At 44.8% G+C, this 405,321-nt stretch overlaps 174 protein-coding genes and 7 non-coding genes across 181 annotated transcripts; 84 read left to right on the plus strand and 97 right to left on the minus strand. All coding sequences in view use genetic code 12, as the record gives it.

The window, feature by feature from the left end:
• Positions 1–18: 18 nt before the first annotated feature.
• CXQ85_003173 (DNA-directed DNA polymerase alpha subunit) lies at positions 19–1,701 on the minus strand (the record flags this gene model as incomplete). The annotated part of the gene is made up of 1 exon (XM_025486826.1): positions 19–1,701. A coding segment is annotated over one exon (1,683 nt), but the record flags the coding sequence as incomplete, so codon positions are not given.
• Positions 1,702–1,983: 282 nt separating this feature from the next.
• LHP1 (Lhp1p) lies at positions 1,984–2,859 on the minus strand (the record flags this gene model as incomplete). Its single annotated transcript, XM_025486827.1, has 1 exon — positions 1,984–2,859. One exon carries the CDS (start codon positions 2,857–2,859, stop codon positions 1,984–1,986), a length of 876 nt encoding a protein of 291 aa, XP_025340275.1.
• Positions 2,860–3,731: 872 nt separating this feature from the next.
• Positions 3,732–4,517, plus strand: CXQ85_003175 (uncharacterized protein; the record flags this gene model as incomplete). The annotated part of the gene is made up of 1 exon (XM_025486828.1): positions 3,732–4,517. One exon carries the CDS (start codon positions 3,732–3,734, stop codon positions 4,515–4,517), a length of 786 nt encoding a protein of 261 aa, XP_025340276.1.
• A 90-nt stretch (positions 4,518–4,607) lies between these two features.
• On the minus strand, positions 4,608–7,688 carry IST2 (Ist2p; the record flags this gene model as incomplete). Its single annotated transcript, XM_025486829.1, has 1 exon — positions 4,608–7,688. One exon carries the CDS (start codon positions 7,686–7,688, stop codon positions 4,608–4,610), a length of 3,081 nt encoding a protein of 1,026 aa, XP_025340277.1.
• A 600-nt stretch (positions 7,689–8,288) lies between these two features.
• Positions 8,289–11,222, minus strand: BBC1 (Bbc1p; the record flags this gene model as incomplete). Its single annotated transcript, XM_025486830.1, has 1 exon — positions 8,289–11,222. One exon carries the CDS (start codon positions 11,220–11,222, stop codon positions 8,289–8,291), a length of 2,934 nt encoding a protein of 977 aa, XP_025340278.1.
• Positions 11,223–12,244: 1,022 nt separating this feature from the next.
• SWD2 (WD-repeat containing protein) lies at positions 12,245–13,309 on the plus strand (the record flags this gene model as incomplete). Its single annotated transcript, XM_025486831.1, has 1 exon — positions 12,245–13,309. The coding sequence occupies one exon, from the start codon at positions 12,245–12,247 to the stop codon at positions 13,307–13,309; it is 1,065 nt and encodes a 354-aa protein (XP_025340279.1).
• A 58-nt stretch (positions 13,310–13,367) lies between these two features.
• Positions 13,368–14,240, plus strand: CXQ85_003179 (uncharacterized protein; the record flags this gene model as incomplete). Its single annotated transcript, XM_025486832.1, has 1 exon — positions 13,368–14,240. One exon carries the CDS (start codon positions 13,368–13,370, stop codon positions 14,238–14,240), a length of 873 nt encoding a protein of 290 aa, XP_025340280.1.
• A 96-nt stretch (positions 14,241–14,336) lies between these two features.
• On the minus strand, positions 14,337–15,335 carry PRY1 (Pry1p; the record flags this gene model as incomplete). Its single annotated transcript, XM_025486833.1, has 1 exon — positions 14,337–15,335. The coding sequence occupies one exon, from the start codon at positions 15,333–15,335 to the stop codon at positions 14,337–14,339; it is 999 nt and encodes a 332-aa protein (XP_025340281.1).
• Positions 15,336–15,774: 439 nt separating this feature from the next.
• On the minus strand, positions 15,775–18,765 carry CXQ85_003181 (uncharacterized protein; the record flags this gene model as incomplete). The annotated part of the gene is made up of 1 exon (XM_025486834.1): positions 15,775–18,765. The coding sequence occupies one exon, from the start codon at positions 18,763–18,765 to the stop codon at positions 15,775–15,777; it is 2,991 nt and encodes a 996-aa protein (XP_025340282.1).
• Positions 18,766–19,775: 1,010 nt separating this feature from the next.
• Positions 19,776–20,300, plus strand: ATP7 (F1F0 ATP synthase subunit d; the record flags this gene model as incomplete). Its single annotated transcript, XM_025486835.1, has 1 exon — positions 19,776–20,300. One exon carries the CDS (start codon positions 19,776–19,778, stop codon positions 20,298–20,300), a length of 525 nt encoding a protein of 174 aa, XP_025340283.1.
• A 76-nt stretch (positions 20,301–20,376) lies between these two features.
• On the minus strand, positions 20,377–22,998 carry CXQ85_003183 (uncharacterized protein; the record flags this gene model as incomplete). The annotated part of the gene is made up of 2 exons (XM_025486836.1): positions 20,377–20,911; positions 21,101–22,998. The coding sequence occupies 2 exons, from the start codon at positions 22,996–22,998 to the stop codon at positions 20,377–20,379; spliced, it is 2,433 nt and encodes an 810-aa protein (XP_025340284.1).
• An 875-nt stretch (positions 22,999–23,873) lies between these two features.
• COX7 (cytochrome c oxidase subunit VII) lies at positions 23,874–24,361 on the minus strand (the record flags this gene model as incomplete). The annotated part of the gene is made up of 2 exons (XM_025486837.1): positions 23,874–24,096; positions 24,186–24,361. The coding sequence occupies 2 exons, from the start codon at positions 24,359–24,361 to the stop codon at positions 23,874–23,876; spliced, it is 399 nt and encodes a 132-aa protein (XP_025340285.1).
• A 260-nt stretch (positions 24,362–24,621) lies between these two features.
• On the minus strand, positions 24,622–25,599 carry CXQ85_003185 (ubiquitin-protein ligase; the record flags this gene model as incomplete). The annotated part of the gene is made up of 1 exon (XM_025486838.1): positions 24,622–25,599. The coding sequence occupies one exon, from the start codon at positions 25,597–25,599 to the stop codon at positions 24,622–24,624; it is 978 nt and encodes a 325-aa protein (XP_025340286.1).
• An 842-nt stretch (positions 25,600–26,441) lies between these two features.
• CXQ85_003186 (uncharacterized protein) lies at positions 26,442–27,467 on the plus strand (the record flags this gene model as incomplete). Its single annotated transcript, XM_025486839.1, has 1 exon — positions 26,442–27,467. The coding sequence occupies one exon, from the start codon at positions 26,442–26,444 to the stop codon at positions 27,465–27,467; it is 1,026 nt and encodes a 341-aa protein (XP_025340287.1).
• Positions 27,468–27,529: 62 nt separating this feature from the next.
• Positions 27,530–28,318, minus strand: CXQ85_003187 (uncharacterized protein; the record flags this gene model as incomplete). Its single annotated transcript, XM_025486840.1, has 2 exons — positions 27,530–28,220; positions 28,269–28,318. The coding sequence occupies 2 exons, from the start codon at positions 28,316–28,318 to the stop codon at positions 27,530–27,532; spliced, it is 741 nt and encodes a 246-aa protein (XP_025340288.1).
• A 130-nt stretch (positions 28,319–28,448) lies between these two features.
• On the plus strand, positions 28,449–29,204 carry VPS51 (Vps51p; the record flags this gene model as incomplete). The annotated part of the gene is made up of 1 exon (XM_025486841.1): positions 28,449–29,204. The coding sequence occupies one exon, from the start codon at positions 28,449–28,451 to the stop codon at positions 29,202–29,204; it is 756 nt and encodes a 251-aa protein (XP_025340289.1).
• A 202-nt stretch (positions 29,205–29,406) lies between these two features.
• CXQ85_003189 (uncharacterized protein) lies at positions 29,407–30,684 on the plus strand (the record flags this gene model as incomplete). The annotated part of the gene is made up of 1 exon (XM_025486842.1): positions 29,407–30,684. The coding sequence occupies one exon, from the start codon at positions 29,407–29,409 to the stop codon at positions 30,682–30,684; it is 1,278 nt and encodes a 425-aa protein (XP_025340290.1).
• Positions 30,685–30,752: 68 nt separating this feature from the next.
• ATP4 (F1F0 ATP synthase subunit 4) lies at positions 30,753–31,433 on the minus strand (the record flags this gene model as incomplete). Its single annotated transcript, XM_025486843.1, has 1 exon — positions 30,753–31,433. The coding sequence occupies one exon, from the start codon at positions 31,431–31,433 to the stop codon at positions 30,753–30,755; it is 681 nt and encodes a 226-aa protein (XP_025340291.1).
• Positions 31,434–32,346: 913 nt separating this feature from the next.
• Positions 32,347–32,723, minus strand: CXQ85_003191 (uncharacterized protein; the record flags this gene model as incomplete). Its single annotated transcript, XM_025486844.1, has 2 exons — positions 32,347–32,556; positions 32,604–32,723. 2 exons carry the CDS (start codon positions 32,721–32,723, stop codon positions 32,347–32,349), a joined length of 330 nt encoding a protein of 109 aa, XP_025340292.1.
• Positions 32,724–32,804: 81 nt separating this feature from the next.
• Positions 32,805–33,587, minus strand: CXQ85_003192 (uncharacterized protein; the record flags this gene model as incomplete). The annotated part of the gene is made up of 1 exon (XM_025486845.1): positions 32,805–33,587. One exon carries the CDS (start codon positions 33,585–33,587, stop codon positions 32,805–32,807), a length of 783 nt encoding a protein of 260 aa, XP_025340293.1.
• A 411-nt stretch (positions 33,588–33,998) lies between these two features.
• On the plus strand, positions 33,999–34,832 carry CXQ85_003193 (uncharacterized protein; the record flags this gene model as incomplete). Its single annotated transcript, XM_025486846.1, has 1 exon — positions 33,999–34,832. One exon carries the CDS (start codon positions 33,999–34,001, stop codon positions 34,830–34,832), a length of 834 nt encoding a protein of 277 aa, XP_025340294.1.
• Positions 34,833–35,307: 475 nt separating this feature from the next.
• On the plus strand, positions 35,308–38,307 carry TPO5 (Tpo5p; the record flags this gene model as incomplete). Its single annotated transcript, XM_025486847.1, has 2 exons — positions 35,308–37,191; positions 37,822–38,307. 2 exons carry the CDS (start codon positions 35,308–35,310, stop codon positions 38,305–38,307), a joined length of 2,370 nt encoding a protein of 789 aa, XP_025340295.1.
• A 1,155-nt stretch (positions 38,308–39,462) lies between these two features.
• Positions 39,463–41,589, plus strand: YAK1 (serine/threonine protein kinase; the record flags this gene model as incomplete). Its single annotated transcript, XM_025486848.1, has 1 exon — positions 39,463–41,589. One exon carries the CDS (start codon positions 39,463–39,465, stop codon positions 41,587–41,589), a length of 2,127 nt encoding a protein of 708 aa, XP_025340296.1.
• Positions 41,590–41,805: 216 nt separating this feature from the next.
• Positions 41,806–42,378, plus strand: RPB4 (DNA-directed RNA polymerase II subunit; the record flags this gene model as incomplete). The annotated part of the gene is made up of 1 exon (XM_025486849.1): positions 41,806–42,378. The coding sequence occupies one exon, from the start codon at positions 41,806–41,808 to the stop codon at positions 42,376–42,378; it is 573 nt and encodes a 190-aa protein (XP_025340297.1).
• Positions 42,379–42,586: 208 nt separating this feature from the next.
• SNU114 (U5 snRNP GTPase) lies at positions 42,587–45,505 on the plus strand (the record flags this gene model as incomplete). Its single annotated transcript, XM_025486850.1, has 1 exon — positions 42,587–45,505. The coding sequence occupies one exon, from the start codon at positions 42,587–42,589 to the stop codon at positions 45,503–45,505; it is 2,919 nt and encodes a 972-aa protein (XP_025340298.1).
• Positions 45,506–45,668: 163 nt separating this feature from the next.
• Positions 45,669–46,787, minus strand: CXQ85_003198 (uncharacterized protein; the record flags this gene model as incomplete). The annotated part of the gene is made up of 1 exon (XM_025486851.1): positions 45,669–46,787. One exon carries the CDS (start codon positions 46,785–46,787, stop codon positions 45,669–45,671), a length of 1,119 nt encoding a protein of 372 aa, XP_025340299.1.
• A 247-nt stretch (positions 46,788–47,034) lies between these two features.
• Positions 47,035–49,491, minus strand: CXQ85_003199 (uncharacterized protein; the record flags this gene model as incomplete). The annotated part of the gene is made up of 1 exon (XM_025486852.1): positions 47,035–49,491. One exon carries the CDS (start codon positions 49,489–49,491, stop codon positions 47,035–47,037), a length of 2,457 nt encoding a protein of 818 aa, XP_025340300.1.
• A 1,567-nt stretch (positions 49,492–51,058) lies between these two features.
• Positions 51,059–51,613, plus strand: RPL17B (60S ribosomal protein uL22; the record flags this gene model as incomplete). The annotated part of the gene is made up of 1 exon (XM_025486853.1): positions 51,059–51,613. The coding sequence occupies one exon, from the start codon at positions 51,059–51,061 to the stop codon at positions 51,611–51,613; it is 555 nt and encodes a 184-aa protein (XP_025340301.1).
• Positions 51,614–53,790: 2,177 nt separating this feature from the next.
• Positions 53,791–54,145, plus strand: QCR8 (ubiquinol--cytochrome-c reductase subunit 8; the record flags this gene model as incomplete). The annotated part of the gene is made up of 2 exons (XM_025486854.1): positions 53,791–54,069; positions 54,125–54,145. 2 exons carry the CDS (start codon positions 53,791–53,793, stop codon positions 54,143–54,145), a joined length of 300 nt encoding a protein of 99 aa, XP_025340302.1.
• A 66-nt stretch (positions 54,146–54,211) lies between these two features.
• Positions 54,212–55,264, minus strand: ERG20 (bifunctional (2E,6E)-farnesyl diphosphate synthase/dimethylallyltranstransferase; the record flags this gene model as incomplete). The annotated part of the gene is made up of 1 exon (XM_025486855.1): positions 54,212–55,264. One exon carries the CDS (start codon positions 55,262–55,264, stop codon positions 54,212–54,214), a length of 1,053 nt encoding a protein of 350 aa, XP_025340303.1.
• Positions 55,265–55,544: 280 nt separating this feature from the next.
• On the minus strand, positions 55,545–56,756 carry CXQ85_003203 (uncharacterized protein; the record flags this gene model as incomplete). The annotated part of the gene is made up of 1 exon (XM_025486856.1): positions 55,545–56,756. One exon carries the CDS (start codon positions 56,754–56,756, stop codon positions 55,545–55,547), a length of 1,212 nt encoding a protein of 403 aa, XP_025340304.1.
• Positions 56,757–56,840: 84 nt separating this feature from the next.
• Positions 56,841–58,154, minus strand: KTR2 (mannosyltransferase; the record flags this gene model as incomplete). The annotated part of the gene is made up of 1 exon (XM_025486857.1): positions 56,841–58,154. The coding sequence occupies one exon, from the start codon at positions 58,152–58,154 to the stop codon at positions 56,841–56,843; it is 1,314 nt and encodes a 437-aa protein (XP_025340305.1).
• Positions 58,155–59,106: 952 nt separating this feature from the next.
• On the plus strand, positions 59,107–60,567 carry NDH51 (Ndh51p; the record flags this gene model as incomplete). The annotated part of the gene is made up of 1 exon (XM_025486858.1): positions 59,107–60,567. The coding sequence occupies one exon, from the start codon at positions 59,107–59,109 to the stop codon at positions 60,565–60,567; it is 1,461 nt and encodes a 486-aa protein (XP_025340306.1).
• Positions 60,568–60,820: 253 nt separating this feature from the next.
• On the plus strand, positions 60,821–61,810 carry CXQ85_003206 (uncharacterized protein; the record flags this gene model as incomplete). Its single annotated transcript, XM_025486859.1, has 1 exon — positions 60,821–61,810. The coding sequence occupies one exon, from the start codon at positions 60,821–60,823 to the stop codon at positions 61,808–61,810; it is 990 nt and encodes a 329-aa protein (XP_025340307.1).
• Positions 61,811–61,965: 155 nt separating this feature from the next.
• Positions 61,966–63,591, minus strand: SCW11 (putative glucan endo-1,3-beta-D-glucosidase; the record flags this gene model as incomplete). Its single annotated transcript, XM_025486860.1, has 1 exon — positions 61,966–63,591. One exon carries the CDS (start codon positions 63,589–63,591, stop codon positions 61,966–61,968), a length of 1,626 nt encoding a protein of 541 aa, XP_025340308.1.
• A 908-nt stretch (positions 63,592–64,499) lies between these two features.
• On the minus strand, positions 64,500–65,774 carry CDS1 (phosphatidate cytidylyltransferase; the record flags this gene model as incomplete). The annotated part of the gene is made up of 1 exon (XM_025486861.1): positions 64,500–65,774. The coding sequence occupies one exon, from the start codon at positions 65,772–65,774 to the stop codon at positions 64,500–64,502; it is 1,275 nt and encodes a 424-aa protein (XP_025340309.1).
• Positions 65,775–66,987: 1,213 nt separating this feature from the next.
• On the plus strand, positions 66,988–67,371 carry SUI1 (translation initiation factor eIF1; the record flags this gene model as incomplete). Its single annotated transcript, XM_025486862.1, has 2 exons — positions 66,988–67,018; positions 67,073–67,371. The coding sequence occupies 2 exons, from the start codon at positions 66,988–66,990 to the stop codon at positions 67,369–67,371; spliced, it is 330 nt and encodes a 109-aa protein (XP_025340310.1).
• Positions 67,372–67,618: 247 nt separating this feature from the next.
• Positions 67,619–68,305, plus strand: CXQ85_003210 (U2-type spliceosomal complex subunit; the record flags this gene model as incomplete). The annotated part of the gene is made up of 1 exon (XM_025486863.1): positions 67,619–68,305. One exon carries the CDS (start codon positions 67,619–67,621, stop codon positions 68,303–68,305), a length of 687 nt encoding a protein of 228 aa, XP_025340311.1.
• A 453-nt stretch (positions 68,306–68,758) lies between these two features.
• Positions 68,759–69,746, minus strand: CXQ85_003211 (uncharacterized protein; the record flags this gene model as incomplete). Its single annotated transcript, XM_025486864.1, has 2 exons — positions 68,759–68,778; positions 68,816–69,746. The coding sequence occupies 2 exons, from the start codon at positions 69,744–69,746 to the stop codon at positions 68,759–68,761; spliced, it is 951 nt and encodes a 316-aa protein (XP_025340312.1).
• A 432-nt stretch (positions 69,747–70,178) lies between these two features.
• Positions 70,179–70,487, plus strand: CKS1 (cyclin-dependent protein kinase regulatory subunit; the record flags this gene model as incomplete). Its single annotated transcript, XM_025486865.1, has 1 exon — positions 70,179–70,487. The coding sequence occupies one exon, from the start codon at positions 70,179–70,181 to the stop codon at positions 70,485–70,487; it is 309 nt and encodes a 102-aa protein (XP_025340313.1).
• A 138-nt stretch (positions 70,488–70,625) lies between these two features.
• Positions 70,626–77,704, plus strand: MEC1 (protein kinase; the record flags this gene model as incomplete). The annotated part of the gene is made up of 2 exons (XM_025486866.1): positions 70,626–73,292; positions 73,340–77,704. The coding sequence occupies 2 exons, from the start codon at positions 70,626–70,628 to the stop codon at positions 77,702–77,704; spliced, it is 7,032 nt and encodes a 2,343-aa protein (XP_025340314.1).
• Positions 77,705–77,725: 21 nt separating this feature from the next.
• CXQ85_003214 (uncharacterized protein) lies at positions 77,726–80,143 on the minus strand (the record flags this gene model as incomplete). The annotated part of the gene is made up of 1 exon (XM_025486867.1): positions 77,726–80,143. One exon carries the CDS (start codon positions 80,141–80,143, stop codon positions 77,726–77,728), a length of 2,418 nt encoding a protein of 805 aa, XP_025340315.1.
• Positions 80,144–80,549: 406 nt separating this feature from the next.
• Positions 80,550–81,461, minus strand: CXQ85_003215 (uncharacterized protein; the record flags this gene model as incomplete). The annotated part of the gene is made up of 1 exon (XM_025486868.1): positions 80,550–81,461. The coding sequence occupies one exon, from the start codon at positions 81,459–81,461 to the stop codon at positions 80,550–80,552; it is 912 nt and encodes a 303-aa protein (XP_025340316.1).
• A 2,860-nt stretch (positions 81,462–84,321) lies between these two features.
• CXQ85_003216 (uncharacterized protein) lies at positions 84,322–85,374 on the plus strand (the record flags this gene model as incomplete). The annotated part of the gene is made up of 1 exon (XM_025486869.1): positions 84,322–85,374. One exon carries the CDS (start codon positions 84,322–84,324, stop codon positions 85,372–85,374), a length of 1,053 nt encoding a protein of 350 aa, XP_025340317.1.
• Positions 85,375–85,885: 511 nt separating this feature from the next.
• On the minus strand, positions 85,886–87,955 carry CXQ85_003217 (uncharacterized protein; the record flags this gene model as incomplete). The annotated part of the gene is made up of 2 exons (XM_025486870.1): positions 85,886–86,130; positions 86,641–87,955. 2 exons carry the CDS (start codon positions 87,953–87,955, stop codon positions 85,886–85,888), a joined length of 1,560 nt encoding a protein of 519 aa, XP_025340318.1.
• Positions 87,956–89,251: 1,296 nt separating this feature from the next.
• Positions 89,252–89,323, minus strand: CXQ85_003218. The gene has a single exon. It is a non-coding gene; the product is annotated as a tRNA-Glu (tRNA).
• An 897-nt stretch (positions 89,324–90,220) lies between these two features.
• On the plus strand, positions 90,221–90,889 carry RPS10 (40S ribosomal protein eS10; the record flags this gene model as incomplete). The annotated part of the gene is made up of 2 exons (XM_025486871.1): positions 90,221–90,272; positions 90,573–90,889. The coding sequence occupies 2 exons, from the start codon at positions 90,221–90,223 to the stop codon at positions 90,887–90,889; spliced, it is 369 nt and encodes a 122-aa protein (XP_025340319.1).
• Positions 90,890–91,964: 1,075 nt separating this feature from the next.
• ILV1 (threonine ammonia-lyase) lies at positions 91,965–95,140 on the plus strand (the record flags this gene model as incomplete). Its single annotated transcript, XM_025486872.1, has 3 exons — positions 91,965–92,544; positions 92,613–93,230; positions 93,549–95,140. The coding sequence occupies 3 exons, from the start codon at positions 91,965–91,967 to the stop codon at positions 95,138–95,140; spliced, it is 2,790 nt and encodes a 929-aa protein (XP_025340320.1).
• A 113-nt stretch (positions 95,141–95,253) lies between these two features.
• CXQ85_003221 (GTPase) lies at positions 95,254–97,239 on the minus strand (the record flags this gene model as incomplete). Its single annotated transcript, XM_025486873.1, has 1 exon — positions 95,254–97,239. One exon carries the CDS (start codon positions 97,237–97,239, stop codon positions 95,254–95,256), a length of 1,986 nt encoding a protein of 661 aa, XP_025340321.1.
• Positions 97,240–97,387: 148 nt separating this feature from the next.
• Positions 97,388–98,566, minus strand: SER1 (O-phospho-L-serine:2-oxoglutarate transaminase; the record flags this gene model as incomplete). Its single annotated transcript, XM_025486874.1, has 1 exon — positions 97,388–98,566. The coding sequence occupies one exon, from the start codon at positions 98,564–98,566 to the stop codon at positions 97,388–97,390; it is 1,179 nt and encodes a 392-aa protein (XP_025340322.1).
• Positions 98,567–98,694: 128 nt separating this feature from the next.
• On the minus strand, positions 98,695–99,657 carry MEC3 (Mec3p; the record flags this gene model as incomplete). The annotated part of the gene is made up of 1 exon (XM_025486875.1): positions 98,695–99,657. One exon carries the CDS (start codon positions 99,655–99,657, stop codon positions 98,695–98,697), a length of 963 nt encoding a protein of 320 aa, XP_025340323.1.
• A 373-nt stretch (positions 99,658–100,030) lies between these two features.
• Positions 100,031–100,405, minus strand: SMD2 (mRNA splicing protein; the record flags this gene model as incomplete). Its single annotated transcript, XM_025486876.1, has 1 exon — positions 100,031–100,405. The coding sequence occupies one exon, from the start codon at positions 100,403–100,405 to the stop codon at positions 100,031–100,033; it is 375 nt and encodes a 124-aa protein (XP_025340324.1).
• A 201-nt stretch (positions 100,406–100,606) lies between these two features.
• Positions 100,607–102,994, minus strand: CXQ85_003225 (cleavage polyadenylation factor subunit; the record flags this gene model as incomplete). Its single annotated transcript, XM_025486877.1, has 1 exon — positions 100,607–102,994. One exon carries the CDS (start codon positions 102,992–102,994, stop codon positions 100,607–100,609), a length of 2,388 nt encoding a protein of 795 aa, XP_025340325.1.
• A 362-nt stretch (positions 102,995–103,356) lies between these two features.
• Positions 103,357–104,349, minus strand: THI4 (thiamine thiazole synthase; the record flags this gene model as incomplete). Its single annotated transcript, XM_025486878.1, has 1 exon — positions 103,357–104,349. One exon carries the CDS (start codon positions 104,347–104,349, stop codon positions 103,357–103,359), a length of 993 nt encoding a protein of 330 aa, XP_025340326.1.
• Positions 104,350–104,874: 525 nt separating this feature from the next.
• Positions 104,875–106,239, minus strand: CXQ85_003227 (tRNA (guanine-N2-)-methyltransferase; the record flags this gene model as incomplete). The annotated part of the gene is made up of 1 exon (XM_025486879.1): positions 104,875–106,239. The coding sequence occupies one exon, from the start codon at positions 106,237–106,239 to the stop codon at positions 104,875–104,877; it is 1,365 nt and encodes a 454-aa protein (XP_025340327.1).
• Positions 106,240–107,131: 892 nt separating this feature from the next.
• Positions 107,132–107,205, plus strand: CXQ85_003228. Its single transcript has one exon. It is a non-coding gene; the product is annotated as a tRNA-Ile (tRNA).
• A 10-nt stretch (positions 107,206–107,215) lies between these two features.
• On the plus strand, positions 107,216–107,288 carry CXQ85_003229. Its single transcript has one exon. It is a non-coding gene; the product is annotated as a tRNA-Ala (tRNA).
• Positions 107,289–107,554: 266 nt separating this feature from the next.
• CXQ85_003230 (uncharacterized protein) lies at positions 107,555–109,178 on the plus strand (the record flags this gene model as incomplete). Its single annotated transcript, XM_025486880.1, has 3 exons — positions 107,555–107,598; positions 107,647–109,055; positions 109,081–109,178. The coding sequence occupies 3 exons, from the start codon at positions 107,555–107,557 to the stop codon at positions 109,176–109,178; spliced, it is 1,551 nt and encodes a 516-aa protein (XP_025340328.1).
• Positions 109,179–109,401: 223 nt separating this feature from the next.
• On the minus strand, positions 109,402–112,221 carry CXQ85_003231 (putative ATP-dependent RNA helicase; the record flags this gene model as incomplete). Its single annotated transcript, XM_025486881.1, has 1 exon — positions 109,402–112,221. One exon carries the CDS (start codon positions 112,219–112,221, stop codon positions 109,402–109,404), a length of 2,820 nt encoding a protein of 939 aa, XP_025340329.1.
• A 370-nt stretch (positions 112,222–112,591) lies between these two features.
• CXQ85_003232 (uncharacterized protein) lies at positions 112,592–113,053 on the minus strand (the record flags this gene model as incomplete). The annotated part of the gene is made up of 1 exon (XM_025486882.1): positions 112,592–113,053. The coding sequence occupies one exon, from the start codon at positions 113,051–113,053 to the stop codon at positions 112,592–112,594; it is 462 nt and encodes a 153-aa protein (XP_025340330.1).
• Positions 113,054–113,237: 184 nt separating this feature from the next.
• On the minus strand, positions 113,238–115,066 carry MNN21 (alpha-1,2-mannosyltransferase MNN2; the record flags this gene model as incomplete). The annotated part of the gene is made up of 2 exons (XM_025486883.1): positions 113,238–114,029; positions 114,086–115,066. 2 exons carry the CDS (start codon positions 115,064–115,066, stop codon positions 113,238–113,240), a joined length of 1,773 nt encoding a protein of 590 aa, XP_025340331.1.
• Positions 115,067–115,621: 555 nt separating this feature from the next.
• On the minus strand, positions 115,622–116,791 carry MNT3 (Mnt3p; the record flags this gene model as incomplete). Its single annotated transcript, XM_025486884.1, has 1 exon — positions 115,622–116,791. One exon carries the CDS (start codon positions 116,789–116,791, stop codon positions 115,622–115,624), a length of 1,170 nt encoding a protein of 389 aa, XP_025340332.1.
• Positions 116,792–117,656: 865 nt separating this feature from the next.
• KCS1 (inositol polyphosphate kinase) lies at positions 117,657–119,939 on the plus strand (the record flags this gene model as incomplete). The annotated part of the gene is made up of 1 exon (XM_025486885.1): positions 117,657–119,939. One exon carries the CDS (start codon positions 117,657–117,659, stop codon positions 119,937–119,939), a length of 2,283 nt encoding a protein of 760 aa, XP_025340333.1.
• A 191-nt stretch (positions 119,940–120,130) lies between these two features.
• Positions 120,131–120,877, minus strand: RPS24 (40S ribosomal protein eS24; the record flags this gene model as incomplete). Its single annotated transcript, XM_025486886.1, has 2 exons — positions 120,131–120,535; positions 120,863–120,877. The coding sequence occupies 2 exons, from the start codon at positions 120,875–120,877 to the stop codon at positions 120,131–120,133; spliced, it is 420 nt and encodes a 139-aa protein (XP_025340334.1).
• A 625-nt stretch (positions 120,878–121,502) lies between these two features.
• On the minus strand, positions 121,503–123,062 carry ALD5 (aldehyde dehydrogenase (NAD(P)(+)); the record flags this gene model as incomplete). The annotated part of the gene is made up of 1 exon (XM_025486887.1): positions 121,503–123,062. The coding sequence occupies one exon, from the start codon at positions 123,060–123,062 to the stop codon at positions 121,503–121,505; it is 1,560 nt and encodes a 519-aa protein (XP_025340335.1).
• Positions 123,063–124,354: 1,292 nt separating this feature from the next.
• CXQ85_003238 (uncharacterized protein) lies at positions 124,355–125,824 on the plus strand (the record flags this gene model as incomplete). The annotated part of the gene is made up of 1 exon (XM_025486888.1): positions 124,355–125,824. The coding sequence occupies one exon, from the start codon at positions 124,355–124,357 to the stop codon at positions 125,822–125,824; it is 1,470 nt and encodes a 489-aa protein (XP_025340336.1).
• A 133-nt stretch (positions 125,825–125,957) lies between these two features.
• On the plus strand, positions 125,958–126,940 carry CXQ85_003239 (uncharacterized protein; the record flags this gene model as incomplete). Its single annotated transcript, XM_025486889.1, has 2 exons — positions 125,958–126,862; positions 126,901–126,940. The coding sequence occupies 2 exons, from the start codon at positions 125,958–125,960 to the stop codon at positions 126,938–126,940; spliced, it is 945 nt and encodes a 314-aa protein (XP_025340337.1).
• Positions 126,941–127,003: 63 nt separating this feature from the next.
• Positions 127,004–127,342, minus strand: CXQ85_003240 (uncharacterized protein; the record flags this gene model as incomplete). The annotated part of the gene is made up of 1 exon (XM_025486890.1): positions 127,004–127,342. The coding sequence occupies one exon, from the start codon at positions 127,340–127,342 to the stop codon at positions 127,004–127,006; it is 339 nt and encodes a 112-aa protein (XP_025340338.1).
• Positions 127,343–127,700: 358 nt separating this feature from the next.
• On the plus strand, positions 127,701–128,786 carry PDR17 (Pdr17p; the record flags this gene model as incomplete). Its single annotated transcript, XM_025486891.1, has 1 exon — positions 127,701–128,786. One exon carries the CDS (start codon positions 127,701–127,703, stop codon positions 128,784–128,786), a length of 1,086 nt encoding a protein of 361 aa, XP_025340339.1.
• A 234-nt stretch (positions 128,787–129,020) lies between these two features.
• Positions 129,021–129,944, plus strand: SER2 (phosphoserine phosphatase; the record flags this gene model as incomplete). The annotated part of the gene is made up of 1 exon (XM_025486892.1): positions 129,021–129,944. One exon carries the CDS (start codon positions 129,021–129,023, stop codon positions 129,942–129,944), a length of 924 nt encoding a protein of 307 aa, XP_025340340.1.
• A 123-nt stretch (positions 129,945–130,067) lies between these two features.
• Positions 130,068–130,803, minus strand: CXQ85_003243 (aminodeoxychorismate lyase; the record flags this gene model as incomplete). Its single annotated transcript, XM_025486893.1, has 2 exons — positions 130,068–130,100; positions 130,123–130,803. The coding sequence occupies 2 exons, from the start codon at positions 130,801–130,803 to the stop codon at positions 130,068–130,070; spliced, it is 714 nt and encodes a 237-aa protein (XP_025340341.1).
• Positions 130,804–130,908: 105 nt separating this feature from the next.
• On the minus strand, positions 130,909–131,769 carry CXQ85_003244 (uncharacterized protein; the record flags this gene model as incomplete). The annotated part of the gene is made up of 1 exon (XM_025486894.1): positions 130,909–131,769. One exon carries the CDS (start codon positions 131,767–131,769, stop codon positions 130,909–130,911), a length of 861 nt encoding a protein of 286 aa, XP_025340342.1.
• Positions 131,770–132,412: 643 nt separating this feature from the next.
• BUB2 (Bub2p) lies at positions 132,413–133,393 on the plus strand (the record flags this gene model as incomplete). Its single annotated transcript, XM_025486895.1, has 1 exon — positions 132,413–133,393. One exon carries the CDS (start codon positions 132,413–132,415, stop codon positions 133,391–133,393), a length of 981 nt encoding a protein of 326 aa, XP_025340343.1.
• Positions 133,394–133,426: 33 nt separating this feature from the next.
• CXQ85_003246 (uncharacterized protein) lies at positions 133,427–135,063 on the minus strand (the record flags this gene model as incomplete). The annotated part of the gene is made up of 2 exons (XM_025486896.1): positions 133,427–133,445; positions 133,493–135,063. The coding sequence occupies 2 exons, from the start codon at positions 135,061–135,063 to the stop codon at positions 133,427–133,429; spliced, it is 1,590 nt and encodes a 529-aa protein (XP_025340344.1).
• A 177-nt stretch (positions 135,064–135,240) lies between these two features.
• On the minus strand, positions 135,241–137,943 carry LHS1 (Hsp70 family chaperone; the record flags this gene model as incomplete). Its single annotated transcript, XM_025486897.1, has 1 exon — positions 135,241–137,943. The coding sequence occupies one exon, from the start codon at positions 137,941–137,943 to the stop codon at positions 135,241–135,243; it is 2,703 nt and encodes a 900-aa protein (XP_025340345.1).
• Positions 137,944–138,964: 1,021 nt separating this feature from the next.
• Positions 138,965–139,621, plus strand: HPT1 (hypoxanthine phosphoribosyltransferase; the record flags this gene model as incomplete). Its single annotated transcript, XM_025486898.1, has 1 exon — positions 138,965–139,621. The coding sequence occupies one exon, from the start codon at positions 138,965–138,967 to the stop codon at positions 139,619–139,621; it is 657 nt and encodes a 218-aa protein (XP_025340346.1).
• A 66-nt stretch (positions 139,622–139,687) lies between these two features.
• CXQ85_003249 (polyubiquitin-binding protein) lies at positions 139,688–140,749 on the minus strand (the record flags this gene model as incomplete). The annotated part of the gene is made up of 1 exon (XM_025486899.1): positions 139,688–140,749. The coding sequence occupies one exon, from the start codon at positions 140,747–140,749 to the stop codon at positions 139,688–139,690; it is 1,062 nt and encodes a 353-aa protein (XP_025340347.1).
• A 246-nt stretch (positions 140,750–140,995) lies between these two features.
• CXQ85_003250 (uncharacterized protein) lies at positions 140,996–143,998 on the minus strand (the record flags this gene model as incomplete). The annotated part of the gene is made up of 1 exon (XM_025486900.1): positions 140,996–143,998. One exon carries the CDS (start codon positions 143,996–143,998, stop codon positions 140,996–140,998), a length of 3,003 nt encoding a protein of 1,000 aa, XP_025340348.1.
• Positions 143,999–145,223: 1,225 nt separating this feature from the next.
• NCB2 (negative cofactor 2 transcription regulator complex subunit) lies at positions 145,224–148,275 on the minus strand (the record flags this gene model as incomplete). The annotated part of the gene is made up of 4 exons (XM_025486901.1): positions 145,224–145,651; positions 146,276–146,550; positions 146,595–147,218; positions 147,422–148,275. The coding sequence occupies 4 exons, from the start codon at positions 148,273–148,275 to the stop codon at positions 145,224–145,226; spliced, it is 2,181 nt and encodes a 726-aa protein (XP_025340349.1).
• Positions 148,276–148,855: 580 nt separating this feature from the next.
• CXQ85_003252 lies at positions 148,856–148,926 on the minus strand. Its single transcript has one exon. It is a non-coding gene; the product is annotated as a tRNA-Gly (tRNA).
• Positions 148,927–148,939: 13 nt separating this feature from the next.
• On the minus strand, positions 148,940–149,011 carry CXQ85_003253. Its single transcript has one exon. It is a non-coding gene; the product is annotated as a tRNA-Asp (tRNA).
• A 232-nt stretch (positions 149,012–149,243) lies between these two features.
• CXQ85_003254 (uncharacterized protein) lies at positions 149,244–150,377 on the plus strand (the record flags this gene model as incomplete). Its single annotated transcript, XM_025486902.1, has 1 exon — positions 149,244–150,377. The coding sequence occupies one exon, from the start codon at positions 149,244–149,246 to the stop codon at positions 150,375–150,377; it is 1,134 nt and encodes a 377-aa protein (XP_025340350.1).
• Positions 150,378–150,416: 39 nt separating this feature from the next.
• Positions 150,417–154,967, minus strand: CXQ85_003255 (uncharacterized protein; the record flags this gene model as incomplete). The annotated part of the gene is made up of 2 exons (XM_025486903.1): positions 150,417–150,675; positions 150,760–154,967. The coding sequence occupies 2 exons, from the start codon at positions 154,965–154,967 to the stop codon at positions 150,417–150,419; spliced, it is 4,467 nt and encodes a 1,488-aa protein (XP_025340351.1).
• A 717-nt stretch (positions 154,968–155,684) lies between these two features.
• On the minus strand, positions 155,685–157,304 carry CXQ85_003256 (uncharacterized protein; the record flags this gene model as incomplete). Its single annotated transcript, XM_025486904.1, has 1 exon — positions 155,685–157,304. One exon carries the CDS (start codon positions 157,302–157,304, stop codon positions 155,685–155,687), a length of 1,620 nt encoding a protein of 539 aa, XP_025340352.1.
• Positions 157,305–158,992: 1,688 nt separating this feature from the next.
• CXQ85_003257 (uncharacterized protein) lies at positions 158,993–159,907 on the plus strand (the record flags this gene model as incomplete). Its single annotated transcript, XM_025486905.1, has 1 exon — positions 158,993–159,907. The coding sequence occupies one exon, from the start codon at positions 158,993–158,995 to the stop codon at positions 159,905–159,907; it is 915 nt and encodes a 304-aa protein (XP_025340353.1).
• Positions 159,908–160,236: 329 nt separating this feature from the next.
• GDB1 (bifunctional 4-alpha-glucanotransferase/amylo-alpha-1,6-glucosidase) lies at positions 160,237–164,772 on the plus strand (the record flags this gene model as incomplete). The annotated part of the gene is made up of 1 exon (XM_025486906.1): positions 160,237–164,772. One exon carries the CDS (start codon positions 160,237–160,239, stop codon positions 164,770–164,772), a length of 4,536 nt encoding a protein of 1,511 aa, XP_025340354.1.
• Positions 164,773–165,383: 611 nt separating this feature from the next.
• Positions 165,384–167,027, plus strand: ALD6 (Ald6p; the record flags this gene model as incomplete). Its single annotated transcript, XM_025486907.1, has 1 exon — positions 165,384–167,027. One exon carries the CDS (start codon positions 165,384–165,386, stop codon positions 167,025–167,027), a length of 1,644 nt encoding a protein of 547 aa, XP_025340355.1.
• A 1,838-nt stretch (positions 167,028–168,865) lies between these two features.
• On the plus strand, positions 168,866–169,951 carry HAP41 (Hap41p; the record flags this gene model as incomplete). The annotated part of the gene is made up of 1 exon (XM_025486908.1): positions 168,866–169,951. One exon carries the CDS (start codon positions 168,866–168,868, stop codon positions 169,949–169,951), a length of 1,086 nt encoding a protein of 361 aa, XP_025340356.1.
• Positions 169,952–171,219: 1,268 nt separating this feature from the next.
• On the plus strand, positions 171,220–173,302 carry CXQ85_003261 (uncharacterized protein; the record flags this gene model as incomplete). The annotated part of the gene is made up of 2 exons (XM_025486909.1): positions 171,220–171,458; positions 171,487–173,302. 2 exons carry the CDS (start codon positions 171,220–171,222, stop codon positions 173,300–173,302), a joined length of 2,055 nt encoding a protein of 684 aa, XP_025340357.1.
• A 63-nt stretch (positions 173,303–173,365) lies between these two features.
• On the plus strand, positions 173,366–174,784 carry CXQ85_003262 (uncharacterized protein; the record flags this gene model as incomplete). Its single annotated transcript, XM_025486910.1, has 1 exon — positions 173,366–174,784. One exon carries the CDS (start codon positions 173,366–173,368, stop codon positions 174,782–174,784), a length of 1,419 nt encoding a protein of 472 aa, XP_025340358.1.
• A 428-nt stretch (positions 174,785–175,212) lies between these two features.
• On the plus strand, positions 175,213–176,322 carry LYS1 (saccharopine dehydrogenase (NAD+, L-lysine-forming); the record flags this gene model as incomplete). Its single annotated transcript, XM_025486911.1, has 1 exon — positions 175,213–176,322. The coding sequence occupies one exon, from the start codon at positions 175,213–175,215 to the stop codon at positions 176,320–176,322; it is 1,110 nt and encodes a 369-aa protein (XP_025340359.1).
• Positions 176,323–176,375: 53 nt separating this feature from the next.
• On the minus strand, positions 176,376–177,533 carry CXQ85_003264 (uncharacterized protein; the record flags this gene model as incomplete). Its single annotated transcript, XM_025486912.1, has 1 exon — positions 176,376–177,533. One exon carries the CDS (start codon positions 177,531–177,533, stop codon positions 176,376–176,378), a length of 1,158 nt encoding a protein of 385 aa, XP_025340360.1.
• Positions 177,534–178,265: 732 nt separating this feature from the next.
• Positions 178,266–180,311, plus strand: CXQ85_003265 (anaphase promoting complex subunit; the record flags this gene model as incomplete). The annotated part of the gene is made up of 1 exon (XM_025486913.1): positions 178,266–180,311. One exon carries the CDS (start codon positions 178,266–178,268, stop codon positions 180,309–180,311), a length of 2,046 nt encoding a protein of 681 aa, XP_025340361.1.
• Positions 180,312–180,685: 374 nt separating this feature from the next.
• On the plus strand, positions 180,686–181,957 carry CXQ85_003266 (uncharacterized protein; the record flags this gene model as incomplete). Its single annotated transcript, XM_025486914.1, has 1 exon — positions 180,686–181,957. One exon carries the CDS (start codon positions 180,686–180,688, stop codon positions 181,955–181,957), a length of 1,272 nt encoding a protein of 423 aa, XP_025340362.1.
• Positions 181,958–181,995: 38 nt separating this feature from the next.
• CXQ85_003267 (uncharacterized protein) lies at positions 181,996–183,024 on the minus strand (the record flags this gene model as incomplete). Its single annotated transcript, XM_025486915.1, has 1 exon — positions 181,996–183,024. The coding sequence occupies one exon, from the start codon at positions 183,022–183,024 to the stop codon at positions 181,996–181,998; it is 1,029 nt and encodes a 342-aa protein (XP_025340363.1).
• Positions 183,025–183,586: 562 nt separating this feature from the next.
• Positions 183,587–186,073, plus strand: PUF3 (mRNA-binding protein; the record flags this gene model as incomplete). Its single annotated transcript, XM_025486916.1, has 1 exon — positions 183,587–186,073. The coding sequence occupies one exon, from the start codon at positions 183,587–183,589 to the stop codon at positions 186,071–186,073; it is 2,487 nt and encodes an 828-aa protein (XP_025340364.1).
• A 267-nt stretch (positions 186,074–186,340) lies between these two features.
• CXQ85_003269 (uncharacterized protein) lies at positions 186,341–187,459 on the minus strand (the record flags this gene model as incomplete). Its single annotated transcript, XM_025486917.1, has 1 exon — positions 186,341–187,459. One exon carries the CDS (start codon positions 187,457–187,459, stop codon positions 186,341–186,343), a length of 1,119 nt encoding a protein of 372 aa, XP_025340365.1.
• A 1,067-nt stretch (positions 187,460–188,526) lies between these two features.
• On the minus strand, positions 188,527–195,034 carry CXQ85_003270 (uncharacterized protein; the record flags this gene model as incomplete). Its single annotated transcript, XM_025486918.1, has 2 exons — positions 188,527–193,046; positions 193,339–195,034. 2 exons carry the CDS (start codon positions 195,032–195,034, stop codon positions 188,527–188,529), a joined length of 6,216 nt encoding a protein of 2,071 aa, XP_025340366.1.
• Positions 195,035–195,374: 340 nt separating this feature from the next.
• CXQ85_003271 (uncharacterized protein) lies at positions 195,375–196,682 on the minus strand (the record flags this gene model as incomplete). The annotated part of the gene is made up of 1 exon (XM_025486919.1): positions 195,375–196,682. The coding sequence occupies one exon, from the start codon at positions 196,680–196,682 to the stop codon at positions 195,375–195,377; it is 1,308 nt and encodes a 435-aa protein (XP_025340367.1).
• Positions 196,683–197,581: 899 nt separating this feature from the next.
• CBR1 (Cbr1p) lies at positions 197,582–198,436 on the minus strand (the record flags this gene model as incomplete). Its single annotated transcript, XM_025486920.1, has 1 exon — positions 197,582–198,436. The coding sequence occupies one exon, from the start codon at positions 198,434–198,436 to the stop codon at positions 197,582–197,584; it is 855 nt and encodes a 284-aa protein (XP_025340368.1).
• Positions 198,437–198,969: 533 nt separating this feature from the next.
• OFD1 (oxidative DNA demethylase) lies at positions 198,970–200,817 on the minus strand (the record flags this gene model as incomplete). The annotated part of the gene is made up of 1 exon (XM_025486921.1): positions 198,970–200,817. The coding sequence occupies one exon, from the start codon at positions 200,815–200,817 to the stop codon at positions 198,970–198,972; it is 1,848 nt and encodes a 615-aa protein (XP_025340369.1).
• A 967-nt stretch (positions 200,818–201,784) lies between these two features.
• HOM3 (aspartate kinase) lies at positions 201,785–203,392 on the plus strand (the record flags this gene model as incomplete). The annotated part of the gene is made up of 1 exon (XM_025486922.1): positions 201,785–203,392. One exon carries the CDS (start codon positions 201,785–201,787, stop codon positions 203,390–203,392), a length of 1,608 nt encoding a protein of 535 aa, XP_025340370.1.
• An 86-nt stretch (positions 203,393–203,478) lies between these two features.
• GVP36 (Gvp36p) lies at positions 203,479–204,456 on the minus strand (the record flags this gene model as incomplete). The annotated part of the gene is made up of 1 exon (XM_025486923.1): positions 203,479–204,456. One exon carries the CDS (start codon positions 204,454–204,456, stop codon positions 203,479–203,481), a length of 978 nt encoding a protein of 325 aa, XP_025340371.1.
• Positions 204,457–204,637: 181 nt separating this feature from the next.
• ARO9 (aromatic-amino-acid:2-oxoglutarate transaminase) lies at positions 204,638–206,182 on the minus strand (the record flags this gene model as incomplete). Its single annotated transcript, XM_025486924.1, has 1 exon — positions 204,638–206,182. One exon carries the CDS (start codon positions 206,180–206,182, stop codon positions 204,638–204,640), a length of 1,545 nt encoding a protein of 514 aa, XP_025340372.1.
• Positions 206,183–206,414: 232 nt separating this feature from the next.
• On the minus strand, positions 206,415–207,785 carry TUB4 (gamma-tubulin; the record flags this gene model as incomplete). Its single annotated transcript, XM_025486925.1, has 1 exon — positions 206,415–207,785. One exon carries the CDS (start codon positions 207,783–207,785, stop codon positions 206,415–206,417), a length of 1,371 nt encoding a protein of 456 aa, XP_025340373.1.
• A 337-nt stretch (positions 207,786–208,122) lies between these two features.
• CXQ85_003278 lies at positions 208,123–208,195 on the minus strand. The gene has a single exon. It is a non-coding gene; the product is annotated as a tRNA-Ala (tRNA).
• A 1,134-nt stretch (positions 208,196–209,329) lies between these two features.
• Positions 209,330–209,400, plus strand: CXQ85_003279. Its single transcript has one exon. It is a non-coding gene; the product is annotated as a tRNA-Gln (tRNA).
• A 903-nt stretch (positions 209,401–210,303) lies between these two features.
• CXQ85_003280 (uncharacterized protein) lies at positions 210,304–211,332 on the minus strand (the record flags this gene model as incomplete). The annotated part of the gene is made up of 1 exon (XM_025486926.1): positions 210,304–211,332. The coding sequence occupies one exon, from the start codon at positions 211,330–211,332 to the stop codon at positions 210,304–210,306; it is 1,029 nt and encodes a 342-aa protein (XP_025340374.1).
• A 2,585-nt stretch (positions 211,333–213,917) lies between these two features.
• Positions 213,918–216,992, plus strand: HMG1 (hydroxymethylglutaryl-CoA reductase (NADPH); the record flags this gene model as incomplete). Its single annotated transcript, XM_025486927.1, has 1 exon — positions 213,918–216,992. The coding sequence occupies one exon, from the start codon at positions 213,918–213,920 to the stop codon at positions 216,990–216,992; it is 3,075 nt and encodes a 1,024-aa protein (XP_025340375.1).
• Positions 216,993–217,320: 328 nt separating this feature from the next.
• On the plus strand, positions 217,321–219,093 carry STR2 (cystathionine gamma-synthase; the record flags this gene model as incomplete). The annotated part of the gene is made up of 1 exon (XM_025486928.1): positions 217,321–219,093. The coding sequence occupies one exon, from the start codon at positions 217,321–217,323 to the stop codon at positions 219,091–219,093; it is 1,773 nt and encodes a 590-aa protein (XP_025340376.1).
• Positions 219,094–219,126: 33 nt separating this feature from the next.
• CXQ85_003283 (uncharacterized protein) lies at positions 219,127–219,675 on the minus strand (the record flags this gene model as incomplete). Its single annotated transcript, XM_025486929.1, has 1 exon — positions 219,127–219,675. One exon carries the CDS (start codon positions 219,673–219,675, stop codon positions 219,127–219,129), a length of 549 nt encoding a protein of 182 aa, XP_025340377.1.
• Positions 219,676–219,871: 196 nt separating this feature from the next.
• On the minus strand, positions 219,872–222,397 carry WAR1 (War1p; the record flags this gene model as incomplete). The annotated part of the gene is made up of 1 exon (XM_025486930.1): positions 219,872–222,397. One exon carries the CDS (start codon positions 222,395–222,397, stop codon positions 219,872–219,874), a length of 2,526 nt encoding a protein of 841 aa, XP_025340378.1.
• Positions 222,398–224,552: 2,155 nt separating this feature from the next.
• On the plus strand, positions 224,553–228,823 carry MNS1 (mannosyl-oligosaccharide 1,2-alpha-mannosidase; the record flags this gene model as incomplete). Its single annotated transcript, XM_025486931.1, has 2 exons — positions 224,553–226,307; positions 226,889–228,823. The coding sequence occupies 2 exons, from the start codon at positions 224,553–224,555 to the stop codon at positions 228,821–228,823; spliced, it is 3,690 nt and encodes a 1,229-aa protein (XP_025340379.1).
• A 499-nt stretch (positions 228,824–229,322) lies between these two features.
• Positions 229,323–233,080, plus strand: MSB1 (Msb1p; the record flags this gene model as incomplete). Its single annotated transcript, XM_025486932.1, has 2 exons — positions 229,323–232,541; positions 232,589–233,080. 2 exons carry the CDS (start codon positions 229,323–229,325, stop codon positions 233,078–233,080), a joined length of 3,711 nt encoding a protein of 1,236 aa, XP_025340380.1.
• A 98-nt stretch (positions 233,081–233,178) lies between these two features.
• On the minus strand, positions 233,179–235,437 carry CTN1 (carnitine O-acetyltransferase; the record flags this gene model as incomplete). Its single annotated transcript, XM_025486933.1, has 1 exon — positions 233,179–235,437. One exon carries the CDS (start codon positions 235,435–235,437, stop codon positions 233,179–233,181), a length of 2,259 nt encoding a protein of 752 aa, XP_025340381.1.
• A 716-nt stretch (positions 235,438–236,153) lies between these two features.
• Positions 236,154–237,781, minus strand: CIS2 (gamma-glutamyltransferase; the record flags this gene model as incomplete). The annotated part of the gene is made up of 2 exons (XM_025486934.1): positions 236,154–236,745; positions 236,787–237,781. 2 exons carry the CDS (start codon positions 237,779–237,781, stop codon positions 236,154–236,156), a joined length of 1,587 nt encoding a protein of 528 aa, XP_025340382.1.
• A 1,141-nt stretch (positions 237,782–238,922) lies between these two features.
• Positions 238,923–242,516, plus strand: CNS1 (HSP70/90 family co-chaperone; the record flags this gene model as incomplete). Its single annotated transcript, XM_025486935.1, has 2 exons — positions 238,923–241,157; positions 241,344–242,516. The coding sequence occupies 2 exons, from the start codon at positions 238,923–238,925 to the stop codon at positions 242,514–242,516; spliced, it is 3,408 nt and encodes a 1,135-aa protein (XP_025340383.1).
• A 28-nt stretch (positions 242,517–242,544) lies between these two features.
• CXQ85_003290 (uncharacterized protein) lies at positions 242,545–245,181 on the minus strand (the record flags this gene model as incomplete). Its single annotated transcript, XM_025486936.1, has 2 exons — positions 242,545–243,567; positions 243,823–245,181. The coding sequence occupies 2 exons, from the start codon at positions 245,179–245,181 to the stop codon at positions 242,545–242,547; spliced, it is 2,382 nt and encodes a 793-aa protein (XP_025340384.1).
• A 2,095-nt stretch (positions 245,182–247,276) lies between these two features.
• On the plus strand, positions 247,277–249,517 carry CXQ85_003291 (uncharacterized protein; the record flags this gene model as incomplete). The annotated part of the gene is made up of 1 exon (XM_025486937.1): positions 247,277–249,517. The coding sequence occupies one exon, from the start codon at positions 247,277–247,279 to the stop codon at positions 249,515–249,517; it is 2,241 nt and encodes a 746-aa protein (XP_025340385.1).
• Positions 249,518–249,937: 420 nt separating this feature from the next.
• Positions 249,938–250,795, plus strand: CXQ85_003292 (uncharacterized protein; the record flags this gene model as incomplete). Its single annotated transcript, XM_025486938.1, has 1 exon — positions 249,938–250,795. The coding sequence occupies one exon, from the start codon at positions 249,938–249,940 to the stop codon at positions 250,793–250,795; it is 858 nt and encodes a 285-aa protein (XP_025340386.1).
• A 614-nt stretch (positions 250,796–251,409) lies between these two features.
• Positions 251,410–252,699, plus strand: TUF1 (translation elongation factor Tu; the record flags this gene model as incomplete). The annotated part of the gene is made up of 1 exon (XM_025486939.1): positions 251,410–252,699. One exon carries the CDS (start codon positions 251,410–251,412, stop codon positions 252,697–252,699), a length of 1,290 nt encoding a protein of 429 aa, XP_025340387.1.
• A 192-nt stretch (positions 252,700–252,891) lies between these two features.
• On the plus strand, positions 252,892–257,574 carry APC1 (anaphase promoting complex subunit 1; the record flags this gene model as incomplete). The annotated part of the gene is made up of 2 exons (XM_025486940.1): positions 252,892–256,570; positions 256,598–257,574. 2 exons carry the CDS (start codon positions 252,892–252,894, stop codon positions 257,572–257,574), a joined length of 4,656 nt encoding a protein of 1,551 aa, XP_025340388.1.
• Positions 257,575–258,149: 575 nt separating this feature from the next.
• On the plus strand, positions 258,150–259,970 carry PSD1 (phosphatidylserine decarboxylase 1; the record flags this gene model as incomplete). Its single annotated transcript, XM_025486941.1, has 1 exon — positions 258,150–259,970. One exon carries the CDS (start codon positions 258,150–258,152, stop codon positions 259,968–259,970), a length of 1,821 nt encoding a protein of 606 aa, XP_025340389.1.
• A 909-nt stretch (positions 259,971–260,879) lies between these two features.
• On the plus strand, positions 260,880–261,725 carry MOB2 (Mob2p; the record flags this gene model as incomplete). The annotated part of the gene is made up of 1 exon (XM_025486942.1): positions 260,880–261,725. The coding sequence occupies one exon, from the start codon at positions 260,880–260,882 to the stop codon at positions 261,723–261,725; it is 846 nt and encodes a 281-aa protein (XP_025340390.1).
• Positions 261,726–261,822: 97 nt separating this feature from the next.
• RPO41 (DNA-directed RNA polymerase) lies at positions 261,823–265,734 on the minus strand (the record flags this gene model as incomplete). The annotated part of the gene is made up of 1 exon (XM_025486943.1): positions 261,823–265,734. The coding sequence occupies one exon, from the start codon at positions 265,732–265,734 to the stop codon at positions 261,823–261,825; it is 3,912 nt and encodes a 1,303-aa protein (XP_025340391.1).
• A 572-nt stretch (positions 265,735–266,306) lies between these two features.
• SNF7 (ESCRT-III subunit protein) lies at positions 266,307–266,981 on the minus strand (the record flags this gene model as incomplete). Its single annotated transcript, XM_025486944.1, has 1 exon — positions 266,307–266,981. One exon carries the CDS (start codon positions 266,979–266,981, stop codon positions 266,307–266,309), a length of 675 nt encoding a protein of 224 aa, XP_025340392.1.
• A 433-nt stretch (positions 266,982–267,414) lies between these two features.
• CXQ85_003299 (t-SNARE syntaxin) lies at positions 267,415–268,395 on the minus strand (the record flags this gene model as incomplete). Its single annotated transcript, XM_025486945.1, has 1 exon — positions 267,415–268,395. One exon carries the CDS (start codon positions 268,393–268,395, stop codon positions 267,415–267,417), a length of 981 nt encoding a protein of 326 aa, XP_025340393.1.
• Positions 268,396–270,494: 2,099 nt separating this feature from the next.
• TUB2 (beta-1 tubulin) lies at positions 270,495–271,904 on the plus strand (the record flags this gene model as incomplete). The annotated part of the gene is made up of 2 exons (XM_025486946.1): positions 270,495–270,506; positions 270,564–271,904. The coding sequence occupies 2 exons, from the start codon at positions 270,495–270,497 to the stop codon at positions 271,902–271,904; spliced, it is 1,353 nt and encodes a 450-aa protein (XP_025340394.1).
• Positions 271,905–272,294: 390 nt separating this feature from the next.
• CXQ85_003301 (uncharacterized protein) lies at positions 272,295–272,660 on the minus strand (the record flags this gene model as incomplete). Its single annotated transcript, XM_025486947.1, has 1 exon — positions 272,295–272,660. One exon carries the CDS (start codon positions 272,658–272,660, stop codon positions 272,295–272,297), a length of 366 nt encoding a protein of 121 aa, XP_025340395.1.
• Positions 272,661–272,767: 107 nt separating this feature from the next.
• On the minus strand, positions 272,768–275,785 carry RIC1 (Ric1p; the record flags this gene model as incomplete). Its single annotated transcript, XM_025486948.1, has 1 exon — positions 272,768–275,785. One exon carries the CDS (start codon positions 275,783–275,785, stop codon positions 272,768–272,770), a length of 3,018 nt encoding a protein of 1,005 aa, XP_025340396.1.
• Positions 275,786–276,475: 690 nt separating this feature from the next.
• RPS16A (40S ribosomal uS9 domain-containing protein) lies at positions 276,476–277,146 on the minus strand (the record flags this gene model as incomplete). The annotated part of the gene is made up of 2 exons (XM_025486949.1): positions 276,476–276,883; positions 277,075–277,146. 2 exons carry the CDS (start codon positions 277,144–277,146, stop codon positions 276,476–276,478), a joined length of 480 nt encoding a protein of 159 aa, XP_025340397.1.
• Positions 277,147–277,533: 387 nt separating this feature from the next.
• Positions 277,534–278,130, plus strand: RPL13 (60S ribosomal protein eL13; the record flags this gene model as incomplete). Its single annotated transcript, XM_025486950.1, has 1 exon — positions 277,534–278,130. The coding sequence occupies one exon, from the start codon at positions 277,534–277,536 to the stop codon at positions 278,128–278,130; it is 597 nt and encodes a 198-aa protein (XP_025340398.1).
• Positions 278,131–279,346: 1,216 nt separating this feature from the next.
• Positions 279,347–279,670, minus strand: RPP1A (ribosomal protein P1; the record flags this gene model as incomplete). The annotated part of the gene is made up of 1 exon (XM_025486951.1): positions 279,347–279,670. One exon carries the CDS (start codon positions 279,668–279,670, stop codon positions 279,347–279,349), a length of 324 nt encoding a protein of 107 aa, XP_025340399.1.
• A 3,521-nt stretch (positions 279,671–283,191) lies between these two features.
• XOG1 (glucan 1,3-beta-glucosidase) lies at positions 283,192–284,415 on the plus strand (the record flags this gene model as incomplete). The annotated part of the gene is made up of 1 exon (XM_025486952.1): positions 283,192–284,415. The coding sequence occupies one exon, from the start codon at positions 283,192–283,194 to the stop codon at positions 284,413–284,415; it is 1,224 nt and encodes a 407-aa protein (XP_025340400.1).
• A 981-nt stretch (positions 284,416–285,396) lies between these two features.
• Positions 285,397–286,656, minus strand: CXQ85_003307 (uncharacterized protein; the record flags this gene model as incomplete). The annotated part of the gene is made up of 1 exon (XM_025486953.1): positions 285,397–286,656. The coding sequence occupies one exon, from the start codon at positions 286,654–286,656 to the stop codon at positions 285,397–285,399; it is 1,260 nt and encodes a 419-aa protein (XP_025340401.1).
• A 1,412-nt stretch (positions 286,657–288,068) lies between these two features.
• CXQ85_003308 (uncharacterized protein) lies at positions 288,069–289,393 on the plus strand (the record flags this gene model as incomplete). The annotated part of the gene is made up of 2 exons (XM_025486954.1): positions 288,069–289,369; positions 289,390–289,393. 2 exons carry the CDS (start codon positions 288,069–288,071, stop codon positions 289,391–289,393), a joined length of 1,305 nt encoding a protein of 434 aa, XP_025340402.1.
• An 86-nt stretch (positions 289,394–289,479) lies between these two features.
• CXQ85_003309 (uncharacterized protein) lies at positions 289,480–289,842 on the minus strand (the record flags this gene model as incomplete). Its single annotated transcript, XM_025486955.1, has 1 exon — positions 289,480–289,842. One exon carries the CDS (start codon positions 289,840–289,842, stop codon positions 289,480–289,482), a length of 363 nt encoding a protein of 120 aa, XP_025340403.1.
• A 726-nt stretch (positions 289,843–290,568) lies between these two features.
• On the plus strand, positions 290,569–291,084 carry CXQ85_003310 (uncharacterized protein; the record flags this gene model as incomplete). The annotated part of the gene is made up of 1 exon (XM_025486956.1): positions 290,569–291,084. One exon carries the CDS (start codon positions 290,569–290,571, stop codon positions 291,082–291,084), a length of 516 nt encoding a protein of 171 aa, XP_025340404.1.
• A 235-nt stretch (positions 291,085–291,319) lies between these two features.
• On the plus strand, positions 291,320–292,720 carry MST1 (threonine--tRNA ligase; the record flags this gene model as incomplete). Its single annotated transcript, XM_025486957.1, has 1 exon — positions 291,320–292,720. The coding sequence occupies one exon, from the start codon at positions 291,320–291,322 to the stop codon at positions 292,718–292,720; it is 1,401 nt and encodes a 466-aa protein (XP_025340405.1).
• A 49-nt stretch (positions 292,721–292,769) lies between these two features.
• On the minus strand, positions 292,770–293,861 carry CDC73 (Cdc73p; the record flags this gene model as incomplete). The annotated part of the gene is made up of 1 exon (XM_025486958.1): positions 292,770–293,861. One exon carries the CDS (start codon positions 293,859–293,861, stop codon positions 292,770–292,772), a length of 1,092 nt encoding a protein of 363 aa, XP_025340406.1.
• A 300-nt stretch (positions 293,862–294,161) lies between these two features.
• Positions 294,162–295,625, plus strand: CXQ85_003313 (protein kinase regulatory subunit; the record flags this gene model as incomplete). The annotated part of the gene is made up of 1 exon (XM_025486959.1): positions 294,162–295,625. One exon carries the CDS (start codon positions 294,162–294,164, stop codon positions 295,623–295,625), a length of 1,464 nt encoding a protein of 487 aa, XP_025340407.1.
• A 226-nt stretch (positions 295,626–295,851) lies between these two features.
• On the plus strand, positions 295,852–298,317 carry CXQ85_003314 (uncharacterized protein; the record flags this gene model as incomplete). The annotated part of the gene is made up of 2 exons (XM_025486960.1): positions 295,852–297,932; positions 298,113–298,317. The coding sequence occupies 2 exons, from the start codon at positions 295,852–295,854 to the stop codon at positions 298,315–298,317; spliced, it is 2,286 nt and encodes a 761-aa protein (XP_025340408.1).
• A 597-nt stretch (positions 298,318–298,914) lies between these two features.
• On the plus strand, positions 298,915–299,772 carry MIA40 (Mia40p; the record flags this gene model as incomplete). The annotated part of the gene is made up of 1 exon (XM_025486961.1): positions 298,915–299,772. The coding sequence occupies one exon, from the start codon at positions 298,915–298,917 to the stop codon at positions 299,770–299,772; it is 858 nt and encodes a 285-aa protein (XP_025340409.1).
• A 142-nt stretch (positions 299,773–299,914) lies between these two features.
• On the minus strand, positions 299,915–300,622 carry YPT7 (Ypt7p; the record flags this gene model as incomplete). Its single annotated transcript, XM_025486962.1, has 1 exon — positions 299,915–300,622. The coding sequence occupies one exon, from the start codon at positions 300,620–300,622 to the stop codon at positions 299,915–299,917; it is 708 nt and encodes a 235-aa protein (XP_025340410.1).
• Positions 300,623–301,553: 931 nt separating this feature from the next.
• Positions 301,554–302,153, plus strand: YKT6 (palmitoyltransferase; the record flags this gene model as incomplete). Its single annotated transcript, XM_025486963.1, has 1 exon — positions 301,554–302,153. One exon carries the CDS (start codon positions 301,554–301,556, stop codon positions 302,151–302,153), a length of 600 nt encoding a protein of 199 aa, XP_025340411.1.
• A 142-nt stretch (positions 302,154–302,295) lies between these two features.
• Positions 302,296–304,098, minus strand: CXQ85_003318 (uncharacterized protein; the record flags this gene model as incomplete). The annotated part of the gene is made up of 1 exon (XM_025486964.1): positions 302,296–304,098. The coding sequence occupies one exon, from the start codon at positions 304,096–304,098 to the stop codon at positions 302,296–302,298; it is 1,803 nt and encodes a 600-aa protein (XP_025340412.1).
• A 1,161-nt stretch (positions 304,099–305,259) lies between these two features.
• PDE2 (3',5'-cyclic-nucleotide phosphodiesterase) lies at positions 305,260–306,999 on the minus strand (the record flags this gene model as incomplete). Its single annotated transcript, XM_025486965.1, has 1 exon — positions 305,260–306,999. One exon carries the CDS (start codon positions 306,997–306,999, stop codon positions 305,260–305,262), a length of 1,740 nt encoding a protein of 579 aa, XP_025340413.1.
• A 1,633-nt stretch (positions 307,000–308,632) lies between these two features.
• Positions 308,633–310,180, minus strand: CXQ85_003320 (uncharacterized protein; the record flags this gene model as incomplete). The annotated part of the gene is made up of 1 exon (XM_025486966.1): positions 308,633–310,180. The coding sequence occupies one exon, from the start codon at positions 310,178–310,180 to the stop codon at positions 308,633–308,635; it is 1,548 nt and encodes a 515-aa protein (XP_025340414.1).
• Positions 310,181–310,833: 653 nt separating this feature from the next.
• CXQ85_003321 (uncharacterized protein) lies at positions 310,834–311,640 on the minus strand (the record flags this gene model as incomplete). The annotated part of the gene is made up of 1 exon (XM_025486967.1): positions 310,834–311,640. One exon carries the CDS (start codon positions 311,638–311,640, stop codon positions 310,834–310,836), a length of 807 nt encoding a protein of 268 aa, XP_025340415.1.
• Positions 311,641–312,135: 495 nt separating this feature from the next.
• Positions 312,136–313,245, minus strand: CXQ85_003322 (NAD(P)-dependent alcohol dehydrogenase; the record flags this gene model as incomplete). Its single annotated transcript, XM_025486968.1, has 1 exon — positions 312,136–313,245. One exon carries the CDS (start codon positions 313,243–313,245, stop codon positions 312,136–312,138), a length of 1,110 nt encoding a protein of 369 aa, XP_025340416.1.
• Positions 313,246–313,908: 663 nt separating this feature from the next.
• On the plus strand, positions 313,909–314,721 carry CXQ85_003323 (uncharacterized protein; the record flags this gene model as incomplete). Its single annotated transcript, XM_025486969.1, has 1 exon — positions 313,909–314,721. The coding sequence occupies one exon, from the start codon at positions 313,909–313,911 to the stop codon at positions 314,719–314,721; it is 813 nt and encodes a 270-aa protein (XP_025340417.1).
• Positions 314,722–314,969: 248 nt separating this feature from the next.
• CXQ85_003324 (Zn(II)2Cys6 transcription factor) lies at positions 314,970–316,857 on the minus strand (the record flags this gene model as incomplete). The annotated part of the gene is made up of 2 exons (XM_025486970.1): positions 314,970–314,974; positions 315,000–316,857. 2 exons carry the CDS (start codon positions 316,855–316,857, stop codon positions 314,970–314,972), a joined length of 1,863 nt encoding a protein of 620 aa, XP_025340418.1.
• Positions 316,858–317,928: 1,071 nt separating this feature from the next.
• Positions 317,929–318,675, minus strand: CXQ85_003325 (uncharacterized protein; the record flags this gene model as incomplete). The annotated part of the gene is made up of 1 exon (XM_025486971.1): positions 317,929–318,675. One exon carries the CDS (start codon positions 318,673–318,675, stop codon positions 317,929–317,931), a length of 747 nt encoding a protein of 248 aa, XP_025340419.1.
• A 476-nt stretch (positions 318,676–319,151) lies between these two features.
• LYS2 (L-aminoadipate-semialdehyde dehydrogenase) lies at positions 319,152–326,321 on the minus strand (the record flags this gene model as incomplete). The annotated part of the gene is made up of 2 exons (XM_025486972.1): positions 319,152–323,360; positions 323,856–326,321. 2 exons carry the CDS (start codon positions 326,319–326,321, stop codon positions 319,152–319,154), a joined length of 6,675 nt encoding a protein of 2,224 aa, XP_025340420.1.
• A 1,553-nt stretch (positions 326,322–327,874) lies between these two features.
• On the minus strand, positions 327,875–328,312 carry RPS18 (40S ribosomal protein uS13; the record flags this gene model as incomplete). The annotated part of the gene is made up of 1 exon (XM_025486973.1): positions 327,875–328,312. The coding sequence occupies one exon, from the start codon at positions 328,310–328,312 to the stop codon at positions 327,875–327,877; it is 438 nt and encodes a 145-aa protein (XP_025340421.1).
• Positions 328,313–329,030: 718 nt separating this feature from the next.
• Positions 329,031–329,651, minus strand: YML6 (mitochondrial 54S ribosomal protein uL4m; the record flags this gene model as incomplete). Its single annotated transcript, XM_025486974.1, has 1 exon — positions 329,031–329,651. The coding sequence occupies one exon, from the start codon at positions 329,649–329,651 to the stop codon at positions 329,031–329,033; it is 621 nt and encodes a 206-aa protein (XP_025340422.1).
• Positions 329,652–329,978: 327 nt separating this feature from the next.
• CXQ85_003329 (serine-type carboxypeptidase) lies at positions 329,979–331,952 on the minus strand (the record flags this gene model as incomplete). The annotated part of the gene is made up of 1 exon (XM_025486975.1): positions 329,979–331,952. The coding sequence occupies one exon, from the start codon at positions 331,950–331,952 to the stop codon at positions 329,979–329,981; it is 1,974 nt and encodes a 657-aa protein (XP_025340423.1).
• Positions 331,953–333,553: 1,601 nt separating this feature from the next.
• GPH1 (glycogen phosphorylase) lies at positions 333,554–336,247 on the minus strand (the record flags this gene model as incomplete). The annotated part of the gene is made up of 1 exon (XM_025486976.1): positions 333,554–336,247. The coding sequence occupies one exon, from the start codon at positions 336,245–336,247 to the stop codon at positions 333,554–333,556; it is 2,694 nt and encodes an 897-aa protein (XP_025340424.1).
• Positions 336,248–338,320: 2,073 nt separating this feature from the next.
• Positions 338,321–341,212, plus strand: CXQ85_003331 (uncharacterized protein; the record flags this gene model as incomplete). The annotated part of the gene is made up of 2 exons (XM_025486977.1): positions 338,321–339,034; positions 339,791–341,212. 2 exons carry the CDS (start codon positions 338,321–338,323, stop codon positions 341,210–341,212), a joined length of 2,136 nt encoding a protein of 711 aa, XP_025340425.1.
• A 1,266-nt stretch (positions 341,213–342,478) lies between these two features.
• Positions 342,479–343,216, plus strand: MCM1 (transcription factor; the record flags this gene model as incomplete). Its single annotated transcript, XM_025486978.1, has 1 exon — positions 342,479–343,216. The coding sequence occupies one exon, from the start codon at positions 342,479–342,481 to the stop codon at positions 343,214–343,216; it is 738 nt and encodes a 245-aa protein (XP_025340426.1).
• A 2,222-nt stretch (positions 343,217–345,438) lies between these two features.
• Positions 345,439–347,547, plus strand: CXQ85_003333 (uncharacterized protein; the record flags this gene model as incomplete). The annotated part of the gene is made up of 1 exon (XM_025486979.1): positions 345,439–347,547. The coding sequence occupies one exon, from the start codon at positions 345,439–345,441 to the stop codon at positions 347,545–347,547; it is 2,109 nt and encodes a 702-aa protein (XP_025340427.1).
• Positions 347,548–350,387: 2,840 nt separating this feature from the next.
• On the plus strand, positions 350,388–350,987 carry MET28 (Met28p; the record flags this gene model as incomplete). Its single annotated transcript, XM_025486980.1, has 1 exon — positions 350,388–350,987. One exon carries the CDS (start codon positions 350,388–350,390, stop codon positions 350,985–350,987), a length of 600 nt encoding a protein of 199 aa, XP_025340428.1.
• Positions 350,988–352,619: 1,632 nt separating this feature from the next.
• On the plus strand, positions 352,620–357,653 carry RIM15 (protein kinase; the record flags this gene model as incomplete). Its single annotated transcript, XM_025486981.1, has 1 exon — positions 352,620–357,653. The coding sequence occupies one exon, from the start codon at positions 352,620–352,622 to the stop codon at positions 357,651–357,653; it is 5,034 nt and encodes a 1,677-aa protein (XP_025340429.1).
• A 114-nt stretch (positions 357,654–357,767) lies between these two features.
• On the minus strand, positions 357,768–358,667 carry REX2 (Rex2p; the record flags this gene model as incomplete). Its single annotated transcript, XM_025486982.1, has 1 exon — positions 357,768–358,667. The coding sequence occupies one exon, from the start codon at positions 358,665–358,667 to the stop codon at positions 357,768–357,770; it is 900 nt and encodes a 299-aa protein (XP_025340430.1).
• A 1,734-nt stretch (positions 358,668–360,401) lies between these two features.
• Positions 360,402–361,826, plus strand: CXQ85_003337 (uncharacterized protein; the record flags this gene model as incomplete). Its single annotated transcript, XM_025486983.1, has 1 exon — positions 360,402–361,826. The coding sequence occupies one exon, from the start codon at positions 360,402–360,404 to the stop codon at positions 361,824–361,826; it is 1,425 nt and encodes a 474-aa protein (XP_025340431.1).
• Positions 361,827–362,243: 417 nt separating this feature from the next.
• Positions 362,244–362,726, plus strand: CXQ85_003338 (uncharacterized protein; the record flags this gene model as incomplete). The annotated part of the gene is made up of 1 exon (XM_025486984.1): positions 362,244–362,726. The coding sequence occupies one exon, from the start codon at positions 362,244–362,246 to the stop codon at positions 362,724–362,726; it is 483 nt and encodes a 160-aa protein (XP_025340432.1).
• Positions 362,727–365,296: 2,570 nt separating this feature from the next.
• Positions 365,297–365,665, plus strand: CXQ85_003339 (uncharacterized protein; the record flags this gene model as incomplete). The annotated part of the gene is made up of 1 exon (XM_025486985.1): positions 365,297–365,665. One exon carries the CDS (start codon positions 365,297–365,299, stop codon positions 365,663–365,665), a length of 369 nt encoding a protein of 122 aa, XP_025340433.1.
• Positions 365,666–368,095: 2,430 nt separating this feature from the next.
• Positions 368,096–368,692, plus strand: CXQ85_003340 (uncharacterized protein; the record flags this gene model as incomplete). Its single annotated transcript, XM_025486986.1, has 1 exon — positions 368,096–368,692. One exon carries the CDS (start codon positions 368,096–368,098, stop codon positions 368,690–368,692), a length of 597 nt encoding a protein of 198 aa, XP_025340434.1.
• A 104-nt stretch (positions 368,693–368,796) lies between these two features.
• RTF1 (Rtf1p) lies at positions 368,797–370,458 on the minus strand (the record flags this gene model as incomplete). Its single annotated transcript, XM_025486987.1, has 1 exon — positions 368,797–370,458. The coding sequence occupies one exon, from the start codon at positions 370,456–370,458 to the stop codon at positions 368,797–368,799; it is 1,662 nt and encodes a 553-aa protein (XP_025340435.1).
• A 2,230-nt stretch (positions 370,459–372,688) lies between these two features.
• Positions 372,689–374,060, plus strand: CXQ85_003342 (uncharacterized protein; the record flags this gene model as incomplete). The annotated part of the gene is made up of 3 exons (XM_025486988.1): positions 372,689–372,816; positions 372,873–372,995; positions 373,025–374,060. 3 exons carry the CDS (start codon positions 372,689–372,691, stop codon positions 374,058–374,060), a joined length of 1,287 nt encoding a protein of 428 aa, XP_025340436.1.
• A 2,003-nt stretch (positions 374,061–376,063) lies between these two features.
• GLN4 (glutamine--tRNA ligase) lies at positions 376,064–378,454 on the plus strand (the record flags this gene model as incomplete). The annotated part of the gene is made up of 1 exon (XM_025486989.1): positions 376,064–378,454. The coding sequence occupies one exon, from the start codon at positions 376,064–376,066 to the stop codon at positions 378,452–378,454; it is 2,391 nt and encodes a 796-aa protein (XP_025340437.1).
• Positions 378,455–381,740: 3,286 nt separating this feature from the next.
• Positions 381,741–383,579, plus strand: GAC1 (protein phosphatase regulator; the record flags this gene model as incomplete). Its single annotated transcript, XM_025486990.1, has 1 exon — positions 381,741–383,579. One exon carries the CDS (start codon positions 381,741–381,743, stop codon positions 383,577–383,579), a length of 1,839 nt encoding a protein of 612 aa, XP_025340438.1.
• A 604-nt stretch (positions 383,580–384,183) lies between these two features.
• On the plus strand, positions 384,184–384,990 carry CXQ85_003345 (oxidoreductase; the record flags this gene model as incomplete). The annotated part of the gene is made up of 1 exon (XM_025486991.1): positions 384,184–384,990. The coding sequence occupies one exon, from the start codon at positions 384,184–384,186 to the stop codon at positions 384,988–384,990; it is 807 nt and encodes a 268-aa protein (XP_025340439.1).
• A 57-nt stretch (positions 384,991–385,047) lies between these two features.
• On the minus strand, positions 385,048–386,169 carry CXQ85_003346 (uncharacterized protein; the record flags this gene model as incomplete). Its single annotated transcript, XM_025486992.1, has 1 exon — positions 385,048–386,169. The coding sequence occupies one exon, from the start codon at positions 386,167–386,169 to the stop codon at positions 385,048–385,050; it is 1,122 nt and encodes a 373-aa protein (XP_025340440.1).
• A 1,838-nt stretch (positions 386,170–388,007) lies between these two features.
• NIP1 (translation initiation factor eIF3 subunit c) lies at positions 388,008–390,530 on the minus strand (the record flags this gene model as incomplete). Its single annotated transcript, XM_025486993.1, has 1 exon — positions 388,008–390,530. The coding sequence occupies one exon, from the start codon at positions 390,528–390,530 to the stop codon at positions 388,008–388,010; it is 2,523 nt and encodes an 840-aa protein (XP_025340441.1).
• Positions 390,531–391,163: 633 nt separating this feature from the next.
• On the minus strand, positions 391,164–392,342 carry CXQ85_003348 (SCF ubiquitin ligase complex subunit; the record flags this gene model as incomplete). Its single annotated transcript, XM_025486994.1, has 1 exon — positions 391,164–392,342. The coding sequence occupies one exon, from the start codon at positions 392,340–392,342 to the stop codon at positions 391,164–391,166; it is 1,179 nt and encodes a 392-aa protein (XP_025340442.1).
• Positions 392,343–392,697: 355 nt separating this feature from the next.
• Positions 392,698–394,020, minus strand: NMT1 (glycylpeptide N-tetradecanoyltransferase; the record flags this gene model as incomplete). The annotated part of the gene is made up of 1 exon (XM_025486995.1): positions 392,698–394,020. The coding sequence occupies one exon, from the start codon at positions 394,018–394,020 to the stop codon at positions 392,698–392,700; it is 1,323 nt and encodes a 440-aa protein (XP_025340443.1).
• Positions 394,021–395,483: 1,463 nt separating this feature from the next.
• CXQ85_003350 (uncharacterized protein) lies at positions 395,484–396,593 on the plus strand (the record flags this gene model as incomplete). Its single annotated transcript, XM_025486996.1, has 1 exon — positions 395,484–396,593. The coding sequence occupies one exon, from the start codon at positions 395,484–395,486 to the stop codon at positions 396,591–396,593; it is 1,110 nt and encodes a 369-aa protein (XP_025340444.1).
• A 360-nt stretch (positions 396,594–396,953) lies between these two features.
• On the plus strand, positions 396,954–398,618 carry PWP1 (rRNA-processing protein; the record flags this gene model as incomplete). Its single annotated transcript, XM_025486997.1, has 1 exon — positions 396,954–398,618. One exon carries the CDS (start codon positions 396,954–396,956, stop codon positions 398,616–398,618), a length of 1,665 nt encoding a protein of 554 aa, XP_025340445.1.
• Positions 398,619–398,876: 258 nt separating this feature from the next.
• Positions 398,877–400,052, plus strand: END3 (End3p; the record flags this gene model as incomplete). Its single annotated transcript, XM_025486998.1, has 1 exon — positions 398,877–400,052. The coding sequence occupies one exon, from the start codon at positions 398,877–398,879 to the stop codon at positions 400,050–400,052; it is 1,176 nt and encodes a 391-aa protein (XP_025340446.1).
• A 99-nt stretch (positions 400,053–400,151) lies between these two features.
• ALI1 (Ali1p) lies at positions 400,152–401,021 on the minus strand (the record flags this gene model as incomplete). Its single annotated transcript, XM_025486999.1, has 1 exon — positions 400,152–401,021. The coding sequence occupies one exon, from the start codon at positions 401,019–401,021 to the stop codon at positions 400,152–400,154; it is 870 nt and encodes a 289-aa protein (XP_025340447.1).
• Positions 401,022–405,321: the final 4,300 nt, after the last annotated feature.

The following is a 405,321-nucleotide window of genomic DNA, read 5'->3' on the forward strand; positions in this document are numbered from 1 at the left end:
GCCTACTTGCGTCTCAACAAGATCCTCTGCAGCGTTACCGTCAAGCAAACCCACGGCCTTTTCAGACTCTTCCTTTGTCAATGGCTGTCTTCTCACTGAGCCAGGAAAAATCGGGTAGAAGCGTCTTTGTTGGAAGACATGATTTGCAATTCTCTCAAACCTATTAGAGAACAACAGACTCTTTTCTGGCGAAACGTTGCTCTTGTAAATATCCTTAAGGTCTTTGAAAATATCAGCGTTAGAAGCACCAATCACAACTTCATTGATCGAGAAAGTGGATGGGTTAGGGAAACACTTGAAATTCTTCGGAAGCCCAAGTTTCTTTCTATCAAATGCAGACTGTGGATATGAGGCATGTTTAGAGGCAGCGTCGCGTAACGAAGGCACTAAAATGACTTGGATGTTTGAATCGATTTTCTTGAGAATTGGAGTAACGACGGTTCGAAGTAATTCATCAAGATCCCTTGGCTGTTGGTTGGCTGGCACGCCAGGTACCTCGACCTCGCCATCAGCTACTGCAGCATTAGTGACATCTAGAAGTGGCCCAAAGATGACTGCAACATGTGGCTTAACGACATCATTTAATTGCTGTACGAATTTATCGAGCTTGCTGAAGTTGAGGTTATGATGGTTAGAGAATGGACCGGCAGCCATGACGACCTTTAAGCTCTCTCCGCTACTCGCTTCCTTAATGTCTTGTAGCTCAGCAACGTGGGTGACAGGGGTACCAAGTTCTGGCAAAGACAAGACCTCGTGAACCACAAATGCACGACCAGTTGGGTTTCTGCCTTTCAACCCAACGATTTGTCCTGGAAAGAATGAGTACTCTTGCAAATTAGATAAGTCCAACAGGATTCTTTGTCCGATACCACCGAGTCTGGAGGTTTCCAAGAACAAAGACTTGTCATTAAGGGTTTGCGTTATCATACTGTCGTAGAAAGGAGAGTCTGGCACAATTCTACCACAGCATGCAATGTCAAACTGGGAGTTCATGCAAGGATTTCCAAGCTCAATGCCCTTATCTTTGAGCTCTTCGGAGAACTTCAGACTGAACAAATCGATCTGGTCGTCCAAGACATCAGCACTTTCCAAAAGCTTCATGGCCATTGTTCTGAACTTGAATTTCTCTGGATCAAAGTTAGCGGAGAGTCGTGGTGGATTTTCATTCAGCTGTGCTGCTTCCACTGCTGGGTTCAAACATTCCAAAACAGTGTTTGGCTCGTATTGTGGATCAGCCTCTGGTTTCTTGGAACTCAGTGATATCATGGTATTATCAGCAGTGGTGAAATGCGAAGGACTTGAAGCCAAGGTTTTGTCACTTTGAGGTTCCATCTTTTGTTTCTTGAAGCGTGGAGTCGAAGGCATTCCAAAGCCAGCGCCTGGACTTGATGATAACTCAACAGCAGTACGCATAGCAGGTTTCCTTCTTGCGTCAGCACTCTTCTTGATCGTCGGGTTCTTCTTTGTTGAGTCATTGTTGAGAGACTTCTGAGCCCACTCTTGAAATCTTTCCACGTTATCTGCTGTCACATCCAATTCACCATCTTCCTGGGTCACCACAAAGGCTTCCCATTGAATGTACAAGTCGTCTTTCGTGTAATTGAAAATATCCTTTACCGAAAGAAGCCTCTTGACGGTTTCATCATCAACATCACCAAACTTGGAATTTATCCATTTGGTCGTCACTTCGTCTGCAGCCATGGCTTGTCAAGTATAGAGATGGGTTCTATGCGCGATAATTATCAGAGCTGGTGTTGATACTCTTGATTTCGCGGACGCGTTTTCTCGCGTCAAACACTCCAAACAAGCTACATGGACAAACAACCTATCAAAGCTATTTCTCTTTTTCTATTTTTCGGATTCAATTGTTTCTTGATTATCTATGTTACGTCTGTTTTACACTGAATCCACAGTGTGGGTGTCTTTGTATCTCCCTATCATACAACGAATGGTGGGGATACATATAGTTACGTTGAAAAACCTTTAAGCCTTAGGTTCTTCCTTAGATTCCTCAGTCTCTGGCTTAGTTTCTTCTTTAGCCTCCTCGGTCACTGGCTTGGACTCCTCCTTAGACTCTTCGTCACCTTCTTCAATGGCAGTGGTGTTGGCTTCGTCACCATTGGCCTCCTTCTCCTCGGTGTCGGCAGTCTTTTCATCATCCTTCTTGTCATCCTTACGAGCTTTCTTGTTGTTGTTGTTATCCTTGAAAGAGCTTCTTCTCTTGGTGACCTCATTAACGCCAAATCTCTTGCCAGATTCCTTCATTTCTCTGAATCTCAAGAGGGACATCTTCTTCAAGAGATCCTTCTCCTCAACACCTTCAACGACACCTTGTGGGTAGCTGACATCCAACTTCAAGAAGTGTTCCAGGTCCTCCTGGGTCTTGAACTCAACGTCGACGACACCAAAGAACTCCTTAGATCTGTTTCTGATTCTACGGATAGAGCAAATAGCCTGCTCCTTTGGTAACTGCGAAACGATCTTCTCGTTGAACCATTCTTCCAACTTTTCTTGGGAAACATCGCTTGGGAATCCCTCAATGTGCACGGAGTTTCTTCTTCTGATGTTCTTCAACTCGTTGTGGTCCTTCAATGGAGCCTTTCTTCTGATCATATCTTCGTTAGCAGACAAAACAAGCTTGTCGGACTCTTTCAAGGCTGCAATGACTCTCTCCTCTGGTCTGTACTGTCTCATTCTGCCGAAAGTCAAGATGGTCTTCAATTCAACCCATCCATCGTTAGCCTCATAGATTCTCCAAAGAAATCTGTCGGTTTGAAGGTTGGAGTCGGAGAAGTAAAACTCAACCTGTTTTCTCACTTTGGAATCAAAGTCCTCACCGGTGTATACGGAATCAGACATAGTTTTGGGGTAACTGTGTTATGCTAAAGTTATCTGAATGCTATCACCACCGATCCAGGGTCAACTGCATCTTACACCATGGCCATTGACAATTTTTCGGCATCGGACCCACACCCGTACACTCGGACTTTTTAGGGCTTCTACAACAAGCCCACCCTGGCAATTAGTAGCCAAATTGGGGCAAAATTATTCATTTCTCGTTGATTCACTGTCAAGTATGGTGTTTTAAACTTAGGATTTTTGGTGTGTAAACTTCTTGGTGGTATGGGCTTACCCAAGCTTGGACTGATATTTCGCAGCCGGTCTGAGATGAGACAGATAGAGGCTGGGACGTGATTTTGAGAAGTGTTCTACTATACTATTGTGAATACGACTTCATAGACTAAAGAGGGTCTGAAAATGAAGGTTGTCATTGAAAACACAAACTGGTCTGTTCTAGCAGCCAGGTGTCTTGAATTGACGGAACATGAATATCAAGCACACTACCTAAGAACCTTGATTCACGCTCAAACTATTTTTTTTTTTCTTCTTTTTGTAACCCAAGTTATCCAGGATAATAAAAGCCAGATTCTTCACCGACATTCTCCTTGTCATTCTACCTCCATCATTTTTCAAGCAGCTGTTCTTAAGGTTGCGAGATGGCTGCGAAAAGCGTGCTTTGTGACACTTTAACTTGATGATTCATGAAACAACTGGTTTACAAGAACAACCATCAAACGATATGTCAAAGACCGAAATTCACCGTTTGAACAGAATGGAACCTACAATTTATCTACAACATTATATTGGGTGGAAATTGCCCAAGTAGTCCGATCTGCGGTGTACGGATGTGCTGTAACAAGGCATCATTCTTCAGAACGGAAATTTGCAACATGCTTTCTTCCCATTGCAGAACTCCAGCTTTGAAAAGACTCTTCTCGGTGACAATGAATAAGGCTCTGTCAGAAAGAACTAGTGAACTCGCAGCCAATTACGACAGGATTTTGCTGCAAGTGCAAAGCAAGGCCCAAGGAAAGCCTGTTAGGCTAGTAGCAGTGTCTAAACTCAAGCCTGCTTCAGACATCTTAGCTTTATACGAGCACGGTGTGCGTCATTTTGGCGAAAATTATGTTCAAGAGATGATTGGAAAGGCTAATGAGCTTCCCAAGGATATCAACTGGCATTTCATTGGAGGTTTGCAGACCGGCAAGTGTAAAGACTTGGGCAAAGGCATCGAGAACTTGTACGCTGTCGAGACACTTGATTCTTTGAAGAAGGTTAAGAAGCTAGACACTGTCCGTACAAACGCTAAACTTCCCGTCATTAATGTTTATTTGCAGATAAACACTTCCTCTGAGGAACAGAAATCTGGTTACAGTCTAGATAATCTCGATGAGATCTATGAAACGGTAGAGTTTCTTCAAAAAAGCCAATCTTTGAAATTGGAAGGCATCATGACTATCGGTTCTTTTGCGGAGTCAACCTCTGACAGTGGGGCAAACAAGGATTTTACTCAGTTGGCTGACTTGAAAAAGAAACTTGATGAAAAGTATTCCCTTGACTTACAGTTGAGTATGGGTATGAGTAATGACTTTGAAGCTGCAATCGAACAAGGCTCTACAAGCGTTCGTGTTGGAACTTCAATTTTCGGAGCTAGACCTCCTAGAAACGGGCATTAAATGGGAGATGTGGATAATAATAAAAGTATATTGCATTGGGTCAAGAATGGTAAAGAGTATAATAACACATATGTAAAGTGGTAAAATCAATCATTTTCTCTTCAACAAGTTTTTCAAACTCTTTTTTCTAGAGGACTTTTTTCCATTTTCGTCAAAGCTGGAGTTGTCTGTTGATTTGGTGTCGCCTGACTTGTTGTCCGGAGTCTTGTTTTCAGTCGACTTCTGGTTGCTGGTAGCGGCAGCGCCGCTCTCTTGCTCGGTCCCGTTAGCTTGTACTTGTTCAGATGGCTCTTCGTTACCAGCTGCGGGCTGCTCGGTTTGTTCGCCACCTTCAGCACCTTCAGCACCTTCAACACCTTCTTCTTCGTCTTTTCCGGTAGCAACAGGGAGCTTGGTCTCCTCGGCACGCTCTGCAACAGGTGCAACGGTTCCTTCCTTACCGAGGACTCCAAGACGTTCCGCACTCTTGTTCAGAAGATGCTCCTTGTTGAGGGCGGCCTTAGGGTCATTGCTTGGAGAAGCTTGAGCAATCAGGGCAGAGCCGCCTTCACTTGGGTTAGCACTACGAGACTTCTCCTGTGGTTCTTTACCCTGTGGTCCTTTGCCTTGTGGTTCTTTGCCCTTGGAAGATGAAGAGGAAGCGGCAGCTCCGGCTCCGGCAGCTCCAGCGGCAGCACCACCGGCTCCGGCAAGAGCAGCTGGGGCAGCCAGTGATCTCTTCTTTTCCTTTGACAGAGCTTCACCGGCATCCAGAGATTTCTGTGCTTCCTTAGACCTCGAAGCAGCAGCTTCACGGTCAATATCCTTCTCGTAATCAGTACCGGATGTTGGTACATGACTGTTATCGTCGATTATAGCTTGAGATGGCTCACCTTGGGAACCAACGGTGTTGACAATAGAGTCCCCTTTCTCAGCACGGGCTTCCAATTCTCTGCGTTTCTCTTCCTGAAGTTGTTCGAGCTCTCTTCTCTTCTTTTCCAAAAGCTCTTTCTTGTTTGTCACCGAAGAAGATCCTTCTGAGGCAGCAGTGGTGCTAATACCAGTCAGTGCTCCGATAGCTTTGATAGAGTCCGTAATACTACTGCCCCCTTCTTCTTGAGGCTTGTTCTCGTAAACATTGAGAGACTTGGCCTGCTGAAGGGCATTGCTAGGGGAGTAAGAACTCCATTCGCTGTCGTCAGGGGCGCTAATCTGTGGAATCTTCTTGGATGAAAACTCTTGTCTTCTCAAGATCAAGGTATTTTGGAAGTTGTCATTCTCGGTTTCTTGTTCAGACTTGAAGAGATCGCTCAATTTACTGCCAATGAAGTACAAAGCAAAGAACAAATGCTCAGAAAGTAACAAAACAGTGACGAGACCAATAGTAGATCCGACATTCACACTGGCCTTATCGAATCCGAACAGACCAAAGTTCTTTGGAGGTTTAGCACCATGGCGGTAGAACGAGGCCACCAAAGGAGAAACAATTGATCCAAGCCAAGCCAAGAAGAAGAATGCAACATTCCATGGGTAAATTGTGTCAATCTTTCTGGCAACAATAGGCTTAAAGTAAAGTCCACTAGCCAATCTCCATTCCTCTAACTTGAAAGTAAGTATGTTAAAGAAAATACAGACAACAGGCGCCAATGTCCAGATTGAGCCAAAAACGGTGACGTATCCGAACTGCAAAGCAATGTCTCTGAAGCTATCATCAACAGAATATTCAGGAAGTTCTGCAGCACGACGGACACGGTCCAACCAACTCTTCTCCTGTGGGTCTTCTTCAACGTCAACTTGTGGTTCTTTTCCATAAATGAGCTTCTTGGCAAAGTTGATAAGAGGGGTCAAAATCAAAGGCAAACCAAACTTCAAAATGCTACCAATAACCTGGTTAGTGACAATGAAGTAGAAATATTGCGAGTCTAATCTGCTCTGGTTGATTTCAAAAGATTCCAGGGTCTTGATATTGGTCAAGTACAGGTAGGCATATCTATCAGATCTGATTCTTCCGGCAATAGCTCTCTTGATGTAAATCAAGTTGGGCTGAAGAAGATGAGCAAAGGGCAAGTAGATAAACGCACTGATAAGAAGGGGAACATAGCCAGTCATGATGTTCAACAAGAAGGACTTGATGGCGAAAGACTGGCTGCGAGTAAGGTTACTGTGGTGACGTTCCCAATCGATAAACTTTTTTGTTGCTGTGGTGTACACGATTGTGAAAACAGGCACAAAAGAACTCAAGAGAATCGTTGGTGTCAATGTCAAAACAGCCTTTCCAGGACCATCATAGATTTCCAGAATGAAGATTTCCCAAACGAAGCAAAGACCTTGAGCGGTGAGCAAGATGAAACCAAAACCAATAGCAACTGGAACAAAGAGAAGCTGCTTAAGGAATCTAATCTTGTCAGATTCGGCCTTCTGCTTACTGTCTTGTACCTCACCAGCGGCGCCCACAAGCTCGGAGCGGAACCTCTCCAAGGTAAGAGCATTCTGGACACCCCAAGTGTTGGACAAGAATCTGGTTCTTCTTCTCCACAAGACAAGCAAAACAGTACCCCAAATCAAGTTAATAAATGAGAAGGCAATTGAGTAGTTCTTCGACTTCAAAAAGCCAATAATGCCAAACAAGGCCAAAGTAAATAATCCCAAGGTGTAAAAGCGCACAAAGTCAAAGTACAAGGCAACATTTGGACCATAAAGGTTCTTGAACTTGGCTGTGGAGAAAGTGGGGTCCACAAGATCCTTCTTGGCTTGCTCGGTGACAGTGCTGTCAGCCAAGTAGCCATCCAATGAAGTGATGGACTCCACAAACTTCCATTGACCCACGCCAGGGGTGATTCCAACACCACCCAAAGTGTCCAGAGTAGTCAAGTACTCGTAGATAAGTCTTTGCTTGTTGTAGGAAGCACTGTTATCGTCGGTGAGGCCAAACTCGTAGTTTCTGAGCAAGTCTTTTTTGACAAGTTCTTCATATGCTTTGGCAGTGATCTTCAAAAAAACAAGGAGTTGGGTTCCCTTGTCAGCTCCAGCACGAACCTGAGCCTTGAAACCAAATTTCTCCAAAGTGTCAAAGAGCAATTGCAAGTTCGAATCATCGTCGGCGACAGTTTGACTGGCCTTAGAATCCTTAGGCGACACATTGTGACGCTTCACGCCTATAGCGAAGTCAGGTTCAAGATTCTGAATAGGCATGCTTAAACACTAGACTAAAGCAAAGAAGTAGGGACAGATATATAAGTCTTATTCCACACCTCCTTTTCAGTGATCTGTATCTTGGATTGCTACAGATTGCCGGCTAAACATTTCTACGGCGCGGTGTACGGATGTAGGGCCAAATGGATGTGGCTCTTGTCGTACACTTGGAGCAATAATGGTGGCTACGGTGAGTGATAAGGTTTTGTGTACTTCAAAATATCTTTATTGGCAAAAAGTTTGACGGCTACTCTTGTGATCGTGGGAACTGCTTCACTATTGTCTTCGTGGCAACCATTCTCCACACAATTAACCCTTGTCGCGTTTATGTACTTTGCATGAATGACACTAGAACTGAGAAGTCTAATCACGTTAAGCAGTGGAGCATTCGACACCAGAATGCGTTTGGCTCGCTTTCACGTGGCGCAATTCTTTCATTCCTGGCTCGCTTTTAACAGCCACAGCCTCGACTGGATTGGATGACTCGCCTATGTTCCTGGAAGCGATATGACTCGCTGCTGGTTCGCACCATTCTGCAGGCTTGCTGTATCCTTGCGTTCTTCGGTGCGTAATGAGCCTGCAGTGAGGGCACCTACACTATCACCATCCAACAAACTGTCTGTCGACAAAACGGAAAACACGTAATCTTCCAGATTTCAAGTCATTAATTTTGAAAGACTCCTTCTTGACAGCTCCTGAATCATCTGAATCAAGTACCCTGAGTTTATCTTTTTTATGGTCAATTTCAACAATGACTCCACTGTAGAAGTGGTTGCCCTCTCCGTAGACAGCAGTTTTAGTACTCAATCCACCAAGGCCATGAGTAGTGAATTTGGCATTCTTCATGCACAAAATATCACCAGCCTTGATATCATCGTATTTCACAGAAGTACCATTCTGGTTTTTGTACACAGTAACACCAAAAGCTTTGTTTCCGATAGGGCTCAATAAAACGTCCTTATAAGCATGGTTAACATGCTTGAATACCGTGTTCACAAATCCATTGCTAACACGTGAGTTTGCAAGGCTTTGAGCAGCATCAACCACAGCAGGCCCAAACAGGGCATGGTACTTGTCAAGAACGTCCCTCCTGTTCATTATTGGTGACTTCACGTAAGCATTGCAGACACTAAGCGTTGTTCTAGGATCATCGCTATCGTACTGGAGCTCCACAACAATTTGGGACAAGTCATGGAACAAAATATAGTAGTCTTTGTAAACAACTTCTCTTCCACCTCTTTTGTTCGACTTGTGGCGATCCACTTCGAAAATGAAATCAGTACCAACACTGCCCTCCAAGCAATCTGGAACTGCATCTTTAATCCACCAGCCAGAACTTTCAGCCAGGTTGTTGATCTCGTCTTGTAAGACCGGTAAATTAATGTCAGCTTGGAGCTGTTCGCTCTTACCTACTGACCTCGAGCGAGACAAGTCTGAAGACTTTCTCTTGTGCGACTCGAACGACCTTCTGCTGGATTCAGTAGTGTTTGCCCTCGTGATTGGCGCCTGAGGAATGGGTGGTGGGTGTGAAAATGTCAGAACTCTTTCCGGTGCTTTAGCAGGCTGAGGAGGAAGATCTCTGAACTCGTTTTCGTCTTCTGATGAGTCTTCCTCCACCTCTGGAGCTTGAACAGGTGGAGGACCTGATGGAATTGGAGGTGGTGGTGGAAGCTTAGTCGTAGGTGGAGCAGGAGCGTCTCTCGGAGTTGGTGGAGGACGAGAAGGCACTGGCGGATCTGAGCTTGGCACTTCAGGACGTTCAACTGGAGGAAGAGGGGCCTCCAGAGGTACAGGCGGTGGAATCAGTGGAGCACTACTTGCAGGTGGTTCCGATGGAGGTGCTGCACTGGGAATTGGAGGAGGGGCCTTAGAGCGATTTGGACTTTTGGGAACGGGTGGTTGGCCGGATGGAATTTCAGGAGCCGCAGGAGCTTCACCAGGTGGTGGTCCACCTGGAATTGGAGGTGGCACGGCCTGTTTGGCAGGCAGCTTAGGATGGTCGGTCTCTGGCAACTCGGTTTTTGAAATAGCTCCACGATCTGAAACGTCTTCATCGGCCTCATAGCCAGTAACTTCACCTTCCCATGTGGAACGAGGTCCGAGGTCCATATCATCGTCTCGCTCATTCTGCTCTGGTTCACTTTCAGACAGCTCTAAGGTTGGCGATTTGGGTTTATTCTCCTCAACTTGTTCGAAGCCCTTGTTCTCATTGGTAACAGGTACATTTTGTTCGTCGGTATAGTCTGATTCGGCGATCGAAGAGTCCTCCTGTGTGGGCTTTTTAAGTGAAGCTGTAGCATTGTTTACGGGCTTTTCTTGGGGCTGCTTGACAGGTGAGGAGCCGGGCTGGGCCATACCAGGAATTGGAACAGCACCTGGCACTTGAGGAATACTCTCTCCAGTTTGTGTCTTTTCGACTCGTTGAGGCACCGCAGGAACTTCAGCTTCATCTTCCTGTGGCTTCGCCTTGGACTTTTTTGGCTTTGAAGAAGAAGAAGCAGCGGGAGCGCCAAACGGCGTTGGCATACCCATCATACCAAACATATTACGACCACCGGAGATCTTGGCCATTCTCTCAACCAAACGGCGTCTTTTGAGCTCTTCCTCGTCCTCCTCATCTTCCTCATTATCGTCCTCATCTTCTTCCTCGCGTTCCTCTTCAACTGGCGTTTCCTGCTCCTCGTACTCTTCTGGAATACTTGGCGCAGCTTCAGGAGGGATATGGCCTGGAACAGGAGGGACGCTTTCAGCCAAAGACTCAGTGTCGTCACCATCGTGCTCAGAGGCTTGGCCTAGGGAAGCACCAGTACTAGTAGCAGAAAGCAGGGCAGCCTGCGATTCCTTTTGATGCTTCAAGCGTTCTTTCTCTTCTTCTAACTTCTTCTTGCGCTCCTCCTTACGCTTCAAAGCAGCTGCTTCTCTTTCAGCCTCTTCTTGCTGCCTCTTCTGTAGCATGGCGATACGGTCTTTCAAGCTTACTTTAGGCTCGTCAGCTTCCTCTTCATCCAGTTGCTTATCATGTTCTCTGACAACTTCAGCACCTTTGGCAACATCATGATGAGCGTGACCAACGATATTGGCTTGGTCTCTAGGCTTGACCTGGGGAACATAGGATGATTTACCAGCGCCAGCGAACAGTTTCTTCACAGCGTAAGGGTCGTCTCTTTGCAGACCAGGACCTGGGAAAACGGTTGGTTTAGGTACTTTAGAGCTCTCTTCCTTTGCCACTGGCGGGGAAGACGCAATTGGCTCCTTTGGTTCACTGGTGGGCGGTGCTGAAGTTTCCTGGGGAACAACAGGAACAGGAGCAGGTTCCGACTGTTTGGCAATGGTCGGAGCAGGAGGATCCTCCTTCACGGGCTCCACGAAGTTCTTGGGAAACATACCGCTTTCAGCACCATGAAAGCCGGAATACCATTCGTCGTCTTCCACCTCGGTCACCGTGATAATGGTACCTGGGGCGAAGTTCAAATCATCCTCGTGCTCAGATTTATACTCGTAGAGCGCCTTTACTTTGAAAGGCACCTTCTCCATATTATGACAAGAAATTGAAAGGATTGGTCTTATGGGATGGTTGAAATTCGTAGACTAGTCAAGGATAAGGGGTAGCTATTTCGGAAGGCTCAGCAAGTCCAATCTGGAGCCGCTTATGTATAGGAGAGCCATGATAAACCGTCACGTGGATGCTTCCCAAGATAGGAGCCCTCCGTGCCCACTTCCAGGTGAAATTTGCCAAAAGAAATTGGACGAGTATATAAGTACAGGTTGAATTTCCATCTTCTGACTCTCTTTCCTCTTTTTAGTCACCGCAATCTAAAGATACCAGTAGCTCTGTCTCGCTTTTCGCACCCAATTTGGGAAGCGAGAATAAGAAAAAGTGCGGTGGGGAAGCTTCAGATCTTGGAAAGTTCAGCGCTTGAGCGAATGACAAGGCTGGCTGTCTTCTAGAAAAAAAGGAAAGGATAATTGATGTTCCAGTTGGGTATTTCGGTTTTAGTGGGGTGAGATCTTGCTACTTTATAAGTTTTAAAAACGCAGGGCAATTCGGTGCTCCTAAAGGAAACTTCCTTCTTTATCTACTGGGATCTTCACTTGCTTTTGGCTTCCAACCGCTTATACTGTAGATCTGACAGATTAGACACTGGACCAGTAATTGTATGTTTGCGCTAGTTTTAACTTATCGTTAACCTGTGAAGACTACAATTCACTTTACATATGTTCTCTGTTCCTCTACGCTTCATTTTTTTTTTATTTTATTTTTGTTTTGATTTCCAATATTCGGTCTTTTTGCATGTCAAGTGCACCATTTTACAAATCTCGCTACATTCAGCATTTTGCACCCAATGGTTCACACCACTCTATAAATTCAAATATCATCCAAAACAGCTCAAGTTTCAACAACAACACTCACTTAGTCCTTTCCCTTGCCCAACATCAACCACTCATCAGCTGCTGTTGTACACTCTAACTGTCCATCAATTTCCACCTACATCATCTACGCGCATTACTAGTACGCATCTTTTCACATACAAACATACCTTCCAGCAACCACGCCCATGTCCAAGAAGTCCCTGTCGACGGTAGCTATCACCGATAAGGTGTTGGCGACGCTTAAGCCGACAAAGAATCTTAGTCATCACGAAGGTGCTTCAATTACCAGTCTTGACTTTGATGATACTGGTCAGTTCCTTATATCAGCTGGTGTTGATCGACTGATACAACTCTACGATTGTCACAAAGGTACTAGGGTGAAGAAGATCCAATCTCAGAAGTACGGAGCTCACCTTGCTAGATTCACCCATCACGATCACTGCTGCTTGTACGCGTCCACTCCTTCTTCAGAAACAGAGGCAGACCATTCGTTAAGGTACTTATCGCTCAACACGAAATCATATCTACGCTATTTCAGAGGCCATAAGGATCAGGTCACAGCGCTTGAAGTGAATCCAGTCACGGAAACGTTTCTTACTGCCAGCGCTGACCATACGGTTAAGCACTGGGACTTGAGACTTACTACTCCACTGGGTAACATTGTTGCTGGTCAAACTTCTCTAGTGGCCTACGACCCTCAAGGTATTATCTTTGTTATTGCTAAAAGCCCAGATGTGGATGCTCATTCAGACACTGGCTCGATATCGTTCTACGATGTCTCCTCATACGAAAAGGGTCCTTTCGCCAAAGCAAACGTACACTGCACGCCAGGTCACAAATGGAACAAGGTGGAGTTTTCTAATAATGGTAAGCTTCTTCTCATCGGCACCGATTCTTCACAACACTACATCCTTGACGCCATGCTGGGCAAACTACTAACATGCCTTAGTGCCGTGGAAGAGCCACAGAATGGATGGCTTCGATTTAACTACGCTACTTCCGGTCTGACCACTTTCACGTCCTGTGGCAAATTTGTGCTTTCTGGCTCTCCTGATGGTACTTTATTCATCTTCGATGTCTCCAAGGTGAAGGCATCTGAGAAGAACGAGCCCGTCATCAGACCCTACAAAGGCCTTCCTGGCTATGGTGTTTCCAAAGTGGTGTCCTTCAATCCAAAGTTATTAAACGTGGCATCTGCAGATGATCTGGTGGTTCTTTGGTCCCCAGATGTCGATAGCGAGTTGAACTAGTGATAATGCGCACTTTTGTTTGCATAACAAAATCTCTCGGTACGCATTCTCATCCCATATGTCTCTGCTTCAGAAGCTACTATCCAACGCTCTAAAAACGAAGAGTTCCCAAGTTATATGCAAAGCCCCAGAGCCAATAATACCCAATGATATAGAAATAAGGCCACTACCGAAACCTGCGGGCTTCCAGTACGTTGAGGATGGATATCTACGGTACCGTCCTGCCAACTACGCAAAGTTCTCTCATATAACAAACAAGAAGCTTCCGAAAGAGCCAACTGATATCAAGGGTGTCGACCATGCGGCGTACTCTCACATTGAAAGGAAACAGATGTATAAAAAGACACCAACAGTCGTACACAATGCGTTCTTCAGGTTGAAGTATTATCCATACTACCATCATTTGTCCCTAGTGAGAAAGTCAAACATTGCATATACCTTCTCCAACATAGGTGGTTTCCCTTTGAATGACCGGCAATTGTATGAGGGTTTCAAGTCTTACAAGGGCCCTTACTCGCGAAACCAGTACTTCAAGACTACACCTCATCCGAAAGATACAGCGGTTGCCCGAGCTAAATTCCGGAAAGCAGTGAAGAAAGCACTTTTTAATGCTCTACATGAGATTGTTCCTGAAACTCCTAAAGACATTGAGCTAGTAAGTGGCATCTGGTTCTTCAAGTTTGATGCGTCCCCTCGCACAGAGGAGGACTACAACCTAATAACAAAAGACCTTGCAATTGCGGTCAAGAAAGTATACAAGGACCAACAGTTTCGAGAGCAGATTAATCAACTTCTGCACCTTCATAATCGAAATGGCACTGATAGACGCTTAATAAGGGATGCACATCTCGAGGTAAGACCTGGCTCGTCATATGTGCCGGGGTATTACCCAAAACTACCTTTCATAAAGACTACATCTTTACTTGCTTGAAGAATGTTATCAATATTTAAAATACAGGTATACCTAAGAATCAACTGTCAACGAACGAACTGAAAAGTTATTTTTTTGTTTCCTTAATGTCACCAATTACGAGACTGGACGCAAAACGTTAGCCTGTTCCTGACCAATGACGTTACCGACTGGGTCATATTCACAGACAATGTATAAGCCCCAGTTGTTCTTACGACAGTCCTTGTAGGCACAACCGACCTTCTTCGAGCCCTTCCAAACAACTTGAGTAAAGTGGTTGTACTCGTTGTATGTATTGTAGTTGAAAGTCTCACCCTCCTCGTACCAAGCCTTCACAGCAGATGAGCCGGTACTGAAACCAGCAGCCAAGTTTTCACCGAATTGACCGTGAGTGTGAGTAAGAACACCGGAACAGTCATAGTCATCGGCATTCTTTTTAGCGTAGTTGTAAGTGTCCTGGTCCCAAGACAAGTCGTCAACACCGTGCTGAGCTCTGTACTTGTTGTGGGCATCCAAGATGTCCTTAGCAAAGTCAACATCAATGTCCTGCTTCGAGTTGTAGATCTCATCGTAGATACCACCGGTGCTTCCAGAGCCAGAGGACGTCTTGCTGCTGGAAGTGCTGGAAGTTGAGGTAGAGCTCTGACCACCGAACCAGCCACCGTCAGTAGAAGCTGAAGAAGTAGCAATTGGGGTGGATGAAACTTGAGACGAGGAACCGGAGCCTGAGGAAGAGTCGTCAGGCTCACCGAAAAGACCTTTGAGCCACGAGGAGAAACTGAAGCCCAGGCCAGAACTAGAATTCGAACTGGAGTTAGAGTTCGAATTCGAGTTAGAGCTCGACGACTTGCTGGAGTAACTGCTCAACCAGTTCAGGAAAGAGCTCCAGATAGAAGAGCCAATGCTTGAACCAGACGACGAAGGAGCAGGGCTAGCTTCAGCGGTAGGGGCGGCAGTTGCAGCCACGGCCAGCGTAGCGTCAGCATCTGGGTTGTAGGTATACTGCGAGCCATCTGCGTTGGTCACAGCAGTTGTGGTCTGCCAGACGGTCACTGGAGCAGCCAACGAGACATGAAGCAAGGAGAGAAAAAACACAAGCACTTGTGCTGCAATCATGGCGGGTATGAAGGAAAGTAGGTCGCTTTGAACAAAAAATCCGTAGATGAAGAGAAAATGGGTCTTGATACATTTTATAACAAAACATAGCGCCCACAAACTTCCCTCGATAGGCAAGATCGATTTCTGGACTGGTTGCAAAAAACCTCAATGTATGTGCAGGTCGTGCATGTTGATTTGCCTTAATGGGAAAATCGCCTAAGTCTCATTTACCTCGATTAGGAAAAAGCATTGAGAACTCGACCATATAGCGATCGTTCGACTGCACCCGAGAGTACAATATCCATAAAGGGAAAGCGAGTAGAAGCTCAAGGTATCTTGTCAACATGCTATCGTCGTTCAATACGGGCAGTGTTGTACTTCATTGCCCCGCTTTGAAGGGTCTAGAAGTTGAGGCGGATCCCAAATGTGTAAAAACGTAAGCTGTACTGGCGATCGCCTACGTCTTGATATCGAAGACTTCCTCCAAACTTCGGTATATGACATCAGATACACCACCGCCAGTACATCTGACTGTAAGATCAAAAAGACGACCATCTCCCTCTAAACTTCTCATAGACACAAGTACACCAAAGTTTGAATTCGATGTGTGCAAAATTCCAGCTGCCATGACAAGAATATCCAGAGTAGACGAATCCGGCGTGCAGTGGACCACGGCAAACCCTAATCTTTGAAGAGTACGCAGCACGTTTGACAGAACATACTTGTGATTTGTCTTCACTGCCCCTCTCGCCTCGCCTGCATTACTACCCAAAGCTTCCCCAATTTGAAACCATCTTCGCTTGAACTCTTCAGGTGCTAAGTCCGTTGCAGATAGCGTCTTCAAAAGCACCACTGGTACCTTAAGATGTAAAGTGTTGAACGATCCTCCGCACCTGTAACTCAACGAAAGGATGGGGCTCTCATTGTTCTCAACAACAGTTCTTACGGTAGCTGCAACTTCCATTGTAGTTTTCGTGGCAATGGTCGAATCTGGAACCTTCACCAATTTGGCAATATAGCTCGGGTCCTCCCGCTTGCATTGAGATTGTAATTCGAGCACCGAAAAGGCTGTAATATCAGTATTCGCCGTTTTTGCGGCGTTATTGATAATGGTGAATTGAAAGCTAACATTTGCGGCTGCCTTGATCACTCTATATGTTATCTTGATGAGTTGATCTTCGTAAAAAATACCAGCATCATAGTGAAGCATTCTATGATATCCATTGTACCAGTTTGGAGATAGCTTCATGACCGACGTAGTTGGAGAATCGCCAAATGGATCATTACCATTCTCACTGTCTCCATCTTCAACATCACTCAAGTCACTATCAATGTCCATTGGGACCCTTGAACTTCGCGTATCGCCCTTAGGTTTAGGGATCTTCAGCACATTGACCGTTGACCTGGACTTTGCACTCTTAAGAACCTGTAAGCTTCCCAAATGATTCATCAAGCTATTCTGCTTTACGTCAAACGGAGGCAATGGCTTCACAATGCTTTTGGCGAAGACCCTGTCGTTATGATCACCGCTGACAGTGAGGCTGCCCACTTTCAAGTATTCATGCGCTCTAGTCTGAATTTCCAAGTCGAGCGAAAGAGTCTCGGCCTCAAATAAGTCAAGAATATCGGGGACGAAATCCTCGTCAGGAAATCTGACCAATACCTTGATAAAAAATGAAAGCAATAAGGGTCTGGTCGGTATTTGAGCTCTAAAATAAGCTTCATATAGCATGCCAAATTGCGAGAAGTTGCTGAAATGACTTGACCGTTCTTCTCCCTCTGCAGCTAAATAGCCGTAATCGCCAAGTATCAATGTTGCAACTCTGACGAGACTATCAGCATTCATGCTATCTCCTTTTCTCAAAAGATTAATGATTAGCTTGCATGCCTTTTTCTGGAGATCCTCGTTATTGACAATGATTTGGACAATTCTCTCCCAAACTTCTCCTGAAGACCCTAAGCCATCATTATGACCAGTTTTAGCGCTCTTGCCGCCGATGGCAAGAAGTCTGAGCATTGTGGAAATATACCAAATTGAATCCGTGGCGTACCTCTCAGCTAAGACAGCAATTTTCACGGAAATGTCGGACTTCAAGGAAGACTCAGCTAGAGGAAAATAATCGAGCAATCTAGAAATAATCTGTGAGTAAGTCGCTTCATCGCAAACGGTGTAAAGTAGATCGATGCTCTTCTTTCTCACTGAAATATCCTTATCATATAACGAGCGATAGATCTTTTCAAGGTGGTCCTTGAATGGAGCAGTGGAGCTTGCTCTTGCTGATAGCTTGACTAAAGCGTCAAGGACGAGATATCTATTGTTCGTTTCAGGAGAAGCTAATAGTTGGACTAATGCGTGGATGGCCCCTTCAATAGCGTCTAATGACGCATCGAGAAAAACAGCCAAGGAGACTGCTTGAAATAAAATGGAAGATTGTGAATTTCGACTTGGTTGTCCTTTCACTGGTTTGGATGCATTTTGAATCAGTCGGGCGACAGATTGTCTGAGTTTAGAAAGTGTCAGATCGTCTATGTTTCCAGTGATGACCACCGGGTTTTTGGAATCTTCTCCGATGACAAAGAAATGTTCAACAAGTTGAAATAATTTAACAATTAGCCATGGGGCTGGGATTTCGTAATAATAATAGTCCGCTGGACAGTTCTCCTCGACCAAAAGCGAATAGAGGCGCGTGGCAATGGATGGAAGGAGCGATTTTGAATAGATGGGTTTGATGTCCACTAGAAGCTTCACCAATGGAATCACAGACAAGACAACACTCACATCCTTGTCGTCTACTAAAGCGAGTAGACGAGGTATCCAGTTGTCGTTATCAAGTATCAACAGTGGATAAAGCTTCAGTAGAACATAGAGTGCAATCACAGCCTTCTTTCTGGTGAAAGCTGATGTGGATGGCGACACACATTGTTGATAAACCATTCTCATGAGCTCTTGCCATTGAGAAGCGGGATCATCGGCATTTGTCAAGATCAGATCGTGTGACAAGACGTCATTAGGAGAAACATTGAAATTGGACGCAATGAATTGCAATGCTAAGCAATTCACATCTTCTGAGTTTGACCTCAAGTCGCTCATAAGGCTAGGCCATACTAGCTCGATCAAGTCTTCAAAATGCGTCTTGAGCGACGATGCCGATCGGCTGTACAAGATCGAGACCAGCAAGTACCCAAGCTGCTTTTCACCATAGTCAGACGACGATATCAAGGTAAATGCCTGTTTTAAGCCAAAATGCACTTCTTCTGTGTAACCCAAAAGGTAAATGTACATAAGCTTGCAAATATACTTCTTCTTCTGGTACGAATTGAGGGACAGGGAAAACTTGGAGCGGACATTGTTGATCTCTAGATTGATACGTTTATTTTCCTCCTCAGTGTCTTTGGAATTACGCAAATCCACAATGAACGTGGTCAAGCCCTTCATGTTTGGAGGCATGGTGGACGAAGTGCTGATCCAGTGATGTTGCGTCTAAGCGAATGAATTTAGGATTTCTGATCGGCTTCGATGGCGTGCTTCTGGAATACAAGGTACGCGACAGCAGGATTATAATATGGCTATGGAAGACCAAACGATTCAGTGAAAGATGTAATTGGTATTGGCTTGAAGATGATCTGCCATTGATCAACTGTCAGTTACGCACAAGTTATTTAGAGAAGCAGTCGCGCTTGCCATAGCTATTCTGGGCTAGATATCGATCTGAGCTAGGTAAAGGGGGAGGGAAGCAGAAGGAAGAAAAATGGATTTATAGAGTATTTTGGGCCTTCTGCATGAACCAATTGGTTTATTATACATGTTTTAAGGTATATCGAGTGTTTTGTTGTGTATGTTCCCGGCTACAGTGTTTGTTGAGAACCCTAAATGTATGCACAGCCTAAGGATCTACCTAATATCAACACAAGATGAGGTAAAGTATATATGAGATTGAATGTTTTGGGGAATTGATGGGGATTAAGTATTTCGAGTGGAAGAGTCTTTACTGGTGGTTTCACTGTAGATTTGCAGCCACCAGGGTGAGCCGCAGACTAGGTAGTATAAAGGCACCAAGCGAGCCAAAGGAGACGAAGTTGAAGGATTGATCAAATTGAATGCTCCACGGATCAAATACACGCCTTTCTAAGGTCAGTAGCTGGTATTATTGTGGTGGGTATTCGATTCAATTTGTGATCACGTGATCGTGGCGCCAATTTCACCATTACGTTCATCAAACCAATCCAATTAATCAATTGTCGCTTGAAAGTCCGTTCTCAATCAACTCTCCGCCCACTGACCAAATATCTTCCCATTTTCCAGCCCCTTTGCTCTTTAGTCGGTGTCCTCCAGCAACACCGTTGATTGGCCAATTGGAAGCCCGAGCATCCGCACTAGCACGGTCGGCGCACACTAACAGCGACCAAAAAACTCAAGGCCTCAATACCTTTAAACAACCAGAATCACCTCGATAAACAATGTCCGTTGCTAAGAGTGCTGCCACCAAGTTGAACTGGGCCCAGGTCATCTCCTCTTTGGGTTTGACCGGCAAGACTTCTGCCAGCTTGACTGCTTTCAAGAAGAGAAACGATGAGGCTAAGAAGGAGCACCTTGCCTTGACCACCGAGTCCGCTGAGGTTGACTTTGCTCACTACAAGAAGGTTTTGAAGAACCAGAGCGTCATTGACGAGGTTGAGAAGGCCGTTAACGGTTTCAAGCCAGTCACTTACGACGTGTCTAAGACCTTGAAGACCATTGACATTTTCGAGCAAAAGGCTGTTGAGAACGCCAAGTTGACCGAAAAGTCTGTCTTGGAGGAGATTGAGCAATTGCAGGCCACTTTGAAGGACATCGAGGGCTCTAGACCATTCGACCAATTGACCGTCGAAGACGTTGTCAAGGCCAGACCTGACATTGACGACAAGGTCAACTACATGATCAAGAACGGTAAGTGGGAGGTTCCATCTTACAAGGAGAAGTTCGGTGACTTGACTGTCATGTAAGCTTTCCTTCTACCGTTTCACGACTTATACAACGAATCTTTATTACAGAGGTTTCTACTTCAATATCATACATTTTTCATGTGCATCGTTGCCATTTTTCCTCGTACTTGTAGTTCTGCCTTCCAATGGCGTAAATGTGGTCAAACTTGGTATAAAAGTCTGGCGGGATGAACGTTAGATCCAGCAATTTCTTTGGATCGTCGTTACTGTGTTTTAGATTGTACCCTTTCTCAAAGTCACTATCCCAGCTAGTGACAATGATATTACACTGGTACCGTTCTTTGAGCTGAGCTGTCAAGTCCCGTAATCTAAGATATGACGATACTCGCTGAGGCAGACTTCGTAGAGTCCAGTAAAAATCAGAAAGGTTCTCAATAATCAAGGTGTTCATTTCTCTATCACTGATCTCCTTATCCTGATCAGTCATGATACCTTTCAATTGGCTGATCAAGTCATTGAAGTCTGAAACTCGTACAGAGTAGCTATCTTCAAGACGAATTGTATCCATGAAACCTGCTCCACAATCAAAAACAATGATACTCCCCTTCGTTTGACCTAACTTCTGGTAGAAGGCTCTTTTGTATGAGAGCCTCTGGAATAAGAGCACCACACTTTCATTCTCAATAATCTTTTCTTCCCATGGTAGAGCAAGTCGTAGAACTCTCTTCTCGGGTTTTATTAACTTCGTGTTAGCTTTATATTTTTTTCGTTTATCTATGTCTTTCGTACATACCTCGGAGAGCGGAATGGGGTTTATCATTAGTATCTTTTTTATGTTCGCACCATGTGTTTCACCATACTAAATCTCGTAGTTGATTTCTTCATCAAAATCGTCAAGCTCATCGTAGACGTTCTTGAAAAAAATGGTACCGTTAATTTCATGATCGAAGTTGAAGTTGATGCCATTGATAAGCATTTTGTTGATCCTCAAGTTCGTGAAACCGTCGTTCTCGTCTCCTTCTTGTCCTATAAGAACATCCTCAGCGTCTCCACGATTCAAGTTAATCATCTTTCTGATCAAGTCATTAAGAAAATGGGACACCACAACAGAGTAGTCTGGAACAAAGGATTCCTTTCTGAGAAATTGACAATCGTTCTCGTGCTCCTCTGCGTCAAAGAAGCGCTCATGAGACTCCTTCAATTCTGCCTTCTCGTCCTCGAAGTCTGCAATCTCGTACGTCTTGACAGGCAAGCACCTGAACGGAATGGAAAATTTACTATCGTGGAAGTTCCAGTTCAAATTCCTCAATGGCCTTCTGAGTTGGAATAAATCTCCATAGTTGAGATCATAAACCACACGGTCCGCTAACACTTCACTCATGGTTCTCATCAATTGCACTGTTAACACATCCTTAAACACTTGCTTTTCAAAGCTATAGTATCTATGATGAAGCAAGTAATCGTCAAGCTTTGTCAAATACTTGTCGCAGTGGGGGCATTTGCAACCGTTCCACATAAAAGTGTTCATGGGCTGTTCGTAACATGAAAGACATGCCACCAAGTTTGGAAGCATGAGATTCACCACATGTTTTTGAAGTGTTGCGAGAAGATTTGGAAGAAGATTTGTATAGAGCTTAACCTTTCTCAAATAGTTACCCTCAAATCCATCGTCAATCACACCATCGGCAGGGACATTGTGTCTAATAGAAAGATAAATCAATGTATCTGAATTTTCAACAACCTGCTTGACAAAGTTGAAGACTGCCAAATCCCAGATTTCACTGTAGCGATGGTTATTGTGGATTGGGTCACTGTTCTGTATCACCGCTAAACGTTTGAGTTGAGTGAAATGGAATTGGGTAAGACAGTTCTCCAAGCAGTCCAGGTCACATTCACCAACATCATTGCATCCAAGCGAAATCTGGAAGTTTTCAAGCCCCAGAAAATCGATATATGGGTACTTATGCTGGTTTTCGTATGAATGGTACGCAGTAAATGTCTTGAGTTTGCTCAACATGAACGGCTGTTGCTTATAAAGCAGCCAAAGGGACTTAAAGAACGTATCTGATACCTCTGCAGTGGAACGAACCAAAAGATGTTCTATGTTTGTGAGTACTTGGATATGATTTGCATCCATTGTCAGGTCACCCAAAACATCAGCAATAACGATTTCGTTGAGGTTAGGAAACGTCTCGAGCGCAGGAAATTCCTCAAGGCTATCCACACAGATAGTCGTTAAAGAAGGAAACTTCTTTGATAAGTTAACAAAATCTAGTCTCTTTCTAAGAGCCTGATCAGATATATAGATCTTTTTTATATCAACAGGAACGGTGCTTAAAATCAAAAGAAGCTCATGAATAGCATTTTCCACATCTCTATTAAACGTTCCCTCCACCTCTATCAGCTCAATGTACTGGGCCAACTGAGGGTTCACTTGGATCGAGCTCGAAAGCGTCCGTACCCTAGCCTCCACCATCTTCCAGTGGGCCAGCTTAGGCCTCTCGATATTGCTGAATCCAGCAACCACCAGGGCAGAAGATTCCAAAAAGTCGTCTCTCCTATAATCCGAAGGAGCAAGGCTATTTGACCTCAAAGCTGGATCTGTTTGGATCACCAATCTCTGGTAGAGCCTCTTGAGGCATGGCTCGTAGAAGTGGAAGTTTGTCAAGGCCAAGTTCAAAAGCAGATCTTGCGGTAGAAAGTATAAGAGGTTGCTTAATGCATCTTCTGGAAAGTCAAGCAACAGGGAAACACTCATCTTATAATGAAGTTAGGGTTATGCTGGTGGAAGTACGAATGGGTGGAGAGAGATTCTTCTGATAAGACTGCACAATGAAAGAAGTTGGGTGGGCTGGGCCTCTTTGGGCCATTGTCACAACGTGGTAGCTGTAAAGAGTATAGAAGAAGGTGGTTTGTAGATATGGTGATTTTGTTCTGATTAGGTTTAGAATAACGGTGAATTGTGTCACTTTGACGTTTGTGTGGAGACGGGACGCATGACAGCCCAACGTTTCGTATCCAACATGGGTAATTTCAGAAGCGCATGAATTTTGCACCCATTTCACATCGCCATACATAAGAACAGAGTTTGGCCATGTACGCCAGAGTGAAGGGAATGGGAGGTGATCTGACCACCTTTTTTTTCAGTGGTTTTCATGAAGGCAGGTAGAAGTTGTTTGGCGTGAAATTGCAAGTTTTGCTTGGGTATTAGACTTCCTGTTGCTCCAGAAGAAGTGTAGACAGCATCTCTCTTGAGTGCTTCTAATAAAAATGGCTACTAAGACAAGGGAAATTGGCCCCATCCGTGTGATTGAGAAATGGTGCTCAAGAACAGGTTATAGAGTAAATAGTTGAGCTGGAGTTGAAGGAAAGAGGTTACCTTAGGGACATTGGCAATGAAGCAAAGACGAGGACGGTGACAATTCTTATCATACACTGATGACGACAATCGTAACTTTCAATTGCTCAGCGAAGATATTCACAAGTTCAGCCAAATGTTCTTCCCGTTCCATAGGAATCAAGAAATCTTTAGCGTTCTGGTCATTTCGAAAAATTCGGTACTGCCGCAGAAGTCAGGCCTTTCTGGTAATAAACAAGCTTTGTGTCTGACAATTCTCAGACGCTCGTCTCGTCCTAGGCTAAGGCCAAGCTGTGACAGGAACTAATGACAATTTTCAGTGGGCACCTTTCATCGTGTCTAAAGCACCACGCCGCCGATAACAAGTATTCTCGAAGCTTTCTGAATACCAGTATCCTAAAGTTCACGGTCATGATAATAAGACTGGCGCTTTTGGCGATGTCTAGCGCTTCTTGAAACATTCGTGTAAGCCAGATCGTGTATCCGTTGACATTCATCCTTTAATCTTCCCCAAACTCTTCCACCCAAGCTCTACAAGGGAGTCACGTCGATGCATTCATTCTCTATTTAAACCCGAAAGTCTTTACTCGGCCTTGATACCAAAGAGGGCTCTGCCGGTGTAGTACAATGGAACAGCCGTGGAAACGGTGAACAAGGCGTAGAATGGGTAAACCATAGCCTTAGAACGTGGGCCTCTCAACCACAACTTCTGGTTGGAGTTTTGGTACAACTTTTGCAATCTGATAATTCTCTGTGGGTCCATGGTTGAATAGATGTCTTGTAGCAGTTGGAGCTTTTAATCTGTCTGAAAACATCAGCGCACTTTTTGAACCAATGGAAGTATAGGTAATGTTTGGTCACCGCGCACGACCCTCCATACAGTTAACGCTTGCAATCTCACACCATATGTGAAGCATGGTAGCAGGTCGCGCATAAAGATTTCGCAGCCATTGCTAAGACCTTGTGCTATGTGGATTATGCTGTGCTTTTCGTTTCTTTTCTTTTCCTCTCCGCCGCTTTGTCTTATTCCAGGTCCAGATCGACAATCACAGTACGGTTTCTTCTGCCACGCTGTGACGCTGGCTCAGGTTCACTGTCGAGTTCACTGCCAGAGGAGATTTCCTGAATCGACCACAGGGAATTTTCGTTTTGACCATAGTCGTCTAAATCTTGGTCATGTAGACGTCTTACAGCCAGTTCCATATCTTCCGCGTCGCTGTCTAATTCATCCGCGTCAAGGTCGTAGTGGTCCTCGCCAAATCCTCCCCACAGGTTACCAGCATCACTATCAAAGTGGACATCATCTCCCGAAGATAGAAGTTCGTCACCAGGCTCGGTATACCTCTCTCTATTGATGTCATTCATCCCTCTGGAATCAACAAAACTGTCTTCAGAGTCGTATGCGTCGCGGTCTTCGCCATAGAGCTCTATCTCTTCTCTATCTTCATTATAGGCGTCACCATCTTCCGAATCGAAATACAGATCTTGTCTAGGGACCCTGAAGCGAGCTCCACAATGTAGACACGTAGAACCGTGAGCTTCCCAATGGCAGTTGCCGCATCTGGGAACACCATCGGAATTATCCACAAGCGTCAACGCGCTATCGAAAGCGTCGTCAAACAATGACTTCTTGTTCTTTGCTTCTTCATAATCATCTAGTATAGATTGGCGTGCTGATTCTAGTTGTTCCTTATGATGTGTGTCCTCCATGGTCTCGATGATGATATCAGTGATGTTCTTGCTGATATCCTTGAGCCGTATATTAAGAACCGGTGGTTGCTCTAGCTCTGTCCTACAAGTCGGACAGTTCACTTTATTGGCAAACCATGCATTAAGACAGTTGTAGCAGAACGAATGTCCGCAAGATGCAAGGAAAGGGACGTGCATCACCTCGGAACAGATCAGACATTCCAAAGATGAGATCACCTTGAGTATTAGTTGGTCTTTTAGAGCCACATCTATGTTGGCCCATACCCTTTCATCGTCATAGTAGACCAGCATGAAGGAAATATGAAGGGTACTTTTATGAAAGATAAGTAATGGCAACTCACAGAGCGAAGGGAGGAAGAGGCCTGTTTTGGTGATGTGGGTGGTTACATGCAGTAGATACCAATACCAGAGGGCCAAATGTTGCAATAATCCCCATTTTTCACGGGAAAATTCTTCAAGAGAAAGTCGTAAACGGACACATCAACTCCTCTATTCACCTTGAGATCAAAATTCCCCTTCAACCTTCGTTGTTGGGCTCACTGCTTCAATCAGAATGCAAATCGAGAGCCCCAGAAAACGCCATGTCACCTCTCAATCAGACCTTCTTAAGCACAGCTTCAAGCTTAATAAGCTCCTCGTCGGTAGCTTTCTTGTTATCTCTGGCGACCTCAATATCCTTACGAACGTCCTCGACTGTCTGTTTCACTGCAGCTAGCACTGCTCTTAGTTTCCGAAGATCCTCGATTTCCTAAAAGTTAGTATGTGCTCATACTGTAAACACCAGTCTTATTTTATGGTCCGCTTTTACATACTTTCAGAGTTGACATAGTTGTCTATCGCTAGCTGTTGGAGTAGAAGTGGTTTGTTAGTATAAACGCGCTTAGGAACAGGACAAAACGGGTTCTACTTGGAATCAACAGAGTCTACCAACTACAAGGCCTAACAGTAGGAATTTTTTAATTTTTTTATTAAGAGCTTTATTTAGGTGGTTCTTCGGTGATTGACTATCTTTTTTTCATCAGAAGCCTCTCTGAGTGGCTGTAGAAGCCCTACTGGATTATCCGTGGAGTGCACTTTGGTGCGCCATACCTCAATTGATGAGAGCCTCAAATTGAAACAAAGAACAGTGTACTATGACCGAAGAAACGCTCAAGAGGAAATTGGACACTGAGCCAGAAGCTGAAGTCAAGAAAACTAAAACAGATGTTGATGCCGAAACCCCAGTAAATGAGGAGAAAAGCAATGCCAATGCTTCTGCTGAAACCAAGGCCGATAGCAACGAGTCGATAAAGTCCACGGACCAGAAGGAAGAAGCTGAGAAGGAAAAACCTGAAGAAGACAAGGAAAATGATGAGGAGAAGAACGAAGATAATGGGAATGACAAGGAGGATGCCGATAAGGACGAAAAGAAGACGGATTCTCCAGCACCTAAGGAATCTGAAAAAGTGACCCTGACAGAGGGTGAGGCTACGCCAAAGGACTCTACGCCGGTTTTCGGTTCAAAGAGTTCTTTTGGTAACGCATTCAAGAAATCCGCCGAGAAGCCCGATATATTTGCCTCCAGTTCGAATGATTCAACGGCAACTCCCTTTGGTTCCACTGGCCTGCTGTTTGGATCGAAATCCAAGTTCGGCAACGCTTTCCAGCAGACATTGCTGAAGCCATCTTTCCTCGATAGCCCTGAACCAAAGGAAGCCAGTGAGGATAGCGTGGACGATTCCAAGCCAAAGCTGTCTCAACAATACAAGCAAGTTGATCTTGAGGAAAAGAAGGTCACTACGGGTGAAGAAAATGAAGAGTCTGTGTTCTCTGCTACGGTTAAGGTGTTTGAATTGGACCTTTCTAATATCAAAGAAGGCTGGAAAGAGCGTGGTGTGGGTCCTCTACATTTGAATAGATCTCTACTGGACCCTAAGGAGGTTCGTATCGTGATGAGATCGCAGGGGCTTTTGCGTGTCGTTTTGAACTACAAGATTACTCCAGAGACTGAGCTACTCAAAGGCCTAGAAGCAAGCTTGTCGCCAGGTAAATTCCTCAGACTCAATTCTGTGACTGACGGTAGGGTTGTGCAATACCTCATAAAGTTTGGAAACGAGACCATTAGAGAGGGATTGGTGAGCAAGGTGACTGAGCTTCAAAAACACATTGCGAAGGATTAACAGACTTAGACAGCAGTTTATGCCGAGGATATGACTTTCTTGTATAATACATGCTATTTTCTCTATACCTTTTCAAATGCTATCGTACAAATGGTAGATCCCTTCTGACCACCAAATTGGAAGGAAGGGTATTCAACCTTCTGGAACACCTTCAACTTATTATTTTCATCCTGAGTAATCAATTTTGTCAACTCTTCTTCTGTGAAGTTGCATGATGTAATGATAAGAAGAGAGCCTGGGCTCATCAATTTGCTGACTTGAATAGGATATACGCCCACGCCGATCTTCCCATCGAACCCATCAATAGGATCATTGTTAAGTGCAATGGCATCTAGTGTACCTTTATCAAACACCACATTGAACTTACCTTGGTTTTCCTCCAAGTACTTGCACTCTTTACTGATGAAGTCAACCTCCTCAAATGTATATGACTGGTCAGGAAACTTCTTCTGTGCAATTTTCTTAGCAAAATCAACTGACTCTGGTGAATAGTCTATGCCGTTATTAAATAAATTTATAGCAACGTCCTGTTCCTCAATCTCCTGGTTGAGCTCAAATAAGAAATGGCCATTACCGGTACCCAAGTCCAAAACGCTCAACAGATCAGAAGAACCAAACTGACCTTCTTCCACTAACCCAATAAAGAAATCAATGACTCTTCTTTCAGCATCCGAATCATCAAACCAGTTCTCTCCAGTATCTTGATCGTTCTCATCGAAATTTTCAATCTCCTTCTGGTAGAACTCATTCCAGCTAATGTTAGCAACGCCCGTACAAATAAAATCAAACCAAGTAACATACTATTGTTTCGTTCCAAGTTTGGAATCATTAAGCCTTATTTCCTCTGCCATGGCCCTCTGATTCAATGATTTGGAATAGGAGGAAGTAGTCGAAATTCCCTCACGTGCGAAATCAACAAATAGGCCACTCCCACTCTTGAGAAGTCCCAGTCTCCATCTACATCTTGCTCTTCCCAATTCAATGTCCCTGGGTGCATCTACGCCTGTGCTTTCTTATAAAAAGCGCTCTCAGAAGCAAGACGGAAAACAGTCCAATCAGGATGCCAATGTAGGCTCCAGACTGCCTCGTATAAGTACCCAGTCGTTATCCAGCCCGGTTCCTGGGTCTTCACCATCTGCCCCAAGTACTCCCACGCTTGGAGCTTCTAGAAAGGTGTCTTCAAGGAGAAAGGCTTTACAAGATTTCTATAAGCTCCATCTGGAAACACCAAAGGGCAACGAGAGTGAGCAAGAACTAAGTCTGGCTGAACCAAAGGAGGAAAAGGAAAACGAAGAAGCCAAGGAACAAGCTGTATCGGAAGATCATGCCTCGCTGGTCGAGGAGCTCAATGATCCGAAAAAGATTGAAGAGTTCATCAAGACGGCGTCGGCTTCAGAGCTTCTTAAGATACGCAATCTGGCCAGTGGAAAACTCAATTTCCACGACTCGGAAAAGAAGTCCATCATTTACGATAACTACTATGAGCTTATTAAGCTTAACCAGGTGCTTAGTGACTTGAGCGGGAAAGAAAAGAAAAGAACGGTACTCGAGGAAGATCAGAAAGAGATCATCACTGATGAGCACCTACAGAACGTGATGGGCGAACTCACCAACTTCTTAGACACCACTGCATCCAGATTCAATCAGAATTTCACTCTGGTTGTTAACGACTTTAGCACAGAAGCGAAACGCTCCGATTCACTTGCCAGCATCCAGGCCATCAAGGATACCAACTGATCCTTGGGGCTTCCAATTAATAAAATATTGTAATATAGACTCAAAATAGCAGCCAATTAATGATACGAAATCTGCTTCCTCTTTTTATGTTATTATTCCTGTTTCACTTCCTCAGACATCTACTCCAGTTCCAATATGTATATACCGCGTAACGCGACTCAAACTTCTACAACATTTCCATCTGAAAGACACTACAGCCAGAATGCACGCAGAAGACGAAAACGGACCTGATGTCGAAGAACAAGATGCTATCGATAAGGCTACTCAACAACGCTATAGAGTTTGGAAGAAAAACTGTCCGTTCATGTACGACTACGTCTCGACCCACTCGTTACTATGGCCTTCATTGACTGTCCAATTCTTCCCAGATTTGGAGAGTTCCCAAGTCGAGAACGTCAAAGACCCTCAATCACAGCTTGTCTCTCAGAGACTTCTTCTAGGAACGTTTACGTTGGGCCAAGGTACAGATAGTGTGTCGATCTGGCAACTACCGTACTACAGAGATTTGAACCAATGCATTACCGTGGATCTGCTCAATTATAATGCAGACAAACAGGAGTTTGAGCTTCCAGCGGTTTCGAAAAACAAGCTTAGAAATATCCAATCGATCAATCACTGGGGTGATGTCAATAAGCTTCGATACATGTCTCAAAACCCAGACGTGATTGCGAGTTCCAACAATATGGGTGATTTGATCGTCTACAACAGAACAAAACACTCAAATATAAAGATACTTGGTAATGAGAATGAAATTAACGAACCTCAACTACGTTTAGTCAACAAGGCCAAGCCTTTTGGTGGGGACATATTTGCGTTTGACTGGAACAAGCAGACTGAAGGTGTGATTACTTCTGGTTGCATGGATGGAACAATTAATCTACACGACATCAAGTCGGGCTTCACGAATAAAGACGTCACTGCTATTGATGTTACGCGGTATTATGAAACTGGAGATGCTATTAATGACATTGAATGGCTTCCTAATCATAATTCCCTCTTCCTTGCAGCAGGCGACTCTGGAAAACTAGGACTCTTTGATACAAGAAGCGAAAGCTCGAATGCTGTTGCTACGTATAATTCCGGTGCCGCCTGCAACTCTATATCTGTCAGCACAAACGGTATCACTCTAGCATCTGGACACAGCGATGGTTCAGTTAATATCTACGACATTCGTGCCTTAAACACAGATGTGGGAAGCTTACTTAAATTGAACCCTCATTCCGATGCTGTAACGCAGGTGAGGTGGCATCCTAAATTTGCCAGCGTTTTGGGAAGCTCTTCCACTGACAGACTGGTCAAACTTCATGATCTTGGGCGCTCCGAGAACAATAATGGCCTTTTGTTTAGTCACGAAGGACACATGCTTGGAGTCAACGACTTCGACTGGTCCCTCCATGAAGATTGGATGGTGGCCAGTGTTGCAGATGATAACTCTCTTCACGTCTGGAAACCTGCTGAGAAAGTGCTACATAGTCTTTAGAATCTACAAATGAATCGAATATACCTTTAGTCGTTTTAAGTCGTTCTACGTAAACTTAGTTCAATAGCTTAGGCCTTAGCAAAGACCTTCTCAACCTCGGAAACAGCCTCGGCCAAAACCTTGTCCTGGAACTTAGGGTTCTCAACTTCCTTGTTGACCTTGTCCAAAACAGACTTGAGCAACTGCTCCTGCTCCAATTGTCTCTGCTGCTGCTCGAATCTGACCCAAGAGTCCAAGGTAGCCTTGGCCTCGTTGGCAACGGCGAGCTTCTGCTTCAACTCGAAGCTCTCGGCTTCCAACTTGGCAGTCTCTCTAGAAATGTTGAACAATTGCTTGGTGGTGTTGACAACGTCCTTCAACTGAGACACAGACTCAATTCTGTCCTTAACAGCAGTGACGTGCTTGTTCTTGGACTCGTTCAAGAGGGTGTTGACCTTGTTGATCTCACCGTCGGCCCACTCAGTGTACAATGGAGCAACGAACTTGGCGCAAAGAGCGACAAAAGAAGAGAAGGTGACAACCAAGATGGTCTCGTCATGCAAAATAATCAACTCGTTGGAAATACCGTAGATGGCAGCGGCAGCGGAAGTAGCTAAGATACCAGTCTTAGAAATGAGGTTGTTACCTGGCAAGGCGTCAATAATGGAGTTGGCCTTCTCCTTTGGCTCCACTGGGGTGGACAAACAACGCACACCAATTCTGTTTGTTAGTATAAGAAGGAAGAAATTACTCGATGGTTCATGGTACATGTGGATTCATATGGTCGGATTCGGGTTCGGGTTCACATTCACGTTCTCGGGACTTTGCGGGAGTAGGGGAGCAAGCTGGTCTGTCTTAACGGCAATTACATGCCAATTGACCTTATTCTAGTATTGGAAACCATTTTTTGCTGGGAGAATCATGGGGGAATTCTTCATAACTTGTTCTCATTCCGTGTTGCTTTGTTCGTTGGAAAACTGGACACATAAATCCATCGGGTCAAGGAAATTCACGTCTTCATGGGAAAAACATACGGGTTGCGGGCAGCCATGAAGGCTGGGCGAGCAGCTCTGGTGACAATTCTGTTGATCATAGCCATTATCGGGAAAGATGGTACCTTGTAGTTCTCTTTTTATTAGTTTTTTTTCGACCAAAGTCGGTTCCAACTTCGCACTACACTCGGTATGCGAATTCTGCAATTTCATTGGAGGCCCTCGACTGCCTGAAAGGGAAGGCTGCGCGCACAACCGTTCCCTTAGTCTTAGCGGGTTGTAGGGGAGAGGAAGCGTAGAAGGAAGAGAAATTCAAGTAATTGATGCTTTTTATGTATATTTAGCAGTTGATGTGGTTGGTGATGACATTTTTGTGATTGTAACTCCAATGTTCATAAAATTTGACGTTACTAGCAATGACATTTTGCAACCATTAATGGTATACATAGCCTAGAAATCCTTGGAATACCAGTACCCAATGACAGTATTATATCTGCCTTTCTACCTCTTGAGATAAAGTTACGGTACAACTGGAATTCTGACATTATGAAAAACGCAGTTGGTCAAACGTACCCTGTCTGACTCAGAACCCTGGAGCGCTTCTCCTCGGCCTCGATATAGAGCCCTGTACCAAAGGAAGCCTCCGTTTAAGAAAGGCCGATAACATGAAGCATAGTTATTCACATAATCATTACGACTTGGTGCGTTGTGCCTCTTGATACTTCCTTAACGCGAGTCTGTTAATAGCCGTCTCGGTATTCCTCTCTGCTTTGGCCAAGTAAGAAGCAATATCCTGCTTCAAGTCACTATTGTACTGACTCGGTTCATCCATTATGACATCTTCGGAAGCTCCCTGGTTCTCCTTTACCTCTGGAGAACGTTGTACTTCATGTTCTTCACTCTTGGTGCTTTCTTTTCGTAGACTAGTATGCGTTAGATCTGTCACACGGGGGATGGTTCGGCTGATTCAGCTTTTTCTTGGTTCAGTTGATCATGTTCTACCTCGATCTTTACTTCACCATCTCTTTGCCTTCTTAATTCGGCTAATCTAGCCACTCGATCAGACATGATTGCAAAAATCTATACTAACTGAGCTCATTTGTTACAAATATACACCCGTACACCATATAGTTAAGATAGAGACCAGCTCTATAACCCATTCATGAAGTACTTGCTAATGATATCGACTAGAAAAGAATCCAGGAATCTCATATGGTTCTCCTCTACTGTAAGAAAATCGATCCTGTTCTGCTTGTGGAGCTCCTTCAACCCTATCAAGTCCTCTTTGTAGATCCTGGTCTGGCGCATATCGACAATATAGCCACCCAAAGGATCCACTTCTTGGAAGAAAGCACTCTCTTTTGGTACCAAGGTAGTATCCTCCGTAAACTTTATCAAGACTAGCTTCTTAAGTTTCGAGAACCTCTCTTTGGCTTCAATATCAAAAGATTGGCTGCGTTCGTTATTGATATCGGCAAGGAAATTCAGGTGCTTCAAATACCGATCATAATCTGAAGTAGCTCTAAAATATTGGGCGGGAATGATCGAATGTTGAATGGTACCGTACCAAACCTGTTTCTTAAGGATTTCATTCCTCTTCTTGCAAAGCCAGTCATTCTTATCTGCGCACATAGGGAGTTCCAGAACGCCCATATGTGGAGATCCAAATGTTACAAGGGTCAGTACCGATACGTTCGGGCATCTTTCAATCAATGCCCTTAAGAAAAGACCACCTTGGGAGAAGCCAATGGCTCCGAACCCACGTTGCAATTCTGGAACGTTACTCAATTCCTGGCACACCAAATCAACCTCAACGTTAGCATCTCCCATCATAGACCGTCTCTCATCGATAGAGGGATCAAGATCAATAGCGACAGAATGAACGTAGGTTTCAGGCATGAGTTGTTGGATGATCTCCTTGACGCGAAGCATGCCCAGAGAATTGTAATTATCACCTAATCCGTGCCAAAGGACAATTGCTTCAGGTTTGGTGAAGTCAGAAGGGGGCCCCCATGCTGCTTCTACTGGAGAAGGTTGGTCATGGCTGATAAGTGAGGGGCTTATGACATTCTGGACATGGGTATGGATTCTGTCAAGGCCTGAACCAAGATATGAAACGAGTAATGCTGGGACGTTGACATGCATTGTCTAAGGAAAAAAAGCAACCAATTTAGACGACTTCTAAGGTTTATCGGGAAAAGTAATAGTAGTATGTTGTAACCGTTTCGAGAATGTGTGGAGGCTGATAAAGGCTATCTACAGGTCTACAGCCGTGATGAGTTTAGGTGCAAAAAATCTCCGAACCAACCACCCCAGATTTCACCATTCAACACCAACAAGGCGATGTTTCTTCTAGGTGAAAAAGCCAGAGAAGAAGCAAAGAAGTCTATTAAGGGTTTGGCTGCCCACGCCAAGTCTTCTGAAGAGAACCATCATGAGGCTCTTTACCTTGTGCTCAATACCAAGATCCATCTCGTCAAGGAAAACGACCATACTCCAAGAATCATTCCTTTGACTCATAAATTGCATAAAATAGACGAAAGAAGCATTGTTCTTATAACCAACGATCCGGTTAATTTTTATAAAGATGAACTACAGAAGAAGGATCTGCCCACGGAAGACCTCTTCCGCCAGGTGATTTCCTTCACCAAGGCTAAACTGTTTGGTCATAGCAAAAAAGCACTTGTTAGGCTTTACAAAGAAAACGACATTGTTTTGGCAGATGCTCGTATTCATAAAAAATTGCCTGACGTGCTAGGGCCTCAGTTCTACGCCAGAAACAAGAAGGTACCATACATTGTACAGATGGCCAAGCCTGAGCCAGGGATCAGAACACACGGAAAGAGAGAGCTTCGTGTTGACCCCAAGTACGTTAGAAGCCAAGTTAAGGCCATTACAGGGAACACTTCCTATATTCCTCCAGCTGGAGGATATTGCATTCACATTGTGGTTGGGTATACGGACTGGAAAACACTGGAGATCCTAACCAACATCAATGACGTCATACTGTACCTAGTGGACGAGAAGTATAAGCCGGTAGGCGGTCTTCTAGGCAGAGTTAGCAATTTGCATAGCGTTCTTATACGTACCAGTGATAGTATAGCGATGCCAGTTCTCAAGAAGAAGGAAGAGGCCGATGAAGAGGACGATTCAGGCAGCGACTTTGACTTTGAATAAACGACAGCATACTTGGAAATTTTTTGTCTTTTTTTTTTTTTTTTATCTGAAAAATCTGCCTTCAGCTCATCAAGTTGCATAGTATATGGTCCAATGGGCCCTGCGTAAATAGCCATATCCCGAACTCGCCTGCGAAAAATAACCGTTTCGCCTATGTCTTCAAACGCAGCCATACTGATAGGCTGAGTTACAAGCAGGATATCGTTTGGGAGAAGCGACCATGTAACACAGTAAGCTTTAACATTTCCACAAACTCCCATTGACCAGTAATAAAGGCCAGGTCATTTCGAAGTGCATATTTTAACCGCCGTACACTAAGACACTTTTGTGGGACTACTGCGCTTAACCGATTAATCGCATTTCTGCTCAAGCAAGCTCTTCTCTCGGTAACTTGGCAGTCAAATTTCACACAAGTAGTTAGAAGCTTTTTCCTCACTACTTCTTCCTTAGTTGGTCTCGTACCTTCCCTTTTGCCATGTCGACCGACGTGAACCTTCCCCAGCCACCGTCATACTATGAAAGTGGGTTTAATCTCATCCGTGACTCGGCCCCAGCCAATTTTGTCAGCCACTTACTCCACGATGACTATAATGAGGAAGAGCATGTGGAGCACTTCACATATAAGCAGCAGCTTGAAAGAAAGCTTACGGTGCTTTCCATCATAGGCCTTGGGTTTACTTTGGTTGGTGTGCCTTTTGGCTTATCATCCACGTTGTGGATCCTGTTGGTGGATGGTGGTAACGTCACCATGCTCTATGGGTGGCTCGTTGTGGGTTTCTTCAGTATATGTGTTGTCTTGAGTCTTAGTGAGATCATTTCCAAGTATCCTACTTCGGGTGGTGTTTACCATTTCAGTGCCATTTTGAGTAATGAGAAGTACTCTTCTGTCAGCTCATGGTTCACTGGTTGGTTTCTTCTTATTGGCAACTGGACATATGCTGTCAGCATCATGTTTTCAGGTTCCCAGTTTATCCTTTCCATTTTTGGTCTTAAGGATGTGTACTATAAAGAGGATACTCTCTACGTCCTCAGCGTTTACTTCATCATTCTTACATTTGTTGGTTTTGTCAACTTCAAGTTTTCTGGCTACTTGGACCACATTAATAAGATGTGCATCATCTGGTCCATCGGTACTGTCGTCCTCATTGACGTCTTTCTTCTTATTTTCTCCAAAAGAACAAACTCGGCTTCCCATACACTTACAAATTTCGATAACTCCCGGTCTGGATGGCCAGACCCCATTGCATTCATGGTTGGACTTCAAAGTTCTTCGTTTACGCTTACTGGTTACGGTATGTTGTTCTCCATGACTGATGAGGTGAAGAACCCTGAGCGTAATATGCCCCGTGGTGCTGTTAGTGCCATCTGCATGGCTGTATTGCAAGGTTTGATGTTCATTGTTCCTATTCTTGTCATCTTGCCTGCGCTCACCGTTTTACTTGACGATACGCCTGAAATCATGCCTATCGATTTGATCTTCAAGACTGCTACACAGTCCTATGTTGTTTCGTTTTTGTTGATTCTTCTTCTTGTGGGAACAGTGTTGTTTCAGGCTATTGGTTCCATCACAACCGCTTCTAGATCCACATATGCATTTGCCAGAGATGGAGGTTTACCGTTTAAGGCCATATGGACAGAAGTTGGTTCAGTGGAAGATACGATCGTGCCTAAGAATGCTCTTTTCTTGTCGATGGGTGTATGCGGCGTCTTTTCGCTTTTGGCACTTGTGTCCCCATCTGCGTTTAATGCGTTCATGGGTGCTTCAGTTGTTTCATTGGCATTAGCCAATGGAATCCCTATCCTTTGCTTAATGTTGAACAAAAGAAGAAAGATTAAGGGTGCAGCGTTCAGGCTACGAGCATTCGGATGGATTGTCAACGGAATCTCTGTATTCTGGGTATTCCTACTGTTCTTCATTCTTTGCATGCCACCAGTTGTTAAAGACATATCGTGGTATAATATGAACTACGCCTTTGCTGTTCTCGTATGTTTGGCTTCGTTGGCAGCTATTGGCTACAAGACATGGGGAAGCAAGGTTTTCACTGGCCCTGTGATTGACACAGAATATTTCGAGCTTGAATCGATGAGAAAACCAGGAAGCTCGCAGAATTTCGTTATTGAGGATATCGAGGAAGAAGATATAGGCAAAAATGAGCTGGCCTCATATGAATCACATTCAGCAGACTCAGGGATGATGAAACAATCCGACCTGAAGAGCTCAGAAACAGCGAACAAAGATTTCGTTATAGACGGTGTTGAGGAGGATCAAAAGAATTACTTTTCGATATTTCTCGGACCGAACACTAATAGATACATAGATTTTAACATTACGTTGCGTACGCATCTTAGCGATATATCTGTATTTTGGCTGCGAATTTCGAAAATACACAAATACTGTAGATTTTGAACACAATTATAAAAACAGCAATTTCACTAAACTTTTGTAAATCAACGAAAGAAGCTTTCTACGACACTACTTCGTCTATGAACAAGGATAAATGTAGTCAAAGCTTAGTGGTCTTCAGTTTAGGCGTTGGTGCTGTTCAAGAAGCATATTCAAGGCTCCACAGACAGCACAATAAGGTATATTCAACCGCTGAAGTAATGAAATAAGCAAGGTAATGATACGATTTGATTATCACCTACTTCGCTTTCGTATTCCGGTAGTTTTGCTCCCTCTGGTTAAGTCAAGCTCCGTGATGCTTCTTCAATACTGCATCTTCTAAGATGACAGAAGCTTCTATCCATGTCACCTTCAAACTCCCCAATAGAAACTTGATGAGGCTGCTTAATAGTCAGAAGGTGAAAAATTCCATAATTGGCGATATTACTATTTGTCTTATTTGATATATGTATTTTTCTAAAAGTTCCATCTTGTTCTAGCAACCATTTGCATCGGTTTGATGGTATGGAGTCACAGTGTCACCTGCATGAAGTGAAAAGTTGAGACCGAAAAAAACGTCCTGAAAATTCACTAACCCGAAACCAGAAGACTAGTTATAGACTTACAAAAACCATGTCTGCTGATCACACGAGAGATCCATGCCCGATCGTTATCGTAAGCGATTTCGGAGGTGCCTTCGCCATGGGTGCATTCGGTGGCTTGATCTGGCACGGAATCAAGGGTTTCCGTAACTCGCCATACGGCGAAAGAGCATACGGTGCATTCACTGCCAGTAGGACCAGAGCTCCTGTTGTTGGTGGTAACTTCGGTGTTTGGGGTGGTCTTTTCTCGACTTTTGACTGTGCTGTCAAGGGTGCCAGAAAGAAGGAAGATGCATGGAACGCCATCATCGCTGGTTTCTTTACCGGTGGTGCTTTGGCCATCAGAGGTGGCTGGAAGGCCACCAGAAACTCTGCCATCACCTGTGCCTGTTTCTTGGGTATTATCGAGGGTGCTGGTATGATGTTGCAGAGAGCTATGGCTCAGCCAAATATGGCGCCTGTTTACGGCGAGGAGCCCATGGCTGCTTGAGGAAGAGTAATGACAAGTTTAATGAATGGGCCAGGCAAGCTGGAATCTTGTATATATACAAATAAAAGTATAAAGAGAGCTACTATGGGTAGGACATGCTTGTTAGAGTGGTGGCAAGGGAGAGATACTGGAGGGGTTACGGGGCTTGCTTGACTTAGGTTCCGGGAGGAGAGGAAAACAGAAAGGCAAACTCGACCTATTGCTCTTGATCCATACCAATTTGCCGGTTCCTTTGAAGTTGAACATGAACCCAACTGTACGGTGCTCAGAAGTAGCTAATCAGCGGCATTAGAGGAGGGTAAAATGGTCCGACCAAATGGTACTGGTTATGTCACCGCTTATCGCTGTCTCCTATAACTCAGACAGCCATAATTAGAAGTCTTGATAATACCCTTATCCATCTTTATTACCTTAGAACACAAAAGGAGACGAAAGCCACCTCCACCCTATACTGACGTCACCTCGAGAAGGTAGATCTTACAATTTTTTAGCAGCTTAAACTCCCGAGAGATCTGAATGAGGAGAACATCAGGAGTATGAAAAACTCCAACAAATATCCTTAACCCGCTCCATAAACACCGAAAAGCATATCTTGTGTTTTATCTAGTATATCTCTGACAAGCGCCATTTTTCCGTTGCAGAGTGGGTTAGCCCGAACTGCCCACCGCGTCCGGCCACATTCCCCCCAAAAAAAAAAACATGACAAAGTCAAACAAAACAGAAACTCAAACACCCCTTGAATTTCTTGTAGTACATCAGAATCCTCTTTCGCCACCGAAAGCCACCACAGTGCCTTTTGCACCCAAATACGCCTCTCCATTCGCACCCAGATAAAGGCGTGGGTTAAGTATTACCACCGTCCCCTTCCTGCACAGGTCGCCCACTCGGGAAACACCAGACCATACTATCAACCTCTGGCTTATGCACTACGCTCCATATTACCTCCTAGTTCGTTCTAGTCATTCCAGCACACTCCCTGTTGCACGACCTGGGATCCTTAGCATATATAAGGGAATAGCACCCAACCACCGGTCTCACTCGTCCATCCTGATCTTCCACATCCAAATTTCACCCATTGCTTTCCCCTCACCTCCCTTTCCCCAGACCCTGAATCACCTGGTAGTTGCGTGCCAGGCCTAGTTTCACCTCCTTTAAATGTCCTTCAACTACCCCCACTCCAGACAATCTGCTTCGGAGTCCTGGCTGAACAACTCTGCTGAAACGTTGAAGTCTGCAAGCATGAACGCATCCACATCCACCACTCCAAACTCTCATAATGCATCCATGGCGCCGGTTCCACCTGACTCCGACCAGCCGCCGGGGTTCAGAAACCCTTGGTACTCGCCAGGTCAGCAGATGGCTCCGCTGCTTGGACAGCAACAGATGGGTACTGGCATGAACCATCTGCCTCAACATCTGCCGCAGCTTTCGTTGCTTCAACAGAAGAAACAGCCGTTTGCTAACCAGCTCCAAACAACGTACGAGAATGCTGCTCTGCAACAAAACTCACAACAGCCTGTGTTTTATCCTCCTCTGCGGGCAGACAATCCCTTTAACCATTATTACACCAATCAGGAGGTTCTGCTTCACCACATGCCCGATAGAAGAATGTCCGCCGCCGTGGACGGGCCGTTGTTCAATCCTTACGGTAACGCGTTGAATCTTCAAGCAAATGCTTCTGCAGCTAATAGTCATCTTTATCCACCGAACACCGCTCAGAATCCACTCCAGTTCGCTCCGTCAATTCCATACAACTCGGCTCGCCGCTCTTCCGTAGCGGCAGGAGCAAATTCTTATCAACGAACTCCATTACAATCTCGGTACTTTAGTGGTGTCAATGTGCCACCTACTGCACCATTTATGGGTGTTCCTGCTCCTCCTCCTGTCAAGTCTACTCCGAAGATAATGAAGGTGCGGTCTAAGAGCGACCTCAAGCCTAAGGTCCATCACCAGCCAAAATATAGAAGAAGATCGATCAATTCGATTCATATATCTCCAGTGAATGCGCTTTCAGTCTACTTGACCGAATCATATTCTATGTGCCAGCCACAGAAGTTTCGTTACTCAAAAACCTCCAACCCTAAGCGTGTTCTCACAAAGCCTCTGGAGCCGAAATTCAATAACGGTTACGATAATGTGGATTCCGATTATATCCTTTACGTCAATGATATGTTAGGTACGGAAGAAGGCAGGAAGTACGTTGTTCTTGATCTTCTTGGATCCGGCACATTTGGACAAGTGGTGAAGTGTCAGAATCTTTCTAACCAATCGGTAGTAGCGGTGAAGGTGATCAAATCGAAACCGGCCTATCTCAACCAATCGCTATCCGAAGTCAAGCTCTTGGAGTTTCTCAACCAGAATAGTTCAAGCACTACATTCATTTCCCTTCTCGATACGTTTATGCACAAAGAGCATCTTTGTTTGGTATTCGAAATTTTAGCATCCAATTTATATGAGCTTATAAAACAGAACCAGTTTAATGGACTTAATATGAAGCTCGTCAAGTCATTTACACGGCAGTTGCTCGAGGCATGTGCTCAGTTGAAGAATCTTCAAATAATACATTGCGATATGAAGCCTGAGAATATTCTCTTGTGCCAACCTGATAAGCCAGATATTAAGGTGATTGATTTTGGAAGTGCATGTTTTACAAGGCAAACGATCTACTCGTACATTCAGCTGAGATTCTATAGGTCGCCGGAGGTAATCTTGGGCCTACCTTACACTGAATCGATTGACATGTGGTCACTTGGCTGCATAGTCGGTGAACTATTCCTTGGCTTACCTATGTTCCCTGGTTCCTCTGAATACAACCAGATATGGAAAATAGTTGATATGTTGGGAAACCCTCCAAGACATATGATTGAGGTCGGACGCAATGCCATGAATTATTTTGAAAAGCTACCATCCTCAGAGGCCAACGGAAAGCCTAGCTATCGTCTCAAATCTCACGAAGACTATCTTGAATTTTTGAGGACGACAAAGGGCAAAGATGAAGTTCGCAAATCTGAACAGCCGAACAAGGAGTACTTCAATGACCGCTTATTAAAAGACATAATCGTCAACTACAAAATGCCATCGAGAAAAATGACTCAATCAATGGTGGACAAAGAAATGCATGATAGGCACTTGCTTGTCGATTTTTTGGGCAAGGTGCTTAATTTCAACCCGCTTGAGCGGTTGACCCCACAAGAGGCGTTGAAGCATCCTTTTGTGAGTGACACGTCGGCACCCCCAAAGAACATTCCTCTTGACTCACCTAATCCTTCAGCTATGGTATAGACAATTTAGCCAATGCAGAAACCAACGTCATTTAAAATGCGCATATTGAAATGGTTGCAAAATGTAGATAGATAGGTAGACTAATGTCGTGCGCGCACGAAAAACTCAATATAGACGTGAAAAGTCTCACGAAACACATTAACCAGCGACCTCCACAAATCGTTGGAAAGAACTTGCCGAGGGTGGATCAGTCAATACTAACTTTTTATTCACAACATGAATGTCAGTACAAGTGCCCTTGGAGTCCGTAGGAGAAAGCCACGGACCCAGAACATCGATGATGAAGAAAATGCCTCTTTGTTGAAGCTAGGGCCAGAGTTCCAGCTCACACAGATTACCAATACAGGAGACCAAGAACAGCTTATAGCTCTAAATTTATCTGAAGCTAGACTTCTAATCAGAGCTGCATTAAAGGAGAGAAAAAGCAAACAAGAGGCTAGACAGTATGAGGAAGAAGACGAGGAAAACGAAAGAGAGGATGAGATTGCAAACATAGAGCTCGCAGGACCAAACTCGAACGAAGTCACCCATAAGACATTGAACTATCTTTCCACTTTTACCAGATTCAAGAACTCTTTCTCCACCGAGACGGTTGAGAAGCTCTTGAACGATTTCAATAGCCAAGCATCGGAGCCTCTACACCCATTTGAATTGGCACAGTTGGGTAACTTAGAATGTGAGGACGCCGAGGAAGCCAAGTCTTTGATCCCTAGTTTGGCCAACAAAGTTTCTGATGTTCAACTCAAGACCCTCTTGACTGAGTTGAGAAAGTACCAGACCTTGTCATAAGTCGCATTCGTAAATGCGAAGAAAGCTGAGCATTTTTGAGAAAAACAAGATAAAAAAAGAAGATAATAGCTCTATTGTAACATTAGCAAATATTAAATCAATTAAGTAAACATATTGTAATACTAGTGGAAAGTGCATATGCGGCCCTTCAGTCCATCGCACTTGATGTAGGAATATCATCACAACCAACCTCATATCAATCTCCAACATGGATGACGACGACTTATACGATGAGTTTGGTAATTTCATAGGTGATCCAAATGACTCTGACGCAGACTCTGTTTCTGGTTCTGAAGTTGGAGAACCTGATGAGCTCGAAGAGGTCCCTGTGAATGAAGATGGAGATGGAGATGAAGATGAGGATGTTGAGGGCATCCATGAAGATACATCACAACAAGCTTTGATACATACTGGTGTACCCCTGAGATTTGCAGGCGCTGAAACAATTGTGGTAGACCTGGCTCAAGTTCCCGAGGACCAGCCTGTCATCAGAGCTGCAGCTGAGACCAAGTTACATGTGGAGTTCAAGGCTGAAGCAGAAGAAGACCTACCGCCAACGACTTATTCACGCGAGTACATGCTTCAGCTTGCGGAACGGCTTCCTGAAAGAATCCGTAATGTTGCTGTGGTGGGCAATTTGCATACGGGTAAGACAAGTTTGGTGGATACTCTTGTCTTAGAGACCCATCCAAGTTTAACCACTTCGAAGAGGGACTCGCAAGACTTCAAACCATTACGCTTCCTTGATACACATGTCCTTGAACGTGGAAGGGGAATGTCAATCTTCTCACATCAAATGACCCTTCTATTGCAGGACAGTCGAGACAAATCACACGTCCTCAATATACTAGATTGCCCTGGTCATCCAGATTTCGATGACGAGACTCAAGCAATGCTTGACGCTGCTGATGGAGCTCTTTTGGTTCTTGATGTAACTGAAGGCCTTACAAGGCGCGATAAGCGTTATATCACTTCAATTGTCAAGAGAAACTTGCCTATAGTCGTCGTTCTTAATAAGGTCGATCGCTTGATCATAGAACAACGCTTACCCACCTCAGACTTCTATTTGAAGATTCGCTTCATTCTTGACGACATAAACGCTTGCATTCATCACAACGAGTTTGCCCTGTTGTATACCCACAAGAAGCTCATAAGCCCTTTGGAGGATAATGTCGTGTTCTCGTCCAATAATTTCCTGTTTTCATTCACGCTCAAGTCATTCATTAACCTATATGCTACTGAACTTCTGGCTTATGGAAGCATAGTCCACGATAAGTTTGAAGCTTTATTTTGGGGCGATATTTATTACAACCAGGATACTCGAAAGTTCACAAAGGACAAGAAACTTGGGAAGAGATCCTTCGAGCTGTTTATTTTGGAGCCACTTTACAAGCTCATAACTCATGCTATCACTACTGATAGTAAAAGCAAGCAAGTTCCAAAACTATTATGGGAAAACTTTGGTATAAAGCTTCAGAAGTCACACCTAGAGAAGGACCCACAAGAACTCGTGCGCTTCGTACTTGGGAGTATTTTCGGATCTTCCAAGGGTCTTGTGAGCCTGATTGCAAACACCGTCCTGGTTCCCTCAGGCGCACATCCCAAATACCCAATGATTTCGGAAGTTCCCTCCACAGAGACCGTCGCTGAGGCCATCAAGCTTTCATTTTCGTCAGACTATAAGACTAAATCTTTACTCGTCAAAGTGCTTAAGGGCTCTATCAAGGCTGGCGATACCCTCAAGGTGCTCAATAGCGATCTTGCTGAAGATGTACAAAAGCTCACTGTGAAGAAGGTTCTGATACCAGCTGGAAGGTATAGAATAAGCACAGATGGCGTAGGAGCTGGAATGTTTGCATACATCACCACGAGTGATTCATCAATTGCCAAATCTGCATCATTGTTCAGCTCAGGTCTTCTGCCAGAATTAGTGAAAGCTTTCCACAGAACGAGCTTTGGCGAGCACTCAGTGTTTAAAGTCGCAGTGGAACCAGAGAACCCATCAGATTTGCCACGACTCGTCGAAGGTTTAAGAAGCATGAGCCAATGCTACTCCTCAGCAATAGTTAAACTCGAGGATAGCGGTGAGCATGTAATATTAGCTCCAGGTGAGCTTTACTTAGACTGCTTCCTTCATGATCTCAGGAACTCTTCAGGAGAGTATCTTTCAATCAAAGTCAGTGACCCAATGGTAAAATTTGGCGAGTCATGCTCGGAAAGATCCGCTACAAAGCTTTCCACCTATGGACCATCTAAGAAGACCTTCATTTCTATCACCGCTGAACCTGTCGCTGACAAACGTCTTAGTAGGTCACTTGAGAATGGAGTGATAGACTTATCCCAGCCACAGCGAAACCTAGCCAAAGTGCTTCGAAATGACTATGGGTGGGACTCGTTAGCTGCGAGATCTTTGTGGGTGTTAGGGCCGCAAGATATGCAACTGCCATCAATGCTTCTCGATGACACTATCGAAGGCGAGACAGATAAGGCTCTTTTAGCATCGTACAAAGATTTCATCACAACAGGCTTTCGTTTGGGTATAGAGGAAGGTCCATTATGTGACGAACCCATTAGAAACACAAAGTTCAAGATCCTTGACGCCGTCCTCGGAAGTTCGGATATCCGTAACCATGGGGCTCAGACAGTTACAATGACAAGGAACGCTGTCCATACGGGATTGCTCACATCTGCACCTCGTTTGCTTGAGCCAGTATACCGTGTGAATATCATGTGTAACGCTAGAAGTATCCAGGCTGCTCACCTTATCCTTGACAAAAGGAGAGGCTGGATCGTATCTGAAACATCCATTCCTGCCACACAACTATATGAACTTGAGGGATTCGTTCCAGTTGTCGATTCCGTTGGCCTTGATACTGACATGAGGCTACAGACACAGGGTCAGGCCATGTGCTTGGTAGAATTCAACCGATGGAAAGCAGTACCGGGCGACCCTCTTGATAAGACAGTTCCTTTGCCTTCATTGAAACCAGTTCCACACGAATCAATGGCACGGGACTTCGTTATGAAGACCAGAAGAAGAAAGGGGTTAAGTGGGGAGCCCAACTTGCAAAAGTACATCGATCCAAGTCTTTACTCTCGCTTGAGAGAAAGCGGCATTATCGATTAATGTTTGAAAAATACAGAATTCGGTTGGGTATGACTAGCCGGTATATCTAGATGATAAATTTTGCATGAATAAATGATTATAGAATTTAATAATAAAAAAAAAAAAAAAAAAAAAAAGCCAACACGAGTAATCCACTGTGCCTTTTGAGAGACAATTGAAGAGATTATGAAGAGTATCTTCTCTTCTTAGCAATCTGATCACTTTCTGGTTCCACAAGCGGTGAATCTGACTGGCCATCAAGAGTCTGTAGGAGGCGTTCATATACAGCGACTGGACTTTCATCATAGCTTAGCCTTATAACAACAGGTGAATCCTCGTCATTGTGTCTGTTTTTGAAGTGCTGGACATTGCTAACCACTTCTGTGAGTGACAAATGATCCGCTCGATGGTCGCTTGAAGAGACTGTAAAGATATCATTGAACGTTAACTTCAAGAAATCGTCATTTAGCTCAGGATTCAATTCCCAATAAGCCTCCGTTTCCAGAAGTTTTGACATGAATTCCCCAAGTAGAATTGTCAGCGAAAGCTCCTCGCCTGCAAATAGGCTCGGAAGGTTAGACAGACTCTTGTCGAAGCTAGGATGAGGCACTAATAGGTACTCCTTCTTCCCAGTTGTTACTATAGTGGGTAGACTGAAAGACTGTATGCCATTAGTAGTGTCAGTCACAGCGGTAGAATCGTCCACCCTCGACTCCGTTCCAAACGTCTCGCTTTCTTCAAGATTTTCAATTTCGTCCTCGCTATCAATCTCAACTACTGATACCTGCCTAGACCCAAGAAGCTCAATATCGTCTCCAGAACTTTCCGCATCCCGCTCGTCGTCATATTGCTCACCAGAGACGTGCTGTAGATCCTGAGAGTCCTCTTCAAAGTCACTCTGTGGTTCATCCAGCGCAAAGCCCTCTTCTTCATTCTCTGGAACAATGGGTTCATTATCATTTAGGTCAGGGTCTGCATCAGAAACATCATCAAGAGAGCCGGCTATATCACCAATTGAGTCTTCAGGCTTATCGTTGTCATTCCATTCATTCTCAGCACCTTGTTCATCTTGCAAGTCTTGAATAGCTTGTTCAGCCAGCACCACCGCTTGTCGAGTAAGTTCTTCGGATGTAGCAGGAACTTCTTCGTCATCAATATCCAAGTTAGCATCTGTGATCTTCTCTTCGAGAAACTCATGTTTCGTGTCCAAGTGGGGGAGGTTTGTGGATAGGTCTTGCTGTTCCGAGTCTTCCAAGTCACTCAAAAGGCCAGTTGTTTCCTCGTGTTCATTCTTCGTCGCCATTGGATACCTTGAGGGTTAATAAATTATACAAAAGTACTTACCACTTTGATGGATAGGGAAAAGAGGATGATGTTTGGGTTATGTAGCAAAGTTACTGCATGGTTATGTGGGTGCGAAATGAAGTATGCTCATTGTATATATAAAGCTAATAGTACACTAAGTTGAAGCGAGCAATGGAATTGATGTTCTAAAGCTCGGATCTTCCTTTAATTATTCTTTTGAAATCGAAATTGAGGTGATGGTTACTTTATGGTACCCATACCTTGAAAGATTGAGGAGTCTCTATGGACAAGGGCTTGACTGTGGATTCGGAGTTCTGTGTCTTGGCATCGGTATCTTCAGATCTGGATTGTGACTCTTGTTTAGAGTCTTTGTCGTCGAATGCCAGCACAGTAGGCTTGTAAAGCAATGACTGAGCTTCCTTGATAATGCTTTCGATATTCTGCACCTTATCACCAGGAGTGGCCTCTCCTTCTTTCGAGGATTTGAGAAGTTCAAGAGCGTCATTGAGTTTCTTTGAAATGCTTACCGTTGATCTGGTCAATGCAAGCCTATCGCAGAAAATCTCATTTTGGAGACGAGACAAGTTGGATCTCTCTCTCTGGAAAATCTTTTCGAGTTCATTGACCTTATTCATCTTCACATCAAGTTTGGTAAGTTCGTTATTAAGAATACTTGAAGTCAACCTTTGCATTTCTCTCTCCTCGTAATTGGCAAACAAATGACTGCGGCCACCGACAGTGCCCAAGACACCAGCTGCAGCATCCTTGATGTTTTCACTTGATTCAGAAGTGTTGAATACTTGTTTTAAGTCGTCCTCGAGCGCAGGATCGATCGATTCGGGGTTGGCCGAGCCATTGGACTCAGTGCTTTCTTTCTTTTCGTCAGATCCTTCTTTTCCAGAGACCGATTGCGTTTTCTCAATTCTTTCAAAGAATTTTTCGTCCAATTTATCCGAAGCACGCTTAGTAGCTGCTCTCACCACATCGGAATCAACAAGATTCGTCATGAAGACAAGGTTTCCAATAACTGGATTATCAGTGGATGAAACTGGGAAGTTTGCTGCGTATTTTATAATGCTGTCATCCTTGGAGTCAAGGGCATTGAACCTGTCCTCCAACGGCATACCAAGGAACTTGAGAATACATTCCTGAGGAGTTTTGTCATTTCCGACTTTTTTGGCGATCTTGTACCAGTCATTTCTGTGCTCTTTGATACCAAGAACGAGCAGTGAAAGTTCTTCAGTAGACCAATTGTCGTCAACAGCAGTTTCAATCTTGCGCTTCTTCTGAGATGGTTCGATATCGAGGCCCAAATCATCGTTTTGCGATTCTGCATGATCTGAAGAGCCATTAATACCTTTTTCTGACCCAAGAAGAGCTTTAAGTTTCTCCGCGTTCACATTTTCAGTGTTCACCTTGAAAGTATCAAAGGGGAATAAACCTCTAGGGGTGTCGTATTGTACATGAAAGTCGCCGGTGTATGGTAATCCGACCAGGGATCCGTTCGGTAACTTTTCTAAAGCATAGGCAGGTTTGAGTTGAGGGTTCACCTGATAGTTTATAAGTCCCCATTTTGTGAGGAAACGATGGACTCTCATTATTGTGCCAACATCACCGACCAAATTGCGGCGACAGGAGGTCAATGTCAAGTATTCGTTGGGGTTTAACCGGTAAACGTTAATCATGAAGTTTCTGTAATTGGCGTAGATTTTGGGAGATTTCGATGGATGTGACGTGTTGAAAAATTCAGGCAATGAATCACGCTCAATTTGATGAATCTTCTTCATGTTGAACCATGACGCATATGATGGAATTATTATGGCATGGGTCTGACGAATACGAGACTTGTCATCCGTGTCTAAACCACTAGAGTCGCCCAACTTTTGATCAAAGACATCCTCCTCAACCTCAGAGTCACTTTCATGTTTCTCCACGGTAGCAGACTGCTCTTTCTTGATCTCTGGCTCGTCATCTTCTATACGTGGAGCGCTCTTTCGGCTTTCGGTAACCTTCTCGTCACCTTCGGTGTTCGAGTCAGTTGCAGTGGCAGGCTTCGAAACAGAGTCAGTTTCGGTAGATGGAATAGGTGTAGTTTCGGAAGGTGACACAGACGACTTCTCCGGAACATCTTCTTTAGGCTTTTCCTTCTCGTCATCCTTCTCGTCATCCTTTTCTTCGACCTTTTCGTCGCTCTTCTCTTCATCCTTTGCGTCATCTTTCTCGGTGTCATCCTGCTCAGCCGTGGCAGACTCCAGGTCTTTAACCAGGCTATCAACATCCATGTTGGCATCCTCGTTGGCTTTGTCTAGATTCTCAACATCTTCTGACTTTTCGTCCTCGGGGTTTTCAAGATCGGCAGTATCGAACACAGCATCGTCCGCGTTTTCAGACGTGTTTTCGGGTAGCTCTTGTAGCTGTTTATCACCATCAGGCAGGTCGTCTTTGCTGTCGATATCCATATCGAAGAACTCATTTGGCTCTGAAGTCATGTTCTGCAAACCGTCGTCCAAGTTGTCATCCAAAGTAGGGTCCAACATGGGATCTAAAGAAGGGTCCAAATTATCATCCTGGTTTGAGTCTCCGAGGGCATTGTCAATGTTGTCAATGTTGTCTGAGTTGTCAGTCAAGGACAATTCTTCGTTGGCAGCCTTGTCCTGATTGTTGTTTGAAGGCAGTAGCGGTGTTTGTTCTGCGTCAGACATGAGGGTGTTTTGATAACAATAAAAAAAAAGGGGGAAACTGCTAATTCAAAAAAGTAATCCACGGCAGCTAGTGAAAATTCGAAAGACGCTGGTGGGTTTATTCAAGGAACGTGTATGGCCAAACAAACAAGTACGCCAGTGGTTATCTGTTGGCGAGAACGGTACTGGGAGCCGTAAGAAAACAAGGATCAGGTTTTGGAAGAAATCAATCCAACTTGATTTTTTTGTTGCAATGGCACCCACAAAAACAGCAAACGTGACTTGTCGAGATGGATCGTGTATTTCAACCGGTACAGCGATTGGTCGTGTTGCAAAAAATTGTTTGCGCTCTGTAAGGTGTAGCTCGTGGGAGTTGAGTCTTGGGAAACGGGAGGTCGTGCGAGGGCGGAGAGTGGGTCAGGGCCTTTTGAGAGCCAGCTACAAAGTGGCAGTAGAGAAAGCCCACCGAAAAGTGGGAAGGACCATCAAGTTGAAACAAAAATCGGTTACACTGCTACAGCGTTTATTTTTAAAAACCAGCCTTATCTGATAAGTTAAGCAGAGGATGCATGAAGAAGCGACATATGGCAAGAAGAAGGAAGAGAATGGGGTAAAGAAAGAAAGCCGGCTGCGAATATGTAAATAAGGCAAAGAAACGACAATTACGAGACTCGGTGCGTGGGCAAGAAAAACCACAAAAAGGCAAAACGCCCCACGGGCCGCCATGCTGGGAGGGACAAAAAGGGAGGGAGAAGAAGAAAAAGATAACAGGGATGATTGTAAACATGGGGAGGAAGAAAGGTATGGGGATTTTGAAAAGAAAAGTTTAGTGTTTGCAGGGAGATAACACAATGCTTAAAGGATATTTTAGCCACTGAGAGTAGACTGGTAGGCTCCACAACAAAGTGCGGCTTTTTTTCTTTGCAGCCATTAGGCCATGAAAAGTGGATAGAGGTGATAGGGAGTTTGGCCTGGAAGGGGTTTTTTTTATTCTACATTGTTGTTTCTGGGGACGCCGGCTTGTTGGGCAGGTTACTGGAAATGGACGTCCATGGTCTTTTTTCCGTCTGCACGGATCCTCCTTTGGCTTATCGAGTCTCAAGCAATGGTCTGCGTGCATTACGCAACAATGCTAAATCGTGCCTTACTGTGGGTTCTTACAGGAGCTAGCTAAGCGTAGGAAGTGTTTTCTGTCTCTTTTGTTGCTTACGACTTGTTTCCTTGGCCTGTGCTTTTGGTCTTCCCATTTGGCTTCGTAGGTCTTCTAGTAGTGTAGTTTCCTATGTATCTGACGATTTCCGGTTTGCGAGCGAAATGTGGAAAAACCTCATTAACTGAACTAGATTGTATGTTCTGAACAACGCCTTAACAGAAAATGCCCCGACTAGAGTTAAATAATTGGGCTTTGGGGTATATTGGTGGGCCAGTCGTCGCATCACGTGCGCGCATCTAGGGCTCAGACCTAGCAGCTTAACTGTGCGAGCGCGGCCATACCTGCACTCCTACGCAGTCCTGGGCCCTCACTCTAACGAAGAAAAAAATTTCACCAACCAAAAACTCTTTCCCACCACAAACTCCATCAGTTACCATGGTTCGTTACGCTGCTTCACCAGTCAACCCAGCCAAGTCGGCCACTGCTCGTGGTGCTTACTTGAGAGTCTCTTTCAAGAACACCAGAGAGACCGCCCAGGCCATCAACGGATGGAACTTGGAGAAGGCTCAGAAATACTTGGATGATGTCTTGGACCACACAAGAGCCATTCCTTTCAGAAGATTCAACCACTCCATTGGTAGAACCGCTCAGGGTAAGGAGTGGGGTGTCCAGAAGGCCAGATGGCCTGCCAAGTCCGTCAACTACGTTAAGGACTTGTTGAGAAACGCTCAGTCCAACGCCGAGGCTAAGGGTTTGGATGTTGCTAAGTTGAAGATCACTCACATCCAGGTCAACCAGGCTCCAAAGAACAGAAGAAGAACTTACAGAGCTCACGGTAGATCTAACGCCTACTTGTCCCACCCATCTCACATTGAACTCATTGTCTCTGAGGAAGAGGAGCAGATTGCTAAGGCCACCGACAAGGTCCAGCCAAGATTGAACTCCAGACAGAGAGGTAGATTGGCTCACTTGAAGCGTATCGGTGCTTAAGCCCCATGTACATCTAATAAATATCACGAGGACTTTTACCATGTAGAAATGACTCTAGCCTGTATTGGGTATATAAATAAGTGTGGTTTAAATTAAGATATTAGGGAGGGAATACTAAGGCGAATCAGTTAATACTGTTGGAGCGTATCACTTTCATCAATAGACTTAAGTCCGAGGCAGCTTGTTCGGAGAACTCAATGGCGCCTTCAAGTAGTAGCACTATTACTAGGGCCACATTGAAAAATTGCTGGGAGGTGATGCGAACTGCGCTGAAGCACATATCGAACGCCTTCTTTGTAGTATCTATTAGAAACATAATATGGGGTATAGCGAATGTAGTAAATGTCAAAAACTGATGTCAAATAAAGGTACAAACCAAGCAGGATCAAGCGGCACCCCTCAGCTTCTTATACATCCGGATAAATCGCTGGATGCAAAAAAGTTGGGATGCAGCACATCCTCCCACATATACAGAGAACCAGATAGAGAGTCTGGACTTTGTGCGCAAGCGCAGCCGAATGGCAGGGGATCTCTGGAGGAAATTACTTCGGGAAATATCAGGCAGGCATAAAGTGGGAAAAACGGCTGCAAGGTGGACCACGGATTTTTTTTTTCACAATTTTTCGTGTCCCAGCGCCCCCAAACTCATGTCATACACAAAAAAAGCTCCACAAAAAGAGTTTTCCCTTCTACCTAGCACCACTAAATCCGGACTAAAATCTTTTACGTCGTATACTTCCTGTGTTCCTTTAAATCCCAATTTTTTTCCACAATCAATGCCCAAATCCTGGGCACCCATTGACTACTCTCCGTCTTGTCTTTGTTGTTTTTTTCCGCAACCGTTTTCTGTCTCATGAAGCCACTCTCTCGTCTAAGCTCTGCCAATACAAGCATGTGCAAACGATTATCCACTGGCCGTAGCACCTGCCAACTGCTTTTTGTGGTCTTTTTGTGGTCTTTTTCCGTCTTGTCCATTGCCATTCCTGCCTTCTTGCCATCCCCTGCCTTCTTGCAGGTCCAGCCCTTTTTGCCAGTACCAGGGCTTGTTTGCTTGCCTGGTCCTGCTTATTTCGACCTGGTGGGCCACGGCCTGTGCGGATGCGGCTGTGGGCCATGCTAATTTTTCTTTTTCTGACTATTCTTCCGCCCCTCCTTTGGGCTTGTTTTTCGCAGCCATCCCACAAAACGGTTCCAGGTGGAAGATCCAGGCTGGGGCCAGCCGAGGGTATTGGGAAAACCGTTGGGGGTAAGCCTCGCTGTGGTACTTTTGGTTGTTCCGTTGTTGTTTTGGGAATGGTGCTGGTCATGGATACTTCTAGCCTACTGTGCCTCTAGCACGAGCCATTCCCAGTCTCATTCTCGTATGCACTTATCTCATGGCAGACCTTCACTACCCGTCTCTCTATGTATCTGTTTAGAGGTAATTCACAACACATGTCTTTTTCCCGATTCGCTCGACATTCTCTAATTACTAGCCCGAACTCGAGTCGATCCCGGCTCTATCTCCGAGGATAATGCTCCTACGGTTCACTTGATTACCCTGTGTAGAGTAGTGTCTGTGTCTGGTGCACTGCCATCTAGCCGGGTCTTGGCGAGACTTCGTGTTTCAGTCAATAGTGGCTGATGGGTTGGAAGTGGGTGGGAGTGTGGATATGAAGACGTGTTGCGTGGTTTGCTTGTCAGTGGCGGTTCAGTGTGTGCCTTGGGCTGATTTTTCGCAACCAACAGACTCTTATCAGGAAGTCTTAGATAAACCGAAATGGCGCCACAAATTGATGGTTGATCTAGATTGAGCTCAAGTCTGGCCAGGAAATACGAGATTAGATTGTTTTCTTAAATTACTTTCTCATATGATAATCGGGTATGCTGCTTGCTATGGGATCTGTCTATGTTGAATGCGTGCTATTGCTCGCATTATGGCGCATACCACAGTGTCCATTCAGCACTCATTTGCTTTCAAGGGGCATTACCTCGGTTTCACCAAAACCAGCTTTCATCTGTAATTCAATTCATATCTTATCAGTTGGTACTCTTCATTGGGTATTCTACGGCTGCGCGTAACTCTTGCTGGCCCAGCGTAACGCACAGCACGCAGCGCAGCCAATAACACCAACCGCTTTTCTCACTACTTTTCACCTCTCAGCTTTCAACTCCTACACCAAGTTCTATTATCAATAATGGCTGGACCTCATGCTAAGGCATACATGGGCTGGTGGGGCCACATCGGCTCCCCAAAGCAGAAGTACGTTAACATGTACACTGTTTCTCCTTACGCTACCAGACCTTTGAAGGGTGCTTTGCACAACTCCGTCTTCAACGTCTTTAGAAGATTCAAGAACCAGGTTCTCTTCGTCGTCATCCCAGGTGCCATTGTTTGGACCATCAACGCTAAGGCCACCGAGTACAACGAGTTCTTGTACACCAAGGCTGGCAGAGAGGAGTTGGAGAGAGTCAACGTCTAATTTGTTACATCATCATTCATAAATCTTCCGCATGTCAATATACAATCAGAAAGCTTGCATTTTACAGTAGATTCCAAGGGTTGAATTTTATTAATCTTCAGGCTGCTTTGCCTGCGGTTTGTATTACAATGTCTATTTATTTGGATCTCTTGTACACCTTACCCAAGAAAGCGGTCAAGACATCCTTCTTCAAGCCTCTGCTCTCATCGAGATTGTCAATCTGCTTTCTCAAGCGACCGACAACGTCTTCCTCGTACTCGTGGTAAAGCTTAGAAATTTCAAGCTCGTTGAACAACTTCTTGACTCTAGCCTCACTCTCGTCATCCTTCTTACCGTAGTTCTCATCCAAAAGCTTACGCTGGTCAGCGTTAGCCTTCAACAAGGCCTGGTTCACGACCCAAGAACACTTGTTGTCCTTGATATCAGTACCGATCTTACCAATCTGCTCTGGGGTACCAAAACAGTCCAAGTAGTCATCCTGGATCTGGAAGTACTCGCCCAAGGGAATCAAGATATCCTTTGCCTGCTGCAAGTCCTTCTCAGAGGTGACTCCACACATGAACAAAGCCAAGGCCACTGGCAAGTAGAAGGAGTAGTATGCGGTCTTGAAGATCACAATGAAAGAGTGCTTCTCCAACGAGAACTTGCTCAAGTCAACGTGCTCCTCATCAGCGGTAACCAAGTCCAACAACTGGCCCAACTCAGTCTGGAAAGTAACCTCGTGGAACAAGTCCAAGAGATCAACGTAGTAAGCCTCCTGGCGGAAATGCTTCTTCAACAACATGTAAATGGCACCCTCCAACATGAAAGAGTCATTGATAGCAATGTTACCAACACCAGGGTTCAAGTACCAACATGGCTGGCCTCTTCTGGTCTTAGACTGGTCCATCATGTCGTCGGCAACCAAGAAGTAAGCCTGCAACAACTCAATAGCCCAACCCAAGATGGCGACCTTCTTGTACTCCTCAGCAGACAAGTCGTCAATCTTGACATTCTTCAAGATACAGTAAGTGTCAATGACAGAAAGACCTCTGTTCAACTTACCACCTGGAGTGTTGTAGTACAAGTTCTTGGTGAACCACTCAACAGCCTCCTGGGGCATGTTGTAGTTGACCAAGATCTCTTTAAGTTCCTCAACCAACGAGTCGAACTCGCCGATGAATTTTTGTTTAGCGGCGTCTTTGTCCATTATGATGTAATGAATGAATAGATATGAGGGTCTATATTTTACTAGGTCTAAATTTCACTAATTTTCGCTGCTCGTATAAATCGCGTTTCAAGGGCATATCTTGTAATGGTCCAGCCACGAACTAGGCCCAGGTGAGACACCACCAAGAAAAGGCATATTATTTAAGCTTAATGCTTAAAGTATTACTTTTTACTTTCTTACTTGTCTTACACGCGTGCCAGTATACTTTTTCATGAGATATTTTGTCTATGTTGTACCTATTTTGCACCTATTTTGCAGCCTAGTGCCCTCTGTTACGCTTGCTCTTACCAGGCCTCGAGGCCTTGCCTTTGCCCTTCTTACCGACATTATATATGTCCGCAGAAGAGTCAGCGTCGTTCTTTCTCATTCCTCTCTTCTTACCGCCGAAACCGTATTTGGAGTCCTTGGCCATACGCTTACCGTTAGGCTTGTTTCTCTTGGCTGGTCTGTCGTCGGCTGTGGCTTCTTCTAATGCAATCTGGAACTCGTTATCGTTTTCGAGCTCGTTTGCGCTTCTCTTTTTCTTCAAAGACTTGATCTTATCCAAAGTCTCTCTCTTCTGCTTGGCTCTCTGTTGCAAAGTCTCATGTTGCACTTGCTTACCAAACTTCTTCAACTTTCTCTGCTTCTTAGCATCCTCAGAAGCCTTCTTGTCGGCCGCCTCCTTCAACAACTTGTTCTTCAACTTGTCCATGTGTTCGTCAGACTTCACCATCTCGGCAAAGTAATCAAGAGGACGGGAGAAAGGAACCTTCAACTTCAATAACGTAGATCTGCCTTGCTTAACAGCATCCAAACCTTGTTTATAAAATGCAAGCTCTCTTTCCGTGTCGTCGTAAATGTCCTTGATGCCAGCATCAGTGTTCTCTGCACTGATAACAGATTGATGCTCAATGAAGGAGTGCTTCTCCCAAGGTAACTGTATTCTGACAAGAGACTCTTTCAATGCAGCAATGTTGTTGATGGTAAGCTTGGAGTGTGGAACCACATCGGTGTCAGAATCGAGGTCGACATCGGACAATGGAACATCTTCGGCCTCTTCTTCATCCTCTTCTGGATCTTTTTCATCGTCTTCTCCCTCTTCCTCTTCATCATCTTCATCGTCATCATCGTCGTTCTCGCTTTCAAGCTCGCTTTCACTCTCAGAGGCAGCTAGCTTCTCGAGGTCCAACTCTTCCTCATCTTCATCCTCTTCCTCCTCCTCATCTTCAGAAGCGGCAGTAGCCTTAGAGCTTTCAGCTCTCTTTTTCATCAACTTCTTCAACATTCTCTTTTCTTTATGGGACAAAGGGGCGCCTTCATTAGGGAGGTCTTCCGCGATGCCTTCCTCCACCTCTTCTTCGCTTTCTGAGTCTTCTTCAACTGGAGCTTCGACAACCTTCTTAGGCTTTTGCTCCTTGGTCTGAGCCTTCAATGCAGCTGCTTGCTCTTTTTGATGCTTCAAAGCCGCCTTCAATTTACCTTTTCCCATGGCTTGATGTGTATCGACTATAACCTGAATAATTTTGGATGCGATGAGCATTGATAGTGCGGTAGTGCGCAGTACATAATGCGGTTAGCGAAAGGTGTATTCTGCCTCATTCAAGAAGCTCTTACCACTGCCGTATCTCCACCATCTAGGAATACAACTAGGTGCTCTGATTTCCATTGGTCTCAATAGCGAACCATCGAAAGCTTTCTCCCTGCAAATGCATCGTTTAGCCATGAGTACATCCTCGGACGTAGGGCAGCCCATGTATGGTGCGTGGTAGTAGCCAATATCTTCAAAATGGTGAATCTGGTCTCTGTCTAAAAGAAGGGATACACCAACTGTGTGGACAGGTGCATCACCCCATCTTTCGTAATAAAATCCACCGCTTTTGTCTAAATGGTCAAAGAATGCTCCATACGCCTCTCCTCTGAAGAATTCGAGATTTGCGATCTCAAAGTTCGACCAAAAGTGGCACATATTATATAGATTCTTGGTGGGGTTGGTAACTCCGAAGAAAACGTCCGTTTCGTTAGTTGTCAAGAAATCGTAGGCGTTGTTAGGGTGGAGGTACTGTGGGTATTTCTCAATAAATTCTTCGACAGTAGGCCATAGCGTAGGAATGGTATTTTCATAATCTGGAAGGGCTAAGACAAACCCATAGACCTTCTTATTCTCACGCAAGACAGTGAACGGATCGAATTGAAAGTCACACATGTATTCAACGTCAGGCTCCACTCGGAAGTACCATTCATAATTGAGCATCCGCTTCTGTCTGTAAAAGAAGCCTGAGTTGAAATGACACATGTTTCTGTATGAGCGAGATGGACCATAGATCACGTCCCAAGAATTTCTTAAGTTTTCTTCAAACTTCTCTTTATCAATGTGAGGAGGCATGCTCCAGTCCTCATGAGGAATGAGTTCGTAGAAGGTCTTTCCGCTGGCCATCATGGTAGTTTTATCTATGAACTCCTGATCGAATGGCACATCATTAAGAAAGACCCAAGGATATTTGTAATCTTTATTGAAACGATCTTCAAGCGATCTCATCAGGTCTAGTGCTCCTTTAAGCTCCAGGTTCCTGACAAGCATCACGATCGTGGCATTTTCCTTGCCAATCTGTTCTCGATCCTTGCCGAACTGTACTTCGTTAAAGAAAGAATTGGAGCTTAGTTTCTGTTCTCCAAATCTGGCAGGGTTATATCTGAAGACTGAATTCAGTCTCTTTGGTGCTTCTGTGGGCACCCAAGACGTGAGTTTCTCCCATACTGACAGGTCCTGTGATGGATATAGTAGATCATTGAGATTATTGTCGTGGAATTCAAAGAAGCGTGGAGCTTCTCTGGGTATAAGCAAGATTACTGCTAGAATAGCAATGGGTATGAAGGTGAGGTACGCCATTGCACTGGGCTGGTTTCGTGTAAGAAGCTGTATAGTACTTAAGGCGTAGCGGGTCTACAAAAGTACACCAGTACATCCTGTAAATTACCACCAAACAACGTTGATGTGACCAAGAAGGTGGGACTAGTATTTTATCATCAAGGGACCAATAGCAAGATACCTTGCCTTTTTCTGGTTGTTTAAGGGTAAAACGGCTTCTTATGGGTAGCTCGCACTGACTATAGTGAGACCCACAGAAGATACAATACGTCTCTAGGTATCTTTTTTATGTCCAGTAAAAGTGATTGACCTCGTGATAAGCAAATTCAGATCAGCGATCGAGAATATCTTGACCATAGATTTTATGTAATCTGTGTGGTGTCCAATCAACGAGGATAGTGGAACTAGCCATACTCTGGTACCAAGTACTTTTCGCAGCCAAGACGCACCAGAGTTGGAAGTCGAACAATGCTTCACTTTCGAGGCACCCAATGAAGGACAATTCTAAAGTATTAAAATGATATCTCGTTATCTTTTAAGTCCAAAGTATTTCTTTTCCAATTTTCGAATTTTTGTATTTTTGTCGAATCCACCTCTACATTCGGCAACCTATAGAATTGCACCAGTACTAGCTGACCCCGATGGGAACGTCATCGACTGGGGTCACGTGGTCGGAATTCGGTTCCAGCAAACATTTCCACCTCCCCAATCCAATTTTACAATTCTGTAAGTATACTCTCGAAGCTCCAATCCGTTATTAAATTTATATAGTCTTCATTTCCAGGACATGTGGCACTCTGCGGTATACTCTTCGTAGAGGTGAGAAAAAAGGTTCTCAGCCAATAGTAGCGCAAGAAATCCAATTACACAGTCCCGCACGCTAGAACAAAGTGAGTGGATAAAAAAGTCAAAAAAAACTAAGCGTACTTGCAACAAGCTAACCCTTCGGTTCTACACCATTTCTGCTCATATCATGCTTCGTAACTTCAGAGGTAGTGCAAAGCGTCTTAATGTCAGACTGTTGGCCACTGCTGCCGATGCTGCTGCCAACCCTAACCGTGTCCATGGTGGCTTGAAGGACCAGGACCGTATTTTCCAGAACGTCTATGGTAACTACGGCCACGATTTGAAGTCTTCCATGAAGATGGGTGACTGGTACAAAACGAAAGAGATTATCTTGAAAGGTGACAAGTGGATCTTGGACGAGATTAAGAAGTCCGGTCTTAGAGGAAGAGGAGGCGCTGGTTTCCCCTCTGGTCTCAAATGGTCTTTCATGAACCCTCCAGGATGGGAGAAGAACGTTGGTCCTAGATACTTGGTTGTCAACGCCGATGAAGGTGAGCCAGGTACCTGTAAGGATCGTGAAATCATCAGAAAAGACCCACACAAATTGGTTGAGGGATGTCTCTTAGCCGGTAGAGGTATGAACGCTACCGCTGCCTACATTTATATTAGAGGTGAATTCTACAACGAAACTGTCATCTTGCAAAATGCCATCAACGAGGCCTACAAGAACGGTTTGATTGGTAAGAACGCCTGTGGATCTGGTTACGACTTTGACATCTACATCCACAGAGGTATGGGTGCCTACATTTGTGGTGAAGAAACCGCCTTGATTGAATCCATCGAAGGTAAGGCTGGTAAGCCAAGATTGAAGCCACCATTCCCAGCTGGTATTGGTTTGTTCGGTAGACCATCTACTGTCACCAACGTCGAGACCGTGGCCGTCGCTCCAAGTATCTTGAGAAGAGGTGGTGACTGGTTTGCTTCTTTCGGTCGTGAGAGAAACTCCGGTACCAAGTTGTTCTGTATCTCTGGTCATGTCAACGAGCCATGTACCGTTGAGGAGGAAATGTCTATCTCTTTGAAGGAATTGTTGGAGAAGCATTGTGGAGGTGTCAAGGGTGGTTGGGACAACTTGTTGGGTGTTATCCCTGGTGGATGTTCCGTTCCAATCATGCCTAAGGAAACCTGTGACAATGTCTTGATGGACTACGATGCTTTGAGAGATGTCGGTTCTGGTTTGGGTACTGCCGCCGTTATTGTCATGAACAAGCAGACCGATATCATCAGAGCTATTCAAAGATTCGCAGCATTCTACAAGCACGAGTCTTGTGGTCAGTGTACTCCTTGTAGAGAGGGTACCACTTGGTTGCAAAAGATGATGGACAGATTTGTCTCTGGCCAGGCTACTGTCAAAGAGATTGATGAAATCTTTGAGCTCACTAAGGAAATCGAAGGTCACACCATTTGTGCCTTGGGTGATGCCGCTGCATGGCCTATCCAGGGTTTGATCAAGAGTTTCAGACCAGTCATGGAGGAAAGAATTGCTCAGTACCACGAGAAGCACAATGTTGAACTCGGTGGATGGGTGCCATCCGGTAAAGTCATTGACGGTAAAGTCATTGAGAACCCTCTTCCTGCTCACCACTAAGTTTATCAATCTGCTCGCACTTAAAAAGCTCCACACATACTGGGCACGCCCAGTGACTCACAGAGGTTTAACACAAACCCCTGACTTGCATTCATTAGAACGTTCTTCTGTGTATATCTAATCACCATTCTTACGTTATTATTATTTCAGTAGTTATTGAGCCACATTCCATGTACTCTCACGTGCGCGCCTTGTCATCGGAAGACTATAAGCTCCTAGTCCTTTCTCCTTCTGAACCACCTAAATGCCTCTGATGTCCGTGAAAAAGCCCGAGATTCCAATAAAACTAGACGAGTTCCCAAGGACGAAAGCCCGCAGCGGGAAAATCTTGGAAGATCTCGATGATGATGTCCTCAGGGTCAATAAGATAAAGAAAGAACTCAAGAAGAATAACTCCATTAAGGAACCTACAGAAGAGGATGACCAGTCATGGCAAGAACAATCAGAATACTTCAAGAATATTGATACGAAATCGTTCAGACAATACGACCTCGCTTGCTCTCGAGTCAAGGAGTTTTACGAAGAGCAACATGAGAAACAAACAGTGGCATACAATATCCAAGCAAGGATTAATTTCAAGACGAAAGTCAGGGCTAAAATGACCGTCTGGGAAGGTTTAGAAAGGCTAAATAAGCTTCTCGATGAAAGTGATCCTGATACTGAACTTACACAGATTGATCATGCGCTTCAGACAGCAGAAGCTATCAGGAAAGATAAGAAGCCTCGATGGATGCAGCTAGTGGGGCTCATACATGACTTGGGAAAGCTACTATATTTCTTTGACTCGAAGGGTCAGTGGGATGTTGTGGGTGATACTTTCCCTGTGGGATGTAAGTTCCTGAAGAAGATCATTTTCCCTGATAGCTTTGCAAAGAATCCTGATTTCTTCAATCCACTCTATAACACAAAGTACGGAATTTATTCGAAGAATTGCGGTTTAGATGCCGTCATGCTTTCCTGGGGACATGACGAGTACATGTACCATATTGCCAAAGCCAATTCTACGCTTCCGCAAGAAGCGCTCGCCATGATACGGTACCATTCGTTCTATCCTTGGCATCAGGAAAGTGCTTACAGTTATTTGATGGATGACCACGATAGGAAGATGCTCGAAGCTGTGAGGGCGTTCAACAAGTATGACTTGTATTCCAAAACGGACGAGCAATATGATGTTGAAGAATTGAAAAAATATTATATGGAGCTCATTGATGAATATTTTCCAGAGAAGATAATCGAATTCTGATCTTTTCTCTCTGGTTAACGACTTTACGAAACATTTGACATGACTGAAAAATTCTTGGTTATTTTAATTTAAGTACATATGTATGTAAGATGCTAAGGGTTTTTTAATGCAGAATAATCGCTGATTGCAGCGGAAACGAAACGAGTGTAGAATGTTTAGAAAAATCCGATGACTCCGAAAGCCTGTTCGATGCCATATGGGCCAGGGTTCTTCCAGAAGTCGTCAAAGGAACTCAAAATGGTGCAGTCACCATTGGTGGCGTCCATGATGGACTTGATAGCGGCATATTGGTTAGCGAGCGATGGAATGTTGTTACCGTTCTTGATTCCTTTAGAAGGGTAGCCGGTTTCTGTAATGACAGCCTTCTTAGAACAGATTTTGGCAATCTCCTTTTGCTGGGAAGCAACATATTCACCAGCTTCATCGGCGTGCAAATTGGTGTTGAAATAAGAGTGAGAGTTGATTCCAACAAAATCGATTTCGGCCTCAGTACACAATTCTGGGTGTCTCTTGTACATCACTGGAGGCTCGGAAGTGGTGACCTTACCGTTGTATCCGTTTGCTTGCAACTTCTTCTTGACGCTGTTAATCTTGGAGATCAATTGAGATGGGGTAGCGTAACCTTCAATGATAGCTTCGTTACCGATGGTGAGGTAGTCAAAGACATCCCAAGAGTTCTTCTTAGCGTAGTCAATCAAGTTAGAAACAGAGTCATCAATCGAGTCGACACCTTGGTTGGAGATCCAGAAACCTTGGTTGACCTTGAAGCCCAAAGAGCTAGCAAGTGGAAGGACAGCGCTGATGATGTTACAGTCAACACCATAGGTTCTGATCTTGTTGAATCCGGTCTGCTTGAGGAACTTCAAGTCAGTTTCGACTTCGTCGTGAGTCTTACAAGAACCGTCATTTCCATAAGGAGAGTAGACAATTACGTCTGGCCTGGTAAGCTTGTTCAGGGCCAGGGAAAACTTGTAGCCGCCCTGGCTGGAAATCTTCAACGAGTTCTCACCAGTTGGGGTGGAGGAGGAGGAGGAGGAAAACTGGGAGGACAGAGTTGTCGAATCAGCAGTGCTGCTTGGAGCGAAAGACGAAGTAGATGGGGCAGCCGTAGAAACGGAGGACTGAGCGTTGTTGTTGTTGCTGCTGCTGTTGCTGTTGTCGCTTCCGTTATTGTTGCTAGCGCTGCTGGTGTTGCTAGTGTTGTTGCTGTCGCTGGAGCCGTTGTTGTTGTTTCCAGTGTTTTCAGTGGAGCCAGAATTGTTGTTACCAGCATTGTCGTCAGAATTGTCACCAGAATCGTTACCAGAATTGTTGTCAGACGAGTCGGTTGGTTGAGGAGAAGTAGTAGCAGAAGTCGAAGTAACAGGAGCATCTGGAGAAGCAGTGTTGGCAGCAGTTTCAGCGGCAGTAGTGGCAGCTGGAGTCTCGGCAGCTGGAGTCTCAGCTGGAGTGTTGGCCTCAGTAGTAGCAGCAGGAGGGCTCTGTTGAGCGTTGTCAGTGTGAGTAGGTTCAGGCTGGTCATCACCATCTTGCTGGCCAGCAGCATAGGAGGTGGTGGTAACAGGAGTGGTAGCCCATTGGCCAGTAGTAATAGTGAAGGTAGTTGTGCAATCGCCAGAGATAAGCACTTGGACTGGAGGCAACCACACAGTAGTAGTACCGGTGGTGTAAGTCAGGGTCGAAGTCACAGCGTCAGCAGTGTGCCAACGAGTAATAACTCTTGGAACTGGGACACCCACAATACTTTGTATGAGGAAAAGGAGCGAAAGAATAAAGATCATTGCAAAAACGAATGTGAGTAGTAGGAGATCTTTGGTAAGTTTGAGAAAAAAGAATAAGTAAAAGAAGAAGGAGGGGACAAATCCAATGGATTTATATATTCCCAGATCAGCATGATTGCTCTGACTAAAATCTAAGATTGGCCGTTAGAGCCAGCAAAAAAAAAAGAATAATGCTGATTCTTCGATGTTGTCATAATCGATGTAGCCGAACACTTTGGCTTTTGGCTGCGAAAAAGCTGCAGACGCACCTTCCTAATTAGGCACGATTACCCAGCTAAAAGTGGTTGTGTGCAGTCTGCCACCAGCATTAACCTTTACCAAGATCTCATTTTTTACCTGTCAAAATTGCTGGTGGCCCTTTTGGGAAGGTCTTCAGCTTCTTTCGAGTTGAGCCACTGTAACAGATCTCGAATCATATCCGAATTGGTCTTGAACCAGCAGCTTTTCGTTCCTGATTTGCTCCCAGCATGTACCAAAACGGTATGATATTCTGATTCAAGGGTTCACAAGAATTGTGGAGGTCTTAGCTTTCGCTTGGACATTATGCTTTGGGGAAAACTTGAACTTGGACTTTTTGCTTCTCGCTTGGAGAGGTTGACCTTAAAGCATAAGTCTAGAGAGTATCCTGTTGTCAATTGGAATACCCGTTTTCTCTACGAGTTATTCGGGATCATAACCAACTCGAGAGGTGGGACCATTAGGCGCCCTTGAATGATCCGCAGTAGCGTAAGTAATCACGCATCTGGAAAGGACAAAAAGGGTGCATGCTATGTCTACATCGGGTTTATTCTTTTTGATTCTTTATTTTATTTGATTACACAAAAGATGTGTTGAGACAAGTAGAGTAATCGTGACAATGTAATGAAATGACCTTCCAAGAATTAAATGTTTAATGTGCAGCTTGAGAATCAGTTCAAAATTTCGAGAATGGTCTGCAACTTGTCGTCACTGAGCAGACCCAGGGTGTGTAAGTATTTCAATAACGCTTTGGTCAACTGGAAAATCTGAGCTGTAGTCAAGTTGAAGACGGCCATCTGCAATATCTTGCCCAAACCGATATTGCTTGATGAGATGAAAGTTTGAAAGTACAAGTAGGAGAAAGAGCCCATCAAGAACTGACAGTCAAATCTATCGGTAATGCCGCCGTGTCCTGGAATAGTGTCACCAAAGTCCTTAATACCAAATGCTCTCTTCAAACCAGAGGCGAAAAATCCACCAAATGGAGCAATGAGCGAAGCGAAAGTGGCAATAACAGCACTATGGAAATAAAGAGGCTTGAAAGTGATAGTCGATTGGCCGACCCACTCAGCAATGTTATCAGGCAACTGGTAAATCTGAGGAATGAAAACTGGGTTTGGTTCGCAGTGTGGATAGTCGTAGACAGTTGTAGACAAGTTGGTAGCTGGGCAGATCAAGTAGTCAGACATGGACAACAACCAGGCAACCAAAACGGCAGCGGCGCCTGTGCAAATCCAAGCACCAAGGAAGCCTTCGACGGTCTTCTTTGGAGAGATCTCGATCAACTGAGTTCTTCCGAACGTGATACCGCAGAGGTAAGCAAAGATATCATTAACAATCACAAGGGAAGCAGGAATCAAAAGCCAAATGATACCGTTAAGAATGTTCTCGATGATCAAGTGGGATTGGAAGACAACTAGGAGCAAAGTCATGTGGGTGGCACACAACTGGGCAAACTGGAACTTGTAAAAACCCTTCTTCAACGTAAACACGAAGAAGATGAAGCCTGCGATGTAAAGGGAATAGGCAATGAACTTATGGTTCTTGTAGAAGAAGAACAATGCGTTCGATGAGAGAATCTCATCTTGGAGAAAGTCAAAGACAGACTCTCCGTCGTAGTAGTATACGGTACAAAGCAAAAAGTACCAGTTCAATGACTTATTCCAAGGGATGTTTTTGTCTCTAGCAGGTTCAGAAGTCAAGGCAATGATCTCCTTGAAAGTGAGAACCTGACACATGATAACAAAACAGATGAGTGGCAAATGCCCGCTAGCTAGGACCACGAGGAAACCCACAAGCATAACAAGAGCCCAGATGGTTCTCGTTATCAAGGCCTGTTTCTTCTTGTCGTGATCATTGTACACTGTAGGAGGTGGAGTAGCGGTCTCTTCTTGTTTTTCCAGAGGCTTGCTCCCCTTGGAGGAGTGCTTTTTATCCTTTGCCATTGTCTGTTTGAAGTTAATCAGTAAGTTGGAAGGATCTAAGCAATTGTAGCGCTAGCAATGAAACCTAAAGACGTATGAAATTAGATATGGGGAATTGATGATTTGCCGGTTTTGTTGAACTCACTTTTGTCGAGTTTCCTGCAGATGAGCAAATGAGAATGCCAGTGCACCCGTTGTGAGAATGGGTAGGGTGAAAAAAAAAAAGGTTGGTAGCGATAATCTGCAACTGGTTGCGGAAGCAGTTCCTGAAAAGGGAATTTTGACAGTGAAAAGTTGCAGAAGAAGCGAACTCACGCGAGGGGTTCCTTACAGCACTTTCCTTCTTTTTTACGTCCTTGGCAAGTGCAAAAGCTTTACCTGGCAAATTAATCGGGTCGGCTCAGCGTGTGACAGTAATTGGGCACTTTGCACATGGGTCTACTTGGAGTTTCCCGCACAAGCGAAGTACGTTATCATGCCAAACACGCTCGCAGTGGAGAGGCGAAAAAAAAAAAAAAAAAAAAAAAAAAGGAGGCAGAGATTAAATAGAGTTTTTAAATGCTTCTTTTTGCTGGAATGTGGATGCACCGAACAAGGTGGTGAAGTTTTTTTGTCTTATGTTGTTTTCGAAGAAGATGCTCTGCTTTGACGTTACGTCAGGTTTTCTTTTTCAGCATCGGTCTTTTCTTTGTGTTATCATTTCGCAACCATTTTACTCTGTAGGTGGTACATTGGCCTTGCCTTTGGGGAAGGTATGGTCGAAGGATCAGCAAAGTAGGGGTAACCATTCTGTGTTCCTTGTATTTGTTCTTTCTTTGTCTTTTTCTCGTCTTTTCTTTTTTTATTTTTTTTTTTTTCTTTTATAATATTGATGACATCCTTCGCTTCTCAAGAAGTTCGTCTTGCATATCCATATTTTATAAGTATTCACTGATTATGCGCATTCCATGAATATCTCTATGGCATATTAAAAAACCAGTTACCAATTTTTGCCACTTGTTAAAATGGCCCAATTAACTCATGACCGAAAGGATCGTCATGGAATACACAACTCATCTAGAATTAACGGTGGCAACGACATAATGATGGCTTTCATGGATATTCTATGACGTTTGCGACATTTTTGGTACACAGCGACGACATGTCGCATTTTCATCAGGTCAGCTAAAAAATCCTATCACTACTCTTTCCAACAACCAGATAAAGCTCAACAAGAGAACCTAACCACCCTTTTATGTCTACTATCCAAAACTTAAACTCTTTCGGTATGCCTTACACCTTTCCATGAATTTTTTCCACGTTCTATACTAACTCTTCAGACCCTTTCGCCGACACTGGTGATTCCGAAGCTCAAGCCACAAACTACATCCATATCCGTATTCAGCAGCGTAACGGTCGTAAGACCTTGACCACCGTCCAGGGTGTACCAAATGAATATGACTTGAAGAAGATCTTGAAGGTCTTGAAGAAGGACTTTGCCTGTAACGGTAACATCGTTAAGGATTCCGAGTTGGGTGAAGTCATCCAGATGCAAGGTGACCAGAGAGTTAAAGTCTCTGAGTTCTTGATTACCAAGTTGCAGTTGCCAAAGAAGAACATCAAGATCCACGGTTTCTAAGTGGGTTTTTCTATTATTGGCAGCCTTTGCCTATATAATCTAATACATCTTCGGATGCCATGAATCTGGTACTCATTTTGTAGATGAACAGTAGGTGCTTCAAAATACTCCTATGCTAAAGATGACTAACGTCGGCTTTTTATCTATAATGCCTCGGTGATTATCATTGTAGAGACGCTTCTGGTGGACCCTTGTCTTATCTCATCTCATTATCGCGCACATACCACTACCACATTCTTGTGCCACCATGCCTGGGGATTTGAACTTGAAGAAGTCGTGGAACCCCGCGTTAGTCAAAAATCAAAAGAAAGTATGGGAGAAAGAACAAGAAGCCTTGAAAGAACTCAAGGCCATCAAAGAGCGGTCCAAGGAGATTGAGAGGGAGAGGGAGAAGGAAGAGATGATAAGACTACAATACGGCAATGACCCCGACGCCTTACCTCAGGACAAGAAGATCGAGCTAAATAAGCTTGCTTGGATGTACCAGGACGGCCCAAAGAAGGATAGCGACAAAGTAAACGAGTCCGGCTTCCGTGAGGTTGAAGAAGACTTTCTACTGAAGCAAGAGAGCGTCGAACAATTGATGAAGGGTAGTGTTCCTGTGAAGAATAAGAAACCAAAGTCGACAAGTGCATTTGATCGCATAACAAATGTTGGTAAAACCGGTTCTTCACTGGCTCTCTCTGACGATCCGCTATTAGCTATCAAACGGGAGCAAAGAAAACAGACGTTCGAGGATCGTGCCGCTAGCAGGGACAGATCACATAAGCTGTCCAAGCATCGCCATAAGAGCTCAAGGTCAGATAGAGAGCGTTCTCCGAGCCGAAGAAGTCGGGAAGAACACCTGGACAGACATAGACATAGAGGGAAGCATGAAAGCCGTTCTGACGAGAGAAAAGAGACACTGAGACCCAAAGCACTGATAAATTATTAGTCTATTTAAGTGGGACAAAATAGTCTTCTCCGCCTCTGTTGTATACTGTCTCATTGACTGTCCACTCGTACCAAAGGCGCTCTGAAGTGCTCTTCCTTTCCATTACCAAACTGAGGCTGGCATTAACAAGAGGTATTGAAAAGACCATGGGATACCACGAGGAACAAACATACGCGCTAGAGTCTAAGCGGGTGCTTGTGATGCTTATATGACCATATAGATCAGCTTTGAAGTGGCCCTCCAACGCGTTCGCATCATCAGGATGGTTGAATCGAAAGTGATGGGCAACCCTCTGGTTTAAATCATTGGTGCCTGGAAAAGTAAAACGAAAAGCCTGCTTTAAGTCGTCAACCCAGTACCTTTCATCGGATTTGAGGAGATATGGTCGTTTACCCAACAGACTACCCAGCTCGCAAAAAATGGGTCTGATGTAACTTGTCAAACTTTGTGGTATCATGATTGTGTCAGCATTACTGAAGGAATTTAGAATTTCAGGGCAAGCTTCATTACATCCGAATGATCCAATGAGCTCTGATATCGCTAGGTCGACTGGACCCAAAGTCAGTATAATGTCACGAATATCACCTTCGATGATGGTAATATTATTTTTCCACATAGTTTTGTTATGTTCATGAAGGACAGGGATGCACTTAGGATTCTTTTCCACGGCGATAATATCTGCAGAATCCATATATTTGGCTGCAAATGCAAGTAATGGTCCTTTTCCAGGACCGACAACAAGAATGGTGAGCCGGTCCTTTTTCTTTTGGTTCAATATATCGGCAACAGCCAAGTCAATGGCTTCTTCATAAGCCTCGTACTTTGCTTCGTCTTGCTCGAATGTTTCATATACTTCTAGAGGCATCTCTTGAGTGAGTGGCTGCAAGGGATCTATAAAGAAATTAATGTACTGTTCTTGCATCGATTTCTGAGTTAGAGCAGTAGCGTGTTCACGTCCCTTGGCGACGCCTTCCACGTCAAGATCGGTAGGCAATAGAAGCAAATCAGGCTGGGTTTTCTTTAAAGCTAAAGTTTCAAAGGATGGGCTGATTATTGTGACAGCAGTAAACTTTAAGCTTTTAAACCTTTCCATCCATTCCGAAGAGAGTTGCGACCTAGCATCTAAGACGTAATCAACACGGTCTTGGAATTGCTGTAGGACGTTCCAATAATGCCAATTCTCGATTACTGGCACGACCACTACAAAAGAGGCATCCATGGAGGATAATTGACTTAAGAATTCACTTGGCTCCATGCCATCTGGAAGCCTGATAAGGTACGAGATGCCAGGGTCCGGAACATACTGATTCAAGTCCTCTAGGAAAATGTGAGATACCTTCTTGGGATCAGCACATGCAAGTGAGAAGCAGGGAATAAAAAAATCAATACCTCTCAATTGAAGATGACTGTCTTTGGACACCACAGCTCCCAATCTTGTCATGAACAGTTAGATTAAGCTGGGAGCACTTGTATCTGATGGAATGTCGTTTATAGGCAACGGCGCGATGAACGGTTACAGAGGTGCGTCTGCAGGAGACAGTAAGGGCCTTCAGACATTATGGTTAGCCTTTGCGCTTAGCAATGTTCTTCATGTGTTGGTCATTCAGAAACGGAATGTAAGGATCCGAATTAAGAATATTTTCACCCTTTAATATAGATACGACTTGACGAACGGAGGCAAGTTAGCGGGATAAAGGAAGATCCGTAGGTGAATCGCGGTCACGTGACATATTCGCCAATCTGGAGCTCTTTTTTTTCCGGAGAGGAAGCGTCAAGTCTGACTTCGAAGTCACTGTCGCCTATTCCTTGATACCCACTACACACAACACACACAGAGACCTCCAATCGTTTTAAAACACTACTCTTTGACCCAATGAGCAGGCCTAGATACTTGACCGACGCGGAGAGAGCCAAAGTGCTCGAGTTCCTGGACATGATCCATTATAGTCCCAGATACAGCGACGATTCCAACGAATATCGACATGTAATGTTGCCAAAAGACATGTTGAAAGTGATTCCACAGGACTATTTTAACCCAGAAACAGGAACATTGAGAATCTTATTGGAAGAGGAATGGCGAGGTTTGGGTATCACTCAATCCTTAGGGTGGATGCACTATGAAACACACGCGCCAGAACCTCATATACTACTTTTCAAGAGACCCATCAACTACGATAGTTAAATGTATATAGAAATGATGAGCAATGACTGTTTTTAAATGTAGAAATGCTCGATGTAGTGTAGTTTACTACGTGATATATGGGTGCGCTCCCGCATCTAAACAATCATCAGGGCCTGCCGCGTTTGACTGATACTACCCATGTCAAACCCTTATCTACGAACAACGCCCGAGGAGCTAACGTTGTTTCTAGATGACGTGAAAAAGAATGTCACGTCAGATGAGGATACCGACTTTAAGAAGCTACTACTATACCTTTATGGCTTCACCAATGCCAAGTTTGAGGCTCTTCGATCTGAGAACGCCTCCACTGGATCATCCCAAGTGTTGAATCTTCTGCTACGACTAGTCGATACGATTGCTTTAGTGCTTTCCAAAAAGAAGCATCTCCTCAATGCCGAAATCACGCCCGCTGAAATATCCCTGGTTCTTATGGGAGCCACCACAGTGTCAGTTCCCTTCGGTAACCAGAACGTCTACGAATGGGGTGTTCATTTCTCCATGAGTTGGCTACTGCAATTTCCTGGCAACATGGCTGCCACTAATGCTGTGAAGCTGCTTCTAATTGGACTCATTAATAGCGTTACTGTCCATGTGAATGGGTTCAAGTACGCCAGACAAGTTCAGCTTGCGTTGATGCGGCTACTTTCTGAAAGTGTAAATACACTTTTCACACAAGTCAGACTAATAAGGAACCATACTGATACTTTGACCGCTACAGTCCATTTGTTGAGTGTGGTGAATGACTATGATGTCCAGCGCAAGCTCCTTCTAACTGCCAATGCTACAAGACTCCAGCTTGAAAGTTTCACCAAGCGTATATGCTTCGTTCTCGACGCTATTGAATTTGCAACTCCAGAGGACGAGCTTCTACCGTTGGTAGACTATCTCAAAAGTGTTCTTTTGCATGGAATGACAAGTAATCTTTTGCTTGACGAAAGCTTGAAGTGGTCGCAAGTGACCTATCTCATGACATGGGTACATTCTCATTTTGATAGCTTCAAACTACACGGCAAGACTATGTTTCAATTCAAGACATTCAATAAGGCTACCTGTCTAAGTCTCATGAAGATTTTTGTCTTTTGCCGCCAGAAGGGTCTCGTCCATAATTTCTTCAGCAGTTTTGATACCGGTGTTTTTGAAGAAGAGCATGAGTTCACCAGTGTCGAAAAGCTACTCTCCGTGTCTCGGTTCCCACCCTCAATAAAAAAACTATCGCATATCCTCATTCATCAACAAGCTGCTAATAATAATTTGACGCTTACATCCAATGCTGTTATTTTAGCCTCCATTCCGTTCGTGGATGCGGAGCTTGACCAGCTCAGGACTTCAATCTTGGAGGATGAGACGGATGATCCATCAAAAGCTCTTCAGTTCATCACAGATTCTCAGGTATCTTTTAAAAGGTATCTTCACTCAAATAACCTGGACTCGCTTCCAAATGTTAAGAGTTGGCTCGGCTACGTAGCCTCCCTCATTAAACTTGATGGTTCATCTTCGGCTAAACTGCCGTTTAATAATAAGGCAACATTGCTCACTTTTATCAATACACTCAGCATTGTCCCTGCAATCTTGACCGAGGATTTTAACTATAGATCAGGGGAGTCCATTAGCATGTCGACGCTATCGACCAAAAACATCTTCAGCTCCATTTCTTTAGACAGACCCTCAATACTCGAGGTACTGGATGCTGAGGTCATATACCGTGAGGTCATTTGTGACTTTCTATTACACGGTAAAAGAGACTACTTGTTAAGTGACTCGTCATTAATTGTTGCTTTCTTGTTAGCATTGTTCAACATTTTTGCAGCTTATAGGCCTCCAACGAAAGATATCGAACAAGAGCCTTGTCATATGTTTGTCCTCCAATGCCTTTCTTCAAGCAGATGTAGAGAGGCCCGAGTCATTGCAGCGAGAGTGTTACCATTGTATCTAATCCATCACCAAGACGACTTTCTGGAAAACGTCTTCAAATCATCGTTCCTGGCTGTTTCTAAGATCAAGTTTAGTGACCCGAAATTGATCCACATGGCGGAATCCACCTTAATGGCTCTTAGTGAATTGGCCATAGTTTGCGAAGGAGAGTGGTTATGCGTGATATTCATCAAGATGATCGATTGTTTTGGAGAGGCGAACGAACAGCATGTCAACCTTGCCTATAATTTTCTCCTTTACGTTGCAACGGCCAAATCATTGACTCCTTACAAGCTCCTATCGCCATACTTACCAAGTATCGCTGAGAGGATCGTTAAAAAAGCTAGGATGTTTTCGAGGATAACAAGCCTTTTAGGAGTTTCCAAGCGTTTCTTTCTCAGTCAAACTCGAGACTACACTACGCCTCGCCTTCTTGAGTATTATAAGCATGATTTTATCCAAGAAATTGCAGAAGCTTCTAATATGGACAAGACTAAATTGGTGGCAAAGACGCTCCCAAGGATAATGGCCACGTACCTTTGCAAAGACGACACCATCGAAGCAGATTACATCGTTAACGTCTTGAGCAACACAAGCCCTCGTTATCAAAAGCTTTCCATAACAGATTTAATACCCAATATTGGGGAAGTACTTTGGTACATCTTACTTCAGATACAGCTTGATGAGAATGGCCAAATTGTTAATGAGACGAGAATCTTCAATGCCATCAAATATGTTGCAAAAATTAACTATGCCAAGCGCTCGAGCCAAAGGCCTGATTCACAGAAGTTTGATTACGTCAAATATATTTTGGGGGAACATGTTTTAGAGCTAGTTCAAAGGTTCTCTGAGAATGTGCATCACATCAAGGGTATCAAACCATTTCTCGAAAAGGTTAGTTCGCTTAACGCTATTCACTTTTGATAAGCCGCAACATAGAGGCGGCGGCATCAGCCTTGGGACAAATTTCTACATGCTTGCAAGCATCTTTGGAAAATCCTTCTCTTGAGTTACCAGCAATCCAGTGTTGGAGTGTTCTCGTTCAAAAACTTGACTCGGAGAGACTTGTCTCCTTGTTTGATATTACCATCTCCTTGATTTTCCAAAAGTTTGACAGTTTACAGCACAGATCTAAACAAATTGCGGTAAAGATTCTCGAGAAACTCTTCCTCGAGTTACGAGAGAAGTACAAGAAGTATGCCCTTTATTACTTCTCAGTCCCCTTTATCAAGGATTTGGATAAGTATTTCGTGTTGGATGCGACCTTCATAAGTATGATGAAACCAAAGTCCAAGCTAAGCTACTTCCCCGAGTTTACCAGACGGTTACAAACAAATAACCAATACGTCGTACACCAGGCTCTTGATGATTTACTTAACTTTACAACGAAGTATCAATTGAGTTGCCAAAGAGATGATTTCAAGGATGCAGCATGTGAGGATTCGCTATCTTTATTGGTGAGGACGCTTTTAGATGTGTCGGTTCAGTTCAAGAACAAGAATTCCTTGATTGCTCGGAAATGTGCCATGGTATTAGGTAGCATTGGGGCCTTAGATGCCAACAGGTTCAATTTCAAGACGATTGATTCCAGAATAGTCATCTTGTATGACTTTCAAGATTACAGAGAAAATGCTGAATTCCTCAGCGAGTTTATAAAGTCTCGTGTTATCAAGAATTTTTGGGCATCCAATGATCCGATAAGACAGTTGTTCTCGGCATACTCTATGCAAAGGTTTCTAAACGTGATGGGCTTAGACAATTCGATTTTAAATTCATCCAACCAGGGAGTTAGAGCCGAGGTGTGGAACAAGTTCTCGGAGATCGACAAGTCTACGCTTACTCCTTTACTTTCGTCAAAATACTTTGCTCCAGAACCACGATACGAACCCCTTTCCTTTCCATATTTCAAACTTGGAATGAAGCACGACAAATGGCTTGTTGATATAACGACGAATTTACTTCGGAGACCCCTTCACAATAATCTTAAACAGCATGGTAAAATGATGTTGGCGAAAAGTGTCATATTCCAGACTTGTTCGCTTTTAATCAGAGATGAAGAGATATCCATCGCTCAGTATTTGCTAAAATACGTGGTTCTAAGCCATATTGTTAACGGAGAGCAAGAAGTGAGAAAGAACATTCTTGATGAGATCCTTACAATCCTTAAGCTTGGCGTAGGCCAAAATTCTACAGCCGAAAGGGTAGAAGAATTGAAAGCATGCTATCAAGCGGTATTTGAAGTGCTCGACTATTTGAACGAATGGGTGTCCGCTGCCACTCACAAATTGAGTGACTCTTCACTTCCAAAGGCTGATTCATCCATGATAAAGAAGAGTCGAGAGTGTGTGGAAGGCCTACTTCACGAGATCCCTATGGAACTTATAGCTCTTACGTCGTCCGAGTGTGATTCATATGAGCGGACAATTCTTTATCTCGAAAAATGCTATCGTGATGGTAAGGTCAAGAACAACAATCGGCTCGATAATCTCAGTATTACGTCAACATTACAGTCTGTCTATTCTAACATCGATGATTACGATGCTCTCGATGGTGTTTTAAAGAAGTTTTCCACTAATAACTTGGCTGAGAAGTTAGACACCTTTCAATACAACCAAAATTGGGCGATTGCTCAAGAGTCGTTTGAAGTTCTCAGTGAGATAGGCACTCACGAAGATCGAGTTGAATGCAATACAAAGCTTCTTAAGTCGTTAGCCAACCATGGGCTTTACCATGATGTGATCCAGCGATTGAATTCCAAGACTGAAAAGATAAACGATTTGCCCTTACCTTGGGCCATGGTTGGTCTCGAGGCAGCTACTGCAATTGCTGATATCGAAGAAATGAAAAAATGGCTGACTATTGCCAAGGTTATCGGTAATAGTACTGACGTTGAAGACCTTTTCCACTCGAGATTTGCAGACTCATTGCTCGCATTAGGCGACGGCAACTTGGACCATTTTAATTCTTCAATTAGCGAGATATATGCGCTATTGGGTCAGTCTTTGTCTCTGTCAAGATCATCCTCGTTCTCCAGAAATTCAACTCTAATGTTGCAGTTGCATATACTCTATGATACTGCTTCAATTGTCACTACCAGGGGAAACCCATCGGGAATGGTAGGTACGGAACAGATTTTGAAGGAAAGGATGAGCAATACTGATCTTTCTTTTGATAGCCACTGGAAGATGCTTTCGATGCATAAGACAGTTACCGTGGTGACCGGAAACCTAGACAAGGTGTCTGACATTTTGCTTGACTGTTCCCGAATCGCTCGGCGTAATGAGCGTTTAGACATTGCAACGAAGTGTATTATGAACGCTATGACCCTTAATGATAGTGAGGCCAACATCGAATATGCAAATCTTCTTTGGGACCAAGGAAAGCAGACTGAAGCAATCAAGACCATGTCAGACAATTTAGCGACTTCGAGGTCATCAAGTCTCGAGAAACAAGCACGGAACCAGTTACAATATGCTTCTTGGCTTGATGAGTCTAGTCATTCGTCATCATCCAAAATTATTGCCGAATACTCGAAAGCGTACAAACTTGACCCGTCCTGGGAGAAGCCCTACTATGACTTGGGAAGGTACCACAGCAAATTGATGGAGTCTCAGAACGACACGTCTGGATATTTCGAGCAGCAGATTATCAGGTTCTTTCTCAAAGCGCTTGCTCTCGGCCCGTCATACATTTTTGAAGCGCTTCCCAAGTTCATCACTGTTTGGCTTGATTTCGCTCAAAGACCTAATAAAACTCGAGATGCGGAGAGGAAGCTCAACCAGATAGTGCACGACATCAAGACCTACAAGAATACCATTCCGATCTATGTCTGGTACACTTCTATCACGCAAATTCTTTCAAGGATAACACACCAGCATCAGCCAAGTGTGGAGTTAATGCAAGGTATCATTGAGTCATTAATATCGGCTTATCCTAAGCACAGTTTGTGGTATGTCTTATCCCATGTTAAGTCCAAGGATACCATAAGAAGGCAGCGAGTGGTGAAAGTACTCAACACTTCGAAGGCGACTAAGTCGTTGGGAGAAATCATAGTGAGCGCAAAAAGCTTGTTTGAAATTTTAGAAGGTATTGCTTTAAAGAAGGTCAAGAAGGCTCAAAAGAAGAGATGGCTATTGACAGATGATTTTGGCGTCACGAATTTACACACCAGTTACGATTCATTAGTGATTCCCGTGAAGAGCAACCTAGAGATCAAGTTACCAGCTACACGGCATACTAGCAAGCCGGGTTCAGCGTTTCCTAAATCATCTTCGATAACATTTGATGGGTTTGATGAAGAGGTAAACATCTTCCACTCATTGCAAATGCCGAAACAAATCACTATCAGAGGAACTGATAGCAAAGCTTACAGACTTATGCTCAAGCGAGATGATACCCGAAAAGATGCCAAGGTTTTTGAGTTCTCGAATATGATCAACAGATTATTGTCCTTGAATAATGTTGCACGCAAAAGAAACCTCATCATTGAGAATTACTCTGTTATTCCTCTTGCTGAGGACATGGGAGTCATCGAATTCGTTCAAGATGTACAAACGATGAAATCTGTCATTCATGAACAGCAGAAGAAACACGGAAAGGTTCCCCACGATCGGAAGATTTTCATGAAGTTAGATGAAGCGCAAAAGGTTGTCAAAGCCAAGTATGCTTCCGATGAAAATGCCATGACTGCTTTGATTTCGCTTTTTGATAATATTTGCGATGAATTTCCGCCTGTTCTTCACCAGTGGTTTATCGATCAGTTCTCTGATCCAGCATTCTGGTACTTGGCTCGCAAGGCATACACGCGAACTGCCGCTGTCATGTCAATTGTTGGCTACATCATTGGCTTGGGTGATCGTCATTGCGAGAATCTCTTATTCTTCAAACGAAACGGAGCTGCTTTGCACATTGATTTTGATTGTTTATTTGAAAAAGGTCTAACGTTGCCCACCCCTGAGATCGTGCCTTTCAGATTGACCCAGAATATGGTAGATGCAATGGGTATCATAGGTATCGAAGGCACGTTCAGAATTACCTGTGAGGTAACAGGACAAATCTTGAGAGAGAATGAGGCATCTCTCATGAATATTCTTGAGACCTTGATTTATGATCCATTGTTGGATTGGAAAACCCAAGAGAATCCACAGGATCATCTTCGGAAAGTGAGAAGAAAGATTAGAGGACTTCTTGATGAGAAAGAGGGATTGCCCATGAATATCCATGGCCAAGTGGATGTCTTGATTCAAGAAGCTACATCGAAAGAGAATCTTGCACAAATGTACGGAGGATGGGCTCCCTACGTTTAAAGGAAAAAGTAACGGTTTATTTTATAGAGATTTTTCTGATTCAGGAATCGATGCCTCTAAAAGTGGATCTTCCGGTGGCGGCTTGCGGTGAAGCGTTGACTTTGACCTCGTCACTGTAGATGTAGATGGTTTTTCTGAAATCGTAGGAAAAGCGATGCCCTGGTCACTTGGTTCAGGATTGCTGTTCGAATGCTCCCTCATCTCTCCCTTGACATCAGCATTGGGGACAGAAGTTGCACCCACCGAGGGTCTTCTTAAAGATGCAGCTGGCTTGTGACCCAATATAGGTTCAGGCACCTCAGATCCAAAATCATAAGAAAAACCTGCGCTTGGAGGCGAAACCAGTACTTCTGGGGGAGCTTTATCTGTTTCGGAGCCCTGACTTGCAGAGGATTGTTTCCTATTAGGGCGACGGTTGGTGATCATCTCTGGGGGATGATATGTCTGCCCCTTATTCTCAGGGTGCTTTTCGTCCTTATAATACCACTTGCCAAGTTTTCGGAGCGTATTATTCTTCTCGTTTGACGCCTGTGATTCAGATTCCTCCATCACCAACCCGTTCACACTTGGTGTCTCTGATGCGGATGGCTCCATCAAGGAGCCATCAGAAAGGCAATTAGTTTCATCCACACCAAGGGTATGAGTCGACTTGGCTTTTCTCAACCGTTTCGAAAGATCATTGATGGTTGATGATAAGCGCGTTTTTGTCAGATTAAGCTGGACGGGAGTTTCATTAGTGAGATCAGTTCTGAAGCTAAGATTATCGTCAACTTCCTGACTGGTAGATGACAACCCCAGTGTCGAGATGACCAGCTCTGCGTCAGCACGAGAGGGGCTCATGGATTCTGCCTTTGATTGGCCAGGCTCGGCTTTCTGCTCACTACCAGACAGCTCAGTATGCTGCCTACGGTATTCCTTGTCCCATACACCGCCCCTGACCAGCTCGGTCTCTGTATTGTAGAACACAAAGTCGTCCCAGTGTGGCAATACCAATGATGTCTTCACTGCTTCTTTAAGTTTCTTCTCAATAGAATTTGTAATGATGTTGTAGGACATCTGCCTGGAGCTTATAACCGGCTCAATCTTGATGTTCATTGCTGGTTCGCTTTCAAATGTGTACCACATTCTCGCAGATGGAGGAGGCTTGATCTTGATCAACATAGGACCTTGTAGCTTTTCGAGTGTCATGGAAAGAAGCACATCCATCTCTCTTGGCTTAAAACGAGATCCCAAGTTGATGTTGACCTTGGTAGCCAACTGGGCAGACATCTCACCAAAGTAATGAACATACAATGACACAAGCAAGTCACCTTCAGGGTTGATCTCCTTCAACACAGGGAAAGTTATGAAGGGAGCACCATGGCCTGCCCTTACTTTGGTAATCTGGAACTTGTCAAGGAAGCCTGGCGTCTTCATTTTATTGAGCTTCTTTTCAAGTCTAGCGACGAGGTAATTTTGCATCACATCAGTGTGCTGGAGGGACAAGAAAAGACGGTTGATGACGGCATTGAACCATTTCGTATGTAGCTGGCCTTCAGCACTATAAAGTGTCTGTATCAAACTTACCATATGGCGAGTCTCGAAATGCAAAGTTTTCGCCTGGATACTTGGATCGAGTGCCGGAGGAGTATCGGAATCCGTTTTAGATGCCTTGATGAATGTAAAGTACCAGTCTTCTTTCTCAATGTTGTAGTCAGTATAGATGAAGAACGAACCTGGGGGAGCAGGAAGCTTGGACTTCTTGTTCAACACATCCTGTAAAGTGATCGAATCGGATTCTTCCCAATCAGACTCTCCCATGGATGTGACGTTATCTGAAAGCCTTCTCTTTCTCTTCCAGTCCTTCCGCAATAAGGCGATAGCCGAGTACTTGGTGAACAATTGCCCCTCCGTAAGATTCCTAGGCCACAACGACACAACATAGTTGGATAAAACAATGACATGCTTGACGTCTTTAAGTTTTTCATCCTTGTATAAGAAAAGGTTCCCATGCTTCAACACAGCATAATAGCGATGCTTCTTATTGCCGCCCTTCGGAGGAGCACCGGCAGCAGGAGCCAGAGTAATTGAAGCAGCATCGGAATCATTGACCGAGGAAACTTCGCCGTTCGAATCCTTCGTCTTGGCTCCGGAATTCTTCACAAGCTTATACAATGATGAATATGCCAGTTTGCCTTCTTGAGAGTCAGCTACCAGCTGAGTAGATGAGTTTATCAGATCAGTAGACTCTAGAAACTCATTGGTAACAATGATCCACCCTTGCTTATAAGCGTCAAGCCCCGACAGGTTCTGCTCTTCAAGTTCACTGGCTTTAAGGCCTGGTTCCTCTTCATCGGACTCGGGTGCCTTTGGCTGTAGATAGACGAAAGCCACTAGAAGCAACGGTATAAAAGTGACGCCACCAAGAAGGTAAGCGTATATGAGATCTAAAATGTACATCTAGGCCTGCTTAGTTTACCTGAGTTCACTGGGTGACGAAGGAATATATGTATGGAATGGGAGTATGGTTGAGATGGTTAAAGTTGAGGTTTGATACGTAATAGTATAGTATGGGGAACTAGTAGTGCGACTTCCGAGGGTAGACACAGGGTAGATTGCTGAGAGATGGCGGCTCATGAGGCTCAGTGAGAATGTATGGGGCCACGTGATATCCGAGGGTAAACACACAAAGCGGTAGCTGCAAGAAAACGCTGCTCTAGATGATGAGCTACACCAGACGTATCAAAAGGATGCTTGGGAATTATATATATATTTACACATGTAATACCTTATTACCTAGAAAGAAATGAAAGCAAGAAGTGAAGCTTTAATGCTGTGACACTCAGTCATATCCATGAGTGTATAATTACAAGAAAAAGTCGTTAATCAATAGTCTGGAAGTGCCAACCATTTCGCTGGACTTACCGGTCATGACCGAGTTCAGGTTCAAAATTTTGGAAATATCCTGAGGCTCAGCCCATGGGTTTTGGTCACTCAACGACAAGTTCAACTTGTCATCGCGCCTGTAATGGAACGAGACGTTTGGAAGCTGTGGCATGAAGGTGGTGCTCAGAGGCATCTCCTCCTGCTCCAGGTCTGTCGGAGAGTTTGCGGATTCGTCATCGTCGTAGAACAAGTAGTCCTCAATGGAATTGCCGAATTTCGGCTTGTTGAAGTTGACATTCTTAAAGAATGGCACTTCTCTGCCCTTTGTGGTTTGAGATGGCAAGGAAGCGTCAGCGCCACTTGCATGCTGGTTGGACTTCTTATTAAGAATGGAGAAGCTTGAGTTGTCATTGTGAATCTCAATTGGGCTCTTGTATGCGGATAAGTAGTATGAGCGCAAATTGTCTTTGATCACCTTTGAGAAGTCCAACTCCATGTTGGGGTATGGAGAATGCAAGGGGGAGTCTTCAAACTCAGAGGATGCAGAGGCATCTGTAGAAACAGATGATGACGATGCTGTGAGAGACCTTGGAGAGTTAGGTTCAGAACCGGACTCATCCGTTTCCAAATCGAACAAGATGTCATTATTGAGATTGGTCAAGCATAAGAGCTTCTCAACAGGGTCAATCTTATCATCCTCAACGGCAAGATTGGTCATAGACTTTGACTTCTTTGCCGGAGTCTGTTGGTTCTGGAACAGCAGCTCGTGGAGCGGTTCCGACTTTCGTTTCCGGGAAACGGCATCAGTATGAGCTGCTTTGTTAGTGCTATCCATGGTGACTTCCTTAGCCTTTGGGGTAGGAGTACGAATGCGACAAGACTTACGGGTCATCAAAGCAGTTGAATTGAAGTTGTTGTTGAACTGGGTAGTCCTTATTTTTTGTTGTTGTTTGTAAAGTAGAATTGAAGGTCCCAGGGGGGTAAAAATGAAGTGAAAAAAAAAAAAAAAATGGGAAAAAAAAGCCTGTACCTGATAGACACTTATAAGTGGGACTGGTCTGTTGGGAATGTTTGAAGGAAAACGGCTTGCAATTAACCAAAACTGGTTGGAGGATGAAGGGAAAAAGATGTAGCTTAAAACTAAAAAAGGGATAGTGGAGGGGAATTCAAGCCGAATATAAATATATGCTTGCCTCTAGGCAAAAAGGCATGAAAAAAAAAAAAATTTAATCGCGCCGCAGACGCCGCACAATTGCTTTATCGTATACAGGAATCTTGCAGGCCAGTGATGAAAGAGTGAAAAGAAAGAAAAAAAAAGTTGGACAAACAGCAAAAGCAAGGATAACTTGAAACTACATGGTGGGGACATGGCCAGACATGACGTCGATACCAGGTAGCCCTAGATAAGCCATTCCCGTTGATTTTCTTGTCAGGGACAAACCGGAATCCCACTTTTTTCGGAACGTCGCCCCAACGGTTTTTGCATCCGACGCACGTTCGGTGCCACTGCGGCGTATTGGAAAGAGAGAGCGTCCCGCGCATACGGTGAATGGAATGAAGAAAAAAAAAAAAAAAAAAGGAGGCATAGAGGGTGTAGGTGAAAAAAACTGGATAGTAGACTAAAACTATGGGGTGAAATTTCACCGCAAACATAGTCCAACACGGGTAAAAGAAGGCCACGAGGGGGGGGGTGAGGAAGACGTAGCTTTTCCCCCCACTTGAAAAAATACCAGTATTGAAAAAAAAGGAGAGAACGGTAAATCGGTATTGTCTATTGTCTTGTCTTGGAAGGTTACTTTTGAGCCTTTATTTTTTTTTTTTTTTTTTTTTCAGTCTATTATGGTGAGGCGATTTTTTAATGCTGGGACCGCTCTTTTGACGAATCATATACGGGTCAAATGTAAAGGTTCATAGAGAGAGGAAGAAAAAAAAGCGTACAAAAGCGAGAAAAAAAAGTGCGAAAAAAAAAAAATTCCAGCCAGGGAGAGGCGAAAAAAACAACCGGCGGCATGTACAGGAACGCCGCATGACTTCATTATGAGAAATACCTTGTTCGCTGCGGCGATGTTGCACGAGTCCGGCACGCAAGCCTTATAGTGGAACGGCATATGCACTATCGCATATCCTTTTTTTCCCATTTCACCTTTCCTGGTTGGTCTCACTTTCACGGAACCGGCCCCTCCTGTGGGAATACGTGGTAAGTACATGTTTCACTTTAATGTACCACCAAAACATTGGCATTTTTCTATTTTGTTTTTCATGTTTCCCATTGCTTGGGCTTATTTGAAGCCCTTTCGTTCTTCGTCTATCGGTCATTGCTTGCTTGCAAAAGGAAAGAGACCTTTCACTGTTGCATGATCTCAACGAAGCTTCTCACCAATTTTGCCGCCGAACCACAAAAATGGACCTGGCACCAATAAAAAAAATTCTGGCCCAGTGACCTCCCAGTGAACTAAACCTTCAAAAAAGAAGCTTCGATAGATATGTACGAAATTTCAGGGTCATGGGTTGCTCTTACATAGAAATGGGGCTTTTCTTGCATTTAGCGTCCAGCCAGTTAGATGGAACTTACTACCACTGGTGTATTTTTTCGCTCTAGGTCCGAACCCGTCAATTCATGTATAAATTTGAGCCCCAGCCAGGTGACCTCTCACGTGTAGTTAAGGATAAGGAGGGGACACTTGGTTGGGGTTGGTGAAGAGGAGTAGGCTAAAGAGGGGGGAGGGGGGAGTTTTTTGGTAGAGATAGGCCAATTGGAAAGTGACATATTATCTGTGAATGCTTAATCTTGCGTACTATCTATTGGCTGCGAAAAAAAAAAAAAGTGGGAAGACGGGCCATGCTTTTTTCTTGCTTTACAGAAGTGATGTAAGGGAGTGGAGGGGAATCAGGTTCGCCAAGGCTGGACATGCTGTTTGGTAAAGGTGGCTCTCATTTCTTGTGAATTTCAGGAGTACAGTAGTAGCTGTAGTTCCCCGTTCTGTGTGAGGAGAAGGAGTACCAAAGGGTGGGCGTAGCGTATTTTTGGGGAAGCAATCTGGGGCTTTGGGGGATGTTCTCTATAAACGAAAGAGCCCCACAGGATTGTTCTCTGGGATTGCCGGAACACTAGGATTATAGGAACACTCCGTTCTGAGGCACTGACATGCAGTGGAAATGGCTTCTCCCCATCAAACGGATTGTTCTTCCAGCATAAGATCTAGAGGAGCATACAATGCAAAGGGGTAGCCCATATAGAAGGAGGGCATGCTATAGAAGAGGAGTTTCAGATCATTGTTTCGGTGCGTTTAGTCTGGATGCTTCTCTGCTTATTGGTGGAGCTCTGATAGCTGTCCATTACCTTACAACCACAGCACAGCCAATGCAAGGCTAGAAGTGGTCTTTCGGTTTAGAACTACCCCAGAAATGGCTTAGACTCCGCCTATCTGGCAGCAAACATCCTATTTACGGCCGAATGCCAGTTTCACCCTTTTGCATAGTCTTCTTTCGCAGCCATTCCACTCAAAAGCCTTCCCACGGCCCGGCCAGCACCACAACGACTCTGATTCACCGCAACCCAAGCCAAACTGACCACGTTCTTTCCCCTAAAACTACACTTTCCTACCCTCCCTCCCTTGCTTTTCCAATCATCGTTTTTTAGCTTGGCCCCTAGTCCCTGCTTTGCCAGGCTGTCAAGCCCCAGCCGTTGAGGCGGCTAATATGCGCGCGTCCAACTACCACTAATCTTTCAAACAACCACTGATGCTGGTACCATGCTCCTTACCTTCCTAATACCATGTGTTCTAGCCTCTGTTGGTGATAGACTCCCGCAATACAAGGAATGCCTGACCCAGTGCTTTGAAACGCAGTGTATCACCCAAGGTACATATCTTCCTCAGCATGATATCAACTTCTTGGCTAGGCACCTATTCCTATGGTCTTGCCCTCTGGATTGTGACTACAAGTGCAGAAGCCATGTTGCAGGGATCAGAGAAGCCCAGGGACTACCCGTGGTGCAGTTCCATGGCAAATGGCCCTTTGATAGGGTCATGGGCGTCACCGAGCTCTTTTCCACCGTGTTCTCGCTTGGCAACCTTTACGTCAACCTTATCAATTTGGTCACATACAGCAATGTCATGAGAAACGTCAACCAGGGGAGCAAGAACGGTGCAGCGAAACACGTCATGTTGCTTCAGTACTGGATACTATTGGCGGTTTCTGTGGTTGGTTGGCTTTTTAGTACCATTTTCCATACCAGAGACGTTCCCGTGACAGAGACTCTAGACTATTTGGGAGCGGGCGCAATCATCATGGCTAATTTTAATGCCATTAGTGTACGCTATTTTGAGTTGTTCCGGGTCGAGAACAAAAAGAAACGGCAGGTATACCAGTCTGGGTTGCTTCTCATACTTCTTTTGCACTATCTCAAGCTTGCGCGGAAATGGGACTACCAGTATAACATGAAATATAATTGCGTTATCGGACTTAGCGCCCTGGCGCTCTGGATCCTTCATTCGTTGCGTATCTACAAACGTTACGATCACCAGCAGTTTGATGCTATCCAATTGCTTCCCTACGAAACCAAAATCCAACGGAAAATAGGGGTCATTTGCAAATTACGGTCAAAACTAATCCCCCTTATCCCGGTAGCACTCAATGTGTTCCTAACGCTATCGTTATCTTTGGAGCTTTTCGATTTTGCACCCTTTGGTCGCCTTATAGACTCACATGCGCTCTGGCACTTGTGTACGATTTTCCCACCGCTTATCTGGTACGACTGGAATTTGTGGGACTTAGAACTTTCATTGATAACGAAAATGGCATGAAAATGTCACCTACTTAGAGAAATTGTACATGCCAACGGGCCGCAAACCGGTGCTTTGTGTAACTCAGTAGCAGCAAATGTGCAAGCCAGGTGGGCTTCTTGTACAGTACGGAAGCCAGCCATCGCTCAGTTAGTACTTCGCAAAAACAAAACCGGTAACCTACATAACATGGGGCTTAAAGAAAAGCCTAAAAAATTAATATTAATGATACACAAGTGTAGTGATGATGCAAGGTGTGGAATGATGAAAAAGTTAAAATGCTGGATGAAAAAATCTTCAAGGTTCAAACCCGAAGGGTAATATAACGAAGGGAAAAATTTATGCCATTGTGAAGGGTGGGTAGTGCATGTTGAGGCCTATTCTCAGGAACGGCATCAAAAACGGGAAGAATGTCCAAATTAATTAGGAAATGAGCGAGGACAAAAAAAAAAAAGCCCTCCCCAAGTAAATCAGAGACACAGTCTCTTCACAAAAACGATTTGCAACAGTAAAAGAAAAACAAACCCAAAGTCTAGACAAGCTGGTCGGCCATTGACTTAGGCGTGGGCTTCTTCGCCGCCCGGCTCCTCCTAAGCAAGGTGTACCCAAGCTTACCAAGGCATATGCTAAGGATCAAGGCGCCCAAGATAACTGGGCCTTGGTATTGGGGCGAGACGATGCTGCTGGCAGTATCTGAACGGTCGTAGTAAGCATGCTCAGACATCAACACATGGTCGTTTTGGGCGTTTGGAAGCATGGCTGGAGGAAGGAAGAAGACTAGTAGTGGTTAAATTTGGCCGAAGGAAATTCGGGCATATATAAGTAACAGGGAGTGGGTATTAGTGTCTGGCTTAAAATAGATGCAGTGCGTGCTGAAGAGTTTCCGAAAAGAACAAAAAAAAAAGAGTGCGTGCGGTTGCAACCCAAATCAGGGTTCGAATCAGGAAGGGACATTCAGGGGTAGCAATGGAAAGGCTGGGATTTCGACAAGAGGGTTCTTTGGGTGAGTGTTCCCGAGAATAGGGAGTTTTTTCGACTTTTCCGGGGCCTCCCACTCCTTATGCTATTGTCCAAGGAATATGGCTCGACATTCATCCATGCGAGTAATATAACTAGCCTTGCGAAAAGGTAAACAGAGCTTCAGGTTGAGACCACAGTGTCTGCAGTACACACACTAGAAACAGCAACTGCTACAAAGCCAAGTTGCAATAACAATAATAAACCTTGGTTATATTAAGTCATCTTACTTACGGAACCGAGCGAAAAACCCATGCCTCCTCCTACTACTCTTAACCTTCTTATCTGATTTGGCTGTCTCTTTAGCCGCCACAGTGTTTGTTGCTGGTGCCTTCGGCGCTTCCGGTAAGGGCTTTTCCTCGGTGGTAGTAGCAGTGGTGGTGAGCTCTGCCCGCAGAACTGGTACATTTGCTATCACAAGCTTTTCAAGGGCCAAAAGGAGGAAGTCGTGCCACACCAGCAAAATTGTATCGACTCCTTGGCCTCCAAAGTAGTTGATTTGGAAGTTGCTGCAGATGGTCTCTACAAGAACATTCATCACTTCCTTGGTTTTCTCGGCAACTTTATCTTCTTCCAGGATAAACGTACGGATCAGTTGCATGAACGTTTCGTTGAATACTTTGGCAAGAACATCGAAAAACGCATAATCCGAGTCGTTAAAGTAGAAGAAGAATTGCCCAGCGAGTGTACTGATCTCGGCATCGCTCATGTTTTCTAAATCCTCTTCTGTCACTTTACACTCCAACACATGTAAGTTGTATAAGGCGTAATCTGTGAGGGTGATGAAGAAACGCTGCACAATGTCCACTGGAGGAAGCCATTCGTCAAAATCTTCATTGGTGGTGGATGAACGGGCATCGTAGTAGACGTCTCTCCAGAAGGATTGCGTGTGCCACAAGTCCCTAATACAAGTCTCCTTGTCTGGCTCCTCTTCAAAGTCTTCGACTTTAGTACCTTCTTTAAAGGCTTTCTCGGTATTCCTCCGAGTCTTAGCGTTCTTCTTGACTAATGCTTGGTCAACCACAATGAGGTTCTTTTTACATGATGCACCAAACAAATGGCAGTGGTTGTACGCATCATAGTCCCAGACCTTCGACCAGTACTCTGGTTTGGGCAGTTGACTAAGGGAAGTAGCGATTTTGCCATACGATTCCTCGAACCTCTCAAAGTAAGTATAACGAAGAGTGTTGATGGTTTCAGGGCTAATAAAACGCTCGTCGTTCTTGTGGATAGCGTTGAAGGCTTCGTTTTGAGGGTGGTTCCACACCTTAGCTGCAATCACGTCAAACTTGTAATCATATTCCATGGATTTCTTCTCGTAAGGAGTATCGAGTTGTTCATCAAACGCCTTGAGTTTCTTCGCATCGAACTGGCCTGGCTTATGAGAACGACTACCACGAAGGCTGCTGCTCAGGGTGAAAATCGAGTGCTTCGAATGAGTAGATCTGGCTGATCTTGTTCTGGTCAAGGCATTCAGGTCGGATCTTTTGATTGGCGACGAGGATCTTCTCTGGCTCTCGACTTTCTGGATTAACCTTTCGGTCCCTGAAGCAGGGACCATTAGCAAAGCTGACATGTTTGACATTATGAAAAATTTGGCCGAAGACCTTCTGTTTTATACAACGGTGAAGAGATAAGCCACACGTCCTGTGATATTAAGCTGCAAACGAGACGGGAAAAGATAAGATTTGGAAATAGACGGCTACGGAAGAAAAAGAAGGCTTTTATTTGACACGAAAGCGAAAAAAAAAAATGTGGCAGCGGGATTCCCTGACACTTCGACAGATCCCGGCTTTGTACGCCCAGAGGGTATTAAGAAGCGCTTAGCGTATTGTTCTTATTAAGGCAAATTAATTTCGGCCTTGAGCCGTATAATGCGGCGGCTAATCCGAGAAGAACAAAAAGGACTTTGAACTAGGAGACGCGTCTGGTCCCACCCTTAGCGAAGCTATTCATCCTATTCCTCGTCTAACCTTTAAAAGCATCTTGGGTGTTTGGAGCCTTAACGCGAGCACCCTAAGCGAGGGTCCAGGCACAGACTAGCAGATCGCTTTTTCTCAATGCGGACGAGCATAAATTCGTTTAATTTAAGCCCTATAAACAGGCAGGTCCAAGAGACACAAACTGCCCTATAAGCGTGGGATCCGCCATATGGACCAGACTGGTTCCTTTGTCTAAGCATGTCGTTTCCGCTCGTCAACGGCTTATCTCGGGGGGGCACATTCATATTTTTTGGACGTCTGCGTTTTTGGACAATAGCAGATGTGGATGTGAAAAATTAAGGTGGAGAGAAACCACAAGAAGAGGAGGAGGAAAAAGAGGAGGAAGAATAAAGATTTGGATTTTTGGATCTCGGGTTAAAGAAGACGCCGAGCCCCGAGGGATTTTTCTTTGTAGGAGTACTCGTTATGTCGTTATGTGTCGTTGAACTTGGCGTGCGGTGCAGCTGGGTAGTCTTTGTTCAGGCAGAATTGGGAAAGAAGTACGAGTTGTTCGTGGACCAACAACAAGAAATTGGAGATTGACAATGGTTTTATAGGAGTCTTTCGGTTTGACGGAGTATGCTCGGTTGTTGGAGTAGGGATCTGTTCAGTCTCCGCTTCTGTAAAGAGCTTACCTTGTTCAGTGTGAATCTAAGATGAGAGAGATGGGGTTCTGAGGGGTACTTACTGTAGGAAAGTGTGGTCTTGTGCTTTTAAGTAGTATTTGTTGGGGTATTGTTGGTTTTACGGTGATGTATGGTGGTGCAATTCAACAAACGCTGAAGGGAAGCTTACAAGAAGATGGAGGCCAGTTACCAGGACCAAAAAATGAAGGAATATAGAGACGCTGCTTAGGAATCTTATACGGGTGTCGCCGTGTCGAAAAATTAAAAAGAAAGCTCCGATACGGGGAATCGAACCCCGATCTGCTCGGTGAGAGCGAACTGTGCTAGCCATTACACCATATCGGATTTGTTGAAGTGGGAGGTTCAATGAGGCGACATTCACTACCATTTGGCAAAACGTCCAAAATAAGCAAAACGAGTGTTCCTGATGTGTTTTTGTTGTCTTACTTAAACGTTTCCCAGTCCGGATTTTGCCAAAGTCCGCCGTTTTAAGCTATTTTGCAGAATAACTCCTCCAATTCGCCTTTTCAGCTCTTTTAAATCAGCAGTTTATGTTACTCTCCAATTAATTTATCGAATAAGATTGTTCATTTCCTTCCAGATGTTCGTGGTCCTGCTAGAAATGCATTAACAGCTCGCTCTATGAGAACAACTTCAATAAAGGAGCCCTCACGTACATCAATATCTTGAGCTCTGGCCATCATGAATGTTTTCAAATCTTTAATATCCTAATATAATGTATCTTTTTCTGGCCAATGCCTTCCTGGCGTTGTTGGTGCCACCTCTTAAGATCCAGTCGTAAGCGCCATGGACATACAATCCCACCATAGTCTATTCAATTAAGAACCAATCGACTATTTATAATTACCTTGGCACCATTTTGTCCCAATCATAACATTTAATACTGAAAACTGCCTCCGTTCAACCACCTGGTGGTCACCTCCTGTTGCCTTTTGCAGCCATAACCCATCTAGGGCTTCAGCCCTGGTCCACGTGCCTAGCATTTTTCGCACTCGTACACCACCACCTCAGCTAGTAGAATCAATGTTATATACCGTCAGCACTATAGCTGAAGTATAGTGAGGCCCCGAAAAAATTGATATGGTGACCTGCACCTAGCCCCTCTCACTGTCCTCCCACCAGTGCGACAGACTCCAGTGTAGGAAAAGTGGAAAAAAAAAAAGAAAAATTTGTATTCCTACTTTCAACAACCTTCAATAGTCTCAAGTACTCCACGCCAATATGTTGATGCCAAAGGACGACAGAAAGAAGATCCACCAGTACCTCTTCCAAGGTATGTTTTAAATTAATTCTGCTGACCCAGTTCCCCGTATCCCCATCAGTCCCCGTTTGAACTGCTTCCATTCCATCACCACCAGCACCCAATCATGGGAAGATCCAACGAAAGAATGAAACTAGAAAGATGCCATGAATAAAGTGTATGGCTTGTGAGCCGTGCTACTTTGGTCTGGAGCTTTTTGTTTCGTTTAGTCCAACCTTTACTTGTCCCAACTTCCATGCTGATTCATTGCAACCACCACTAAGCGAACTGGGTTACGTACTTCCAATCTACAATCATATACTAACAAAACAGAGGGTGTTGTTGTTGCTGAGAAGGACTTCAACAAGCCAAAGCACGAGGAGATTGACACCAAGAACTTGTACGTCATCAAGGCTTTGCAGTCTTTGACCTCCAAGGGTTACGTCAAGACTCAGTTCTCTTGGCAATGGTACTACTACACCTTGACTGACGAAGGTGTTGAGTTCCTCAGAAACGAGTTGAACATCCCAGAAGGTATCTTGCCTTTGACCAGATTGAAGGGTGCCCCAGCTCAGAGACCAAGACCTGCTTCCAGAGGTCCTCAAAGAAGATTTGGTGGTGACTCCTACAGAAGAAGAGCCAGAGATTAAGCATGCATCAATAAACTCGGACCATCCCTGTTTTCCCTGGCTTGATGTTATTTTGTATACTTTCCATTTCTAATAAAGAATCCTAAGAATACATTGTAGGATGGAAGTTGACTTTCTTCTAACTTCGAAAATGAAAATTAATAACCATTTGAAAATAAAGCTTTTCTTCGGTTACTTTGGAGGCCACTACTGAAAGTGATTCCCTTCGAAGAGATAAAGCAATAAAAAAGAAAGATGAAGTAATAGTAATCGAAGAGATAAAGTTACAGTAACTAGTCAGCTGAGGTCCTTGGTGTCAGTGAAATACACTAAATTAGCCTTAACAGATACCTAAACATTAAAAGGCCAGACCAATGGATCTCTAATACTGCCCTTCCCAGACTCATAGATCTAGTCATACTTTCTAAGCTATACTGATCCCTTAGAAGCAACAGTAGAGCCGTTCTCGACAATCGGCGGACTATTCTCCATCTTTTCACTCACAATCCACTTGATCGTTCAATTAACCCTACCTTTTGTGTCTTCGGGACCCTGCCTACTGTCATCCTCGTATTGCCAGTATATAGCGCCTCATGAATGTGCTACAGAAGACGCGTTTCGTGTAAACCGCCACAAAAGACGTTTATCCACGGGTGGTGACCAACAAAACAACCAGTATCTTTGTTTACAATATAAAATACCAGCAAAACTAAGTTTTTGATATTTTCTATTTATATAACGCTAAGCCTACAAATGAGTGTCTCCTAGACCTCAACTGTGTGTCCTGAGAAATGGGTGCAAGACCTGTCCTAATTTCCTAATATAGGCATCCAGCGAGACAAAGAGACCATAAGATCTGGACACACGATCAGTACCACGAAAACTGAAAGAAACAGGTGTTTTCTAATACAATCAGACTTCTCTATTCTTCCCGATATTTCCATTTTACTCCACTTATCTCGTCGTTTACTGCTGTCTTTGGCGTCACCGTCCTGTACACTGGTCACGTCTACCTACCACGCTCTCACGCACCATTTCAATTCACGTAGAAGTACTTCTTTTTCTCCCTACTATAACTCACTAATTGCTTAGGGCCATGAATTCGGACGATTTACCAGTCTATCCGACTCCTCAGCAGGCCACTTATGTGGTCGGTGGAAGCCAGCCATCCCATTCCCAGCCGCACCATCAACAACATGGCCATCAGTCTCGTCGCGCCCATGGTGGTTCCCAGAACCCTCAGAGACACCAAAACTCGGGCCAAAGTTACAAATCGCAGCTGTCTCACTCGCTACCGGCTCCAGGCCCTTACTCGACGCAGCCTGGCCAAGCTTATCTGTCTTATCCAACACCTTCGCGTCCTGCTTATCAGCAAGCTGCTCCACCTCCTCAACAGCCTCCGCAACAGCAATACTACCAGCAATATGCCAATGCTCCACCTCCACAACAGTATTCTAATCTGCTTCAGTATTACCAGCAGCAGCAACAACCTCAGCAAGCTCCGCAGCCTCTGAACTATAGACCACAGTACACACTGTCGCAGCCACAGCCCCAACCTCAACCGCAGGTTCAGGCTGCTCCAAGCCAGCCCCAGTATGATCAATACATGTCTCCTCCACAGAGCCATGCGCCTCCGCCTCAGCATCCTCAGCAACAGCAGCGCCAGGTCTCGCTGAGTCTGCAACCCCAACCTCCAGCCCAACCGTACGGCTCGTCTTCCCAAGGGTCCCCCATGTTTCTCAAGCTTCCACACTGAAGAAGGCTCCTCCTGGCCTGTGGACGGGTCAGAATCGCTCTAAAGAGAATGTCTCGGAGGGCTCGAAAATGTCCAGTAAACAGAAGCTTGAAGCTGAATTGCGTGCCACCTTCGATAGGGTCGATGTCAATCATCTGGGTAGAATTTCCGCTAGAGAGTTGTCAATGGCACTTCTAAACTTTGATAATACCCGTTTCCAAGAGTCTACAGTTAGGCTTATGCTCAAGCTCTTCAGTTCGGGCTCTTCAACCTCGAAAGGCCTCAACTTCGACCAGTTCGTGTCTCTTTGGAAGTATTTGACTGCTTACAAGAAGCTTTTCGTTGCCGCTGATCTGAACAAGTCTGGTGACATCTCTTTCGGGGAATTCCAGAGAATCCTCGAGCAAATCGGCTACAAGCTCAATGTGGACCTTGTTCTTCATCTCTTCCAGAAGTTCAGCAATAAGGAATCTACAACAGACGGTACCTCCGTTGGTAAACTTAAATTCGATGCATTTATCGAATTGTTAGTCTATCTTCGGAAACTCACTGACATCTTTAAGCAGTATGATAAGGATCTTTCTGGTGTCGCGACCATCAGCTATCTGGACTTCCTTCTCGAGATCAGTAATCTCAGCTAATTGTACCCACCTAATCCCAATTACAATCTTCTAGGCAATTGGTGCCATTTGGGTGCAATTTACGAATGCTCTTCGGGAGGCAGCCTGTACGCCCCGGCGAGGAACATACGGCGCGCATACTTCGCCTGAGTCATGGTGAAGAGTCTCTAATTTTTCAAACAGTCAACCACCTCTCTAAACAGTATGCTTCAGCACACCCGTTTTGGGGTTCCCCTATTAAGAAGTGGAGTTTCAACCCTTCGCTCATGTACATTTAAGAATACATTTACATCCTCTGCTCGAGTTGCACAAGAAAAATATCCAGAACTTAAAGCTGTTGAGTTTGATGCGGAGGGTAACCCAGACTACACCAAATTGATCTTAACGTCCAGAGTGTACGATGTTGTTGACAAAGGTGGCTCTCCATTGACACATGCTGTTAATTTGTCACATCGTTGCAACGCTAATGTGCATTTAAAACGTGAAGACCTCTTGCCAGTCTTTTCCTTCAAGTTGCGTGGAGCCTACAACATGATTGCAAAATTACATTCTAATCCAAAGATCCCACTTAACGGTGTCATTGCATGTTCAGCTGGAAACCACGCTCAAGGTGTGGCTTACTCCGCTGCAAAACTCAATATTCCATCTACCATAGTCATGCCCACTGCTACTCCATCCATCAAGTACTCAAATGTCTCCAGACTTGGCTCCCAGGTCGTTTTATACGGTGAAGATTTTGATTCTGCAAAACAAGAATGTGCAAGGTTGAGTGAACTTGATAACTTGACCAACATCCCTCCTTTTAACCACCCTTACGTTATCGCAGGTCAGGGTACAGTTGGTTTGGAATTGACTACTCAGCTCATCTTGGATGAGTTGGATGCCGTCTTCATCCCAGTTGGTGGTGGTGGTTTGATCGCTGGTGTTGCTGCTTACTTGAAGACAGTGGCTCCTCACGTCAAGATTATCGGTGTTGAAACCTTTGACGCTGACGCTTTGTATCAGTCTTTGAAGAACAAGAAACTGGTGGAGCTCGACAGGGTTGGTGTGTTCGCCGACGGTACTGCTGTGAAGATTCTTGGTGATGAAACATGGAGACTTTGTCAACAATATGTCGACGAAGTTGTCAGAGTTGATACTGATGAGCTTTGCGCAGCTATCAAGGATGTCTTTGAGGACACCAGACTGATTGTTGAGCCATCCGGTGCACTTGGTGTTGCTGGTATGAAGAGATATATTGCAGATACCGCTGATAAGATTGACCACAAGAAGAAGACGTACGTTCCAATTCTTTCTGGTGCTAACATGAACTTTGACAGATTGCGTTTCGTCAGTGAGAGAGCTGTTCTTGGTGAAGGAAGAGAGGTTTCCTTTGTTGTTTCCATTCCAGACAGACCAGGTGAATTCGTCAAGCTCCAGAAGCTCATCCACCCAAGATCCATCACTGAGTTTTCTTACAGACTTGTGAATGCTGATCACCCAGCTAACATTTTCGTCAGTTTCAACGTTCTTAACAAGTCCAAGGAGGTTCCAGCTATCATTGAAGCTATGAAGGAACTTGACTTCACTGTTCTCGACATTTCCAACAACGAATTGGCCAAGACCCATGGCCGTTACCTTGTGGGTGGTAAGCCCACTGACCATACTCTCAAGCCTGGTCAAGAGAAATTGTATCAATTTGAGTTCCCCGAGAGACCAGGAGCTTTGACCAGATTCTTGGAAGCTATGAAGGATAACTGGAACATCACTTTGTTCCATTACAGAAACCATGGCAATGATATTGGCAAAGTTCTTTGTGGCTTTGTTCTCCCAGAGTCCGCCACCGAGGAGGAGTTCCACGCCTTCTTGGACCAAATTGGCTACAAGTACATTGATGAGACGGAAAATATCATCTACAGAAAGTTCTTGTGCAATTAATAAGATGATAATATAGGTTAGCTTACACGGGAAACGGTTTAAAAAAGAATAAAAAAGTACATATACCTTTCGATCTTTTTGTATTATTGTAGACTCGGCAAGTCTGTTATTTATTAACGACGCAAGAATGCCTGATATGCTTCGTTATTGATATGTACACGGCCTGTTGATTTCATTTGTTTCTTTCCCTCCTTCTGTCTCTCCAACAACTTCTTTCTTCTCGAGATATCTGCAGCATGCAATCTCTGAGTAACATCCTTTCTTTTAGCTTTAATAGTCTCCCTTGCCACAACCTTGTTCAGGACCTTAGCTTGAATTGCAACTTCGAAAAGTTGTGATTTCAAAAACTCCTTGAAACGAGCGACATAGTCCTTACCTCTTGACTGCGCCTGCGACTTATGAACAATTTGAGTTAACGCATCTTGTGGTTCACCGTTCACACATAACTCCAATTTGGCCACATCAGATGTTTCATAGCCAGCGTCCTCGTAGTCCAACGACGCATATCCTTTTGTAAGACCCTTGAGTTTCCCAAAGAAGTCTTCCACTAGCTGAGCCAAAGGAATATCATATTTGAGAAGCACCTGTCCAGTCTGCAAATATTCAAGCTCCTTCTGGATACCTCTGGAATTTTCACATAAGGACATGACGGTTCCAACATATTCATCAGGAATAGTCATGATAGCAGTAACAAAAGGTTCTTGGATCTTCTCAACATTTTGATGCTTCTTCTCGACTCCTGGGAAGTCAGATGGATTGGATATAATCTTTTCTGTTCCATCTCTGTAGACAATTTTGTACGGCACTGTAGGAGCTGTCAAAATAATTTTAGCCCCATACTCCTTTTCTAGTCTCTCCTGGAAAACGGACGCATGAAGGGATCCCAAGAATCCTAGTCTCCAGCCAAGACCTAATGCATTGGAAGTCTCCTTTTGCAAAGTGACAGATCTGTCATTGAGGACGAGATGCTCGATATGGTCGTTCATCAGCTTGAACTCACCACCATCAGCAGGAAAAGCACCCACGAAAACCATGGGCTGAGGTTCTTCAAAGCCTGGAAGTGGCTCAAGTCCCTCGTGGTTACCGCTTTGGAAGAATGTGTCTCCAATCATGGCCTCTCGTGGATTACGCATACCTGGGATAATGTATGCAACTTGTCCAGCACCCACCTGGCTCATTGGAAGCTTGTCTGGGTACATGACACCAACCTCCTTGACATCGTACTTTTTGTTTGTGTGTGCTGAGAGTAATTTCATGCCTTTTTTGATGCAGCCATCCTTGACGTACATAAGCATTACCACTCCAACGTATGGATCATGCCATGAGTCAACAAGAAGACCTCTAAGCTTTCCTTCTGGATTTCCATCTGGTGGAGGGATATCTTTAACAATCGATTCTAGAATATTGCCGACATTGAGTCCTGTTTTTGCACTGACTGGAATGCAATCGTTTCTGTCCAATTCGAATGTGGTTTCGACCTGGTCCATCGCACGAGGAATATCAGCGGCATCTAAGTCGATTTTGTTGATTACAGGGATCAACTTCAATCCCATGCTGTATGCCAAATAGAAATTAGCAACTGTTTGGGCCTGGACACCCTGAGATGCATCAACGATCAAGAGAGCACCACCACAAGATGCATAAGACCTAGATACTTCTGCACGAAAATCCACATGCCCAGGAGTATCAACCAAATGCAATAAATAGTCTTCTTTCGTCTTTGGGTCCTGGTAAAACATCATACATGTTTGTGCTTTCACGGTGATGCCTCGTTCTCTCTCAACATCTAGCTTATCGAGAACCTGCTTGTTGGAGCCTGCTTCAATAACCCCAGTAAGCTCTAGTAGTCTGTCTGAAAGCGTCGATTTACCATGATCGACATGAGCAACAATACTGAAGTTTCTATAATTTTCTAGCGGGATTTTATCGATTCTATCGTATACCCATTTGATATGCTTTTCTTTGTCTAGATTGATCTTTTTGTCCTGGGTAGCTGCTGTCTTGGGGGTCGACAAGATCCGTTGTGTCGATTGTAGACCTCGATGTGAAGCCCTCTGAAGACCAAAACCTAGTGGCCTTCGTAGCGCTGTGTGAATCATGAGGACCAGGTTTTATCTTGGAGTAGGATCTAGGCAGCATCCCTCCTACATTTTTCAGTGCGCATCAACAGGGTAGTACAATTTGCACCCACTACAGAAGAGACAATGATTTATAAATAATAATCCTTCAATTCATTTCTAAACAGGTTCAAGCATTGTGGGAAGCAGCAAATTCGTTGATGTAGTCAACCAAAAGTTCAACACTGTGAGTAGAGACGGCGTTGTAGATCGATGCTCTAATACCACCAACAGATCTGTGACCCTTCAAGCCAGTCAACTTCTTCTCTTCAGCACCCTTGAGGAACTCACTCGTCAATTCATCGCTTGGCAAAGTGAAGACAACGTTCATACGAGAACGCACATCCTTGTTGGTAACAGGCAAGTTGAACAAACTAGTGTGCTTGTCCAAAGCACCATACAAGATGTCTGCCTTGTGAGCATTGGTTTTCTCAATAATCTCAATACCGCCTTCTTTTATGAGTTTATCGGTCACCAACTTCAAGATTTGACAAGTGAAAATTGGAATGGTGTTGTAGGCAGAGTTGTTTGCAACCACGGTTGGGTAGTGGAAAGCAATAGGGCACAATGGGATACCAGCAGCGTTCAATTCTTCGTCAGAAGCTTGTTCAAGCAACGACTTCTTGACAATGTAGATAGTTAAGCCAGCCAAACCAAGATTCTTCTGAGCGCCGGCCATAATGACACCATATTTGCTCACATCAATGTTCTTAGACAAGATGTTGGATGACATGTCAGCAACCAATTCGACACCCTCAGGCAAGTACGATGAATCTGGGATCGATTGAAACTCATTACCGTGAACGGTTTCATTGTCACAGAGGTACAAGTAGGCTGTGGAGTCTTTGTCGATGGCTTTCCATTCAGAGTAAGGAGCAATGTCACCAAACTTCTTCTCCTTGCCATTGAAGACAACGTCGACGTCAAAGCCCAAACGCAGGGCCTCTTCAGCAGCCTTCTTAGACCAACCACCAGTTACCGCATAAGCAGCTCTACCTTTCTTCGAGTTGTGCTTCTTCGCATAGTTAGCCATCATGTTGTAGACGATGGACGAGAAACCAGTGGTACCACCACCTTGCATGAAAAAGATCTCATGAGTATCTGGAACATCAATTAACTTCTTGATATTAGCTTTAGTGTCATCAATGACCTTGATAGCCGGCTTCGAACGATGAGAGATCTCACCGATGCCCAAGTTCTGGCCATCGTAAGAAATCAAGTCCAAAGCAGCTTGCTTAAGGACATCGGATGGTAGCAAAGCTGGACCAGCACCAAAGTAATGAGGCTCTTCACGTTCTAAAATGGACATGTTTTAGCTTTTGGAAATTGAATTGCTCCTGGGAAGTAGTTCAATGGCTGCTGCATTTATTAGTCGCGCGAACGAGTCATTGAGTCACTTGGATGATTGACAGATACCGGTTAATTGGATCACCCAATTTAATCTTCCATATCACGAATTTTCACTGCACTAAGATAATAGAGCACTTCGACATCATCCGTATCATCGAGCAAGCAATGTAACACACATGCTTCTTGGTGGCACATGAGGAAGATGATTGTTTTACACGTGCTCACGATCTTCGATGCCATTTTCCAGTCCTTGAGCTTAACCACGATTTCCGTATCTTCCAGCTCATCATGCTCATCTACTTCTTCTTCGGGCTCTTGTAATGCCTGAGCTCGTAGACTGTCAGTATCCAAGTTGGAAAACTTGGGCTTTTGGACGTCTAGCTTATCATTCCACCGTATCGTCACTTTGAACTTACCATCTTCCTGTAGAACAAAGCCCAAGTAACCGCCTCGCCTTCTGCTCGCTTTGATCGTAACTAGATCACTTGCCAAGTTCTTCTTGAACTTATCTAGACGTTTGTAGGTAGAAGAGAACTCGTTAGGTAGACGCATCATTAGATCAACCCTAGGCAATTCCGGCTCTTGTAGTAGATCAGTGGACCCTTTAAGAATCTTGACAGGAATTCTGAACGTATGGTTGACTGTATTAGCTGAGGTGGTGAGATCAGAATAGTAAAGAGCCAATGACGCTGTTCTGCCACCTCCACTGGTGGCACCATCTGATGAGGCTTCTTTCCTTTGCAAACGAATACTGAGATCGTGGCTGTCAGCCTTCTCAAAGTTCTTAAGCGTTTGGAGGAAGAGCTCAATGTTTATCTCTAGTAGCACCACGTCATTCCTAAGACTTTGGATCTCGATCTCGTTGAAGATGGCCAGCATTCGAAACTTGCACCATACCTGAGGTTCCTGGTTCAAGGACGTGTCTTTCATCAGAATAGCAAGGAGCTGCTCGGGGCTAAACCTAAGCACTACAAACTTTCTGAGACTGCTTATCTGTGAGAAGCATATTTTAAGCGTTTCTGTGCTCTGCGTTCGAAGTTTGAGCTTCATGGTATTGTGGAGTTGATGAGTGCGCCTTCACTGATATACGCGTAGGTCAAACATGTAAGAACCTTTAATACAGTTTAGGAATATTTCAACAAATAGCTACATTTGATAGTTTTTCGTTTGTGTATTATTATGCGAATTAACTTTTTAGAGGGTAAGACATCCTTGCCCTGCGGTAAAGCCTTCGAATTGGTGAATATAACCAATCCTGAGCAGTACTTCTCATGAGTAAGCAAGGGAACCAAAGACAGAAGCAGAAATCGTCTTCAATTTACCGCTCTGTTTGTTCTAATACTTTCGTCTACTCGAGCGTCTGCTTCGTCATCTCTGTCTGAACCCTTCCTCTTCGTATCCTCCATGCTTCCCAGTAAACATCTTAGACTCTCAATATTATAATAACAGAGTCTCCTCTGAGAAAGAGCTTGACAACATATCTCTCTTTTGAGGTTGTTTTGATGACTTTGCCTTTACTATTCCTCGTTGTCTCTGTCCAAAGTTCTTTCACATCTTCTAGAACCATATTGCAGTGTCTATCAAATGCCTTCACCTTGGCAAGAAGTTTATGGTTATTCCTGCAATGAATCATCACTGGATTTCCTGTCTTGACAGAGTTTTGAATGAGTGATAGTGGGCCATGGTTAAACTCAAACTCTTCTAGTTCTTGAAGTTCACTCTCTGTGAGCTCTGAACGAGGACGATCTATAAGTTCACTGATGTTAGTACGCAAATTATCCTTAAACAAAAAATTCATTCTTAAAAAAATTCTGTAACATACGACATATATAGTTATAAGTTTGGGTAAAGTTAACTAAGGTTAAACTAAAGTTGAGACGATGTCGCACAGCTTGATATGTATCTCGATATTTCCCTCTATGCACGAAAGTCATACAGATTTCCTTCTAGGGTCTATCATTATTCATTAAATACATGTCTCTTCGAAAGCCTTCCTTTCTTATACTGAGACCATTTTTTCAGGATAGCTCAATGGAGCAGCAAGTGTGGCACCTCTTTTTACAATGTTCTCCACTCTATCCTTGAGTACTCTTGAACCGCACTCAACCTCAAGCTTGTTAAGGTCAACCTTGGCTTCGTTCTTACCTATCACGATGACAATTTCCTTTCCATCGTTTTTCTTGATTGAGTCACCAAATTGCGACTTCAAGAGAGAACTTATTCTCTTGATTCGGCTGGCTATATCGCTGTTGGCATGAGCTCTCTTTGGTGCCTCTTGTTTCACCATATCTTCATCATCTTCTTGTTTGACATGACTATGAGAGCAATGCTGAGAAGTCATCTTCACCGAAACTGGCGAAGAGTCTATCGAAAGGAGAATAGCAACGATACTGTCTGCTAGCGAATCTCCCATCAAATCATCATTAATCCATTCCACAGTCACATTCAAGGCTCCTGCTGACTCTACCTTGTTAACAGTAATGTATACCATATCCATAATGGCACATTCCCAAGTCTCATTATCGTCTTTCGCGACGCTGATGTGGCCAAACATCTGCTCTAAATGCCATTCTATCAATGAGACATTAGCGTGCACCTTGAGTTTGGCATTAGACTTAACGACTGAAGTATTGAGTTGAGAATACTCCGGTAAATCTTCAAGGCTCATGATGTTCATATCAAAATCCTTGGATATGAGGACTCCAGATATTCTGATGCCTGTGTCTATTATCTTAGTGCCTTTTTCTGTGTCATCCTCGTCTTCTTTCTTGGTAGCATCGTCACTCTTTTCGACAGCCATGTCGTCCTCTTTTTTGACACCATTGTCATCAACTTCTTCAATTTTAGCTTTTGTCTCTTGTTCGTGGAGCGCTTTCTTTATCAACTCCATTTGAGCTTCAGCGAGACTTCCCACGACCTTAGCCATCTTTGCTCCCTTGAATCCTATAGTGACCTCCTCACAGTTCCTAGGATTAAATACCTTGACTTCATCGTCTGTACCCTTCCTGGACAGGTACTTACTGAGTAATGCAGACTTGAGTCTACCCATAGGGTTACTGTCACCATGTACCAAAATGATTTTCTTGGGGCTTACCTCATCTATAAAACCCGAGTTTTCGATGAAATCTACATGCGCCGCAAAAGATATTTCATCGACCGTGAGACGTCGAGGGATGGTCATTTCTGGATTATTGCTGGAGGGAATCGAAGGTGGTTCACGAAGAAGATCCTTCGCCATTGTTCCTTCAACCGAATAACCTGTCATGATAACTGCATTCTTGGGTTCAGGTGCCCATCTCTCTAAAAGCTGACGGGAGACACCACTTTGCAACATACCTGGGGATGCCACTACCACACATGGCCCAATATCATGAACTCGATCAACACTCTTGATGGACTTGATAAATTTGAAATCAAAAGGGTTGGATTTTGCGGAACCTGCTGCATTCACCTTGATGCTGTCGTTCATGATGCTGGTGTATGTTTGATACACTACCATACATTTTCGTGCAAGGTTAGAGGCGTAGTATATATTGACGTTTTGAATGTCCTTGTTTTGTGACCAGTACTCCTCCAAAATAAGAAGTAATTCTTGTGCTCTTCCCAATGCGAAAACAGGCATAAGAATACGGCCACCTTTTAGGATAGTCGAATGAATCAATTTCATCAACCGTGCTTCTTTTTCTAGTCTTGGCTCATGAGTAGCTGTGCCAAATGTAGACTCTGTGATCAAAACATCAGGACGTGTGGGTGGGACTTCGGCAACCTTCAAGTGGCGATCTTCCTCTCTAGAGTAGTCACCTGTAAAAAGAACCTTGAGGCCACCAACCTCAACAAAGTACATACAAGCACCAAGAACATGGCCAGCGTGGTAGGCAGTGAAACGGATACCATCGACCTCAATAGTAGAATGGTAGTCGATAGTTTCAATTCTATCAAACGAAACCATCAAGTCTTCGTCTGTATATAGATTGGCAGAGCCTGAAGCGTTCGTCAAGTTGTTTTCGCTTCTTCCTTCATCGCCACCACCGTTCATAGATGTAACTCTGACGAAATCTGATAGTAACCAACGGTAGATGGCCTTGGTTGCATGGGTCATGAAAACACGGCCTTTGAAGTTTGTTTGTTGCATCACGTATGGCAATGAAGCGGCATGATCCAAATGAAAATGACTAATCAACAAGATATCGACTTTGGATAAATCGTATTCATCGAAAAATGGCAATGAATTCATCCCGCTGAGACCTGGATGGACACCAGAGTCCAACATAATAACTTTGTTTTTATACTCCAATATATGGGACGAACGCCCCACCTCATTACATCCTCCCAAGCCGAAGAATTTGAAGTTATCCGCCGGATCTTCACTCGGGTTGTCAATAGCCATCTTGGGGTTAGGCTGGATGAATGATGGTGATGGATAGAATCTTCAAAATCTCGTACACTGGTCTGCTGAACTTTTGTACGCAGTGTGCAGTACATTAATGTTTTTCAAAGCATATAGACAGAATTAAGCCGTAAAAGCATCAAACATGTTTGTGTGGTAAAAAAATCGGAAGTTTCGAAGTGGCTTTCTACGTCCATTTTTTGATATAAGTGCATGGCTTTAACGGTCAAGAGAAATCATGTCAGGAATGTTCTACGTTGTGTCATCTGGAATGGCTGCAAAATATCGCGCCTACGTACTTACACTTCTTTATAATTAGATCAGAAATTCATTGTCAACATGATATCAGTACTAGAAAATACTTAGTTCAAGCCACCGTAGGTAGCCTCGTTCTGCTTCTTGCGGACGTCAAAAACGTTCAACACAGACTCAGCAGCCTTGACACCAGAAAGAGCCATGGCACCGAAGGTTGGACCCATTCTGTTGGAACCGTCAACCTCAGCCAACTCCATACCGGCAATAACCAAACCTGGAGCGACCTCTCTGGTACCCTTGACAATGGCGTCCTCGGCCTTGTTCATGTCAAGACCTCTCATGCCACCCAACTCGAATGGCTCGTTGGCGCTCTTTGGTCTCAAGGTCTCCAATCTCTTAGCGCAGAAAGCACCGAATGGACCGTCATGACCAGTAGTAGAAAGAACAACGTTAGCGTTAAGGGTGTTAGGGTCCATACAAGACTGGGTGTCGTGGTTCAAGGTGACCAAAGTCCAGTTGGTCACAACACCGGCGATTCTCAACTCACCGGAAGATTCGTCACGACGAGTGATCAAGTCCTCAACAGCGGTAGCGTTGAACAACTTGACGTTAGGGAACTGCAAGACCTTGGACATCAAGGTAGACATGAACAAAGCGGCGTGCTTGACGACAACGTAGTCACCCTCGTCCTCGTAGGCAATCTCAAGCTCATCCAAGAACAAGTGGGCTGGCTTTCTCATGACCATAGCAGAGAACAATTGACCACCCAACCAGCAGCCACCACCTGGAGAAACAGAGGCCTCAATGATGGCAATCTTCAAGTTTGGTCTGTTCTTGGCCAAGACGTAGGCAGCAGACAAACCGGCGGAACCAGCACCGACAATGATAACATCAGACTCAGTGTACTTGTCCAAGTCGTTGAAGTATCTCTTGGTCATAGCTCTGGAGACGGTAGACTCTCTGATTGGGGCGAAGTTGAACTTCTCCCAGTCAGCGAAGCTAACCTGAGCATCGTTAGCACCGGAGTCGAGGCGAACCACTGGGGATTTGAGGTTGCCGACAGAGCCGACAGGCTTTTGGACCATAGTTGGAGGAGACATAATAAAAGTTAATTACTTAGAGGTATAGAGAGAAAAGAAGAACGAAAAGGGAGGGAAAATTGGGGGGATTTTATATTCTTAGCAGACTTGAAAAATGACCCAAAAAGCATTGTGAAAGGAGTGGACGCCATCCCCAATTGAGAATCGGGCTGGCCAAGGGCCAATCAAAAGGGCTATGGACCGACGAAGTCACATTGGTGTAGGGGAGCCCCTTGGATTTGTAAACGCATACTCTGTTTAGCTTAAGACATTTGGGTATGGACCGCTCTCGAGGAGGAGACCCTGTAAATGCATTTGACGCACGTTCATGGGTGCAAAACGGTTTTGTACAGTACGTTGACGCGAAGGCAGCTATTAGAGACACTGGTAATTGTCTCAACCCTTGGCTCCCTAAGCGCATAGCTGCAACTCCCAAGTGTTAGCTAGCAGCTTATCTCAGGGTCGACTCTGTCCCATGGCTTAAGTTGCTCACAATTCACCCTTATTCATGGCTGTGTACCGGTGTGCTATCCCTGAGAAGTAATTTTATGGCCCAGACCCGGAAATCCTCAAGTCTCCTAACTGGCTAGATACGGTCTGTTTGCTTCTTTCATTGAAGCTCTTGAAGTATCTATCACGGAAGTGCGTTACCTGTTCGCTGCGCATGCCATTGTACGTCTTACCCTTGTAGCTCTCATCCCTCTTCACGTATACCACAAGGCGACGAGACCATTTGTTGAACTCTTGTTCTAGCACATACAAAAGCTCAAGTCTTTCGTGTTGTGGGATATGATGCTCCACAAACTCGTCATTGGCAGTCGGCATCCAAAAAGCTAGGCGCCCGCCAACTGGCATTCTAGCCGCAGAAAATTCAAGTAAATCATCTAGGAGATTGGCAAGGTGGTAGGGCTTCTTGGGAGCAATGAAATCACGGCGCTTGAAGCCGAGCTCTCCATCTACCACATTATGCTCTCTCCCCGCAGCTTTAGCTGGGTCTTTGGCTCCACAAACCTTTAGGCCTTCACGCACGCCGTAAGGCGGGTCGCATACAATTGTGTCAATTACAAAGTCCTCTCTAAGCGCATTATTTGTGAAGTCCATCGTCCAAATGTCAATAAACTGCAGTGCGGTACCGTACTGGCGGAAGCTCGAAAGGAGATTGTTGTTGGGGCCCTTGCCTCTAACTGAACGGGCGTCAATGTCCGTGCCCATAGGATATCCTCCAAAGTATGCACCTGCAACCAAGAAAGATCCAGTGCCTGTAAATGGGTCATATACCACCTTGCCAGGCTTGACTTGTGCAATGTTGCAGCTCACGAGTGCTAGCTCGGCATCGAAAGACGTTGTGCCAATGTATTTCCGCTTTTTCAAGTCGTATTGCTCAACCACGCCCTCGGAACGGGCACTCGTCTCCACTTGACGTCCGAACCAAAGGTAGTCGGGCTTTTCCGCTCTCTCTTGGCCAGACACAAAGTATTCTTCTAGCACGGCAAAAATCACCTCAGGATTCTTGAGTCTGATCTTGCCTTCAAAACCGAGATACTTAAAACTGTCGATGGTTTGGATCTTCTCCTCGGTAGTTTTGGCACCCATGAAGCTGACAAAGTCGAACCTAAATGTATTACGCTTGTAAGTGTCGAACTTATCCAGAGAGTTCTTTTGTATGCTTTCATGGAGCTCGGTCAAATCTTTGCCCTCTCCCCAGAGCTCGTAGATCCCCTTTGCCAAAATGGATCTCTTAATGAGTTTTTTCGCCTGCTCATCGTCTTCAAGCTGGACCTTAAGGAACGGTTTCTTTTCGTTGTGGTTTTGGAAATCAACTTCGATGCCGTTGAGCTCGGCCAAGGACTCTAGCTCAGCAATTCGAAAGTTGGGAAAAGCTTGTGCAAAGCTGATAATGTAATCTTTCATCGATGAGTGGAGAGCTGTCTGAGATGCGATTGATACGCATTGAGGATTATGTAGGTGCGCAGCGAAGACCTCTGAGCCAAAGTCGTAGATCAGCAGCCACAGAGTGGTTGGGCTAGTAAAAAACGAAGGAAAAGGTAAATTGTTATGTTCTGGATAGGCTAATCGTGAGAAAATGAATTTTGGTCTATTCTGGTATTTTACAAGGTTGTAAAACGTTTCTCAACATTTGACAATTTGCACCCAAAACTTAGAAACTGGTGTACAGTGGTGGCTCCTGGAAATATCGTGAACTTATGATACAAACTAACTCTTTAAAATTAAATTATTATGATATGAGGCAAAACTGTACCAATTAGATATCCAAATGTTTGTTTACTTTAAAACGTTATCATGACACGCTTGGTTGCAACTATCGCAGCACAGTACCATCAAGAGTGATGGTTTTATGACAACCGTCCTATTCCCCCACAAATACTTCTAAATGATACTTCGAAACTTGGAAGTTGATACCTTTGGGCTCACAAAATGCTGGTATTGTGATGAGCTAGACCAGCTGCTTTCACTTCAGGCCTTACACCCATTCCAGGGCCATCGCCTATGCTGTATTTGCCCCCACCATGAACGTCGATGAAGAATTAAGCTTTCTTTACCATAAGACTTAACCTAACGTATTTGAAGAATATCTAGCTAAATTGAAATACCTTTTATATATCGAGAAAACAGCTTTTCTTTCCAAATTCCTGTTTTTCCGGCAGATTTTTCAATTTTAAGGATTAGAATAATATTGCTATCAACATTAAAAAAATTAATTGTTTATCAAAATATCTGAATTTGAACGTTTTGCCAAACTGTACTATTTAAACAGCTCAAAATTTCTAATCTTCAGAAAGTCGGTCCCTTGGCCCAGTTGGTTAAGGCGTGGTGCTAATAACGCCAAGATCAGCAGTTCGATCCTGCTAGGGACCACTTCTTTCCAGGGCGTGTGGCGTAGTTGGTAGCGCGTTCGCTTAGCATGCGAAAGGTCTCCGGTTCGAATCCGGACTCGTCCATTTTTTAAGTTTTTCATTACAATATTTTTAATTCTTTTTGCTGGCCTTTAGTATTGCCATGTAAAGTCTGCTTTGCCTACTCTTCTCCAGTTATAGGTCACGTGAAAATGTGGTTATGTGCACACCAACCGCACTCACGTATCAACGAAAATTACTATGGCAAGCCTCGCTAGCCCGTACTTCCATCAGTGAATAGATAGTTTGATTAGTTTTATACTTCTCAATACATTGATTTACTCATAATTGACTGTATTGCATCACCAAATATGTCCACATTCGACGAAGACGAGGCTCTTTTCGAAGACATCTAGTATGTATTATACCTTTCTGTCGCATCTCACACACAATATACTAACAGCGCTAGTGATGAAGATACAAAAACGGAGACGAAGCCATCTGACGTTGCTCCAAAAGCAGAAGAGGCTAAAAGTCCAGCACCTCCAGCACCTGCTGCTCCTTCAGAGACACCAGCAGCCTCAGAACCTCAAGCACTGAACCCGGCTGACAATGTACCCCAGGCCACCGAGCCCGCCGCTCCTCAGCAGAACGCAGCTCCGTTGGGCGATCAATCATCAGCTTACCAACAGCAGCCATATGGTGGATCCCTGGCTCCTCAGTTCAACCAGGACCAACAGGCGTCTCAACCCCAGTTCCAGCAGCCTCCTCCACCACCACCTCCACAACAAGAGCCAAGCAGGATGCCTCCTTCCAACTTGGGTAGAGACAGTGGCAAGATGTTCATTGGTGGTCTCAATTGGGACACTACGGAAGATGGGTTGGTGAGCTACTTCTCGAAGTATGGCGAGATTTCGGACTATACCATCATGAAGGACCCAAATACTGGAAGATCGCGTGGTTTTGGATTTTTAACATTCAAAGATCCAAGGGCGGTAGATGAAGTTATTAGGAAGGATCATATTTTGGACGGAAAGTTGATTGATCCTAAAAGAGCCATTGCTAGAGAGGAACAAGACAAGGTTGGTAAGATTTTTGTTGGAGGTATAGATCCACTTGTGAATGAGAAAGACTTTAATGACTTTTTCTCTGAATTTGGTCGCATTATCGATGCCCAGCTCATGATTGACAAGGATACGGGTAGATCCCGTGGTTTCGGTTTCATCACATTCGACTCACCTGAAGCAGTAGATAGGGTTTGTGTTAACAAGTATTTAACTTTAAAAGGCAAGGCAATGGAGGTGAAGCGTGCCGAACCAAGAGGTCTGCATCAACTGAATCAGAACCAAGGTTACCATCAACAACAACAGCAGCAACAACAACAGCAGCAACAACAGCAGCAACAGTTCAATCCTTACAATACATATGGTCAATTTCCTATGCAATTACCAGGTGGAAATAACATGCCTAATTTCCAGGGTGCTACCCCAGAAATGATGCAAGAGTATTGGCAGAGAATGCAATGGTATATGTTCCAACAGCAGCAGGCCGCAGCTCAAGGCAATGGCTACCAGCAAGATCAGCCCGAGCAACAACCCTTGAACCCTCAACAGCAAGGTGCCGAGAACGATGATTCTAACAACGACCTGGGTGACACAGGTAACGCCAATGAAAGCAGTGGTTGGGAGAGCAATCGTGACAGCGGACGTGACAGCGGACGTGACAGTGGACGTGACAGCGGACGTGATAACGGTGGACGTGATAACGGTGGACGTGACAGAGGACGTAGATATCACGAACGTACACCACCTAGTGGCCCAAGTGGTGACAATGGTGAAGGTCGCAGAATGAACCTACCAAAGGGTCCTAAACGTGCACCACCTTCAGGTCCATCTAGTGGCAGAGGAAGAGGCGGCTACAGAAGCCGTGGTGGTTATCACCCATACGGAAAAAGAGGAAGAAGATAAGCGGTGCTTATTTTCAGACATTTTGTAATAATAAGGAATCAAAAGACACAATAAAATAAAAATCCTTGGAGCAAATATCAAAATACTCAACAAGCAATTGTTAAAGAAAAGAATTGAAATAAGAAGAAAAAAAGAAAAAAAAAAATGGAAAGAGAGTGAAAGATCCAAAGTTTCGTTTACTCAGCCTGATCCTCTCTATACCAATACATGTGTGTTCAATAAACCGTTTGTCTATAAATGATGCTGTAGTTTTATTTACCTCTGCGCTTAGTAGGACGGGCATTTTTAGCCTTCCTCTTCTCCTTCACGTTTCTCATCTTTCTGATCTGTTCTGTCAGTCTCAATTCATCCTTTTGTCCAGGCTTGTGGAAGCCCTTCACGTTCACGCCAGAATCAACGGCCTTACCAACCTTCTTCTTCTGCTTATGGTAGTCATCCCTAAACTTATCAGGCAATTTAGGAGCAGAAACCTTGTTATGCTTGAACCTCTTGTTCTGATTGTTGTCAGAAGCATTCTCAGCCATGCCAGCCTGTGCAGACGAAATGTTTCTCTTCTTTCTCCAATCATCGAACTTACCAGAACGTAAAGTGGCGGGTATCCTCTGACCAGACTCACTGATAATATACTTGGTATCGTCAGCGGACCTGGAGTTGATATATTTGCCCTTCTTTTTGTCCCATCTCATCACCTGTGACTGTTTCTGAACCTTTTCATCATTGTCCAAATCAAATGTAGCGTGTGCTGCATCGTTTGCAAACGAGCTTAAACCGTAATGCTTATCTTCAATAGCTTCTGCTGCTGGAGCATGATGGCTCATGTAGAAATTGGGGTCCCTAAAACTCTTCTTCTCCTTCTTCTTCTTGGCATAGAGTTCATCGGCATCTTCGAATGCATCTTGCAATTCGTCTTCACCTGCCTCCACGGACTTCACAGCATAACCAACCTCACCAGCATCCGACTTCAAGATCTCATCCTGGATGCTGTGGGTCAAGCCAGCAGCACGCTCCTGCTCGAGTAGATCCCTTCTTTCTTTTGCCTTACGCTGAAGTGGTGCAATTTGCCTGCGTCTTCTTTGCATGAAAACGACCATACCGTCTTCCTCCTTCTCACGGCCCTTCTTGGAAAACTCAAAGACAGTTTCCTTCGTGTTTCTATTAGTGAGTCTGGCGAGGAACTTCTCCTTCTCCTTCTCTAAGTTAGGTCCGAAGATTAGATGTTGATCATCCCATGCGTCTGTTTCCAAAACTTCTTTAGTTCTCTTCACAGATTCAACAGAGGCAGCTTGCCTTGTACGATGATAAAGCTTCTCACCCTTTGCAGCCACGTCTTTCAATGTCTTGAGGTCGTAGTTATTCTTCAACAAATTTTCGAACATCTCCTCGAAGGTCTCCAAAGGTCCACGGGGAAGAGATCCTAACACAAGTCTATCAGTGTATGAGACTCTCGGTTCGACATAATCATCTCCTTTACTTTCCTTAAGGAGCTCACATTTCGTTTCATGCATTGAAGTAAGCAAAATCTTCTTACCCAACACGAGCTCCAAATCAAGAAGATAAGGAAGTTCCTTTTCGTTAACGATGGAGTATGCCCAACCCTTATTACCTGCTCTAGCGGTTCTACCCACTCTGTGAATGAAGATCTTGGGAGATGCGGGTAAGGTAAAATTGATAACATTAGCGAGGACTGGAATATCGATACCACGAGCGGCCACATCTGTGACGACAAGCAAACTTGTGAAACCAATTCTGAAACGATAAAGCTGCTCTTTTCTAGCCCGTTGATCAAGGGAACCATATATGTAGGAGACCAAGTAACCGGCGTCTCTAAGGAGGCCTGAAATATACTCGACATGATGTTTCGTAGGAACGAAAACGATGGTCGAGTGTTTCGATGGTAGAACATTCGCTGGAGGAAGTCTTTGCTTCTTGAACTTCTTCCTATTTTTCGACTTATCCTTGTCTCTATTGTTATCTTCATCATCAGATTGTTCATCTGCCTTCTTGGACTCGGCCTTTATTCTAGCGAGCTCTTCTTCGGTAGCCACTGGTAGCTTTACGACTTCCTGAATGATATGCAACAACGCAGCTTCACGTTCGGTTTTTTTGGTAGAGAAAAAGGCCATTTGCAAATTCTCCGAAACCTTAGTCTCTGCATCAAGACGCACTAAAACAGGGTTTGTTAAACCTGCCTTGGCAAAATCAACCAAAGATCTTGGAAGAGTAGCGGAAAAGAGAAGCGACTGACGGGACTCGGGTAAGGATGCGATTAACTCGTTCAACTGTTCTGCAAATCCCATCTCGAACAAACGATCAGCCTCATCGAAGACAATGTACTCCACGGTACTCAAATCTAGTTGCATCTCGACTTTCAAATGCAAGAATCTACCTGGAGTTGCGACAATGATATCAGGATTTGACATCATAGAAGAAAACTGTTCTTCCAAAGAATCACCACCGATAAGTACCAAAGAGCGCAAATCAGTACCACGGCTAAATTCTTTAACTTGCTTATAGGTTTGTAGAGCCAATTCTCTTGAAGGTGACAAGATGACTGCTCTTGCACCGACCTTGGCACTGTGTGACTTTAATTTTTCAATAACTGGCAACACGAATGCAGCAGTCTTACCCGAACCGGTTCTGGCCATACCAACCACATCACGGTTCTCCATGATAAGAGGTATAGTCTTTCTTTGAATAGGGGTAGGCTGTTTGAAACCCTTCTTGGCGATATTTATCAAGACGAACTTGGAAAGACCAAAAGATGCAAATGAACCTGCCTTAGCTTTCTTAGCAGTAGGGTTGTTCTGGACAAAATAAGAGGACAAATCCTCATCAGCTTTCTCATCAGCTTCATCGTCTGAGAGTTCAAGACTCGGCATTGCCGGTTTGACCACTTTCTTAGCTGGTTTCTTTGAATCTTTCTTTACCTCATCAGCCTCATCGTCTGAAGAAATCACGTCCCTGATCTCTTCATTGTCGCTGAAGTCGGAACCAGAGGACGAGTCGGAATCGTACTCCTTGCCTTGGAGTGCAAGAGACCCGGTAATATCAAAACCCTCGTCGTCAGACATTAATGCTTTGAAATAGGGTTAGACCTTCAGATGCTAGACACTTTTCTGGGAAGACCATCGCACTAGAAATATGCGGTGCACGGATGTACTGGGTACCCTATGCTACTACAGGTTACCAGTAGACCTGACAGTAGAGGAAAAAGTACAGCATGATAGAATAAATGCTTTTCATGAAATTACATTCAGCGTTCGTAGATTTCCCTCTCTTTTTCTATTTGGAGTTATTTTTTTTTTGGAGATCTTTACCTAAGTCTCGGTCACTACTCACCAAACCAGCCTGGTGGATACCTCGAAGACTCGTGGGTTATGGTTTCCCGAGGGATTCTTCTATGAGTCCGTGATGCTCATAAGTTTGTCTGCTTGTTCCCGTCTAGACCAAGATGTTCTCAAACTCGTCCATATGCTCTAATTCGTCTTGTTGCGTTACCTTCTTCACGACTTCTTTCTTTGATGTCTCTGCTATGTGGCCATCCAAAATTAGCTCGTCAAGTATATGATAGGCCTTGGCAAATCCAAAAATGATATCTAGTTCGCATACATTGCCGTAGAGTTTGTCCATTTGCTCAACGTATCTATGAATAACCTCCAACGCTATTAAACCGTTGTCCAGGGAATCGATTCCCATAATGAAAAATAATGATGCATAACGACGGTAGATGATCTTCATATCTTTGTATTCAAGAATGTTGCACATTTTTGCTCGTCTCGACAATATGAGTGTTGTCAATTCTCTCGTAATGATAGCCTTCTCCTTTTGAGAGTTCGTGTGATACCATTTGGATAATCTTACTTTTCCTTGCCTGGAAAGCAATAGCGTGAAATGTATGGCCATTGTTGTGTGTTGATGATGTTAAGATAGTAGTTGGTAGGTCTATGATGTACACGAACTGTTGATACTTGGTCGCTACTGGTTATATGCATGCCTGGCAGATTCTGGCGGCCTTTAATATAGTACAATTTTTCTTCATGACTAAATAATAAATACAAGATCCGTTACACCTAAAAATATTCTAAGATTATTCAAGAGTGTGCTCAGTAGATTTGAGCCATTCTTTATGCTCCTTGATTTCAGCGCAAAGCTCCTTGCGGTCGATGTCCTTGAATGCGTCAATAGCGAGATTGAGAACGCACAAAAGAGTATCCATATGACCCCATACAACTCCTTCGAAATCGACACCTGTTCTCTCTCTCATGCCTAAACCGTAGAGACGGTAACGGTTACCATTTTCATCCACTGTATCGAATTTGTTCTTCATTGTCCATGGATTTAATTTTGGCACGTTAGCATGCACAAAGATCATCTTTGGCTTCGGAAGTTTACCAATAGCTTCATAGTATTCATCACCCGATAACGTCTTTCGAAGTTCCTCCTTCTTCTTTTGCCAATTGTAATCCTCCACAGGATCAAACTGGCCCATGCCATTACCATTGAAATTATTGTCACGAATATTTCCCAATGCGTCCACGAACTTACCGACCTGATAATAGCTCTTGCTAGTCACGATAGTGGCGGCAAGGAATGTTTCCTTGTCTCCTTCTCCCTGTGCTCCCTGCGAGAAAAGTGGGTAGTAATGGGAAGGACCATAGTAATTGTAGTAGAGTGCCAATAGAAGTTCTTTCATGTGGGAATTCTTGGAAATCATAAGCTGTCCCGATTCAGACGATGGTTCGGGAATGGCACCTAGTCTTTCATGCAAAGGAATCTTATCAAGGTCAAGTGGCTCTTGATGAGATTGAGGGTGGTATTCGCCGTAAGTCTCGTCGTATTTTGGAAGCAATTCAGTTTGACTTAGCTTGACATTAGCAACCTTGAAATAATCAGGGGAGGTGGATCTCTTCCAGAAATCGGGCCAAACAATGAGACCAGTCGAGATGAAAGGTTCTTTTTGAATAAATGATCTGGAGCATAAGCAGCAACATTATCGCTATCCAATAATAAGACATTTTCAAAACTGGAAAGTAAAATCGCCAAGCATTTGTACTGATAACCACTAAATTCAAGCTTAGTTGCAGACAGTTGCTCACCTTTGAATTGCATTGGAAGGTAGATACAGCGAGCATTCATAGCAGGGAATACTCTAGAGCAAAGTTGAAGCTCATATTCATCGATCGTTGGAATCAAAATCTCGATTGGTAATGCACAGCCTTCAGCTCGCAAGGCACGAATTGAGAGCAAAGTCAACCAGTTGAACTTGCCACCCCCGACAAAGACGATACCATCGCCTGAATATAAACCAGCAGGAGCCTTCTCGGGAAACTTGTCGATGACATAATCGTGAGAGGTTTTGAGATCATTGAACTCTTTGTCTGAAAGCTCCAAGAATCCAGACAAATATGACTTTGAGTAAGTACGTAGACTTTCATCACGCATAACATATCTCTCGGCTATCATTTGACCGTTAGGATAAGATTGCTGCAAGACTGATTCAGGCTTGGCCAGTCTGACGATATTCAAGATACCATCGTAGAACTTCTGACCCTTCTCTAACCTCTGTTTATTTTCCTTCAGTTTTGTATAATAAGAACGAATGTACTCGAGTTTCCTCTTATCAGACTCGGGCAAATTAGTTGGTTGACCCGTCTTGGGTGATCCGGACGGATTCGATGCTTTGGGCTCGTACGGCTCCGAGGAAGACGAGGAAGGTTGCTGGCTACCCCAATTACAAAGAAACGAAGGAAGCCAACCACACGAGTCGTCTGGGTTCTTGACGGAGATCAAGGATGACAGAGCCTCCGAGTTCCAATCGAAGCTAAGCGTAAGGAGGAAAAGCACAACAAGCAGTAAGGCAAGACACAAAGTGGTGACAACGCGATGCCTTCTCGCAAGCCATCGGGCTCGAACCATTATAATGGAGATGAGATCCATTAAACAATATTACGCTGATGTAAGCGAATAGGGGTGTCTGATGGAGATGCAGATATGGGGCGGTATAAATAAGTGGGAGGCTTTAGGGTGGCATACGACTCGAACGCTTTTTTACCCTACCACTGGAGCAATGCGCGAAATCAGCAGGCGCGGAGCCTTTTTGTTAGTCGGGCGAAAAATAAAACCAAAAAAAAAAAAAAAAAAAAAAGGATACAATGGTACAGGTGCCTGGATTGTGAGGGCCTTTCAAAAGGCTAAAAATGTCAGGAAGAACAATGGCCAGGTCCGTATGGAAACCACTCATACCGCGCACGAAAATGGAAAAGCCTGCCGTTTGGCGTGGATCTGTAACTAACTTTAGCTGTGCGCCGCAGAGGCTATACTCTCTTTATATTTGCCTCGACAATGCGTAGTCAGTTACGGAAAAAAAAAAAAAAATGGAGTTCTAGGATGCTGGAAGCCTCTGTATGCCTCGTGGGGCAGATATTGTGGAAGGCGGGGATTGTCTATGCTTCGAGATTGTGGCATAATCTCTTATGTGTTCTGGACTTCACGGAAGAATGGCACACAGCTGAGGTCGCTATTCGTAAAGTCTGCATCAGGATTACAAGCACAGTTCTGATCCAAATAAGCTTTGCCTTGTGGACATTGTAGAAACGGTGAATGCAAGTATCCAATGTCTTGGAACCACCAAATTTCATCTTTTTTAAGAAGATGCGTGGCAGCAAGGGTATGGATCGGGGCATCGCCCCAACGTTCGTAGAAGAAACCACCCAATTGATCTAGATGGTCAAAGTAGCTCTGATATTGTGAAGATCGGAAGAAGTCTAAATCAGCGATTTCAAAGTTCAGCCAGAAATGGCACAAGTTGTAAGTTCCATCCGCGTTTTCAACAAAGCCTACCATATTGTTGTCTGGAAGGGTAACCTTGGAAAAGTATTGTTTGCTGATCTTCCAAAGCGACGTGATTGTATCACTGTATTCAAAGAGGGAGATGGTGAAACCATACTTCTTATCTCCTTCTCGCATGAACTTGAATACATCGTACTTGATATCACAATAGTACCTGACACCAGGCTCCAACCGCCAGTAGTACTTGTACGGACTCAAAAGCGGATGCTTATAAAAAAAGCCCAGAAAGTACCGGCACATGTTCTTGTAGCTTGTATTATCAGCCTTGTAGACGTTTTTGGCAAGCAAGGCTTGTTCGTTTTTTGCAACCACATCATGGTCTATCCATGGAGGAGAGCCCCACTGGTCGCTTGGAACCTGGCCAAAACTGATATTACCACCAGAGAGAGCCAGAGCTACCCCAATCATGAAAAACTCATCAAAAGGTTCATCATTGAGAAACACCCAATCGTGGCAGAACTGATAGTTGTACCTATCATTGATACTCTGCACCGTCTCTAGCAAAGCGTATAATTCGTCATTTCGACAAAGAACCAAGAAAGTAGCATTTTCCAGGGATCTTTGCTGGCAGCGGGCCGTTTTGTCGATGTGGACCTCCAAAGGAGTTAAGCTGTCCTGAGCAATTGAGACATGCTTCTCGAGATAATTTTCAAGATTCCTAACCGTATCCTCCAAAGGCTGGTTTTCTGGCCATACAAACGGAACAATGGGCACCAGCTGGTCATCTGTGAATCCACAAAACGTTCCTAGCACCCATGACACTAGGGCCAGCACGTATGCTAGGAAGAGCATGGAGACGGAAGTGAAGTGGGCAACTCTGATCCCATATATACAGAGCGCTCGAAGATTGCCAAGATCCTAGGGTTATGTACTGAAGGGCTGGGGGTTATGAGACACAAAAAGCAGGAGAAGCCTGGGGAGAAAAAAGTCCCTTTTAGTCGTTTACTACTTCCTTTTCTTGCCTTCCAAAACCATACTTCTATATCTTTGGATCTTAGATAGAAGGTTGCGCATGTTCGAACACAGCATGGAAGGGGGAGACCGAAAAAAAGAACAGATGGAAAAGAAGCGCCCCAGCGCCTAAATGTGTCTGCACTGGGGCCAACTCTTCCTGAGACACAGGGTCCATCAATTTTATACAAGCAACGGTGGAATTGATTTATGAAGGGTAGATTGTTCCTTAGAAAAGCTCCTTTTGGCGCCACTTTTTTCTTTCCGCCAAAATAAAAGACAATTTCGTTCTCGTTCTGTGTTTCCTTTAACTACCAATGCTCGTTTTACCTCTCGAGACCGGTCTTGTAATTTTTTTTTTTTTTTTTCTTCCTCTCGCTGAGGTCCACTCGTGGGCCCTGCCACCAGTCCCGCGCTGATATCAACCCATCTCATAATATATACTCTAAGTTTTAGTACTGCCCCAGGCTTCTTTTTTTTTTTCCCTCCCCTCCCCCTTAACAAACAACACACTTTCTTTCAAAGCCTGGCACGCATAGTACCATATCTCCCAATAAATCATCAATCTTCCATTTAAGTGCTGCCCAGCTGCTTCCCTCGAAAAGCCCCTGCCTGTCCTGATACTTACGTTGTTTAACCCAGCTTATAGCTCTTTCTCGCCTTACATGATTCTCCCTTCTGCTCTGCTACTGGCTTGCCTTGTACAATGGACCACATGAAGAGCCCCTTTCCCCTGTCTGAGCATGACTCAGATGGAAGACACCATGCTGCTGCTTCTGTTGTGGCAGATCCAGATTCCGATCAGGAAAGAGAAGTTACCCTGGTCACTGGAAGAAAGGCTGCCCGCTCCTTGATGTTGTTTCGAGGCGATGGCCATAATCTAGATGCCTTGATCAGTGACCATGAAAAGAGTGCCAATAGTGCTTCTGGACTGACAACTCCTAAGAGATCAGCCTCTCGTCGCAAGTCATCGTTGGTAAACAAGCCAGATAGCACTCAACCTGCGCTGGATTCACCTTCGTTGGAACCTGTTTCCTCGGCAACGTATATTCCTCATCATCCAGTGAAGCTCAAAGAAGGTCGCTTTGATGACATTGGCCTGCCCAGCCCAGATAGAAGTCTCCAGCATCTCATGGCCGACGTCGAATTCGATCGCGGCTCCGATGGTGATATCACCAGAATAAAGAAACGTACGCCTGAACGTCGTCCAAGCAAAAGGAATGCCAAAGTCAACTTTATAGGGCTTTCTAATGACACAGATGCTACGAATCCCAATAACCTACACAATGAGTTTTTGTCCTTGAGCCTCAATGCATCTGCTACCACCGACTCGGCATCCCTTCCTTCAGATCATAATCTCGACGGTGACACCAATACTATCGCGTCCATAAAATCCAATGAGGCATACCCATTGACTGTGGAGCTACGGCCTTTCAGAAATAAAGTGGGTGGTCATACTGCCATTTTCCGCTTTAGCAAACGTGCCGTCTGTAAAGCACTCATGAACCGTGAGAATGTTTGGTACGAGGCTGTGGAGAAGAGGCACCCAGAATTACTCAAATTTCTCCCAAAATACATTGGCGTGCTTAACGTACGTTATTCTAGCATTGTATCTGAAAACGCCAATTCCCCACAACTTCGGGTGGCTGATGATGATCCCAGTACGCAAGATGAAACTGTGATTCCTGGCTTGGAAGGTTCTGCTGACCAGCGCCAATGCAAATCGCTTGAGAAACGTCCAACGCTCAATGGAGACAAGCTGGGTCGCAGATCTCGACTCAGTGAGGATGGTCCTCCTCCTGAAGTATCGCTCGACGACAACTTACATATCATTCCTGACTTGTTACGTAAACACTACTCCAGCAGTGCTCCAAGTGTAAGCGCACTGGAGGAGATATCGTGTTCAATAGAAGGTCATCAGGACCACTTTTCATCTACCCCTCCAGAGAAGAGCGGCTATGATGCTAGCATCGGTTCAACGTCCGTCAACCAAGATTTGCAGGCTCAAATCATTCAGGAAGTTTTTGTACCACCTGGATCCAAGTCGGATGATATTTTCGAAATGGATCACGACGACATTGGCCATAATGATACATCTTCCGGTCACCTACTGGGTGATCACAGTTCGGATGCTGAACATCATCATGAACATAGCGACCACGAGCATGTTTTACGCAAACATACACGGTTCGAGAGATTCATTTTGCTTGAAGATTTAACTGCTGAGATGCAGCGGCCGTGTGCTCTTGATTTGAAAATGGGCACGCGTCAGTATGGTTTAGAAGCTACTGATGCTAAGCAAGCATCCCAACGCAAGAAATGTGCTACGACAACTTCCAGGGAGCTAGGAGTCCGCGTTTGCGGCCTTCAAGTCTGGGATAGATGCAAAGAAAAGTACTTCATGAGAGATAAATACTTTGGGCGTAAGCTTCACTCAGGCCTTCCATTTGCTAAAACATTAGCCAAGTTTCTTTATGACGGTATGTCTGCTTTCTCCATTGTCTGCAAGATTCCACACATAATCGAGCAGTTGGAAGCGTTGATCGATATTTTCGGCAATCTCTTGGGCTACAGGATGTACGGGCTGTCCGTGCTTTTGATGTATGATGGAGCAGGTTCTGAACACACGCAAGTCAAGGCTAATATCATTGACTTTGCACAAAGTGTGCTTGGAGATGAAACATCAATTCAGAGCTATCGTAAGCCTCCTGGCCATCCAAACAAGCCTGATATGGGCTACCTTCGTGGACTCAAGTCTATCAGAAGATATCTTAAAGTGATTTTCGAAATCATCACTGGTGATGAATATGACGCGATCACCAAGAGTAATAATATTGACGAGTACCTCCAGAAGAACCACGAGAGATTGAATGAGCCATACGAATGGGTGGAAGAGTTTGCCGAATCACAGGAAACAGCCGATGCCAACGACACGTTTGACATCCATTACGACGACCACGCTGACGATGACGATAATGTCTCGGAATAAAAGAATATAGAAATAGTAAATAATTCCCTGCTACGAAAAAAAAACTTACACAAAAAAGTACGTTACTTCTTTTTATTGTTCGACAAGTAAACGGTATGAAACAGTATACTCATCAAGATACTATTATATTAACAATCTTCACCACCACTTCAGAACAGGCAAGACCGATGCTAGGAGAAAAGTCAACATGCTTAGTCGGCGTTTCTCTTGGCCACCTTCTTGGCGTGAGAAGCCTGAGTACCGAAGACCTTCTTCTCTCTGTTCTTCTTCTGCTTTCTCTGCTGTCTAGAGCTCTTCTCGACCTTCTCAGCCAAGCCGTATCTAACCAATCTGTAGGTTGGCTCGAATCTCTTAGCGTCAGCGACAGACTGGTAGATCAAACCGAAACCGGTAGACTTTCCACCACCGAAGTGGGTTCTGAAACCGAAAACAGAGACAGCGTCCTTGTCAGCCTTGTACAAGTCAGACAACTTCTCTCTCAACTCGTCCTTGGAGACGTTAGCTCTGTTTGGGTGCAAGACGTCAATGACGAACTGTCTTCTGGCCAACAATGGGTTGGTGATAACCTTTCTAGTTCTGATAGTAACAGCGTCACTCTGTTATGTTAGTAAAGATGCTTTCATTAAAAAGGGGGAGTCTTCTCATTGGCCTTGGAGCAGGGTTGTTGGAATGGGACATGGAATGTCAAATCAGACATGGACATTTTTTTATCAGATAACATGGACGTTGTAATATTCTGGATTCTCTGCTCCTATGGCTTTGGGGACTTTTATTATATGGCTTCACATACCATCTTGTTGATACTGGTTAAAGTTGTGGAGACGAAAGGATGAAAAAATTTCTCACTAGCACTTTTTTTCGTTTTCCCTAGGTAGGAGGTACTGCGCTCAATCGCCAGTGCGGGAGAAGATGGCACTGTGTACAGGAGTCACTGACATTTGTGACAGTCACACCACGCACGTGAGCGTTCCCATCCAGTGTCCCCATACATAGACGAGTCTGGTGTTGATAGAAAATGGTATAAAAGTAAGAAATAGGTTTTTGGGGTGGTAGTATGATAAATGCTACGTTTAATATAGCGGGATGTTGGTTGTGGATGTCTTTGATGATTGGGTATTCAAGCGGTGGTGGTAAGCTTTGGCTGCGAAAGACTATGAAGCTGTGGCAGTGATAGAATAGGAGGGTAGTGAGTAAATGTGTGATTCTATGAATGGAATGGAGCCTCTCAGGCTCTTAGACTTCGTTGTATGCGATAACTGTTAGACATTTGTGTTTCTCGGAAGGAGTGTCTGTCCACTATGAGAAGGGGATCTCCTGTAGCATTGTCTTACGAGAAGGACAGAGCCAGTGAATGAAAGAAATCATAGGCACATACCTGGTAAAACCTTGGAAAAGTCACTTAGTAGTATAACTATAGTCATAGCCATGGTTCCTCCGAACTTAAGTTGGAGTGGCTTTTGATAACCATGTTTCTCAATTTCGCAGCCATTTCCATTGGTATCCTACATCGCTACTCTCTTCTTAAATGGATCATGAATATATTCTGGTCATTGCTTATATAGATCAGGCGAGAACTCTCATTCTGACGGCCTTGGTCTGGGTGTAGTTGTCCAAGACTTCCTTACCCATCTCTCTGCCCATACCAGAGCTGCCGAAACCACCGAATGGAACCATTGGGTGGAAATCGTTGTAGGTGTTGACCCAAACGGTACCGGCCTTGAGTCTTCTGGCAACATCGTGACAGACGTGCACGTTCTCAGACTGAATACCAGCAGCCAAGCCGTACTCGGTGTCGTTAGCCAAACGAACAGCTTCGTCAACAGTCTTGAACTTGTGGACAGTGATAACTGGACCAAAGATCTCCTCAGTGACAATCTTCATCTTCTCAGTGACATCGCCGAAGATAGTTGGCTTAATGAAGAAACCCTTACCGTCAGATCTCTCACCACCAGACAACAACTTAGCACCCTCAGCCTTACCAGACTCAATGTACTTCAAGATCTTGTCCAATTGGTTCCAAGAGTTCTGGGCACCTTGCAAAGTGTCCTCAGCAAATGGGTCACCAACCTTAACGGCCTCAGCAGCAGCAACAAACTTAGAAACAAACTCATCGTAGATACCCTCCTGGATGTACAAACGGGAACCAGCACAGCAGACTTCACCGGAGTTGTAGAAGATACCAGTGATGACGTTCTTGATAGCGTTCTCGACGTTGGCGTCGTTGAACACAATGTGAGGAGACTTACCGCCCAATTCCAAAGTAACCTTCTTCAAGGTACCGGCACACTTGGACATGATAGCCTTACCAGTGGCAGTGGAACCAGTGAAGGCAACCTTCTTGATAGCAGGGTGGTCAGTGATAGCGTTACCGGTGATCTTACCGAAACCATTGACAACGTTCAACACACCTGGTGGAAGAACGTTGTTCTCCTTAAGCAAGCTACAGAAATATAAGGCAGACAATGGGGTGGTTTCGGAAGTCTTCAACACAACAGTGTTGTTGGTAACAAGGGCAGGGGCAACCTTCCAGGTGAACATCAACAATGGGAAGTTCCATGGAATGATTTGACCGCAAACACCGAGAGGCTCTCTTCTGGTGTAGTTGAAGTGGCTGTCACCGGATTCAATGACAGAACCCAAGAGCTTGTCGGCCCAGCCGGCGGTGGATCTGAAGATACCAGCACAAAGGGCAATGTCACCTCTGGCGTTCATAAGGGACTTACCGTTATCCAAGGCCTCAATGTGAGCCAAGGTTTCGGCATTCTCATCAATCAAGTCAGCCATCTTGTTCAAAGCAGTGGCTCTGACAGAAGGATCAGAGCCAGACCAGCCACCTTCGAAAGCAGCCTGAGCGGCCTTGACAGCATTGTCAATGTCCTCCTCTCTGGCCTCGTAAACGTGGGTGACTTCCTCCTCGGTGGCAGGAGAGATAACCTCAAAGGTCTTCTTCTGCACTGGGTGAACAAACTCGTTGTTGATGAACAAACCAGTAGGTTGCTCATAAGAGGTGCCGTTTGGCAACTTAACAGGCACCGTCAATGGCAAATTGGAGTAGTTTCTGGCCCCGGAAGCAAAAGCTCCAGCGCCGTTTCTGTATGTGTGTTTGAGAGAGTGTCTAAGCATTGAGACGACTATGACAACAGACTTTAAAAAAAAGAGGAATTCCAAGCTTTGGAGGGAACTAGCTTCTACTTATATAATCGCATCCCTACCTGTGGGGTACCATTACTTTGTTAGGAGCGTTTTCTCCTCTGTTGCTTCAGGCTTCGGGTCATACAGGAGACTTTCCTGTAGGACGCAACTCTGTGCCTAAGACCGAGAGGAGTTTGGGTACTCCGAGAAATGCCATAAGAAAAAAGAGGTGCTACCCAAAAAGGGGTACCCAGCATTCTCCACTGGCACCACCAAATAAGCTATATTTTTTTGATTACCATAATCTACCAAAGCCGATCTACCCTGGCCTTTGATTTCTACATTCCACGAAGCTTACTATCCCGATGATAACGGATACTTGCTGAATGGCTGCAAACTCTGCAGGAAGTGAATAGCGGTTACAGACTAGCAAGCTCAGACAACCTTTCGAGAATAAGACGTGGTACTGGAAGGCTTCTGTTCTGGATCGAGCAAGAGAAAAATAAACCCGCCGTTTTTTCACCTTCAAATCGGCTATTTCTAAAACCGAAAGGAAATGTACCCTGTGTCCGAGGTGTAAACCTTCCCTTGCGAAGGAATCTAAGACCGGGCGCCAGCCATAAAATGCCTTACTGGCTCCGCAAGGCAAACGCCGAGTGGAACTCCAGTTGGGCCCCCCAAGTGGCTGTAAAGTTAATGCGAGACCGAAACGCAACGCGGTTTGTGACCAAAAGACCTCATCCAAAATACATGAAACGCCGGTGCTTGGTAAAGGCTCGTGGGGGCCGCGCCGGACTTTGGCACCATGACGGTGCCCCACAGAGGGTACAGAGGGCACAGAAGGTTTTTTTGGTGGGAGGTGAATTGTAGGTGTGCATTTTGTAGTGGATGGGTTCAGTGAGGATGGGAGAGGGTGCGCTGGGTTGTTCCTTTTGGTGGTTGGTGTGAGGGTATAGTGGTTATGCTTATTAAGCGTTCTGCAGACGTCACTTGGTGGACATGTATGGTGGAAAAGGAATGGGTGGTGGGTTGGACGGTGGTCATAGGGTGAAGTGAAGGGTAGGCAAGGGACGGTTAGAAGTGTTTGGTGGTGGGTTCCTATGGGTATCTACAGTGGATGGATATACGCTTTGGCTGCGAAAGTACTGGGATGGGTGAATCTTGAGTTCGGCGAAAGCCGATACTCCAGGAAGCAAACCAAACAAGGTATAACGAAAAGACAGAAGTCTTCAAAATTGATTCTATTTATGAATTTTGTCACTTCCTTGCACCCTTGCTTATCTATGATAGCTGGCTCCTTCAGACCTCCTCCTCATCTCCAGTCTCATAGTCCTGCATCAGTCTTACACATCTTTGGTATCGTCTCCATGTCCCAAACCTGGATCAGAGGGCCTATATGTGGCATCGACAACTGTCGATCAAGGCTATATAAGTCTTATGCCGGTAGAAAAATATGCCAGTATGGTCATGTGGTGGAGGGAAACGTCGAGTTCGCCGAAGACGACGGTGATGCTTATACTCAGACAAGAAGAATCAATCTTCTGATCAACGACACTGGTTTCGGTTCCAGTGTATCTACATCTGCTGTACCTACTCAGGCTTCCACTCCTACATTACTGTCTCGTTTGTACGGTAAGGACGCCAGGGCTTTGCACTACAAGGCAGCACAGCATGTTCTCCAGAAGATTGTACCTCTAGTGGTGAAGGAATTCTATCCAGCAGACCCCCTGTTTCTACAGAACGTATCGTTACTTACAAAAGTGTTTTGGGTTAGGTTCTGTAAGAGGTTCCATGAAGTCACGTCTCCAACGACGCTAGACTTGTACGTTCTCATATACCTCGCCATGCGACAAGTGAACCAGCATCCTATCTACGTTGACGATTTCCTTTCGTTACTTCGACACAACAAAACGCCTTACCTAAATGCTGCTTCACTCATACCACAGCATTACTTACGGCAAACGAATTTGGCTGTGAGGTTGTTCTCTGCCTCGTCAATCCCGATCAACAACCACTTCTACTTGAAAATTGCCCTGCTAGCCCTCGTGGTGGCGCCAATAGAGCTCTGGAAGACTCCGCTAGAACACTTCTATCCTGGAGCATTCAGGGTATTTACCGATCTTTCATTCAAGGACGCCCCGCGTCTTCTTACCATGTTCCATAGAATCGGCTTTCGTATCACCGAAGGAACTTTTCTGTCGACTTGGAAACAGCATAGCACACTTCCCGAGACCCAATACGTTGCACTATTGGCTTTAATTATTAAAATCTACTTTACTGCCGCTCCTGAAGTGCCCCAATTGGAACAGTGGAAACAACGTTTGAAAGAACAATCGTCTTGCATTCCGTGCTTTGATACACAGCACCATTCCATGAACATTTCTACTGCATTAGATATGTCCTCAGATGACACATCGAAATACTTTGACTGGATTCAAAGTAACCTTATTCCGGATAGTCGAAAGCAGGCTGATAATGACGAAGTACTGCTTACAACCAAAAAGCTCTACAAAATCTTCCCTCTTGACGAGATAGATGATACTGCCGAGCTTTTCTCTGCCCCTAGTGAATCTCTTATTGACTTAACCAAGAACACTTTAACTGTGCAAGATATTTTGTCAATGGAGGAGAGCCTCATAGATTACTTTAACACGCGGTTTGGCTTCACCAACAAAACACTCACTGAAGCAGTCGAACGCATGGAGAAGAGATTTTATAAAACACTCAAAGCAGATGGAGCGATTATAAAATAATCATCATAGCATTAGCATTCGTCGAATCGACTATTTGCACCCATTCAGCATATCTACATAGCTACATATAACCATCGCGCATAATAAACAGTTCATCATAATACAATAACAAACAGTCTAAATCGTATAGGCCATGCTGACATCCAATAATGGAGAGGCCAAAGCAGGCGACGACGATGAATTACTAAACGCCACAGATCATTCCCAGCATGACGCTGTTCTGGCCGATGAAGGGAACGAATCCAGTTACTCCCGACTGACCACACCAGGGTACGGCAGCGACTCAGATGGTGGAACATACTCTGGACAAAGACCACAGCTCAATCCCGGTCAAGCAGTTAAAAGAACTAGAGCAGACCGAGAAGAAAGTGAAGAATATGATCCTAGTAACCCCATGGGAATTGAACGAGAGAGATATAAGAAACGAGTTCCTGCGAAAGTCATAGATCGTTTATGGACCAAACTAGAGCCCGAGCAGTTCAGATCTCTAGACAATCTTTTCAATGTGGCTCTTAATAAGTCGCTAGAAAGATATAAGGGGAGTGCCAACGAACACTATAAGGTTGCAGAAGCACAACGAGTGTTATCACATCATTGGGCCAGTGAGAAACTACCGAAATCCTTCTTGGCTAGGCTTAAGATGACTAAGCTACCGCCTGTCAAGTCATTGCAAGTGAGAATGAGAGGCGCCAAAGCGGAGGAGTACGATCTTCTTGATATTGATCAGGCTCAGCGTAAGAAAGCCATGTACGAGGCATACCTACTGGCAGAGAACCAGCAGCTTCAGGAGCTACAAGCATATCATAAGTCAATTAAAAAGGCATTTGATGAAGATTCAAAGTATTTGGAGGAGTTCAAGAAGACTACTGCGTCCATTCAAGCACAGACCACACGGGAGACCGAGGAAAAGAAGAAGCTATTCCATCTTGACGTTCCTCATGCAGCTGACGACATCAATCTCAGTAATATACCAACACCCATTCCGGATAATCTTGCGAGTGCTTCTTTCAATCCAAACAAAGACTCTGATGTGAAACAGTTACTAGGAGGCATAATGGCCAAGATCGACGAGAAAGCGCCACAACAGAAATTATCCGAGCTTCTTGGGATATGTGATGAGCTCGACGAATTTCAAAGTAAATTCGACGATGGAAGGTTCTTTCGCATGCTGTGATCTAATCAATCGACACTGATCCAGAAGACTGTGATCAAGTACTTGCCCGAGTCTTCACCCTTCACCTCAAAGCTATAATAACCATCTTTCTTAGGCTCCCAAATGGCACCTACGGAAGTCTTGACTTTCAAGTCTGCTTCCACAGACTCCCCAGCAGCAACGCTAGTTACCAGAATAAGGAACTTGTGCTTTGAGCTCTTCGTGCTGAAAGCTTCAGCAAGCTTGCCCGTGAAGACATTGACATCCTCAATGCTACTCAAATGCTCTTTAAGAGTTTCTTGAACAAACTCAGCAGCAAGAGGACTCTCGGTGTGGTCAGATGAAGCTGTAACTTTTATGGACATGGTGGTAGCTTTAAAGTTAGACATATAGTTCGGGTGCGGACTAAATGTATTTGCCGGTCTCCACACATTGCCGGTTCCGCGAAACGGACTCAGCTAGGCCATTATATTCGGGTAAAAGCGAATCCCAATATCATTGGGCTTTAAAGCGAAGATGAAGTGACGTTTGTCAGAACTATCCGATTAACCATATTATTTTATTCTTTTGTCATATTGCATTCTGGTGTTCCTTCCATAAACAGCGGTCCCTGCAGAAGATACAGAAGCGACGCGCTCAATTCTTGGTGCGGAACAATGTTGAAAAAGAGAAATCCACCTACTTATCTGCAACGATAATAATAGAGACTGCTGTTCAGCTGCAATGCCATTCTGGAGAAAAAGTGCACAGAATGACGAGAGCAATAGCTCTCAGGAACCAGACAACACCTCCTTATCCTCGAGGGCAACATCAGTCTCTTCTAGCGCTCAAAAGAAGGGCCTCATCAAGCGCCATGTGCCTTTTGAGGCTCCAGTGAACCCTATTAAGCCGCCAGTGTTTGATCTTACGAAGGAGCAGGAGGCCAAGTATGAAGAGGTGTTGAAATTTTTCAAAGAATATGTCAAGAAGGAGATTCCCGTGTCTGACTCCGCCAACGCCGAAACCCATCCAATACTTGATGAAGAAAAAGCCTGGCTCACCAAAGAATGTTTCTTGCGGTACTTGAGAGCTACCAAATGGAAAGTGGAACCTACCATCAAACGTATTAAGGATACTATGGTCTGGAGAAGAACCTTTGGTGTTGTTGTTGTTCCTGGTCATAGCGACCCAAGGAAAATTATAACCCCAGAGCTTGTGGAAGCTGAAAACGTCACTGGTAAGAACCTTATTGTGGGTTACGATAACGATAACAGACCTTGCTTATACCTTAGAAACGGTTACCAAAACACTTCAGCATCGTTGAGACAAGTGCAACACTTGGTGTTTATGTTAGAAAGAGTTATACAGTTCATGCCACCTGGCCAGGACGGACTAGCATTATTGATTGACTTCAAAGCAGCTCCAGCTCACTTGAATCTTTCTTCCAAATTCCCTTCCCTCAGCATTTCCAAACAAGTTTTACATATCTTACAGAATCACTATCCCGAAAGATTGGGACGTGGTCTTTTTACCAATATTCCATGGATTGGGTACACATTCTTTAAGGTCGTGGGCCCCTTTATTGACCCATACACCCGCCTGAAGACGATTTATGACCAACCTTTCGAGAACTTTGTTCCTAAGGAACAGCTTGATAAAGAGTTTAACGGTATGCTCGACTTCGAATATATTCACGATACCTACTGGAAGGAGATGAACCGCATGGCTGAAGAAAAATATGAACATTACAAGGCCAACTTTGCCAAACTTGGTGGAGAGATTGGCTTGAGCGAATACGATTTGAGACGGCAACACGAAGAGTCAGCATAGACTCGATTCACGATATTTATTGAAATGCATATTCATTCTTTAGAGAACACTTGATTTAACCTAGCCTCACAAAAGACTTCATCCTATTCATTTTTTTTGCAGCCATTATGGTTAGCTCATATGCGTCCCACGACTTCTCCTGCATCACAAACTCATTAATTGATTCAAGCTCACCTGCATTTGAAGACACAAATATTTATACCCTCTATCGTTTCAAAGTGCCCTGCTCCAGCCATGGCTGATACATATTCCTTAACATTCATTGCACATGGTCCTGCTTTGACCAATGAAGATCAACAACAAATAGAGAAGTTTGCAACTGTCACAGCGAACTTGCAGATCCTTGGGAAACATGAGCTCTCGAAAAACAGAGTCATAGATTTTGAGGTATCTACTACAACGCCAGATTTGGTCCAGAGGTTGATCAGCAATGAAAATGATAGGCTCAAACCTGCTTATGATACTTTCTTTCAGAAAACTTCCGATAGACAAGACAAGAAATTATTTATCTTTGACATGGACTCGACTTTGATCTATCAAGAGGTGATCGAGTTGATCGCAGCATACGCCAACATCGAAGACAAGGTCGCCGAAATCACCGAAAGAGCTATGAATGGCGAGTTAGACTTTAACGATTCTTTGCGTGAACGTGTGCTTCTCTTAAAAGGAATCGACGCATCTACGCTATGGGACGAGTTGAAGCTTAAGCTTCAGATCACCAATGGTGCCAGGGAACTTTGCAAAGCTTTGAAAAAATTGGGGGTAGTCATGGGAGTTTGTTCTGGTGGCTTTACTCCATTGGCCTCTTTCATTAAAGAACAGCTTGGATTGGACTATGCCTATGCCAACAACTTAGGTGTGGATGATTCCAATAAGTTGGATGGTACCACCTTTGGACCAGTTGTTAATGGTGACATGAAGGCACAATTATTGCAAGACATTGCTGCAAAGCATGACATTGACACGAACTCTGCCGTTGCCGTGGGTGATGGTGCCAATGACTTGAAAATGATGAGTGTGGCTGGTTGGGGTGTTGCTTGGAACGCCAAACCTAAGGTCCAGAAGGAGGCACCTTGCTGCCTCAATACTAAGTCATTGCAGGACATTTTGTACATCATGGGCTTCGATGATGAGTCCATTAAAAAGCTTATAGAGTAATCTAGACGAAATCCACGATCGTGCCTCTTACGGCACCCATTATACCGTTAAAAAGTAGCACATCCTGGCCAACAGTAAGCGAACTTTTAGTTATGCTTCCCTCGTAGATGTAGCTCTTGCGGATTAGCATCTTTCTAGCAACTCCACATAAACAACCTGTTGTCAATTGAGGAGTTACCCACTGGCCATTCTCATTTTTCACCGCTATGTTCGTGATGGATCCCTCCATAACCTCATTGGCAGTATTGAACAAGATAACCTCTTCTTTTCCAGGCCTAAGACCGGGAAGTGACCTGTTTCTAGCATTAGTGTAAACGTCTCTTTGGGTAGTCTTGAAGGATGTGAATGGGGACGCCAAGGCAGGCTCTGAGTTCACATACAAGTCATATCTGTCTGAGATAGGGAAATCCTCCCCAAGACCATCTAGCAAATTAGGTCTTATAGGAGTTTCATGTAGCTCAACTATAACTTCACCGTTCAATTTGAGTAAAAGTCTAACTTTCATGGGCAAGTCGAGCCTTACCTGGGACTCGAACAATGAATTCCTGAGTTGATCAAATATAAACTTCTCGGTGATTTCATATGGAAATAGGTCCTCCACAAGCTTTTCGTGCTTCAATGATGAGGTAAAGAAGTCTGCCGTGAACTGGAGACGTTCAATGTGGTCGGCGAACAAGAAGAAGTTGGCTTTCTTAACGTCACCTACAGTTTCTGGAACCTTACGCGTTAAGCTGGGATCATAACGAATGGTGGATAAGATCTGGAGCCCTTCTTGGTCAAGCTTATATGGATCGAACGGAAGCAGGTCAATGAAGCTTCGGTAAGCGGTTGGTTCTGTGCTTATAGCGGTATCAGTCATGACGTAGATGTAATATGAAACTCGCTGGGTGCGAAATAGTACGTAGGCTACATGAGGTTGGAGAGGATCGCAATCATTAGTGAGTTTCTATTAGCTATTATACATTTAATATGGTCTAAATCTCTTCTTCTCCTTCATGGTCTTGATTCTCTCCTGGTCTTGCTTGAACTTCTGGAGCAAATCGTTCATCTCGTTCTTCTTCTTTTCTCTCAATTGGAATCTGTAGAAGTCCTCCTTCTCCTTCTTCTTAAGCTTCTTGTTTGCCTTTTCTAGCCCAACAGTACCTGCAAGTTTCTGCTTGCCCAAGATACCGGCCTTTGTCTTTCTATGGGATCCAACAACCAAAGTGAATCCATCCTCATCTACAACCTCTGTGCTTCTCTTCAAGTCCTCCATCAGCTCCTGTTCAGCTCTGTTAAAGTCTGCCAATGCTGTAGCAACTGATACTGACAATTGTGCTGGGTCTAAGATCTGGTTTTGGTATTTCTCTTGGAAGAACGCAGAGCCAAGCGATGGAACAGGCCAGTTGGTGACCTTAGCGTCATTAGACAACTTTTTCAATGCGTTGAATGCTAGTTGGAAGGATGATTTGTCGATAAATGTGATGATGGCACAGTTTTTCGGAAGCTTTTCGGCGATCTCTTTGGTAACATTATCGTTCTCAAATTGAAGGTCTGACGTTAGTTTGGTAAGATCGACGTAAAAATCCTCTTGAAGGTCTGTAAGAATGCTAGGAATAAATGACTCGACAGTAGCACCAATAGCCACTTGCTGGAAGTACTTTTTGATTACCAGATGGTTCGTCTGGATGGGTAAGTTAAAGGCGAACAATGAACGGCCAGAGAGCTGCTGTGCTGCCTGGTTCCCTTTAATCTCGTGCTTTCTAAAATAAAGATACAGCGTGCCTGTACTATCCGGTAGTCTAAGCGGGAGCACCTGGAATCCCTTAATTTCTTTAACTGGCATGCTTGGAGTCTATGAGGAAGAAGTGATGGAGGGCTTAAAAGAAGAGCCTTTTCAGAGCGATGTGGTGACTCAATGCAGGTCGAGCTATCTGGAGGGTAGCCAGACGTTTTGACTATGAGCTACTAAAGAGTAAGAGGCTCTAATTTGAGGACTTAGCTAGTTTTTTGCTGATTAGTGAAGAAAAATCTTTTTTAGTTTTTCATCGTTTTCTGTGTGTCGCTTTTTAAGACCTTGGAAGCCGTACGATGATTCGCAGTACTTACTGGGTATACCCATGGCAAGCAATATGGATAATACCAGCCCACTAAATACCTTGAATCACTTTCTTATATTGCTCTGAGAGTCTTTTGAAAAGTTATGGAACTTACAATTGAGCTTTAGCCCGTCATGTTCGTCCTGTAAGACCCAACTTCTTCCGAAGAGCGACCAAACTAGCGGTAATACGGCAACTACTTGGTCTTCAAACCTACAAACCAACAATTTTTAACTTAAATTATCCTAGTTTTTGTCCATTTTTGTCCCTCCTGTCTTTTTTAGACCTGGTGAACTCCATCTGGAAGTAGCTTGATCTGGCTCTTCATACAGGCGCGATGTTTACTTTCTGATATCAGGAAAACAGGATAAAGAGAACTACTTGAACAAGATGGAGATTAGCAAAGGAAGAAAGAAAGACTCGATAGAGCAGTTTATTGAGCTGCCGCAAATCATTCTAGATACTAGCCTTTCACAGCTCCGCTACATGATCCTCATCGAGGGGCTTGCGGTTCCTGATGGCTATGATCAATGTCCATACAGAGCCCACGTCTGGTCCATCTTATGCAGAGTCCCTGTTTATCCTGTTAATAAATATGCAAAGTTGATATCAGAAGTCCCGGCAAAGTTATCTCCAGAACTATATCGCAAGATAAAAAATGATACATTCAGAACATTGATGAACGACAAGGCCTTCCATGGCAAAGTCAGTGAGGAGTCACTAACCAGAATCCTTCTGGCGGTCGCCATCTCTAGGCCTGATAATAAAGTCGGTTATGTTCAAGGAATGAATGTTTTGTTAGCGCCTATTGCATTTTCCTGTCATCGAAGCGAGCCCCAGGCTTTCGCTTTGCTCCACCACTTGGTCAACGAACAGCTTCCATTATATGTCACAGCAAACCTCGATGGCGTCCATACTGGCCTAAGTCTCGTGGATGTGGTTCTTCGAATCATTGATCCAGTGTTGAGCGAATATTTAGACTCCAAGTTTCTCAAAGCTGAGATTTATGCCTTTCCATCCGTCTTGACATTATGCGCATGTACACCAACACTTAATTCCCTTATAAAGCTATGGGATTTCTTATTTGCATATGGTACTCACATGAACATTCTATTCGTGGTAGCACAGCTTATCATGAGCAGATCAGCTCTTCTTGAATCCCCACAACCTATGAAGTTATTGCGTAACTTTCCTCCTTTGAAAGAAAACGATATAATCAAACTAAGCCTTAGTTTCATCCCAGTGCTTCCGAAGGAATTATACAGCTTAATCGCAAGACACGGTTTCGACCCGGCTGTTCCCCATCAACTTAAACACTTTATGGCTAACATGAAAAATGCGTCGCCTCCTCAAAGTAATCCACGCAAATAATCTTCATGGCTGTAAAATGCACAAATAACTGTCCTATCGTTGTATGAGCGACCTGAAAGCCCCATTATAGCATTCAAAGCAGCTTTGTCATCTTCAAACTCGATATAGACCTTACCAAGGCCTGGTTGGTTGACATGCAGCTGCATTCCAGGAGTATAATCGTGAGGTGGTCTTGGTATACGGAGAGATACGACCTTTCCGAAAGTTTCAGCTTCTTCTTTGATATCGTGGTGAATAAATCTGAAATTCACGTCATCGGCGAGGTCATTTGGAGTGACAGCATTTATGAGTTGGACCACCCTCAGCTTCGCATGGTACTGGACGTATTCGTTACGCACCAAGGCCCGCAAAGTCTTGAGGTCAATAGGACAGTCCTGGATGCTTGTTTTGATCTCGCCTGCTTCAGAGACTTCAATGCATGAAAACTCGACGCTTTTTATCATCGAAAGCTCACGAGCACTTTTAGCATGTTGGGATACCACTTTAATAGCGTCGCTCGTTTTTGAATGCTTCTTTGGATCGACATAAAATTCGGCAAATGCAAGTCCAACGGAATCTTTCGTGCCCACTTCACGTAATAGTTTGAACGCTCGAAGGGGGGAAATAGAAGTCAATGCATCTTGTAGTTGTGATTCTGTAGTGGCTTTGTCAATCTGCAAAGTCAACTTTCTCGGGCTATCTATCACTTCGTCCTTCAACTCATCGTCTCCAGATTTGTATGGCGGAAGACATTGGACGACATATTCGCCAGGACGAGAAAGCACGAGCTTCAAATTGCCAGACACCGAGTGAGCTCCATCTTGAGCAACGGAAGCAAGTGGAATTTCTTTCCCATTAAGTGCAAGTGCTAGCGTTGCAGCGACACTAGTTTTGAATTCGATGATCATCGTCGACTCGTCCTTGGTTTTCCTGGCCTTTTCGTAGTTCATATTAAGTGAGGTACCTTCCAAATCCACTGATCTTAAAAACTTATCAAAGATGTCCGCAACCTTTAAGTAGGCGACCTTTGAGAAATCCAAGTCCCTCACAAGTATAATACAAGAGTTCCGGGAATCGAGTGGGTCAATCTTGGAAGTGGCCATCAATACACCAGACTCGGAAGACCCATCTTTTATGAGATCTCCTATTTTTGCATCCTCAGCTGTCCTGGGGGCTCCCGGAAGAGGAAATAACCCAGAAAGCTTTGCACGTTGAGCCGTTACATTCTCAAGGCCCTTAGGCTTCACTCCCCATCCAGACCCTATAAGAGGGAACTTCTCTATCGTTGGGTATTCCGTTAGTGATGCCAACTTCTTCTCATATTTTTGCATCTTTGCTTCCTTGCTGAGACCAGCATCTGGGTCGTAGTCCTTCTCTGCTTCACGGTAGCGACCACCTTGGTTTCTATAACCATTTCCGTCATTGCGACCACGAGGCCTATTGTCGTACCTATTATCATAAGAGCGGAAGTTATTTCGTCTGTCACGAGGATCCAGTCCATTATCACGGTCAAAGCGGCCTCTATTGCCTCTGTCATTATATCCATCTCTGGGGCCATCACGCTCTCTGGGGTCTCTATCTCTCGGATCTCTCTCACGTTCACGGAATCCTCTCCCTCGGTTATCTCGTTCCCTTCCAGAGACGTAGCTGGAGTAATCACCAGTTCTGTAGCTGTCTCTGTACTTCAGCATTGGATGTGTGTGGTTGTCTTGATGTTATCTAATGAGATGGTACATCGCACTCACTTTTCGATGCAGATGTACTACATGCGCACAGTCTTCGATAAGTTCTTTTATGTATATATATGTGGTTTTATTAATTGGGAAGCAGGCTTTTCAACTTTTATCCCTTTAAGAGAGCTGCTGGTTTTACAACTCGTCGTGGACAGGTTTCTCTTCGGCCTCATCAGCTTCCACGGGCTCAACTGGTTCAACAGGTTCAACGGGTTCGACAGGGTCAGCCTGTTCCACTGGGTCGGCCTCAACTGCTTCCGTTTCAGAGCTTTCGTCAGGTGTAGCAGATTTTTCTGCTTCCTTAGCCTTCTTCTTGGCTTCCTTTTGCTCACGCTGCTTCTTGACGTTATCAAGCTTGGTCAACAAGTACTCCAATCTCTTCTCGTGATTCAGCTGAAGTGGCAAGACATCCTCAATCATTTGCATAATAAGGCTCTTCACATGCTCTGACTCCTCAAAGATCTCCTTCTTGTTTCTCTTGTTGAAAGCGCTCGTTGACAAGCCCAATGTGTTGGAAAGAACCTTCAAGGCTTCCTTGAACTCCTTGTAGTGAGCATCCAATTTAGTTCCCTCACTGGTACCGGTACCATAAAGCTTCTTCATGATCTTGTCGTTCACAGGGTCGAATTCCACACCTGCGGCCTCAAATCTGCTTCTGACTTCTCTGATCTGGCTTCCATACTCTAACAAATACTTCTGCACCATGGAAGAGATTTCAATACCTTCTTCATGCAATTTCTTGAGAGCACCCAAAGACAAGTCGGCAGTGCTCATAGTAATAACGCTTTCAGCTTCCTTCTTGTAGCCAGCCACGATCTCATGTTTTTCCTTGAGTTGCTCCAATGTTGCCAGGTCACTCTCGTAGTCCAACCATTCAAGAATTTCGGAAATTGTAGCCTCAATGGACTCCAATTTATCAACGCCAAACTCACTACGAAGATCATCGTTATGATCTTCCACGTAAGAGCGCAACTCGTAACAGACACTCTCAGCCAAGTTCTTGGTCTCAGCTAACTGAATCTTTTCGTAATCCTTTTGCTTCAAGTGTGCCAATCTGGTAGCGCTGGTTTTATGACCAGCCTTCGAAAGCGGATTCAAGCTAGTAAACTTGGCCTCAGGAACAACCAAGTTTACCTTGGCAGGAGTTTTAGCTTTTTTGGTGGTAGTTTCGTTGGCGGCAGAAGAGGTTTCTTCAGTAGATTCTGGCTCTGCCTCAGGACATTCGACAGTGAGGCCAGCCAAAGAGATAATCTTGTTTTGGTCGATCTCAAACTTACCAAAGACTTCTGGTGCCTTACAATTGAGGTTCTTGGCTTTGCTTTGGGTATTCTCAATGGAGTAAGTCTTGTAAAGAGCACCGTTCTCGAGCAAACCAATGCTCTTGGCCTTCTTGCTGACCGGTCCCAAAGACTTGGTAACGGCGCTGGATGCTGGTGAACCTCTTGGGAAAAGGGATTCTTGGGCAGCTCCATCAACAGATACATCAAAGTCACTGAAAATTCTGTCTGTGAATTCGACATTGTAAGGGTTAGACGTGATCATTTTCAATTCGTAACCTCTAATGGTGGTACCCAAAGCGCATGCCTCGTCAGCGTTCACAGTCTTGGCGAGCTTTTCTTCAGAACCTAACAAGCTTACCAACTCTTTCTGGACAAATGGCACTCTGGTGGAGCCACCGTTCAAAATGACAGACTTGATATCCTCAACTGTCTTTGGTCCAGATGGGCTGTTCTTCAATGCTTCGTTGATTGGGTCAGCAATCTTCTTTCTGATTTCAGCAGTAGCCTCTTCGAACTCGTCCCTTGTGATCACAGTCTTGAAGTCCTTGTCATCGGGGAAGTTTTCCAAACTAACCTTGTACTCAGTGTTTGCAGACAAAATAATCTTGGCCTTTTCAGCAGCCTCAACAAGTCTGGAAGCCAATCTTGGGGGCAAGGTGTGCTTCTTTGGCAACTTGAACTCTTCCAAGTAACGCTGGAACAAAAGGTCGTAGACAGACTGGGTCAACAATTCACCGCCAAAGGAATCATCGTGGCCAACGCTTTGAATGTCCAAGACGACGGTATGGTTTTCGAATGGAGTGTAGGAGAACAAAGTAGCTGTGGTAGAACCAGCACCAGAGTCGTAGATTATATGGTAAACGGTCTCGCCGTAAACATCCTCGTCATGCAACTTTCTGCTTGCAACGTAGCCTCTAGCCACGGCAGTGCCTTCGTCGACAAGACCCAAGACAGTGGAGTAGTTAGCCAAGTGGACAGCGTCCAAGTAAGCGTTTCTGACAGCTTGAGAGGCGTATGGAGCAATTGAAATTGCTACGTCCTCTGCAATGCTCTTTGCCTGTGGGTGGTTTTTCAACTCTCCAAGCACTCTGTCCTTCAATTCATTCAAAGTCATGGCCATGAGCTCCTCCACTGGAAACTCAAACTGGTTGTTAGAGTTACCCAACTTCAAGCTGACACTGTTGTTTCTCAGTTTATCGGAAGCCAAGCTAACACCATGGTGGCGTTCAATGTACTCCTTTACAGTATGGTCGTCGATTTGTTTACCCAAGAGGGCCTTGATGTTGGCGGCACAGGATTCAGGGAATCTCGAACAGAGGGAACCAATCTTGGAACCAAACACTCTGTCTGCGTCAAGCAAGTCACCCTTCTCGACATGAGGCCTCAAAGAAATGGCATTCAAGTCTTTTCTCTTACCTTCGTCAGTAACGACAATCTCAAAGGACAAACCTGGCGCCACCATAATGGCTTTCGTAAACTGGTGGCCGAGATCGATGCCCACAATTGCAGCAAGCGAAAACGAACTCCATAGCAAACAAACGAGAGCAATCAACTTCATTGTAAGTTAGGGGTATCAGTCAATGAAGAAGAAGTAGTTGAAGGCCTTGATGTTTTCCAGCTTGATCTCGATACGTAGTGGCCGATGCCGTGTGCACAACTGTGAGGTGGACGAACAAAGGTGGGGAAGGCGAAAGAGTGGCAAGTACAGACCAAAATACAAGAAAATTAAAATAGAAGTAGATATGTTGGGTAAACAAAAGGTGCTTGTTCTTGTGATGTTATTTTTATCCGGTTACGGAAAGTCTTTAAGTAAGAAAACTGGACTGTTCTTTAGGCTGGCCATGATGGAGTTTTTCGCATTCGCCTGAAGAGGTAATCGTGGGGAGAGGTGGCCTGCACAACGAAGAGACCAAATGCCTAAGTAGGCAGGCTCGAGAAGGACGCAGAAGCATTAGGAACCAGGGTCCGTCTTTCTAGGCAAACATGGTTCTTGCCACAAAAACAGATTGTTTGAGCAGGCAAAGATAGACTTTCTGATAAGCCATGCATACATTGCTTGGGTAATTTAGATCGGTTTATAGACAATTCTGCCATTAAGCCCAGGATGAAAGGCCAAGAAGGTGCCAGACTTGCCATACTAAAGTCGTATAGTATAATGCACACTGTAATGTTCTGAGTTCAATGAAGCTCCCAGAACTCACTTGACTAGTGGTGTCCAAAATGACTAGTTGAAGGATGCCCTCAATGGCTGCGAAAAACTGGTAGTAGAGTGTCCCGCGGAGTCGCCTCGGACGACATTTCATAGTAGAATGTATCATTGACATATTCAAGAAGGCAAAAACATGTCAGCAAAGCAAGTCACAGAAATTCGCTGGGGAGGTCGATTTTCGTCTTCCGTAGTCTGGTGGCTTAAAGCCCGTCCTTCATGACCTTCAGCCGAAAGCATCGGAAGGGAAAAAAAAGTCGCGAAGAGTGAAAAACCCAGCCGCTTATCTTTCCCTCATCCCATTCTCATCACGCACTTACAAGGCTCTTTCCCGCCAAACCCAAGAGTATCACTCTAGAACATTAGATCAAAAATGGACAGTGCCGACGTTGAAGCTACTAAAATGTACATTACGTACAACAACATCCACCAGTTGTGTCAGGAGACCTCTGAGAAGATTAAGCAGTTCAAGCCTGACTTGATCATCGCAATCGGCGGTGGTGGTTTCATCCCAGCCCGTATGTTGAGAACTTTCTTGAAGGAGCCTGGCCAGCCAAACATTAGAATCATGGCCATCATCTTGTCTCTTTACGAGGACATCGAGACCGTTGGTACTCAAGCTGAGCAAGTCGGTACCCAGGTTGTGAGAACTCAGTGGATTGACTACGCCCAGTCTAAGGTTGACTTGGTCAACAAGAACGTTTTGATCATTGATGAGGTCGATGACACTAGAACTACTTTGCATTACGCCGTCTCTGAGTTGAAGAAGGACGTTGCCGAGCAGGCCCAGGCCAAGGGTGCTAACCCCGACGACACCAAGTTCGGTATCTTTGTTCTCCACGACAAGGACAAGACCAAGAAGGCTAGCTTGCCTGATGAGATCATGAAGACCGGCAACTACTTTGCTGCCAGAACCGTCCCTGATGTCTGGATTGCATACCCATGGGAGTCTGATGACATTGTCTACCACAGTAAGAGAGCTATCGAGCAGGGTAACGATGTTTTCCTCCCTTCCACCACTGAACAATAATTCATAGACCTTGCCCTATCTGAAAGACTTGTATCAGTCAATTTAGGTGTATTATATTAGACAACTTTAATCGTCAATTTCGATGTAGTCAGGACTGCGTGAATGGTTCTTCAAAGGAGGATGCTCCTTGCCTTTGTTTGTTCTTTTCTTACTTTGTCTCAATGATTTTCCTTCTCCTGAGAATGCCTTTACTGCCGGTTGCTCTGCTTCAGACTCCTCTGGTGTTGGTAATGTGACGGGCCAGCCCAAGAAGAGTTGGTTCTCTGGTAAATGCAAAGGGGCGGGAGGAATATCAGGGTCCAAGTCATCAATAGTAAGCTTCTTATCTTCTTCGCCAGTAGCTTTACCCGAGAGCTTCTGGCCGCTACCCTTATATTTCGTGTTGCTAGCACTGGCCACCAAGTTGGCAAAGTCAATTGATTGTGCCATAGTACCGGCACCAGCACTCTTCTTAACACTTGAAGGATCAATAGGTGTAGAAGAAGGTTTCACGGACCGTGGTGTGTACTCAGGCTCGACATATCCGACAGGTGGGGCAAACTCAGTTTCTAAATCCGTTTCGACAACACAAATACCCTTAGAGTCCGACTCAGGCCTTGCCTCCAAGACCTTGATACCATACCTCGTGTCGTTATAATCGATTTCAATGACATCGTTGATTGTTAACGTAGAAAACTTCCTCAATGCATTCTCCAAGACTGCCTTGGGGTCTGAGATCTCGAGGAAGTCAACAGACTGTGGCTCAAGTTTAGTGAATTGACCATTTGGAAGATCATGGTTAGCGATCTTAACCAAAGAACCGGGTTGCAACTCTAGCGTTTCCATCATCCACTGTGGAATATAGACTCTACCTTCCTCTGCAACGAACTCCAACACACCACTGTGTGTCTTCTTGTCAGACCCTTCATTTGTTAATTCGAACAACATAGGGTATCTGATATGCAACATGGTGAGTTTGTTTAATGCTGAAGGGGGAAGGAAGATCTTGCCTCCAAAGTTGGCATCGTCTTTCCGTACGTTATCAGGCATCATAGCTATGGGGTAACATCTGAAGTAATCCTCGAACTTCATGTTTGCGGGTGAAAAGTTCTGGCCCCCGAAGAAGCCTGATCCAAATCCTGAAAACATGGTTTATTGAAAAAAAAAAAATGGAAAAAAATGGATGTGCTATGAATGATAAATTAAAGTGTGGTAGGATCGAAGGTTAGGGTACTGGAGTTTGCCTTTATGGCTTCATACAGTACATGCCAAATAGCGGGTGCTACTATGAGAAGGTACTACCTTACATAAGGGTGTCGTTATATTTTGCGCTTGATTGTTGGACCTATTTGTTAAAGACGTAATTCATCACCATTTATATATCTGACCAATCTATTATGCGTGTCTTTGCTGGTGGATTTGCACAATCCTGTTGGCAATCTCCTTTTGCGAATCATCCAAGTTGCCAAAGACTGCCTGGTACCTCAGCGGATCTTGCTGCTGGGCCAATGTAATCTTCTCTGCAAATACCTGGAAGACATTGAAAGAATCAAGTGGTGTCTGCTTCATGGCTTCAAGCTCGGCTTCATCAGCCTCTAGGTCATCTTCATAGTATTCCTCGTCATCCTCATCCTCATCATCACCACCGTTGAAATCTCTGCTTGAAGCACGAGGTCCGCTTTCTTTATCTAGGATATCTTGTCTAGCTCTGATAGCGTGTGGCAAGGTCTCCAAGTTGGAAATGAGCAAGTCGACGGTTTCACCAACCAAATCTTCAGTAGGAAGGAGGTCCAATGGAGCCTCAGTAAGAATCGAAAGAGCGGCAAGGATTTGCAATTTGCATCCATAGACACTTCTAAACTCGTCGCTGTACTTGACCCACATAGTGAAGAAGAACTTGATCACATCATGCTGCTTCATGATTTGTAACGTTCCAGTTGCCTCAACACAGAAACATGCGAAGAAAATCTTCAACACGGACAAGTAGTGCAACATGTAGCCATCAAAGGCTTCCTGTGCGTCCAAGCTTTGGTAAATCTTGAACATCTCGGGCAAGAACTCAGGCAAGAAAGGCACAAACTTCTTGTTCAAAGTCAAGATAGCGTACTCAATCAATTCAAAAGCGTGGTGGGCGAATACAGGGTCCACCATATCACCGGAAAGCATCTTGAAGCAGACCTTGAACATTGACTGCACATTTGCATTATCAACAGTAATGTCATCAGCACCAAAAGCATGCAAGATAACACCTTCCAAGAAAGGTTGGAAAGTGTCAAAGAAATCTTCAGCATATGTGTCGAAACAGGAGATCACACATTGGTAAAGTTCCCATGATGTTGGCGACATACGATTAGTACTGAAAATAATAGATTCCAAGATTTCGACAACTTCTGTCAAAAACAGCGCCATGGAGTTTTCCAAGATGAACTTGATCATATCCTTGAGAATCACTTCCAAGTTACTAGATACTTGAGGAGAAGCATTCATCGAAATGACCAAAGACGTCAAGGTGTTCAAAATACCAGCAGCAGCATATTCTTTATCAACATTGATGCCGCCGTTCTGGGAAGACTGCTCCAAAATTTCATTGGCTAACTTGATAAACTGTTCAACCAAACGAACGGAGAGTTCATTGGCGTAAGGCTCCAAGTTAGCTGCGAACTTCTCCACGAAGACATCCATGACAGTGTTCAAAGTATCACTTTCGAAATTCTTGGACATGTCAAGCAAGACACCCATCAATTGTGGAGCTTGGTCCGCAACTTGTGATGCAACTAGGTCCTCATCAACCAAGGCACGCAAACCGTCAATAGCAGTTAACTGGATAGGGAAGTGTTCTTGCTGCTGGAAACAGAGCACGATACCTTGGAAAATATCCTGCAAGATCTTCTGGTCATTGTACTTGTGCATGAACATGGCAATGGTGTCACAAGCTCTGGCAGTAAGCCATGGGTATTTCGCGATGACAGCCTCAGAAAGCTCAGGGTAAACATAAGAATGCAAAAGCTGGTCAATTTGGCCCTTCACTGGACTCAGGTCTTTGTTGAGTCTAATAGAAATAGTAGCCAATACACGAAGGGCACCTTCCGTCTGGCAGGCATACTCCAAATTCTCTCTATCAGAGGCTCTATGTTGGAAGACGTCATTGATGATTGCGAGAATAGCATTACCAGTCTTTGAGAACTTGGTGGATGACAACCTAAACAAGAAGTTGATAGAGGCTGTATCAGCAGTAGGATTGTCCCTGCTCACATCGAAGAATCTTCTAATGTATTCCTCAGGGTCATCTTCGTACAACTCTATCGTCTCTTGGTTGGCATTGAGGGTTGGCAAAAGAACATGTCTGATGATAGCGTCCAATTTTTCCTCGATTAATGGGAAAGCAGGAGTCTCGATGACCAGCTCTAGGAAACTGATCAAATGATACAAGGAGGCTTCTGATAACCATATCTCCTTTGTGGACCACTTTTCAATGATCTGCCAATAAACATTGAGGATTTCAGGAACAAAGTTGGCCAAGAAAGTGGCTGCAAACTGTGAATCCTTCTTTGGTGTGCTCACACCACCTCCGTGACGGAATAAGAGTCTGTGCAAGTTGCCAAAGCACCATTTCACAGCTTTGATACGAGGAAGCGATGCTCTTTCAGATGGCTCAGCTTGAGTAACATAAGAAGGCAAAGGCTTGTTGATGAGCATGATGTGGAACTTGCACCAGGTTCCCAAATTGGAGGGATTGGTGAGGTATGCTGGCAATGTGGAGTAGGTGGAGTACTTGAAGACCTTGAAAATCAAGTAGAACAACTGGTCGGACACCTCAGAATCGTTTTCCATGAGGTTATCAACCAAGCTCTCCAACAATGGGAACATCTTTTCGGCCACTTCTTCGAGCACAATGTTTCTGTTACCCTCGTGTGAGTAACGGTAAGTCTTGGTGTATTCGAACAAGCAGATCAAACCGGTGTAAACATGGTCAATGTTCGAAGTATCCGAGATCAATTTTGGAATGATATCGGTGAGATCGTCCCATTTTTCAGCATTGAGGATGCTGCTTATCGAGGTGGATAATTGGACCCTTAATTGTGGGTTCTTGTACCTCTGACTCAACACTTCCACCAACTTCTGCTTGATGGCAGGCTTCTCGTTCTGTTGGATGTACCTAGCATTCGAAACCTTAAGATCGGGGACTACCCAATAGTTGGACACTCTGTTTTTGAAAAAGATAGCTGCCGAAGTCTGAACTCCGAGATTAATACTGGAGTCAGTGATGAGGTCAAGGAGATAGGCAGTGAAACCCGGTTGTTCCTCGAAGTAACGCAACTGTTGCTCACTTTGCTTTCTTGTTTGCAAGTTAGCATCAAGCGTTCCTGCTAAGGACTTGAGGAGAGTGTCTTTATCCATAGCTGTTAGTTTAGTAGGTCGCTCAGCCAAAGAGTAGGCGAGAGAAAAAAAATTAACCACTGAAAATAGTATGCGTGCGCACACCATCCACATGAACACTAATCACAGGGCATCACGAGTCAATAGAAAAAATAAAATAGATATATTCATGGGAATTGCAACCAACGCAAAATACAGCTCTACATTTTAAATCCACATTTCTTCGAATTTGCTCTGAAGACGCTGAAGCGATGGCCTCTTGGAAATACCCATTTCGCACCCACCAGGTGCCGGCTCAACGTCATGGCAAGTGGTATGTGTAACTTTGCAGCCTGTCAAGGCGAAGTAGGTAAAGTAGATTCTGAGTAGGATTTTTTGTTTTTTGGGCTGTTTTGGGTTATTTTATGGAACTTGTTTCGAGTGAAGTCTTTCATTTTAAAGTTTACAAGATTTGTCGTCAGAGTCAGGTAGTGTAAGGTTTTGTGAATCTTATGCACCATTGAAGGAAATCCGCAAAGAAGATATTTCAGAGAAGCAACATAAATCAGAAAAACCAAATAAAGTCAAAGCGACCAAAAAGTTGATTTTGTAAAAGGTCTAAGAACTTTCTGAAACCTCCACTTCCACGAAAAGGACCCTGTGGGGGGTACCCCTGGTTTTCCAGTTTTCTGGTGGGCCCTGGGAAACCTCGTTAAGGGGAGGTACGGATTCTTCGCCTCACCTAAAATCAACACTTGACCTTTTCTCGTTACCTTCAGTTCAACAACTACCAGATCATGTTTGGCTTGGGCAAATTGTTCTATGTGATTGTACTTAGTGTCAATGGTATAGCCGTGCTAAGCGAGGACAGGTTCCTTAATAGAATTGGCTGGGGAAATGCTGCGCCAAACCAGTTCCAGCAACAATATGGAATGCAAGCCAATTCAGACACGTCCATTAAGAACCGACTTATCACCTTGATAAGCGCCATCCGAACCTTATTGAGACTCCCGCTAATTGCCATCAACATATTGATCATTCTTTACGAGTTGATTCTTGGTTGAGCATATTCCAAAAAAACCCCAGAGAAAATTACCCACACAAGCATATACTACCCTTACGCATTTTGTACCATAGATATACCGTGTAATATACATTGTTTCACCAAACTCCATTTGAATGTCTTTTCTTTTCTGTCTTTGATACCAGACTAATATACACAAGACTGACCTTACAGTCTTCTCTCATTACTACAACCCATGGTTCCTCAGTTTTCCTGCTTGATCTCCTGTGCGCCGGGAGATCCGCTGCCTTGCAACCGATCTCTGGACTTCTTAAACAACTCTTCTTGCTGCTTCAATAGCTCTTCTTCAGTCAAGCCAGAATTAAGGAACTTGTTGTTTTTCTTCTCCTTGCCCTTGAGCAACTCCTTATGTTCGTCCAATACCTTGTTGATGATATCAAGATAGTTGTGGAAACCCAACTCCTCCAATGCTTTAATCACATGGTCGCTGGCAATGGTCTTCTTGGCTTCTTTCTCAGCTATATCATTCAGCTGTGTGGACAAAATCATAATGAATTCTATGCTGCACTCGGTGATGGCTTCTCTTGCCTCTTTAGAGATGGCAATGTCCTTGGGCAAGATTTCACTGACAATCTTTTGCACTGTGGCCTTTGGCAACGATAAATCTTCGCCTGGGTTGATGACGTGGGCGCGAAGTCCGACATTTCTCAAGTAATATGTGTTGCAGTTGCTTTTTTCTTTTTAAAAACCGTCAATTTGGGTGCAATTTATTTGACTGAGGCCTCTGAGAAAATGCGCAGGCGTCCTTCTTTATATACACATAGTGTGCTGAATGCTGATTATGTAATCGCGTGCTCATGCTCATCCCGAAAAAGACACAGGATACACTTTAAGATAAGGGTAGCCTGGGGAAAGTGGTATTCTGCAATACTTTTATTGATCTCGCTTTTTAAATTTTTGTTCGAAAAACCATGTCTATTGCTGTTTCCAGGGTTTTTGTGCAATATTCGAGTGCTATGCGTGTAGAAGTACTATAGAGCTGGGATAGCTGGATGGTGGCACCTCGAGGAGGACTCCATAAACTCATTTGGACCCTCTTATGTACCAAATACCTTTGGCTTTCTTTGCTGGTGTTTACAAAAACCAGAAAAACAATCATTGTGGCTTATCATAACCCAGGTGTTGGTGTTGTGTATCTAACTGACGTATTTTGCAGCCATTGCAGCAACCGTAAACTCAGGGAAATGCAGCGAACTTGGAACTGTCTAAACCACAGGCAGCGGATAAGCGTTAACCGTCATTCTCCAAAAATGCAATAGTCTCTTTGGCAAACCGCTCCGGCTGTTCGCTCACGAGCCAATGCCCACAGTCATACACAGATAAGTCGAAATTTGGGAAGTATTTGGGGAAATCCTGTTCAATATTCCTTTCTGTGATGAAGTGAGATTGTTCTGCTTTCATCACCTTGACCGGTTTATCGAATACCTTGCCCTCGACATCCGTAGGCCATTCTCCTAGCTCCTTCAAAACGTCATCTTTCAAAAATTGAGCACTGGCACCCGAAATTTCACTGGCAGATTATCATGTTTCGACGTTCTTCTATTTAAGTTGGACATCAAGAAAAGTCTCACCAACTTATCCTTCTCGTATTTGAACAATAACTTATCCATCTTACCCAAAAGTGCAGCCTTGGGCATACCTGGCAAGCTTTTGTCTCTTTCAAGATGGCACAATCCCAAAAGGTCCTTGTAAAACTGCTGGTCCAACGTTTCTGACGCAGGACTGTTGTCTATAACTATAAGCTTCTCTATGAGGTCAGGTCTAATCAAGCTTACCAACATGGACACCTTAGCTCCCATCAGATGACCTGCTAAAACCACAGGACGTTTTAAATGGTCATCAAGGTACTTAATTGTATCGTGGGCCATTGCCATATAAGTGTGAGGAGCAGCGTGTGGCGCTGAGCCATGGTTCCTCATGTCAAGTCCAATGACCGTTCTTCTAGTATGAGACGAAATTGCTTTACCCACAGAACCGTAATTCTGTTTGGCTCCAAAGAGACCATGTATTAAAATGAGTGGAGTTTTGCTGTCATCAATTTCAACGTCTCTGGTTGGCTTGATCACTTGGCTGGGAACATCGACGATATCATGATGAGGAAGAGGATGAACGTCGTTGATATGAAGCGATTGGAATTCCTTGCGCCAGTCAATCTTAGTAGCACTTCTAAGCGAAGTACTAAAGGTTCGTAGGGGAACTCTTCCCACTATCAGTATGCGTTGCATTGACGTTGACTCTTATCGGTGACTTTTGATGGGTGCGAAAAATAGTCATAGAACCATGGCCAGTATGACTACACTACATGTAAAAGTACCTAAAAATATGCTATTATCAACTTGATGCTAAGAAAATCTTATTTGTCAATAAGATCCTCTAAGTACATGCTTGGAAGTGTTCTTCTCTTGGATCTTGCGTTCGGGCTGTTTCCTGGTGAGCTCGATGGAGACTTGCCCTGGGCGCTTGGGTCAGCGGCAGCGTGGTCCAGCAACGAGTACTCACTGTTATTGACACCAGGACTCAAGTACATATTAGGAATGAGCTGAGAATGCCTATTGATCGCTGGAGAGGGCTCATTGTTGCGCAATGACATGTTGGACCCAGCAAGCAAATTCGACTGGGACTTGGTTCTGCTGTGTGACATGACTTCTTTTGTAGGCGAAATAAACATATTCGTAAGATCATGGTGGGATGTGGCATATGGGGTTTCAGACATGTGTAGAGTGGAAGCATCACCTCCATCATACAAAGACTTGGACGACATGAGCGGCATCTTTGCAACTGAACCCTGATACTCCGTATTGAGGAAATGTGTACTTGAAGAGCCAAGCGAGTTGCTGTACACTCTGTTACGGTTGTAGTTCTCGTACATGGACTTTTCTCCCGAGGAAGACCGTTTCGCTAGCATGGAAGCACGAATGGATCTGATGAGATGGAACAACACAAATGCAAGGATAATTGCTCCAACAACACTTCCCACGGCAATGAAAACCGTGCCGGTAAGGCGGCTTTCTCTATGGATATAAGGATTGTGATTACTGGCAGGCACTGTTATGGAAGGTGTTGAGATCACCTCACTGGATGACGAGACCAGAGGCATCCCAGTTGAAGCAGACGGCATGCCAGTAGTAGCAGAAGGCATATCCTTACTATCATCGTCATCTTTAGTGGCAGAAGGCATATCGTCCCTTCTCAAGAGAGAAAGGCTGCCCACGATGGTTGATGTGACAAATGACATGAATCGGGGCTGTGATCCAAATAGGAAGGAAAGATTTGGTGGTGGGACTCAGGTAAGTTAAACGAGGCTTTCAAAGGTATTTGTATTGCAACGAGCAGGCGTTGTTTTTTGGCAGGCGGTGTTGAAGTTTCAGTTGAGTGGCTTTCCTTTAGGAAGTGTTCTAAAAATGACTTCTTTTTTTTTCTCTTTTCTCTCGTTTCCATATGTTTACAAAAGCTTGAGGCAATGTCGCACTTGCCCTTTCGAGCCATAAATAGATCCGAGCCTCATTTTGATTCCTCACATATGAGGACCCACCTGTCAAACGACATTTTTGCAACCACCATTATTTGCTCAATGTTAGCTTGTTCTCTGGTAGCTGTTATTTATGGAAGTCACGCCAAGCAGTAAAGGTTTATGATTCGAATTGATCATCTGTTTAAGGTTGGTTTGGAAATGTAAACATACTGCACTGGGAACAACCTTAGATTGCACCTTGTGCCTGGTGTGAGCGAGACGAGCTGTGGACACCCAACCACGCCCTGATTAACATATAATACAAAAAAAAGATGAATAAAGAGGTTGAATTGGCAAAAAAGAATGCGCAAGCCCGGAATCGAACCGGGGGCCCAACGATGGCAACGTTGGATTTTACCACTAAACCACTTGCGCTAGTGAAGAAAAGCTCCGAGACGGGGAATTGAACCCCGGTCTACCACGCGACAAGCGGTAATTCTAGCCACTAAACTATCTCGGACTTATTGGTGTAAGGTGGTTGGAGGGTTTACAGGAACATGCTTTTGGCAAAACGTTGACAATTTTTAATTTTGAAAACATGAGATAAAAATTTGAAGTTTGCTGATTTGAGTTCCGGTTTCAGATTTGCCGAAATACGAAATTTTTGGGCCTAAATGGCGTCTCAAACCACCTCATCTCCCCACCTTCGCGAACATCAACATCTTGTTTACTTCCTACTACAACGATGAGCCATGACGGCAAAGCCGAGGCCCAAGAAGTACGCTTGCCTGTTCGAAGGGTGTGATAAACGCTACTCGCGCCCAGCGCTACTAGCTCAACATGAGCGGACGCATAGTAACGATAGGCCCTTTGCCTGCGATTTTGAGGGCTGCGATAAGGCCTTCTTCAGAAAGTCACATCTAGAGGTTCACAAGTGCAGCCACCAGAAAGATAACGAGATGCGGTTTCAGTGTAAGATATGTGGCAAGGGTGTCATTGATGCACAAAGACTACGAAGACACGAACTTACGCATACGAAGAAACACAAGTGCCCTTACGAGGGGTGCAACGAGTCCTTCTACCATCATATATCTTACAAGCATCATATTGAATCCGTGCATGAGATGGTCACGGTGTGTGATATATGCCATAGAAGGTTTCAAAATAAGGTCTTGCTTGCAAAGCACAAGCTCAAGGAACACGGCGAGGGTGAAACGTTCTCTTGTTCTCATCCTGGATGTTTCTCTACGTTCGTGACCGAGAGAAATCTTAAGGATCATATACGAAAAGAGCATCCTAAGATCAAATGCAAGGACTGTGCTTCCGAATTTGACTCTCCACTGGCATTGAAAGCGCATATGCTAGTACACGGTGACCCCAGTGGGAAGAGCTCAGAGAATGACGAGGCAACAAAATCGGATGATTCGAGAGAAACTGAAGACAAACTTGTTGCATCTAAAGAGGACAAGAAACATACTGAGATGACCGCCACAGATATAAGTAACTTGAGCGGATCGTCGATTATCAGCTTGATGCTGGGGAACTTCAAACAGAGATACAAGTGCCCCAGGTCAGGATGCGGGAGGGTATTCGAGCGTAAACACGCATACGATAAACATATGGAGAAACATAAATGGGAAAGGGAACAAGCGGAAAAGAAATTACAAGAGTTGGAGCGGGAGGAGCAGGAAAACGCTGCATCGGAGATCGCTGAGGTTGTCAGTATCGAGCTGGATCATTTTTCAGATTTGGACGAAGATAACATCATTGACGAGGAGTCCGAGCCAGAAGCAAGCGACACTGATAATTCTATGGTTGAAGAAGTCACCGAAAGACAAGAGGAACTTGACTTGCTTCTAGCTCAGGAGATGCAAAATATTAATTAGAATTATTTATGTACTATACACATGGTAAAACAGTAAAGCTTAACGTCTAGATCTTTTGTCTTGCCTATTGTAAGATCCTCTCCATTCTCTCTTCCGATCACCTCTATCACTACCATCACGCTTTGGTGGTGCCGTCGAAGGAGGCGGTGGAGGAGGAGGAGGAGGCGTGGCAGGAGGTGGGAGCGGAGTCGTGCTTTGAGACCTGAGGTCGTTAGCATGAGACCCACGGGAATGCCCATGGCTGGACGAATGCCTTCCACTTCTATCATCACGACGCTGATGAGAACCACCACCGTATCTCGAATTTCGAGGGGGTTGTTGGGGTGGTAGTGCCCTCCTAGGGGCCGGTCTTGGCTCACTAGAGATCTTTTGGTTGGCGAACCTTGTTTTGGCATTCTCCTGTACCGGTGGAGTTTCTTTCGGAGTCTTATCTGATGATTCGGCAGGTGAGGGCTTTCCTGATGGTTGTCTAGATGATTGATCTGCACGCTTACCCTTCGATGTTTTATCCTGGAATAAGTCTTCACTATCGCCATTCTCTTTTTCAGCCACAGCTTTATCAGCTTGATCTGCTTTTGTTGATTCTGGCTTTTTGTCTTCAGAAACCCCCTTTTCTTCATCTTTGACCTTACCTGATTGTCCAGAAGGTGTACTTGGACGAGGGGAAGCCCTTGAGTATTGGTCGTAGCGACCTCTTGAAACTTCCTCACCACGAGCTTGACGTGCTGGAGCAGCACCTTCATCATCATAACTGAGGGCTTTTGCGGATGCCTGCCTCTGTTGCTCAGCCTTCTCCTCTTCCATCTTTCGGCTCGCTTCTTCCTCTTCTTCTCTTCTTCTCTTTTGCTCCTCTTCTCTAAGTCGTTTCTCTTCTGCCTCCTTCTGCTTCCTTATCTCTTCTCTCTTTCTTTCAGCCTCTTCTTCTATAACTTTACGTTTCTGCATCTGCTCCTCTTTCTCAGCTTCAGGCATTTCATAGAAATCCCACATGTGTACCCAAGTCTTCGACCGAGACTTAACATGACCAATCAAAGCGCTTGATGATAATTTAAGATCCTCACGTTCTTCTGTGGCGCTTATCTTACTAATGAGTTCAGTGATAGCCTCGCAGTGGTCTTCAACATTTGGATAGATACCAAGAAGATTCTTCATCAAGGTAATGGCATTCCGACGACACATATATTCTTCTGCAGCCAAAGAACGAGAAACGTCAGCGAGTAAGGATGAATGGAAGTCAAAGAGAAGCTTGCGGAACTCTTTGAAGCTCAAGTCGTCACTAGACTTGTATCCTTTCAAAGGCCTAACTTCTGCAAGCTTTTTGAATTCATCTTCAGTGTACCAGAAGGCAAGCTTCTTCAAAATCTCAGCATAGAAAAGACCAAGGCATTCGGCTTCCGAAGGAGTGCAAGTGAATAGGGTGGGGAAGACGATTTTGGATTGGAACAATTGCACTAAAAGGGTGATGATGGAGAACTGGTTTTGTCCAATCTCGTGAAGCTTGAACAAAAATCTGGCACTGAAGACCGCATCAAATGACGAATGGATGCAACGGGGGAACACACATTCTTGCAAGAAGGCCTTAATTTCTGTTTCTACCTCATCAAGGGACAGGGAGGAGAACCACTCAGAGCAACTTTGGCTAAGTGACTCGGTTACCTCATCTTCATGAGTTTTGTGAGCGTCTTTCTCAGCTGGTATCTTGGACTTGTCGTCCTCTAGCCTAACAATGTCAGCTCTGAAACGTTTTAATGTCTCCTGGGTAGTATCACGATCCTTTCTTGCGAGCAATAAATTCTCTCGAAGACCGGAGGCATTAACTTGAAGCTTGGTCGCTTCGGAATCGTAAATAGCCTCATTGTAGTTGATATCAAACAATTTAAGGCTCCAAAAGGTCGTGAAAAGGGTGGATGAGACACCCTTAGTGTACTTTTCGCCAATGTCACCTAAAACTTCCGTATCAGTTAAATAAGGCCTCCAAAGTTCAAAAGCCCAAGGGATTGAGACTCCATACTTGTCAACCAAGGTGGTAATTGACTCTAAGTTTCCAGGAATATCATCTTCACCGAAGAAGCCAACAAGTGTACAGAAGAAATGCAAGACTGTGTTTATGTCGTCATTTCTGTTGGCCAAAACTTTTAGATGGGTAAATTCGTCTCCAGAAACAATGACTCGGTTGAGATTCGTGAGAAGAGCCAACACCTCGTTGATCACGTCGAGCTCAAGGAAGACATTTGCAAGCTTACGGCCAGCTTCAACACTATCAAACCTTCTATCATCAATTGTTCTGTAAACAATTCGTTCTAAAGTTTGGCCACTATTAATCATGTCGATCTGAAGTGGTGTGAGATTATTGATTGGTTTGATTCCACCCGTAACTGCAAGCATCTCCTTGAAAACAAGAAGACCTGAACTTTCTTTCAAATGGAAAGATTTCACCAAGTAAAGCACAATAGTTTTTAGATCAATCGATCCAGGATACTTGTGACAGATTTGGCCAATGAAAGACGCAAGAGATTGGATCCATTGCCGCTCATGCAAACCGTCTTGCTGAATGTTGCTTCTTCCCAAGGAAGTTAAACGCATAAGGATCGCTAAAGTTAAGTTATCCCACCCGTATTCGTTGAAGTATTGTGCCGTTTCGACCACCAAAGAATTGAGATTATCGTAACTTTCGATTTGTTGAAGAATTGTGAGGAAGCAAGGTAATGGGTTAGTATAACTAATCTTTGCGAGACGTCTCATCATGGGCGTAACGTTCTCCTTCGACAATCTTTTCAAGGTATCTTTGGTAGCTTTCTCTGCTCTACCATAATTAATTTTAATATGCAAATTGTTCTTAGCAGCGACTTGATATAGCTCGCCGTACAAGTTGAACCTATCATCTGGTGAAAGGAGGCTGAGGAACTCAAACGCTTTGGCGGCAGGTACTGGGTTTTCTTCAACGCTACCCAAAGCTGGAAGAATGTAATTTCTGAAATAGTTGAGGAAAAGTTCGGTGGATTCTGGACCCGACTCTTGCTTGCAACAGTATGTAAGGATTTCACATAGAGCGCAAAATACGGGTATGCTTCTTGACAACTCAGTACCCAAAAACTTCAACATTTCTTGAGATATCTGGAAGAGACCATCCACGTCTTTGACCTGCGGAAGATCGTCAACCCATTCCGAGTAGAAATAAACAAGATCTTTACTGCTTTGCACTTGAGCTGTAGGCTTGAAGCAGTACAATTGAGCAGATGAGACCTTTACGTACTTAACGCCTCCCATATGATGCGACAGAGCCAGTAACTTGGGTTTGCTCAAAGCATCAGTGAGTGACAGATCAAAAGACTTCGCTTTATTGTGCAATGGTTCAATGATCTTTTCCAACATTCGAAGCATAAGCTCAGGGACCTCCGGGTCAACATGTACAAAGAACGGATATTCTGCAATGATATAGAGAGATGGCCAATATAAGCCATTAGTAAGAAAGATTTTCAAAAATTGAAATTTGGCATTTGTCAGAAGGCGAGCAGAAAGCGTTTCGTTTGCCAGGTTAATAGTATTCTTCTTCTCGGTGGTCTTCTTATCATCTGCGTCATCCTCTTCAGAAGCCAACGGAGCAGCTAAAGCCAAAGCACTAGCGTTTGATTTGAAAACCTTTTCATCAAGCTCTTTCTTGTATAGAGCTTCAAGACTTTGCATTTCTTCTTCTCCTGGACGGAGGTATTTGTAGATAGAGCCAAAGCTGATGAATCCGTTCTTGATGAGAATAGCAACCAAGATCTTGAAGGTTTCGGAAAAGTCTTTTGCTGGGTTTGCTTTCGTGAATTTAAGCGCTAACAGCTTACTAGCTGTTTCACAACCACCATAGTTGAGACCAGGAATTCCCGATAAGGGAGTGGCAGGAGTGGCAGGCCACCATCTGGAACGTTTGAGGAACCTAATGATAAACTCTTGATTGCCCACTATAAGGTGACTGAAGATCTCTAAGAGAACATCGAGGACTCTGTTTGGATCCAATAGATAATGGCCGATGAGCGACTCAGTAGCACGAATGGCAAGATCAACACGGCCCAAGTTTTGTTTGGACTTGAGGATTTTGAATACCTCCTGAACCAACTTAGCATAACCTTCAAACTCCTCATAGAGAAGGTTAAACTTCTTTTGCGTGTAGAAGATATCTCTCTTTCTTGTGTTTAGTTGACGATTGAGTAGTTGCCCAGGAACAAATTCTAGTTCTGATAGAAGTGACGTATCCACATTCTCTGCAAACGTCTTGGGTTGTATAACAGCCAGTTGTTTGAGGTCGCCTATGAGACCCTGAAGCGTCTCTGATGTAGGGAATATATCGAGGGCTTGACAAAATATAATGGCCTTCTCATCATCATTTATAGCACTGGTTAAAAATGTCACAATTGCTTCATTGGTCAACTGGCCTTCATCATGACATATAAGTAGCTCTGTGAAGATTTCACTAGCCAACTCGTCGGCCTCAACTCTGGACAAATCTTGGGTTTGTAATTTTTCTATAAGCTTCTGGGAGCCCATGCCGGCAAAATCAGCCACCACATCATCATTGAGGTGTTCAAATGTACCTGTTGAAGCCATTGACAAGGAGTGTTCAGCCGTTGTAGGTATGGTTGTTAGTGTAGATGTCGCTACAATGAGGCCCAGTAGTGTACATTGAGGCACCAGCCAGTAGGGCACCACTGTGTACATTAGAGGTCTGTACTCCTATAGGTTTGTGAAGAAATGGACAATATTGACTTTTCATAGTTCGTTTTTAGTTCTAGGAAAGTTTGTTCTTATAATTATGTTTTGGTATTCTGGTGTTAGCTGAACGAGTCGCAAGAGTGAAGCTTCTATGATAGTGAAAGGCATAAAGGAACGGCCACTTAGATAAAAAAAAACAATAAAGATAATACAATGAGCAGCTATTGATCGAGTGTTTTATTCTGGTCGTTCAGTCAATATAGTTAATGTATGAAGTGTATGTACTTTGTCTGGTAGGTGGTATTTTTGCACCCATTTATTAACGCGCCAGATACAAGTATATCCCAATCTTCAGGAGATGTATTTTTTTCAACTAAAAAACTTTATGTAAAATTTACACTTCCTTTTATATGTTTTTTATTCTTAATGCTCAGTACCATACATATAAACTTTGAAAAACGGTAAGCACAGAATGTGTCTTACCAACAACTTCACTTCATAATTGTTGAAATTATGTGAGTCGTCAAGAAATAAACCGAATGATTAATCACTCCTTCTAAGAGCTTCCCAGGGGCCGAATAAATTAGCTGGATTGTAAAAGAAATTAAAAAATTACTTCTTCGAGACATTTGAAGAAGTGTTGGATTCGTGAACACGAATTTCGGCGACGCTCTTTGTCTCTGAGATCAGTTCACCGGACTCTTCATAATCTTGAGCGATAGTTCCATCACCCAAGTTGGAGAGGTCGTAGTCGTTGTCCTTCAAGTACTGAATGAACAATCTGTCCTCCTCATCAATAGCCTCTTGGCCCACAGATGGACAGAAGAACAAGCAGAGAGCTGCGGAGAAAAGACACAAGGCAGAAGAAACGTAAAACGTGGTTCTGATACCTTCATCAGATTCGATACCACCGTGGTTTCTCATAATCACTGGGAATAAGTACGTACCAACAAACGCACCAACCTTTCCAACAGCAGCGGCAATACCATAGTATTGACCTCTAATTGGAGTGGCAGATGTCTTGGAAGCCAAAACACTGGTGTTGTTTCCAGCACCAAATTCACCGAGAGCAGTGAAAATACCGTAAACCACCACGAAGGATCCAATATTGTTCTTCAAGTTGTAGTAACCAGCAGTCATACCAAATCCAATAATACTTTGACACAAAAGTCCAGCAGTCATAGTTACTCTAGGTCCAAAGTAGTCAGCAAAAAGAGCACCAATAAGGGTACCAGGAAGGTAGAAGAGGTTAAAGACAACGTTCCAACCGAAAGTCTTGTACAAGTCACCACCTGGGACAATGATTCTCAAGATGTAAGAAGAGTACAGGGCGAAAGCGTACGCTGAGAAGTCATAGATGAACCAAATGAGAGAACTGATGGTAAGACGGAACCAGTAGAATTTGATGACAAGCAACCATGGGAACTTCTTAGCTTTCTTCAAGTTAGTCTTCTCGTAAGATTCAGAGTTCTGGATTTTTCTTCTCATGAAGAAAAGAACAATAATTGGGAGGGCACCGAGACCCAAGGTCAATCTCCAAACCACTTCCAACCTCTGGTCTGAAAAGATCCACAACAAGACCATTGGAACAAAAGCAGAAATGACATAGCCCAAATCAACACATGAATGGGTAAACCAAATAAAGTACCTATTTCTGTGGCCCACAGGCAATTGGTTGGCAAACTCAGAAGCGATAACTGAGGCAGTAGGGTACTCAGCACCAATACCAATACCCAAGAAGAAACGGAAAACAGTCAAAGCAGTGAACATTCCTTCTGGAGTGACACCCCAAGTAGCAGCAGCACAAAGAATGGTAAAAAAAATAAGAATGACGTTTGCAATCAACATACCACCTTTTCTAGCGAAATGGTCAGAAATGTACCCGAACGTCAATTGACCAAACACCACACCGGCAAACGCTATAGCGGCAACGTTAGAAATGGCATTCGACTCGGTGTAAGTCTCACCGTAGATAGCAGATAAACAGACCGTTACGGTAGAGATAGAGTTATTCACATATCCATCGGAGAAAAGACCAGCTCCCGACACAAAGGCCGGCCACAAGTTTTTGAACTGGACTTTTCTGATCGCTTCACGGTCCTCGTCGCTTTCTGGAAGCTGTTCCGAGTTTCTCTCCCTCTGAGCCTTGGTCAATGCCAACTCTGAAGGCACCTTTCTGTACCAGCCAGTGAGGGCGTCTTTAAAAGAGTGTGGAAAGTCTCTGGTAGACATTTGCAAGAAAAGGGTTAAAAACGCTAATTACTAGAACCGTCTATAGACCAACTGCCGTATATATATATATATGTAGCAGTGAAAGTAGTAGTAGTACGTAATTATATAAAATACACATGTGGGCCAGTATTTATTGGTTTCCATGGTCCTTGGCGCAGGGCCTGAATCTAACAAGAAAGTGAAAATAACCCTAGGATCTATGGAACATGTGGGGGGTGTATTTGCCTAAAGCAGCCACTTCTTGGCACCGAAAAAGTGATAATGCCAAATTGACGTGAATAAAAGGTCAGACGAGGAGGCTGAAAAAGGACAAAAAGTCCAGAGAATGAATGCACCGGCAGATCAATGGTGAAATGTCTCCTTGCTTCCATTTAACCTTATTCTATTTTATTCACATTTTACCGTGTTTTAGTTCTTCGTATTTGTCGGATACTTGCAGACAATGTGCAATGCAAGCAGAAAAAAGACAAAAAAAAGGGCTCTTATCTGGAAAACTCCCAACCATGGTTAAAGGACCCCACGTTTTCTGGAAACGTAGAAATTAAACGGCTTATCATACGGCATGGTCGCTTAAAGGTGGAAGATTTTTTTCATTCGTTTTTTTCTTAGCATCGTGGATTATTGTTTGGCTTTGTGTGCTTATACGACTGATGGTCTAAATGTGGAGGGCATTTGCAGCCGCGAGGTGGGACGCCTCACACTACTGAGCGTGAAATATTTTCACCTCGGAATTTGTATGACGAATATTATATGTATGTTTTAGTGTTTGGACTTTTTTTTTTGACTCTGTTCGGATCGACCAGGCCTGGGGCTTGGGTTGAGTCACGGCGTTTGGTAGGTTTTTCAGGTTTTTCAGATCCATGCAAGCCCAGGCGGCTAAACTCGGGTTCGTACGTGAGTTCCAGGAACGGCTGAAAAATGGGTATATGAGTGGAGGGGATGGAGATGAGGGAAAGGGACCCTGGAGAGGAGTTTGGAGGGGACGAAGAATGGTTTTCTATGGGCCTAGTTGGCGGTAGTGAGGGAATAAATGGAAAAAGGGGACGTTTCCGGGGGAATTCGCAAATTTGGGCATTGGGAACATATTGAGGAACCTTTGAAGTATCAATTTTACTATTGAAACTACAACATTATTGAGGTTTTACCATTACCTGGTATATATAGTAGCCGGAATTCCATATAGCAAGCTTCGTTCCTCATGGCCCAATGGTCAAGGCGTCTGGCTACGATAAGTAACCACTTCTGTTGGAACCAGAAGATTCCAGGTTCGACTCCTGGTGGGGAAGCTTCTTTTTTTTGGATTCTCCTAATAACTCCTTTTTTTTGTTCCTACTAGACAAGTCCCCCAATTGATTCACTTAGGTTCTATTACAAAGGGTAGTAGAGCCACGGTGCCTTGGTTCTCTCCTTCCCTCTTCACCCATGAAATGTAAGTCGGCTCGGTAGTTGCCGAGACAACGCAAGCCTCCAAATTACCATCCACTGTCAATTCCCTAGCCCAAAGATTATTCTCGAACTCGAACTTTCCACGTCCTTTTCCCCTTACTTTCTTCCATTTGGTCTTAGTGAAAAACTGTGGATGCGCAATCAATCGGCATGGGTGGTTGCGAAATCCGATATAACTAAGCAGAATGTCATATATAAGAACCACTCTTGCCACATTCAAACACACTTATCACACATCCACAATGGCAGTCAAATCATTCAACAACATCGTTTCCAACAGCCCAGGCTCCAAGTTCACAATTGAAAAGAACAGGTACTTGTTGTACGTCTCCCTTACCTGTCCCTTCGCTCAAAGAGCATTGATCGCTAGACAGATCAAGGGCTTGGAGGACTACTTCCCACTTGTCCACACACACTTTTCATTGGACTCCAACGGATGGAGATTTGCTACTAAGGAGGAGCTTGCTTCTGTGCCCGAGGGCGATATCAAGTACGGTTCCGCTGAGCCAGTTTACGGTTTCGATAGAATCAGTAAGTTATACAACAAGGCCAACCCTGAATACGAAGGCCGTTGGACTGTGCCTGCTTTGTGGGATAAGAAGGAGGAAACTTTGGTGAACAACGAGAGTGCCGAGTTGGTGCGTTTCTTCAACACCGAGTTCAACGAGGTTCTTCCTGAGAAGTATGCCAAGGTTGATCTCTACCCTAAGGAATTGCAGCTGGACATTGAGCTGTTCAATGAACAGTTTGGTGACAAGGTTGCCCAGGGCTTCTTCAAGGCGACTTTTGCTTCTAACAAGGAGGACTTCGAGGCCGGCTACAAGTTGCTTATTGATGAGCTCAAGAAGGTCGACACGGAGCTTGCAGAGAGACAAAAGAAGGGTCTGTTCTTTGCCGTTGGCTCGCAAGTCACTGAGGCCGACATTAAGCTTTTCACATCCATCGTGCGTTTGGGAAGACTTTACTATAAAGAGTATGACGCTCAACGCTTGAGTATTGGTAAGGACTACCCCCACGTCCACAAATGGCTCAAGAACCTTTGGGAAATTCCTGCTTTCAAGGATACCACCAGTTTCACCCAATTGACTGATTCCGCTGAGTCTCGTTCCGGTCACAAGGTTTCAGAGAAGATTGAGTCTGTCTTGGACCTTGCTTAAGCTGCGGCGTTCGGAGTGAGAAATGGTTGCAAAATGCCCTACAGCCACCACCACCGACCTATCTTTCCCTAGTTAAGTATGCTTAGATATAAACTAAAAGCTTTTCAAATCAGCCCTTGCTACTTTGTAACCCCAAATCGTATTACCTCTTAGGCAAATCGTACCTGCCACATTGGGGTTTGCCAGGGTCGCCCCAGACGCTAGCAACCTCAGGTGAATCTCGCGATATATGCAAGTGGACTATAAAAAGCGCATAGTTTCCACTACTCCCCCAATTTCCAATAAAGCAGGCACACACCACAAAAAAACCTATCAATTGAAGCTTAAGCATGCGTTCTGTCCTTCTTAGACTTAACGACGAAGGAACGCCAATCGGCAACGACGCCGTGAAAAACGGTGTTTTCATTCTTCCAAGCTATGCACCACCTAAGGGTTACGCAAAGGGGGACCCTTTGTTTGAGTTGGTTGTTCAGCTCAATGCGGCTGCTCCAGTGACAAGAAAGGGTACTTTTTTCATCAATGTCCCTAAAAACGGTTCTACGGCTTTCAAAAGGCACCAGTTCCAGGAGATTCCTTTATCGAGCTCATTCACGAAGGACACTACGTTCAAGGTGCCTATCTTCTACCCTGGGCCTTACTCTTTCTACATTGAGTACGAGAATGAGAAGGAGGAAGCAGCTAAAAGTGAACAAGTGTACTTTGTTGTGCCACCTAACCTTGTGGTCAACGGTAAGTACGTGCCTTTCAATGCCATCAACATCCAGACCATAGTGTCCAAATGGGCTGGCCCCTTGGACAACTGGGACAAGTTGTTTGGATATGTTTCCGAAAAGGGATACGATATGATTCATTTCACTCCTTTGCAAGAAAGAGGCTCATCCAATTCGCCCTACTCTATCCGGGACCAATTGCGTTTTGACCCTGCGCTCTTCTCAGATACCAAGAAGGCCATTCTGTTTATTCACGAGACCACCGGTAAGCATAACTTGTTGTCATTGACCGATGTGGTTTGGAACCACACTTCGGATGATTCTCCATGGCTTAGAGATCATCCTGATGCTGGATATAATGCGATAACCGCCCCACATTTGAAAGCTGCTATCGAGTTGGATCAGAAACTCTTAGATTATTCCGATAAGTTGTCAGAGCTTGGCTTACCCACTGAAATTAATGATGAGGGAGCTCTCAAAAAAATTGTTAGTGGAATTCAGGAACATGTCTTAGATTCACTCGCCTTGTGGCAATACTATGTGTTTGACAAAAAAGAGACCCTTAAGGACTTAAAGGAACGCTTCGACAGCGGCAAGGTTGACCCGGCTGATATTCCTGATCATGTTAACGTGTCCGATATAAAACTGTTAGCATCTTATGTTCTCAGTAGCGCCAGTGTTGATGGGGAACCAATCTTGAACGATAGATTCCTGAATAAGCTCGATAGCTCAAAGTTCTTGAGCATCCTTTTTGCTGTCGCCTCTGGAGAATTTGAACAAGTTGAAGGCAAAGCGTCTCGTATTATTGACGAGATAAATGCTCCTTTATACGCCGCCTATGACGATGACGTTCGTTCAATCAAATTGCAAGTTGCCGATAGAGCTAGATATCTTAGATTGGCAGACAATGGCCCAAAGTTGGGTCCTATCACAAAAGATAGTAAGTTCACCGAGGCTTATTTTACAAGATTTGAAGGTAAAGATGGCCAAGAATATGCTTTGGCCAACAATGGTTGGATTTGGGGTGGTAATCCGCTTGTCGACTTTGCTTCTTCGCAATCCAAATCTTACCTTCGCCGTGAAGTCATTGTTTGGAGTGACTGTGTCAAGTTGAGATACGGTAAGGGCCCCGAAGACTCTCCTCACCTTTGGGAAAGAATGATAGAGTACACCAAGAACAGTGCTGAAGCTTTCAGCGGTTTCAGACTTGACAATTGTCACTCTACGCCTTTGCATGTTGGCGAAGCCTTGTTGGACGCTGCCAGATCAGTGAATCCAGACTTGTATGTGGCTGCTGAGCTTTTTACTGGATCTGAGGAGATGGACAAGATTTTCGTTGAAAGATTGGGAATCAACTCATTGATCAGAGAGGCAATGCAAGCATGGAGTGTCGAAGAATTATCAAGACTTGTCCACAAGCACGGTGGTAGACCAATTGGCTCTCTTACTTGGATGCCATTAGACGAATTCGCATACCCTTGCGAGGAGGAGCCAACCGCCAACAAATATGCTGAAGGTCACTCTGAGTTGGAAATCCCTCATGTTCTTACGAACCATGCCCCACATGCCTTGTTCATGGATTGTACTCATGATAACCAAATGCCAGCTCAAGTTAGAACCGTGGAGGACACCTTATCTACCGCAGCATTGGTTGCTTTCTGCTCCAGTGCCATTGGAACCACCTTTGGATTCGATGAAACTTATCCTGAATTGCTTGATGTTGTCAACGAAGATAGACAGTACTCATTCGATGCCACAAGTGGTATTGCTGAAGCAAGAAAGAAGATGAATGACGTGAGAGACTCCTTAGCAGAGGAAAGCAAGGAGGCAGCATCAGACCAAGAGATGTACATTCATCACGAAAACCAGTATATCACCATTCAGAGATATAATACGGTTACAGGTGAGGGTTGGTTTTTGATTGCCAGAACCAAGTTCTTCGAGGGCCAAGATGATCAAATTTTGAACCCAGTTATATTAAGTGGAACTGAAGTGAAGCTAGAGTTTAGCTACACTTTGAAAAAGGTTGGAGAGTATTCTAGGGATGAAAAATACCTTACCTCCATTCCAACCAAACTTGAGGAAATCACCTTACCAGAAGTGGAACATAATGGTAACGAGGCCATCATTAGGGTGGATGAATCTTTTGTTCCAGGAAGTATTGCAGTGTTTTCGACTAAGATCCCCAATGTTGACGCCTCTTTGGACGAGTTTGTTAAGAAGGGTGCAGTGGAAGCCTCTTTGGGCTTGGACTTGTATGACTTGAACAACATCTTGTACAGAAGTGAGCCCGAAGAAAGAGACGCAAGCGGGGGTTCTGATAGCGTTTATGATATCCCAAACTATGGACCTTTGGTATACGCTGGCTTGCAAGGTTGGGTATCTGTGCTCAAGGGAGTTGTCTGGAGTAACGATCTTGCTCATCCACTCTGTAATCACTTGAGAGAAGGTTTTTGGGCTGGTGATTACATCGTGAACAGACTTGAGAAGTATGTCAAGAACTCTAAGAATTTGCATCAGTTCCGTGATTGGCTTAAGTCTCGCGTGGATGCCATTAGAAAGGTGCCATACTTCTTGAGGCCACATTACTTTGCACTTGTTGTTGGCGTCGCCTATGAAGCTGCTAGATTCCGTGTCTTGAGACAGCTCGATGACAACATCAAGAGTGCCACCAACTTTGTCCAAAGCTTAGCCCTTACAAGTGTTCAAATGTGTGGCTTCATGAATAACACTTCGTTGCTTCCTAAGACGAATGTGCCATGTCTCTCTGCTGGTCTTCCTCACTTTAGTAACGATTATATGAGGTGCTGGGGCAGAGACGTGTTTATTTCTTTCCGTGGTTTGTTAATTGTACCAGGCAGGTTTGATGATGCCAAACAGCACATCCTTGGATTTGCTAAAACGTTGAAGCATGGTCTCATTCCTAATTTGTTGGATGCTGGTAGAAATCCTCGTTATAATGCTAGAGATGCCGCTTGGTTTTTCGCTCAAGCCGTCCAGGAATACGTGATCAATGTTCCTGATGGAGTGAAAATCCTCGACGAGAAGGTCTCTAGAAGATTCCCTCTTGATGACACCTACATTCCATGGGATGACGAGAAGGCATTTAGTTACGAGACCTCCATCAGAGATATTCTCTACGAGATTTTAGCTCGTCACGCTAAGGGCATCAAATACCGTGAGGCTAACGCTGGGCCAAACCTCGACAGGCAGATGACTGACGAAGGCTTCAATGTGGAAGTGAATGTTGACTGGGAAACTGGTCTCGTCCATGGTGGTTCCCAGTGGAACTGTGGTACCTGGATGGATAAGATGGGTGAGAGTGAAAAGGCTGGTAACAAGGGTTACCCAGGTACGCCTAGAGATGGTGCAGCAGTTGAGTTGCAAGGTCTTTTGAAGAGTACTTTGAGGTTCGTGAACAAGTTGCGCAGTGAGGGTCATTTCGGATATACTGAAGTCGAGAAGCCAGATGGCAGCAAGGTGCTGTTAGAAGACTGGGAGAAGCTTATCCAGGAGAACTTTGAGAAACACTTTTATGTTCCTGAGGATGCTTCTGAGGACCAAAACTATTCTATTAATCCTGATGTGGTGAACAGAAGAGGTATCTATAAGGATCTTTACCGCAGTGGTAAGGAGTTTGAAGATTACCAGTTGAGAGCCAACTTCCCTATTGCGATGTCTGTTGCACCAGAATTGTTCGACGCCGAGAAAGCACTCAAAGCCATCAAGATCGCTGATGAGGTCATCAGAGGTCCTGTGGGTATGAGAACGTTGGACCCTTCAGACTGGAACTACCGCCCAGACTACCACAACTCAGAGGACAGTGAAGATTTTGCTACATCCAAGGGAAGAAACTACCATCAAGGTCCAGAATGGGTTTGGCTTTTTGGCTACTTTATCAGATCTTTCTTGTACTTCCACCATCAGGACGAGAAGAGCGGAGCGCACAGACCTTCAGTGGAGCTTTTGACAGAAGTCAACAAGAGACTCAGTGGCCACAAGAAGTGGATCCGTGAAAGCCCCTGGGCCGGTATTACCGAGTTGACCAACAAAGACGGAGCCTTGTGCCATGACTCAAGTCCTACACAAGCATGGAGCACATCTTGTCTTCTAGACTTGTACTACGACCTTTGGAACAGTACAGAGTATGCGTGAGAAATAAACAAAGAGAAGCATTTCAGCCGCATCTTGACCAGTTTGTAAAAGCAACCAACGAAATGGTGGTTACGCCAAAACCGCCCAGATTACCATTTTTAGCGGTGGTACCTTTCCTCGCAATCGATTTTTCCGCACACCTGAGGGCCCCCAAGTGCCAGTTGGCACACTGTTAGGGATCGCTCGTCCGACACGCGCCCCTAGTTACATGGCAAAGGCGCTCGAGGATTCCCGACATGACGTCTACATAGTATGAGGAGGCAGAGTTCGACGGAACAGGCAAGCCGTTTGTCAGCATAAATTCAAGCGTTCAAGCTACCCAAAGACTGCACGAACCCACTCGAGCTAGTGGCATCGGTCTTCCTTGGGCGTTGATTATCCACGGAATGGCAGCCTTTTTTCGCAGCCAACCTCATAGTTAAGGCACTAAGCGCGGGGGTTCCTTAGGCCTTTTTGGAGAGTCGCAGTGGGGTTCACATGGGACTGCGTTGAAAGGCCCTCTTTTTCTTTTTCGCACCCGCTAGCGGAAGGCAGTCTCCACAAGGGTATATAACCATAGGCGTTCCCGGAGCAGGGAACAGGTTTTCGAATAGAATCCAACTTTTTTTGTTATGTTGAGAAATATCTCCAGATCAGCTGCTCGTGTGGCCAAAGCCCCAGGGCCTTTGTTTGCTCGTTCTCTTTCGACCATCCCTCTCAACTCCACGACTGAGTCGTACCCCACAAATCACTTGGAAAAGGGCACTGAGCCTTACTTGACTCCTTCTTTCATTGACAACAAGTTGGTCAAGTCTGACTCCCAGACCTGGTTTGATATCCATGACCCAGCCACCAACGAGGTTATCTCCAAGGTTCCTCAGCTGACTCCACAAGAGCTTGACGATGCTATTGCTTCTGCTGACAAGGCTTTCCACGAATGGAAGAACTACTCTATCATCAAGAGACAGGGTATTGCTTTCAAGTTTGTCGAGTTGTTGAAGAAGAACCACGACAGACTTGCTGGTATGATTGTCTTGGAGCAGGGTAAGACCTTCCCAGACGCCAAGGGTGACGTTTTGCGTGGTTTGCAAGTTGCTGAGGCTGCTTGTAACGCTCCAAACGACTTGATGGCTTCTTCTTTGGAGGTTGCCACCGATATGGAGACCAAGATGGTCAGAGAGCCTTTGGGTGTCATTGGCTCCATCTGTCCATTCAACTTCCCAGCCATGGTTCCATTGTGGAGTTTGCCATTGGTGCTTGTCACCGGTAACACTGCTGTGATCAAGCCATCTGAGAGAGTCCCAGGTGCTGCCATGATCATTGCTCAATTGGCTGCCGAGGCTGGTGTTCCACCAGGTGTGTTGAACATTGTTCACGGTAAGCACGACACTGTCAACAAGATCATTGAGGACCCAAGAGTCAAGGCCGTCAACTTTGTTGGTGGTGACAAGGCCGGTAAGTACATTTACGAAAAGGGTACTGCTTTGGGCAAGAGAGTCCAGGCCAACCTTGGTGCTAAGAACCACTTGATTGTGTTGCCAGATGCTGACAAGAACCACTTCATCAACGCCGTCAGCGGTGCTGCTTTCGGTGCTGCTGGTCAGAGATGTATGGCTATTTCCGTTCTCGTCACTGTTGGTGAGAAGACCAAGAAGTGGGTTGAGGAAGTTGCTGCTGACGCTGCTAAGTTGACCACTGGTTCCGGTTTCGACTCCAAGTCTGACTTGGGTCCACTTGTGAACCCTGAGTCATTGACCAGAGCCAATGAGATCATTGCTGACTCCGAGAAGCAAGGTGCTACCATCCTCCTTGACGGTAGAAACTTCAAGCCAGCTGACCCTAAGTTCGAGAAGGGTAACTTCTTGGGCCCAACTATCTTGACTGACGTCAAGCCAGGCATGAGAGCTTACGACGAGGAGATCTTCGCCCCAGTTTTGGCTGTTGTTAACGTTGACACTTTCGATGAGGCTATTGAGTTGGTCAACTCTAACAGATACGGTAATGGTGTTTCGTTGTTCACCAGCGCAGGCGCCGCTGCACAGAAATTCACCAAGGAGATTGCTTGTGGTCAGGTTGGTGTGAACGTGCCAATCCCTGTGCCATTGCCAATGTTCTCCTTCACTGGTAACAAGGCTTCTTTCTTGGGTGACTTGAACTTTTACGGTAAGGCCGGTGTCACTTTCTTGACCCAGCCAAAGACCATCACCACTCTCTGGAAGACCAACAATGTCGACCAGGTGTTGGCTCCATCCACAGCCATGCCAACTCAGAACTAGAGAGTGAGTGAATAATTTAAAAAAAGAGAAGGAAAAGTATCCCAGAGAGAATTGACGTAGGGTAGAGGAAGGCTCTGGAGTATAACCTCCGGTGAGCAGGATATCCCGGAACGGAAGTCCTTTTTTTGCTGTACCCGACGCAAACGACCCCTTTTTGATAAATAAATAGAAGGAAAAGATCCAACAATGCAATTGTAGCCAACACCATTGGCGTTCATTTTTCAGTGGATAAATTTTACATGTTTCCCCGGAAAATGTATGAGCCCTGAACAAGCCCTAGGCCCAGTAGCCCTGACTTTGTTATAGATTTCGCAGCCATTACGCGTAGAAGAAAAGGAGTCACAAAGTCGGGTAAACAAGCACCCGGAAAGAGGTATCCAGCAGTTCTAATGCAAAGAGGACGATCTCTAAAACCAGCCAATACCACAGCCCAAAACAACCTTTTATACGATCACGCAAGGGTTCCGACGACACCGATGAGTGAATGTAAATCGCCAACGGCTCATTGTAGTGCCGTGACATTCCCGTGACCGCCACGTCTTGACGGCGCCTTACAATATTCAGAGGGAGATACCGGGAAACCGGGAAAACAGACCTAGCAAGAAAGTAGCTACTCAGTCATCCAGCCTTTCCAGACTTCCAACCCCAACTCCATCGCTGTCTGTCCATCCCTATCATTCATCTCTTCGGTCTGGGTGGAGGGTGGTTTTTTCCGAACCTGTGCCCAGGCAGATGCAACGGTCTTGGCCAGGATTCGCAGCCATTGTGCCAAAGACCGAGGCCACCAGAGTGCAACACTTCCAAGATCTGGAACCCCAAGACGTACCTAAAAACAGAAGAAGAAGAGGATATCGTTCACTTTCAACCACTTCATCGTATAAATCTTCTTTCTTTCCAAACCACGCCCTCTGCTCTTCCTCTCCCTACGTCTTGACGGAATCTTCACGGGCCGCTCGTCCCGCGGAAATGCCTCCAGCAGCACCAGCAAAAGGCAGGTGCACGGCAAGTGCAGAACAAAATGTACACTATTTTAGGCTTCGCTCTACGTTTTTCTGGGGTCCAGGCAGGAGCCTTTCGGGACGATTCGCAGTCACCAGAGATACAAGGGACCACCAAAGGCACCAATAGTATAGGATACTTCTTGGAATTCATGACGACGTCTGACCCTGGTCACGCTGTGGCAAATACCTCTTTTTTTTTTCTTTTCTTTTACCCCTAGTTTCTATTAAATGGGGGCTGTTTAGGGACAACTGACCCGTTCCACCGTAGGTCAGTTCGCGCCCGTTTTCCTTTTTTTTTTCGTCCTTTTTTGCCTTTGCTTCTGCCTGTTCGTCCCGACTTTGTCCGCGGGAACTGTACCTGGCTCGGTAACGACAAGCAGACGCCTATACAAAAATCGCACCTTTATATATTAAGTGCACCTAAGTGGATGGGTACGGCGCCTTTTTTTTTTTTTTTTTTTTTTTGCCTGCTCTTGCCGCTTAGGTATACTTTATATATCACTGCGCTACGCTTCGGTTTTTTTTCTTTTGGAGTTTTTATTGCGGTCCACCCAGCTTAACCAAAGTCAACATATATCCTTAGTGATTTCATTCCCAAAGAAAAAAAAACTTTATTTATTTCATTGCCTTCTTCTTTTCTTATTGCCTGCCGATACATTTGTTTGTTCCGGTTTGAATTTTTATTGTTATTTTTAATTTAGTTTGCATCATTGCCTTATTTATTTTTCACCCAAGGCCTTCCCGAATCCACCACCACCACCTCCAACAAAACCTCCACAACCCCAATTCCCACACAATCCCGTTGTAGCATGCTGATATAGCCTCAACCCACAAACTATGAATGCCCCTCCCTGTGTTCCCACTGAGCGCAGACCCATTTTAACTGTCAAGACGCTGAAGAACTGGGTGCTTCCGCCCAGGCCAAAGAATGCCAGAAGGGCTCGTCTGGAGAAGAAAAAGGATAAAGACAAGAAAGAGAAACCTCCTGTGGCTCCCCAGACCCAACCGCCGGCTTCTTCGGCTCCACAACTGGCTCCATCTCCCGTGCAACTAAAACCTCAGAAGAGGGCCTCTTTGACAGAGCCTTCAATTGCATCCAAACCTTCATCTCTGGCGCCAGCGCCAGCTCCAGTTACTGCTCCCGCTTCGAATCCGGCCCCAGTTCCAACCACAGCTCCAACGCTGAAGTCTAAATCAGAACCTTTGCTGCTGGGCCCTCTGGCCGCTGAACTTTCCTCCTCCATCGGTAACTTGGATAAGGAAAACTACCAACTCAAGATCAAATTGCTTTCGCTTATTCATGACTACAAAAGACTCAAATCCCACCTTATGCTGTCGCCAATGGATCCGGATCTGCCGGCATTGGTCGATGCTGACAGCCCTAGCTCCACCTCCCGCAAGCGGGTGTTTACGGAAGTGAACGATCCCATGAATGAACTCATATCTAATATGAATCACCTTTCGTATAGATCGCCTTCTGACTTGAGTATACCGGAAGAGCAAGAGTTGATTGTGGAACTGCCGGAAGACGCTGCTCTTGACGTGTTCAACTATGTCAACTTATCTGACCTGGAAGACGAAGACGACGACGAATACGAATCTACGCTGTTATCGAGACTGGTTTCCCCCGGCTGTTCCGAAACTGATGGTGAGAGCCTGCTCATGACATCCCTTACCAGATCCACCACTGTTTCCACCAACAACCTGAGCATGGCCAACGAGAAGAAACCCAATATGTTTAAGTTTTATGACTTGCCAGCATACCTGGACAGCGAGTATGGCTTCTCTTTCGAACCAATTGATCCACAGGACAAAATGCTTTCTGTGATTGAAGAGGACCACTACAACCAGGTTGCAGACTTTTTAGAAGAGAAACTCTTAAGCAACGACGTTGAGTACTACGTTGAAAAAGAAGTACACTAGAGAGACTATCCAATTGACACACATACACCCCACCAGATGTGGCCCCAGATTGGAGGCCTCTATGAGAAACGACTGTTTTGAAATTTATTTATTAGCTTACGAGACGATGCCCCAGAAAATACATGACATCAAAAATTACCTCAATGTAAACAAGTAGTGAAACTTGAATAGGAGGTGAGCTCGGTTTTATTTTTAATCACCTCCACATTGGATCGGCCCCACATTTAACCGCGAAGTGTGTCTCACCTGAGACAAATTTCAAGTCTAGAGCCCTGGGTTAATCACCGAATTGCCACTCCCAGAAAGTCTTCTTTCCTCCCCACTTGTAGTTTACAGTTGTTATCTTGAAACCCACATTCTCCTTTTCCCGTGGCTTGCTGATTTCAAAAGTATCCGCACAAACTCATATTTTGCAGCAATCGAGGGTGGTTTTTGGTAGTCCCACATGGAGGGGCAGGAAGATTCCGGGATCATTTGAAAATAAGCTTCTGGGGCCATTTAGGGAGAGAAGCTCTGGTACATACTGGTAACAAATAGCCCTGGTTTAACTGGACACTACTTTTGGTATACTGGCCAGGGGAGGAACCGAACTTCCCGAACGACAATGTCGTCTTTACCTCAGCAAGGGTCGATATTTTGGATACACTAACCCTGTAAAAGCCGAACAAACCGTTCTACAAGAAACCCCCACCTCGTCTAACACCGATAGGCTATGTTTTACAGCCAAGAAGGCTTGGAAGCTTGAACTGTGTGGTGCCACTGGAGGGTACCCAAGCGACGACATTTTTTGCACCCAGTTCGCAACCAGTGCTTGAATCCAGACACTGCCCAGGAGCAAGCATACTCCTATCCAAACACATGATAGGGAGTGAGGCAACGGAAGTCCAGTAATAAGGAGACGGTCGCTTTTCTCGATCCAGTATGTTGATGTTATGCACGAGCGATCGAGGTGTAGCAAGGTCATATACGGCCTGGCACGGGTTCTATAGTAGGGCTATTAGGAAGGTATAAGCGCTCTAAACTACCCCATACGATCGTACGAAGCCGCCACTTGAGCAAGTCAATGGTTCGGCTTCCTGTAGTACCCAAGTACACAAAAGCCTTCTAACCCTCAATTAGTTGATTTTTCGTCAACTATCAAACCTTACACTCCCACATCCCCAACTCCCTACTGTAACTGCCATTTGGGCACTGGCGCGAAACCAAAGTGGACTACATACGCCAAATCGCAACTCGACGTCACCTGCTCACGTACCACCTCGCTCATTATGGACCAGATTGCTGCCCAGATCAACGACCTCTTGGAATTCCCCATTGACTTTGAAGGCCAGAAGAAGGTTGACCGTATTATCACTCTTTTCGTCCCTGTCTCGGCCATTGTCTCTGTGATTGCCGGTTTCCTTACCCAGAGTTTGTTTCTGTTAGTTGTGACGTTTGCCTTGACTGTTCTCGTCACCTTGGTACTTGTCTTGCCCCCTTGGCCTCAATATAAGCAGAACCCTGTCAAGTGGCTCCAAGTGAAGTATGAGCTCTAGTTCTGATGATTTGTTTTTGGGTTTCGACTTGTCGACCCAGCAGCTTAAGGTGATTGTCACCGACGCTGACTTGAATGCTCGTAAAACCTACGCTGTGGGCTTTGACGACTACTTTAAGGATAAATATGGTGTTAACAAAGGTGTTTTGACGGATGAGAATGCTGGGGAGATCTTATCGCCAGTGAAGATGTGGTTGGAGGCTGTTGATACCGCGTTTGGCCTCATGAAGAAGGACAACTTTCCTTTCCAGCAGGTTAAGGGAATGAGTGGGTCAGGTATGCAGCATGGATCTGTTTACTGGTCTAGCTCTGCTAGTGATGCGCTTGAAAATTTGGGAAATGCTTCTTCCTTGCTTGAAGGTCTAGATGGTGCTTTGGCCTGGGAAACATCGCCCAATTGGCAGGATCATTCTACTGGTCAAGAAATCAAGGATTTCGAGAAAGTAACAGGTGGTCCTGACAATCTTGCTGAGAGAACTGGCTCCAGAGCTCATCATAGATTCACTGGCTTGCAGATCCGTAAGTTAGCTGTTAGAAAGGCACCAGAAGTTTACCAGAAAACAAGCAGAATTTCTTTGGTTTCGAGCTTTTTGGCTTCCGTACTTTTGGGTAAGATTGCCCCCATTGAGCATGCTGACGCATGTGGAATGAATATTTATAACATTGCCGATGGCAAATATGATGAGGAGTTGACTTCCGTTGCCGCTGGTGTTCATCCTTCGTTGGATGGTGCTTCGAAAGAAGACACAGCCAACGGTGTTAGGGAACTTAAGGATAAGTTGGGTCCAATCGACGAAATCACATACGATGCATTGGGTACTGTTTGCCCATACTTCATCAAAAAGTATGGTTTCAGCGAAGATGCAAAAATCTATTCTTTCACTGGTGACAACTTGGCTACTATCATCTCCTTACCTGTTGAACAGAACGATGTGATGATGTCCCTTGGAACCTCAACTACGGTCCTTTTGGTCACTGAACAATTCAATCCATCCTCCCAATATCACTTGTTCAAACATCCTACGATAAAGAATGCTTATATGGGTATGATTTGTTATTCAAATGGTGCATTGGCCAGAGAATACGTGAGAAATGATGTGAATGAAAAGTACAAGCTAGGACGTGACTCCTGGGACAAATTTGATGAGATTCTTGATGCCAGTGAAAAATTCGATAACAGGCTCGGTATCTATTTCCCAATTGGTGAAATTGTGCCCAATGCTGCTTCTCAATTTAAGCGTTGTAAGTTGGAGCAGAATGGTAAAATCGAAGAAGTCCAAGAATGGGAGTGTGAAGAAGATGTCACGTCCATTGTTGAATCACAAACAATCTCTTGTCGTTTGAGAGCTGGCCCCATGTTGAGTGGCTCTGCAAGTGCATCTACAGACACGCCTGACATTGAAGATAAAGGCTTGAAGGGTCTCTACCACAAGTTGCACACCGATTTTGGTGACATTTACACTGACGGTAAGAAACAGACTTTCAGCTCGCTTACGGCAAAACCACACAAGCTTTTCTTCGTCGGCGGTGCTTCTAAAAACACTAGCATTATCCGTAAGATGGCCTCTATTATGGGAGCCACAGCAGGCAATTTCCAGGTCGAAATTCCTAATGCTTGTGCTCTTGGTGGAGCTTATAAAGCCAGTTGGAGTTATGCATGCGAACAGAGCAAAAAGTGGATAGACTACAATGAGTATCTCAGCAAAAACTTCAACTTCAATGAGGTTGACAACTTGGATGTCAAGAGCCAATGGGAGAACTATTTCCCTGCTATGGGCCTTTTGGCAAAGATGGAGCAGAGCCTTAAACACGATTAGATACATAAGATATTCATAGTGCGACATGAAAAATTGTAGACAATACTACTACTTATGATCCATATGAGACATCTCAAACCCCTACGCTCGGGTATTATTAGTACTAGAGGATTCATTAGATTCAATTCTACGGTTCTTCAATCCCTCAGAAAAGGAACCCCAGTTTCTCCAGAAGCCGTTGGCGACTTCTTTTCCTCCAAAGATCTCACATCTGAAGAGCTAGCGGATGTTCACCAGATCATTAAAGATCAAAAGGCTCCAATCGGCATAATCAACCAGCTACTTCAGCATGCTTTGCCCGGCGACTTTTCGTTATACTATACCTTGAGCAAAGCCAACACGTCTCATGTGTGGGACAAGGACTCGCTACATTCACTCATTGAGAGTAACCCAGGCAGAGCCATTTCTCTGTGGGCATTACTTGATAAGCATGGAGCAGAGGCTGATCACAAGGTACAATTGGCAGTGGTAAATAAGCTCCTTCAAGGAGAAAAGTCTGAAATTAGAGAAGGCGCTGTGGAAGTTACAGAGGATAGACTTAATAGGGCTATCAAATTGTTGAATGGCATTGAAGAAAACGTTCAAGCAGAGGAACAGTGGGATGCTCTTGTTTCGAAATTAGTTGAACTTGGAAATGCCTCGAAGCTTTCTGAAATTCTGGCCCCGCTGTTTGTCAATTGGTTGAATGGAAAGCTCTCCACCACGACTGATAGGAAAGAGTTCCTTGGAATTTCCAAAGTGATCTTTGAGAAGGATCCAAACCTTCTTTCAAAGGATAGTATATCTAAGATTCTTGCTTATTTGTCATTTGAAAAGACCGAAGGTTCTGAGTTTCTTACCGCAGTTATTGAGCATGTTGAGGAGAATCATCTTGACATAGACAAGAAGGACCCAGAATCTTTGCTTGTGCGTTTGCAGCTTATTCCAGTTTACGGAATATATCTTGGGGATTTTAATAAAGCGCTTGAAAAGTTCCACAAGTACCTGACACATGAAAAATTCGGTATTGATCTTGTCCAAGCAAAACTTGTTCAAGTGTTCAGCTACCAGGCTTTCAAGAAGGGAGACAAGACTCTTTTGACAATTGCCGAAACCTTGGTAGACCCTGATGAGCTTCAAGTGAAAACCTTGGTCCAATTGATTTTGGCAAGAGCTAGGTTCAATGCTGAGGACTCATTGAGCCTTTACAATGACTACATCAAACTGGTTTCCAAAAATGTGAATGAAAATACTGGAAGATCACCATCTGGTGTTCTTACCGAAGCCCTCATGGTTGCAAATCTTTATGACAACGATAGAGAATTTGCACACCTTCTCTTTGACAAGGCCATTGAGAACAAGATTATCACAGACGAGGCTGAGAACGCCCAGATCAAGAAAGTGTTCAGAGTCTACGGAGACAGTTACCAGGAAAATGACACATGGGAGCAAGCCAAGCCACGTTTTACCCAATACGTCCTTAGTTGTCTTGAAAAGGAGTAGCTTATATTAGATCCATCAGCGGTGGACCGTGTGAGTAATAAACGGCTGCAAAATCCAGTGCGGCCATCCAACAAACGCCATGAGAAAGTGTCACTGTGGCCCCACCATGTACATACCGACCTATATAAAAAGAACCCAAAATAGTCTAGAATTGGTCTTCTATGCAATCCAAACGCAAACAGCCATACTTTTCCTGCCTTGGCCCTCCCACGCCGTAACGTCGATGACTAACTGATAGCGTCGCTAATACTGGGGTTACTGCACATGGCCCAGTGTTATCTGAGTCATTGAGAAAAATGCCTTTGCAATCAATGGCCATGATGCAGGTCACCTCGACGGTTGCACTACTATAAAGCTGCAAGGGTATAAGCACCTTGTAATTTTTTTCACCCATCACAGAACATAAAAATCCACCATACTAATTAAAAATGGCTGTTACCGTACATCTCAGAGCTGAAACTAAGCCTTTGGAGGCCAGAGCTGCCTTGACCCCAACCACAACCAAGCAATTGTTGGATGCTGGTTTCAATGTCTTCGTTGAAGACAGCCCTCAGTCTATCTTTGAGGCTAAGGAATACGCCGATGTGGGTGCTACTATTGTGCCTGCTGGTTCATGGAAGGAAGCTCCAAAGGACCGTCTTATACTTGGATTGAAGGAGTTGCCTGAAGATGAAACCTTCCCATTGGTCCACGAACACATTCAGTTCGCTCACTGTTACAAGGACCAGGGCGGATGGCAGGACGTCTTGAAGCGTTTCCCTGCTGGTAAGGGAACGTTGTACGACTTGGAGTTCTTGGAGAATGATGAGGGCAGAAGAGTGGCTGCTTTTGGTTTCTACGCCGGTTTCGCTGGTGCTGCCATTGGCGTCTTGGACTGGGCTTTCAAGCAGACCCACTCTGACTCTGAAGATTTGCCAGCTGTTACTCCATACCCTAACGAGGATGCTTTGGTTAAGCATGTCAAGGCTGAATTGGATGCTGCTGTGCAAAAGACTGGTGGTAAGCTTCCGAGCTGCTTGGTTATTGGAGCTCTCGGTAGATGTGGTTCTGGTGCTCTTGATCTTTTTAGAAAGGTTGGTATTCCAGAAGACAGCTTGCAGAAGTGGGATATGGCTGAGACTGCCAAGGGCGGTCCATTCCAGGAAATTGCTGACTCTGACATCTTTGTCAACTGTATCTACTTGTCTAAGCCAATTGCTCCATTCATCAACTTTGACTTGTTGAACAAGGCCGACAGAAAGTTGAGATCCATTGTCGACGTCTCTGCTGACACCACGAATCCTCACAACCCAATCCCTGTCTACACGATTGCTACTGTCTTCAATGACCCAACTGTCCTCGTTGAGACCTCTGCTGGCCCAAAGTTGTCTGTGTGCTCCATTGACCACTTGCCAAGTTTGTTGCCTAGAGAGGCTTCCGAACAGTTTTCCAAGGACTTGATGCCTTCTTTGTTGCAATTGCCACAGAGAGACTCTGCTCCAGTGTGGACCAGAGCCAAGGCTTTGTTTGACCACCACGTTAGCAGATTGACTAACTAGATTTCATAGTTCCCTTCTTGTGTATATTAATCGTTCTATACCGTTTACTTTAATCATCCCAATGTAACACTGACCTTTGATTTCTTGTTCTTCTTGCCACGCTTCTTTTTCTTTTCACTAAGAAGCACCTTTTTGGCCTCTTCAGCATCTGTCTCATACTCTGAATCACTTGGGGCACTCTTCTCGGATTCTTGATGCGTTCTCTTCATTGTAGCAGCCTTTTCAACGGTCTCACCACAGACAGCAACACAATTAAGTCTCTCGCCACTGTCGTAAACAGCAACTTGGTCTCTGACCTTCGATCTGACATCCCATACGACGATTCTTCCATCAGAAGAGACTGACACGAGATATGGGATTCCCTTGGTTTCGATCTCGTCACAGAAGAAGGATAATCCCTTAACACGGTTCAGGTGGCCACGGAAGGAGAAATCTGGCTCGACTGTCTCTTCCTCCAGCAGCAAGACCTTTTCTAGTTCAACAAACTCAATAGAACCGTTGCTATGACCAGTGACGAGGAACTCTTTTCCTTCAATATTCAAAACTTCAAGACACATCAAAGTGGTCTTAAATTTGAGTTTATGAGCAAGCTGGGCCTCAGCACCCAACTCGTAGATGAAGAGCTGGTTAATCAAACCAACTATGAAATGCTTTCCTGAATTGGTCCATCTGACAATCTCGCCTGACTGGCCCAAGTGATCTTTTCCTTTAATTTTAAGAATAGCAGCCTTCTTAGCTGTCATCAAATTCCACAATCTGATGGTCTTGTCTGTAGACACAGAAATAGCCACTCTTCCTGAAGGGTGGATGTCGAGGTCGTTGATACGGCCCTGGTGGCCCTTCAAGGTACCCAACATCTCCCAATCCTTGGCTCTCCAGATGATAATCTTACCATCTTCGGATCCTGACAAGAGCCATTTACCTGACTTTCCTGATTCTGCACTCTCTTCTGTGGTCTCTCTCGAGAACCTCAAGGTGGTAACTGTACCCTGGTGACTCAACAAAGTACCGAGCTCTTTTCTCTTTTGTAGATCATAGATTCTGATATGCTCGTCATTTGATCCCGTAACCAAGTATCTCTTGGCTATGTCTATGGATTTGATCGATAAGGCATGGGCCTGGAAGTGAAAAACTGGTGTGAAGACAGGTTCCTTCTCTCCGTCCAACACTAAAGACAAACATAAAAGGTTATGCTCATACGAGCCAACCATGATACGAAACTGCGTAAACGGTCTTTTTGTCTCGGCCATTTCAATTCGTGATGGTAGTATGGAGCTTGAAGATGGAAAATCCGAGATGAGTCTCATCTCAGCCAGTCTACGCAAGTGCAGGCTATATGCACCAGATCAAGGTCTCGCTGCAAAACAGTCAACACAGAAGAAGAGGAGGATATATCTGGAGATGTTGAAATCATGACTCACTTTAAAAAGGAGGTCCCTGCTTGGGCTTTGGTTAATTAGATATTTAGCATTATCGGATAATATCTAGGCTTTTATTCAGCTATTAACACGCTACTTCAGCTTCATAGCATGGTTATTTTCAATCATACTTTCACTCCATCATAACTTAAAAGGTATTTTCTTCATTTATCGCCATCAAAAACCACACTTCAAAATGAAAAAATCTACCCTTGATAAACAAGTTGTTGTCAGTTACCAATATCCTAGGATCCATCTGGCTTCGCGTATTATGTATCGAATTGGCTGCGAAACACGAAAACAATGTACGCTAAATGTCCACCAATAATCGAAAAATATATAGAAACAAATGAAAATGGCAATAAACGCCCAAAAGTAAGCATTCATTCAAAATCTCGCTCCTTTCCTTCCTCACTTCTCTTTGATGTACATTCTCTTCCCTTGACGCCTTGACCCCAGAAACTACATAGTGCGAACAAACATTGAAAGCCTTTAAGTCTACACATCCAAACGTAATAAGCCACGATGGCCCAGCACCACAAAACACCGCTGCAGCACAATTCGTCGCTCTTCATATCTCCACAGGTGATGACACGCAAACAGGATGTCTTTATTACGCCGCCCAACCCGCAAAACAACCTTTTTGAGTCGCCTGGATCGCTGCTGTCACTGTTCTACAACATAGACAATGTCAGTGGAACTCTTCGAAACGATGCTGCTCATGGCACTGGTGGACCAGGAGAAGAACCTATATCTCGAGTTCAAAAGCTCAGGCTTTGGCGACACGAAGCCCTTTTACAGCATCAGTATCTGACTGCGGAGTATATTGGAGACAAGATTCTTACCATGACCAACGATCCCAACGATGCATTCTGGCTAGCACAAGTTTACTTCGAAACAGGTAACTACTTGCGGGTCAAGAGTCTTTTAACCAGCAATGCGGAGTATGAGCAGTCTGTGGCATGCCGGTATCTTACGGCTTACAGTCTCATCAAGCTAGAACGATGGGAGGATGCATTGGATGTTTTGGGCGAGACGAACCCTTTTCTGAAGGAAACACACCAAAGACCTAAAGTAGCAGAGTACGGTGTCCGCTTTGAAGCGTCCATGTGTTACCTTAGAGGTCTCATATTCGCTAATCAAAACAACTACGAGAGAGCCAAGGAGGCATACAAGGAAGCAGTGCTTGTTGATGTCAAGTGTTACGAAGCCTTCGACGAGCTTATAAAAAATGATTTCCTTACCCCGACGGAGCAGTGGGAGTTCATTAATTACCTTAATTATTCTGACGCAGACGACAATGATGAACTCATAAAGCTCTTGTACACTTCTCGTTTGAGCAAGTACATCAATGTGCCTAAGTTCGAAGAAGCAGAAGGTATACTCAAGGATGAATATCGTCTCGGTGAGAACAGTGATATTCTTCTAAGCAAGGCACAGCATGCTTTTGTTCAATGCAACTACGATCAATGTCTCGATATCTGCGAGCTTGTCCTAGATAAGGACCCATACAACTGCAACGTGCTTCCATATTATATTAGTTGCTTATATGAGCTAGGAGGCCGCAACAAATTGTTTCTTAAGGCACACCAGCTTGCAGATTCTCATCCGACACATCCTATTGCATGGCAAGCGATTGGCATATACTACCTTTCGATCAAGAAAGTTATAGAGGCTAGGAAGTTTTTGAGCAAGGCAACCTTGCTTAACCCTAATAATGGTCAGGCTTGGATAGGTTTTGCCCATACGTTTTCAATGGAAGGTGAACATGAGCAGGCCATTAGCGCCTATGCATTTGCTGCAAGACTCTTTCCTGGCAACCATATGCCCAATTTGTTTTTGGGTATGCAGCATTTGCAAATGAATAACGTCAGCTTAGCTGAAGAGTACCTTCTAGCGTCACATCATATCTGCAGCACAGATCCACTTTTGTTGAATGAGCTTGGTGTCATCTACTACCATAAGAATCAGCTAGACCGTGGAGAAGCGTTCCTTCAGGATGCGCTTACGGCGGCCCGCTACCTTAACTCAGAGTCCAAGACGTGGATCTCTATTCATGCTAACCTTGGCCATGTATACAGAAGAGCAGGTCAATACCAGAAAGCTCTTGAGTGTTTCAATCAGGCCTTGAAGATGAGCCATAGGAACGACGCTAACATTCTTTCGGCCATTGCCATCGTTCACCTCAAACTTCAGAACCCCTTCAAGGCTATTGATGTCCTTCATGATTCACTTGCAATTGCACCTGACGATCCAATCGCGAATGATCTTCTCAAGAGGGCACTTGAGGCTAACAGAGATAGCCCTTCCGCTTTCTTGCATGCTCCTAGCTCTTTGGCTGACGTTTCAACATCATCAACCACAACCACCATTGGAAGGTCTCGAGAAGCTCCACGTAGTAATTCTACATTCGGACCAACCAGTAAATTTGCTACTGTTTTCGAAGACAAACCAACCGAGAAGAGACGAGAGAGGAAGGATAGTGAAGCGGATACGAACGCTTTAGCCGAGCGTTTAAGGAATGGAGAGGAGTCTAGTGATGAAGAAGTGATGGACATCGAGAGTGATTGATCAATTCCTTCAGAAACTCGATTGATTGGTTTTAGCCATTTTAGTATACCGCTCTTGTGCGGTAGTTAGTGAGGATCGTCAACTCGTCCTATGTCGCCATTGACGAAAAATATTCGTTTAAGTTCATCGCAAACCAAAACAATATCAGATCAATTACCTTTACCGGAATAATTTCTAGACGACAATGGCCTTTACACGTCTGTTCGGTATTCGTCTAACAGCGTCTACGGTGGTACGGAGGTGAATCATCAATGGTACCTGCAGCAGCGCCCCTCCCCACACACTACAGTACCCTGATAACCGGACTTCTCTAACTTGCATAGCTTTAATACAACTACGGCATCAACTTACAAACAACAGTCATGAATACACACATGCCCATATCTAGGGCACAGCAGAAGCGAACGCCCTTCCATGATGTCAAATTCAACCAGGATCAGGATTGTTTTGCTGTGGCTCACGAGATGGGGTTCTCTGTTTACAACACCAATCCAATTGATCCACGAGTGAGCAGAACGTTCAGCGGAACCAGCAGCTCTGGAACGGGAATTGGGTTGATTCTGATGCTTCACAGGACTAATTACGTTGCACTTGTGGGCGGGGGCAAAAACCCCAAGTATCCAAACAACAAGGTTATTATATGGGACGACCTCAAGAGGAAGGCGAGTCTTAACTTGGGATTCATGGGGCCTGTGGTGAATGTTCTACTTTCAAGAATACGCATTGTTGTTGTTTTGAAGAACCAGGTTGTGGTGTATGAGTTCTCGGCGCCACCTAAGAAGTTTGCATCATATGAGACATACGATAACGAGCATGGACTAGCGGACCTCTCCGTTCATTCCTCGGCGCTGCAACTGCCTCTGCCAGCACCTTCATCAAGCTCATCTTTAAGGTCGGGTAACGGGATTACAAGAGATGTCCCGAAGTACCAAATACTAGCATTTCCTGGACGCACTGTCGGCCAGATTCAGATTGTTGACGTTTCACCCGAGGGTCTGGAGAAGAACCTCGTTAGCATTATCAAGGCTCATAAAGCCCGTATTAGGTGTATCTGCTTGAGCAGAACGGGAAATATGGTGGCATCTGCTAGCGAGACAGGAACGATCATCAGAATTCATTCTACCACCTCCACGGCGCTTTTGTTTGAGTTTAGACGTGGTCTCGACCGTGCCATCATTACATCAATGAGCTTTTCTCCAAATGACTCAAAGCTTGCCGTTTTATCCGATAAGAATACCTTGCATGTGTTTAATGTGGGTCCCTCGACTGAACCATCTCTTCCAGACCAATTCGACGGCGAAGTATCTTTGCGCAAGTCACCCACTAATAGACAGCATATCTTGAGCAAACTACAATTGCCGATTGGAATTCCACAATACTTTCAGTCAACCTGGTCTTTCTGTTCGGTGAACATTAGCAAATACCATACTGATTTTGATGAGAGTTCCGATATTTCCAGTGACATAGGCACGGTTGGCTGGTCGGGAAATTCCAATATCATCATTATATGGAAAGAGAAGAGAATCTGGGAGAACTATTCTATTGTTGAAAAGGTGACTGCTTCAACAAACAAGAAGAAGAGCGACCTTACAGAATACGAACTAGTACGGTCAAGCTGGAAGAGTTTGGACGAAGTGTCCGATTAACGTTGTTTTAATGTCATTAATATTTACAAGTCATGTCATTACTCGAGAATTTCGCAAAGTACGGGCTGGTACAACTGCTTTTCTCTCCCCTTGTTCACGGGGTCCCATCTACGTCCATGGAAATTCCTCACAAACCTCATAGCACTTTGCTCGTCCCCGAAATGTATCAAGGTTAGATTTGTTTGGGTTATTGGATCACATATGATCTGTTTCCACGAATTCAGTGGAGCTATCATATCTGAAAATTTATAGTCCCAAAGAAGGTCTGATAAGGTTTGGCTGGACAACCCAAACGGAAGATTTCTCACAAGTACCAGCTGGTAACGTGTAGGTATGTTCATAAAACGCTGTAATAAAAGATAGTTTGGGTGTGTATCGGCGAGCGAATCGTCTTTAACGTCTTTCAACTGTTCTAACTTTTCTAAAATTAAGGACTTTTCTTTCGATGTCTTGAAGATATTTTCGAAAGAAGGATTAGATGTTGATGATAACGAGGAGTGTGGTTTATGCGAGGCGGATGGTTCTAGCAAAGGCGACCCCATTCTACCCAAATGTTTCTCATTGGGAGAAACAAACTCAAGCTTCATGTTGAACCCATTCATCACCTTGTGTCTAGTCTCCATATAGTAAAGACACGCCTGAAGATGATTAGGAAACACTAGATAATATGCACCTGAGAAGAGCAAATTAAGTGGATTCCTTGCCTTCACTAGATCAAATCGTAGACCTTTGTTGAGTGGTGGCTTGTATGAATATAGTCTCTCTCTTGGGATTGGTTGGACATTGTAGAAGTCTCTTCTTCCAATATATGCGTTTCTACATTCAAAGCGTAGAACGTTTGTAGATGGAGAGTCTGGAGCAATCGACCGTACGTCATCACGGGCCTGGAAAGTACTCTTTTGCTTAGGACCATTGTCAACCAAATCTTCAAGAATAGAAGTAGTACTCTCATTGGGGTCCAGCTCATAAAGTCTGCGCATCACCATTGGAACTTTGGATGAAACATCCTTCTCGGCCTTTTTCATAAGCGAAACGATCCGCTCTGAGCTGCCTTGAGGCGGTTTCATGACTCAATGTATGAGAAGCCTGTTGGACCAGTTACTCTGTTCGATGCTTAAAGGCGCGATAATGTCTTGTTCTGGTACAATAGACAGTAATAGCGTTTGTAGAGAGTACCATCAAAAGCTTCCATTTCTGGGCTATTTTGGTCATCTAAAAGAATTCTAGACTCTACTTGGAGTTTCCCCTTCTCCTATACTTTTTTCCCAAGTATTCCTTGTCCTTTCGGCTTGCCTTAAACAAGTCATGTCTTGGGTCCTCGAGGCAACTCCTGCAGAGACGCACCATGTGCCAGTTATCAAGGTGCACGGTTAGAGTAATAATCCAAGACTTCCTTCCTCGCAACTATATAACTGGGAGTAAATCCGCCCTCTTGTCGAGAACGCCAACCAACTGTAAAGTGATACTGACCGTTTGTCTTCCGTTCGATTTATTTTGTTACAGCAACAGGCTGGTTTTCCTTTAGAGTTAGACAATCTGTTCCTCCCAAGCAAAAAAAAACCATAATCTTTTTACAGCTAGTGTCGCCCAAATTTTCCCAATCGTCCACTTGTACATAGCCTAGCGACCATGTCATCCGAGACTATTTGGTCGTCAAACACGAACCCGACAGTTTCGCCCTCGACCTCCTCGTTGCGACTCCAGGATCAGGTTGATCCCGACGTGGCCAAATTCCTAGCTGGACCAGCTCCAGCTACTGGGCGCAGGTTTTCTTTCACGGAGACTGGCGAATTCGAGTCCAACCTCTTTGACTTTAAGCTGAACTTTCAGGCTTCCTACGCGGCCTCGACCGGTGGTCCTCATGCTCCAAACGTTTCCAACGTCCAGAATGCGCCACACATTACCTCGGGAAATGGCGCCTCCAACTTGAACAACAATCAGGCTATCCAGCTTGGTACTGCTTCTATTAGTGGGGGAATTGCCAGTAGGCATCCTCCAAAGGAAAGTTTCTTGAACAAGTTCGCATCGGTCGCTGACGCCACTCGTGATATTGAGTTATCCAATGGCTTGGGCTCCTTGTCTTTGGAAGGTAGCCAACGAAGGACTAGTTTCAACAGCGATCACGTCAAGCCATTGATGTCGTCGCCTCATGGGTCTCTTAATGAGAACTTGAACATGCCTGTCTCAAGAACTTCTAGACATCAGTCCATTAGCGAGAAGATCGACAACTACAACAACAGTTCTCCAATTCAGAACAGTGCAGCATTGTCCATGTCTTCTGATTTGAATGCCACTGGCTCGCAACTGGCTCTTGATGCTTCCAAGTCTGCGGGCCAACACACGCAGAGCTTTTGGAACCCAGCGGCCGCTACTTCCTTTACGCCTTCTTTCCCTCAAAACCATTTCCTAGACAACTCTGGTTTTGCAAACGGGAACTTGAACAACTACCCTTACAACCGTGGAAACATGCCAGCTATGCCTCCAATTAGTCCCCCTCCGTTTATGATGGCGAACCCTGCGCAGTTTGGTGAAGCAGGTATGTATGGCTTCATGGGTTACCAAGGTGCTCCAGCCCTGTCAGAAGCAGTCGATGGGAATGAGAAGCAATCTACAGATGAAGTTAGTTCCACCGACGACAAGAGATCATCCGAAGGACCTCTGTCCAAGACCCTGCCTCCCAAGTCAGGTGCAATTCCTGGCGTCGGCTTGATGAATCGCCAGGTCCACCCAGGCTTCATTTTTAATCCTTTCAATCCTTATGCGATGTACCCCCTGACGTCTCCAGCAGGATCTCCTGCTAATGTGCCTGTTGAAGGTGCCCCTGGTGTTGTACCACAGCCAATGCTGCCGGTTGCGTTTGAGGCTGCCATGATGCAACAAGTGCCACCTCCTCCACCTCCTCCACCAGCAACTGCACCTCAGGCAGGTCTGGAGTCAAGGCCTCATAGCTCGGCCGCGCCTAGTGGAAAAAGAGGCAAGTCTGCTAAGAACCAAAGTGCTGGTAAGGGTGGAAACCATATTTACAGGTCACCTTTGCTCGAAGAGGTTCGTTCCAACTCTAAGAATAAGGAGTACGCGCTCAAGGATATATACGGACATGCTGTGGAGTTTACCATGGATCAACATGGTTCGAGATTTATTCAACAAAAGTTGCCACAAGCCAGTGAAGAAGAAAAGGAAGTGATATTCAACGAAATTCGTGAGATCTCTTACGATTTGATGACTGATGTCTTCGGCAATTATGTCATTCAGAAATATTTTGAACACGGTTCCGATGTTCAAAAAGAAGTGTTGCTAGAATGCATGAAGGACAAGACCTACGAGTTGTCCTTACAGATGTATGGATGTCGTGTTGTTCAACGTGCTCTTGAAGCTATCTCTTTAAAGGGCCAGATCCAAATTGTTGAAGAGTTGAGAGACCATGTTCTTGTCTGTGCTAAAGACCAAAACGGAAACCACGTTATCCAGAAGTCTATCGAGCGCATTCCTTTCCAACACATTAGATTTATTTTGGACAGCTTGAGCGATCATATTTATCATTTGTCGACTCATCCCTACGGCTGTAGGGTGATTCAAAGGTTGCTCGAGCATTCCGATATTGCTGACCAGGAGAAGATTTTGGCTGAGTTGAACAAGTTCATTTTTTACCTTATCCAAGATCAATACGGTAATTATGTGATACAGCATATCCTTGAACGTGGTGATAATGGAGAGAGAGAAAAGATTCTTGAGGTCGCTCTTGGCTCGATTGTGAACTTCTCAAAGCACAAATTTGCATCGAATGTGATTGAAAAATGTATCAAGCATGGATCAACGGAGCAGCGGAAGCGGATACTTCATGAAGTCATGTTGGGTAATGAGGATCTTACGAAGGAGTCGGTTGATGATGATTCCCCTCTTGCCTTGATGATGAAGGACCAATATGCGAACTATGTGATCCAGAAATTGGTAGAGGGATTCGATGCCAAGAGCCAGGAGAAGAAAAACCTCGTTGTCAAGCTAAGACAATACTTGAAGCAAATCTCCATGAGAAATAACTACGGCAAGCATCTTGCGTCAGTTGAGAAAATGATCATTGTTGCAGAGACAGCTCTTGTTGAAGCCGATCGCAATTAAATAACGGCGGCTTGAACAAAATGTGTAAATAATGGGTTGGCATTGTCCTTGATTGTTTTCATTTAATACGGACCTGAAAGGTCAGGTTTTGATTTCAGTTTATGTAAATACGTTAAAGTTTATTTTGTTTCCCCGGAGTAAAATATGTCTAGTTTCTATCAATATTCCCTACCATACTGAGACATAGATACAAGGGACAAGGTTTGGCACTAGTATAAAAACCTATCCAAAAATACACAAATACACAAGGGCAAAGTGTAGGAAGAATTAAAGGTCAATCATTTTAAAAATAGGCAACAATTGTTCCATGCCTGACCAACCACCAGTCGAGGCGAATTTATAGAAAGCACGAATGCTGTCACTTGTCAGACCAAACGAGGCATGTTGGTTCAGGAATGTGATGAAGTCATGAATCGTTACGTTTTTGAGAAGATCAACTTCACTCCATGTAGTTAATTCGTCTTGTTTCACGCTCAACACCAGATCTGGAGAAGCACTTTTGATGGCATGAGAAAGTTCATTATCAATCTTAGACTTGATTTCTAGCTCCTCGCTATCAGAACTGTCGATCGAAGTTGCCTCTGAACGAGCCCCACCCGTCGACCCAAACGATTTCTTCACCTGAGTCAACGACAAGAGCGATGAATAACTTTCGGTATGAGTCGCAGTACTGGTATTGCTAGTGACAAATGAGGCTCCAAGTTTAGCAAAGTTGTCGTTCAAATAACTCAAGTCTGAACCGATGGAGCCACCAGGGTGCTTCATGGAGAAGAGCTTACGACGCTTGGCCTCATCCTTCTCGATCATCTCAGATAATGCCAAAACAGCGGCGTCAGCCAAAACGAGTGACAATGTAGTGGAGATGGTCGGTGCCGGGAGTCCATGGATCACGTCTTCTTTCAAGTGAGCCGGTAGTTCAGCGAACAATAAGGCTTGTACCTGTGGATGGTCAGACAACTTAGAGGACTTGTTGCATGTCAATAGCACGATCGGCAAGTATGGAGAAAGGTGTGGTAAAAGCTGAAGAAGCTCGGGCGTATTGCCACTGGCTGTAAAGAACACCAAGCAGTCACGGTCTCTTAACAAGCCGAGATCACCGTGAAGAGCTTCAGATGGATGTAAAACGTCTGCGCTAATGGATAAAGATTTCATAGTAGCCACAGTCTTTGTTGCAATCTTAAAAGACTTGCCAATACCACAGCAGACAATTTTACCACCTCTCAAGTGAGTCTCGTAGAAGATCTTCAACGTGTTCGCCAAGTTCACCTGAGAGAACAGGTCATTGTCAAACTGTTTGGAAAGGCCTGTAACCGCATCCGACTCGCTTCTAAGCGTCTTCCTGACTGACAGCAAAGCGTCAATCGACATACGCTGGTACTCAGACATGAGGAGGATATAAAATTAACCAAGAGTTCGTTTCTCGATGAGTAAGGTGGGTTTATAAGGCGGAGAAACTTTTGTACGTCGCACGGAAAAACACAAAGGACGGACAAGAACACAAAATTGGGCGCAAGCAGAACGAAACGCTAGCAAGGGTTCATCCAAAAAAAAGTTAAGCGGGATGTCTAGGATATAGCGGGCCGGGATGCAGTTATATACCAATTGGATCTCAGATGCGGGATGATGCGAACTTTTTAGTAAAGGGAAGGGGAAAAAAAAGAAAGAATTAGTAAGAAAGGTAAGCGCAGGGAGAAATTAACAAAAGCCGTTGAGTATGACGGAATGGCTGAGGCACAGAAAAATCAATTACCAGTGTGGCCCACTCCTTCCTTGTTCTGTTCATTATATCCGCCGGTGCATGTGAAGAACGACAATAGATTGCATTGGGAATTTTTTTTGCTTAGCATCAAAAGGCATCCATAGTTGAGCATATTACAACAGCGTCCGTTTTTGAAAAATTAATTGGGTCTGGGCCGGACTCGGTAATGTGGTTTGGGCCCATGGTTCGTAATTTCCACTTGGGGCGGCGGCACCGGCAGCGGCACCACAAAACAGTGCGAGAGAGTGAGTAAAAACCACTTGCTGCCACAGAAAATTAAATAAATAAACGAGCATGCGTTAGCGCCGTGAGATCTTCTTGCTCCGTGGGCCTTCGGCGCTCTATCACCGAGAACAAGGAATGCCGTTTCTTTGTTGGTTTCGCCTAAACTTTATTCAGATGTTTTTTCTAGCCTCCCTCGTGGTATTAGCATTGGCATTTCTTAGCGGTGCAACGAAACTTTTTTTTTTTTTTTTCCTCCTTCTGCGTTTTTCCCCTATCAGTAAGATCAGTGCGGTGGCTTTCGTGCAGATATCGCTTATCTGTGAGCAACTTGCAACCGCTCTCAACTAAAGTAAGGAGGCATCATTTAGCCGAAGAATTCCTTGATTTGTTGGTCAAGTTACAAAGTCTTCTCTTTTGTACTTCTTCTGGTTGGCCAGGCAACCCAACATACTTTGGGGTGACAGCTGTACTAGGTGTATGACCCAAACTCAAGCCGCTGGTATGCTCCATGATCGTCCTGAGTGACATACTCATACCTGAAGTTACTTGCTTGAATAGTATCGTCTCCGCCACCCTCCTTAGCACCGCCTTGTAACTGCTCCAAAAACGAATTTGTCATGTCGCTCGAAATGACGTCAGTCGCTGACATATTCGCCCCTCCGGCGGGCCCGTCTAACGCCTTCGTCTTCTCACGCCCTTGTTTCTCTTGTTCCTCTTGATTGCTTCTGTGTAACTGCATCGTTCTTACCCGTAACGAATCGATTTGCCTGACTCGGAGTTGCCAATTCGAAACATATTCGCCGTTGTTGCAATTATGCCAAACCTGTGCAAACTTGTCGGAAATTAAAATGGCGTTCCGAATGAGTATGGGCAATTGTTCCGCCGAGATCAATTTGAAATGGGTCGTGGAAAAAATGCCGGGTACTCCGTGACGGCGAAACGTCTTGACCTTGAAGACCTTGGCCTCAGCATTGCCCACGGTTCTTTGGAGCGCCGTGTGAGGTGTAATCACAATGTTGAGGAAATTGAACTGGGACTTGATAATATTAAAATTAAAAGCATGTCCGGATTCATCAAAATAAACATTCACATGGTTGTTACCAATGTGTCTCTTTTTGAATGAATGGTATTTGTCTGAAGCCACGTTGGGCATGAGCGTCGTAACATGAAAGACGGTTTGGGAGATTGTATCATTCCAAATGTATGCGTACTCTCCATCACTTCCGTTCTCTTTGTCCAAACCACCAGCGTAGACCGAATCTGCATCTTTCAAGCGGATAAGCTTTCCTAATTGATCGAGGAACCTGTGATAACTGGGTGAGCCAACAGTATTGCCTAGAATATCTTTTTCATCAGACTGGCCTGGCCCAATATAGATAACCCCAGCCTTGTGAAAAGAGACAACTGGGGTCCTGTCAAGTGTTCCAATTGCACGAGAAGTTGCAGCATCATCGAGTAGCGGAATAGGCTTTAGGTCTTCCTTTACATCCAAAAAATTGATGACCTGAAGCAAGAAATAAGAATTGAGTACCATTTTTCTGCTTCCATCAGCATGTGTTGTGGTTTGTAACATTGATGGATCCAATTGCAACCGGAAAACAGCTACACTTGCAGGTCTCCTCACCGTGATGGTAGAATCTCCGTTCAACGAATTCGTTGATATTGTTAACACGACACGTCCTAGAAGCCAGCTGCTTGTTATTTCATTTACTTTATCATTCGTTGGCTTGGGAGGTGTGACAACCTTGAGCGGGATGTCGCCACAAGAGAAGCGCACAAGAAAATCAGCCAATGCAACCGTTGGCTCGTGTTTGATTTCCTTGTCATCAATCTGGTTTGCGACAACCAAGTTCCGCAAAATAAAAGGACTCAACTTTCGCCTTTCGCTGAGGTTAATTGTAAGAAACAACCGGGCAATCAATTTGTAGGAGATGAGGGAAAGGTACTCATTCATGATTGGGGTGATTGGAGTAATCTGAGTAGAAGCTTTCTTTTCAACCTCAGCATCCACGCCATGCTGCTGAAGAACATCGTCTTGGTTTTTAAGTTCCCTATTTTGCGCCATTTGAGCTTTCAACATAGAAGCGTACTGGATGTATTTAAAGGCAATGGCGAAGAAACGCTTGTAGTCATCAATGGTGAAGCTGGAAGTGAGCGTCCGCAGACTGATCACTGACATCATGAATTCCAAAGTTGGTGGACTGGCAAATGAGCTTGTTACTCCAGTCTGTAATCTTGTAAGGATAGCAGTCAAGAATTTTTTAATTGAGAGTGGTATCTCGTAGCAGCAAACATTCAATATATGAATACATGGAATTGCTGTCCTCTCGTAAGAGCCCATCGCAAAAATGATAGAGCTCACCACTTGATCTTCATCTGCTTTACTAAAGATCGCATGATACCCAAGCAAAGATGAAAGAATTCGAACCAAAGCCACCTGGAGATCGGATTTGGTGACGCTCGTATGTTCAGTGGGAAACGCTTCTGAAGTAGGTAAGTGAAGGACGAGCTGGTCACAGACTGTTTTCTGCAATTCAAGAATATGTGCCTCTTGGTTTTCAAAAAGAGCCATATTGGATAACTGCGAGCAATAGTGAGCCCAGACAAATGAGAAGATTTCCCAATGGTAATATCCTGTGATGATTTGCTGAACAACACTTAGCCAGGGGCCAATATCTAAGACTGCGTCTCCTTCTCCTGCTTTGACATCAGCTTGAGCTTTAGACCGCAAAATCACCTTGGTTGGTTTGTCGAGATTCGTTTCCGGGATATACTGTTTGCTTTCCGGATACTCCCAAAGTATTGTTTTGCTTCCATCAAAGTTTGGATCCGATGAGCCTCTTTTGAAAGCACTAGCAAGGCCTCCCATGTCAGTTACTTCAGCAAAATAAATAACACCCCGGTTTGTAACTCTTAAGCGGACCAAACTCCTTAACAACGCAATCAGTGGTGAAACGAGTACTTGATCAATGCAGAAATGCAAGAATTTGATGACAAACTCGTAGAATAGCACTGAAGCACTCGGATTCGTAGATGCAGACGTTATGAAATACCTTGATGCTGTTTCCGCTAATCGAGTGAAAACTTCTTCATTTGGGGTTAATTGCAGCAGTGCACTCTTCTCTGACACAACAGAATATTGACGCAGGGATGACTGGAAGTATCTACCGGATCCTCTTGAACTGGCAGAGAGAACACTTTTTTGTCTTTCGAGCAGTATTGGCTTGGAATCAAGAGTAGATGAGAACACTTCCAATGTCTGCTTTAACAAGCCGGTTGGTGAGGACAGTAGAAACTCAAAAAGAAAATCTCCAAATAAGTATTCAACTATCTCATTATCTTCCTCAAGTAGAGATCTTTCGATTAATTCAAGAATTATTGTTCGGCCAATACTTGAATCATCAAACAATGCTAGAGATGTCTCGTTAGCGTCCTTGATAGTCTGCAAAGCTCTCACTTTGTTTGCTGCAGATCTTTCTTGGGTATTGTAGAAAAACGCTGATAGAAGCTTTTGACAGTTACCCTTCCAGTGACTGTCAATGACGGTACAAAGCCTTTCATCTTTGTAAAAATCTATCACAAATGAAGCAACCCTCAGGCTTACAGCAGAAGGGTGAATCAAGAACAAGTCCGCTAATGCTTCCTTTGGTGCCGCAAGGTCTTCTTGTAGGTATCTTTTGAGGAGAGAATCACATATGGTGAGCCAGTTTTCATGGTCTTGACTGGAATTGATATCCATGTATCGAAGCAAATTGAAAATCGAACGGGAGGTTGAATACCACAGGTAGAAGGGAAAGAGCTTCGAGAACATGCTTTGTTTGGAGAACGTTCGCTGATGTTCATCCAGGTCAAAAAGCCTCCCAAACATGCTAAGAAAAGCTGAGTTAATGAATGCAATTCTGAGACTAAGCGCATCAACTATGTCATCATAAGCTTGGTCGACGGCAACGTAAATGTCTGGTATCTTTCTGTCTGAGCTGAGTTGGATAAACACGCTCTCAAGGATACTGATTGACCCCAAGCATGCGGATATATGTTGGAAGCCTTCCTGAAGTTTGTCCTTCTCAGAATGCAGAGATGCATCAGGATCAATGTCCCGATAGTTCAAAACATTCGTGTTGTAGATGACTGACCCCAATGTTGAAATAACCAGGGTTGGCGAATCAGCGCATGATTGTTTTATGAGGTCAGAGCATACTTCCTTAAATCGGGGGAAGCTCGTATAAATATAGCAAAGAAGCTTGATGACAGGCTGAAACACCTCCTCTGAAGCTGAGATCATTACAATGCCGTATTTTATCAACTCGAGATACTGAGATATGATAGTCGAATTCGTAGTTTCAAAGCCCAGCTCTACTATAACAGCTAAAATCGAGCAAAGGGCTCGATCTTCTGTTAACGCATAGTTATATTGGACACAGTTGGAGGTGTACTCGGTGAGGTTAACTATGTTGTGAAATGTCCTATCTTTGACAAGAGTTGGGTCCTGCCCATCTTTGTATTTCCCAGCTTTCCCAGCCAAGACCTTGAAGCACCCATATAAGAATTCTGCAAAGCTTCTGTCCTGGTCGTAAATGTAAAGATCATGTATGTCCCTGCCGTCCTTGGTGAGAGCCTGGAGTGCCTGGAGAAACAAGTCGAACTCTTCATCAATTTTGTTTTCCGAAACCGTACAGAAACTAACAATGTCTGAGTAAAACATGAGCTTGCTACTCACTGCATCTTCATCTTTCTTTATACATTGAACTAGAAGTTTCAATGCCGAGCGTCTCACGGCACTTGGATTCTGGGGATCACAGAGATCTCGGGCAAGGTACCACACCTCGGGAATTGACGAAAGAGAATACTTCTCCAATGCTTCTGTAATCTGACAGGCTACCTGAGCCCTCGAATTGATGGTGCCATATTGAAGTTGCAGTAATAGCTTTTGCATATCTGCACCACCACCCACCACTTTGGCATTGATTACGACAGGCACATTTCCCAGAGCTGGCTTTAGTGACCGTGTTATGGACTTTAGGACACTGCCAAACCCCGATGTCACACGAGGGTTGGTTTGTTTGGGATTTGACATGGGAGAGCCAGTGGTAGTTTTGGTATGTTTGATTTAGATAAGAAATATGCACATTAGCGAGCAGACAGTACTCGCATTGAAAGTTGGAAGAATACAGAAGGACGATGAAAAATCAGTTCTATGAATTTTTTAATTGTAATTTATAAATATGCTCTACTCTTTTATATTAGCACCAGAAACGGTAAAATCTGTAATACCATGGCTTACCACGCAAAAATGCTCTTTCTTGACGAAGTTGTTCACGCAAGAGTTCCAAGTCTGGCTCTCTACGACCAGTATCAAGATCAAGCTTTTTGGAAGGCAATTGCAAAATCCAGTTTCTCTTCCAGATTTTGTGCCCAACGTAAAAGACAACCAAAATGACACCTCCCAAGTAAGACAAGAAGAAATTGTATGCACTTGGGTCGGCACCAACTGGGAACAAGGCAATCCAGAATTGGGCAATCAAGACCAAGACAAAGATGGTTCCACCGAGGTAAGAGCCAATGACACCGGTTTGGGCAACGAATGTCAATTCATCAGTGCTTCTTCCTTGAGTCTTGAGACCTCTTCTGAATCTGATGTGGGCCCAGTTGATACTGATCCACGAAGCAATGGAACTCAATGCAGAGATACTCATAAGCCAGTCGAAGACTTCTCCTTCTTTGTTGCTGGCTGCAATGAATGCTAGTAATGCGAAAATGTTGCAAATGATAATGGCAGCCAATGGTCTACCAGCTCTGTCGACGTAACCGCAGAATGAAGGTGCCAATCCCTGTTCAGCCAAGGATGTAAGGGTACGAGATGAAGCGTAAACCGAAGTGGAGGCCACTGAAATGACTGAAATCAAAATGACAGCATTCATGACGTGGGGAAGACCACTGATTCCACCCAGCTCAATAGCAATGACGAACGGAGAAGCTGTGACATCCACAGAGGATGCACCCAAAAGTCTGTCAGAGTCATAAGGCACGAGGAAGCAAATCAAGGTAAGCGAAACCAAGTAGAACATCAAGATTCTCCAGAATACCTGTTTGATGGCACGAGGCAAGGCACGTCTTGGGTTCTCGGACTCAGCAGCAGCCAAGCCTACAAGTTCAACACCGGCGTATGCAAATGCAGCAGTCACGAAAACAGAAGCGACACCTTTGAAGCCATTGGCAAACGCACCAGGGTTGTGCCAAAATTCAGCGCCGTGATGAACCCCATTTGGAGCGCCGCCCGCAGCAAGTACGATGCTGACAATAATGAAACCAATGACTGCAGTAACTTTAATCAATGAAAAGATGAACTCGGCCTCGCCGTAAGCTCTAACGCCAATCATATTAATCGAACAAACCACAATGTAGAATATGAGTACCCAAATATCAGGATTCACTGACGTATTCCAGAACTTCATGGTGATGGAACTACTCACAAGCTCCAAGGGAAGCAACACCAAGAATTGAATGAAGTAGTTCCATGCCACGGCAAACCCCACAGATGGATCAATGAAACGACTAGCATACAAGTTGAAGCCACCACTGACTGGAAAAGCCACGGATAACTCTCCTAAACTTTGCATCGTTGTGAAAATGGCCAATCCAGTAACAGTCCATCCGATCAAAATACCGCCCGGTCCTCCCGTACTAAGAGCCGAACCTGACCCGACGAAAAGAGCACTACCAATGGAAGAACCAATGGCAATCATTGTGATATTTCTGGACTTTAGCTTTCTTTTAAGCGGCAGCTTTGACGTAAGAAGGTTGGCTTTTTCGATATCGGAAAGATCTGGGTCTATCTCTTCATCAATGTTCGCTCGCTTGAACGAGTCTTTGAAACTCTGCCATTTGCCAGGACTGCTGCCTTCGGGCTTTGGAGTATAGCTCCTTTGGTGAATATCACTTTCTGAGAACTTTTCTAGATACGATGAGCTTTCGGCCATTGCTGCTAGCTTAGTTAGTAGTAGTACGAGTCACTGAAAAAAAGAGCGAAGAGGAAAAGTGACTTTTCGCAGCCAATGTGAGTACCCAAGAAAAAGAAATGTGTGACACATCGAAACAAAGCGCTTCACAGATCTAACGGCTTGGCTTTTTAATGGAAGCTGGTCCAACTGAAGCTTCTAATGATATAGGTTGCCATGAAATAAATGCTTCTCTTTATTGCACTACAAGCAAAATAACAAATCATGATTTTCTCTAACCTGTTCTAGACATATTAAGTAGGTTGCGAAAACTTGCAAAAACAAACTAAACCATTACCACCCTCTCGTGGCATCCTCATCTCTATCCGTAAATTAAATCCACAAAGAAGCAAAATCCGCCTCCCCAAGTCACTTGCTGGAAAATTTTCTTGAGCCATCTAGGCCTCATGTTAGCGAACGCATTGCCGCAGTTGTATCCTTCGCTTTCTACGCCGATACCCCATTTGATGTTCTCTCTGACGTTACACCCATTCCAGAAATTCCACCATTTATGTCTTTCACATGGAATAATACGCAACAAGTTCTTCTTCAATGGGCCCTTTGGACCATCGATGTACTTGTAGCCACCAATAAGGGAATGGCTTTGTCTGGGATCTTTACTATCAAGCATCTTGTCACCCCAATGACCAGTAAAGGTCAACCAGTCACCGTATTCGGCTTCTCTGCCACGATGCTTAGGATTGGTGTTGTTTTCAGCGGGGTAGACGAATTTGCCATCGTAAGTGTATGCCAAGTAGTTCTTTGTTGGGTTCCACAATGGACCTCTATCAGTGAAATCACACAAGATTTCGTATGGCAAGTCGTGAGGATGGGTTCCAACAGAGACATAGTTGGCATGGGTTCCTCTAGCAGAGAAAATGATTGGGTGATTCGTATCAAGCTCGTACTTCTCGAGGTGCTTATAATAGTAAGCTCCACCTCCGCCATGAGCGGACATCCATACAATAACGGGCTTACCCTTGTAGAATCTCACCAACGAGTGCTCCCAGTCACCAACGTGGTTTCCGTAAGGGCCCAGCCCCATCACGAATGGTCCAAGATTGAATGAATAAAAGTAGAACCAGAAGGCATCAACCCAGCCGTTTCCCTTGTCAACAATGATCAACGTAGCAGGAGCATCCTTAATCTCTCCGTTGACCAAGTTTGGCTTATTCTTCACTCCCGTGATCCAGTCAGGGTCAGTGTCGAAGTCCTCGTCGGCAGTCATGTAGACAGCGGGTCTCTTGGGAAGCTTACTCAAGTTTGTAATATTGAGTCTTCCCTTATCGGTACCTGGAATGGTCGTACCGTTCTTATACGTTGCGTGGAAATGCTCGACATACTGCTTGATATCGTAAGGTAAGTACCTCTCCTCCGAGTAAAGGTGCACAAAAGGGGCATAGTCGATAACATACTGCGGTATTTCGCCATCCTTCAAGGACTTCTGATGGCTTTCGGGTTGCTTTAAGATCGGGGGCATATCTTTGAAATGCGTAGGCGACTTGAGTATATTTTCTATCTCTATCTTTTCCTCGTCTATCAGACTTAGAAGGAAGCTGTCCTCCATATCCCACTTTGGAATAGCGGAGGCAAGCACGGTGGCCGGTAAGAGCCAAGTAGCGATAAGCATATCAGCGATAGTTATTTATTCGAAAAAACTAAAATCTGAAAAGAAGGAAACGGTCGTCTGGTATAATAACTGGCTGGTTAAAGAAAGAAAAGTGATGGCTGCAGGTGTTTATATATGTACGGGGCAAACCGATAAAGGTCATGCTCGGCTCCTGCAGAAAGAAGCTCGACTGTGGATGGCTCGGCTTGTGGTCCCGATTATCGTATAGGTCCGTTTATGCTACGATGCGCCAATACCGTTCTAGTGAGGCGGTCCAAGGAATGAGGAATGAAGATTGTGAGGTAAGCTTTCTAACTGGCCGAGATCTGCTTTTTTTGAACCTTTTAGAGGTTGTTTTTTATATAAGGTGGCCACAGTTAGGAGAGCGGTTTATCGCATGCTCGGCAGCAGAAACGTTTTTCGCAGTCGGCTGCCGGTGGGTACTGGTGACGATAAGACACTTAAAGGTGGAATAGAAACAAGAACAATTTAAATGGATCGACAGGAGGAAGGGGATTTCTATTTAGTATAAGTGGTAGTACTCTTAAGGTTAAGGTTTAGGCCGTGGTAGTCCACATACACTTTGGGTACATGTGCGCAGCTAAAGGAGGCTGCAACAAGGCTTGGGGTAGTTTTCTTCTTCTACGTTTAGTTTAATGGCCTACGTGTTGGTTTCTTTTTGTACTGACTGTGGTTTGTGGCAGTGGGGAGATCATATTAGTGCAACATAGGTATATTACATTCAAGTAAAACGAAAATGCTTTTGCGAAAACTGATTATATATCTATCTATTAGTCGCCTGAATGGAGTTCAACAGGCCTTCGGTACCGCCTTAGACGAGCAAGATGATCGAGCCAAGCTTGCTGAAGAAGGCTGGCCAAGGACTGTTGAATGGACATGCAAGATCACCGACTAACTCTTTAAAAGACGAAGACCTGGTCACCCAACTTGGAGACTGGCTTGGCCTTTGGATAGCCCAAAGTCTGGGCAGCCTTCTTGATGGCAGAAACCATCAATGGAGGACCACAGATCAACAAGTTAGTGTCGTCGGTGTTCTTTGGTAAGTGCTCATCCATGATTTCTGGGGTAACGAAACCAACAGAGCCGTTCCAGTTGTCAGGTGGGGTGTTCAAGACATAGTGGATGTGGAATTGGTCTGGGTGTTCTCTCTTCAACTCCTCCAACTCTGCTCTCAACAAAATGTCCTCCTCAGACACGTTAGCGTAGACCAAGTGGATCTTGGTCTTGTCCTCGGGGTTGTTCAAGACAGCAGTCAAGATTTGGTACATTGGAGCGATACCAGTACCGCCAGCAACCATGCCAAAGGACTTGGTCATGTTGGGAGTGTAGGTGAAGAAACCCTTAGGGCCTCTGATATCAATGTGCTCACCAATCTTCTTGGACTCGACATACTTGGAAATGTTACCGTTCTCGTAGGTCTTGATCAACAAGTCAAAAGAGCCCAACTGGTCGTTGTTGGAGATGGGAGTGTAAGATCTCACAACCTCCTTACCGTTGATGACAGCAGAAATGGAGATATGCTGGCCAATTGGCAAGTTCAACTTGTCGGTAGATCTTGGCAAACCAAACTTGTAAACACACGAGTTGTGAGACACACGGTGCTTCTCTATCAAGGGAAATTTCTTGTAATCTTCTGGCGATAACACTGGAGCGTCCTTCTTCGTTTTTTGAAGAAAATAAAACGCCACAAAAGACCCAATGATAGCGACGATCGTGGCAAACACGATCAATGGATTTGGTTCAGACTCGGCCATGGTGATGTTTTTTGTAGTTTGGTGAGACCTGCAAGAAAGAAGAAGGAACAGGAAAAAAAAAAAAAGTAGATGGACTTTAGGCTCGCTGGCTTGTTGGGAAATATCACCTGGTATATAACTCTTTTATTTTCCACCGCGCGAAGCACCCTGCCAAAAATTCATGAGACAACGGCGCGGGTCCCATCCAACCTGTCCGTAATGTTTTACCCAGTTGGGTGAAACGATCCATCATGGTACGACCACAGACGAGGGAATTTTGTGCCCTGAGCATGGGCAGATTTTCTTCTACAGCATAGAAAGAATGTTCTATTTATTCTCCTTTCTGGTTTATCATATAAAAGGTTACCTATGCTATTGGAGTTAAATGGTCTTTTGCGATACCGGCTTTGCGCACTGGGGGCTTCCGTAAGTCCATGGTGTGCCATGTGAATAGCTGCCGCATGCTTTCTTTTTTCGTTCTTCTTTTTTGCAACCATAGTGACGTCTCCACATGAGACTAGTGCACTTTCGTTCTAGATAGGAAAAAAGAAAGGTTAATCTTTCGTTTCTTCTTCTTCTGGTTCTTCGCTAACGGGTTTAACGTTCCATTGGGCGCTGATGTCCCATCTTGATCCTTTAGCGTTAATACTCACGTACTTGACAAACTTCAACACTGAAGGGTCCCTGAGCATAAGGCACAAGGAGTTCCACTTGCATTGACTGCTGTATAACACACTGTCGTCGCTTGCATCGCCGGCTTTGTAGATGGCAGGGTCATCGTCTTCCAATTCTTCGTCAGAGTCCCCACCAGTGGCCATGCATAGTTCGTAGCCTCCAAATTCGCCTGATTCCCAGTTCTTAGAGTTCGTAGCTGTAGGCGTGAGACCAAGTGTTGCTTCTAGCAAAACGTTCATTTCGTTGTTGTGCTCTCTGGCCAAGTTCTTTTCGGTTGTTGTTGCCAACATGAAATCCTGGCCTGGTCTGAACTTTCTGGCAAGAATCTGGTCACTGGTAACTGCAAGACTTGTCACATAAGCAATCCATTTCCTGAAAGCAATCGACTTCATGAATGTCATGATTTCCAAAAGCATCTGGTCAGGCTTATTTGGCGTAAGACGCTTGGCCAATTCAAAGTTAGGAAGCTCTTGAGGACCAATGTGGTTGGTGTGCTTGATGCCTTCTTCCGTAGGATTGATCTCGCCCTTGCCGTCTATGTACATAAATCTTTGCTTGTGTGGTGGCACGGCACATTTCCATGGGAATTGAATTTCTTTGGAGGTTTGAGGTACCTTGTTTTCGATTTCAGTCTTTCTCAACGTATCTTGAAGAAGATCAGCAAATTCGGGTTTCAAAACGTCCTTGATTTCAACGACAGATTCGTTGATAAAAGTATTGTTAAGCTGTTCCACAGACGTTTTTGTCAAATAAGAAGGGTTCAAGTACTTCGCTAGGTATTCTTTCTCAGCGTCATCAAAGTAATTGGCTTCGAGGTCTAAACCTTCCTGTTGTTTGATTTCCTCGACAGTGAAGTCATTTCTATAAGGCTTTGGGAAATCAAACTCCTGTAACTCCTTGCTTTGAAGCTGTTGCAAAGTACTCTTGGCCTCTGTAGCTTCTTGTTCTCCGGGAATGTACCCATCCTCACCAGGTTGAGGAATATGGAACCATCCCTGAATAGATAATCTCTGCTTGTCAACACGCACCTCTTCAACATCGTGGAAAGATAAACCTGGCTGGACAGTGAAGAAAGCCATCTGATTAAACTGAGGCACGAGCTTCACTTCATGGTCGGTTTCTGGAACATTGGGAACAACAGCAGGGAAGAGACGCAAACCGCCACCGTAATGAGGTTTCCAAGTGTACTTTGGATCTGGCATGTACAAAATGAAACTGACTCTACGGGAGCCGATGACATCGTCGTGCGTCAAGAGATGACATCCTTTAGTGTAAGTGTTGATGGACATATCCGTCTTGACTCCACTGAGCTTGCCACAACCAGTTACATTCGAGATAAAGTCTCTAAACTCTTCAGAATAGATTGCAGCTCTCAATTTGTAAAGGGAAGGCAACCTGGAAAGATCGTCCCAGTTCAACCCAGACAAGTTCGCCAAGTCCCCAGACTGGTAGACCTTGTAAATATCGGTTTCTTTCTTTGTGAAAGCAATCTCACCAAGAATCTCCTTTCTGACAGAGCGCAACAATTCGTCGTTGATGAGTTCCTTAACAGTACCCCATCTGTATGGCTGGGAGTCCGTAATCTCCAGCTTCAAAGTCTTCTGGAAGCCATCTTCAAAGATCTTATTATTTAAAAAACTCACAATCTCATCATGAGAGTATGATGCGTTGAGTTTCTTATTAGACGTTTCTTTCTCGTCTTCAGCGGGACGTTTTTCGACGACCATGGTGGTAACTGGTAGAATCAATTTTCAGCTAAACATCACTCCACATAATGGGGCATCGAAGATGAGCCAAACATGCAGGCAAGATGGTTCCACCCGATGGAACTGATAGCACGATAATAGATGAAGGAAAAGATGTATTCTGTAGACGATGCCATACGTATGGCACCTTGTAAAAATGAAACAATTTTACTGGCTTTTTGATTTTTTAGAGTTGTTCTAAAGTTTTACCATTCTCATGTTTCTCTGACAATTCGCATATTTCCCAGAACATTGTGAGAATGTCAACCTGAACCGATATAAGTATTATTGCATATTGATTCGTAATGATAAGAACTAACAATATTTGCCTATGTATTTATAAGAATATTTAAACTACCTTACTTTTTATGTTAATAATGAATATGCCCAAAAGAACAGGTACAGAGAACCGTGGAAACGAGTGCCCTGGTAGTCCAAAATGGTTCAATACTAATGAAAAACGTTAAAAATAATATTGCTAGAAGCCATAACAATTATAGCCCAATTGAAGCAAAATCTTCGTAGTTGCAAAATTCGTTCTTTGGGTGAACATTGGTACGCGATGAGCTCAATGATCTTCGCTTAATGGTTGCAAAATGCGTGAAAGATAGAATACTTAACCTTGGCGGGCGTGGTCATCGAGTCCACCATCAACAACAAGCGATCCAATTCATATCAAGAGAAACATACTAAAAACTAAGCAATATCATAGCTCCCGCTGAATACTCGCCATTTGCATCATGATTGACTCTGCAGCCGATAAAGCTTGTTAGCGATAGGAGCCGTTTCCTGAACCGGTGTCACGTGAATGCGTCTAATCTTTATCTACAGGAAATGAATCATCCGACACAGGACCGACAGGTACTTGACTCATTTACTGAAAATTTCAGAAACCATATTTCTTTAACACAAAGTAACGTTCATTTTTTATACATATTAACACCTTAAGATGGGTTCCCTGTTACCTTCTTCAGCTGCAAGCTCGTATAACTCAGTTCTCGACTTCAAATCGATCTCCACGGGCGGCTGGATCGTCCAGAAGTTTGGTGGTACCTCTGTGGGTAAGTTCCCTGAAAACATTGTCGATGATATTGTCAAGGAGTATAGCAAACTGCACCGTGTTGCTGTGGTATGTTCAGCAAGATCGTCTAATACGAAAAGTGAAGGAACTACTTCAAGACTTCTTAGGGCGGCTGATTTGGCTACCGAAATGGGTGACTACGACAGCCTATTGAAGATTATTGAGGACGACCACGTTGATAATGCACAAGAAAAGATTAAGGATCTGAAATTGAGAAGTGAATTGATCGAGGCTTCCAAAGCTGAGGTTGCCAGAGCCAAAGAACTTTTGCATGCTTCTCAGATCATTGGAGAGATTAGCCCCAGAACATTGGACAGCCTCATGTCTGTTGGTGAAAAGTTGTCTTGTCTCTTTATCGCTTCATTGATGAAGGACCACGGTCTTAATTCGGTCTATGTCGACTTGTCTCATATCATTCCACTCGATTATGATATCTCTAAAGGTTTCGATGACTCATTCTATCTGTTTCTTGTGGCCGAATTGGCTAAGATCGCTTTATCACAAGCAGAGGATGTCATTCCTGTATTCACTGGCTACTTCGGTGTTGTCCCAGGCGGTCTTTTGAATGGTATCGGACGTGGATACACTGATCTATGTGCTGCATTGATCGCCGTTGGTGTTCAGGCTGATGAACTACAGATCTGGAAGGAAGTTGATGGTATTTTCACAGCTGATCCACGTAAAGTTCCAAGAGCTAGACTTCTTGATTCCGTTACCCCAGACGAGGCCGCCGAATTGACGTATTACGGTTCTGAAGTCATTCACCCATTCACCATGGAGCAGGTTATCAAGGCCAAGATCCCAATCAGAATAAAAAACGTCATGAAGCCTTCCGGAAAGGGCACTATTATTTATCCTGACAACATTGGCAGAAGAGGAGAAGCCACTCCTCCCCACCCACCTGCCGCGTATGAGACGTTACCAAACTCTTACATTCAGACGCATAAAAAGAGATCTGCCACTGCCATCACTGCCAAGCAGAATATCGTTGTTATCAACGTGCACTCAAATAAGAAGACGTTATCCCATGGCTTCTTGGCTCATATCTTCACAACGTTAGACAAGTATAGATTGGTTGTGGACTTGATTTCCACCTCGGAAGTACACGTTTCCATGGCCATGCAACTACTGGATGATGAAGAGCACAACCTTAAAGAAGCCTTGAAGGACTTGAGAAAGATGGGAACGGTTGATGTCACCAGGGAGATGACCATCGTTTCGCTCGTTGGTAAACAGATGGTGAATTTCATCGGAATAGCCGGTAATATGTTTAAAGTACTTGCTGATGAACGTATTAACATTGAGATGATCAGTCAAGGTGCTAATGAGATCAACATTTCTGCAGTTATCAATGCCAAGGATACTATCAGAGCTTTGCAATCGATTCATGCAAAGTTGCTTGAAGGAAGCTTTGGGTTTGAGGAGACCGCTTCGGCTACTGACATCAGGTTATCTGCATTGAAGGCTCAAAATTAATTCTACTGATGGATGGATGGTTATAACATTATAAAATGCGACTCGTATTCAAGAGTTAACTTATACATAGTCAAAAACAACTAAAATTAGATATCAAAATCGCCCGACTCTGAGTTTTGTTGCCCAGAGTTCTTGCTGTGCAAGTTCTTGTTCTCGTCAATCAAAGTTTCAAACTCACCAACCATGTTACCCAACAACTCCGAAGCCAACTTGTGGTAGGCCAATTGAGCTTTAATCAATTCTAAAAGCTCCTCGAGAGGCTTTGCGTGCTCCAATACATTTTGCATCACACTGATTCCATCTTCCACGGTGTTAGCGAACTCGTCCTCAGCATTCTCCATGGCAACCCTGAATTGAGGTTCCTTGGATGGGTTTGTGCAATTCGTCAATGCCTGTCTAGCCAAGTCGTAATCTATTCTCTTTTGCTCAACCTTCTTTTGGATGTTCGAGCTTTGAGAAAGCAAAGATCTTAATGTAGTGATCAATGGCTTGTTGAACTTGGTCTTGATTAATTGATCCTGGCCAAGTCTAGCGTTAGCAATCTTGTTCAAGTTTCCAGAATACAAATCCAAAGCTTTAATCAATGGATCTTGATCGTTCTCGGCAGAGGAGGTCAAGACTGAACCATCAGTAGCACGAGAAAGAGCGTGGTATAAAGTCTTTGGAGGCTTGAACTCGCCATGGTTGGAGTTAATCAAAGCAGCCTGTGCCTCGGCGGGCGTCGTTGCCTTGGACAAATTAGAGACCCTGTTGGTGATGTTCTTGCTGAAATCAGTGAACGACTCTTGCAAGTTGGTAGGATAGTCGTAGGACTCAGACTCGTAATTCTGGGTAATCTTCAACACATTCTTGTACAACTTCTCGACATTGTTACACTTATTAGCCAATTCACGGTACTCTTCGGGCAATTGACTGATCTCGTCCACGTTTACCTTACCCATTCTCTCCTGGACCATTCTTGAGGTCCTATGGGCGAAAGGCATGAATTCATTGTTGAACTCGGTGGAGACCTTGTCACCAAAATCTTTCAAGTTGTTAGTGAAGCTAGAGAAGTTAAACGACATTCTGGACGATTCTGGCGATTGTCTCGTTAACAGGTAGGAATCTTTTGCTGATGTCACTACAAGAAGCTTAGGGGGGTGAATATGCACTCTTGGACCACATAGCCAGAGATACAGCCACTAAAGACACGAGACCCTTTTTTTTTCCTGCTGCTGTAAACATTCTTATATTTCTTGGTAAATTTTAAAATTCTAAGCCCTTTTGGAAAAATTCGTAGACGGCTTGAGAGAATCTTTGAGCTCCCTCACGGAGTTCTTGGTCAGAGCCTGCAACAGCATACGTCAACCTAAAAAAGTTTCCTCTTGGCTCACTGAATTTCTTGTCAATAGCCATGTTGAGGCCAGTGACAACCTTGACACCAATGGCTCTGAATTTGAACTGCAACAAGTTCATCTTCTCGGGTACATTAGTGCCCTCAGGAAAGTTGATGATGACGCTAGCGAACATTCCAGCTCTTGGATCGATCACTTCAAAATAGCCTTTCTTGAAGGCCTCCAGATCATACAACCCACCAAGGAGAACGTTTCTCCGATTAATGTAGGCAAGTCTAATCTTAAGTACCCAGTTGAGCCAGCCATCAACGCCGCCAAAGCTTTGCTCAATTACGTTGTTGACCAAAAGCTGAGAAGTTCCCGACGAGGACCTAGTAACAACGTTGGCATAGTTGGAGATAGCACGAATCACATCCTTATGTCCAACTATAAAGCCGAGTCTCAATCCAGGTGCAAAGAGCTTGGAGAATGTTTCAATACGAAGCACCCTGCCAGACGTGTCGAACGTAAGGTAAGATGGAACCAAATGGTGCTCTAAGTAGTCTTCAATAGACAAAAAGTCGGAAATCTTTTGCAAGCCGTCTGGGTGAGAGAATGGCGGCAAAGTCAAGTATCCGTAAGGATCGTCCTCTATGATAGCAAAATCATACTTTTCAGCCAAGTTGTATACTCTCTGGCGAAATTCCACAGATTGAGTGAACCCAGTAGGGTTTTGTCCTGAAGCGATAGTATACAATGCTTTAGGCTTCTTAGACTTGTGTTCAGGTTGGAGCTTTTCCCAATTTTCTAACAAGTCTTCCAAGTACTCAATGTTAATACCGTTACTCTTTCCTGGGGTAGAATCAAGGTCTAGCTTTACTGGCACTGGTATAGCACCGGCATTCTGGACATTCAACAAGAAAGGAGTGAACGTGAACTCTTCGACCAAGACAATATCGCCTGGATCCAAAAAGGCATCAGCCGCCTTGTTGAGTCCATCACCAGCACCATTAGATAAGATAGTGGTCCATTCGTCGTACTTTGGAGCGTGAGTCCTCTTAACAAGCTTTCTCGTGAAATCAAGAAGCTGAGGAAGACCTTCAACCTCGGAGTATTGCAACCCACGAGAAAGGTCAATGGTCTTACTATCATGTCCCTTCTTCGGGATAACAACATGGTTCTTCGTCTCCCCGGTCGTAGTTAACCTCTTTAAGGAATCATCCACACCTGCGTCCCGGGAGTTCAAATTCTCCAACGAGATGTTACCCAATGGCAACAGTAAAGATTTTTGGAAAGGATAATCAACCACGTTGACTTGCAACAGGTCAATTGGGAAGAACCCAGCATTGGGCATACCAGCATCGAGCCACAAAGGGTCTGGGTGTGGCTCAAAGCCCTCAGGAGCATTGTCAGCGTTGAACAAAGAGAAATGGAGTCTCTGCCGGGAACTTGCTCTATTGGAAAGCAAGTGAGCCATGGTTACTTAGTGAAAGTCAGGGATTGGGGAAAAAAAAGGAGTTGTTTCAGATATTCTCCTGAATCAGTCAGTACCTGATATGGCTTACAAACCACTGATAAGGGCGCGCATACCACCACCGTTATAAGCACAGTATTGTTGCGCAATTAGCGAATAGCATTATGCTCGTACACACCGAAAACGGCGAAATTCGGATGCGAGCGGCCGAACTTTATTAAATAGCCCAAGCTTCTTAAGACATTTCCTCATCAATTATATCGTCTCCAAGATAGCTTTCTGTGGTACACGTCTTGTACTCCTCAATAGTTTGACGCACTGTTTCCTTGCATTCCTCAAAAGCATCCAATACTTCCTGTCTTTCGGAAGCATCATTTGATGCTGTGTAGAAGTTGATGTAAGCGGCACGTTTAGCCAATAAGTCGTATTGCCTGACGGTCTTGCCAAAAAGATGGACAATTGAGGTGTTATTAGAAATTTGTATTCCGCTCAAGCGCTTCTCTTGCTGGCTGGTGAAGGTCGATTGTTTACCGTTGACAACGTTGATAGACCCAGGAGCCCATGGAACAAACGAAAGACGTTGTTGAGCTTTGAGGACGCCTCTTCTGATCTCCTTTTGGTCAAGATTGTTACCAATCACATAGTCAAGAACGCTGATGTATTTGAGAGGCTCCTTATAGCTGTTGAGCTTGTACTTGTCGTTAAGAAGTTCAAGAACGATGTCATATTCATTCAAGCTGACGTAGTTCTGAGCAGGTACAACATCAGGAATATTGGAGTATGGGGCAATCGAAGACAGGAGAAACTTGAGCTCTGGAGTTGGAACAACCGTCGAAATAATCGACTCATAAGAGCTGTACATGTAGCTGGGGAACCTTAGCGGATTTGTGATACCGGCAGCAACATAAGATATTAGCTTGTTAGCGCTCTCGAAGGCTGTAGATGAGCTTAAGTTTCTCTCCAACCCAGAGCTAATGAATGCATTACCCAACGCATTCAACGAGTCGTTATCGAAAACGAAAGTAGCATCACCAAAGTCTATAAGTCTCCTGAGGGTGAGCATGGTGTTGTAAGGCTGCACAACGACGTCAGAAGTTTTATCATTAGATGGGAAAACCGAGAATGTACTAACAATCTTTTTGCTTCCATATCTGTCGTTTAAAAGCTCAAGTAGCAAACTACCGACACCGGAACCAGTTCCTCCAGCCACACTATGCATAAGCTGGAATGCCGATGGATTATCACATTTGTCCAACTCTCTATCTATCAAATTCATTAATTCATCCTCATGATTTCTTCCATACACGTAACCATGCTGCCAATTATTAGCGGCACCACTGCCAGTTTCACTGAGGTGAACGTTTCTTGGATTGAACATTGGAAGTTTGGACGTTGCCTTGTTTACCACTGAAGGCTCGAGGTCTATTAGGATGGATCTTGGAGTGAACTTATTCTGTTCACTAAGGGTGAAGAACGATTCCATAACATCGTTTCTCTGTGACCTTGGCTTTCTTGGAAAAGCTTCATTATCTGTTTCGAACGCAAGTTCATCACTTACGTATGGTTGGGGAGTTCCATCTGGTGCAATACCATGGTCTAAAGCCATCTGTTTCCAGTACTCTAGACCGACTTGGTTACCGCATTGGCCCGCCTGAATAGTAATCACTTCACTTCTTGTTAGTACTTGTATTCATAGGACTGTAATTCAATAGGTTACATACCCTGGCATGACTTTTCCACTAGGTTGGTTTATTCAAACGCGGTGATGTTTTGAATCTGGCGCGCACAGTAGTATGTACATCAACAATAGTGTGCTTCTAGTGAGGGCCTTTGTATAAGCTCGTCAACCAAAGGAAAAGCAAAAAGGAGCAAGAAGCTGAGGGATTGGGATAGACAATTAAATCCAAGCTGTTTAAATGATCCAAAAAATAAAAAAAAAATAATGGACGAGACAGGATTCGAACCAGTGACCTTCTGCTTGCAAGGCAGACGCGCTACCAACTACGCCACACGCCCTATATTTGGAGATTCTGGACCGGGTAAAAAATAGATCAAGTATGCAAATCACTGATTTTCCATTGAATTTACTCGAAAATCGTTATTTTTAGGCCAAAATTTTAATACCAATTTCTGACATTCCAAACAAGCCATAGCCAAATTTCGAGCTAATTATCTCCATTTTTGACAGCCATTTCCAAGAAGCCTCGAGCTTCTTCTTGATCTGCTACCATTTTAGGGCTCTGTCCCCAATGTATCAAAGGCTCCTCCTGGACTCTTCCAAGTACTTCAACATATGCCCCGATACCTCAGCCAATATTTTACACTAGTTAAAATCAGTTGACTGCTCCTAAAAGGATGATATCACACCGATGTTGATTGAGGTCTGGGTAGTAGTATGGACCTAAGTAGACTGGCTCCTGCACAATACCATGGTGGACTAGTATAAAAGGAAGTGATCGCGCCCACCGTTGGAAGTTTTTTTTTTTTCTTCATACTTACCTTGAGATATTACAGGAGATCAAGTAGTCTTGTAATCGCGGCACCTTGTTTGCATTGCACAGCGCTGCAAGGAGCTGTTGCCAACTTGTCCACTAACAGGGTTTGTCTGCTTTTCCCGAGGAGGTTGTCTTCGGATGATCATCTTTGATTGGATTTGATGGGCGTTCCCTGGGGCAAGTGTGGGTCTTTCAATTTTTGATTTCACCCCCTCGTATGAGCTAGAATTTATTCAGCTCATTCTTCCCTTTAGTTTTTGCAAGTCAGTTGATTTGTCTAGGCCAAAGGAATGAGTTGAGGAATGCCACGGTGCAAATTGTATTCCATCAATGAGGCATTGAAACTGGAGGTCGTTTACCTGGTCAATGGTGATTTTATGGCAGCATGCAACGACCTAAACTGGAGATTTAACTTCGCTTGCCACTTAACTTGGTGGAAAAACGATGTTAAAAGTTTTTTTTTTTTTTGTTCTCTGAGCGGCAATAAACACGTTTCTAGGGGCTTAACAGCCCCGGGAGTACCATAGCGTACTTCCTTGATGGTCTATGAGCATAACTATCGCTTTTATGGTCTCTAAAGTTGATTTTTGACCTTTTTCATGAACTCAGTATGAAGGATTTAGAAATTTCGCGACCAGTTCGTCCAAGAGGGACCGGTCCTATAGTGTAGTGGTATCACCTCGGATTCTGATTCCGGTAACCTGGGTTCGAACCCCAGTGGGACCTCTTATTTTTTGTTTTATCTCTGTAGGAGATAAAGCTTACTATAATTTTTGTAAAGCTCTACGCAGAACTAATCTGCCATTTACCAGGTTGGGTCATCTAATGAACAGCCTTTTCTCCAAAGGACTGGCCAACAGTGGTTACGAATTGCAGCTGTTTCAAAAACCTCGTATCCAAGAAGGAAACACTGGCCGATCCAAGAAACGCAAACACGGTCGATCCAGCTGCCGACTTTGGCAACTCACTATATAGTCTCCACCGTCTAAATAGGTTATATCTGATAAAGGTAATACTCTTCTGACGCAAAAACATCCTATGCAAGTACGACTATTTCCAATTGGAATTCCACTTGCGCTAAATGGGTAATGTTTGGCCTAAAATTAGGTTTCAGCCAGTTTTACTTGATTAAGTGAAAACAAAGAGCTTTTGCTTTTGCGAACTTACCCATTCTTAGGTAGTTCCAAATAGGGTAATTAATTTGCACCCAACCTGGTGCGAACAGTAATATACCCAAAAGAGGAAAAGCTCTAGAATCAAACTAAATCAAATCTACAAGTCTTATTTTTTTAAAAATCATTTGAATTGAGTGTGTTTAAACGGGGGTCCTATGAAATAAAGTTTTAATGAAAACCATGAATCAACAAAAAGGAAAAAAAAAAAATAAACGGAAGAATGAGATATCGAAAAGAAGATAGTAATAAAACGTAGTGCTCACAGAGCACAAGGTATATGCTTTTTTGGAAAATTAGCACCTAGCGATTCGGAGGTAAAAGGGACATTTCAAGGACTCGTCAAAGCATCACTCAGCATAACACGAGTGTACCAGAACTGGAAGTTTTTGTTGTTTTTTTAGTTTTTTTTATAATTGGACTGCAGCCATTTTTTTGAAAAAAACCAATCTCCCACTTAGTAGTTGTAAGATCTTCTTCTTCTTCTCTTCTTACAGCCAGTTGGCACACTAGTACCAGTGGCAGTGAAAGTAGGAAGACTGGTGGTAGAAGTAGTCTGGGTAGTAAGACCAGTTGGAGAACCAGAAATGGTAGAACCGTCACAAGTGCCGAAGAGAGCAGCCAAGGCATTGAAAATGACAGTCTTCAAAGTTTCGAGGTTGAAGAACTCCTTGAACAAAGAGGTAACCAAACCAGAGTTGGCAATAGCCTTGATGAAGGCGGTAAGGTCAATGAGGTCTTCGTCCCACAACTTCTTGATCAAGTCAACACCGTACTCCAAGAATTGAGGGTCAACGAGCAACACTCTAACGACAGAAGAGGCCAAACCAGAGTTAGCCAAGGACTCCAACAAGTTGTTGACAATTCCATCCTCGTCGTATCTCTTCATCAATTCCTCAATCTCCTCGTCGCTTCTCTTGACCTGTGGTGGAAGAGCGTACTCATCCTCCTCAAGGAATCTCTTGACATCTGGAGAGCCACCGCTGAGCTTGTCCTGGATCTTGTCAACCAAGTTGGAAATTTCCTTCAAGGCCAACTTGAAAATGTCCTCGTAGAAGGTACAGTCGTTAAGAAGGTCCTTGACAACTCTGGTAGCCAAACCGGACTTGTCCAAAGCCTGGAACAAAGTATCCAAAGAAATGATACCAGATCTGATAATAGCAATAACAGCATTGGTAACAAGTGGCTGGAGAAGCTTGTTGGTAACCAAACCCTGGATAATCTTTGGAGCAAGGTTGGTAGAGTTGATGGCAGCCAAGATCTGAGTGACAAGAGCGTACTCTCTAGCCTGAAGCTCGACTGGGTCAACAATCTCAGCTCTCTTCACCTGGAAGTGGTCAATGGCAGCAGTAAGCTCCTTGAGCTGGTCCTCCTGTCTCTTAGAAAGAGCAGTCTCGGCAGTAGTAGGGCCGAACTGAGCTGGAGCAGCTTGGACCGAAGTCAACAAGGCAAGAGCGAAAGTAGTGGAGACGGATTGAACCTTCATAGTATAGCGATATGTGAATTAGTTGATTAAAGAAATCTAAGCCGACGCTAAAGAAAAAAAAAGAAGGAAAGACCTGAGGAGCTGGGTAGAGGCCTCGATACTTATAATGTGAATTGGTGGGGAGTAGCACAAAAGATCGACTATGGCCCAATGCCTAAACAGGAAATAGTTCGAAGCAGAGGAATGCACAAACAGACATGAAGAAGTATGGCAATTAACCATGAAGAGTTAAAGCCTCAGGGTAGTATAATATGATGGAAGAGGAAATGGAAGCCTAACTTTTCGTGGCTGCAAAAAGCGCCACTTCCTCTTTTGGTAATTCTCCAATGGGTGCGCACTGCAGGAAAGCGCCTTCCACCCATACTCCGTTTGGACAAAAAGGCCTACATCTTCGCTTACATTAGGTAAATGCGCACTCTAGACATCCTCCCACCATGACATTTCCTGATCGGGATAAACCCTCTAATGCCCCATATACCTCAACAGGGAATTCTCCTCCTGTAAAAATAGCACTATACTGCTTTTTTCCCTCATTGCCGCCTGCAGCATCCAGAACGATCTTATAATTATGCTTTTGCCCATAGTTGTCGCAGGCACGAACCCAATGTCTCCTACCTTAACAAGGTAAAACCAACCCTGTCTGTGTAAGTTGGCCCATGCACTTGGCAAAGATGGGTTACCATAACAAACAGATATGGAAAGACCGCAATTCTTTCCACGTTTCCGGCTGCCGACAGATTAGCCTTTAATTCTAGGTATTGTCTTTGTTTGGTAATTCCATTGTAGGTATTTTAGACGGTGAGTAGGTGGTTCTGGGTCTGTTCTAGTTATTTTGTGGTTTTGTGTGTAGTTGGTAGACTTTGCAACCGCGTGGGCTTACCTCTCGACGCTTTCGCTTACATGCTCTAGCGTAACATGGCTTTTGGGGAATAGCATTGCTTGGAGCTGGGTAGTACAAGGTAACCGAGAGACAAAGCCTTTTCGTATGGACGAGCAATTTGGGCGCATGTTTGAGGCGGAAGTTCTTGGTTCCGATGATCAGAGGTGTATGGCGCAAATGTAGTTTTCCAAGTATCAAGCCATTTGCACCAATGAAGGAGGAAATCAAGTGCTTTTGTTGGAGATTTGCCACTACTCTATCTTTTTCTAAGTGTCTCAGACCCCAAGAAGTGTAATTGAGCGAAATGGGTCTCTCTTGGCTGGGCCTTTGCAGCCACTACTGAGCATGGCTGAGTTGAGGCTTCTACGGACATAAATGCCAGGGCTGAATTGGCTTAGTGGCAGGGGTCTAAAGGGTTCTCGAGAGACTTTACGAGACAAGCTGTTCTTCTCTAATGAGGACTTGTCTTGAGCTAATGTCTAGCTGGTCATTGAATAGTTAAGGTATGGTCAAGGTGTTCAAGTATACGTTCTTACTGGCCCCTACACTGGGTTTCCAAGAGGCCCACGCTTTCTGACGACTAGTTATCGTGTTATTGCCTGAGTGGCCCATCATGCCTTAGGTTTTGTGGTGCTAGCAAGAGGTCTCGATAAAAGAGACTTGCAACTCGAAGTGACAATCTGGTATCAAGGAACATTTGGGCAGACTGCTGTAAGTCAACTCAGAAGACTGGAAGGGTCAATAGAGCAGGTGGTAATACGCCACCTTTTACCTTCTCCCAGGAACTGCCAAAGCAACACATATCCCAACGGTGTTTCTGCCAAGATCGATAACAATGCTTTAAACGATACAACTGCCTTGACTGACAGGTATCGATAAGAAGCAACCACTACAGGATAGAAGTTAAGGCCAACGAAACAACCCCTTATCTGTTCTTCATCAGAGTCAATAGACTCTGACCCTCCCGGTCTTCTACGAACGGCCCACCTGGCCCGTCAACCTCGCTAACCTTGCCCACCATCCAAGCTAAAAAATACCCCTGAATAGCACCCCAGCAGATGGTACACAGCCAGTAATAGCGCAGTTTGGTGCTGCTGGTGTCAGGAGACCCTGGCGACGATCATCACCATGGGAAGATACCACCACCACAGCCACTACTATGGACCCACCAGCACCACCGAAAACCTTTCAATTCCCATGAACCTCCAAACAAACAACCAGCCTCCCAACAAACTCCCCGTTCTTTCCGACAAGCCCTAAGTTGATTCTCCAAGCAATTTCAGGAGTCAGGTGAGCCCACACTCTATCGAGCCACCCAGGGCGGGTGAAATTACACCCTACTACAAACACTGGTCAACTCGCACCCCTTTCTCCTACTCTTTCTCTTCTTTGTCTTTTGTCACCTTCTTCCCCTTATTCCGCCCCTTGTTCCAACGCAAACCCTGCCATTGGCTCTCAACCTCATAACCTTTACCTTGAACTAATGGCCAGAGCATCCGCCAGTTTCGCAGCCAGTGCCACGGAAGAGACCGCCAATGGGACCAGCACACCCGTGCACCCAGCTTATTGGGACGAACAGCCCAACGCGCGGGTCGTATTCTCGTACAAGGGCGCCAGAGAAAAAACGAGTAAAAAAAAAAGTCAGCCTTATGCGTGGGTTGCATCTCTGAACTTTAGGCCCACTTCACATCCCATAGTACACAAGATGCTTAATTACTTACAGACAGCCACCGCCAATTTGGCCAGGCTATCTGCCCATAAGCCCATCCACGTGACGCTATTGACTTCGTTACTTGTGTCGATCGCCTACCTTGCCGTGGTGGATGAGTATATCCCAAGTCAGCTTGAGAACAATCGCAGTGTGAGTTATTACCATCCTCCAGGGTCTACCGACTATTCGAAATGGGTTCAGATTGACGATCCGGCTCTGTATCCTGACGCTGATGCCGTGTCTTTGGTGCCGTTGGTGTTTAGAAGAAGACATAACCACGTCTTGCCCAATGTTCCAGACACCATTACCGGTGCCCACTATGAGAAGATCTTGGTTGTCAAGTCCAATGTTTTGGACTCGAAGCTAGGCGGTTTGAGTAAGATCACCGCTGGAGGTGTCACCTGGAAGGCTCGTTCCCACAATAAAGTGGCACGTCTTCTTGAGCACGGTAAGTCTGCCTATGAAAAACTTCTTTATTTGATTCAGGGCGCAGAAACCTTCGATATTGGCTTAATCACTGTGGCCTATATTGCCATGGCTTATACCATTGTTAAGGTTTTCTTCGACTTGAAGCAAAAAGATTCAAGTTTCTGGTTGGGTTTCTCCACCATCATCTCCTCCACGTTCGCTTTCATCTTCGCCTTGGCTGTTACCACCAAGATCTTCGAGACAAAGGTTTCTTTGCTCAGTATGACCGAGGGTATCCCTTTCTTGACCGCCATTATTGGTTTCAAGCATAAGGTTTCCATTGCCTCGGCTGTTGTTAACGAGTCGGCCTCCAACCTCGATGTCAAGACAATTGTCTCTTCTGTCATTTCCAGTCACACCACCAGCTTGCTTAGAGACCATGTTACCGTCATTGTCGCTTTGCTCTCTGCTTTGTTGTACACTGCTAAGATGGAAGGCTTGAGAAACTTTTGTTTGTTGAGTAGTACCATTTTGGCCTTCGACTTGTTGCTCACATACACCTTTTTTTCTGCCGTCTTGGGTTTGAAGATTGAGATCAACAGAGCTCGCAGAACTCACGACTTGCAAAACGCGTTGGAAGAAGAGGGTATCTCTTCCTTCGTCGCCGCGTCCATTGCCAACCGTTCAGCCAAGAATGAATATCCAAAGGGTGACTCGCGTACTACTGTCTTGTCCTTCAAGGTCATGTTGCTCGCCATCTTCTTTGCCTTCCACGGTTTGTGGTTGGGCAGCTCCTGGTTATACGGATCTTCATCCGAACTATTCAACGATACTACCTCCCTTTCACAGATTGCCGCTAAACAGATCCTGATTGGAGCTAAAGGAACTGTTGTATCTATTCTCAAACCACAAGTTTATGTCCCTAACGGTATCCTCGTCACTATTGAGGATCTCGTTTCTTCGGTGTTGGAGACCATCTCCAGTGCTATTAAGGATAGCTTGATTTCTAAGTTCCTTTTGTTCGGCTTCGCTATCTCCATTTCCTTCAACGCTTACTTCTTGAACGCTACCCGTTATCAGCGTAATGCCACCAACAAGTTGGTTGAAAGAGAAATGTCGAGACCAAAGCTCAATGTTTTGGCCAAGCCACAAAGAAAATCTAAGAAGTCTAAGAAGAAGTCTCCTTCCTACGATACAGACGACAGCTCTTCAAATGATGGCGCCCTCACCTTCAATGCATCCGTTAAGCTCTTGCCTCTTGAGGAATGTGTGAAGCACTTGAAAGAAGGCAAGGTTAGGGAATTGAACAACGACGAGGTCTCTTCATTGGTTGTTGCCGGAAAATTGCCTCTTTACGCTTTAGAGAAGCAGTTGCAAGACAACCTTCGTGCTGTTGTTGTTCGTCGTAAGGCTATCGCCAAGCTTGCCAACGCTCCTGTCCTTGATACTGAAAGATTGCCATATGCTCACTACGACTACGACCGTGTTTTCGGTGCTTGTTGCGAGAATGTCATCGGATATATGCCTTTGCCTGTTGGTGTTGCTGGTCCTTTGATCATCGACGGCACCCCATACCATGTTCCTATGGCAACTACCGAGGGTTGTTTGGTCGCCTCTACCATGCGTGGCTGTAAGGCTATTAATTCTGGAGGTGGTGTTCAAACTATCTTGACACAAGATGGTATGACAAGAGGCCCTTGTGTTTCCTTCCCATCCTTGGCAAGAGCTGGTGCTTGTAAGCTTTGGTTGGACTCGGAGGATGGCCAGAGAACCATCAAGAAGGCTTTTAATTCTACTTCTAGATTTGCTCGTTTGCAACACGTTAAAACTGCAATTGCTGGAACCTTGCTTTTCATTCGTTTCAAGACCACTACAGGTGATGCCATGGGTATGAACATGATCTCTAAAGGTGTTGAGCACTCTCTTAAGTTCATGTCTGAAGAGTGTGGTTTTGACGATATGTCTGTTATCGCTGTCTCGGGTAACTACTGTACTGATAAGAAGCCTGCTGCTATCAATTGGATTGAGGGTAGAGGTAAGTCTGTTGTTGCCGAGGCCAGAATTCCTAAAGATGTTGTGGAGAAGGTTTTGAAATCCGATGTCGACGCTTTGGTCGAATTGAACGTCAGCAAAAATTTGGTTGGTTCTGCCATGGCCGGATCTGTCGGTGGTTTCAACGCCCATGCCGCTAACTTGGTTACCGCTGTCTTCTTGGCCTGTGGTCAGGATCCTGCTCAGAATGTCGAATCCTCGAACTGTATTACTCTCATGAATAAGGTTGGTGATGATCTTCAGATTTCCGTTTCCATGCCTTCGATTGAAGTCGGAACTATCGGTGGTGGTACCATCTTGGAAGCCCAAGGATCCATGTTAGACTTGTTGGGCGTTCGTGGACCACATCCAAACAACCCTGGTGACAACTCGAGACGTCTTGCCTGTATTGTTGCATCTACAGTGTTGGCAGCCGAGCTTTCTCTTTGTTCTGCCTTGGCTGCTGGCCATTTAGTCCAGTCCCATATGCAACACAACAGAAGTAAAGCTCCAGGCAGCAGCGATAAAGCTGCCGCTACTCCTGCTGCTAAGCCTGTGGAAAATGGAACTTCCAACGGTCAAGACTTGAAGCGCCTCAAAGAGGGATCTGTTAACTGCATTAAATCATAGAATAATCGGATTTCGAAGGGGAGTCAAAAGTTGAGGAGGAAGAGAGAAAAAAAAAAAAGAAGTTGCATGAACAAATTGTTCACACTATTCACACCATCATCTTACTCATCGGGTAACTGTAAGTTTATCAAAAGAAAGCCCAAGGCTTTATCGTCGCTTGCATTCAAATTATAGGTTATATAGCTAATCAATTCCTCATTGAGTGCAGTATTTTCAGATCAGTCAGAGTCGCAGAAGTTTCCCCAGAAAGAAAAAAAAAAATCAGAATCAGTTATCTAAGCTATAGATAGCACCGATAGATCGAATTTTTTAATTTTAAAAAAGCATAATGCTGCAGCTGCCTTCTCAGGAAGTAGGCGCTCCTATCCCTAACAACACAGCTCATGCTATTTCAGTAACCTTACCTACATGGGAAGCTACTGTTGGCTATGAAGAAGGAGAAGAATGGGTTACCAGCAAGATGCATTCTGGATACCCCAGATTCTTTATTCATGAGATTATTCAAGACCTTGCCAAAGCTATCGAATCGAAATATGGTCGTGAAGGTGAAAGATGTATGATTTTTCCATCCTACAATACTGCCAAGAGGTGCAGAGAGTTTATCAAGCAAAAGACCGAGACGTCCAACATTATGGTAAGAGTTTTGAGACTTAGAACTCCTGCTCCTACTACTGACTTTGAAAAGTCCTCGGTGGTTGAGTCGGAAATTGGCATTGTTCTTTTCCCAGCCTCGGAATTTCCCTTGGCCAAGCAGTACTGGCAACACTCTGGTGAAGGTATCTCTTCTAGAATGGCCGAGTACGTGTTGAAACAATTGTTTGAAAACGAACAGAAGGACCAGGCTAGATTAAGATCGAGAAACAAGCAAGAGCTTCAAGCCCAGAGTATACAGAAGAAGTCACCATCCATAACGGCCTCTATCAGAACAAATTCCATGGGCCAGAATGAGGAGGCTGAGAGGGAATTCAACACTTTCATCGAGCAAAAGTACGGAAGAGTTCTTGATTTGAAGTTTGCCAAGGAGGCTAAGTTGGCCTTAAGAAGACGTATCTGTGGTAAAGCTGACAAATCGCACAACCAAGAGGAAGAGATGGATAAGGCTAGAAGAGGCAAGTTCCTTAGTGAGACTGACGTTTATCTTTACCCAACTGGTATGGCCTCTATTTTCAATGCTCACCAGGCCGTCCTTGGTGTGGAGACGGAACCCAAGAAGTCTGTTTGCTTCGGATTTCCTTACGTTGATACGCTTAATATTTTGAAGAAGTTCGGCCCAGGCTGCTACTTCCTCGGTCACGGTGACGACTCTTCATTAGATACCCTCGAGGCTGACTTGGAATCCGGTGAGACTCAAATTTCTGCTTTATTCTGTGAATGTCCATCCAACCCTCTACTCAAGACTCCTGACTTGCAGCGCATCAAGAAGCTCTCTGAGAAATATAACTTTCTTGTCATTGTGGATGAGACTGTGGGTAACTTCTTGAATATCTCGGTGTTGCCTTACGCTGATATGGTGGTTTCATCTCTTACCAAGGTGTTTTCCGGTGACTCCAATGTGATGGGAGGATCGCTCATTTTGAACCCATTATCTTCAAACTACAAGAAATTAAAGCTGTACTTTAATGAGAACTATGAAGATCTCTACTGGGCAGAGGACGCTCTTTATCTTGAAAGAAACTCGAGAGATTTTGAAGCTAGAGCACGCATGATTGATGAGAATGCTGAGGAAGTTGTGCAGTTGCTTCAGGGAAGTGACATCATCTCAGAAGTTTACTATCCAAGTTTATCACCTTCAAAGAATCACTACGACGCGGTGAAGACACCCAACGGTGGCTACGGAGGCTTAGTTTCTATTTTGTTCAAGGAACCTAGACACGCAATCACATTCTTTAATGCCATCAATTTGCATAAGGGCCCTTCCTTGGGAACTAATTTTACTTTGGCCTGTCCCTACTCCATTTTGGCCCACTACCAGGAACTCGACGAGATCGAGCAGTGGGGAGTTGATAGAAATTTGGTGAGAATCAGCATTGGCATAGAGGAACGCGACCTGTTACTCGATGTCTTGAATAGCAGTTTGGAGATTGCTGCAAAAGATGTATAGACTACAAGACAAAATTTTCAAATAAATCTTCATTCATGCATGGCCAGGATACCTTTGATGTTCACAAGGCAGAGGTATTTCCCCGGTGGGTTCTGGGAGGTCGACAGTACCTGCAACCCAGTAACGACGATTGTTCCCAAAGAAGCGGATCCAGCCACCAAGCTGGTCCTCTATTTCGTCTTTATCAAGTCCTCTAAGGTCGTGTGTCAATTCGTCTTCCTTGTCGTAGCAGCCAGTAACAAATGCCCTAGCACTATCTCTTCCACTAAATGCATGGTAAGTTCCACCTGGACCGTAAAACCTTGGTGAGCTGGTAACGTCATAAACAGTGCCATTGATAGCAACATATATAGGTAGTTCTGGGCTCGTGCCATTATAGAGAGACAATTCGTCGAGTGTTAGACGAACTGGCAGCTCAAATGCTCTGAACTTAAGGTACCTGTAGTCAACCCATCTTCCGTCATATCCCCAAGTAGGAGAGCTCGTAAACCACCAGGATAGGAGGGCATTGGCTAGTATTAGACCCCCTATAACTCGAAGAAGATCAAGTGTGGAAGATAAAACATTGGATGGTCTTGTCATCAGACCTTATGTTGTAGTAACTTACTTGGTGATGTGCGACTTATGTACGTAATATAATATGTGCATCACCAGTTCGTTCTAGTAAGATAATACTACACCAGGCTTTACCGGTGCGCCTATTGCATTTTATTAGCATTAAAAAGGTAGGCTCAATTAAGAGAGCCAGTGTATTGTACATATCATAAGCGTCACATAATTAGTTCATAAAGAAGATTTCGTCGTTTGTTCCAGGCATGTCTTGAGCGAAATGGATTCTGTTCGAATCTGTGCTCAACAAGTTCAGCCAGAACTCTTCATTGATGCTGTAAAACGGATCTTTACCCAAGACTTTACCCAAATCTTGTCCCTCGTTCATTCCTGGAAAAGGCATTGAGTCTCCTTGACTGCTAATAGATGGGTTTGGCTGCATCATAGTACCATTGTCAAACACTGAGGGTACTTGGCTGCTTTGTTCTTGAAACTGATATGGTCCTGACTGTGGGTAATTGGGCATGGGTACCGGATTATTCATTCCACGCATGTATTGTGGACCTGCTCCGGGCATCAAGTTTTGATCATTAGCCATGGGACCAGCTCCATAAGTCTGTGGATTAGACTGAGGTTGAGCATTCTGATGACCCTCACCCTTAGGAGCATTTGCAGCACGCTCGCCATTCTTCTGACCGTTTTCTTGTTTCACTTCGTCGCCTTTTCCAGCATCTTCACTTTGACGTCTAAACGAAGCGGCATAGGATAAGAGGTCCAAGTGCATAGCAGGAGCATTGTATCGTCCGGACTCGTTAGTCATTATACCTCCTCCTATGTTGTACATGTCAGTGGCCAAAAGCGCCATCTGCCTCCGCTCGTTTTTGCTGATATCTTTTGACACCGGTCTAAACTGATTGGGTGTCTCATTATGACTCTTCAATAAGTCCAGAACTTGAGTGACATAGGTTTGTATAAATAGTTGCAAGATCAAACGCATCTTGAGGAGGAAATTGTTCGCTGGATAAGATCTAGATGTCTCATAGATGAGATTCCTCAATCTCTCAATAGACAGAATCGCATACCGAGGCACCAAGTCCTTTTCGATATGAGAAGGTAACGACAAAATTAAGTATCTCATCCTAATTAGCATACCTGCCGTGTAAACAATTCTCGAGGAAAAAACCAAGGGCAAAGCAGCTATATCTGAAGGCTGAAGCTGGGCAACCTCATCCAATGCACAAAGACACGACACGGTACATTGTGAGAGTGCTTTTAGAGTAGATGAATCTAGCTTTTGAGCACAGCCCGTCCCATCTTTACTATTGAGTTGCACGTCATTGAAGTCAGGCTGATGAAGGTATGCCTCGATTGAATGGTAGTAAGCTTTGGTGAGGTGGTTTTCGGGTTTGATCCTGCTTTTGAGCGTAGTGAGGATACTTTGAAATTCTTTTATGACGTATTTTGAGACCCTGCTTTTATTCTCCACCATTTCGGGAGAATGGACTATGTGGTGTATCCTTTCAAGCTCATGATTGAGTCTCAGGAATACTGCCAAGTTTCTGTAGCGATCGGAAGATTCTTTTTCAAGGAGCAAGCAACATTCATTGACATAAGGAGTCCATTTAACATAGATATTTCTTCGTAGGATCAAACATATGCTGACAGTGCTGATGTATAAGATCATGATCAAAGCACGGTATTCAACGGAAGTTTTCTCCTCTTTCAGTTTGACTATGGTTTTGTTTTCATTCAGATAAGTGTAGGAAGGCCGGCTGACAATGCCCAAATCATGTAAAAGACTGACAGCGACAGTGTTAAGAATGTGGTAACGACGCTGCTTGAAGAATTCTGGAGAGTTGTACCACAAGGAAAGGAGAATCAAACTCTTAACAAGTTCCACGCTTTTAGAACCCCAAACCATGATTTCATTACAGACAGCCTCGATAGCAAAGATTTCCACTTGCAGGCAAATGTTGGTGTCAGCGTCCTTGTCCAAGACGAGCGATGCGATGGAGACAACAGTATTGAAAAGAAAGGGCATCTCCTCGATAAGCTGATCTATAGACAACAGGTCAGGGATTTCTATTAGCGGATGGCGGCGGAACACTTCGTTCTTATACTTTTCAACTCTTTTAGTAGCTTCTTCTTTGGAGATGATGCCCGCAGAAACAACGTCCTTGACCCTGTTTGTCTGAATATGGGCACGACGGTATGCGCTACGCTCCTTAATCACAGAAGTGATTTGGCTCAAGTTGCTGCCGCTTTCAGTAAGCAAAGACATCTCTCTTTCCAAGTCGGCTTTCGACACGAAAAAAGGCAGATCTCCTTCCGAGGGAGTCTCGGTGATACCAGGGATACGTGGAGTCCCATTAACGTTATTAGAAGCACTGGGAGTAGATACTCCATTATCCTTAGCTCCTTTCTGGGCCTGCTGGAGCTGGGCATTCAGTTGTTTGAGCTGCTCTTTCAACTCAGCGATCTGGTCCTGGAGATCCGCCACCAGCTCATTACCCCCGGCACGACGCCTTCTCTTCCGTGGTTGATCAACGTCTATTTCACACACCTTGCCAGCGTTCGAACAACGAACACACGGCAGATACGGGTCGCTTTCATCCAACGGGGTGCATCGCACCTTGAGGGCATGACACTGTTTGCAAGCTTTCGTCCTTCGAACACGTTTGGAGTTGCTGCCGCTGCCTGGACCCGTAGCAGGGGACAGGTGATTCGACAGGTCCTTTTCGTTGTCTTGAAGCATGTCTTCTTCTTTTTTTTTATTTTTTTCTTTCTCTCTGGACCAGGCGAAGACGGAAGTGCTAAGATGGTGCGACAGGATCGGTTCGGCTGAAACTCACAAGCGCTGAGAACGACAGGGTCTCATGTGACCGAGAGGGCCGTGCGGTCTATAACAGCAAACGGGGAAAAACAAAGGCTGGGTGGTTTTTTTGTTGGTGCAGGGCCTATGGCGGTTGTATAGTTAGAGGTAAGATATTACTGGTAACAAAACAGAGAAATTGTATCAACGTAAAATGCTGAAGCTCATCCCACGGGATGGTACGCTTCTGTGCTCGCTAAACCGGCAGGATCTGACATGATTTTGACAGGTCCTTGGCGTGCCGAGGAGGGAAGAACGACGAAGGGCTAAAATGACTAAGTTTAAAGTTGTAAAGCGGCTTGGTTTTGCTGTGGCGTTGCTTTTGGAGTATACATAAACGGTTTTTGTGGTTTCTACATTTCGGTGACATTATCTTGTTTTCCGGCTGATCCAGTAGTGCGTACATTGATCTACAGAATATGGACAGAAACCGAGGAAAGATGGAAATGGAGAAACCCCTCTGTAAAATCAGATCGATGTGATTTTTCGTAAATACTGCTTTCTATTGGTCACGTAGGTCCTGTTTAGGTTTTTGTCCCCAATTAAACTATCCCTGAAGCTCTAAACCACGGAATTATAGCCCTTGGTGCGTTAGCTGCGAGTTTCCCGGTTATTGGGTGCCAATATCCAGCCCTTATATGCGACAGACCGGTCCAGATGCTACACGGTATAAGTAACTCGGAGTTATCAAGGTGAACAATCGGAGTCTAGGGTACTTCGGTTGCAATGAAAACACTGGCGGTCAAGCCACTCGTAATTTGGAATGTTGCTTTGAAATAAACTTTAGTATGCTCAGCGTTTGACACGTTCCGGTGACATCCACACTTGCTAACGCACAGGCTATAGTCTCAAGCAGAGTGGTAAATACGGATCGTAGGCCTTAGATTATACTTGGTATCTCAAGCCCTGTTGGGGAGGTTTCTTCTCCACACATTATACCACATGGTGCTAATCCTGAATGGGACATTTTAGTGGGATCAACAACATAACAAAGGACCATCCCACCTGAGCGTGAAGAGTGGTACCGAGAAGTTAAAATTAGACCAACGAGGAAATTTATGAAGCCAAAATTAATAGCATAACAGCTTAGAAAAAGAAAAGATGCTCGGTGGTACCACCATCAATTCGTGGGATTTACCTCGAGAGAATTTGGTACATTCTCGTTACATATCATAGTCTTTCTGAATTGAGCTCATGGGAAGAAGATATTCACGCTAGGCAAGGCTAGCCATGGCCGAGGCATAGTTCAACCGACTATAGCCTTAATTGACACAAAAACAATGGTCAAATGAGGAGATATGAAAAATATCCGAGGGATTGGTAGAGGATATGCCCCAGAAAGTTTTCTAACAACTTCTATTATGCAAATGACTCTTCTAGAAGGAAGTTTTACATTTATCTGCCCCAAAAGGGTCTCCTAGAGTTACGAGCCTCGGGTAGTCCAATTAGTGTTGGTAATGCTACATTCCACGCCTCACTGACCCTTCCCACATGAATCTCCAACCTCCAATGCAACGTTGTACGTTGATTATTACCAAGAACAGTATCTTGGCTTAGGGAACCTCGAGGACATATCATTCAGCCACCATTCTTAGTCGTTTGCCCAAGAATTGGTGCTCTTGGCGGAAGCATATACCGACTAGGATAGTGGGTGCAAAAAATGTCGCATCTTCTTAGCATAGTCACCGGCATGAGTTTCAAAGCTACTCCTAAAAATATTTAAAAAAGTCGAAGATCACTTCCTTATCCTGGAAATCATCAATCAAATAACATTCTTGGGTCTTAAGTATGGTCGTGTGAGTTTCGCTTGGCATATTACTCGTCCCTACTACAAATTGGCCAAGGGGGCCCTGTATTCAACGCGACAATAAAGTACGCCAGGTTTATAGCCGCAACAGCTTTCTTCATCATGAGCGCCTTAAAAGATAGGCTACACCTCAACAAAACCCCCCAATTACCGTTGTATAAAGACAAGCCGTCTGCTTCATCGTCTTCTGCATTTGTTCCCCTGAGAGGCCGTCCCAACCTGAAAAAAATCATGCTTCTTAAAGGTTTGGCGCTGACCGTGGTGGTCTACTTCTTTTACTTGATTCTATTTTCATCCAAATCACCACGTTCTGCTTTCAAGAAGAACTGGACTTCCGCTAAGAACGAGGTTCGTGACGTGTTTTTGGAGTCCTGGCATGCGTATGAGGATGCTGCCTTCGGTAAGGATGTCTACCATCCGGTGAAGGGAACTGGTGAAAATATGGGCCCCAAGCCACTAGGCTGGATCATCGTTGATTCCTTGGATACCATGTTGATCATGGATGCCGAGGAGGAGTTCAAACGTGCCAAAGAATGGGTTAGAAGCGATTTGAACTACCACTTTGACTATGACGTGAACGTCTTTGAAACGACGATCCGTATGCTTGGTGGCCTCTTGTCCGCTTTCCATTTCTCCAACGACGACATCTTCTTGGATAGAGCTGCTGACTTAGCCAATGCGCTTATCGGTGGCTTTAATTCGCCTTCTGGCCTTCCTTACTCGTCTGTCAACTTGCTCAGTGGTGAAGGTCTTAAGAATCATGTTGACAATGGCGCTTCCTCGACCGCAGAAGTTGCCACATTGCAGCTTGAGTTTAAATACTTGGCTAAATTGACCGGTGAGGAATTGTACTGGAAGAAGGCAGAGGAGATCATGAAGGTTTTGGATGCCAACCAACCACAAGATGGTCTCGTTCCTATCTATGTGAACCCAGAAACAGGTAAATACCAGGGTAACTTGATCAGAATGGGTTCCCGTGGTGACTCTTATTACGAGTATTTGTTGAAGCAATACTTGCAAACAGAGCAGCAAGAGCCAATCTACTGGAAAATGTACAAAGAATCTGTGGAAGGTGTCAAGACTCGTATGACTAGAAAGTCTCAGCCTAACGGTTTGACTTTCATTGGCGAGCTTCCTCGTGGTGTTGGAGGTAACTTGTCTCCTAAAATGGACCATCTCGTTTGTTTCTACGGTGGTTTACTTGCACTCGGTGCCACAGGCGGTAAGACTTTACAGGAAGCCAAACTTCAACCCAATTGGGACTCTGATAAGGAGCAGGACTTCAAGTTTGGTGAAGAGTTGACGCACACATGTTACAAGATGTACGCAGATGTGGTTACGGGCTTGTCGCCTGAGATCGTTGTTTTCAACGAGGATGCTTCGAAGGAGAGAGATTTCTACATCAAGCCTGCGGATACACACAACTTGCAGAGACCAGAAACCGTTGAGTCTATCTATTACTTGTACAAGCTCACTGGAGATGAGAAGTACAGAAAGTGGGGTTATGAAATTTTCCAAAGCTTCATCAGACATACCAAGGTGGTAAGCAAGAACGGCAAGACCACATACAGCACTCTTAAGGATGTGACTAGTCTCCAACCTTCATTTGGCGACAACATGGAATCATTCTGGCTTGCGGAAACCTTGAAGTATTTGTATCTCTTGTTTGACGACGAGAACAAGGTCCCTCTTGACCGCTACGTTTTCAACACAGAAGCACATCCTTTCCCTCGTTTCGAGATGGGCAGTTTGTTCAAGACAGGCTGGCAGAGACCATTTGATGATCCAAGAAACGCAGTTAGATTCTCTGATGCCATTGGCGCTCCACAGCAGACTACCAAGAAGCTGGAACCACCTGTGGACAAGAAAAATATACCTAAGGCTGCGCCAGCGGCGAAGAAGATTGACGAAGAGGTTGCTGAAGAGATGAAGAAGGACCCACTGCTTAAAGAAGATGCCGACAAGATCAAGAAGGCCGAGCAAGAGGTATTACACGCGCTTAACAGCTAGATGGTTAGAATTACTTGAAAAGAAAAAAAAAAACGAACGAGTCGCGGTACAGAGCGCGGAGCTGCAGCAGAATCCCGAAGGTTTGATGATTTAAAAGCCTCGTCTTAGACGAGACTGGCACGATCGTAAATTTCCCTAATTGTTTGTGCAAAATCCGACCTCTCGGGATCCTCGCCACTTACACCAATTTTGTGGCCATTCAAGATCCCCATCTGAAATTTCCCATTTTCCATAAATAGTGTACTAAATCGCACTCAGGGCGGGCCTTGTCCTATTCGTGTACATAGAGCCTAGGAGGCATGACGTAAGCCTATGAGAAAACCCTCGCAAAAAAAAAAAAAAAAAAAATATAGCCTACCTCAGACAAGTGATACCGTTGGGAACCCCTTACTGAATACCTGTGCCAGTGAAACCCAAAGTTTCCCGTGTTCTATCATCATGTCAAGCGAAGTATGTATTTTATATCAAACAGAGCCTCGAGTTTGCCACCTGATCCCCGTCCGCCTAAAACTCGTCTTAGCTCCCATGTTTCATTACGTCACACTAACATCATTTAGCTGAAGAACCTGTTCGACTTAGAGTTGAACCCGTTCGAGAGATCCTTCGCTCCTACAGACCAGCGTCTCCGTTCAGGCGCCAACCAAGCGCCTCCCGCCAGTGTTGCTCCTGGTGAGCCACACATGGTGAACGGCCAGAAGGCCAAACTACCACACGATAAACCTGAAGAGACACCTACGTCGCTGGCCTCGTCGAAGCTAGAGCAGGCTCCTTCGGCCCACTCAACGGCTACTTCAGCTCTGCCCGTGCCAGATGGCCAAGCTTCTGCTGAGAGAGAGAATACCGAGCCTGGATCGGCTGGCTCAAATAAGCATAACCTTCGGCTCCTGAATTTTCAGAGTGTGGCTGCTTCTGAAAACCGTCTTCCAGGTCTCACTCCACCAATTTTCACCCCGGGCGGTCGCCGTCTTCCACCTATTCACCTTTCGCCCAACGCTGCTATGGGCACCCCAGACACTCCGGGCTCCAGTCTATGGAGCAGCTTACTAAGCGCTACCAACGGCCAGGGCCATGAGGGTCAAGGCCAGGGTCAAGGACAAGGACTGAACTATGCTCAGTTTGCCAATATGATGCGTAAACTGGGACTCACTCCCAACGATCTGAACCTACGCCTGGGCTTCACTCCGGGAGTCGGTCACCAGACATTCAACTTTGGTCATATTCCAGGGCTCACTCCAGGTGGCTTGGGTAACGGCCAAATGACACCAGGCTTGCTGAGCTTCTTGGGACTTTCTCACCACCAGGGTAGCCAGCCTGAAGGTGTACCTCCAGTAGGCCAGAACCAATCTCCATCTTCGCATCCTAACCAGGCTCACAGGCAGCCTCCTCCGCCACATCCTCCACAACAGCAGCACTTTCAGCCACCTCAACAGGCTCGTGCTCCTCCGGCTGGTCCTCCAGCTCCGGCTCAAGGCCCTCCAGCTCCAGCTCCAGCTCAAAGTCAAGCTCAAGCTCAAGCTCAAGCTCCGCCAGTTGGTGCCCCAGCTGGTCCGGAGCCCACGTTCGCTATTCCTACGGAGCCTGCTAGACCTATGCCTGTAGTCAAGCAAGAAGAAGATACTGCTGCTGTTAAGGAGCCACCTGCCAAGAAAGCTAAGACTCTGGGTGGTGCAAAGAGCAAGAAGGAAAAGAAGAAGGAAGAGAAGAAGAAACCTGCCACTCCCGTCGACGAAGAAGAAGAGAAGAGAAAGCAGTTTTTGGAGCGTAACAGAGTTGCTGCTTCCAAATGTCGTCAGCGTAAGAAGCAGCTTTTCCAGAAAATGGAAGACGAGTTATCTTTCTACTCTACAGGCTACCGTGAATTGTCTGCCCAGGTTACACAGCTTCGCGAACAACTTCTCACGCTACGAGGCGTGGTAACCAGCCTCAAAAACTCTCCGGTTTTGATCAACGCTGTTGGTGGATACCAACAGTTGCAAAGCATTATCGGCCAGACTGACTACATTGCCCAAGCAGCAGTCAACTCGCAGCCTAACTTCCATCTGATGCCCAGCACTATTCCAACTACCCTCAATGCTTCTCTGCAAGCACTGCTGCAGCTGCCTCCTCTGGATAACAAGGCTGGGATGAAGTACATGGGACCATCCCCTGGCCAGGGTCCTCAGGAGCCGCCTCAGGATCATCAACATCAGCCTCCACAGCCGCAGCATATGCAAGCGGATGGACAGCAGCTTGTTCAAGGCCAGAATCAGGGTATGGTTCAGATGCCGTATCAGGGCCCTAATGTGTCTATCCCACCGGGTGCACCCGTCGAGGAGGTACCTAGACACTTTTCAGGAGAGATGAACGGTATGGGTAATATGCAGCAGCAGATGGATGGTAATGGACTCAGAAACCTGAGTAGCACGTCGAACTTACAGAATAACAAAATGGACTCTAGTGGATATCAGGGACTACGAAATGTTGCTAGCATGGCTAATCTCCAGCATAACTAGGCTGGTAAGAGGCAGTGGCAGTGACATGTCGGTGCGAAACCGCCTAAATGGTAGTTTTTTTTCAAGAAGGACCAGCCTCGCTATTGCGGATCGAATAACTTCATCATGAAGTTCCAACTTGGTTGATAGACAGTCTCCTTTCTTCTACTTAGATGCCGGTTTTGGTGGTTGTGGGTTCTCCTCGCGGTGCTGCAACAATGGTTAGACCCTAAAGAAGGAAAAAAGTCTGGGGCACTCCACCGTTGAGGCGCGGTACCTGCACTTGGAAGAAAAAAAGTGTCTGAAGAGTTGTAAGTCGCATTCGCTCAAAAATATTGATCGGCTCGTTAACACTATTCACCGTGTGTGGCCTTCCTCGCTTGATCTAGCTAACTACAACCTTCAGACCTTTCCATTCCATTGAAAAATCCACCAGATTACCTGGACTAGCTTACTAGAACTTACTATTTATATATAAATCAGTCACCGTCACGCTTTTATAAACACCACTTATCCAACTATGGCCTTGGCCAAAGGTAAAAGAGACATGTCTCTTCCGCAACTCCCGCCGGCTGCCTACCAGGAGGAAACATCTTCGTCGATTATTCCTCGTGATCAGTTCACCAGAAAGAGGATCAAGGATCTTCATAACTACATCACCCAGGAATTGAAGAAACGAGGCACAAAAACGCCCCATGTTTTCCTTCCCTTCCGTCTGAGAGTGGACGATACAAAGCTTGAAAGGTTCCTTAGTACAATATTTCCAAATGGCCAGATGATTGACACGCTGAAGGAAGCAGAAACAAAGCGTCTTTTGGCTTCTTTTGACGAGTTCACCCTCATATGTGGCCTCAAGTACCTTTGGTGCAGACTACCGAACCTGGAAATTATAGGATGGGAGAATTATTTGCATTTTAAGAGACTTGAGAGGGAGCATGGATACCCCAAGGATGCTTTTCTCAAACTTATGCCAAAATGTGTATCTACAAGGGCACACGCATCGATTGTTTACGACTTCCTTGATCTACTTGTCAGCATCGCGTCTTATTCACAGTATAACTACTTGAGTGGTCGCAAGATCTCCAAGATGGCATCCATGTGGGCCTTCAATAGCATGGGAAATTCCAAGCTGGCCTTCTACGATGCTACAGCGTTCAAAGAGAACTCGTTCGTGAGCGGTTTGGAGTCATGGAAGAAAACCTGCCTTGGCCTTTTCCATCTTTTCTTAGCATTTTTGCGAGCCATGATGCCTGATAATGAGGATCAGTTGTTCAAAGGCCCAAAGTCTTTGCAATCGCTACTCAGTACGAATTCTTACCCTCCACCGGAGAACCTGGACTCGATCAAGTCTGTCATCACCATCCCTTGTGTTCATGTTAAGTCTACACGCCGCAGTTCTGATCCATATGCATTGATTACCAAAATACGACAGAACCTCAAATTCGATAGGAAAGACGAATTCGTTTCTGTCGAGAACTATACTATCCTTAAGAACATTTTTTTGAAGGACTCTACGAATGAGATCGTTTCCACTCTTACCGATGAATCCCGCCGAATTCTTTCACGCATCAGTGATAATCCAATTCCTTCCAATTATGACTTATACCCTGGTTGGACCCGCGATGGACCACCTCAAGATCCTGATATTCCATTATATTCTGATATTTCCATCACTAATGTTACCCTTCAAGATTACTACATTTGGACTTGGCTTTCGTCTTTGGCCTCTGATCAAAGCACTTACTCCAAGGGTTTATTTGGACGATCAATTGTCGTTGAAGCCGGCTTACGCGGATTTCAAAAGTGGTTGATTTTAACTGAGACCACGATGCATCCTGATGATTATATTGCTCGAGTTAAGGGAGCACAAGAACGTAAGCGTTCTAAATCACCATTGAAGGACCTTCCACCTCCTCCGGGTTCGGCTGGTGCTCCCGCACCACCTCCAGTTTCCAAGAACGGCTTACTTCCAGAGGTTTCTTTCCAGGAAGAACCTTTCGGTATGGAGCAATACACCGGTGAAGAGCATGGTGGAATTCAAGGTGAGCCATACCAAGGAAGAATTGGCCAGCCTAAAGGTGGAAATGATTACATCGAATATATGAAAGGGTTGGATGACGAAGATCATTTGGCACAAGATTTCCATGACCAGATGAATATGAACAAGGCTTCGAACGGTCGCCAAAGACCAAGGCCGCCGCCACTAGAATTGCTGCAGCAGGAGCAGCCTTTGAATGTTCCTAGAACTCATAAAAAGCTGAAAGAGAAGCATGCTAACGGCTCTGGAAATGCAATGATGCCAGATTACAACAACGGTTTTTCTAGGGAAGACTATCCCCAGGAGGCTCTCCAGTATGCTGCTGCCAATCAATCACAAGAGTTCAAAGAACCTTACGAATCTTATAAGACTCCCTATGACTACCAAGAACAGCAACAATCGATGGAGCCATTCGACAACTACCATGTTCCAAATTCCATTGTTCCACCAAAGCCGGATTCCAATCCACAAGAGAGCCACCGCAATGGAAGCCCCTCCCGCAAGCATCAACAGCTTCCACCTGCCCCTGTTGAACAGCCCTACCACGAAGAGGCTTATGGGACTCAGCATCCGCCTGCCTATGCGAACGAGCCACCTATGCCCGTTCCAAATGATCCGTATCTGATGCCTACTAGCCGATCTGAAAAGGGCCTTCCTCAGCAACCTCAGCAGTTTCCTCAAGACAGCTATCAAGCTCCGCAGTACCAGCAATACCAGCAAGAGCCAGCACCTCCTCCAGAAGGGTACAATGTTAATTCACAGGTGCCGATGGGAGACGAAGCAGCCGTTCCACAGAAGCCTAAGAAGAAAAAGAAGAAGAAGAAGTCGAAGCATAGAGACGAATTGGGAGGCATCCCAGTGGATCAATTGCCTGATGGTCCTCCACCGCCTTTGCCTGCTGATTATGCTCAGGACCAATACCAGCATACCGAATATGACCAATCTCCGCAGGTGACTTACAATAGTTATGATCAACACGGTATGGATGGTCCAAGAGCTTCTTCCCCAGCAGTTCCTGAGAAGCCCAAGTCTTCTAAGGCTGTACCTAGGCATATTCAGCATCCTCGAGCCACAGGTAATCCGGAACAGGCGAAGCCTCATGAACACCCATTACAGCAGAACTTCCAAGACCAGAATGTATTGCAAGACCCTTCTAAGAAGTCTGCATTACCGCTGGGTGTATCGCATCATCATGATATGGACAATGTTGGCAACCGCTCTCCTGGAAAGTTGCATAGTCGTACACATGAAGCTTACACTGGAAGCCCTCCAAAGGCTGGTACGCATAGTTACATGATGCCTCGGACTGCGTCGCCACCTAAGGACCATTATTCTACTGATGACCAGATGAAATTAGATTTGAAGGCCCCTACTGGCCACAATATGCCTCCTGAACCATCTCCAACTTATTCGAATGGAAGCTATAATACTGCTCATTCGCAGCTGTCGGTCTCTCAAATCCCGGTTGAGTCTTCTGATCCATACTCGCAGAAACTGGCGTCACATTTGCCACCAACACAGAGATTACAACCGCAAGGTTCGGTGCCTCTTGATCAACATGGTAATCCGCAGTCACCATCTGGAAGAGGCCCTTCACCATCTTCAGCATATACGTCTCAGTCGCAACCCAAATCTCAACACAGTGGTGGCCATGCTCCTCCTCATGCCCATCCACAGGCTCAAATGCCTCCTAGTGGGCAGGTTCCTCCTGGACCAGGGCCTGCTCAAGGACAGATGCCCCACCACAGACATACCCAACTCCACATATGCCTCCTCAGCAGGGCCGTATGATGTCGCCTCCTCAAAGCCAGTATTCATCTCCACAAGGTCAGCATATGCCTCCAGCTCAACACATGCCTCCAGCGCAACAAATGCCTCCAAGAATGCCGTCTCATCAACATCTTCCACAACAGATGCCCCAGCAGCAGCAACAGATGCCGATGATGCCTCAACAACAGATGATGCCACCAGGACAGCCTTACTACTACCCGCCACCACAAGGATACTATCCTCCACCTCAAGGATATGGTTATCCTCCCCAGCCGATGTATTACCCTCCTCCACCACAAGGATACTACGGGCATCCTCCTCCCCCACAGCAGCACAAGCCAAAGCCAAAGCCAACAACTAGTGAGCTTACGATGATGGGTATGCCTTCAGTTGGAATGAAACATGGAAAGAATAAACCACAGAAGGCTAACTTGAGAGCTGCATTAAACAAAGGAGAATTTGGAATATAAACTACAGCATTTGCGAACGGAAGTGTTCATTTAGATAATAAATATATCAATCTACGTCTCTTGGACGATAGTTGATGGAATAAATAAATAAATAATGATCAGTATTCTGATAAACGCAATTTTCTTTCGATGTCACGAATGGAGAAACCACTGTCCATACGGTGCATGAACGGAGGCTCTGGAGATTGACCTCTTGATTTGATGTCGTCTTCTCCCATATCAAAGTAGCCATAACCACCCAATAAGGTACTTAAAGAATCCTTCACAGGTACTGGTTGCTTAGTGATGATCTGAGGCTTGAAGTATGAATCACCCTCCTCAATCTTGGTGTCAATAGGAGCATGGACTTCTGATGATTCGTGAACGTCCTTGTAGATACGGTAGAGTTCATCGAAGTAGGACTCTAATGTCACAAGAAAACGGCTGGTCTGTCTGTGTTTAGAAGAAGCACAAATTGAAATTGAATCGTCCTTGATGATATACCCAATACCAAACCCGTTGGCACTGACAGGGCCGAATCCGAAAAGTCTCAATGAAGGGTTACCGCAGTTGGATGTTGAGAGGACTGTATTGTTCAACTTATCCCAACCACTATCAGCGAAAATAGCAGGCAAGTCTGTCAACTCTGACTTCACACTTGGCTCGTTGTTTCCGCCAACTGTATGGTCTGAAGAGTCACTGTGTTGGTCGCCCACAATGGTATCGTCTTCTCTCATGTCTGTGGCACCATACTCGCTAGGAAGTTCACCACTGACATAGCGCTTCCAAACACAGAAGAGGGCAAATAAATGTCTGTCAATACCCTCACCAACAGTACACCTTTTGGTTTGCTCAGAGTGTTTCTTGCAAGCATCTGAGAGGAATTTTAACTTTTCAGAATTAGCCATCTGAGGATCAAAGAACTTACGGACGAAAAGGTTGGACTCCTGGCTCACGGTACGTACGGCTTCTGTTCTGCCGTGGTAGAAGTGCTTCGTCATTGCTGGCTCGTAAGTACATTCCACTCTTCCATACAAGGCGTAGTATGTTGCCTGGAAAGCCATCTGAACGAAAGCGTCTGGAGAGAACTTCATTTTCTTGATAGTTGAAGATCCGTAGCTCTTGAACTCCAAGTGTTTAAATTCGTTCTGATTAATCAAGTCGGACAATCTCGTTTCACCAAAACGCAAAGCAAGAGACAAGTCCGGAGTCAAGTCCCATTCAAGCTTTCTAGGAATTGTCACTAAGTCTGTACGACCTTCATTGGAAGTGACCCTGTTAGACATATCTGCCGAATTCCATAAAGAAGGAGCGTTCGAGTTGATTGACTGGGCAAAAGACAAAATAGAATCAGTATAGATATCAGAAACATATCTCAAGACAGTATGGCCGTCCACACCAGTGTGTTCAAAATTGATACCGGCTTTACCGTTCTGAGTGATGATGATCTGAAGCTTGTCGTACCATCTGTTAGTACATGTACCGACCTGAACACCGTTATCAACGATAGACAAACCACACAACATGTTCTTTGCTAAGTCACTCAAGTCCAGCAAAACTAAGTCGTCAAGACAGATGACAAAAAGAGCAGAGTCAACAATGGACAAAATCTCGTTGTTGTTTGCATTCTCCAAGATGGTAGGTGAGTGTCTGATTCTGGCCCAAACTCTTCTATTTTCAGTGGTGAGAACACCAAAAGAAGACTTTGCAACCTCATTCGAAGGGGTTTGGAGAGAATCCTGGATGATGGATGTAAAGTTGATGGTCAAATCTTGCTCCGACAAGAGAAGGTTGTTATCAGTGTCCAAAACGTCAAACCAGTAAAACTGAGATTTGCTCATGACAACAATATGGTTGGAGTTACTGTCTGATTGCATCACACATCCATCCTCGGTTGGAATTCTAGAAGAGCCAAAGAGCTTCTTGTACTGGTACATGCAAAGCGGCTGGCCGTTCTTAAGGGTGTCTATGGGCAAAGTTTCATTTTTCAACGCACGAATGAACTTCAAAGACGAAAGCGTCAAAGATGCAGCTCTCTTCACCTGTGGGTTCACACAAGTGGTTTCATTGTTGAAAGGATCGTCCTCCAACAAGAAGAATGGATTCAAGTTGAGCACCACCGGGGAGTCATAGTTCAAGTACGAGTCGTACCAAAACTGTTCAATGTAAGAAGCCCTTGTATGAGAGTACTTCCTCAACTCAGAATCCAAGAAAGCACCTGAACCATCTTCCAAGAACCGTTTCACCGCCTCCTTGGTCTTCTCGTGCTCTTTTTCAGTTTCCAAAGGTCTTAACGCATTAAGATAGTTTTCACAGGTTTTCTCAAGCGGAGGAATAGGCAACCGTTTGAGGGTGTGCTGTTGGGAGAAAGTAGACATAAAAAGAAGGGTGGTGACGATTTACAGGGCGGGCACGGTTGCTTATATATTTGTGGGTGAGAAATGAGAGTCCGAAATCTGGGGAATATGACCTCATTGAACGGTGGGGGTACTGCACAGCGAAGCCCCAGGGACAAGCGCTTCTGAGGGTCCCACAAGGTTCCGGCGGGGGGTCTGAAAGCAGGGTAGAACATTCGCTGATTATTTTCAGGTCAACATCTATACTAGTTTATATCCATATATCTTGAGATAGGGTTTAAAATTTTTTAGTCTTTTTTTTTTTGGGGGGTCTTTCGAGAAACTGGGTCTGAATATTCGCCCGACTTTTCGCTTTTGCATTCAAATTTTTTTCAATTTTGTCTTATTTTTTTTTTTCTTCTTCATTTTAATCCCTCTCCTTTCCCACAAAGCCTATCTTGGCGGGCCGGTGCGGTGCAATTGTATTGTTGCATGAGGCCCCACAAAGATGCATCTGTGCGGGTGGATCGATGGCCCTAGCCAGTGGGGGATGGTTCAATTTGAAGATGCAAAATTAGCTAATATTCAGAAATGCAACTTGTTCGGCAAACCCAGGCGTTTGGCTTGGAATTGCAGAGCAACTTCCAAGCTTGCTCGCAGCTTTGTCCTCTCTTTATACATTTGATGATTGGAGCGAAACTTTACCGCCTACCCGGTGAGGTCGCAAACACCGAGCAAAATAATTTTCTGCCGGCCAATTAAAACCCAGCAGCCACGCCTCGCTTTCTCCAGTGGTCGCTGACGCCCTCCCATATGTCTCCTGTTTTCTTGATAGCGTTCATTGCAGTCAAGGCGCCAGATTGGAAAAGTGTGTGGTTTTTCTGGTTAAGCAGGTTCTCGATACCAGGTACCGCGGTATTGTACATTTCCACATCTTCCACCATAACAAACTCAGGGATGAGTTGATGGTGTAAACGTGGATACAGAATGGTTTGAAGAAGGGGAAGTTTTTCATACACTGTTCTGACAATTGCCTGTAGTACGGCAGTGACGATCCTAGAACCTCCTGCAGCGCCGATAAGCATAAAGAGTTCCCCATTCTTTTTAATGATAGTAGGGGTTGTCAGCGACAACGGACGTTTCGAGGGCTCAATAAAATTGTACACGGAAGGCGTCAAGTTGAATGCATTGCGTGTGTTGGGCATTGAAAAGTCGTCCATCTCGTCATTCAAAATGATGCCAGTATCATTGTCGTAAACCAGCGAGCCAAAGATCAAATTAACTGTGGTTGTCATGGAAACGGCACCTCCTTGAGCATCGACAACAGAAAAGTGGGATGTCCCGCGGGTTCTGTAAGTTCAAACTTTGGTTCGTAATGTTGCCAGAGAAACGTTGTGTCATCAGAGTACTTGCCATTCTTTAAGAGTTTTTGCACCCATTCCCGCGATGAAAAGCATTTCACGAGATCCTGGAAAAAAGTCGCATTGTGGTCTCCCAAGTTAGACCTCACACTCGCAGTCCATTTCATAGCCTCAATGAGCCTGTGAGCGGACAATGGATCCTCGCTACCACCTGCTGTCTTTTCCAATTCCGAGTAGAAATTCAAGCCTCCAATAAGTGCAAGTCCAGAAGACACACCACCAGAAGTGGCCAACTCATAAGAGTCGTCGTCAACGTCAAACTTATACTTTAAAGCCTTGGATGTCTCTGGCCTGTAGGCTGCGAAATCTTCAACTGTCACCACACCTCCACACTTCGCGGCACGCAGGGCTAACTTGGGCGCTATGGGACCGTGTGGATCATAAAAAACATCACTGGATCCATTTTTGGCTATGATATCTAACGTGTCTCCGAGGGCTGGACGTGTGATCCAATCTCCCACGTCCACAATCTCGCCGCTTTCTTTGAAGATAAAGTCCCACTTATCTTTGAGAAGCGGCACCCTCTGGAGAAGCTCTCTGTGGATGCGGTGCAACGAAGAGATCCAGATCTCTTCAGCTGCCCATCCTTTTCTGTTGAGTTCCACAACTGGCTCGATCAACTGTGCCCAAGTAAAATTACCCGAGCTATGAGCCTTGTAGAGTTCGTAGAGACCTGCCACTTCTCCTGGAACTGCTACCGCGAGCCCACCGAACTGTGCCAAAAGTGGGAAGTGTTCGTACATGTTCTTGTGAGCTTTGGCTGGAGCAGCTTCTCTAGCATCGATACTGATTGTTTCGTCTCCTTGCCACGAAACGATGAACCCGCCACCGCCAATGCCTGAAGAGTGGGAGTTCACTGAACCAATACAGAGAGCCACAGTTATGGCAGCATCAGCAGCATTTCCGTTTCTTTGAAGGATATCACGACCCATCTGTGAACAAATTTCAACATCCAGCGCCACCATAGCACTCGATCCAGTCTTACGAAATTCCGCCAGCGGCTCTAAGCTTGGATGACCAATCTCGTCCCCACCGGATCGTCTAAAAGATGTGGGTATGATTGGAATGTCTCAGCTTGTCTGGTTGGATAGGACAAAAGGACCCATCCTGAGATGAAGAGGAGGGCAAAGGCATGAATAATAACAATTCCTCTGCGGGAAATAAAGCTTCTTGTTGGGTATTCGCCTCCTTGTTTCTCTAAAGAAGGCATGGTGGAGTAGCAAAAGATAAGAGTGAGCGATAACGTCAAATGCCGGTCTGACCGGATAGGCAATGTGCACGCCAGACCGTTGGAGGAACCACGGCTGGCTCAGTACCTGCTGTGAAACATAGTATAATGTTTTGAAGTTAGGAGAAATAGAAGATATTGGCACATTGAAAGAATTGCTTTGTCTATGGCTGGTTCTACGGTCAGTTGTGGTGGTCCACTTGACCCCGCGAAACGGTTGCAAAACCGTTAGATGTTGCTATCTATGGTTATGCTTTTAACGAAAGACAGCTCACGGATTTACAAATACGGTATATATAAACCAAGGCTTGCAAAGTTTCTTATTCCTCGGCTGAGATCTGAAAAGTCAACGAAAAGTGCCATTTTCGGGGATATCCATACATTTGAGACATGTACGCGTTCTACTGTCCCACAATATGGTCCAACTGCCAGGTGAAGCACCCAAAAGCACCACACTCTATTCCAATTTTTCTACCATTCCTTGCTTTATTTCCTCGTCTAAAGAAGTATTTGAAGCCAAAACATACACTTACGTACTGCAACATCGATTTTTCAGTAGCAGCCATTTGATGTGTCTACGACCGTTTAGTCCAACGGGCATCTCGTCCAGCACTCCGTGGAATTCCGTTTCCCTCATTGTAAGTTAGTATGGATATACCACTTTCCACTCTATTTTTTCCAATATAGACTTTCAGAACCTTATTTGACCACTTTTTTTCCCGCCTTGTATATCCTTTAGTGCCGTCTGCTGTGCACCACTTGTAGCCTCGTTTTTCGTCCTGCCTGATTATATCGCACCATCTCCAGACATCTCCATCTCTGCTCTTCCACTGCTTAATAGACATTTGCTGAATACACAGCGTTCATAATAGTTCATCATGTCGGGAGACCCGCCTGAGTTTCTGCCACTTAATTCCGTGCGGAGCCACGAGGATGACAAGTTGGTCAATTCTATCCTTCCATCATACCATATGTTCCAGGCAACCATACGAAAGAAGATGGTGCCTCAGGAGGAGAACTTCAAGGAGGATCCGCCTACTTACGAGATGTCTCCTTTGCATTCTGCTGGTATTACACCTGTTCCTTCGGGTTTACATTCACCACAAAGCTCTGGTACTTTAAATGCGTTCCCTTTTCCTATCCAAGAGGCTGAAGATGATGACGAGACGTTCAACCAAAGAAGTGCTGATTTATGGGAGCAAACCGTACTTGCCAACGTCCATAAGCTTGATCTTTTGAGTGAAAAAAATCCTGCTTCAAAGCATCTAAATGTGGAAGTTCACATCACAGATGCCGTTTGTCAGAAAGGCGTCAAGCCTGATATAATCGATATCTCCGACTACGAGTTCAAGCAAGGTGATTTTATTCACGGCTACATAACCATTCAGAACACTTCCAAAGAGCCAATTCCGTTTGATATGGTCTACGTTGTTCTTGAAGGTGAGTTAGCTGTGGTTCAAGCGAACCGTGGTCCTGGTGATCCCTTCTACCAGCCTACTGTTTTCAAATTCTTAAACATGTTGGATCTTTTTGCTCTGTGGTCTTATGCAAACATTGATAGACTTGCCACAGACAACGGCGATCCCCATGATTGGTGCGATGGTGAGACGGACCCTTACGATAATACTGTCTTGTCCATTGATGTCAAAAGACTATTCCAGCCTGGCATCACATACAAGAGATTCTTCTCATTCAGACTCCCTGACAAGCTCCTTGACGATAATTGCGAGATCCACAGTCTAGACGTACATTGCCAACCGCCTCCAAGTGTGGGAAATCCTGTGAATCTCAACTTTAGCGCTCGTCCACGCCATGACAACGCTGACAAGCGTTTGAAAGACTTTTCACTTATAGATACATTCACAAGCTATAAAGTTGCGGCAAGAGTTATTGGTCGTGCCTCCCAATATCTCTCTAGAATAAACAAGGATAGGTATATTTTGGCAGCTGATGTCAACTTGCCATTCCGTGTTATTCCATTTTCTGCCAAACCCGACTACAGGGAGCAGTGGGACCAGCAGGTAAGAGCACAATACAAGGCATTTGTAGATGTCGTTGAAGAGAAAATCCATCAAGGAAAGCGAGTTTTGCGTTCGCGGGACGAAGCAAACAGTGGCTCCTTGACCAGTACTTCCAACTCAAGTTCTTCTTCATTGCCTCAGAATTTGACCCCAATATCATCAGCCTTGCATTCCGTGAGACTGGGCCTGGATCAAGAGAAGCTCAGGCAGCTTTATCGCGTCTCTGAATCCATGACCGGCAAAGGCTCGAATATAAAGATGAATGAGGCTCCAGTTTATCTGCACTTGAGTCCTTTCAAGAAGAAGAGCTTCACAGGATCATCAAAGATCCTAGGAGTGTTGTCATTATCATCCCCCAAAACAGAGTATGCCATTTCATATGTTCCTCCTCCTCGTTACAGAAACCCCATGCAACATTATGAAACAAAGGTCCGCATTCCCTTGGATCTCACATATTCTTGTGAGAAGTCTATGGGCCCTCAGACTCCTCCAGAACCGAAAAAGATAAGTTGCGAGTTGGTCGTATTGACGGCCCGCTCAAAGAAACATTTCATCCCGATAGAGTTTAATCACGACATGTGCTTTAGAGAGCAAGTTATTGATGAACTTGATGCAAAGGCTCAGAGTGACGACTACGAAAACGTTGACGCTATTGTCATTCGCCCCTTCAATGAGTACTACAATTCGATTGTAAAGCTCATCAAGAAGATTGGGTTTGAGAGTGACGAATTCAGAGTTGAAACTCAACTCTTCAAGGACATTAAAAGTTTGGCCATGCTTCAAACAAAGATAATTAATTTGGTTGTTCCAGATATTGCGATCGCTTCCAGCACGGACAAAAGCAGAGGCGTACATGAGCTGGCTGCTAGCGTTCCATGGGTGCAGACAGATTCAGCTCACTCACAGTACAATGTTTATTCAAAGAACATAGAGTTGCAAGTCGATGTGAACAGTTGCCACATGAAGGGAACGACTCCTCCACCGCCCGGCAAGTCAGCTTTTGACTACATATGCTTGGTTCCCGACTTCCAACAGTGCCTCATGGTCCGCTTTTATTACTTCCGTATTTCAGTGAAGTACGGCAATGGGCTTGTACAGCTGGTTAATGTACCAGTCGCTGTGAATTGCTAAATAATGTACATAGTAGCACAATTATAGATCCGCAGTTACAGATATTGGCTGCAAAATGTGTAGGCCTTCATTCTCAATGTATGGCATACAAGACTGAGGCATCGAAGGCTTCTGGAGATTCGTTATCAAGACTCTTCACCAACCAAGAATATGAAAATTGACGAGATTTCTCCTGAAGACAGGGTCATTTCGGAATGGGAAAGAAGAAGGTATCGCCCTAAGCCTGGTGAGCCAGAGTTGCCTCCTCAGCTTTCTGACGTAGCAAACAAGACTACCGATGAGGTATTGAAAGAGATCAACCGTTTGCCATTTTTCATGACAGAGTTGGATGAGACCGATGGAGATGGTGGACAAAACGCCAGTCTAGAAGCTTTGAAAAGTTTAGCCTATGATGGTGCGCCAGACGAAATAGCCACAAACTTCAAGAACCAAGGTAATGAATGTTACAAGGCTAAGCAGTATAAGAATGCTGTGCAATTCTATACCCAGGGAATTGATATCGAATGTGATGATGCTAAAGTTAATAGCGCTTTGCTTGTTAACAGAGCCGCTTGCAACCTTGAATTGAAAAATTATAGAATGTGCATTGAGGATTGCAAAAAGGTCTTGCTTATAGATGAGGACAATGTTAAGGCTTGCTACCGTGCTGGAAGAGCCTTCTTTGCTGTCAACCGCTTTGAGGAAGCCAAGCAGATTCTTCAATTTGGTTTGTCTAAGGACTCTGAAAATCAAGCTATCAAGGATGTTTTGAAGAAAATCAACGATAAGGAAGCACAAATTGAGGCTGCCATTCGGAAGAAGGAAAAAGAGACAGAGCTCAAGAAACAACAAGAGCTTGTATTAGCTAGCGCAATTACGCTAAGGAAGATCGAGATCATCCGTTCTTCAAGGCCTGCAGAGCTTCTAGAAGAGACTAATATCCGTCTTGAAGATCCTCTGGATTACGAATCTCAGCTTATCCTTCCTGCCATGGTTCTTTACCCTGTAACTGATGAATTTGATTTTGTGGCTGAAATAAGTGAACTTTCTACACCGGCTGAGATCTTGGAGGTGGTATTACAAAGACCTCAAGAATGGTTCGAAGACCCAAGACACAAGAACTTCACAGTTAAAAACTTGGAGTGCTACATGGAGACAATAAGTGGAGGATTGGTGAAGGTGGGCAAGAAGGCCCCTGTAAATAAGGCATTAATGGCAGAGCAGGCTAAGGCCCCTCTTTTTGACAACGGCTTGAGGCTCTACGTTGTGCCTAAACAAGAATCAGCCGAGTGGCTAGGTACTTGGAAAAAAGAGATTGCATTGGCAAAGCGCCAAATGTAAACTAAGAGCATTTATACCGATTAATTCATTATTTTTTGTCGGTAGAGGTGGACTCAAAGACCTCATCCATACGTAGATCAGCGACTTCTCCAAAAATGTCCACAGGGTTGATCTTGTGGTTGACTTGTATAAGCTTCTGAAGTTCTGGAGTATTTGCCCAGTTCTTAAAATACTTTTGCTTCTTCAAAGATTCATCGTCAGAGGGTATCTCAGGCAACGCATCTCCCCTTATAGCAGGACTTCCCGAAGCGCCCACATTAATTGGTGTCCTGCCAGAGCGACTGCTATTGGGAATTTTTATTGGAGTTCTCTTTTCATCCACACGGGGCTTTTCTTGCCTGGGACGTTCTTTAACGAACCGACCACGAGCTGCTTCAGGCAAGGGTTGGGCATTACCAACAGCTGCTCTCCGCCTGGAAGCATTAACCGATTCCTCAACTTTTCTGAACTTATTGGAACTCTGGGCTTCTTTCCGAGAAGGCAGTGGTTCTCTTTTCACTGGGCTCGCAGCTCGTTTCCTTGTGGGTGAACTTCTTCTTTGCTGTAACGCAGCTTCTGCTCTGCTATTTTTCTCAGTGCTCAGTGGAGCCAAAATAACCTTATTGGAAGCAAGTTCATTCATTTTAAGCCTTCTCTCTTTTAATTCAAGACGCTCTTTCTCAATGTCGGTATCCAAGAAACGTTTTATAGGAGAAGGGTTCTTGATTTTAGTCTTCACGGGATTAAACTGCGGAGGTTTTTGAGGATTCAAGGTAGTGGTGAGGAACTTATTTTGGTTACGCTTTTCCTTCGCTGATTTCAGTGAGGATTTTGACAAATTGGATACAGCTTCTGGCTTTTGGTCGTCGGTGGAATACCTTCTTTCCCCAGGAGTAGAAGCAGTAGTGGAGGTGGCCACCGAATATCTTCCCGTTTCGCCATTATTGCCGTCCTTAGTACCATATCTCGTCGGTGATCTCGAGCTTGGAGCACTCGACAACTGAGGAACTCGTTCCGGGGAAACACGTCTTGAATCTCGAGTCAGAGAGCGATTCTTCAACAGCGGCGTCTTCTGGGGTGATTGCGCAGACTGGGGCCGGGCCTTGACTGGGGATCTACTCCTTGATCGACTTTTCCGCTCGCTGGTTGATAGCTTAGGGGCACCATGCTTCGGAGAGCCTAGATTCGTAGTTCGTGACCCTTGTGAACTACTTGGTTTGCTCTTTGATCGCATAGACGCAGCATATAGAGGGGAGCTGTGTTTTGTGGGAGACCTCGAAGATGGTAGGAATGAATCCTTCACCCCATTATTAGTAAGTCGCTCGACGTTTTTGTTTCCCGTGGTGACAGCACCATGACTGGCTGTCTTCGAACTGGAGACATCCTGTCTGGGTCTGCTGTTATTATGCAAGGATGGCTCTTTCTTAGCCCTGGGGATATCAGAGTCGACAGGTATCCTTGAAGGGGGTGCTGGTTCTGCCTTTGCAGCCTGTGTCAATGCCAGATTGACTCTAGATGTATGCGGGTCTGATTCTTGTTCCTCCATTTTCACTTTAATAGAATGGCGCTTATTAGACAGGTATGCTATTGGTTCTCTTGAAGGAAGGGAGACAAAGACTGACGTACGCTTTGAAATCCTGTTACTGATGGGCGCACTCTTAGATGACAGGCCATTTGTAGAAGATTCACGAGGGAGTATACTTTCTTCCTTTTCTTGCTTCACGTGTATTGGACCATTCTTGTCACTGGAACGCCTTGGGCCCCCAATGGTATCTTTCCTAGTCAAGCCTGGTGAATATAGCGGGCCATTGTCCCCTGTGGCACCTATTGAAACCTTTCCCGCAAAGCTTTTACGAATAGCACTGCTAATGGCTTGAAAAGAAGTATCACTTACCTCTGAGTCGGACTCCTCGACCTTGACGCGTACTGCTTTGGGTTTTTCCTTGGGAGAATCATTATCTTGTTCAAGCTCATCAGGTATGTTGTGCGGTAAATCATTTGCTTCTGTAGAATGACTGTTTCTCCTTGGGGAACTCTCTGCTTGTGGCATCTCCTGGGTGACCTCCAATCCAGATGAAGGTTTTGGCTCAACGGGTTGGGCAGGCAGATTGTGCTCAACGGCATCTGGGGCAGCCTCTATATCTGACTCCTCCAGTAAATTATCCTCTGGCTTTTGACCCTTGGTCGTAGTATGCTCATCTCTTTCAAGTGAAGGCGACGGTTTTGGAGAGCTTATATCATGCTCCTTCTCTTCAATCTTTGTTTTAAGGAGTTCTTCACCAACCTCGGATCGGATAGCTTCTGCCAACAGTAATGTATTCTCTTTTCGTTCTGTCTTCACGCCAGACAATGACACATCTGGAGTAGCGGACCCGCCAGCACTCCAGGGACGTGAAGAGGACTCATCGATGCTTGATTCTGGTTGAGCTTCTGACTCGAGTTTTGTTGACGCCATATAATCCACATGCAGAAATACCTTCTCTTTATTACCGTCATTAATGAGATCAATAAGCAGATTCAAGTCGGAAGTTAGGGGAGATATCTGGTCTTCGAAAGAAGCTACCCCGTCATGGGTTTTCTGGACACCATGGTGTAATTCGCCCGCATTGAAGCGAGCGGAGCCAGGAAATAGTGGCGGTTTTCGTTTTCTTCGAGCGGCCTCGGTGGCCCAGAGACAAGAGCTCATAGAGGCAGCGAGTTAGATGGTAGATGGGGTATTCTGTTGTTGAGGTTATGTGAGATCGCGTATGGCGCGAGTTAAGTATAGGCAGTAGAGGAGCGAGGGAAGATGAATTAGAGGGAGAACATGTACATACCTAGAGAAGTACAAACCAAGTCTGTATGATAATAGTATGGATTGAATTAGAGTGAACATAAGTATCTTATTATACCCTAAAAAAAAAAAGTGTACTTTTTTTGCTGACGTTGTGGGCTTCCCAATTGTACAGTATCGTCTACAACGAAGGTCATGGTGACAATGCACGCAAAAGGATAAATTTTTAGCTTATGGTGGCCTCATTGCAACTTTAAGAAATCTGGAACCTTAAATGTTTTAAAAAAGTTCACAACGTAGTTTATGGTTTTCTGCTTTCTCCACCAAAGCCACCTCCTCTATGGACTTTTCGCAGCCAAATTGCACAACCACCGAATTCATGTAATGAAACAAACGAACCCTAAAAATCAGGAACTCACTTTAAATGAAAAATGTTCCGTCCCGATGAATTCCGAAAACCTCTTTACCCTACAAACAATACCAAACTCAATTATACCCTCCCTTTCTTATAAAACGACTCCTCTGCCCATTGCCTCACTTAACCACCAGCCACAACCGATCCCACCACTCCACCTATGCACATACAGACCAAGCCCAGCCAACCCAGCCAACCCAGCATACTTTTTAACCCTCCAAAGCTTAAAATAAACTATAGAAGCCCCATACGGTCACTGACTTCGTTCGTCTCCACCCAAAAAGCACACCCTGGTCCATTCTCTTATCTTACAGCCAACCATTCCGACTACACTCCACATACAAATTCGTCAAGAAATACGAGTGACCACAGAGTATTGGCAAAAGTGAAACAGTGAGGCTAAAACTGCCCATTTCCACCCCACCCGCGGTGTCACTGATGGTATGAAACCAAGCGGGGCACATCCAAACATGGCATCCACGGGAAATAAAAGGGGGGAGGAAGGAAAAGGCAAATACAATTGAAGGTCAAAGAACAAAGAAAGCACGGAAAACGATAACCCCTAAATTACCATAAATCCCGCCATTTGTTCGATTAAATGCCGTGAATAGCTATTGGCTTAATGGTTGCAAAAAGCCGTTTGGCCCAGGACAAAGACGCGCAGATTGGTGCATTTGGGCGTGCCAATTTCCTGCCAGAGTCCTTCGGCGCTGACTTTTTACGAGCAGATGCCCCCACCGACAAGCACGGTATTTTCCACCAAGACCAGTGAATAGAATACTGTTTTGCCAATTTTTGCAACCTTTAAATTGGCTAAACTTGCTTCGGGTTTCCGGCTAAGCCTCCAGCAAGCAAGCGAGCCCTGAAAGCCCTTCGAGCAGCTGCAAAAGTGGTAGTCAATTAAAAAAAACCATCCTGGGCACATAGCTGCGAAATACCGGCTCAGAAATCACACAAAATTAGACGCTTCTTGGTCCCGGGGCACAGCTAATATAGCTACGTGGCTTCGAAGAGAGTTTATTGTAAGTTACCTTCTGAATTTTTGTTGCCACTTAGAGTATAAAATGTAGATACGCTTATTTACGACCTCCTCTTGTTCACCACTCGAAGCTCCTAACGGCCCTGGCTGGCCTATTGTATCCCCTCGTCGCAGTATCCTGGCTGCGATATGGAGAAAATTCCAGAATAGGCATGGGCATATATAAGCAGGTGGGCCGCCAATTTTTTCTTTTCTTGATCTAATTAATATCAATTTTTTGATACTCCCCGTTTTCAAGCCTTTTTCTGGGTGGTTTCCTTTTGTTTGTTTGGGTCAACTCCACCCCTCCTTCAGCCCTCCTTGTGCCTTTCTATTAGGCCCTGGTTTGCTTTAGTGTTTCTTTGATCTCTGCGGTGCTTGACACATTTCCTGCGCCGTGTACTCCACATTCGTCCTTTACCGCAGTCCACCCATCTGACTGGAAGTCATCAGAGCCACTCTGGCCACGTTACTTAAAAACAGGGCAAATAATTAAGCTAAAGGCAGCTCTTGGTGTTTAAAAAAAAGAAAAGACACATTTTTCATCGCTTACATCCCTGGCTTCCTGCTCTCTAATGGGCATTTTTAACAAGTCATCGAGATATGTCTCATCTCCCATCAACAACAGCCCTTCGGCCTCCGCCCACAACACCTCTCTGAGGTCATCCAACTCGTCATCCTCTGACGACGGTCCATATCGCTTGGGGCCGCAACCTTTGGTTTCTCCGGCGTATGAAGATGTGCCCATGTGGAACATTCTCCCGTCTTATCAGCTTTATGAATCAACTTTTTCAACACACGTGGAACCTGGTGCGCTGGAAGACCAACTGAATGATCCACCCATGTACGAGATAGCCTCTGGTTCTGAACCATCATCTTCTGAAGAGGGAGTCCATGATGGTGACTACTTTCTGCAACCGCAGAACAGGGCCATGTTCACCAGATGGGAGAATAGTGTGTTGGGAAACACCCATAAGCTTAAGAAGTTGCTGACCATCGCTCCACAACACGCCGAAAGTCTTCGTATTGATATCAAGCTCACTTCCAAACCATGTCAGATCGGCGTGGCCCCTGATGTTATTGATGCCAGTAAGCTTGAATTTTCTCAGGGTGATTCGATCCATGGATTTGTTACCATTCAGAACGTCTCTAAGCAAGCTTTCTCATACGATATGTTCTCTGTGCTTTTTGAGGGCCGTGTATCTGTTAATGGTGATGATCCTAATAAGCAGGCTGTGTTTTACAAGTTCCTCAATATGCTTGACTACAAGGCTTCGTGGACTCCTGCTTACTTTGTTGGCGCTGCTCCTCAAACAGCAGAAATCGACCCTGTCGATGGCAGTAACTTGATGCTCCTGAGTGATAAGAAGTTTGTTCCTGGTGTTATTTATAAGAAGTTCTTCGATTTTACCATTCCCGAAGCCCTCCTTGAATCAGCTTGTGAGATCCACGATCTTCCTTGTCATTGCGAGCTTCTCCCGTCTATTGGACTCGACAGAGAACAATTTTTACAACGGTTACGTAAACTTCGTGAGAAGTCGGCCGCTTCGCCAAAACCAGGGAAACCATCATTCGGCATAGGCGCTGCCCCTGAACCTGGACCAGCAAAGGTCCCAGTACCAACTCCTCTTGGCCGTAAACCAACGCCAAAGAACTTGCGCGTGAAAGACTTTTCGTTCCCCGATACGTCTGTCAGTTACTGTGTGGAGGCCAGAATCATTGGCAGACTTTCCTTGTACGACAAGGTAGCCACCAAGGATAAAGACGAGTTTATCATATTGAAGGACTCCAACTATCCTGTTAGAATCATCCCTAAAAACACTGGCATCAGAACAATCGAGCACGAGAGGGGTGCCCAACAGTACTTTGACCAATTCGTTCGTGAGGTGAAAGCAAGCATCGAAATCGGTAAGTCTTTGGATGGAAGATCTGAAAACCTTACCAGAAGGCCGTCTGTTCTCAAGAACAAACAGCTTTACACGAGAGAGAGTTTTGAAGATGTCACCGCCAGAGCACAAGAAGACCAGATGTATGAGATATTTTTACCTTTCAAGAAGAAATCTCTTACGGCACCTGCTAAAGTCATTGGTATGCTTTCTGTGAAGACACCGAAGAACGAATATGTGGTAAGATATCAGCCCCCTCATACTTACAGGCCTTACACAAAGCACAGTGTGACTTTAGGTCGAAGCTTCACAGTTCCACTCGACTTGTCTTTTCTGTTTGTTGACAATAGCGGTGTAAACCCTAAAACTCATAATCCTCCGGACATACGAAGCGTGAATGTCGAGCTTGTGCTCTGTACTTACCGTTCTAGAAAGTACCCAATACCTGTTGAGTTCACCAAGAACATGCAATTCCAGAACAAGCCTTCCAGCGACTCACTCGAGAAATACGTTATGCAACCGTTCTCCATGTACTTGTCAGAGTTGTCAAACCTTACCGAGAGGCATAGCATTTCAGCTCTCAACCTTGACAACCAGTCAGTCATGGATATCAAGTGCTTGGCGAATATCCTGACCAAGTACAACAGCTTCAAGGTTGAAAATGTAAAGAGTGATGTCCAAGGTGGATGGCGCAGTGCGGACGATAAGGGAATGAAATATAAGAAGAAGATTGGAGTGTCGATCAACCTTGACGGGCTCTTTAACAAGGACATGAACAGACTGTCGGACGATATTCTGGCTGAAGCTGTCTGTCTTGTCCCCACGTTCCAAGGGTGTATCGTGGGCAGATACTACTACATGAGCCTCCAAGTAAAGTTACTGAATAATGACACCCTTACCGTGAAGGTGCCTTTGAGGATACAATACTAGCCAGAATAACTCTGGATATAATGATTATTTATACGAGACCATGAATGTGATACATTTAATAGAAAGATTGTTTTACCTGAAAATAACTGTAGCGTTCGGCATCGTTTCCAGAGCGTTTTAGCAGCCGAGACCTGTGGCTTACCGGGATACATTATGGCTGCGAAATGTTCAACTCCAACCAAATACACCTAAAATGACCTCGAAGGTTTATTTGAATCGTCTACCTCAAAGACGCTCTTCTTATTACCTCCCTTTTCCAGAGCCCTGTATTAGTCGACTTTCCCGGGTTCTAATCGTTTACTTGCCACTTCGAGCTTCAAGGCAGATAAGATAAGCCTGCACTTCTGAACCCTCACTTCCCCACGCCTCTACCCAACACTCACTATTAATCACACAACTCCCACTTAATTAACTACAGCGATGGACGAAACATTTCGCAAGGCCAAGGAAAGCTTTTGTGACGTGTACAACGATGCTTCAGTTGTGAACTTCATCTTTTCGCTTCTCATCACTGGCGGTATCTTCATATCCTATTTGCCGCAATACTTCCGTATCTACAAGAAGCAGACATCAGAAGGCCTTTCCGTCAGCTTTTTACTTTTAGGATCATGCCTGTCGATATTTACATTCACAAACATTATTATGATCTCGTCAAGAGCACGGTATTGTTGCCGTATCGGTGCGTTGACGTTATTCAATTGTCTTAATTCTCAGTTGAACCTTATCCAGATAGGCCTTCAATGCACTTGTGCTATTATGATCTTGGTGCTAGTGATTGTGTTTACTAGAGGTTCCCTTAAGCAGGACCGTGACGAGTATAAACGTATTATTCACGTTGGCAGACTCGTCTTGGTACACGGGGTGGCTCTGGTCATTCAGATCATCATTGCTTTCACCACGAACAGATCAATTCTTCTTTCTTTGGCGCAATTGAACGGTCTTATGTCTACGTTACTTACCGTTATTAAGTATGTGCCCCAGATTATCACGACATATAAACTCAAGCATCCTGGTACTTTGTCTATTGGCATGATGTGTATCCAGACTCCTGGTGGATTCATTTTTACTGCTACGTTGTTTTTTACCAAGGGTTCTCACTGGAGCTCCTGGGTATCTTATCTTGTTGCTGCTTTGTTGCAGGGCACGTTGTTGTTGCTCTGTATTTACTATGAGTACATTGACAAGTCTTCGAGCGAGGAAGAACAAAGAGCAGTCGAAAGAATCATAGAGGAGAACAGAGAAAATGAAGAGCCCCGTGAGACGAGTCCATTGGTTTAAGCCCTGGGGCACTCAGGAAGATGGATCTGAACTAGAGATGCCAATGGCTCTAGTTATCCTCACAGAATGTTCACGATTCCAATTCTGATATTCTTCGTTAGGATAATCCGGTCAATTCGTCAGACAAGAGTATAAAGCAGGCTTGAGTACACTGGACAACGCTACGGATGCTGCCTAAACCCCACTGGAAGTGGTTATGGTAAACTATCGAGACGATGCTATAAAGAGTAAGCGAGGGTACTACAAAAAAAAAAAAAAAAAAAAAAAAAAAAAAAATAATCATTTGGAGCAATTATCAGGTACGGCTCAGAGACAGCATAAGCTTCAATGTATCACCGGAAGGGTACCCAATCGTATGGTTTCCTGCACATACAGGACATAGCTCTTCCCTAAATGCCCATATGTCTTTCAAAAGACGGAACTTGAAAACATTGATCAGGTAATATTCAGAAGGTCTCATAGAAATCAAGTTTCTTCCAGACCTCTAACCCCTCGGCACATAATTCCTCTGTTGCAATGGTAGGTGGTCGTGATGATCACAAAAAAATTACAGGCCCGCGCACAAGTTCCCTGCCTGAAAAATTTTATCCATTAACCAACTTCTTACTTCAACAATGATCAGAACTGTTGGATCCCTTCGTGTCGGTACCTTGCGTCTCGGTGCTAGCCTTATGGCTAAGACCCGTCCCGCTTTCAGGACCTATGCCGCTTTTGACCGTTCCAAGCCTCACGTCAACATTGGTACCATTGGCCACGTTGATCACGGTAAGACTACCTTGACTGCTGCTATCACCAAGGTTTTGGCTTCTAAGGGTGGTGCTAGCTTCTTGGACTATGGTTCCATTGACAGAGCCCCAGAGGAGAGAGCTAGAGGTATTACTATTTCTACTGCCCACGTTGAGTACCAAACCGAAAAGAGACACTACGCCCACGTCGACTGTCCAGGTCACGCTGATTACATTAAGAATATGATTACTGGTGCCGCCCAGATGGACGGTGCTATCATTGTTGTTGCTGCTTCTGATGGTCAGATGCCTCAGACCAGAGAGCACCTTTTGTTGGCCAGACAGGTTGGTGTTCAGAACTTGGTTGTTTTCGTTAACAAGGTTGACACCATTGACGACCCTGAAATGTTGGAATTGGTTGAGATGGAAATGAGAGAATTGTTGACTACTTACGGTTTTGACGGTGATGAGACTCCTGTTATCATGGGTTCTGCTTTGTGCGCTTTGGAAGAGAAGCAACCAGAGATTGGTGAGCAGGCTATCATGAAGTTGTTGGACGCTGTCGATGAGTACATTCCAACCCCACAGCGTGACTTGGAGCAGCCATTCTTGATGCCTGTTGAGGATGTTTTCTCCATTTCTGGTAGAGGTACTGTCGTTACTGGTAGAGTTGAGAGAGGTTCTTTGAAGAAGGGTGAGGAAATCGAGATTGTCGGTGACTTCGCCAAGACTTTCAAGGCTACCGTTACTGGTATTGAGATGTTCAAGAAGGAATTGGATGCTGCTATGGCTGGTGACAACGCCGGTATCTTGTTGAGAGGTGTCAAGAGAGATGAGATCTCCCGTGGTGATGTCTTGGCCAAGCCAGGTACTGTTACTCCACACAAGAAGATCTTGGCTTCTTTGTACGTTTTGACCAAGGAAGAAGGTGGTCGTCACAACCCATTCGCTGAGAACTACAAGCCACAGTTGTTCCTCAGAACCACCAACGTCACTGGTACCATGAGATTCCCAGAAGGTGAAGATGTTGACCACTCTGCCATGGTTAACCCAGGTGACAACGTTGAGATGGAAATCGAGTTGGGTAGAAAGGCCCCACTTGAGTTGAACCAGCGTTTCAACCTTAGAGAGGGTGGTAAGACCGTTGCCACTGGGTTGGTGACTAGAATCATCGAGTAAGTTTGTCCCTAGTTTATCCAATATGGTATGTAAATAGTGAACGGTTGAATGAAAATTAAATATTATCACCATCTGAGTACTCCATAGTAACACTAGTGCGCATCTTCTCCACAGACGTTCCTCCGAGACATCAATACAAACAAAGCTCATACCCTTATCCAAAGAAAAGGGAAGTGAAATCCTACGGAACCCATGACTATTACCCTGCCAGCTTTTGATATTCAGCTGTTTGAGTGTCATGGTAATGCGGAATCAAGGAAAGATCGCGTGCTTCTTTTTTCAGATCAACGGCGTCTATTGATCTCCAAGAAGCGAGTGACCGTGCTTCAGGGAACGGTCTTATCCAAGAAGCTAGTATATGAGGAGAATGTGATAGCAGCAACATATACCACATTTCGACCTAGCCGCCAAAAGCTGGAATACTCGAGCTCAATTGATGAGGTAGAAGCATTGGCTGTCTGCCTAGCCAAATCTGCTTATATCTACTATCCTGGGGGCCAGTACTATGTGGTGAGTTTCCCATTTACCCTCAAGCGAGCCTATCCTTTTGAAGCAGGTTTAATTTTGGAACGTGAGCAGGATTCCTTGTCCAGACTACCGACCTCAAGTCAATACCATAGTTCACGATTTTTCACGCTTGTCGACCCGATCGGTGACTTTCGAGTAGTTACAACCTCGTCCACATCGGTGGTAAACTCACACGAGAACCTTGTTTACTTTCCTAGACTGGGGATCAACAAGTCAAAGTCATTATGTGCAACTTTCAACCAGAGAAACGGCACGCTATCTGTTTACCATATCAAAGCATCTTCCAGAAATGCTGTTGTTGGAGGGTCGGGCGTTAGGAAGCGTAAATCTCATGCTTTATCGACTCCAAATCCTTCCAAGAAGTTGGAGGATGACATTTTGCATGATTTTAATAATCCTTTTACCGGGTCAATATCGCAGAACATGGAGAAGAAACGAACAAGCACGCTTCTCTCGGGAGTATCATCCATTGGAAGAATGGGCTCTGAATCAGGCTTCGCTGAAGCTGGAAAGGCTACAGGTACCGTAGAGTTGTCAGGCCTACGGAAGGACATGATTTTGACGAAGGTCGACTCCTTCACCGTGAATGCAAAGAGAGATCATCTTTCGACGGCAGGTTTACATTATCAGGGTGAAGAAGCCATTGTTGTATCTAACAAGGCGTCGAAAGAAACACAGATTTTCATTTTCAAACTGCAGAATGCGTACATTTCCCAACATGAATCGTCCACCACAATCCAATGCCTACATGCCATTCCGTTGGAACACACTAGGTTTCCAGGTTGGCTTCTAATACTCAAAGATGACAAGTCATTACAAATGTTTCATCCCTTTTTGGACATTACTGCTCCTGCTATTGATCTTTCGGGCAACTATCCTGCTATTTCGGGACTAAGTAGCTCTTACGATAATTCAGTCTCTCTCATTGCTCAAAGTGGAGAATCGCATATTATACGGCTTATATTGGAGCCAAAGAATGAATTTGTTGGAATTTGTCTTGATATTTGGAGGTATTTATCAGGTTCGAAGATTAATGAGCATGTCTGGGTTTTCTGGCGTTCTGCCTTGGTCCTTGATAAGGATTTGGATGAGTGGAGAGCATATGTTATCGTGATTCTTTCGTTGGTCTTTCCATTTGATGGTAGTGAAAGTGATGTAACTATTAATGGCATCACCGAGCTCCTTCCCTTGGCCAAGAAGCACCATGAGTATTTTGATTTTGATTACTCACTCCAAGAGCTTCTTCCATACATAGTTGTTGCCCTCCATTTGATTTACGAAGAGACTAAACTAGATACTCTTGCGAAGAAAAATTTGGACCGGTTGGGGTTGCTCTTGACACAGCTTACGACATGGATGGGCTGGCTGGACCAGTGGACTACCTTCTACATGGTAGACAACAGCATAATTGACAGGGCAACAAAACTTTTGCTGACTATACTTCTTTACTCCCCTCCGAATCTTTTCGAGAGTCTTGTTTCCATCTTTGAAAACAAGAGATCACGTTATCCAAAATTTTCCCAACTTGTGGAGGAAGGAGATAGTGTCAACATGATGATGACACCTAGAACACATATTGTCCTTGAAATTTTTGAGATCCTTGTTTCGCATGAACCCGCTAAGGCTATTGTGAAAGCTTTGGCGACGTATGGCATTACATCCAATGATTTGGAGACTTTTCCGCTAGGTATCAGCATGCCTATCAAGGAGTGTCTCCTTCAATGTCAGCTGGATCCAGATTTATCATGGGATATTGATATACTTAAGCTTATCGGCAGAAGTGACTTGATAATGACTGCAGAAGATCAATCGGATCCTCTTTATCATAATAGCAACGGGCCGTTAAGTTCCAAGAACCTTATGTCCAACGAACTTAAAAGCTCTCTGGCAATCATTTCAGATTTGCTTGAGCCACTGAAGAAGAAAGAGGACCCATCGCTGTCAAACGCAGAACGAACACAGATCACAGACTTGATTTTTGACCATGATCGAAGGTTTTACGAGATACTCAACCTTCTTAATCAAACTAAAGTACAAAGTACAACTTTGGCTGTGGATGAAGGCATGACAGAATACGACTCCACTCTTCTCAAAAGAGAAGTGGCTTCTTTGGTTGCCCTTCGTACATTGACACTCCCCTTGGGAAGAGCAGCCTTATTTTACGAGGAGAATCAACCAATGTTTACTGAGAAGTTCCCTATCCCAGATCTTAATTTGAGCACGATTATTGCGCCCTCCATGTCTACTATTGTACTCAGCAAGGAGCTGATTTCTCCCAAAATTTTTGATTGGGGTTCTTTTCATAATGGTGCATCATCTGGCCTCAGCATTAGTCGTAACTGTGAAGGCATTACTGGAAGTTGGGCCTTTTACAATAAACCGGCCGAGAACTTCGCACAACACGCTGGTTTCTTGCTTGGTTTAGGTTTGAATGGTCATTTGAAGAAATTGGAAGAATGGCATATTTACAATTACCTTGGCCCCAAACACCCATTGACTAGTATCGGGCTCTTGATAGGTATGGCAGCAAGTTTGAAGGGTACAATGGATAACAAGCTCACAAAAGTGCTTTCGGTGCATGCCGTTGCCCTCTTGCCACAAGGAGCCAATGACTTGAACGTCCCAAATACTGTTCAGTCCGCTGGTTTGATTGGTATTGGTCTTCTATATCTCGAAACACAGCACAGGAGAATGAGTGACATATTACTATCTCAAGTGAGTGGAACAGTCTCACATATAGAGCATGATGAAGAGTTCGAAGGATATATGCTTGCTGCCGGTTTGGCTCTCGGCTTCGTTAATTTGGGAAAAGGTGATGATTTGAGAGGAGTGAATGATACACATGTGGTGGATAAACTTCTTTCCATCTCCACGTCGATGAGAGACTCTCAGTCAGAGCTTGAGTCTGATAAATCTGGCTCAGCTGCTATCATGGCACTAGCTTTCATGTACATGCGGACAGAAAACCGGATAATTGCTGACAAACTAGAAGTTCCAAGCTCTGAGCACCTTCTTGATTACGTCAGACCGGATCTTCTTTTGCTCAGAACAGTTGCAAAGAATTTAATCATGTGGAATCAAATACGGGCTACTACTCAATGGGTCGATTCCCAAATACCAGAAGTGTTACGAGCTAAGCACAAATACAGCAGCCTCGAAACACTTGATAGTGACCAGGTCGGCTACTATAACATATTAGCGGGTGCCTGTTTGTCTATCACCTTGAAATACGCGTCTTCCCAAAACCTTAGCGCCCGAACTACGCTTCTTGGTTTCCTTGATTCATTTATGACGATAACAGAATCTTCGGCTGCTAACTATGACGAACAAGTCGCTTTGAATTGTGCCTCACAAATACAAAATGTGCTAGCAATAGCTGTTGCTGTGGTAATGGCCGGTAGCGGTGATTTGGAAGTTTTCAGACGCTTGAGAGTCCTTCACGGTCGAATCAACAAAACTCACCAATACGGCAATCACATGGCGGTGAACATGGCACTTGGATTCTTGTTTCTTGGTGGTGGCCAGTACGCCTTTTCTGACACCAACTTTGCTATCGCATGCTTATTCACGTCGTTGTATCCGGTGTTCCCAGCTGAATCTAATGAATTTGAGGTCCATCTCCAAGCGTTGCGTCATTTCTGGGCCTTATCAGTGGAGCCTAAGTGTCTTATCATTCGTGATGTGGCAGACGGAAGTCCCGTCAAAATCCCAGTGACCATCGTGATGAAGGACGGATCCAAAAGAGAAAGCACAGCCCCTCAACTACTTCCTAGACTTGAAGCCATTGCATCGATTGAAGTGAAAGCGCCTGAATATTTCAACGTGAAAATAGATTTCCTGGTTCCTTCTGAGTACATGACGCAATTCCGGAAGTCCCTTACAATCTTCGTCTACAAGAAATGTAACTACGAGCTTCTCAAGACGACAGTGAACACGCTTTTGAAGAATGAAAGTAAAGCCTTGCAAATCGCCAACAAGGAGGTAACCGTCAACCGGGACCTTGCAGGTCTCCTCGACATACTGCTTTTAAGCTCGCTTACGCTGTTTGAAAAACAAATCTACCTTTACGAGAGCAGCGACAATGTCCAGCATAACGACACCAATGCATTTGAGTCTGGACTCAGCATGTTCAACATGATAGCCAATAAGATAGACCTCCATCTCATGGCCACACAACCCAAAGACGTGCAAGATCTCCTCAGTCTCAAGCTCCTCTTTGCATACACGGACCATGTGCTTGAGGACGATATGCACTTTGTCAGTCTCCAATTCGTTGAGCAGCTCAAGCAGCAGCTTTGGGAAGTCCTGGCTGCGAGCGCACAGAATGTCAACGCACAAAGTGTTTAGACCAGCGCAGAACTGCTAATTTCAGATCGCCCATCCAGGAGATAGGCTGGAAAGTTTTTTTTTTTCCCCTCTATTTCATTCTCGCCATCCAGCCAAATTCAGAATATGCCACTATCCCTTTTGGCAAATCGCAGTATCCTTACCAGCCACCAATCGTGGTGGAGTACCATTGTTCTGCCCCAAGCATGGTAGCTTAAGCTAGGCTCCAACCCTGGCCGACATGCCAAATGCGACCAGTTACGCTTCTTGGAAGGGCATGAAAAACGCTACAAAGGGAGAGGGAGCGCGCTGTGTACAAGGCTGACACCAAGCCTTGGCCCTCCTCGGTGGATCGCATTCCTTAGAAAAAAAAAAAAAATACCTGGCATTACGGAGGTACGGACGGTTAAACCATGAATACAAAAGCGCCTCACCTCGCGCGTAAAGTTTGAAAGAGTCTCCCATTTTTCGAGTATCAAAAACGACTGATTCTTGGAAACAGTGGAGTGCTTTAAAAGTCGACACACTTTTTTTTATATTATTATTGGTCCTGTTCTTCTTGCATTTCTGTTTCCTCGTTCCCGTCTTAGCCCACCATGGTTTACCGCCCAATGTTTAATGCTGAAAAACTCATGGCTAGAAGAAAAATGTATCCACATTCTCCATTCATCAACGGGCCCCAGTCTATGAATATTACCCAGCCCTTGTCCAGAGCTTCCACTATCGCTGAAATTAGTATCCAAAGACTGTTCCACGACCTGACTATGCGCAGCTCAGGCTCCCGTTTCCCCAGGTTCCCTGGCATGCCCTCCATCCCAGGCTTCCCACGTCCAAAAAGAACGGTTTTTTACTATTCTACGTGGACAAGAGGCAGCAAGCGCTTGGTGCCTAACTTGAGAATCTCCAGACGCCATTTTTCGTCTGCTCCACTGAAGATCAAGCACAAGACGAAAAACCTTAAAAGCGGTATTCAAAGACGCTTCTTCTCCACCGAGGCTCGTAAGAAGCGCAGAGAGAAGAGACGCTTCGTCCGCTGGTGGACCTTGACCTCTTTGGTCATTGTCTTGGGTGGTGTCGCCGCCAAAGTCAGATACGAACGTTATCTCGATGAGGACTACGACGATGACTACTCCCCCTTTGGAGAGCACTCTGTCAAACCATCTTCTTGGTCGTTGTATGCCTACTCGACTTTGCCTTTGAAGACCATTTCTAGGTTATGGGGCCAATTCAATTCCATTAATTTGCCAGTGTGGATGAGAAGCCCTTCGTACACGCTCTACTCTCGTTTATTCGGCGTGAATATGGACGAAATGGATGAACCCGACTTGACAACGTACCAAAACTTGTCTGAGTTCTTCTACCGTCGCTTAAAGCCTGGAGCCAGGCCTTTGGCTGATACCGATTTGGTGTCTCCCTCTGACGGTAAGGTCCTTAAGTTTGGCGTGATTGAGGATGGTGAGATCGAACAGGTCAAAGGAATGACGTACTCCATTGACGCTTTGCTTGGCTTGTCCACTACTCGTCTTGCTGCTCCAACCCATTCCTTGGACTTCGACCACAAAGAAGAGCACGAGACTCTCGTCAAGCGTGATGAGGAGTTCGCCCGTTTGAATGGCATTTCCTACTCTATGGATGACCTTGTTGGTGGTGAAACCGAAAAGACTCACCATATCAATGAGTTGGAGTACAAGGACGAAGGTGACCAGACTGCGTCAGACCGTAAGCCATCAATTGGCAAGGACCTTTCTGTTGCCCAAAACTTGGCACCTACTCCACTTGAGAAAGTAAACCAAAGCTCTCACAGAAATCTTTACTTCGCTGTGATCTATTTGGCTCCAGGTGATTACCACCGTTACCATTCTCCTACCAACTGGGTCACAACCTTGAGACGTCATTTCATTGGAGAACTTTTCTCCGTTGCTCCGTTCTTCCAGAAGACTTTGCCAGGCTTGTTCGTTCTTAATGAAAGAGTCGCTCTTTTGGGTTATTGGAAATATGGTTTCTTCTCCATGATTCCCGTTGGTGCTACGAACGTTGGAAGTATCGTTGTTAACTTCGATAAAGACTTGAAGACTAATGATGTTTACGAACACGAGGTTTATCTGAGAAACTCTAGGGAATCGTCACCAAGTGAAACAACTGCATTGCTTGAGGATGGTAAGAGCATTTCCCTGGAGTCTACCGACAATTCAGTCACCAAGCCAAAGAAATTGAAGAAGAACACTGTTTATGAGGCGACATACACCAAGGCTTCTAAGCTTCTTGGTGGATTTCCATTGTCGAAGGGAGAAGAGGTTGGAGGATTTAAGTTGGGTTCCACTGTTGTTTTGGTGTTTGAAGCTCCAGGCAACTTCCATTTTGACCTTGAGGTTGGTCAAAAGATCAAAATGGGTGAATCTCTCGGCAGATTCAAGTAGCATTTTACGCATATTGGCATTATAGAATCTAATCGGTAAAAATAATTCGTAAGCCAACAAGCAGGCTGATACTAGGATCAAATGCTGAGCGATTAGAATTCTTAAAACGACAAGCAGATGTCAATATTTGACGAAAGCTTGGTTATTGATATGGTTAAAGAATAAGTTAATGGTAGTATAGTGGTACTTATGGTTACAATTTATGGAATAAAATATAATGGAAAAATCAGATAATTGAAATTTTGAAAACCCATACAGCATTTCAGCAACTAGCAACCTTCTTCTTCGTCAACCTCCTCGGTTCTGTCATACCAATGAGTTTTTAGATTAGGCTTGTCGGTCTCATCCGTTTAGCCTCGCTACGACTTTACAACCATTTCACTATCATCCTCTTTGGTGCCAAAAGGGGTTCTCTTGCTTCCAACCGTGTTCATTCTGCTTTTTATATAACACAAATAGTATCTAAGTGCTATTTTTTGGCATATTGTCGATTAATTAACTTCTGAAAAATCTTCACTTAACGATTTCTCCATCGAGTAATGATTTTCGCAGCCAAATACCTGCCAGAAGTGTAAACTACAAAACTGTCAACCGTTGTTAAAAATCGTACAAACCAAATTTTTTCAAGATTTTTACCAAATATCATATTCATATGCTTAGAAAACGTTCCAAAACAAAATAAGCCCTAAAACTCCTTTTCCTGGCAAGTTTGTCGACCATGTTGTAGATGTGGTACCCACAGTAGGAGCAGATCGCGAGGAGCGCACATTTTCAAACATCGACCTCCTGTATCTCTGCAAATGCTCAGCGTGTTTGGATCCATTCGTTTGATCTGCCTACCGCCTTTCCACTAGTCACAACGTCTTTTTCCTTCCGCCCACAACACACCTTATTTATCCTATACAGCTTATGTCCTTTTTAAATACAATAAGAGGCTTTGGTCGTTCGTCCAAGAAGACCAAGAAGGACTATGAAGCTCCAGGAATACTTGCTCCTCATGGTAACGGGAATGTGTCGCCAATGAGGAGATCACAGCTGCCTTCGAAAATGTCCCCATCAAAGCGTGGGTCCCAGATCCAGTTTGCTCCCTCTTCGCCTACTAGGATCTCCAGGATGGCCAGGTCTCGCCTGCCACAAAGACAATCATACAATGTGTCTGAGAGCGACGAGCTTCCCCTTTTTATGTGTGAACCTTTTGTCAAAACAGCATTGGTGAAAGGTTCTTTTAAAACTATCGTACAACTACCTAAGTATGTTGACTACGGCGAGTGGCTCTCACTCAACATCTTTGAACTTTTCAACCATTTAAATCAGTTTTACGGCATCATATCAGATTATATAACGCCTGAGCTGAATCCTACAATGAACGCTGGGCCTAACACTAACTATATGTGGATAGATACAGCAGGCCAACCGGTCAACTTACCTGCGGATCAATATATCGAATATGTGTTGACTTGGATATCAAATAAGATTAACGACCAGTCGGTTTTCCCTACAAAAGACGGTGGTGCATTCCCTCCAAACTTCATCAAAGATTGCAAAAACATTGTGAGACAAATGTTCAGAATCTTTGCCCACATATATCACAATCATTTTGATAAGCTTGTTCATCTATCATTAGAAGCGCATTGGAATTCGTTTTTTGCACATTTCATAAGTTTTGGAAAAGAGTTTAACTTGATCGATAAAAAAGAGCTCGCGCCCTTGTTACCGTTGATCGAGAATTTTGAGAAGCAAGGAAAGATAATATAAAGTCAATTAAAAGGTACCATGAATGCTTAATGTATATACAAGTCGTGATATAAGCGTTAATGGACATGCAAATGAAGTGAATGAAGCATTGAAATGCTCACGAAAAGAAATATTTCAGGTCTTTCACGACCTTCACGTCGAGGCTTCCTCTTTTTGGAACCTGAGGAAAAACAAGCGGAGCAAGAATTTGGAAGGCACCCACGCTACGGGTAACAGCGATATCATTAACATCATAGCCTTCAGTGACGCTGATCGTGGTCTTCATAGCTTTGCCCTTTGCGACGTCTGATGGTTTGTCAGACCGAAGCAATTGGAGTCTCTCTTGTTCAATGAGAACCTCGTCAGCAACAGTGAGCGCTCTACCAAGCTGCTTGACGATATTCTTCCTCACTTCCTTGATTTCTGCGGTGAGTTCATGATCGATAGGAATACACAAGACTTGCAAAAAGCCTTCGTAACGTCTCTCAAACTCCTCTTTCAACTTTTGAATAAGATCATCTTCGTGTAACTTGACAAACTGCTCTCTGATGTGTTTGTTCATGTCATCGACATGTCTGGCGTGCGTCCAATAACTGTCATGGACAGATGCAAAGGTAAGATTGTCTTGACCACAAGCCTTTGCAGTCATCAACATATGCGTAGCGTCTAAGGAATGGACAAAGTTTGGAGGGAAAGCAGCTTGCTGTTTTCTCGAGTCAACCTGTGAGGCGCCAAATGGATCTGACACCGACACATCCTGCAAACTTGTTCTGATAGTTTTGGTCTTGAGTGTTCTGTAAGGCTGAACGCAAGGCAAGCCAAGAGGACTAGTCCAGATCACCGATGATAAGTAGCTTGGCCTGCTGCCACCGCTTTCGTCCACTTGCAGGAAGTCTGGTCTCATAGACTTACTGATACGTTTGGCGGCTTCTCCTAGCCAATCCTGAATGCAATGGGCACCTTCGAACAACTCTCTGATCGATGCAAAGACGAGCGTCGTCAAGTAACGAGCATGCGTGGAAATGGCGTCTCTATCACCGGTGTCGAACAAAGAGCCTATCTGCTTTTCAATTTGAGCAACTGCTCCAACGTAAGTAACACCGTAAACGTTAGTCATGACGGTCTGTTTCACAACCTTTCTCCTAATCTTGCCCTGCAAGAAGATGGCACGCTTATCACCAGCCTCGGCTTCAGTAGCCAAACGTTTCTCAACTAACCCTGCAACATGCTGGTAGACATCTTGAGGCTTATCAGCAGGTACCAAGTTCACCTGGGCTGCTCCCTCGATATCACCTCCCAAAGCGGCATAATGCTGAAGACCATTACAAGTACCATCCTGGTGAACAGGAATGTGAGAAACGAACTTCGTTGGATCGTCGAGCTGGTAAGCCTCTTGCAATTCGAAACAAACACTCAAAACTTGCCATGGCTTCTCACCCTTCATCCACCATTTGCCTTCGCCTAATGGGTCTTTAGCGGACTCAAAGATGTTCTCCATGTTTTCATCCACAAACCGTACACGGTCTTCCAACGTCGCTTTGTCCTTTCCAAAGACGTTGGCAAGCTGAATCTTCAACCATCTGAGACCTTGCTCGCCAAGCTCATGGCCATCCCAAAACAAGAAAAGGGATCTAGTCATGTCGTTACCCAAGTGATTGAAATTTGGCGAAATAGGATAGGCTCTTCCTCTGAAGTCAACGTTATGAGGGAAGAACATTCTCTCTCCGACGAAAGCTCTAGCGATTTCCAACTTATAGTTGATGTCACACCTTTGGGATCTTTCAGAGGCAGCTTTGTTAGCAATCGCTCTGACTCTGTTGGCGTATTCCACTCTTTCAGCAGGATCTGCACCGTAGTTTGGTGGAGGAGGTATTGGTACATCTTCTATTGCTGGTGGAATGTCCAAGAACTCTTCACCCGTATTCCAGCACTTTGAAACAATATTAAGGAGCTTTTGATTAACCGTCCAGGCAGTTTCACCAAGGATGTTAAGACCACTGTAAATCTCCTCTAGGTTTTCAGCATCGGCGGCCGCTTTCACGTAAGCAGTAGTTTCCGCAGAGTCCTTGATTCTAACAATGTTGGATGGGGTGTAGGAGTAGCCTCCCTGATTGTGAGAGGTCCATGGTCTTGGAGAAACCAACATTGGAAGTAGCGAAGGATGAACCAAGTTGGACTCTTGATCGCCTCCAAGCATTTTGATGACGTTTTTATGCAAGTTGATCACTCCAATTTTCTGTCCGGCTGTGTACTGGAAAGTATGATGGAATGCAGGCTGAAGACCCTTGATCTGTACTCCGGTAGTTGGATTAGTACCAGTCACTTCCACTTTAGCGACATGTAACAAGAATTGAGTGAGAATTCCGCCCAACTTACTGTAGATGGTGTTAGTCCAATCAGTGACGACTGAAGAAGACGAAGCCTGCTCTCTACTCTTAGTGAGTCTTCTCCATTGCATAGGAGTCAATCCCTTTCTCTGAGCAACCTTCTTGTCAGCCTTGATAAGACTCTGACACCTATATTCAAGCTCGACAGCACGACCGACGGAAATGACAGCCCTAGCGGCACGCATACCACCTGCAATTCCTCCAGAGTCATTGAGCTTAAGCAACTCAAAGATGACCAAAACGCTTAGGGTTTCAGGTGGAAGAAGCACAAAGTAAGGTGCGTAAAATTCTCTAGCACTCATGGCTTTTTTCTCCTTGTCATTTAGTAATGAAAGATCGATCTCACCCGAGAGTAGCTTCTGGCAAAGACTATGCTCTTCTTGAACAAGTGGAAGAACATCACTGTACCACCTGTACAACTGAACATTCATTCTTTTGCTCTTTATTATTTCACCACGCTGCTGGAAGGTCTTGAAATCGTTCGCCCACTTGGCACGAGCACCCTCAGTACCCTTGACCTCCAAGTTCTTTTGGCGACCTTCATTAAATTCATCAAGCATCTTGTTGAATCTTTCTCTGTCTGCGGGTGATTTGAGGGTTTTGTAGAACTCAAACCAGTTCTTTTTCTTGCCGGTGGAGTTGTGAAGAAGATGAGAGTCCAGTACCTCGTCAAGCTCTTTTGTGAACTGATCAATGTCAAGCTGAGCGTTCGATTCGAGGCCTAGAAGAGCATGACGAACGACTTTCAAACCAAAGGAGTCCACAGAGCGTAATTCATCCATGCCTTCTTTCTCAATTGTTGGAATTTGAGCGTCTTTGGTTGCAAAGTAATCGGTATGCTCAGTAGGACTCTGGATATCATCCGTTTTTTTGTCTCTGACCTCATTATAGAGAGACATTAAATCCTTTGGAACATCCTGGGGCGTCACAGAAGGGTCTTTAAAGATCTTTGTAAGACCCTCAACAGTGATAGCATCAATGGAGTTGAGCATGTTGCGGAACAAACTGCGAGATTTCCTAGCACTGCTAAGCCATTTCTGGAAATGCTGTGGCGAGTTCAAACTCTTACCCAAGAAGATGGCATGTGTTCTATCATTTGGCTGAATTCTGTGAGTCCTGAACATTTGTGTGGCATAGGCTTCCAAGTCACTGATGGAGGTCGATTCCTCGGCAGCGTAAGCTTCCAAATACTTGTTCAAAAACACAATAAATTTCTCTGGACCGTCTAATAATGGGGCTAAAGCATTCATGATGTTTTCTGCTCTTTCAAAGTTTCTAGAAGCTAAAAGGGCATCTAGTAAAGACTGAAGGTGCATGATGTCAGTAACGAAAGGAGATCTGGTCACCAGATCGTAGTTGGAGGACCATGACACCTCTTTCCTGTCTTCCTCTGTAACGTCCTTGAAAGAGTCGGCGGTCACCTTGTGTAAGCTCATTGTTTCAGCTTTGGCATAGCTTCTGTGCGGTTTGGAGATGTGATCCTTTCTCTTCAAATCCTCCAAAAGCGAGGATTGAAGGTAGTTGGTCTGGAGTATAGGCTCCGAATGTTCACCAGTGGCAGTAGCAACATATCTGGCTGTACTTCGTAAACGTTTACTTAGCAAGCCAGAGGTTAGTGATGAATATCTCGATGCTCTGAGCATGGTTAAGAGACGAGGGCGTTCAATATGATTTCGCTATGAAAGATTAGCTATGGATTTGTCCTCAAAACCTCAAGTATAGCTATAACAAAACTTCAGGATATCAGCGGAATAAAAATATATAAACGGATCGGTTGATGGATAAGGTAGTGTGAGATTTCTAGAGATTTTTCTCATCGGAGGCACCCTGTGCAAACTAACGATGCAGTGCGCAGAGACCGATATACTTCCTTTCGGCCTTCCATCGCACAAACACCAAGTTTCTTTTGCCACTCCTGTACACCATCAGATAAGTTATGCTAGCCTCTCCCAGAGATACTGAAGCATAACGTGGCCAGAAAAATAATAAACATTAAATTTGTAAAGATTTTGGACATTTGGATGTTAGGTGGTTGTCCATAAGCCGCAGTTAGAGTTAAGCGAACGGGTGACCCCATACAGCTGTTCCACGAGTGACTTGGAAGCATCAGAAACTCTCTGGCCTGGTCTTCAATAGAAGGAAGATACCATGTAGCACTTCAGAAGTTGCGATGCAATGAAATTAACTAGCATGCAATGTCTCCTTTCTTCTTCCCTTACAAACCCATCTCGGCTTGCAAAGCCTTCAATGCCTCTTCGTCTTCGTCCTCCTCTTCTGGCTTGTTCTTGTTGACTGTAGGGAAGTTTGGAAGCTCCGGCTCTTCCGCAGCTGGTGCCTTCTGGGCTGGGACACGAGAAGGAGCGTTCTTCTGCTTGTCTTCCTGTTCCTCTTCCTGCAAAGCAGCCAACTCTTCGTCCAACTCGTCCTCGTCCACATACTCGCCGCCCACAGGCCGAGAGATGGCTTCGGAAATCTCGTCTGCCAACTCCACCTGCTCGCGGATATCGTCCATAGTATTCTCGACCTTGTCCACATCGTACTCGCCGTGTATTTGCTTCATGGCCAGGGCGCCCTGCTTCATGGCCTTCATCGTCTCCAAGTTCAAGTTGGCACCTTCTATAGCGGTCAACTGTGTTTCTAAAGAGTCAATCTGATTCTCTATCTTCATCAAGTTTCCCTCATATCCCTTCTTTCTCTTCAATGCGTTCTTTGCCAATGCCTTGTTTGTGGCGATATGCTTTCTTGCAAGCTTGTCCTGATCTTCAATCTGCGATTCTAGATGACTACGCTTCTTGTTGAGCATCTGGATGTGCTCCCTTAACTCGACGATTGCCTTCTTCGGCAACTCCTTCTTTTGTTGCTTGTTGCCGCCAAAAATATAGTTCCACATGGTGTCTAGGTCGGTTATGGAGAAGAAGAATGGGTTGTAATTGATAAGCGGTGAATGGGGTGAACTTCTTTCCTTATGGGTGACAAAGCAGGTGAGAGATAAGGCTTTGGTGAGTGGTTTCCCCTGTGCCATGCACGACCTGCCTCCGGGGGGAAGAACTGTGGAGACGGCTTACGGCTTTTGCTTAATCTATTTCTACAAGTATTATTCATTTCCTCCTACCATTATCTAAACATTAAAGGTCTTCCTACTCCTTGAGCAGACCTGGTCCTCTCTAAATACCGATGATTGTTTTGGCTTGCGGATATTCGAGTGAGACAGCTATTGTAGCTACTTCGCGCCCCATTTTGCGGCCATGACTCTCTTTCCAGTTAGGAACAAGCCAGCACCCATGAACTCTTTACAAGAGTAATTTGACAGGGGTTTGTTTGAATTAACTCACCATCACCCACAAGAAGAAGAAGAATAGCAAAACGCCGAAAATCTTCAAAAACAACCATCTGTTGTTGGAAATGTGTGCATAATACTTGAGCAACTCTCTCTGTGCTCCAGAGATGTTCATGTCTATGTCCTCGACATTCTGGTCAATTCTTTGAATTGTTTCTCCCTGCTCCGTGACCATAGTGGCCAACTGCTGGAACAAGTTACCCACCTCGTTGATGGTTGCCTCGATTGTCTCGACAGCACTGTTTCTCTGCTGTAGGTATTCATTGCTTTGTTCTTCCATGAGAAGAAGTTGTCTAGTTTGATCTGGGATGGAAAGAAGTTCGTTTCCTCCGTTCTGGGCCGAGTCTTCTTCGGCAGCCATGGTTTGTAAGTATGGATTCTCACCCAAGTTATGCAATGAGTTGTTTACTCCAGTTCCTCTAGCCGAGTCACCGCTCTCGCTAAGCGGCGTCAGTGAGTTCTGTCGTCTATTTGTGGCGGCACTCAAAAAGTTTTCTGTTCTAGTCTTGTTCATGAGTTCATTCTTTTGTCTGAGTTCCAAGACGTTCTTGAACTCACCGCTGACGTTCTTCATCTTAGAATTAAGCAAGTTCAACACGTTCTTAGAGTACTGGGTCACCTGCGAATCCATCTGGATCGACAGCTCGCCTTTGGCAAACCTCTGAAGGTTCTGGATGCTTTGTTCAATCTTGAATATGTCCTGTTTGATCACATATGTCAATTCTCCAATCTCCACTGGCCTGTCATCAAATAAAGGCTTCTTCTTTGCCAAAAGCGCAAGCTTCAGTAGAAGTTCTGTTGTGTGTGCAATGTCTTTGGCGATTATCAGCGCCTGTTGGGAGAACCGTGACTTCTTTGGTGGTTGATTATCTTGCCGCTGAGTGTTCTGCTGCCTTCTGTTGATCTTGTCGTACGACGACACACATTGCTGGAACTCGAAAGTTCGGTTTTGTATCGCCAGTGACATTTGCTTCGTAAATGGGTATTAGGGGCGGTTGGAGATTAAGAGAGTTAGAGGGCGCTGGTGTTCTTTTCGGTTTGTGTTGTGGTGCACGGGTGTTTGGGAAAACCGCCAGCATTTTGCAACCATTAATCTGGGGAGAAGTTGCTAGGCTACACAGGAGAAGAACTGTACATTGGGAAACTTAGCTGGCCATTAATATTATTTGTTTGGATGTTTGAGTCTTGGGAAGGCACTTTTGGAGCAGTTTTGTTGAAGGAGGCCTGAATAGGGGTAACATAGGGTCCCAATACGAGCAAAAGCGGCCAAAGTACCTAGTGAGGATAACAAAAAAAGGACTTCGTTAAATTGTAAGCAAAACATTTCTTTTTTAATTGGGCTTACTCTCGTTATGATGGTTTATGACAGATACCGTCTACTGTTATGGAAGACAGCTAAGCTCAACATAGAGCCAGAGGGACGGATCTTTAGAAAAGCTCTAACATATTTCAACTTATTAAGCTTCAATAAAGCTAACGACAAACATATAGTGCAGAAATCTCTTTGGAACCAAGGCAGACCTTATATTAACTTTGGAAACCGCTACTTTATACCTATATCGCATAATTTATGAGGAGTAATGCAACTAAAATATGTCCAAGCTCGGGAATTAGCAATTATATCATATTAACTCATAGTTGGGCTATATTCGGAATGAAAGGTCAAGCTTAATTATGACCTATATGTCTTTGAAAAAAAAAAAGTGGCCATAATAGGCGTATAGAGGCTCTCAGGGGCTTAAATAACCTTTCAGACACTATATTGGAGCTATAGAAAAAGTATAACGTAAATTATGACTTTCTAGTGCAGTTTTGGACGGATTAGTCTGCTTTATATAGCCCGGTTTTAAACACTTAAAAATTTGATTCACAGCTTACCTGTTTGTAGTGGTGGTTTTATAAGCTCTCCGTGGTAAAGAAGATTTTTGGTTCTCTAGTGTAATGCGCTGTGTTCATATAGAAGGAAGTTGACACACATATAATATACTCGATAAAAGGCTATAGGATCATTTAAATACCTATGATAGCTTACAAGCTATTACCAGGACACTTTATTTTGCCCTGAATAGGCTCCTATCTCTTAAACGCTATCATAATGGAATCAGAAAACAAGTCTTTAGGATATTATAGGTTACATATGGAGATATATTACAAAATATTAAAACTATATAAAAGTTTGTGCTACAAGATAATGTTATTAGCTTTACCGAACTAAAAAAACCCGCTGTGGGAGCCATATTGATGCTTCTGGTTCATCAATTTGCAGCAAGTTGACATGAATTGTTACAAAGTTACACCCGTGCACCAAAATGGCAAATTGGCACAGTTACTCGAACCTAGCCTTTCTTAACTATGGAGAGCAACGCCTCAAGACCTTTAGACGAATAAGAAGACAGCTTTAGGCAGAAAAAAAGCAAATTAGTAGAAATTTAGTCAGCAGGTTTTACTCAAATACTTCAATATTCAAAATAGAAGCTCCTTTGTTACTGTTTCATTGCCGTTACACGCCCGCCAGACGACAAAGCGGGTAAACGAAAGCCCTTGGGACGTTCACGTAGCCCTAAATCATTAAAAAACTGTCAACCCATCTTCCTCTACCACACTCCCAACCCTAACTCTATAACTCTTCTACTCAAATTTACACAGACACTTCATAATTCACAAGCCCTCCACCGTCAGTATACCATTACGACTTTTGAGAATTGGCTGCGAAAAACACCAAAATGCTCAAACAACACTGAAACAATACCCACCAATAATACCTCAACGACAAAAAATTACCATAAAAATTACATCACACTGTTCCCCCAAACCAGATCTTTCCAGCCATACCAACACCACACCATTTCCCTTATTTCCTTAGAAAACCACCCTGGGCCCTTACGATCTAGCCTTTCTCCCATAGACTCACGCGCGTCCGAAAAGGGAAAAATCCAAACAAATTTATGGCCCGCACGAACAATAACAGAGAAAAAAATACTGATACTACTTAGTCGTGCAACACACACCTTGATCCCTCACGAGTATCAACAAAAACATTTCTTATAAACCCCATTACCAACGATCATGAGAGAAATTGTACGTACCCTTCACGGTCTAAAAAATAGCGTTTCACGTGTAAAATACTAACATCAGATCCACTTGTCCACCGGTCAGTGTGGTAACCAGATTGGCGCCGCCTTCTGGGAGACTATCTGTGGTGAACACGGTTTAGACAACAATGGTAATTATCATGGCGACGATGGCATCCAAAAGGCCAAGTTGGATGTTTACTTTAACGAGGCCTCTTCTGGCAAATACGTTCCTCGTGCTGTTCTCGTGGATTTGGAACCAGGTACTATCGACGCTGTGAAGCTGTCCCGTATTGGTAACTTGTTCCGTCCTGATAACTACATCTTTGGCCAGTCTTCTGCTGGCAACGTGTGGGCCAAGGGTCACTACACTGAGGGTGCCGAGTTGGTCGACTCTGTTATGGATGTCGTTAGAAGAGAGGCCGAAGGCTGTGACTCCTTGCAAGGTTTCCAAATCACCCACTCTTTGGGTGGTGGTACCGGTTCCGGTATGGGTACTTTGTTGATCTCTAGAATCAGAGAGGAATTCCCCGACAGAATGATGGCTACTTTCTCCGTTATGCCTTCTCCAAAGGTTTCTGATACCGTTATCGAGCCATATAACGCTACCTTGTCCGTTCACCAGTTGGTTGAGAACTCAGACGAGACCTTCTGTATCGATAACGAGGCCTTGTACAACATTTGCCAGAAAACTTTGCGTTTGCCTCAGCCTTCTTACGACCAGTTGAACAACTTGGTTTCCTCCGTCATGTCTGGTGTCACCACCTCCTTGCGTTACCCCGGCCAGTTGAACTCCGACTTGAGAAAGTTGGCCGTCAACTTGGTTCCTTTCCCAAGATTGCACTTCTTTATGGTTGGTTACGCTCCTTTGACTTCTATGGGCTCCCAGTCCTTCAGATCTTTGTCCGTTCCTGAATTGACCCAGCAAATGTTCGATGCTAAGAACATGATGGCTGCTTCTGACCCAAGAAACGGTCGTTACTTGACTGTTGCTGCTTTCTTCAGAGGTAATGTTTCCATGAAGGAAGTCGACGATGAAATGTACAAGGTTCAGACGAGGAACGCCGACTACTTCGTCGAGTGGATTCCTAACAACGTGCAGACTGCTGTTTGCTCTGTTCCTCCAAAGGATTTGGACATGGCTGCTACTTTCATCGGTAACTCCACTTCTATCCAGGAGTTGTTCAAGAGAGTTGGTGACCAGTTCAGTGCCATGTTTAGAAGAAAGGCTTTCTTGCACTGGTACACTTCTGAGGGTATGGATGAGATGGAATTTACTGAGGCTGAGTCTAACATGAATGATTTGGTTAGCGAGTACCAGCAGTACCAGGAGGCTAGCGTTGAGGAAGAGGAGGATGTGGATTACGGCGCCGAGGAGGCTCCTTTGGTTGACAACATGGACTAAGCTATGTGAGTGCTTACTCTCATACTGGTTCATGTATAGAATTATACCCTAGGTACACGGTATCGTGTACTTCTGTGTTGCTCAAGGCTGCTCACTCTTTCCCGGTTGTCGTTCGGCAGGGAGTCGCTTGAAGGAATACCCTGTGAGCGGCTTGAATGTCCTACACTTTCTCTTTATTTCGTATCATCTAATTTTAGTCGAGTTTTATTACGCCTTAATATATGGAAAAATTTACACAAGGGTTCATTAAACGTGAATTGTATTGTATATGTGGAATTTCAGTCGACATGATGCTGCTACCCAAGAGCAGCCATGTGTATGGTTATCCAGGGCAACTGTACTGACTAAGGAGTGAACGCTACCCAGATTTATAATGCACAGGGCAACAATTTAGTTGCCTCTCAAGAAGTTCTTGACGAAGTCGTTCTTGTCAACGGTGTTGTAGCTCTCCTGGTCTTCGAAGTATCTCATGACATGACACTGCTGCTTCCAGAAGTTGATTAATTCTTGGAACTCCATCTGGCCCTTAGCGTAAAGAACATTGGTAACGCCCAAGTCGTTAACGAATCTTTGTCTTTCGAACTCTTGTCTTATCTTGGTCTTGACGTTAGAGACAGGCATATCCAACTCGTACAAGTTGCAGAACTCTTTAGAGTTTCTGATGTATCTTCTGTACAAGTGAATCACTCTTTTTCTCATCTCACCCTGGGTTAGAGAACGACGGGTCGTCTCAGCGAATTCCGTGGCAAGAGTCATGGCGGTATGAGCTTGTTTTCGGGATGGTTCAAATCAGTTATGTAGGACAAATTGAAAGTTTTTGGTTGGTTAAAATGCGAGCGAGCGTGCGCAAACCATCATCTCCATCATGAATCGATTTGGCTGCGAATTTTCTGGAGAAGCTCACCAGAGGGTTCCAAAAGCTTGATAAATCTGCATAATTCAAAGCAATGGTCCCATCTTTTTGAGTCTTTTAGGAGTTCTATGATTCGTAAAATTATATCGCGATCTTCCTTGTCAAGTATTGCTTGGTCTTCCTCAGGGGTCTCTGAGGCCTCATACTCTTTCTTAAAATTCAAATAAACGATAAGATAATTGTAACAGAGCTCCACATCTTGGGATTTGATTAGTCTGTTCATAAAGCTGAGCGGAGTTTCATCCAAAAGTCTGAAGAACTTGTGCCAATATCTCACTTCAATCTTCCTCAAGAGATTCACGTAGATACTGTCTGCTCCTGTAGTGCTGCTGACAAGCCTCACAACCTTTTCAAGATCATCATCAGTTTCGTTGTCGATGAAATCAAACAAAAGTAATTCCAAGCAATAATCGAAGTTTGAGGCTCCCTTATATATTTCTCTAATGGTTGAAACATCAAGTTTGCTTTCAAATAGGTCATGCTGAATAAACTTGTTCAGTATCAATTGCCTGCTGGGTCTATGCTTTAAGAGAAAGTTATCACTCTTCAAGATAGTTTGATATTCGAACCCAGTAGCCTCCACGGCCCCATTTATTTGCTGAGTGGTGAGGGGTTGCATGGATGACAAGCGAACCTTTATTGGTCGTAATCGTCTCTCGACATCCACTCCAGGATGTGGTGCGACGCCTTCAAGCTCATAAACTCGCTCTACGAGTTCATCCGCTTTATAGATGATGACCTCTTCGCTGGTCATCACTGTGAGATGTGGAATACTCGTAGGGCCTCCAAAGTCCACATAGCTCATGTGCATGGTCTCAACAGCTTCACGTATTTTCACTAACTCGTACATGTTCGTTGTTTGAACTGAGCCTCGTCCAGAAGGCTCGTTCTCCGTAGGACACTGATTCTTTAGCAAGAATAGGTCGCCAGTTGAGAGCAAAAAGAGAAAATGTTTCTGCTGGATCATGGCCATCTTTGTTATCAACGGAATAGCGAGCTTGTGTTGGATACTTGACAAATGAATCGACCTGCGAATTCCGATGCCGGGCTTGTTGTTCTCCTTATCCTTTTGTCTGTTAAGTTCCATGATCACTATCTTCAGGTCACCCGTTACTAACACCAATAATTTTGTTGCCCCTTCTTCGCCATTCTGAACTTCCACACTAAGAATCTTCGTCTTGAGATGGTGTCTCCAGATGACTAAGTCGGTGTCAAACTTGAAGCTGGCACCACCATTACCTCGGCTGGAACCCTCCGTGTTGACAACGATAACTTCATCAGCCATCAAATCCACGTGGCCGTCGTCATCTATATCATCTCTGACAAATCTATTGATTAAAATCAAAAACTCATCGGCCCAGTAATGGTTGACTATGTTCATCGATTCCATATAGTGGTTTACGAAATTAAACCAGAGGGCATGACATGTTTCCTGACCATTAGTAAGGGGAGTGCTGACCGATATTCTGTCTCCGTAAGAAATTGAGAGCTGATCAAGGCTATTTTTGCGGATTGTTAATTGACCAGTTGGCCGTCTATTGGAAAGTCTTTTAGAAGTACCGTTGATGTGATGGAACCGCGTTAATGTCTTCTGATAATGAGGGATCATTGGAATCTTAAGAAAAGAATGATCAGATTTGAGTAGTTTGATAGAATTTTGATCGTAAAGGATTGGCTGGCCTATCGAATCTTGTTGGGAGGTGAGATTCAAAATGTAAACATTCCTGGTCTGCTTGTCGATCACATACAACTGTAGAGCGTTCGGTGCAACAAGAATCTTAGAAGCTGAACAGAATGCCAGCGAGTTCAGAGCCTGTGAATCGTCTGAGTTCGATGCCGTGATTTCAGAGTAGATGGACTTTGAGCTGAAGAGAGTGGCACCAAAGCGGGATACTAGTTTCCAAAAACCAGAATCAGAATCAATGATCACAAGAAATGTTCCACATGGAGACCATTGACACGATGCCGCCGACTCTGAGCTGTATATGGTCTTGACAAAAGTCATAGCATGCTTCTTACCCAAAAATGCTAATTTGTACAAGTCGTAGGAGTTTTCAGTCTCTAAAAGAACCAAGTCAAATTGTGGATTGAAGTGTACCTTTTTTACTGGTTTTTCAAGCTCTAGAAGGGGGTGGTGCTTGAGAAGTAGTCTGTCGTCGTCATCATGAATGAATTCAACAAGCAGGACGTTCAAGGAAGGATTAATGAAGACAAACCGGTTGTTGGACAAGCTGTACAGAATAAGGGAATGTGAATCAAACCAGTCATAGTCATACAAGTTCAAAACCTCAGAGTTGAGGGTCTTTAAATTAAGGACTTGGATTTCCTCTTGGTCGTTATGGAAGATCAAAGTCTGTGAGTTCAGCTTGCACCAGAAATTTCTAATAGTAGCGTTCATCCTTAAGATCTTTACCAAGGTCAATTTTACCAAAGGTATAACGTCATTGCGTTGTTCATCATCATTTGCAGCATTACTGAAATGCTCCACGTTCTCTAAATTAACGATATTCAGTCCTCCTTGAAGAATGGACTTTGTAGCTGACTTGAACAACGCCGTCAAGGAGAACTTCGAATGCAGTGCAAGCGGTAAGGAATTTTGTAGAAGCTTATCGTCATCATTCTTGTCATGAACCTCGTATAGAGATCTTGAGTAGTTAGCCAAAATATGGTACACCATAATGAAGTTGGACTCAGTCTTGACAAATATGTTGGCTGTATGAAGTTGGTCGAGCCTTGAAGTATCCACAGAGACCTGTCTGACCTCCAATTGAACACATTTACCGTGGGTCTCGATGCATTCTGGCGTACGGTCATGGACACATATAGGAACCAACGACTGGGCATGGCATATGAGAATGGCAGTATCTGTAGCCAAAGCTAATAGGGGAGTCTGAGGAATTGCAACAAAGTCAACAAACCTCTTCGGGAGCGGTACGTGAAAGGACGGGCTAGAAGAGACCCACGACATTGTTTAATTTGTCTTTGGCGCGATTGACTTGAACAGTGGTAGTTACTGTAGTAGGTGATCTGTATGTTTAGTTATCGCGATAAGTGGTGCCGAGCCTGGAGATAGGAAAAGAGTGAAGAAGAGTGAATACGGATAATTAGTTATGGAGTTCTGTTTGATATCTGGATTTTTGGATTATTTGGCAGAGAATGACACACTTTTCGTTCTTGCGTTGTTTGGGTAGTGTGGGGTTGTGGAGGATGTCAACGCTTACCACTACTAAATGGGTGCAAATCCACGAAAGGCACACTTCTGGTTCTGCTAAAGTCATACCATATCAAGCTGTCCAATGATATATTGGGTTCTGAACTACAATAAGAGTGTTTGTGAAGCCTGATGAGATGCAGTAAATAGAGTAGGAGGGATGGACGCTTTAGTACGGCTCGTCGTCTAGTTCCCGATATTTCACCACGCTTGAGCGATAGTATTGCTAGGGAAGCTAGCAAACCGATCTGTTCAACAATACACATGTTGTCATATACCGTAGTATGATAGACTTTCTTGGTTGCTTCATAGCGTGTCGAGTGTTTGGCCTAGTCAATACGATCCGCATAGCTATCCAACGCCGACGCTTCTTAGACAAAGCCAGCCTACATTTTGTCTTCTTATTTGTACATTAATATATGACGGAGAGTGAAACCCAAAAGCACCTTAACGGTAAGACTTCTGGAATCTGGCTCTGGCACCACGACCACCAAACTTCTTTGGCTCCATTCTTCTGGCGTCAGCAACCAACAAGGTCTTGTCGAAAGAAGCGAAGATCTTCTTCAATTCGTTCTTAGAGGCCTCGTCAACGTATTTCTGGTGGTAAGCAACCAAACCCTTGGCAATAGCCTGTCTGATAGCGTAGACCTGGGAAACATGGCCACCACCGGAAACCTTAACTCTGATGTCGATGTTCTGGAACTTGTCCAAGCCAGCCAAGGTCAATGGCTCGTAGACCTTGAAACGCAAGATCTCTGGCTCAACGAGGGTGATAGGAGAACCGTTCACCTTGATCAAACCCTTACCGGCCTTGACGTGGGCGACAGCGGTAGCGGTCTTCTTCTTACCAAAAGTCTAAATGTTAGTATTATGAAAGTGGGGGGAGGTAGTCGAAGACGATATTCGTTGTTTGGGGGTGTGTTGCACGGACAACTCGTGCTTGAAGGAACATTTTCACTGGTCTGGCTATTCATTTTTCACCTTTAATGGACATTTAGGGCTGGATGCTGACGGGATATTTCGAAGGCTTCTTGTGAAATCAAAACTGGGTATATCATCGGGCCGTACTTCGACTGGAACTTGATGCTATCACATACCTGGACAGATGGAGTGGACATCTTGGGTACTTGAAAGAGATTGGGGAAGAAAAGTTTTGCACGAAATAGTAGGTAGTTTTTTTTACTGATGCGAGAGGAAATTTTTTTACTACCTGCAGGCGGTTGAGCCTTTGGGAGCCAGAGAGTGAGCGAGCTCGCCAGTTGTTAAGTATGGGTGTACGGGTCTTGTCCCTCATAGTTAAACCGCACTAACAAGCCAGTACTAGTAAGTTAAGTGTTGGTGAGTGCGACAGTACTTTTTTTTTCGTTAGTTGGGTGGGAGGTGCACACGTGATCGTCTGTGACCGCTCTTTCAGTGCGCGGCCTGTACTGGCCCTCAGCGTTGTAGCGAAAAAAAAAAATCTTCCTTCTTTCTCAGATCTTCTTACTACAACTCATCAAGGGAAAATGGCTATCGCTAAGAACCAACCAATCTTGAAGAACCACTTCAGAAAGCACTGGCAGGAACGTGTCAGAGTGCACTTGGACCAGGCTGGCAAGAAGGTCTCCAGACGTCAGGCCAGATCCGCCAAGGCCGCCAGAGTGGCTCCAAAGCCAGTGGACCTCTTGAGACCAGTGGTGAGATGTCCAACCATCAAGTACAACAGAAAGGTCAGAGCCGGTAGAGGTTTCACTTTGGCCGAGGTCAAGGCCGCTGGTTTGACTCCAAAGTACGCCAGAACCGTCGGTATCGCTGTTGACCACAGAAGACAGAACCGTTCTCAGGAGACCTTCGACCTTAACGTCGCCAGATTGAACGAATACAAGTCCAAGTTGGTCGTCTTTGACAAGAAGACCAAGGCTGAAGGTGAGCAGGTTTCCGTTCCTGCTGCTTTCCCAATCACCCAGATTGCTCCTGAGACTGCCCCAAGAGCCGTTGAGGTCCCAGAGAAGACCGCCTACGAGACCTTGAGAGCTGCTCAGAACCAGAAGAAGTACAAGGGCATCAGAGACAAGAGAGCCAAGGAGAAGGAGGAGGCTGAGGCTGACAAGAAGAAGAAATAAGCTAACAGTGCTCATTTCCTCAACTCCAGGTGTATAAATTAATAGCTACGCGGTTAAGTTAGCTTTGCGTGTGCTTAGTGGCATTACGCTGTTGTAATTGTAGATGTGTTTGTGGTGAAAAATTATTGTAGTGAGTCTCAATACTGGATGAAGATTGTGGGGATTAACAATTCAAAGAGGCATAGGCTGCCCTGAGTTGAAAAAGCAATCATCTAATCGTCTATCGCATTTGGTCCTGGTGTTTCATTGATGGAATTAACCTTGTTTGGGTTCCTCTGCGAGATGAGGTCTCAACGGTTTCCCCACGGTGAGAGGCATCAACGATGGGGTACAGTGGCCTGATTATTTTATTAACCACCGAAGTATAGGAGTATAACTCATAAGGAAAGTTAGAGTTGATTTATACCTGAATACATTTCGGCTGGTTTGAAACTTACGACTTACCCTGTAATGCCCTCAATGGCACCCAGGCATTAGAGCATTCGATAGAAACCTGTGAATATGGAGAAGTCACGACAAAGTAGATTGTCAAGTTCTTCCGTCGAATGACAACTATAAAATGTTCTTCAATTATACTAAAGCTCCCTAGTTAAGCTTGCTTAGGTGATCTAGACTAACTTATTATGGGCAAGTTCTACTGCTTTTCGCAGCCATTCTGGATATCTAGCATTCACCAGAATTAAAGTTTCAGGTAGATTATCAATAACACTATATAAGCAAGTTAGTAAATTTCCTGTCATATAAAGCTCTTTAAGGTATGTATTCCATTCTGTCAACCTCAGTTCAATAGTGACTGGGAGTTAGAAGACCATGGGACCATGCATGTAAGCCAGCTATAATACCATTTGAAGTTACATAGATATAAGAAATGTCCATCCCTACTTTAATTTAAATGACTTCTCCTTCCTAAGATTACTCTTTCCGAGGATTAGTATGGGTTTGGAAAACTAGATGGCAGAAGAAATCCCACTATAAGCAGCAGAAGCAGAAGCTGAGTTCTCCATTCCATCACTTCATCTCTAAGGGTAATTTTGAATAAGGTAAAAAGGTACATTCATTTCCCTAGAGTAACGCTTGGATAACGTTGTCGGTCTACAGTTCTACATTTCACATAGTGGTAGGCCCCTAGATCAAAAGATCCAAACCACACCACAAACGGTTCCAAATAATATATGTGTATTAATATATTACAGATAAGGCGCCCTCAACGACAGGTTTAATCGAACAAACCGAAGCCCATGTCGTCGTCAGACTCCTCCTTGGCCTCTTCCTCCTTCTCCTCAGCGGCAGCCTCCTCAGCACCACCAGCAGCGGCAGAAGCACCACCAGCAGCGGCACCACCAGCTGGAGCAGCCTGGATGTTGAAGAAGAACTCCTTCAAGTCCTTACCCTCCAAAGCTCTGGAGAAGATTTCGGTCCAGATTGGCTCAACTGGGACGTTAGCCTTGGTAGTCAAGGTAGACAACTTGTCAGCAGAGATCTCGAGACCAGAGTCAGCGAGGATCAAAGCAGCGTAGGACAAAGCAGATTCAGTAGACATTGCGAATTAACTAGAAGTAATCAGATTAAGCAATAGGGCAGACTATTTCTTAGTTTGTAGATGGAAGTAGTTCGACGGTGAACTTTTTTTTTCAGAGGGCGCGAGGGCAGAGGATGCTGAGATCACGTGTATACAGTTAGGGCACCAGACCCGCGATGCCGTCACAGTGGGTACCAAGGAAGAAGGTGGCATCCAGGGGGGAAATTGGAGGCAAGATGTTCATCAAGCATTCGTTAGGCATTAAGTAGTGCTATTTGCTGTTTATTTAAATGGGATTTATTGTTTTGAAGATAAAATGGTGTTTAGGATGGGACATAGTGAACGCGCAGATGGAAGAAATGGCTGCAAATCATCGAGGAAGTGGATAAAAGGATGCCTTCTACTTTGTAGGGTAAAAGAAAGGGAGAGGTTGAAAAACATCAGACGGCTCATCAGACGGTTGTTTTGTGATAGTACAGTCTTGTTACGTTAGAAATACTCGAAAGAGCCAAAAGGACTACGAAAGGGTGCTTTTAGGAGAGACAATGTGTTAAACCTGCCATTGATGCTTCACTATAATTGACTGGAGGTAAAGGACAGATCCTAAAACAATGAAACGTTTGGCAACGTGTTGTTCTAGTTTAATTTGGGCATGTGGCATCCCCTTTGAGCGATGCCTTGAGAGGTCCTTTACCTCAACAAATGACAACAACTGGAAACCGCCAGCCCACCAAGCGACAAAATGACTTCCAATTCACTTAACTGCTCTCATCTCTATCACTACGACTCTCTCAGCGACAGCCAAGACGACTAAGAATGCACACTCTGCGAGCCCCAGCCAAGACCTGCCAAACCAACATGATATTTTCTTCAACATTGGAGCGGCTCAATTGACATGGAAGGCATTGACGTATGGAAGATAAAGCCGCTCCAAACCCGAGCGGTATCATCAAAAAAGCGTTCCGAGTCATGGTGGATGCTGGACCTGGGGCCCATCTCGGAATTAAACTTTAAAGTTGTTAACCGCTTGCAAGCGCAAATTTAGACGTGAAGCGAATCCGAACACGGGTTATAGTTACGAAAACCGTGTATCCACCGATAAACCATGAAATTCTCGTAGGAATTGAGTTTGATCAACAAAGCTGGTTGGTATTAGTTCCCCGGGGCTGGTGAAGATTTCAAGCCACTTATGAAAAAAAAAAAATACAAATCAGGAAGATAAAAATCACATTTTCCACAGAAAAGCCACGCTGCCACGTCAAATAGGTACACACGATGCTGGATCATCATAAGCATTGGGCCCGTTTGGAGCCATGCAACGAAAAAGGGCCAAATTACATGGAAAGCGCGTTTTTAGCGTGGCTACGTCTAAATAAACAGAAAGCGGCTGGTTTATGCGTACAAAGACAGGAACAGAGTTAGGACCCTGATAGTTAGAGGAAGCGGCAAAAAAAATAAAAACATGACAATAAGTCACCCAGCATTTACCGGCGTTGTTAAGGTTATTCCTGCCCCTCATGTGCCACGAGTTTTCCCCAGTATTCATGTCTGTGTTTCTTTCTCTTGCAGCGATAAACATAGAGTGCGCTTGGTTTCTAGACCCCTCCCACCAGACTACCAGCCAACCGTGAAGGCTAAACAAACAACAAGCCACGGAGCACAAAAGCCATGTTTTATTTATATAAGAGGAAACAAGGTGGACAAAACAGGCGAGGAGAGAAAAAGAAAAGGTGGATAAGAAAAAAAAATAGGGAAAGAAGTCACAGGGTCTGATCGTTTTGTGGTTACGATACTGTTCGGGATACGTAGCCTACAAGTCCGTCAGTAGGTGCCTGGGGTGCCTACGCTGAAGGTAAATAGAGTGCTGGGTATACGAACCGCCATAGGGTAAAGCTTAAAGAAAGGTTAGGATGGAGACGTGGGGTGAAGGTACTGGCTGGATGGTTGTAGGTATCCAGACAGGCTAGTTTGCAGCCATTTCGCAGCCAGAGGTGGAGACAGAGAGGTGACCAAAAATACCAAACGCCAACGTCCAACCGCTATTTAAAGACATGGACCGTTTTTGGTGATGGCGTAATCGGCCAGCCCGACCCGACCCTGGTTTTCTTAAAAAGACTATCGTAATACGAAACATCACCGTACGGATAATGCCTCCTGGAGGGGAGTCTTTGTATCAGGCGAGTGTCAGGTATTTTTAGCCCTCAAAGGCTATTTTTACCAACGGCCATGTAAATAGAAAAAAAAAAAGCCCTCAGGTAACTAAAGCAGCCATCGAACAGCCATCGAACAACCATCCTCTCCTTGCTTGCCTTGCCTTTCGGCAAGAGTCTCTACTTTACCGGTGCTTGCCTTGCTCAGTGCGAACAACCCACCCTTCCTCCTTCCTCGTTTCGTCGTTGCGTCCCATGTTTCACAGCAACCATGTTAAGCCATAAACCCACAGGTTAAGCCTGCCCCGGATTCCCAAAGATACTTCTGAATGCCTGAATCCAAGACAGCCCCAGCCCCTCAAGCGGATTCTTGGCCAAAAAGAAAAATCCCCAAAGCTACATCACTTCTCCAAGCAACAAGCAATTGACAATGCCAGCGTCCATTCACTCAAAGCACCTGCTGATGCCACAAGTAGCCATGGCCTGCCCAGGTCCCTCCCAGCGTCTTTGTGGGAGGAAAGGTATATGGGGCCAGTGCGCGGCCAAGCATCTTCTGGAGCGTGCCTTGGGCTGGGCCAGGGCGGAAAACGCGGGAATGCCCTTGCGGGAGGAGGCTGGAAAGGGTGGAATGGAGCAAGTCTGGCACTGGCTGAGGGAATTGGTTTGTGGCATGAAAGGTTAGCGGTAGAGGTTATTCGGGGTGTGACACTAAACGAGAAGAGAGGGCCAAGAAGAAAGAAGACTACAAGGGTGCTGAATTAATTTTAGGTTGTGGGAAAAAAGGACTGGGCTAGGCAAGTGGTGGTTTACTTGGTTTGGGGGTGTTGGGGTTGCCTTGTTTAATGGTACTAGAACCCTGTAAACGACTGACGGATAGGTACTTTCCTGGATAACCCTTTTTTTTTTTTTTTTTTGTTTTTTCGGTGCTATAATTACTCTGTGACGTCGTGGGGGCGCACTCGCTCACAACCTGCCCTGGCATGCCTGGCATGCCCCTCGTGCAGCCTTCTGCGCATCGTGCAGGACCCGCGGCCTTGTTCATGCGCCTGCTGCGTCCCTTCACGTCTACCTGCCTTGTCTGTATCGCCAAACGCCTCCTGCCTTGTTTCCCTGCCTTAGGCTTGTTTTATCTCTCACCCTAGCAGTATATAAAGAGCCATTCCCGCCCACCATTCTTACCTTTTTTTTTTTCCTTCCATCATCAGTTCGTCTTCCTGTACATTTTTTTCCCCCCCCCCCCGAAATCAACCGTCCCCTCGTCTTTCGCTAAAGCCTTCAATCTAAGGCTTCTTGTCGACCGTTTTCCTTTTCTTTCTTCGTTAATTACATTCCAATCCATATATATACATATTCTTTTTGCTTTTTTAGATGAAGCTTTTGTCCATCTTTTCCATGGCTACCGCCGTGTTGGCCGCATCAACCGTTAAGAGAGGTAAGAAGGCCTCTGACTGGGACTACCAGAACAAGAAGGTTGAAGGTGTCAACTTGGGTGGCTGGTTCGTTCTTGAACCTTATATTACGCCGTCCCTTTTCACCGCTTTTGGTGACAAGGACGTGCCTGTTGATGAGTATCACTACACCAAGGCTCTTGGTAAAGAAGAGGCCAAGAAGAGATTGAAGAAGCACTGGGACACTTGGTACCAGGAGAAAGACTTCAAGGCCATTGCTGATGCAGGCATCAACACTGTCAGAATCCCCATTGGCTACTGGGCTTATGGTGCTTTGGACGACGATCCTTATGTCCTGGGCCAAGACTACTACTTGGAAAGAGCCATTGGCTGGGCTCGTAAACACGGTCTCGCTGTCTGGATTGACTTGCACGGTGCTCCAGGCTCTCAGAATGGTTTCGACAATTCTGGTTTGAGAGACACAATTGGCTACCAGAGTGACGAGAACATCTCTCTTACCCTTACTGTCTTGCAAGCTATCTTTGACAAGTATGGTGGTACTGATTATGAGGATGTCGTGAGTGCCATTCAATTCTTGAACGAGCCTCTCGGACCAGCTTCTGACGTGAACCAGCTCAAGAACTTCTACAGATGGGCCTACGGTAACATGAGATCTGTCTCCAACAACAATGTCGCCATTCACGATGCTTTCGAGCAGAGTGAGGGCTACTGGGACAGCTTCATGAACGTCAAGGATGGCTACTGGAAGGTTGTCTTGGACCACCACCACTACCAGGTTTTCTCTCCAGGTGAACTTGCTGCTGACATTGACGACCACATTGAGACTGCTTGTAAATGGGGTCCTCAGCACAAGAAGGAGTACCACTGGAACCTTGTTGGTGAATGGTCTGCTGCTCTTACTGACTGTGCTTTCTGGTTGAACGGTGTGGGTCGTGGTGCCCGTTGGTCTGGAGACTACGACAACTCTCCAAACTATGGCTCCTGTGACACATACACCAACCCTGACAAGTGGACTGACGAGCACAAGAAGAATGTGCGTAAGTACCTTGAGGCACAGCTCGATGCTTACTCCACTGCCAGTGGCTGGATCTTCTGGAACTGGAAGTGTGAAGATGCCATTGACTGGGACTTGTCTAGATTGATCAAGATTGGTGCTTTCCCACAACCATTTGACGACAGACAGTACCCTAACCAGTGCGTGTACTAAGTGTATACAAATTTAATGAAAACAAACTTGAGAAAAAGGTGATGTAGAGTGAAGTGAAATTGTCATGGCGACATAGCCGGTGTCGATCCGAGATCGACTTGTGAAGCAAATGCCCTGGCGAGACGTATATTATCCGACGCTACCATGGAATGTACCGAGGACAGGTAGGCGATCGGAAAAACAAGAGCAAAACAAGAGCAAAACAACAGAACAACGCCTTCTTCCTGTTCCTCGGCATTTTCCTCAGCAACCACTACGTTCGTTTAATTACCTGCTTTTTGCGTTACCAGCCCAAGGGGCTACCATTTGATTTTGTGGAACAACTTAAACCGCAGACCATGCTCTAGCCTCTCGCTCCTTTCCTGTGTTTCCCAGCTTTTTCGCAGCCAATTGCCACGAGCCACACCGGTTTACCAAGGAAAAATAATTATATAGCATATACATTCAACCTGTCAAACGTTGCTCCTGCAGCGGCTGCGTTTTGCAGCCCTTTTTTAATTTTGTCCTTTTCCCGTGTGTTTATCCGCCATTCACATCCCCCCCTTTGAAACCTAATATTGTTTTCGGCAGTTGTTTTACCAAAACCTGTCTTTCCTACATTTTTACTAATTATGGCTTATTCATTCCACAATCGTTATTGTCTCGCGCGTTTATCCCCTCCAGTTTTACCCACACAGCCTTGACCAAAAAAAGAGGGCGCGAGTCTACTTTCCAGTTTGGCCCTCGTTCTGATTGATTTTGTGCACTTGCACAAGCGCCTTTCTGCGAGCAAACAGGGAGGGCTAGGCGCCAGGAGGTTCGAGGCGACGAGCCGAATGCAGTGGCTGTTCGGGACGGTAGGTTGGGTTTTGCTCGGCAGCAGATGAAATTGGACTGGCTTTGGGACAAGATGATCGGCAGCCGGTAGGCGGTCGGATGGTATTTTGGTTGCGCAACTGGGCCTCTGGTTATGTATGGATCGTATATTTTGGCTGCGAAAATTTAGAGTTTCAGAGAGAAGAACGCCTTTAATGCATCGTCAAGCGCTTCACATCCGTAGGTGTAATCGCTTGCCTCGTTAAACAATTGTGCCGAAAGTCTAGCGACGATTTTCCCAGCATGGCCGTTGATAGGCACAAAGGTGTGTCGTTTGGTTAACTGCCACTCCAGAGAGAAGTTCACAAGCTGCAACACTGCTGACGGATCAGATGCATCGAAACTCTGGCTGTACTCTTGGATAGGCACGAAGAATGAGATCATCGCCGAGGAAAGCGTCTTTTCGTCATTTTCAACAATCTGGGCATTGGCCCACTTACGCAACACAGCTTGTTTGGCTTCCTGGGCCAATCGGTTGCAGTAGTCTCTAATTGCCTCTTCGCCTCCACAGACCTCCTTTCTAAATTTAACGGCCGCAGGCACTGTGGCAATGGCAGCAAACGTTTTCAGCCCATTGAACGCAAACTTATGGAATAGCAAGTCTTTGGCTTGTTCGTCAGTGAGCTTTGCGTGCGGCGATACGTACTGGTGGCTAATGGGGAGCGTCTGAATGGTTCTATGGAACCGAGGATGGACGTATAAGAAAGCACAGCCTCTAGGAACATGGAACCACTTGTGGAGGTTTGAGCAGAAAAAGTCCGGTTTGGCCTTATCGAGGTCTAGAGGAATCAAACCAACAGCATGGGCGCCATCAACCACCGAAATAATATCAAATTCCCGACACAACAGCACTAACTGCTCCCAAGGAACCACCACTCCAGGCATTGACACCACTGCATCAAAAATAGCCAACTTAACCTGGTGTTTTTCAAACACTTTGCGAAATTTTGCAACCACCTCAGAGTCCAGTATAGGGTACTCCACATCCACCCATACAAAGTCTACCCCTCTATAATCATGCAAATACCGCACCGTCTGAGCACAAGCTCCATACGTCGTCGTAGGCATAGCCACAATATCCCCCTTCACAAGGTCCACCGATTGCAACACCGTATTCACCGCCGTAGTGGCATTTTCCACCAAGGCCAAGTTCTCTGGCGCGCTCTTCACTATGGGCGCCACACTGTGCACGGCCTGTTTATACTGGTCCTGCTGGCGCAATCTGATAAACTCATCAGGAAACGCTACGTCCTTATCAAAAGCAGAGTGGTATTCGTTGATGATTTCGGCTGGAGGAAGACCATATGAACCGTTGTTTACCGGCACCACGTGATCTGGGATCTGGGGGAAATGTTTTTTTCTAAAGGCTTTGCCAAACTGAGGCATTGGTTGCAGAAAGAAGTGAGTGGTTTGGTGGGTGCCGTTTCACAGTGCGGGAGCCGCTTGGGTGGTTTTTATGATAAGGCTCTGGGGGTTTTGTAACCTCTGAGTCAACCGCACATAACGATGAGTCAAATGTAGATAGGGCAGGAAATGGCCAATCGGGTAGTTTGGAGAGATTTTGTAGTGGCTTTGTAGTTGGCGGGAAATTTTTGAATGTGGGTTGGGATATTATGGGCAGAATCTGATAATACGCTAGAAAGGGTTCCAGTTGAGTCATAGTGGGGGAGGCAATTCCTGATTATTTTTTTTTTTGTCTTTTTTTGGGATTGAGACCAGTGACTAATGAAAGAGCTGATGGAAGAGGGGTGAGTTGTTCTGGCAATGGGAATATGGGAGTTTCCAGGTGAACCTGATGGCATTTGCTTCATGGCTTGGGGTGAAAGAATGGCTGCGAAATGCCAGAAACTGTTCCAGTTCATACCCAACAAAACAACCAGAAAGGTGAAAAAGTTCCTCAACTACCTAACGTTGTTCAAAAGCTCTTATTACATCACTGAGTTACCAACTTTCCCAGGTGTTTCCTCGAAACGGTTCTACTGGACATGATGCCCCTCCCTACACTAACATTCTACTGGTAAAGGACTCCACAACTTACTACCAGTACGCCCGAACCACTAAAAAAGGAAACTTATTCTTCGATCCCAAACGTCCATACTCGTTTCCCCCATTCCTCCCTTTTCCCTTTCAATAACTCACCAATGGCCTCTCCCACCACCCCTCCATCACTTGCTCTATTGCTGCGAAATTCAACTATACAACAATGGGCCCACGCTACTATTGCGAAGTTCCCACAAAACTCCGAGACTTACTATCAAGACACACATTCCATTCTGGAAAAGCATCATCTGCCACTAAAACCGTGTTTTTTTCGGCGTTGCGTTGTGTTTCTCCACAAAACCACAAAAACCTATCCTTGATAATCCTGCGCACATCTCAAGCCCATCGTTCTTCCCCAGGCCATGTTCTGCTTTCGGCAATTGGCATCAAGAGGCCTCGTCAGGACTCGACCGGCTCTCCAAAGGCCCTTATGGCGTCCTATAAGTCTAATAAGGCCCACGATTCCACTTCTTCGGGCTTACTCGAATCCAACCGGACCTCATCGAAAGGACCCCGAATCGGGACCAAAAGAGCCACATCTGAAACATGATCCTTCAAAGCTGGCTGATACGACGCTAAACGACCAGAAGGGTTCTCCCAAGCCATCTAACATCCAACGACCCGTTACCAAAGAACAATTGCTAGCATCAACGAAGGGGTTATTACCAAGACTATGGATTCGCCTACGTTGGCTTCTAAAAAGGTCCAATCGGCCTTTCAACACCGATGACTACTCTGCATTTTTTTCCTGGCTCGTCATGGGAAACGCCCTCATTCTTATACTCGGTACCACAACGTTTGTGCTGTTGGTTATATTTACCATTAATACTGTGTTCGCTCAGGAGCTTGTGGCCCGAAAGGTCGGTGAGTTTATCACGAAAAATTCCAAGTTGACGGTCACTTTCGAGCACGCTATCGTGCCTGGATGGTCAGACGGAAAGATTTCGTTTAAGAAATGCTTCGTCAGCAGAAGACCAAAAGCTACGAGACAATTTTCCAAAGGAAGCCAGGCAGAAGCCTATGCGAAGAGTTTGGATCCGTCAGAATCAGAAGGAGAAGTCTTTGATGACGGCAATTATACGCAATTCGACTTGACTATAGAGGAAGTTAACATGTCTCTATCGTTTAGGAAATGGGTTAATGGAACAGGTATAGTGGATACATTAGAAGTGAAGGGCATGAGAGGTGTCGTTGATAGAACCCATGTTCATTGGGACCCAAACGACGATGCCAGAAACTACAAAAATGTCCATCAATTTGGTGATTTTGAATTCAATGACTTTAGAATGGAAGACGTTTTGTTCACACTTTTCCAGCCTTCGAATTTCCGTCCTTTCAGCGTGGCAATTTATAATTGCGAGTTAGCGAAGCTTCGCAAGCATTGGCTTTTCTATGACTTCCTCAATGCCAACATTATGAGTGGCTCATACGACAATTCCCTTTTCACGATTCATAAAAGGCAGAGACTTGATGACTTCGATGAGGTCGATGGTTCAGGCCCTAAAGTCACACAATTACCTTGGAAACGAGTTACAAGACTTCGTGTCGATTCTCTTAATATTGACCATCTAAATACTGGCTTGGAAGGCCCATTCGGTTGGATCACATCAGGTAAGGTGGACATGATCGGAGACGTCATGGTTCCTGAGCAAAATAAGGACTTCCACGTACTGGAAATTGTGAGTATTATCAGTCAGTCCATCAACAAGGAAGCCTCCAGATATGTCAACCCGGACTCTTTGAATAAGCAGGACCATATGCTTCGACTTACAAACGGAAACACCACTGGCTCAGAAGATATCTCGCAATATTTTGTCCTTGATTTGACAATGCGTCTTAATAATGTTAGAGCACTGGTGCCATTCCAAACTCCAGAACTAAGCTATGTTAACTATGCACTTATTCGACCCATTGTGGGATACATTAACCTGAGAAATGCCTTCATCGAAGTCAAATCTCGCATTGTGAAGAACATTGAAGACTTCAGTGGTTCCTGGACCGTCTATGACTCGCTATTAATGGACGATATCTCTGAAGAAGTCTATGACGGGTTTGCTAAGTACGTCGCAGACGACGAAGCTAGATTGGTCCGGATGCGTAAAGTGGCCTTCTGGACCATGCAATTGCTTGTACAATTTGTTGTTTTCGGTCTTGGAGCAGTGACCTAAGCTATAGTCTGAGTACTAATACTAGCATGGCCACATAAGAAGCAAGGCTGATACCGGTAAGGAGAAGAACCAGATCGCCAGCGGTCTTGAACTCCTCCATATCCTTTTCTGGGTTATAATACGTGTCCACGGTGGCAGCTTTCACCACGCCAATGAAGTATAACAAGCATCCATACACCGTATAGACAGTGCCTATGGGAAGAAACTCAGATGAAAAGAGCTTGATCATGACAATGGAGAATGATAGACACGAGATGGCGGTACGAGTATATGCGCCCTCATAAGTCCTCTGATGAGCTCTGACATCAAGTTTAAGGTTATCTGCCAAGTCTCCTAAACGGGAGCGTCTTCTTTCGAGTTCCATGATAAGAAGGGGTGGTTGATTGGGGTGAGATTAATTGTGGAGCGATCTGGGTGCGAAGTATCTCTGCAATATAGAGCCTCACCTGGTGATTGCTTCAATTAAGATAAAGACACCAGCTAGGTAATCCTAGAACTCTGCATTAGTATGTACTTAATCGATGTACTTACTTGGTAGATAAATTGTAAATATTGAAAAAAAGGAAAAAAATTTTAAAAAAGGAAAGATCCGTTAGTTTGGTACCAGTCTACCGGTCAAGGTCTTCATTGCACCATAATTTATAGTATGAAGCTCCCTAGAAAGGTTAAATAGCATTCAGCCTTAATTAAAACATAAAATAGACTTCTTAAAGGAAAAGGGAAATTCAACCACTCAAGAAAGGTGGTTCACGTCTATATTACTGTCTTTCCCGTACCACTAAGGTTGGGCCCTAGAATATTTTAAAATTACTAAAACGAATATTCTGCATTTTCAATTCCCTAGTAACAAAAACAATTGAAGTACATTCTTCATCAAAGTTTCCAATTCACTTAGTATCCCCATGTACTTCTCAATTTGCACCCATTCTCAAGCATACACCTACGCTCACTTCGCGCTGCTACCAACTCAACTACATACTTTCATTGATCCTTCCCTCTAACGGTAAACCACCCGTACCGCTTTAGCATCCTAGCTTACAATTAATAATACCTATCTCTACCAAGGAAGAAGCATTGATTATACCCTGCGATGCCCCCAAAGAGACAACTAGTGAAGGTGAAGGTCTCTCCTGAGTTCCTAAAGACGCTTCCCGTGTTCGCTACACCCAAAGCTAAAAGAGTCAAGAAGATCGCTGATGATAAAAAGAACGATAAAGCTGGCGATGGCAAGAACCTGTCGCCTGGACCTAACGATGAAAGTGCCTCTTCAAGGATCAACACCGGTATGAAAGAGATGTCTACCGCTGGCTTGACCGTACACAGTGTAAATGCTAACTTTGCCCTTGATAAGTCAGGAAGGCCCGCTAAGAAGTGGGTTCGTGGCTCAAGACAATTTAAGACCTTCAGTGGGTTCAAAGTAAAGGTAAAGACGTGGAAACACAAGGGTGAGCCACGAGCCGAGAAGGATAAGACAGAAGCCAAAGCAGAAGCCAAAGCAGAAGCACCAAAACAAGAGGACACGCTGGAAAGTCTTCCAAAGCATGAACACGAAGAAGTGGATGTGGGTCTGGAAACCCCATCTGAGGCTACGGCCATTACAGCATAACGAGAGTGGGTAAAGTTCCATGTGGCCAGCCCATTGGCCAGTGTATTATAGACGACCGGCACCGCCAAAAAACAAAAGTATAGGAATGAAAATAGCCAAAACCAACCGACCTAGTCATTAATCAACCCATCTCTAGTTTATAGACCATTTTGATACACCTCCATCTCTCTTCCTACTGTCCATGTTGCATACACACCAAAATCAACTACTTACTACAACATCATCATCTAGCTCCATGTTGGTAGGGCGTACAGCAGCGACACAGAGAAGCATACGATGCTTTTCTAAGTCATTGCTATTGAGGAATCAGCCCCAAACGACAGAACCTGTCTCCTCGACACAGGCTAACCATGCCATCTCCAATAAGCAGCTTCTATATACCACAGACCGTCTTACGCCAGGGCTGATATTCTTCTTGCCTCATGGTACGAGAATTTTCAATAAGCTTGTTGGGTTCATGAAGAACCAGCAGACAAAGTACGGTTTCCAGGAAGTCATCTCTCCATTGATTTACAAGAATGAACTCTGGAAACAGTCAGGTCATTGGGACAACTACAAGGAGGACATGTTCAAGGTTGTGGGAAACGATCCTTCCAAAGAAGAGACAGTGGAAGGCTCTACTTGCACAGATCATGAAGATCAACATGAGTACGGTCTCAAACCAATGAACTGTCCTGGTCACTGTTTGATCTTCTCCAAGTTCGACAAGTCATATAGTGAGCTTCCTGTGAGATACTCAGACTTCCTGTCGTTGCATAGAAACGAGGCCAGCGGTGCTCTTTCTGGTCTTACTAGAGTTAGACGTTTCCATCAAGACGATGGCCATATATTTTGCGCCTTGCATCAGATAAATGAGGAAATCACCAACACCATCAACCTCATCAAAGATACCTATAGTGTTTTCGGTATTGACTCGGCTAAAGATGTTGAATTCTACTTGAGTACAAGGCCAGAGAAGTTTATGGGCGAGATTGAAGCATGGGACGAAGCTGAGAACCAGTTGAGAGACGTTTTGAACGCTACAGCTGGTAAAGACGGTTGGAAAATCCGCGATGGAGACGGTGCTTTTTACGGCCCTAAGATTGATATCTTGTTAACAGATGCCTTTGGCAAGAAGCATCAGGTTGGTACCATTCAGCTAGATTTCCAGCTTCCATCTCGCTTTGAGCTTAAGTATACTGCTCAGTCAGGCTCCAAGGTTCAACCCATAATGATCCACAGAGCCGTCTTTGGTTCGCTTGAAAGATTCTTTGCCATCTTGCTCGATCACTACCAAGGAGCCTGGCCCTTCTGGCTCAATCCTAGACAAGCGTTAATCGTGCCCGTCTCCGAGAAACATGTCGAGGCTGCAAAGGCATTGCAAAAGCAGATTTCTGGTGATATTGCATTTAGTGACTCGGTCGCTCCAATCACAGGGTTCAACTTTTATGTCGATGTCGATACAAGGGACGAGAGCGTTGGTACGAGAATTAAAGATGCTGTTCAAAAGAAGTACTCCTACATTTTGATGCTTGGAGACAGGGACATAGAGAAAGGTACCGTTGCGGTGAGAACGAGAGAAAGCAGGAAAGTGCTGAACATGACACCCGAAGAGATTAAAGAACTCTTCGTTAGTCTCGAGAGAAGTTACCAGTAATTCTTGTCTTTCTGTATTTGTACATAGTCTACACATTTTACGGCCCTTCCTATTCTTGTGCACCGTATTGTCTCCCGATAAGGATTTTTTCCAAGTGGATCCACAAGTCTCTGACGATCATTTTGTCTCTGAATCTTTTCTCTCCTCTGTCGATTCTCACCACGTTGACGTTCCAGTCCTTGATCTGTTTAGGCACAACGTCGTTCTGGTAAGCGACGAAGAAACCAGGATACTTCTGGAACAACACCTCAGGCTTTGAGTACTTGTATTTTGAAAATTGCCACGCTTGACCAGTGGTGAAAATGGCAACAACTCTATCCCAATATTCTGGTTTGGTGAACATATCAACGTTGTCCACCACCATGATAGAATGAGCAGATGGTGCTAACTTGTCCGATGGATGGTTGATGGTGACCACACCGGATTCTGGTCTTTTCATAGTGCTGACATTTGGTTCAACGAATCGGCTCTCTTCCAAAAACTCTTTGATGTTTGCAAGAGAAAGTAATGCAGTAGTAGCTGGGGAAATAATGATGATAGGCAGTTTCTTGTTGGCGGCAGCGCCAGCGCCGTTAGCACTACTTGGTCTGGAAGACTTGCTTCTCTTCAACTGAGAGGCAAACCTTTTGGCGTCCGATATAAGATTCTTGAAGACGATGTTCTTCGATCCTCTCAACGCCGAGTTGTGATCAACAGAGTCTTCCTGGTAACTTTCTATACGTGCCATCTGAGGGTCCTCCAACTTTCTCTTTTTATCGTTTCCGTCGGCATCGGCACCGCCAGCTTTGCTTGAAGACTCATCTTCCTTAACAAACTGACAAGCGTCAGAACTTCCACTCAACCAGGTTGTCAATTCAGCTTTAACCAAGAACTTGAAATCAGGAATGCCATTCTCTAAACATGCGTTCTTGTAATCCACAATAGATGACTTATCATGCATCCAGCAGAAAATCACCGCCCGAAGCAGCTGGCGCTGGTCTTCGTTGTAGAAGTTGGTGAGCTCGTCCAAACCATACTTCTGATCGTCGCCCAACGAAGCGTGGGTGGCTTCTTTAATATTTTCCGTCTTCTCTCCATCCTTGAAGAGCTCGATGGGCTTTTTACCCACAGTGGCTTTCCTTAACTGCTTGATGGAGTCCATGGAGGTGGTTGTAGCTAAATATCAAGCGTTGATATTTTCGCATCTCACCTATGTAGTGGAAGGGAAGCACAAAGTGCAACAACGCATCCTAGAACACCAGTAAAAACAAACGAAAATTGATAGTAGTCAAATTCATACCTTTGTGCATAGAATATACTAGTCTTATCGAAATAAAAGCTTCTGTGGAGATGTGGATGGCTGAATTGGTGGAGACGTCACGTGCCCTTATCACCACTAGAGCTCCACCGGTCTCAATAGACAGTTGCATATCACTGCTTCGTTACATAATAAACACTGGTAATGGCTTTTCCGCCTCTGGAAGTACAGCAGTGGGCTCAAGAGGCGTTTAGAACGTTAGAACGGGCGCGTGAACTATCCTCGTCTGCCCAAAATGTTCTCGAGTCCACCGCCCACATACTAGGTGACCAACTACCAAAGAAAGTCCAAACAGCTACCGAGAATTCCGACCTCATAATGGATCAACACGCTAATATTACTGCATTGATAGAGCATTTAAGAGTGCAAGTCAAAGATACAGTCATTGGGGCCCATCATAACGCTGTGGATACACAGCTTAAACCCGTCCTCACAAGGCTAGATGAAGTTCTAGGTCAATTGGGCGAAGTTCCAGTCCCAGAAGCTTTGTTGGGTGACGATGTTTCTGAAAAATCTGCTTATAAGCATTTGAGTGACTTTGTTGCTCGTGAAGAGATCGACTTACTTAAAGAAAACATCAACATATACTTGGAGAACGCAGATAAGGCATGCGATCTACTATCACTGCAACTAGAGATCCTACTAAAAGAATACCATAAAAACTCCAGGAAGTTTCTTCGCCTCCACAAATCATACAATACGTCCATTGCAGAAGTAGCTATGCTACTCCGTTTTGCAGCCATGACCCAGTCGCCACCTAAGGAACAAAGCAATTTCATAAGAACTATTTTGAAAGAAAACGGATCATTAGAACAAGAACTAGTATCTTTACTCGAGATGCTTACGAACCATTATGATCAATGCTCGATCGCTTTAGATATCTTAAAGTCCAACAGCGAAAGCGACGGGGTTAACTACGAAGTTCTCCAAAACGACACTGCTGAGCTTCCACATGTGCTACGAGAATTTGCCGCAATTCACGATATAATCATGAATAACGAGACAAGAGCGGCGAAGTTCGTGGAACTGAAATTACCTGCCATAGAAGGTTTCATAGAACAATCTTCATCGCTTTCAGAAGCGAATGTTGCATTTAAGAACGAGAAGCTCACGGGATTTGTTTTGCTTCTCCTAAAAGTCGAGGAAATATTAAGGCTGTGTCTGGTCGATGTACCTGAACCATCTGCAAAACTGGCGATTGACCTCTATACTGATGTGGTAAAGCACCTCTTGCACCACTATACCCAGTTTTATGCTACCTTCAAGCAGCATTATATCACAGAACTTCACTATGAACAGTACGTGTATCCCCGGAAATATGTCAAGATGCTCGACGACTTTTTGCATGGACCTCTTTTGGAATTGGAAGAGGAAGAGAAGGATAGAAGAGCGCAGTGGTTAACCAAGTACGGTGATTATATTCCAAAGGAGCTTGTCTTACCCGGATTCCTGAGCCAGCCTTACGTGGTACAAGTCACCACAGAAGGTCTAGAAATGCTCCAAACAGAAACAGCTGAGGAAGATGAAGCCAAGCTATTGCTGCTTTTAAAGAGGCACCATGGATTGGGCGCACATACTCAGAATGCTGGCCATACTCTGAGAAGATAAAAGCGGTTGAATGAAATGAAATAGGCATAACACTTTACATTTAGAAATCTACTATAAAGATCTTTTTTTTTTTACTTTTCCATATTTAAGTAAGCTCTTTTTCTGCTTCGATGTCGCCCTGGTGGGTGGCTGCAAAATCGTGCATCCAGCATCAAAACATCAACTTGCCTCACGTGCAGCCATATCAACATTTATCAACCACCAATTTGAACCAGGGCTAATCCATATGTCCAGATCCTTCGGCCTTCTGTTTACAAAGGCTTCAGGAAATGCCGACTCCAGTGACGCTGACAAAGGCGTCGGTATTGGTGCCCCACAGTCAATGTCTATGGCAGTCCGAGATGAGTACTCAGATATAGAAGAGTCAGACGATGAGCCAGCTGCCGAACCGCTCCAAGAGCCCGAACAGCCTAGTGGGTCACATGTGAATCAATATGGTATTGGTGCCACTCTCCTTATGAAGATGGGGTATAAACAAGGCCAAGGTTTGGGTGCAAAGCAGGAAGGTATAGTGAACCCTATTGAAACAAAGCTACGGCCTCGAGGCTTGGGTGTTGGTGGAATTCACGAAAAGGCTGGTGATGAGGTGACAAAGGAAGTTCAACCAGATAACTTTGTTCGAACTGATGCTGGTCGAGCGGTTGAAGTTCTTCGTCGTAAGTACTCCAGTCTTGTGCAGAAGCTTGGTACCAGAGGTATAAAAATGCATTCTCGGTATGAGGATCTCTTAAGATTGGATTTGACTCAAGAAAGTTCTTTTAGCGATACAAATGCCTCATTACTACGACAAGCGTACGATGCGCTCAGTCGGTTCGAAACAGACTTGACGTCGCTAGAGGCAAACATACGGCTAGAATCAGAAGAGAGCAAAACTTTCGAAACAGAGACAATTGATAACATTCAGGCAATTGAAAGCGGCCAAAGTCTTGAACTTATTCTCGAAGACTACAATCAGCAGCAAACAAAAGAGGCTGCTACCCAATGCGTACAACAGATTTTACAGATGAAACACCGCCCTGAAGTTGTCCTGCCTCATCTTTTGCTAACCATTTTACTGCAACATCTTCCTGCTGACTTAGATCCAACTGATCCTGATCTTATCAAGTGGTGCTCGCTTATGAGAGAGATTGTTGTGCAACTGTCAATCCATCTCGGTGAGTGGGATCTCTTGATTTTCAATGGTCTTAAGCCAAAGATTGAGATACTATTAAATGAAGGCAGTTTTGATGCATTGAACGATCTTATATCTGTATGGGATGAGTCGCCCGCTCTCATGGATTGTTCCCTTTTCAAAAAATCGATATTCGACCAAACGCTCGGTCCATTTATCGAGGAAGATGTTAGAAGTTGGGATATTCTAAGGAGTAAGGACTCCAAATTACATCTTATTAACCTAGTTGTTCATATTGGTCTTGATGTGAGTGTCATTTCAGCAACTTTTAGACCTCTCGAACAGCGTTTCGAGGAGCTCATTAAAACGGGAAGTGATCTTTGGACAAAGGCACAAAAAGCAAGAGACATCAGGGATTTCTATGAAACCACTATAAAGAGTCTTCTTTTCAAATATGGTGTGTGGTCGGACGTTTTTTCGCTTTGGACTTCAAAATCTCTGTTCCACGATGAACTCGTCAAAGCCATTACGGTACACATTTACGAACAATTCAGCCAGGCGGGTCCTGACTCTAATAAAAATCTAATATGGGTACTTCTACAGCTAAGGTATGATGAAAAAGTGATCCTGGAAAGTCAGCTTGAGATAATTCTACAGTTCTGTGTCTTCAACCCGTGGTTACGTGAGCTTTCGAAGTTGTTACAAGGAAAACGACAATTGATAAAAGACTGGTTTTGTGACAAACAGTCTTGGTTTGACGATACTTGCAAAGATTTTCCCATAAATGGTCTTTTGCTTTGGTTCTTCAACACCTGTTTGGAAAAGATTAGCGTCTACACCAAAACAGGTCGCTTGGCTTTAGGTGGTCTACCAAGCATAGACGAGAATGCTTTCCCTAGCATTGACAAGATTCTTCGCCTTGTTCAAGGCAATGGCACATCTGGCTCTACTGATGTCAGGGCTCTACGTCTGTCGCAACTTATGGCGGTTTTTAGAGATGTGGTAGCTGATTTCTGCTTCAAGAATGGTATTGGCTTCCTCGCGACCACTCATAGAGACGCTTCAATGAACAAGCTCTATCAATTGACACTCCGCAACGGCAAAAAGAAAACCTGTTTCATAAGTGACGATGTTTTATGGGTCGAGCACCAAAATAGATACGAACCCACTAGCGTCTATGACTTGGTCAACTTGAAGTGATTATACCACAGAGAAGTGGATTGGGTGCAAATTGTGCACATAGCGCAAAGCTAAAATGCTTCCCCTTCTTTCGATCTCACCACACACTTCTCCACCATACAAGCAATGCTTTCCAGAAGAATTCCTCGCCTGTTTCCTTTAGGCGTGAGGTTTTACGCTAAACAGCCCAAAAACAGAGTTTCCAAGTTCATTGATGACATTGGCAAAGAAGATACCAAGGCATCCCAGAATACATTGAAGACAGTGCGTTGGATGGGAGCCATTACAGTTATTACAGTTTGTTGTTCATTGTTTTGGGCAAGTTCGATGTCAGCCCCAGTGAAGGAGAAGGAAGTCGATCTTGGCGACTTGACCAAGGATATACGGCATGAGAAGGACTAAGCAGTCCTATCTACGAGGGAGTGGTCCTCGGTCACCAGCAGTGTCCACAACACTGTATGTAAATAGCAAATGTGGCCGCGACTATTACCTCATTTATGCCTTGCTGTTGAAGAGAGATGGGTTTGACGTGAATGCATCCCATTGGACCAAGACCTTAGAGTGTTGCACTGTCATGGGCAACGACTCATTGGTATGGCCACTGAAACAATTCTAACCATCATACATACTTTACGACCTCAAAGACATGGCAAAATGCAAAACATTGAATCTATCAAGAATATTACGGTCTCTGGAGCTGCATTTGGGCTCAACGGCTCGTGAGACATCGAAATCTCGTACAATCGACACAAAAACATCACCACTGGGTATTCCAGCTATAACGACACTGTAGATCCAACCTTCATAGCCTTGTAATCTTTGCTGTACCACCTAGGTGGCGCTTACTAAGCGTTGTGAAGGATTGCTTAAAAGCAGACATGATTTCGCATTCAATTATCTTTTTTTTTTTTTTTTTCACAACCTCAAGTTTCGATCAACTTCTTACTAGCCCGCAAAGCATTTGATAAAGAAAAGATCAAGCTAGTTTAACCTTCACTAATGTTTAGAACAGTCTTTTCTACTTCCTTGCGCCAAGGTGCCATTCTTTCGAGAAGATTTGCCTCCAGTGGGTCCCGCACTAGCTCGGCTTCGAGAATCGGCCTCGCACCAAGACTCGCCGCTGGTGCTTCTCTCTTGACCGTGGCTGTTCTTTACCCATTAAATCAGATTCTGAATGACGTTAAGGAACAGGCTGAGGATGTTTTGCAAGAAGCTTCCGAACAGGCTGTGAAGAAGGAGCTCAAGGTCGCCGCGGATGAGTCTAAGACCGAAGGCCTGAAAGTCGAAGAAGAAGTTGCTGGCGCTACGCAGACCGAGGGTGAGGGTGAGCCAGAGCAAGGCCAGGCTGCCTTCAATCCAGAGACTGGTGAAATCAACTGGGACTGTCCATGTCTCGGTGGCATGGCTCATGGCCCATGTGGAGAGGAGTTCAAAGAAGCATTTGCTTGTTTCGTTTATTCTGAAACTGAGCCAAAGGGCATTGACTGTATCAAGAAGTTTGAGGCCATGAGAACCTGCTTCAAGCAGCATCCTGAACACTATAAGGAAGAGCTCTATGAGGATGAAGAAGTCCCAAGCGTTGATAAGGACTCTAGCGAGTCTGGCGTTGACGCTGCCACCACTGCCGCTACCACTGCCGCTGTTTCCACTGCCGGTTCTCCTGGTGCTGCTACTACTGCTATTCCTTCCGAGGGTCCTTCACATGCATCTTCTGCTGAGCCATCTGCTGCTCCAGCCGAAGGCCAGAACGCTGCTCCAGTCGCCAGTGAATCTACTCAGTTCCCAGCAAAGGGACCATCTCACGCTGTTACGCATGACGAATCTCAATCTCCACACAAAGAAGACTCTGAGCAATGAGCTCACTAAAATAATCCGAGCCATGTACATAGAAAACAGATAAAGCAACGGAATACACAATCAAATTGGGCAGTTCTTTGTTTGGTAGTATTATATGACAATCTAAGGGATATCAAATTAGGGTTTTTGGAAATGGGGTAAATCAACATGCACATGAGCTCCTTCGTAATTTCTTCAATTCGATGGATTCGAAGCCAGCTATACTTTGCCGTCTTCCACTAGGTAGTTGTACACCGATATGGGCAGCACGTTCGAAAACCAGTTCAACGAGCAGTAGTTGTTTGCTTGATATTTCAATCAAGTCGGTGTCCCAATTAGTTATGTAATCGTCTAGGTTGATCTTTGGGTTATTACGACAAAGAACCTCGCGTATTTCGTCCTTGTCAATGCATCTATCGTTGACTCTGTCTATCTTGTTTCCGACAATTATCACTCCTGGCTTATCAACACGGCAGTGTTCCATGAACCTCGAGAACCAATCTCGTATACTTAGAACAGACTCGTAATTCGTAACGTCGTAAACGAGAATACACACATCGGCGCCTCGATAGAATGCTTGAGATATCGAATTGAAACGTTCCTGGCCCGCTGTATCCCACACCTGTAGGTTTACCTTCGTGGTAGTGGTTGCTGTGGATTGTGATCTTCGTTCAGTGTCCGAAGATAGACTTGCATTGGACTTTGGGATACTATCCTTTGGTATATTGACGGTTGTGGTCAAGTAGTCACCACCAATGGTGGCTTTATAAGCGTTCGTAAACACATGGTGAACAAACTGGGAACGAAGACACGTCTTTCCTACACCAGAATCACCTAGGAGCACCACCTTAAGGAACTGAGAGGAATCCATGGAAAAGCGCCGAAACCCTCAGAATATGGTATTTTTGGTTATGGTAGGCAAGCTATAGTTGGTGTATAGGCTGTCAGAAGTGTCTGTTCAACGGTTATCAATAAATATCAACAAATACTGGCCGTGAGTGATTGTGTAGGAGACTGTGCGAGGAAGCACACGAGAGTAAGAGCAAGGGAGATGTAGGTAGGGGTATTTTGGCACAGCAAATATAGAATAACAATGGAAGGGTCTCTTGATGCTTATCTATTTTTCTTTGACTAACAAATCTTGTTATCGTTTTTTACCAAGTATATGTACTTTTATCAGATCTGGGGTTCGTATCTACAATTGCTGCAAAATGGGTGCGGTTATGAAGAAACATGAATTGGTTAAATAGCTTATAATATTCGAATTGAACCCCAAAAGTTTTCTTTCTAAAGTTGAGGCTACAGAATGCTAAAACTAGAGGATTCTCTCGTGAAACAGTTCGTTAATGGCTGGAAACTTTATACTTTCTTGAACTCTACTGGCGCCACACTCGTATAGTGAGAATGGCTGCGAAAACAGGTTGTTCGATGGTACAACTACTACACGCCAAACGCCGAAATGAACCGCCAAATAGCAGTCAAATGATATTCCTCGTCAAAGAAATGCTAAGTATTTATAAGGATGCAATTAATGCATTTCCATGTTGCTTCCCCGTGTACTGGGAACTATGAGACAATACTGAAAACGCAAAACAACAACTTCCTGACCCAAGTTTCGTGTTTCTCGAGACAGAAATTTCTGACAGTATAAATAAAACTTCTAAGATATTAGAATTCAAGAAATGCCGCTTCATACCCTTCAGTATCCGGTTTAAGACATGGCTGTACAGCCTTATCATCACGTGCCCAAACCACGTCGCATAAAAGCAACTTCTACCACTTCCTTCTCTTCTATCGCTACCATGAAGATCTATTACATCGGCATCTTGAAGGTCAAAGACTCCGTGGTGGAGCTTGCAGCTGCTAGAGATCTTTCTCAGTTTTCTTTCTTTGAAAGATCATCTGTTTCTCAGTTCATGACTTTCTTTTCTGAGACTGTTTCCCAAAGAACCCAAGCTGGTCAGAGACAAAGTATCGAAGAAGGCAACTATGTCGGCCACACTTATACGAGACTGGAGGGCTTGTCTTGCGTTGTTATTACTGACAAGGAGTACCCAGTTCGCCCTGCTTACACATTGATTAATAAGATTTTGGAGGAGTACCTCTCGTTGCATCCCGCCAAAGAATGGAGCACGGTCACCGAACCAAACCTGGCATTTGCCTTTGACAAGTTGGACACCTACATCAAGAAGTACCAAGACCCATCTCAGGCTGACTCCATCATGAAGGTCCAGCAGGAGTTGGATGAAACCAAGATTGTTTTGCACAAGACCATCGAGTCAGTCTTGCAAAGAGGCGAGAAGTTAGACACTTTGGTTGACAAGAGTGAAGCACTTTCATCCTCATCAAGAATGTTTTACAAGCAAGCCAAGAAGACTAACTCTTGCTGCGTGATTGTTTAGGTTATTTTCTACAGATAGTGGGCTATTATAGCACTTTATGTGAATCATGTATCGTCATCTTTATATCTTTGCACTGTACGGTATATCAAATACCGCTGTAGCTTTCTATTTAAAAGGATTTTTATCGAGGCGCCATCAAGGTCTACAACCTCGACTGCTTAACAGCCTCAAACGCTTTGAGCAATTTTCTTCTGGCTCCGAGTGCTTTGACGCCCTTGTTTTCCAAATCTTCGTCAGAAAGCTCAACAAGGTCTTTCCAGTACATGTCCTTCAAGCAGTCGGTGTACTTGTGGAGACGAAGAAGCTTCAACCAAGCGGGAATATTATTGAGCAAGTCGAGCGTAGCGATCTCGGTAGGCATGGAAGACAGCCCACATGCAGCGTTGGAGGAAGATCCGCCAACAGGAGTAGAAGCTCTGGATCTGACAGTAGAGTCTTCCTTCTTCATCTTGAGAGCCGCAGCAGAAGGACCCTGGTTGGCACCACCCATAGCGGCAACAGAATATTTTTGTGGTTGCACAGGGACCGATGAAGAGTTAGCCTGGCGATTAATCAGTTCCTCATAGGCAAGTGGATTATGCGGGTAAGGCTGTTGAGGTTGCAGCGCTTGGTGTTGTTGGTAAGCGGGGCCCTTTCTATTAGAGTCAAGGGCAACACGGGAGTTGATGGTAGCAAGCGCCCCTAACTTCAGAGCAGCATTAAGGTCGTAACCTTCATCTGGGGAGTGACTATGCTGAGCGTAAGAGAGAGGCGAGTTAGAAGCAGCGGCCAACTGCAAGAAGTTGGTCTTCTCATGCAAATGAGAAGTAGGGCTTCTAGCTCTATCCAATGGATTACCGCCGTGATTACCTCCAGAAGTGGAGGGGTTAACTTGGCCAGACGAGGCTTGATTAGCATTAGGTCCTGGGAAGCGGTTGTGTAGACTTGGATCAGCCAGCTTAGGTCTCTGCAACTTTGATTCCTGGAAAAGGTGACTTCTGTAAGGGTCATTGTTCTTTGGCTTTGGCTGAGCGAGTCCGTTCTGTTGATGAGGGTTTCTCAGCTTGAAAGAGTCCAATGAAGTATTTTCCATGTTCGTGACCAAGTCTTCGTAGCCATAATTCATCTTAGGAGGCACCAGCGCCTGCTCATTAGAGTGATCGAGATGAGACTCGAGGCGAGACTTCATGGTGAGCAAAATGTCAAATGGCAAATTGTTGCACCAGTGGTCGAGCATGATGACAATGTCTTGAGGATCCAAGTTCTCCATCCAGGAAGTGAAGCCAACCAAGTCGCTGTAGAACGACAGACCAGCTCCGGAAGCTTGAAGACGAGACAAGCCAGATCCTGGAGTAGGATTCTGGTTTCTTCCTAACAAGTTGGAGAAATCATTGACGGATTGCGGTCTCGAAGGCACCAGCAACGAGGGAGGCAAAAACGACAGAGACTTGGAACCAGCAACACCCAAAAGCCCCAGAAGATGCGAGCCTGCGCCTGCGCCTGGGGCCATGTTGTTGCCCAAATGGCCCATTGGGACATTGGAAGAAGCCAAAGAAGAGAAATTCTCCAGCAACGAAGGCCCCAAGCCATGAGAAAACTGGGGCGACAAGAAATGACCCAAAGAAGGTGTTCCTCCTGTAGTAGTACCGTTGCCGCTTTCATTACTGGAAGTTGCTCCGGTGGCAGCAGCATCGTCGTTGTTCGACATGCTCAAATCCAAGTCCAAATCAGCCTTCAAGGCCTCGAACTCCTGCTGCAAGTTATAACCAACCGACTGCTGTCTTTGAGCAAGAAAGTCTTTGGGGAGCTGTGGCTGTTGCATGCTCTGGGCTCCTTCTGGACGGTCCAGTTTTGTCTGCACTGAGCCATTGCCGTGGTGGTCCACTGGAGGCGGCGAGAGAACGATGGGTCTGTCTGAGTATGACGACAAGAACTCTGGGTTCTTCGAAAAGAGTTCTTTGTCCATGGCAAAGACTTAAGTGAAGGGCAAAGTTCTTCCTATTTTAGGGTAATCTCTGGCGTGAAAGGTCGGAGGGAATGGACCTATATCGAGTAGCTCATCGATGGAGAGCGTTGCGAAAAAAGCTAGTACGATGTGGATTCTGGCGCACGTGCGGCCAGTCACGTTGGAAAAGAGACGGTTGAATCGAGTGCCTTCTTTTTTCGACCTCTCCTGAGGCGGGGGGAAACTAATTAGGGTTTTTACATTAGAGACTCGGGTCTACTTGGCCCTTGGAAGTTGTTGGTTGTACGGGACAACCTTGGTAGTAAATCCTGGGATCGGAATATTTAAAGGGATGGAAATTTCCAAAACAGGCATAAAAGCTTGGTCATTTCTCCTTTTTTTCAAACGGCTCTTTTTTTTTTTTTCCACCTTAAAGTTTTCTTTTTTCTTACGTCATTCTCCCTGCTCAACGTTTGCCTTTTAGTTCTGTAACCTTTTAGTAAAACCGTTTGCTACTAATTCAGCCGAGATACTTAAAAGGGTCCTCAACAAAAGAAGTTCTTGTCCTGGCCCTTTTGACTAGAAAATTTCATCCTGGCTGTGTAGTTTCAATGGCTCTTCCTCGGCTGCCAAGAATGGCTGCGAAATATGGAACTTGCATCCCCCAGACGAAAACCGTTATCGGTCGGGCATTGTCGAGGTGGAATAGGTTTTAAAGAACAATGCTGGAAGCAAGACTTAAGTTTGGTTTTTCTTCGCTATAGACGGTAATCTGCATGACGATGAAATGGACTTGTCTAGAGGGGAGAATTGTGTTTAGTAGAGCTCAAGTTGAGGGCAGAAGATGATCTGAGGTGAACAGGGCTGTAGTACATCGAATATAATGCAAAATGGGTCCTGGGTCCAACTGACGAGCCTAACAGGCATGGAAAGACCTTAAATTGGGTATTGGAGTAGTATGTGGTATCAACCATTGCAAGAATAATGAACTCTCAACCAGGATATGGGTGGGGACTATCACGAATATACTACCTTTTATAACAAGCACTTTTCATGACTCTATCAGAGACGCTGCTCCCTTCATACATTCAATCTTTGGACCCAAAAATAATATCTATTGAAACGAAACCATACTCCGTTTTATCTATAAAATAATCCTTCCTAATAGGATACCCGTTTGCATCAACTGCTCAATTCTGAATCTCTATTGATCCAATATTCTTTATTTTCCATGGCGACATCGCAGGTATATTCCAATTCTGGAAACAAATCCAGAATGCTTTTGAAGAGATCTTCGGCAAAAGTCTTTATGAAAAAGAGCTGTCCTTTATGCATGTTTGGACAAATTTTTAAAACATCCTCAAACTTGGTAGGTACCTTTTCATAGGTAAAGTCAAGCTCCACTTCCTCGTGGGCCAACTTCTTCTCTACAGTTTCAAGCTCCACAAGTTCTCTTGACAACACTAAAGCCCACTGCGAAGAAACACGTAAAGGTCTTGTAACGTTGGAAATGTCAGCACACTTTATCAAAAGCGAGGATATGAGTTTCACTTTATCATCTAAAGGATCGGAAGTGGTGAGTTTGAACTTCTGCAACTTATCAACATATTCGAAATGCTCTGCCATGTCAGTTGCCAATATACTACCTATCATGAGGTTTTTGAGCGTCAACTTCGACTTGGTGTCGGTGACAAATTTGAGGAGATTGGGGAAACATATGCGAAATATTCTGTTAATGAAGACGGAAGTGTGATACAGTTCAAGCACCGATCTTTCATTGTAGATTTGAGATGCTGCTGCCTCGTGGTTAATCAAGAAGGCATTTGTGACACCCGGATGGCCAACATCGTGGCCAATAGCTGAAAAAAGTAAACCAAGTGATTGGAGGGGGTTAAGGTGTGGTACGAGTGCTTCGCCTTCGGGACGAATAGTAGCCAAAGGAAACACCATATCTAGTAGCGTAGGCGAGTCATTTCCTGTGATTTTTTCGTTCAAAGCAGCGAGCTCATCTTCCTTGGGGTTCTTACGGAACTGGGAAAATTGAGGTAAACAACCGAGTCTGATAAGGTAATGAAAGCAAGCTTGCGTCACGTCGACAGCGTGGCGGAAGTTGTGGAATGGGTTACCATGCTGATAATTGTTTCTGACAATGAGAACGAACATCATAAGCTCATTCGAAGTGGGGTTGGGAAGGGAAGCCCACATGGCCAACTCTTTAATATACCGAAGAGAAAACTCAAGCATTAAAAACGTACAATAGGCCAAATCGTCATTTGAAAGTTCGTGAGATGGGAAAGCCCAGTGGCCCACCAAGTGGGCAAGACGGGCGAGATGTTTGCTGTCGTTGTTCAGGAGAAGGTCCATGGTGTTGATTTGAGAGTTCACCAACGCTAGAAGCTCACGAAGGCGGCGTTCAGTAGACGAGGACTTGGAAGCGCTTCTACCGAGTACAGAAGTCATTGTACTGATGGCATTAGTAGCATCAGGGCCAAAAGAGTCGTCGTCGAGGTAGGCGTCGTTGACCAACTGAGGAGCAGTTCCGGTCCACAACTCTACTCGAGAGACTCTGTGACCGGCCAAGGAGTTGATGGTGGCAATTGCATGATTCAAAGAAGCCACTCTGGCTTCATCCAACGCTTCGAGTTCAACCACAACAAGGTTCAAGTGGGAGAAGAAGTAACGGAAAAGCAAAGTCTTATCGGCATGGGAAAGGGAGTCCAACGGGTCAGTGGAGCCGTGGAAATCGCCCAAAACAACCAAGACGGCCTTGGAGGCATCCTTTTCAGTGTTGACTCTTTTGAAAAAATATGAAATGAGTGACTTGACACTGTGGAACCGTTGTAGCGAGTCCACGGCAAGAGAAGAAGCCGAGGCCGGCAACAGCAGCGAGGAGGACGGACTGAGCAAGTGAACGTCTGCCATGGCGGGAGGAGCTAGGATGTGGAATCAGACGGCACTATAAATGAAAAAAAAAATAGGCAGATCTGGTGTGGGTAAGTTGAGGAGTGTAGTTGGATGAGTTGTGGTGGAGAAGCTTATCTATGAAAAAGAAGCTTTTTGATGAGCGGAAAAAAGAAATTCACAGATATTTTGACAGTCGGATGTGAGACAGGGGGAAGGGAAGCATTCACGTCTTTGGGATGAAAACAAACTACCAGCTTATACACTTTGACACTGCCACTCGTAGTTACTTTCTTTTTTTATTTTTCAAAAATAATAAAAAAGAAAACCTGGAGTCCCGAGCGGCCCACATTTAAAACATTTTTCTATGACGTTCCCACCTATTACTACGGTACTGCAGAAAACCTACCTCCCGGCTGGTCTTGCAAATAAAAAAAAAAACTGCACCAGCATTCAGAGACATGGAAACGCAGAACAAAAAAAAAAAAAAAGTGGAGGCACTGGGTACTGCAGAACAGAGAGACCCACCAGCCTCACGCTCACACCACAATTCAGTTATTGTAGGAAATGAAAGGAGGAAGCTTTTTTTGGTCCTTTTTTTGTTTTTTTCTCCAAGGCGATTGTGCCGAATACTTTGGGGGCACCAGGCTTGATCGGGCAATGCGGTTGCAAAAAAAAAACTGGCAGTACCGAACGACTGTTGGCGCCCCAAAAAAAAACGTCTAATAATATTTAGTTTACATTTCTGCATCTCTGGCCGTGGATTTTCTGGCGTCTTCTTTTTTTTTTTTTCTGCCTCGTATATCTTCATTACCCTATGTTTATTAGTATTACTCACTGCTGACTCGGAATCATGGCGACTCACTTTTTTTTTGCCTCGCTCTCACTCTCCCTCACCTCCCAGTCAATGGTCAATTGTTAGTTATTCCACCGACAATGGAGCTGACGCAGGTCACGATCCAATGGCTGGCCTGGTCTGATTATATTCGGGTTTCCGTGGTATTTGTAGGTGTTTTCTCGGATGTTACATGTAGACTTTGTTAAATCATGGCGCTTTCGCTCGCCAAGCTGTCATAGTTGGCTTTTGGCGATTCCTTGTCTTGGAAGCGGAATCGACCGGTGGTGAAGCGCCGAACGACGTGTTGATCGTGGGATTTGGTGGAGGAAGCGGCGTTTGCTACGAGCCAAGGCCAGGGTGCCTCGATGCACAGATGACGTAGATCACTGGCAGCGAACGCCTCAAGCCGTGCTTAAGAGTGAGAATAATAGGTAAACGAAAGAATTTGCTCGGGGTACGAAGCTTTGACTCATGGATCAGTGGTACATTCTACTTGTAGATTGTACTTGTACACTTCATGACTCGGATCTCATTAAGCTTGTCGGCAATCTTCATACTATGCTACGATCTCGGAAGCCTAATACAATCGAGACTTTCTTTACTTTCGTAATTTTTTCTATTTATCGTCTGAGTCAATCCATAAAACCCACAAGGTTTAGTAAATCTACATTTCCGACTTGACAATGACTTGATTTTTTCTCTCCTTATGATCCCTCAGGCCATACCAATGCACGGTGCTTCTATGGTGCATCTCAGTCACCGCTAGCGCTGGCGCTTAAGCAAAAGGTATTATTCTTGAAAAAGCCTTGTTCAGCGTTAACCCTGCTTGGGCACGGTTTCAATGTACTCCACTTCGGCTTTATTGTCCAGCAACAGTTCCAAGTCCATGGCTTTCTCTCCGTCAAACAATTTCGCTACTTCCTCTAAAGAGTAACCCTTTGTCTCTGGATAGAAGAAGTAGGTATTGAGGACAATAATTCCGAGCAAAACACAAAAGACAATGTAATAGCGCCAGCCGATATCGTCCAAGGCAATGGAATTGCAGAAGGACGCAATCACTAGTGACCCATAGACTCCCAAAAGCTCAACTGTAACACCTTTGGACCGTAACGAGTATGGAAAGATCTCTGTAGGGTACCCCAAAAGCAATGGAGTGTAGGCGATATCATAGTGGAAGTAGAAGATAAAGATGAACCCAACAACTGCCCTTCCTGCTGCCATGGACCCATTCTGGTCAAACACAGCGGAACAAGCGGTCCAGATAATGTAAGACACAAGCATTCCTATTCCAGACCAAAGGAACAATGTTCTTCTACCCAAAAAATCCACAAGCAAAGCAGCCGAAGCGGCCGCTATGAGGTTGAATATCTGCAAGAGCCCATTGATCAATGTTTGCATTGAAGAAGAGGTGATCCCAATAGTGTCAAGTACTAATGTGAGATAATAGGAAACCACAGCTACCCCATTCCATTGAGCAAAAATTCCAAGAGATAATGCAATGTATGTTCTTTTTCTGTTTCCTGGGGTAGCGATCAAATCCAGCCATTTGGTTTGCTTCGCCAGTCTCTCCAACTCCAAAGCACCGAGAATTTCGGTCACTTCCACATCCACAAGCGGGCTGTTCTCGTCACCTCCAGCATGATATTTCACCATTATCTCCCTCGCTTTGTCTACTTTACCCTTGGATATTAGCCATCTTGGGCTCTCGGGGACAAAGACCAAAAACGCAAGCTGCACAACTGGATAACCGCCTTGAAGAATTGTTGGGATCCGCCATGCCCAAGTATCACCCCTACCAGCAGTACCATAACAAGCCCAAGATGCCAAGATGGCTCCCAAATAGTACAAGCACCAGTACATGGACGTCATCTTACCTCTGTAGCTTGGATACGATAATTCAGCCACAAGTAAAGGAGCAGGCTGAACTGCTAGCATACCAGCACCGCCAACAATGAATCTCGAGGCAATGAGTTGGGCAAGAGTATCTCCCGTGGCCTGGATAATCGTAGCAATGACAATTCCCCAAAGACCAATACACAATGTCCACTTCCTACCAAGGTAATCTGTGAGCCAGCCACAGAAGGGAAGGGCAATAACGCAGCCAAAGTTTTGTGCTGCATTGACAAACCCAAGCATAGTACCTTTGGGATGGTTGAATGCCTCTTTCCATTCGTCAATTGCCTGAAGTCCATTCATCAAAGAGCCATCGTAACCAGCGGTGGCCGATGAAAGGAGCGGTACAAGCAAGATAAGATTGAGTTGCAAAAGATGTCTTACTCTATACCAGGGTTTACCATGGTCAGGAAGAACCTGTGCAATGGCTTTTCCCACGATCTCCTCTATGGGAGTTGTCTTGAAGAACATGGTTGTGAGTTTTCCAGGATACCAGTGGCTGCAAATCAGCCTGCTTATATGGTTGTGAACATGGAAAGGGACGGAATTGACAGTAAGAAAGTCCGAACATCAAGTTCTTGGATAATGTGCGGGGCATATTGGGGCAGGCTGACAGATGTCCGTGGTCTTCGAATGCCCATTCTTGACAAGGGGAGAAAACGGAACAGGAGATGGAAGTGATTGGAATTGACGGAAACGTTCTTCGTCCCCACAAATAACCGACTTGCTTACTTACATTATGAACTCATCAATCCGTTTGTTCGACTTCCTTCGAGGTGGGGCCAAGTGGGGCCGTATTTTGCAACCATTTCTCAAGCCCCACCGAGCCTCGGAAGCCCGTAGGCCAGTAAGCCAGAAAATATGAAAGCTTGGTTACAATGGCCAAAAGAGAAACGTAACGACACTATCACATAAGGGAGAACTAAGCGAGGGTTATCTTGAAAAGAAGTAATATAAACTGGGGTTATAGTGAAGATGCTGCACTTACTCACTCTATGCAATTGAAGACATGACATCTACACAAGAAAGATTAATGTAATGTCCTTACGCGATAGCTCCACCAAACTCCTTCATCTCTACATCATTCATTACATCTAGGTTCGTTCAGTATGTAACATATAGAATCATGGACAACAGTGACCACCATCCACGATGAAGTCTGCTCCAGTAGTGAATGAAGAGGCGTCACTAGCCAAGTACAAATAAATGCCCTTGAGCTCTCTTGGATCAGCGTCTCTCATCATTGGGGTTCTTCTGTACCATTCTTCCTTAGTTTCGTAGGTCACCTTTGCAGAAATGGGAGTATCGATGTAACCAGGAGAAACGGAATTCACTCTTGCAAACTCAGCCCACTCCACAGCCAATGACTTACTCAAATGCATTACAGCAGCCTTGATAGCATTATAGTTGGCCTGTTCCTGTGGAAGGTTCACAATTGAACCAGACATGGAAGCAGTAGTGATCAAGTTACCAAAGCCCTGTTTTTTGAACACCTGTCCAGCAGCACGAGCACAGTAGAAGACACCATTGTAGTCAGTCTGGACAATATTATTCCATTCTTCGAAAGTCAGATCAAGAAGATTGGCAGTAGCTGGAATACCAGCATTAGCGATCATCACGTCTAAGTGGCCGAAGTCCTTGAGAACCTCTGTCACCGCATTGGAAACTTGTTCCCATTCTCTAACATCAACTTTATAAGCCTTGGCTTTGACCTTATATTTTTGTTCGAGTTGTTTGGCGTTCTCAATGGCAGCGTCGTTGGTGTTGTACCACAATGCGCAATCAGCACCAGCTTCAGCCAATCCTTTGGCAACTTCACTTCCAATACCACCGGCAGCTCCGGTGATAATTACCACCTTGCCCTTCATGGAAAACATCTCAAAGACGCTGTCGGAGAGTTTGGGGTCTGGCTTTCTGATTGAGGAGGACATTGGAAATGGCTGCGAAAAACGAGTTGATTAGATGTTAACAACAGTAAATGTAGATGTAAAGAAGAAAGGGCGAAGCCTAGCATTTATACAATTCAGTACCATGGATAAACTAGCAGGGGAACCTTGCAGTGGAGAAATGTTGCACCGGACACCAATGACCCCGGACTTCTGTCGTCTCGGACTTCTGTCGCACCCATACTATGGTAACGCTCCACAACTGGTCAGGCTTTCACGGGAAACGATATCGCCTTTGGGGTAATTCTTCTTTTGCATAGAGGCTTCGAAGTTTATTCCATTGAATAGGGGCCAATAAAGTGGGGAGAACTATTGGCGGTCCTTGGCATGGTAGTACTACCGGTGGATCTAACTGAGAACTCTTGAAAAATTCTATGAACATAGTGGGGTTGACTTTCTCGAGATAAATTCATAATGTCAAGCACAATTTACAACCTTTTCTGGATCACAATTTTTATTCTGTATCTTACTATTCCCCTTCTAAATCTTTGTCTCATCTGTAACACCCTCAATCATAACCTTGATGACATCGGTTCTTCCCTCTTTGACCAAGTCAAAAGCTTTCTCCGCCTCCTCGAACTTGAACCTATTAGTAACGAGTCTCTTCACGTCGATCTTGCCTGAAGCAACCAAATCCACAGCAGTTGGATAACAGCCAGTAGAATATCTAATAGTGCCAGTCCAGTTAAGTTGCTTGACAAGAGCTTCGGTAACAGGGAAGCTAACAAATTCCTTGCCCATGCCTGTCTGAACAAATCTGCCTTCATGTCTTGCCAAGAAGACACCAGTTTGGATACATGGTTCAGCGCCCGTGGCTTCTAAGATAACATCTGCACCGCATTCACCAATATCGAATTCTTCTTTGATCAATGCAGACACCCGCTTAGAATAGTCCTCGGCGCCTTCATCATCTTTCTTCGTTGGCATTTTAAAGACTCCATCGGCTCCGAAAGTCTTCGCAAATTCTAAACGGCCATCAGAAATGTCCACGCCAATAACTTTTTTGCAACCAAGCGCTTTGGCTACTGCCTGGCATAACAAACCAATTGGGCCGCAACCAAACACCACAACAAAGTCCCTACCTTTGAGTTTAGCTCTTTTGCAAGCTTGAACAGCAACTGTGACTGGTTCAACAAGTGCAGCTTCTTCCATGTCCATAGTATCAGGGATCTTGTAGCAGTAGTCATATGCAACATTGTAAAAGCGTTGCAAGGTTCCATCCCATGGAGGAGTAGCTGCAAAGACCATATCTTCACACATGTTATACTTTCCATCACGGCAAAGATCACAGTAACGACAAGGAACACCGGGTTCAACAGATACACGGTCGCCCTTCTTCAAAGTAGTAACTTCAGAACCAAGCTCAACGACTGTACCAGACAGTTCATGGCCCAACACCATGTCTTTACCATCTTTCATAACGAACTTCCCAATACGGCCACGCTGCCAGTAGTGAACATCGCTTCCACAGATACCTGTCTGGTTGATATGGACCCTCACCTCTTTTGGTTGCAAAGGCTTGATAGGTCTGTTCTCAAAGACGACGTTCTTGACTGACTTAAGAATAAAAGCAGGATTTTCGACTGACATTTGTGGATGAATTGTGTTTAATGAAAAACATCATTTGGGTTTGATGTCTTCTTTTAAACTACATCACGGACTTCTGTGGACCTGGTGCAATGCACCCCACGATTTCGCAGCCATTCTTCACGGTCCACATCCCACCCACGGTGCATCGGGAGTATGGGGAAGTTTGGCGGGCAAATGTACTGATGATTGAAGAGGCAACTCGAAACAAGGAAAGCTTAAAGGCAGTATTATGGTACTATTGGCGTGGTGATTCCTGGTGAGGTCAACTTCGTCCAATGTCTCAGCCTATACCCATCCACATATTGAAAGTACAACGTAGACTCTCCTAAGTAAGCAATGTTCTATCTTATTCCCTCATACTTTTCGGTGTACTCTATCCTGGTCCCGCTTCCTTCTGGGTTACTCTGCCGCATTCAATGTACGGTAAGTCGCCCCCACTTTAGAACCTTAACATGGTCGGTCCATCAGGACCCTAAATTACCTATTACCCTGACCATGCCTATACACTAGGGCCACCCTTATCCCTGACGGAATACAGTGACCCTGGTTAATCCGGGGTATTGTTCCGCACTGCATCCCCTCCTCCAATGGTGTCCCACCCACAAACTATATAAGGGCCCAAATCCAAAGCTTAAAAGTCAAAGCCTGTAAATATCTCCAAGAATGCTTTTCCAACCATCTGAGGCTTCAATTTTCAAGCTCTTTTCGCTTAAAGACAACGTCTCTCTTATCACTGGAGGCGCTCGCGGTATCGGGCTCGGAGCTGCGATAGGGTTAGCCGAAGCAGGGTCTGATATTGCTATAACATACAATTCTTCAAAGCCTGATGAAGTGAAGAAAGTGGAAGAAATTTTTCAAGAATTGGGCGTTCGCTTCAAAGCATACAAGTGTAATGTGGTGAACAAGAAGGACATCGAGGCTTGTGTGAACCAAGTTGTCTCAGACTTTGGTCGCTTGGATATTGTGGTACCCAATGCTGGTGTAGCAGTTCACCAGGAAGCTGAAAAGTTTACTGAAGAGAACTACCATAAGACTTTGAGTGTGAATTTAGACGGTGCGTTTTTTACGGCTCAGGCAGCTGCAAATGCGTTCAAGAAGCAGAAGGAGAACTCCGAGTCGTTCAATCAGGGCAGAATTGTATTCACTGCTTCTATCTCATCTAGCATCGTCAACTATCCTCAGCCCCAAGCTCCATACAACGCATCTAAGGCAGCAGTGGTTCGTTTAGCTAAGTGTCTAGCAGTCGAATGGGTTGATTTTGCTAGAGTCAATTGTGTATCGCCAGGGTACATCGCAACGGAAATGACCGACGTTCATCCTGAAGAATGGAAGAAGATCTGGTTTAGTTTGATTCCAGCAAAGAGAATGTGCTCTGTGTATGAACTCAAGGGTGTATACGTCTTCTTGGCCAGTCAGGCTTCTTCGTATGTGACAGGTGAAGAAGTCATTGTCGGTGGAGGGTATGCACTTCTTTAATAGACTTAATAAAAGCTAAAACTGCTGTTCAATGTCAAACGACGAAGGCCAAAGCATTGTATGAAGCTGCATAAGTTGTGACATAGGGCTTTCATCTACCGCCATTGTAGGGAACGCCATATTGTCTGGGTTAAAAGGCGTTAGTCCTGACAGATTGTGTTCTTGGTGACCCAAACAGCCACCTCCCATGTTGCTAATTAGTTCTGATATTCTCACTGCTGGTGGACATATTTTCAGGATTTTATCAATCACTCTTTGTGCCATTACTACTTCTTTACGCCAGCCGTTTGCTTCTGGAGAAACAGGATCATTCCGGAGACATACCAATGGCATTACCACAGCAGGTATAAGGAAATAAAGTGAATACCATGCATCCATTCTGTTGTACTGAGCCTTCTCGCTCCAGAACGTGTCCATACTCTCAATAGTAGCACTGCACTCTTGTAGGCATATTTCTCCTGCCCTAGTTTCGTATTCGTCCACCGGTTCTTCCTTGTCAGAGAAAAGCCTTTTCAACATGAAAGTACGATACATGATGATTCGTAGATTCCTTGATCGCCAGTACAAGACAGCATGAGCTAATTTGAACTTTGCTGCAACGTTTACTTCTTCTTGAAAACTGTCAGGAATCATCAGTTTCCATCGTTCAATAAACTCATAGTCCCAACGAAGTAGGGTATGCGCCAGGGGAAATGGATCGCTGATAATGCGCTCATAGATGCTATTGGTGAACATATGGAAAAGTGCCTGAAGACGGACACTAGTATAGTTTGTTGGTTCACGTTCTTGTCGAGGAATGGTTGCTGTCATAGCTGTCATATTGGAATCGACGACATTCATTGGTAATTTTGCATCTATCCCGGCGCAAGGAATACCTAATGGTCTACCGTAAGTGATAGTCAGACCACAGTCAAAGATGTAAAGACACCACCAGACACGTCGACGCATTTCTTGATTGAGTAGCAGATCTCCAGCTTCAGTAAAGTCTTTGTGAAGTCCTAGTCCCATTGCCATACGAGCAGCAAGACCAAGGTAATTGTAGCCTGAATTTGGTCTGTCCCGCTTTTGAAGATAATTAGATATAAGAGCGAGTGTCTGAACAAGCGTGAGTGAACCTGTCTCCAAATCCTCTATTGATAGTTCCTTTTTAGCGCAATCCAAAAGTGTTAAATCATCGTCATCCTCAGCGTTGGTGGCAGACATAAAAGAACCGATCGCTGCTACGATGTAAAGCAACGAACGCCAACCAGGTGGCGCCTCAACCACTTCATTTAACTGGGCAAGAAATAGTGGACGATGAACAATCGGATAGGAAATATGGTATGTCTCAAAGTATAAGTTCACATAGTGCTCAATTCTCTCTTTGGAAGGAACCGATATGGAGGCTAGTGATGAAGCAGATGATGGTGATCCGTGTTGGCTCTCACGCCGTTTAGGCCTATTTTTGTGAAGAAAGTAGCCGCCTCCAACCAAGTTGATGAGTGCTGCAGAACTAGTAGCGCCCAAGTAGCTATTGGACTCTGTCGTAGCCATGCCATCAGTCACCGAGAACTTTCTATCTAGCATTGAACGGCGCTCATCCCAGGAGCACTTACTTGAGCATGAATTAGAAAGCGGTGAAGATGTGTTTGAACTTTTCAGTTTGGAAACATCATTTGTCTCATTGATGGTCGGCGGTAGAAACTGAGGAATCTGAAAGAGCATATTTGACTGTTCGTGTGAATCGTTTTCTTCATGTTGAAGAAGCAGCAGGATATTCATCTGAGGAGTTGGGCCCAAATTATAAACATCTGGACGTGGTGTGGGCTCCATCCTTTGACGTTTCAAGCTCTGTACTTCCCCAAGCTCTGGAAGTTCATCTATACTCGTGCCATTTCGAAGTTTACCGACTAACTGCAGAAGATCCACCTCAGGACACTGCCTAGCCAAAATCTGTCTTGTAAAGTTGAGCTCTTCCTCGACTTCAGTCAAGTGCTTTCGAGTTAAAGGGGACCGCTTGGACTGCTCATATAGGCAATGTCTCTTAGCAGAACGGCAGGTTCCACAAACTGGAAGCTCTCGAGCACACTTGATTCGCCTTCGCTTGCACTCATTGCACGCAAACCTGTTTATATCATTATCTGGATCTGAAGTCATTTTGACTCTTCAAGTTGTAGTTGGATGTTTCTTCGGCACTGAGGGCGACAGAAGTCCGTCTGGGGTATAAGTGGGGCAGATGGTGCGACGTGGGGGACGTGGGGGAATAAGCTCAGGCACCAATGCACAAAGAAGAATTACATGTATTGGAGGAAGAATAGGCCAACTTGGTAGAAGGTCCCTTTCATACGTAGAATACATTGTTAGTCCATGTTTGGCCGTTGTTGGCCGTTGTTCGCTACCTCGTAGTCCCACATTAGACAAGTTGCCTACTATACGCATATCGCGAAGATAGGAAAGACTACCGATCCATGTAAATGCATATCGCCTTAATTATTCAAGGCAACTATAGTTACTTTTTGGTCTAGTTACTGGTCATCTAGAGGAACATTATTTATCATGGCAATATTACAGGCTATGTTATACTGGACTTGCCGGACTCAGAAAGACAAATAGGATATTCGGAAAGTAGAGTACGACATCATCAGTCAGGATATATATGAAAGAAGGTTATTGATACCCTCATTATATCTTTATCTTTAGTTCATTACAAAAATCATCAAATAATGCAATCCACTCAGCAATTCGAAGGAAGCAACCCTTCATATATAGAACAAGACTTAGCCAGTTATGCATTTGGTTGTGGCATCGACCTGTTCGAAACAGAAAGCGAACCCCGGGAGCAAGCACCCAAGGCATCAAAAGCACTGATTCAGCAACATTTCAAAGACGAATGGAACCGGGATGACGTGATTAGGAAACCTGAACTTTTATACCACCGCAATTGGAGCACAAGACATAGTAGAAGCGAATTCAAACTTACACAAATGCACAAGATTGAAGTGGGAGAGTTGGAATATTACGAGTTGATTAGACAAGCAAGGTTTAGTATCGATAGCGATCAAAGTGAAAGCCTGAATGAGTCTTGAAATGAATAGGCCAATGTACAAATAAATGTCAGAAACCATGATTTATTATTCGTTCCGTGTAATGCTAGTTATTTCGTAATTTTCTGATTTCTAGTCAACAAAAAATGCTATGCAAATGTAGTATTAGTCAGCTGTTGTCAGTTTACTTGAACTTCTGGAAGAGTCCGTAAAGTATGACGCCAACAATAACGAAACAAAGGAAAAAGGTCAGCTGTGTGATTCTACGCTGCCTCACCGTCTGATCGTATTCGTTGAATCTCTTAGCAACGAACTCAAGAACAGCAATCTTCTCCGCCATATCTTCTGTCATTACTTCTTTGCTATTTTGCATTCGCTTTCTGCTATCGTCTAGACGAACAGTCAACTCTTTCAACATCTCGTCAAGCTTATCTAGTTTCTGTACACTGGTTTGAAGCTGCAGCCTAAAGTGACTTTTTAATCGCAGGGTTGTCTCCGAAATCTCTTGATGCAAATCTTCTACTTCTCGGGATAGCTTCCGTAAGTAGTCCGTGAGCATGTCTAGTTGCTCCTTAGGCGTCCTTGTGATATCGCTATTCTTATCAAACCTACGCTCAAGCGCCAGCGCCGAGCTTTCTAAGGCCAGTACAAGCCTATCAAGAATCTCAACATTGCCTTCATCTTCATCAACGCCTAAAAGCATTTCTGTCACTTTAGTTGGATCCTGGATATCTGAATCAATGGGATAATACTCTACCTTTCCTTCTCTAGCCAATTCCATGAAAGATTCCTGGGTTTCATGCAGCCATTGCAAAATGTCATCCTGACGATATTCTCTTCCAGGGGAGTCCCCTACCGGTAGTCCTTGGCGAAACGCAGTGACAAGATCAGAGTAGCTTTGCGCTTTCAGTGAGGGTTCTGACTTGGGCATGTAGAACTGCTCTACGAGTCTTTTCTTTGCCAGGACTTCATTTCCACTTAGTTGATTTGCTTGTAAAGGCAGGATCGGGCTTCTAGGCAGCTTTGGAGTGTTTTTGGTTCGTTTTCGTTGTGACAGTATCATATGGAAGTTGTTCGCTGCTTTCGGGCTTGGAGTCGTCTGAGGCTGTTCAGCCCTTCGGCTTCCATTTTGGCTATGCCTATCACTCATCAAGAAATACTCAGATTTTAACTTTTCATGTATTTATGCTTGGAATTGAAGAATCCAGTTATAGTTTGGCAGTGCTTGAACAGTGCTGGTGTGTATGTGTACGGATGTTCCTCTCTAGGCTGGCGCCCATACAGAAGGCACTACTGAAAAGTTTAAACTACAAAGAATCATTTATATGCGTAAAATTAACTATTTTTTGTTTAGGAGAAATAATTCTCGTTTTCGTATTTCAAATTTTTCAAAATTGATTTCGTGGCTTACTTTCCAGCAGAACCACGAGCACCAGCACCAGAAGCAATAAGATCCAATGCTTCCTGGGTCAATTCAATGGATGGTAAAGGTTCACCTTGCTTGGCTGGAGCAGGTAAGAATCCAATCTTCACCAAGTAACTAATGTAGATACCCATTTGCTGGGCATCAAGACCATCACCGGCACTTCTGTCTTCTCCCAGAAGGTCCAGATCCAACTTCAACGACTTCACGGCATTCTGGTCGTCCAACTCAGGTGCCTTAGTGTCTTGAGGCAAGTTATCAAGAACGAAATGGAGCAATGGGTACAAAGCAGAGTCCTTTGCGTCATCAATGACAAACTTCTCCAAAGATCTTCTCCATTCAGGGTAGTCCTGGCACTTCAATTCGTATCCATAAGTCTTGAGCGAAGACAACATGTCATTGAATCTGATTCTTGGGTGTCCAGTCACTTGTGCAACAGCCAAGTAGTCGGCTTGTGGAGGATAAAGAGCAGTAGCAACCACCACACGAGCAACTTGGTCAACAGGAACAGCGTTGACATTGTTGGTGATGTCAGGGTAAGCTCCCAATTCGGCACATCCCTTCAACATTCTCAAAAGGAAATCGTCAGTGTTAGAAGCACCAGTTTCAGAGAAACCGGTTACGTAACCAGGTCTTGTGATGCATCCTCTCAAACCTCTCTCACCTGCTCTTCTGATGATATATTCAGCAGCCCATTTGGACTGGCCGTATCCGGTTCCCAAACCAGTACGAGAACCATTCAAGTCGTCCAGCTCAGGAATACCAGCGAAACCTCTAGAAGTCAACTCATCTGAGGCGTTGATGAAGTAGTCGCTGTCAAGAGTGGAGGTGGTAGAAACGAAAGAAAACTGCTTAGGCTTACCTTCACCAGCCAAGTTCAAAACATTGATGGTGGAAATCACATTGGCATCTCTCAACTGGGAGTATGGATAGACCCAGTGGACCAAGGCACCGTTATGGATAATGACATCAACTGTGTTGGTAAGAGTAGACCACAAGCCAGACTCAACACCGAACTTTGGCAAGCTCAAATCACCAAGAACGACATCGATCTTGGAGGCCCATTCTTCATTCCAGATACCGTAGGTCTTACCTGTCTTACGCAATCTTTCCAAACCAGCTTCAGTGCTAGAGGCTCTAACGTGAGCGTAGACCTTGAAGTTACCCTTACGTCCCAGCAAGAGGTCACGAAGGATGAAGGATCCGAGGAAACCAGTGGCACCGGTGAGGAAAACATTGATAGGAGACGAGAAGTCCAACTTCTCCAGGGATGGGTATTCCTTGAGAAGCTTGGTTCTGGAAAGCTCCTTAGCATCATCACTGTAAGTGATAGAGTTGTCGATCTCAACTTCATGATGATCAGACTTTCCGTCAGCCAATTGAGCAAAATCACCCTTCTTGTACTTGGAGACCTCCTTCGAGAAAGATTCGATGGTTGGGTTCTTGAAAATGATTCCCAAAGGAACATCGATATTGAGCTTCTTTCTCAATTCAAAAATCATACGAGTACCCAAGATGGAGTGACCACCAAGGTCGAAGAAGGAATCATCCTTGGCAATGTTAGCGGGTCTGTTAGGCAACACCTGGAGCCACAAGTCACGGATGGTAGTTTCCAACTCGTTGAAGCTTTCTTCTTCATGGTCAACACCTCTCTGGTCAGCAGCCAAACGAGCGACAGCTTCAAGCTGAGCAGTATCAGGGAATGGCAACTTAGGCTTGTCAACCTTACCGTTAGGATTAAGAGGCAACTTCACCAATGGAACAATAATGGTAGGAATGGCGTACAGAGCCAATCTCTTCTTCAAGTGCAGCTTGATATCCTTGATCAAGGCACCGTATGCAGCCAATCCGCTGACGATTGGGTCATCATGCTCTTCAACATCGGCCTTGAGCTCGTGTAATTCAGGACACTCTTTTGGAACAACGTACGAAATCAAAGTTGGCTCTTCACTCTTGTCTCTTCTCACCAAGGTGACGTTCTCTCTCACCAAAGGATGTTGGGACAAGTGGGTATCGATTTCACCCAACTCAATACGGAAACCTCTGATCTTGACTTGATCATCTGCTCTACCGCAACATTCGACATTACCGTCAGGTAAATATCTACCCAAGTCTCCGGTTCTGTACAATCTGTCTCTTGGTCCAAACCAGCCATGTTCTCTCCATCCTTGCTTAGCAGCTTCTGGGTTAGCCTGATCTTGCTCGTTCCATTGTTGGGGGTCGACGTACCAGTTGGTGACAAACTTCTGCTTGTTCAAGTCAGGCAAGCCACGGTAACCTTCGGCCAAACCAGCAGCTCTGACATAAATTTCACCAATCTCTCCAACACCGCATGTCTGGGATGGATCCTGTCTGTTCACAACCAACATCTGAACATTGTACATACCAGTACCGGCAGGCATGACATCCTTCAAGTTCTTCAAGAACGTAGGATCAGCAGCTCTGGACTTGATCTCAAAGTACGAGACAGCACGTTGAGTTTCGGTAGTACCGTACATGTTAACGATGAAAACGTTCTCAGCCAAAGTCTGCAAGCGAAGACAGTCTCTCTTGGTCAAAATATCACCAACAAAGAAAGCATGGTGCAAAGTAGGAATTGCGGTTGTGGCCTGAGCGCTCAAAAGCTGGCCCATAGCTGGAGTGAGATGTGTGACAGTGGTACCGTATTCAGCCATCCATTCGGCCAATTTACCTGGGGTTCCGATATCATCGGCAGTTGGAACAATAAGCTGAGCACCCAAGAAAAGTGGTGTGAACATATCTCTCTGAATTGGGTCATGAGCAATACCTGACAACATAGTGAACTTGTCCTGGTAAGAGAGGCCGAATCTTCTGGCCATCCATGGGAAGTAGTAAGCGAGGGAGTAGTGACGACCCAAAACACCCTTAGGAACACCCTCAGAGCCAGAAGTAAAACTCAAAGTAGGGTTACAGTCAGGGCCGACAATGACGCCGGTAGGCTTTTCAGCGAAAGATTGATAAGAAGCCAAAACATCTTCAGATGAAGTCTCGGAAGCACCACCGATAACAGAACCATCGTCTTGAAGCTTCAATTGAGGAATTGAGGTAATCACATTGAGTTCATCCTTGATGTAGTCCTTGACAAGGTCATCCAAAACACCGGCCTTCTCCAAGCCGATAAGACCCTGAGGCTTGGCCACAGAAAGGTGGATGTTTTGTCTTGCTGGAGGATAAGCAGGGTCAATGACAGAGAATGTGGCACCAGCCTTCAAGACACCCATCACGGCAACCATCAAGTCCACACCTCTGTAGGCATAGATCATGACAATGTCACCCTTCTTGATACCGGTTTCCTTCAAGTAGTTTCCCACAACGTTGGAAGCCTCGTTGATCTGCTTATACGTGAAAGTTCTCGTCTTGGAGTTAGGGTCCATGAACAGCTTGGTTTCAACCACACATGTTCTGTCAGGAAACTCCAATGCGTTCTTCATGAAGATATCTTGGATTGCACCTCTGTAGCCGCTCCAGTCCAAGTCCAAAGTAGGGTCAGGCAAATGCTCCTTCTGGGATGGGGTGATCAAGTTGACCTTGGTGATCTCCACATCAGGGTTCTGGCTGACAGCGGTAGTGAACTGAGAGAACTGTTCGGCGAAAATGTCCATTCTCTCGGATGTGTAAAGCAATGCATTGTAAAAGAAATGCAATTCAGCAGTCTTTGGGTCAATGAAGATCGCCAAGTCTCTCACGGAGCCCTTGACCGAAGTCTCCAACTTCTGAGTGTCTCTGGAGTACTGGTAACTGATCTTGAACAAAGGAGGACGGGCGTCAAGGTTGTTCTTTTCCTTGATAGCCTGTGCAATGTCATCCAAGTTGTGGTATTCCACCTTATGCTGGTTTGTGTCAAACTCCTGGCGAACCTTGTCTTCCAATTGCTTGAACAGCATCTTGGGGTCCACGTTCACTCTGACAATGAAAGGCTCACCCTTTGCCTCAGAATCAGTAGCAATCACAACATCGTCATCACCAGTCAATCTGTAAATCAAGGCAGCCAAAACAGCCAAACCAGTAACGAACTCTGGCTTGACAGCGATCTGAACCAGCTTGGTCGCTTCCACCGAGCGATTGTTCTCAGGCTTCAAGAAGTCATGCGGTAAAACCGACAACGTCGGATTTTCTAGGTAGCTAAGCCAAAAATCAAGCATACCTAATTGAATAGTAGAATAAGTGTAGTACTAAAAAAGAAAGATGATTTAGTGGTGGGAAGTGACTTTATCGCAAGACCACTTTTGTGTGGGGAGGTTTTTCAGGCCTCCGGTAGTGTATACAAACAGCCATCGATGGTGATTCAGAAAAGGCATTTTTGTTATCTAGCATGAGTCACTAGAGCCGCATGCAGGAGGAACCCTTAAAGAAAGGCAATAGAGAAGAAGTGTTTTCAGTTAAAATTTGAAATGTAGTTAAAAATTTGCCTTTTTCAAGGTCTTCTGGGTCTTTTGGAGTGCTGTAAGTAGCGTATTCTTAAAGAATATCGTGGTCGATTGGTCACGTGGTTTTGGCTGCAAATTCCAGTGGCTTACAGAGTCAATCACCATCATGTGGGAAGTATGAATGGGGTGACTTTTACAAATTTATGGTGTATGAATATTATTATTGATGGGTTTCAAAGTGGCCCAATCCTATTAATTCATGAATAAGAATTGAAGATCGTCTGGGGTAAGCCTGTTTACGGCTGCATCGTCGTGGTTGATCGTAGCGTGGATCATATTGGCCTTCTTTTCTTGCAATTCAATGATCTTCAGCTCAATACTGTCTTCAATACAGAATCTCGTGATACGAATAGGTCTCTTTTGACCAATTCTGTGAACACGATCCATCGACTGCCACTCCACACTTGGGTTCCACCAAGGGTCCATGAGGAACACTTGAGAAGCTTCACACAAGTTAAGGGCAACACCACCAGCCTTCAAAGACACTAAGAAAATCTCCACCAGGGTATTCTCCATAAAGTATTTGATTGTTTTGTCACGCTGTTGAGGAGACATGGATCCTGAAAGTTTCACCGTTTGGAAGCCTGCTCTCTTAAGTCTCCATTCAACCAAGTCTAACATCGAAGTAAACTGGGAAAACACAATTGACTTGATGGTATGTCTATCAGATCGAAGTTTGTAAAGTTCTTCGACCAAAGCTTCGATTTTAGTTGACAGTCTCCATTCACCACCATGCGTACCCATCTTGATTCTGTTGACAATGGAGGCCTTGGAGAATTGTTCTTCGTCAACGGCAAGCGCTGGCTGTTGCAAGTCAATCGAAAGGCCAATGTGGCAGACAGGGCATTCGAGCTTCTTCTCTTCACCAGAGAAACTTTCAACGTACTCCAGGATACACATACGACAGAACTTGTGATGACATTTAGACTCAATGGGTTCTTCTGCTTCGTCGTCACATAGTTGACACATAACAACACCTTCAACATCTTGAGAAATTGCATTGCTGCCAATCCTTTTAAGAACCAAGTCAGGATGGTCAGCCAACTGTCTCATTCTAGTAATCAATGTAAAAATATTGGCATAATTGTTCAACACAACACCCTCAGCGACGTAGTCATTGAACTTTCTCTTCGAGTCACTGTACAACGACTGGTACAAATCTTTTTCTTCGGCATTGAACTTGTCCTTTCTGATCTCGACAATTCTAGGTGGTAAGCCAAGATCATCTGCACGTTCAAGCTTAGTTCTTCTAAGCATAATGTTCCTCAACAATAAACGAATGTGCTGGAATGACGTGAGACCATCACCTTCGATACCGTGCTTTTGAATGTTTTTCAACATGAAATGATTGAAGAAGTTGGTATGGAGCATGGGGGAATGGCCGCAATGATCACAGTGTCTCCAATCTGAGAACTTCCACTCTGACAGCGAACAGTCACATTTGGTACAAAAGTATTTGTAGAATGGATCAAGTTTCATAAAACGAATCAAGGAATACATCTCACCAATTCTATTCTGGAGAGGTGTACCGGTCAAACACCAACGCTTCTGACAGTTTAACTCGTTTGCAGCTTTCGCCGTACCAGAAGTACGATCCTTGATATTATGCGCTTCATCTAGAATGACTCTGTAAAAGGGTAGCGCATGTAAAGGCGACTTCTGCTTAACCATTCCGTTCTTACGGCGGAAACCGTAACGTTCCTTTCTGTAAACACTCTCCATTACCGAGTAGGATGTCAAAATTACATCGTACTTCATGAGCTCTTCCATATTAGTCTCTCTGTTGGCACCATGGAAGAGAAGCGTCTTAAGTTGACCTTCATGAGTGTGAGCCTCGATCTCGTTCTTCCATTGCATCAACGCCACCGTAGGACCAACAACTAAGTTCGGCCTCTTCAGCGTATCACTCATGAAAAGAGCAATCATTTGAATCGTTTTACCCATACCCATCTCATCTGCCAATACACCGCCCTGGAACTCGCCGTCTTCCTGCTTCAAGAGCCAGTTAAGACCTTCAAGCTGGAAAGGCAAAAGACGAATATTCATTTTGTCTGGCTGCTCGGCTCGTTCCACGGGTATTCCAGGAAGCGACTGGAGGTATGGGAATACATCCTTAAGTTCTGGGTGCTGTTCATAGAGCTTATTAGTGGTTCGGGTGAAGTACGGCACCTTCACCTTCGGCTCCTTCTTCTTCCTCGGCTTTCTTGGTTTCTTCGCTCCTTTTTTGGCAGAAGATCCTGGGCTGATTGCAAGCCGCTGCTTCGGCTTTGGTGCCTCTTCGGCCGTGCCGTTTCCGTTCACCGTCTCCACTTCTCCTTCGGATTCACTATCTAGAACAACCGCTGCTCTTGGATTAGAACCCGCTGCGTGACGGGAATGACTTATAATAGCCAAATCGTCGTCGTCATCGTCAGACACACCATGGTCTTCAATCTTAAAATCCCCATCACCCTCATCGTCTGAGTCATCCACCTTAATCTTCTTCGTATTTCTACGGGTGCCTTTAGCAGCCCTTTTTTTCGGTCCACCATTTTCCTGAGCGGTATTCACCTCATCTTCAGACTCCTCCTTGTATGTCAGCGTTTTCCGGGCCATCAGACGCCTGGATCTGCCATTTTTCAGCTTGCGATCTGGATCATCTAGTATGAAACCACCCTCTTCCGCGTCTGGAGTGATCTCGTCTTCTGGGTGTTGTGGGCGCGTCATTTATGGATTTTAACGAGCTGAAGGAAGATATAGATGACTTTGGAAAGTGCCCTTTGTGTTTGGGGAAATGTAGATGAGGTAGTATCCAAGTCAAAAATATATGGCACTATATTCTTATCGCTTTTATGACATGCAGATGCGAAGGTTGATATGTCTTGTGTGCAGTTCTTTACAACGGTTTCTTGCTTGCTAAACGACCAGAGGGTCACAAAAAATTGGTAGATGAGGTTAAGGAAATGGATCTCACTATTTCAGCATCTTGAATGATTAAAGTTTCCGTGGAATATGTGTTGTGTGGTCGTATGTAGTGTTAGGCCATCCCTCACCACGGAACTCCAGTGATGAGCCAACGGGGGCTGCATTTTGCCACAAAAAGAGGTGATCAAAAGAAACCACTGAAAGGAGGCCTCATACAACCGAGCTAGAATCAGTTATTCAATCCTTTTTTTTAATGTTTTCTCTGGGATGTCTGGCTAGTGGTAGTCTGTATTTCTTGTCTTGACTATGCAGATGCGATGGCTGCAAAAGGGTGTAAGCAGGTGAGGTTGGCCAAACAAGACGAAATTGACAAAAAAAGGATGGATTTGAGGGTGTAGGGTAGGGTTTGGGGTTTGGAATGGATACTGATTTGTTAAACTGTGTTTGGGGTTGTTTCTTGATTTTTAGTGCTCTTTTGGTTATGAAAGTTTTGGTTTCTGCAATAAATGGCTGCGAAAAACTACAAATAGACTTCACCACTTGCATGAAGTTGGAAGAGTGTAATACAGAAGACTGAAAAAAAAAAAAAAAAAAAAAAAAAAAGAACATTAAAGAAAACGAACTAAACAGCTCATTAATCAACCACTAAAACAACATTAAGATCGAAGAAAGAGTTAGATTTGTAGCGAAACCAACATATGGCGCACGAGCTCCCGATAAGAAGAGTCTATTTAGGGTAAACCTATTTTACAGAGGAAATAAGACATTTCGGAACGGCTTGTTGGCCAAGTAGAAGTATAATCACCAAAAGGGGGTCTCTAATAACATCGTGGAAAGTTTTCCAGGTGCCTGTCATGTTGTGGGTCAGAATTACGTACGAGGATGACGTCCTCTAGATAGACTTAAGAAGCACAGACTTTGGGCAGCAACAGTAGAAGGTCCCAAGCTGTTTATATAGTTAAGCGCTTTTCAGATGGCTTCCTCAAGGAGACAAAAATTGAACGTTTGTGCTGAACGAGGCACACAGAGTGTCTTCTATGGCATATCGTGGATACCAACATACCGTGCTTACATGGTAAATTCAAAACAAAGCAACAAAGTCTAGGTATAAGCACTTTAACATGGAATTCAAACGCTCTGATAGCATTTTTCACTGGTTTTTCATTAGCAAGTAGTACCATGGTACTGACGAACCATCCTCTGATATTCAACCAAAACCAAAACAAGGCAAAATAGCTCCGTCCTTCTACAAGCAGCCCTCAAGCTGACAGCACTACATTAGCAGTCTGAACACTGCCCCTCGGTTCTCCAATACGTAAATTAATTACATGTTACATGCTCGTAGCGTAGCAAACTTAACGACCACGAGAGGTGGTCTTGGTGTGCTGACCTCTCACCTTCAAGCCCCAGAAGTGTCTAATACCTCTGTGGGATCTGATCTTCTTCAATCTCTCCAAGTCATCTCTCAACTTGGACTCCATGTTGTTGGCCAAGACGTGGTAGTCCTTACCGTCAACCTGGTCCTTCTGTCTGTTCAAGAACCAAGCTGGGATCTTGTATTGGGTTGGGTTTTGCATGATGGTAACAACTCTCTCCAACTCTTCCTGGGTCAATTCACCGGCACGCTTCTTCAAGTCGACATCGGCCTTCTTGCAAACCAAGTTGGAGTATCTTCTGCCCACACCTCTAATCTTGGTCAAGGCGTACATGATCTTGATTCTACCATCGATGTTGGTGTTCAACAAACGCAAAATGTGCTGGAACGAACCGTCTTCTTGGACAACTAACGACATGGCGGATGGTGTTCTTTGGTAGTTAGGAAGGAATCTTTTTTGGTATTCACCACTGGAAATTTTTTCCCTCTTCCTCCGCGAGTGCAGGTGCGACTGTGTCACGTGGACAAATGCCCTTTTGCTTCTGCACCGGCTCACCTTGGATGGGTGTGTATGGCGCGAGCGCCGCGTAGATGCTAGGGCTCGAGCCCTAGGATATGGAAGACCACCTACCTCCCCATTATAACCAACGACAAGAGGATCATCTTTCGGAAAAAAAATCTAAAGGAAGATGAATCCAAACTTTATTTAAAGCAGGGGTAAAGAAGAATTTGTAATTGTTATGTTGATGACGTTCAAGGGTGGTATTATCTCATATTTTGCAGCCATCTTGGGTAAGGCACCAGGCAAAGACAGTAATGAATAATAATTTTTCATTTTTGCTGTCTAAGTGTTGTATTTAAACAGTTTAATGATCATTTCAAGGTTTAAGGTTTATTGTGATGGAGGTTTTAGATTGAGATATAAAAGGAAAGTGTCCTCCCCAAGTGTAACATGTCTCAGTCGTTACTCCCAATTCCAGTAGATAAGTAGTACTTCAACTTTCAACAATTACGGCAACCAATTTTCAGTTCTAAATGACAATCTAGATCAACTTTTATGACTCCACGCTGCTTCACTTTACATACCTACACCAACACTTCGTGTCCTATCCCATTATGTCTATTTACAGTGTGACCTAAAGGTCGTAATAGGTGACAAGCCAGTTTAATGCAGCCTCTTCAATGTAGATTCTGTTGGCCTTCAACAAGTCTCTCACTTCAAGTGCCTCCTTCGTCACCACATCGGCCTTCTTGCCCATGTCTTCAGTGGCCTTCAACAAGTTATCTCTTTGCACATCCGTAATGAAAAGAAGGTTCAATCTCTCCAAGTCGTGGGTCTCCACAAACGCTTTCATCTGTTGTGGGTAAGCATACTCGAAATCAACGAGCCCTTTGTCGCTGTCTGCCTTCTTGTCACCTCCAATGACGAATAATTGGCCATTTCTATATTGTTCACTGAATGCTGTCTGGAAACCCTTGGCGTAAAGCTTACGAGGCAACTTGGTCAGCCAGTCGTGTGGAGCCTTGATACCATGTGCCTTCAAGCCGTTGTCTCTGTTGGGCGAGTTGGCATCACCAACTCTGGCTCTACCAGTACCTTTCTGGGGATGCAATTTTCTGTTGGAGAAAGGCTTGTCACCTTTAGTTGGAACATTTCCCGAACCAACACGAGCTTTGTCGGCCTCGTAAACGACAGCGCTCCACAAGAAGTCTCTTCTAAGTGGTTTGTTTAAGAAGGCTGCTGGGTATGGAGCCATCGTGTGAGGTTCGAGGGATGGGAAGCTCCGGAGGGAAGCGAGTGTGTACTTTGGTGGAACACCTACCAGTAACAGGGTCTCCTGGACACCTGTGGCAAGCGATCTGGCGAATGATCTAAGCATTTAGTATTGAGGTAGATATGTGGTTCTCTATGGTGATATTGGTTTAGATTTTTTTTCCATCAAATTTGTGCACGTGATCGCGCACATGACTTTCTACGCATCAACTACTTAACGGTGCTACCAGTTGGCTGCAAAACTCCTACAATATGGCGTTGTGTTCAATATGTTCTTCGTTATTCATCATTTTTTAGGGCCAGTAAAGAGTTAATCTCTGTTACCCGTGTTTCTACCTTGCTCACCGTTCTCGGGAGCGGCTTCTTCCTCCTCGTCGCTCGCAATTATAAAGTCATCATCTTCATGTCGCGTACCTTCTAACTCAATGTCCTCGTATTGAGGAGCAGAAGCATAACGACCTTTATAATCGGCACCTGTCAACTTCAGGAAAGCTCTAGAGAAAATCGAGATTTTCTGGTCACCGACCGGTGCCATTCCCAACTCTTCCTCCTCTAGTTGATCTGCCCACTGGACATTCTTCTTACGGTTGGAAGACTTTGTTTTAATGATGGAAGATGGTCTCGAACGGTAGGCCGAGAAAAGTGCACAGACTCCCCATATGAGAACGACAATGACAGCAAACTGGATGAGACGCACGAGTGCATTGCTGTATTGGTTGCCAGATCCGTCAGTAGAAACGGTACTATTTCCACTAACCATTGGCAAAGGTGAGATCAATGGGCTAGCGCTGCTTTCAGCGGCGGCAGGTTCCTCAGGTTTTGTTGGCCTGGACTCATCTGCTTCAGCATCAAAGGACAACTTGTGCGTGATGATCTTAGGTTTGTTGCCTTGTGGTTCTTCAACATCGTACCGTGCGTACAAAAGATCTACCACGGCACTTGATAACTCTGGCTTGTCAAATGGAACCATATGCGAGGCGTCGAACACGTTAACATAGGTCAAGTTGGCCTCGCTCTGGATGTAGCCGCTATTCGTGCCCTCATGAAACCAGTCATATGTAGGCAACGACGTGGAGAAACCTTGCTTTCCGTTCCAATTTAACTCCTTGATAAGATACTCAGCACCGATATAATTGCAAATAATATCCCTGTTACCATGGAAGAGGACGATGTTGGTATGCTTTAAAAGTTCCGGGAACAACTCGATAGCTGGAGCCGAATCACGAGAGTTTAACCCGATACCACGGCATTCCTTCCATTGCATCTTATTCACCAAATTCAAACTCTTCATGACTTTTTCGTCCCGCAAGAATGGTGTCACATGTTGCAAGTCTGGTGGCCAATGCATACCACAAGAAGGGTAAGAGTCCTTGAGTGTGTAATCGTACATGTTGAAACACTGCTCGTTAACAGGCCCATGTTTGTGTCTAGTAAACATAAGCAACAGGTTGAGCACGTTATCGCAGACTCTTGAAGCAACGTCTGCGCGAGCTGGAGACCTGTGAGCTTTAGCCTCGTCAATACGTTTCTGGCACTCCTGGTGACGTTCAAGAAGATCCTTCCAGTTAGGATGGTCCTGAGAAATAAGACCGGCCTGGGTTGCAAAAGGAACATATGAAAGACCCTGCGTGTAAGGGTCGATATAACCGTTTCCTATCAATAGACCCTTAAGATTGAGATCGGGCATATGACGAATGATGCCATTGGCAATATACGGGATATACTGGCCAGCGTAACTTTCACCAGCCAACATGATATCGTACTCCCTTTCTTCAGGGAAAAGTGCAAAGTACTTATCCAAGAACCTCAAGAAGTGCCACAGCACGTCATCCAAGTTGTTAGCCTTATCGTCCGAGTAAGAAAAGCCAGTGCCTGCTGGCTGGTCTACGAACACCATGTTCGCCTTCTTATGCCACGAGCCAGGGTTATACACCACTTGCTGATGCTTATTGATCCTCAAAGGACCCGCTTCCATCAACGCTCCATCCATAGACAGGCACCCTGGTCCACCGTTTAGCCAAAAGATGATCTTCTTTTCTGCCACCGGCGCCTTATACTGATCCTCAAACTTCCAGAAGAAGTAATGCGTGTCGTTCTCCTGATATAGCTTCACCTGGCCCGCAAACATCACCGGGATGTCTTTGGTATCAAGGCTGAACAAGCCAGGCAACGACGAGACATAAAAGTCGCCCCGAGTATCGCCCTTATTGGCAAAGAGTTCTTCTCGGGCAAAGCTGATCGGGTTGGCCCACACGGTGAGCACGAAAAACAACAATGCCCACATGCTGAAATGGAAAAAGGAAGAAGAAGAAGGTGGTAGTTGAACTGGAGAAATTTATCAGGGAAGATGTACAAAGTTAAAGATCGGGTGCGCATGAGAGAGTGTGGGAGGACCCCCCGCGGGTTCACTCTTGGCTAACTTCCAAGAAGGGGAAGGACACAGAAAGGAAAGGCATATGGGAAGAAAAGGGACGTTTGTGTAATGGAGAGATATTTACAGACAAGTAGAATTTGGGGCAATTTTTGTGGTTTTTAGTGGCGTTTAAGGGAGCTTTTCGGCTTGATCTAGCGGAGCTGCCGAGGCTTGGAGACGTGGGGCTTTGCCCTTTTTTTTGCCTACTCTTCTCTCGGCCCTGCTTTTTTCGCAACCATTAAACCCTTAAAGAAGGTCTACTGGTAAGGTAATGTAGAATCTGGCCTTTTCTTGCTGTTATGGGTTTTTGGGGGACCTCGACGACATGCTGGTTTTGTGTCCCTTTCGTCCACTCGTCTATCTGTTCTCGGCAGTTGGGTGTTTTTCCGTTCCTTTTGTGCTTTCTTCCTGCTTTGTGGCTGTGCCTGTGAGGCTCCTGGCTGCAAATGGAAACCAACGACGGTGATGAAACCAGAGGGAGAGGGAAGGAAAGGAAGGAAAGGGAAGGGAAAGGGAGAGTGAGTGAAGGAAAGGGAAAGAGAAAGACTATAGTCGGTTTGGAATGGAAGTAATGAAGGCTTCTGGAGGTGCCGTTGGAGGTGCTTGGTGGGTGCGTTGAAGGTACTGGATCTGCCAATTATAGAAGCAGGCAAGCAGGCACTTGCTGATAAGGGTACACTATGGTGAGACAAAGTAAGTATAAGTAACAGGCTGTTTATAGGTTGTGGTTTCTATTGTTTGGGTATATTTTGGTCTTAGTGGGCTAGCTGGTTATGTGTGGTTGTTGGTGGCCTTGTCAAGGAAGTCTAGTAGCCAAACCAGTCCTACCATTTCATGGTACCACCTAGCTTCTTAACCTAGGAACTGTAATCCTGGCTTCCCCTGATTTGGACTTCATCTTCATAAAAACTTCACGTCCTGGTCTGGCTTTAGTCCAGTTGGTTTAAACAATAGGGCTCTTTTACGAGCCGAAGTGACCTTCTAGAATAGGTAAAGATGATAGGCATTATTTCTTGGAATCTACTCTTTCTTAGTTAAACAATCTACTACGCTGGTATTCAAGGCTGGCATAATGGTGCTTCGTCACTACGCTTCCTCACCAACATATACGGTGTTTCACCATGGCCAACGTAAACAACGAGTACTTCTTGTTCTCTCCAAATCAAACAATATTTTTTGCTTTCAAACGCCGATCTTCTGGTTTTCGTTACATCCTTTGTTGGTGATCCAACAATGAACAATGAATCTGTTGATAATGGTTGATGTGCTCTTGTCAGGTATACATATATTCCGCTAGTACGAGCGCTAATAACCCACTAGACAAAATCCGTTGGGTCATCAAAGTAGCTCATGCTTAATTGGAAATGGTAAAAATGGAAGACATTACTTAAGAAACGAATCAATTAATGTAAATACCAAATTTAGTAACGGAACCTCTGTACGTCTAGAGGTTATTCATCCGTCTTTGAAGCTCACTGGTTGAGGGGCTCAACATTCCAGATGTTCTCGGCGTATTCATCGACACATCTATCGGAGGAGAAGAATCCCATGTTGGCAACCGACAAGACAGACTTTTTGACCCATCTCTGTAAGTGATCTCTATCTTCCAGGTCACCACCGTGGTGTCCGTAGACCTGTTCTAATCTATCCTGACACTCTAAGTACAACTCGAAATCGTCAGTGACCAAGTAGTAGTCACCATGTTGGGTGATGGAGTCAATCAAAGGTCTGAACTCGGCTGGATCACCGAACATTCCCAGGTTAATGGCATCAAACACCTTCTGCAACTTCTCTGGAACCTTGACGCCCTCAAAGAGATGTTTGTGTCTGATTTCTTCAACGGACTCTGCCAAGTTACCGAACAAGAAGATGTTGTCCTCGCCAATTTCTCTGGTAATTTCAACATTAGCACCATCCACAGTACCAATAATAAGACCACCGTTAAGTGAGAACTTCATGTTGGAAGTACCCAGGGCCTCGGTACCGGCAGTGGAGATATGGTTAGACAAGTCAGAACCAGGGCAAATGATCTCAGCCTTGGAAACATTGTAGTCTGGAATGAAGACAACCTTCAACAAGTTGTCAATCTCAGTATCATTGTTGACAACTTCTCCAACAGTGTTAACCAAATGGATAATTGTTTTAGCCATGTAGTAACCTGGAGCAGCCTTACCACCAATAATTGTAGCCTTGGAGATAAAATGCTTCAACTTAATGTCATCAATAGAGACACCCTCCTTCTGCAATTCCTTAATTCTCAAGTATCTGTAGATAGCAGCGAAAATGTTCATTTGCTGTCTCTTGTACTCATGAATTCTCTTCACCTGTACATCAAACATAACAGTTGGGTCCAAGTCGACATCTGTCTCTGCCTTAACGAGGGCTGCAAGCTTTCTCTTGTTATTGAACTTGATAGCATCCCAACGTTTCAAGAACTTCTCGTCATCCACGAACTGCTCAAGCTGCTTCAAGCGGCCCAAGTGAGTCAAGAACTCGTAGTCCTTGTCATTAAGCACTTCAGAGATCAAAGCTGACAATTCTGGATTGGCTTGACGCAACCATCTTCTTGGTGTGATACCGTTAGTAACATTGATGAACTTATCAGGACCGAAGATCTTAACAAAGTCCTTGAAGATTGTGGTCTTGATCAATTCAGAGTGTAACTCAGCAACACCGTTGACCTTGTGGGAACCAATGATTGCCAAGTAGGCCATTCTCACGGACTTAGGGTCGCCTTCTTCAATAACGGAAACACGGCCAAGCAAGCCTCTGTCATCTGGGAAACGAGACTCAACACTCTTCAAGAAGTAGTAGTTGATGTCGTAAATAATTTGCAAGTGACGAGGCAACAAATTGCCCAAAACATACACAGGCCACTTCTCCAAAGCCTCAGACATGACAGTGTGGTTAGTGTAGGCGAAAGTTTTGGTGACAATTGACCAAGCATCATCCCAAGCTAAGCCCTCGATATCCACTAAGATTCTCTGCAACTCAACAATAGCCAAAGTTGGATGTGTGTCATTCAATTGAATGGCAACCTGATCACTGAACTTGGAAAAGTCGCTCTTGTGGTTCTTCTTGTATCTTCTCACGATATCGTGTAACGAGGCTGCAACCCAGAAGTACTGCTGCTTCAAACGCAATTCCTTACCCTTGTCAAAATTGTCGTTAGGGTATAAGACAGCAGTGATAGACTCGGCATCCTGCTGAGCGGCCACGGATTGTTGGTAGTCACCAGCGTTAAATTTGTTGAAGTCGAATTCGTTTGTAGGTTTCGAGTTCCATAAACGCAAGTTATTGGTGTTGGTGGTGTTGTAACCAGGCACCGGGAAATCAGAGGCTATGGCCAAAACTCTCTCGGAACCAGTCCATACCTTTCTGGTTTGACCTGTAGTCTCGTCATAGACATCCTCCACATCACCATAAAAGTTGATCGGAATTTGAATCTCGTGTCTGTCAATCTCCCAAGGGTTGGTATCCTTCAACCAGTAGTCAGGAGTCTCAACCTGGTATCCATCAATAATTCTTTGTCTGAAGATACCGTACTGGTAGTTCAAACCGTAGCCCCAGCCTGAGTAGTTTCTGGAAGAAAGGGAGTCGACAAAACAAGCAGCCAAACGACCCAAACCACCGTTGCCAAGACCAGCATCTGGTTCCTCTTCAAGGACATCCTCAAGGTTGAAACCCAAACCCTGGAGAGCCAGTTTGACCACACCACGGCTCTTCAAGTTGATCAAGGCGTTATCCATGGCTCTACCCATAAGGAACTCAAGCGACAAATAGTAGACTCTCTTTCCATCGTGAATGGTCTGCTTTTGTTGAGTGTTAGCCCAATCCACAAGCAAATTGTCTCTGATGGAAGCCAGAGCGGCGTGGTAGGCAGCCATTGCATCACAATTGTACATGTTTCTGGCCAAATTGAACTCGACCTTACTGACAAAAGAACGTTCAAACTCGTCATTGCCAATAACGGTGGTCTTTTCCTCCTCTGCACCAAGCTTTCTCGAGGAGTCAATGGAGTGAAGCTTCAGGTACTTACGCCAGATCTCCTTAGCAGACTCTGGGATCTGAGCGTCAAAAGCGATAATCTGATTTTGTGTAAAGCCAGTGTTGGTACGTTTCAACTTTGGCTGCGGCATGGCCGCCGGCGTTACGTAGTCACCCATTGGCAATTGAATAGAAAAGAAGAAGAAGTAGGTAGTGAAGAATTAGGGAAGCCATCCCAATTGCTGCGAAATAGGAAAATGGCCCCATGCGCGGGGCATGGAGTCCAGGTGGGTAGGCCCATTGCAAGGGCCCACAAACCGATAAAGTGATTTTAAGGGATGTTTCAGAATCCCAGAAACCCAAAGAAAACGACTATCTTATCCAATTTTTTGTATTACAAGTTTTCATCCCAATGGCTGACCATTCACGTCTGGGAAGCTCAGACTCCGGGCCCGAAAATACGAGGGTGCGGTGCGGCGCCAATTGTACAGCGAGGAGTGAGTGGTATGAGGCCACTGGGTGGAATTGCCCAAGCCAGGGATGAGAGAAGAGGATGAGGCGGGACAGCAAAGGTGCAAAGTATACAAATTAATAATATGCTAAATGAAGAAGCATTTCGTGTTTATTTTCTGGCAAGTAATTATGTTTTGGTGTTGGTTTGGAATGTTGGTTCGTGGGTTTGTTGGACCTCAGGAGTCCCCAGAGGAGTCCCCAGTTGAGCCGCTGCACTGTAGATGACACCAGGCCAGGCACGAGGGCCCAACAGACGAGAAAGAGACCAGACGACAAGGGACGAGGAACAAGACAAGGAGAGTCGGTAACGTTCTACCATTAATTACATTTGATTGTTAAGGTTTGTTTGTTGCTGTTTATTGGCATTTTGGGGGCCTGGCGGAAGTTTCGGCTTGAGGTTATCCAATAGAGTGTGCTGAGGAAGCCCCTAAATGGATGGATGCTTCCCGGCCCGGCCCCAGTGCGAGCACCCAACCCACCGAGCAGCCGAGCAGAGCCAGGAGGGAACCAGGAAGGTTGCATTTTGCGGCGAGTGAAGAACTGGTTTAGTTGGCATTTGCTTGGCTTGGGGGCTTCCATTTACTAAAGGCTTGGAATTTATAGTTCTGTTGGAACTGACAGCTGGGCTGGTTACTTCCCTGACTGAAACTTCCAGGCGCCGCAATGGAGCCCTGGACGCATTCTGGAACACCACATCTAAACAATAGCTTTGTTTGGGAGTTTTTGGGAAAAGGTTACTTTTTTCCGTAGTTGCTGGCGGGACTTCTACTATGCTTCGTTTATCGGTTATTTGCTCTCCCTTGCTGCTCTTTCTTACTGTACTGGTGGTTCCTCAGGTGATGGTTCTGGGACTGATTGGCGGTTCGCAGCCGCAGATGCAGATCCCATTTTGCAGCCAGTGGGCCATACACTTTGGAGGTACCGACCAACCGAGATGAGTTGTGGGTCTAGGTTGACTGGTGATATGGTGGTGGTGGTAGCGGTTTGGGATTTCGGAGATAGAGTGGTATATGGTGGAGTTAAGTGAGGAATTGTTGGAGAAGAAGACGACTTTGTTTTGGGTTTTCGTATGGGGCTTTTTACAGTCTATAGTTATTTGGTCTGTGTATGTCTAGTTAAAGATCTAAAACAACAAAAGATTCTAGGTTTGGAAAAATACAAGCTTGGAAAGTTATTTAAGTACGCATGTTTGGGTTATGATATCTATTGGAGCCTCCTAGTCTAAGACATGTAGACCTCATTCCCAGAACGACCATTGGAAAGTACTTATCTTGTACTGTCCTTGAACAGAATATCTGTCTAATTCAGAGCCTGGGAACTTAACTAACTCAAATAATTCTTTCTAGAAATGTTCATCAAAAGCAGACCTATCTTAGACCATAACTAAAGCATAAAATTGATGTTTTGATGGCTGCCTTACGGAATGGATTTCATCAAATCAGGCTGGATACATTCGAAAAATGCTGGCCTTGAAGTGTACATGGCTAAGGCCATTGGTCTTCATCTGATACTCTGGAACACTTCTCCACCGAAATCAAAGAACATAGTTGGTTAAACCCTTTCCTTCCAGCCAACAATTCATCAGTTCTACAACTACTTCTCCACAATTGAACAGTTTCTAGTCCCCAACCCTTAAGACTCCCTCAGTACTGTCCTGCCTGGGTTCGCACAAACCATCTCCCATCAACCAGTCCAATCCACCTACCTCCTCTTCTTTCTCGTCTTCTTCTGTACCTCTCATGATCTCGTCTCTCGCGATGGTCTCTCCATCGTACGCCATTGTGGGCAATACAGACTCGTCACTTGCACTTGTGCTGTTCAATGGTGGAAGTGAAGGACAGTTAGGTCTGCTGGAGCTACTGAGTATACTGGATACTCAGATATCTGGCCCAGCGCGCGAGGACAGCCTGAGGAACCTACTGAAGGTGGACCAGCTTGGTGCTTCTAGAGGTGGCCATAAAATAGACCAAGAAGATATGGTTATTCAAAAATTCGACCCGAATAGACCCTTCCCTAAAAAGTGCCTGTCTACAGCAGTGGTTGATGTTTCGTTCAATGGGACGCTTTTCGCAGCCGCTGGGTCGACTGTACTGACATGGGACGTGATAAAGCAGACCAGAACTGCGGTGGCTCGTCTTTCGGCGCCAGACCTGGCAGCTGCTTGTTCTTGGCTACTGCCTCAATTGGCTGTTTCTGCTGGAGCAGCGTGTGGTGTGAGTTTCTGGGATACTCGAGTTGGTACTAAGAAAGTGCATCTGGTGAAGGTAGCAAAAGATAATCTATACGCATTGAAGGCTGCTGAAAATGGCGTTTACGCTGCTGGTGCCGATGGAAAAGTATACCAAATAGACCTACGGGCACTGAAGAAAGAGGAAATTGATTTTGGTGATCTAGGAGCAGTTGTGGGTATGGCTTCTGGAGACCAGTTAGCAGTGGTGTTTGAGTCTGGAGCAGTGAGAATGGCTGCAAATGGAGTGCGCGAGGCCACTTTCTGTGGTGAAGGAATGGGTGCAAAATCCAGAGTTGGTTGTGCTACAGAGGATCTGGTTGTGGCTGTGGGGCAAGAGAATGGGGTGGTAAAAGTATGGAAGGGAGAAGATAAGGGAAGGGAAATTGTGGTGGGAACGCTGGCCGTTCCGTGTTTGGAATTCTGGGATGGTGATTTGGTGGGTGCTCTGGGAGATACCGTCTGGAGGGTCCCAATGGAAGAGGGGTTCTCTAATGGGAAGGCTTTAATGAGGTTAGCTTGTTGGGTTGATAATTTGGACGCTTTTAGGCCAAAATATCGAAATAAGTTATGTTGCAAGCTGACAAGAGGCTGTAAGTGCACGCGTTCACCAATCCAGGTCCTTATCCAGCATAATCCTGCGAAATTCAAGAAGATAAGAAGCTTGTCAAAATATAACGAATGTTTCATTTTGCATCCTGTTCTTCAAACCCTTTCTTTTGGACACAAAGCGGTAACAACCACGGTTGCACTCTTGCTACAGACTTTTCGCAGCCACGTCTTCCAGGCACCAACCTTTCCGTAAGTCGGCACCAACGCAACCCAAAAGGTAAAGAAATTAAGAAAACATAATATAGAAGACACAGATAATTTTTTTATACACTTTGACGTATTAAAGACGTCCCTTGAAGCCCAAAATACATCTTCTTGGTGGCTTCATGGCACGTCTCCTGCATTAGACTGATACACGAACAATACATAGCTTACTTCTCACTGTTCATCGATCTATCTTTCCAAAACAGCCATGTCTGACGAAACTAACGGATTGCCGTTGGAAAATGAAGCTGCTGATCAGGAACAAAATGTTCCCAAGAGCGAATCCGGCTCTTCAAATCTTCAAGAAGAGCTCGGTTTGACCCCGAAAACAATTGTTCTAGCGAAGGTGAAAGGCTATAGAGCATGGCCAGCAATGGTGCTAGATGAGGAAATTTTGCCAGAGAACATCAAAAAATTGAAACCAAAGTCTGTCAAGCAACAAAAAAAGTCGCTGCCGACAATTCTTGTTCCTGTTCGTTTTTTCAGTGACGATACGTATATTTGGATACGAAACCACGACTTGAAGATTCTTCTAGACGAAGAAATCCAGCTGTTTTTGGATAAACACGCTACTGCTGGTAAAAGGAAGGATGAGCTACTTGTGTTTGCTTACGAATTGGCTAAGGATCCACCTGATATGCAACAATTCAACCTCTGGGGCTCAAGAGGTCAACCTGAGGTTTCTGATTCTTTAGAGGAAGAAGAAGAAGTTGAAGAGCCACCCCAGAAGAAGCTTAAGTTGAAACTCAGTCTCAAGGGCCTGAAAGATAAGCTGAAAAAGGCTACCAAAGCTACCAAGGCTACTAAGGCTAGCAAGGCTAAGGAAACGAAGAAAACTACCACCAAGTCACAAGCAAAAGCACCTGCTAAAAAGAAGGCCACAACTAAAAAGACAGCGCCAAAAGAGGAGAGATACACTTCATATGAGGAGTATGAAAAGGATCTCGAGAATGCTAATGAAAGCGATTTGGAGGATGATGAGTATGGCAGTGATTGGGGTCTTGGTGAAAGCGTTTACGACTTTGAGACTGGCGATTATATCTTTGACAACGAGAAGGAACAAAAACACTTCGTCAATGAGTTTCCTTCTCTGGCTCAATTACAAGAAGATTCCGCATACTATAATGAGCAGTTCGATAATATCTTCCAGAAAGTTGCTCCTACTTTACTAGATGGAGAATTGAAAAACGAAAATGCTATTATTAAGGAACTACGAGCAGCAGGCAAGTTTGCTGAAGAGGCTCCTTTGGCAGTGTTCACAAAGTCTCCACTTTATAGGTGCTTGCTCGTAGCAGCCCATAAACCAGAGGAAAAGCTTCCGTTCCAAAAGATAAAAGATGCCATCAAAACCCTATTGAAGAACTTTTCTTTGGATACGTGTGAGTTGACTATGGAAGACCTTGTTTTGCCTACACCTCAAGAAACGCCTAACCAGACTCCAGGTTTAACGCCTGGTCCCGAGAATGGAATCAAAGAGGAAGCAGAGGTTGAAGAAGTAAGAGAAACCCCGAATCCAGAGGCCAGCGAAGATGCTTCTAATGGACAAGGAAACGAAGAGAAAGCAGAATCTGTGGAGGCAGAAACTTAAAGCCGTCATGGACGAGTCAAGCAGCACCAAAGCACTACTAATACGAACTCGATACACGAGCACAACTCCATCAAATGCAAAGCAGAGTGCCTTCATTGTCGGCGTTGTCTGACGGCAGCTATGATCCCATCCTGCTGGTTTTCGAACGGCAGTCAGGCCTCCCCACGTCAGTTTTTCACCTGCTTTAAAGTGCATTGTTCGTACTAAGGTGTTCCCGCTTTGCCTGAGCTCAAGAGTCTCCTACTAGTCATCTTTCACTTTAAACCATCTCAAAGTCGCTTCCCGCATTCGGTAGGTTTCTGGAATTCGAGGCACCGAAACGCCAACATGACTTGACATTTGCAGCCAAATGATCTAAGACGTGGAAGCCACAAAGTGAGGATCGGCAACGTCGGTATCTACACAGACGGCCCCGTGCCGACTGAGACAAAGAGGAGTAAAAAAAAAAAAAAAAAAAAAAAAAAACACGAAGCCAAAAAACCCCAAGTGGTCTAGAACCAATAAAAACAAATGGTCCCGCTGCGGATTTTGTGGTGAAAAAAATAAGCCCGCCTCCCAATTGGGAGTCCACCTTCAAAAAGGCTATTTTGCCAAACGCCACGGCTCCAATAAAAAAAATTCGGGGTTTTGCCAGCCTCGCCCGACCCTCGACTTTCCTAATGACATGAAGTCAGGGGAAATTTTTGGAGCAGGGAGAGAGGAGCATGCAAGACGAGCGTGCTTGGCCACCGGGTGCGGTAAATCTGGGAGTCGGCGCGCGTAAAAATTGGTACGGTGCGTGCACAGACCAAACCTCCAAAAGGAGTTAAATTCTCAAATTCCCCAAATCCTGTTTTGATCTTGCTTGATAAAGCTTTCCCATATCAGAACGTGTCAGAAGGTATGTGTTTCATAAGAAGAACACCCAAATTTTCAGCGGGTCAGGATCCCACGAGCTAGCTCCAGCACGCCATGTATTCGTTTTATCATGAAGTTAATCAATCGCCTGTCAAATACATCCCTTTCTCGTTGACAGTGGGATTTTGACGATGTTACCCAATTGGGCACGAAGACCTTCCCAAATTGGACGGTGCATCACAACCAACACCACCACATCAACAGTGAGACCAACAAGAACAGCTCAAGGGATGAATTAAATCGATGCTGTGGCCTTATAGGGGCACATTGGCGTTGGTGGTTTTTTGTTGTTGACGGCGGTGCACGGAATTTTCGCTCGGGATCCCTTTATTATGATTTTTTTTTTTTTTCAAGTTTACTAACATCAGAATGTCCAGCGTGACAAACCAAGCTAAATTGGAAGCCAGCGACGAGCTCGACTCTCAAGAACCTCAATTCGCTCGGGGATCCGTCTCGGGTGTTGGTGGTGACGAGGAGGAGGATGATGAACCTTCTGGAGGCAAACAACAAAAGGAAAGAAGAAAGATTGAAATTAAATTTATTCAAGATAAATCCAGAAGACACATTACATTTTCTAAAAGAAAAGCCGGTATTATGAAGAAGGCTTACGAATTATCCGTGTTGACGGGAACGCAAGTTTTGTTGTTGGTTGTGAGTGAAACCGGTCTTGTTTATACTTTCACCACGCCTAAATTACAGCCGCTTGTGACAAAGTCTGAGGGTAAGAACTTGATTCAGGCATGTTTGAATGCACCCGAAGAAGGATTGGGTGATGAACAAGGGGAGCAGAGTGATGGTAACTCGCAGGAGCTGCCCGACCAGAGTCCAGCACCACCTCAGGCACAACAACAGCAACCGCAACAGCAACAGCAGATCCCACATCCTCAACAAGTACAGGCACATCAACAGCATCAAGCAGCAGCGGCAGCAGCGCATCAACAGCAGCAGTTACCACCCACACACATGCCGCACCAGATGCCATATCAAGGACAGGGCCATCCTCTGGGAGGATTGCCTCTTCCCCAGGGCGGGAACTACAACGATCCCTATGGGTACTTTGGTGGAATGGGTAATGGAAACATGCCTAACCAGCAGCAGTACCAGTAGAGAAGGAGCTTCAACGGGAGAGATGATGTTCAGTTCTTGTGGGAGAGTTGTTGAGTGCTGGTGACGAATCAGGACAGTACTAAAGGTGCCAGGAGTATGGACAGCGGTAATTGTTAATCTAAGACACAAAAATTTTACACGACATTGTAGATAGTAGGGAGTGGTGAAAAAATTAAAGATACGATGGTTGGCCGAACAAGAATGGACAGGTAAGAAGACCCTGCGTGGAAAACCTCGACCATGAAAAAGGTGTACTAAACAGGAAAGGTTCAGCCTTGCCAGTAGCGCCAGACCAGACGGAAATGGTAATAATGCGGGACCAGAATGAAGCAGTGACAAGGCGAGGGGGAGCAGTTTATCTAGTAAGCAAAGAAGGAACAAAGTGATAGAGGATAATGTGGGTAGGCTTGAACAAGGCGCACAATGGAGCAGGCGAGCCAAGATTCGCCAAGGAGGGTATAGCCAGGCAGTCCCAGGCAGGCAGTGACATGGTATGGATCGACAGGCCAAGGGGAAATGGGAAAAGTCTAAAAGTAGTGGCGGGGCGAGCCCCTGGAATGGGATTTGTTTCAGGGCAGGGCAAGGGCAAGTGGGCATGGGGGACACTTTCAGGGAAGTATCGTAGGAACCAGCTGGCTGTTGGTTTGAAGGGAGGGTGAACTGCCTGACCAGAGATAGTGAGGCCGCCGCGAAGGGGAACAAAAACCTTAAACTAGGTCAAGGGTCGAGGCAGCAGCAGCAGGTAGGCAGAGGCGCGCGCCCAGAGACAGTCCCGATTGCCGCACTACATCGAGGGTCTAGCAACGGTCAGGAACAGATGAGCACTCGGGCAAGGCGGTCACGAAGGGAAGGAGAGGGAGGGAAAGAGTGTAAGGATGTTAAAGGATGGAGATGGAATGGAGGGCTGGTGTGTGGAGGTGGCCAGGGCGAGGCAGACAGAGACAGGGAGCAAATGAAGAAATGAAGAAATGAGCAAAGTGGTACACCCGCCTCGGAGGCACTGGAGTGGTATTCGGCTCCCTGGGTGCCCCTAGAGTCTCCCTGGTCCCCAGATCCCAGATCCCAGATCCCCAGCTCTAGGGAGAAGTGAGGCTCTGCAGAAGCAAAAGTGTAATTGGTAATGCAGCGTGGGGCGTTCGTTCATGGGGCTTTCAAATTTCATATCCTTATGTTTCAGCTGGTCCACCCTTGCCTGGTGGTAGGTTTAGGTTGGTGGTTGGTGGTGGTCTGGTCTGGCAGGTCTGAGATCCTAGGGGTGTACTTTGCAGTCTCACTCCAAAGGCTAGCACCTGTGGGCCCCCAGTGCCCCAGGGAATCCACCCCACGCAGTATTGCCCGAGACCAGTAGCCAACCCACCTCCAGTGGAATATCAACCAGTCCACCATCGATCCCTCCTGGAATAGATAAGTGTTTAAGATAATCAGCCTCCTCAGCCACCCTCGAGCCTGAGGGCGTAGCCCGAAGGCTCTGAAGGATAGGGATACCACTTTGTCTGCTTCTTCTGCTTCTCTTTCTGTTTCTTCTACTTCTTCTACTTCTTCTGCCTCCCTGACAGCCAGGCAGCCAGGTAGCCTCTGCCTCTGCCTCGCACCACTATGCCTCACGCGATTCCGCATTGCATTTCGCAGCCAGGCTAAAAAACCGCCCCTCCCACATATGTCCTGTTTGCCCTGTTTGTCCTGTTTGTCCTGTTTGCCTTTTTTTTTTTTTTTTTTTCTGTCCCCATTCTTTGTTGTAATCCACCGCCTGGCCCACTACCATATAAACCCTGGCCACGCCCCATTATTCATATAAAGCTTCTTTTTTCCTGCCTTGCCCTTTGCTTTTTTTTTTTCTATACCATTCATTCCGAGCCCGAGGCTCTATTTTCTTCCAAGTCTCGCCTTATTCCTCCAGGTTTACTAACCATTCGGTTTCTTTAGAAACACTCCAGACGCAACCCCAAACGCAAGACGCTTATTTGAGATTGACAGTAACTGACCTACAGAAAAAGGTGATCCATCGTATAAAAGAGAAGCCGTTCCCCGAGAAAAAATAAAAAAAAAAGACCTCCAAAAAAACCAAATAAAAGAGTCAACTTAAGCTTCTTTTTTTTTTTGCCTTTGGTGTTTTTTTCAATTGGCTGCTCCTCCTTTATTTCAAGTCCCCTCCCACTCAAACTCACCTTTCCAACCACCACCCACTTTTTTTTCCCTAGATTCAATAGAGACTCCACCTAGAAATGTTTGGCTCCTCGCCGCCGCAGTTTTCACTGCCTTTCCAGTCTTCTCGTCGAAACTCCCTCGAACAAAGTATCTGGGCACCTATCAACTCCAACCCTGAAAGACCCCATGACCGGGCCTCTGCTGACCGTCGTGTTCCTGACCGGAACCCTTCCCTCGACGCTTCTGTCCATACGGGTGTCCCAGGTGCTCCAGGTGCTGGTCTGCCCACTATAAGACCTTCCTTATACACTCGTGGCAGTGGCAGTGGCAGTGGTTTCAGCTCCTTCTCGGGAACCGCCACCGCTGCTAGCACTGGTATTACTACGGCCTCTGGTCATGGCACCAGTGGTGGTGTCTACAGCTATGATCAGCCGGAACTTTCATTTGCGCCTGGAATCTGGAACGATCCCTGGCGCGGGCCTGACCTGCCGCACACTCTGCCGCCATGGGACGCCAGTAGAAGACATTCCGTTGGAGACGTTTTTCCAAGTGGGTATCTGGCTCAGGCTGGATGGCTGATGTTTGGCGCTAACCTCCTGGGTTGGCCAAGCAATGCTCCGGGGAATGCCCCTGGACACGCTCAATCTCTGCACCCTGGCCACCACCCTGGTAACGCACCAAATCAGCCCACTAGCCACATTACCAGCCACTCGTCCCTGATTTCTGGTCCCACCGGTGCTAATGGTGCTCCTGGCCCAACTGGTGCTCCTCATGGCCTCCATGGTCTTCAAACGCCCAACATGCCTCATGGCCTTGGCGCCCTCAATACATCGCCTGGGGCTTTTTCCAACTATATCCCGCGCAGCTCGGTCTCGGGCCCTGCCGCTGCCGCGGCTCCAGGTGCCGCTTCTGCACCCATTTCAGCCCCAGCTCCAGCAAATGCCTCGGCAGCAGCTTCGGCTTCAGGGCCCGCTTCTGCTAATGCGGCTGCTCCTCCAGCTGCAACTACTCAATCAAATCAATCCAATGGCCCAGGTGGTGCATTGGGCCAAGTTCATGACTACTTCTCTCTGGACCCTCATCAACGTGTGAAGGTTACAGCAGATTACCTTGCTCAGCGGTTCTTTGATGAGGAAAAGTACTTGGGCGATTCATACCAGCTTCCAAAGTTCCCTGTGGAGAGCTCTTTGCAGGATTATCAACTCGTGCTTGTGGCGTTTAAAGCTGGAAGAATTGATGTCTTTTACCTTCCTGGCACCCTCGACCAGCAGCTTTCTGTCGGTGATTTGGTCATGGTTGAAGCCGACCGTGGTCGTGATTTGGGTAAGATAGTCAAGATGAACATCTCAATTGACGAGGCTCGTCTTCTCAAGCTTCTTCAATTCTTGGAACAACAGGCTGCGCTTTGTGATACCACCGTGCACGATCTCCTGGTGAAGCTGCTCCATGGCCACGGCGCACAAGCTCATGCTGCTACTTCAGGTGTAGCTCCACCAACGCTTCACTTTCCTAAACCTATTATCGGTTTGGCCCAGCACAATGAGGCAATCCAGATCCTTAACAAGAAGCAAGATGAAGAGAAGGCCTGTCGCTTATGCTTGGCTAAGATCGCTTCGACCTCCAACATGTTAGACAAGAATGCCCTGGGTCTGTTGCTGCTGTCCGATTTGATGCAGATGAAGTTGGTGGATGCCGAATACCAGTTTGACCGTAAGAAGTTGATCTTCTACTACTCCACCTCGCGCCGTATTGACTTTAGAGACTTGGTGCGTGAATTGTTCAGAATTTACAAGACAAGAATCTGGATGTGTGCTGTCAATGGTATCCCATATGCTCCCAAGAAGAGGTCCCAATCTCAATCGCAACATCAACAAGGCCAAACCCAGCCTTCGAATCAGCAGAACCTGAATAATCTGAATAACCAGGGCCACTCGCAACAAAATCCTCAAAATCAGTCCCTGAATCAGAATCATCAAGCCCACCAGAATCATAGCCTGGCGCGTGCCACTGGCGGGCCACTGGCGCTGGGACTCAGACGTATGTCGTTTGGATCGCCAGAGCTTAAGGCATTTGCAGCAGAGTCCTCCAGTGAAGTACCTCGTAAATTTGCCTTACCTGGTGCCCTTGAAGAGAAGGATGGTGAGGGCTTTGTGTTGCAGCTGCTTGTGGATACTCTCAACCATTGAGAGTCTTCTTGTGGATCTTTTACCGCTGACTACTACAGGGCTAAGCTTACTTGTCCCCAAGGTAATTGGCCACTTGGTGATTACTGAGCCGCATGCGAAAAGTATTTTTGGTCTTCTGTATTACCCCTACTGGAGCTTACTTTGTGGTTTGTTTGCTGTATTATCGCCGCAGCGTGGGGGCTCCGACGAACGCCGTTGCAATACAAGGCCTGTGGGCCCGATTAATTAGCCTCAAGAGGCTACAGAATGATCTCAGCAACCGTTGAGATGAACGTTCTTTGCTTATCTGATGATACCTACCTTTTCGTTGTCCAATCTAGCAAGGCCTCTCGCCTTGTCGATGCATCGTGGTAATTTAGAGCTTCCCATTTTGAAGAGAAAAAATAGTGATGAGATGACCCACGACTGCCGCTACGCTTCTGTTGCCACTAGGCAACGATGTTGTCGTTCCTCCAAGCTTCCTTTGGTACCTTGAATGCCTTTTAATTAAGTTTGCCAGGGTGGCCGTGCCTTGCCTAGAGAAGACCGTGCAGCTTGTTGGGCGGCTCATAACTGGGCGGCTTTGATACTGCGGCTAGGAATGAAACCATGGATGGCCTCCAGGGTTGAGATGGTTTGAGAAATATTTCTATCATCCTCCATTTCTTCCGTTCGTTCGACCTATTATCGGCTGCTCTAGAAGTGATAAATGGTTGCTTTGATGATTTAAGCCCATGACGGAAGCTCGCCAACAGTTGATAAGAAACTTTACATTTGCACATTTCCAACACAACCTGGCCCCTCCTCATTTAGGATTAGCCGGGGACCTTGAACGACGTCACTGAATTTAATTATCCCTGGAGCATACTAAATTTGTGTTCTGGAAACGGTGATGGCCGCGATGGGTTCGCCTAAAATGAAGTTGCCCAAAGCGCATGTTTTCTTATTTGATTGAGCATCTTTTGCAGGCTAATATAGTGCTTTGGGGGGCTAGTCATCGCTAACCCATCGCCCAAGTTTCGCTTATGATTTTGACAGTACAGTTGCTACGGAAGAGTTTAACAATACTGTGACTAGCTTCTACGCTGCTATTAGAAACAGATTGTGATTCGAAATTTAGAAGAACGCTCAATGATGAATTAGACAAATTTATGCTTATAGTGGCTATGAGCAAGCTGCTTGAAGCAACACCTGGTGCCAGGCTGGCTACCCTGACACCAAAGTATATAGGAAACGGACTATAGTGAATTATGAAGACGTAGACAAATGAAGAGGTTTCTACCTTGTATTCCCTAACTTCACTTTGTCGCTTACGATGAGTGCTGATCTTAGTTGAAGATCTACAATCACCATTGCTATCAATCTGTAACACTCCGCTAATCTCTGTAAGGAGAAGCAAAGCGGACTATGCTCCATTAAAGCCATCGCCTAGTTTATCCCACCCCCTTCGTAGGGATGATTTCTCTTTTTTTTACTTTGAGGAATGGCCTAATTTGGGCTACGTCTTCTTTTGTGACACTATTCGACTAAGGCCAGATGCATTCAACCAGTATGCATCCGCTTTGGTGGCCAATCAAGCCTAGAGCATTTGCTGATGAGGCCAATTTTACTAGGGCGATAGTATGCTTGGTCTGTAGAAGATTGCATCTGCAAGAAACATCAGCTGCAATCAAAATGCCGGTTAAAGCTTCCGCTGAAAGCCCAGAAATAACAATGACATCAAGTAGGTGGGCCCCAGCCAAGTGGACCCCTCTTGAGGTATTTACTTTCAATGATGGCCTTCAAGAGGTGGATAGTGCAATCACAGGCAACGTAGGCAAAGCAGATCGCAGCAAGTATCCCAACGATAACGCCAATAGGAGACCAATAAGAAGAGGTGAAGAGCTGAGTATTTACATTTCTACATCCACCATCCACCAGAACAGCACTTGCTCCGACTTGTCCAACGTTCTCTTCTACTGTCCCTGCACAGCCTACGTTTGTCAGCATAACCAAGTAGGTAAACCAAGCGGATGTCCACTTGTCGGAAATAACCCAAGCCAGGCATTTCTAGAGTATCCTGCTACGTGGACGGTCGTACCGATTCAGGAAATGGATTCCAAGAAAAAGTCCCTGGACCCAGCAGGTGTTCTGGCGGCTAAAGGCCAGAGTAAACGGTTGCAAATTGGAAGGTGGTGAAAAATTGATACGGAACCGCGGCTAATGGAAAACACAACCAAGCGCCATACAAAACCAACTTTCACTAGAAGCAGCCACTACATCTTCCCCAGAGCCACTACAACTTCTAGAAAGACACTCTCAATTACCAGAAAGTGGTATGCTGGGTATTTTTTTTTATGTTATGATGAGGAAGCACGGACACTAGAAACTGCTATGCACCGCCCATATGTATGGATTCCTGTTTGGTCCGTATACCCGTGCGCGGGACATGCCCATGGGAGGTGCTCAGTAAGCGAGAGGATCCAAGGGGACTAAACGAGGGGGACTAAAGTAGCAGAGAAATGCACTTTTAGTAAGCAAAATACATGGGAAAAAAGACCAGTTGTATTTCCTCAAGCTAATTGACAGAATCGTCTTTTGTTGGGTTTCTTAGGGGTCCCCCAAAGTGCTTCGTGGCGGCATTGCTCAAGCGCTTATTTATTGCCGGTACAGGCGAGTATGAGTAAGTAATTCGCAGCAGGAGCAGCAAAAAAAAAAAAAAAAAAAAAAAAAAAAAAAATTTTTCTGACTCCTCTGATTTTTTTTTTCGTTTCGCACACTTTAAATACCGTCGTTTCTGCCGCCTCTCAATTACTCATATATCCTTCCTTATATCACCAATTCCTCCCCCATACCTCGAAGGAATCTCCCCCTGTTCCCCCATGAACTTCCAACCTTCAGATTACCTCGCAGACCTAAATCTAGAGTTTGAGCTGCCTGTTCTTGACGAACAGAGCTCGGGCTCTATTCCTGACTTGGATGTTTTTTCCCATACTGACTTTTTCGACTTGGACGTTTTCCTGGCCGACCACTCGGCGCCTTCCAAGCAACAGCAACAGCAACAACAACAGCAGCAGCAGCAACAACAGTACCAGCAGTTCCCAGTTAAGGTTGAACTTCCTTCCCAGAGATCGCCATTGGCTCAGATTAAAGAGGAGGAGACAGAGAGCGTCGCCGAACAGCAACTGCCTTTGGAAAGCGAGTACCACAGAAACTCTGTGGACGAGCTCAAGAGGAAGAAGAACACGGCTGCTTCCGCTCGTTTCCGGGTGAAGAAGAAGTTGAAGGAGAAGCAGATGGAGGATAGAGCAAGGGAGCTCCAGGACAAGTTGAGCCTGCTTGAAAAGAAGGTGAAGACACTTGAGATGGAGAACAAGTGCTTGAAGCAATTGATCTTGGAAAAGAACGAGAAGCGCAACCTGGACTTGTTGGACCTGATCAAGAAGAGGTCACTCGAGACGCCTGCTTACTCGTTCACGTAGTAGTGACCGAGCCCTTAGCAGGAGAGACAGACAAAGCCCGTCTGACATTAGCATCGATTAAAATCCAACTTTTAACGACTTTACGAACAACAACCCTGCCCTTTAGATCCAACTCTACTGGGCACATGACTAATGGCTTTAGGTTGCCGTCCGGCGTGGCGGCATGACAGAAAAGATTTCTTTTATATATAACTTTTTTAATTCTTCAACAGAGGCTTTGCACTAGTTGCGGCCAACCCAGCCTGTGGTTTCCAACAACCCTGGCTTTGACCACTCCATTGAGTTTGGTCAAATGTGATTTATCAACACTAGTTTTGTGCTTGTAGAGTTTTTAACTCCGTACAATTTTATCTTATCGCTTTGTGTGTGTTATCAACGCACAGCCTGGGCGTTTAGGTGCATACGATATCAACTGATTTCCGGGTGAACGGTATACGAGTTGTATCATGGCCCCCTGAAATGACAATTCTACACTAAAGAAAAGCCTAATTACCCCCATTGAATTATTATTCGTATTTCTTATTGTACTTTAAATTCTTTGTTTTTGCTATGTATCCATTTTGTGACCAATCTGCGAAATCGGACTAAAGCCACAGACTTTCTTGTGGCGTCTGAGAAACACATACCAAGAATTTTATTTAAACAGTCGATAAAAATTCAAGCTTTCATTCAATTGACAGCATATGATCAATTCGTGGTTAATAGCCTCCAAATTGCCTCTACATAACAGTTATAGCAACCATTGTTGGTATAGAAGAGAAATACCGCAAAAGTTTGATAAGACGAAGTAAGTTCCCCTCTGAAAGACCAATCAGGCACTCAATCCGGTTGATAATGCCTTAGCAGCTCATAGTATGAGCATTTAAAGAATGTAGGTACATTAGAAAGCGTTCTAGGCCGTGTGGGGGTTCGAACGGTGAACTTCACCGAGGCTTCGTGCTGCAATGGTATAACACAATGTATACCAGGTAAAGCCGACAATTACGGTATATTTTGAAGGCCTTTTGAATCATCCAAAACCACTTGATTATCCATCTATTCTGGCTTCACATAAAAGTTCAATCGTTAGTTCGTAAAACCCGTTCTTATACCTTTAGGCAAGTACATTCCTCATAAGCTTCTTCTACATCCATAAACCCTAAGCCAAATAGATAGATCAACCCCCTAAATCAACAATGTTTTCCTTCAAACTTTATTCTCCTCCTCCTTGTCTCAGACCTCTGTCCTTGTCTCATGTGCATGTCACTTGTCTAGTCTCTCCATATACATGAGCAACTTCTACAGTCAACCAGTTTCTCAAACAAACAAAGATGAAACGAGAGGGAATAATTAGCCGTCTTTGTTCTGGAACCATCTTCCAGATGACAGCTCAATGCCTATGGTTCCGAGGTTAATTGGTATGTGATCGGCCTGATGGCTGCGAAATGGAACCCCGTTTTTCAAAGCAATACGACCGAAGCAATAAACACCAGCAAAACAAAAATCGTTTGAAGACCACCCGAAGTCCAAAAAAAAGTGGCCTTGGTAAGGCCCCCTTTTTTACAGGCAAATTTCACATTATCACCTCCTCACTGTCCTGCCTGAACCCCAGACTTTTTTCCTCAGAACCAAATAAGCTAGAAACACCACCAAATGGCTGAACAGGCGTCAGACCACAACAGTAACAAGCAGCCGACACAGCTGGCGGGTCTTCTACATCCGGATCATATATCCCTGAGGAATTCGCCGGCGGATCCGCCTCTGAATGCCATGTTTCACGATCCGGAATACGACACTGACGCACATGTGGCTGACCGTAAAGACTTGAGGTCAATATCGCCTCTTGAGGTTACTGGAGAAGAAAGCAAGAGTAATGTGGGCCATGACTTCACTGATGTGTTGAAGGAGCAGATTGACTTGCGTCTCGCATCGAATAACCCAGCCGTGGTGATGGAATTGGACCTAGACGGGAATATCCGTTATATGCTGAAGAACTGGGAGCTTGTGGTGGGTACACTGGTAAAGAAGCTTGTGGGTAAGCCTATACTGAATATTCTTATAGGTTCTTCTGACCAAGACTTGCAAGTATTCAATAATGCCATTACTCAGATGATCCAGGACAATGCCTCGTATAAGGTTAAGTTCCTTACGGCTACAAATGATGTCTACAAAAGGGAGGTTACAGACGATGAAGATAAAGATGATCCTGAAGAACGTGGACCGGTATCTTTAGAACACGAGCAGGAACTAGAAGGATCAGTCGAACCGGCTAAGCGGAGCCCTGCCTCTTCAATTGGCGAAAGCACATTTGACAATGCGTCTACAAACTCACAGGTTTCCAATAACGGTGACGTAATTGAACTAGAAGCACAAGGTATTCTTATCCTTGACAGTAAAACAAACCTTCCATCTTACTCGATATGGACCATCAAACCGTTTGTTCACATAGACATGGAGCTCACGATCCCTGAGGCGCTTTTTGATCTTTTGGGATTCGGCTCGGAGATTTTTGAAGGCTACTTATTGAGCCTTAAGGAAGCTGGAATTTTAGACGAGGACTCTGTCCCTGACCCAAAGCTAATATTGTGCCATATTTGTGAGACTAACATCCCAGCGTGGTTCATTGAAAAGCACTCAGACTTGTGCATTGTCGAGCATAGAGTATCGGAAGAGCTTCAGTCTTGCCATGATGCTCTCGCAGACCAACGAGATTTGATATTGAAGGTCTCGGACAGTCTCTGGCTGCAACAGTTTGAGTCACACAGCGGATCGCTGAGCTCCTTGCTGACACTAAGCTCAAATTCCTCCACATCCTCGGTAGCGTCTGGAAACGTTTACGAGTACAAAGGAATCCCACTACCGTCCATGAGTTCGGAAGGGTTATCGCCCCGTGGAAATGTTCCTCTGTTGAAGACAATCACCAGGAACTCCATTCTACGGACCCGAAAGTTACCCTTTGGAATTCTACTGAGGCTTCTTGAGTATTGCGACGAGGCTCTTAACATTAATCCCGCAGATAAAGATGATGAAACAGGTGAATTACAGTTCTCTCCAAATACAGAACGTGCTATCAGTGCTGTCATGAATTGGAAGGCCCTTGAAACATCCGATCCAGCTATTAAGAGGATGGTTGAAGATACTCAGCAGCTGGTGAATGAAAAAATGGAATCACTCACAAGACTTATTTCCATTATTCAGTATGGGGACAAGATCAAGCAAGAAGTGGATAGTCTCGTTCTACAATCAGTCAAAGACACAGTATCAAAAATCAGAGAAAAGACTTATCAACAAGAAAATCCTGATCATAAACCTCGTACGCAATCCTCGAGGTCAAACTTCCGTCACAGATCAACATCTTCGAGTGATTCGCTGTTTAGTCACAGGAATTCAGACTCCAGCTCTGCAACTGGATTTCCTTTCATATCTGCATCGCCTTCTGCATTACCACCGCTGCCACTTTCTCAGCCTGGGAATTTGCATTCTCCACAACCTTCTCGTGTGAGAAGTCCACCGTCTAGACTATTAGGTGAGCCCTACGAAAATAGACCAAGGCTCTCTTCATCAACATCGCCGCATTCCATTACCCCAAGAGATCTTCTCAAAGACAGAGTTAGTCCACTGATAGAGGAAATCACACGACTGGTCTCTCGTCCAGGCTCTGCAGCATCTTCTCACTCTTCTCAGACTCGTCAAAGCAGAAAAGATGTCGAAGAAGCATTGAAGGACCTTGATATCACAAGACGACCTCCTGAGCTTGCATCTGATGCATCTACAGTGTCGTCTCCAAGGCGTCATCTTTCACCTGCCCCATACACTGAGCGTCCAAACTTTAACTCCTTCCAAAGGAACTTCGGTTCACGTATGGAGTCATCGCCATTAAGTTCTCCCTCAATGACGCATTCTGATATGAATGATGATGTTCCAGCCGTCCCTCCTGCTTCCTTGTCTAAGAAAAGAACAAGCTCATCTGGAAGTAACAGCTTGCCTACTTTGATAACCAGTCAACAAAGTACGCCGTTGCAATTAAGCTCTGCTTCTTATACCCCAGGTCATAACAGAAACAGTTCATCTTTCTCAAGCAAGCCTCCGTTGTCACCATTACTTGTTTCACAGACACCAACGTCCAAACCTTCGAATGGAGGAATCAGGGACTACGAGATTATCAAGGCTATCAGTAAAGGTGCTTTTGGTGCTGTGTTTTTGGCTAAAAGAAGACTTACCGGTGACTATGTTGCCATTAAATGTCTTAAGAAGAGAGATATGATTGCGAAGAATCAGGTTCTTAATGTCCGATCTGAGCGGGCGGTTATGATGAAGCAAACCGATTCACCATATGTTGCTCAACTTTACAGCAGTTTCCAGACTAAGGATTACCTATACTTGGTCATGGAATATTTGAATGGTGGTGACTGTGCGACGTTGTTAAAGATGTTGGGAACCTTAGGAGACAAATGGGCCAAGAGGTATATCGCCGAAGTCATTGTTGGGATTCATGATTTGCACTCCAGAGGGATTATTCACAGGGATTTGAAACCAGACAACCTTCTCATTGATAGTACGGGTCATCTCAAGCTTACTGATTTCGGCTTATCTAGGATCGGTGTCGTCGGAAGACATACTGCTCAACACAGAAAGAGTTCAAGTTCGGAGCACGCCATTGAGCTTTTCAGAAAGAGTATTCTGAGTGGTGGTACATTACCACAAAGCCCCCTAATTCCCAGCGGAAGTGGTGATTCTCCAGAATTGTTACCTTCAATGCACCATAAAAGGACATCCTCAGTGACGCCATTTTCTTTATCGCCAACATTGGAGCATATCAAGCACAAGCCTGGTCCAAGTTCTACTCTCCCAGTGAACCCAACAAAGATGTCCCCATCTGAGCCTGGCCCACAAACTCAAAAGAAGAGGTCTGGTTCAATGCTCAAGTCTAGTGGGACTAGATCAGGCTCCAACAGCAGCGGTGTCGACTCTCCAGGCTTGAAACCATCCCTTCCCAGAACTTCTTCCGATTCTTCATTTGCCATTGTTGACGACGATTTCCAATACAGTCCACATCAGTATGACAACAGCATCAGCTCCTTCGCTCTTTACAACCCTGAGGAAGAAGGTGAGGTAAAGAAGTTTGTTGGTACCCCAGATTATCTCTCCCCAGAGACAATTACAGGCGATAGGCAAGGTGAGTACTCCGACTGGTGGTCTATTGGGTGCATCCTTTTCGAGTTTTTGTTTGGATATCCACCTTTTCATGCGGACACTCCGGATCAAGTTTTCAAAAACATCCTCAATGGTGATATTGATTGGCCTCCTTTACCAGAGGACGAGGAAAAAGAAATTTGTCCTCCTGAGGCAAAGGATTTGATAAAGCGTCTTCTTGTGTTGAATTATGAAGACCGATTGGGTTTTAATGGAGCGGACGAGATAAAGCTGCATCCATACTTCCGCCAAATAAATTGGGACACATTATACTCGGAGGTGCCGGACTCGTTTGTTCCAATAGTTGATGACCCGGAATCTACAGACTACTTTGATTCAAGAGGTGCTGATATGTCACACTTTCCTCTTGATGACGATGATGGGGACGCTGATGATGAACAACTCCCAGCGTCAGCCAAGGAACTTGAAACCCAGGACGGTTACTTCGGCGCTGAACCTCCTTCACAGCATCTTTCCCTTCCAGCTTCGCCAATGCTCAGTAGACGCGAGAGAAGAAGCAGCAAGTTGGCGGATACTAGTGAGTTTGGTTCTTTCCATTTCCGTAACTTGAATGTGCTTGAGCGTGCTAACAAGGACGTCATCAACAGGCTAAAGAACGAGCACCTTGAGCATAGGAATAGCTTTTCGTCATCATCATCGGAATCCACTCCATTGGGACATACCAAATCAAGAGGCCTGTCAGTTTCATCTACAATTGTTAACCCTGGAAGTCCTTTCAAGAGGCCAGTCTCTCCTGTCGCAAACAGGTCACAATCTCCAGTGAAAGACAAGGGTAGCACTGGATCACTTAAAAGAGAGAGCTCTAGTAAGAGCAGTAGTGGATCTGTCAAGACTACCGTGGAAGAAAAGGCTCCTTCAGGCAAGCCAAGTGCATCTTCTCTTGCCCGAAACCTTCTTCAAAGAAACTCAGGCGATGTCCTTTACTCTCCACCTGCATCAGACCCTGAAGATAGTTCATCTGCTTTATCCAGAGTGAGACAGAGGAGGGATAGTTTAAGAAGAGGAGGTAGCTTTGGAGCTGCTGGACCACCTGACGGTGTCCTATCTCCAGATGGATCATTTAAGTTTGAAGGAGGGGGAGGAGGGCTTGACGTTTTATACTGTGAGCCCATCCCAATCGTCAGACATACTGTCGGGAAGATCATGGAGAAGCAGGGTTGCGTCGTTCTTTCAATCTCAGATGGCGATGATCTTATAAGAAGAGCCACCAGTCAAGTGAAGTTTGACTTTATATTTACAGCGCTCAGGCTACATAAAGTGGACGCTATTGACGCCGTAAAATTGATCAGATACACCAATGGCATCAACAGCGATACTCCAGTGATCGCTGTTACAGGATTTGCCAAAGAAGCACAGGACCTGAACATGTTCGATGCCATCTTGGAAAAGCCTATTGATGCAACACAGATTCAGGGTGTGATCAACAAATTCCAATGCCACGATGTGGCAGTTGAGTCTGATCCTGAGGATTAGTACATAGCATAGATAAATTTGCATCGAAGAGATCAGACTGTAGTTTTAAAAGTAAGTATTAGGTTTGGTAATATACAAGAAGGGTCTAAAATTGTACAGGTTGGGGTATCATGATCATTTGGAGATGATGGTGGTTCTCTCGATTTCTCTGATTTCGCCATCTTCAGTCTCCTCGAAGGATTTTTCAACAACCACTCTTGGTTGGTTAGGTTTTGGTGAAGCCCCAGAAGCAGGCAGTTTTAAGTTTTCTGGAATAATCTTCTGTGGTTCTGGAGTTTCAATCTTCTGCCTCTTCTGAGCTGGTTCATCCTCGAACCCACGGACGTTCTTGCTACCAGTAGGTGTTTCTGGCACAGCATTCTCACGCTCCTTCTCGGAATCTTCAGGTCCACGAAGGTAGTTGTCTCTGTACCACTTCAACTGGGCGATACTCTCCATGATATCAGACTTAGCAGTGTGAGTACCCTTCTTTCTAGGGAACTTCTTCATGAGCTGAGGGTTATGGCGCATGCCCACTTCCATAATGGAAGAGACATCCACCAAACGGTAATGTAGGTGCTCGATGACCTGAGGGAACTCCTTCATCATGAAAAACTTGTCCATATGAACAGAGTTACCAGCCAAAAGCGACGTACGAGGCTCAGGTACGTATTTTTGGATATACTCAAGCAACTCATCCTGAACCTTAGATAAGGTCTGCTGTGGGTTAGCCAAGACTTTAGCTGTAAGGCCCAGCTTTCCGTGCTGGTTAACACACCATGAGTTCATGTTATCCAAGGTCTTCTTGGGAACATAAACGGTAGATTCGTATCCGTCCGAGTCGACAATGTTCAAGTCTCCATCGGTGATGATGCAGCAGATCTCGATGATGTTATCCAACTCCACATTGAGGCCAGTCATCTCGCAGTCAATCCACACGAGAGGCAGAGAAATCGAATTCTTTCTTTTGGGAACCACACGGGCCGCCTTCTGGATAGGCGCCTTTCTGAATAGGCTAGCGATAGTAGAGAACATTGGCAGTTGGTAGAGGCAAAAGCTTGCGATGATCAATGCGACTTCACGCAGGTAGATGGTAGTAGAGGGAGAATATAGAGGGTGGTGGAAAATGTGATGGAGAGATGTGAGAGGCCTTAGATTTAATGAAAGTGGAAAATTGACCTGACTTGAAAGTGTTTGGTGCTACTTTTTCTTTCCAATTTCCTTGGGCTTGGTGGATATGGTTGTTGGTGATGGCTATACTAGAACGGTTGGCTGCGAAAAGTACTATGTATGGGAATGAGATGGTACCCAAGCGAAGCAGGAAACATAAAAAGAAAAACTGAATTGTAGAACGATAGGTTGAAATCACGGCCCACCCAAGTCAGTCCCTTTCTTTCCAACACCTACTTGTACTGGTGAATTCCAGTCACTTCGTCACTGTGTCACTGTCACTGTCACCACTCTCTTCCCGGAGAAATAGAAATAAAGACCTCCACAATTATACTTTTGGCCGAAGTTCTCCATTCTCCATTCTCCATTCTTCTTCCTCTACCACCAAGAGTATGTATCTTCTGGTCATCATGCTTTGACGGGTAACAGTGTCATAGCCACTTGCATTCCCAGTAGAACAAGCTTCCCAATTTGTCTAATTTCTAGAACACATTTGAATCACCACCTGCAAGCTCAAGCCACCCCACCGTTACTATTACCCAAGACGTCACCGGTCCAATTGACATGACACCCTAAACGTACCGGCCAATGACGTTCCTTTCCAGAAAGGCCCGTTGCCTTAAACAATCACCACTAAGCCACCTCAACAACGTTCAAACCTTAACCATTACTACCCTCCACCTCCATTAGAAACCTCGAGCCGTTTCCATTCCGAAGTCAACCCTATTCGGTTCAACGACCGGTCTACCACCTTTCAACCGCTGTACATAAAAAATCACCTACCGTCACTGAACAGATCAAAAACCGTTGCAAACCGTCTAACCCCACAATTCGGACTAAAACGTGGGAGGGCTCTTCCCACCAACTACATGCCGTGTTTCGCCGAAACCCATCCAACTACCAGTAACGGTTATTCTTCCATGTATGCACTCGAAGTGACCCTGGGGTCCAATTCTTTGTCTACCCCGTTTTTATTTATTGCTTATCTTTCGTATTTCTGGTTATGGCCGTCCCGTGACTGCTTCGCCGAGTGGCTGCAAAACTGTGGAGACGACTTGTACCCACTTCGTATTTCTGTGTCTCGCTTCGCCCTCGGCCCAAATCGGCAGCCATGCCGACCCGTGACTTTTCATGAGCCAACATACAGGCCACATATGGTCAAGGCACTGTCTGAAACTGGAGACCACCACGTTTTTCACCAATTGGAGCCCCAGGGAGGCCCAAAATTGACCTGCCAGTATCAGAAGACGACACAAAGGCTGGGGACACTTAGCCCTCCCTTTATCCTCCCTCCACGAGCTTTTCATCTCGGTAGGTACCGGCACGCAAGGCTCCCAAATGCACTTCCCTGCACAGACATTATCTCTCCAACAGCCATGACCGTTGATATATCACGAACGGCTGAGTGCCAATAAACCAATTAGAAACCACTAATGCAGGTATGTACGTCAGTCAAAATCGGCTCGAATCGCCCGGGCCGTAATCGGGATCAGGTTGCTTGGAAAACTACATAAACCACCGTTTCTGCCCTTCAGTTCCACCTTCACTCTTACTTTCCTTTACTACTGAACTCAGCCTCACCAGCTCAGCTCTCATTGTATGAACCTTGACCAAACTCCACCCACCGTGTTTTCCAATACCAACAGCTCCTACACTCCTAGCGTCAATAGCTTGTCTAGTGCCTCTTCCGACCAGTCTTTCCGTCGGCTCTTTTCGTTACCCAATGGCTCGTCGTCTCCACTTGGTACCCATTTTTCGCAGCCAAATGTGCCTCTGCTTTTTGCAACCAATTCTGATACTCCTACCGTTGAAGACACTTTGGCTGTTTTGAAGCTTTGGAAAGCTGTATCTGTGCTTAAAAGCAACGTTTGTATAAACAACCCTACTATATGGCCTGTGTTTGTCGCTTGGGCTTTGCGCCGTTTCGCTCTTTTCGCTTCTGCCTTGGCTGCTTCTGAAGATAAGGCTCTTCATGTTCTTCCACCATTGGATGTGGCATGGGTATGGCATTCGCTTCTTATGGCGCCTGAAGCTTGCTATGCCATGTTTGCAAGGTCTGGAATGGCTCAATTCTTGGATGTCTCGTTTCCCTTGAAGCCAATTGCTGATGCCATTGATCAATCCTTCAATTATGTCCCAGACTCTTTGGCAATGCACAACTTCAATGCTTTGCTTGCAGGTTATGGCAATGGATACAGCTTGTCCTATGACTTTTCAGACTTTGATCCTTCAATGGCACTTCCAATATACTGCCCAGTGTCTAAGAACTTCTTGGCCTCGGCATCATTGGCCCATTTCGTGTGCTCTTCTTTCCTGGTTCGTTGCCAGGAAGGAATTGTGTCCCATCATTCATTGGCTCGTCGTCAAAGCGATGCCGACTATACGCTGGTCACGAAACCAATCGACTGGCCTGCTTTTTATTCTCCAGGAACACCCGAGGAATCGTCTTCTCCTTCATCTCCAACCACTTCAATTTCCTCCCTGCTGACCCCAGTTTCTTCGCTGAAAAGCTACCTGTTTGAATCTGCCGCTCCATTGCTTCATTTGACTATTGAAGACGATTGCTTGCAGATTCTGGGCGACTGGATCGACCACTTGGTGCTTTCGCCAGTACAGAACATGGTTGACGCTGAAAACTGGCTTTTTCATCCACAACTTCCCAGCATGCTTAAATCTGCCGTTGAACGGTATAAAGCATTCTGGAAAATCGTCCCAAGAAACCCTACTGGCCTGGTGCCAGTACCTACACTTGATATTCGTTTGGTTTGGTACGCCCACATGGGTCGTTTCAACGACTATGCCAACTTCTCTGTATTCAATTCCAAGAGAATTTTGGTTCCTCCCAAGACTGGCGTTCAATCAACCAAAGATTTCGATAAGACGGCTTCCTTATTCCGCAAACGCTTCCACGTTCCTTATTGCCCTTGTGGCCACTTAGATGGATCTCCCGCTTACGCTAGAGATTCTTGCGCTCTTTCGTGTTACAGACATGTTTACGACCTCTTAGCGCCTTGTTACGACTGAGTACGACTTATACAGTTTATGAGTTATGACATCTTCCAGCCTAAAGACATATTATATTATACACATAAAGAAAGAATGACTGTAGAGATACCTAAACTTAACAAAGTAGGCCAGCCATAAGAACCTTGTTTCTTGAGTACTTACCATTGAGGTGCACTTGAATTTTGCAACCACTGAGATACACTTGAAATACCAGCAATTTGCACCCCTTTGGCACCTTAATTTCAAAAAGCTAGCCAAACCAACTTACTCCACCATACAAACAATGACAAACCTCGACAATCAATTTCTAACGGTTTAGGCCATTGTTCTTTCGTGCCCATGTCAATTACTAGTAGATCTGTTTTACCGCGCCTATAAACTCACCAAAGCCTATACTCACCAAAGCCCATCGTTCACTTCTTCAACTCCATCAACATGAACAAAAGAGACACTTTCTACTACTGGTACTTTATCATCCACATCCCAGTCACTGTCATTATGGACCTGACAATGGTCGTCCCTGAACGGTTCCAGCCTGGCTGGCAACAGACTCTTGCAGCATTCCATATCAACACCAATAAGGACTTTCTTCTTCGGGAAATGCCCTTATGGTTATACATTTCTGCTACGTTTGAGCTTTTCGTCCAATTACCTATCTTCTTTATTGCAGCACGGGCGTTGAAGCGCAATTGCCAGAAGGTCTACGTGTTGATGACCGTATACGGGTTCAATGCCTTCTTCACCACGTTATTATGCTTGGCTTACGTGTGGAGAGACGCTTCATCGTACGGCTTGACCACTGGAGAAAAGGCCAACTTGCTTGGTCTCTACACGCCATACTTCTTGATTCCGTTGTTCATGATGGTGGACTGTGGAGTAAGAGCCACCCAACTCATAGGCAAACCCAAAACGGAGTAAACCAACGAAAAAGAGAACATCTCCCTACGTATAAATACACTTCTTCATTCATTGATCTAATTAGGCGTCGGCCTCGATCAACTCCGAGGCGAAAGCAATGTACTGCTGCTCGGCGTCTTCCTGGGAGGTACCCTTCAAGTCCTCCCAAGCCTGCCACTTGTACTTACCCTTCAAGTCGAACACACCTGGCTTGGAGGTGGTGTTGTCACCGACGGTGGCCTGCTTGTAGAGACCGTACAACTTCAAGAGGGCATTGTCGTCAGGACGCTTGTTCAAGTTGTTGACAGCTTTGGCCTGGGCGGTTAGTACTCAATTGGCTGTTTCTGGAGCACTCTTAAATACATACTTTTTCTTCGAATTCGGCAGATGGCATGATGGTGGTGTGGGCAAAAAAAAGTGAGTGGGAGACAGTGGCTATTTATCCAGTGCGCACTGTGGGGCTGGAAGGCCAGGTATCAGCAATGATCTGAAACAGTGGCGAATGTTGGACAGAAAAGGGTGTTTTCAGGGATAACAAGTGTTCTTTATGGGGGTTGAGATTCTTGGGATGATTGTAGTTTTGTGAATTTGGGGGTGTTTTTGGCTGGTAAGTGTCAGTTGATGTAATAGACCCTTTCGCAGCCATTTGCAGCCGAGGACCACGTTGGGAGAGTGGGAGCTTTGGTAATCTTGGATGATCCAGTGGATGCTTTGCTTCTGCAATTGGCGTACTGAAGTTGAGTGGATACTTTGGAAAGCCGTTACATTGTGTTCTTGTTGCTGCTGGGGTCAAAAGATGCCGAGGATTGCGACGTTGCCAAGCGTAGAGCCGAACGGGGGAATGGTGATATCTGGGTAGATGGAAACGGCTGGAAAGCGGTGGACAAAGTCATGGGGACAATTTGAAGACGTGGGAGGTATTCCTGGGCTGTAATTGGAAGAATTGGGAGAGATGGTGGTATCTTTGTTTGTCGAGTAGGGCTGGATAAGCGTTACACAAAAATGCCATGTGTGGGGTCATGAAATACCACCATACGATTGACTTCTAAGTGTAAGTTGTGGTGTCATTGGATAAATGTCTTCACATCTGTGTCGTGCTTTGGGGCAGAGATAATGTCCTGGACTCGTAAATAGACCCCAGATCAACATAGTGAGATCCAGCTCTTGATGGCTCTTGAAGATATGGCTGTACCTGTTTCTTCAGCAACTTGGCCAGCAAATACAACGGATTGTCTGGCCAAAGACATTTGTTTCGGTTATTGAAATGTCAAGAATAGCGTATGTTGCATTCACTTATCGTACTTAAGACCACTGGCCTCAGAAGTATCAGAAAGTGTACCACTTGGGCAGCGAAAGTAAAACATCACCATTGGATTTGTAGATTGCAATAGGAAATCTAAGATATAGAAACGATTAAAAGTTTCCGACTTAGGCGATCAGCCACAGTTGGACAGACCTACACTCAAATCAGACAACTTTCTTCAACATCAACACTAGAAGAACCAACAAAGTGGGACATGATCACGAAAAAATCTCCTTCATTTCAAAATCCAGAGCGAATAAAGAAGACCCTGAAAAAATATGCCAAATCACAATCCATTATGAAGGGCAATTTCTGAACCCATTGAATAGACAGCCACAAATACTACTCTCCACCAATCATATTATTGCTCCATGTCGCCCACGTCAAGGAAAAGTGAATAATGCACAGAAGCTGCGAAGCTGCGAAACGTCAACCAATCATGTCATTAATTCAGCCCACAAGTTTTGAATCCAGATGTGAGTCCAAAAGTGGCTGCGAAAGATAAGAAGCCATACAGATAATGTTTACATGGTCATGATTAAGGAGAGAGGAGGCCGAGTCAAAACGCAAAAAAAGCATGAGAATTCTTCTGCAGCGGGCCAATCAGATTGATGCTTTGGATTGCAGAAAAACGAGTTTCAACGTCGGCGATCCATGAATGTTCGTTAAAGACGTGAGATTATGACGAGTAGGTAACTAAGGATTGTCTTGGGGAACACAACACTGGAACTTACTCAAGATGGTTCTTTGGGCTTTTAAAAGATTCAAAATTTCCATTATTCATGGCCAGAACCTCCACTTTCATGAAATCAGGCAGCTTATCTGAGGATAATAGCCATAGTTCAGCCTGACCAATGAGAACGAGGTCGCTACGCCAAAAAGAGTGGCTTAAATGGAAATAGGGGTTTCTGTGGAAGAAAAGCGCGCAAAAAAGCATCCCTTTCAGCCAATAATGTCATTCGTAGCGGACTTGTCCAATCATTTTGGAGTATATGAGTCCACTTCGGCAGATGGCTGCAAACGATAACCGCGTAGAGAGCAGCAACGTGTTTTCGTTACCTCTTTTTGGAAATAGGCAATGAACGGCCATACAAAATTGTGGTGGACAGGGAATCTTGCATGGCCAGAATTGAAAATTGGCGGTCGCTGGGGGCCAATCAGGTAGCTGGAATCCAGACAGTGTGGAAGGCAAGCAAATGTCTTAATCTTGCAACTGGAAAAGTATAAATTCGGGTCGATTTGGCCATTGATTTTTTTCTTTTTCTATTAAAACCATTCAATCATCAACATGTCTAATATCAACGACCTCACCTTCTCTGACGACGAAAGCGACGCTTCTTTCGACTTCCAAGAGCCCAACTCTTCGATTATGTACGAAGAAGAAGATACGTTCATTGACGACTCGGAAGAAGACGAGTATGTGGAGGAAATCAAGAATAACTTGGTTGCAAAGAAAATGACCCAGTTGAAGATGGAAGATATTTTGGAGGACCCTGCTTACGTCGAAGAAGAAGATGAGACTTATGACTTCCAAGAAAGCGACGAAAGCGACGACGACGAAATTGCTGACTTTGAAGAAGTATTCGACAGAGAAGCCAACGAACACTATTGGAATAAGTTCATGACATTGCACAGGTTGCCAGAGGTTGGACAATAAATATATATTATACCATAGAGAGAATGAAATGTTAACAATGAAGGAAGTAAGTGGCAAATTGACCAACGACAGTATGAAACTGAGTAAAGTCAATGCCACAGAGTGTAGTTGGTAGAATATTTGTCGGTCTCCAACGCTGGCGAAAAGAGTTCCGTAGGTCTACTTTTTGATTACTGCCGGTGTTTTGTAGTTGAAAGAGCTCCCGGAGAACACGGAGGCACCAAATCTACGTAAGAGCAGAGGATAGAGGCTGGCTTTCAGGAAATAGAGAGAAACCGAGTGCACTGTCCATTTCGCTGCGCTCCATTGCACTTCGTTCCGCTCAATTGACTGTCCACTCGGAAAAACAAGCCAAGAAACGTCGCTAATCAAAGAGCCCAAACAAAGAAAGGGTCTTAAGGCGCCTTTTTGTGAAAAACCCGAGTCGGTATTGTCCTTCGGCTTATAACTCCAGCCGATTGTCAGTATGTGCCAGAAGCGCAACCTGGAAGAGCTATTCTGAAGGGAAAGGAAGTACCCTAAAGCAGTTGTTCTGTGCATTGGCAGGCACGCGTAGAAGGCGCTTCATTGAGCGTGTTTGTAGCTGTAAAAGGTTAAAAAAGCTTCGAGTAGCCCAACATTCCATCTGGGGTATAGACGAAGGCTATTCCGAAGCCGCGGGGACGTTTGTTGGACAGCCCTCCCGTGTAGAAGGAGAAGGAGAAGAGAAAATTCGTCCAACGAACAAGCACTAGTAAATCCAGCCCAATACATCCAACCACTATATCCCACTCTCCAGTACCACCTTCCAAGTGGTTTTGCCATGTTCTGACGCACCGCGCTGTCAAGGACCGTAAATGTGCGCCAAATATGTACCTCAGCAAGCCGATCAAGCGGAGTCACTTTTCAAGGAGACATCAAAAGTGGAGACAAGAGGAAAAAGTCAAACAGAACAACGATCACCTTGCATTTCCAGAAACCACCTATTCCAAGAGGCTTGCTGAACCCCTAAAGCGTGACAAGGGACCAAAAAAATAAGGGAGCCCCACTTTCCTCGCAGCCAGCCAAATTTTAGGCGAGCCAAGCCAATCCAGGCTTGGTACGAATGGCCAAAACGTGGCAATGTCAGGCCGAAAAGCAGTCACTAAGGAGACTCTGCGTTGGGGATCCCCAAAAATACCTAAAAAATATCTCTTACTATGGCAAATGTAAGTTGCCACTGGTTTCACCCTTTTTGTGTTCCATCTTAGCTGCTGCTGCTGATTCTCACTTCCCGGCACGGAACGTATACCAGCCCGGCCGGGTATCTCGCAACCACCGATTCTCTCCGATAAGCGTATCCGTCAGCCGTAGCAATAAGTAAGCATCACGGGTACTCAGCCATGGGAAGCCGGCAGGGTGGGTTTGGTCAAATACGAGCTTGTTGCTTTGCCACTGGAGTGGTAGAGGGGATGTAGGTGGGCTTTTGCGGATTAACTATGGGGGAATGGGTGCAAAAGGTGGATTTGGGTGGGTCCCAGGTATCTCGAGAACTAGGGGTCGCAGGAAAATTCCAAGACCACCACTGAAACCACAAAGTCTCCACCTTTCTATCCATCCAAAAACCGACCCAAATATCCCAATTTTAGGTGGTTTTGGCGGAGGGTTAAACGACCTGAGGTAAGCTGGTGTACGGGTTTTCCCGGCTGCTTACTCACGCTTACTCACTTTCCCTTCCCATTTCGGCCACTGCGGCGGCGCTTTTTGCGTGCCGCTTACATAAGCGCAGCGGTCACTATACAAAAAAACAAAAAAAAAAACAATTTCTCCGACGGGCCTTACCCAATTTTCAATCTTCCCATCCCGCGTCGGCTGGTTACGGCCGTTTTGTCTCCCGAGTGTTCCACCATTCTCTATTTATATATAAACGGCCGGTCCGGCTGAATAAAGATTTGGGTAGAAAAAAGTTATAGAATAGCCTACTTTTTTTTTGACATTGACACTTTTTGTCTTATTTTCTGGTTTACACTTTTTAAGTGCTGCTGCTGTTGAGGCCTTTATTTCCTGTTAGCTTGTGTTTTTTTTTTTGCACCCGCTGCCGAGCTGCCTCCTATATCACATTGAAGATCGGTTATTTCGGCACACTTTAAAAGATCAACAAATCCATTTAGGTCCTGGAAAGAAAGCTTTTTTATTGAAACTAAGCTTATTGACTTTTATTATATTTGTCGGAATCGGCCCATCTGCTTATTCCGTTCCGCTTGCATCACCTCCACTACCGAGGATCGCTGCGCTTATACCGTTTCCCAACGGCCCAGATCGCCTTGGCATCGTTTTACCATCTGAATAAGCTGATTCCAAGGATTAGCTGACTTTGCTGGGCTCCCACTTGATTTATTTGACCACTCTCTCTTCCCCTTGGTCAAGTTACTTATTGCTCCACTTTCCAAGTTACGCTTTTTTGCACCCATTATGTGGCAGCAGAAGTACGATGAGGGCCTCCAAATGCCCTACTACGTGAATTTGGACGACGGCTCCATCACGTTCGACCTCCCGTGTGAGGTCCTGGTTCAAAAGAAACCTTCAAAATGTAAGGAAAATATCATCCAGCGTATTACTTCCGCTCTCTCGCTTAGAAGACTGTCTTCAAAGAACTCTGACGACGGGTGCCAGGTGAAACAGGATGAAGCTTCCGAAGAGACTTATATCACTGCCGACACGAGTCCACCAAGTACGCCTCAAATGAAGTACGAGGAGGAACCTTCGCTGCCTCTATCGTTGAGCGGAATGCCTAACGAATCGTACATGTTAGAGAAGGCCTTCAACCTATATCCTAATGAGAATGATGTCGCCAGTATATCTTCCGACGAGCTGATCCAGAGCTTTTACCTGGACATCGTCGCCAACAGTGTGTACTACGACTACGCTCGTTCCGTTTACTGTGACGAGAAGCCACCTATTGAAGAAGACTCTGATCTTCAAAGAGAAAACGCATTCTTTAACGATGACTACGAAAAAGAACTCGAAAGACAAGAGCTTCGCCTTCAAATCATGAAGGAGCTCTACTAATTCATGTCTGCATTCGGGCTCCGCCCTATTTATTAACTTGTATATACTCGGTGACTAATACATTGGAAGGTTTGGAATATTTTGCGTTGTAAATGTACATGTGCTTAGAGCTGAGGCACAATGTTCACGTCCACTTGTGCTATCATCTTGTCAAAGACACCCATTTCTCTGTATGTGGAAGTGGCGATCTTGGCCTCGATCTCGTTCTTTTCTGCGATCATCGTATCGTAGTTAGCCCTGGCATCCTGCAAGGCCTTCTGGTTCTCTTCGTTGGCAATATCCTTGTAGAACACTCTGGCATTGGTCTTAAGACGCGAGAAGGCGTCTCCCTCAATAGACTCCGAGCCCTTCTTCATGGACTTGAGCTCAGCCTTTCTGACATTGGTCTGGTTCAACTTTCTGTTTCTTTCATTGACCTTGGACATGCTCGTCAAGGAACTCTTGCTTGCTCTTTCGTTATCTCTGACCAAGATATCCTCCATTTCTCTAACACGAGCACTCAACTCCTTGACCTTTTCCACGTTTCCTTCTTGCTTAGCCACTCTTATTTCATCCATGGCCTTCGACTTTTCGTAAACAGCATCGTATGCTCTCATACCATTCTTCATTCTCTGTTTTCTCGAGATCATCTCATCGATATCCTGATTCGTGAGACCACTGTTCATCAAACGGTGTAGTTCTTCAGCCTTGTCGTTCACATCGTCAACATATGGTGGATCTTCGTTGGTCTTACCCAACTCTTGGAGGTACCTCTCGAATTCCTCAGGGAAAATGTCTCCATCACTAAAAACTGTGAATGGAAACTCCTTCTGCTGCTGTCTGTTTTGACTGACAAGCAAGTACATGTCGGTTCTAGTTTCACCAACCAGGTATTGCTTTTGAGGATAGGTGACCACCTCTTCTATCTGAACCACTCTGTACATTGGACGACGGGTTCTGCGGTCAACACCAACATTGATCTTACCAAAAGATTTGGCAACAGCCTCACCGAAGTTACGGTAGTAAAGGTATTTGCTGAGGAAACTACGGCCGATCTTGATCTTGTTGATGTGTGCAGCAGAAGCCTTTTCGAAACTACGGGGTCTGAACTTAGATTTCCCGCTACCCCAAACAACTTCTTCGTCGCCGTAGGCTTCCTCGTCGTCCTCCTCGATTTCTTCTTCCTCTTCCTCCTCTTCTTCTTCATCATCATAGTCATCAGCAGCAGCCTTACGAGACTTACGCTCTCTCTGCTTTCTTAACTCGCTCAACTTATCCAACTTGGAGCTTCTAGCACCCTGAGCTGCCTGTCGACTACTGGTTCTGGTCTTCTTTTCAGTTCCCTGAGCCTGCTTCAATCTCTGTCTCAAGTAGATCTTTTCATTGTATCTGTCCATCTCTTGGGATCTGTCGAAAAGAGTCTGTTCTCTTTCAATTTCATCCATATCAAGCAAACGCTCACGGTCCTCTTCATCCTTATATTTTCCTTCTAGAGGGTATGGGTTGGTTAATTCTTCCTCTTCTTCCTCTTCTTCATCATATATCTTGGAATCATCGGCATCTCCATCATCATCGCCACCTGCTTCCTCATCAAAATCTTCTTCATCCTCATCATCGTCGTTATCGCCTCCTTCTTCCTCGTCTTCATCTTCATCTTCAGAAGAGCCTGTCTTCAATCTCTTTCTGGAGCCTTCATCAGCACCAGCTCTTTTAGCAACATTGACATCTTCGTCACTTCCAGAGTCTGCACCGGCAAGAGCCAACAAATCGTCATCCAAGTCCGACATTGTGGATGATTCGTGATATACAAGTTGATGTTGTAGTTGGAGATATGATATGGAAGAGGGTGTATATGCAGGTAAGTACTAGAAATGGCGTTTTCCAACGGTTTTGACGTATAAATTTTGTAAATTGAAGATTAAATAATTTTAAATGGACGATATATTGATGGCGTTGTTTGGTTTTTGATCCTGATGTTTATAAGTTGGATGGGTGTGGAGTTGTTTGTGACTATAGGAGGACGGTTGTCTCATAGGTAACTAAATGAGTGGTTTAGCAAAGGAAGTGAAAGTAAGCTAGTAAGAACTAGCTAGCCAAGGGTCCAGAACCAATCTTGATCATTAATAACAACGTTAATTATGATCAATTTATCTTTGTATTCCTTGTATTGGCGTGTACATTTGGTACGGACGAGGAACGTGGGACATGCCAGTAATGTAGGTTAATATATTTTTACGAATACAAAGGAATTAGAGCATAGTGAAGAAAGAATAACAAACGATGTAATGTTTCGCATTGTCGATGTCATTCTGTTGATGTTGCCTTGTATTCGGTATACGTTTAATGGCTGCGAAATGAGTACTTCTGGTATTACTTATCAGGAAAACAAGCTTTGCAGGAGAAAGTTTAAACTTGAAAAGGAGATATTCAATCAATCTAGATCATCAGTTGAAGGAAATAGTACAAGGTTACGACCAACGGTATACTGTAGACGGAGGTTTTCAGCACTTAGAGGAATTGTCTAACGATCTGGAGTTATATATAGAGTATACAAAGGAACTAGGACAATTAACTTTTGAACATATGAGGCATTAAGAAGCTTTCCAACATCTTTTGATCTAGTATTTCTTCTCTCTTTAAATATCTCTGCTCTACTAAGAGACCTACTGGAGAATGGCTGCGAAAGAGTGGGAGAGAGGAAGGGACGGTCAACCATAAAATCCACGAATGCATAGTCAACATATTCCTTAGTAACTTTTCAAGTAGACAAAACTTCAATGTCTATCTATATGTTTCCATTGGAAGTCTGTTTGTTTAGTGCTAGCTTTGTTCATGGACCAGGCTGAGGAGCTAGGGCTCGGACCGCGAAATTTCGTCGACTTGCATCACGTGACGTCTGTGACTACTCAAAATAATCTACTCATACTACAAGACTCATCTCTGATATGATGTTTTATTAATATGACAACGCTATGCCTGAGCTAATACACACCCACGTAGACAAATGAAGTGGAAAAAGTAAATCCCACCACACTTAACGCAATCTTCTGGCCTCACGCTCGGACTCCATCAAGCACAAGATGTCGTTCTCTCTGACTGGACCCTTGACGTTTCTGACAATGGTTCTGGAAGAGTCCTCGAGGAACTCAACTCTGACCTGGGTGACACCACCTCTGGAACCGGTTCTACCCAAAACCTTGATGACCTTAGCAAGAGTAACTGGAGTCTTAGTGTCCTGAAACGGTTAGTATATTGTGTTTAAAATAGCAGGAGCTGCTAGCTGAATGTCTTTTGAAAGTCACAATTTGTTCATTTCGACCTTGGGTTCATCTTTTCTATGGATTCTTTGATTCACGGATTATAAAACGACGGCAGTGGAACAACCAGAAGGGATTTTGCAATTCTGAAAAAACAGACATGATGCTAAAGCTCAGGAGATTCGGGATTCGAATTATCTATGTGGATTTCAAACATACCATTTTGTATTAGTAGTTGTATGTAGTGGAAGGACTGTGATGGGGAGAAAAATTTGAAAAAATTTCGTGGTAGTCGCTCTACAGACTTTGCCAGTACACGACCGCGAACTGATGGGAGCGACCTTTTGGACGGGTAGCGTGCGCGGGCACAAAAAAAGGAAGAACGTGACATGTATCACGTGATAGATCATGTGGCACATATCACATGCGCTCATCGATAAGACGCTCATTGTGGCTGGAGAAGAGCAGTAGAAAGTGCACAAGATCAGTAGAAAGTGCACAAGATCAGATTTCCGTTTCTACTAATATTAGGCTTCCAAAGGTTTATATTGGAAATATAAAGTCGACTAGATCCCAGCCGTCTCGGAGAATAGCCTAATTGAGATATATCTCCGGCACGTTCGCCACTCGGCTCCTGATCAAGCCGACGCCGCGCATACATAAAAGCGGTTATTCCGCCTGACACCGATAAGGTTTCAAGGGTCCATTTTTCACTGAAAAAAAATCCCTCTCGTTTGCTCTTCCCTAAAAACACGTCCAGATGGCCGAAGCAAAGCCCAAGAAAGTTAGCGAGTTCAACGATGGCCGCAAAAGGCCTACTTACCGCTGGCGGACTCCTTCTCTGACTGGTTCAAACAGAGCTGGAGCTCAGAGTATTCTGATTCCAAGGTTGAATCGAGACTTCTTTCGTTTTTGCCGTTTTGGCCCGAGTCAGACTCTACAAGGCAGGCCAAGTTTATTGACACAGATATCGGGGACGGGAATCGGATCCATGAGTTTTATATCGAGAACACTGAGAAGCCTAAGGATGGCCAGGGCGCTTTAGCTAATCAGGTGAATGATTTGGTGTTGGTTCATGGGTACGCTGCGTCGCTAGGGCTCTTTTTGAGAACTTCGATTCCCTTTCATCGGTGCCTGGAATAAAGATCCATGCTATTGACCTTCCGGGCTTTGGCTTATCGCTGCGCCCGCTGTTTCCTAAGTTCAACTGTGAAAGCAAGGAGGATATCTACCAGATCGAGGACTGGTTTATAGATTCGTTGGAAAAGTGGCGTAAGGAGCGTGGAATCGATCGGTTTGTGCTTGTGGGCCATTCTTTTGGTGGGTACTTGAGTTGCGCATACGCTAGAAAGTATAACAAGCTTATTTCTGATGGAACTGCAGCACAGAGACGTATTATCGATAAGTTAGTGCTCTTGAGTCCTGTTGGTGTCGAGAGAAGCAAGTACTCTTTGTTGAAATCGGTAGATATCCCTTCTGAGCAGATTTCCCTGGCTGAAAGATCTACTGAGAATAAACAAGAACCTACAGTTCCTCTTCAACGAGAATTTTCAGCTGACCAGGAGGATATCGTTGAAGGAAAAGAGCCAGAGACATTAAACCACCCCGGTTCGGCCACCGAAGCACAAGAAAACTTGGGATCCGATACTTTTACTTGGTTATGGAGACACCATGTTTCGCCATTTTCCATTGTTCGTAAAGCAGGGCCCTTGAAATCAAGGTGGATCTCTGCCTGGACGGGTCACCGGTTCTCACATATCTACCAGCAGAATCCAGAGCGGTACCAGCATATCCATGACTATTTTTATAAGATCTTCAATGGAGCTGGAAGTGGCGAATATGCCATTACCAGAATCTTGGACCGTGGAGCTCTTGCAAGACTCCCTCTTCTCGATAGATGTCCAGAAAAATTTGCCGAAATGAAACTTCCCACCTTATGGCTTTACGGTGACAAGGACTGGATGAATGAGGTTGCTGGAGAGGAGATGACCAAGGAAATCAATAGAGTGGCCGAGCTGAAGGGGCAGAAGCCACTTGCTGAATTTGGCATGTTGTCCAATGCTGGACACCACTTGTACTTGGACAACCCAAAGGACTTTTCTAACACGTTGTTCAAGTTCTTGCGCAAATAGAGTTAATAGACAATCTTAGAAGGATTTGAAGGAAGCAGTTGGAAGCAGTGCTGGAATCCTCGTCATCAGGATGTTGGAGATGATTTGAAGACAACCTGAAGAGAAAATAAATGCATTTTTTGAAGCGAGTGGCTGTTCTTGCAGCCGCTCCACGTAGAATGCTTATCATATCATTCTCCACTATTTCTTTTAAGGATCGTTCAGAACCTGGTATTTCTACAATGTCGAGTTGTCTTTCTCCAACTTAGGAGATCATTATCTACATAGGCTTATTCTAAGCCATCTCGTCATTAACCCACTTCTCCATCTCCAACCAGCATACATTGCTAATCATGGGCAAGATAAACTCGCCGTGGCAAGCCTTTCCGTGAGTGCCAGCCCGCCTCAAAGTGGTACCATCACGGACAATGCCTTCCTTTTATTCTTGCCATACAAAGCAGCCGACAATCAGTTACCAAGAATACGAGGACAAAGAATGTGGGGATTGGAAAAATGCTGTCAAGGGCAAATCTAAGCTGGAAATCCCGAACCGGCTGAATGAAGCTGATTACAAAGGGTGAAAATTGGAGGATCTCGTGCCTTTCTGAAACAATGATCCTTGAAGAACGACCACCTGATCTTCAGGGTCCCACTTCGCTAGATAACATCACAAGACAGGCCAAGACAGGGGTAAGTGAAAAATTTTGGGTTGCAAGAGAAATAAAAGATGTAGGAGGTAGGGAATGAAGAAAGGGCTATGAAGAGTATGGTTTTGAGTGGAGCTGGCAAATGAAGATAAAATGAGGAAAGAAGGATTTATGGGAAGTGTCGATTTCCAGGGTCTTAGTAGAACGCTGAATTTATCAATCCTTTTTTTCTAATATTACTATATTTGTCAGAAAATAGGTAAACCTGGTATTGTGGTTTGATCTTCACGCAAATCACTGAAACAACTTCTCCTGGCCAAACAAAGGAAATACCACTTTTCCAACATCCACCTACTTTCCAATTAACCAACTTTCCACCGCAACCCCAGATTTCAAAATGTCTCACCTCTTCTTCTCTTCCCTTTACAGACAATAAGCTTCCTTAATAAGCTTCCTGATTGACTTTAGGGAACCACTCCGTGACGAAGCTGTGCAAGGGATAAACCCAAAAAATGAAAAACAAGAAAGGAAAAGAAAGGCGACTTCTTCATCAAAATTAAGCCTTTGTGCCTCGTCTACTTCCCTTATTATACTGCTGGATTGGGAAAGGGCCAAACCAGCCAATTCCTTTATACTCCGAACCCGAGACTTTTTTTGTTGCATTATTTTTCTTCGTAAAGCGGGCAGGGCTATTACAGGGTATTGCCCTTTACGGGGTGGAAACAATGGATGGAACGTTTGACGCCGTGCGTTTCCCCACGAAGCATCTTTATGGTTTGCTTTAGATCGTCATAGTGAAGAAAGGTTATTAGGGTTTGAGGTTTTCATAAGCCTTTGGGAAAAAGTGTTGGGTGCAAATTATTATTACGTGCAATAAAGGGCGACGCAAGAAGGGTATTGTTTCCAGGGGCTTATTATGTATGGACGCGTGGAAACGAGGCATTGTGTGCAGTACCAACATATTTAGTTCTCTTGTTGGGACCAGCCCAGCATGCGGAGAGACGCTTGGGGTCGCCCAAAGGGGGCTGAAACCGGCGTGGCTGGCCGATTCCGAGATGGTATAGGTAAGGGAAGATACGAGGGTATGGTCTTGGGTAGTAACGAGGGTTACGTCGAGGGCAAGTCCGAGGGAGAAGTGGATTCCGAGCCGGGGGACCCGCCGAGGGTCCCACCGGGGGGCCTTTCACACTTGAAAAGTTCAAAAAACAACTTTGGATTCATCTAAACCGCCATAGTAGAAGCCGATCTATTGAGTCTTTTGATCTGGTGAGTCTTTGGTGGGGTCGTGCACCTACCAATTCTCACGTACCTACTACCACCAAAAAAAAATCTAATCAGTTTTGCATATATCGCCTATCAAGTAATCATCCCATTAGCATGTCTTCAGAAGAAGCACTTATAGAGAAGTTCCAGAAAGTCGGTCTTTCCGACAAGAAGGCCAAAGATATCGCCAAGAACCAGAAGGTCAGTGCCTCTTTTGTGGAAGTTTTGGACGAAGGCAGCGTCTCCACTGCCGATGAGAAGAAGCTCAACTTATTATACAATTTAGCCGTCGACAGCAAAAACAACGGCGTCCTGCCAAACCACCGTCTTCTCGTCACCAAAGCCATTGTGGACGACAGACTCAAGACAAACTTGCAAGTGTCTGAAGCGCTCAAGTATGTGGCTGAAAAGGGTGACAATGCCAGTGAGGAAGAGATGAATGAAGTTACAGGTGTTGGCGTGGAATTGAGCCGAGATGATGTCAAGAGCGAGATCCTCAAGTACATTGAGCTGAAGAAGGAGGCTGTTTTGGAAAGAAGGTACGCTGGAGTGCCTGCGCTTTTGGGCGAGACCAAGAAGCTTCCTAGCTTGAAGTGGGCTGCTCCAGGTGACTTTAAGCCTGTCATTGATGGCATTGCCGAAGAGCTTTTCGGTCCTAAGGATGAAAGAGATGTGGTTAAGAAGGAAAAGAAGAAGAAGGAGCCAAAGGCTGCTGCCAAGAAGAACGAAAAGGCTGTTGAGCCTGAACGTTCTATGTTCACTGAGGGTTTCCTTGGAGAGTTGCATAAGCCAGGTGAGAACCCACAGGCGTTCCCTGAATTGATGAAGGAGCATTTGGAATTTACCAAGGGTAAGGTTTTCACCAGATTTCCACCTGAACCTAACGGGTTCCTTCACATTGGTCACTCTAAGGCTATTATGGTGAACTTTGGTTACGCCAAACACCACAACGGTAACTGTTACTTGCGTTTCGACGACACCAACCCTGAAGCCGAGGAAGAGGTGTACTTCAACTCCATCAAGAGTATGGTTGCATGGCTTGGTTTCGAACCTTGGAAGATCACCTACTCTTCTGATTATTTCGACCAATTGTACGAATTGGCTGAAAAGTTGATTGAAGCCGATGGCGCTTACGTCTGTCATTGCACTCCTGAAGAAGTCAAAGCCCAGAGAGGTATGAAGCCTGATGGAACCTTGGGTGGTGAGAGATTCCCATCTCCATACCGCTCGCGTACAGTCGAAGAGAACTTGACCGAGTTTAGGAAAATGAGAGACGGTGCCTACAAGCCTGGTGATGCCGTGTTGAGAATGAAACAGGATATCCAGTCCGACAACCCTCAAATGTGGGACTTGGTTGCATACCGTGTGTTGAACGCTCCACACCACAGAACTGGCGACAAGTGGAGAATCTACCCAACCTACGATTTCACCCACTGTTTGGTTGATTCTTTCGAAAACATCTCCCACTCTTTGTGTACCACCGAGTTCCGTATGTCCAGAGAGAGTTACGAGTGGTTGTGTGACGCTTTGCATGTTTATAGACCTGCTCAGAGAGAGTACGGACGTCTCAACATCACAGGAACTATCTTGTCCAAGAGAAAGATCGCCAAGTTGGTCAACGACGGCCACGTCAGAGGCTGGGATGACCCTAGACTTTATACCTTGGAGGCCATCAAGCGTAGAGGTGTTCCTCCTGGCGCTATTTTGTCATTTATCAACACTTTGGGTGTTACCATTTCCACCACCAACATTCAGGTTATTAGACTCGAGAGTGCTGTGAGAGCTTACTTGGACAGCACCACCCCAAGATTGATGCTCTTGCTGGAGCCATTGTTGTGTGAGGTTGTTAACGTTGATGAAAACTTCTCTGAGGAAGTCGAGGTTTCCTATAAGCCAGGAGCCGAGGACAAGTTCGGAAGCAGAAAGGTCAAGTTCTCCAAGAGATTCTATATTGACCGTTCTGATTACAGAGACGAGGTCGACAAGGAGTACTTCAGATTGGCTCCTGGACAGCCAGTTGGTTTGATGAAGGTGCCATTCAATGTTTCCGTGCACGAGGTCATCAAGGACTCCAACGGTAAGGTCACCAAGTTGTTGGTCAACTATGATTCTGAGATCAAGAAGAAGCCAAAGACTTACATCCAATGGGTTGGCGAGGACAATGTCAAGAAAATCAAGGAGACCAGAATGTACAACCAATTGTTCAAGAGCGAAAACCCAAGCGCTCATCCAGAAGGATTCCTCAACGATATCAACGAAGATTCCGAGGAAATTATTAAGGACTCGTACATCGAGGCTGCTGGATTTGAGGAGATTGTTAAGAAGTCTCCATTGAACATTGGTATTGAAGGATCGGAATTCAACATCAACGAGACCGAGGGACCACAAACCGTCAGATTCCAGGCTCTCAGAATCGGTTACTTCTGTATGGACAAGGATTCCACCGGCGACGATGTTGTGTTGAACAGAATTGTCACATTGAAGGAGGACTCCGCCAAGGCATAAAACCAATCGGCTTTAGCGCCATAACCGGGCGAATTTCAATAGCAAGACTTCTGGGAAGCAGCCGATGCAAAATATCAAGCTCGTTCAGGCAAAATAGGATCTTTGCATCCGCAAGCAACCAAATAGTATCTCATGCCGCGCGAATTCAAACCGTTTCTGAGGACCCTTACTTTGGTGATCTGCAGCATGAACCATCTGATGAATATTATGAGGTGATGAGGTGAAATTTCACTACGTCATAGATGAAACAACTGAGGGATCCCAATTCTCCGAGGATAGCAATTGTTGGTCCCTGAAATTAAGAGGCTAGTGTTCCCGAGTCGCCAATGTGTGGCGGGTATTATTCGAGACTCGCATGTTACGTCAAGAGAGTGCGTTAGAGCACTAAGAGCAAAGTGCCCTTGGCAAGGACACGGTTACGGAAGTGATAAGTGTGGCATGTGAGATAACGGTATTTTGTCGTTGATGGTAGAAACATGTTGCAATTGTCAAAGTCACTTGGTTCCATTAAAACATCTGATGAGACGAGAGGCTTTGAAATGTTTGGTAGATCAAAAGCAACGAGAAGTTGGGGAAGCTTAATGGGGAACAGATGAACCCACATCCAGCACCAGCATAGGGGTTCCTAAACAGGATACTTGTAACGGCTGGTTGAAGGTGTGCCCCATGGGACAAGCAACAATAGGCGAAACAGGCCAGCGAGATCTACTAAGAATATGGGGCATAAGGTTTACATCGAAAGATGGAAGTGTGAAGATGCAGAGAGTTTGTGTTTGGCAGTGTGTCAGTAAGTGTGTGATGATAATCGTGCTGATCCGAGTTTAAATGGCTCAGGTGATGTTTCGGTGAGATGAGCATTTATTGAACCGAGAAAGAAAGAAAAAAAAAACATGAGATGAATAATAATAACAAGATAAAGGTCAAGAACGGAAAACTCCAAGTGTTTCACTGTGAGAGGCTAGAAGCTCGGGATAACGCTGGCACAGTAACAAAGCAGGCAGCCTTAAAGTAGAAGTAGCAAAGGAGGGGCAGTACAGACGGTTAGAAGAGGTGAGGACCGAAGTCCGAAACTGTCCCAATCGGGAAGGAGGCTTAGAGGATTTTTCAGGCTTCACTAAGTGAAATTTCAAACCCTCATAGTAGAAAAGGTATTTCTAAAGAATACAGAGATGGTAGGTTAAGTGGGTGCAAAAAAAAAGTAGGTATAATACGAGGGTGCGATGAGGATGAAGACGCACCGGGGGTTAAATTTTTTTTTTTCAACTTCTTCTTATCAGCAGTTAAGGAAAATGGGGCGAGGAAGGACTACCTGCAGTCCGTGCATAAATAATAAAATAATATAAGGAAGGGAGAAAAAAATACCGAAATTCCATAATATTCGGAGTTTTCGAGGGTAGACATCAGAAAAATCAAGAACATCAACTACTAGTCTTACAAGAATTGTATGGGGGTTTCGATTTGGGTACGGCTGGTGCGGCACGTGCGGCTCCCAGCCCAGATCTGTGGAGGTGGTTGGGGTACGGGTGGGGCAGTTTGGAGCAGGAAAGCGTGTCGAAAATGCATGGAATCCAAGCCTCGCGCCGTGACTTCCGAGGGCACGAAAGGGGATAAATTGGATGAAAAATTGGATGAATTGGGTGAAAATGGGTTAACAAGGAGACCGTGTAGTGGAGAGGATTTGGCTGTTTATGGGGAATTGCGTAGGTTTGGTGGTGGTTGGTGGAAGGTTGTGGTTTTTGTAGAGGGCGGTTAAGATCAAGGCGGGTTGCCGAAAAGGGCAAAATTAGTAGAGAGAAAAAAAATGCAGAAAATTTTGCACCCAACCAATTTGAGGTCGTAAACTGTGAAACGTCAGCGGCTCAAAGACGTGGATCTAAGAAGATATAGAAGGGTCTGGTTGGTCAACGTGGGCCTGGGCTTCGATGTGAAACAAATAATACATCTAAAGATCTATCCGTATCTTGGCTTCACTTCGGTGGCTTGAGAAAGGAGGTTGTTTTAGGTTAAGTGAAAGTTGCAGAGGATGCAGAGGATGTAGTGAAAAATCACGTAGTATGTCAATCTTAGGAGGTTCAGTTTTATGGTAAACGAACGGAATAGGTGGACTTTCCAGTGGGCTGTCTAGGTTGAAGGCGTTGGTGGTTTCTGTTAAACGAAGGAAGTCTAGCTTTGGAGAAGATTTAGACTTTGGACAATCCCACAGAGCCACGAAATCTTTCGATCTATACTTAATTATAGTACTACAGTAGTACCATGGTGGATTGTTACCACCGGAAATGAAGAACCGGTGGGAATTATCACCAACCGGTTTGGAACCGGTTCTGAGTCGGTTCCAAGTCGGTTCCAAGTCGGTACGGTTACTTACCGGGGGTAGCTGGATTTGCAAGATCATTGATACATGGCATGGGTTATGGCACCACCGAGACTTGTAAAGACCAGACCGGATCTCGAGTGGCTAGAGTGGCCGGATTGACCGGCGTCTTGCAACTGGGCCGGTTGGGGAGTCGGTCGGTTCGACCGGGTCTCGGAGTGCTGGTGCTGCCAAATGTGTAGATACTATGGCTGGGATCGGGCAAATTGGGGGTGCTGGCGGGGTGGAAGCCCAGACCGGTCTTATTACCCGATCCTTCTCTTCTCCACTCTTCCCGGATCTATAGTAGGATGTGAATTCCTGGGCTGCCACAACGCGCCAAAAAATGAAAAAAACAAAAAAATTATATCTAAGAGGCGTAGGAGCCCAGGGAAGATTACAAACAAGCTCTGTGCACGCCATGCAGCCACTTCTATTGTATGCGGACGGTATGGTGCCATGGGCAGCCACTCCTGCAGCTGCATGAGCCGCTGTGGTCGCGGTATGCATGCATCAAGGCCCCCCCTGCTGGGTGTTCCACCCATATAAAATGGGCCCAAAAGACGTCTTCGGACTCGGATTTTCGAAATTCTAAAACCACCACTCAATTAGTTGATTTTTGTTCGACCAGCCTGACACTTTTCCTGGTCAAAACCGCTTTTGTCTGCCCTCGTACTTCGCCCTCACGGTGAGGCTTCAAAAAGCTGATCATTTCTTTTTCGCTCAACAAATTACACTTTTTGCCCCTCCATCCAATATATAACCTAAGCACTTCGCGCCCGTCCACAAAAAAAATTGTACAAAAACCTCAACCAGGTCCCTTAGTCCAAAAAACCCCTTTTTTTACCCTCCAAGTGGAAAAAACCACCCTCCAGCAATCCTCCCTGGTTTGCTCCCACCCGCCCTTAACTTAGTCTGTTACAAAGTCGTTTGTAAATGTCCACCTTAACTCTTGCGGTGGCAGACTACTTCAAGCAAGAGCCGCAGCAGGCTGCACCAGAACTCAACCATAAGGTCGGGCCCGTGGGGATTCCAAAGCTGAAGAAACTGCAATGCCATAGCCAGCTTCTTCTGTCGTCGCCTCACGGCTTCCTTTCCACGTCGGCGCCGCCTTTGCACAAGGCCTCTACTATCCCTAAGGCGTCTTCTGTGGTGCCCGTGCCACACAACAACATTAACATGTCATATACTTGCTCTTCGTTTTCGAAGCTGGCGCCTGATCTTGTTAGCTGGCCGGAGAAGCCAAAGCCTAGAGATGACGCTTCGTACGATCCATTGTCTACTCCACAGGTGCTCATCTCTGGATCCAAGGCTGAGAAGCGCGAGCCCCAAGCCACTGAGTCGCCTCAGGAGAAGCCAAAGCAGTTGCCAAAGGAGGGACCAAAAGAATCGCCAAAGGAGGACACTCAATCTCCAAAGGAAGCTGCTGGATCTCCTGCTGAGAAGCAACGGTCGGCCTCAGATACCATGCCTCCTTTGCGTAAACTCAAGCTGTCTTTGAAACTTCCACAGCTCCACAAGTCTAACCTGACGTCGCAGCTTTCTCCAAAACTGGTTCGTTTCGCCAGCCGTCTCGAAAATGTCAAGACTTTTGACGGTAGAGACTCTCCGCTTGCCGTGTCCGTGCAAAACACCCCAATGGGCTCTCCCTCGCACTTTGATTTCGACGTGGAAGACTATTTCTCAAACAACAGCAACTTCACTGACTTGGCTCTTGGTTCCGACGATTCCGACTCAGATCTGGACTCCTTCTTCTCGTCGGTCCCTCAGCACAGCTACAGGGTCAGCTCCACCAACTTCACCCCTCCTCAGAACATTTACGATAAGATTTCTTGTCCAGTATACCTCCAGAGCGTGTGCATTGCCCTGGATAAGAAGCTGATGGTGCTCACTGTCATGTGCGAGAATTTGGCTTTTGAAAAGAACCTTAGCGTCAAGATCACCTTTAACGACTGGCACTCTACCGTCATCTACAACAACGCTCAATACGTGAAGTCGTTCTCCCTGTTGAACTTTGACCAGTTCAAATTCAACATCCCGCTCACCCTGCTTCCTAGCGCCATCAACACTCAATTTTGCATTAAATACTCCGTTGCGGGCTCTACTTTCTGGGACAACAACAACACTGAGAACTATTCTGTCACCTTGACTTCTTGTGGTAAGCCAAAGCCTAAGCCAAAGTCAAGAAGATCCAAGATCAACAGCTCCTTCGATTTCAGTGCTCCTTCATTCCCTGAATCATCGCCTAGGTTGCAGTCAGCTGGCGACACCCCACCAGCGAAAAACCCCGTCCCTTACACCGAATTGGTTTCTAAACTCATGAATGTAAAGAAGGACGAGCAAAGGCGTGTACCTTTATTTAAGTCGTTGTCTACATCAAACGTCAACGCCGCCCCTCCATCCAGACCGGCTTCGCAGGCAAGGCCAAAGTACTCCAAGTCATACAAAGCACGGACAGCATCCTCGCCTCCAGCACAAGAACCTAACCTTCTGGTCGGTAACGGATCTGTCACTCCACCACCAAAGGAAGCTACTCCAGCAGAATCCAAAGAGGAGGAATCTATCCCTCGCTCTGTTGGAGCCTTCCACGAAACTCAATTTAATTCCAACACTTATGCGGCTTTGTTGCGCACATACTGTTTTAGTGGTACTCCATCAGCTAACAACTCTGTTAACAATTCACCTACTAATTCAAATTCATCCAATAGGCCAGAATACGACTGTGCCTCACCTGCATCCACGTTTCACTCTTTGAGTGATTCGATCCACATTTAAAAGGCGTGGTATTATTGCGAGATCTGGTATCTCGTGATCCCACCACACCAGGTATATGCTGATTACTTTACGAGCATGGTTGCTCATTGATATTATCGTTTGGTTTCAAGCTATTTTTTTTTGTATTGTTTTCCTTTCTACGTTTCGGGCATCTGTATAGATTTTTGTAATAAAGCTACTTATCTTAGTCTATTGTGATCTCCCTGCATACAGAGAATAGTCTTTTTAACTATGTGATGGTTCATGCGCTTCGTAAATGATTTGTCACATAGAAGTGTACTGCAAAGAACACCAGTTGTCTATATGCAGTACTTTCCATCAAGCGAACTGATATTATCCACAGTTCACCAGCCACAATGATTCGGAGTTCAAAAAAAAAAAAAAAATTAAAATAACCATCTCTATAATAACGTACCCTATATAGATAAATAAAATTGCCAATAAATATCAAAAACTAATGCATTGCCCATCGTACCTGTCAACTCAGACTTCATCCCTGGTAGGAGTCATATGAATGGCGTGCGCAGCCCAAAACTTGGATAAGCGCGGAAACCACAATTATCGTCGAAATCTGGGGTGCTCATTGTAAGTAGACTTCATCACCATGTCCCTTGGAGCTAAAGCTGCTGAACGTTTGGCCAACAAAATCGTCCTTATCACCGGCGCCTCGTCTGGTATTGGCGCTGCTACCGCTAAGGAGTTCGCTTCCGCCGCCAATGGTAACATCAAGTTGATCTTGACTGCCAGAAGACAAGACCGTTTGACGGAATTGGCCAGTGAATTGACCAAACAGTACAAGCCCATTCAGATTCACACTGCCAAGCTTGATGTGAGTGACGCCAACTCAATTGGCCCATTCATCACAGCCTTGCCAAAGGAATTCTCTGACATTGACGTTTTGATTAACAATGCTGGTAAGGCCTTGGGTAAGGACCAGGTGGGTAACATCGCTACTGACGACATCAACGGTATGTTGCAGACAAACGTCTTGGGTCTTATTACCATGACCCAGGCTGTGATTCCTCTTTTCAAGAAGAAGGACGCTGGTGACATTGTCAACATTGGTTCTATCGCTGGTAGAGAGCCATACCCAGGTGGAGCCATCTACTGTGCCACCAAGTCCGCTGTGAAGTTCTTCTCTCACTCTTTGAGAAAGGAATTGATCAACACTGGTATCAGAGTGTTGGAGGTGGACCCTGGTGCAGTTGAAACCGAGTTCAGTGTGGTGAGATTCCACGGTGACAAGGCTGCCGCCGACAAGGTGTACGAGGGAACCACGCCATTGACACCAGAGGATATTGCTGAAGTCATTGTCTTTGGTGTGTCTAGAAGACAAAACACTGTCGTTGCCGAGTCTTTGGTGTTCCCAAGCCACCAGGCCGGTGCTTCCCACATTTATAAAAAGCAGTAATTCGATGCCTTCTAGAGTCACATTGGTTGTAAAAGTAGATGCTTTTTCTTTGATCGCTTAAAACGTTAACTGCTCAAGTGTTCTGGTGAGCTTAGCAGGTCCCTCGGTGGCGCCATCTTCAATGCCCACCTTGGGTCTGCTGCTTTCCAAACCAGCAAGCAAAACGCAAGCTTTGCAAATCTTGTTTGATGTAATGTAGCCGCACTTCTCGCATGTGTTACCATCGTTCTTCCTTCCAAGACTAACACTACCGTCAGCATTAATCTCCTGTTCTGCCATCTGTTCTGCGGGTTTCTTATTCTTATACGAAACCGTCTTTTTCTTTTTCTTAGGCGCTAGCGCCAAATGTTCGCCGGTGTAGATGATATCCATGATGCAAGAAGGTCTGACAGCTTCCAAGGACTTGAGAAGCTCTCTGGCGGTGCCTCTAAACGCTTCTGGAGCATACGAGCACTCCGTAGAAAAGTAATCCAATTTTTTGTAATGGGCATAAAGCACGATCTCCTTCTGGTACGAATACTTGAACGGCTTAGACCTTTTGATAGGCAGTCCACTTGACTGTGTCATTATAGAAGTCGAGCTTTCAAGTCTAGCTGTATCACCACGCAAAATGTTCATAAGCACCGTCTCAGCCATATCATCAGCATTATGCCCTGTAACAACATGAGAAATACCCAACTGGGCAGCACCTCTATCCAAGGCCTGTCTTCGAAGCACACCACAGTATGTGCAACTGTTTCTCATGCCAGCACAAGCAACAATCTCGTCCATCAGCCACGAGTAAAGATCCTTATACGAAACGATCTCGAGGTCCATATTGTACTGGTCCTTATTACGTTTAACCGTAGCGAGCGAGTCATCTCTATAGCCCTTGATACCTTCGTCAATAGATAGAAGCACAAGCTTGACGCCATATTCGTACCTCTCATTAAGCGTCTTCAACACAGAAGCAAGCACAGTGGAATCCTTACCTCCTGATGCTCCAATAGCGATTTTTTCACCTGGGCTGAAGAGCCCTGCTCCCGAGATGGTATTGTGGATCTCGGTCTCGAAGACCAAGAAGAAGCACTCCTTGCAGAGCTTTTGGTGGTTCTTGGGTCTCTTCATCACAGCTTTACGCCCATGACAGTGCTGACAAAGCGCCGTCACCTTTGGTCTCTTGGTGGTCTTCTCAGGCATGATGTGGGTTGGGATGAGATGAGTTGAGGTCGCAGAAAAAGATGGGGCATAAGTAGGCGAGGAGAATGCATTTGGTGATGATGCCCAATACTATGAAAATGAAGAAATAGAAAAAAGAAAAAATACCTATGTGATGGATATCTATAGTTAGGAAGAAATGTGAAAGATCGGTGAAATATGGGATTAGTTGTGATTTGTGGTGGAGGTTCAAAGATTGTGCTATGTTGTGTCATTTGGCTGCGAAATAGAATATACAGATGTAGAAGCTGAATTCGTCATTTTTATGAACCACTTGTAATTTATTTCTTCTTATAAATGAAGACGGGATATTATGGTATTCATTGATTTCACGATATCTTGTTGTATGGTTTAGCAAGGAAGGAAGAGATGAATACTGTCTCTCAGAGTATCCTGTTGTGGGAGTTCAAAATCCTCCATCCATAGATATTAACCCATGTAATGGTAATTGTAACTATTTAATTATATCTCTGCATCTTTTGGATCTCCCCCTTTTGATCTCAGAGAATCTACAAAATGTACAAGTCAAACATCATGATTTTATTGGAAGCTCCCGATCAGAATTGTCAAGAACTGTGGAGCTTGATTGTTTGTGACAAGTCACCGTTGTTCAACCCGAAGCAGTTCGATAGACAGCTTTCCCACACCCCGTTTACACCCCGTTTACACGTCAACCATAACATTGTCACGAACGAATACTCCATTAGAACCGTTAGAAGATCGAATAATGGCTGGCCCTCTGCAACTGTATATCTCAGCCCAAAAAACCAAATACAACAATTGAGTGTGTTAAACATTAAAAGAAAAAATCGATAAGCAAATCGCCCCACCCTATTTGTTCTTGTTTCAATTATGTACTGAGCTATCGATAAGGACACAAGACCCATGGCCATAAACAACCAAATTAAACTCAGTTTTTCTTGTAAGCTGGAAAAAGATTCCCTAGACATTACGGCAAGACGCTCCTCAGGAGTAAAGCAGTCTGGTGAAGGGAACTTGTTGCAAAAATGTTTCCTTTCCCAAGTACATAATAAATTGTCACTCACAAAGTAGGACAACGTAAAAAAACTCCCGTCAGAGTAGCTTTCATTAAAACATTCATTTCGACGATCCTCACATTCCTTGCGATAGTCGTAGTGACATTTCCACTGTTCAAATGGTAAAGAAGTGTCTGAGATTATGTCTGGAGTGTAATCAAAGAGCAAAATATGATACACCTTGAACCAAGAGGTGACGAACATAATCAATAAGCAGCTGCAGCAAATTCCAATTCTCGTCTTATAGAATGAAGTCATCTTGGAATGAAAGCCTACCAGGTAACGATGGGATGGAGCGAAGATATCAAAGTATATCTAACAATTCATAAAAGCATAGCACAAATTCTGTCCTTATATAACCCATGGTTTTAAGGACAGTTTCAGGTGGAGTGGGGATGATATTCTAGGCTTAATCGACCAAGGTGTTTCAAGTTGTTGATCTCTTCTAACTCATGTTTCAGAGTGCGTAATAGGCGTAGAAGCTAAGCAGTAGCTTGCTTCTAATTTACGAGGAACGCCAATGAAAAGATGTTCAATAGGGGGCTAAGCTTTTACGGAAGGTATCCTTGACTTCTACAATTACATCCTGCTCTCGTTACAAATATTTTATTACTATAGCCACATGTTCCTGGCGGCCGTATCTAGTAGGACACGACGAAACATTTTCAAGACAAATCACTGCCTTCTCGTGCCTCGTGCTCATGCAATGGAAAATGACGTAACTTCGACCGTCCGAAACGAATCTATGGTACAAACCTCCTCCCCTTTGGATTTCACGCTGTCTTAGGCTGTAACCTGAAACTCGTCGTTGTTGGTGTTCACGTTGGCGTGACGGAACTTGCTGTTCTCCTCCTGTTGTGTCTCCTTCTGCTCCTTCTGCTCCTTCTGTTGCTGCTGCTGTTGCTGAGTAGCCTGCTTACGGCTGTGACCGTTAGATCCAGTCTTCTCATGCTTGTCGAGCAAAAGCCCGAGCTTCTCGTTCATGATGCTGGCCAACTCTTGCAACTTGCTTCTCTGAGGCTCGTCAGTTGTGAAGTTGACGAAGTCCTTGGACTCGTCCAAAGAGCCCAGGATCTCGTTTTGCGTAAGCATCTTCTCGAGGATAGACTGGACATCAGTCTTCTCAATGTCGAACTGCTTAGCCAACTTGTCGACAGACAACTTGGTGAAGATAGATTTGTAAGTGAAGACGTAGGTTCTCAAACCCTCAACTTGCAATTGCTGCTTCAACATCAGCAACAACAGGTCATTGTCAGCAAACAATCTCCAGATCTTGATAGAGGACAACAACTGGTAAGCCTTGTCCCAGTTACCCTTCTGCAAGTAACGCGAGGCGTAGATCAAGTGGTCCTTGATGCTCTCTGGAGGACCAGTGAAGTACTGTCTCTCGTGGAATTCCAACTTACTCTTGAAGGACTTGATGCTGGCCTTTCTCTTGTTGTCCTTGGTAGAAGTGGAAGAAGCAGCCAAAGCTGGGATTTCAATCAACATAGACAGGGTCATGAAGACACACTCAACCAATTCCAAGTTGATGTGCATGTGGAATGGCAACAATTTCAGCTTCTCCGCCGTAGTTACCTGACTTGGGTATTTCGAGTTGTATCCTTGACCAAGCAATTCCTTGAGTCTCTGTGTGTTGACAATTTCGTTCAAGATTTGGTGGGATTCCTCGATCTTGCCAGCCTTGAAGGCACCCAAACCCAACTGCACAAGAGCACGGTTGTACAAGACTTGCGTAGAAGAGTCGGCGCTGCCAATATTGCTGTAAATCTGGGAGTTCAAGAACAATTCTCTGGCTTCAGAGTACTTGTTGTTGACGGCGTAGTAGTAGGTCTTGCACAAGAGAGCCTGCTTGTTGTAGATCTTGCTATCCTGCTTGCCCAAGAATTCAGTCAAAGAACCAACGACTTCAGCTGGAGACTTACCCTTGGTGTAAAGCAAAGACTCCTTGATTCCAGCAGCATCCCAGGTGCTTTCCCAGGCGACGCTTTCGTTTTGAGCAATCAACTGGTCTGGCTTGAAGTAGATGTGGTCCAATCTGCGGAGGACAATTCTGGCCAAGTGGTCGGAGATGCTGGTAGTGGATTCGACGTAAACCTGAGCACGGACAATCAACAGGTAGAGAGTTGGCTCATCCTTCAATCTGTCAACGTATTCAATAGAGTGAGGGTCGGAGTTTTGCAAAGATCTGGTGAACTCATCGTCCAATCTTTCGACGATGGCAGCGACAGAACCCAAGATAACCTTGACGCCCTTGTCGTTGGCTGGTGGCTCGATATCGATGTCATCGGTAGCAACACCCAATTCAGAAACACAGTATTTGTCAGAATGCTTCTCCAAAAGCTGCAAGAAGTCGACAAAGTCCTTCTCGTTTTGCTTCCAGGCATCGATCGGCATGTATGACTGACTGGAGGAAGCATCGAATCTGACGGAGAGCAACATCTGGTAGACAGAGATGATTTCAAAAAGCTTACCTTCTGGCAAAGCGTCTTGCAACAACTTCTCCAATACGGCAACCTGTTCGAACTTGTCGATGTTCTTCTTACCTCTGGATTCAGAGATTTGCTTCAAAGTGTGGAACACAGGGCTCAATGATCTCGTCGTACCGGAAATAGAGCCAACAACGGCACCACCAGCACCGGTATCGTTACTAGTCAAGGTGGAAGCGATGTTCAATGGCTCCTCTGTGTCGAAAGCAGTTGGGTTCTCCTTGTAGTAGTCCAAGTAGACCTGGTATTCCTTAGCAGTCTTCTTGACTCTCTGCTTCATGGTGTTGAAAGATCTGTTCTGGTCGGTAGGAAGCTTCTTCTTCTCCTTATCCTGGGAGGCGGCTTCAGATAACGTCTCCTCCAACTCACCCAACATCTTGTAGTAGAAGTTTGGAATAGCAATGTTCTGCTGGTTGGCTCTGATCAACAATCTACCCAATCTGTCAAATTCGTTCAACACAGCACTCCAGTTCTCCAAATTCCTCGAGTTGTAGATCAGGTCAACCAGTTCTCTCATATCATCAAGGAGCTTCTCTTTACCACTCTTCACCACCTTTCTGCCCTCATTGTCGGAGTCCAGGTCGCTGTCGCCACCAGAACCCTTCAAGAAGTTCTTCTTCAAAAAATAGGAAGGGCCGGCGCCCGAGTAGTCTTCATCTTCCGAGTCCAGGTCGTCTGAATCATTATCGAACTCAGAGTCGGTGGAGAAGGCCTCTTCCTCAGAAGAGGACATCAACTCCTCCTCAGACCCGCTCAAGAGATCTTCCTCTTCGGACGAAGTGTCGGAAGTGTAACCAGCCGCAAAGAATCGGGACATGTTATTTTACCGTGGTTAGTTTTATGGTGTAGATCTGGTGAAGATTGGAATTTTTTTTATTCATCGGTGCACGAAAAATTTTCTTAGTGCTCACTTTTACCCGCGCACGCGTTAACAAGATGAGATAGTAGGAAGAGTAGAGAGTGCCAGTACCGTCAGAAAAGGGAAGTGAATTGTTTAATATATGGTTTTAAGAATGGAGTATGTCGGCAAGTCTATGAATTTACCTGTTCTTGGTGGTGTTTGAAGATTGAGGCAGACTAGTGTGGAAAATGTGGTCTCACTCTGTGGCAGGACCAAATACCGAGTATATCTCTAGGGTAGATAATTATAATTTGCTTAGAATGGGACCAATTTTGTTTGGATCTTATGTGATGACTGCAAATGATTGGCTTCTATCTAGCAGGAAAATTGGTATGTTTCAGAGGGACCGTGATGCTGGTAGGTAATGATTCAGGGTCCAGGGCACGTCTTCATGATGCTGGAAGTTTCTCTTAATGAAGAGAAGTGCAAGATCTTGAGTAGCACTTGTCCAAAGATTTTGAGAAATGTTTTCAATTATGCCCAATGAGCAGACGACGACCCCAGATCTTATTGAAACGCTATCCGTTCTCGATTATCTGACGATTTCGATCAAAGCTCATCCGTGTACGACTTGACTCTGGAGAACTTAAACGATTTCTCGTTCTTCAACGAAAAGTTCACTTCGTCACCTGTTGGAGTATATTCGCCTGAGGTCTTTTCAACGGCAAAGTACCTCGCCCAAGACAACTTACTATAGTTTGGCTTATTGCCAATATTCCTGATATTGTAGTAATAGTAGAAAACGTAATAAGGAACTGAACCGTGATTTATACGAATTTCTAGCTCACCATTCAGCTTAATGCTCCATCCTCCAGTAAATATTTTATGCGGATGCGTTGAAGGGTTGAAATGGAGTGGAACTTCCTTAGTTTCCATAATGCATTTGTTGGTGTTACTTTTCAGCAACTGCGAGACAACCTTAGTGGGATCTAACGCCGTCAATGCCATGAGACATACGCCATCAGGGTATAGCCTGATATAACGGTAGTAGGTATTGGTCTTCACCGGATTGGTCCAGCTTAAAGAATACTCACCTCTTCCACCTTCCGTGTAATAATTCACCACGCTAATGTAGCAGCCCATGAACTTCACAAAAGGGTTTTCTCGAAGCACCTTCTTCCAGGAACCACTACGGGCGTATAGTTCTTTCGGATCGTTCATTGCCGCTGTCTCATGTCTCTGATACGGATAAATCAAGTAACAGAGTCTTTCCCAGAGAGCAGAGGATGCAAATGCAAAGTATGCATGTCTCTTGCAAGTCATGCCAAAATGGAACCACAGCTCAGGATGAGTTTGAAGCAAGATACCCAATACATGGACCCAGATCTCGCCAGGAAGGTGTATAAGAGGAGCCACCTCTTCGTCAGGGGCGTTCAAGGCCAAATTATCGATTTTAACAACCACATCAGTATCGTTCCAGTGCTCAGGGTCATCTGCACTTGGTGCCTGGGCCTCGTGGTGTTCCCACAGCTCTAGCAACTCGTCCACCTTAATCTTCTTGACCGCTTCCTCATCGACCTTATGACCAGCGTTCTTACCATGCTGATCCTTGAGCTTTTGAATTGCCTGAGGAACCCTTTCCTGACGGTAAAGACGGTCCACTTGTTCGTTGAGTCTAAATGCTTGTCTGTAGAAGCCTACAGCGTCAGACATCAGTCCATGCTGCTCCTTCTCCATGGCTTGCTCAAAGAGCGATATCGCCTGGGTATCTGTTTCTGAAAGAGCCATATTGGTGTATAAATGCTTTTTATAGGATAGGGAGTGTAGTGGTGATGGGTATTGGGATATGCTTTGGAAGAAGAGTGTGGCTGGAGTAGTATCTGATATCGCGATAAGACTGGGTGCAAAATCTTACTAAGTGAGACACATGGGACTTGGAGAATACCAATAGAGGAAAGTAATGGATAAAAAGGAGGCAAAATATAGAGAGAAGACTACGGTAGGAATTTTACCTACACGCTATTTCAAGTCAATTATCTAACATTCTAGCTGGATTGCAAGCTCTACTGAGGCTGGCTGTCCAGCACTCATATATTATGTCGAGGGGCACCAAAAGAATCGTCAAACACAGTAAACTGTTCACTTAGAAGAGAACAACACCCACTCCACTACCTTTATCTTCTGTGATCTGGTTGGTCTTTGGATCGATACCACCGCTGATAGCCTTCATACGGTAGTTGAACAAGTAGTAGTTCAAGAATCCGTCACCACTGCCAAACTTGTTCTGCTTCATAAATAATGGGTTATCCTGCGATGTCAAAGCGTTGAAGACATCCACACGGAACTCCTTGGCGGTGATCAAAGCATCATTCATCAAGGTATTGAGACGGGTCTTGTAGGCGTCCTCGTCAGTGAGGGCCAGTTCCGATGCGTAGTAGAAGAGGTATGCAATGCCCAACTCGCTATGGGTTGGGTTGTTCAAGACAGAGAATGGAAGCAAGTAGTATGAGAAGAAGTCTGTAATTCTGCCTTCCTGCTCCACAACATATGTCTTGATTACACTGGCACGGGCTTCACCACCCAAGAACCAGTGAGCCATTTCCTCTTTGGTAAATTTCTGTACGATTTCATATCTTTCCTGGAAACGGTGGAGCAAGTCATGGACCTGGTCGATATCCTTAGGCTCGATAGGTCTAAGACCTTGCGTTTTAGTAGCATTAGGCAACGAGTAGTGAGCCACCATCTGTGCTTTTGTCTGGCCCTGGAAAAGATGAGAGAATCCCACATCATACAACTTCAGCCAATTGAGCGGACGGTGGGTGTATCTGCAGCAGGAGATTGGAGAAGGCAACACGATTCCAGCGGTATAAAGAGCCTGCCAAATGTCCTCCTTGTTGACTCTTCTGGTAATTTCCTTAATCAAAACAGGAGTCAAACGCTTTGCACGCAACTTCTTGTGAATACACAAAAAGTTAATCTCCACCAGCTTCACCTCATTACCTGGTTTGGTCAACTTAAGTGTCACTGGAACAGCGGCAATGAACGCAACCAACTTACCCGTGCCACGAACACGTACACCCAAGTGCCAGTCCTTACGCCATCCTGGAGGCTTCAAGGCCCACTTGAAAAACTCGTGTGAGTACTTGAATCTGAACGTGGCGTCCTGATCTTCCACATAGTGCTCGTACAAAAGCTTGTATACCTCGTCCAACTCATCCAGCGACTCCACATCGATAGTCAGCCAGTAAAACTCGTCCAAGAGAGGCAATGGATCATTAGGTACCTCCTCGGGAGTCTTCACCTCAATAGGTCCGTAGTTTTCCACCACCTCGTCCAAACTAGGCACAGGCTGGGTCTTCCAAAACTTGTAGTCCTTCATTTGTTTCTTCTGTGTTTCATTGAGCGCTTCGCCCATCAGCATAAGCTTCAAGAGCTCCTCAATCAGCTTGGGCGTCTTGTCTGACATTGGTAGGGTTGTAAAGAAAAGTCCCGGGTCGTTGAGATCTGGTCGAGGATGGTGCAGGCCACGACAGGAGGACGAGTTGGAGTAGAGGAGAAGAGGAAAGTATAGGTAAACTTTGGAAAAAAACGTCGAAGGAATATTAACGGGAAGATGCCGTTGAGGTGTAGTTATTTTTGGAATTTTAATCGAAAAAATAGGACCTAAGGTAGGTTTGGTTGGTGGTAGAACTGGCTATCTTGACTGCGTAACGGTCTCTCTACAGATAGACGCATAGGGTGCTACAAAGAAACAAGTAGTGGATGGCTTGTCATCTAAATTAAAAAGGAGGGGTCTAGTACGACTGGGGCTTCGAGGGCTATTGAAGGTTTCTATTACTTCTATGTGCTACCTTGGTGATGTCATGGGCCTGGTAGAATGGCTGCGAAATACTGGGACCAATTGGAAATGTCCATGGATGGTGGCATTAGTGGAGATGGTTTTGGAAATATTGGGGCTGGGCAATATAAAATGAATAATAAGAAGAGTGTATTGAAATGGAAGGTTTTTGTGGTGAAGCTTGTTTTAAGACAATTCTTATAGTACACTTATACAAGGTAGTTCTCCATGATTCAGAACTGTCTTATACCGGGCAGGTATAGTTAGGGAATTCAATAAATATTGCAAAAATAATTCTTAGCTTCAGTAATGCACATTTAATATTCAACAAGACAGGTTGTTCGTTGTGTAGGTGCCAAGATATCAAATATGGATTTATAGAAACGGTGATAGACTGGAAAGACAAGGAAGAACCAATTCCTCAAGATGAAGATTGGCAATTATTCTTTCGATATTCTTCAGTTTATCAAAACTCAGCAGGATGCAATTAAATGGTGGTCATCGGCTAGGCTTTCTATTACTTCATCTGTGCTTGCCTCAATAAGTAGCATAGCTAGTGCTGCATTGAGTACAACGAAAGGTAGGAGTATTTCAAGTATCATTTCCAGTATAGTAAATTACTGTTCATTTAGGTTGCTTTAAGTGTAAGGTATTTATGACGGGCAGATCGTGAAACTCTCAATGAGTCACTTCCCACAGACATGAGCAACACTGAGGAGTACACTTTGATTGACAGATGATATAAATTATACAAAAGATGAGTCAAAAAGAGGGGTCTCACATTACTGTCAATATATTAATCGAATATCTAGAGAAGACAAGTAGAAGCATACTATAACAACGTGGTAGCCTTCTACTTCTCTTACTCATGAGCTACAGCGCCTTTCCTCATCTAAGGACACTATAGTCCTTTTTTTCAAAAACCCATGAACCATACATTAAGCTTCAGTAGAGCTAATTAATCATATATACATATTTTCAATTTATAGCCAAATCAACATTTGGTGGCAAGTGCACCGTTTCCTCAGTACCATCTCCATATACGCCTATCAACATTTTCGCACCCAAATCAAAAACCAACCAATACCACTATGGTGCTCCACAAGTCAAAATGGGACAGAAAGGCGAAAAACAAGTACATGAAAAAGCATGGTATCCAACAGCCAGTGGAACCAAAACCAGTCAAAACCAAATGGTCTGCTAAAAAGTCATCAAACACGCCCAGAGTCTTGCATTTCGATGAAGACGACAGTGACTGGGACTCAGAGGATGAAGCTCTTCTAGACCATTTCTACCCGCAATTGGGAGAAACTCAGCTTCCTGTGGAGTCAAAAATGGCTATAAAACGTCAGATCGTTCAGGCTTTGATGCTGCATCAGCAAAACCAGGAAGACAGCCAACAGCCTGAGCCTAGAGAGTTTAACGAAGAAGATGGTATCTACCTCGGCACAAGACACGAGAAGCCAGAGGAAATACCCGAAGAAGGTGAAGCTGAAATTGACGAAGAAGCAGCAAAGTATCTTATGCCAAGTGACCAGCTTGAGACGAAGATTGCAGAGTACCTCTCCTCTGATATCAAGCCCCAGAAGAACAGGAAGCTTCTCAAGAATAAGATGTCGGATAATCTTCTTGATGAGTATGGAATAGACAGCTACTCCAGCACGGTGAAAGATACAGACTATAGTCAGGTGGACGACAAGCAAGTGTGGAAAGATTTTGATAAGTTTACGTCGGATGACCTTCACGGGTTCCGTATTGGAGGAAAGCCCGATACCTCTAGAAAAGAACATATTAGGGAACTAACAGAGGAAGAAAAGAAGCAGCATTCGAATCGTGCAGAGAAGTTGGAGAGTGCTAAGCTCCATGAACAGATCAAGAAGAAGTTTGGTGCGTCGGAGTCTCAGGCTAGAAAGATCATCGAAATCAATAATATCAACGAGAACGACGAACGTGCCATGGAGGTGTTGAGCAAGAAGCTTGCCCAAACGGGACCAGAGGACGTGAATACTTTAGATGACGATCTTGAAACGCTTCTTGGGGCTTCAGCGACAACAAAGAAGGAATACAAGCCTATCGAGGACCATGATCTCGACTCTTTGCTTGAACAGCTAGATGCCAGTAAAATAGAACAAGAAGCGCCTAAGGCCAGAGGACAGATATCGAAGAAGGATGAAGATTTCCTTGATGAGTTACTCGGATAATTAATTTGATGGGAAGATCTAAGCTGATAAAAATCCTGTTGGCTTCCTATACTTGGCTATTGGCTGCGAAATCTGATAATGCTGGTTTCTGAGGTGAGGGTGAAAGATTGTCATTTTCTAAGGGTTATGTTACCACACAGCTACCATTATGAAGTGATTAATCATTATAATGGAAAAATTCACCACCATCTAGCTCACTTTTCAGACCACTTTGGTGGCCTTATCATGGTATTTTTCAGATTGACCTGCATATGCACACATACAGCTTTTCACCAGGGACATCGCGAAGCTCATCTTAAAAAAGTGCAAAATCCATAAGCCCCAGACTTCTATTCTCGAAGAATATAATAATAACCAAATATGATCTCTTCGAGTTGTTGGGTCCCAAGAGGCTTTGCTGCCGAATTCCCAGAAAAATATGAATTGGACGATGCTGAGATGGAGAGAATCACTCAGATGGCCCAATTAGAGTTATCAGATGCCAAAGCTGACTTGGAGGAAGCTCAACAGAAGGAACTCAAGCTGGAGGAGGATATTGATGATGACTTGAAGGAATATAACCTAGATACTTATGATGATGACGAAGAGGAGGATGGTGAAACCGTTTCTATGTTCCCTGGCCTCACCAAGACTGATGCTTCTTATAAAGAGAACGAAGATGGTGACGGCTACCTTTCCTTGCCAAGTGCCGCTGATGAAAAGCAGGAAAAACTGGAATTGCAAGTTTACCCTACCGATAACTTGGTCTTGGCTACAAGAACTGAAGATGATGTCTCATACCTTGATGTCTATGTTTACGACGATGGTGCTGGTGCACCAGAGGGCAGTGCCCTTGAACAGGGTGATGAATTGGATGAGGATGTCGCCCAGGGTATGACCAGAGAATCTAACTTGTACGTGCACCACGACTTGATGTTGCCAGCTTTCCCACTTTGTGTTGAATGGGTTAACTTCCGTCCTGGTACCAACGCAGACGACAATGACTCTAACATTGGTAATTTCGCAGCAATTGGTACCTTCGATCCTCAAATTGAAGTTTGGAACTTGGACTGTGTTGACAAAGCATTCCCAGATATGATCTTGGGTGAACCACAACAGAACTCTTTCCAGTCTTTGCTGAAAAAGAAGAAGAAGAAGAGCAAGGGTAAATTCGTCAACACCCATCACACCGACGCCGTCTTGTCGTTGGCACACAACAGAACTCACAGAACAGCATTGGCATCTACATCTGCCGACAAGACAGTCAAGCTTTGGGATCTTTCACAGGGTATCGCTGTCAGATCGCTTAATAACGTCCACCAAGGCAAGACAGTCTCGCTGAGTTCGTGGCACTCACAAGAAGCCTCCATTTTGTTGACTGGTGGTTACAACGGCGCTGGTGCTATTTCTGATGTCAGAGTCTCTGACGACAGCCAGATGACAAAGTCCTACTTTGTTGGAAGCGGACAGGAAGTGGAGAGTGTTCAATGGGGCGCTCAGCCAGAGATCTTCTACACTGGTACTGATGCAGGTAACGTCTACTGTTTCGATATCAGAGTGCAAGACAAGCCAATCTGGACATTGCATGCTCATGATACTGGCATTTCATCTTTGGATGTCAGCAGCCACATTCCAGGTATGTTGGTGACTTCAGCCATGAGTGAAAAGGTGGTGAAGTTGTGGAAGGCTCCAACCGAGGCCAACAAGGGTCCATCCATGGTCTTGTCCAGAGACTTTGGTGTGGGTAACATCTTGACCTCCTCTTTTGCTGGCGACATTGAAGTTGCTGGTAACTTGACTGTGGGTGGTGCCTCTGGTCCATTGAAGATGTGGGACTGTCTTTCTAACAAGGCTGTTAGAAACTCTTTCAGAGACGAATTGAAGGAGCTCCAAAAGAGAGCCAGAGAGGATGCCGTGCAGCGTGGCCGTGCATCCAGAATCGCCAGAAAATACCAGGGAGACGCCAAGGAGACGTTGATGACAGCTGAGGCTGCTGGATTCAGCGACGAGTCCGACTCAGACGACGACGCAGGCATGGAGGAGTAATTGTACATTATAGCATAGAACTCAATTAATGAGCACAAGTGATGAAGTGTAGGTAAAATAAATCAGATCAACAAGACTCTACTACTAAAAATCCTATAGCAGTCCATTTATCAATGCACTTGGTTCACCTCCACAAAATGGCTGCGAAATGGCCGACCTCGAAGTAGGCTGGCACTGGTGCACAGGTGTCCAGGTCCACGTCGCAACAACTTCACCATCAGAGTTGGTGATAATCTGTAACATCTAATACACCCAATCATGCCCCGTTTGGAAGAATGGGAAATTAAAAAGTATTGGGAGATTTTCCAAGGGCTCAAGCCTGAAAATAATAAACTTACAGGCGACCGTGTGTCTCCTGTTTTGAAAAACTCCCGTCTCAAGGATGACCAGTTATCGAAGATATGGGATTTGTCTGACATTGACTCCGATGGCCGTTTGGACTTTGAGGAGTTCTGTATCACTATGAGATTGATTTTTGATTTGGTCAATGGTTCCATGCTGGAGGTGCCACTGGAGTTACCGGGCTGGCTTGTGCCTTCATCCAAGTCCCACTTGATCCATGCCAACAAGGCTGTGTCTTCGGGCTCCACGGGCAATTCTTCTTATGATGGTGACGACGATGACTTGTTGTCAGATGACTTCGACTGGTACATTTCTCCTACCGATAAGGGAACATACGAAACGATCTATAATTCCAACAGCGACTCGTACGGCCGTGTTCGCTTTGATTCGCTTGAAGGCTTGTACCTGACTCTTTCCAAGGTGCCTCGTTCGGATATTTCGTCTGCATGGAACTTGGTCAACCCTAAGCTGTTTGAAACTATTGACAAAGACCAGGTATTGGTGTTTCTCCATATACTAAACCAGAGAGAGAATGGTAAACGTATTCCTCGTGGAGTGCCTGCCTCGTTACGAGCCACTTTCTCCAAGGAAGTGCCTTCTTATGACTTGAGTGCAGCTGCAGCATCTACTCCATCCAAGAACATCAGCCAGCCCAAGGCCAATGATAAGAAGTCGTTCGGTATGAGTTACCTTAATAAAATTGGTCAGGGCAACAACGCTGACCGCGAAAAAGGAACCGATTTCTCTGCCACTGAGGGCACCGATTGGGAGGAGGTGAGATTGAGAAGAGAATTGACCAACTTAGAAGATCTCTTGGAGAAAGCCAAGACGGAGAGCCAGTCCGGTAGCAGGACGAGCGACAACGGCAATAGCGATCTGGCATTGCTAAAACACGAGTTTGAGCAGTTGCTCAAGTACAAGCAGAACAAGTTGTCTGCAGCCGAAAACGTCCCCAACACCGATAAGGATTTGACCGATGTGAAGAATGATATAGAGTTAATCGGGTCGCAAGTGCAAATGCTTGAGGAGTTTTTAACCGGCAAAGAAAAGGAGTTGGGAGAGCTTCAGCAGGAGCTTTCGACGTTGAGCTGATGGACAAGGCTATAGAATAGGTCTACGTAACGAAAATGATATTTCTTAGAATAGATTAGTGTATGCAAAAGTGGGGGTTTTGAATGAAAGTCTCGAAGCTTATTTCTTGTCCTTCTCGTCTTCCTGAGGCTCTGGCTCAGGAGTAGGCAATTTGAATGATTCTGGAGTGAAGTCCTTACCTTCACCAACCTGCTCCCACACAGAGGAACCGACAGTGAAGTTTCTCCAGGCCTGGGTCAATTCCAATGGCTCGTAGACAACTCTCTTTTTCTCTTCGTCGTATCTAACTTCAGTGTAGCCAGTAGTTGGGAAATCTTTTCTCAAAGGATGACCTTCGAAACCGTAGTCAGTCATGATTCTTCTCAAGTCTGGGTGGCCCTCGAAGAAGATACCAAACAAGTCGTAAGTTTCTCTTTCGAACCAGTTAGTACCCTGGAAAATTGGAACAACAGATGGAACCGAGGAGGTCTCAGAAGCGTATGTTTTGACTCTGATTCTGGAGTTGTGACGGACACTCAACAAGTTGTAGACGACATCAAATCTATTGACTCTGGATGGATAATCAGCGGCAGTGACATCCATGCACGCCTTGAACTGAGCTGGAGTATGGTTCTTCAAGAAAACCATCACAATACGGACAGCCGAAGGAGGAATGTAAAGCACCAACTCATCCTTCCACACTGAGAACTGTTGGATGTATTTAGGCAAGCAAGACATAAGGTAACGACCGAACTTGTGCAACTCCTCTGTGGTCTCCTTGTACTTGTCAGCAGGGTTTTCGATTGGAGCATGGATGGGAGCATTGGACTTTCTGGGTAACTCGTAGAGGTTCTGGAGAGGCTCCTCTTCGTCTTTTCTCAACATGGAGGAAGTGGAGAAGCCGGCAGTTCTCGAAACAGCAGCTGCAGCCACACCGACAGGCCTCGCAACCTGTTTGGCAACGCCAACTCTAGTTAGGGATCTCAACATGGCCTAGTATAGGGGGGAAAGGTTAGTTGGTGTTGGTGTTGGTTGAGAAATTTTGATTATTGAAAATGCGATATGTGGAGGATTCGATTGGTGAGAATCGCTGGTGCACGGGTTCGCTGCTCACTAGGCCTAACACTTCTTTTTTTTTTTTTTTTTTTTTTCGCAGCCAGTAGGTGGGATAGATTTATATGGGTTGTTTGTGTGTAGTTAAATGATTGAAGGAATGATGGCTGGAAAAGAATATAAAGAAAATGGACTAGTTCCATATGTTCTATGAAAGCAATTAAAATGTCTTATATGCCCAGATATCGTCATTTCACCTGCTTATTTCTGTACTGTGTTACCCATATTTGTAGGACAGTTGGTACTAGTGAAACCAGGATAAGTAGAAAAGTACTTTTAGACTTCTATTCTTTTTCTTAGAACAGTGAATCGTCAATCTTCATGGACTGGCGATTTTTTCCATTTCATGTCCCAAAAGAATTGTAGATGGACAGTAAGTAGACTTTACACTCGGAGGCATCGATCATGGAGAATTTGTCGAAACTGGGTAAGACAAGCAGCACACCAAACAAACAAAACTTAAAAAGGGGTAATTTAGCTAAGAAAACAGCTTTGTGAGTCCTTCTGTTAAGCCCCCTAAGAGTCGCCTTATGAAACAGAACTTTATCGACCTTGGCGCCAACTTAAGTGTACCTTCTTAATTGTTTGTGTCGCCGAACGATTAGGATCTCGAGCAGATCTGATCCCCAGATGTAGGCAGCATTTCCTTTTTAGCTGTTTCCATTTAGGCTTAGTCGTTGACGGAGTTTCTTTTATTTTATTTGTCTTCCCTTTGATTTAGACTGTATTTGCTTTCCAGAATTATTATTCTACGACATTTCTTTGACAACCCGGCAAGTCAGCGCCTCAATTGTCGAAAGCAATGCAACACATGGAATGGCTCGCTGAAGTTTAAAATATCGTTTGCCTTGGCAGGGAGGTCCACTGGAGCTGTGACTCGTGCTATGCTTGTTTCAAGATATCTGCCAGATTACTCTTTCGTTTCCGTTGGAAGCATTCCATTTTTCTTGGTATTTTGCAGCCGTATACCATTACGGCAGGGTAAGTATAACTTTGCTGACCCGACCCGGAGGCATTCCAAGGCGAAAACAGGCGCCGTGCCAATCGAGGCATTTCTGCGAACAGGTAAACATATCTTGATCTCAGATTGGTCCGATTGAAACGATCAAAAGCAATTAGTATCGTGACATATAGCAATAATAGGGGAATGTCTAGGCAACGTATCCCCTTTCAGGAACATTATCACGGGCACGCATATACCCTTCTCGAAACCACCGTTCAAGTTTACCAGCCGTGCATGGAACTAGCAAACTGGTGTCGTGGGGGCACGCACACACGTCTCAGCAAGACAGGTAGAAAACGGCGGGCCGGTCTAGACAAGGATGGTTAAGAGGGTAGCTACTGCAAGGCAATGCCTTAAGAAAGTGAGTGATTTTTGCGAGGTGCTTCTGTTTGGACGTTAGGTAGGTTGCTCGGACCGAGTACAGCAGGAGGGATGCCAGCCACTCCAACGGCAGCGGTGGTATTACCATTTTGGGGGACTAAGCCGTGCATCTTGTGTAACGTTTGGATTGTGTAACCAACAGACAAGCTAAAAATGGGCCCACTTACTCTGTAGTGGTTAAGCACGAATTATGTAGAAGCAAGCGAGCACCAGCGGAGTTTAAAGTCAAAATAACCAGTAAATATAAACAAATGTACATTTCAAGAAAAAAAGAAAGCCTGTTTGGAGAGTATCTATCTCGCCAGATTTAGCAAAGAGATAGAAGACGGTGCACGGCAGAAACGCACCTTGCAGCCTTGAAAAGTTCCACTATCAACGAATAGGCAACGCATTTTTTAAGGCAAGGCGACGTAAAAAAAAACGAAGAACAGTGTGAAACCGGCGTACCGGTTCCTTTGCCTTATATCCGCCGGACTTTACGCAGAGGTTACAAACGCTGGCAGACCCTGGTGGGCGGCTAAAGCATGGATGTTGTGCCTTGATGAGTAAGCCCGCGCGGGTTGATGTTGCAACGCAAGTAGCTTTTGTGGTACATGGAGAGTCCAGTGAACAAACCAGTGGGGGTGAATTGACCTCTGGAGGGGCAATAAAGGGTAGTAAAAAATGGCGAAAAAAAGGAGGACATGTAATTGACACTGCTATGCCCTAGCAAGTATTATACTTCTCGTTCATGACTTCCTCCTTGCTGGTCAGATTGGGATTGGCAGGGTCCCGCTGCGAAGCTTCTTAGCGAGACGCAGAGAAAAGCAGTGGCGCGCAGCAACAGGCGACACTTGCCACGCAGGCGAGATCTGATCAAAAGAGGCTCTAAGAAGGTTTAGCTATGAAACAAGAGGCAGTAAGTGTTGCTTGCTGGTGGTGGGGATACCCTTAGACAGATTGTATGTTCGTGGTACCGTAGTTCATGGTTTTGCTTGGGCAGGCCAATTCCTAGATAAATTGCGAACTTGTCTGGGCCAGGCAAGAGAGGTGTTGTCATTGACCCCAATTGACCACTTTGCTGGACGATGTTGTGTTTTTGTGACCCAGCGCCGTTTGTGGTTTTTTGCAATCGCAAAAAAGCCTACTTTTAATAACTTTAACCGCTTTGCTGATGACAGAGGGCAGCGTCAAAAGCGTCGAATAAACGGTGGAAATGCCGTGGGGGAAGAGGAGGGGAGGCAAGTGGCTGCAAGAGAGAAAGGCAAAGAGAAGCAGGAGGCTCAAGTGGCTCAAGTGGCTCGAATGGCACTGCTGGCTTTTCTGGAGTATGCGGCCTAGGTAAGGTCTTGAGCGCGGCACAAGAAAAAGGCAATGAATACAAGAAGACCAAGCTGTTTAGACAAAGGCATGGGGCGATTGATGAACAAAGACAGATGTAGAAGGAATGAAGACTAAAGGATGACTAAGAGGGGCCTCACTAGACCCCTCCAGTGTGGGGAGACTGGAGAGCCAAGAGGAAGGTGGAGGGCTAAAAAAAGGGCTAAATCTGGGGAGCAGCGTTTGCGATGGGGCATGGGGATGGGCCAGGCGCAAAGGGTAAAAAATGAGAAAAAAAAGCACAGGATGGGCAGAAAAAAAGGATGTGCCAGATGGCAGTGGGAGCACAGAAAAGGCATGTTTTGCGAGGTTCTTGGTTTGCAGCCAATACAGACAAGGCGATGGAACAAAGGATGGAGATACAGAAAAAAGGAGAGAATTAACCACTAGTTGGTTAATAACCCGGAGTCGGTTCGTCTCCGAGGTACGAAAACCGATGCAATACCTAACCTTCATTGTGAATGGGCATTGTTTGGGCTAGGAATGCCCTGGGCTTTTGGTAATTCTCATCGGTGGTTGGGCAGGACTGGAATGGAGCAAAGCGACCGAGCAGCCATCCACTGAAGGCGTCTGGGGCCCCACTGGGTGAGGCACTTTCGCGGCGTGGAAGCCTGGACACCTTCAGCTCACTAAGACACTGCGAGACATGTAGAAGCAAGGAAGGCAATTTTCCATGAAAGTCAATCGTAAACAGCAACCGTTTAGGTAACTGAGGGTTTTTCTTTCGAATGCCATTTTGTATATCCTGCTTTTGTTTTGCAGCCACTTAGACTTTCCCAGCCTCGCAGATGCAGACGCTTGTTTTTCTGTTTGCCTGGCTGCTTTCCTGGCTTCCTCTGGTTCTGCGGTGACTAGCGCCGCGCGCTCCCGCCTCGCCTGGCTGCCTGCCTGGCTGCTTGCCTGCCTGGCCGTCCAGCCTGGATGGTTCCTGGCATATATATCGGCCAGATGGCCCCCCCCCCCCCGACTTCCCAGCTGGAAACGGGTTCTACCGCACGGCCGGCTGATCCAAAAGACCTTCTTTGCGCCAAATTCACAGCGAAGCAGCGAAGCTGGAAAAAGTATAATAATATATCTAAAAAATATTCATAAGTATCGCCTTCTTTGTGGTTAATGTTCCAGTAACACCCGAATCTGATATCTACCCGCAAAAGGTGAATTCCAATTAATCGATATATTCGGATTTCCTTTTATTTAAAAATCATATTCACCCTAGGTTGTGTTATTGTTGGCTTCCTTTCTCAGGCTCGCTGTGCTTCCCGATCTTCATAAGCCGTTCAGCCTCGTTTCCTCACTTTTCATACAGTTTCAAGCCTCAGACCAGGGTCCATCAGCTTCACTTGCCTCAGCCTCCACTCCATATATATATCGTCCTACGTCGGCTGGCTCTTTTAGGCTATATTGATTCTATCACCCCCGCTGGGTATCGCCACT

This window comes from Candidozyma haemuli (assembly GCF_002926055.2).
Source record: "Candidozyma haemuli strain B11899 chromosome Unknown E_2014730914, whole genome shotgun sequence".
NCBI lineage: Eukaryota > Fungi > Ascomycota > Pichiomycetes > Serinales > Metschnikowiaceae > Candidozyma > Candidozyma haemuli.